This window comes from Carcharhinus amblyrhynchos, chromosome 14, assembly GCF_965287045.1.
Source record: "Carcharhinus amblyrhynchos chromosome 14, sCarAmb.v2.hapA, whole genome shotgun sequence".
NCBI lineage: Eukaryota > Metazoa > Chordata > Chondrichthyes > Carcharhiniformes > Carcharhinidae > Carcharhinus > Carcharhinus amblyrhynchos.
The window spans coordinates 68,879,874-69,456,589 of NC_137337.1; the positions used below are offsets into that span (position 1 = coordinate 68,879,874).

A 576,716-nucleotide genomic window follows, 5' to 3' on the forward strand; every position below is an offset into this window, starting at 1 on the left:
ATGAGTCTGAAGTGGGAGTTGAGAAGGAGTGAGTACAAGGTGGTAAGACACTGTCATCCCGAAAGTTCTCAATGACACCCAACGCAATGCTTTATTATCCCACGTATTAGTGAAAAGTATTGTCCCATGCACACTATACAAACAAATGGCTTCACTCAGGACTGGCCCCCAACACAGACCAGCACCTTGGCCCAAGGGCTCAGGAAATTGAAGCCTGCCTGATGGTGGTTACCTTGTGGTTGTGTGTATTGAGGAGGGAAAGAGTTTGGTAGGTAGGATCTGTCATTTGAAGATGCATTCACTGACCTTAAAAAAAAAATCAGTGACTTCATGGTGGGGATTATGTCACTGTAGCCAGATTCTCAGGGCTGGACTCTCGGCCCTGACATCTCCAGCCACTTTGTTTTTGCAGGGCTTCAAGGGTCTCCTCCAGAAACATGTCCTCTCTCCACCTTTTGACCTCCAACACATTAGCCTCTATCATGACATCCAAGAATGGGGGGGCGGGGAACCTTCTCTCTCCCGCTTCATTACATCCCCCTTACCTTCCATCAAAGCCTTCCTGACATTGCCATAACCTGAATACACCTCTCCTTTAAGAGAAAGTGGCTACCTTTAAGAAGAAGTTGCTAGCCACATGTTGTGGTAGGGTCCACACCTTACTGGACCCTTGCAGTCAGTCAGCAGTATGTTCCATGTTGAGTTACAGGCAACAACCCTGTTGATGAACAGGCAGCACCAAGTTGGAAGGCTCTCTGCCTTAACAAAACCTGGAGTGCATATAGTGATCCCCAAGCCTGAAACTGGGCCCAAATTGAATTCCATCACACCCATGTACACCCCAGGAAGCTGCAATGGTTGTTGGGGGGGGGGGCAGAGGTTGATACTGAGAGAGCAATGCTATGTCCTACCACTTTATGACAAGATGTTACAGCTCTAGGTTGCAAGCACAAGAATAATCAATAGGTAACCTCTCTGCATGGGCAGAAAGGACAAAGTGACAGTGGTTTAGGGCAGGGAAGGCTGCACTACCAATTTAGCAGTTGGATGAAATAGACAGAAGGTTATACAATAAGAGCTATGCAGTCAGTTGTGGATAGGATTCAGACTAATCGCAACTCTACCGAGAAGCCCAGATTTCTATTTGTGCATTATACAATGACAATAAACTTGAATTGAATTGAAAATGACATGGTGGGCCAAAGTTCATAGTGTAGGACATGATAGTGTTCAAAAACAGAAGATGACACCAATCAAAGAATGATTCTTAGGATGCACCAAACTTGAGTTTAAAATGGTTGTTACTTATTGAAGGAGAAACACATTCTTCGGAACTGCCTCACAATAGTGAGGTCCAAGTGAGGGAGGATGAGCCAGTGTCCAGATTTAGAATCACAGAACCCTACAGTACAGAAAGAGGCCCTTCAGCGCATCGAGTCTGCACCGAACACAATCCCACGCAGGCCTACACCCATATCCCTACATATTATGCCCTCTAATCCCCCTAACCTACGCATCCCTGGGCACTAAGGAGCAATTTCTTAGCGTGGCCAATCAACCTAACCCGCACATCTTTGGACTGTGGGAGGAAACCAGAGTACCCTGAGGAAACCCACGCAGACACAAGGAGAACATGCAAACTCCACACAGACAGTGACTTGAGCTGGGAATAGAACCCAGGACCCTGGAGCAGTGAAGCAGCAGTGCTAACCACTGTGCTACCGTGCCGCCTTTTTTTAAAGTTACAACCTCACACTTACCCACATTTTACTGCAACTGCTTTCCACATGCCCACACAATGAGCCTGTTCAAATCACACTGAAACATAGAAGGAAACTTGGGATGGAAGGCAGTGAAGGAGGAGATGACGCGACAAGTCTCAACTAAAACAAGTTAGGATATAAAGAAGTGTGTGCATTTGAAGCGCAAGAAGAATGAGGAAGGACATTTTAGATGGACACATTTTGCTAGGTTTCAGTAACCTTTTTCATCCTGTACTATTTTGGGAAGAATGACACAAGCTGAAGATCGAGAAAAGATTATTTTCTTTTGTAAACTGTTCAGTCTTATTCTTTAAAGGTCAACGTAAACAGAAAAGTGCAGAGCAGCAAAAGGGCAGGAGTGCTGATCTATCAAGAAATGGAAGCATCAGGAGCTTTGCAACAAAACATTTCAAAAAGACCAACCTGCAAACATTGAGACAAGTTTTATTGTGAGATGTTTAGATGTACCTTTTCTGATTAAATACAGGACACAATAAATCAGAAATCTAAAGTACAATAAATAGGCGGGCTTTAGTTCCAACTTTTTAACCATGGGGTGGCGGGAAGGGGGGGCAGGGAGGGGGAGAAACTGAACAAGCAAATACCTTTTGAAACCTCGTTAATGCCTGCCATAATTCCCATTTGTATTAACAATACACTACAAGGTATAATACATTTCCTTCATACAAGGCCATATTAAACTAAAAAAAAATCCAGAACTTCAAAACTTACCAGAACCTTACAAAATATTCCGAAAAGTTCAGTTCCAATTTATTTACAAAAGTATCAGTTATTTTCTATTATCTCGGAATCAACAAAATGTTGATGTTGATAGCGGGTGTGTGCATATGTGGGAGGGGTGGGGCTTGGAGATACACAAGAAAAATGCAGACGAACCCCTGCAGTCAATGCAACTATCATTAGTGGGCAAACTAAATTCACCCTCGTGGGTAACTACCCAATAAAATGTCCCTACTGGACCAACACTTCATCCAAAGCAGTTGGCGATACCATTGCAATTCAAAACCCACCATTTCCTTTCAATTGAGCCACCTTTTAAACAAACTAACGAGTTTCTCCATAATGCACAAACTGATTAAATATGAACTGAAATGTGTTTTCTTTTCAGTAATATCATGATTTACTTTTAAAAACAAAAAGACCCTCCAGTTAAGATACCAGAAGATTGTCAATTTTGCTAATTTTATTTTTTTTTGGGTCACCATTTGTGCTGTAATCTAAACCTGTACAAGAAGGGTGTGCAAAGGGCACTTCATAAGCATTTTGAAAAAAATGTTTGCGTGAAGCGTGCCTCAAACGGTACCTGAATGATGACCTTTCTGTTTCTTTTCATTGAAACAATTTCAGATAAAAGACACACACTGCATGTTATTTAAACTTTTTTTAAGAAAAGATTTATGAATTTATTTATTTCCAATACCAAGCAAAAACCCAAAGGATTCCCAATCATGGTAAATGATTAAAAAGAGAAACCACCTCTGATTATTAAATGCACAAATCAAAATTTCTTGGCTTTTAAGACTCTTGAAAGTTTCTGGCATGTCGCTGACCTGATCTGTCCCTTTGAAACATGTTATTTTAATATCAAATGAATTAACTGGGGAAGCATTGAATGTGTGTCATGGTAACAAAAATCTGTAAAACTAATGCCACGGAAGTGGTTCGAAATAGTAAAATGAGCTTTACAAAAAAAATATATATATACAGTGCAAAACCTGACTTTCACATTGTAACAATTCCAGATGAAAACGTAAGGCAAGCAAAAAATGTATGTGGTATGCACTGAGAACAATCATTCATTCAGCTTGTGATGAAAGTGCTTGGGTTTGTCTGAAGTGGAACACCTCTCAAACAGGAAGTCACGTCCAAACTCTTTTCTGGAAAAGAGCTTGTGTCTTTTTTTTTGTTTTTCCTACGAAAGTCATTTCATGTCGATGGTGTTGAAGACCCACTCGGTGAACTTCTTCAGCTGCGCAGACGCAGTGTGCGACTCCTCCTGCAACCGCAGGTTGTCCTCCCGCAAGTGCTGCACCTCTTCCTGCAGGGCAGCTCGATCCTCCTTGGCCTGAAAGAAACACATGCAGATGAGGCAAGGCCAGGCTGCGCTGGGAATACAGAGCAGTACCTGACTGAGGGATTCAGCTGCACAAAGAGCAGTCGCGGGCAGTAATTACTGCATAGTAATCAGATAAAGCAGCTAAGTGGTATGATGCACAAACAGTTACTAAACTGAGGTAATCAGATCATGAATCAGAACTGCACACAGATTGCTGCCTGGAAATAACGTCACCATAGGTAATCTGAACCTCTCCATCATATTTATGGTGATTGATACTTGACAGTGATTACAATATGATAATTGAAAAACAAAAATGTATATTTATATAGCACCTTTAAAGTATTAAAACATTCCAAGGCACTCCATTGGAGCATTACAAAAGTACGACATCAAAGCACATAAGTGCCTGAATTTCCAGGATGGCGAGTACTCATGCCCACCATCCGAAGAGTCGGTGGGCAGTAGGACCTCACCAAAGCTGACTGGCCCACACCTGCCATTTTACACTCAACTGAGTGTTCTTTGGCCAACAGCTCTCCAAGACAAGACTGCTGTCCAAGTGTGGACAAATGTCCTTCTTGCTGCCAATTAGGGGGAGGGAGGGTTGGAGCTCCTGGATCCCTGAAGGGAGTGTGCCCCCAATCTGAAGGGGCATCTTCCACCCTCCTCCATGGTTGAAAACATATTCAATTTCCCACTCAGTCATTGGCTCCTGCCAGCCTAAAAGTTGAGGGTGGATGGGAAAAGGCTCTTAAGTGGCTGCACATGGGGGACTCGCTGTCTGAGGCCCTGACAGCCCTGCTATTAAATCACCTCTGGGTCATGCTATTGTACATTCTTCTCTTCCCCCACATACACTTCAGAACCCATCCAGGGAGAATAAAATTCTGGTCAAGGAGATGTTAGGTCAGATGATTAAAAGCTTGGTCAAAATGAAAGGTTTTATGGATTGGGGATAGCTTAATGGAGGCCAGTGAAGTAGCATGGCAGAGAGAATTCCAGAGCTTGGACCTTGGCAATTGATTGCACAGCCAACATTATGGAGGAACAATAAAAAAATGAGGAATCACAAGGGGTCAGAATGATATCCGAGAAGTGGAGATGATTATAGGTACAGGGAGGGGCGAGGCCATAGAGGGACCTGAAAACAAGGACGAGAATTTTAAAATCAGGACGTTGCTTGACGGGGAGCCAATGCAGGTCAGAGTACTGGCAGGAGGGGGGAGTGGGACTTGCTTCAAGTTAAACATGGCCAACAAATTTTCAGATGACACTAAGTTTATGCAGAGTAAAATGTGGGATTAAAAACTCTTGACATATGTAGAAAATGAAAGTTATTAGTGAGTGCAGTGCAGAAAGCTGATTGAAAGCTTATGATGGTTGGTACAGAATGCCTGCCAGCTTGCACAGCTGAATGTAAAAATAAATCCCATAGCAATATCCTGAATAAGGACTGAGTGGAATAATACCCAATGTCCTGGTCAATATTTATTCTTCAACCAACATCACTGAAAACAGATAATCTGGTCATTATCACATTACCCTTTGGTTTAGTTTATTTATTAGTGTCATAACTAGGCTTACATTAACACTGCAATGAAGTTACTGTGAAAATCCCCAAGTTGCCCCACTCTGACACCTGGTCAGGTACACTGAGGGGGAATTTAGCATGGCCAATGCATCTAACCAGCACATCTTTCAGACTGTGGGAGGAAACCGGAGCACCTGGAGGAAACCCACGCAGGCATGGGGAGAACGCGCAGACTCCACACAGTGAGTAACCCAAGGCTGGAATTGAATCCGGGTCCCTGGCGCTGAGAGGCAGCAATGCTAACCACTGTGCCGCTCGGACCTTGCTGTATATAAACTGGCTGCCAATTTTCCTACTTTATAACAATGACAATACTTCAAAGGTCTTCAAATGCAAAATGCTTTGGGATTTCCTGAAGTTATGAAAAGTGCATTATAAACTTAGGTCCTTCTTCTAATAGGTACTGGAGAACAATTAGAGGATATACGATCTCGTCCTATAAAACAGATAATTTATTAAAAATTGTGAAAATTTGATATGGAAAGTTGATATCTGGGTGTTACTTCTGAGTCCAGCTGATAATCAACAATGAAGTCCCCACCCGTCGGAGCTGCTGGCCAATCAGACTGGCTGCGCCAAGGGGAATCTGTGGCAGCTGCCAGTACTGCAGCTGAAGGAACACAAGGCTCATGATTCCCTAACACAGGTACTTCCTGAATCATGGGCTGAGGGGTTTGGGCATGTTTAAGAGAAGTGGATAGGAAGGAAGTGGGAAGGAATTCAGTCTAAGTGAGGCCACCCCTTGATCAGAAAAGGGCTGTCTCCAAAGAGCAACTCTTCCTCTTTCTTCCCACCCTTTAACATTTTGTGGTTAAAAATCAAGCTACCTGCTCCTGCCCTTCTGCCCACACCAATATTTTATGGCATTGGCAGCTTCAATAAGCTCAATAACAAGCCTAAATAGACTTTAAATGGTCATGTTAAAATGGTGGGCACATCAATACCATCCTGCCCTCTTCACTCCTCTCTTCCCTCTGAAGATTCAACTTATGTTGGGTTGTTGTCTGTCTAATGACTTCAGCAAATGGGATCCTTAACGTCTGAACTTAGACTTTAAAGATGGGCAATAAACGCTGGATGAAGGGTCACCCTGACTTGAAACATTGGCTCTACTCTGTGTCTATATGCCCTGTTTGTGAACAGAACTGCCACTTACCTGATGAAGGAGCAGCACTCCAAAAGCTAGTGGCTTTTGCTAGCAAATAAATATGTTGACTTTAACCTGGTGTTGTGAGACTTCTTACTGTGTCTACTCTCTCTCCACAGATGTTGTCAGGCCTGCTGAGTTCCTCCAGCATTTTCTGTTTTTGTTTGATTCCAGCATTCGTAGTAATTTGCCTTTATCAATAACTGTTGGCCTAGCCTGCCATGCCTATCCCCTGTAAATGATTTTTTTAAACAGTCTACAGGACCATGGTGGGTCTCGGAAACAAGCTCGTTGCTGTTCCTGTCCAACCTCCGCGCATATATATTTTGAGGTCGGAAACCATGGTCAGCACTGTGAAACCACAGAGTTGGATATAGAGACTGTCATCTCCATTCATTCTAAGGTATGCAAAAAAAAATAGCTGAGTTGGCTTTCAGTTATTTCATACTAGATATCTGCTTTGGATTAGAAAAGAGCAAGGCGCTAATTAAAGGCAAACCTTGCAGTTGATATGTGGACATTTCCTGTTCACTATTCGTTAGGAACATCAATGCTATGTTGTGATTGGAAACGTTGACAGACTTAGTATGAGCAGGCAGATAACTGCACAGCTGCTTTCAAATGATCTCAGGCAGGCACTTTGTTTTCAAAAGCAGACTAAACAAAATAATAAAAGGTAATATTGAAAAGATTAGAGAAGGGGATTAGTGCCAACCTCTTGCTCCTATGTGCAGATGGTAGGGATTGCATTAACTGGAACATTTAGTGCACACAAGGTTAGCTTAGTTGGCTGCAGCTGGCTTCAGAATAATACCAATGGCACATGTTTGATTCCTGTTCTGGCTGAGGTAGATTTGGGACCTGCCTCCTTACTGTGCCCCCAAGAGTGGAAGACATTGGCCAACCACCAATGACAAAAACTGCCAAGGAAAACAGCCAAGGATGAAGCATCAGCAGCCAACGAGCCGAGGACCTGACACCAGGCAGGGCACATATGGAATGGAGTGAAGTACGTGAGAAATACAACACTTTCCATCAGCTGTCCAAGAGCGCAACCATTTTCAGCATTGAATTTAAGATTAATGCTGTGTTTCACTTACAAAACAGGCTGGAATCAAAGGAGGAATGATAGTTGTCTTGCGGTGGGTTCTTTTCCACCACAGTGAGCCTCGTTCCTTTTGAACTTTGTACTTGTTAGGGTGACGTTAGTAAAAAAAAATTGAGTAATTTTCCATATCAGACTTGCAACTTCAATATCAAGCAGTCCTAACACAGATATTCTACTGTGATATCTGTGTGAACAGGAATGGGATAAAGAGCAGGAAATGTTCATGACACATGCCCCATGTCACTGACCCCCAGATTATCAACTTGCTGGTGATTAAGGGAAAGTGTGGAAGCAGGGCGCACACATCATGCATTAGTTCCATGAAACAGAAACTCCCCGACCCACAGATTTCCTCTTCAGGTTCAATTACAGCCATGTAACTCATGAGGGAAAATTGCTTTTGTAAAATAAACGCATACAGTTAAAAGGATAAAGCTCCTTCTACTCTACCCCATGGCTGAATCTTCCTGTTTTTCTCAAATTAAAGGCAAAATTGTAAATCAGGCTTTTTAATGGGCTGTAAAATGATTTAAGGCATCATGAAAGGTGCTGCATAAATTTAGATTTTATTTCTTCTTTCATGACATCTGCATGTAGAGGACAGAATGACTGCAACAGTGGTGAAATTGGAGACGATGGCTGATTCCTGGAGGATAATTAATTAGAGGGCAAACAACAGATATTAGTAAACTGGCTAAAAAAAACTTCATTTTCAAAACTCCTCTATAGTTAATACAACCGTACCATTCTGATTTCTCTGGCTGCAACCCACAACATAACCATAAATGGTATCTGCTCCTTACACTGACACTCTCCTCAGGGTTTGTCTATTAGATATTTACTAGCAGCTTAGGGAAAATGTTCCGTAGATTGAATTGCTGTTCGGAATTTTTCAGAGAGAGTAAAACAAACTAAATAAATTTGGTAGCTCCAGAACGGGATTGTTTCTCCAACCCCAGAAACTCTTAAACAAATTGTATGCACACTATTAATTTATAGCCCAAAATGGAAAAATGTTAATAAATAAACTCCAACAGGAGAAAAAGTGACACCCCCATCCCACCAACCCCTCCCAACCTCCTTCTCACCCCGCCAACCTCCTCCTCACCTTACCAGCACCCTGCAACCTTCTTCCAACCTCTTCCTCCTCTTGCCAACCTCCTCCCAGCCTCTTCCTCACCCCCCCGCCAAACTCCTCCTCACCCCCCCGCCAACCTCCTCCCAGCCTCTTCCTCACCCCCCCGCCAACCTCCTCCCAGCCTCCTCCTCACCCCCCGCCAACCTCCTCCCAGCCTCCTCCTCACCCCCCGCCAACCTCCTCCCAGCCTCCTCCTCACCCCCCGCCAACCTCCTCCCAGCCTCCTCCTCACCCCCCGCCAACCTCCTCCCAGCCTCCTCCTCACCCCCCGCCAACCTCCTCCCAGCCTCCTCCTCACCCCCCGCCAACCTCCTCCCAGCCTCCTCCTCACCCCCCGCCAACCTCCTCCTCACCCCCCGCCAACCTCCTCCCAGCCTCCTCCTCACCCCCCGCCGGCCTCCTCCCAGCCTCCTCCTCACCCCCCGCCAACCTCCTCCCAGCCTCTTCCTCACCCCCCGCCAACCTCCTCCCAGCCTCTTCCTCACCCCCCACCAACCTCCTCCCAGCCTCTTCCTCACCCCCACTAAACTCCTCCCAGCCTCTTCCTCACCCCCGCCAAACTCCTCCTCGCCTCTTCCTCACCCCCCGCCAACCTCCTCCCAGCCTCTTCCTCCCCCTGCCAACCCCTCCCAACCTCACCTCCAATCATTTTCCAAACACCACTCTTGGTTGCTGCACCAATGTTGACCTTTGGGTGACTATGTGGCAGGATTCCCTTTCTTAAAATCAGAATCGCAAAGCTACCCAAAGATTGGAAGTAGTAGCACAGCAACTGACCTTACACTGACACAACAGTTTCACCTTGTATTTCCCTGTCACCTCAGTCACACAGATATGGAGTTTTCACTTACCCTCCTCAAATCGTCCCTCAGTTCATTCAGCAACATTTCCAGTTCAGTCACCTTGCCAGATAGAGTGGTGGGAGATTCCTCTCTGGTGGGAAGAAAAGATGCCCAACTAGTCAGAAAAGAATCCTATCAAGTTAAATTAGATTGTGGTTCTTATTTGGGGCACATCTGGCCTATTGCCATTTCTACTTTTTGGGAGGATGGCACAAGCTGCTAGCCAACAAGCAGGACTGCGAATTCCATTCTAATTAAGGTAGTTCCATCTCTGGCGAACAAGCAAGAGCGGGAGAAGTTTATTCCCTGACTCCCAGTTAACTTTCACTCTCCTCCTGCCATCACTTCTTGATTTCCATCTGGTACCTCATCCAGTAGCCCATCAATCAAGTGCCAACCTGGACAGTGAGTGGCAGCACAATTCAGGTTGAATGCCACTACCCAGGATTTGACCCCAATATTGTTTTCTGTCCGGATTATGGGCTGATTTTGCACGTCCAGAGTTTTCTGTTTTTATTTCGGATTTACGCGGCGTTAACAATAAAATTGCCAATCAGTTATAGCTTTGATCTGGAGTTGTCAAATTTAAGGTGAATAGTCATTTTGTTCACAGCCACTGGGAATAAATTACACTCATTTTTCTCATATGACTGATTATTCAGTGGCACAACTTTAAGGTTTCCTTGAAGTTCTACAGAATAACACATACAATTCGTTGGGCCTGAACACACTAGAAAAATAATAATACATTAACAATACAAGCTATTGTTAATGCACCAAACTGGCCAGTGGGTTTAGAGGACAAAGAGATACTCCACGAGTCTGTACATCTCCAGAACTTGTTGGCTAAGTTATTTCACCGATACAAACAGCATCTCATCCTTAGCTACCCTGATATTTTTAAGAACTTGCGGGATTTGCATATTAAGGCACCTTAGACAGCAGCTTCCAAACCCACAACCACTAGCCCCTAAAAGGGCAAGGGCAGCAGATAAATGGGAAAACTACCACCTGGAGACTCCCCTCCAAGCCACTCAACAGTCTGACTTGGAAACATATTGCCATTCCTTCACTGTAGCTGGGTCAAAATCCTGGAAACCACCCCTACCCCACACACAGCATGGTGGATGTACCAACACCACATGGTTTGCAGTAGTTCAAGGCGGCAGCTCACCACCACCATCTCAGTGGCAACTAGGGATGGGCAATGAATGGTGGACTAGCCAGCGACACCCATGTCTCTTGAATTAATTTTTAAAAATTGCGTATATGTAACGTGCACGAGAGTGCATGCGGGGGTGTGCATGTATGCATGCGTGTACTTCGGCACAAATGACTGTGATCTGCTATAAGGGATCCTTGAAGAAACTGTGGCCCCTTTAAGATCCTTGCCTTTAAAAAGGTAATTGCAATTCGAGTGGTTTTGTGTGTGTGTGTGTGTGTGTGTGTGTGTGTGTGTGGTGGTGGTGGTGGTGGTGGGAGGCGTGGGCATGGGGAGTAGACTTTCCCCTACCAGCGGGAGCAGAAAAAGGTGAGGTTTAAGAAAAGCTGAAAGATAAACTGCATGGGGTCTTCTTCTGAGAGTGTGAATAATAAGAAGTATTTGCAGCCTGGATTGTTCGAAGGCTACTGTTGATAGGTGGCAAAATTATTAGATTGCGTAACACGGTATATACTGCTGGTTTGGTTTCATGGGTCAGTAGATAAGTAAACACAAACAGACAATCAAAGTATAGCTATAACCTCCCAAAACGGGATCTCACATCATCTCATGGGTTCCCAAGACAGGATGACTCACCTTCTGTGTACAGCCTGAGGTGATAGGTGTCTGTCTGTCTGATTGCTACTGTCAAGCAATAAGCTGTCGGGCCTGTGGTCTGAATCATCAACACCAAATAACGAAGCTCTCTGAACTGGAAATTGAAGATGAAAAATCATTTAAGATACTTCTACAGACTTTTTCACATAAATATATGGTCATTTCTAACCCACTTAAATAATCCCAACTGCGCAGCCTGCAAGGAACATTGGCTGGTCTATGGATACTGTTACCATGCTGTGATTAAATATCAGGAGGTGCGATGATGTGGGGTAATTATGTTTTGCCTCCCTCCCCACACCTGATCCCACCACCCCTGCCTGCCCTCTCCCTCTTCAACGACTATAGATTTCCCTTTCCTGAGGTGATTGTGTGTTTCTGAATTGGCTCAACACATTAAACATCTTAGCATTCCATTACAGAGACCAGGGCGAGAGGGAGCAGATACAAACAGCAACAGTTTGCAAGAAGTGGTGGTTTAGCACAGAATGGGTAGTTTGCAGCTAACTTGGGGTCTTCCGGCTGAAGAATAAATCAGAGATTTGGGCAACAGCAATCAGGTACTTTTTGTTATGTATAATAAATGTGCCAAATCATCAGCATCTTAAAAGATTCTGAAAAACTTCAATTAAAGTGCAATAATACTGTGCAAGGGAATTTTTAGATTGCGTTCACCTGAACTATATTCAGCAGCACAATTGTAAACATTGCAGCCAGGATTTTCCAGCTTTGCCCACTAGTGGGATCTGCTCCCGCTGAAAGCAACCACCCGTAGCAAATTCTCTGATGGGATAACCAGCGAGCAACACAAATGGCAATTGACTTCAACGGGACCAGAATATCCCAATGGCACGCCAATGGCGAGCTGCCTTTGCCACTGAGAAACCTGTCGCTAAGGGGGCATGGTGATTGGGGTGGTGGGGGGGGGGGGCACATTTCTGAGTTGCATAACACAAGGCCAAAGTATTGGTTGTAAGAAATGGGAAAAAAATTAAAGAAACCACTGGATAAAAGCAAATTACTACCGATGCTGGAATCTGAAGAGAAAATGCTGGAATCACAGAAACTAGGAGAAAAAACTGCTAACAGCAGTCTAGCATTTTCTCTTTTGATTAAAGAAACCAATTAGGGGAAGTATGCAACAATGAAAACTTTTAGCACAAACTGCAATTTCCCACATGCATACTATTCACACAAGTACACCTTAAGCCATATCAATGATAGCACTCCAGCAAGTTGTGGGTTTGAAGGATCAGGGTACAATGTCCAGGTTGATACTTTAGTGCAGTGCTGAGGGAAAGATACCACAATGCAGTACTGAGGGAAAGAGCCCATAATGAGCTTGGAGACGTGGGGCAAGGTTTTCAACATCCGAATGGGAATGGTCCAGAATTTCTCACCACTGGTCAAGGTGCTGCTTTGCTGGCTTGCTTCTGCCACCAATTTTGAAAAGGCTGGGTAGCCAATAAAGGAAATTAAAGCATATCTGCACAGCCAGTGAAAAGAGCCAGCTAACCGGGTGTCAAGTCTGAAGGCTCCAGCAGGCATTTTAAACCCCAACCTCCTGAAGCCAACATACCGCAATGGCTACGGCTCTGGCCGCAGGCCATCCTATGGAGAGGCAGCCCTCTACATGGGCAGCTGTGACCTCCTACTATTTTTGAAAGTCATTTAGAGAGTGCCTTATGTCCATTGGTGGGTTTTCCCATAAGCTATTGCTGGAGGGCCTCCAACTGGCCCTCCAGCCTCAGCCTTCTGAAAAACTGTGTTGGGATAAACCGTGTCAGGGATCTACCTCCAACACAACATGGTGCTGGGGCACAAAGGTTCTACTGACATCGGGTTCTCAAATTCAGAAGGAAATACCAGTTCATGGATGTCTGTAATGACACCTTCCTCCTGCTGTCACAGGACATGGGGTTGAAATGTACTCATATCCCCCATGTATCAAGATGCCCAGGACAGGCCTTTTAATGGGAAAGATTCCTGCAAACACAAAGGAAAAATGGCCTTGCCTGCTCCACCAGGAAGCAATGCTGAGAAACACTGCCTCCTACCACAAAGTTTGAGGAAAGCAAAACATTTTGTCTGTATGCATGAATATACATTTTGGTATGCTGTGTTAATTCTATTTAAAATACAGAACAGTGCCTTGCTTACCATATAAAAGAGATGACTTTACTTCTCACAGGTACAATAATGTGCAATGTTGCAGGGTATATCAAATTTTAAGCAAGGGCGCATCAGGTTGTGAAAGCAGTGTGCTAAGGATTAACAGGACGTCAATAACGGCTACAATCGCCTAGCTCCTGATCTCTAACAGCGAGCACAGCTCAATATTGATCCCAATCTCAAGCAGCTCAGGTTAACTGACCCACTGATATTTAATATGGTCGCAACTTCTGGGCACTGAGAAGTTATGAGAAAGGCTGCTGATCCCTAAGTGCAAACGGACTACCCTATCATTTTCATCATTATCAGGGCTTTTTTTTCACCATGAAAAGCACATGTGGGTCCCATTAAAGTATTAACAATGTAAAAATTGTAAAGAAACCCATAACAACTGCTCAGGAATATAAAGATTATGCCTCGCACACCAGATGCCACATTCTTTGTGCAACACTCTCTGTCTATGCTAAGCTTTCAAATTATATCATATTAATGAGTGCTTAGGCCATCTCTTGTAGCTGGGACAAAAGATTTTCAGAAGGCACTAATCCGCTCCACTGGGAGATCAGATAAGCCTGTCAAATCGTGGAAGCACCACTAATCCAAGCTTTCACTATCTGAAAATGTGACCAGCTTTTAAATGACAGACCCAATTTCCCATAAGCCTCAGGGAGCATAAACAAGACACCAGCACAATTTCTCAAGGTACTGTGGTAACAAATCCACAATCGCTGAGGGCCTTGAGGAATTTAATACACCCAGGAGGATAAGGGAGAATTGTTTCAATCCCAGTTCTCAGAGTTCTAAATATCAAGCCATGCCATAATAATTCAGCCTCTCTCGGGCTGTTGATAAAACATGAGACCACACCATATAAATCTACAGAACCAACTTGTAGCACAATCAACTGGCAAACACTCAGGTAATCGGATAAGACTCAAAGAAAACGGCTGCTCTGAAACAGCCAGGGCTGGTATCAGAACGTGCCTGGCATTGAATGCATTTCGCCAGTTCTGATCTACTCTACATGACTGAGTATTGCCAGAGCACAGGGCGAATTCAATACATGGACTAAATGGCAACGATGCCACGGCAGACGGTAGAATTTGAGTACAATAAGAATAATCTGGAATTAAGAACCCACTGATGACCATGTAAACCATTGTTGAAAAGATCCATTTGGCTCACTAATGTCCTTTAGGGAAGGAAATATGCCATCCTTACCTGGTCTGGCTTACATGCGACTCCAGAGCCACAGCAATGTGGTTGACTCTCAGCTGGCCTCAGGCAACTAGGGATGGGCAATAAATGCTGGCCAGCCAGTGATGCCCACGAATGAATAAAGAAACTAGACTGCCCTGTGAAAGCGTGTCCCTTATAGGAAATACTGGTAGAGGACTGTAGAGGAAATCGCAGTGATGCTTGATTGGCAAGGAAGAGGCTTACAAATATGCCCATTACAGGTGTTTGGACAGGATGGGGAGGAGGTCAGTAAAGGAAGAAATAAATGTTAATTGTTTGAACTACGGTTTAATCATAGAGTTCTTAATTTAGTACACATGAGCTTTCAACACATGATTTGGGCTCAGATGAACTTGAGAAACTGCTTCACGCAAGACGACCATGCTCACACTGCCTAGTTGGTTGGGTGTTAAAAATCCCACACAGCTACTTAAAAGAACAAACAGCTCTCCCAGTTTCCTGTGAACATTTCTTTGAGTCAATATCCCTTAAACAGAGTTTAACTGTTTAACAATTTGATGCCTAATTGTGGGATATTTCTGCTGCAGAATGACCGTTACATCTATTGGTATAAAAACAGTCACTACATGCCAGTTTGGCACACTTTGAGCTAATTAGACACAAATGCTTTACAGAGGTTCAAGTATTAGTGAATGATATGCAGCTGACTAATTAGCTTTTGATACATGTACGAAGTGTTAGAAAGAACATCTTTATCCTGAAACATCAAGACCTAAAATAACAAGATGGATAAGGTGTCTAAAACGCACTGCCTGAAATCTTCAACTCATTTAAAAGCTATCTGGATCTGCAACTGAAGTGCTGTAATCTGTAAGGTTATGGAGCAGATGCTGGAAAGTGGGATTGGAATGGGATATCAGTTTATTTTCAGTTTGTACAGGCACAATGGTCTCTTCTTTCTGTGCTGTAACTTTTCTATGTGCATCTATGTTGGAAATAAACTTTTCCAGTAGATCCAGTGTAGCAAGTGAAGACTGCAACAATTGTGAATTAATAATAGTATTTATATTTATAATAGAAAGCATTCTTTCTGGTTGTATCATAGCTTGGTATGGCTTCTGCTCTGCCCAAGACTGCAAGAAACTACAAAGGTCGTGAATGTAGCCCAATCCATCACGCAAACCAGCCTCCCATCCATTGACTCTATCTACACTTCCTATTGCCTCAGCAAAGCAGCCAGCATAATTAAAGACCCTACGCACCCTAGACATTCTCTATTCCTCCTTCTTGCATTGGGGAAAAGATACAAAAGTCTGAAGTCACGTACCAACCAACTCAAGAACTGCTTCTTCCCTGCTGCCCCAGACTTCTGGGTGCACTTATCTTGCATTAAGTTGATCTTTCTCTACACCCTAGCTATGACTGTAACATTACATTCTGCACTCACTCCTTTCCTTCCCTATGAACAATATGCTTTTGTCTGTACAGCACGCAAGAAAAAATTATTTTCACTTTAATACAAGTGACAATAACAATCAAATCAAAATCAAAATCAAAATTTTCACTAGTCCCATTTCAGCTTCAACCTGTCATTAAAACAAAAATCACCCAGCATACCAACAACGCAAAAGTAGATAGTGGAAATCCATTCTTCAATCACATTATTCATTTAATTTCCAAACGATACTTTTTTTTTGAGCAAAACTATTCGATTCAGAATTCCGAACACAACCATTTTCAGTTCTTACATTCACCCCAATTACTTGGAAACCCTGAAGCCCGATAGCCCTGAATCTAGGCTTTGGCAATGGTTGATTATTGGATTGCACCTGATAGGTTTTACAGGCTGTCCTGGTCTATGTTTTCATTTACTAAGGGGCTGGGAAAGGCAGAGCGAGACCACAAGCACAAATTCTATATTTCTCTGCCCTGATTACAAGAGGAAGCCAAGCATCAGTGAAAAGTCCAGCAAAATAGAGAGTAAAGCCTGGAAAATGCCACTTATAATCAACTTGAATATTAAACATAACAGCATTAAAAACAGCAATAGGGGTAAGCCATATACCCCTCAGGTCTGCTATCAAGTTCCTTCAGTGACAAACTTAAATGTTATAAGATCATCTCTCATTTTCTAAACTCCAAAGAATGTACACCCATTATACTCAATCTCTCTTTATCCCAGGAATTAATCTTGTGGGCCTTCATTACACCCCCTCTAGGGCAAGGATGTTCTTAAGAACATAAACATAATAACATAAGAAATAGGAGCAGGAGTAGGCCATCTAGCCCTTCGAGCCTGCCCCATGTTAGACTGGGGCAGGCATAGTAAGAACTCTCATGGCACCAGGTTAAAGTGTTGCTCTTCATCAGGTAAGTCTTTAGGTATGGCAAACAAAACTGTGTACAGGACTGCAGGTGCAATAGTCTCACCAAAACCCTGTGTAATTGTAGCAAGGCCTCCTTACTCTTGCACTCCAAATCCCTTGGAATAAAAACCAAATTACCACTTACCTTTCTAATTATTTGCTGGGTATGCATATTAACGTTGGTTTTTTGTACAGGGACACCCAAATCCCTCTGATCACCAACATGTAATAGTTCCTTATTGAAAACACTATACTTTCCTACTCTGCTTACCAAAGCAAATAAACTTCACACTATTCCATATTTTATATCATTTACCACTCAGTTAACCGACATATTTATTTGCAGTCCTTTTGCTGCCAAGTCTGTAATAGAGGCAGGCGCTGGTGCTAAAAATAGTGCTTCTGGTTTGCATGATGGTTCCCTGGCTCCATCCCGCCCCAGGCCATAACTGACTTCTCAGCTTATTCTCTAATATTGCATTACTGCAATACTACTGGGAAAACAGAATTCTTTCCATTTTATTCCAGAGATTAATGATCTCTGCCAACCGTACAGTTCTGTCACTGTGTGCTGGAAGCTGAAAGCATGCTAACCACACAAGCAAAGCACACACAGACTCTTGAATGACACGGTTTCTCTATCCATTTGCTTGAGGCTTAACCTTCACCTTCCATTTCATTAAAATCTGCTGGCTTCATTATTGGTCATTACGCTGGCTATGCGTGCCATTTTCTGGACGGCAAGGTGGCACAGTGGTTAGCACTGCTGTCTCGCAGCACCAGGGATCGGGTTCAATTTAGGCCTGAGAGTTGAGTTTGCACATTCTCCCCATGTCTGCGTGGGTTTCCTCCGGGTGCTCCGGTATCCCCCAATCCAAAGATATGCATGTTGGGTGGATCAGCCATGCTGAATTTCCCCTTAGTGTCCAAAAATATGCAAGTTAGGTGGATTCACCATGGTAAATGTGCAGGATTACGGAGATAGGGCAAGGGGTTGGCCTGGGATGGATGCTCTTTCGGAGAATCTTGATGGGCTGAATGGCCTCCTTCTGCATTCTAGGGATTCTATGATTTCAGCACAAGACAAAGTTGGCACACATGAATCATGCTTATTCTTGCAATCAAGCAGCCAGCCTGGAAATCCGCATTGCGCCTTGTACAGTGACACACTTCAACAGGTGCCAATGGAAATCTACTCTAGCAAGTGCTTTCCTTATGGCAGTCCACAGTGGTGGATACATTACTTACTTCTGCACAGGGGCCAGCCTCCTAATAGCTATATCAACCCAATGTGAGTGATTGATGAATGATGTGTGTTTCTCCTTCCAATTGCACACCTTAAACTGAACAACCTAACCTCTGCAGACTTTGCCCATGTAAACTTCCTGTGGAAAAGGGCTGAGCGTGAATGTGTTTATGTTATAACAAGACAGAGTCAAAATCCCAAATCACCACTGAAGGCAGTGCTTAAAAGAAGTTTCAAATTGGAAATAAACATAATTCCAAATGGCATGACATTGGTAAAATATAACCTACATTCCATTAGTCAATGGGAACAGTCCCATGGCTGCTTAAGAGCTGGCACAGAAAGGATGGTCTGATCAGCCTCTTTCTATATGTATAGTTTAATGATTCTTTGATGTGGCTACATTACAGAGCCTTTCATAGCTGTTATAACACCACAGACGTGCAAACAATCAGTCCCCATGGGCCAGGTTCTTGCTTCTGAGGCACCACAGTAGCACAGTGTTTAGCACTGCTGCTTCACAGCACCAGGGACCTGGGTTTGATTTCCGGCTTGGATCACTGTCTGTGTGGAGCTTACACGTTCTCCCCATGTCTGCGTGGGTTTCCTCTGGGTGCTCCAGTTTCCTCCCAGGAGTAGGCCATTTGGCTCTTCAAGTCTGTCATTTATTTTGATCATAGCTGATCATCAAATTCAATATTCTGATCCTTCCTCCATATCCTTTTTAGCCTCAAGAACTATATCTAATTTTTTTCCCCCGAAATCGTACAATGCTTTGGCCTCAACTACTTTCTGTGGTAGTGAATTCCACACATTCACCACTCCCTGGGGGAAGGAATTTCTCCTCACATCAGTTTAAGGATAAGGGGTAAACCTTTTAAGACTATGACCCCTAGTTCTAGACCCCCCCACCTTCGGGAATATTCTTTGAATCTATCCTGTTCTGATTTTATAAGTTTCTATGAGATCCCCCTCACTCTTCTAAACTCCAATACAATCCCAATCGACTTAAGCTCTCCTCATATGACAGACCTACCATCCAGGAATCAGCCAGGTAAACCTTCGCTGCACTCCCTCTTTAAACTGAATTCAGAACCTTCTGTTGAATTAATTGTAGTTTTTGAAACTCAGTCGAACATTCATAATGACATAGTAGCAGCCCTTGGAAAATCTCAAAGGACTCTACTGAAACTGTAGGACAAATTAGTAATTATTTTTCTAGCCTAAACCAGCTGGCCTGTTAATCAAAGCAGTCTAGCAAACTTTAAAACAACTCTCACTGACAGTTTAAGTCTGTTTAAAGAACATGAAGATTAGGGGTAGTAGGCTACTTGGCCCCTCGAATCTGCTCTACCATTCTGTCAGATCATAGTTGATCTGATTGTAACCTCAACTCCACATTCCCACCTACCCCAATAACCTTTCAGCCCCTTGGTTATTAAGGATCTATTTAGCTGTGCCTTAAAGACATTCAAAGACTAGAACACTTAAATCAACCGGTAGTGGAAACAAACATTCATGACTCTCAGAAAAAAGTAATATCTGTCTTAAATGGGTTATCCCTTATTTTTAAGCAAGGATCCCTAGTTCTAATGCTCCCACAAGAGGAATCATCCTTTCCGCAAGATTAAGATCCATCAGTATCTTATATATTTTGGGCAAGTTGGCTCTTGCTCTTCTAAACACGAGCAACTACAAGCTTAGTCTGTCCAACTTTCCTCATAAGACAACACTCATTCCAATTTCTGGTCTAGTAAACCTTCTTTGAACTGCTTCCAACACATTTACATCTTTCCTTAAATAAGGAGACCAATAACGTACACAGTATTCCAGATGTGGTCTCACCAATGCCCTGTATAACCTAAACGATGTGGAGATGCTGGTGTTGGACTGGGGTAAGACAGAAAGAAATCCCACAACACCAGCTTAAAGTCCAACAAGTTTATTTGTAGCAAACACCCCAAGCTTTTGGAACAGGCTGTCTCTTCGTCAGAACTTTGTCCCTGGAACTCCCAGCCACCTGACAAAGGGGCAGCCTGTTCTGAAAGCTTGGGGCATTTGCTACAAATAAACTTGGACTTTAAGCTGGTGTTGTGGGATTTCTTTATGTATAACCTTAGCATAAAATACCTACTTTAGTTTTCAACCCCCCTCGTAATAAACAATAACATTCTACTAACTTTCCTAATTATTTGCTATCCCTGCATGCTAACCTTTTGCAATTTGTGCACCAAGATACCCAGTTCCCTCTGCATCTCAGAGCTCTGCAAACTCTTACCATTTAGACAATATGCCTATTTCTTATTCTTCCTACTAAAATTGAATATTTTACAGTTTTTCACATTATATGCTATTTACCAAATCTTTGCCAACTCACTTAAACCATCTCTGACCCTTTGTAATCACGTTGTGTCTTCATTTATTTTTCTACTTATCTTTGCATCATCAGCAAGTCTAGCAACCGTATCTTTGATCCTCTACATAAATTGCAAGAACTTGTGGCCCGAAAACTGACCCCTGCAGCACACAATTCGCTATATCTTGCTAACAGTAAATAACTTATTTGTGCCAATTCTCTGTTTCTTGTTAGCTAGCCTACCTTCCACCCCTGCCAATATGTTACCACCTACACCAGAAGCTTTTATTTTCCGTAACAACCTTTGATGAGACACCTTATCAAATGCCACTTGGAAATCTAAGTTCAGTACATCCACCAGTTCCCCTTCATCCACAGCACAGGTTATTTCTTCGAGAATGCCATTAAATTGGTTTAAATTTCAACTTTAAAGAGCAGGGGATTTAAAACACTTCAAATCATAACAATCATGCATTAGTACTCGACTGTCACAAATATGCACACATTCTGACCTTCAAACGCCTTTGCAGCATCCACAAGGTTGGACCATTCCAAGCCCATGGCAGTGTCTGGCAGGGGCATAAGGCCTGGATCTGGCAGCGGTTGTCGTCTTCTTTCATGAATATCAGACAGAGAACCATCAGACGCAGAAAGTTCAACTGCTGATAATAAGAAAACATGAAACAAACATAGGTTACCAGGTAATTTAACTCCAGTAGACCCATGAATTAATTTAAAATGGAAATAAGAGAACTGGACCAATCCTGGACAGAAAAATGTTCTCCACACGCCATCGTTTTACTGAAAATGTTGATTTTATCTTAAAATTCCCCATTTCCCACCAGCCCCCCCCCACAGAAATCGCTTCTAGATTGTCATGTCCAAGAACAGATGAATCTCAATCCTGCAGTAGAAATGGGCTTGGATCCTGCAAACATCTTGTTTTTGTTAAACTATAGGAAGCTTAACTAAATAAGTTGGTAACTAATCAAAACTTGAAAGAAAATCCATCCAAAGTTAAAAATGTGGACTTTAATTTCTCTACATAAAATAAGACCTCAGCTGAGGGAACACGAGTTTGAATATGTCCTTCTTTTCAATGAAAGAGGCAGACCAGGGCTAAGGGGTGCAGATGGTCTGCACCTCAAACCTAACTTAGGTTGCTTCCTCCTCCTGGCCTTAACCTCTGCGTGGGTTTCCTCCGACAGTCCAAAGATGTGCGGGTTAGGTTGATTGGCCATGCTAAGAAATTGCCCCTTAGTATCCAGGGATACGTAGGTTAGAGGGATTAGTGGGTATAATATGTAGGGATATGGAGATAGGGCTGGGTGGGATTGTGTTCGGTGCAGACTCGATGGGCCAAAGGGCCTCTTTTTGCACTGTAGGGTTCTATGATTCTATGATTAACAAAGGTTTAAGCAGTAAATCTTAGGTCTAATCCTGGTTTCTTAGCTAGGGCAGCAACACAGGAGCTACAAATGGCTCTAAGAGCCTCTTGACTTTGGGGGAGACAGGACAGTAAGTGGGTTCCACCTTATGCTCACAATCCAAAGACCCTGGCTGGAAAGTGTATATGCATGTCTATGTCCCAGGTGGGGGCATCGTTGGTGGTGCCCCATGTGATTGAATGGTGTCCAGACTTGTGCTGCCCAAGCTCAAATTGGAGCAGCAGCCATACTTGGAGAGGTACCAGAGAATGTCTGGCTCCAACAGAACTGCACCTCAAAACATGTCAGATGTCAGGGGAGAAGGGGGACAAAAAAAAACAGGATAGAAATCCCTTCAGACGCAAGGAAAGCAGCAAGTGAACGAGATTGCTGTACTCTGACAAAACAACAGAGGAGGCTCCTGTGAGCACTACCCACCATGATGAGATTTTATCGACTGTCCATGCTTACGGCCTGGCAGTGTGTAGTGCAGGGAGGGATGGGTGCTGGAGAAGAGGACATCATTGGGCAAGGCTTGATCCAGGAGTGACGTGTGATTGTTGGAGAATGAAGGCTCTCTCTGGCCACTGTAAATGCTCTCATCAGATAGGGTCCGGTGCAATGGTTTCCTTGTGGTTGGTGTGTCTGGGAGAGAAGGCTGCATGAAACAGGAAAAAATGCAGTTGTTTGTTTTCGATCAGAGATAAGGAACAGAAACTTTGTCAAATGTACCAGTGGATAAAAACTTTGCACCCTTAGGAAATCAAGCATACAAACCCTTGTTCTTAAGAGTTAAGTTTTCATTTTTAGAAGCATATTGGTATCACACTATTTCCTTTGCAGCATGTCAGTGCTAGAATTTATGCTGGAGACGACTATTTGGCCCATCATGTCTGCATTAGTTCTCAGGATGAGTGATTCACTTGATGCGATTTCTCCACCATCTCCCCATAACCTTGCACATTCTTCTTTTTCAGAAAACAAGCTAATTTGCTTTTGAGTGTCTCGACTAAACTTGCCTCCGCCATAAGTTCTGGTGGTGAAGTCCAGATCTTAACCACCTGCTGAAAGTTGTTCCTCATGTTGCCATTGCTTCTTTTGCCAATTACCTTAAATCTGTGCCTTCTTGTTCACAAATCTTTCAAGAGAGGAACAGTTTCTCCCTATTAATTCTGTCCAACCCCTCACAGAACACCTCTATCAAATTTCCACTCAAGCCTTCTCTTCTCCAAGGAAGACAGTCCGAACATCTCCAATCTATTTTTGTAATAGAATTGTCTCAACCACAGAACCATTCTTGTGAATCCTTTCTGCAATCGCTCTAAGGCCTTCACATCTTCCCTAAAGTGTAGCACTCAGAGCTTGACACAATACTCCAGCTGAGGCTGAACCAGTATTTTACACAAGTTTAATATAACTTCCTTGCTAGCAGAGCCTAAAATAGCTTTATTAACCACTCTGTCCACTTGTCCTACCGTCTTCAATGACTTGTACACATGTAGACCCAGATCCCCCCTTTTTGCGCTTCAACTGTTGCACCCTTTATTTTTTACCGTCACTCCATGTTCTTCCTACTAAAATGAATCCTTTGCATCAATCTTCATCTGCCACTTGCATCCCCATTCCACCAACTCGTCTTTGTTCTTTAGAAATTTTACACCATCCTCCTCACAACGCTTCCGTACCTTCTGCAAATTTTGAAGTTGTGCCCTACACGCCAAGATCTGCATTATTAATGTAGAATGGGAAGAGCAAAGGTCTGGGGAACTCCACTACAAACCATCCTCTTAGTCCAAAAACATCCACTAACTACTGCTACTCTGTTTCCCATTACTCAGCTAATTCTGCATCCATGTTGCTGCTGTTCCATTTATTCCAAGAACCGAAATTTTGCTCTCATGTCCGTTGTGTGGCACTGTATCAAATGCCTTTGGAAGTCCATGTGCATCACATCAACAGCATTTTTCAAATTAACCCTCTGCTACCTCTTCAAGATAACTCCAACAAGTTAGATAAACAAAATTTTACCATAACAAATCCATGCTGGTTTTCCTTAATCAACCCACATTTGTCCAAATGACTGTTCATTTTGTCCTGAATTATTGTTTCTAGAGGTCTACCCACTATCGAATTTAAACTGACGAGCCTGCAGTTAGTTGCCTTTACACCCTTTTTTGGACAAGAGTGTAACATTTGCAATTCTCCAGTCTTCTAGCATCATCCCCAAGTCTAAGGGAGACTGGAAAATTATGACCAGTGTCTCCATAATTTCCATTCTCATTTCCCTCAGTATCCTTGGATGCATCTCCATCAGTCCTGGTCCCTCATCTGTTTTAAGTTTAGTCAGCCCATTCATCATCTCCTTCTTATCAAGTGTAAAGTATATTAGTTACTTCTTCTTTCTTTCACTGCGACCTGGGTAGCATTTTCTTCCTTGATAAAGACAGATGCAAAACATTCATTTAATGCTTCACCAATGCTCCCAACCCCCATGCTTAAATCTCTTTTTTGGTTGCTATTCAGCCTTACTCCTCCTCTAACCACTCATATTATTTATATACCTATCAAAGACTTTGGGATTCCCTTTTATGTAAGCTGCCAGTCTCTTTTCATAGTCTTGCTTTGCTTCGCTTCTCTTATTGGCTTTTTCACTTCTGAATCTTTTGTATTCAGCTGGATTCCCCATAGTGTCATCCACTTGGGCATCTGTCATAAGCACACTTTTTTTTCACTTTAATCTCTATCTTTTCATCATCCAGGGAGCTCTGGATTTGTTTTTCTTGCCTTTCCCTTTTGTGGGTGCTCTGCCTGAACTCTCTCTTTTTGAAGACAACCCATTGTTCAGTTACTGTTTTTTCTACCAATCTTTGATTTCAACTTATTTGGCTCAGATCCATTCTTAAATGGAACCATTACATGACAATTCAGTACTCGTGCTATTAATACATCTGCTCGATATTCACTTCTCTACCTTTCTTACTCTCATCCACACCTGAAAACTCCCTCATACTCTAACTCCTGGACTTTTTAAACAAATCAAGCTTGTTCATGTAAAACAAATTATGCTGATGAACAGGTAAACGTGACAGTGAAATAACTTCTGGTCATGCTATAATTTTTACGCAAGACAAGACAAAGAGGAAGGGACAAACATTGATATATAGGAGGCAAAAAAACTGTGCATTTCCAGAAATGTCCTTCCATAGCCTCAGGACATTTCATAAGAACATAAGAAATAGGAGCAGGAGTAGGCCATCTAGCCCTTCGAGCCTGCCCCACCATTCAATAAGATCATGGCTGATCTGTCGTGGCTCAGTTCCACTTTCCCGCCCTCTCCCCATAACCCTTAATCCCCTCTCTTATCAAGAACCCATCAACCCGCTTCTTAAAAATATTTAGCGAGGCAGCCTCCACCACTTCAACGGGCAGAGAATTCCAGAGATTCACCACCCTTTGAGTGAAGAAGTTCCTCCTCAACTCCGTTCTAAACCGCCTCCCCTTTATCTTGAGGCTGTGCCCCCTAGTCCTACTGTCTTTTTTGAGCGGGAAGAGTCTCTCCACCTCTATCCTATCCATCCCATTCATCATCTTATATGTCTCAATGAGATCTCCCCTCATTCTTCTAAACTCTAACGAGTACAAGCCTAGTTTATTCAGCCTCTCCTCATAGCTCAATCCCCTCAACTCCGGTATCAGCCTAGTAAACCTCCTCTGCACTCCCTCCAGGGCCAAAATATCCTTGCGCAGGTGCGGCGCCCAAAACTGCACACAGTACTCCAGCTGCGGCCTCACCAATGCCCTATACAGCTGCAGCAAGACCTCCCTACTTTTATATTCAATCCCCCTCGCTATGAAGGCCAGCATCCCATTCGCCTTCCTGACCACCTGCTGCACCTGCAAGCTGGGTTTTTGCGACTCATGCACAAGGACCCCGAGGTCCCTCTGCACCGTCGCCTGCTGCAGTTTTTCGCCACGTAAGTAATAGTCCTTCCTACCATTCTTCCTACCAAAGTGGACCACCTCACACTTGCCAACATTAAATTCCATTTGCCATTTCCTGGCCCATTCGCCCAGCCTATCTAGATCCTTCTGCAGACTCTCCACACCCTCCGCACAATTTGCCTTTCCCCCAATCTTGGTGTCATCAGCAAATTTCGACACCCTGCACTCGGTTCCCTCCTCCAGATCATCTATATAAATGGTAAATAGCTGAGGCCCCAGCACCGACCCCTGGGGCACCCCACTAGTCACCAACCGCCAATCCGAATAGCACCCATTGACCCCCACTCTCTGCCTCCTATTTGACAACCAATCCTCTATCCACGCTAACACCCTACCCCCAACTCCATGTCCCCTGACCTTCTGCAATAACCTCTTGTGAGGTACCTTGTCAAACGCCTTCTGAAAATCCAGAAAGACCACATCCACCGGCTCTCCTCTATCCACTGCCCTAGACACATCCTCATAGAACTCCAGTAAATTTGTCAGACACGACTTCCCTTTAATGAAACCGTGTTGCGTCTGCCCTATCAAGCAATTCCCTTCAAGATGCCTCGCAATTTCCTCCTTAATGACGGATTCTAACATTTTACCTACCACAGACGTTAAACTAACCGGCCTATAATTCCCCGCCTTTTGCCTGGCACCCTCCTTAAACAACGGTGTAACATTAGCCGTTTTCCAATCTTCCGGCACTTCCCCGGAATCCAGCGACGTCTGGAAAATAACCACCAAGGCATCCACTATAACCTCCGCCATTTCTTTCAGAACCCTCGGATGCATTCCATCCGGTCCTGGGGACTTGTCCACAATCAGCCCCTCCAGTCTGTCGAGCACCGCCTCTCTAGTAACAGTAATGTCATTAAGACCCTCCAGTCCTACCGCCTTTCCATCGCTAACACCCGGCAAATTATTCACGTCCTCCTCCGTGAAGACAGAAACAAAAAAGTTATTCAAGACCTTAGCCATATCCCCATCCCCTACCACTAGGTCCCCTTTCTCATCCTCTAAAGGACCAACGTTCACCCTAGCCAGCCTCTTCCTTTTTATATATTTATAAAAACTCTTGCTATCCTTTTTTATATTAAGTGCTAGCCCAGCTTCATAGCTTCTTCTACCCTCCTTTATCAACTTCTTTGTCAATCTTTGTTGACATTTAAACCTTTCCCAATCCTCTTCTCGCCCAATGCTCTTAGCTACTCTAAATTCCTCCGCTTTTAATTTAACACTTTCTTTCACCTCCTTCGTTATCCACGGCTTATTACCTCTCCTCCTACTGTCCTTTTTGACCATCGGAATAAATTTCTGCTGAGCACCAAGAAAGATCTCCTTAAAGATCCTCCACTGCTCCTCAGCAGACCTACCTTCCAACGCGCTCCCCCAGTCCACATTCGCCAATTCTTCTCTCATCCTACCATACTCCCCTCTATTCAAACAAAGGACGCGTGTCCGGGAACCCACTTTCTCCTCCTCCATCTGCAACAGAAACTCCACCATGCAATGATCACTCTCTCCAAGAGGATCCTTCACCGCAAGGTCCCTAATTCTACCCGCCTCATTACATAGCACCAGATCCAAGATAGCTCGCTCCCTCGTCGGCTCCAACACACACTGTTCAAGGAAATTATCCCGGCAGCATTCCAAGAACAACTCCTCGAGACCACTGCGTCTAACATGGGTCGACCAATCAATATGCAGATTGAAATCTCCCATAACTACTGCCGTCCCATTCCTGCACGCCGCACTTATTTGCGTGTTAACAGCCCGCCCCACCTCCAGATCATTATTTGGGGGCCTATAGACGACACCCACCAGCGTCTTCCTCCCTTTGCTGTTCCTAATCTCCACCCACAACGATTCCACGTTCTGCTCTTTGGCTCCGATATCATCCCTTGCTACCACCTTGATACTATCCTTAATCAGCAGAGCTACGCCACCCCCTCTTTCCTCCTGCCTATCCTTCCTAAACACTTGATAGCCCTGTACATTCATCTCCCAGTCCCTGTCACCTTGCAGCCACGTCTCTGTAATGGCCATCAGATCGTATCCATTTGTGTCGATCTGCGCCACCAGCTCATCCACTTTATTCCGAATGCTTCGTGCATTCAGATAAAGCGCTTTCATCCCAGCCTTCACCTGGACCCTATTTGCCGTAACGCCACCATTTGGGACATCCTCGGCCTCTTCCCTTACCTGTACCCTATCCTTAACTTTAGACCTCGTAGCGTCACCTACCCTCGCACCCTCCCCCCCCCAATTAGTTTAAAGCCCTGTCTACAGTCCTCTTTACTCGATTCGCCAACACTCTGGTCCCAGCACGGTTCAGACCAACCCCATCCCGCGCGAACAAGTCCCACCTACCCCAATACTGGTGCCAATGCCCCATAAATTCGAACCCATTCCTCCCACACCAATCCCTGAGCCACCCATTCACTTCCTTTATCCTGTCAACCCTACGCCCGTCTGCACTCAGTTCAGGCAGTAGCCCAGAGACGACCACCTTGTCGGTTCTACTTTTTAATTCCATTCCCAGCTTCTCATACTCCCTCCCCAGATCCTCAGTCCGCACTTTGCCTACGTCGCCGGCACCCACATTTCTATTAAGTACTTTGTGGAGTCTAGTTACTGATTTAGAGAAATGTTCAAGTGACAGAGTGCACATGAGCCAGATCGAGCACGTGGGAGTGATCAAGTGCAAGACAGATCTAGGGAGCGCAAACCAAAGGTAAGAGGAAAAAACAACACAATGAATGAGAACTAGTGAGAGCTTGTGCAAGTGACCAAAAGAGGGGGAAAAAGTGCAGCAAGTGTGTGAGAGGGAGAGAGAGAGAAAGAAAAAGAAAGAGAGAGTGAGAAAGGTAAACGATAAGAAAAAGTAAAAGACAAAGAAAGTGTGTGTGTGTATGTGAGTGAGAGAGCGAGCGGGCGAGTGTGAGGGGGCGAGTGTGAGGGGGCGAGTGTGAGGGGGCGAGTGTGAGGGGGCGAGTGTGAGGGGGCGAGTGTGAGGGGGCGAGTGTGAGGGGGAGAGTGAGACAGACAGACAGACACAGAGTGGGGGAGAGAAAGGAGAAAAACAAACATATGTAGGTCAATATTTAATACATTGTTGAAGCCAAATGCAAATCAAACTGATGCCAGGTCTGCCTGTTTAGGTGGATATTAACGACCACTTGCATCATTGGCAATAGAGCAGGGAGGGGATTCTTTTCTCAGCTACCCCTATTTACTGTGCGGCACCTTGTTGCACAGACAACTGGCTGACATGTTCACCTACATACCAACAGTGACTACATCACCAATAGTAATTAATTATTTGGAAAGCACCGTGGCATTTCCCGAGGTGCTATATAAAAAGTCACAAGGTGCTATATAAAAAAATCAAATTATTTCTGATAATCCATCACTGAGTCAACCGTGATGAAGCCTTCACAGGAAACTTGACTGTAATAGATAGTTTAATCTCAATACATTAAACTGGAGCTAGGAATGCAAAGTCATTGAATCCAAAGCATCAATGGGATATACTTGCACATACACATTGTGTACTAAAGGGAAGACAAAGGGAAAGATACATCGTTTACAGGACAATTATATGATGGAAACAATTCTATTTAAATTTCTACAAATATTAAATAATGCATTTCCTTTGGATAAAAAAATTGGTGCCTGTGAGGCTCACCAAATTAAGCACACAGTGTTTTGACCTTGTAGTACCAGATTTCAAAATCAGACCAGACTGAGCACGTCAAAATTTGTTGGCTACAGATTTTCAGCAATGGACTGTCCCAACAGGGATCTTCATAGCAACATGCTCAGAGTTCCAAACCAACCCTAAATGAGCAATAACCATCAATCTTGCTCACTTAGGCTCGTGGAAGAGAACTGGTCCGGGGGAATGAAAACATTCAAACTTTTGCTCTTTAGTTGAGGCATTGAAGGCTTGTCATTGAAGCTGAGAAATGGGAGCATTATCTTGCAATCCACTGTGCTTTACTGAATCTGAGTGCACTTCACGCTGACACAGGGTGAAGAAAGTAGAGAAAATAAAACAGCAGACATTTTTCACTTGGGGAAAAGAAATCACCAATTTTGTTATGAATACTTGTTCCTTGCTGCAACAAACATGAATTGGTTCAATCAGTCAAGGTGCCTGTGTGCATTGTGTTCTATGCTTTTGGCAAAAACACTTGTGCTTCCTTCCCCTTGAGAGTTGAATACAACAAACTAGATGGGAACACTGCAAAAGCAGACATCACCCCACGCAGCTTTTCACAGAGAAAGGTCAACACAGACGTGAGGATTGTCATACCATTGTCGAAAACCTATTTTACGAGCTCCTAGGAAATGCTGGAAGCGATTACCAGGCACTGCATTTGTGCACGAGAAAGGAGATTGCTATACAGGAAGCCTTTCCAGCAAGCCTCAAAGTCACCAGATGGCATTACACATGGGACAAGAAATAATTTTGTATAACTTAGCTGAAAAAGCAAAACTTTAGTTTCTGTCCCATCAAATGGAAGGTCCTGGTCTGATTTCTTGTACCATATATTTTATTGACCTGAGAATGCAAGTTTCCCCTTGAAAAGGAAAGGCAATAGTGTTCTAACAAGATTTGAAGGTTTTAAGTTGACACAATGCTTGATAATGAAGTCAATGACTCTTCCAAATTAATGACAAGAGAAATTTGAAATTGGTAGCAAGTCAGAGTATTTTGAATGAGGATGGAGGAGATTATGAACAAAAATAGTATGGCCATGACCACATCTGAGAAATTTTAAATCAGGTCCGCCATCCACACAAACAGCATCATTCAGAATTTGCATACCTTCCCATCTTTTCCAATGTCTGGGGGAGGACTATCAAGGTTAATTAGCTTTTTCAAGTCTTCTTCAATTGTTGACTTTGATGACCTCTTAGGAGACCTCAGGTCTCGAACTGAACCTCGCAGCTTTGTCTGTGTGATTTCGCAAACGTCGCTGTGGTGGCGCCTAGTAAAGAGAATAAATGGTCAACTACAATCCATTGCAAAATAAAGGGCTGAATGTGTAACTTACTATGTCTAATGCAGGCACATACATACAAAAATAAAATTACTGGGATGTAGTTGGTTCATGTTCATTGGGACTTATTTCTCCAGCTAAAGAGGGTGATCAATTTGGGATTGAGAGCAGCAATGGAAGATAAGCACAAAATACCATCTTGGTTAAAGCAGTTTGGGCACACACTCTTAATAACCAAAGAGAGGATTGTCATGATTGCTGGCATTCATTGAAGAGATTGCACAGCATTTCAGTAGATGGCAGCTGTCTAACTCTTTCTTAACAAAACTGGGTGAAATGGAGAAAACAAGTTGTTGCTGAGAATGGAGTAGCACGAGAAGGTACACCACGGTTCCACCATTCATGGGTTACGGGAGATTTAAAGATGAATTTCAAAACAAATGGGGAAACATTTTGGGACACTGCCAACATTCATATTGGAAATTCTCGAGAATACCACCTTTAAAAAAAAAATAAGTGCTAAGCTATTCTCTCTTATTGGCCACTTTATATAAGCCACCAAGAGAAAGGCGGGCGTGTTTGTCTTGGGCCTCTGGTTAGCATTCTCCATCTGGAGCAAGACGACTAAGGCTGGGTAGAGCAACAGGTGCTGCAAGGTGCAGGACAAGATCGTGTCTCCCCCTCCCTCCTTCCTCTGCATGTGCACCTCCTCCAGAATCTCCAGTGCTGAATCAGAAAAACTGAGTTCCTTTTCTCAGTCCCTGACTATCCAGAAACCTGCCATCATGTGCTATTCAGCATCTTCAGTGGAAGTGGGTATGTACAATTCATATAGTTCCTAATCATCACTCAAGTGTTTAACCTGCAGGCAACTGGTTTGAGGATTGACCTCCCAGGCACTACTGTATACAACCTGGGAGGAGACAGGGAAGTAAGTCGATGATAGGTATCAATGCACTAATGAGAGGATGCAGAGTTTGACATGTGGGTGTGGAGTTCAGCCCTTTGCAGGTTTGATTTAGTGCACACGGATGGAGCAAAGGCGGCAGATGGTTGTGGGATCAAGAACCAGAGGGGACATCATGAAAAACTATTTTACACGCGAGTGGCTAGGATCCGGAAAGCACTGTCTGAGACAGTGGTGGCGGCAGGTTCAGTCGTGGCTTTCAAAAGGGAATTGAATAATTACTTGAAGAGAAAGGATTTACAGGGCCATAGAGAAAAGGTAGCTAAGTGGGACTAGCCAAGTTGCCTTTGACAAGAGTCATGTGTAACCCCCACATAGACACAACTGGGCCTTGTTCTCTGTTGAAACTATTTTATGATTCTATATACAGCAAAATTCTAATTTAATGCAGCCAGGCAGAGTCAGCAATAACGTGGTGATAGATGAGGAAGAGTTGGGTTATTACGGACTCAAAGTAACGTGAAGCTGTTGTGAAAGTGGTTAATGGTGCAAGCACAGCAGGCTGGTATGAAGGACTAAAAGCATTACCGGTTTGCATGGGTAAATACAAAGGCTAGGGCAAGACTGGACTAATTATTGAGGCAAGTGCCTGCAGTGCATTGAGGTGGTGCAGGGTTACTCCGGTCAATTAGCTGCACTGAAGCACAATTGACCACCATAAGCAGTCAAGTTCCCATCGAGTAGCTATATGCATGCTGAATTTTCAACTTCTTTTCCTATAGCTGCAGTCATAAAATCCCTACGGTACAGTACATAAGTGCGGGCACATGGAACACACCAGAATGATAGGGAGTGGGATAGCTTGATCTTGGGTTCAGACATAGCTCAGCACAACATCGAGGGCCGAAGGGCCTACACTGTGCTGTACTGTTCTATGTTCTACAGTAGGAGGCCATTTGGCCCATCAAGCCTGCACCGACAATAATCCTATCCAGGCCTTATCTGCGTAACCCCCCCCCCATATTTAACCTCATAACCCCCTGACACTTGGGGGCAATTTATCGTGGCCAATCAACCTAACCCACACATCTCTGGAGTCAAACTGTAAGGTAAAATCATGTCGATGAAACATTTGAAGACGAGTGTTTTTTCTCCTGTTATTTTGCTATTGAAGTTCTAGGAAACAAGAAGTGGAAATTAGAGAACGTAACACTCAGGGCTAGTCTGGGTGACGTGATTGGAAAGGTGGGTTGAGAGCGCCCAAGTCACAGAGCTGGAAGCACAAAGGAGGGGGTGGCAGGTGCAAAATTAAAAGGCCTTTCAGGACTGGTTTGGATGAGCGGGGGAGTGGAATTAGGGAGCCTAATATTGATTGATTAGGACTGGTTGATTAGAGAATCAAACTCTTGGGGTTGGTAGCTGAGAGACTGGAGGTGGGGACTGGGGGGGTGATGGGAGGAAGAGAGATTAAAGAACCATTCATCTGGCACTTGGGGAATTTCTCAATAACCTTTTCATCTCTGACAGTGTGTAATTATTTTTTACTAATCAGCTCATAGGTAGTTAAGGTCTGCTATTACAGAGGAAACAACCTTTATATGGTAAAGCAGCAGGTTAGTATCACATGATCAAGTATCAGATGATCAACCCACTAGGAATATATCTAAACAACTGTGGCATTTCCTTGTTCAAGGTGAGCTCTCCAACTAGCCAGCTTCACAGAACTGTGGAGACGATGAGCCAGACAGGATTAAAGTGAGAGCTGGAATTCTTCCATTCAACATCAGATGCAAGTTAATACCCGAATGAGGATGGGTAAGGATTGGAAAATTTAACAATGCTCTGCGTGCTGGTAAGTTACATGGTTGCAGTTGCTAAAGATCAGTAGAGAAAATGGAATTGAATCAGTAGGGTGTGTGCCCTTAAAGAGTTAACAAAAACAAATTCTATTTAACCAATGCTTTAAACATAATAATATCCAAGGCAGTTCAAAGAAGTCTTATGGAGCAAATCTGGCACCAAACCACATCAGGAGATATTAGGATGGATGGCCAAAACCTTGGTCAAAGAGGCAATTTTAAAAAGCATCCTGGAGTAGGAAAGAGACATGGAGAGACAAAGTTGTTTACGAGGGAATTCAAGGACTTAGGGCCTAAAGCAGCTGAAAAGACAGTCAGCAATAGCGAAGCAATTAAAATCGAGAATGCACAAGGGGGCAGAATTGGAGGAATGTGGGGCTGGAAAGATTACAAACTTAGTGAGGGGGAAGACCACAGGAGGATTTCAAAATAAGGACGAGAACTTTAAAATTAGGGTGTTGCTTAACCAGGAACTGGTGTAGGTCTGCAAGCACAGGATTACATAAGATAATGGTACAGAAACAACTCTTCAGCCTAGCCTATCCATGCTGGTTTATGCTCCACTTGAGCTTCTGCCTGTTCTGTGCTCATTAAACCTAGTAAAAAGTCTGACAACACCAGGTTTTAGTCCAACCTATTTATTTGATAATATAATGCCATTCTCTGACATATAATGCCATTCACCTGACGAAGAGGCAGTCCCCTCGAAAGCTTGTGAGTATATTATCAAATAAATAGGTTGGACTAAAATCTGGTGTTGTCAGACTTTTTACTGTGTTTACGCCAGTCCAACGCCGGCATACCCACCTCATTAAACCTACCATCATAACACCCTATCCCTTCAAATGCTTGTCTAGCTTTTCCTGAAATGCATCTCACAATTCGCTTCAACAATTCACTGTGGTAGCAAGTTCCACATCTTCCCATTGAGTGAAGAAATTTCTTCCAACTGCCTCACTGGACTACTTAGCGACTATCCTGGGTTGCCATCACCTAGTTATGCTCTTGCCCACAACAAGAAGTCCAAATTGTTCACGTATATGGTGAACAACACTGGTTCCATCACAAATCTTTGTGGAACATCACTTTCTGCCACTCTTACTTCACTGTCTGTTTTGTCTTGACTAGCCAGCAATCCATGCTGATTGTCCCTCAACTCCACATTCTCTGACCTTATTCATCAGTCTATTATAGGGTGCCACATCAAAGGCCTTTGAAAATCTAGATAAGCCATATCTATTGCACCATCCACCCCGTTATATCCTTAAAACATTAAGGTTGGTCAAATAAGATGTGCCAATTTGAATTCCACGCTGAAAATTCATTAATCTAGTTCTCATTTCTAGATGTCAAGATGTTTTTCCCACACTGATGTTAAATGAATATTATTTAATAACCTGGACATATCTTGAACCCCTTCTTAAATATAGGAGTTACATTAGCTATCCACCAGTCTGCTAGCATGGAATTTTTTTATAATAAATAATTAAATGTGTAGTAATGTAGAGTTTAGAAGAATGAGGGGAGATCTCATTGAGACGTATAAGATGATGAATGGGATGGATAGGATAGAGGTGGAGAGACTCTTCCCGCTCAAAAAAGACAGTAGGACTAGGGGGCACAGCCTCAAGATAAAGGGGAGGCGGTTTAGAACGGAGTTGAGGAGGAACTTCTTCACTCAAAGGGTGGTGAATCTCTGGAATTCTCTGCCCGTTGAAGTGGTGGAGGCTGCCTCGCTAAATATTTTTAAGAAGCGGGTTGATGGGTTCTTGATAAGAGAGGGGATTAAGGGTTATGGGGAGAGGGCGGGAAAGTGGAACTGAGCCACGACAGATCAGCCATGATCTTATTGAATGGCGGGGCAGGCTCGAAGGGCTAGATGGCCTACTCCTGCTCCTATTTCTTATGTTCTTAATGTCTCTCTTTCTCTTTCCCAGGTTCCTTCAGGGAATACAGGGATGCAATCCATCTGGACCAGGAAGTTTAACCTCTCAGATTTTGTTTATTCAATACATCCTTCCCTTTCTTAAAATTTTAATGCAAATCTCACCAAAAGTTCAAAGTTTATTTATTAGTCACAAGTAAGGCTGACATTAGCACTGCAATGGAATTACTGTGAAATTCCCCTAGCTGCCACGCTCTTGACGCCTGTTTGGGTCAATGCACTTAACCAGCACGTCTTTCAGATTGTGGGAGGAAACTGGAACACTCGGAGGAAACCCATATAGCCACAGGGAGAACATGCAGGTTCTACACAGGCAGTAACCCAAGCCAGGAATTGAACCCAGGTCCCTGGTGCTGTGAGGCAACGGTGCTAACCACTGCCACCGTGCTGCCCACCACTCATTTCATCAATCACTGTTCATGTCCGTCTATTCTGTCTCCCCATTAAATATTTCTGCCATTTTTCTATTATTCCTATCTATTGCTTAATGTTTTATGTTCCTTTATGTCATAGTTTATCATTGTATTCATAATTGTTACTTTGACTTCACTTCTGACCATTTTGTACACTCTCTCATCTTGCACTCCTCGGCTATCTATGTACTGAACGTATGTCGCTTTTCTAACTGTTGTTCTCTTATTTCTTTATTCATTGAGTCTCTTATTGTTTTGCTTATTCTTCTGTTTTAGGAGAACATAGATTTTCCTCCATTCTGTTGAACACCTTTTTAAACACTGTTCAGCACTGAGATTTGCCAATATTGTTGCCCATTTTATTTTATCAGCTCCTGAAAATCAGCTTTTCTCATCTCTGAATCTAATTTTTATCATACTATGTCCTTCTCTGTTATCATCTTAAAAGTTTGTTATTTTATGGCCACTATTACATAGATGTCATTTGCTTCTCTTAATTGCTCTGGTTCACTACATTACTTGATCCATTAGTGAAAACTCCCTCATTATGCTTTTTACATATTAGGTTAGAAAGCAGTCCTGTATGTGTTGCAGCTACTCAATTGTATTATCCCTTTTACCTAACTCTTATTTCCAGTTATTGTTGAAATACCCCATGATGATTATTCTATAGGTGGAATTTAATGCAGACAATGAGGGTCATACCCACCAGCTGGTGAGAGTTCCATATCACCTCCACTGGGGAAAGTCTGCCATGTTGAGTGCCTCGTGGAAATCTTGTCCTCAGAGCTGCCAGAGAGCGGGAGTGCCACCGGCAGCAGGTGCTGGCAATACACCCATCAAATTCCCAGGACGAACAAGGGGCCTGAGGCCAAAGGTGAGTGAGGGCAGAATGGGAATTGCAGGGCAGGGGTCAACAGCAACGGTAGGGGAGCACCTCCTGTTTATTTAAGGACACTGTGCATTGCTGCATAGACATTTCAACCAACTTATTCCAACATACACCACAACAACTGAATTTCCCATCACTTTTCCAAGTTCATTGACAACCACCAAGATGTATCCTCATTTTGGCACCACACCCTTTGAGGTTCTCACTCTTGGCTGTAGAGGACACTAATTATCCCCCTAAATTACAGAGACCTCTGTTACTGCGACATTTTGATTCTGTTCATTCCCGTCTTAAACAACCTTCTAATACATAGTAACTTGGTTTGTATTGTGGCTGTCCTCCCTGCAAGCCTCACTCCTTGTCCTCATGGGTAACAGTACAAAGTAACCACTGGACAGGACCACTGCATATGACATCTTTTTCTCAATCTTGAGGTGATATGTGAAGAGGGTGCAAGAAAGAACATGGACAGCAGGGAATTAGATGACCTCATGTTTACCGAAGGGATATTTTGGGAAGAGGAACACCTGTGCATTGTAACAGTCAAGTCTCAAATGAATGAGAGTTTCTGTAGCACATGCACTGAAACAAGAATGAATCAGAAAGTGCTACTGAGATGGCAATGGGCAAGGCAATCCACAATTTGTTGGGCAAGCAAGGCAGTGTGAGAGAAATATTGTAGTTGTCTATTTTATAGACTCTTAAACATGGCTTTGTGTCTCTGACCATGTTAGGAAACGTGCAATGATCTCAATTATGAATAATGAGCAATACACATCTAAAGCTGCCTAAATGGGATTTAATTGGCTTTAAGTGGTCAAGTGTTTAAAAAATAAAAGTCCCAGAAATGTACAATACTTTAGTCAGCATCTAAAGTTTTACTGATTTACTTCAGATTTGAATTTTAAAATCCTTTTCTCATTACTCCAATCAGCTTTTAAAGTCTTAAATATAGGTACTTTAATTTCAACATTGTGTTATCTCCACCCAAACTTTAACCAACAGGGAAGATTCCTACTGTCAGACTTCAGTTTCAAAGTTATCAAACAATATTGTAAAGAAAACTTTGTGATGAAAAATCTTAATTTGTATGTATTATTGGAATTATCCTTAAATTTTTGGATATGTTAAGAAGTTTTAAAGTTAGCATCTTTAAGTACTGTAATGGGGCTTTAAGAGAAACCTGAAGTTATAGTCAGCCAGGTGGTCAAACCAACTGGCGTTCCAGTATCCATCGAAAAATATAAGTCAAAGTTAGCAGTTAGAAGGGAGGCCAAGTCAGTGAAGTTGATTGCTTCAATGAAGTGATCTGAAACTAGATGTTCCACAGTCTCCTGTCTGGATACACACATTATAGTTAGCAGTTACTTGGGTTGACGCAGGTGCATATACTTAGGCTAAATGTTTCAAAACTACCTGCTAAAAGGGTGTAAAAATAGGTCACTATCATCTTTCAATTTGTCAGAGGATAGCATTCAGAGTCAGAGTTTTACAGAACAAAGAGAGGCCCTTTTCACATCAAGTACCTATCTATTCTAATCCCATTTTCTAACACTTGATCTGTGGCCTTGTATGTTGTGGCATTTCAAGTGCTCATCTAAATGCTTCTTAAATGTTGAGGTTCCCACCTCTAGCACCCATTCATGCAGTGAGTTACAGATTAACACCATCCTCAGTGAAAATGCTTTTCCTCAAATCCCCTCTAAATCTCCCACTCCTTACATTAAATCTATACCTGCTGGCTATTGACCTCTCTATGAAGGGGAAGTTCATTCTTATCTGCCCTATGTCCCTCAAGATTTTATACACCTTCAATATATCCCCTCAGCCTTCTCTGCTCTAAGGAATCTCCTGTGCGCCCTCTCTATTGCAATCACATCCTTCCTATAATGTGGCGACCAGAACTGTACACAGTACTCCAGATGTGGCCTAACGAGCATTTTACACAATTCAATCATAAGTTACCTGCTCTTATATTCTATGCCTTGGCTAATATATGCACATATTCCATATGCCTCCTTAATCACCTTGTCTATCCATCCTGCTGCCTTCAGGGACCTATGGACATGCACCCAAAGATTGCTCGTCTTCTGTACTTCCTAGCCCCCCTATTGTTCATTGAGTATTTTTGCCTTGTTAGTCTTTCCAAAATGCATCACCTTACACTTTTCTGGGTTAAATTTCATTTGCCACTGTTCTGCCCATCTGACCAGCCTGTCAGTATCACTCTGTAATCTAAGGCTTTCTGCCTCGCTATGTACCACAACACCAATTTTTGTATGTTCCGCAAAACTTACTGATCAGAGTTCTTACTTTCACATTTAGATCATTAACATACACTTCAAACAGCAAGAGACCTAGCACCGAACCTTTCGGTACACAAATGGACACAGGCTTGAGTCACAAAAACAACCTTCGACTACCTCGTCACCAAGCCAATTTTGAATTTAATTTGCTCCAGATCCCATGGGCTCTTATCTTCTTGACGAGTCTCCAATGCAGGACCCCGTCAAAAGCCTCACTGAAGTCTACAGAGACTTCATCAACTGCACTGTCCTCCTCTACACAACAGTTAATCCCTCAAAAAATTCAATCAAATTTATGGGCACAATCTCTCTGACAAAACCCTGCTGACTATCCACAATTAATCCTTTCCTCTCCCACTGGAGATTAATTTTCTCTTCAAATTTTTTTGCAATAATTTCCCCGCCACTGATGTTAGGTCCCGTGGCCTGTAATTACCTGCTTGTTCCTCTACTTTCCATGCTGGGGTGGGGTGGGGGCATTTGTCAGTAGAGAAGAGCACTTGCCAGGAAATCAGCACTTGCACAGGGTGTTGCTAGTTGACAGATAATTGGGTATTTGTCATGGGTTAGGGACTGCTGTAAAAAGCCTTTAAGTGGCCAAGATCATTCTCACAGGTTGGAGATTGTTGTGAAATATGCAGCTTCAACTGTTAAGGTGGCCTTGGAAACTGGAGATAGAAGACTTGGGTGCATAGATATGTCAGAATTAAATTGACTAAGTTAAAATCTCTAAGGATGTCACAAAACAAGAAACGAGGTTTACGGAACCAAAAAAAGGAGAAAAATCTTAGAAGTCTTCGGATCCACGGAATGACTTGTTATATTGATGTATTGTGCCCTGCCAACTAGTGGAACGTTAATTACCAATCTTTGCTGTTCAATAAATCTTGTTCATTTGAATTCTAAATTAGTGATTTTCCTTCTTGCCAATAAGGTTGTTCCTCAGCAAGAACGTTCTTACTCTGGAGTTTAGTATAGACACCAAGACCACACAATTCCCTATTTCAATAACTTGTCAGGTAAATCACTAACTTTCTTTTGCACTTTCTCCAAAATGATGATATTCTTTCCTCATGATGCCCACACATTATAAACATACACCAATAGCTTTCCAGCAGGAACAGAGGAACAGGAGTAAGCCATTTATGACAACAAGCCTCCTCCACCATTCAACTGGACCAAGTATGATGCATAGTTTAACTCCATTTACCCACCCTAGTTCCTAACCCTTAATACCCTGGTTTACAGTCCACATATTCTAGATTTGAAATGTTCAATTGATCTGGTATTAACAGCATTTTTTGGGATGGGGTGGGGAGTGAGAGAGAGAGAGTTTGGTTAGATTTTGGCTATCGATGTGGAGTTCAAGTCACTGACCCCAGAAGCTGTGCGTAGATAGCCAGGGGATGGGCCAAATGACAAGCTGGGCTGGTTAGAAGGCACACTTGTGTTTTCTGGGACTTGGTCCCAGTTGTTTTATACAGTGTTCGACCCTTCAGCTCTTATCCATGCCAACCCCTCAACCCTATCTACAACCTTGGTCCCTCATTGCCTCCATGCCATCTATATAGTTACTCACCAGTATCCACCATGGGAAGATCTCAATGAGCTACGTGGCAATGAAAAAAATCACTTCCAACAATCTGAAACAGCTCTTGCTTCTACATATTTGATATTGAAAACATTCCCATTCATAGAACCCATCCAAAGCTTTTAAATCTTAAGTGGTTGATCCCTTATGGAAACAAACTCCCATTCAGACTCTACATTTAAGACAACTAATCCTTTAATGGACTCTTTACAATTGTCAATCATAGTGAACTCAATGCCCTGCTGAGATAAATTCAGCTTCTAAAACTCAGCCAAACATTCATAATGATGTAATGATAGCCCTTGGGGGAAATGTCAAAGATTCCATTGAAACTGCACGATTGGGCATTACATTTCTTTCCTGAACCTATGCCTGTCAATAAAACAGAACATTTAAAAAAAGATTTTGCTGACAGCTGGAGTCTGTTTATTTTTTAATTGGGGCATTTAAAAAACTTCAGATCATGACAGTTATACAGATTCTATCCACTCTTCAAGAATATTTACATATGTGGCATCAATTTCTGACTCTCATACTGTGGATTAAGGCCCCTTCAACAAGCAAAATGGAGTCTGTTTGAACTCAGAACTGACGGGCCTTCTGAGTTCAGTTTTCCCTTCTGTGTGAATCATGTTCAACCCCTTTCCTCATCCAGCATAAATTGGACCAGTCAAAAATGGGGGTGTGTCTTCTGCATTGGGTCCTGCTGTCATTGTTAAATGACTATGGAGTATTCCTGACTCTTTGTTCCACATTTCAACTACCCTTTGCATGAAGAACTGTTTCTTAACATCACCCCTGAATGGCCTGGCATCAACTTTTACAGTTATGCCTCCTGGTTTTGGACTCTTTCAGCAGAGGAAATCATTTTGTTTTATCTATCCTATTAAATCTTTAATTTTCAGTTTAATTGTTATCCTTAATCTTCTTTATGCGAGGTAATACACAACTAGTCTGTGCAATCTTTCCTCATAATTTTACCCTTTTAGCTTTGGTTTCTTTCTGGTGAATCAATGTTGCTCTCTCGCCAATTTATCCTTCCTGAAGTGTGGTATCAGAAGTGAACCAAGTACTTTAAGTGATGTCTAACCAGAGTTTCATTGTAACAGAACTCTTCATATAAAGGCCAACATCAAGTAGGGGGAATTAGTTTAGATGGTAGAGTGCTTGCTTAGCATGAAAGGGGATCAATGCCCACATTCTCCACATTGATTAGGGGCGGCACGTTGGAACAGTGGTTAGCACTGCCTTCTCTTAGCACTTGGGCCTCAGGTTCAATTTTGGCCTCGGGTAGCTGAAGTTTGCAGTTTCTCCCTGTGCCTGCATGAGTTTCCTCGGGGTGCTCCGATTTCCTTGCAGACTCAAAGATGAGCGGTTAGGTCGACTGGTTATGCTAAATTGCCCTTTAGTGTCAGGGTAAATATGTGGGGGTTGTGGAGATAGGGTCTGGATGGGCTCAGTAAGAAGTCTCACAACACCAGGTTTTTTACTGTGTTTACCCCAGTCCAATGCTGGCATTTCCACATCTTGGGATCATCAGTGCAGATTGATGGGCTGAATAGAATCTACAGTGCAGAAGGAATCTATGATTACCAGAGGTTTTTTTATTTTTTTCTTCTTATCTGCCATTAAGTGATTTCTGATTTTTGAACCGACCACGAGTCTTCCGACTTCACCTCCACAGTTCATGGATTCTTGCTATCTTCTGGGTGCTCTGGTTTCCTCCCACAGTCTAATGATTTGTGGGTTAGGTTGATTGGCCATGCTAAATTGGCACTAGTTTCAGGGGAACAGCAGGGTAAATACGTGGGGTCATGGGGATAGGATGGGATTGTTGTCAGTGCAATGGGCTGAATGGCCTCCTTCAGTACTGTAGGGCTTCTATTTAGAAAGTATCGTTCTTGGGTCCAAAGTGATTGATTTCACACTTGCCCACATTGAACTCTAGCACATAATTCCAAGCATCATTCTTCATGTGTGAGCAATTTATTTATTTTATCCAACCCACAATCACAGCAATGTAAAAAACAGGATACATTCAGCAAGTCAGGCAACATTTGTTGAGAGAAACATTTCAGGCTGACGATCTTTCATCAGAACACAAAGATGACAGAATTCTACCTTCTAGATAGATTGTCTTCCTTCTGCGCTATTGAAAGGTCATTGACCCAAAACATTAACTCTGTTTCTCTCCACAGCTGCTATCTGGTCTGCTGAACATTTTCAGCATGTTTTGCTTTTATACCCAAAAGCTACACTATCCAAGAGATCCCTCCAAGGTTTCCTCTTTGCCACTTCCTCACCAATAATGAATACCGATGACTTGCTAGCTTCATGTAGCGTGACTAGCAATCTTGATTTTCCTCTGTGGAATGCCACCTATCATCTACTAGCCTGCACCTCCCACTAGGTATGCAAAGCACAGGAAGTCAGACACAATCAGATACCTAACCACAATGTGGGAACACAAGTTTTACAGCATATTCATAAATGGAGGTGATGCAGGTTTCCAATAAAATATATAAAACCCAATCAGCTATCAACGTCAAGTGCGAACCTTTACAAATGGATGAATACCTGACTTGCACCCCTACAGACATTCAAATACTAAAAGGGAGAAATGAATAAAGGTGAATAAATGCACTGTATATTAAAATTTCCTTTTTAAAATAGCACAAATGAACTGATCCCTTACTTGCTGGAGGAGGCCTTCTTTTCCTCTACTAAAAGACACAAACTATGCATGGAACTCATTTCAAAATTAAAGTGGTTAATTACCAACACACAAAAATCACACATACTTGCACACTGACAGCATACAGCAAGTTTGTATACCTGAATGCGCGCCTATCACCACTTTCTGCACAGTGATTTGATGGAACATGTTTCAGGCGGTGTTGCTAAATCTCTTTCTCATATTTTGAAAATACTTGGGCAAGCAAATACCCGACAGTGCCGTGCATTATGTAAATATCATGCTCATGTAATTAATAAGGCTGATATGTTGTAATCTTTGCTAATAGCAATGTTGCACTGAAGTTAAGAAAAATCAAGAAATAATGTTCCATCAATATAATGCCTTCCTCTACCACTGTATTTTTATAGTCAACGAAGAGCTTTTCAACTGGATTCACTGGTTAATACACAGAATGCGGCAGCCAATTTGCACACTCCTCAAATATCAATTTGATAATAACTAGATAGTCTGTTTTTGTGATGTCAATTGATGGATAAACACTTGCTTATACATTAAGGATGACTTTCATGCCATTCACCATAATAAAGCCACGGGATCTTTTACGTCCACGAGTATGCCTTGGTTTACCGTCTCATTTGAAAGTCAGTACACCTCTGACAGTGCAGCATTCTCTCAGTACTTTACCAGAGCGTTAAGGAGACAGAAGGTCAGAAAACTGCCAAATTTCTCCCTCAAAACGTAATAACATGTTTCTCAATTTTCACTGCTCCACTCCTGAAAGTGGTGACTATTGCTAAAGTCAAAAAATTTCAATTAAAACATAATAAAAACAATAATTAAGGGCTTAAATCTGATTAAGAATGTACAAGGTATTTAGATAATTGTATATAAATTAGGCTGACACACTAGTTACTAGAAAGGGGATTCCAATAGTAACCAGACACATGAAGGGTGTATTTGCTCTAAAATTATGTTTCACATTCCTTCACCATGTTGCACAATAATGGTAAGGAGTATGCTGACAGTGTGGATTAGATATTTACACATCATGATAAGGAAGGCAAAAAGCACCGTTACTCAAGAGCAGCAAACTCAGCCACAAATATATGTACAGCACTTGTATGAACAGTGAAGTCTGAATAATCTGTGTGCGCCGAGGCTTCCCATTCCCATAACCTCCTCTTCTTTCTCACTCTCATGTCCAAGCCCGGCAGCATGATGTACAGTATGGCTGCAGACTTGGGATTGGCTCTGGGCACTGTTACTAGATAGCATGCAGTTTCAGGAACACACGCGATAACAGGGGCAACCATTTCTCTTGCTGCAATCAAGACGTCAAAAACTCTCAAGTTGCTGAAAGGTTGTGTGTTGCACAGAGCGTTTTTATTGGAGACATTTGCTGAGCAAAATAAACCTGTAGCTGTTTTCAATGCCACATGATAAACTTATTGTGGAAACTTCAATTTATCTACTTGTAAAATTTCAGAAACAGTGGCAAAATAGAACGGCTTCTTTTTCACAACATCACTGGTCATAGATAATGCAATGACCCTTTCATTCTTTTGAAATTGATCATGTCTATTAGCTTCAGTAATTATGCATAACTCTGCATAACACTTGTTCATTACGGATCATAAAACCCACCCCGTGACGTCAAGTGTTTGTCAGATTTGTAATGTTGCCAGGTGGATTCAGCTCCAACTTCTGTAACTTGGTCTTTACTGAGCTCCATCATATCCACACAATAGTGGGCCAATACTTTGGCAAGAACACTAGCCTCTACTGATGCCAAAAGGCGTTGGATGATTGCAAAATGCTCTGATGCTCCATGATATAATAGTAAAAGTGACCAAATGCCCATGGCTAGTTTTGTTAGCTAATATTGAAAAGACTGATTATAACATTCAGTTGCAGCAATGCTATAGTGCTTTAAATATGACCAGGAGACTCAGGTTTGAACTCCAGTATCAATTGACAGACGTACATTGGAGAGTCAGTCAGCAGCTTTTGGAGGGAAGGCAGGTTGAGGCATGAGGAAATCACGGCTCATTTTGGGAACACCAATGCATTGACACTTGCCTAATCTGTTTGTTTCTGAATATTAAAACAAACCCTTGTTTTTAAAATCAATTACCCATCAAAGTAATTTCATTGCAGTGTTAATGTAAGCCTACTTGTGACATTAATAAATAAACTTTAAACCTTATCACCAGCTCTTAAAAAGAGATAACATTTATGGATGCATGGCTGCATCCATTGCAGGGGCGCCATTAGACATATAAAGAAAGGTATGGAGATGGCACATGCGATTGTGTGTGTGTGTGTGTGTGTGTGTGTGTGTGTGTGTGAGAGAGAGAGAGAGAGAAAGTGAGAGAGAAAGAAACATGATAATAAAAAAATGGCAGAATACTTTTGAGTTGAGTGTAGCTAGCTAGTTAGATATTGATGGTTTCCAAGGCACCCTTATTTACACCAATTTTGAGTAGTACCCAGCCGTCAAGTCAAATGCCTTCATGCCATTAACAACTCACACCATAAAAGCCCATGCATCAAATTGGTTACAGTACAATCAACACATCAAGTATAATCACACAAATGTCTCAAAAGACCAGCAAACACTTTTTGGCACCACAAAAACTTGCGAGAATTGAGAATATACAATTTCTTGAAAGAAATCATTCAACTACCTGACATTCCACCAGAGGTAAAAGGTTGTAGGAAATCTCCTTTTTAAAAGAAAAAGCAATAAAATAAAAAAAATCTGAATGCTAAGGGAATTCTTGAAACCAGCAATATTTATATGCACTGTGTTAAAACTGCAATCTACTAACTGGAAAGAGTGTTGCATTAACAAACATAATAAAAAGTGGCAGATTCTGCCAGACCTTAACTGAAGTACAGCAATCTTGTCTACTCCTCATCCATCAGGGCAACTGTTAACATGAAAAGGCTGTCTGGAAGCTGTCTGGTATGTGGTAGCGCAATCTACTAGTACTGCCAAAAAACAATGCAGGTGCAGGCACTGCACAGAGCAGAAATTCTGTTTATCTGTATAAAAGGCAGCTTTGGACTTTGGTTGGATTTCACTGCATCACTGTGACAACACAGAGGGAAACCTAAAGCAGAAAGAAATTGCAAGGAGCAAGCATCTTTTTCCTTAATTTTCACCCTAGTAGCATTCAAAAAAAATGTGCCCGTCTACAGCAGATACTCAATTGTCTACCTAATTTTACCTTGTTGCAAGAAAGCTTCCATCTTGAAACTCTTCAGTTAAGATAAACTAAACAAGATGCATCTCAAGACACTAGGACTGGCAAAAAAAAGCACTATTTCAAGGTTACTATGAAAAATAAGGAAGACTGCAAAGGGGAAAATACACCAGCAAAGTCTTCATAGAAAGCAATCAACAATTAAAATAAAACATGATTAAAAACACTAACCCCTTTCTCTTGAAAGTTGGATCCTATAATTAGTTTCAAACTATTGGTGCAAAATACTTACAAGTACACAATACACAGAGCTCCATTTTCAGGCATGCATGGTTGAATTTATACCACAAGTTTTACAGAATCATAGGGCAGGATTTTATGGACTTGCCTGGGCGAGACTGGAAATTCACACCCAAGGTCAATGGAGGTTTCTGCTGTCGCCCACTCCAATTCTGGGTGGAGAGATGGTACAGTTCCAGCCTTTAAGTTTAACCCTAACTGTTCACATGCACTCAGCTGAACTAACCATGCTGCCTCTTTGTCAATACCAGAATTTATTTTTCAGAAGATTAGCAGAAGAGAGGTAGATGACATTACCCGTTATACTGTGCTAGGGTAAGGATGGGGAGAGAGATTCCAATACCTGTTAGACTTGTGCTTTATATAAAGTTTAACCTGTTTATACACTATGGGTTAAGAGAAAGAAATGAACACTTCAGGGAGTGAGCGGAAGACTTAGGATCTTACTTTCTTGTATCCACAAATCCAACTGAGTTAATGGTAGTCCCTTCTGGCTTTTTCCAGCCTATAAGGTATTTGCTGGTAGCTCCCTGACGGGGGTAAAACGTCCTGGGTCCAGATGCCGAGGAAGAGTGGTGTGAAGGCTGCGGCGAAGGAGTTGGACGCATCTCGTCATGAGGTGAACTCTTACTACGTGTGAAGACTACTGGACTTATGGAATGTCTTGAACTCAGAGTACTAGAGGGAAAATGAAATATATTACAAAGAGTATGCAGGTTAAATCAATTAAGAACTTGCATTTCATTGGTTTGGTGCAACAACATTTGGCAAAAGACTGAAATATCAACTTCAGACCATAATAATCTTCTTGTTAAACAACAATTGATTTTATAAATTATGCAAAGTGAACTGCATTGCATAATTACTGATCATTTTTATCTTTGCTGGCTTGTCATTAATATAGCACCTAAAAGATCTGCATGATGTGAAGATAAAAGTGGAAGGTATTGGGAGAAAGCAGGGGAAATGTCTCTTCCATTTTCTCTACAGATTTGTTTGGATGGATGGGCAAAAGATCAAACTGATCATCTTCAAATGACCAATAATTCTTCCTCAAACAGTCTAGTTAAATGCTGTAGGACCTAGGGAAGATTCTATTTGCTCATCAGACCTTTAGATTTCTACTGGTGTTTAAAAAAAAAAGCATGTTTTCTTTTGCAACATACAAACGACTGCACCACTACAGGTCTTTCCAGAGAAAAATATATCACTTGGTCAAAGCAGTGACTAAGGAGGGTTGTAAAAAAAAGATGGAGATGCAGAGGAGTGTAGAAACAGAATTCCAGAGTTTGTGGCTGAGGTGCCTGATGGTATAGCACCTACAATGGGGTAGAGAAAGTGTGGGGGCATTAGGATGGGAAAGTGATTCAGAAGAGGCCAGAATCAAAGGACTGGAAAGTTCTTGCAACATTTGGGTGGAGTAGATAGGAAGGGGCAAGTTATAAAGTGATATGAAATGATTAATTACTTCTGAGGGGTTGGTGGGAGGATGGAATCAGAAACAACCTAGGCCAGCAAAGACAGGGATGATGGATAAGTGGAACTTGGTGCAGGCTATATAAATAACACATTTTCTTTGGAAAAAAAATCACTGTCACCAAAACTATCCTGAAGATTATTAATCTAGCGACAGGGGATCATAAAGAAGGTTGATTTCTGGCAACGATGCTAACTTTCTGATACTGGGGCTTAGGCACATGTAAAAAAAATCTCTTTTCAAGTTCGAATTCTGGAAACACATTCAAGTCACACTGACATACTCAAAGCAATATGTTTCCACGGAATAGATAACCATTATAACGTAAATGATACACACATACAGCTGAACGTCACCAAAAACATTTGTGAAAAACACCCGGCATTGTGTGCTCAGAACACCCTGACATCAAGATGCATGTTCAATGTATTCTGCAGTATTATAATTGACATTCCAGCATCATGATCTTAAACCTACTACCATCTGGCTGCCAGAACAGGATATCAGATACAGTAGAATGCTAACAGTCAAAGGGAAGCAGCTTCTATTTTATTTGAAACTTTTCAAATATTGCTCTCTTGGTAGTCTATGTACTTCTTGCAGCAGTTTAATGGATTACATGGTGCAGGCAAAGAGCTACACAGGTCAGAAAAGCCATGCTTCACTCTTGGCCCCATCATGAATTAGTTGCTCTCTGGCAGACTGTAATGAGGTGAGACAATTATCTATCACATTCCTAGGCTAAGGTTGGAGGCCGTTTTAAAAAGTTATCCCGTGATTAGTGCCCCGATTGATATCCTCGACAGCTGATAGATATGCTGTGTATAGACGTTCAAGTGCAACAGCTCGTAAAGCATTTTGCAAGTGCAAATTTGCATCTAAATATATACAGGTGCAATCCTATGCTTGCAAAAAGCATGGGTTGCAGATGGGACTACAAAGCTGTATGTTTCAACTCAGCAGACTCGCTGCTGGAACTGCAGGTTTACATCAATAAATCATCTGACAGTGTTCCAACTCAGCTGTAACACACAATGTCACAGTGTGCAATGTGTGGCCATTTCCCACTTGCTTAGCTACTGACCTCAGTAGTGCCTTTGTGTGGAAGGTCAGGCCATTCCCAAACGGGAGTGGTGCAGTGAAAATTACAGGGAGTCAATTGGCAACACTGGTGCAACTCCCAGCCTGGAAACAAATTTTCCATTCTCACTGTGCTATTACTCCCGGTCATTCAAGGAGGCAAGTCAATAGCACTCACCCTGGGTTCTTTTCTCAGCTCATGTCCAGGAAGCAGACTCTGCTTCATTTGTTCAGTTTACAATGGGCTTGGTTGGGCAAGGTGCCCGAATCCAAGTTGGTTAAGGAGCTACTGCTGAAGCTGTACATACTGCTTTCTCATGCTGGAACAGATGTTGAGTTGGACAAAAAAAGGAAAATCAGAGGAAACCCATAGTTATTAAGAGGTAAATAAAACAATGTATTACCTGGACTGGGAGGAGGTATCACTGAGGCTATATGCAATGCTTTCTCGAACTGGCGGATTTGATGTACTGTGTACCAATCCTCCATATGATTTGCACTCTGTGCTCAGCGCTGGTGACTGTGCTCCCCTCCTCTCGTAACTGTTAGTTGCCCGATCTCCTAATCGGCTGCAATGCATGCTCCCGTCACTGGAGCCAGGCCAAGCTGCCTTCTCTTTCAGTGGTGCAGACCTCAAGGAATTTGTTGGACAAACCGAGGAGCCCGAAGACAACATGGTGTTATGACATGGTCCATAAGATGTTGTGTCAATGCCACTGTCGGCAGATGTGCCCTGAATATAGTTGTATCCGTTTAGTTCAGACTCCATGCGCTCCCCTGTCTCATACCACTTTTCATCACTGTGAGCACTTGAAGCATTGCTGGAAAGTGTGTTGCTGCTCGAGTGACTGGAATACTGTGCATCAGTCTAAGAGGGGAGCGGGTAAAGAAACATAAATATATGGGGTTTATGTCCTAGATGATTTGAGCTTGTAATTAATAAAACCTACAGATCAAAATATTCATAATCTAAAACTGCTTACAGCAAAACCCTGATAGGAAACTCATAGGTTGTGAACTATTAATTGGTTATTGCGATCTTATTGTAAACAAATACTCTAAATTATTAACCTTCTCTTGCTTGGATACAACATCATGACATCCCTGTCCTATCATTGTGGTATTGTTGAAAACAACTTCAATGACAGCTGATGTAAAGATGGGTTGGGTGGGCACTGGGGGAGTGTTGATCTATCCTAAGAAGTGATGTTCTGGAGCTATCTGCAAGAAGAAACACCAGTGCAGCAAATATAAACCTTCCGCTCTGCTAGTACCATATGCCAAGTATACAGCTGAAGATTGGGAAGGTTTGCTGCTAGATATGAAAAAGTTAGTTGAATTTTTAAGTGTAGCAATTTGTTTTGTAATATCAAACTGCACCACATCTCCTGTTCAATGAAAGATAAAGTGCATCAAGTGAGCACGCACCATGGCTATGACTCAACTTCATCATTGTAACCAACTTCTCTCCAAAGTAAATGGCCATCTCCTGCCCAGAGTAGAGGAGCTGTTACTACAGGGTCTGCACAGAGCACAATTCAATAACTAGCAACTAAAAATCTCAAAATCTATCTAGAGAAATAGATACAATTCACACAACACAGGCTGTTCCTGGAAACCATCAACAAAATTGATCAGAGGATGTGCTTTAGATGTTGACGGCAAGCACTTCAATGACTTAAAAAATACATTAACACATTCAGAAAATCTTTTGGCAATGGAAAAACCACACTTCCCATTCAGATCAAGTTCTTAAGTAAATCTTCTTACGCAGCAAATAGTAATGTGGTAATGGAATGCACTGCTTATGAGGATGGTGCAAGCGGAAACAACGATTTCAAACGAAATTTAGGGAAATTAAGTTTCAGGGCTATGAAAATACAGCCGGGGTAATGGGACTGACTGGACTGCTCTAGAGACCCTGCATGGACTGAACAGTCTCTTTCCATGTTTTAATCACTCTACGGCTAACCATATGACAATGTTTCTTGAGATGTGACATGGGAGAAAATCACTGATGCCTCAGTGAATCTGTACTGCATAATATCTGATCCACACAAACCATGGTGACTGACCAATTGATCAGGCTCCATAAAAAAAAGTGTTGGTATAGTCCAGAACTTTCCGGCTGATCACGCCAGCAGGCTTTTCTGGTCCCGCTGCTAGTGCACCCCGGTGCGTGTGTGTGTGGGGATGGTGGCTGACAACATCAAGACCAGAAGATCCCGCTGCCAGCCAATAACAGGTTGCCTCTTGCCACCACGAAACGCTATGGCCCACAGTGGCCACGTGCCATGTAATGATTACATTCGTCACATTAAACACAGAGCCTTAATGTGATCTTTTTGGACCATGTGGACAGCACATGGCTGTGACTACACAACAGCCAACTGGTTTATTTCAGTAGCACAAGAAAGTGAGTTTAAACAATGGTTCCCACAGAAATATCTTAATGACTGACTCAGCAGTATTATATGGCCATGTGAAAACATCAGTTTTTCATAAACTGCCACAGGTCAATAGAGCCCGACTAAGAAAGCTAATGAGGCATACATTCCATTGCTTTCATTTGACATTTAATGTCATTTAGGCATGGAAATGTGAGCTACACGGGGTCTTCATGTATTCTGTGGGGGAGCTGGAGAACGAGAAAGTGAGAAACGGAAGGGATCATAACAGGAAATAATCAAAAAATATTTAATTTTGAAATTTTTAATCCCTTTTCCCCATCAAAAGCAAGACAGTTTTCATTTTAGTATCTGAAAATGATGTTTCATCGTTTTGTATATTTCTTCAGTCTTTTTGTCTTGGTACTCTGATTATTACGTTCACAGACATTTGATATAACGGTTTATAAATGGGTACATCTTGAAAGATCCTCTGGCATTCCCACAAAATATCCTTTACTTCTCTAAGAGTACACAACTTCAGTTGCCTGAGTTCTGACTTTCATAGCTAATCACTACACATTGGTCATCTGGAGAGTTTTCCTTTGATTATGTTTCCTGCCTGCCTCTGCTCTTCTGAAAGAAAAACCATCTTCATCACTGTGGGTTCAGTGTCTCATTCAATTGTATCCATCTCAGTGCAGGAGGCTGTCATTTGGCCCAGCAAGTTTGCACCAACTACAATCCCACCCAGGTCCCATTACCCACATATTTGCCCTGTTAATCCCCTGACAGTAGGGTCAATTTAGCATGGCCAATCAACCTAACCCACGCACCTTTGGACTGTGGGAAGAATGCGGAGCACCCAGAGGAAACCTACAGAGACACAGGAAGAATGTGCAAACACCACACCAAGGGAGATCTGAACTCAGGTCTCTGGCGCTGAGGCAGCAGTGCTAACCATGGTGCTACCATGCCACTGACACTACTTAGGCCATTAGAGGTTTCAAGGTTATTTGTTCTATTAGGTGTAGGCATACAAAAGCTGTCTTTATAGACAACGAAGGCTGTTTCTGTGGCATCATGCCATCTCCTTCTCAGCATCCTCCTTCCCCCATTATGCCATGTTAATAGCTGTAGCAGAATCTAAAAACTCAGGTTTTTGGCTCCCACAGTTCTTAAATTGGAAGTGAATGATGCTAAGGACTAGGATTAAAAACACATCACCAGATCTTTACTCTTTTTGAGCACCTTAGTTTATAACTTGTGCAGAAACCAAGGTTTAGATTGAACAAAAATGCCGCAGAAACAGTCTTTATTTCCTACAAAGACTGCTTTTGTATGCCTACACTTACAGAACAAATCACCTTGAAACCTCTAATGGCCTAACTGTATTAAGGGTTGTGGGTTTTAACAGAAAGAAAAGACCAGATTTGCACACGTAGATTCAAACAAACATTACAGGTTTTATTGGGAATGATGAATTCTGCAGAGATACCAAAACCGAATGTAAAACAGCAGCTAGAGCACACAACCTAATGACATCGCTACCAAATCATGTGATCAGCTCTCAAGATTTTCAGTAATTCTCTAATCTGCAATTTATGACAGATAATGATAGAATGTGTCAAGCACTCAAAACTTTGTTCTGGCTATCAAGACCACTAACAGGAAGGAAGAAATCACTATGTTGGAGCAGAAGAACAACAATTGTGCAAGAACTTTTAATTTATTTACCTGTCCATGTTTGTTGGGAGAGACGTGGCCTACTACAACATCCTGTCTTACCAGCCTCCCGTTGGGGCTATCTCTAAGTGCAGATGTCACCTTCGATACGGATGGGATGTGCCAGGTTGGCTCTGAAAACACAATTTCGATACTTGTTAATCAAACCGAGGAGGATTTCTTGCATTATTTCTAAACAGGCCAGATATTAATTTGAGGGTTTCAACTGACTTCATATTGGCTTAAAATGGAATCCAGAAGAGATAAAAATGTCTACTTTGAAATTTATACAGTTCATTTTAAATTCATCTTGGAAACTTATTATGTCTGTGGCCCCACAAACAACTGAAATTACAATTTCAGATGCTGTAATTAATGGAATCTTTTGAAAATACACACAGCAGCAGCTTTGCGTTGTAATTCCCAGAACAGGAAATTAGCTCAAACTCTCTTCACATAAAATTATAATAAAAGGAATTCTTCAACCTCATCATGCCTATTGTTCTAAGAAAATACACAAAGAATAATTTGCAATAGAAATGATTGGAAATTTTACCACAGCAATAGCAATGTGTTGGGGTGCCACTATACCCATGAGATTGCAAGATAAAATGTGAGTACTTAATGAATGTGTATTTTTGTTCAGGTGGTGGAGAAATAACAGGCATCAGACATACTTCAGAAAGAACATTCAAACTCTTGTTCATTCCTTGTCAAATCTATTTAAAATGATAATTCTTGTCTTTGGGACTGATGGTGAGATCTGCACCAAAATCTTACTGCCATTTACACCAACAGGATCTTGTAGTCTTGCCAATGGCACACCCACGCCATGGGTTTCCCAGCAGTGGGGGGTGCATTGAGAAACTCAATTGACAACCGTAAGACCATAGGATCACGTCATGTACGAGCAGCGCACCGCTTCCCACTGCCATAAAATGCACTACAGAAGGGGGAGAAAGTCCTGTCCTTGTTCATTTTATTGCAATTGGGATACAGGGGAAATGAACTAGGTCATGATGCTCATTTGGAGAGCTGTTTCAGACATGATGGGCCAAATGGCCTCTTTCTGCACCACAACAATTCTGTGATTCAACTCTGCAAATCACAGCAGCAAGCAGACAATTGCCACCTGCAGTTTAGTTGATCAACTGTAAAGGTAAACCCTATGCCTACACTGCCTGCAATCATTGTGGAATATTGGCTCCTTACTGTTACTGAATAGGTAAGGTTGAATGGACTGTTGATGCCTGTTGCTTTTATATCTCCAAAATAGTGCCCTCTGTTATTCATTCACATTTCACCTCGGAACACCAACACATTGTTTCCTACAGTGGGAGACGTGTAAACATTTCTAATGTGAAATAGCCGTGTGTGTCTCTATAGTTTTGAAAAAGTAGGCATAATGTTGCAAAATTGTTTGCTGCAATCCAATATTGAAATTGCAATTGTTCGGAAGACAGCAACCATCAGTTTGCAACAAGAATTTAAAATGAATTGTGCAACTTCCAGAGGAAACATTACAGGCCTTCCAGGTTCCATTTTCAGCCACACTGAAGTCAACTGAAACCCTCTATAATCAAACAGGCGGTACTGTTCAAATGACCAAACTTGTCAATGTAGCTCAGTTTGAGCATCCACATGCATTCTGTAAACTCAAAACACTTCTGGCTTCATTTCAAAAAGGACTTTTGGTTTTGATTTTGACAAAGACTTAATTTGCAAGCAAAACTAGATGTTCACAGCATTTACAGCTTTGTAACATGCGCACATCACACACCCCAACCCACCACAGAATTATATCTCAATCTGTGTCTACTGTTGTGAAAACGTCTCAATTCATGATTTGTACTTTTTGCAAATATAACTTACAACTTGGGGACTGAATTGCTAAGTGCAAGTTAAATGGAAACTCCTGGTGAAATGCTGGTAAACAGGACCTAAAGTCATTGCTATTCAAAGGCTGACTTGTGTTTATTTAATGAGACCGGTGTTGGAAGCAGGAAAACATTAAATAATAGGTGGCCCCCTTTCCGAGTCTTGGTAGAGATGAGGTATCTTCATAAGAGATTTAAATTATTTATATAGTTTCCTAAAACAGAGAAGAGTTGGGAATTGTGGATGATTAGCCTGAATGTCTCTATATCTGGGACAGCCCAAGTGTGCTACCTTGCCATGGATGATTTCTCTCTTGGCTTTTGGTTTTCTCTTTGTTTTCACATAAAAGCAGAAGCAGTGAGAGAGAAAGCTGTCAGTAGTAGTTCAGAAGCAAAGGGCCATCAGAAACAAAGGGTGCGTTCTAGTTTTGGATTCAGTGAGCAAGAAAGCTGCAGGGTCCCTGCTTGAGCTTGGGTATCAACCATTGTGAAACACAGGAGAGTTGGAGGGTTGCCTAGTGGAAAAGTCCCACAAAAACTCATCTCAGAGAATGGCCAAAATACTGAGGAGAAATCACAGTTAATGAACCCATGGGATCCTGTAAACCATAGGGGAACTCTTGGTGAAGATAAAAATACAATGGAAAGTGGTCGGTTACATACAATTGTTTACAAAACATACTGTTGTTAGAGTAGTACTTGCTTTGTTTAACTCGTGCACAGTAAAACTTTAGTTTAAACGTGAAATCTTGGGGTATAATTCTTTCAGTCACTAACTGAAGTTTGAATTACTTTTTAGAAGTTACTGGCCTTCCTTTGCGATCGTAGCATTATTCACTTGCTGACGTCAAAGAAGCAGCTAAGAGTGAAGTCTGCTTAGTGTAATATTTAAAGGCAATACAGTGTAATGGAATAATCATTGATGTACTGTGTTTTGTGAAAACCTGTATTTTTTGGGGGGGGCGGGGGAACCAAGCTGGGTGGTATTCTTAGAGGGTTAATTGGTTTTCCGATAATGACATCATTAGGTTGAAAGAAATTCCCTCACAACTTGAAGTTGCCATGGGGATGAACAGCTAAGTAGCAAAGATAAACAGAAAGCTAATTGCAGAGCGATTGGGTTGCAGCCTGTGTTTTTGTTTGCAAATTCAGAACCTGTTGAGAGTTTGTCAGAGAGGAAACAAGCAAGATTCTCTCTAAATGCAAGTTTTTTGTTAGCAGATTTCATACAGACCCTCGTGTGAAATACCATTCACCTATTAAATAATGTTTAAATTATACTATATTTTAGTTGGTTTGTTATAGTAAAATGTTGTAAAAAGTAATATCTTTTTTCAGTCTTATTTTCTTTGTTGACTTCATGGGGATTCCTCTTCTTAAAGAGATTGGTCTCTACAGGGATAGTAACATTTGATACATTTTCAAACTTAGTAATTATTCGCATTAGAGCCAATGTAGTACTAATCCATCGCTCTGAGCGGTTTCCTTTTCCCCCCACCAGAATATCCTGTCAGCCGAAGTTGCGATGGTTTTTCCTCAGGTTTCTGCAGTGGGATTTTCCAGTTGCATTCGCCCCAAAACTGGAAGATCCCACCTGAGATCAACGGACCTTTGTGTGGTCTGCATCACCCCCCTCCCCCACCTGCTATGATTCCTGTGGTGAGCAGGATGGGAAAATTCGCCCCCTACCCCGGTCTTTAACATTTTGCTCTCAAGTAAACACATTGCTGAATTAAGGCAAGAAATTTTTTTTTAATTATTCATTCAAGGGACATAAGCATCACTGGCTGGCCAGCATTTATTGCCCATTCCTAGTTGCCCTTGAACTGAGTGGCCATTTTAACCACATAGCTCTGGCTCTGGAGTCACATGTGGAAAGTCTGACAACACCAGGTTTTAGCCTGGTGTTAGCCTAGTTTAAAACCTGGTGTTGTCAGACTTTTTACTGTGTTTACGCCAGTCCAACGCCGGCATACCCACGTCACATGTGGGCCAGACCAGGTAAAGACAGCAGATTTCTTTCCCTAAAGAATATTAGTAAACCAGACTTTTTTTAAAGCCTGACAATTGGCAATGTTTTCATGGTTATCAGTAGATTTTTAATTCCAGATATTTTCATTGAATTCAAATTCCACCATCTAGCATGACAGAATTTGAACCCAGGTCCCCAGAACATTAGCTGAGTTTCTGGATTAATAGTCTAGCAATAATACCACTAGGCCATCGCCTCGCCCAAGTTAAAACACCATCTGCTGTTTTCACTTGATTTTTTTTAATGTAACCCTGATAAAAATGTTTTTTCAAAGTAGTTCACGGCTGCACCCAGAGCACCCAATTGCACCAAGAGGTGACAGATGAGATGCAAGATACAGAAATGAAAAGTTGTATTCATGAAGATGAAACATCTCAGAATGGAGTAATACTTAAATGCAAAGAGATTGGCAGAGTCCAGGTTGGCAATAATTTGAAGATATCGTGGAAATGTTTGATGGGAGTGAGTGAAGCAAGTCAGGGATTGTTAAGCCAAATAAACTGAAATAGTGAAACAGTGAACATTAAGAGTCTCATGGGTCACAAGTAGATACAGGGAAAAACTCTTCACTCAAGTCTAATGATGTTCCTTAACCTCAACAAGCATCAACAAATCTTCCTGACCAACACATGCATCTTCCAATATCATTCACATGCAATTTATTTTTTAAAAAAATCACCTCCTTTTTAATTAGTCCGATTCCTAAAACCCCAATGGGTTCTTTGTTAATGTGTGCATGAATAAAATACACCGATTAGTTCTGATGTTGGAGAGACAGGGGTGGTGGGGATGAGGTGCAGGCAACCTAGATCTCAAAGTGTGGAAGCTTTTACATGATACAAAGCAATTACTCAAAAAAGAGACCTTAAAGCACGCAAGTCTGACTATTGTATCCAACACTATGCATCATTTAACACTTGCCAAACTTCAGAGTGAGAAATGTAAAGCATTTTTGCTCAAGTATTGTATGTTTTGCTATTGTGTACAGTAGTGAAGGTGCCCACACCACTTGGCAGGAAGAACTAGTCAAGTCCAACTAGGAGGTGGTATTCAGGAAAGTCCAAGAAATAGCATGTCTAATCTTTTTTGGCTGTCGTAGGAATAATCTTAAAGGAACGCCATCCCTACTCTTGGAGTGTAATAAATACATTAAGCAAACCTGGAGACTGCAGAATTACCCTGCATGCTCTCCAAACATAAACAGAGTAGAAGGCTCAGTGTAGGATGAATATTTTAGTATTGGTTCGTGTCTTTTGGTTCATCATTGCTGTTTAACATGTTTAATTGTGAATTCTGTAGCATTTAATAGTTCCAATACAAAATTAAAAACACCATAACTCACTGGTGAAGGTAACAGTTCAATTTGAGCCATAGTATGAGAATAACGTACAGTAATAACACTGAGTTAATGTGGGATAAGATATTTGAGACGGTCCATTTCCAATTTTTACCATCCAAGGAAAAGTGCCATTCAGCCCTTGTTCAGTTTCTTCATGGCTCAGGGTAAATTTAAATGCTTTTGATAGATCCAACAATCATGAGATTCTTCTGCACAACTATAATTGAGTGCGCTATCCTTTTTGGATGTTTCCCCTGATGTTGTGGCTTTAGGAAAGTAGACTCTAAGGATGCAGAGATTACTGAACTAGGCAGGAAGATTATTTGATGAACGGATCTTTCTTAACAAAACCTGCACTGCACTTAAAAGAATTCTAACAAAAGTGACAAGGGTCATAAGCAATCAGAATGACCCCTTGTTTCAGGAGGACTGTTGAATGCGTTCAGGGAAAAAAGGGTACAATCCCTCAGAAGGAGGACAAATCGGTTCTTTAACTTGTGCCCTTTTCTTTAAGAGCTTTAACAGGAGTTGGATGAATGGGTGAGGATATGCACTAACGGTGGAATTCACTGACTGATGTAATGTATGAAATTTTTAAAAATAGATTAAATAGGTAAATTTGAACCTCTGAAATAGGGTAAATTTCTATTATTTTTGTCATGATTCATTCATATGTAAATTTTGAATGAATGAGAAATGTACCCAAAATTAATTTTTGTATTGACAACAAAGTGAAATTCAATTGAATATTTCTAGTGGTATATGCAATGCTCACCATGTGTGCAAATTGATGGAAAGCAAACTCTACATATTATCAACGGTCAAACGTTTCAGAACTGGTAAATTCTACAAAAAACAAATTTAAAATACCAAGAGACATAAATGAAACAAAAACTGAACATATATAAAATATCACTTTCTTTCATGAAAAATGCTACAGTGTGTCCTGGGTTTAAACCATTGGGGCTCCTCCTGCAGGCATCTGATTTACTGAGCATAATGATCAACATTCAGGAACCACATTGCAAGGTTCATTATCTACAACTAGATAAGTTTGGGATTTAATAGATCAGAGTCAATGCACTTGATTAGAAAACTGTGCTTCTTAGCAGTGTAAACGGGTCAGATGGTTAAAACACAAGAAAGGGAGGTGAACATGCAAACACTTTGCTGGATCTCAGTGTCAACCGTACAAGCGAATGGATGGCACTGTTGATTTCACCCAAGTTCACTGATTTCGAGCCCAGTTTAAAAAATAAACTTGCGTCATTAGTTCCTGGGTGTTACAGGAGTTACTTTGATGGCCATGGATACGCAGCAGGGGGATGGGCGGTTTCAAGTTCATTATTGTCATCACAATTACCATGAATCTTCAGAGCTAAACTATACCCTGTCAAACACACTGCAATTTGATGCACATGATAATGACACACTTTTACAGACAGAACAGATGGTGGGTCAGGGAAGAGAGAAAAAGAAAAACGAAAGAGAACATGAGAACACTATGCAACAAGAAATTCATTTAATATGGAAATGAAGACAAAACCTTTTTGGCAACAGCTTTCAAATGTTTGGAATTAGTTCAGGCTGCTGGCGTGTTTTAGCACTTGGTGCTTTGCTGAATTTGCACTTCAACTAAACCCTGCATCAAAGGCCCAACCATGCTTGGAAATCTCTCAAAAGTCACTGCACAAATTGCAAGACATTCACCAAAACACTTACTATAAAACTTGGTAGGATAGTCTTTTCAAAGAGGATTGTATTTTTATTGCCCATGGAGAAGTGCATCAATTAAAACTGATCTCGTCACTTGAATGAGTTAATAGATTTTTCTTAAATAAAAATATTTCATTTCTCAAATGAAATAGATACACAATTAGTGATCACCATTACATCTGTCCGATTTTAATATCCACAGTCAAGTCATCTATACTGTCTCTGCTTTTCAACCTTGAAACTACCCGTTCTTAGCCTGCATTCAAAGCTTCTCAATAGCAACTGGCAAGGACATGTTTTCTGTTGTTATGCAACATCCTACAAATATCAACTAGAGCTTATGACATAATTTGGTGCTTGGGGACTGAACATTTATGAAAAACTCTACAAGGGAGTGAAGAATGCTATTTTCTGCACGCAAGTTATCCTGATCAGAATGGGTAATATATGATTATGCACAACATCAAAACATCTTTGACCCTGTACTACTTTGACCTTCAAGATTTGAGTCTGTGATCAAGCACTTAGACAAGTATGCGCTGAGCAGGAGAGTCATGATGGACCTCTGATATGCGTCACATCAGACTAATTGAAGTTGAACTTTTCAATGAGATCATTAACATGGTAGATCAGAGTATCCATAAATGTTGTCTATATACACTTCGAGAAGACACTTGAAAAGATTCTACACAAGAGATGATTAGCAAATGCAAAAGTGCACTGAACTACTACTTATCTTGTGACATGGGTTGGTAATTGTTTTGGAGGTAAGTGACAGAAAAGAGTAGGCATTAAGACCATTCTTGGTAGAATGTGACAAGCTTCAGAACTTCTACATATTAACGATTTGTGCCAATTACTACAATTTTTAATATTGTATCCTTTTAAAATGGGCCCCAATGAATTGCAAGATGGCTGCTGCAGGGGTCATCTGACCTTTGCAACTTCAATAGCCTAGCAAGCTTTCTGGAAAGTCCCAAATTGGATTATAATGTCTCCCTTAAATGGGCATGACTCAACAGCACTCTTCTGTGGAATTTCACACATGCATGGGTCAAGGCTTTTCTCAAAACACAGACAACATATTCCCAGACACACTGTCTCCAGGTCTGCAGCATAACAATAGAGTGCTATCAAAACCAAGGCCTGAATTTTTGCGCAGGCAGAGGGGCCTAAATCCAGTGAACCTGGCCTCTGCCATTTTCATGGGGGCTGGGGGTGTGGAAATGAGGTGTCACATAAACCAGCAGTTGCATCAACCTGTGGTTTATCTTGGTGAGGTAGGTTTGAGCCTGACGCTCAAAGTGTGTGGATTAAACCAGGTAGGAGAAGATCTGGACGCTGTGAATTAGGTTGGATATAATGTGGAGATGCTGGCCTTGGACTGGGGTAAGCAAAGTAAGAAGTCTCAGAAAACAAGTTAAAACAACAACAGGTTTATTTGTTAGCACAAGCTTTCGCAGTCTCACTCCTTCATCAGGTGAGTGAGGAGTTGTGTTCACAAACAGGGCATATACAGACATACTCAATTTACAAGATAATAGTTGGAATGTGAGTCTTTACAGGTAATCAAATCTTAAAAGGTACAGACAATGTGAATAGAGAGGGGTATGTATTGTCTCCAGCCAGGACAGTTATGAGATTAGTGTGATATGAACCCAAGATTCCAGTTGAGGCTGTTCTCACGTGTGCGGAACTTGACTATCAGTTTCTGCTCAACGATTCTGCGTTGTCATGTGTTGTGAAGGCCACCTTAGAGAGCGCTTACCCGAAGATCAGAGGCTGAATGCGCATGCCTGCTGAAGAGTTCCCCGACTGGAAGGAAACACTCCTGCCTGGTGATCGTCAAGCCGTGTTCGTTCATCCGGTGCCGTAGCGACTGCATGCTCTCCCCATACCACAGGTCATCCTTTCCTGCAGCCTATCAACGTTGGCCAAGTTGCAAGCGTATGTGCCATGTATCTGGTGGATGGTGTTCTCACGCGAGATGATGGCATCCGTATCAATGATCTGGCACGTCTTGTAGAGGTTGCTGTGGCAGGGTTGTGTGATGTCATGGTCACTGTTCTCCTGAAGGCTGGATAGTTTACAGTGGACAATGGTCTGTTTGAAGGCAAGTGGGGTGTGGGGATGGCCTTGGCAAGATGTTTGTCTTCATCGATGACATGTTGAAAGCTCCGGAGAAGATGTCGTAGCTTCTCCACTCCGGGCTAGCGCTGGACAACAAACAGTACTCTGTTCCCATGTCCCGAGTTTGTCTTTTGAGGAGATTGGTGCAGTTTTTCGCTGTGGCATGTTGGACCTGTCGATTGATGAGCCTGTTCTTATGAAGGCATCTTTCAGCGTTTGTAGATGTCTGTTGCGATCCCCCTCATCTGAACAGATCCTGTGTATACAAAGGGCTTGTCTGTAGGGGATAGCTTCTTTAACATGTTTAGGGTGGAAGCTGGAGAAGTGGAGCATCGTGAGGTTATCCATGGGCTTGCGGTACAGTGAAGTACTGAGGTGACCATCCCTAATGGAGATGTGAATGTCCATGAATGCAACCGATTCCGGAGAGTAGTCCATGGTGAGTCTGATGGTGCAATGGAACTCGATGTCATCATATAGTTGTTTCAATGTTTGTTCACCACAAGCCATCGATGTATGTAGTGTGTAGTGTCGGCTGACGGTCCTGTGAAGAGGCCTTGTTCAAACCTGTGCATAAAGATGTTGGCATATTGAGGTGTGAATTTAGTCCCCATGGTTGTTGTGTGTGTCTGGAAGAAGAATTGGTTGTTGAAGGTGAAGACGTTTTAGTCCAGGATGAAGCGGATGAGTTGTAGAATTGTATCTGGAGATTGGCAGTAGCAGGCGTTGAGCAACTGAGGCAGTTGCAGCAATGCCATCATTGTGGGGATGCTGGTGTAGACGAGGAGTGCTCCTGATTCAACTGCTCCATATGTGCTGAGTTTCTGTAGGAAGTCCGTAGTGTTTTGACAGAAGTTAGGGATTCTTTGTACAATAGGTTTCAAGATGGCCCTCGATGTAGCAAGAAAGATTCTCGCAAGGGTCCCATTGCCTGATACGATAGGACGGCCGGGTTTGTTAGCCTCACGTGGCTTTAGGAGACAGTAGAGATCTCCAATGCGGGGAGTATGTGGGATGAGAGCACGGAGGGTGCTCTGAAGGTCCAGATCAAAGGTCTTGATCAGTCTGCTGCGTTGACAGGTGTGTTCTTTGGTTGGATCTGCGGGTAACTATGTGTAGTGTTCCTCGTTGTTCAGTTGTTGGTACACTTCTTTGCAGTAATCCATTTGGTTCAGTATGACAGTGGCCCCTCCTTTGTCGGCTGGTTTGATGACGATATGGTGATTGGCCTCGAGAGCATGGATGGCGTTTCATTGCGCTTGAATGATATTCAGGGCTGTCTTGTGAGTGCAGCTGATGAATCGGGCATTGACATATCTTCTGACGGCTTGAGCATAAATGTCGAGTCCTGGGCAGTGGTCTTCCAGAGGGGCCCAATTCGACCCTTTCCTCTTCAGTTGCTGCATTGTGGATCTTTCTGTTGGCTATTCCAGTTCATTAGCTGTTTCATTGTGTTCGCTGTTGGCCTCTTGATGTTTGTGGAAGAACTCCCGCAGCCTCATTCGACTGACGAATTCCTGTGTCAGCTGCGAGACTGATCATGTGTCTGTATACGCCCTGTTTGTGAACACAATTCCTCATTCACCTGATGAAGGAGCAAGACTTCGAGAGCTTGTGCTGCCAAATGTTGGACTTCAACCTGGTGTTGAGAGACTTCTTACTTAGTTTGGATAGTTAAAGTATACTTTGAGAAGTACCTCTTCAGATATGATCATCGGATATAGAATCTTAGAAAGCCTACTGTAGAGAAGGAAGTCATTCGGCCCATCGATTTTGCACTGACCACAATCCCACGCAGGCCCTATTCCTGTAACCCCATATATTTACCCTGCAAATCCCGACACTAGGGTTAATTGAACATGGCCAATCAACCTAACCCACACATCTTTGGACTGTGGGAGGAAACCAGAGCACCCAGAGGAAATCCATGCGGACATAGGGAGAACATGCAAACTCCACAAAGACAGTGAGCCAAAGCCGGAATTGAACCTAGGTCCCTGATGCTGAGAGACAGGAGTGCTAACCACTGTGCCACCATGCCACCCAATCTTTGGAAGAGACAAAGCACCCTTTGATTAGGTCATGTGTCCTTTGGGAAAATATGTCACAAGTGCATAAATGCATTGGAACTGTCAAGTCTTTATTTATGCACGGGATATGGGCATCGTTGGCTGGCCAGCATTTATTGTCCATCCCTAATTGCCCTTGAGGTGGTGATGATGAGTTGCCTTCTTGAAACTGCTGTCCACATGCTGTGGGTTTACCCACAACGCCATTAGGGAGGGAATTCGAGGATTTTGACCCAGCAACTGCAATATATTTCCGAGTCAGAATGGTGAATGATTTGGAGGGAACTTGCAGGTGGTTTGTTCATGTATCTGCTGCCTTTGTCTTTCCAAATGGAAATGGTCATGGGTTTGGAAGATGCTGTCTAAGGATCTTTGATGAATTTCTTCAGTGCATCTTGTAGATAGCACACTGCTGCTAGTGTCAGTGGTGGAGGGAATGGATGTTTGCAGTTGTGGTGCCAATCCAGTAGGCTGCTCTGTCCTAGATGGTGTCAAGCTTCCTGAGCATTGTTGAAGGTACACCCATTCAGGCAAGTGGGAAATATTCCATCACTCCTGGCTTGTGCCTTGTGGATGGTGGACAGGCTTTGAGGAGTTGGGGGGGTGACTTACTCGCCACAGTATTCCTAGCCTCTGACCTGCTCTTGTAGCCACAGTGTTTACATAGGAGTTGAGTATCTGGTCTATGGTAACCCCAAGGATGTTGACAGAAAGTTGTCACAGAGCTGCCAAGCTGTTAAAGAATATCAAAGCTGTCAAGGAATTTAACTTTGCTGGGATTTAAGTTTTTAAAAACATGTAGAATTTTTATCTTAAAAAGCAGTGTCCGCTATTTCACTCTATCTTTTGATAATAAACCTGAGGGTTTTATTATAGGATTTGTGCTGCATGACTGATTTCACAATTTAACATTTTCACAGAGGGGTGCCTGTTAATTCAACAGTTTGATTGGCAGCTTCATGTGGTTACAGCATAGAAATACCACCAACGACTTCACAGCTGCAAAGAAAGTCTGTGTCACCCTCCCACAATCTGTTTTGAGTAGCTCAGAACTTACCTGTAAGAAATTGAACATCAGGTTACAAGCAGGGGTACCCCCGGTTACAACTGTCTGCACAAATCGGAACAGTTTTAATTCAAAGGCACACAGCAGTTAATCCAGGTTTGGCCCCAGATATTTGAATTTACCTGAATTTTAATTCCAAAGTGGGAAAACTCCATCCTTTATTGAACTCCCAAAGATATGTGAACTTTTAACTATTCAGTTTGATTATAATATCTGGGGAAGTGCACTACTGGCCGCAATTGTACCCTTCTTGGGCATGTGTTGCATGATTGATATAGTAGTAGACTCTTCCAGAGTTAATGTATGAGTAAATTATTTTATTGGTGGGCAGCTGGGTGAGATGGATCCCAACCACCCCTCCCTCAATAAGGGATTAGAAGGCTGCACATCCAAGTCTGCAGATGACATCAAGTTAAGAGGAATTTTTAAGGCAGCCAAAAAGGACAAGTTGGAATATGTTCTCAATGCTCATAGACTAGGAGCTGTGGATTTACAAGGGGATTTAGGTGTCCAAACGCACAAATCACTGAAAAAGAAGTGCACAACTATATAAATCAGAGGGCTAATGGAATGTTTTCCTTTTTTTTAAAAAACAGGGGTCTGGAATATAGAAGAAGTGAGGAGGCAATGCTTTAGTTGCACAGAGATTAAGTAATACTCTACCTGGAGTCCAGCATTCAGTTTTCAGCTGCAACTGATTTAATGTAAATTATGATTTGAGCATTAGAGTTTTGGATGAGCTCAAGCTTACACAGAAGGGAAGATGGGAGACTGTCCAGGAAAATATTGGAATAATCAAGTCTAGGGCTAACAAAGGCATCAATATGGGTTTGAACTTCTGATGGGGAGGGGGGTGCAGTCGGGTGATCTTATGCAGGTGGAAGAAATCTGTCTCATTGACGGAGAGGATGTGTGGTTGGGCAGCTCATCAGTGGCCCAAACATGACACCAAGGTTGCAAACAGTTTGTTTTAAGTCCTAGCACAGTTGCAAGAAGAGGGACGGAATCAGCGAAAAGAGATTTGCAGCCGAGACTGGAGACAAGTCTTCTCTTCCAAATATTAAAGTTGGTGGAAATTTCTGCTCATCCACTGCTGGGTGTCGGTCAAGCAGTTTGACAAATCAGAAGGTGGGGAGGTGGGCCAAGGGAGCTGGTGACTATCAGCATACATCATTGGAATATTACATGTGAACAAATGGATTCGGCTATACTCTGAGTTTTAAAAAATTCTGAACTGAACTGTTCACTTTACCCTTGAGTGATACCCCATCACTTTACAGTGGTAAAGTTCCTCTGATGGAAAAAAGTTTCTCTGCATTCCAAACCAAAGCAGGAAACAAAAGAATAAATTGCGTTTCGGATTTGGGATTGGACTGCAATTGCTTCCTCATTTGTATCTTTGCATCAGAACACTGAAGAAGCAAAGCTTTTGCTTACTGCAATGACAGCAAAATACCACGGATGCTGGAAACCTGAAATAAAGAGAGACAGATAGAAAAGCTCCTTTGGTTCGGCAGCATCAGTGGAGACAGTAAACAGGGTTAATGTTTCAAGTCCAAGATGACTTCTTTGACACCAAAGTTCCAAAAGAAAATGTTACTGACCCTAAACATTAAGCTAGGTCTTTTTTGCTCTCCACAGAGGCTGCCAGAGCTGCTGGGATTTTCCAGTATTTCCTGTTTTTATTATCTTTGTTTACTTTGTTGGGAGTAAGCTAGACAAACCGCAAGCAGATGGTCATTGTTGATCACCTAGATGAGATATGTGTGTTGAAATGATCCACTTGTCCTGTGCAACATCCCCCTGGTCGTAATTGCTGGGTAAGAAACTGCCAGCAGTAGTAGCATCCTGACCAGAAGTCAATGAACTTCATGCTTCTTCAATTATACTGTACAACCATGGTAGGTGCTGCTCAGAATACTGTCTTAATTCTCTAGCTCTCAAGTTACCTTAAAAAAAACTATTGGTGCAGTATCTTGTTACATTGAAATGTCTTGATTCACACAATGCAATGTCCTGTAGCTTGAAAACAATTCTAAAAACGGACATCAGACGAGGTTAGATTTAATGGGAACTACTGAAGTGGTGTACATTGCATGGCTTACAAATGCAGATGCTTATCTTGAAGGACAAACTGTGGAAAATGTGGTATGCCACAATGTGGATTACATCATTTCTTGTTGGTTGTCTGAGGTTGAATGTTGTGGTTGCAGCTGTGACACACAAACATTGAGTAAATATAGAAGGAAACAAACTGAATTCAGGAAGAAACCAAAATTTGACAAAAATCAAGACTGCAAGAAAATATAGAAGATCATGAACGTAGCCCAATCCACTACACAAACCAGCCTCCCATCCACTGACTCGGTCTACACTTTACACTAAAGCAGCCAGCATAATTAAAGACACCAAGCACCCTGGACATTCTCTCTTCCTCCTTCTTCCATCGGTAAAAGGATACAAAAGTCTGAGGTCACGTACCAACCGACTCAAGAACAGCTTCTTCCCTGCTGCCATCAGACTTTTGAATGGATTGCATTAAGTTGAACTTTCTCTGCACCCTAGTTGTAATTGTAACACTACATTCTGCACTCTCTCCTTCTCTATGAACAGTATGTTTTGTCTGTATAGTGCGCAAGAAACAATACTTTTCACTGCATTCTAATACATGCGACAATAATAAATCAATCAAATCAAAATCAAATCAATAGAGTAGGTAGGAGAAAGACTGGAGAACAAAAAAAAACTAGAGCTCAACTCAATGAGAGAGATGGTGAATTATGTGGAATTAGACCAGAGAGCAGACTGGGAGAAAATACCTCTTGGTACATACAAAAGGAAATGAGAAATTTTCTACTTTTTAATTCTCCCCTTCCTTCGGCCATGGTGATTTTCTTTCAATTCCTTGTGACTGTGAAGTGGTGCGAGGAATGGGAATTTATGCAGTATAAAAATCACCTTGCGTGAGAAAGCACTCTCATTTTAACATTCATTTTCTGTTACTGAAAACTTCAGCCGCCTGAATACTTGGAAAAATCATAATGGAAAATTCATAAACATATGACAAGACAAACAAAATAAACTAACATTCCAACTGGGATTTTACGTGGGTTGAACACAATATCGCAATCAAATTGCATTACTGTGACGTACGGCAGGTAAACATGAAACTTTGGACTAGATTTTACACTCATTGATCGAGTTACCCATCTAGCTTAAGATCACTCAGCTTCCTTCTGCTGCTCCTAATGGAGCAATTCACAAAAAACTTTCAAAATGCAGCAAAGCATTAAATTCATCTTCAAAATGAAATGAAGCATTAAATTCACATAGTAGCTTTAAGCTCAAATATTATTCCTGGGTGGAAATGATATACAGCTCACCATAATGCCTTTCTTAAAAAAAATCTTTCAATCTGTGCTCGAAAAAAAGGCCGGGCTTTTACAGCAGTAGAGGGAGAAAGTAAATCAGGTTACACCTTACCATTTGCTAACATTTCTCATGATGCAAAATATTTGATTAAACATTTGAAATAGTCATTATCTGAAACATTCACCTGCCTTTATCCTTTTTAAGGTGCTGACAACCTATTGCACACAACCATTTAACATCCTTTTAAAAAGACTTCAGGATTTGTAGTTTGCTTCTTTTTATCCCAACTCTGATTTACTAATTTCCATTCATAATGCCTTTATTGTTGGAGCTCTGTTCAATTATTCATTCTGATTTTCAGTTTCCTATTTTCTTTAGTCATTCCTTTTCTGTATGTTTGCCAAAAATAGTTCTCATCTTGTCCCAGGAAAAACGCGCACAAATTAAAGTTTCCCGAATGGTGTAATATCGAAACTCAGGGAAGTGAGATCACTCATTTTAATCCACAAAATTTCAATCCCTCCACCACCAACTTTAGAATTTGCTCTTTCCTAATGCTATGTATTTTTAGCATTTTCTGTTTCTCGACCGGCTGTTTAACAATTAGTCACTTGATACATAATCGATTTGGGGAAAATGGAATGAGACATGCAAAAGTAGAAGTCTTTTCTTCATTTATAAGATGTGGGCCTTGCTGGCTAGCCCAGCATTTGGGTGCAAGTACACCCACAGTGCTGTTAGGGAGGGAGGTCCAGGATTTTGACCCAGCGACAGCAAAGAAATGGCAATATATTTCCAAGTCAGGATGATGAGCGACTTGGAGGAGAACCTTCATCTGGTGGTGTTCCCATGTATCTGCTGCTCTTGTGCTTCTAGTGGTCAGGGGTTTGGAAGGTGCTGCCAAAAGGAATCTTGGTGAGTTCCTGCAGTGCATCTTGTAGATGGTATACACAGCTGCCACTGTGCACTACAGAAAACCATAGGAACCCTTTAGTGCAGAAAGAGGCCATTCAGCCCATCATGTCTGCACTGACAACAATCCCACCCCAGCTCAATCCCCATATTCCTACATATTTACCCGCTAATCTCTCTAACCTACACATCCTGGGACACTAATGGGCAATTTAGCATGGCTAATCAACCTAACCCACATATTTTTGGACTGAGAGAGGAACCCCACACAGACACGGGGAGAACGTGAAAACTCCACACAATGACCCGAGCCGTGAATGGAACCCAGGTTGCTGCAGCTGTGAAGCAGCAGTGCCGACCACTGTGCTACCCTGTCATCAGTGGTGGAGGGATTGAATTTTTGTGGATTAGAATGAGTGATCCCATCTCACTGAGTTTTGGTATTACATCATTTGGGAAACTTTCTTCTGTGTGTCTTTTTCCTGGGACAAGGTGACAAATGGGTGTGCAATAGTGAGGAAGAATATTGTGAACTATAGGAAGATATTAATGGATTGGTCAAGAGGCAAATTCAATTCAATCTGGGAGAAGTGTGAAATGACACATGTGGGGAGGCAAAACAAGTCAAGAGATGTAGAGCTGAATAATAAAGGGGCTCTGTCGGGGGACAGGCAGCTCTCCCCATCTGCCAGAATGGAAGTGGCATGGAGCTGACATGCTTCACATCCTGTAGCTACAAAGCTAGGAAGGACATCTTACCCTCTGGAACTGCCAGCAAATTGTATTAGCTAGCAGTTCCGTCAGTCATGGCATCACTAAGAGTAGGTCAGTGACCAGTGTGGGCACTGCAGGAGAAGGTGGCCTATGGATCCCTGAAGCAGCTAAATCCAGAATCTTGGGCAGGGAAGGTTTAAGCAGGGTAGGAAGAGGGGTGGGGATGGACTTAAGGCTGTGGGTGGGTAGGAACGAAGGCGGGGGCAGTTTGGTCCCCTCCCAATTGACAAAGTACTGACCCAGGAGATTAAACCGCACGCCCCCTTCCTTCCTGCCCTTTGAAGGACTTTGTTTAAAAAATCAGCATGCCCACGCCAAACATTTTATAGCTTGGGCAACATATTATCAGGTCAACTGGCTTGATAACCAGCTTCATTGATCCAAGATTACTTATCTGAATACGATGGGCAGGCTGCTGATTATTGGCACACACTCACCACCGCCCCCCCCACCCCCTTATTATGGGGTTTTATTTGGTGGGGAGGGAAGTTGGTGGGGAGGGCACAAAACAAAACCCCCCCCCGCCCCCCACACCTGCCCCCAAGGCAACCCTCTATGTTACATTTCCCCCAGCCAAAATGCACTCAGCAAAGGCACATAATACAGCCCATGACAGGCCAATTAGCCTCCTTCTCAAGTTCATACGATTCTAAGAAATAAGAAATTGCTCGAGCCTCTTTATATTGCATTTGCCTCTGTAGTTGAACCAGAATGATTCTAAAACCAGCTATGCAGAAGATACAATGATTAGAATGAGCCTGGGACAGAACTAAAGGACCCTTTTCTTTGTTTGAAAAGAGCATGAATGTCAGTATGATCATATCAAAGGAATTATTCACATAATGCATGTAGCAATTTAATTTGGAATAATACGATAACACTGCTGAATCAGTAAGCGATCCACATTTATAAAAAGCTAGTTACTGCAGCGTAGCATCCAAAACCATACTAACCAGTTGTTTTCTCCATGTTGCTATCTTCACTTCTCTGCCAGATAGGTGTAGATTTACCACTCCCGCCACCTTCATTAAAGCTCAGACGATCAACCGACCCAGGGGATCGCCGATTCATACCAAACCTGACAATTGAAATCAAAAAGACAACAGAATTATTACATCCCAAATAAATTGATCTCATTGGCTGGTATACAGCTTAATAAGGGAAGGCAACGGCCTAGTGGTATTATTGCTAGATTATTAATCCAGGGACTCAGCTAATGTTCTGGGGTCCCGGGTTCGAATCCCACCACGACAGGTGGTAGAATTTGAATTCAATAATGAATGTCTGGAATTAAGAATCTACTGATGATCATGAAACCATTGTCGGGAAAAACCCATCTGGTTCACTAATGTCCTTTAGGGAAGGAAATCTGCCTTCCATACCTGGTCAGGCCTACATTGACTCCAGAGCCACAACAGTGTGGTTGACTCAATTACCCACTGAAATGGTTGAGTAAGCCACTCAGTTCAAGGGCGACTAGGGGTGGGCAGTAAATGCTAGCCAGGCAAATGTCCATTAAAATGCAGCAGCAAAAGTAACATGTTGGTGAACAGGCAAACATAGAAACGTGTTCCTTGACAGCACTGCATAAAACTGGAATCACAGTAATAAGTCTCACAACATCAGGTTAAAATCCAACAGGTTTATTTGGTAGCAAAAGCCACTAGCTTTTGGCCCTCTGACCATACGTCAGACTCTCCACTCACCTGACGAAAGATCAGAGGTCTGAAAGCTAGTGGCTTTTGCTACCAAATAAACCTGTTGGACTTTAACCTGGCGTTCTGAGACTTCTTACTGTGATTCCAGGTTTATGCAGTGCTGTCAAGGAACACCTAAGTTTCTATGTTTGCCTGTTCACCAACATGTTACTTTTGCTGCTGCATTTTAAATGGGCATTTGCCTTAAATGATAGCTACCAAAAGGAAGAAAGTACAAACACCATTTTTCTGAATTATGGTCAGCTGCTGTGAGGGAATGTGTCAATCTTTGCTGAGGTCCACGTCTACTGGCTGAAGGCTAAGTTGTCGCACTGAGCAAGTCCTTTGCCATTACAAACCAAACATGCCCAGTTGGAGTTTCAGGCAGAAAAACTTGAAATAACACTGCTTAACATTTTTGGAGGAAAGGGGTCTAAGATATTACAAATATTCTTCTGCATGATTTTTTGCAAAGGTTAATTTGCATTCCTAGGAACATATGAAAGTTCAAATTCACATCGTGATCATTAAAATACACATGAAGCAATTACAGAGTAATGGTACAATTATGTACAACATTTGGCAGATTTATAAAAAGAAAAGCGTGGAATTGTGTGCTGTGAACAGTTAAGAGTACAGCATCTCTACTGATCTTTTTTGATTAGTTGAATAGGTTAATGGATTTGACAAATGCTATATTTCAATTTGTAAAATGCAAGAATTGTTTGTGAGGCTAATGTGGCTGTTCATAGAAAGAACGTACATAGCATACATCATTCATTAGACTAGTATTTTCCCACACTTCTGTGGCTATATAGTTCATTGACGAATTCCACAGTGATCAGTAATGTTTAGACAGCATTAGTCAAGCATCTCTATAAATACATTTGTCTGATAATAGAAATGGGAGAGACATTTCTTCATTAGAAACAGAAAGCTAATCATTCGAGCAACAAGGTTACTTCCATCAATGTGCAAGTATCCATTAGATGATGCTGCCAAGAATAAGTTGTGCTCATGATTTTCTCAATTAAGTGTGCCAGGGAGGACCAGAGGTTCGAATTTCATGTTATCAAGGTCAAAACTAGATTAGATATCAGAGTGTTTCTTCACCCATAGAACAGTGGGTCTTTGGAACAGGCTTTTGTGGTGAATTGATGGAATACTGTTTAATCGTGATATATAGGTAGGTCCAATCCAGATTTTACCAAATCAGATTGCATTAGAATCATGGAATCCAGCGCAGATCAATTAATCCACTCCTTCTGCTCTTTCACCATAGCCCTGTAAACCTTTCCCCTTCAAACATTTATACAGTGCATAACAATTAAATCAGTAAAAAAAATTCTCCTCATTTCACCAATCAACCTACATTCCAGCAGTGGAGCAGTTTCTCCCAAATAAAACTCTTATCAAAACCATTCATTATTTTGAACACTTTTCCCTCTAGCTTATTGGCCTGATATCTTGGCCTCTCCCAAGAGGTTGCATATGATTTTTGCATTGCCTGGGAAATGGGTATATTGTGATGCACAACTTATTCTCATCATCATCTAATGGATACTTGCACATTGATGGAAGTAACCTTGTTGCTCGAGTATCTTTCTGCTTCTAATGAAGAAATGTCTCTCCCATTTCTGTTATCAAACAAATGTATTTATAGAGATGCTTGACTAATGCTGCCTAAACATTACTGATCACTGTGGAATTTGTCAATGAACTATATAGCCACATAAGTGTGGGAAAAGACTAGTCTAATGAATAATGTGTGCTATGCAAGTTCTATGAACAGCCACATTAGCCTCACAAACAATTCTTGCATTTTACAAATGGAAGTATAGCATTTGTCAAATCCATTAACCTATTCAACTAATCAAAAGAGATCAGTAGAGATGCTGTACTCTTAACTGTTCACAGCACACAATTCCACGCTTTTCTTTTTATATATCTGCCAAATGTTGTACATAATTGTACCATTACTCTGTAATTGCTTCATGTATATTTCAATGATCATGACGTGAATTTGAACTTTCATATGTTCCCAGTGCACAAGACGGAACAAACTGGATGGACCAGAGAATATTTGCCTGTCCAGGATTTCTTTCCCTGAATCTTGAGATGAGCAGAAGGTGGGCCTGGCCAGTGCAAAAGGTTTGCAGGTTCTATTCCATCTATTCTTCTGTTGAACTGGTGACCCCCCCCACCTCCCCCCTACCTGATCTTTGTCTCTGGAACTACATGTAGGTTAAACTCAGGCTGACTAGATCCCAAATTTCTTTTCCAAGCATGACTGTAATAGCGTGAGGCAAAATTACTCTGGGCAACCTGGGCCTAATGACTCTAGACAGAAAGAATAAGTAGTCATAGCAAACAAACGTATAATTCAGCAGAAAATCAGGAATCTAATTCGGAACTGATGAGGTAAATATATGATTTACAGTTTTAATAGAGAACTGGATGGAACAGAATCTCAAAATATTCACTGCTCAAGGTGGGAACAGTTCCATGACCTCTAATCACTGCTGACACAATTAGGCATCAAGTTGAAATGATACTCAAGTAAACCAACAGGAAGAATACAAAAGAATACCCCTTTAATCCATCTGAAACTGAAATTTGGTTTATTTCTTCTTCGAGCTCTCTGCCCAAAGACAAGTCTGACCCACAGCACCACACTCTCAACCAGGACAGGACAAGGAGGTAGGTTCCAAATCCACTCCTGCCATAATGGAGATCGAACCCCTTGGTGTTGGTACCAATCTAACCACAACAGCCAATGAGACAATCAAATCCCCCCACTCCCCAAAGAGACATTGACCTAATTTAGTCTCAATAATTATATGAAGCATCAACACTAGATCATTACATCAGACCAATTTTGCTAGTGTTTGATGGCAGTTACCATTAGAATATTAGAAAAACTTAATAACCTATGTTGCATTTCTCATGTTGATCTAATCTGACAATGACTATTACGTTCAATTTCATGAACCATGTTTAGAGTTTAAATGAACACAAACACTGCTTAATGGGACTATTTCCATTTATAAGGTAAGAAAAATTCATTCTGAAAACATAACCAGCATAACCTTCACAAGTTACCTGCTATTAAAAGAATATCATTATATTAACTTGCACACTTTTCAGAATCTTTTTAAGAGATGGAGAATGGGACATGTGACAAAGAATGGGAGCAAGAGAACACATTAGATTGGAAAATTGCACACATCACATCAGTATTAAAAACGATGAGAGAAGAAAATCAAGGGATTATAAACCAGATAGGCAAACATCTGTTGGAAGGAAATTCTAGAGTCTGTAATTATGGTTAAGATGACTGAACGCCTTGGAAATTTTCAGCTGATCGGAGAGCACCATCATGGATCTGTAAAGGGCAGGTTATGCCAATGAATTCAAGTGAATATTTTGAAGATTAGCAACTATAGTGAACAGGTGAATGACTATGGATGGTATTTATATCAAATGTTTGCTGGAAATCCATAACGCTCCACGTAAGGTCTGTTAGCTAAAACTGAAGCTCATGGAATTGAAGGCAAATTATTGACCTAGTTAGGAGATTGGCAGGGCAGGAGGGCTAATAGGCAGATACTCTAATGGGCAAGAGATGACTTATGATGTCATACAACAGACTGAATAGTTAGGACACCAACACCAATGTTTTCACTGATGACTTAAATGATGGAATAGAAAATCACATATATAAGTTTGCCAATGGCACAAAAATAGCCTACATTATAAGCAGTGTAGGTGGATGCATAAAATTTCAGAAGAAATATTTAGTAGATTAACTGAACAGACAAAACTGTGGCAAACAGATTTCAATACAGACTTCAGTTGGACCTAAGAAGGGTAGATCAGTGAACTTCCTAAGTGGTGAAAAGCTTGAAGCAATAAAGGACCCAGTGTAGATAGAGCATGACAGCCAGGGAAAGGATGCTTACAGAGAAAAGTGAAAGAGGGTGTGTGAATAAGGCGGCAAAAAAACATTGTAAATAAGCAAAAGTGGGAATGATAGAGAAAACATGCCTCTGCTTAAAGGCCTCTGGTACTTGTCCAGCAGAAAACAACTTAATTTTCAGTTCTGTGGAGCTCGATGCCAATTGACTTATCGAATGAGTGGATAATTATATGGACTGAAAAAAAACAAGCAGTAAGACGTTTGGAGAGCTCCAAAAAGGTTAATATTTAACCATTTTAATAACACAGCCTGTACAAGGCACATCCTTGAAGGAGCCTGCAGCATGTAAAGATATTGCTGGTATCTGGTGCATGAGGCATGTGGCTTCTTTCTGCCTCGTTTCATTCTAATTTCAGAGCCTGCAATTAACAGGAAATGAGTACCTGTTAACAGATGTCTGTGATATCAGCCTCTCGTTCAGTTTGCTCAGCAGGGCACAGACAGTTCAATTTGTACAAGCTGAACACAGCTCTTTAATGTGCCCCGAGGGCGAGTTCTTAACCAAATGGCTCGAACTGCAGCAAACAAATCGGCTGGAACTTACCCATCAGGGATGGACTTCTGCCTTCGATGGGTGCCACCACCAGATCCCGCATCACTGGAGGAAGACAGATTGCTGGGTGAATTACGGCTGTGCTGGTTTCTGCCAACTGATGACACGGAGACATAAGAACTGTCCACTGCAGATAGCGACCTGCAGGAATCAATGTCACACATATATTTAAATAGCAGCAATGCTTTCCGTTCTCCCTCACTGCTAGTATTAAGCTATTTTGGGAAAGTCCCATATTAAGTGTAGCCATATAAACATTATGGTTGCAAGAGCAGGCCAGAGGCCAGTAATGCTGTGGTGACTAACCCAACTCCTGATTCCCCAAAGCTGTCCGTGATGTACGAGGTACAAGGTCAGGACGCAGTACTCTCCACTAGAGCAGATGATCACAGCTTCAACAACATTTATAAAGCTCAACACCATCTAGAAAAAGCACCCTGCTTGATCAGCACTCCCTCCACCACTGGTGTACAATGGTGACAATGTGCATGATCTATAAGATGCAAGTTTTCTTCGACAACACCTTCCAAACCTGAGTAACTAGGAAAGCTGGCATGGAAACACCACTGCCATCCTGATTTGTAACTATTCTTCAGCTTTGATGCAAGGTCACCCAGACTCGAAATGTTAGTTCTATTCTTTCTCCACAGATGTTGTCAGACCTGTTGAGATTTTTCACCATTTTCTGTTTTTCTTTTAGATTCCAGCATCAGCAGTAATTTGCTTTTACCACCATCTTTTTACTGGTGTTGGGTCTAAACGTTGAAACTTCTTGCTGAATGGCAGTATGTGCATTACCTGCACCATGAAGTGCAGCAATTCAGGAAGGCAGCTCACCACCAGCTTCCCAAGGGCAATTGGAGATAGACAATAAATGTTAGCTTTTGGCAACAATAATCGCATTCTTAGGCGGCACAGCGGTTAGAATTACTGCATCAAATTGCCAGGGACCCGTGTTCAAATCCCAGCTTGGGTCACTGTCTGCAAGGAGTATGCACATTCTCCCCGTGTCTGTGTGGATTTCCTCCAGGTGCGCTGGTTTCCTCCCACAGTCCAAACATGTGCGGGTTAGGTTAACTGGCTATGCTAAATTGACCATTAATGTCTGGGGGATTAGCAGGGAAATGTGTGGGGTTGTGGGGATAGGGCCTGGGTGGAGTTGTTGTTGGTGCAAACTCAATGGACCTTTTGGCTTCCTTCTGCACTGTAGGGATTCTATGAATAAAAATATCCTAGTCTGACAGCAGTATAATTTTGGGCAGTTCTTAAAATTCTTCCTACCCCAATAGGTTAAGGGAGTCAGTCATCTCTGGTTGTTTAGTTTTGGCCTCAGAAGCTGTGACAAAAAAAATGACTCCTTGGGCGTTGGGAGTAGCTTTGTTACTGTTGGCCAATCTACAAATCAACTTAATATACATCTATTTTATTACTTAAACAGATCTGGGAAATAAACTGATGGTGTGGGAATAACTTGGAGAAAGTCTGAATTCCATCAATGCCGAGTTCACTGAAGTTCACATGGGGTATTAGTGATATTATAATCAGCCTCAATATTGCACAGACAGCGGGGATCCCAAGTTCCCAATTTCTAATGGTTAGAATCATAGATTCCCTACAGTGCAGGGGGACGACATTTGGCCCATCAAGCCAGGGGGAGGGGTGAGTGGTGCTACACAGTGGCACAATGGTTGGCACTGTGAGGCAACAGTGCTAGAGACCTGGGTTCAATTCTGGCCTTGGGTCACTGTCTGCATGGAGTTTGTACATTCTCCCCTTGATGCGTGGGTTTCCTTCAGGTGCTCTGGTTTCCTCCCGCAGTCCATAGATGTGCAGGTTTGGTTGACTGGCCATGATAAATTATGCCTTAGTGTCAGAGGGGCTAGCAGGGTACAAGGAGTTACAAGTATAGGGCCTGGGTGGGATTGTTGTTGATGCAGGCTAGACAAAGATCATAGAATCCCTATAGTGTAAAAGGAGGCCCTTGGCCTATCGAGTCTGCACAAACCCATAATTCCACCAAGGCCCCATCTTAGTAACTTCACGCATTTACCCCGCTTGTCCCCTTGACACCTGACACTAATGTTGGCATGACCAATCAACCTAATCCATACAACTTTTGGACTATGGGAGAAAACTGGAGCACCTTGAGGAAACTCACGCAGACATGAGGAAAACGTGCAAACTCCACACAGACAGTCACCCAAGGCTGGAATTGAGTCCAAGTCTCTAATGCAGTGAGACAGCAGTGCTAATCTTTCCACCCATCAGTGGGAAAAGGCCTTCAGGTGAGGCGTAGGTGTGGACTCTTAGCATCCCAGCTGCATTCTACGATTTAATGTCCGTGTACTGGCTCACACAAGTACAGTATAGGTAGTCCCTCCCATCGGTTGCATGGATCCTAGCAATAATCTTCTCCAACAAATCAACAACTTCAGGGAAAGGACATAAAAAAACATTAAATTAACAAAGAGTTGTTCCATTCACAGGATATGTGCGTTACTGGCTTGGCCAACATGGATCTCCCTTTCCTAACTGCCCTCAAGAAGGTGTTGGTGAGCCACATTCTTGAACCACTGCAAATCATGTGGTGCAGATACACCCACAGTGCTGTTCGGGAGGGAGTTCTAGGATTTTGACCCAATGATACTGAAGGAACAGCAATACAGTTCCAAGTTAGGATGGTGTGTTGCTTAGAGGGGAACTTACAAATGATGGTGTTCCTATGCACCTGCTGCCCTTGCTCTCCCAGGTGGTAGTACTTGTTGGTTTGAAAAATGCAGTTGAGTTACTGTTTTTAGATGGTACACACTGCTGCCACTATGCATCCGTAGTGGAGAGAATCAATGTTTAAGGTGGTGAATGGGGTACCAATCAAATGGGTTGCTTTGTCCTGGATAGTGTGAAGCTTCCCGAGTGCTGTTGGAGCTCATCCAGTCTAGTGGAGAGTATTCTATCGCAGTCCTGACTTGAGTCCTTGTAGATGGTAGACAGGCTTTGGGGAGTCAGGAGGCAAGTTATTGTAAAAGTCCTAGCCTTGGATCGTATCATATAGCCACAGTATTCATATAGCTGCTCCAATTCAGTTTTGGATCAATGGTAACCCCCAAGATGTGCATAGTGTGGGAGAAATTGTGAAGCATAGTTGAAATCAAGAGACTGTTTTTAAAACTACATTCTGGAGTGTACCATCCAAACAAATGGCCAACCTTTCTGCTGGATTATAAACTCCTCTTCATCATATTTTCTGTGTTGTTACTGAAGCCACCCTGAGTGATTTAAAACAAGCAGATGGCTCCTATTAAACTGTGCAACAAACACTGCAGTAGTTCACTGGGCTTCTGACCAAAAAATAAATCATATAGGTCAAGATATTAAAATGAAAAACGCAAAAAAAATGTATTTTCTCACAATAAAAATCTTCATTGGATTTAAACATTCCATGCTAGTTTACTAATGGAAAAAGTGTGGCAGAAATTCTATATAACCTATAGCAAACAAGGAGAAATTTATTTGTTGCCATGACCACTGAGTGGGAATTATTTTTTATATACCCAATAGCAGCACTTCCAAATTTGGAGAAAGGGTTCTTGGGTTGGAACAAAATCTGTGAAGAAACAGACTTTCCCAAATTAAAAGAAAATTGGCTTTTCTATCAAAACTTGTAAGCTTCGAACTAAATAACTTTGAAGCCCAAGTTCTGAAAGTGCTCAATACGGTTATGCAAATGAAGAACACTTAACACAATAAGCAAGCTGTAAACTAAAACATACTTCAAACTGTATTAGTTTTTAAAGATTTTGTTTTAATCTTGCACACAATTCATTTCCCAGATACTCCAATTCTAATATCCATTTTGCTATGTTTTTGATACCTCTTCACTAACTTCAATTTGATTATTCCTGAACTTCAATAACCTCACAGATTATATAACCATTTTCAGCATTTACTTCCTGATTTCAAGATAATCTTGAAATAATAAAAATTATTTGAGTGCTCCTTGGAATACTTCTGCTCTGTTTTTCTGATCCAGTGCCAATGAGGCAGGCCAACCAGTTTAATGACCTCAATTTTGAAGTACTTTATGCTGCTTTCAGCTTTGCCCGACAGCTCAGCCTGTCAGTTAAATGCAACACCTGAAGTGAAATGGAACTGTACAAAGCCAGAACTTTGCAGTTACAATCTCCAGTCTGTTCTGAATTAGCTGATCTTGGCCAAGGGAGTATAGTGGTTGGAGATTCTACCAATTTCCTCAATGTTCATCAGTTAGTTACAGGAAACGATAAAACCTATAGTGCCTGCTCCCAGTTGTTCTATCCAGTGGGACCTGGTAGACTGTGGAGGTGTATGGATGGCGGGTGAGAACAATATTGGGCTTCGCTTTGATGACCCTTTGTGCAATAGTATATCATTCACTGTCTGGACTCATTGGAACAGTGGCCATTCGATTTAGTGAGGGAGCCTGGGCCATCATAACCCAGTATAGGTTTGGAGACTTGACTGTTCCACACCTTACCAGAGTGTTATCTGGTTCTTAAAACAGATTAAAGAGATTGATTGGATGGCAACTCTGTACTCCATCACTATCATAACATTCTTTCCAAAGGCACTGAAACTTCTAATTTCTCAAACCCTTTAGTCATGGTCCAGCACTTCAAAAGAGTTGGATTTTTGGGAAAAGAGCCAATAAACCATCCCAGCTTAACCATGCATTAAGCTCCTTACTGCAAGTCACTTCCATTCACATATAGACATCTACATTTTCCCTGCAGATTACATTGCAACACAGGGCAAGAAAACATGCATAAAGAAAGGTTTTGGTGTTAATCTCACAACAAATCTCAACAAATTCATGGAAGAACAATTACCCAGCATTGACCATCAAATACCTTATGTTTTAAACTAATCGCATTAAACTGCTAAGCGTAAAAGAAAACTAAAGTGTGGCATTAAATCAGTATTAATGTAAAAATTTAATTTAATTTCTCAAGCAAGCATATATTTTTAAGTCAATGAAGCAGATCATTGTAGATCAGAAAGACAGTTACACCGTGTAGTTACACTGGGAAATTAATTTTGTCTGTAACTTCATAAGCTGTGGTGAAGACTTGATAATCAAAAGAAGCCACTTTCAATAATTCAAAAGTAGATAAATAATGTGCTTGGTGGTGGTGTGTTATAGTTCACTCGAGGAGCCTGAGTTGCTGTGGCAACAAGCACTTTTACATCCTTGTTGTAGTCTTGAGCTATGGATAATGATGGTAGAGGGTTCAATTTTCTTTCCAATGCATGAATGACCAGGAGCATCTCCTGCTCTCAGCTTTTGCTATTAGCATATTGTAGAAGGATTTATAAGTTGATACTCAATCTGCTTGGCCACATTACGAGCGCAACTGAGGTGGGTCTCGAACTTCGAAGTTCTGGCTGAGAGGCAGGGATGCTGCCCATTGTGCCATAAGGCCTCCTAACTAATTTGCTAACAGCTGACTTATTTCTGAGCAATGATCATAGATTCATTTGATCTCAATCCTCCTCTCCTGAAAAAGCAACCCACGTTTCAAGTGCGATTTTGTAGGTGCCAGCCAGCTCCCAAAAATCATCTGATCTCAAGTTCCAGTGAAAAGTCTTCAACGTGAAACATTAACTCAGTTTCTCTCACAGATGCTGCCTAACTCACTGGGTACTTCCAGCACTTTTGTTTCTATTTCATCTGGTCTTATGCTTCAGTGCCAAAACGGAATGCTGACGAGGCCAAAGGAGGAACTATGAAAATTTTAATTAAAAAAATCTTTAATTTCTCCCCACTGCCCTATTATTTTCGGTATATTGTGTAGTTGGGGAAGGTTATATCACATCTCTGGTGCTGTTCCAGGCTCAGACACCAGGAGGTAAACTTGCACAGAAATAAAACAAAAAATAAAATTAGTTGGAAATGCACAGCATATCAGCCAGCGACCCGGGACAAACAAGTTAATGTTGCAAACCATAACGCTGCTGTGATCTGAAATGTTAAGCTGCTTGTCTCCTAATACTTCTTCACTGACCTGCTGTACAGATCTAGCATTTTCCGTTTTTTTTTCAGATTTCCAGCATTTGCAGTTTCATTTTTGTTTCCTTTCCCCATTTAAGAACAAGTTGAATTGACAAATATTCCAAAGTTGCACATTCACCCTTACTGGCAGGGCAGGTTGGGGTAAAAATTACATTCAAGCATCCATCAGCACCAATAAACAGAATCATAGAGATCTGACTTGATTACCTTTGCTGGGCTCTGCACAAATGCATCTTTTATCCACACACTGCTATGTTTCAATGAGTGAGGCCAGCCATAAGGCAGTGGGCTTTAACCTGTGCGAGTCAATGCCACAAAACCAGTGCATTTAGCACTGTCATCAACCCTCAACATTACAGCAATCACACTGGGACCAACGTGTCTTCTTTTATAATCAATTGCTACAAGCTATTTGTTATTTATTCTCCTGATCTTCCACAAATAAATAGAAACATGCCACCTTTCATAATTTCAGAATACTTTTAGGCCCAGTATCACTTTTGTGAATTGGCACTGCATAACCCCAAAGATCACAGTGGCATAGTGGTTAACACTGCTGTCTCATAGCGCCAGGAACCCAGGTTCGATTCCCGGCTTGGGTCACTGTCTATGTGTAATTTACACATTCTTCCCATGTCTGCATGGGTTTCCTCCCACAGTCCGAAAGATGTACTGGTTAGGTGCACTGGCCATGCTAAATTCTCCTTCAGTGTACTCGAGCAGGCGCTGGAGTGTGGCGACTAGGGGATTTTAACAGTGACTCCATGGCAGCAATGTAAGCCTACTTGTGACACTAACAAACAAACTTTAAAAACAGTATATGCTTCATGAAGTGAAATTCAGAACAGTAATAACATCTCAGAGAAAATAGTTTTTTTAAATAGATGGGTGATTTTCATAATTGAGACACAAAACGACAATTTTAAATGCCCACCCAGATTCTATCCAGCAGCCCAAAAGACTTGGTGCAGACTGCAGACAGTTTAAATTATCACATGTGCATGCCTGTGCAAATAAAAATATAAGGGGCAGTGCACCTAAATAAATTGCCCAAGAACTCAAAAGAAAATTGTTGGGAATATGGGCACATTTCTGGGGTTCTAGTGGCAATACTGAACTAAAGACAGTTTTGCATGCTGTAAATGCTGTACTTAGGGGAAGAAAAAACAAACCTCTTAGTATCCAATGGTCGCCCATCACTGGAAGCACTGCGTGGTATAGCAGAGCTGCGCTCTTGTGGCTGAGCTCTGCTACCAGATGTGGATATGATCTTGTTGATAGATTGGCTTTGCCCCTGGGATTGAACGGTACTGTGGGATGGTGGAACTCCCCGCTGCCATTTATTGCTATTTCTGAACGGCAATTTGAACTCGTACGGAATCCCTTCATTGTTTACTTTATATTCCATTACAGGCATGCGGTACATCTCAGAACAACCCCTAAAAGAAAAAGGAAATATTACTGATGAAATACTACAAGATCAAACACTGACATATAATATGTTAATCAGCTTAATAAAAAGCATCATTCCATCTCCCGACACAATGGATGATGGTTATACACTACTATTAACAAAAAGCATGATTACTGAAACTCTCCAAGTATTCAGTTGCTTCTGGTCCCTTCATCTTGCACACTGAGCTATCCACTGCACCCAACCCCCAACACCCAACCCCAAACTGCCCCTCTATCCAATCTAGTCCTGAACCAATCAATCTTTAAATTCTGCAGCATCTTTTATCTATTCTCTCAAAGCCCACCTCACCTAGGACACCTTAGTTTCTGCTCCCATGAGCCCATTCCAATTCAACTCCAAACTATTCAATTTTCTTTTCTTCAAAAAAAATCCATCCTACCATCCCATCTCATTTTCTTCTCCTACATATTTAAATATGGTGTCACAGGCCTATAACTAACTCTCACTCAACCTTGAGCTCTTACAAAAAGGTTTCTGCTCTCTCATATAGAAGTGAAATAGCCAGAAGAAAAATCAAACTACATTTTCTGTGACAGTGACCTTGATGCATTACTCCTCCTAGACTTCTCAAAAACCTTCAACAATATTCATTAGTTTGGATTTTTTATTAATGTCACAAGTAGGCTTACATTAATACTGCACACTCGGGCGCCTGTTCAGGTACACTGAGGCAGAATTTAGCCAATGTATCTAACCAGTAGGTCTTTCTGACTGCTGGAGCATTTGGAGGAAACCCACTTAGACGAGGGAGAACGTGCAGACTCCACACAGATAGTGACCCAAGTTGGGAATCGAACCAGGGTCCCTGGTGCTGTGAGGTAGAAGTGCTAACCATTGTGCCACATTGCTGCCCTACACTCATGACATGATCCTCCTCCAAAAGTTCCACAAGCGAGGCTGCAGTTGTATGGTTGTGCTCTTGTAATCACCAAAGTATCACAAACAACTCAATAGCCTGCTTGAACCGGAGCTCAGGCTCTGTCATGTGCTAGGTTATTTCTGTCTATATTTTTCATTGTTTAGTCTACGATAAACAATATAAAAATGTCATTCAGTTGACCAAAATCACTGCAAAAGTTTTCCATAATACAAATTCTCTCCCAACAGCATAAATCTGGGTTTCGTGTGAATTTCCTGCTGCTGCTGCTTCTTGTAGCTGCTATGTCACACACATCTGTCCTGCAAAGTGTAAACTTGTTAAATCTAGCAATATTTAAACTATTCAAGTCCTTTCCAGACCTTTTAAACCCTATACTGACTCTTTACATGGAATGTAGCAATCCCAATGGAGTACACGCATCCACTGTACCTCATCTGCAACCACTCTGACATCTGTCATCCAACTACACATAGGTCAAGTTTCCAATTGTTTGTTATTTATAAACCATTGAAAATAATTTTTCCAGTACACAAGTCCTGGGTGCTACAGACAGCGGGTGTCACTGGTCATTGAAAAGGACCTCAAGGATCTCCTGCCATTGTGCCTTTGATCTGATCTGCATCCAGTGGCCTCATGGTGACCAGGCAGCATATTTTACATACCACAGATTTTTTTAAAACCGGTCCACTCAGTTCATTTTCCATATCATAGTGGAAAGTGAGAACTTGGTATGGGTAGATACACTCCACACAGAGAATCAGTAAACAGTTCAGAAAGGTCACTGAAAGGACTAAAACAGTTTAAACATTTCTCCAAGTACCAAATTTGCATTTTGCTTCTGGGTATATTCAGTTCTTCATCTTGAAGTACAAAATGGATTCTGAAACCAAACTTAGTAATGTTGTAAATTGTAGCAATCCAATCATTAAGCATTGCTACTAGGCAATAAAATTGTTTTCACACAAATTTCATTCATAAAATAGTTTAATAGACATAATTAACTGTGCCATCAATTCATCTGTTATTTGCATCACATTATAATTTAATTGAATGTGTAGGACAGGTGAAAGAGAAACAATTTGAAAAGGAATCATTTCATCACATTGCTACAAACTGCAACACAGGATGCTTCAACACATTTACAAAAATAGGTTGAAAATGTGTTAGGACACCTCAAAAACAGCTAACATGCACATGGATGCAACAGCTGAGAGATTCACAATGATCTGTTGCTCAACCTCAGTTGGTATTTAGAATCACAGCCAGCCATTACCTCAAGCTTTAATCAATTCCTGGTTGTCTAATCCATCAGAGAGCCCATATGCAGAGATTTGCAAATAGTTGAGCACAACTTAAAACTTCTATCTGCTGGGCAACAACTACTGATCCCTGGTGGGGATTTGGATTTGGTAAGTTGCATTTTTAATCAGTAGCACAAGCAAATTACAACTGAAGAACAAATTATGAAGTCCTGGCAAGAGGGAAAGCTAGCTGCATATACTAACTACAAAATAAAAAATAAGATTTTAAAAAACTCTGGATTAACACATTAATCAGTGCATGAAGCACCACACTGGAATGACTGCGAGTCAGAGATGACTAAAAACTCAACTTGGATGCTGCAGTGTCATATAACTTAGTGGGCTGTAATTTCCTCAGAATGGCTAATGAGACAGAGTTGGACTCTGGGGTTAAGGTGTGTTGGGGGGTTAAAAAAAGTCAGATATCGGGACTGGTTTTCCTTCTAACTCTTTCAGGCAAACAATGCGAAACTGGCACAACCATAAGTCAGCGATTTAAATTGCTTTCTTGATGGTTCCTGATGTAGTGCAATTGTCTGGAGAAAGTTAGCCCTTCAGGACAGTTGCTGGTTAAACCCCCAGCCTGGGAGTTTCCGAGTTAGATTCCTCATCACATCTTTGGGATACTTCACCAATCCAATGCTGGGGAACCAGGAAATTACAGGCCTCTATTTTTAGATAGAGGAGAATAAAGCAGCTTTTCTCCAGGAAAATAGGAACACGTGACGTGATTGATGGTTGAATTATTTAATGGTGTGCTTTTATTTCCCTACATGCGAAACTGCCCCCCACAATTTGCCTTTGGTGCTGCAAATTATACCCAAACGTAATGTATCAAAGAGCAGAGGTCAGTGATGTGTGTTTGCAAAATGCATACTTCAGGCTCCCAGGCACCATCACAAATATAATGAATATTTACAAAATAAATTAGAATATTTTCTGAAGAATCTGATTTCCCTGTGCACCCATAAGCTGAAGGGAGACCTTTCAATTGATTCTCCATCATACGCTGTCTTGGAAGACCTGCTTATAGATTTGAGAGTTTCCTTAAATGAATCTGAAGTTAGCATCAATCTTGTTGCAATTATTAATTTGTCTCCTTCATATGCCTACACATCTAAAACTCCAATTGAGGGTACTGTGAGCACATTTCAAAACGAGATACAATCACAGGGCAATTGTTAAGTACTAAAATCAGCTTTGAGTGCTTTGTTGCTCGTTGTTGGCATTTTCTCTCAAGCAATATGGGACAAATTGCTTCCTCCTTGGGTTGTCCAATGTGTAGACACTGTTACACATGGTGCAGGTGGCACTTGGAAGGTCAGAAGCCTCCTCTCTTTGAAGGTACGACACACAATAAAATAAAACATTGCCTACAATGTGTGAGCTCAACCTTCGGCCAGTTAAGTAACAACAAAAATAGAATTTGAGGACCAGGATCTCAAACCCGAAAATAAGGTCATGGTTTGCCAGGCGGCAGCATTCCCCATGCTCCTGTAGGCTTAGTAGACTTGGACAACCCACAATAGGCACCTCAAAGCACCATCAGTGGTGCCTTAGCAAGATCTTTCAAATCTGGTGTCAGCATCAAGGAATAAGACAGACCAATAGTTATTTTTTGTTTTGAACGAGGCAATCCTCAAAAGCCATTTAATCATCCTTTTGAGGGAGTAAAACGGGGAAAACAAGGAAAAGTAGCCTTTAAAACATTGAATTATACCGCATGGCAGCTGCCTCTGTCTATGCCAATCCTTCCTCTCATTCTGGTACGATATCAATAAGAATAACTTTTCCATCTCCCCTCTTGTCATATTTGTGAATACAATCACTGAATATTTTGGCAAGGTTTCCATTTATATTGCTTTCTCCAACAAATGACTGGAAGAATTTTAGAAGGAAAATTGCTACTATTTAAGAGCTAACCAGTCCCAATGGCCTATCATTACAGTACAGAACATTGATCTTCATTTCTTCTGGGCAGGTCCAGAGGAGGTGATGTGTAGAAAACTTTGTTGAAGGAACAAAGAATGCTGTATTTCTTCAATCAACTTCATTGAGGGGAAGTGAAAAAGAATGGCAATCCAAAGCAGTGCTGTTCAACAGGATGGAAAACTCATCCATCATTGAGCTACAACATAGCTCATACATCCTTGGCTGAACCACAAGTCTTGGCTCACAGCCAACTTAAAACAGCAGAAGTAGGGGATTATTCCACAAGACTGCCTTGCAAGTATTCTCAAAGGCAAAATGATTTAAGATTAGTTGATAGTGTGAGTGAACTTCCCGCTGAATGAGTCTCAGCCTTGAGAGTTCATTAGTTTTACATGAATGCAACAATAGGCAACAGTGGCAATTAGTACTCTTGCATTGTGTTAGATGGACACCCCAATCCTGGCCACATAAGAGACAAACAGGTGACTTTGCAGGAGATCATGAAAAAACCGTGTTGATCTATGAAAGATGTTCTATCACCTCATACAAGATAGGGACAGTGCCACAGAAAACTATGTAGTCCCTCTCTCCAAATTCAGACTAAAATATTTAGACAAGCTGTTTGCCATGGGAGGAATTTTAATACAGTCATTGACCTGCTTTAAGAGAATATGCATGTGATTAATTAACACTCAATTTACTTCATAAATCACATTCTTACAAAACATGGATATGACCTCCAACCACATGGTTTAATTCAGATTGGTGCAAGCCACGCATTTCCACTTGGTCAACAGCAGTGGAAACTTTAGATGTAGCTTCACTCAGAGAATCACATAGCTCTTTAATGGGCTGAATGTACACAGTCAATCAATTTGCTCCTCTCCCATGCTCTTCTCCAATGACCTGCAATATTTCCACTTCAAGCACTCTTCCAAATATTTATTGAAATAACTACCGACTCTGCTGCCACCACCCTTTCCGACGATGCATTCCAGGCCGTAACTCATCACATTAAATAAATTCTCATCGCGTCTCTGGTTCTTTTGCCAATGATCATAAATCTCTATCCTCTCATTAGCAACCCTCTCACTAGTGGAAAAAAATTCTCCTCATTTGCTCTATCAAAATCCGTCATAAATTTTGAACACCCCTTCCTTTAACTTTCTCTGCTCTAGGGAATGCAGTCCCAGTTTCTTTAATCTCTCCGCTTTAACTGAAGTTACTCTTCATTAGTACCAAAATCTCTACAAATGCCTGTTTCATCAGCTGAACCAGATAATTTTAAAGCCCTTAACGCAACACAAGAATACATAGTGCTTCTTTCCTGAATGGAAAAAGAGAAAAGTAGGAGGATTGCTATCTACTCAGCTGGAGTGATCCCAGTGAAATGTTGAACTGAATGACTATAAATATGGCTGCTGACATTAGATGATGCTAAAAATCTCACTGTTAATTCAGAAATGATGGAACAAAGAAGATTCCTTTGGTTAGTCGCCAACAACCTGCAGGTTCTACCCGTCAAGCAGAGGATCAATGGAAGACCAATTTAAGAATTTTCAGGTTTACAGATATTACATAGCCTTACATTTGTAGAAGGCGTTCAGTTGAAGATGGTGTTTTGATCAGTCAACTTTCATGCGTACCCAGGTTGTTCTATTGACATGGTTAACGTTCCACCATTAAATTATTTGGTGAAATTCTCAATGGCTAAGTCACGTCAAAGAGAAGTACTACAGATTGCAAATACATATACGCTGGTCTAATGCCACCAAAAGACTGCACGAACGTGCATTGTTGATATCCTAGGCACAAATAGTCTGGAGATAGACCATACGAATGTTATGAACAGCAGCAATATCAAAGAAACTTATTAAGTCAAATATTACAGTTTGAAGTGTAAATAACAGGAAAAATTGAACCCTACCACTGCCAATATTAGCAAATAAATTCATAACACGTTTGTATGCTATTCAAAATAAATAAGTTAACGCTTACATTCAAATGGTCGACAGGGACTGCCACATGAATGGGCTAACCACTCGCCTTCAATTATTGTCAGTAATTATAGTAATGTCTGGAGTCCCTTTTTTATTGCCTTTATTTAGTTTACTTCCAGAAGTATTAGTTTTAAAAGTTAAAGTTGACTACTTGACTCTAATCAAAGAACATATGCAACCAGTGTAAATTTAGTGGCTTCTGACAGCTAGATCTGTACAGCTTTGGTAGCAGAGAGCTTAATTTAAATATAGCAGCAGGGCTAGGGTCAGGGAACGTACCTGCGAGGAGTGCTATCTTCATGGGGTGGAATGATGATCACTTTAACCGTTACAGATGTCCGCAGCAGATCAATCATTTGCTCATGGGTCAGCGTTGCCACAGCAACTTTACAGATCTCCACCAATCGGCTGCCTTGTCGGAGTCCTGCTTGCCATGCATAACCATAGGGTTCAACATCTGCTACAATGCCTTCATAGTTAACGTGGAAACCAAGCTGGCCTAGGCCATTTCTCCTCAATGTCATCTCCACAGTCTCGCACCCTTTTGTGATCACCTGAAAAGGATGTAGACAACATGACACCGTTCTGGGGAATTAAATTTTTATATAGAATAAAACAGAAGTAATAATAGTTTCTATTGTCAACATTGCTAACAGATGTTTTATATAGTTTATGGTGAGCCACAAAGAGAAATTAGAAGTGATGAGCTAAAACACAATTGGACAGACTGGTATTTGAAGAAAAAGGCAGGAGAAGCAGGGTGCGAGGATTTAGGGAGAAAGTTTCTGAGAGTGTGATCCAGAGGCAGTGTTTCCAGCTGCTTTGTAGTGAACCAAAGTCAGGACAGAGGAACTAAAGAATATCTGGAGCTGGAGTTGGAGTTGGTTACTGAAGTAAGGGACAGGAAGGCCACAGGGGGAGTTCTAAAAGAGGACTTCAAAAATTTGATGCAGTGGGAAGCAAGGAGGTGATACAAAGTTGTTCATCAGCTGTAACTCGGTCAACACAAAGTACATAGGTTGCCATTTCTGACAAGTTACTTGCATGGAACACCTTTCTCCTCTACTGTCTATCTAGTGTCATTTCTTGTATTAACCTTGTAAACATCTCAAATATTATACAATGATCATAACTATCCTGATAGAGGTTACAAAAATCATAATAGCCTTTGGCAGCTTTAATGTTCTAGGTAATGCTTTGGATTTAGAGTGCACTGGTTAGTTCAAAAGGAAAGAATTAATTTTGTCCACAGCCCTTTCAAGACAGAAAAACGTCCTAAATTCTTCAAAAGAGGCAAAAACAGGGCAAAAAAAAACACTCCACTAAGCCAAAAACTTTATTAAAGTGAGCTGATATTTAAATGCCATGATCCCGGCTGGTGTTACTACTGGATTGTCAAGGTCCAGAACGGAACTCTGGCTCAAGGCTGTAACTCCTAATTTTCTTTGTTTAGAGATGTGCATGAACAGTGTCACAGGACTGCAGATTAACTTTTATCCAAAGAATAAGATATTTATTAGACATGTAAAGATTGATTATAACAAAATACTCCTTCACTCCATCTATATCTTCACAGATGTACACAGATTCATCCGGAAGACACAACTTACAACAAAATAGGTCCTTTACTTTCATGTTCTCAGTAAGTACACAGTTCACGTAAACCAACAGGCCAACTGTGATCAAAAACACCACACTCAAACTAAGTGGCAGATGTCACCCAATAGAACTTCTGTGGATTTCTCATCAAATCCCCCCAGATACTTGTCACATTATGAGCCAACTGGTCTCACTGGACCTCCAGTTTCTACACAAGTGCTTTTAAACTCCAAAACACGTCTTAAAATCTTCTCCTAAAGAACGCTTTCTCTTGGATGTCTTCATTAAGGATCCACTTCCAGGATTTCGATCACTCTTTTCAGTATTCCTTTCCCTTGGATTTCCAGGTGCATTCAAGCTTCCACACAATCTCTGACGTATCCAGCCATGCCAGCAGAACACAACTGCTTCACAAGCTGTTTAAAGATAATACCAAGTTTTTGATTTACCTCAGACATCTGACCTCTCACTTGAAACCTGATTCGTGCAGCTGTCTCCAAGTCAGAGCACTTTCTCTGCTTTTTACCTTAACTTCACACAGTAGGAGTTTGTTTAACTTCCTGTTCTTTGATCCTTTAACTTAACTGTCTTCTTGAGATGTACTTTTTGCCCCGACTCCCTGGTTACTGGGCTTTTGGAATTCTCCGACAGCTCTCTTGGCCTGTTCAGTTTCACTCAAATAATCTTTGCAACCCAGGGTGGCCCCCGGTTGCTAAACAACAACCTAGTTTTCCTTTAAACCTTGTTTACTTCCATGTCATAAAGTAGAAGCAAAAGTATATGGTCTTTACGATAAAGCTAGAATTGGAAATGCAACTTGCAAGTTTCCGAACAGACTGCTTCATCTCGAGACAGTGGCCAAGGGGTACTAGGAAGTGTTGGTAATGTCAATAGTTCCAACTTGTATTCTATCACTTTGACTGCAAAGCTCAGCGTTCATTAGCTTTGTTGATTGGCAATTTGCAGGGAACGGACATATTGAACAGACATTAGTAAATCTTCTAGATCATCTTCGCCTTTACCCTTAACTATTCCTAGAGATGTCTCCAGCATCACATGATAGTCTTCAGCCCATTAGATTCACTCCATGTGATATCAAAAAACAGCTGAAAGCACTGGATGCAAAGACTACAAGCCTTGACAATACACCAATAACGGTACTGAAGATTTCTGCTCTATAACTTGTTGTGCCCCCCCTCCCCCACTGCCTCCCAGCCAAGCTATTCCATGCAGTTACAACACTGGCATCTACCCAGCAATGTGGAAAATTGCTCAAATATGTCCTGTGCACAAAAATCAGGACAAATCCAACTCTGCTATCATGACCAACTCATCACTCTACTCTTGACCATCATTAAAGTGATGGAAAGGGCTGTTAATATTGCTATCAAGCAGCAGTTACTCAAAAACAACCTATTCATGGACACTAAGTTTGCATTCCACCGAGGCCACTCAGTTCATGATCTCATTAGAGCCTTGGTTCAAACATGGACAAAAGAGGTGAGGTGAGAGCGACTGTCCTTGACATCAAGGTCAATTTGACGAAGTGTGGTGTAAAGGAGTCTGAGCAAAACTGGAGTCAGTGCAAATCAGAGGGAAAAAGTGGTTGCAGCAACGCCTAGCACAAAAGGAAGATGGCTGGGTTGTTGGAGGTCAGTCATGTCAACTCCAGGACATCGCTGCAGGAATTCCTCAGGGTAGTGTCGTAGGCCCAACCATCTTTAGCTGCTTCATCATTGACCCTCCTTCATAAAGTCAGAAGTGGGGATGATCACTGATGATTACACAATGTTCAGCACCATTCGCAACAAACAATATACTAAGCTATATGCATACTGTGACTGCAAGAACAGGTCAGAAACCAGGATTCCTGCGGCAAGTAAACCATCACCTGGTTCCACAAAGCATGTCCACCATCTACAAGGCACAAGTCAGGAGTGTGATGACATGCTCTCCCCTTGTCTGGATAAATGCAGCTCCAAAAACTCTCAAGAAGCTTGACACCCCGCAGGACAAAGCAGCCCACTTGATTAGCAACCCTTCCACAAACATTCACTCTCTTCACTACCGAAGCACAGCAACAACAGCGTGTACATCTACAAGAGACAGTGCAGCACCTTCCAAACCCATGACCGCTATCACCCAGAAGGACAAAAGCAGCAGACAAGAGACCACCCACCTGCATGTTCCCCTCCAAGCTACACATCATCATGACTCGGAAAAACATCACCGTTCCTTCCCGGTCGCGGGGTCAAGATTCTGGAATTTCCCATACGTGACGTGGAGATGCCGACGTTGGATTGGGGTAAACACAGTAAGAAGTCTCACAACACCAGGTTAAAGTCCAACAGGTTTATTTGGTCGCACAAGCCACTAGCTTTCGGAGCGCTGTCCTTCATCAGGCGAGTGGGATTTCAGTTCACAACCAGAGCATATAAAGACACAAACTCAATTTACAAAATAATGGTTGGAATGCGAGTCTTCACAGGTAATCAAGTCTTAAAGATACAGACAATGTAAATGGAGAGAGAACCCTCCGAAAGCTAGTCGCTTGTGCTACTAAATAAACTTGTGGGACTTTAACCTGGTGCTGAGAGACTTCTTACTGGGTGCATGTATACCACAGGGATTGCACCAGCTCAAGGTGGCATTTCACCATCTTCCCGAGGGCAATTAGGGGTGGGCAATGAATGCAGACCCAGCCAACAAAACCCATACCTCTTGAATGAATTAAAAAAAAACACTATTCATTGAATACTTATCACTTTTTCTTAAAGTTTATTTATTAGTCACAAGTAAGGCTTACATTAACACTGCAATGAAGTTACTGTGAAATTCCCCTAGTCGCCACACTCCACCACCTGTTCAGGTCAACGCACCTAACCAGCACGTTTTTCAGACTGTGGGAGGAAACTAGAGCACCCGGAGGAAACTCACGTAGACATGGGGAGAACGTGCAGACATGACCCAAGCCGGGAATTGAACCTGGGTCACTGGCGCTGTGAGGCAGCAGTGCTAATCACTGCCATCATGCTGGCCAGGTAGCATTTTGATATCAGTAGCATTTGCACATTTACTGAATTTCATCTGCCCCAAGCTATTTCCTCAGGTTTAACTAAAATGTTTGGTGTTCTGCAAATTCAAATTATATGCATCGAGTTTCCAAATACATCATTTATCAATTGGAACCATCAAGGATCAAAACAGATCCCCGGGGAATAAGTCAGAACTTATCTTCCTCCCTATATAAATGTTCTAATATGTAGGTGCAGAGAATGGTTACAGTACAGAAAGAGGCAACTCAGCCCATCAAGTCCTGCCAGCTGTCTGCAACTCAGCTACTCAAACTCTCCCATTTTCCCCCTGTAAACGCTGCAATTTCCTCTACAGCTGCTTATCCAATTCTCTTTTGAAAGCCACGACTGAATCTGCCTCTGTCACATATGCTCAGGAGGTACACTCCAGACCCTTACCATTGTGTAAAGACTGCACACCCCTCATGTTGCCTTTGGCTCTTATGCCAATAAGATTAAATCAGTTGTCCTCTGGTTCTTGCCCCACCAAAGGGAGCAGCTTTCCTCATCTGCCCTGTCTTGAGCACTCATGATTTTGAACACCAGCCAAATCTCCTCTCCATTTTTGATTCTCAAAGGAGAATAACCCCAACTTCTCCACTCTGTCCTCAGAACTGAATTCCTCATCTGTGGAACTTCTCATAAATCTTTTCTGCACTCTCACTACTTCTTCCTAAAGAATGATGCTCAAATTGAATATAATATTCCAGTTGAAACCAAACCAATGTTTCATTAAAGCTCATCATAACTTCCTTTTTTTCAAAAAATGCATCATGCCTTTACTCAAAGCCAGGATCCCGAGTGCCCTGCTACCCTCAATAATTTATGCACATTTAGCCCGTTCTGCAGCCCCCTTTAGAATTGTTTGTAAAAGCTTTCCCATAACTAAGGTTAAACAGACAAACCTACAGTTTAGTTTTACTCTTACATCCTTTTTCCTACATATCCTTCAGATGACTTATTAAGTATACCCACGCATTATCTTGAAAATTCACTGCTTTCAATGCTTATTCAGTAAACTTTGTGAAATGCACCATATTGTTGGGTTTTCAAAGTCCGCCACTCAGGAAGTTAGGTCAGATGACATCTTTTGCTTCTAAATCCATGTTAGCTGCTGTCAACTTGATTTTCTGGAGGTTGTCCCCAAGGTTAATCCTGATAGCCTGACATTCACATTGGAATAAGGTAACATTCTGTGGTTAGCTGGTTTGGCATTACTTCCCTCTTACGAAAATAGGCAGAAATTTACCTCAAAGTGCTTCAAAAAAGTCAGTCCAGCAGGCACGGACACTAAAATAGGTGGGACAGTAAGTTGTTTAATGAAATAAGGAATTTACAAATGCTTATGGATCGGTCGAGTGATTAGGGAATAATTTGACAGGGAAAGTTTAACTTGGTAAGTGCGAGTCATCCACTTTCGTAGGATAAATACCAGGGCAAATTATTATTTAAATAGAGAGAAACTTCATATTGCTTTGGTGCAGAAGGTTCTAGGTATCCAGGTGCATGAATCACAGAAAGCTAGTATGCAGGTATAGCAGGTAATATGAAAGGCAAATAGAATCATAACACTTATTGGTAAAAGGAATAGAATATAAAAGAAGTGTTGATGCTACTTTATAAAGCATTAGTGAAATTATACTTAGAATACCGTATACAGTTTTGGTCCCATTACTTGGAGGGATGTAGTTGCATTGAAGACAGTTCAGAGGAAGTTCACTAAATTAATTCCAGAGATGTGAGGTTTGACATATGAAGTGTGATTGGGCACTTTAGGCCTAGACTCCCAGGAGCTTAGAAGGAGAGGAGATCTAATTAACGTGTACAAGATGAGAAGGGGGATGGACAAGTAGACATGGAGCGGATGTTTTCTCTTGTGGGGCAATCTAGAATGAGGGGTAAAAGGTATCAGATTTAAAACAGATGAGAAATTACTTCTCTCTAAAGGTTGTGAATCTGTGGAATTCACTACCGCAGAACGTGGTGGATGCCAGAACTTTGAGTAAATTTAGGAAAAGGTGGACAGATGTTTAAATGAGTAAGGGTTTAAAAAGGTTATGGTGAACGTGCAGGTAAGTGGAGTTGAGGCCGCGATGTAATCAGCCACAATTGTACTAAATGGCTCAAGGGGCCGAATTACCGACTACACCTCCGAGCTCTTACAATTCTTATGATCATGAAATAAAGGAACCTTTTTTTCTCCTAGCACCATCATTGGGAAACTCTGTTTCGTAGTGATAAATATTTGCAATAATTCATCAAATGAAAGTAGGGAAGATTGAACTTCAGCGGGTCAGAAATATACTTTCATCCCTGCATTATTTATGTTTTTACTATAGCATAAACATTAATGAATTAGCCTTTCATTCTGCACTATAGGGATTTTATTATTCACTCTTCGCTATTCTGAGTCTTCTTTCCAACACGAGCCGCACTGCATAAAGGCAAAGATTTGTTTGAAGTATGGACACAATTTAATAGAAGAATAAAATAACTACTTGCACAATTGTCACTAAAACCATAAATGGGTTCTTAAACTCTGGGCTAAGCAACTAAACCTCTACTTGGCAAAAAAAGGCTGGCAGATGTAGGCTGGGAGACAAACAGTGCTGCAAATATGAGTTTATGAAAAACAATGATTCACCAAAACAAAACAGTACTTTGAAGCATTGAACTTCTTATCTGGAGTGATGCCACAATTGATGTTCAACTGTATATGAATTAATATTTTCCTGTTGCAACACAAAACACCTAATTAACACGACTGATCTCCAGATAGGAAGCTTCACCCAACCAGCCATTAAACAATTAACCAATACACAGCACCTAAGAAGCTATAGAACAGGTAGTTTATTCGGTGTTGGAGATGAAGCATGCTACGTGTGCTGTTGTTGGACACAGACCTATATGCTGGGTGCTATTCTGATGATACGTTGGATCATTTTCTCCAAACATACAAGGTTTTAAAATAGTAATTGGGAATATATTAGCTAACCCTGAAAACAGGTATGGTCAATGCAGGGCAGGATAGCCCATGGTCACACATCAGATTGCAAGCCGCGAGGTAAATGAATATCTGTCCAGCCAGCACTATCTACTCCGTTCGCTAGCATCAGTAGAAGGTCCATTATGATGCGTGTCTACAGCTGCCTTAAGGTAGCCTAAAGAGTAGGTGCATTGGGTGGCTGCAAGAAATAGTGAAGATGAAAATCACTGATAGCTTGAATAATGATTGAACATGTGGATGTGTATGCACTCAGGTTTTCAGCCAATGCACTAGACAGGTCTTGGTGTGAAAGAAGTGAAAAGGAAGAAAGGTTCCATTGGGACAAGGGGCCCTCCAGACATGCTCAGAGAAAAGTAGCAGTGGCAGTGACCAATAAGAGGAGTGTTGCTCCAAGTACATGGATGCAGAGCAAGAAAAACATGTCACGAGTCAAGGTCAGTAAGTTCATTTTAAAAGAGCTTAACCTATCAACTAATCTCCACTATGCCCACATCTACCAACAGTATCAATCAGTATTAAATCCTTAATTTCATATTTTATTTCACAAACTTGGCACAGCAGCACAACTTCATGCCCACACCTGAACACATGGCAGCTGTTCCACCATGACAGCCACAGGACACTCATCAACACACTTACTCCTTTCTAGCAGGGCAAGGTAAAATGTAACAGTAAGCAGTAGCAAAGGAGGCGAGTAACACCTGCATGCTTTAGGCCCAAAGAGACAGTGTTTGCTATCAAGGGCAGGAGCACCAAGATTGTGAACAGTGGTAAGGCAGAGACGATCAATGAAGAATCAGCATATGTAATCTTCTTCTCTCATTTCATTAATTCCTCATGCTGTAATATTTTCAGACTGAGAAATTGCACAGGATATGCCCTTGATGATGTTGGTTAGCCAGTCAGCCCACCAAGGCTGCAGCCACACATGCTGAGAAACTGAAGTCTGAAGCTGGGCACTCAAGGTCATTGTCCAAAGGCTATCTATAATCTCCTCCTCCACTGAAAGTTACCAGCTGTCCAGCCACGCTGCAACGATTGGGTAGCACTGTCTAGGAGTGGCAAGGCAGATAAAGGCACATGGAACACAGGCTCTTCCTTCACTTTGTGTTGTACTGCTTTCTCCTTTTCTTTGTGCTCCTGCTCCTCAGCTTCTTATCTGATAAGTGGTGCTAAGGGCTGCTCCCTCATGATGGCAAGGCTGTGCAGCATAGTGTTACAAGTCACACTACTAACAACTGAGTACCCCACAGCTCCTTCAGTGGTCCAAGGAGTAGAAGTGCTGCTGGAGGCCAGCAATGGCATGCTCTCAGTATAGTACTGCTGTGCCCATGTGCATGGATTCCAGACTAGGATCATAACCACCAGTGGCTAGCCCTTGTCATTCAGTCACCAGCTGTGCGTCAAGTATAGGAGGCACAGATTACTGCAGCAGAAGGAAGGAATAGTGACTACTGCCAGGGTATCAGGCACTTAGCTGCCATGATTCACTGCTTGTAGTCGCACAGAAACTGCACATTGAGGAAATAAGTTTCCTTCCAGTTCATAAAGATAGCCGAGCTGTCAAAAGCACAAAGGAAAATAATCTGTGCATAGTCATGGCATCATGCACCATGGGGAATCTGGCAATCAGTACAGGTCCTTTTCAAAACACTGGCTCTGTTTCCACAGATGCTGTTAGGCCCACAAGTAAACACCTTCCAGTTAACACTCCCTTATAGATGTTCGACTATTAAAGCCAGTACTTTCACCCAGAGCTATTGCTGTAGTAAAGGTGTTATCACATGATCTCTCAACCTCCCTCTCACCCTTCTGTGAAAATCCCAGAAATTTATGGTTTTCTGGATGGCTACTCTGCATCTTCTCTCAGCATATTACCTTCCCCATAAACAGCCAACCCCAAGTCAACTCAATATTGTTTTTCCCATTTCATCCTCGATTCCTTTGTTTTCAGCTCTTCAGTCTGAAGTTTAACAGCTGAAAATTGAATTCTCTATCTCTTAATGCAAATTTCTAAACTATTATTTACTTATAAATACACTTTACCAGAGCCTCATTACAAATGCACGCATTTAGCACTTTGTCTCTTTTATCTATTAGCTTGTCTGGTAAGTTATCGCTATTAACCTTTCCCCAGCTTAATTAGATCATTTATACACACAGAGGTATGGACTTCTTTAGGGGACATGATAATTCCCCACAAAATATATAAAAACATACCCCGCCTCAGCCTCCTGTTGTATTAAGAAACTGATTGCAAGCAATCATGCATGTCAAATACAAGAGAGAAGGTGAAAAGCTAAAAGATAGCACTTTGGTGACACCAAGCATGTGGGTTATAGGAAAAGATTAAGTGAGCCAAAAAGTCCCATAATTCTCAAGTTCATGAAAAGAATAGGTTAAAAGTATGTCTGAGAATAAGAATTAATTAGATTTCAACAATGATGAATCAGCATGGAGCAAGACCATAGATGGAACATATTTAGGGGAAACAAAGAAAAGGACAATCAAAATATTGTCAATAAAAACACAAAAGTTTGCAGTTCATGAAATTGTCAGGTGGAAGTTGTAAATGAGAGAAGATTCATCTATTTGAGAATGGGTATTTTCTCGCATCTTGTTCAAAATTCAAACCAGAAAGAGAGTTTTCAAGTTTTGACAGAACTGGATTTTGAAGGTGAAAGGTGTCTTTGGAATGAAAGAGGAAAGGGAGCTCCCCTGAAGAAATTTATCAGTAGAGGGGAAACTGAAGTTTCACTGGTGTTGTAAGGACAAGACTGTCAAACAGTTTAGGGAAGAGCTACAAGTTTAGCTGGTAATACTCATTTTGGTGTGAGGGGAAGGTCAAGAAATTGTCAGCTGTGCAAGAATTAAAACACAGACAGTCCCCCACACCCACCCACCATGACACTAAACAAACACACAAAACAACATGCACATACTACACAAACATTACACACACTAACTTGGAGCTGACACTACTCCCTTCACTTCATTAAATGGCCTTGATGTTATCTATGGATGGAGTAGTTGTGAAACCTTTACACAAAAGCACAATCACAAAACGAGAAAAAGAGTTTTACTTCATTTCTCAGTTTAACTATGGAAATTAACCTCAAGTCAGTATTCAAAATCTTTGAGATACAAGATTCGGCATACACAGCATATCCTTGATAGAGGATCAATAGAGGAATAAGACAGAAACCATTTGGAAAAAAAGCTATTATAATACTCTCCAGAACAACCGAAAACCCATAATTTATTGCCTACATTTCAGGAACACAATTACTGTCTTAATGACTATAAATCTAAATTCAAAGCTGTTTATATCTTGTTACTTTCTGGCATTCAATTAGACCGTCACTCTATATAGCAGCAGTAATTACATCATAACCATTAATCCTTCTGTGAATCATTAATCAATACTATCTGGCCTGACCAACATCTGTCAAAACACACACCAACCGGGTGAGGATTGGAAATAGCAACAGAATATATTACTTAGAAGCAAGTTTTCTCAGGGGAAAAGACTTCAAAGCCTCTTAATTGAAGCTTTGAAAAATCTGAAACTAATTGAGACAAAGTGTTTTCTATGACAAAGTCCATTACCAGGGAACTCAAGGTGAAAATAAGTGAGGAGGTAAACAGGCAGATTTTTTCCAAAGGGAGTTTTTTTTCGTACTTGGATGGCCTACTAGATTTGGACATTCAAGGAACACTTGAATAGCTTTCAGTTGAAAGAGACAGAAAAATGTGAACAATTTTGGACTTTTTTTTAAATTTGAAAATTGGTGTCTAACACTGTGTTGGTTGCAAGATTCTGGTTAAATGACATTAAGCATTTCTTAGCAGAATTTCAGCACAAAGCAGCCCAACTTGGGGATGACATTGATGGAGCAGAGTAGAATGTGTGTTAGCATTCAGCCATAATACAACCAAAATTAGAATGTCAGTATTTACATTGCCTACCTTCCCTAGAACTAATATTCGAACCCCAAATTCAATGGCTAAACTGGTAGAAATTCAAAAAGGAAAATGCTTTTAACTCTGCTGTTCATGAAATGAATTGTAACTGGATAGGTTCATGCCTCACGTTCGGGAGTGTTAATTGATTTCTGAATATCTCATTGCATTAAATGCAACCTCACCCCAAATTGGAGCTCAGCTTGTGGCCAGGTCCACAGAATGATGTTATTAGAACTGCATGCAATGCTTCACAACTGGTGCTCAAATAATACACCATATGGAAAAGAAGGCCAAAATATTTATAGTTTTTGCCTTTTAAAGGCACGAATCATTCAGATTCAACCAGCTTTAAGCCCCAATTCAAACCAGTTAAAACTATGCAACTTTAGAAAAAAGATTTCACAAAATGAAAGAAATGGCAGGAATGTGAAGCTGATGTTAAAAATCAGATCAGCCATGATCTTATTGAATGGTGCAGCAGGCTCGAGGGGCTGAGTGGCCTACTCCTGCTCCTAATTCACACGTTCACATGTTAATTGCTTAGAAAGTACAGCTAGCCCACTGTTCCTAAAAGATGGTAGACTAAACAAGAACATGTTAAACAGAAATCACTTCCTCATAAGAAACATGTATTAAAGATGGGTGATGTTCCTGACCTGTAACTGTTACATTAAAAACCTAATGGATTGCCTTCAACCTAAACAGCCCAAAACTATAGTTTACCTCTAGCTCATTGTTTTCTGATCACAGCTTCCCTCTCCTCCATGCCACCTTTCCCATACCACCTAGTTTGATTGCTCCTGCTCATTACCCTTCAATCAACCCCGTTGCTGCTTACCAGTTGCTGCCCTGTCCCAAGTCCTCAGTGGGAGAGGGAGGTGACGAGTAGGGCAATGAGTGGGAGAGGGTGAGGGAACAGGAAATGATGTGTGGGAGGCAGCGAGGAAGACAGGTGCAAAGGCAAGCAAAGTGGCTGTCGTTTAAAAAAAAGTGTGATTGGTTCAGGAATCTAGCTAAAATGAAAATGGAGGCAGCACTATCCAGCTAAATTCCCTAATTTACAAACCATGCTCAAGCAAAAACAAGCTATTAGAACATAAATTAAACAGGGAAACCTATAATCATGAAATGGTGATTTACCTCCAGCCTTTTGACTATCTCCTTAATCTCCTCAACATTATTAAAAGTCCGGACAAATATGCACTCTCCTCGTTCATAGAAGATCTTGATAGTTGTGAGGTTTGAAGTCCAACCTATAACATCCCTGCAGGAGCAATTGAACACTACCTGCTTGGAGCTCTCTTCAATGAGCACCACAAACTCATTGGAGATTCCTAGTAAACAATCGATTTCAGCAGCACAACTGTAGTCCTCTGCGCGGACACTCCATACAATCGTTCCCAGACTATACATCTCCGCATTGGCGTAAGGCTTCGATTTCTCTTTCTTTTTTGTCGCCAAAGAGATAAAGGGAAACTTTCCAGAAGGATCGATCGGTGTGTTAGTGACACTATTCTCTGCCAGATCTTTCAAGTACTCCTGCCGTGTCCTTGTTGCCATGGCACGGAACTTTTCAGACTTGTGAGCTGCATTCTCTGCATTAATCACTTTAGCAAGTAAAAAGTCCCGGAAGACAGATGACTTGGGGAAGGTGACATCTTTCGGAATTGGTGGGCCAAACGCAGGCACATCTTTTGACCTTGCCACAGCAACGCTGCAAAAAAAAACCATGTTATTTTTATATGACAATTTGAAGAGGCAAGTATGGACCTTGGCACACCCAATATATTTTTTGAATGCTGTGAATGATGCTGTTCTTTCTATCCTTCAGACTTTCAGATGAATCTATTTCAGTTCTCTGAGAATCTCCCAAACTTGAGATGTGTTATGTGCTCGTCACACCAACCCAGTACTACTTAATAGCAGAAAATATCACTGTCTCTAAATTGTCCTGCACATAAGAAACAAAGATTATACCTATCATTAAAAATTGTGCATTTAATTACACACTGGCAACTTGGCATCAAGCCAGAATGAGAAGCCGCATAGGAAATATATTTTCCTCACGTCCAAGAGGCTTCAAATCTCAGCAGTAGCTGCAACTAGAGCCGGACTCTGAGCAATGACATGTCTTCAGACTAACAAAGGTAGGGAGAAGTAGAAAGCGGATTTCATATCTTGGAGCAATGGCCTGGGAAGAGACTACTGGCTGAAAAACTTCACTCCCAAAACAGATGGGTCGGCAGCTGGATGAAATGTTAAAATACTCAAATGGAACCATAATTAGCTCCAACCTGCTCATTTTGGAGTTTAATGTAAGCCGGACAAGCGAGGCTGCCAACCCACTCCCAGGAGATGGGATGGCAGTTTAGATATCATACAGAAGCTGGCAGATTCTGAGTTAACCCACTTTGCAGGTTTAACCTTGGCCAGGCAGAATTCTTGAGCCTCGGGATACCGATCGGCTAAAAGAAACAGAGCACAGCTTTGAGCAGATTGAAGTGCTTCTCCCCCTCCACCACACCCCATCCTCCAGACCCCCAACTCCACCAAGCTCTTCCTCCCTGCTCACACTGGTGTTAGTAATCAAACCCCATCCCCTTCCAGGATGAGGATTGGCCCTCAAAGCAAAGCTTGGCATGTGGAGCCAAAACTCCAAATTTCTGGCAGTAACCCACCAAACAGAAGCCTGCAGCCAAAGAACTACACCTGTCATTACCAGCCATCCTTTTTATATTAACAATAAGGCCAGAATAGAATATTTCTTTTACAACACAAAGGCATTTTCATTTTACTCACCTGTAACAGACATTTTCAGTACAAGGATTGTGCACTCTCACTATGACAAACACATGTTGAAAATGGGAGCGAATGTTCTTTGGAGTGAAGGGCATGGCTCCAGGCTCTTGCAGTACTATGGTCACAATATCATTCCCAATGTGTCGTTTTCTCAGAAGCTGAAATCAAAAACGGGGAAAAAAATAATTCTCAGGCTGCCGTTAAATCAGGGTGACACGTTTTGCAAATTCTCAAGAATTAATTATTCTCTTTGGGAAAATGAGCTTAAAAATGTCAACAAACATGCCAGTTTCCTCAGAGCCACTGCATTGAATTTTGTGAAAATGAAGGAAATGTGACAGACACATAGTCACAAATCAAACATAAAACAATGCACAATTTGGCAATTCTCAAGCCATGAGGCATTGAGCTCATTGTCATGAAGAGAAACTTTCACATTGGTGTACCAGGGGGTTGCTCTTCTGAGGGAGCAGAGTGGCCCATGTATAATCTGACTTGTGACTACCAAACACAAATAGTAACTGCAAAGCATGAATCCCACAGAAACTTGACAAAGAGTACTTAATACAAAATAATCAAGAATCTTCCCAACCCCTCATGCCTCAGTGGTGTTGAATGAAGATACTCTGATGGGCAACGGCTTGCCATTTTACAATTCCTTTATTTGAGAAAACATGTGGGGGTACAGTATACGAGTAATTAAGACTTAGCATGTGGCCATGATGCGGAGATGCAGGTGTTGGCCTGGGGTAAACATAGTTAAGAAGTCTCACAACACCAGATTAAAGTCCAACAGGTTTATTTGGTAGCATAAGCCACTAGCTTTCTGAGCGCTGCCCCTTCATCAGGTGAGTGGCATTCATTGCCCTGAGGAGGTGACGGTGACTTTTCTCTTAGAACCACTGCAGCCATTGAGACAGGGCTCCTACTGTGATGTTAGGTAGAAAATTCATAACATTTGAGCAATGGTGAACAATCACTGAAAACATCTCAAGTCAAGGTGGTGTGCAATTAGAGAAAAAAAATTGGATATGACGTTCCCACATCATTCTCAGTGCTGGAGTTCATAGGTGGAACTGGTTTTCAAAGTAAACATGGGCAATTTCTGTCAGCATATTAGCCTTCAGACAGCATATTAGCCTCCATGAACTGACTGTGAAGGGGGTACATACTGAGATCAATGGTAGAAGTCCAGATCAAATAAGAGTACTTTTGTCTCGAGTTGCATTTAGTTCTTTGAGCACTGTTGCAGCAGTACTCATCCAGCTGAATAAGCATTTCAGCATATTCCTGATACAAACCTTGCAAATGGTGATTTGAAGTGCCAGACAGCCTACCTATGAAAAGTACCGACATGGTGGCACAGTGGTTAGCACTGCTGTCTCATGGCACCAGAGACCTGGGTTCAGTTGCAGTCTTGGGTAACTGCCTTGTGGAATTTGCACATTCTCCCCATGTCTCCATGGTTTCCTCTGGGTGCTCTGGTTTCCTCCCACAGTCCAAAGATGTGCAGGTTAGGTGGACTGGCCATGCTCAATTGCCCCTTAGTGTCAGAGAGATTAGCGGAGTAAATATGTGGGGTAATGGAAAAAGGGCCTGGGTTGATTGTTGTTGGCACAAGCTCCATGGGCCAAATGGCCTCTTTCTGCACTGCAGGGATTCTGTGATTATCCAGCCTCTGCCCTGCTCTATTGCTGCAGTATTGCTATGGCTATTTGACCTTTATTCAAGATTATATGCTGGTCATCCTACATTGAAGGGCAGAAACACACTCATCAGGAGAGAGACTTAGATATAATTCACCCTTGGATAAAATACCTTGGTCAACACAAATGCACAAAAAAAGTGCTCATGAGGTGATGTATCAAAGGCTGCCAACAACTGAAGACCTCCATTCACTCAGCTTTCAGGAAGAAAGAGGAACGTTGAAAATAAAACAACTGAGCCCTGGCAATTATCGATGTTTGCTGTTAAACAGAAGTCTAGCATCAAGGCCACTCCCCAGGTCCCATATATTGTGTTATGATGTTAAACTAATAATAATCAAGTCACTTGAAACCACAGCTGAACAAAAGAAAAGTTCTCTCTTGGTGGACATTAGCCTACCTGCTGCTTGTTGTTTGGTGTGTAAGGAAGCAGGGTGGAGACGTGAAACATGATCTCGTAATCTTTGTATGTCGTGTAGAGGGAATGGGTGCCAGTTGAATCAGCTGAAAACACAGGAAGGCAGGCTTAGCGCAATTATTGGGAAAGGAACTTGAATACAATGAGGCCATCACACAACACATTGGAAGAATTTATCGAACAGCAATTTAACTTACTTTGCGGGAAGACTGCTCTGTGTTAATCACCTTCTAATATCATTTATGAGATTGACAGGAACTAATCAGCTCTGAGGGTCATACTTACTAGCAAATACAAAAAGCAATCGTGAAAATCCCTCAACAAAAACTTCAGCAATTAAGCACACAGGCTGACCTAACTACAACTACTTAAATGTTGAAATTTAAGAGTTGAAGTTCAAAGAGTACCCATAGGGAAGTTTAAAAGAGCCTAGATTTAAAGAGGCAACTAGATTGATTGGAGCACCGTGTAATTTTCTGATTAATAGAGATTGAGGTTGGTCAGAAGTCAGCAATATTAGATATATCGTTCCAAATTTAATTTGTATTTAATCTTCAGTGAAATGTTCAAGGAGTTCAATTAGTATTAGATTAAAATCTTAGCTGTAATTTATCAGCATCCTGAGGTCTACCAACTTTGGCACGCAGTGGGGCCTCATGTAAGAAATCATGATTGACTACCTTCATGCCTAATGACTGCAGTCGCCTGCACATATGGAGTACGCTGATAGTATTTCTCTTGCCTTTCTTTGTTGGAGATAGAGTGATAATAGTGTGCACAGTAATAATAAAAAGCTTGTGTGGAAACCATAGGCACTAATCCTCCAAGCAATGCTAAAAGTTGCAGAAAGGGCCTCCTCAGAAACATTTTCCAATCCTACATGTGGAACAGGGCATTTTCTGGACAGAAGGTTTCATCCTTGATTGATAATGTTTGTCTGGCTTAAAAGGTTGCAATCTTTTTATTCAACTTTTTTTTCCAAGATCATGTGAAAATTTAAACTTTCAAATCCTGATTTGTGTGTTTATTCTCTTATCATCGTTACGGGTTTTAGATGTTTGTGACCTGCATGTACAGGTACTGCTGGAGGCAAGGCTGTTGGTAAACTATTTATTGAACATAATACTATCTGAATACCATACAAACTCAGGCTTTACACAGCACTCCTCGCTATACCCTCTAGTCACATGATCAACTGATGATGGAAACCATGTATTTACATATTTAGCATTAATCCTTTATACAATATTTATGATGTTTTTCATTATTTGTTACCTCACAGACTTTCTTTTCAATTAGGAAATTCTGTGCTAGTTCACTTGATACTGTATGTGGTATTCTGAAATGGCTTCGTTAAGACTAAATTTTGCGATCAAAACAAGATAAGCATAAGCCATTTTTCAAAGATCTGAATTCAAAGAGCTGATTTTTATTGAACTGATGTTAAATTGCAGATGTATACTGTGTTGCACTGGGCTGGTAATCAATAAATTGATTCTTTGGTTGATTACAGTAAAATGGCACTGCACTTTATAACCTGGCTCCTCACTGGAAAGAAACATGGATCAAAATTATTATGATGCAAGCACATATTTCAAGTTTTACGATGTATAGCAAATTCATTGCAAAGCTATGAATTTTAACAAAGTTACATGTACTATGATTAGACCCTTGGCTGCTCAATTGTCAAGTCACCACCCTGTCTGGAACTACAGATTGTAGACTAGGGAGATGAAATTCACAGCTGGTACTGAGTTGATGGGGCTCAACCAGAGCTCCTTCAGCACCACTCCACAAGGGCAGAAGAGGGAGGATAAACAGGGCTATCACATATCATTGTTAGGCAAGGGTGTGGAGCGTCACTGAACTGAAGCAAGCAGGCAGAGTTAAGACACAGATCAAATAATCCAGCTGAACGATGGAACAAGATCAAGGAACTGAATGGTCGACATCTGTCCCCAAGTTCCAACCATTGCTCTCCATAAACACAAGCACAACAGAATCAGAAATGAAGCCTTCCTGTGATGAAAGTCTTAACACTTGGATTTAGATTTTCTAAACACATCAGATTAATTTTAATGAGCAATAATCAGTATAACAATCAGAAAATGTGGATTACAGAATTTCACCTCAAACATTGTACAATGGCTAGTTGGGCACTTCACAAATTTTTTGTTGCATCATAGATGTGACTGCAAGGAACATTTTGGAAAGAGTGGGAATTCTTGCGATAACAGTTGAAGCATCAGCCTTTGGGGGCTGCCTGGGTCTGCACGTGCACAAAAGGGCTTCATCATTACTATCAATGCCAGGGCACAGAAGAGCTAGCTATTCCATAACAACATGCTATAGATCAACAGGATGGGAGCTACTGAACTGGCAAATTAGATAAATAGGAAAGTAAAGACTCAGTGGAAAGGGATGGTGCTGGGCAGTGGAAATAAAAGCAGATCAGAAGGAATAAGCAGAGAAATAGACAGACTAATATACAAGCAAAAAGAATGGAATAAAACCAAAGAATAACGTCAAATTGACTATTTTTTCAGGAAAATGACAGAAAAAGAAACTACACATTACTGAGAACAAAACAAAACAAAAATAAAATTGATATTACCCACTCATTGATTGTATCAGTGGGAAAGGGAAAGGGGAGAGAAAGTGACACACAAAAAAGGAATTCCTAAAATGTGCGCAGAACTTCTTCAGCAAGAAAGAGTAGATGTGCAAAGATAAACTGGTACATAAGGTTACAGATCAACAATGGGATTTTTGAAAATTTTGTTTGAAAATTCTGTGGATAAGAAGTTAGCAACAGACAAATATTGAACAAGAACGCAATTTGCTAAAAATAAAACAGGAGAAATTAGGAAAGGGATTAATAGAACATTAAGAAATGCATAGGGGAATAAGGAAAGTGAATCTCAAAAATATTCTGCAATCATCTATAAAACTTAAGGGTGAATTGGGAGTACGAGTAGGATCGCTAATCCTCCCAGGGATCAAACATGCATTGCTTAGCAATTTGAGAAAAATCATAGGAAATTAAAACAAAATCCCCATGTCTTTTTTAAAAACACTTCCCATGTTTTTGAACATCTTAATTTATCAGATACGCAGATAAAGGAAATGGAAAATACAGACTTCTAGTAATGAATTATCCAATCAAATAACAGACAAGTCTTTTTCCAACAGGTATGCCAAGATCATCAATCACAGAAATGTAAATGTTACTGAAACTAAAGCACATCATCTCCTCAAAAAGGGTTCAATACCGGCCTGCCTTCTGGAAGTCAATTGTATCCCTGCTCAGTTAAAACTGCCATGGTTCAGACTTTGTCCCTTCCCAGCCAACCCGTATCCCACCCATTTTTGGGTCTTAAAATTACATACAATCCAAGCCAGGCAAATGAAGGAATTGAATTTGGGCGATATTTGTTGAGTTTCAACTAATGTCAAAGAGAAAAAAGCCTTTTTCTAAAAGAAATGTAAAGGAAAGCCTTCAAAAAACCATAGTGATGCACTGATTACAATATCTAAAATCCCTGATGATTTTACATTTCACATGCATGCATGCATTCTGCTGATATCATCGTTCATGAAGGCCAGTCATTAGCTATTACTGAATATCTCAGTTGGCTAATTTCTAAGCTATAAAAGACTAAAGTAATTTTTAAACCCAAGTAGCCCAATGAAATTCACTTAGGTCACATATGAGGAGCAGCTGGTAGGAGTAAGACCCAGAGCTGACCAATGATCATATTTCATTGAGTCACTACTTTCACCCTAGGATATGGGGTAAAGGGAAACAGAGGCACAGTGGGGAGAAGCAGCAGCATTTTGTGACCATTCAAGATTGTCTATAGCATATATTTACTTAGTTCAATGCATTTCTAAGGCCTTACTTTTGGTGTCGAGCTGGGCTCGATATTTGTCGAAGCCCTTGAGACGCACTTTGTCTCCCAGCAATTGGAGAAATTCTTCAAATGCAGAGCCAGCCACTTCATTGTTGTACATCTCTTCCTCGGTGCTCTGTCCAGCTTTACAATACATTACCCCTACTTTGTGCTGGAAGCTAAGCTGTTCAAATAAAAAGACAGATGGGTTACAGCAATGGGCCTCTCCATCCCAGTGGTCACAAAAAAACCTCAATAGATTGACAAACCTACTCTAGAATACAGCATGATGATCTTTCCTTTCAAAGCAAATGAAGTAAAGACTGAAAGGACTTCAGTAGACCACGCTACTTGAAAGCTTGCATAGAGTTCCTAACTCTATGCATCTTCTACAAAGGTTTTCTGTGAGAATCTTTTTATGGAAATCTCAGGATCACTGGCACAGCCTGCTCTTATCATTCATCCCTAGTTGTTCTGAGAAGGTAACAACACAACTGAGTGCTTGTGATTGACATCAGAAGTCAGTCAACCACACTGGTGTAGAATTGAATCCACAGAGGCCAGATCAGGTAAGGACTGCAGGTTTCCCTCCTTAAATAATGTTAGTGCAGCAGTTAGGTTTTACAGCAATCCAAGAGCTGTACGGTCATTAGGTTATATTCTCAAATGGCAAAATGGAGTTTGCATTCATGTTGCAAGTTGAAAGTAATTGGAGTGATTACAGGAAGCTCAGGTGAACAGCAGCACTAACCCAGGCAAACTAGAGACTTTAATATGCAAAGCATTTGTTTTACTAGGTAGTAAAAGTTAGGTCATAATCATTTCCCATCCTATAACCAATCCAAATAATACATACAAACTTGGAATTGTTAAAGACATCCAATAAGGTTCCGTCATTCATAAGTAATGCCATTCCTTTACTCCGTTCATAATTGGGATTTTCACCCTTGTTTGGAAGAGGATAAAAGATCATGGACAATCTTGTGGCACAGCGGGCAGCGTTGCTTCCCAAGGCAGAAGCTCTGAGTTTGAGTCCCATCCCAAACCCTGATGGCCAAGGAAGATGTGTACATAATGTGCCAAAAAAAAGTTGATTTATCAATCTGTAAATGCTTCCAATACAGGCCAGTGGAAGGCAGTAAGCTGAAAAGGAATCACTCCTGCCTTGTGATGAAAAGTCCATCATCAACCATTACCATCACTGTCCAAAGCTCCAGATTACAACAGTATGTACAAGTGCATGTTGCCACAGCAACTCGAACTCCGAGTGATCTGTCACACACCACCACCAAGCTGTCTTGACAGAACGCTTGTTTATCTGCTCTTTTCACTTTATAGTGAAACCTTTCACCATTGCGATATTCTGCTTGAACAACTATGACAGCAAATTCCTGACTTGATTGTTATTATCCTGAACAAATGTCAACATAACCAGAGACTGAAATTCTGATGGATCACAAAATCTTTACAGGAGATGAATGCACCAACATGCACAAATCTAACACATGCTCTATTTTCTTGATGCTTCTGTGTTCATACCAATTTCCTTTCCTCTTTCCCAAATAAAAATCCAGTTAGCTCAGTATTTACTACTGAAGACAAAACAGCTCGAAAGCGGAAAGTGTTTCAGATCAGTGAATTCAATCTTTATTAATTAAATATATGCACTTTATTAAGAAAAAACAGACTGTACACTTTGAATGTGGGAGTCTTGTCGTCAGTATTCTTTTGAATATCTAACAATGAATTAAGAGCAGCATTAACATTCCTCTTCCTCCACTTATAATTGCTTAAACAGTGACTGATATCTCCTTTCCTATGATGTGAATAAGAAAGCTGCTTTGAAGAACTCAGTGAAAGACACATTGTGAAACATGATTCTTCCAAACATCCTTAAGCAGCTACCTCTAACTGGTCATTATAAACAGCACATACTTGCCCAACTCATTTGAGCCAAAACCCCAACCATGGCATTGATTAAAAGTAATAACATTCTAAAGAAAGCAGGATTAACCAGAGTAGAATACTCACCCCTTGTTCATCCAATTTCATAAGCTGCTCTGTGACTTTGGGGGTGTTCAGGCCCAGTCTGAGACAATGAACACTGAGCTCTGGTACGGCAAATTCAAGTACTTCTTTCAGAGGTATACCTCTGGCTGTGCCATGCTTCGCTGTTGAAGGAACTGCGTCTTCCAATATAGAACCTCTTAAAGTGGTAAGCTGGAAAAACAGTATCAAAAGAGATTTAATCTCGCTGCACCTGCTAACGGCTTAGCATGTTTACCCAGTGAGCAGCTGTGTGGCAATGACAAATGTTCCAGATGCGGGGGTAGTAATGGGAGCAGATTAGCAAAGAAAATGTAAAATAAGAAGAGATTTAGTGTTTGCATGTTAAATTGAACAGGATTTGCAAAGCTATGTTTCAGTGGCGGTCAGTTGTAGAGCCTTTCAATTAGAACCAGAGTCCTAAATTCTGCATAACACCCTGGGTGAAACTACACATCCAAATGACACTCAAGGAGGAATGTTTGCTTTCTAGTAGCACTCCAACTGATGACCCTGAGCAAACTGTGGAGAGAACATGTTTGTGCAGCCGTTGAATTATCAGAAAGACCCTCCATAGTGTGCTGCACTGCATTTGAACCCATTCTTACAAACAACTAATGACCCAACTGCTGAGAAATGACCAGTGCTCCTAAGTATGTTGCATCATTTTCTGCAAAGCAGTTGTGTTGTTTAAGAAGAATTTTTCTTGTATTGCTTAAAAGCAAAGCATCACTATTCAAAGATTTGGAAAGAGATTGTGTAAGCACAGGCTGCATCAACCTTTTGACATTTCCCATAACTTTGAATGTGTTACACTTAGTGCCCTGACCACAATCCGCTCATTGTCAATAACGCTTTGAGAGATTATACTCCCACGTTTCCATCTATGTAATATTGAACCAGGCACTGAGACATACAATTGCAGCCGCCAATTCCATCTGGCAGGTCAATATCTACAGAGAAAGAATCATTGTCTTATGTCAGATCATTGCAGCAATTTGTTATTGGTACCTCAACATGCTGTACCATTGCGTCACCTCATGATCTTTGTTTAAAGCTTCAGCATAAAACTAGCTGCTCATTTATCCAATCTGCCAGGTCAGGTTTTAAACACAAGAAGTGTTGCTCAAGTCTTACTGACTTCTATTTTGGCTACAATCAAATTATTCCAAGTACATCTTTACTAAATCTCAACATGCTCTCGATTAGGCCACATAGGAAAAGCTGATCAATACTCAGGCACAAGAAAATCATACATTTAAATGGTTCCAATGACTATGGTGGCACAGTGGTTAGCACTGCTGTCTCATAACACCAGAGACTCAGGCTTGATTCTGGCCTCAGGCAACTTATTGTGCAAACTCCATACATTCTTTCCATGTCTGTGTGGGTGGGTTTTCTCCAAATGCTCCAGTTTCCTCCCACAGTCCAAAGATGTGTAGGTTAGATGGATTGGCTGTGCTCAATTATCCATAAGTTTCCCAGGATGTATAGGTTTAGGGGGATTAGCAGGGTAAAGGGGCTACAGGGATAGGGCCTGGGTGAGGTGATCTGTTGGAAAGTCAGTGCAGACTCGATGGTCTGAATGGCTGTCTTCTGCTCTACAGAGATTCTATGACCACTAATATTTAGTTCAAGATCTTGAAACCACACAGTTATCCAATAGTACGTCAACAACTGGAGGAGCAGAATCAACAACTAAAAGGAAGTGGAAGGGCCCTGTACAAGCGACAGTCTCCATTTCATGCTGTGGTTCTACACGCAACTTGCAGGTCTTCATTTCTCCTATTCCCCAAACAGATAAATGTCATTTACAAGAACGTTTTTCGATTGTTGCGATACCGCAATCTTTCAGCTGTGCTTTGGCATACTACAGTTCTCATGAGCGTGCAGTGAGTGCTGATCCAACTTGTTCTTGCTGTGCCTGCAAAAGCAATCCAAAACAACTAAAGGCCTCACTTGTGTGAATTATATCTTTAAGTAAGAAAATATTTAATGGAAATGTTTTAGGAACAAAAATGTAAACTTCAGAGGGCTCATCCATCACATACCACACAAGTATTAACCCGAAAAGTGTACACTTTGTATCAAGTAATGCCCCAAAATAGCCTAATAGCAAGACCCAATACAAAACAATAAATTATAAACGGAAAAAGGCATTTGTCTCAGTGCAACTTTTCTGCATTTAATATGTATAAAACCCAAGAAAAGTAACAGGCCTGAGAGAAGTGAAAATTCCAGCTTCCAGGAATGACTTGTCTGATTATAAAACATCACTGGTTTAATAAACACAAATCAGCACCAGTTATAAATCACAGGGTTGGCTTTTTAAATGGTAGTGGGTTGACCCTGAAAAGGTCAGTTGGCAACCTTGAAGAACCAACAGAGAATTTGAGCCTTGTGTTCAGTCTCATTATACAGAATCTAAAAGCCAAGCTGTAATAATGAGATCTTGCATTACTGCAAGTTTGCCTTTTAAAAGGGGCAATGCCTTCATCTAAATTACTGCATGCTCCTAAATGTTATAACATGAAATATCTGCGCACTTAATGATGGAGCCCATTTCCAGATAGGTGCCATCATATAGAATTGGAGCTATATGTGGCATGTCTAGGAACATAGGCACATCTGTTTTGTTTGTTTTATTTATTAGTCACAAGTAAGCTTACATTAACACTGCAATGAAGTTACTGTGAAATTCTCCTAATCGTCATACTCAGGTACCTGTTCAAATATACTGAGGGAGAATTTAACATGGCCAATGCACCTAACCAGCATGTCTTTTGAACTGCGGTAGGAAACTGGAGCACTCAGAGGAAGCCCAGACAGATTCAGGGAGAATGTGCAAACTCCACACACTCACCCAAGTTGGGAATTGAACCTGGGTTCCTGGTGCTGTAAGGCAGCAGTGCGAACTACTGTTACCATGTCACAAGAATAGGCCATTCAGCCCTTTGAGCCTGCTCCACCATTAAGATTATGGCTGATCTGGTTGTGGTCTCAACTTCACTTTCCTACCTGCCCCCATAAACCCTCAACTCCATTGTCTGTCAAAAGTCTATCTAATTTTGCCTTGAATAAATTCAATGACCAAACTGTCACTGCTTTCTGAGGAACATAATTCCACATATTAATCACCCGAGAGAAAATATTTCTCCTAATCTCAGTCTTAAAAAGGAGGCCCCTTATTCTTAACCTGTGTCCCAAGCTCTTAAACTGTCTCCTAGTTCTCATCTCTCACAAAATGGGATCATAATGGCTATCTATCCTATCAAATTCCCTCAGGATTACATATGTTTCAAAAAGATCACTTCTCATTCTTCTAAGTGCCAATCCGCATAGGGCTAACCTGTTCAACCTTTCTTCATAAGATAAGCCCTTGTTGAGTGAACCTTCCCTGAACTGCTTCTAACACAATTTAATCTTTTCTCAAATAAGCAGACAAAAATTGTAGAGTACTCCAGATGTGATTTCACCATGGTCCTGCAGTAAAATCTCCCTACTTTTGTATTTCATTCTCCTTACAATAAACACCAATATTCTATTGACCTCCTCACTGCTTGTTGTGCCTGCATATTAACTTTATAATTCACTTAAAACACCCAAATCCCTCTGTACCATCAAGTTCTATAATCTCTCATCACTTAAATAATATACTTGTTTTTATTCTTCCTACCAAAGAGGATAAGTTCAAATATTTCCCTAGTTGCTAAACTTTTGCCCAATCACTTAAACATAGAATCTCTACAGTGCAGAAGGAGGCCATTTGGCCCACAGTCTACATTGACCTTCTAACAGAGCAACATTTTCAGGCACAGCCACCTCCCCCCCACCCCCCCAACCCCCATAGGTCTGTACATTTACCCTGATTAATCTACCTAACCTACACACTTTTGGCCTGAGAGAGGAAACCAGAGCACTCAGAGGAAACCCACAGACATGGCGATATGTGCAAACTCTACAGTCTCTGGAGGCAAGAACTGAACCCAGGTACCTGGTAGTGTGAGGCAGTGGTGCTAACCACTGTACCATCCAGACTTAATCTATCTATATCCCTTTGCAGATTCTGACTCCTTTTGACAACTTGTATTCCCATTCTGATGTCATCGGTAAATTTAGCTACCATATAGATTGCAAATAGTTGAGGCGCCAGCACTATCCCTGTGGCACTCCTAGCTACAACTTGCCAAAGCAAAAGATCCATTTATCCTTACTCTGTTTCTTGCAAGTTAACCAATCCTTTACCCATGATAAAAGGTCACAACCCACACAATGTTATGTAACAACCTTTGACATGGCAGGTTTTTAATCACCTTTAAGAATCCAAGTCCACATCTACAGGTTCCCTTTTATCCACCTTGCTTACTGCTTCCTCAAAAAACTCTAACAATGACTCTCAATAAATTAAGATTTTTGTTGGGCAAATTTAGTAGACTGCCCATTTGCCTCAGAAGTGCACGGGCTCAAGCCCTACTCAAGGACTTCCATTGCATCATTCAGGTCTAAACTGCAATAACATGCCGAAAGAGTACTGCATTGTTGAAAATGTTTTAGATGAGACTTTACTGCTCGTTTTGTGGCCTCAAGTTGACGCTAAATGTTATGCGATACTAATATGTACAAAACACACGTTCTTAAAAGTGTCCCAACCAACAATACCACCAACAGATTCAGCTGTTATTCAGGACTTTATATGCTTGATCATGCTAGAAGGAAAATGGGTGCTTCTTACGATTGCCAAATAGTTAATGCATATAATGCTCTTGAGACTTGCGAAATGTCGTCGTTTGGATAGAAATTTTTTTTTAAAAAAGAGGATGAAGTTTTTGAGAACAAAGACGCCACCAATTAAGTATTCATGCCCTTGTAACACTTGGGACTTTGTGGAAAGCCTGATGAATACTTTTGAAATGAAAACAACCAGATACAATTAGATTTTGTTGATCTCACCTCACTTGTTCTAAGGATGATCCGGTAGTTGTACTGAGCACCATGCTCCTTACTGTCTTCCAGTCTTTCCCGTCTAATGCTCACTGCCACCGGGCCCAGATTTTCATCCACCCCAAAGTAGTTTGAGTGTTCTGAGAAAAAAAAATCAACACAAAAAATGATTTCACAAAATATTTAGTTTCACCCATTACCAAAAGTCAGAATGTAGAATCAGTGTTGCCAAATGTTATTGGATTACAATTACAAATAGCACTGAAAGGAACCTCTGTAGCTGATGTACAATAATCATCACTAATCATGGATCAGGACAAGTATATAAACCATCCAGTCAAAGTGCCGTGATGGAAATTTAAACTAACTTCAATAAGCTGATGAATAAAATCATTTGTCATTTGTCCTGTTTGATTAACTATAGGCACCAACTTACAATATCACAGGTTAGAAATTGAGATAAATTGCTCCTCAAGCACAAATGTTTAAAAGAAGCCTATTAAAGGTTCTTTATTGCTTCAATTGTATAGAACCTTGGTCAGGTCATACCTGGAATATTGTGTACAGTCTGGGCTCCTTACCTAAGAAAGGATATACTTGCCATAGAGGAATTTCACCAGGCTAATTCCTGGGATGGTGGGACTGTGCTATAAGATGATATTGAGAAGACTGGGCCTACGTTCTTTAGGTTTTAGAAGAATGACGTGACCTCATTGAAACTTGCAAACTTAAGAGTAGATGTAGAAAGGGTGTTTTTCCTGACTGGGGGGCATTCAGAACCAAGGGACACAGTCTCAGAATAAGGGGAAAGGCATTCAAGACCAAGATGAAGAGGCATTTCTTCATTCAGGGGCAGTGAATTTTTGGAATTCACTACCCCAGAGGGCTGCGAGACGACAGTTTGACATCAAGAGATATGGGGTGAGGCATGGGAAAACAGAACTGAGGTCGATAACCACTCATGATCAAATTGAACGACAGCTGGCTTGAGGAACTGAATGGCCTACTTATGCTCCTATGTTCCCATTAAAATTGACACTTCTGTTACACCACCTGCAGTTTCCCCAGCTCCAGGCTGATACTCCAATTTACATCCATTTCCTTCTGCGACATACTACCGATGAATTAAACTGCTCATGTTTTAAGCAATGACATCCTGAAAGAAGCCACTTGAATACGCACAAACACTGAACTGTAGGTGGATTAACAACTCTCCTCGAGGAGAGGAAAGATGATGATGAACACCGAGAAAAAAAAGCAAAGAAAATGCAAGGAGGAAAAGCTAGGAACCAGATTCTGCTCCACACTACTGATGTTGAGTCTACATCTAGGAATCCTAAGTGGAAACATATGGACCACTGTTCCCATACAATGAAGCATAATGCATTTTTAGAAAAACTGCAATTTTGTGACATCCACAGCAAAACGTAACACCTTATCGGTCTTAGGAAGCATTCCTTCTGAACTCAATGGGATGAAACTACACATTAAACAAAGAAGTTCCCCACCCCACGCCCCTCAATGAAGTTGTTGCATTCTACCTTCATTGGCTCTGTAAGTTCTCTATCTACCACTACAATAACTTGTATTTGAGCACCTTCCAATATAGAAAAACATCCCAAGATGCTTCACAGCCAAGTACGACAGAAAAATAAATGAAACCAAAGCCAAAAATTGAGATTAAAAGCTTGGTCAAAAGGTATAGATTTAAGTACTTGCTGTACTACAGAATGATACAGTTCCTAAACTGCCTTCTCAACCCTTCCGATGTCGTGGGACGTGAGCGTCGCTGGCTGGTCAACATTCATGCCCATTCCTAGTTGCCTGAGGGCAGTTGAGAGTTATGGGCAACCACATTGCTGTGACTCTGGAGTCACATGTAGGCCAGACCAGCTAAGGACCGCAGATTTCCTTCCCGAAAGGGCATTAGTGAACCAGATGGGTTTTTCCAACAATTGTTTCATGGTCATCAGTAGATTCTTAATTCCAGATTTTTTTTATTGAATTCAAATTCCACCATCTGCTGTGGCAGGATTCAAACCCAGGTCCCCAGAACATTAGCTGAGTTTTTGGATTAATAGTCTGGCAATAATAGCAATAGGCCATCACCTTTCCTTCCTTTCAGAAAGCAATTTTTTAAACCCATTTTCCCCCCACACATTACCGTATGTTGGAAATGAAGGAATTTGCAGGAGGGTGGGGAAAGCACAAGGAAGTGGAATTAATTGGATGCTTTGGCAATAGATATAGTCAAATAAATGGCCTGCTTCTTTGCTGTATTACTTTATGATCCCAATTCACTTCTTACTCCACCCAAAACCACGTCTGTATTAACTTCAACAACTCTGTACTAAGATATCAAAGACAGCACTTAAGGATAGATGTAAGATGTGAAAATAAATGCACTCCCCAACACAGCAATGTCATTTATATTCATGAATCTAATTTTTCTGGCTCTTATGGATACATACTCCTTCAACAATAAGGCAAAACTGAACTGAAGCTTCAACTTATCTTCAACACATTATAGAAATACATATAATTACAGCACAGGAGGAAGCCATTCGGCTGGTTGAGTCTCTGCTGGAGCAGTAAACTACATTTTACTAGCTCAGATTTATGGGCCAATTTTAAAACTACCTCATCACATCTGCAATCACTCTATTGGCTTCCCAATCAGAGGAATGCTATCAAGTTCAACCAATTGTCCACTTGGATCAACTTACCTTCCCGTCGACAGGGAAACAAATGAGATGGAATACCTTAGACCTTGTGGAGCAGTCTCCCTCAGAGGAATGGAAAATAATTGGCTACAATCTTGGCTCTGGTTGGAGTGGCTCCAAGGGGCTAATTTTGATTTTTATGTAATACTGCAGGATGGGCAGCCTATGGCAATGAAGTGGCAGCCTGTTTACATCTCTTCTGACTGACTTCAGTGGAAATAATAACCAGGAATGAGGGAAAACAGCTTTCCAATTTGCTGCAGTTATTATACACCATTGCACAAAGTAAAATCTTGCAGTTAAATACATATAAACCTGGACAGGTGTGGGAGGATAGCAATATATGGAAGTGGAAAGAATAAAACATGGTATCTGCAGTACTAATGACGATAAAACTGTCAGCATCCAGCATCATTACTCCTTTGAAATTAACAGCAATGTCTGGAGTCCACGCATGCGCGTTTAAACACAGAAATCCATAAATTGTTGTCAGTGATTCCAAGTTTCACTGGACAGCACGCTTTTGGGGTCCCTCTGAATGCAATTTAAAAAAAAATCACTGAACATTTGAAAACTTCCAAAATTACACCACTAGCCGTGTAAAAACCCAAGAAAAAACTACACCTGTCGAATAAGGTGTAATTGAGCTTTTAACAGGGTATAAAGTTCATAGTTACTGTTAAACAGCTTCACTGTCCCTAAAAGAATAGTTTTATATTTATTGATTGACCAGGAGATGGGTTGTGGCATTGTCACAGGACCAGTAATCCAGAGACCTAGGCAGGATCTGAGGACCCAGGTTCAAATCTCACCACGGCAGATGGTGAAATTTGAATTCAATATAAAAAAATCTGGAATTAAATTCTAATGACGAGCATGAAACCATTTATTATAAAAACCCATTTTGTTCACTAAATGTCCTTTAGAGAAGGAACTCTGCCGTCCTTACCTGGTCTGGCCTACGTGATTCCAGATTCACAGTAATGTGGTTGACCCTCAAATTCTCTTCTCTGAAGTCGGGGATCAGTTAGGGATGGCAATAAATGCGGCTCAGCCAGCCATGCCCACATCTCGTGAATAAAAAGGTTCTTTCATTATAATAGTAAAAAAAATCCACATTTTAAAACTTTCCTTCGATTATATTTCATTTTCTACCTTAATCCCGTGTGAATGCTCTTAACAATTATTTCAGTAACAATAAAATTCCAAGTTAGGACTGAAGGGATTTAGTTCACTTTACTGTTTGCTGTCAGGATATTTAAATGTGATTGGTTGCTCACTCTACAGAGTGTTACTGCTACTGCTGGTTGCGTGGAGGTCCAATTGACTAAGTGACAGAATCAAATCCATGTCTGTCACAGATCACTGTATCATTGTCGGCAGCTTGCTACAAGTTCAGCGGTAAGGAAAACAAGAAAAAAAATCTCGTGGAAGGAGGGGTGGTGAACTAACTCAAATTGTTCATACCCCAACCATGGTTGGTAGTGTCCATGATACAGCATAAAAGCAGGAACATTCATGGAATCCCGACACTGCAGAAAGAGGCCATTTGGCCCATCAAGCCTGACAATCAGCTCCCACCACTCAAATGGGACAAGCCAATGCTCCTGAAGATTAGTATTTCCAAGTTGAAAACTTTAGCTGTAGAGGGTAAAACACTTAGTTCTAATGAATGGTGATCGACCTGAAATATTAATTCATCTCTGCACGCATGCTACCTGACCTATTGAGCATTTCTAACATTTTCTGTTATCACCGAGAACAATGACTCTGTTCTTCATTGCCACAGTAGTTAGAATTAATTTATTATAACATGCAAGGGTGCTGAGTGACAAGATATTAGTTATTACAGTTTGTTTTTTAAAAAGTGGACTGGAGGAAACCTAAGTTTTCAGCATATTTGTGGCATGTTAAACTTCATTGGGAGGAGGGAGCAGAAACTGGAGACATAGCAGTCTGGGTAAGGAATGCAGCTTGTATTAGAGATGAAGACTTCTTTTGGCAATAGACCAGTTTGTAAAGAATCTAATCTGGTCTTCTCCCATATATATCGGAATAGGGTTTGAATCTAAATGGGTGGCATGGAGATCGCTAACTTCATAACACGGAGTTGTGGAGCAGGAGTGTGAGATGAATAAAAATAGGTACAATTATTCTGTCAGCACAACTGTTCTTTAGACATGTTGTTTGTTCAAATTTGAAGGTATCAACGTCACCTGCCAGCCATTGGAAAGGTCTTTGAAAGAGAAGGATCTAAAATAAAGCATCTTTTGTGTCTTTGAATCTCAAAGGTTAATTCGAGTAATTGTATCTGTCAGATGATATACTAGTTTTTGGTCTTAATCCAGATGCATTGCCCATGGCTACAATGATAGGGAACTGCCATCACAGGTAATTGACGGCCTTGCAATACTTGATCTGCAGAATTTTCTTTTAGTTGGCTGAAGCGGAAATAACTTCCCTATATCTATGTTGGGCCATGAAGGCTGTCACATTTATCATAAGAGTGTGGCACATAGTCATATATAGCAAGGTGGTCTGTGTTGACTAGGTGATAAAACACTAGAATTGGCTTCTGGGAAGGAATAAGAAACCTAGACTTATCTTAATCACTATTGGATGGGAGGTCAAATTGGACTCAGACTGACTGAATAGCTGGTTGGTAAATGTAAAGAATTGGCGATTGGGTTATGTGTCCCTCCATTTGTTAGCTCTATATCCCAGCAGGTCCATTCCAAAAAAAGGAAGGTGGAGAAAGCAAATTGGGGTGGATGGGAAAGAGAAATAAAATTCACATTTCCTGCATTCAATTTAAAGGAGCGTACGATGGCACATTAACATTTAGTTTTAAAATATTCTAGATTGAATAGAAGGCTATATGACAACACAGTGATTAAGTAAATACAAAAACTGGTCTCTAAGGCGAGTATACAGGCCTGGAATGTCTCAGATTCATTTTGAGCTGAAAATACAAATCAACCAGGGTGCCGTCACTTGATCAGATCAAATGCAACAACTGCTGTTCTGAAAACTACTGGATGACAGATGGACAGGTTTGGACATAGCTAAGTTGTCGTCCACTGCTGAATGAGTTGCTGACAGCTACTCTCAGCTCTCAGGTGTTGTGCCCAATGTACCAGAGATAGAGATTTACCCAGGAGGCCGTCAATGCTTCTGTAAGAATAGCAAAGAATAAACGAAGTTACTCTAGCATCAAGGGTCTATCCAGTGAAGTGTCAGAACACCAAATATTATGAAATGCCCTATTTTAAAAAGGACTTGCAAAATAAATAATTGCTTTAGGCCAGTTTTCAGCTTATTAAAAAAATGATAATCATTTAGCAAAGAACTTAATTTTAGAAAACCCACCAACCTGTCATAAATCAGAAGTGACAATGACTCTGAACTTCCACCCTGGAGTGGCATTGGGTTTAAATGCCATAGAAGTTTGATTTTTACATGCTAGGTATCTTACTTGATCCAACGCAATGCGAAAATGAACCAGAGTTGCTGTTTCCAATCAGGTTCAGCAAACCCAACAGGACAGGGATTGGTGATCAGCTAGTTGCTAGTTAGGCTCTACAAAATTGAAACAAAAAGTCTCAAGCGGTATGTTCCAATCTCCGGTTCACAAATTTTAAAAACACAATGAACTTGGTTGACTCAATTACAGCACCCGCACCTACCTTTGTCACAACATCAAGGATTCAAATCCCACTATTACTTGATCACTGAGTCTAGATGGAAGTATAGATGGAAGTATAGAGATATTATATCACTGTTTTTTTTGGAGGTACTGTCTTTCAGAAGGAGGACGATGGATGCAAAGCCATGGCACTAATTAAAACGCAGTGGAGCATTCTGCCAGTGCTCTGTCCAATACTTATCCTTCAACCAATGCCAAACAGCTTAACGATACGAAAACCTTGTGGGTACTGGGTAGCTGAACTAAAGTAACAATTCACTGGCTATAAAGGACTTTAGAACATCCAAATGACATTAAAAGCATTATATACATGCAAGCTTGATCTTATACGCGGTCTATTTCAGAAATCTCTTGTGAGGGCATTTTTATTTAAGCAGCAAATGCCAATTCATTAAAGGGACTGCAAAGTTATCAACAGCAGGGATAAATGACGAGTGACATTGATGTGAAAGAGGAAGACAGACGGCAAATACATGGAAATATAAAAAAGGAGCTGTGTTTATAATAGGAAATGGTTGCCTAAAAATAGGTAATAGGAAGCCTGAAATGTGTTTAGTAGAAGTTATGAAGTTTATTACTCCCTCCCTACTTAGAGGAGAGAGGAGGACTGATGTGATAACTCATGTTTACTTCTATCACAATGTCAGTGAGAAAATGTGCCATAGAATAGAAGCCTTACACTGCAGGAGGCCATCATTTGACCCAAGTCTGTACTGACTCTCCAAAAGAGCATCCCGCCCAAACTCATCCCTGTAACCCCATGCATTTGCCCTGCTAATTCCCTTAAACCATGCATTTTGGGACACTACAAGGCAATTTGGCAGAGCCAATCCATTTAACTTGCACAGCTTTGGATCACAGGAGGAAACCAGAGCACCTGGAGGAAACCCACGCAGACATGCGAAGAACATGCAAACTCCACAAGACAGTCACCCAAAGCTAAAATTGAACCCGGGTCCCTGGCACTGTGACACAGCACTGCTAACCACTGTGCCACTGAGCCAAAAGAGTCCTCCCAGGTGTGAGCATTACAAAAAATGCTAATAAAAGATCAAAGGGAAAAATTGGAAAGATAAAAATATTCACTTTTCACAGGAGAAGAAAATGACCAGGGAAAAATTTCATTCAGTGGCTAAATGGAATCATAAGCTGCATGAGTAAATTCACATCATTTATTGCTACCTGAATATAAAAATTAAAAACGCATTCTAGAATCCATGTGGGCTTCTAATTTATTTTCTTGACAGTAGAAATTGTGTACAGCGATGGCCAGAATGTTCCTAATGACTCATGTGATCACATTCTCCTGAGAATCAAGTTCTTGCCTAAGTTAATTACCGTGAGATTACTGAGAAACAATGGTTCAGCACATACTGTTAATGAGAGTCCCTCAATAACATTTATCTGAGGCTGTACTGCTAATTTGTTTTAAACAAAAACACATCGATTTCAAGAGGGGCTGGGATGTCACACTAATCAACATCTGAAAAGGCAGAGAAAGAAACATTTCTTTGGTCACAGTAAGGCAGAAAGTGGGTGCAGAAACGCTGCAAAATGAGAGGAGGTGCAATGTGAGGGAAAGTGCCACATGAAAGAAGCAGCATCTATAAAAATAGAGACCTCCTGCTCTCCATTCAGAAACTGCAGAGGTTCTACAATCTGATCAAATGAGATGGAGAGGATTTAGCTGTGCTTTAATTTGAAACTATTAATGTTTTGATTTTTAAATAAAAAGCAATCATTTCCTGCAATTGCCAAATCCTTCTCCGGCCCCAAAGACAGACTAAACCAAATCATCATTAAATTCCAAATTAATCATCCATGTAGCTGTTTCTAAAAGCAAGTTGAATAGTTTCAAGATTGGCATTTTGGAATAAAAGCAGAATACATCAGATAAAGAATCTGAATGATTAGAAAATTTGCTTCTGAGGCTATATTCCATCAGTTCTAAGGCCTGCACTGAGTTGTGATATACCTAGGTTAAATTGCCAAATAGTTTCAGGATTGCTAAGCCCCCTGTGGTTGTTCTGAAAGGTTTTGTACATGCAAGTCATTTTAAACAGATTTGCACTGCTGCAAAACCTTTCTCTGCTGCACTGTAGCTTTGTGAAGAGGGCGTGGGGCAATTCATCAAACCAGTTTAAAGCTAACTCATCAAGAATTTTCATTCCATCCAGGCAAAACACTGCAGAAATGTTAAAAAAAAGAAAATTCTGAAAATACTCAGTAAGTCAGACAGCATCTGCGAAGACAGAAAACCAGTTTATGTTTCATTTCAATGTTGACTCAGTTTTCCTTTTGATTTGATTCATTATTCTCATATGTATTGGAAACAATGAAAAGTATTTTTCTTGCATTCCATACAGAGAAAGCATACCATTCAGAGGAGATGGGGGGAAGAACATGCAGAATACAGTAGTTTAAGAATTAGAGTTAAGTTGTAACAGCATTGATTGAACAAGAGTAAAATATAAAATTAGAGGGTATGCTGGGCACAGCACGCAAGAAGTCACCACGGTTCAGTGCCATTTTGAATGGGGAAAACTAACCTTAGACAAGGAACTTTTTCAAGTAGCGATAAATTGATTTTATAGATGAAGTCTACAAAAATAAACCACAGACATCCCATCATTTATGGGATAGACTGACTCTGGATAAACGTAACTAAACCAAATCTGATGACATATTTAGAGATTTTTAAAAAAGGCTGATCAACGAGGCAAACATGTCTAACTATTTTCTAAACCTCACATTCAAGGCTCAGAACTGACATTTTAGAATAAAAACAAAGCACAACAGATAAAGGATCTGAACGATTACAAAATAGTGCTATTTGCTTCTGAGGCTACATTCCAGTAGTGTTAAAGCCTGCATTTAGTGATATATCTAGGTTAAAAGCACTAAGACCACATTAGGGTAGAATATCTCTCAACTATTGCCAACAGTGATTCAATTGCAGATAAATGGGTCCATGATACCTCCAGCACAATCACTAATTTCCCTTGATCTGTAAGTGAAAATTAGTTTTTCACTTTGCACCATGTCCCAGCAGATTAGGATTTGACAAAACACTTCTTGTTTGTCAAGTGAGTCAATGGATAAATTAATTGGCATGATGTGGTGCAAAGCAGCATCCTAAATTCAATCCTTGAGCTACACTGATATGATTCACCACTCTCCGTTGCCAACTATGGACCCCTAATGAAAATGTGAGTACATGCAAGCATGCAGTTGGGTTTGGCTGTGAAGCACTCCCACAATCACACCCAGGCCCTAGCCATGTAATATCGCATATTTACCCTGCTAATCCCTTGATACCAAGGGACAATTTAGAATCAGGATCCTACAGTGCAGAAGGAGGCCATTCAGCCCATAGAGTCTGCACCGACCATAATCCCACCCAAGCCCATTCTCATAACCCTATACATTCAACCAATCCAGTCCCCCTGACACAAAGAGGCAATTTAGCATGGTCAATCCACCTAACTTGTACATCTCTGGGCTGTGGGAGGAAACCCACGCAGACATGGGGAAAATGTGCAGACTTCACACAGCCAGTAACCCAAGCTGGGAAGCGAACCCAAGTCCCTGGCACCGTGAGGCAGCAGTGCTAACTACTGTGTCACCCCAAATTAGCATAGCTAATCATCCTAACCTGCACATCTTTGGAATGTAGGGGGAAACAGGAGCACCTGGAGAAAATCCACACAGACATGGGGAGAACATGCCAACTCCACACAGTCATCAGAGGCTGGAATTGAACCCTGCAAGCCAGTAGTGCTAACCACTCTGTCACCATGCTGCCCATTGCCTTGTGCACTCTGCCAAGGCATATATCTACAACTTAAATGTTATGAAGGTCCCTGCCTCTACCAGCCTTTCAGGCAGCGAGTTCCAGACTCCTACCACCCTTTGGGTGAAAATGTTTTTCCTCACATCTCCTGTCCCTTAACTTAAATCTATGCCCCTTTGGTCATTGATTCCTCCACCAAGAGGAAGCATTTCTTCCTGTCCCCAGACAGTTCTGTGATCAGAACTCCCCACTCACCTGACAAAGGGGCAGCGCTCCAAAAGCTAGTGGCTTTTGCTACCAAATAAACCTGTTGGACTTTAAGTTGTTGTGAGATTTCTTACTGTGTTTACCCCAGTCCAATGCTGACATCTCCACAACATAGCTACTGTCAGGGGGCCTATAAACAACTCTTACCAGTGGGTTATGTTATCTCTACCCAAACTAATTTTACATTTTGACCCTCTGAACCACGTTTCTCATTACCGTACTGATCTCATCCGTTATTAACTGAATTACCCTGCCTCTTTTTCTTTCTTCTTGTTCTTCTAAATGTCAAATATCCTTAAATACTCAGGTCCCAGCATTGGTCATCTTGCAACCACATCTTTGCAATGGCTATCATATCATGTACATTTATTTCTATTTGTGCTATCAATTCATCCACCCTGTTACAAATGCTGAGTGCATTCAAATAAAGAGCATTTAATTCTCCCAATTTACAATTCTTCCCCTACTTTCTTGTCCCTTCCTATCAGACTCTCTGCATCACTATCCTGTGCAAGTGTTTTGCCTTTTCTCTAACTTTTCAAACCTACCCTCACATGAACCCTCCCCATCTTCCACTACTATTTAATTAAAACCTCTTTACAGTTCTGTCTATATGGTTCATCAGGACACTGGTCCCAATGCAGTTCAAGTTAAGGTCATATATCATCGAATCCTACAATGCAGAAATAGGCCATTCAGCCCATCAAGTGTGCACTGACCACAATCCCACTCACACCCTATCCCCATAAGTGCATTTACCCTAGCCAGTCCCCTAACGCTAAAGGGCAATTCAGCATGGTCAATCCACCTAACTAACACATTTTTGGAGTGTGGAAGGAAACCGGAGCACCTGGAGGAAACCCATGCAGACACAGGGGAGAACGTGTGAATTGCGCACAGACAGTGACCCAAGCCAGGAATTGAACCCAGGTCCCTGGCGCTGTGAGGCAGCAGTGCTAACCACTGTGCCACCATATCATCCCAACGGTACAGCTCCTTCTTTCCCCAGTACTGCTGCCTGCAACTAAAGAATCAAAAATAATTTCTCCCACATCAATCTTTTAGCCATGGCACTGTGGTGGGTTTGCTCATTCTTCCTGCAGTGCCTGCTCTCATCCAGCAAACACGTTGGACAATTGCAAGGATTGAGGCACCATCATTGTCACTTTCTGGATTCCCATTCTTGCTTCTCTTAGTCTCAACTTCCTGTCCTTGACCACGGACCAAACATAATCTAAGGTGTGTGACTGTCTCCTCAAACAAACTGACCAGGTAACTCTTCCCCTCCGTGGTGCATCACTGGCTGAAACTCAGACTCCAATTCATCATCTCTTCAGCTGAAGATCCTTAAGCTGCAGAGACTTACTACAGATGTGGTTGCCATGGATTATAGAGGTATACATCTTCTCTTACATGCTACTGCTGTAGCATTACCTGCCCGGCCATATTTATTTATTTAACTAATTTGGGTTCAAGTTTAAAACATCACTCAGTTATTTACTATTTTATTACGGACAGACCTCTTGCATTACAAACTAAATACAATATTTGTATCTCCCCTGGACAGTTTAAAACCACTGCTCCAGTTTAAGAGGGAGGGGTAACAAACTTTTTTAAAAAACTGACCTATTACCTACCTGCACATCTAATTAATGCCCCCTGGCCTCATTTAGCGCTCTCTGCGTCTCAGACCAGTTCTCTTTTATATAAGTTTAGACAGCATCTCCTCCCACACTGCAGCAAATTCCCTCACTTACCAATTTCCTGCATTTAAGCAATTGGTTTCGCGACTTACTTGGTGTGCCTACTAAATTTTGTATTTACAGTATCTCAGGTCCAAGCAAGCTGAGTCCGTCACTGCTGACAAGGATACCTGTTCTATATACCAGTACCTGGTTAACTAACTGCAACTGCTTCTAGTATTTAGTTTGTTTAACACTGACCAAAATGAAAAATTGCAATTTAATCTTCAAGTTAAATGCAAACTTGACCGGATCTTAGAAAGAGACCAACCAACCTCAAATTCCCTTACTTACCAAACTCTTGGATTTAATCTTTCAGTTTTACTGAACTCTGCCTCCAGCTATTATCTTCATGCCACTTATGGGGTTGGAAATGTAGTATCAGCAAGGGAGCTGAACCCTGCTGTTCTTTAAATCCTAAAAACTTATTCTTGTTAACTTGAACTTACTTTCTGTAATTCTGGTGACAACATTATCCATGTCAAAAACAATTTCTCTCTCAATGGTCCAAAGTAAATGTAAATGAAAACCCATTGCTGGCGAAACATGAGTTACAGGATATCAGGGGACAATGGTGTGAAGATGGAATCTGTGGTCATCTCAGCGTTTTTTGGTACTTGCACTGCACGGATGTTCCTGTACCTGGCTTCCTGGTGCCTTTCAAGGCCACTGTCTGTCACTATATGTTTCAGGCTCAAAACTAAGATGTTTCTCTAACATTTAAATTTTTTTTAAAGGCAGACCAAAGCAAAGCACATCTTGATAGGAATTTTCAATTTAATTTTAGCTTCCTATCTTGGCATACGTCAAGAGCAAAATTGCAATTGTTAATGGGCAGATCGTATCAGGAAAGTTTCAAATCTCTCCCCACGATAGCTCAGTGGGTAAACATACTAACCAGTGTGGAACTAAGCCATACAGGCTAGCAAAGCAGATTAAAACGGTCACTCTTGATTGCACATTCATTGTCAAAACTCAAACAAGTTTGGCTACATAAATAGGTGCAATAAGAATGTGGCTTGTATTTGTACTTGGACGGGGTTTGCATGACTTGATTTCTTTGAGGTGAACATAAAAGATCCCATGGCATTTTTCAAAGAAGAGTCAAGGCATTCTGCAAGTATCCTGGCTAATATTTACCCCACCAACAACAATATTACTAACACAGCTAGCTGGTCATTATTGCATCTTGCAAATTAGCTACCATGTCTCTCTACAATGCAACAGTGAATTCGCTTCAGAAAAGTATTTTTTTGACTGCAAGGTGTTTTGGATCAAGCTGAGGTGCTGAAAGGCACTAAATAAATGCAAGTTCTTTCTTCTTTCAAATAACAGAACCATGGAATGCTATTCACGAGTATGTGATTATATAATATTAATCATAATTAACACCATGATTGCATTTGATCAGATCATACTGGAATTCCAATTTTCAAATTACTATTTTTGGCCATGATTGCAATGTTTCAAATTAATCCAGTGCAAATTATTCCTGTGTAACTAGTACAAAAAATCTAAACAGCCCTTGCAAAACTCAAACTGGGTTGTAAAGCGGTTTGCAGTGATTGATGTGAAGCACAACTCTGACGATCAATGTGTGCATAGATTGTTCAGACAACAATCACTATGGAGGGGGATAGTGACCTGGAATTTCAGTCCCAAGTGAAGTTAGTAAAAAGAGTGAAATATTACTGTGAACGTACAAGACATGATTCTTTAAAACATTAAACCAATTAATTCTGTTGCTAAATAAAATCAGTCCCACAACTGAGATAATTACCACAATAAGCTTGTACTATGTTGAAATCCTGGAGAAACATAATGCTCACCATTAACGTATATGTAGCAGCTTTGTCTGAAATATGAATCTATGAATTCACAACATCAAGATCACAAGCAAAAGGAATGCCATTTGCCCCATCATAACTCATTTATCTAGAAAATCTAGCAATCATCCCAACAAAGCATCCAACTGACTCTAAAATTACTCCAATTTATATTTCATTACCCAAGCCCATTCCAAGAGTTAATTGCTTTGTGCATGAAAACTTTTGATATTGGTTCTGCATTTCCCTTTGATCAGTTCAAAGAGATCCTTTTTAAAATCTTACTGTCATGGCTCATCTCTACATAACATGCTGAACGTATTTAATCTATACGATTTAGTCTCTGGTATATCTCCATAAAGGAGAGGGCGCTGCACTTTATCTTAATATATAGACTGGCTTCCCAGAAACTGTGCTAATAGTTAAATCCATTACAGTATATAAACGTGGGAAAAAAAATTGAAAGCAACAACAGACTAAACACATAGTCCTTTCAGATCTACGGGTGCAAAGGTCAAAGTGGCCTTTTTTTCTGCCAAGACTATTCTGACTTGGTTCTGTGCTTTTAACTAATGCCAATTTTTTTTTACCATACAGAATACTTTGTTATTCCATCCCAGTACCATCCCTGGTAGCTTCCCATTCTCCAAATGCACTACGAGAACTCACTAAGGCTCCTTAGATAGCACCTTCTAAAACAAGGACCACTAATGCTTAGAAGGACAAGGGCATCAGATACATGGGACCACCACCACCTGGAAGTTCACCTCCAAGCCACTCACCATCCTGACTTTGAAATATATTGCCATTCCTTCACTGTGCACTCCCTCCCCAACAACATTGTGGGTGTACCTACACCTCATCGACAGCAGTGGTTCAAGAAGGCAACTCACCACCACGTTCTCAAAGGCAATTGGGGATGGCAGTAAATATTGGCCTAGCCAGCAAGGCCCACATCCCACGATGAATTAAAAAAGCTTCTAGTTTATCTGAAACACACAGTTGTGCATTTCCTGTTCCATGCCAAGTCTCAGTCATCAATTATCTCCAATTCTGAAAGACTTGCTGAGTAGATGCATTGGCCCAAATAGGTGTCTGTGGTGACTAGGGCAATTTCACAGTCATTTTATAGCAGTGTTAATGTAAGTCATTACTTGTGACTAATAAATAAATTTTAACTTTTAAATTTTCAATAACCTACACTAGCATTCTAGTCCAAAAAGTATTAAATTTAAAACCTGTCAGTCCCACACTAGCTCAGCAAGCCTAGATACACTCCACAACCCCCTTATCCTCACTTCGATATACTTGCCCCATCCAAGACTACCTCATCCCACCCCATCACTACAGAAGGAACACAAGAGTTGCCTGCACTCTATTCACTAGCACGTCTTTCTAAAATTCCTTTACCTTCCCAGTACTCATCTTTTCAACTAAATCTCTGGTCAAACTTTCTGATCTGACTCCATAGATTAGCATTTTTTTTGTCTACATAAGGGATATTTGCTTTTATTAGCCGAGGCATGGAAGAGTAGGTAGATGATGATGGAGGAGCTGCATAAAACAATCGTTAAGCCACAGCTACTGTGTGCAGTTCTGGTCATCACACAATAGGGAGGATGTGTGCATGAGAAAGGGTGCAGAGAAAACTCACCAGGATGTTGCCCAGATTGGAACATTTCAGCTATGAAGAGAGGCTGGCAATGTCTGGGGCTGTCTTCCTCAGAGCAGAGAAGGCTGAGGATGGACATGATCGAGGTGTACCAAATTAAGAGGGACATATTGGAAGGAACCTTTACCCTTAGTAGAGGGATCAATAACCAGGGGCATAGGTTTGAAAAAAAAAGGAGACTGAGAGAATGTGAGGAAAAACGTTTTCACCTCGAGGGTGGTGGGAATCTTGAATTAACTGCCTGAAAGGATGGTAAAGGTAGGAACCCTCAACATTTGAGAAGCATTTAGATGAGCACTTGAAATGTTATAGCATACAAGGCTATGGGCCAAGTGCTGGAAAAAAATATTAGAACAGCTAGGTGTTTGTTGGCTGGCACAGACATGATAGACCAAAGGGTCTCCCTTTTGTGCTGTAAAACTCTACAAGTACGTTTATTTCTATTGGCACAGCAGAAATTATGGGGTTCTCACGCCCCAGGAATCGTAGCGGAGGGGGGAGGAAATGATGCAAAGGTCCACTGACCTCCGTGGGATTCTCTGGAAAAGATCACCTCTTTTGAGCCGACCTAAAAGATCACAAAATATTGAACAGTTTCAAATTCCATAACCTTTTCTGTGAGCATGGGGGTTGGTTTGCTTAATTGGCCAGATAGTTAGTGTGATGCAGAGTACACCAACAGCGTGGGTTCAATCACCGCAGCAGATTAGGTAGTTCATGGGAGGCCTGCCTCTTTCCCTTGGCCATAGCTGATGTGGAATTTCTCAGGTGTGTATATGTTTTGGAATTTCTCAAACAGCAGGATGCCTACAGTCATTTGTGGGCTATGGCCAATTAGTTACCATTACCAATATCTTCAGTATCCCTGCTCTTCACAATGTAGCACAACTACCATGCTAAATTAATCACATGCAGAACAGTTCTAGCAGTCCAAAACCAGGCATCAATAAGGCGTTGTGACCTTTCAGCGACAGAATGCTACTCCACTACAATCTGTGACTTCATGATGTGGCATAGCACACGCATCCCCCCCCCCCCCATCCCCCACACACCCACCTCCTCTCTACCAAGACTATCAACCCAGTTGCAATGAGTGTAGAAGAGCTGTCAGGAACAGCAACAACTATACTTAAAAGATAAGGGCCACGATTCTCCCATCCCACTAATTTTTTAGCGCAGGGAGCCAGGAGATTCTCGTGTTGACCAATTCATGGGGTTTGTGCATGCATTCCTGCCCCGATAGCATCTCCCAGTGCCAGAATTCCGATGGCATCAGCTCTGGCCAGAAATTGGTGGGGAGGCACCAACATTTAAATTGCCATTTAAATACAATTTAAATTTCATTAGCAGGCCTGGGACTGAAGTCCCCCCCACTAGCGGGGGTTCACTCCAGCAAGGATTACAGTAGCTCCCCACTAACGGGCAACTAGCAGCTCAATCCTGCTGGAGTGAAGGGGGGAGCAATCGGTGCTCCTTACAGGTGCATCTGGGCATAGGACCCTGGCAGTGCCAAGGGTTGGAGCCTCTAGGGGGTGATCAGTGGGGGTGAATGGTTCTGCTGCCGCTCTGTAGTCAGGATTGGTTGGGGGTGGGGGGGGGCAGTGATGTGGGGCTGCCAGCGATTGAGCTGGCCAGCAATCTGGACGCCAGCATACAGGGGCCACTGCACATGCGCCAATCTCGGTGCTGACAGACCAGTGCAGGCACAGTGGCCCACACAGTGCAATACTGCTGGCATTCCCAGCGAGAATAGGCCCCACCCACTGATGTATAACGATACACAAACTAGCGACCTCTGCAGTGCAGAAAATGTTGGAGATTTTTCTCTGAACTCCCACTGAAAAAACCAGTGTGAATTACCCCAGTTTTCATGCAAATTCGACACTTAGAATTTTTTTGGGAGAATTCTGGCCAAGGTGTCACAGCTTAGCATGCTACTGACAAAACTAAGTGATCTTGCAACCAACTGTTCAGATCAAGGCTCTGCACTGTTGTTACACCCAGTCGTGAATAATAGTGGCTAATTAAACAATTAAAAGGGCATCCTCAATGATGGAGGATGCTAGCATCTGAGCGAAAAAGGACAAGCAGATGCAATTACAACCATCAGCTGGAGGTAACGAGTGCATGATCCATCCCAGCCTCCTGTTATGGTCCCATTATCACAGAAGCCAGTTAATACCAGTTCGAGTCACTCCATGTGATATTAAAAACAATTTGTTTGTTGGATGCAACAAGATCCTCTGGGCTCTGACAACATCCTGAGGTGCTGAAAACATGTGCTCCAGATCTAGCTGGACCCCTAAGCAAATTTTTTTCATACTGGCATCTCCCTGGCAAAGCATAAAATTGCTCAGATACGACCTGCCCATAAAAAGAACAAATTCAGTCTGATCAATTACCACCCAATCCATCTACCCTCAATCATCAGCAAAGTGATGCTATCAAATGACACTCACTCATTAATAACACATGTTCAGTTTGGATTTCACTGGGAACACTACTCCAAATCTCAGTACACCCTTGGTCCAAACATAGACTAAAGAGGTGAATTATAGAGGCGAGACGAGAGCGACTGCCTTTGACATCAAGGCAGCATCTGACCAAATGCGACAAAAATCTCTCGCAAACCTGAAGTCAACAGGAAATGCATACTTTGGTTCTGTCTTCACAAAAAAGAACACAAATCAAACGCCAGAAATGTTGGAGAATGCAAGATTTAGTGAGAGGGAAGAACTGAGGAAGATCAATATTAGTAGAGAAATGGTGCTGGGAAAGTTGACAGGATTGAAGGCAAATAAATCCCCAAGGCCTGATAATCTACATCCCAGAGTACTTAAGTGGCTCTAGAAATAGTGAATGTACTGGTGGTCATCTTTGAGGATTCTATAGACTCTGAAACAGTCCCTGCAGATTGGAGGGTAGAAAATATCACTCCAATATTCGAAAAGGGAGGTAGAGGGAAAACAGTGAATTATCAACCAGTAAGCTTAACATTGGTAATGGGGGAAAATTCTCAAATCCGTTATCAAGAACTTTATAGTACAGCATTTAGAAAACAGTGTCAGGATCAGAGTCAATACGGATTTATGAAGGGGAAATCATGTTTGACAAGTCTGTTAGAATTCATGGAAGATGTATCTAGTAGAGTTGACAAGGGAGAACCGGTCAAAGTAGTTTATTTGGACTCTCAGAAAGTGTTTTGAGATTATTGTGCAAGATTGGAGCACATGGGATTGAGGGAAGTTTATTGAATTGGATAAAAACCCGATTGGTAGAGGGTGAACAAAAAGTAGGAATTAATGGATGTTTTTCAAATCGGCAGGCAGTAACTAATGGGGTGCCACAGGAATTGGTGCTGCGACCCCAGCTATTCACAGTATATATTAATGATTTGAATAAGGAAACAAAATGTAAGACCTCAAAGTTTATAGATGATACCAAGTTGGGTGGGAGGGTGAACAGTGACAAGGATGCAGAGATCCTTCAGAATGATCTGGACAGGTTGGGTAAGTGGGCTAATCACCGGCAGATACAGTATAATTTAGATAAGTGAGATTATTCACTTTGGAAGCAAAAACAAGGCGGCAATTACTACCTGAATGGCTATAAATTGGTAGAGGGGAGTGTGCAGCGGGACCTGGGTGTCCATGTGCACCAATCACCGAAGGTAAGCATGCAGGTGCAGCAAATGATAAAGAAGGAAAATGGTATGTTGGCCTTCATTGCCAGACGGTGAGAGTACAGGAGCAGGGATGTGTTGTGGCCTTGGTGAGGCCACACCTAGAGTATTGTGCGCAGTTTTGGTTTCCTTTTCCGAGGAAGGATGTTTTTGCTCTCAAGGGAGTGCAGTGAGGGTTTGTCAGTGAGATTCTGGGCATGGCGAGACTGATGTATGATGAGATTGACTAAGTTAGGATTGTTTTCACTGGCGTTCAGTCAAATGAGGGCGGAATCTCAGAGACTTATAAAATTCTGACAGAACTGGACAGGGTAGATGCAGGGAGGATATTCCCAATAGCGGATGAGTCTAGAATCAGGGGTCACAGCCTGAGAATTCAGAGGAACCATTTAGGACGGGGGTCAGGAGACATTTCTTCACCCAGAGTGGTGAGCCTGTGGAATTCATTACCACAGGATGTAGTTGATGCCAAAATGTTGAATGTATTGAAGAGGCAGCTGGATATAGCACTTGGAGCAAATGGGATCAACGGTGATGCAGAAAAAGCTATTGAGTTGGATGATCATCCATGATTGTAATGAATGGTGGAGCAGGTCCAAAGGGCCAAGTGGCCTCGTCCTGCTCTTATCTTCCATGATTCTTTGAAACAGGGAGAACTCTCCATTGCCTGGAGTCAAATATAACACAAAGGACAATGGATGCAATTATTGGAGGTCAATCACTACAGGAGTTCCTTAGTCCTAGGCTCAACCATCTTCATTAATGACCTTCTCTCCATTTTATGATCTAAGTGAGGGAATTTGCTAATGATTGTAGTATTCTTCTCAAAGGCAATTAGGATGTTGGTCAATAAACAATGGCCTTACCAGTAACACCTATATCCCGTGACCAAAAGAAAGATGGCCTTGGCATAGTAGGGGACAACCTTAATGTTAAGTGGAATAGATGGGTCTGAGGTGGGTAGAAGAAAAAGGATGAGGCACACAGATTACTACAAAGAGAGCATTCTATTAATGTGACATGGTGCTACATATAGTCAACCATATTTCTTCAGATGTATGTTTACAAAACCAAAATGGTGATTAAATAAATTAAAGTTGAAGCATTAACTATAGAAATCTGCACTGCAGAAAATATTAAGAAATTTCAAGGAAGGTTAAGAATTGACATTTAGAAATAATTTGTTATACACTACTAGAAATTAACTCAAATTATCATAACTCACAAACAATGTACAAGACAATAGATTATTTTATACATACAGTAAACTATAAGCACAGGTATACACATTACTCAAATTTACTGTTGCAAGTACAAAACAGTGGTGAGCAATCTCACAGATTCTCAAGCGGCATTAAGGGCTAATCATTTGTTTATTTTTGCATAAAATCTTCTACACAAAAACTTTTCAATGCAATATTGATAATTTAATGTACAGAACAAGTCTTGTGTAAGCCAGGACAATGTTAATTCTGGTTGCTCATGGTTAGAAAATTAATGACCATGTTCATTTTTGCCACTGATTTATTTTGTTAACTCTAAATAGCTTGTCTGCAAATTGCCTGCAACGCAGAGAAATGGGCAGAAGATGAAGCAACAGTATAGGGGATCAAATAAATGGTGCTAAATATAGGATCTAATGAAGGTTATTTTGGTATTTTATTTAAAGGGTTGGTGGAGTCTGGACATAAGTTTTAAATCTGGAGAATTGAACAGCAATGGTGGTATGTAACACTAATGACCAACAGCATGCCGACATTTAACTGCAGTATGAACTCCAGAGATAGTTCAGTACAGTCTGATATCTAAAGTAATTAAAGTAGATGACTCAGATGCTAAGTGACATGTCAGTCATACAATGGACTGTTGAAATGTGCAAATCCCCATCTTGAATAACCAAACAAAGCGAGAGATGAAACTATGAAGTGAAATGGTAGGAATGAGAAGACAGATGCGAGGAAGATTCTACTTTTTCTGGAAACTGGTCAAACAACCAATTCAAAACCCAATTCTAGCTATTCTTTTGCTCTAGTAACCCAGTGGGATAGTTGAGTGCTATTTTAGCCTTCAAACCCCCACTGGATTTTTTTTTAAAGTCAGTACGTTTATCTTCTTTTCTAAATCTTTCTTAATTCACACACAAAAGTATCTAAATAGTCATCAAACAACATACTTGAATGCACAAAAGCAAACAGGCCAAAATACCAAGGGACTTGGAAAAGGAATGGTCTGCATTTCTGCCAGAATTAAAGGACAAATGAGCATGCAAAACCATTCTTTTTGTCTAAATGTTCATATTATTTTCTTATTATCATACATAAGGGGTAAAACAGAGGCTGCACTAAATAGATAAGTGGGTAAAGAGGGGTCAATGTTATAGGATTCAAAGTACATTGCATTCCACACCAGAAACTGTAATTGTGACAATCCTTTTGAGCAGTTGATTTCAACTCGCTTTGGCAAATGTCAGTGGTGTTCATGATATGGCCTAGGGCTCTTCCTGCCTCACTCCCCTGGATTATGTGATGTTCAACAACTCTGTGCAACTTTAGTCCTCCTGATGTTCTGTCTGTGGAATTCTGAACCAAAAATTTTCCTCTCCTGTTCTCTTGCTCTCAAGAAAAAGACATGAGGATGCTATTAGGAGGTACATTCTTCCCAGTTTCCATAGAGGCCAAAAGAAAGGCAAGAGCATTCACAAGAAAATACTTCAAAAACAATTCCACCCCCACTCTCCCCCACTAAGCGTTGGGTGAAGTGGTTCTTGTGGAATTCCAACATTTATTGCAGGATCTTCAGAGATAACAAATTTAGAAAGTAAATAAATGTTAAAAATAATGTTGACTTTTGGAAAGTTCGAGCGTAGCGTTATAATAGACCCACATCAGAGAATCTCATAACACAACACACATTTGGCACCTCATGCCTCTTCCACTCCCTTGCTCTTTCATCATAATCCTGTAAATGTTTCCTGTATCAACCTAACTTTTTGTTTTATTGTTGAATTTGTGGCCACCACCCCATGCATTTCAGATCACAATTTGCTGTCATGCAAAATCTCCCCATTATGTATAACCTCCCTATAATCTTTCCTGCTTCACAATTCCTCTTCTCTCATCCGCTCTCCCCAGCATGTAACTATGGCACCTCTGGTGTCAATCTGGTCAATTCTCCTCTGCATCCTCTCCAAGGCCAGGTCACCCTGAGCAATATCCTACTAATGCTCAACTGTATAACCTCATACAAGTGTCACTTGAATGAGGTATCAGCACAATTGCTGCCTCTGAAGATGTGATGTGAACTGAGTCAATGCCTTGGACTGTTGTCTACATAAGGCATTTGACAAGGTTCCTCGTGGCAGGCTGGTGCAAAAGATGAAATCTCATGGGATTGGGGTGAAGTAGCTAGATGGATTCAGCATGGGCTTGGCCACAAAAGACAGAGGGTAGAGGTGGATGGGTGCTTTTCTGAATGGAGGTTTGTAACTCGTGGTGTACCGTAGGGATATATATAAATGACTTGGACGAAAACGTAGCTGGCCTGATTAGCAAGTTTGCAGATGATACTAAGACTGGCAGAGTTGCGGATAGTGATGAAGATTGTCAGTGAAGACAGCAGGATTATAGTTAGACTGGAAAATTAGGTAGAAAAATGGCAGATGGAATTTAATCTGGACAAATGCAAGGTGATGTATTTTGATAGATCTAATTCAGGTGGGAGCTATAAATTAAATGGCAGAACAGTCAGGAGCATTGATACACAGATCTGGGAATATCAGTCCACAGATCCTCAAAAGTGGCAGCACAGGTGGAAAAAGTGGTGAAGAAAGCACATGGCATGTTGGTCTTCATTAGATGGGGTACGGAGTATAAAAGCTGGCATATTATGTTACAGTTGAATAAAACATTGGTTAGGCCACATTTTGAATACTGGGACAATTGTGGTCACCACACTACCAGAAGGACATGGATGCTTTGGAGAGAGTGCAGGAAAGGTTTACCAGAATGTTGCCTGGTATGGAGGGTATTAGCGATGAGGAGAGATTGAATAAACTGGAATTGTTCTCCCTAGAAAGACGGAGGCTGAGGGATGACTTGATAAAAGTTTATAAAATTATGAGGGGTGTAGATAGGGTGAACAGTTGAAAGTTTTTTCCCAGCGCAGAAACGACAATTACAAGGGGGCACAAGTTCAAAATAAGGGGGGAAAGATCCAATGGAGATGTGCGGGAGAAGTTTATTTTTATACAGAGGGTGGTGGAAGGCACTTCCATGTGAGGTGGTTGAGACAGTTACGTTAGCCACATTTAAGACTTATCTTGATAGGCATATGAACAAACAGGGAAGGGAACATCCCGTAAACGGTTCGTTAGATAGGCAAATGTGATTGGCGCAGGCTTGGAAGGCCGAAGGGCCTGTTCCTGTACTGTTCTTTGTTCTCTGAATGGGTGGAACTAGAAGCAACAGAAAAGCTCAAATGGGGGAAAAAAACAAATTTATTCATGTTCTTTATCATTTTGCTTGCATTTGGCAAATGCCCAAAATGATGAATGAAATCAGGAACTCACCACGTGGGAATCACAGATACTGATGTGGGCCCATTTTTATTCCCTCATCCAATTCAATTTCACGGAGTGGAACTGATCTCTAATATTTCATACTGCAGTTGACTGGGATGTTGGCTACAAGAGTGACCCCGATCAAAAAGATGGATCCCAATGAGTGGCTCGTTGCCCTAGAACTACACACTGCAGCATATTTCAGAGAAGAAGAATGGGAAGGAGGAAGTTAAAGGTATAAATTATTGAATACATCACATGACTAAGCTGGTATAATATGACATGAGGCAATGTTTAAGGCAATGATGTGCTTGACAATGATGTCTTTTATGGGCTAATCACAATTCCTATAATTTATGTGCAGGTTAGAGTTAGTAATGAGAGCTGCGTAAAAAAAAAATGAAATTAAAATGAACCCTCAACAAAAATGCGTATATGATTTGTCTTCAATATTCAGCATTTATAAAAATATGTTCCATTAAGGTATCAGCATGCTTCTCTAAACGAACACAGTTAGGACTCTACATTTAATAAAATATGAAAGATGGGTGTGCGAACTCTGTAGATTGATTGCTTTGGGGCAAAATGTACATTCTACAATTAGTTTTAGGTTATTAATGAGTGTGAGGAGGGAAAGAAACGAGTTCATACCTTGGATTTAAAACAATGATAAATTTCTTATATGCCCAATGAGTCCCAGTAGACAGCAAAACATCTGTGCTGATTAAAGAAAAGCCACAGCTTGACCAAAGTAATAAACTCCTTTCCAAGGACACTTCAAGCAAACTGATACCATCATCACTTATGACAGAATTTGTTAAATTCTATTAACTTTCTGAAGTTCGAAATTGTGAGAAAGTTCGCTTTACCATTGTGGTGTACATTACTCTCACTTCTCACCTAACTTGCACATCACTTTTGAGTAAAGAGTTACTTATACCTAACAAAATACTTGGAAATGTGACACAACTGGTCCTCATGCAATGCAGCATAATGTGGAACTGATCCCTTCTCTCGTACCACTTAGATTATTTAATTTATTGTCGCCCATGTGAATAATCGCAGTAAATGACACCCTTCCTGTCACTTTATCATAGATTTTAGTGTACACACGATAGATGTATTTTGTTACAAAAATACGATAGCTTAAATAAATAGTTCCTTGCTTTTGTTCAATTCTCAAGTTACGTTTTCACAACACCTCTTTTTCAGAATTATATTCTTTTTAAGACAAAATTTGAGGCCTATAGTGCCAAGCCAGAATACGTAGATTTCGGATAAACAATAACGTAAAGGATTATGGAGATAGTGTGTGGAAAGGCATTAAAGTGTCCAAATCAGCTACGATCATACTGAATGACGGAGTAGGCTCAATGAGCTAGATGGTCTGTTCCCATTCCAAAAGCACCTTTTACAATTTTCTTCACCACATAAATGGTGGGATTTTGACCAATCATACTAAACCAGAGATGCTGACAGCTACTGAATTAAAGCTTTACCTTTCTGATGGAAGTATTTCCGATAGTAGTAAGCTCCAAGGTCCACATGCTCCACAATGTATCTCTTTACTTTGTCACAATGTACTGCTAAGTTTTCCTTTGATATCTCCAGCACAGCAACTCCCGCATTTGTGCAATGGGAGCTCAGGGAAAATTCAGAAGACGTGCTTTCAAATCCACTCAGTGACCCAGAATTCGACCGGCTTAGACTTATCTTACGCTCTCCTTCTCCACCGATCTCATTCCTGAAATACGAACAGCTTAGCACAAGTTCATTGCTTATTTCATCCCCGTAATCAACATTGAGATTCTCCTTTGAGTTCAGGTCCTCGGTGCTACCCGAGGGAGAGCTGAAGCTGATCGAATGTGCAAGCGGACCAGCAGTCAGTGAGGCAGCGGCAGCCGCAGACGCACCTGTCGTGGTGTTCCTCCTCTTAATAACACTATGCCTGGTCATCACAGCTTCATTCAAGTCAAACAGCACGCTCTGCACATCGTAATGAGCAAAGCATTTCTGGCAAGTCCAGCCTTTTACACTGTCTTCTGATTTGCTGTCCTCAAAATCTGCCGACTTGCCCAGCTCACTTTCACCTTTGGCATTGCGCAATTTGCGGAAAATAGAAGAATCCCCCGTTTCAGACTTTGATCGCCTCTTAAGTGGTTTCTCCCTTTCTTTATGCAGTGGCCTGGGGCTCCCTCTGTGTGCAAAGAAACCATCTACAAAGTCAGATTTGGAGCTTTCAATATTTGAACCATAGGTTTTATTGGCTTCTGCTTTTAGTAGTTCACTGAGTTGTTCTGGCGCTGGACTTCGTTGATCTGACTGTTCGTTTCTATAACCCTTTAATAAATCAAAAAAGCTGTCCCCTGACATTCCATGTTTGTCAATGGAGGAAGTGCTGCCATATTCACGGTGAAGAGCAGATCCCAATTTATGACTCAATGCTCCATACTCCTCAGATCCATCGACATCCAGCTCACTGATAGTGATGTCGCTATTACTGCGCTGCCTTATTCTGCGAAGGCCCTTTGCAGGAGATTGGAGGTAACCATCTGGTGTAAGAAACCTAGAATCTAAGCTCTCCATCTCTTGTGCCTTGGGTTGTAGGTAGTCACTGTGCATCCTCCTTGATGCCAATAACTCTAGAGAATTTTGATTACTATGGCTCAGCCGGCTGCTCGGGCTACTAGAGTGAATAGACATGACAGTGCCATCTGGACTCCCTGCAGATTCTTGGTCACTTGTCCTACAAGAATCTTTCGTCATTTCTTTTCTGGGAGGCCAATCAGCAATCCTTGCTCGAACACCCATTTTAGGCACACCTGGCATTGCACCAACATGGTGAGCACTTTCACTTCGCGGTGGCGGCCCGGTCACACTAGCTGAACCAAATGTGCCATTCGGTGTTCGGAATCGGCGTGCGTAGAAGTCATCCGAACGTGCACCAATAGTAAGCTCAGGGCCAATAACTGAAGTGGCACCGATACCCACCTTTTCAGTCTGGGAACGTTTTAAACTGGTCATGCTCCACACTTTTTTCTCCCAACAGCTTCAACTAAATGTACAACCATCTCTTTTGGAAGTAAGAATCTCCTCCAGAGCAATCTCCAAGCAAGTCAAATTGAAGGATTATAATCTGTTACTCTGTGATATCTTTCTCACATATATTAATCTTGGCATCGTTTATAATCTGAGTTGCTGTCTAACAATCTGCAGGACATCTTTGCCATCAGTCAACCGCCAGGGTTTGAAGAAAACCTGAAAAAGAACAAAAAAAGAGAGTATTAGTTATTTTATTTCTGCAATATGCTGTGAAACGTGTAACTGATGAGCAAAATACTGCAAAAATCTGAAATGAAAACAGAAAGTTACAAACAGCAGGTCACTCAGCAAAGGCGGGGAGAAACATAGGGTTATTGTTTCAGGCCAATGACCTTTCATTAGAACTAGAACATCTTTCATACACAAGGCGTATTATAGAAAACAAGTGGCCATTGTTTTAAAGATCTGAAAATATCAGAACAGTGTGATCTCACTTTATCCATTAATGTCCCCAATATATAGCTAATTCGTGGTGGGAAAGGAAATAACTTTTACTTTATAAGGGATGAAAAGCTTCGAGTTAATGATTGAGGTGACTCTGAAATGGAAGAAGTCTGCAGCAAGGAATAAGGAAGAAACAAACAGGATACTGGAAAATTCAATTCAGAGGCAGCCACCCTGGAGAGGATCTGCAAATAAAGACTGCAGAAGACAGTATCTCGAAATTGTTACAGAACACTAATTGTAAGTTTTAAGTTAAAGTTTATTTATTAGTGTCACATGTAGACTTACAATAACACTGCAATGAAGTTACTGTGAAAATCCCCGAGTCGCCACACTCTGGCGTCTGTTCGGGGACATGGAGGGAGAATTTGGCATGGCCAATGCACCTAACCAGCATGTCTTTTGATCTGTGGAAGGAAACCGGAGCACCTGGGAGAAAACCCATGCAGGCACATGGAGAACGTGCAGAATCTGCACAAATAGTGACCCAAGCCAGGAATCAAATCCAGCTCCCTGGTGCTGTGAGGCAGCAGTGCTAAACTGTGCTACCATGCTGTCCATAATGCATGCTGTGCAAAATGGAAAGAAAATGCAAAGATCAGTCCTTTTTGACAGTAAGGCCACCAACATACCATGAAATTGCCATATTCTCATTATTTTTTGTAGTCGTTAGTTTCCTCACATCCCCTGCTTGACATTTCAGGATGTGAAGATGCCGGCCTTGGACTGGGGTAAACACAGTAAGAAATTTCACAACACCAGGTTAAAGTCCAACAGGTTTATTTGTAGCAAACGCCACTAGCTTTCAGAGCTGGCTGTTCCTTCATCAGGTGGATGGGAGATCCACCCACCTGATGAAGGAACAGCCAGCTCTGAAAGCTAGTGGCGTTTGCTACAAATAAACCTGTTGGACTTTAACCTGGTGTTGTGAGATTTCTTACTGTGACATTTTGGGAGCAACCTTTTTCACCATTAATAAAATTCCCTACCTAGCATCAATAATAAACATTGAGCAATTAATCACTTAAAAGTACTCATGTCATAAATTCACACACTTTCTCTTTCTAACCCCGTGAGGAGGGCTTATACTAGGGTATGAATCCATGCATACAAAAAGCCCATCTCAGTCAACCAATCTGGTCAAACCCAACTCAATGCTGGGAATCCATATGCAGCCATTTTTCCATCAGACATCATCAAATAATAACTATGAACTCTTTCTGGTTGTATCACAGCTTGGTATGGCTCCTGTTCAGCTCAAGACTGCAAGGAACTACAAACAGTTGTGAACGTAGCCCAATCCATCACGCAAATGAGCCTCCCATCCATTGACTCTGTCTATACTTCCCGCTGCCTCGGCAAAGCGGCCAGCATAATTAAGGACCCCACGCACCCTGGACATTCTCTCTTCCACCTTTCTCCATTGGAAAAAACGAGACAAAAGTCTGAGGTCACGTAGCAACTGACTCAAGAACAGCTTCTTCCCTGCTGCTGTCAGAATTTTGACTGGACCCACCTTACATTAAGTTGATCTTTCTCTACAGCCTAACTATGACTGTAACACTACATTCTGCACTCTTGTTTCCTTCTCTATGAACAGTATGTTTTGTTTGTATAGCACGCAAAAAAACAATACTTTTCACTGCATGTTAATACATGTGACAATAATAAATCAAATCAAGAAGAACAACAACACTGGTCAATTGCATTTCCCATTTCATAACCGAAGAATAAAGATACCAGCTTTGATACCTTCACACAAGCTCAGATCACTCGTCTCAGAACAGCAAGCAAACCTTCGGATGTTAATTTCCTGCCTGGCTCAGTAAAACACCAGACAACTGCATTTTAATCCATCTTGGGAGCTCAAAATGGCAATTTAAAATTAAAATACTGCTGTGTGGAGGATAACTATCCCGTGGATGGCAGTACAAAAAGGAAAATAGAAAGCTAAGAAACTGCAAAATATAATTTCTTGATGTTGCAACAAGCAAAATATTTTGATGGGCAAATTTGTAGGCCATTTCCACTGGAGTACCAGCAGCCTACAAAAGGATATTATTTTTCCAACCTTGGGTTAATTGTGTCCAAAAAAGCAGCTGAGCAAATTGACCAGTGGGTTAAGTATTGATTTCAATTTGGTAGTGATGGGAGCAATGTGAAGATGAAATAAGACCATAAAATATTGGTTTGAGTAAGATTTTTCCTACAGTGGACTGTGCCAATATTTTAAATGAGCAGATTGGCAATGATGAATAGCTTTTTGTACAGGTAAACAAACTAAAACACAAACAACTGTCATGCTTGGGAGTGGCAACTTAAATATCAACCAAACCATCTGAAGTGTTACTGTTGGGAACAGACTGCAAACTGCATTATTTCATATTTAATACTGATTAGTGCTTGTACTTGCATTAAAGAATATTTACAGTATACATGCAAAACAGAAAAACCATTCGAATTGCTAGTCAAAGCTTGACTAAACGATTCTAAGTAAAGATCAGTTGATAACCCTGTAATAAGTTCCTAGTAAAATCAGATGGTTTGATTCTTTGAGCCCCTGTCCATGTCAAGGCACTGATGAAATTATAATGCCTGACTTCATATGAAGGTACAAAATAGGAGCACAAGTAAGCCAAAGAGCCATGGAACGTTACAGCACAGAAACAGGCCTTCTGGCTCTTCTTGGCTGTGCTGAACCATTTTTCTGCCTAGTCCCACTGACCTGCACCTGGACCATACCCCAACAAGACAGAATCTAACAATATTACCTTGATGATAGTTGGCATTATTTGATTTGATTTATTATTGTCACATGTATTAACATATACTGAAAAGTATTGTTTCTTACTCTCTTTCCAGACAAAGCATAGAGAAGGAAACGAGACAGTGCAGAATGTAGCGTTACAATGAATGTAACATTACCAACATTGAATCCCCCACTGTCAACATTCTGGGGGCTTACCATTTACCAGAAATTTAACCGACCAGTCATATAGCTATGATGACTAAAGGGGCACAGCAGGGGTTGGAACATTTCACATCCTGACTCACCAAAATCTGCCCACCATCTTCAAGGTACAAGTCAGGAGTGTGATGAAATACTCTCCACTTGCAGATCCAAAAGCACTCAAGGAGATTGACACCATCTAGGACAAAGGAGTCCATGCGATCATCACCCAATCCACACTTTTACACATTTGCTGCCTCCACCAACATCATACAGTGGAACTTTTGTGCAGCATATACAAGATGCACTGCAACAACTCACTAAATCTCATTTGACAGCACCTTCTAAACCTACGAACTCTCAAAGGACAAGGGCAGCAGATGCACAGGAGTATAACCTTGTGCAAGCTCCTCTCCCACCACACACTATTCTGACTCGGAACTATATTGCCATTGCTTCACTGTTACTGGGCCAAGAAATTGAATTCTCACCCTAACAGCACTGTGAAACAACAATTCAAGGTGGCAGCTCACCATCACCTTCATGGGTAATTAGGGCTAGGCAACTAATGCACATTCCATGAAAATAATACATAAAAATGGAGAGCAGTAAACCGGCACAGTCGTGTAATGTTTATGGCACTGATTCATCAACCCTGAAACTTTGGGATTAAATCCCACCTGGCAAATTGTGAAAATTAGGCTGACATTGGGTAAACAATTGCTAAATTGCTTTAAAAAAAAAGTAACCGGATTTGCCTCTCAAGAGGGGGTACATAGCATTGCACCTGGTCTAGTTTGCAGGTGCCTACAGTCTCACCGGAATCATTTGATTCCTAAGTCACTACATAGAAAGATGCCAATTTTGTGCAACTATTACAGCCTTGCTGGAGAGAACAGATTCAAAAACATGGGGTAATGTTTATGAATGAATAGCCCAGTTACATTTCTGGACAAATTTTGAGACGTAGTTAACTGCAATTAACTAATACCCACTCGCCCTCATATAGCAGTATCAGCCATTACTGATGAATCTTGAGAATCCGGACACCTTACATTTACATAAGATACAGTAATGAAGTGGTTATATTACAGGACAAGTATACTAGAGGCCTCAACCAATAATAGTAAGTTCAAATAACCTTCTAGCAGTTTCAAAATTTGAAAGAAAATTTGGAAATAAAAAAAAACGATGAAAAATGACAATGAGGTTTTTGTTTTAGAAAAATTACAAAGCACCTCACCACATCTTTCAGAGCTTTCTTGCAAGAGTTCACAAACAAACAACAATAGTGAATGAGCTGTTGATCCATTTCTTTTGAGAAAGGGGCACTAGGATCCTGCTGTAGTCCTTTCAACACTGATCTTGCTTACCAGGATGAGCAGACAGAGCTTCAAACTAATGCCGCATCAAAAAGATCATACCTCGGACAATACAGCATTCAATTCATTTTGCACTGGAGCATAAAGTAGACTTCACGTGTTGGGAAAGTGACACGAATCTTCCACCTTCTGCCTCAAAGATCAGTGTCACCAGCTGAGCCAAGCTAGCTGCAATGAATTGAGAAATGAATTGCAATACTGTTGTAGGAGGTGGATGAGAATTGGCCCAGCTTGTCACTGGGCCATCTCCAATCCAAGAGCTTTGCTATAAAAGGCTTGATGATGTTATCATAGATGAGTAATCACTACTTTAACCATTGGGTAATTTATTAATGCAGATGCACTTCCTGGTAACTGCCAGAAAAGTTGACTCATTTGTTTTTATACTTAAAACACCACATGTCACATTTTGGGTTATTTTGCCCTCCCATTTTCCACTTCCTGGTCTCACCAAGGCACTCAATTTCTGTGCCTAGAGCGGACACATCTAGTCTGTTTCTATGGCACTTTTCATCTGTGTTTGAAGGTGTATGCCAGGTAAACCTCACGAGGTCAAGTTTGGCTCCAACTGTCCCAAGAATCCAGTTGAGGCTGTCAATTCAGTACAGTGACAGAGTTAAACTTGCTTCCCAGCTAGGAATGCCATCAACATCGCAATTTGCCAGGCAATTGAAGTTAATTGTATGGATCTGTGGAACGCGGAAAGCAAAATTAACATGCGGCATCACTGTAATTCTGAAATTATTCCAGTACACAGATTTTAATGCCACACCTTGAGTAGTACAAACCTGGCTAGTTTAGAACCGTGAACAGGTGTTGGATAGCAAGAAATGAGTGCAATCCATGTAAAGGAAATAGTTTATGTATGTCCTAATTTGGGCAATATAAATTCATAGAGTCATAGAGGTTTACAGCATAAAAACAGGCCCTTCGGCCTAATTTGTCCATGCTGCCTTTTTATTTTTAAAAAAGTCACTAAGCTAGTCCCAATTGCCCGCGTTTGGCTCATGTCACTCTATACCCATCCTAACCACGTAACTGCCTAAATGCTTTCTAAAAGACAAAATTGTACCCGCCTCTACTACTACCTCTGGCAGCTTGTTTCAGACCCCTCTGAAAAAATTGTCCCTCTGGACCTTTTTGCATCGCTCCTCTCTCACCTTAAACCTATGCCTTCTAGTTTTAGACTCCCCTACCTTTGGGGAAAGATGTTTGCTAACTAGCTTATCTATTTTATAGACCTCTATTAAGATCACTCCTACGTTCCAGGGAAAAAAGTCCCAGTCTATTCAGCCTCTCCTTGTAACTCAAACCATCAAATCCGAGTAGCATCCCAGTAAATCTTTTTTGCACTCTTTCTAGTTTAATAATATTCTTTCTATAATAGTGTGACCAGAACGGTACACTGTATTCCAGGTGTGGCCTTACCAATGTCTTGTACAACTTCAACAAGATGTCCCAACTCCTGTATTCAATGCTCTGACCAATGAAACCAAGCATGCCAAATGCCTTCTTCGCCACTCGGTCCACCTGTGACTCCACTTTCAAGGAGTTACGAATCTGCACGCTAGATCTCTTTGTTCTATAACTCTTCCCCTTTTCTTTCTATTAAAAACAATGATAGTGAATATCTTTTTCCCACTTGGACATCAACGGAGAGAAACGGTTGCTATCATAAACCATATCTAAGGATCAGCACAAGAAAACATTGCAGTCAGAACAATTAAATATGGCTTTTCTGGTTTGCAAAAATTAGACCTTTTCCACGCATTTTTCATATACTAGTGCTGTTAATTGCATATTTAACATTTACTGGTATTCAGCTGGTGAGCATTAATTAGATATTCACGAGCTCTACACATACATGCTGCTTATATATATGTGCAAACAAACTGTGGTTGTTGGGTTTAGAAATTCATGTTTGTAATACGACTTTCTGTAAATAAAAGCTTTGTACAGATTAAAATCTAGTTCAATCTTCACCGTCCAGCTTTCTGGAATAGGACAGTCCATACAGACAACTTCATAGAACCCTACAGTGCAGAAGAGGCCATTCAGTCTATCAAGTCTGCACTGACCACAATCCCACCAAGACCCTATACCCATAATCCCATGCATTTACCCTAGCTAGTCCTGTTGACCCCAAGGGGCAAATTAGCATGGCCACTCCACCTAACCTGTACGTCTTTGGGAGAAAACTGGAGCACCCAGAAGCACCAGAACTTCTCACTGCATATTTCACTTCTTACAGCTAGTATCCTGAAACACAACCAATTCCTTCCTGAACCCACTTGGACAGTCTACTTCAGTGAGTCAAGCCAAATATTTACCTTTCAGGTGAAAAAGGTGCACTTGACTTTCATCCCTGCTGTTACCAAATCTTCAATTTCTATCTCTGGGTATGCAAATCTTGCTCTGCAGTGAAAAACAACATGCATCTGATTAAACTGCTTACCACAGTTTTTAAGTTGTAGCACTGCTCCCCAGGTTGGCTGATGATATAAGTGCAACCCCAAAGACTTCAGCTTCAACCTTTTTAAACAATATAAACAACTGTGAGTAAACAATAATCCTAAAGTGCAATAAACAAAGTAATAAATCATACAAAGTAAAATATAGTTAAAAACACTAATTTGTTGTCTCCTGAAGGGGGATCTCAACAGTGCTTGTCACGAGTCTAACATGAAGATGACAAGTGCTTGCGGAGACTTGTTTCAGCTACTGAAGAAAAAAAATAGGGCACCTAACATAAATCCAATATTTATTTTCAAGTAACTGGAAACAGTAGCTTTAATCTAATCAAAGGATGCAACTCTATTTATGATATCACGGGTTAACAGTCTTCATTTCATTGCTTCTGGGCATGAACATTAAACAATGGTGGCAGATAATTGGAGCTAACACACAAACATTGGCTTCGCAAACCAAAGTTAAATGTGATTTACGCGATTTGTGTGCATGCACCTCCAAAAAGCAGCAACAGGTATATAGATAAATTCAGGCAACCACTGCACTACTTAGAAAAAGAGCGCTCATTTTTGCAGTAGCTCTCACGTAGGCAGACCACATGGGCTGAAAAATCTATTAATAAGTCCAAGATATCCCAAGGAGAAAAGCGCAACAACGAGCTGAAATAATAGTGATTTCACCTTGGCACTTGCAACAAATATGTATTAAATTCAATTTTTAATATATAATGATGGATTTTAATAATCCAGTGAACTTATTCTGACTGAAAAAAATTAATATTTACTCTGCTTCTCAAATAATTCTGAAATCTCAGTGGTTAGTGCAGTTTTTAACTTCTTTGGAACACAGTATCTTCTATTTAAAAAAACACCAATTTTCGTAACATTTGGGGTGAACCAACTGTGGAAAATCCAAACACAGCTTTCACCTCTGGACAGAAGCAAAAACTCAAATGCAGTGGCAATATTAGGCTCCAGAAAACTAGGGCTTAGAAGGAATCAGTTAGCAGTTAAAGCTTTTGACAATGATAATCTGTTCCACAATTTGACAAAAGCTCCACACATTCCCGTTACAAACACTAAGCTGACCTACATTTGGCACATTTACATTTCTGTCCCAAGCCAGTTGCATAGCATGACCAACATTCGTTTTTTAAAAAATTTTGCAAGTACATGTAGCAAATGAGAATAGTTGTGGAACTACAACTGCCCTATTCTCTAATCACCAGATTCAGATCTACAACACAGGCCCACTCAAACAGATATATAGCAACATGCACAGTACCACTATATTGATGCGCCCATCTCACAAAGTTAGAGTTCTTTCTTCCTTCCTACACCGTGGCGATGTCCAATCTGCATTTTGTTTATGTCAGCGAAGAACTCTGTAAACCTAGTCAACATTCATTAGCTTTTTCACCCCTCCCCTACAAGCTCCAAGACATTGAATAGCCAACTGGGCAGTGGTCCTGTAAGACACCATTACTCCTGGGCCAATAGCAATGCTAACATGAATTCAGCACTCATTCAGTAACATGTCCATTTTACATCATCTTTGCTCTTCACTTCAGACAAAGTAACCTCTGTATGAAGTGTTAGGATTCTTGTGTTTTTTGTAAGTCATCTTGCTACTTCCTGGCCTACAGAGCAGCCATTGACAAAAAACCTGGCACAGGATGCAACATATGTTGGTTTCTGAAAAGACTTAATCAAGCACTAAAAGAAAGAGGCACCTGCTTCTCTCACTGCTGCCAGCTGTTGAACCAGCTCAACTTTCCAAGTGTAAGGTCATTTTCAAACTCCACTCCATGAAAACATACCATTCATTATTTATTGTCAGTACTAGAATAAAACCACTGAGGATAGAGGATTCTACCCAAAATGTCACAACCAACACCAATAGAAACCAGAAGCAAAACTGACCAATTAATAATGTTCTCGACATTTCTATTTCATTAGAGATATTTCAGGGATTTAAGTTTCAGTAAATTGCACACTGGCATTGTTAGAATGGAACTGGTGATCAGGGTATTTTAGACAAGAAAGCTGTAAATTGACAGAAGGTCTGCTTGGTACAGGATTTGTCAGGAAACTAGTTCTATTTTTATAAGGGCTGTGACATCCTTTTAAAAAAAGGAGCATCTGACATGCGACCTCATGTAGGCTTAATTTGATGAACTGAGCCTCTATCAATGGACTGCAACGCTATCCAAAAGATGCCAGAAGTAAAAACAGAATATTAGGAAGACTAACCCCTCCCCCTGCCTGACCTGCCACAGAAAGTCCATTCCATTCCCACCCCCAGGACCTATTGCAAAATGACTAATGACATCCAACTTGTCTCTGAACTGAGTTCCTGACCCCATATCCACTTCAAAAGGTAGAAGGAGCAGGTCTCTAATGTAATATCGCTTGCCACAGCCCATCTGCTGCTGTAATCCTCATTCGTATTTTTGTTATCACCAGACACATGTATTTCAATGATCTCCTGGCCAGTTCACATTTTCCCCTCTCCATAAACTTGGGTTCACCCAAAACTATGCCAGCCATCTAGCTTGCACCAAATCCTATTTATCCTTCACACCAGTTTGATTACTTCAATTGGTGATCTGTCTCCCCTTCCCCCGTCACCCTCAAGGCCATACAAACCTGTTTCAAGATTCACCATTCTACATATTCATCATTCATAAGAGTATTTACCAGCTTGTGCAACAGTCCCCAAGAAATGTTCAGTCATCAGAATCAGTGCCTAAAATATTTCAAATCCTCTCCAATGGAAAACATTCCTTCCAAAAGAATTCACAACAATTTAGTTTTCTCACTAAAGACAGGCAATTGTCACTTAATTGTATTCAGCCGCAACAAAACTAAAAAAAGCTCACAATTGCTCTTATCTGCTGCGCAATGACAACATGATGCAACAACTTAACTACAGTCACACTAGATAAAAAGGACTTTAATTCATTAATAGTCAAGGCATTTAAAATCACTTCTCTAACAGCTATTTCTTTTGGTGACCGCTGTTAGTTTCAAGCCGCACATAAATATTGTGGAGAATCTAGTTTACATTCCATCACACAAATGTTTTCCTTCCCAAATGCCAACCTCTAACGTGTTGTTGTTTCTTAGGCACTGATCATTTTTTGCTCATTCTGCCCAAATTATTTTTCATTTATGAGCACAGACAGCAAACGTTAATGAAATACTCAGTGTTGCGACAGTATTACAGGCCAAGTCTGATTCAGTCTCGTCTGGAATCCATATACGTGCACATTGGGAACCCTCTGACCTTTTTATTGTCCATCTCAGCCTGAAGTACTAATTAGGATCAGATGATAGGCATGCCAAATTACTTGAGGTGGTTAGGAGAGATACCGGAAGCACTAAACACAACTTTCAAAAAGTCTTTGAGAATAGGAAGTGGTCTTCAGGGTAGCACAGGTCACAATCTTATTCAATGAATGGGAATAATGCAAGTCAGGAAGTCATAGGCCAACATAGAATATAGAACATAGAAAAACTACAGCACAAACAGGCCCTTTGGCCCACAAGTTGCGCCAAACGTGTGCCTACGTACTAGGCTTATCTATCACCCTCTATCTTACTAAGTCCCATGCACTTATCCAAAAGTCTCTTAAAAGACCCTTTCGAATCCGCCTCCACCACCACTGCCGGCAGCCGATTCCATGCACCCACCATCCTCTGAGTGAAAAACTTAATTCCGACGTCTCCTCTGTACCTACTCCCCAGCACCTTAAACCTGTGTCCTCCTGTGGCAGTCATTTCAGCCCTGGGAAAAAGACCCAGAATCCACTCAATCAATGCCTCTCAACATCTTAATACACCTTCATCAGGTCACCTCTCATCTTTCGTCTCTCTAAGGAGAAAAGACTGAGATCTCTCAACCTATCCTCATAAGGAAAGCCACCTAATCCAGGCAACATCCTTGTAAATCTCCTCTGCACCCTTTTCTATGGCTTCCACATCCTTCCTGTAATGAGGCGACCAGAACTGAGCAAAGTACTCCAAGTCGGGTCTGACCAGGGTCTTACACAGCTGCAGCATTATCTCCCAACTCCTAAACTCAATTCCTCAATTGATGAAGGCCAGTACACCATTCGCCTTCTTAACCACATCCTCTACCTGCGAAGCTGCTTTGAGTGTCCTATGAACCCAGACCCCAAGATCCTTCTCATCTTCCACACTGCCAAGAGTCTTAGCCTTAATATTATATTCCATCATCCTATTTGACCTGCCAAAATGAATCACCACACACTTATCTGGGTTGAAGTCCATCTGCCTCTTCTCCGCCCAGTCTCGCATCCTATCTATGTCTCGTTGCAACTTCTGACGTCCCTCCACATTACCCACAATACCTCCAATCTTTGTGTCATAGGGAAACTTACCAACCTATCCCTCCACTCCCTCATCCAGGTCATTTATAAAAATCACAAAGGGCAAGGGTCCCAGAACAGATCCCTGGGGCACTCTACTGGTGTTTGACCTCCATGCAGAAAAAGACCCATCTATAACCACTTTGCCTGTGGGCAAGCCAGTTCTGGATCCACAAAGCAACATTCCCCTTGGATCCCATGCCCAACTTGTCTTACTTTGATTGTGGCTCAATTTAGTGAGGAGAAGTCTTAGGCCAGTCAGCAGGTAAGTAACTTCCTTTTAGTTTTTGCAACCAATTTTCAGTGCTGCTTTTTGAGTGCTGATGAAGCAGTTCCACAATATGGTGGGAAGCTAAAGCAAGCCAAGAGCCTTCATTTGCGTATTCAAAGGATCCAACACCTGCTTCACTCATGGGTAAAGAAGCCTTGTTTATCATTACTCAAATTTGAAACAGATGAATAAAAAAGGATAGGCAAAAAATGACAAATGAGGTGAGAATGGACATATCCATTAGAAGGGCTAAATGGTTTTCTTATGCTGTAACTTCTAAAGCCAAACACAGCGAGTTGACTGAACTCAGCAGCTTCTTAAGATAGAACCAGAGACCTATTCAACCTCGTATGCAATACTTTGGGTTGGTGGTAGAATAGTTCAGGTCACAAACAATTTTCTTGACCATAACTCACCCACCCCCCCCACCCAAAACTTCCCCTTCAAGTATTACTGTAACATTCTAAAATTCATTCATGCCAACTGGTCTCCATTGCAGAAATGAAGTCTAAAATTGGAACAGAGGAGACAGTTTTATCATGGTGTACAATTACATCTTGTGGAATTTGGATGGTGCTGCACTCAGTAATTGCCTATATGCCACAGGACCACAGCATTTATTAACTTGCACTTGTGTCCTTCGAATTTTCTATAAGAAACAAGAAATTCCACCTCTGAACTGGGAAAATAATGACAATTCTGAAATACCATTATTTTAAAGCTAGCTGTAGGCTAAAAGTTGTCACATCCAGTGCAACTCACATGTGAATACATGTTCTATGACCTTTGTTCATGAAATACTTTTGATGCACTAATTCATGGAGTTATTGATTTTCTGGACAACATCACCACTCTGATCAATGGACCAAATTTTATAATCATAGCTGCAAAACTATAAAAACTGACAAAAGTAGAGGATGTGGTGAGGAATTCAGCATCACAGACTGGTTTGTAGAATGTCAGGAAGATGCATGTGCAACTTGAGATAATTGTGAAGTAATGCGCTTTAGGAGGTAAACCAAGGAATGAAAGCACAGATTCAATAGAGAAATATTGAAGGTTAGAATTATAGAATCCCTATAGTACAGAAGGAGGCCATTCAGCCCACTGAGTCTGCTCCAATTCTGAGTACCTTACACATTCTCCCCACCCCCAAACATTTTTCACGTGCATTAACCATGGCTAATCCATCGAACTCGTACATTTTAGATACTAAGGGGCAATTTAGCACGATAAATCCACCTAACCTCGTGGGCAAGCAGAAACCTTGGATTGTGAAAGACAAATAGCAGAATGTGTAAGTGCACATAGCTAACTCCATTTTAAAAATTATCAAATCTTAAGTTATAAATAGTGGCAGGGGGTACTAGATTGAACAAATTATGAAAACATAATTACGTTATTGTGAGAATAACGTGCAGCGACTTAGACATCCCATTACAAAAAGCACATTAAAACCACAGGGATTCACCAGAGTGACACCTAAGGTGCAAAAATATTTTCAGGTCAAGAAGAGATATAATGACTTTTTTAAAACTATAAAAAAATTGAGAAAGTAAATTGGGAAAGGCCACTACCTCTAATTGGGAAATAAATAACAAGAATTTAAATTGACAATCCCTCGTGATTAGGTTTCATAGAGCGATAGAACACTTTGTCAAAGGAAGTAGCTGCAGTAGCAACCATTGTAACCTTTCAGGGAAATCAGAGTAAGATATAGGACAATGGGAAGGGGAGTAGGACAGTGGGATTAATTTTGAATTGACAAGATGTGAGAAATGGCTTCCTTCTTTTCAGTGAATTTCTATAGCTCTAATTTTAAAAAAAGTCTATACAAGGAAGACCTTACCAACTGAAATTAGAGGTGCTCACAGCCAAACCATTATCAAAAGTTAGCCATGTGCTCATCACTTTCTTTTCTCACGGGGTTAGGGGATTCATGGTTTGCAACTTCTGGCATTAAACTATGAAAAATGCTCTCTATAACATCCATTTATTTATAGTGGAGCGAGCCAGCTGATGAACCCTTAGTTCAAAAAGTGGTTACGTGTTATGTTACTTTTTTTTAAAAACAAAAATGTTGTGCAGATTCAAAAGAAGATATCAATGGAACTATCTGAACATATGCAATTGTGTGTTAAACTGGCTTCAAACAAAAAAAGGCTTTCACTTATATAACAATTTTCAAAGTATAGCCAATGAAGTTTTTGATATAACCAGAAAAGCAGCCCTGTTCTTCCATGAAACAGTGCCATGGCAATTTTTAGATCCACCAAGGAAGGAAATGGAGCATCAGATTAGCATTTCAGCTGAAAGACGGCACCTCTGATAGTGCAATGTTTCCCTGATACTGCACCGGAGTCGGTTTTTTAGCATCCTGATTTTTGTGCTCAAGACCTGGGGTTGGACTTGAACTCGGAACTTTGTGATTCAGAGGCAAGCAGGCGTCCAATTGAGTTACAACTTCAAAGAATTTTTAAAAAAGCATCAAAGAATGAAAAACTGGGTGAAAGAGAAAAAAAAGAAATCAGGCATACTCTTATAGATCTACTCATGGAAAATCATTCAATGACTGCACTGAAATCAAAAGGCTGGCAAAAAACATTAAAATATTTTCAACTTGCAATCTTTAACTTTTGTTGTTTGTCAAGGACAAACTGGATCTAAACATGCATATTTTTAACCCAGCATAAAAGGGAACCTGGCACAGTATAAGTGAAGGCCAGAATTGCATTTCCAGTACATTGTATTGCATTTGTGTTCATAGCGGGAGCTCCCCTTTCCTCCAACATCTTTTTTAAGCCATCTGGTGCAGCATTCGCTGCTACTTCAGTGGCATGAATATGAAGGATAAAACAACTTAAAACCAGGACCACTGACAAGTATACTACAGTTACTGTACTCAAGAGAGGGGAATTGTAATAAGAATCAGATGTATGCTGAGTTTCAAAGTACGTAATTTATAATTATTCGGCCATATAAGAACGGTTACTTTCGTGGTTCTTCTTCAACTTTGGTACAAAAAAAAACACTTCATGGCATGTCAGACTTCAATCACTTTTCCTTCCAACTCCTAACCCCGATTTCCATTATAGATGGCTATGGCTTGCTGCCTTCTTATGCAGCTCTGCCCATGTTTCAGCAGCAAGATTAGCTTTGCAATTCTCCACATGAAGCCAGAGGAAACCTAATCCCATAGAACAGCTGTTCTGTGCAGTTTGTTATGTCGCTCAACATTAATTTACTGTAACGGTCATAATATCAAATCCCTCCCTCTAGCTACCAGAAATATCACTGCTGGTTGGAGTCACTATTCACTTGACTTCTGCTGCTCCCAGTATTTGTTCTTCTCCTCAGGGTTTCAGGAAATTATAACATGACAGCATTCACAGCTTTGCGCTCAACAAGTGTTTTCACCCAAAGTATACATACTTGCGTGGAGTGCACATTAATATGAATTGCGCTTATGATAATTGGAATTTTCAAAAGAACTAGAGTATTCCGATGATACAAAACCAAAGGTTCTGGCTGTCATTAAGAAATCTGGTTCATTAAGATTTCTGATAATGGTTCATGATTGAGGTAAAATCCATTCACTCCCTCCCACAATGACAAGTGTACTACAGTTACTGCACTCGAGAGAGCAGAATTGTAATAAGAATCAGCTTCTTCCCTGCTGTCATCAGGCTTTTGACTAGTCCTACCACGTATTGAGCTGATCTTTCTCTTCACCCTACATGTAACTGCAACACTATATTTTGCACCAGTACCCTGTCTTTCTCCTCATGTACTTTATGAACAGTATCTTTTGTCTGTATAGCGTGCAAGAAGCAATACTTTTCATCATGTCCCAGTACAAATAACAATAAATCAAATCAAACCAAACAATTGAGTTGCCTGTGTTCAACAGCTTTTTAATCATTCTTGGTGGATCAGGACTTTGGTCTTGGCTGAAAGATTGCACCCTTTTGTGTTCTTTCATCTTTACTTTCTTTCTGCAGCCTGCTGTATTTGTGAATTCTGGGCCAGTCCCACCTCTAATGATATTATCTTCTTGACATGGGAGTCAAAGAGAAAAGAAAACTGCGCCATCGGCTGTGGCTCAGGGGTAGAATTCTCACACTAGCCAGCATGTCGAGAGTTCAGCTCCAGAAATTTGAGCAAATGATCACGGCTGATGCTCCAGTATAGTACCCGGGGAATACTGCACAGTCGGTGATACAGTCCTGATGAGACTTTAAATCAATGCCACAACTGTTCTCTTGGGTGTATGCAAAATAGATTCCAAAGCTCTATCCCAAAGAGGAAAAGGGGTGTTCTCCCCACTGTTCTAGTCGATATTTAAATCACTCAACCGAAAACAAATAGTTTGATCACCATCATCATAATGCTGTTATGAAAGCTTGTTGGACAAATTAGCAGTCACATTTTCCATATTACAGCAGTGACTACACTGCAAAGATATTACTTGGGATTACTTGGTAAAACACTTGGGATATCCCGGGTCATGAAAGGCACTATGTAAATACAAATCTTTCTTACCAAGCGACAAAGTCAGTACAATCAGCACAAGTGGCTTTTTCAATACTTAAAAATCACACTGCCCCACAGAAAGCACAACACTTCAATCATCATACAAGCTGTGATGTGTCAAGGACAGGAATTTTATTTTTGTAAATCAGTCACAGCTTTTCCTTTCCACATATAAACTCAAGAAATTTTATTGTTAGCCCCACCAAGACCGGAATCAGAGGCAAGTGGCAAAACTAGTGCCACCAGTCACTGCAGCATGGTGACAGAGTGGTTAGCACTGCTGTTTCACACTGCCAGAGTCCTGGGCTTGGTTCCCAGCTAGGGTCAATGTCTTTGTGGGGTTTGCATGTTCTGCTCGTCTCTGTGTGGGTTTCCTCTGAGTGCTCCGGTTTCCTCCCGTAGTCCAAAAGATGTGCTGGTTAGGTGCACCTGGTCATGTTAAATTCTCCCTCAGTGTACCCAAACAGGTGCCAGAGTATGGTGACTAGGGGATTTTCATAGTAACTTCATTGCAGTGTTAATGTAAGCCTACTTGTGACACTAATAAATAAACTTAAACTAGTCTGCATGTTCATTCCCAGTTCCAAATGGCCACTGGCACAATTTTGCAAAAGTGGAATATTTGATGGGGTTGGCAGAGTGGCAAAGATTGTTAATAGCCTATTAAGGGCAACTGGTATTTTCAAATCAGCCTCAAGATAGACAGCAGAGACAGTTTAGCTACCTAGAAGCAGAAGGCAGATTTAAACACTCCAGGTAGATACGTCATGGAGGTCCTCCCTCCCTGTCTGGACGCTGCAGTAGCTGCAGCACACCTCTGCAAAAGCCATTTGTTTATTTTGCATTTTAAAAAAGTTGGCATGGGAGTACCCTCATTTGGAAATGTCCTCTCTCTATGTCCCAAACACACAGTTACTTGCCACCACAGGCTGTTGTTCTTTTCAAGCTGCAAGGCCTCTGATTCGCCCTCCAGCTCCACTTGTTTGTCTGCTGTCCGTCAGTAAGCCCACTCCCTGGTCATTAATTGACCTTGAAGTTGGGCCATGTGAAGGTAAGGGAACAGGACCAATAAACAGTCCCAACCCATCTTTTCAACAGCTGGAGAGGAAAACTCGGTCCAAGTTTTTTTCCACCAGTTTCATATTGTGAATGGGGTAACCGGGGAATTGGAATAAACAGAATTTGTTTTTTCTGACTCACTCATTTAAGAATCCCAATGTAAAATGGCAGGCAACACACCGAACCGAACCAAACCCGTATGGAACTGCACACCTACACAATTGCTGAATTCACTAGGGTCAGGGGATAGTGGTGAATAATAATACAGCTGCTTCCCAGAGAAAAAGAAAAAGAATCATCTGTGAGTTACAGATCAAGTACCTCACTAACCCTCAACTGGGAGGGTTAAAGCGATTGCATGGTCCACGTTCTTCTTTAAAATGTGTGAATGCTGCTATATACTGTATACACCTATACATAAATATTTTATTTTTCTTTATTTCTTGGAAGGTAAGGAACTAAATGGGATAGAACAGCAAGAGATTTGGGACTAAGGATGCTTTTTTTTTAAAAAAGCAGAAAACTTAATTGATAATGCCGCAAATCTATATGGAAAAATTGAGATTAATTTTTAGAGGGATAGATTACAAAAACAGGAGACAAAGATATTTAGACTAGATTTGGAGAACAGTGCTGTTCTGCTCTCCATACTGCAAAAGGAATGTTGAAACACTGAAGAAAGTGCAGAAAAAATTTACAACAATGTTGCTAGAACTGAAAAAAGGCAACTATCGGGTAGATTGAACCATTTGGGGTTGATTTCTCTCAATGAGAGAAGCTCCTGAGGATAATTGGTAAAACTCTTCAAAATGAAGGAAAAGTTCAAAAGGATAGACATGAGAAACTGTTGCCATTTGTGGATGAATTCAAACAAGACAGTATTAAGATAGTCTCTAACTGATCTAAAGAGGAACTTGGAAATTTAGAAGACGTGGCTTTACAGAGTGGTGAAAATGTAGAACACTCTACCTGGCAGCACAAAAAGAGGAGACTTGATGTATACGTAGTTGAGGAACACAGGAAAAGGGGATACAGGACAATAAAAAAGTAGGTGGTTTGTGTGGAGTACAGCACTAAACACCATTTGGGTTCAATGGTCTGTTTCTGTGCTGCCAATTCTATACAGGTTGCAGAATGGAAAAGCAGATTATACAGAATGGATTGCAAACCTTTTCGGTATCCTGTCAATGGTCCGGTACTGGTTGGCATCTGTTCTAGCTCTCTGATGGCAATAGCAGAACAAGGTGATGAATTGAAATATCACACAGCATTAATGTGACAGATAGCCTTAACATGATTTAATCTATCCCATATGTGGAATTATGTATGTTGGAAGGGGCTGAAATCAAATCTGGGTAAATGTTGAATGAGTTGATTTGTGCCAATACACAAAGCAGACTTGTAAAAACACTGGGGTATATACAGTCACAGTCAGCTGCTCACTGCTACATGCTCTAGCACTTAACTCTGAAAAAGAGCCTGGGCCTCCTGTACAACTCTATTAAAACCAAAGGAAGAATGAGAAGCATTGCTGTTATTTTCCTTTGATCAGTAACATTATTGGCCAAGAATCTCTTTGTTAAAGTCATTTTCTTTAGTGCAAAGATAATCAGATAGCCAAACTCTAATCCCACTGGTTCAGCCTGCGTCCCTCAGCGCTGTCTGATTCTGATATACTTGAAACGGAGAATTAAAGCCCATCACATATCACCATCCAACATACTACTTTGATTTATTACTGTCACATGTATTAGTATACAGTGAGAAGTATTGTTTCTTGTGCGCTATACAAAGCATACCATTCATAGAGAAGGAAAGGAGAATGCAGAATGTAGGGTTACAGTCATAGCTAGGGTGTAGGCTAAGAGTTTAAAAGAATTAGAATAAAGTTTTAGAAGCATAGAAGGGAAGTAAAAGATAGAATTAAAGAGTATGCTGGGCACAGCTTGCAAGTCTCTGCCATGTTCTGGTGCCATCTTGGTTCTCCACTGGTGATACAGCCGCAGTAGATTTCAGCCATATCAGATACATAGAATCAGAATGGTTATGGCACTGAGGTGACCAGTTAGCCTGCCATGTCCATGCCAGCTTTCTGCACATGTAATCACCTAGTCCCATTCCTCCGCCTTTTCACCTACGTAGCCATGCAAATAGTTTTTCCTTTAGATAACTATCCAACTCCTTCTGAAAGTAATGAATCTGCCTCTATAACACTGAGGTATTGCATTCCAGATCCTAACTGTACGCTGAGTTTTCCCTCATGTTGCAGTTGCTTCTTCTGCCAACCATCTTAAAACAACGTCCTCTGGTTCTCAACTGTGCACCAACAGAACAGTTTCATATTACTTCCCTGTCCAGAGCCTTCACTGTTTTGAAAACCTCTATCAAATTTCCTCTCAAATGTTTCTTCTCCAAGGTGAATAGCCACAACTTCTCAAATCTACCCATAAAGTTGAAGTTACTCATCTGTGGAACAAATCTCATGAAGCTTTTCTGTGCCCTCTTTAATGCCTTCATCTCCTCGCAAACAAATTTGTGCTCCAACTGCTCTAATTTTCCAGTTGAAGTTCAGCTAGTTTTTATACAGATCCATAATCTATTTCCTTGCTTTTGTACTCTAATGCTTTAGAAAACCCAGGATTCCATATGCTATATTAACTGCTTTCTCAACCTGTCCTGCCACCTTCTGTGATTTGTGCACAGATATCCTCAGGCTCCTGTGTTCCAGTACCCCCCTTTTGAAGTTATACACTTTATCTAATGTTGGCGCTCATCATCCTTCCTACCAAAATGAATCATATCACATTTCTCTGCATTAGGTTTCATCTGTCATTTCCACCAGTCTGTGTATGTCCTTCTGAAGTTTATTCTCCTCCTCACAGATCACAATACTTCCAAGTTTTGTACCATCTGCAAATTTTGTTCTCAACACCCATTAATATCTTTAATATATAACGAAAGTAAGAGTGCTAACATCAATCACAGGGGAATCCCACCATAAACCTTCTTCTGGTCCACAAAAATAACTACTCACCTACTACTCTTTATTTCCTGTCACCCAGCCAATTTCATACCCATGCTGCCACTCTTATTCCTTGGCCTCTGATTTCACTGACATGTTATTGGACACATTACCAATGCCTTTTAGAAATGCACATATACTACATGGGCTGCAATACCCTCATCTACCCTCTCTGTTGCCTTATCAAAAACTTAAGCAAGGTGGTTAAATGCAATTTGCCCTAACAAATCCACCCTGGCCCTCCTTACTTAACCCACATTTGTTCAAATGACAGTTAATTTCATCCTGAATTATTGTTTCGAAAAGTTTTCCCAACACCAAGATTAAGCAGACAGGCCTACAGTTATTGAACTTACCCTTATACATTTTTCTTTTTGATCAAGGGTGTACATTTGTAGTTATCCAGTCCTATCACACAACACCTATACCCGTATTGGTAGATTAAAGCCAGAGTCTCTGCAATTTCCACTCTTCCTTTGCTCCCCAAGTATCCTTTGATGCATCACATCTGGCCCTTGTGATTGTCAACTTCAAGTAATCCAGCCTAATTAATGTCCAATTTTTCACCCATCTAGAATCTTAACTGCCTCTTCTATCACTAGGACTTAGGGTGCATCCACTTCCTTGCTAAGATAGATGCAAAGTACTCATTTAGTATTGCAACCATGCCCCATTTCCGTGTATAAATCCTCTGGTCGGTCCCTAATCAGCTCCACTCTTCTTTCAACCGCTTTCTTTTTTCTATTTATATGCCTAAAGACAATATTTACATTTCCTTTTATGTTAGCTGCCAGTCTCTTTCATTTTCTCTGCTTTGTGTGTTTTTTCACTGGTTCTCTGAACCTTAGAACCATAGAATCCTTACAGCAGAAAGAGGCTATCTGGCCCATCAAATCTGCACCGATTCTCTGAAAGAGCATCCCACCCAGGCGCTCTCCTTTGCCTTATCCCAGTAATCCTGCACATTTACCATGGTTAATCCACCTAACCCGCACATCTTTGGACTGGAAGAGGAAACCAGAGAAAACCCACAGAGACATGGGGAAAACATGCACACTCCTCACCTAAGGCTGGAATTGAACCTGGGTGCCTGGTACTGAGGCAGCATTGCTAATCACTGTGCCACTCTGCTGCCCATCCCTTCTATATATTCAGTCTGGTTTTCAATTGGTATTATCCATCTCTCATCTGCCATATGCATCCTTTCTCTGCTTCATCTTGTCCTCTATTATCCAAAAGAATTCTTGTTTACCCTACCTTTCCACTGTGAAAATATACCTGAACTTTTACCTGTACCTGAAGTATGTCCTCCTTAAAGGAAGTCCATTGTTCAATTAGTTTTCCCTACCAATGTGCAATGCCAATTTATCTGGGCCAGATCTCTTTGCACCCCAATGATGTTGGCCCTCCGTTAATTAATTATTTTTGCTCTGGATTACTCTGTTCTTTTCCAGGTGCAAAGGGAGGAGATGACTTTTACATACACTTTGTTTTTCAAACTAGAATCTGACAAGCTAGTATTTGTTGACTGACTAGTCATTTCTCTAGCCATCTCAAAGAGGAGAAAAACATAAAAACTTCTAAAAAGTTATAACTGCTAGTTCCAGACAAAAACCTTTGAAACAATGAGGTGCACACAAAATATTCTGAACTAAGCACAAAACACGAGAACAGCATAAAGCAGTGGGAAGCAATCTTACCCGTCAAGAAGTGAATCTAAAATCATTTTGGCTTTTTCAAAAAAGCTAAGTGAATTGTTAAAATAGTGAACCAATATAAAGCAGGTCAATCTCATCCAATGAGGCCCACTACTGCTGTGCAATAGAAAAGGTTAATCAGCATTCACCCCAAGTGATAATCCGACGATAAAATTTTTGACACCAACACTGCTGGTTGATCTTGTGTGCCTGCCCTTCATTCCGATAAGTGCAGGCATGCGAGTGGTGACAGAAAAGGTTGGGAATGAGAGATCACACCTAAAGAAAATGGATACCACTGAAGCATCACAATCAGAAAACCAACATCCTAAACCTATTAGTAGAAAGCAAGCAGAAAGAGTCGAGAACTTTAAGTTTTTAGGTGTCTAAATCACTAACAACTTGTCTTCCGCCCTCCCTGTATGCTCCCACTGCGCGACACTGGCGTGAACTTGGTTTTCAGGAACAATTATCGGAATTTTACCAGCCCAAAATCAGGTGAGGCTCGCAGAACGGAATTCTCCATTGGTCTCATGTGGGATCTTATGAACCTCGCCCGAGTGAGGTCTTAAAATACCAACAGTTGCCTCAATGCTGGGAGAAGAGGCAGATTGGGCCTGAGAGTCTGATGGGGAGGGTGGAGGGTGCTAGTGACGAGGAGGGAGGCTGCCCATGCTTGCGGGATTGGGGATCACGTGGCTGTGTGGTGAACTGGTCTTTGCATTGTGCAAGAGGGGATTCTGATGGAGTTTTTGACTGAAAATGCCAACTCAGTTTCTCTCTACAGATGCTAAGTACTTTGGGATGAGGGGAGAACACAAGCAAATAAATGGAGAAAAAATAAAGGAAGGAAATCTCATCTGCACCCCATCATTCTCAAAGTATTAAACACTTCTGTTCAACAGTTACGATGCCTAGCAACATCTGGCTCAAGGAGATGCTCTAAGGAATGCCCCAGTACATCACTCCAAAGAGTGCAGCTTTTGTGACTGAAGTGATGAAATAAGCACCTTAAATAGAATTTAGCCCAGAATAGGTGTGTCATTCTGGAATACTAACCAACCATTTCTACAGAAACATTTGTGAAGTCATGCTGGTCCCCTAGTGTAGTACAATTAGGGGAAACTATCCAGTCACATGGTCAGCTTGAAAGAGGAGACCAAAAAAAGGAAGAGGGACAGGGAGAAATCGTGATCTAAGCATTTTAAATTTTTGGGTGATAAGAACATGAATAGAAGCAGGAGTAGGCCATCTAGCCCTTCGAGCCTGCCCCGCCATTCAATAAGATCATGGCTGATCTGAAGTGGATCAGTTCCACTTTCCCGCTTTCTCCCCATAACCCTCAATTCCCTTGTCTATCAAAATCCTATCTACCCGTGACTTAAATATATTTAGCGAGGTAGCCTCCACCACTTCAACGGGCAGAGAATTCCAGAGATTCACCACCGTTTGAGTGAAGAAGTTCCTCCTCAACTCTGTTCTAAACTGCCCCCCCCCCAATCTTGAGGTTGTGCCCTGTAGTCCTGCTATCCTTTCTGAGCAGGAAGAATCTCTCTATCTCTACCCTATCCATCCCTTTCATTATTTTATACGTCTCTATAAGATCCCCCCTCATCCTTCTTATCTCCAATGAGTACAGACCCAGTCTATTTAGTCTCTCTTCATAGTCCAACCCCCTCAACTCCGGTATCAGCCTAGTGAGCCTCCTCTGCACTCCCTCCAAGGCCAAAATAACCTTGCACAAGTGCGGCGACCAAAACTGCACAGAGTACTCCAGCTGCGGCCTCACCAGTGCCCTGTACAGAAGTTGCAGCAAGACCTCCCTGCTTTTATATTCTATTCCCCTTGCTATAAAGGCCAGCATACCATGATTGGTATCAGAGGACAACATTTCTGCATCTAAGAGAAAGCTATAGTTTGTAAAACAAATGGCCCTGAGCTGAAATCCTCATTGGCAAATGCTAGTATTGCTATACCACTGACAGGTGAATTGCATTGAGCAGGTACAGCTGCTTACTGCATGGTGTGTGGTATAATTCCCAGGATATCCCATCCAGTGAAAAATCTCTAAACATTTACTTACCACCAGACATTCATAACTTAGAATTAAAAAGCTACCAAAACAGGGAACTACAGATTTCTAAACTTATTCATGTTTCTATGAATCAATAATTTAAATATCAACATCTGTGATGGCACTTCTATTTTCTTTGATCACTTCATGTTGTCGATCAAAGAAACTACAGCAAGTCATCATAAAGGATAATGCCAACTGCGATTAAAAACCCACACTACATCAATACAAAATTTGCACTACAAATAAGTTTCTTTTAAAAAGGCAGAATCATCACCATAATCTTCAACACCACTCGGGGTATGGTTTTATTGTGGTTTCCGAACATCAATGTTAACACTCAACTTCCTCTAGTGTGGTAAGACCACAAACAGAAGTAGTTAGCTTATGAGCTTGTGTGGTCTCACTTTTAAGTCAGTAAATGCACAAACAAGGCCAACTCATTAGACACAAGACAAGTCGTTTGAACATGATACCACAATTAATAATTTCCACAACATCTGTATCACCTGTTTTTCCCTCAACAGAAATTTCCTCCGTACCACAGCAGCGCACAAACAACAAAATCCACAATTTCCCCCCAAAAAAATGGAGATTGGCTGAAGAGTGCTGGCCTGCAGTGCATGTAACAATTAAAAAAACAGCTTTCAGAAATAGGTTTATGATTTTGCTATACTCTATGGACAAAATAAATCTTCTCACTTCTGTCTCAACCATAATTAGGCTTCTCTAGGCTTCATTCAGTTTAAGACTTGCTGATATCACTCCTCGCTCCAGTTGAGTGATTACTATATGTTAGTACGTAATCCGCCTGTACCCTTAATATTCTTGATTGAAAGGTGAAGTCAACAAGTTGGAATTTCATCTCGCATTTAAATCCACATGCTCCTGCTGTTCAACTTGCCCCCTTTGTTTATCTGCAACTGTTATTTTTCCATCTTTGCTGAAAAGATAGTTACGCCTGAATTCCTACATTTCTCCAGTATGCCTCATGTTCATGTTTACCGATTCAGTTGTTGGTCAATAAGTCTGTATGACAGCTTATAGCCCAAACCATACTCTAGGGAAGTGTTTATTCCATCACCTCCAGAACTCAGTGTTCACGAAGGGCTAGAATATACATGTTCCATCAATAGTTTCTGGCTTTGTAGTATTTGGCTACAAGAAGCCATTCAGAGAAACCTGCACATGATCACAATCATTACAGCACAAATGGCAGTCGCTTGGCCCATGTTTGTACAGGCTCTCCAAATGAGCATTAGTGCCATTCTCCTGCCTATTCCCCTGTACCCCTGCACAGGACTTCTTGAATGCCTTGACTGAACCTGCCTCCAGCACATTTCCAGGCAGTGCATTCCAGACTTGATCCACTTTTTAAAAAATCTATCATATTTAATTCTTTTGTAAGTCACATCTGTGCTCCTTGTTTGCGATCATTGTCGGGGTGGTAACAGTTTTTCTTAATTTACTCTTTCCAGCCCTCTCACGATTTTGAGCACTCCTATCAAATCGTCTCAGCTTTTTCCTCTTCAAGGAGAGCAATCCCAACCTCTCCAATTTATTCGTATAATTGAAGTTTTTCATCTTAGGAACCATCCTTGTAAACCTCTTCTGGGCTCTCTCCAATGCGATAACATCCTTCCTGTAGTGTGATGCCCAGAACTGTGCACAATACTCCAGCTGAGATCTAACTAGCGTCACATACAAGTTCAACATAAGCTCTTTGCTCTTTAAAGTTAAAAAAGTTTATTTATTAGTCAGAAGGAAGGCTTACATTAACACTGCAATGAAATTACGGTGAAATTCCTCTAGTCACTACATTCTGGCACCTGTTCAGGTCAATACAGCTAACTAGCAGGTCTTTCAGGCTGTGGGAGGAAACCCACGCAGACATGGAGAGAATGTGCAAACTCCACACCAACAGTGACCCAAGCTGGGAATTGAACCCGGATCCCTGGTGCTGTGACGCAGCAGTCCTAACCACTGTGCCATCTTGTACACTAGTGTACTCTGCTCAGGATCAAACAGATGCAGAGGTTGTAAACAGTCCGGTCCAGTCTCAGCTAGTGGCCTAGAAGAGAGTTGGAATCAATAGATAGGGAATTAAGTTCGGGGCGAAGGCCAAAGACAATCAAGAAAGCCTACAATGCAGAAGGAGGCCACTTGGCCCATCGAGTCCACACCAACAACAATTCCACCCAAGCCAGAAACTGATCCCAGGTGAGGCAGCAGTGCTACCATGTGCCACCATGCAGCCCCTTATAGCTTTGGTCTTCCCAATATTCAGGTGAAGAAAATTTGTATTCACTCAATTCTGAATATCAGATAGGCAGCATGAAAGATCATCACAGTAGAAGGGTCTTGATTCAAGCACATAAAATAATTAAGAAATAGGTTGTAAGGAACAATCTTTGAGAATACTGCCTAAACTGCGTTCAATCCTTGCTTTTATACCCACGCAACAATCCTCCCACCTTTCAACTCCTAAATAGGGGTTTTCAACTCCAGCCTGATGATTCTCTGCTACCAAATCGGAATCCGTGCAACTTTATGATTATATATTCAATCCTACGACAGCGAAGACAGGAACCTATATTCTGCTGTATTTCCCAAAATGCCTACCACTGCTCCCATCTCTAACCTAATGCTGCTTTATCTGGAACACTGGCTGTACGTCACATACAGTATGCAAATTCCTGCTTTCACAATTGTCCTGCATGGTCATAAATGTCCACCCACAGCCTGAAGTAAAAAGTTCAATTCTTGCAACGACAGAAACATCAGTTAGGAGACAGCGAGGGACAAATTAGTGAGGAGTGCCAACGAAAGCAGCAGGAAGGAAAGTGTGTCTCTGAAGTGGAGGGATAGGAGCAGAGCCACTACTGCAACTCTAAGCTCAATTAAGTCACAGTACCAATAATTATCCACAATTTCCTAGCAAGAAATTAGAGAAGATCCCTGCAATTTCTTCTTCATCCCCCCCACCGCTCACTCCTGGAAACGTATCAGTTGCTCTGCTCACGGCTCCCAGTAGAAATTAGGCAAAGTGAGTGAGAATTGTTTTACTTTCAATCAGCCAGACGACATTTTCATTTCCAAATAACTTTCAAAATGATTTATATCCAATTAAAATGAGGGCATCAAAAAAATTTGAGAAGTACCAGTAAAGTTTGGTGATTGGTCAGTCAATTGGGCAACTGATCACCAACCAAGTCCACCATAAAAAAAAATCTCCTATAACAAAGGAGCAGATGGATTCACTTTAAAAGATCAGCAGGTTCAATTTAAGAAGAAATATGCAGAGTGGGGAAGTTTCTAATGGCTCTTTTGGCATCACATAGTTGCCATGCAAATACAAGGTGTTGCCACCTGAAAAGACATTTTGAAACAACTGGATAGGCAGTCTTCTCAAATAACTCGAAGGGAAGAGGTCAAAACCACCAAAACTATCTTAGACCAACAATAGCTGGCCTTTATAGACCTTCCCCATTGGCAATGAAATTTCTAACCACAGCTTTCATGCAACGAAGCATGTGCTCTTACTTTACACTATGGAATCCACCCCCAGCTTCTGAGTGAGCTAAAACCTAAATTTGCTCCAAGTTGATATTCTTGCACATGGAGGTTTGAAACTGGGGCCATCCTGTGGAGCCCTACAACCAAACATGCAGTCCTCCATTGCACACCTGGTCCATTAATAGGACCTGGAGTAAGACTATGACTGGGACTGCGATTATTTCCATTCAGCTCCAAGTAAACCTGCAGAGCTGTGGGTAACCATAGCTGGACAAGCACAGGTGTCCCATAAAAGCAGACAACACGAACTCTAGCAGTGCCCATGAAGTTATGCGGAGTTCCCACTCTTGATTTGTCACGCAGTGGTGAGCAAGACATAGCTTTATGGGGATAGATATAGCAAGTACTTCTAGATTTAACAAACAAACACTATGTGTCTCTATTTCTCTGTATTTAGGTTTTATCACATGATGATGGCTTGTACTTGGCTGACCAAAAAACTTCCCCCACCCACCTTGTAAATTGGGCAGTGTTCATAAGACTTAACAGAACTGTTACCTCTGGGAAAACAGTAAATATTTCCTCTTGCTACTCATTGTTGGTTTCTGAATGCTGCTGTTTACTGTGGCATTGCATTACACACCACAGATCAGACTCTCCTTCCTCCCTGCAGTAACAAACAAAAAGCACATCTGGGAAAGCAATTGACCTGAAAAGACCCAATACTAAGTCGCCTCTACTGTAACGCACCCTGCTTCTAATAGCACAAACATTCTCTTTCTAACTTGGGAACACGTGCAAGAATGAGTTCTCAAAAATGCACCTGCTTACATGTATACCATGTCCCTTGGCTTTGTTACTATGGGCCAGGCTGGATGAGCTGATGACTACCAGATGCCATAAAAGTACTCCGACAAAGACAGGAGATGAGAGCCACATAATTGTGCCTGAAAGCAAAACCATGAGCAAAATACCAGTGTTGGCAACAATGTGTTTTTATAAAGGAGTTACAGAAGAAGGAAGAACCCAATTTATAGTGCACGCAAACCTCCCAAAGCTTTAACATGACCCTTTTCCCTGAATTGAGACATTTCCCACTGTTTAGGCATAGCGTTCAGAGATGTTGCAAGGTCACAGCAGTTCCTTGATACTGCTACGTCCACTACAAACTGTGGCGTAGCACAGGTAATGGCATACCAAATTGCTGCCTTGTACATCATAAACAAGGTGCCTGCAGAACTGTATAGCTCACTTCAACTGACACTAGATTTCAAAGCAATTAGTTCCTTCATCATTTCTCTCCTGGTTGCTATGGTAATGGGCTGAGATAATTTGATAAATATGCAGTTCAGAATTTCACTCATTGGATCTGTAAAACAGAATGAGTCATTTCACAAAACGCTATACAGTAAAAGTGGAAACCGTACTGCATCTTTTAAAATCCTTTCTGCCTTACACTTCCTGTCACTACCTTAGCCATGGCAACTTGTAGAACATAAATACAAACACGATGAGGGATTTTATAATCAATAAATATTGGAAATTTCAAATAAACACCCGGAAAATACTACACCCAAGTAAACCAAACAGTGTCTAAAAAAAACCTACTGCTTCAGCTGTAATTTTCAGTTTTTTGCTTATTTACTTTTAAAAAAATGCACCTTTCTTCAGTTCACAGAATCCTTGCAATAAAGGTGGAAGGCCCTCTCAGATCCCAATGCCAAATCACCCACAACTGACATAAGCAGCAAAGCAGTCCTATGGTGAGGAAGGCCTTCTTTTGACCTGCCACCTTATTAACTCCCTTCCCCACACTTTTAAAAATCTCCCTCAAACCCTGCCAGTGGCCCATACCATTATCCCCACTTATTCTCCTCTTCAGTGACAATGGTTTTCCCTCTTAGACATAAAGTACTTTGAGGTATCTGCTGTACACTACAAGGAACATGGTGGCGTTAACTGTCTCAGCCTTCAGAACACATCAGTTCTGCAAGGAATGTTCTTTTATGCATGAAAATAAAGGCTGGAAATGTGCAGTACTACAAGTAACACTTTGCTTCTTATTTTAAAAAAAGTACTTTCCTCTCTGACAGTGTACCCCAAAATCGCTGAAACAGCAGGCAGCCCAGAGACTAAAAGAAGAAACCAGTGATCTCTTCTAATCTAGCTCAGTCTGCTGTGCATACATTTTAATCCTAAAAGAGGATGTTGATCAAGGAAAGTAACATAATAATTGCTACCTGCAACAATTCGCTACAAGCTACCAAATTAGTAATGCATTGATCTACTATGTTCTGTACCTGTCTACAACTGTCTATCCATAAGATTTGGTGCATTTGACAAGTTTAATCAAAGATGACATAATTACTGAAACATTATGCTCCTGAACACACCTGCAGATCTGAGATAAAAGAAAATGATTCAAAAATCAATAAAAAGAAAGTTTAGGAAAAGTGTTTATTATTAGGAATCAAATCTGCTGGCATACCTCCTCATGAGGAGTACGGATATAAAAATAGGAAAGAAAAATAACAAAATGGCAATAAAATAAAAAAAAGCTTCAAGACCTATATGTATAAGTGAACTTACCCTACTTGTTGCTTCTACATTATTATTTAACATGAATTCTGTCCTCATTCACAAGACCATGTTGTCAAGTGTCATGCTTCAAACAAAAGTAGCAGTTGTGTGGTCAGTAAAACACACAAACCATCCAAAGTACAACATCATGAAATGTTTATGGACACAAATGAATTGAAAGAAGGAGGGAGGAGTGGACCTATTTTTTCTGGGTACCATTTTCACAATGTGATTAATGCTTTCCAACCAGAGATTCTCAGAATGCAGTTGCTAACCTATCTGAAGTTTAACGTGTTAAAATTGTTCAGACAGGCATATGTAAGGGGTGAATGTGTTAACCACTTAATGCACAGACAACTCTAAACCCAATTCTGTGGAGCATCAAAAAGAGCAGGTATTACTGGCACCTGGTTATATAGCAATGTTGGAAGTGACACAAGAAACCATTCATAATATCTGATTTTTAAAAATCTATAAAGGCAGTAAAGTTATTCAAGTGGCTCATCACTTGCAAATCAATGAACAAAACTATTGGCCTCACACAGAGCAGACAACAACTTATGACACCGATTACTGTATTGTCTCACTGTCTTTTAAGGTGGTACAAATAAAAGCTTCACAAAGCAGCCTAATTTCTGCTGATGGTTTGATTCAAGCATTTGAGGCAAGAAATGTTCATGAGTTCACTTCCTGCCACCCCCTCTGCTTTAAGTACATCAATGAGGTGTACAGTAACGATAAAGCAAGTTGAAATTTTCGGTGGGGCTAGGAACAAGAAACTGAAAACTGACCAATTAGAACAACTTTTTTTGGACACTTGGGTTTCACTCCTGTCATTTGTTAAATTTTTCAATCAATGCTTTTCATAGCACCAAAACTGGATGTCATTCCCATTCTCAAGATGCAATAATTGAGTGTGATAATGGCAGAGAGACAGTAAGAAAGAAGGATCTTTGATATTCGAGGAAGCAGGGTTCAAACTCTGCCCACCCCAACCCCACAGATTTAGATGTGATCATTGCTACAGATGAGCCCTTCACTCACGAGCTAGGCTCTTTCATGAAGAATGACCACACAGCATGGTATGAGAGAGCACCCATGCTCTAGAAATCTTACCCCTCATATGGAGAGTTAAAAAGACGAAGCAAGAAGGTAGAAAAATAACTATATAAGAGATAAGAGGTGTGAAGAATTTGAGATTTATGGGAGGATATTATAAACCAAGGAACAGTACACATCTAGAATAATTAACCATTCGATCGTATAACACATTGAGCATTCACGAGGCACATTTAAGCATTTCAATTCATCCATTAAGAATTTAATGAACACAAAATGAAGTTTCCTTTAAAAGAGGTTTTGCTTTTAAAATATACACTATATTTCACAGAAAATATTAGCAAAACAAACAAAACAAGTTTATTCTGTTGGCATTCGTAACATTTGTTTAATAGAAGCACTTCACATGACCATGGCACATTCCTTCCTGGTTTCTACAAAAAATAACTAGTTTATTTATTTCCATCAGCCCCACATTTCAACACTTTCCCATCAACATGTCCATTGGACGTTGTTAAAGTAGTGCTAAGGAACATGTAGGTGTGATTAGGATTGGTTGCCAAATTCAAAATATTGAAAAAACATCACATTCATTTATTTAACACACACACACACACACACACACACACACACACACACACACACACACACACACACACACAAATAGAGAACATTTACAAGTGCACACCAAGTCGCAATACTTGAAAGGGATGTCATGCTGTTCTCATGAAAGCTCCCGCCTTTCTCCTTGAGATGCTGATGCTCTTATTGTTCATATCTAGCATTTAGGGAACAAATGCAAAGTGAATCTAAAGCAGGGATACTACAAACAGAAGTAAATGAACTTCAAGTGAGTTATCAACCTCATCCAAACTCCCAGATGGATTACTGGTTTGCAATCACAAATTTATTTTATGGGATAGCTGAGTTTTTTTTAAAATCTGTTATTGCTGTTAAATGTGCATGAGAACAATGTGTTACATAACGATGCAGAGTGACACGCACGAAGAAAAATGAATAACCAATGCTTCAATGGTTACCAGTTTCCAGTCAATTGTATGACACGTTTAAAAGTTGCATTAATATGCAGGTAGCTGGAAGATTCTGTAGCTCTAGCATAACCTTCCCTTGTATTTCAGAAGGAGGTGCAGAGAGGATTATACACCCACAGAAGAAAACAGCCCACACATTCTTTCCTGATGCAGTGAAATCTGCTCATAAGCCAAATACCAAGTTACCACAGAAACATTCTAATATCTACTATTTTAATAACCTGAAACAATACGCACTGCTGCCTATTTAATTCAGTCCAGAGCTAATCTTCCATTCTTCATTTCAGAAGGAACAGAGAAGTATCCCTTCAGTTATAAAGCACTTGCTGTATGCTGACTTGAATTAATTATTCTTAATAGCATCCATTCATTCATTTCTAAGAGCAGCAACAGGAAACCACTACTCTCTGGACTCTGATCTTTTTGGGAAATGGTCACTTCCAGGTCAGACTCAATATTCTGATCAAGCAATGTAGCACATTCCTCAAATCTGACCTTACATTTATCCTTGAAATTGAAATATAGGGACACAGATTTGAAGGCATTTTTACACTGAAGTCACTCTTTGTTGCTTGAACTCCATGATACTCAAGAAGAGATCCATGAAAATGGGGAGTATCTTGTGTTTTTGCAATTAGGACACCAGACCCGATTTTAGTTAACAAATTTACTTCCTATCGGACACTGGACAAAACCAAGCTCCCCAGCCTAATGGGAGCAGAACAGCAATTTGCTTCAGTGGATGTCACTGTCCCTGAGACTGGATAAAATACAGAGAATAAAACATGCCCAATGAACACTAATCTAGCACCAGACTGCAACTGAACTTGAGCTTGCTGCTTTTGGCCTCGCTAAAATGTTGATTGTCAATGGTCAACCGGGCCACAACAAAGTCTCAAACCGGTGACTGTACAATTTGATGCAGTACTAGCAAATTCAAGCTCTGCTTATGTACAAATACACACTCTTAAAGCTATTTATGTGCATCCCATATCAGCTTAAAAGACAGTTATCATTAGCTCTAAGGTTTGTAAAGCTGCTGCTAGCGACACATTTAAACTTGGTTTGTTGCTAAACGAACCAGCAAATGGAATGTTGACTTATATTCCTACTAACTCAGTAAAGTGCAAGTTAAAGTAATATTAAAAGTTTGCAAGTGCTTGGTTCTGATGACAGTGGCTGCTTTTGATCACTGGGACACAAGAATCCCAGAAGCTATAGAGAAGATAAGAATGTTGAGGGTGAGAAATTCTCTGTTCAGCATTGAAAGAAGAGCGCAAAAGAACCTCGGGGATATATAAAAGATTAAAAATGGCACCAAAAAAACTGGTATTATCTGGAGCAGAACTTTAAATTAAATCACAAAAGTAAAGCAAGAGGGCACAGGTTCAACTCACAAAAGGCAAATGCCAGGTATGGAACAATCCTCAAGCTGTTAGAACCAAAATTCAATGCAATTTATTCAAAGCATTTTAAGAGCTGGTTGGTGCTGTATTGAGGAGACTATAGCATTATTTTGGTTAATGATTTATGATACAGTGTATGGTTCTGCTCCCTATGTACTTCATGTTATGTAATATCACGTGTGCTCTGCCCAAAGGCAGGCTTCTTGTCTGCTGATGTGTCATCCTGAATTGTTTTGTGCAGTTTTCTGTCAGTGACGATTTACCAGCGTCTTCCATTCTCAAGGGCATGCAAGGAGGCAGGTCTCCCAAGTCCATTTCAACTGGAATGGGAATCAAACCCAGAACTGGAGTTAATGAACCACACACTAGCCATCTAGCCAACTGAATTAACCATCCATATACTTAAGCAGGCCTAAAAAGCAACATGGTCTGATTCTCTGCCCTCAAAAGTGGCATGGTGTATATTAAGCACGCTTCAAATTGCACAGACAATTGCGTAAATGCAAAGTTGAAACAAATGATGAGATGACTTGTTAGATAAGCACATGCACACAAAGTTCCTGGCATTACCAAACACTATTTCAGTGATGCAATTTTATGCAATGTGTTTCTGTCCCAACCTGTCACACATTAAATTGTGCCACAATGCATTTACTACAGCAAAATAAATTCCTAACAAGATGAAGTTGCCATTTCAGCCACACATTTCAGGCTTGAAAACATTTGTATTTATTTATTCATTTATTGGGATGTTGGCATTGCTGACTGAAATGGAGGGCAGTTAGACAGTAAATGCTGGCACAGAGGAGGGCATTAGAGAGTCAACACATTGCTGTGGCTCTGAAGTCACACACAGATCAGACTGGGTTAGGACAGCAGATTTCCTGCCCTAAAAGACATTAGTCAATCAGATGGACTCTTACAACAATCAACAATGGTTTCATGTCATTATTAGACTTTTAATTCCATTTTTTAAATTGAATTCAAATTCCACCATGCAAATTCCAGTAACTAGAGCATTATGCCAGGTCTCTGAATTACTAGTCCAGTGACAATACCACTGCACCAGCATCCCTCTTAATATAGGTAAGACTGGGTGCAATAAATTGACCAGACTTTCACATGCAACTTCCTCAGAGGAAGAGAACACAATAAAATGTTCAGTAAAAATAAATATAATAAATGTAAATGATTTTATGCAAGTGTGTTGGGTTTGAGCAGGGTTAAATGCTCAATAGTTTGCGCACCCTGAAACATATAGTGTCAGAGCATCTGAACACCCTCTACAATGGACGCTTCAGCTTCCCAATTCACGTTTGCTGCTCCAACCATGAAAACAGTAAACTTGGTGTTTCCGCTCTTTCATCTTTGTGAATAACACAGGATGCTGACTAAATTGAATGTGCAAACTAATTACAGCTTCCACTCTCTCGCATGGCGGCATTTCAAAATAATGACTTCAATTTTCCTCTGGGATAATACAAAGCACTAAAACATTCTTGCAGCATTACAGGAAGGAAGGAATGCTCATTGCTCCCTGTGGCTTTTCCACATACCCTGATCTATTCCACAGCATTTAAGTATTAAAACAGACTTGAATAAATAACATTTGGCCAATGGAAAAGGAGGGAAAAAAGAGAATCAGACCACCTGTCCCACACATACACTTTATTCTGTTAAAGGCGTTGTTTCACTCCCCTTACAATTAATTTGGCGGATGCACTTGCCTTAATGTGGAACTGTGCCATTCCAAACAGCAAACTCCAACAGTTGATGTCTGCTCTGTGCTCCTGGAATGGTCAGCCTGGGTGGCTTTGGACACAACTGGCCCCTTCACAGATGGAGGGGATTTTATTTTTTTAAATACCTGGGACTTCCAGTTTTGACCATTGCTCAGTGGCCTTTACTGTAAGGAGAATGCAGACTGAAAACTCAGGTAACTGGGGTTGATGGGAGGGAGGAAAACAGACTTTAGCACATATCACTTCCAATGAAAATTTTATAGCAAAGCAAAAACAACTTTTCTTCACATCACATCTTTAACACAATGAAAAGTCCCAAGGCATTTCACTGGAGCATCATAAAGCAAGATATGACACTAACCGTATAAAGGAGGTATTATGTTAGGCAAAAGCCCAAAAGTTTGAGCAAAGTAAAGTAAGGAGAAGCAGAGGTTTAGGGTGGGAATTCCAGAGTTAAGGGACTAGGCAGTTGAAGGCATGGCCACCAATAGTGGAGTGATCAGAATTGGGAATGAGGCCTGAATTAGATGAGCACAGACACTTTTGACCTCAAGAACGGGAGAAGATTAGAGATATGGAGGTGACAGGCCTTGAAGGGGTTTGAGACCAAGCATGAGTGTTTCAAAATCAAGGCCTTCTTTGGAGGAGAACCAATGACCTTGAATTGGGAAACCAACCAGGAGCACATTGGAATAGTCAACTCTAGGAGGTAACACAGATATGAATGAATTTCAGTTGTAGATGAGTTTTGACAGGGTGAATCAGGACAATGTTAGAGATAGATAGATACAGGCAATCTTAGCAATGGCACGAATGTGGTTAGAACCTCATCAAAGCAGATTTCAAATTATATTAGTTGGCGGTACTAGTCCGATATTTGCATTTCAATTTACACAAACTAAAGTTTTTAGTACATGTATACTGAAATGCGATCAAAGCTTACCCTCCATTATGTTCATTTTTGGGTTATCACCAAATTACTGCCTCCCTGAAGAAACCCACCATAGCAATTTGTTTGAATGATTAATAGTCAACATATTAAATCACCACTGAAATTAAATTCATCAACTCCACTGCACAGGTGTTGCCCACCCTATTGTCACTCTAGTGGTCATCCTTCAAGGTGTAAGTCGACTGTTGGAACATGTGCATTTTCAGCATGGATTCCAGTTACATTAAGTTCCACCCTTGCTTTGTAAGGTAGTTCACTGAGGCCAGCCTTGTGTGCGAACTGCCCTTGCAAATAAGAGTACAGACCAGGAATCAAATCACAGACATTCTAATAACCTAAAATGCCTCAAAAGACTTGCACCAGAAAAAAAAAGCTTAAAAATACCTTCCTAATACATTACAGCTATTAAACCAAGAATAGGAGGCATTCCTTTCTGTTTAAAAGTAAAACATTTCTTTTCCCTTCAAAGAAATTCTCAAATTACAATTCTCCAACAAAAATGCCACACACAACCATCATAACAACAACCTCCATTTATACAACACCATTAACATGACAAAACATTCCAAGACACTTCACATGAACATGACCAGATAGCATCTCCTTATGTGGTTTTGTGTCAGATTAAGGACAGGTGACAAAAATAACTTGGTCAAATGGGAGACATCTTAACAGGGAAGTCAAATTTGGGGAGGGAATTCCAGGGCTTGGGGCCTTGGCGGCTGAAGACACAGCCACCAACGGAGAGGGGATAGAAATCATGGATGTGCAAGAGACCAGCATAGGGGGAAGTTGTAGGGTTAGAAGAGCAATAGGAAGGGTAAGGCTATGGAGAGATCCAAATAGCAGGATAAAAATTGTAGCCTCACTGGACAAAGAATCAATGGAACTCAAAGTAGGCTGAATCAGCAAATGGAGCCTACTGAAAGTCAGGGCAGCAGAACTTGGATGAGCTCAAGTTTACAGAAGGATGAAGTTGGGAGGCCACCCAGGCAAGTATTGAGTCAAGTAATAAAAGTATGGATGAGTGTTTTAATAGCACGTGGACTGAGACAGAGGTGGAGACAAGCAACCTTAAATGACTGAAAAAGGTGATCTTGGTGATGGAAGAACTCCCAGGTGCTCAGCTCAGGGTCAAATAAAATTCCATGGATGCTAACATTCTGGTTCAGCACCAGAGAGTGGCCAAGGAGAGGATGGAATCAGTGGCTAAGAAACAGAGTTCGCAGGAGGAAAAGAAAACAATGGCTTCTGCCTTCCCAAAAAATCAACTGAAGGAAATCCCTGCTCATGCATTACTGGTTGCAAGACAGACACTGACAAATCAGAGGCAGACAGGTAGGTAGATGGTGGTGAGGTACAACTTGGTGTTATCAACATTATGTTTTTAGAAGATAAGCATCACAAAAGTATTTAATATAATTTGAATTCTCATCACAATTATCAACAACCCAGGAAAAACTCAGTAGATCTGAGCTGAGTTTTGACAAAGCTTTGACAAAGGGTCACCCGGTCTCAAAACGTCAGCTCTTTTCTCTCCTTACAGATGCTGCCAGACCTGCTGAGTTTTTCCAGCATTTTCGCTTTTGGTTTCAGATTCCAGCATCCACAGTAATTTACTTTTATCAACAACCTAGGGTCGACTGCATTTTTTTGTCAGACATTCCTCATTAGCATTTATATTAGATTCATGAGACATTAATATTCACATTCAACCAAAATGAGCATTCATTTTTAAGCAGAATTTTTATTTTTATTTACAGCATTGCAGATTTTTTGAAAGAGGCGAGAACACGGTGCAGGACTTGAGATAATACTGAAAGTGTGAAATTGTGAGGACGCATTAATAAGATAGGGAAATAAAGTTTGCTTCTGTGAATCACTGCAGAATGAGCACTTGGCAATACTGATTATAACATCACATTAAGTATCTGGAAAAGGACTTGGGCAAGATTTTCCATGCCTTCCCACTTCGTGGTGTTGGAGGCAGCCCATCGTGGCAGCGGGATCTTCTGGTCCCACTGTTGTCAATGGGGTTCTGCATGATATGAATCCCAATCCCCATCCCCACCCAACTAGGAAACCCACAGTGGGTGTTCCTAACGGCTGGAAAATTCCAGACTTTGAGTCACTTGTAGCAATGATTCAAACAGCTATCTGGACCACTGTTGTATGCAGCCCTCCTACTGCAACAGAGATACAAAAGTGTGGCAACCAGAAGACCAGAATGATGGTGTGTTTAAGGGATATCCATTTATTTAACAGATCACACAATTCATGAAACAAACTCCCCATCCCATGGCTCACAGCAAAGCCTGCAAATTGTTCAATTATTACTGATTTTGCTGTCAGAAATTCTGCCCAAGACCTTTAAAACAGCAAACATCAACAAAGAAACCGAGTTCATTCTGACCAGTCACAAATTGAAAGGGGAGTTCCAACGTCTGGAGCTGTTTCAAAAGAAAAAGAGTATTTGGAAATGATCAATTTCTATTGTTTTCAACAGATTTGGTTTTTCTGCTGGAAGCATTTCAGTGACTAAGGCAAAAAAAAACTCAGCTCAGCAAGTGCCTCCATTAGTTCCTTCTGATTAAGTCACCAACTTTCCTATTTTAACGGCCACTGATTTTTGACCTGTTGGAAAGACACACCTATGGCAACACAGTGACTTAGAATGCTTGATTCTCAGTCTTCATGATAGTCTGGGTTCAGTCTCATTCTTGCACCTCATATGTACTCTACCTCCTTATTTTCGGGAATAAAAACAACAAAATGGAAAGCTCTCTCGATTGAAACTCCCAGTTTACAACCTGTTTGTTTGTATACTACACAAAGGAAGTCATGTTCCATAATATTTCTTTAATTACTTTACTTGCTTTCGTCATTATACCAAATAAGTGTGTTCAATTTTCACTGGGCGTTTCCTCCATTACAGCAAGCTACAGTGATGTCGTTATGGATACATCTTAATTATCGGACAAAAGAATCAATCAATCAATCAATCAATCTCCTGGTACTTACTCAGGGTTGGGAAGCGGGAAGATATGACAGGAAATTTGGAAGTATGGGTTTCTCGGATAACCTGTAAAAAATCAGTCACAGGAGGATTTTGTTCATGTTCTTCCAACAGCCAGCCAAGCCGCTTGTTCTGCGGGGAGGGAATCAGCGAGCGTATTTCAGTGGGATGTTGGACACAGTAATTCAATGGCAAGCACATTAGTTTGCTGGGCCTGGAATAAATGCTTCTGATCAACCTGACTCACAAGCCATGCAATTTAAAAAAATGCATTTGCCTCAGTGGTCCAGCTCTCCTCAGTGCCTTTAATCCATCAGCATTTCCATGAGCAAAAAAAAAGTTCCATTTAAAATGGAAACTCTCAGCCTCTTTGAAAGATTTGAGTGCTGGGAGTGGGTTGGTCGCCACACCTGCCTTGACTAAGACTGTTAGGTCTCTGGTGTAGGTTGAGAATTTACAATTCTCCCTTTTATCTTTGAACAGATATAGCTTAAAATATGTTTACATACGTAGAATAGAGTGCCCTTAGTTATAACTGGCAAAGATACAAATCACTAAGCGCAGACACACTGGGCTAGTCATCTCGAGTACACAATACATTCTGGATTTTGCTACCTAAATCAACCCTTTGCCAAGAGTGGCACAAGCCATGACTTCACATTTCCAGTCCAAACAAATGAGGTACCTATATAAAAAAAAGAGTTGCATCAATTTATGACTTTTATTTAAAAAACTAGTCCAGCACTGGAACACTATTTGAATTTTTCCCCAGAGGGGCTCTGGCGGAATTTAAGATCAGACCACTGAAGACTTTTTGATATGCTGTATCCCTCCCAGTCATAAAATTGAAAGAATTTCAATTCCCTTTTATTTATTGCAGTGTCACTGTGTATATCCGCTGTGAAGAAAAGGAAATTATTCAAGGATTATTTTAGAGTACCAATGCCAATTCCAAAGTAAATAAATCCCTACTTGCAGAAACTGCCAGGAGTTTTTGTCAGGCTGCCATTCAAATGCTGTGGAAGACTATTCTCCAACACTAAACTATGCCAATGCTCGCACACCATTCTTCCACGCAACCACAGATCCAGAAGGCCGTAACTTTCAGCCCGAGTGATCTAACAATTTCTAGTGTTGTCCAGAAATTAAAAGTCTACAATTATCTTCCAAGTATGCATTCCACTTTCCAGAATTGGAGAAAACAGCAGTTTATGTCAAACAACCTTTCGGGGTTAAGTCATTCAAATAACATACTGCTTCCGTTCTCCAGCTCCATCTTTATTCACAAACAACAACACATCAGTACTCTAGGTTTTATTATCTGCCCCTGGACTGGGTTAAGATTAGTTTGAGCAGACATGTCTAATCTCCACTTGTTTACTTATATAAAAATTTTTTTTGCACATCCTTATACAAGGCAGATTTTTAAAAGGACAGTTTTATGTGATGACCAAAATATTGTCCTCAGTTCAATTCTGCAAATGATAACTGATGGCAATGGACTTTAACACGAATCCACAAAGAGGGAGAGAATGAACTAGTGGGGAGGGCAGGTATAGGGAAGTCCACATGTTTGTTAATGGATGAGTTTGGTAGCACCAGTTCTATCCAGCTTTCTGCTGACACTGAAGTTAAATAGCCACTTTGTATAAAAGCAAAAGCAGTTCTAAAAGATTGACCTGAACTGTTAACCGTTTTTCTCTCTCTTCCACAAATGGTGCCAGACCTGCTGAGCATTCCCAGCGTTTTCTGTTTTGATTTCAGTCTTCTCAGACCATTGACTCATTATTGGAGAGAAATGTAGAATATTTACTGTTCACAAATATGTGGTTCCCCTGCTTTCCTCTCGCATAACTGCCCATTGACACAGAATTTCCTCACTCCTTTCCCGAAGCCGTGACTCAGGTGAAGGTACAGCTCCATAGGCAGTGCAAATACTCTCATTACTAATCCAAAAGGCCATTTTCACTGAGGTGAGAGCAGACAGAGGGGAATGGGTCACCCGATGAACCATGAAAAATACAAGCTGGTCTTTTAATCTTGACCTCAGCTTTGGAAAGACCATGTGAACATGCATTTAAAGAAATGAAATATTTTGTGGTCTACAGGCTGCCCGACAGCCCGTGGGCAGTGGAAGAGGGTATATGTAGAGACATTCTGGATATGTGTAGGAAGAACAGGGTTGTTGTAGTGGGAGATTTTAATCTCCCTGGTGTGGATTGGAAGGTGCCTAGAACTGGGGGTTCGGACGGGGAGGAATTTGTAAGATGCGTATTGGAAGGGTCCTTGCAGCAGTATGTAGATAGCCTGACTAGAGAGGGGACTATACTGGATTTAGTTCTGGGCAATGAGCTGGGTCAGGTGGTTGAGGTTGCAGTAGGTGAACATGTGGCTAATAGTGACCACAACTCTGTCTACTTTAGGATACAAATGGAAAAGGATGAGTGCTGTCCTAAGGGAAGGGTGCTAAATTGCGGGAGGGCAAGATACAGCCAGATTAGGCAGGAGCTTTGGGATACAGACTGGGATAGGCTGTTGGAGGGCAAGTCCACATTAGGCATGTGGAAGTCTTTCAAGGGAAAACAAATGGGTGCAGGAACGGCATGTGCCGGTTAGGAGGAAGGATGGGAAAGGTAAGATTAGAGAGCTGTGGATTAGTAGAGATATTGAGGACCTGGTCAGGAAGAAATGAGAGGCGTATGTCAGGTCTAAGCAACTGGGAACAGAGAGAGTGTTGGAGGAGTACAGAGAGAGTAGGAGGGATCTCAAAAGGGGAGTCAGGAAGGCAAAAAAGGGACATGAAATGGCTTTGGCAGGTAGGATTAAGGAAAATCCAAAGGCGTTTTACTCCTATGTTAGGAGCAAAAGGGTGGCTAGGGAAAAAAAAAATCGGTCCCCTCAGGGACAGACGAGGGGAATTGTGCTTAGAGTCTCAGGGAATGGGGGAGATCCTGAATGAATACTTTGCGTCGGTATTCACAAAGGAGAGGGGCTTGATGTCTGGTATGGTCATCGAGGGAGCTGTAGACCAATTGGAGGAACTATCAATTACGAGGGAAGAAGTGTTAGGGCTTTTAGGTAGCATTAAAACTGATAAATCTCCGGGCCTGATGGCATTTGTCCTAGGCTGCTTAGGGAGGCGAGAGATGAAATTGCTGGGCCTCTGACGCAAATCTTTGTCTCTTCTTTGGACACAGGTGAGGTCCCAGAGGACTGGAGGATAGCAAACGTGATACCGTTGTTTAAAAAGGGTAGGAGGGATAACCCGGGTAACTATAGGCCGGTGAGTCTGACGTCAGTGGTAGGCAAGTTGATGGAGAGAATTCTTAGGGATAGGATGTATGAGCACTTCGAACGTTGCGATCTGATTAAGGATACACAGCATGGCTTTATAAAGGGGAAGTCTTGCCTTATGAATCTGGTAGAATTTTTGAGGAGGTGATGCAACTGTATAGGGCATTGGTGAGGCCGCAGCTGGAGTACTGTGTGCAGTTTTGGGCGCCGCACCTGCGCAAGGATATTTTGGCCCTGGAGGGAGTGCAGAGGAGGTTTACTAGGCTGATACCGGAGTTGAGGGGATTGAGCTATGAGGAGAGGCTGAATAAACTAGGCTTGTACTCGTTAGAGTTTAGAAGAATGAGGGGAGATCTCATTGAGACGTATAAGATGATGAATGGGATGGATAGGATAGAGGTGGAGAGACTCTTCCCGCTCAAAAAAGACAGTAGGACTAGGGGGCACAGCCTCAAGATAAAGGGGAGGCGGTTTAGAACAGAGTTGAGGAGGAACTTCTTCACTCAAAGGGTGGTGAATCTCTGGAATTCTCTGCCCGTTGAAGTGGTGGAGGCTGCCTCGCTAATTATTTTTAAGAAGCGGGTTGATGGGTTCTTGATAAGAGAGGGGATTAAGGGTTATGGGGAGAGGGCGGGAAAGTGGAACTGAGCCACAACAGATCAGCCATGATCTTATTGAATGGCGGGGCAGGCTCGAAGGGCTAGATGGCCTACTCCTGCTCCTATTTCTTATGTTCTTATGTGATAAAAACGGTCGACGAAGGATGAGCCGTTGATATCATCTATACGGATTTCAGTAAGGCGTTTGACAAAGTCCCTCATGGTAGGTTGGTAGAAAAGATTAAGGCTCATGGGATACGAGGCCAGGTATCTAGATGGGTGTAGAACTGGCTTGCTAAGAGGAGACAGAGCGTAGTAGTGGAGGGGTCCTTTTCTCGCTGGAGGTCTGTCACTAGTGGTGTGCCGCAGGGCTCAACACTGGGACCTCTTCTCCTTGTAGTGTATATAAATGACTTGGAAGAGGGAGTAAGTGGTGTGATCAGCAAATTTGCTGATGACACCAAGATGGCTGGATTGGCGGGCAGTGAGGAGCAGTGTCTGGCAATACAACAGGATATTGATAGGCTGGTATATTGGGCAGAAATATGGCAAATGGAGTTTAATCCAGATAAATGTGAGGTGATGCATTTTGGCCGAAATAATGTGGGGGGAGTTATATGATAAAGGGTAAGCCCGTAAGGAGTATAGAAATGCAGCGAGACCTGGGGGTGTAAGTGCACAAGTCTTTGAAGGTGGCAGTACAAGTGGAGAAGGTTGTGAAGAAAGCCTATGGTATGTTAGCCTTTATAGGATGGGGTATGGAATATAAGAGCAAGAGTCTAATGTTGCACTTTGAAGTAATAAGCCGTGGATAACGAAGGAGATGAAGGAAAGTGTTAAATTAAAAGCGGAGGAGTTTAGAGTAGCTAAGAGTAGTGGGCGAGAAGAGGATTGGGAGAGGTTTAAACGTCAAGATTGACAAAGAAGTTGATAAAGAAGGGTAGGAGAAACTATGAAGCTGGGCTAGCGCTTAAAATGAAAAAGGATAGCAAGAGTTTTTATAAATATATAAAAAGGAAGAGGCTGGCTAGGGTGAACGTTGGTCCTTTAGAGGATGAGAAAGGGGACCTAGTGGTAGGGGATGGGGATATGGCTAAGGTCTTGAATAACTTTTTTGTTTCTGTCTTCACGGAGGAGGACGTGAATAATTTGCCGGGTGTTAGCGATGGAAAGGTGGTAGGACTGGAGGGTCTTAATGACATTACTGTTACTAGAGAGGCGGTGCTCAACAGACTGGAGGGGCTGATTGTGGACAAGTCCCCAGGACCGGATGGAATGCATCCGAGGGTTCTGAAAGAAATGGCGGAGGTGATAGTGGATGCCTTGGTGGTTATTTTCCAGACGTCGCTGGATTCTGGGGAAGTGCCGGAGGATTGGAAAACGGCTAATGTTACACCGTTGTTTAAGGAGGGTGCCAGGCAAAAGGCGGGGAATTATAGGCCGGTTAGTTTAACGTCTGTGGTAGGTAAAATGTTAGAATCCGTCATTAAGGAGGAAATTGCGAGGCATCTTGAAGGGAATTGCTTGATAGAGCAGACGCAGCATGGTTTCATTAAAGGGAAGTCGTGTCTGACAAATTTACTGGAGTTCTATGAGGATGTGTCTAGGGCGGTGGATAGAGGAGAGCCGGTGGATGTGGTCTTTCTGGATTTTCAGAAGGCGTTTGACAAGGTACCTCACAAGAGGTTATTGCAGAAGGTAAGGGGGCATGGAGTTGGGGATAGGGTGTTAGCGTGGATAGAGGATTGGTTGTCAAATAGGAGGCAGAGAGTGGGGGGTCAACGGGTGCTATTCGGATTGGCGGATGGTGACTAGTGGAGTGCCCCAGGGGTCGGTGCTGGGGCCTCAGCTTTTTACCATTTATATAGATGATCTGGAGGAGGGAACCGAGTGTAGGGTGTCGAAATTTGCTGATGACACCAAGATTGGGGGAACGGCAAATTGTGCGGAGGGTGTGGAGAGTCTGCAGAAGGATCTAGATAGGCTGGGCGAATGGGCCAGGAAATGGCAAATGGAATTTAATGTTGGCAAGTGTGAGGTGGTCCACTTTGGTAGGAAGAATGGTAGGAAGGACTATTACTTACGGGGCGAAAAACTGCAGCAGGCGACGGTGCAGAGGGACCTCGGGGTCCTTGTGCATGAGTCGCAAAAACCCAGCTTGCAGGTGCAGCAGGTGGTCAGGAAGGCGAATGGGATGCTGGCCTTCATAGCGAGGGGGATTGCATATAAAAGTAGGGAGGTCTTGCTGCAGCTGTATAGGGCATTGGTGAGGCCGCAGCTAGAGTACTGTGTGCAGTTTTGGGCGCCGCACCTGCGCAAAGATATTTTGGCCTTGGAGGGAGTGCAGAGGAGGTTTACTAGGCTGATACCGGAGTTGAGGGGGTTGAGCTATGAGGAGAGGCTGAATAAACTAGGCTTGTACTCGTTAGAGTTTAGAAGAATGAGGGGAGATCTCATTGAGACGTATAAGATGATGAATGGGATGGATAGGATAGAGGTGGAGAGACTCTTCCCGCTCAAAAAAGACAGTAGGACTAGGGGGCACAGCCTCAAGATAAAGGGGGGGCGGTTTAGAACAGAGTTGAGGAGGAACTTCTTCACTCAAAGGGGGTGAACCTCTGGAATTCTCTGCCCGTTGAAGTGGTGGAGGCTGCCTCGCTAAATATTTTTAAGACGCGGGTTGATGGGTTTTTGATAAGAGAGGGGATTAAGGGTTATGGGGAGAGGGCGGGAAAGTGGAACTGAGCCACGACAGATCAGCCATGATCTTATTGAATGGTGGGGCAGGCTCGAAGGGCTAGATGGCCTACTCCTGCTCCTATTTCTTATGTTATGTTCTTACTTGTATAGAATGTTGGTTAGGCTACATTTAGAGTACTGCATCCAGTTCTGGTCGCCTTACTACCGGAAGGACGTGGAGACTCTGGAGAGTGCAGGGGAGGTTTACCAGGATGTTGCTTGGTATGGAAGGACTGGGGTATGAGGAAAGATTGAGCAAATTGGGGCTGTTTTCCCTTGAAAGACGGCGACTGAGGGGGGATCTAATAGAGGTATATAAGATTATGAAGGGAATAGATAGAGTAAACAGAGGTAAGCTATTTCTTATGTTAGAGACACATAGTATGAGGGGCCACGGGCTTAAGGTGAGGGGGGAGAGGTATAACACAGATATTACAGGGAGGTTTTTCACACAGAGGGTAGTGGGGGTATGGAATGGTCTGCCAAGTAAGGTGGTGGAGGCAGGCACGCTGGAGTTGTTTAAGAGTAACTTAGACAGGCATGAGTGGGTTGGAGATGGGAGGATATAGGAGATTGTTTTAAATAAAGTTCATTAGCAGTGGGATGTCCCTGGTAATGTAAAAGGATATGGTATGATAATAATGTTTTTGCTCTTTTAATTCACTGGTTTTACGTCGGTCCGCCTTGTTCTCCAACGAGGGGCATACACGCGATGGGTCGTACTTGGGCTGCTCGTGAATGTTCGAGATTGGCTTAGTGCTTCATGTCGCTAGTGTGTGCTTAAACTGGGACCAGATGCTGGGCAACACGACAGCTCAGTGACTATCACTGTTTGCTGTGCAGACACATGGACTTGGGCCAGTGTCTGTGGGAGTTTGCACATTCTCCAGGTGCTCCGGTTTCCTCCCACACCCCAAAAGATGTGCTATTAGGCTGATTGGAAGTAATAAATTGTCCCTAAATTAGTTTCCCTCAATGTGGATTGTCATAAAAACAATAGATAAGGGTCATGGGTGGAGGGGGGGGGACTGGTAATATTAAAATGGCGGCGCGGGCTCGTTGGGCCGAAGGGACTGTTTCCCGGGCTGTTTTTGTTCCTTGTCCTTTGTCAAGATTACTTTTTACATTTTGTCTCGTCAGTACATGCACAGCAAGTGTTATAATTTTTTAAAAGCCTAATTTTAAAGGCCATAGTTTTAAACATGACAGGAACTCAAGGTAGCCCTGAGAACAACCAGATGGTTTTGTGGATCAAGTTGGCTTTTCTCTTGAGAGGACTTGTGATTTGATTATGACTCAGTGTTTTTGGGCAAAGTTCCTCAATGCCTTCATTGTAAAAACTGCAGATGTGCCTTGTCAAGAACAAAAACATTTCGACCACTAAAACCACAGGTGGTGGGAGAAAGATAACAGACTGCTGTTTGGATTACCACCATACCTTATTTGGACCACGATTCGGCACTTGCCACAAGTAAAGATGGGTCAGGTGGCCATCTTTGAACTCTGCCAAAAGATACAGCAGAAAATTCAAATTGTTTGCAGACAGAATTCAAGTCAGAGAGAGCTGACTACCGCAGTTGACTAAGCAGCCGAAGTACCCAACTGCAGTATCTTGAGAAAGAGATGAGGAACTATTTCTCCTCTCATTTGTTCCATCTCAGAGCTCACCTCAAGTAATTAACCTCCAGACAGATCAATAATAGGCACTATTGCAACTATTGAGAAATCGCTGCACTTTTTAGCACTTTCACTTCAGCCAAAACAATAATTCGCCTGAGAAACATCAGGCCTGCATTGAAATAGCGACATGGAGTTAAATCTTATTTTGATAATTGCTATTTTATCTTTATGTGTGTGTGTGAATGGTGGTGTGGGTGAGTCAAATGAGTGAGACATTATGTTTGTTTTGTGTGGGAAATAAAGTAGCCTTCTTTATTTATAATACACAAAGGTTTGCTGCTGGGTGAGTAAAATTGGTCCAATTGCATGCGGGTGAGAAAATACACATCCACATGATCACAGGTAAATAAATGGAAATACTAAAAAAATTGTCCATGAAAATTACTAGTGAAGGTAAACAAAAGGTTACAGTCATCCATTGACAGCAATATAAACTGAAACTAATGTACATCACTGTCTGGCTAATCTTCTCACTTCAGGGCTGGGCAGAAATGTGTCTTATTTCAGAAGACCTTGGTATAAATGCTGCCATTGTGCATGAACAACAACCCAAACAGCACTGCCTGATTAAGTATCAATAAAGGAATGTTTGTGTTGAGAAGTCTGAATTCTGGTTTCGGTTAAGGAATCAATTCACCTGTTAAATGGAGTGTGATACAGGGAAAGAGACGTTGGGTTAACTTGCTCTATTGATTTTGGTTGTCGACTGGATGGACAAAATCTCAATCATCAGACTTCAACATGGGGCAGGGAGGGGTGGAAGAACGAAACACCCTACTTCATTGACAAACTCTGGCAGCTGTAAATGAAAAAACATCTTATTTGTTAATGTATTTTGCTCTGATGTGATTTCACCGATTCTCAAACTTCGTGTCAGACAAGCTGGTGCAGAATCCGAGGGCAAGGATACGAGTTACTTCTGTGCATAGGGACAATCTCTACTATGCCAAATTATTTGCCCAATCTGAGTCTATATTTAATCACCTTTTCAATTCAAAATGAATTACAGGGAAAACCATGATGTTGTTGTAATAAAAACAAGAACTGTTGGAAAAACCCGGCAGGTCTGACAGTATCTGTGGAGAAAGAAACAGCCTGAAGTGTTATTTCTCTTCCCGCAGGTGCTGCCAGACCTGCTGAGTTTTTCCAGCATTCCTTGCTATTTCAGATTTCTAGCATCCGTGGTATTTCGCTTTTATATTGGGATACCATTGTTTTCTCATCTATTGCAAAAGTTCTCTGTTTAATCCCTGCTTCTTGCTTTCATTTCTCTGAATATTGGCCAGGTAAAAGATACATGTTGGATAATAGGAGATGGTGTAGTTACCGTAGTATAGAGCATAAAATCCTAAAATGCAACGTCAATTGTGCTCGACAAGAACAGTCTTCACAGTAGAATAAACCAGGAATACTCAAGATTGAGTGTTACACGTCAAGAATGGCTTCTTGTGAAAGAGAAAATTGGACAAAAGAAATGCATCTGATGAACCATTTCCTCTGCATTCACTTTACCACGGCTTCTGTATATATACACTTAGTCATTATTTGCCACCACTTGTCACTGTTGAAGTAACTACAGGTATCTGCACGTCAGGCTATTTGTTTTATTGTTGTCCTGCAATTTGTAAAGAGGTATGATTAAGCCACAATCTATTCTTTCAGAAGTAACATGCTTATTTGGCCAGAGCAAACAGATTAATTTACCAATAAAATCCTTCTCTGTGAAGCACAATATAATCAATAAACCCAAGGATCAAAGCTATAGTGTTTCATTTACAAAACCACCAAGCTCTGTCAACCTGACATACTGGGTGTGTCTTGTGCATTATTATTCTTCTCAACAACCAACGGTATCACACATGAAATTATAGAGGGGTGTTGCTAGGAACGTACATTGTGCATTTACAAGTACACATTATTCGAGGTTCACATAAACAAGCTTAAATTACCAATGGCTGCTCAATAGATTGGAACTATTGCAACCATTAACCTTTAGCAAGAGTCACTCCAAATGATTGGCTGGATTCCTGAACACGTGTAGAATATGCCCAAGTACAGATATTCAGCACAAATTTAACTAATAGAAAGGCATCACGGTTTTCAAATGTACACAGGATAGACTGCAAAACAGTTGTATAAATCTATTAAAACTGGCCTTTACCAAGACGAATACAATTCTTCAGGATCACTTTCAAGAGATTGTGCACTCTTTGTTTCCAAAATGTGCTGAAGTTAGGGATATGTCCTCCCACACACACTGCAAGATCTGCTGGGAACATGTCAGAATAATTCAAATCAACAATCACAATACTTCTTTTTCTAAATCTGACTTTCAGTGCAACCTCCTGTTGAGCAGTTTTTCAATAAGTTGATCAATTCATGGGTTCAACTGCTTCAAAATAAAAAAAGTTACCTTGTGACTCACTTTTATCCTCTTGAGCAAATTCCATCAACATTGGACAACAGTAACATTGCTTTCGCAACAATACATCCCATAAAACCAGGATAACAATTTCAGCAGGATGGGATTAAAAGCTTTTCCTTTACAGCTGCCACCTCTGCAGAAACGTACTGGAGCAAATGCTGCAATATGCAACGGGACACAATCAAATTGATGGAGATTTTGTGAACCAGTGAAACTTGTACTTTAATTATGAGCTAATAAAAGGGATACATGCAGAAAAACCTGAGCTTTGTGTGACATAATTAAACCAGTATCTTCAATTCTACCCCAAACAAGTTTGGGAAGACAACATCTATAGTTGTGCTACATGGTAAGCCCAATATGAAAAGGTCACATTATCATTATGCTTTATTGTTATTCAGGCTTTAGAGTGGAAAAACACATGCACACAAATACTGGAAATGCGTCATGGAATTCACTAGATGGGCATGAATATTCGAAATATACAAGTGTGCTTGTGAATGAACACCATGCAGGGTGACATAAGGTTTTACTTCACAGCATGCCACAGGCAACGTTAGACTCTTGTGCGTACGTACACACATTATACAGGGTGAATGGTCTTACAAGACACCAACATTGTTTGAGATATTCTCATCAACATCATCTGCATTTGATTAAAATGCCCTGCATTTGGCCCTAGTGTACGTGATCTGGAAAACAATGGACACATGAGGGATGATTGCAAAGCTATACTATTCAAAACTGTACTATAATCAAGGGTGATGTCACTCTTTACAATGAAGATTGCACATATACAATAATCACTGCAAGCTTCTGGATGCCACACTACCTTTGATTTGCAGAAGGAAATGTAGAGACAGAATATGTATGAGTGTATGAATACACATAAATAAAATGGCCAAATAGTAAATTGATTTATGATAGCATAAGACACTTGCTCAATCTGTCCTCTATTCTGGTATGATCAAATCTTCTGTATTCAGGGGCCGTTTTGGAAATGAGGAATTTTAAGCTCATCATATGCATGTCTTACCTGAAAAAGGATAACGTATTCTTGGAAACTTTATGATAGAATGTCTACTTTCAATTCTTTCCTTCAAAGTTACAGTTAAGGAAAGATTGAGCTTTCCATGGGCAGAATTTTAAGGATCAGAAGGGTCATGTAGACTTGAAACATTGGCTCTATTCTGTCTCCACAACTGTTGTCGAACCTGCTGAGATTTTCCACCATTTTCTGTTTTTGTTTCATATTCCAGCATCCGCAGTATTTTGCTTTTATATTGGAATTTTAAGGTTGGCGCTGATCATGCCAAGCGTTGGCACCTAACACGCAGCCACCAATTCTCGAACTCCCACTGCCATTTAATGTTTACCTGAGTGTTGACAGGCAGGGACCTATGTCCACCTTTGGAAGGACCTTTCAGGCCAACTTGAAATTCCTGGTCCCCACCCATTTCCAGCCTGACATGGGGAAAGTTCAAGTGTCATTTTCCCAGCCTACCCACACCTGCCTACTTATTGGCTTTAATAGACGAAAGGGTGGGTTTCCAACCCAAGGCCCTGCCACACATGGATGGAATTGGACCTGGGTTTGGCCAGTGCGGTCCTGGAGAGAATCCTATCCATTCAATTTTATGTTGTCTGAAATCACTATGCTAGGGGCGATCTTCACATTGCCAAGTCTAGAAGGGGCAGTCCAGCCACAGCACCCTCATCCTGGGACAGGGTGGCAAGGTCAGTCCCTTGCCCCCAGCCCAAGCCCACCCAACCCCCAGGATCCTGAAGGAAGTCCTTTGCAGTCTGGCAACAGCAGAAGGGCAAATGACCACTGGACCTACTTCCTTGAGCCCATTTGGGTCCCAAAGATCCAGGTCATTGCATCAGTGCCCGGGTGCTATGTTTATTTTTGCTTCCATTCATGGTTGACTGCACCTCAAGTACCTCATTGATCATGGCCACATTTGCTTCTGACAGGGAGAAAGGAAAATCTGTGCTGCAGAATGGAGTGCAGCAAATATTTAAGGATGCCTCTCATTGCTGAGGGGTTGGTGGCATTTCCTCAGTCCTCAGGGTCAAACATGCCAGGTCCTTGCTTGAGGACCTGTACGAAAGTCCTCCCGCTGCAGATCCAGTTGGGAAGGCGCATGAATAGCAAGGGCTATTCGATTCGGGTTGCAAGCCCACTGGCTGTAAAGTTGTTCATTGAAATATGCATCAGGTCCCCATCCATCAGGCCAGAGGCATAGCCTAGGAGGGTTGTAGCAGGATCAACGCCCAGTACAAAATCAATTTTTGTGCCATACCCCAAAATATAACTCTCAGTAGTCTAGATTTGATTTTAATAGCCAAAGGCAGTAATGAACCTCTACAAAATCTGAGTAGATTTTAGAGATAGAGTTAACAGTTAGAGTACCATTCAGCTCCACTCTACAGGAAGGACTTAGGGAATACTGAAAACAATTCTTAGCACGTAGCTGTGGAATTCAAACAGTACTGAACGAGGCAGAAGCTATGTTAACATTTGAATGGGGAGATCATTGAAGTAAGAGGAAATGGATTGGGAAACACGATAAATACTCGCGTGGAGGCTAAACATCAACACAGACTGGTTGAACTGAGTAGTTCGCAATGGTACAGTGGCTCCACCTCCTGAGTCTGGGGCTACCTAAACTTCCACTTCACCACCTCCCCCTCCCCCCATCAAAGTTCCAATACCCTGCCCTCATCACCAAATTCTCAGCCTCCTCTCTTCCCCCTCCCCCCAATTCCAAATCCCCAGCTTTCCCCTTTTCCTACCCCTCCTCCTGACACCAAATCCCCAGCCTCCCCTTCCCCCTCCCACACCAAGCCCCCAGCCTCCCCTCCCACAACAAACCCCTAGCCACCCCTCCCCCAACTAAATCCCCAGCCCCCTTCCCCCACCGCCAAAACGCTAACCTCCTCCCCCATCCCCCACACCCCCAGCCTCCCCCCTCTGCTAAGTCCCCAGCCTCCCCCCTCGCCCCACACCCCCAGTCTCCCCCTCCCCATCCCCCACATTCCCAGCCTCCGCCTCCTCCCCCACCCCATTGCCAAATCCCCAGCCTGCCCCTCCCCCAACACCAAATCCTCAGCCTCCACTCCCCCTTCAAAACCAGCTCTGACATACATATGAAAATCTGATTAAATTTCAGGGCAGCTTGGTGCATGTCTTGGTGAGTGGGTAATAAATACCATCACTGTTGCTATATCCCAAGAGCAAACACACAAGGATCACCAAAAAAAAATTCAAGCTTTTTCCAATCAGTAACATGATGCTGGTAGCATAACATGAGAGTTTATCATGATATAACTAAAACTTCTATGCTGACAATGATTTACACTTGTTGATTGTATACCTAAAGTATTCATTTAGGTAGACATGCACCATTTTTAACTGTGTTTCCTTAAAGGCAGCGTGTTGTGGTTCAGGTCAGAAACTGCACAATGTTTTACAAAGCCTATCTGGATTATAAGTTTGCTCTTTGAATTCAGCTAGGATAGGCACAGTAAGTCGTCTCACAACACCAGGTTGAAGTCCAACAGGTTTATTTGGAATCATGAGCTTTCAGAGCGCTGTTCCTTCATCAGATGAGTGATCCTGATGAAGGAGCAGCACTCCAAAAGCTTGTGATTCCAAATTAACCTGGTGTTGTGAGACTTCTTGCTATGCCTATCCTAGCCCAACACCGTCATCTCCACATCTAGGATCAGAAATGATATGGTTCGCCTCACTAACCCACTGGGGAGCTTTTATCAAACTGTTTATCTAAGAATATAGTAAACATGTATGGGAAGATTGGCAATAACTTTTATCAATTACAAACAGAAACAAAACGACAATAATGTATAACCCTTAACAAATATATCTAAGATGTTCCAATTAAAACCAAGCTTCCTTTAAATAAAACCCCTTTTCACAGGTTTAACACAGCAAAGACTAATGTGTATGCAATACTGGAACTGAGTCCTTTGGATGAATAGTGCAGTCCTCTTGAAACACTCATAGTTTGATGTCAGGACAGCTTCCCAGACCAGGGAGTCACTCTGGTCAAGCCACCAACAGTAGATTTTCTACTCCAAAAAGGCTTTCACTTAAACAGCAGAATTTCCCAAAACTAGGGAAAGTGAACGAGAGAGAGGGAGACACTTCTTTCCAGCTTGATGCCCCTTCTTAAAAAAAACCTGCAGCTCAGAACTGAAAGTAAAAGAGCTCTTGTCATCTGACCTGCCAACTAGTTTTCTTCCTGACAATGCAGGGTCATAAAACTAATTCCCAAAGTAAAAATAAACAACCCCCATTTAAGAAGCAATAAAAGGATTCATCGTAGACAACCCAGTGCCACAATAAGAGCTACAGAGAACATGATTTTTTAAAAAACTCTTAAGGTACACTAACATCACAATTGAAAGAACAAAGACAAGCATGTTGTCACAACATTCAGTTCAGTCAGCTTGGCGGAGTTTATGGGGGCAAGGAGGGAAAGAAGAGAACAGGACAGTGAAAAAATGGAGTTTCAAAACAATCTGGTCATAAATAGAGTGCTGTCATAATTGTCTCCACATCACTGACAAAGACACAAGCTGTAAGGAGATTATCAGAAAAACAATGTATTTTTGTGTCCTTTCGTTTCTGCAGGATATTACAGATGTTTCATGTACTAGTATTTACTAAGAGGCAGTTTGACAGTCACTCAAGCTTGCACTTTTCCTCAAGCTGAAACATACATCACATTATTTTCCTAGACTTTTTTTACATTGTCTTCTAACACAGCATAGCAGCAGCTGTCACACAGACGAGTAACATTAAAGTTAAGGCGGGGGCTGAAAAAGGAAGCGAGAGGGAATGAAGTATCTGCAACAGATGAAAACATCTGGGTGGAAACGCAAAAAAAAACATTGTGATCTCGTACCCATTGCATGTGTGGGTGTTTGGATATTTGGAATGGTACCCGTTTTAAAGCGCTTAATCAGAGCGGCATTTGTGCAGGAGTGGGGGATTGTTGAGGTCTTGGAAAGGAATGAAGGGTTTGCACTGGGTGGGAGAGGGGGATCTTGTCTGGAGATAAATTCAGCCCCAATTAGTAACAGCTGTGTGTCTAGTTTCACAATACTTTGTAGTAGTAATCAGGAACACTAGGCTAACGGAATTTATAGTTTAGTTCTCAGCTTCTACCACCACCACCCCCCGCCCCAACAAGTTTGTGTTTAGTTTTGCTCAAATGTAGGCCTTTGTGTTTTTAAATCAATTGCCTTTTATAAACGGAGCCAAAAATTGTTGCCAACATTAACACTCAAAATTATACTGGCCTTTGAAGCTTCTTTCGTCCAAGATGGAACAAAATGACAAGATAAGTTTGTACTTTGAACAAAAGACTATTGGAAATAGACCTTGTGTAGGCTAGTGTTACCAGCTGTGGTTAAAAGCATTCACGTGACTTGCCTCCTCACTCTTGCCTTTAGTCAGCAAATACATCCATCCTTGTGATGCACTGCCTTCCTACACCAATTGGAAAGCAAGAAGACTCCTTGTCCTATTGCATGATGCCTGCAACAGCCTTTATTCCTCCTGTTTTAACGTTTGAGTGGAGAGAACTGTTCAAAAGAAAAAAAACAATAATTTAGTGTCCCTATGATTTTTCTCCAGGGCCTGGAGATTGATTTTCAAGTTCTAGAGACTCCAAAAAAGTCCTGGAGAGTTGTCAACACTGGTGTAGGCTTTGAGAAGGCTACCCAAGGAGAAATCTCTCACAGGAAGTTAAAGTTTGCTGAAAAAATGTGGAATGTTGATGGCAAAGGGCTTTTTATTAACGCAGCACTTTACAATTTTCCAATGTTTGTTTTAGGGAACTAGATTTGAGAAATTTTCTCGCTTTTATATAATGGATTGCAATAAATAACAATCACATTAGAACCTACCCATTGTAGTCTTGTCGCTGAGATAGTATCCATAGCTTTCTTGCCCAGAGATTTTTTTTTTACACAATACATACTGTTTTAGATGATAAGATGCTTTGTACAACGAAAACTAGGATTTTTGAAAACCATCAATACTATCAAAGCAATACAACTGATACAACTACTTGCTTACAGTCTGTTACAATTCTACAGAAAATGTCTATACACATAGGTTTTCCAGCAATGTTGCCTAGTCGCAGTGATAATGCTGTCTCCTCTGAGCCAGATGGTGTTGGGTTCAACTCCCACTGCACCCAAAAATCTCATCTGACATTCCAGCGCACTGAGAGAATACTGCACGAGTGAATGAGATCATAGAAATCGTAGAAACCCTATAGCACAGAAAGAAGCCATTTGGCCCATCAAGTCTGCTCTGACCACAATCCCACCCAGGCCCTGCCCCCATATCCACCCACCGATCCTTCTAACTTACGCATCTCAGGATACTAAGGGCAATTTTAGCATGGCCAATCAACCAAATCCAAACATTTTTGGACTGTGGGAGGAAACTGGAGCACCTGGAGTAAAACCCACGCAGACACAAGGAGAATGTGCAAATTCCAGAGACAGTGACCTAAGCCGGGAATTGAACCTAGGTCCCTGGAGCTGTGAAGGAGTAATGCTAACCACCGTGCTACCGTGCCACCCGGATGTTATAGGGAGACTGTGCCTGCTCTCTCACGTAGAAGAAAGAGATTCCATGGCTCTGATTTAAGAAAAGCAAGGATGCCAGTGTCCTGTCCAGGACACATCCCTCAGCCAGATTATCTAGTGATCATTACATTGCTGTTTGGTGAGATGTTGCTGAGCTCAAACTGGCTACTATGTTTCAACAGGTGATTACACTTCAAAGAGTGCTCTGAAGAAGCTCTGACAAAGGGTTATCCAGACTCCATAGAAGGCTCTATTCTCTCTCCACAGATGCTGTCAGGCCTGCTGAGGTTTTCCAGCATTTTCTGTTTCAGATTCCAGTATCCACAATACTTTGCTTTCATCAAAAAGGTGCTTTGTTGTTTACACAGCACTTTGGGGCATTTGAGGACGTGGAAGGTGCTCTATAAAATGCAAGTTCTTTGTTTAAGACCACTTCATTAGTCAAAGGTCAGAGTATGACTGGCCCAAGTCTGAAAAGAGTTTTCAATCTTGTAGCTCAAGTAGCAGGGAGAAGTAGAAAACCGGGGAAGGAGGACGGATTCAAATTTCATTGCACTAATTATCCCCAGTTTCAGTAATATTGAAGTGGAATTCCAAGTTTTGTTCTGCTTCAGTTTTTAGCTGTTTAATCAGTTCATTGCAACGTATGGAACACATTGATGTATCTAACCACAATAATCCTGCACATTAAAAACTTACTTCTGCTCACTTCCTGCCAAGGCCACTCTGCATCCTGTTGTTGGCAGTGTCAACCTTCTCCATTATAATTTCCTGGGTCTACAATTATAACAAGTTTTTCCCCCGCCTGCCTGTTAAGCTGGAAGGACATAAGGTGGCTGTTTGGTGACATCTTCAAATAGTAATTCCAAGGGGAAAAGCAGTCAAAGCTGCCTGCTGCCAACTTGTTTCATCTCTTCAGTTTCAAGCCTTTTTTTTAAATAGTTTAATTTTAGCCCTGTTATTTTCATCATTTAATCTAGATTTTACAGCCTTCAGCTAGAGCACTTTCTTTTGAATTTGTTGCTGAAATCAGCTATTTTTCCTTATTCATTTTTATTCAGCCCATTGCCACCATATTTTTATTCCATATCTGCACAGTCAACAGCTCTTTCAGAATTGATTATTTGAAAGCACTGCCATGGATAATATAGTAATGCATTAAGTTGAAACTAACTCAATTTGAATTGAATTTATTTTCTAGCCCTCTGCCCTAATCAACAGACCACTTGCCTTCCAATGTGCGCAGCTCCCCCCGGGAATGCACCCTCCCACCTGCACAGTCCTCCAGTGAGGCATCTACTCCCACGTCCATAACCTGATAGAGGAAAGTGGTAGGGCATTGTATAATGGGACAACCGTATGTCACAATGGTGGTCAAACATTTAACTGACAGGTCATTAATTAACATAGGAATATTTTGACCACAAACTAGATGAACAGGCTATCCCATGTTGTGCAAGGTTCCCCAACTAACCAGTTGGCCTTCAATCATTACAGTAGACTTAACTGAACTATTGGGCTGCATGGCCCCCTACTCCAAATGGCAAAAGCCCACTCCCCCATAGCATCTCCCCCTCAATTAAGCAACAACATCATCACATGTCAATGACCTCCTCAGCTGCCACACATTCTTCAGCATGAAGGCCAAACCACACCTTTTCCCCAAGAAAGGCCCAATAAGATACAATAAAGAGAAAATGGTGAAAGTACTCAGCAGGTCACAAGCAACCAAGAGAAAAAGGTTAAAAGTCAACAATCTCACATCCAGCCTAAAAAGTTATGCCTTCCTCCCCTCATTGTCCTGACTGAGTAGCACGTTCAGAATCTTGACAAAAGCCCTGTCCCCAACCTTCAGAGGCTCGGCTCAGCTCCCCCCCACCAAAAATCAAAATCCTTCCCTGCCAGCCCTCGTCAATATTGTTTCTTGAATATAGTGATGGAAACAAAGATGATGGGACTGGGGGGAAAGAAAGGGGAGAATGAGCATACTGAGTGGTTACAAGAAGCTACGTCATATCAAAGAAATTCAATATTCCATCATAATATGTCACCACACAAACTGAACAAGGGTTTCTGTTACACAGGGGATGCACTCCGTACTAAAAATCAATACATTGCAGACACTCAGATTGTGGTTGGTTTTAAGTGGGGAATGGTATTCCACTGCGTTCTATTCTTCTGTGCACTGAGCACAACTTCAATTTTAATACAGAGCTAGGTGTTGAGAATTTCAGGTGGTATTAAAATAGAAAGCGGAGTCAATAATTCTGAGGGGATTTTGATAAAATAATGGAATGGAAAAAATAGCAGATGTAATTTGACGTGAGATTTTATATATAGGTTAAAACAATACACAGTTTGAATGGGGGAAACTGGGATATGAGAGCAGAGGGACTTCTACTAAATCATTAAAAGAGGATGCTAATACCTCCAACACTCCCTTGTTTGGTGAATGTGTGTCATGCAATCAGTACAATGCAAGTCATCATAAACTTCAAATTGGGTTGGGAGTAAGCAAGGTGATTTTTATAGACATTAGAAAAATGATATATAGGAACACTTTCAAAATATACCACACCACTCAACCACTCTTGTAGTTCTGTAAACCAGGTTTTAAAGAGAATTAAATTATCTGCCTTCCACGGAATTTATTATTCTGTAATAAATTTGCATCCTTACTCCCCTGGATTAATCATTATTTACATAACCTTGATTCAAAATAATGTGCAAACATATTATTCCAACATTCAACTTGTAAATTGTGTTATATAACATTTTATCATGTTGCAAGAGACCTTGAATGCAGTTCGGCAAAAAGTTAATTTTCTGACAAAATACTGGGCTGATCAGGGTCTTCAGAAGTCAACCTGCAGTTATTTAAAACCTTGCTGCTCAATCGCCATCACAAAAAAGCAAGGCTTGCTGGCAGGTGAGAAGGATGAATTTAAGTCTTCACTTGCAAATCATCTAGTTCATAATTATGAAGCAGAGCGTGGAAGATAGCCCACGTAACTAATGAACAGGATTTGCCCTACCAGCTGTCCAGAGTCAAACAGATTCCTTTTACAGGAAGCGCTGCAAATACCACAAATAGAAAGTGGATTAAAAACATTTCCCGCAATTATGTACATATGAATGAAACCTCTACATTGCAACCAACAAACCTGCTGTAAAATGTAGCCTGACGATGGGCTTGCTCAGTTCAGCTCAAGTACCTGTCACAAAAATGATGCATGTGTTTACAATGCAGCTTGATATTTATTGGTTATGTTAACTTTTGCAAGCTCGATTAAATTACAGATTCACTAATTTACATTATGAACAAGATTTTAATTCATTCACAAGAGAATTAAGATCAAGCCCATGTTACAGAGAAAGAAATGGAGTTGCCTTTATGTATTACTTTTCATTACCAAAGTGCTTTTTGAAATGTGTGCACTGTTACAATGTAGGGAAACACAATAGTTAATTTGCACACAAAGTTCCGGAGGAAAAAAAATGAGAGATAAATGGCCGGTGAATCTACATTGGTGCTATTACTCGATGGATTAATGCTGGCCAGCCACCTCTTCCATCATGTAGTGCCATGAAATCTTCTGTCTACTCGAAACAGTTTTACACCTCGTCATAAAGACAAGCACAAGATCACATGGCAAAACTAGTGGCTAAAATGAATTGAAAACAGCTCTCTGTTCATTCTCTGTCAATGCTACAAATTTATGCACCTATTTGGGTGAGTAAAAATCTGTTTTAGGCTAATAGAGCTATTAAATATAAACACAATCTGAAATACAGAAGCCTAAACTATGGTTTAAAATGAAACAAATTAATCCTCAGAAAAGTACAGTACCTACTATAGAGGTTGCGTGTTAAACAGATGTTGGTTTGAGTCAGACTTCTGGTTGCTTTATCTTACAGGAATGCACTTCCTGGCATTCCTTCAACATTCAGTTCATTGATAGCATCGTCTCCCCATCTGAGTCGGGAACCAACGAAGCCCATTTTACATTCTCCTTGATGCTGCCACAGCTAGCCAAGCCCCACCTATCTTCACGTGGTACATTTTAATTTTTTGTGCTCTAAATTTCACAGCTTTGTTGTTCTTTTGCTGGTGCGGTGTGCATACAATTGAGTTAGAATTTAAACAAAGTGGGAGAAATAAATTACATAAGCTACACACGTCAGGATAGCTTCTACAGAACCATCACTCGATATTGTTCAAAACAAATCCATATGATAATAATAGAGTGTAAGGAGCTAACTCAAAGCTCATTAACCAAACACAGATTCCTATTTCAGCAGCATCCGTTCTCAGCTCTGCAAACATGAAGCTGCTCACTGATCATTTACATACTTTCACCTCATACCTTAATAGAAAATCAGGATGGTATGGGGGAGGGGGTATAAGTCACTGGATATAGAGATACCCAACTACCAGATATATTTATTCTGTCTGCTAGGTAAATAGAGCAGCCCTCACATAATAGCTACACTTATCTAGTTGTAACGTAATTATATAGTAATTAAATGTAATTATATGGGCACAACCCACCAGGAAGTCCAGCCAGTTGAGGAAAAGTTAACATTTCCCCAACCACTAGGACCTTAAGATCCCAAAAACGGCTTGAAATCACAAGCCTTTTTCAACTCCAGCGTTTACCTTTTGATCATGTGAATTAAACCCAGATGAAGCTTGGAAAGTCAACTGGAGCTCACAAGAAGTCATCTCATGAAAAACCCAACACAAAAGATCCCTGGCTTTGAGCCCGTGAAGTTCATCAGTCATCATAAACACTTTTTGCACAATCCATGGCAGATGTAGAAAATTATAACCACTCCAGCGCATGACTGCAGTCACCTAGAGGATGCCATGGAACATACAACTCAATGCCCAATTCACAAATACAAAAGGAGGCATCACAGCGACAACACTCCACTACTCCCACGCCACTATATGGCTTAGCCACCCGAATGTAAAATTATAGTTATTATTTTACATCCACATCAGCCATAAGAAAAAAGGGGGTTAAATAAAAAGCCCTCACAGGTTTCAGCCGCCTGGAGTACTGAATATTTTATCTGTATGCCAGGCTATGCATTGCCCCTTGCAAAGACTCAACTCCACATTTACCAAGGTGCATTTCCACCCTGCAATGCACTGAGAGATGTGCTAACACCCGTGAATTAATACTTTATTCTATTTATAGGCTTAGCAGAAGCGTTCATTGTTTAAACTCAACAGCTGTCTTCTTCCACCCCACCCATTGCTTGTGAAAGCTCCATGCTAAACTAGAAAATGCTCCCCTAGCAACCACACTGCCACCAATCAATGGCACACCCAAGCTAACCAATTAAAAAAAGGGTGCTGCAGTCAGAGCCATAGTAACAGATTGTTTCAATGCAATTGTTCTAGCAAACGAAGATGTGCTGCATCACTTCTTTCTGTGTAACATCCACCTCCGATTTTTATATTCCCATTTGCTCTGAACTTTAAAATAACGACTATAGATTCTCCTAATAGAACACTGTAGCTTGGCATTACAATGCATTTACCCAAAGGTCAAAAGATACCAAGTTTCTACTCCAACGAGTTAAACCAAACCCAATAATCAAAAAACAGATATTACAACTACCCTCAGAGAGTCCTATGTTAGTGGGATGATGAGGGGTGGCAGAGGAAAAGAGTGAAGAAAGCAGCTACTTCTAATTTTTATTCAGGGGTCATCACTGGAAAAATTCACACATACATCTATCAGACTCAACCTGGGCACTGTTGCTTTCTGCAGTTGAGCAGCACGGATGATCACCAACCACACTTAGAAGCAGAGAGCCAATACTGGCGAGAGGAACAATGCATCAACAAGGATCAGCTTCTTCAGGAATTGAGGGGAGAAAACTTGAAGGGGAAAATGACAAACAAATAGATAAAGATAAATTTTCTCAAACAAAAATAAAGTCTGCCTGTTAAATAAAGAAAATAGCCTTCATGTTTGAATAGTATGATAACCTGCACATGTCCACCAGAAATGTAATTATATAGTGCCAATGAAAGGATTAAACAAACAACTCTCATTTAGCACTACCTTTGTCTTAACTTGCTCTGGAAGATGAGAAATCTGTCCTTTCCTTCAAACTAGTTAGCATTCTCAAAATGCCAATAAACAAGTAGTTTAAACTTTAAACCTCTGAAAATTGAATAAATGACTGATGCTAACAGCACAATATGATCATTTCAAAGCTGGAAAAAAAAAGACAAGCTATACTACAGATCAGGTAGTCACCCTTTTTGCAGCATGGTACATTGTGCAAAATATTATTCTTAGTAATGACTCAATTTTTTCTTTTAAAAAAAAGAGTACGAGAAGATTGGCTGCTTTAAAACATCCATCAGCATGAAACCAGAGAACTCTGAGCAGGGATAATCCAAAAGAGGTTTTGATCTTTATATTTAAGAAATCTTAAATGAAGTTTGTGAGAAGCTAACAAAATCTTTTTAAGACCTTGGATATTCAAATAGAAGAATAAACCATCGACAGAAAATGATATTTAATTGATAGTCAATGTCTCATAATTAGACGGGGAAAAGGAAGTTCACCAGTTAACCTCAAAAGTTGAAGGTCAGGGCTTCACAAGTGAAGAACATATGAACATAGGCAGCACGATACCTATCCCAGTACTATTCACGCAAAGCAAAACTTTTAAACTGATAGATTGAGTTTGGGCATGATGATGAGACAAGGTAGAAGGAGGTTTTCCCTATATCTGTGCTGTCTAAGTGTATCTGGCACCCTCGAACCTTCAAGTTCCGACATGGGATGCAAATGTGCCACTTGTGCCAACCCAAAACAACCCTCATTCCATTGATCAAAATGAGGCGGAGAACTGACCTGTTTCAGCATAATCTCAGGAGGAGCACAAACTGCATTATGGTAGATACACCTGTCAAAGAAAGAGAGCACAATTAGAACGAAAGGTCAAAAAATTAAATGGTCACACCACCATTGAGGAAAAAGCAACAAAATAACATTACGCAGTTGTTTGCCAACAAAGAAAGCTCAACAAAAATGAACTTCTGGTGTAAATCACTACATTTGCAAGAGCCAATGAGCCATATATGGGAAGAATACATTCAAAAAACAATTCCAAATATCCATGAATAGTTCGGAAAGTATTGAGAAAAAAATAATAAAATAGCATTTCCATTTGGTCTTCACAAGAAAAAGTGACAGCTCTGGAGGCAACTACAATAAATTGGTCATTTCCGTTTGAATTTCCTACCCAACTGCTTTCCATCTCAGAAAACCAACACTAATGAGACAATGAGCTTCAGCTTAATGGAAAACTTTCACACAAAGAGCAAGTGATGAATGGGATGGTATCATTGGAATGTTCTGGAATTCCACAGCTATTTTTCTGACCCAGCCAGCCTTGCGAAGCTACTAACATCTTTCAATACCATATCTAATTAGGGTCACAACACTGAACTTCAAACATTTAGGGACCAGTCCACTTCAACTTTCATTACCAAAATTCAGAAGTAGGTTGATTTATTCAAACACAATTTGAAACTTTTTAAAAAAAGTTTCAAATATACTGTACACATTTTAAAATTATTTTTATTCAAGCAGTCTAGCTTTAAAATTATTCTGGTCTGAATAATGAGCGAGGAGACAGAACAATTTTTAGCCAGCAGCAGGATCCCAAGGCTGCTATTCAATCTAGGGATTCAGAAAGCAGACGCAACTTAAAAAGATCTCCCCAAGATTCAGTGACTGCTTTATAAATCTCACTGCATTTTCACAGTTTGCACTTCTATGTGGCACAAGGCATAACAGCATTAGTCAGGTAAAAAGATAACAGGTTCCCTGTGACCAAAGCATCATAGATAACATCTGTAAATCAAAGAGTCAGTGTATACCTTGCAGGACTATTTCAACATTCATTAATAGACAGATAGATCAGCACCCTTTACTATGTAGAACCCCCACCCCATACCCACTGACATTGGAAGTCAAGCACATTCTGTGAACAGCTGGGATCAGAAACAGACATATGGTTCAAGGTTTAAATCTAGAATGGGTTTAGAACATAACTTTTTAATAAAAAATGTTTAATTAACCTCAAGGCCTGAAGCAACATTTTACTGACTCAATAGGCTGTGAGAACACAACCAGCAGCACCAAACTCAACTAGAACCCTCATCCATGAATTCCTCACATGCAGGCTCAAGGTCTGAAACTTCCTCTTTGATGGCTTCTCAACATCTGCACTCTATGTTCTTACCACTTTAAATCAAATTCCACGATGTGGGTATGCCGGCATTGGACTGGGGTAAACACAGTAAAAAGTCTGACAACACCAGGTTTAAGTCCAACCAATTTATTTGATAGTAATCTCACTAGCTTTCGAGGTTACCCCCTTTGTCAGGTGAATGGAGAGTTCTGGCCTCAGACAGAGAATATAAAGCACAGACAGTTCTAATCAGTAATCTGTAAACTGTCTGTGTTTTATATGCTCTGTCTGAGGCCAGAACTCTCCATTCACCTGACGAAGGGGGTAACCTCAAAAGCTAGTGAGTTTACTATCAAATAAATCGGTTGGACTTAAACCTGGCGTTGTCAGACTTTTTACTGTGTTTTCCAACCACCTCCAGCCCTATGGGCCAGTGTTTCAACTCAGGCTGTTTTTGCATTTTTTCTTGAACCCTCCGTCCCACCAATTGTGACAAAAGTTTTCATCCACCAAAGCCTGACATACTAACTCAAATATTGCTCCCTCAGATAACTGAAGCAGCAGTGGTGGATTAACTACCACTTGGGCCCCTAGGCTGAGCTTTAGTAAGGCCCCCTGCCCCAGCCTTCATTGAATAGAATAAAGTGACATTAGTTAACTTATGTCATTGTACTATGTATAATGTACTGCATGTATAATATCATAAAGTTATATGAATCAATTATAGCCATTTTATTCATTTATTTTTAATTTTCTTTACATTTTTACTTTAAAAAGCTTCTGTGTTTTTTGGTTTACAAATGTTTTGACGTTTTCACAGGCGGTAAATGCACTCAACAACAGTTTTGATGATGGATTATGTAGTGATGATAGTGGCAGTGACTTAGATGCAGAGGATTTTGATGTTGATATTGGTGAATTATCAGATGACCATCGTGAATTTGATGATACATTGATAGCACTGAAGGCAGTGGTGACCATCATCATGCTGCGTGTGGGACTAGTACTATATAAGGGTGAATGTTGAAAAAATTACTATATGTAACTAAGTAGGCATCAAAATATGTTATAGCATGACAATAAACTCTGTTGCATTTATTTTGTATTTATTTACATGTAGTACAAGTCTTGGGGGTGAAGCGCCTCTATTTATAGGTATTTGTTATTATTAATTCATTCACGAGATATAGTTATGAAAATTTATTCACCCTTAAAAGGGTTAAACCAATTATGTTTGCTCTCGGGGCCTCCTCCTTTCCGGGCCCCTAGGCTAAAGCCTACTCAGCCTAATGGTTAACCTGACACTGAAGCAATCATGCCTCAATGCAGCAAAACATGGACCACATTTTGGTCTGGGCTACCAAGTGGCAACCAATGAGTGGCAGGCAATGACTATTCTCCAACAAGAGAGAATCTAACCAAGTCTCCATGACATTCAAGGGCAATAACCAATATTGAATTCCCACATTCAAAATCTTGGGCATTAACGGGAAAAGGAAACAACTAAAGCAGTATATTAATACCACAGCTATAGTCAGGGAGGCAGTTAAATAGTGGTAATGCCATTGGACCAGTAATTCCAAGGGCCATGCTCATACTCTGAGGACATAGATTCAAATCCACAATGGCAGCTGATGGAATTTAAATTCAATGCATAAATCTAGAATTAAAAGTTAGTCTAACAGTACAAAGAACACATGTGGTTCACTGATGAAAATCTACCATCCTTACCTACACTGGCCTACATACTACTCCAACCCACATCAAGACAGCTGATTCTCAAATGCCATCTGAAATGGCTTAGCAAGCCACTGAGTTGTTTTAAAAAGGGAAGAAACCGGTGGACCACAATGATATCAACCTAGGCACAGGAAATGACAACAGCAAACCCAACTCGCTGCAAATTCCTCCCTAGTAACATCTTGGGATTTGTACCAAAGTTGAGAGAGTCGTCCCACAGACTAGTTCAGTAACAGTCTGACAGTATCATTGACTGAATCGTACCTTCCAACACCATCCCTGGGAATGCCCTGTCTTACAAGAACTAGAGACCCATCAGAAGTGGTGACACAACGGTATATAATCAGGAGTGAGTTGGCCTAGGAGTCCTCAGCATTGACCCTTTGCCCCATGAAGTCTCATGGCATCGGGTCAAACATGGGCAAAGAAACCGATTGTGACTACCACCCACGCTACACCACTCTTCAGCTGATGAAGCAGTTGCACATCATCTGGAAGAACTGAGGGTGGCAAGGACACAGTATTCATTATTAAGGGAAACTCAGTAGCACCACTACCGACCAAACTGTTTCTCAAGGACTTAGTTGCTAGACTCTCCTTCGGCAGGTGGAGAAGGAAACATGTGAAAACACCTACCTAACCTAGTCCTTACCAATCTATCCATCACAGATACATCTGTCCACAACAATAACCACCTCAATCCTTGAACAAAGTCCTGTCTTCACATTGACACCTTCCTTCATGTTGTCTGGCAAGAGCAATCTGCGAAATGGGATTTCAACAGATCCAGCAATTGAAAACTGGGCATCCATGATGTGCTGTGGGACATGAGCAGCAGCAGAATTGTACTCAATCACAACATAAGAAGTTCATTATTTAGGACAAAGCTGACTGTTTGATTGCTACCACCTTAAACATTCACAATCTCCACCAGCAATGCAGAGTGCAGCAGTGTGCACATCTGCAAGAGTTAGCAATTCACCTAGGCTCCTTCGACAGCACTTTCCAAACCTGCAGATCTAAAATCGACAAAGGCAGCAAATGCACTGGAACACCACCATCAAAATCTCCTCCAAAGCTCCCTCTGGTCATAGTTTGGACTAAAGCTCTGTTGCTTTGACAGTGATTGATTTCAAATGGCAAACTAACATTGGGAACCCAAAGCATTTGATTGCTTTGCATATCAATCAAGCACTAAACATTCCCACCTACACTGGCGACAGCAATGTAAACACACCTCAATTACTACAATTGTACTACAATACATCTGGTTAAAAAAGGGTGGAACTTTTATATTGATTTGATTTATTATTGTCACATGTATTAACATAGTGAAAAGTATTGTTTCTTGTTTACAGACAAAATATACCATTCATAGAAAAGGAAACGAGACAGTGCAGAATATAATGTTAGTCATAGCTAGGTGTAGAGAAAGATCAACTTTAATGCAAAGCAAGTCCATTCAGAAGTCTGACAGCAGCAGGGAAGAAGCTGTTCTTGAGTCAGTTGGTAGGTGACCTCTTTTGTATCTTTTTCCTAAGGGAAGAAAGTGGGAGAGAGAATGTCTCAGGTGCATGGGGTCCTTAATTATGCTGGCTGCTTTGCTGAGGCAGCAGAAAGTGTAGACAGAGTCAAGGGATGGGAGGCTAGTTGCAGACATCATACTTGACCACAGATCTAAACAGTCTTTCAAAAAAAAAAAAATTTGTTCCTAACCTCAGTCCAAAACTGGTGATGAATTGAGAGTTACATCGCAAAACAATTAAACTCTAAGTGACCTAATCTTGTCGTGCTATTAAGTAAACACTTAATAACCCCAGCAGACTGTGTTACATGTTATTCGATACAAGGTTCTCATCGTTATAAACATTACAGTAGCTGATTAAATGTGATTAGCATCACTGAAAAAGGATGCACTGTGGCACTGCTCACTTGGGAAAACAATTGTGGAAGGCAACTTTAAAGCACAAAAAAAACACCGACAGTGCAACTGAACCCATCGCAACAAGTTCAGTTCAAATCATGGGGATTGAAAACAGTGTCTTTTGTAGTTGCTCCAAGCTTCAGATTTATTTAGTCTGAACTTTGAGGCGCTTACTTCTGTACCATGTAAACATTTCAGATTCCACCTCGCCCAACCATCCAACACAAGGTGGGCAAGGACTGCGCAGGACAGAATGCTATGGAATCAGAGGCAAGGCAGCCACATCCCTTTTTAAAAAAAGGCACCAGCTGTCATAGGTTTAAAAGGTCCAGTTTGACAGGTGTGTGGTTTGTATTTTTTTTGAGGGGGTGGAGAGGGGGCTGCTGGGAATTTGACAGTGTTGGGAGACTCCCACGTCCCAATCTGTGCTTGAGGACAATAGTTGAGCACAAGCTAGAAATGGTTTTAGTTTTTCTAAACTTTCTGGGTAACTATTGATGCAAGACAGTCAAAACCATCATTAAACTGCATTTATGGGTGGTTCCCAGTGCAAGGCAATTGCTGTGCAATCCTTAACAGGGATCTTCCAAGGGGTGTGGAAATTTACCCAGTGCACCTTTAGGGTAAGGAATGGCGTTTTGAACTGGGACTGAAACAATGGCTTTAGTCTTCCAATCTTTTTCCCTCCAATTATTCATTATTATTGGGCATCCGATAAACCATCCGAAAATTCAACAAAGTACAGGAGTCGAGAGAGGTGGCAATGAAACAGAGCTGGGTGCATAGGAAAATTAATGCTGTATTTTTGGATTGTAATGCTGATGGGGATGTGGATGAGAAATAGGAAGCAAGTGATATTCTGGCTAACAGATATGGAAACCAAAAGAGTAGTCATACCTAGCAGAATGACAGTGGAGATTCTTGGAGGAATATTATATGGTCAACATTGCCAAAGTTACTGACAGGTCGAGAAGGATGAGGGGGGATAATTTACCTTTATAGTGGCAACACAGGATGTCATTTCGGCATCATAAAATTCTATAGTGCAGAAGGAGGCCATTCAGCCCATCGAGTCTACACCAACCACAATCCCACCCAGGCCCCATCTGCAAAACCCCATGCATTTACCCTAGTTAGTCTCCTGCAATTTAGCATGGCCAATCCATCTAACCCACACATGTTTGGACTGTGGGAGGAAACCAGACGAAACCCATGCAGACATGGGGAGAACATGCAAACTCCACACAAACAGGTGACCCAAGCCAGGAATCAAACCTGGGTCCCTGGTGCTGAGAGGCAGCAGTGCTAACCACTGTGCCACCCATAATACTGACGGGTGGTACTGAGAGGCATTCAAACATGGATTCTGTGAAAAATGGCCATGGGGTTACGAGGTGACAACACAAAGATACCGGAGAAGGAAGGTCTCTCTATTTTGTTTTGGCTGACTGTCTTTATGGGTTCTCTGAATTTAAACTGAGTTGTACACTAAATTGTAAGTGACTAAAGGAAGAACTGAATCAATAGAGACTGCCAAGCATTTCAAGTTGGGCTTTTGCAATAGTTGCAAGAAGCCTTTGCATCAACAGCCCAATAACAGCTAAAAATCAGATTCCAGATGAAAAACAGAGTCCATTCAATTCACTGAAACATCAGAATCTGTAATCTGAACTTGCCTGTTTGCAAGTCGTAAGATTTGGAAATAAAAGTAAAATACTGCGAATGGTGGAATCTGAAACGAAGACAGAAAATGCTGGAAAAACTCAAGTCAAGCAGCCCACGTGGAGAGAAAATGGTGTTAATGTTTCGAGTCCGTTCACACAAATTTTCAACGTGAATGAAATTCTAAGAGACTATTTTAGATATCTGCCATACCACAAGTACATCACCAGAGCATTGATTGCACCAATTTAACAGTGGCTGGGCTCAGGATATTTAAATTATCAATGCTTCCATTCAAATTAGGAAAAGATCCAAATTTGCACTTTTGAGTTGATATCCCCAGAAGGATAAATTACTTAAGGTATGTGTAAGTACACTGATTATCCATACTGCATCCATTCCCAAACTTTTCATCCAGTCATATGTGTGGGAACCTCAGTCTTCATCAGCCTGCTTGGCAGGTGAGATTCACCATATGCTTCAATAAATGGATGCAAATCACTGTCAGAGATTGTACAATTAACTCTCATCTAGCTGAAGCTCTGAACTAGATACCATGATACGGAACAACTTTTATTGTTCGCTTCAATTCTTATTTTCTCTCTTTCCTGAAGGTTTGAACACTTGCTGCAGTACAGTTTCACCACCAAACACCCAAGTGTCCATTCTCCATTTCAGCTGAGATGATAAATTATTGAAAGATCACTAAACCATTATGCCAAGCGGAATATACAATGTAATCTATAGGAAAGGCTGCCAATCTAAGATTTTCCCACTCAATGTGTATTCACACACCACAGAACCAGACAAAATTTGACTGGCCCACATGAACCCTTTAGACTTTTTTCCTCAGTGTGATCCCATTTCAACACCTCACACTCTGTAACCTGGTGGTGGTGGTGGGGTGGGGGGGGGGGGGGGGGGGGTGAGGTGCAGTGGGGAAGGTGAGGGAATCATAGGAAATCATAGTTGGGAATTGGAGTAGACCACTCAACCCTTTGATCCTGCTCTGCCATTCAATGTGGCGAATTTAACCCTACATTCCGCTTTTGACTCCATCTCTTAGTTCATAGCGTTGGGAATTGTTTAAACTGAAGGGCTTTTCTTGGAAAACTACCTTTTCACAGCATTTTTTGTTACACAGCAATCAGGCCTCAAAGATCTGTCCATTAGACCACACCCACCAATACAGAAAACACAAGATTTCAAAGCAGTTTAGCAGCTGGTAGCATTAAGTCCAAACTCCACAGCAGCCATTGTTGCCTCAGAACTCTCAACGTCAAAATTTCAATTATGACCCCACAAGAGAAGTGCAAGCCATAGTTTAGGAAGCCCCGGCTGAGTTCAGTCCTGTATTAACATCCCGTTATACTATACTCCCAATATTGGAGCAGCATGCTCGTGGTCCCAGGCCAGTAACAGGTTTATGCAAAATAGAACAAGTAAACTGCAGATTGATGATCAAAGGATGTCGATTTAAAGCCACACCTAAAAGTGGGTTAATTGTTCTAAAAAAAATTTAAAACAAACTCTTGGGACCATGACGTCTGCAGTGATAGATTCAGTAGTGATAGTGAACCGGTATGACAAACTTGCTTCGAGGACTACGAGAAAGCTGACTGCCTGCAGGCTCTTCTCATACAATTAATAATCTCACCAGCAGTCAGAGGCTAATGAACAGCATTCCATACACATATTCAAGTACCCTCTCACTACACATATAAAGCTATGTCTTGCCTCAATGTAAGCTGACTCCTCCATCTCAAAACAAAAATAGAATAATACATGTCTCAGTATAAGTCAAGATGCATGTAATGCAGGGTCCAGGTTACTCCTACAGGGTTGTTCCATACTGACAACTCAATCAACAGCTTTTGAAGGAAAATACATTTCTAAAGCCCAAATCATTTTCCGCTTATCAAAAAAACCTATTTCTCTTCATGACAAAGAATAATGACATTAGCCATTTTGTACTTATGAACCAACATTTGTTTTTTTTTGCCTTGCAGTCTGTTTCCACTGCTCATATTTTCCTCACCTTGAAAACCAGTACTGTTAGTTGCTGTCTGCCGCAAGAAAATTGGAAGAGAAGAATTGCAGGATTGGTGAAGATTCAAAGAATGATTGTGCTTACCTTTATCATGCTACAAATTGTACATATAGAGGTGGACTTACTTGGACTAATCAGAGGTAAAGATTAACCAAGGAAACGGTGTCATAGTTATCATAAAATTATAGAATCCCTACAGTGCAGAAGGAAGCCATTTGGCCCATTGGGTTTGCACTGACAGGAATCCCATCCAGACCCTATCCCCATAACCCCACATATTTAACCCACTAATCCCTCTAACCTATGCATCCACGGACACTAAAAGGCAATTTGGCACTGTGTCAATGCTGCCCCCTCGCCCCATTGGCCCCTGTAGCCCTACAAGTTTATTTCCTGCAAACGTCCCTGATATCCTTTTGAAATGATTGATTGTTACGGCATCCATCCCTCTCGTGAGCAGGGTGTTCCAGATCATTTTCACTTACAATGTTAAAAAAAGTTCTTCCTCGTGTTTCTCCCCATCTCTCACCCAAAATCTTAAAGTTACATCTCTTGCCCTTATACAATCAGCTAATGAGAAGAGGTTTTCCCCATCTCCCTTATCCGAGCTCTCAATCTTGTACACCTCTATCAAATCCATCTCCTTATGCTCCAAGGGGAAGATTTCCAGCCTCCCCCTACCCCGTCCCTGCATCCTCTCAAGGATCTTTTCCCAAGTGTGAGATGAACAGAAATGGATATAATACTCCAGTTGAGGCCTAACCAAAACTTTGTATAAATGGCTCCTTAAAAATGTGACCTTTCATCTGTCAGAGATCTGCCTAGCAACAGCAGTAACAAAAATGTAAAAAAGGCATGCTAGATTGTGAGTTGCCCAGCAACATGTAGGAATCTGTCTAGAATAGCCTGCATTCTAAAGGTATGCTAGGTGCAATTTGCCCAGTAATAGGATTAGCGGCATCTAGACAAAATCAGTTGTAATTGCTCTAACAATTGAAACAGCTTACCTAGATGACCGAGATCAGTGGAGGTAATACAAATGCTAATTTCTGGAGCTAAGGAATTTGGCTGCCTACAAGAAATGTAGACAGCCAAATCCACAGAATGAAAAGTGAAAGAGACTAAACAATACAATTGTCAGCACACGCAGAGGAAAGCAGCCTGGTAGTATATCCGAAACCCTAAGAGGCTAGTTTCCATCCAACAGCCAAATGGGCCAAAGTCTTCAGAGAGGCCTGTTCTTACATTTAGAGTCACAGATTGCAGATATTCTCCACTACAGGCAACCATGAGAAATATAAATGTGCATGATTAAGTCAGATCTTGTCCTCAACTAATGTCCAGTTACTTGAATTTTACTGAACAGGAACTCAGGCCAATTCCCGCCTCTCCAAACCCAGGTACACCCAGATGAGAGAGAGGAAAAAACTTTGCAATTGTATAACACCTTGTAATATATACGATCCAAGATCTTTACAAATCAGTCACATACTTTTTAAATTGTAGTTACTGGTGCATGTCAGGAATATGGCAGCTAATTTGTTCACACAAAATCTCTCAAACAGCAACGAGGTAATGATCAGATTAGAGGGACAGTGTTCACACTGTCAAGTCTAGAGATCACAAAAACATGCACGAGGGTTTCAGCAATAAAATGGGCTAAAGCAGGGGTAGAGGATAGCATGGGAGGTGGGAGGAAGCTGCCTTTGGAACAGACAAGCTTTGAAGTTCAGCTCAAGGTCAAAAAAAACCAAAAGATACAAGCAGCCTAGTTCAGCCCAAGACAGTGGCCAGGGAGTGGGTGGAATTAAAACAGAAAATGCTGGAAAAACTCAGCAGGTCTGGCAGCATATGTGAAGACAGAAACAGAGTTAATGTTTCAATTCTGTATGACTTCTTCAGAGTGGGTGGAATTGGAGGCAAGAGTACAAAGTTTTGGCAGAAGCTAAGGGCAGTAACTTTTTCAAAAATAATGTTTTTATTGAAAGTTTTCAATTTTCTATTTAACCCAAAATGCAACAAATCTCAAGAATCTAGTCATCACTGTTCCACATAAACATACAGACAAAATCAGTGAATATTCATACGAATGGCTCAAATCATCATTGCAATTGTTATTGTCAGCATCTCAAGAATGCAAGAAGCTCAGCATAACAGGATAAATCTTCAAGCAAATGGCCCCATGGTGCACACAGTCTCCTCCACAGGATAACAAGGACGGAGCAATACGGGATCTCCTATAGAGTAATATGCAACCAACTAGGGCCCAATTCAACACCCCAACGCTCCAAGCAGTGAAGTGATAACCCAGAAAAGAGGGAACACCAGGATACTACCATTGGTATAAGACATGAGTACAATCTCATCTACAAGAATCAGTAAGCCAAGAATTCATACACCTTACCTAGGCTCACAACACAACAAACCTCCTTCCTCTCCAGCCATATCAAAGTTAAGTTTATTTAAGAACATAAGAAATAGGAGGAGTAGGCCATCTAGCCCTTCGAGCCTGCCCCGCCATTCAATAAGATCATGGCTGATCTGTCGTGGCTCAGTTCCACTTTCCCGCCCTCTCGCAATAACCCTTAATCACCTTGCCTATCAAAAACCTATCAACCCGCATCTTAAAAATATTGAGCAAGGCAGCCTCCACCACTTCAACGGGCAGAGAATTCCAGAGATTCACCACCCTTTGAGTGAAGAAGTTCCTCCTCAACTCTGTTCTAAACCGCCCCCCCCCCTTATCTTGAGGCTGTTCCCTCGAGTCCTACTGTCCTTTCTGAGCAGGAAGAGCCTCTCCACCTCTATCCTATCCATCCCATTCATCATCTTATATGTCTCAATGAGATCTGCCCTCATTCTTCTAAACTCTAATGAGTACAAGCCTAGTTTATTCAGCCTCTCCTCATAGCTCAACCCCCTCATCTCCGGTATCAGCCTAGTAAACCTCCTCTGCACTCCCTCCAAGGCCAAAATATCCTTGCGTAAGTGCGGCAACCAAAACTGCACACAGTACTCCAGCTGCGGCCTCACCAGTGCCCTGTACAGTTGCAGCAAGACCTCCCTACTTTTACATTCAATCCCCCTCGCTATGAAGGCCAGCATCCCATTCGCCTTCCTGACCACCTGCTGCACCTGCAGGCTGGGTTTTTGCGACTCATGCACAAGGACCCCGAGGTCCCTCTGCACCGTTGCATGCTGCAGTTTTTCGCCATGTAAGTAATAGTCCTTCCTACCATTATTCCTACCAAAGTGGACAACTTCACACTTGCCAACATTAAATTCCATTTGCCAGTTCCTGGCCCATTCGCCCAGCCTATCTAGATCCTTCTGCAGACTTATTATTAGTCACAGATAGGCTTATATTAACACTGCAATGAAGTTGTGAAAATCCCCCAGTCGCCACACTCAGGCGCCTGTTCCAGTACACTGAGGGAGAATTTTAGCATGGCCAGTTCACCTAACCTGCACATCTTTGGACTGCAGGAGGAAACCGGAGCACCTGGAGGAAATCCACACAGGCAGAGGGAGAACGTGCAGACTCGACACAATGACCCAACCAGGGAATTGAACCCGGATCCCTGCCACTGAGAGTCAAAAGTGCTAGCCACTGCCCAGAGAAACCAGACTCCACCTCACTAGAAACCATTTTCCACCAAGGTAACCTATCAACAAGGAGAAGAATCATCAAGACAGCCATTCACAGGGTATCTTGGGAGATACCTCAACAACTCCTCCACAATCATCCTCAATACTGGTGCCCCAAAAGGCTGTGTCCTCAGCCCCCTAGTATATTCCTTACACACCTATGACTGTGAAGCCAAATTCCCCTCCAACTCAATTTTCAAGTTTGATGACGATACCATTGTAGTGGGTCAGATTTCAAACAATGACGAGACAGGAGTACAGGAATGGGATACAGAATCTGGTGAACTGGTGCTGCAACAATAATCAGTGTCAATAAAATGAAGGAGATTGTCAGAGACTTCAGGAAGCATAGTGCAGGAGGCCATTCGGTCCATGGAGTCTGTACCAACCACAATTGCACCCAGGCCCTGTCCCCATAACCCCATGCATTTAACCTAGCTAGTCCCCCTGTTGCCAAAGGGCATATTATCATGATTAATCCACCTGACCTGCACATATTTGGACTGTGGGAGGAAACAAGAGCACCCAGAGGAAACCCACACAGACACAGGGAGAATATGCAGACTCCACACAGTGATACGAGACCGGAATTGAATCCAGGCCCTGGCACTGTAAGTAGCAGTGCTAACCATTGTGCCACCGCTATAACATGCCCCTGTCTACATCAATGGGGGACAAGGAGAAATGGTTGAACGATTCAAGCTTTTTAGGTGTCCAGATCACCAACATCCTGTCCTGGTTCTATCCTGCAGACAGTAAAGTTAAGATAGCCCACCAACGCCTCTACTTTCTCAGAAGACTAAGAAAGAAAATTTGACATGTCCGTTATGGCTCACCAACTTTCACAGACGCACCATAGAAAGCATTCTTTCTGGTTGTATCTCAGCTTGGTATGGCTCATGCCCTGCCCAAGACCACAAGAAACGACAAAAGTTTGTGAACGTAGCCCAATCCGCAAACCAGCGTCCCATCCATTGACCCTCTCTACTCTTTCCGCTGCCGCGACAAAACAGCCAGTATAATTAAAGACCCCACGTACCTCGGAAAATTTTCTCTCTTCCGCTTTCTTCCGTCGGGAAAAAGATACAAAAATCTGAGGTCACATACCAAGAGACTCAAGAACAGTTTCTCCCCTGCTGCTGTCAGATATTTGAATAGATCTACCTTGCACTAAGTTGCTCTATACCCTAGCTGTGACTGTAACACTACATTCTGCACTCTCTCCTTTCCTTCTCCATGAATGGTATGCTTTGTCTGTATAGCTCATCAGAAACAATACTTTTCACTGTACATTAGTACATGACAATAATACGTCAAATCAAAAGATACGACTCTCCTCCTCCCGACAAGGATAATTTAAGGATTAGTTATAACAAATTAGAACATATACCAGCACCCCACTTAACCAAATAAAAATAAAGAAACGCCAAAGAGAAGAGCATCAGAATTATCCAATAAACACCAGACATAGTCCTTCACTGTCCATATTTGCAGGAAGGATACCTGGAACAGAACAACACAGCCCCAAGAAACAGGATCCTACCCTCCCAGGGGAGCCCAAACTTCAAGAAGGTGGACAGACTGGAAGTCTCCAGGTAGACCACATGGCAGAGACGACCTACCCCTCCAACCAGCCTAATCTCCAATCAAAAGCATCAGTCCAAAAACACTGAACCAAAGCACCCAGGTTTGTACTCTGCCTTGCAGCCAACAAAATACTATATTCTCAGGGGAAAAATGTCTGAAGGGGAAGAGCAGCCCAAAAGCCCCAAAAAGGGGATGTCTCTGGGGAGGGCTACCTATTCACCTGCCCAACACACTGTCTACCTGACCTGAATTACTACTGCCACTCCTGCCCCAATCTACTCAATGGCACACCAAAATATGGGTCAATAAGCCAAAAATACTCTCAACACCTAAACATTGAACAAATCGAACTACCCAGCTGCAGAGTTGTCATTTAGGACCCTCATCAGAGAAACCCTAACAACAGGATGATATGTCCACCATACCTTCCTTGAGTCAAGTAATCAAGTAACCACAGTCCTTACCCATGCAGAAAAGTCAAAAAAGATAGGCTAGATATCCAAGGAGTAGTCAGATGTGCACCAGTACATAATTCTCCCAATCCAACACCATCAGAGATGCTAATGACAAAAAAGGAGTCTTTTTCAGGATACATGGTCTGTCTATACCTTCATAAGAAGCAAACAAGGATTCTTCAATTGCAAACTGACAAAAGTTACAAAATAAAAATGCGACCCCAACAATTCTAATGGGGTATTTTCCTCAACCATGATGAGGCCTTACCAATCATCTTTGAACCAACTAGCATACCTGCCACCCTGCTGTGGCACTACTCATCCTAAAAATTAAAATGGAAGGTATTAAAAATTGTACTCCCTCAATGTAGGATTGCAGCACAAAGAAGAAAAACCAGGTAAATACCACAGAACCAACTCAGCATGCTCCCCAATAGGAAGGAAGAGACAAATAATCCCCAAACAAGGAAATGTCCCTGCATTGGAAACACTGAAACCCAAGGCACAGGGCCAGAAACAGGGCAGACAGACACCCCGCCTTGGTACCAATCAACAAAATCAAGATTGAGTGCAAAAGGTAATACACATTGGACTACACTCTTCCCCCATCCCACAGCTAGAGCAGGCTGGTGGACAAACACCATCAAAATGATGAAGAATTAGACAATCCTGATTTTTGCAGGATAACAGGCAACAAACATCTCTGCACTCATATATCATACACCCTTGTCAGGGTGAAATACAAAATCACATAAATCAGGAGTATAATCACAAGGGAACAAAATTCAAGATTAACGAAGAGCAGGATAATACACCATTCTTGGAGCTTAAAAAGGCCAAAGACGTGACAGGAACATCAAGCAACATCCAAGATTCAAGTTTCAGCAAAACCTCTACACCTCTGCCAAGTTGTAATCCTGAAGCCCTGAAGAAAAACCTAGGCTCTGGCGGGTTGCAAAGACCTGACATGTCTAGCCACCTCCAACCTTTCCGTTCAAGCTCGGAGGACAAAATAATGCAAGATAAATGGTTGGAGTCTTCAACCAAGCTGAGGTCTCAAAAACTGGATACAATGTGCTTCATTGAACTCTAGTCACCCAGTTCTTGAGTCGACATTGTGAAAGCGTAGTAGCCAGTTCTCACATTCAGCCTCATCTTCTCTCGGGAGATCAATGACATGGATACTCCTCCTCTGGCCACACCCCCGCGAATCAACCAGCATGTTTGGCATGCCATGTAGCTGGATTTTCAAGAACTGAAGGTGAGCCTTCACAAAGGAAGTCACCCTCTCAACTGACAGGAATCTGTTCTCCCCTTCATCCTTTCTATTTAGGATATCTAGCTGTTCATCATATCAGCACCAAAAATCTGTGCTGGAGTAGCCAAGATAGTCATCCAGAAGTTGACTCATGAAGATGACCTTCATCACAATGTCAACAGCATCACCGAAGCATGGGCCCGCTCACCAATTAAACTACCATTGCAAACAGGACCCTAGCCCCGTCGTCTGACTGCATTGATGAAACAAGGAATGTTTTGCCAAGTTCAGCCAAGACCTTCCAGGAACATAAATTATAGACAACCAGAGTCAGATAGATAATTGTGGGTTGTGCATCAGGATAAAAAAATGGATTAAAAGTTGAGTAGCATCAGAGCTCTTGAAAACATTGCTACTCCCACACCTACATCATGTTACAGTTCACACCAATCCCACCCCCATCCCAAGGATCTTCTTGATCTTCTAGCATACCAAATCTTTTCTAAAAAAAGACGACTCTGTTCATTAAATCAATTTAATACAGTTAATATTATTGGGTTCAAGTACTGAATGAAATTTTTGCACCATTTTCAGATCATATTTGAAATACTGAGTACCCTTTATATTTTAAGCCAAGGTCCTACAGACCTAGTTTTAACAATGTAGAAACCTCACAGCAGAGGCAAAAAAGTGCTAAATTCCTTTAAAAAGGTTGCTGGATAATCAGAATACAAAAAAAAACTTGATAGCATTTCCACAGGGTAATTAAATTAGTCCAAATCCAAACCAGTTGATCAAACACGATATCAGTATAAATGCCATAATGAACTGATTTTCTTCAAATGTTTTGTTTTTCATGAGGATCAAACTGATCCATGTATAAATTTTTAAAAAAATTACCAGCTAAATCAGGATATTTAAAAAAGTTAAGGAGAGCGAAGAAAATATTTTGCAAGGAGTTTCTATTTTGGGCCACCAAAACCAGACTTCCCACATCAACCAGTTCAACTTGCTCCATCTCTGCTCCAATAGCATTTTTTCTGGTCTGGAAAGAAGTCATAAAGGCTGGTAATAGGCAATTATTTTTCTTGCCTATATTGACAGACTGCTTTCAACAAGAGAAACTGGGAATGCTCAATAGAAAATGTCAGCTCCAGTAGGAGACCAGAATGGTCTGTGCAGTTACCTGGGGAGCAGCCAACAATGCATTTGGGTAATATCAGCAAGTCCCCAGACCACACTACAAGGCAAAAAGTACTGATGTTACAAAATCAACGAGCTGCAAAACTATCCACCACCCAGAATAAAAACGGAGAGGGATGCCAAAGTAATTTCTTCTTGAATTGTTGCCTGTAAATTGTTTTTACAGCCCAACTTCAAAATTACAGACGCCACTCTTTAGGATTTAAAGATTTCCTGATAGTCGGGATTGAAATTTAAGATGGAAAACAAGAATCACTGTGTGATCCCACCAGAGAAAACATAAAACAAGTTCCTTAACAGAAATTCTCCACTGTCATTCACATACAGAAGCACAGATGGTTAAGCGTTTAGCAGAAGTCAATATTATAGCAGAGGCCTACAAAACTAAACGATAATCCAAAGGATATAGTTTACTTTAAATGCACAGAAAAATACGAAAGGCTAATGCAGTTATGTTATATAAAGATTTTCCACCATAAATGGCCTGATTTTGGGATAAGCAAAGATAAAAAAGGAGACCCCAGTGTGGTGAAGAAAGCATAGGCAAAGAACAAGTACAGTGCAGGAACAGGCCCTTCAATCCTCCATGCCAGTGCTGATCATGATGTCCTAACGAAACTAAAAAATCCTTCTGCCCTTACTTGGTCTGTATCCCTCTATTCATGTACCCATCCAGATGCCCGCTCCCACCACAAAGTGCTTTTCTTTTATTGAGTTAAATACCTTGTTTCCATGTAGCATACAACTCATTCTTCATACCTCATTTTACCTCAACATATTTGGGGATATGGGATACAGAGGAGCAGAAGGATGGACAGCACAATTAAAATTTACAGAAGCTGTGGCAATCTATTTAAGGAGCCTGACTTTAACCAGCACATTTTGTTCAATGAGATTAAATGAAAACACTCAAGCCAGTATATGCACTGTTTCTAGCCAACCCCAACAGTGGATATCACTGGAAAAAACAGAACTGACATTTCAGACAGTTGCCTTATTTTTTGTTCACTTGTGGAACAAATGGGGCTGAAGGGGGCACCAGTTGTACACAGGGCCACAAAAAAAAGTACTTGGGACTGGAAACAGCTCAAGATTTCCTTTAGCCTCCATAATATAGAATTTGTTTCAATGGCAATTTTAAAAAGTGAACAGTTTTTGGCAATCCTGTGCAGAGAGAAAATTTGCCTCTTATGTCACCTTTAAACATTCCCTCTTTTACCATAAACTAATGCCCCCTAGTAATTGACATTTCTATCCTGGAAAAAAGGACCCCGATTATCCTTGCCTCTCATAATTTTACCCCTCTGCCTCCAACATTCAGGTGAAATCAAACCAAGTTTGTCCAATCTCTCCTCATAGCTAATACCCTCCAAACCAGGCAACATCCTGGTAAACCTTTTTTGTACACTCTCCAAAATCTCCACATCTTCTCTCATCCTTCCCCCTTACAATCCATGAATCAAAAGATGATTTGGAGCACTGTAACAGAGGATATTAGGACCACAGGTCTTGGCTATGAACTGGCAAATACTACAGTTACAACAGATACCAGAGTAACATCTTCATATAATCCACTAGGCACAATAGTGGATTTGGCCACTGCATGCTCAAATACTGAGGGAGCAAGCTTGGTTGCCCCATTTATTCTCACTTGCGTTTTCAATTTGAGTGGATATGGTAACCAAGGCAGCATTTGGCACACTTGCCTTCATCAGACAGGGCATAGATCAAAAAATTGGCAAGTCATGTATCAGTTGTATAAAATTTTAGTTAGGCCACATTTGGTCGCCACACTACCAAAAGGACATGGAGGTTTTGGAGAGGGTACAGAAAACATCTATGAGGATATTGCCTGGTTTGGAGGGTATTAGCCCTGAGGAGAGATTGGACAAACTTGGTTTGTTTTCACTTGAATGTGAGAGGGACAAAATTATGAAAGACTAGGATAATTGGAGTCATTTTCCCAGGGTGAAAATGTCAATTGCTAGAGATCATAGTTTTAAGGCAAAAGGGAGAAAGTTTAAAGGAGGTACGAGAGGCTTTTTTTTAAATATATACAGAGAATAGTAGATGCCTGAAATGTGCTGCCAGAGGACGAGGTAGAAACAGACGCAATAGCAATATTTAAGAGGGATCTTGACAGATACATGAATAGGCAGGAAATAGAGGGATATGGACAACATGGAGGCAAAATATCCTTAGTTTAGGGATGTGTTGGCACAGGCTTGACAAGCCAAAAGGCCTGTTCTAGCACTGTGCTGATCTTTGTTCTAAAGTTTTTAGATAAATTGGGCAGGTGATACAGAAAGAAGTCTGGTGAAGGAACTTCATTCTAAATTACCCGAAGATGACACGATTGGGAAAAAGGCTTGTAGAGAATCAAAGAAGCAAAACATGCAGTTTTTAAAATCAGTTCAGTGAAATACCAACATGCCACCTCCAATAGAGAGTCTGCACTTTACAAAGTAACAATTTGATTGTTTATTGACAACCAACTGGGCAAACAGATACTCTCAAATCTTCCTCTCAGCAACTTTATCCTCACCATTGATAAATTAAGTCAACATTTCAAGTTTCTCCAATAGCAGTAAATTTACACAGCAACTAGCTGTTAGGTCGCAGATTCAATAGCCTGTGTAATACTGCAGCCAGTGTACACTGAAATAGCGATGGTGTTACAAGAATTAGCATCAGCGCCCCAGAGTTAGGGAACATGGAAAGAGAAAATCCCACTCCCAATGTGCAAGGTTGGGAATTGCTTGTTGAATGAAGGCAGTTTTGGCTGTGATGCCAGCGCCAACAAACAGCATGGCACTCACCTGTACAGGTAGGATCATGAAGGGGATAACGGATAAGGGCAAGGAACTGGTTAGAGAGATTTTATGTTTACGATCAAGTGGATAGGAGACCTTTATGTGGAACAAAATCAGCTTTTTTTTACCTTGAGCATTTGTCTGACAAACTAGTAAAAGGTTTCTAGCAATTTTACTGCTTCATGCTTAAATGTACCATTAAAGGAATACCTTATTCTGCAGAAAAAGCTGTTTGAACAGGGGAGCAATTCATTACAATTGTTTGGTGATGCAAAGTATGGGGAAATCATTTCCAACTGCAGTAAAATTCAGTATGTGTACAGCAGAAGCTATCACAACCATTTCCATTATTACGTACCATCACCAATTGCCACACAAACTGCTTCAAATGAAGAGTGTCTATTTAAGATTTCTTCCACTGAGTGGAATGGAAATGCCAAATATGCAAAAGGTGACAGCATACCACTTAAAAAGGTACAGGAAATGAGCTATTTTCCGGTAGGAACTGAAGGGTTCCACAGCAGTTGGGTAAAAGTATCCCAACTGGATCCAGAGGCCTGCATCCCTAAAGCCTTTGCACTTTTTTCCACAGACCCAGCCAGTTTCAAAACATTGTGTTACCTCAACTACTTGCACACTGGCAGATTTTGACAGGCAGCTGTTTAAACACACAGGAAACAAAAAAAAAGCAAAATCGCGACAATTACTTGGAAGCTCTCCAATCAAAACGGCTTTGTTTTTCACAGCCGAGCTACAGATTACACAAATACAAATTTATCAAAGCTGAATTCAACTGGCCTTTTAGGCAATCTCTACACAGATCTTAATTTGTTAAATGGTCAGATATTCAAAATTAACAAATCCAAATATTCAGGCAATTTATTTCCTTTTCTCTAAAAGGTGGACTCACAGGGGAGAACAGTTCCAGCTGTGCCAAATCACCCTTTGGTGCCTCCCCAGGAGGGAAGCCACCCTCACATATGGGTTTAACATGCAGTGCCAACTGTTTGTGAGAACTGGAACAACATTATAGCCAATTCTAATCCTCCATCAACACCCACAGCAGGGGTCAATATATGGCCACCAACACAGCTGCTGCCCTGAACATGTGCAGCCAACGCCACACAGTGAAGGAATCTAACCTGGGACCTTCTAACCACTAATAGTTTAATTTAAAAATTATTACAGTTCAACACGACAATCTTTACAGCACAGAACCATCTTTAACCAGCCAGTCTGAATTGGTCTTTGAAAATCTTTGAAGGTGGCAGGATAAGCTGACAAGGCAATTTAAAAATCAAATGGGATCCTTGGTTTTATAAATAGATACATGGAGTACAAAAGCAAGGATATGGGATCTGGCTGTCCAGGATTAATCCTAAAATTTAGCAAAATCATGAGGCCAACAGCCTGAATAATATATTTAAAATAAGCTATCTGCCTCCTGGGAATAGGTTGGCTGCCCATCACTCCATCCCACCTCCATTAACACCAGCAGTTAGCAGATTCAAGTTTAGGTTCAAGGATTTTTAGCATTTTACCATCCCACTAGAACTAAATTCACCCATGTTTGAAGATTCTCTACCATGACCCTAAAAATAAAATTCCTAAATTCTTAGCACAGATCTGTTGGAATTCATTAAAATCAGTATGTCTATTTCCACAGTGTTTACCCGATGCTGACACGAGATCAAAAAATTGTATGCCTTACTGACGCTGAAAGATACGAATGAGCCTCACTCAGAATATCTGCAGTAGTATTTGCCTACTTGGTTCTTTCCTATAAAAGGACAGATCATTGTGTCCTTCCCCCCACTTGTTATTGGACATTCACCATTGGGGAAGGCTACTTTCTCACCTTCAAACATTCGGTAGGCAGTCATTGGTTTCAGTCTCCAACAGCATCGTTCATGACAACAAAGCAAGTTAATTCAACTTTAAACAACAGTTTAGATCAAGGATGCCCAGCCTTTTTTGGCTTGTGTTCCTTGGAACTTCACAGACCACACTTCAGGTATAAAGTTCTGATTAATTTGTAAATAACTCAAATTGTCGGTGCCGATAGTACCTAGTGGCCTAAGAGTAAGTTTTGAAATGAGATGCAACTACCCCAAGTGAAAAAACAGCAAATGGATGCAACTTGGGGAAAAAAATGTTATGATTTCACTTGTTTGTTTTGATACAACCCTGGTTCTTAGTTGTTGCTTTTCAATAAAAATTCAATGACTAATTGGATTTCCGTGGATTCCTTATTCACCGTTGCCAGATACTTGAAATAAAATCAGCAGATAACTGAACAAAAAAATCTACTTAAGCCAATCAGGCAAGTGGGACAACACTATCAAGCCATTTGCTGAGACTGGCACTAGACATGGCAGTAAGTAGCACAACTGATCAGTCAAAGGTGACACGAGCAGCAGTTATTTTTCTAAAATTCTTTAATGATTTCAAATTTAACAAAAAAGAATGGCCTAAACAACCGTTAAGACCTTAAAGCAATAAAAATGCAATCACTGTGCCCCCAGAAATGTTAATATTGCTCCAATCAATCAAAAAAAAGGAATATATTTTACATGGAAGCCTTGTACGGTTGGAAATGCTTTCAAATTTACTTTGGGAATTTTTGTTGTTTTTTCCAGGAGTAAATCATGTGATTTCAGGATATTGCAGCAATAAATCAAACTACTGTTGTGACTCAGTTTCACACAAGGTAACTCCAAAAGCACTGACTGTTGTTTGAACCTTCACTATTGCACACAGACTATATTTGACTGAACAAAGGCCAAGAGGTCTGTTTACTGACTCAGGGATGTGGCTAGCAGTATAATTTTGGCATGATTTATATACTGCCTTTACTTGCTGCTTGGACGTTGGGAAGCTGTAATTTCCTGAAGATGCAGTGCCCGTTAAACCATCCAGTCATTTTGTTTCTTTTCAAATCCCCAATGAGAAATCAAAAAGACAGTTTGCAAACACAGCTCTATTACACATGTTGACCACACCATTCCATCCCCCACAGCTAATTTTCTGTCTTTTAATGTAGCTGAAGGCACTGACTCAAGTTGAGGTTTGGTTCCCTCGGCCACTAACTGCCCGAATGTAACTCAACCAAGTTGTAGGGCTTTCACACAGCAGATAATCGAGTTTCAGCAGCATGCCTGCGCACCACAGAGGATATGTCAACAAAGGCAGTTACTGTCTTCAGACCTTCCTGGAAACCAGTTTCAGTATGTGAGGTCAGTGTCAGGATATGCTTGGAGCAGTTGCAGGCTGTGTGAAAACCTGCCTGCTGGTGTGGCTGCTTGAGAGAAAAGACTCCAGTCTGTTTAGCAGGAGGCATTCCAAGACCTTGCATGTCCTTGACAGCAAGACAACAAGGTGTTAGCTGCATGGGTCAAGTGGCTTCCCTGGATTGGCGGCAGATATTTGAAATAGTGCCTATGCTGTCAAAGTTGGTAAACAGTTTTGCTAGCCATTTCCTTCCCTCTGAACCAATATTCTTTCGGAATTCTGGGTAAATCCCATTGGTTCCTGTTGCTTTGGCAGACTTGGCTGATGTCAGGACACTGTCCACTTCCTCATGCAAGGCCTCAAGAAGCCTGTCTGCTCTGGGGCAGTCTTGAGAGACAGCATCAAGACAACTTATACCATCCACATATCTTCCCTGCTGACTGGTATCTTTAGAGTTAATTAGAAGCCACAAAGAAATGGCATCGGTATTGACTCTGGGCCACTTGTTGCTACAGGGTCCAGCAAGGGATGAAAGTTTCACTAAGACACTAGCAAGCAAATCTGATGATTGTCTGTCACGTAAAGCTTTCAGGAAAGAGCAAGATCTGATTAATGGTAGTTTATCTACTGTAGGCATCCTCACTGCCATTCTGCAAATTTCAGCTTTGAGTTTATTGATGGTCAAGGCTAATGTAAATCATCACGTGCTGTGTTTGGGAGGTGTTGGGTGATGTTGTGCAAGGGAAAATGGACAATATGTTTCCTGAGCACATCAGCAGTTAACAGCTGCCATTATAGGTCGTGAAATAAACATCAGGTGAATACTACTCCTTCCACCTTGCACAATGGAATGTGCCAGGCCATTTCACATTGTGCCTGATCTACGCGTACAGAGATCCAGTCTGTCAGATGTTCTTCCACAGCATCGCTGCTAAGACCCGCATAATATTGACTGTTGAAGTTGCCACTGTAGATGGCTAGTTGTGCTGCAGAAGGTCTTATGATGCTGGGCCACAAGTTATTTGGTGACTTGTAAGCACTTGATGTTCAGCTAATTTACTTCAATGGAGTGGAATTGGAAGTTACCTGAATTTTGGTCTTCTGTAGCTTTGATGGTGGCTAGGTTGTATGTCTAGCCATCCCTACTTGCAAGGGCTTGTGGTCCTCCATGGCCAGTGTTGGCTGAAAGCTGAATTTCTGTCAGACAGGTTTTTTTTTTGAGAGTAGCTCATTTTTCTACCCCCCTACCCCCTCCAGCTTAGACCTTCAGTTTTGAGCTTGTACATTCTTTTTACTATTTCTCATTTTGTTATCCCTGAGAATCAATTATATAGTGGGTTTTTATTGCTTAGACCAAGAGCTTGGTTGACCCAACTTATCAATTCCATGACCTGCAACAGAGTATTCTATGTGCACTTGAGATCAAATCAGCCACCTGTGCACAACTAATAATAGGCTTTCCCATGGGATCAGTTCTCACACTGGCTCTCTTCAACACATGCAATAACCTTCCTCCCACAGAGTCAGGGCCCTTTAATATGTTGATCATGTGGCCCTAGTTTACAGGTTAAAGAACTTCAGGTTGAGAAATCATTGAAGGTCAATGTTCTCTGGAAGCCTACCTCAGAAGATGGAGAATTTGACCAGACTGTTGTTTCAGCTGCCACTGTAACAACTTTGAAGGCTAGGTAGAACTTCATGCCGAATTCTGTGGCTGACCATTCACTCAACCCAACTTCAAAATATCTTGGCATCACTCACTGACCCAGCAGCAACACCTCCTAAACACAGAGCCAAGACTAAGACAGAGTAAATCTCATTTTTAAACTGGTGGGTGCACCTGGGGCAGCAGAACCAACACAATAGGCACTGTTTCATTCCTCCTGGCCTATCCAACAGAGGAGTACTGCAGCTCAACCTGGTGCAGGAGCTGCAACACAAAGCTAGTAACCATCTCCTCCAAGAAGTCATGATTCCTGGAATGTTGAGACCAACGGAATTCAAGTTATCTTCTGTTTTAGCAGATATTGAACACTGATGTCCACAAGAAAATCATCCTCAAAAAACATCATCAGTTAACAGCTTAAAAAAACTCCCACTAATACAGGATCCCAAAAAAAATACACTTGCTTGAAATCCAATATACTATACCAGAACACACTCCAACCCTAAGAACTGGCAGCCTCACCCCTGGAGGGGCACCTTCTGGCTGACTGCAAATATCACCAGTTGTAACTTGGAAACTGACTCAACTGGTGAAGTCCCAGGTTTCAACCAACCACGGAAAATATGAACAAGCCTCAAAATGCTTGAGAGCAGATCGTGGAAGATGTGGTTACTTGCTCTCCAGATAGAACACGAGAAACTGCTCAAATTGTGACTGTCATCCAAGTTAGACCGTCATCCATATCATGAACACTTGCCCTGAGAAACTGATGCTTGGTGCCATCAAAATCATTCATACTACGCAGGCTGAAACCGTTGAATAGATTGGTAATCAAAGTCAGACACACAAATTCTTCCAACAACATTACTTATTCACCTTGAGGTAGTGGAAGGGTAGTGGGGAGGCGTGGCAGTAGTGAGTAATTAAGGTGGCAGAGGAAGATAACATAGCCACGTCTTTTCCTACTTCCCATGGAAAGGTGAAGCCAGCTGACACCGGCTAACTCAGTACAAGTCTGTGCCTCAGTGCTACACAAAGAATGGCAAGTCTTCAATCCTGTATTCCGCTCAGTTGCCAGGATTTTCTTTCCAAGTGATAATGGGACATCCCTGTAAAACCAAGTCTGGATCGAATCAACACGTCTGGGTGTCACTGTTCGTTCAGGTCTTGGCAAAGCAGCTGACATTTCTTCCTCCATATATACATAATTTCTAAATTACAAGCAGAAATTCCACAGAGGCAAAGCCTCAAATCCCTGAATTTCAAAATGTATATTCATTTTTGCAAAATAATCGACTTTGAACTAGTTCAGAATGAAGAAGAAGACAGAACATTCAGGCACAGTTGGAACCTTGGATGCAGTATTCAACCATTTGACATAACTAGATTCTGACAAGCCAATGCTCCCAACAGACAATTTTCATTTGCAAAAAAATTATTTTAACAAGCTTTAACTGGAAATCAGATATACCCGTTGAACTGGTTTTAACCCCCACCACCTTCACCCCAGATACGCGTTTTACATTACAGTATGGTTTGATATTACATTGCATGCTAGATTAGCTGGTTTGTTTGTTTGGGAATGGAGCCTCAGTTATTCATTAGGGGTTTCTGAAATGTCTTAGCCTTCAAAGTGTAAAACTGCCCTGTTAAGACATCTGGGAGACTAGTCTGCTTTTGGAATGTCTTAAATGCTGAACAGCACAAAGACTTTGAGATGTTTGAGAGGCTTGAGACCTTATATAATAATGGAAGCTCTGCGCCACTGATGACAACAAAAAAAAACACCTTGCCTTTTCATTAGGGATGAGTAACTTTGATAAGTTTCTCTTTCTCTACCTAAATTGAGAAATGTGAATCACCATACGAATCCAAAAATGTATTGAGTAATCACAAGTGGAAAAAATAATTATAAGTGAATCTGGAACCTCTTTTCAGTGAATTACTTCCAACTGTACAAGGAACAGAACAACTTGGCTGAAGTTCAACTCACCAGCTCATTCGTGAAAGAGAATATGGTAAAGTTAGCTAAAACTGGACAATAAAACTAACACATGTACATATTCTTGAGTTTATTTTTTCAAATCATTTTTCCCACAGTAAGGACATTCCTTGGCAAAATTGAAAATGTTGCTGTTTGTAATTTAGGAATTATATGGAGAAGCTGACAGTCACCTTACCAAGACCTGCACTAAAAGATGACAGTCATAAACATGCTGGTCCTGTCCAGGCCTAATTTTACCAGGACCACTTTTACCCATAGAAAATCCCGACATGTTTACTCTCAGGCAGCTGCCTGACTTGCACAATATACAAGTAGATTTAACTTAACGCTGACATATTTTCTACAGGACCTTAATTTCGACACCCTTCAAAATTGACATGGTACAACTCTCCAATAGCCAGCCACAATGAAAGCAATTGAACAGGCAGGAAGAGAACAAAAAGAGAGAAAACAAGCACACAAACTGGTGCACCTAGATAACTTTAAGGTTTGTGTAAAAAAACTACATTGTTGGAGCACAGCAGTGTAATCCATTGAGTACGAAGCACCATTAAAGAAATAAAAAGTACAGCGCAGAACAGGAATAAGCATTGTAAACCAAAGTTTCACTCTCCAGTGTAGTGACTTGTTTGAATAACTAGGGCAGGTCATTTGACATGGCACAACCTCCCACAAGAGATCACCATTATCGTGTTGTATACAAATGCCACGGCTTTAATAAAAGATCATTGAAGCTGACCAACTGCTTGCCCCAATAAACTAACATTAAATCAAATATGGACAATTTTCAATTATAATTTAAGTTACAAATGTACCAAATATTCAAAACAGTCGCACTTTTAATCCAGGCTGGTGAACATTATATAGCTTCCATTTCCCACCCAAAATTTGCAACAGTATGGCAGGGGTCAATTTGAGCATTAGAAGGGATGGTGGGCAGAGGAGGAAGGATTGTGTGATTGTCAGGATAAGTAACGAAAATACTGATAAATCTCAAAACAGTGGAAACACAAAGCATCTGTGGAAAGATCTGACAGTTCACATTTTCTGGCATTGTCTTTCATCAAAATGCAGGGTTGAGAGAAGGAGACTACTGAAGGATTGGACAATTACTTCTCATTTTAGATGTGGTTCCAAACTTGCTGAGTGTTTCCAGCATTTTCTAGTTCTGTCTGCACCAGTCTTTCACTGGTCTATAAACAGAGTTTGAGTGCTTCAGTTCATGTAGTTTTTTTTATAGTTCAGGGTCCCACAGCATACATCAAAACTTCTGCCAAGAGGACAGCAGACTTGTTTTTGGGTCTCTGCCTTTTTTGCTTTGACCTTGGAAGCAAAAGATGAACTAAAACACATTGCAGTTTAATTTCCCATGAATCGATGCTTCCTCTCCAGAATCTTCCCTCTCCCAAATTAGTCATTCTACTCAAATTGTCAAGACTTATGATCAACATGACTGAGAGGCGCTGAGCGTGCAGTATTTCCACGCCTTCCCCGCAGTCCTCTCACCACCTCATTCCAATTTTTATCCCACCTGTTCCCCAAGGTCTTAGTACTTGCTGGAATAATGTTTCAGAGATTCTCACTACTCTCCAATATCTCATACAAGCAACATCAACAGGCTATTCAACTGTCAAAAGCTTCACAACGGGGAGCATCTCTCCTTCAGGTTCCAGCAAGGGTGACTGGATCATGATTGCAAACCCTGGCTGTTTGTGTCCTTTCTAAGCGTCTTGTGCTAACGGCAATAAGAAAATCTTCCTGGTTTGCAAATACCAAACTGGTCAGTGCCTTAACCAACTGGAAGAGAGCGAGCTAGAATCTTCCTTCAAATAAAAAAAGCTAGTTTGCTTAAACAGAATCAGCTGGAGTACTGTGTGCAGTTTTGGGCGCCGCACCTGCGCAAGGATATTTTGGCCCTGGAGGGAGTGCAGAGGAGGTTTACTAGGCTGATACCGGAGTTGAGGGGATTGAGCTATGAGGAGAGGCTGAATAAACTAGGCTTGTACTCGTTAGAGTTTAGAAGAATGAGGGGAGATCTCATTGAGACGTATAAGATGATGAATGGGATGGATAGGATAGAGGTGGAGAGACTCTTCCCGCTCAAAAAAGACAGTAGGACTAGGGGGCACAGCCTCAAGATAAAGGGGAGGCGGTTTAGAACGGAGTTGAGGAGGAACTTCTTCACTCAAAGGGTGGTGAATCTCTGGAATTCTCTGCCCGTTGAAGTGGTGGAGGCTGCCTCGCTAAATATTTTTAAGAAGCGGGTTGATGGGTTTTTGATAAGAGAAGGGATTGAGGGTTATGGGGAGAGGGCGGGAAAGTGGAACTGAGCCACGACAGATCAGCCATGATCTTATTGAATGGCGGGGCAGGCTCGAAGGGCTAGATGGCCTACTCCTGCTCCTATTTCTTATGTTCTTATGTTCTTATGTTCTTATAATGGATTTTCAGCACACATGTTCATTCAATCACACCTTACTCCAAAATAGTCCACTGCGAAATCTGAAGCTAACAAAAAATAATAGAAAACATTTAGCAAGTCAGGCTTCATCTATAGAAAGAAATAAGCTGTGCCATAAAATGCCAGTGTTTCATAAGAACCAGATGATATTAAAAATGAACACAAGAGGCCAAATAAGTTAGGCCACTCCCACAGACCTAGCAACTAATTCAACATTGGAAAAGGTCCCCGATCACAGTGAACTGTATATTACAGTACCTATATCTACAGGCAATCCCATTACAAATTTCTGTGCGCAGCAACAGCCTATATAAACAAACAGTGATTATATCTTCCAATCAGGGATTGTACAGTTTTACATCTCGTTTCTTACCCTGCATTATGGAGAAATCCCTCCCAAGTTGCAAATAACCTATTTTCCAAGATTCTGCTCTAACATATTAAAAATAACAAAATGTACAACTTTACAGGTAGAGACTATGTTTTCAAGGCTTAATGAATTAACCCCTGGCCTCTTGAGTCTTTTTCGCATGACAATCGACTTTTTTTGGTCTCAGACACCACCATCATCGTTCCTGGGTACACCCACTGACAGGACAGGCCCAGTACTCCCAGAGGGTTGCCCTGGGAATCCTCAAAATTGACTCTGGATTCCATGAAGTCTCACGGCACCAGGTCAAATATGAACAAGGTTACCTGCTGCTGATTATCATGTACCATTCCCCCACTGCTGACAAATCAGTACTTCATGTTGAACACCCTTGGAGCAGCACGGAGGGCGGCAAAGGTGCAGAACGTACTGCTAGTGGGAGATCAATGTTCAATACCAAGAGTGGCTTAGCAGGACCACGATGCGGAGATGCCGGCGTTGGTCTGGGGTAAACACAGTAAGTAGTCTCACAACACCAGGTTCAAGTCCAACAGGTTTATTTGGTAACAAACACCACTAGCTTTCACAGCACTGCTCCTTCATCAGATGAGTGGGGAGTTCTGATCACAAATAGGGCACACAAAGACACACACTCAGTTTACAGAATACTGATTAGAATATGCGTTGTTACAGCTAATCAAGTCTTAAAAGGTGCAGACATGAGCGGAGATAGCATTAAGCATAGGTTAAAGAGATGTGTATTGTCTCCGGACATGGTAGTAAGTGAGATGTTGCAAGCCCAGGCAAGTCATGGATTACAAATAGTGTGACATGAACCCAAGATCCCGGTTGAGGCCATTCTCATGTGTGTGGAACTTGGCTATTGGTGCAGAGTCGTTGAGCAGAAACTGTCATGTGTCGTTAAGGCCGCCTTGGAGATGCTCCCCAGAGCAGAGAAGCTACAACATCTTCTCCAGAGTCTTCAACATGTCACTGATGAAGATGGATATCTCACCAAGGCCCCACATCTTGCCTTCAAACAACCACACAACCTCAAACAGACCATTGTCTGCAGCAAACTACCCAGCCTTCAGGAGAACAGTGACCATGACGCCGCACAATCCTGCCATAGCAACCACTGCAAGACATGCTGGATCATCGACATGGATGCTATCATCTCACATGAGAATACCATCCATCAGATACACAGTACACACTCTTATAACTCAGCCAACGTTGTCTACCTGATACGCTGCAGGAAAGGATGTCCTGAGGCATGGTACATTGGGGAGACCATGCAGACTGTATGACAACAGATGAATGAACACTGCTCGACAATCACCAGGCAAGACTATTCTCTTCCTGTTGGCAAACACTTCAGTGGTCACGGGCATTCAGCCTCTGATCATCAGGTAAACGGTCTCCAGGCAGCCTTCACAACACACGACAGCGCAGAGTCACTGAGCAGAAAGTTCTGCACACACAAGGACGGCCTCAACCGGGATCGTGGGTTCATGTCACACTATTTGTAACTCCCGTGACTTGCCTGGGCTTGCAACATCTCATTTATGGTCCTGTCTGGAGACAACACACACCTCTTTAACCTATGCTTAATGCTATCTCCACTCATATTGTCCGCACCTTTAAGACTTGATTAGCTGTAAAGACTCGCATTCTAATCAGTATTCTGTAAACTGAGCGTGTGCCTTTACATGCCCTGTTCGTGATCAGAACTCCCCACTTACCTGACAAAGGAGCAGCGCTCCGAAAGCTAGTGGCGTTTGCTACCAAATAAACCTGCTGAACTTTAACCTGGTGCTGTGAGGCTTCTTACTTCGTAGTACCACCACAGACTTGAGCTGTTTGGGTCCTAAAGGATACAGCTGCTAAACGGAGACTACAGCAGAGGAAAAGACATACTTGACCTCACCAACCTGCCTGCTGCAGGTGCACCTGTTCACAACACTGACTACCGCACAGTCCCATCTTCATATTGAGGATGCCCTCCATTGTGTTGGTGGCACTACAATCATGCTAAATATTAGGATAGACTTCGAACAGATCTAGCAATTCAAGCCTGGGCATCAAGTCCAACCATCTCCAGCTGCTTCATCAATGGCCTTCCTTCCATCAGAATGTTCACTGATGACTGCGTAATGTTCAGTGCCATTCATGAACTGTTTCAGAGGAGTCATATCCAAATGCAACAAGACCTGGATCGGCTTGGGCTGACAAGTTGCAAGTATCACTCATGCCACACAAGTGCCAGGTAATGACTATCTCCAACAACAGAGAATCTAAATTGTCTCTAGACATTCAATGGCACTACCACTGCTGGATCCCCCACTATCAACATCCTGGGGGTTACCCGTAAACTCAACTGGACATATAAAAACTGGCTACCAGAATAGTTCAAAGACTAGGAATTCTACAGTGAATAACTTACCACCTGACTCCTCGAAGCCTGTCCACCATCTATAAAGGTGCAAGGAACAGTCATTGAATACTCTCCACTTGTCTGGGTGAGTACAGCTCAACACCATCCAGAACAAAGCCGCCCACTTGATTGCTACCTTATCCACAAAAAACATTTAACTTTCTCTACCACTGACAATGAGCAGCAGCAGTGTGCATCATCCACATGATGCACTGCACAAACTCACCAAGGTTCCTTCGGCAGCTCCTTCCTGACCCACGACTGCTACCATCTAGAAGGACAAGGGCAGCAGCTACCTGGAAACACCACCACTGGAGGTCCTCCTCCAAGTCACTCACCATCCTGACTTGGAAATATATTGATGTTCCTCCACTAAAGCTGGGTCAAAATCCTGGAATTCTCTCCCAAACAGCACTGAGTGCGTCATCGCCTCAGGAACTGCAGTGATTCAAGAAGGCAGCTCAACTCCGCCTTCTGAAGGGCAACTACGGATGGGCAATAAATGCTGGCCTAGCCAGCAACACTTACAATACAAAAAAAAGGATGCACAAGTCCACAGCATACCAAGAAGCCAACAATCCCAGAGTTTGATCCTAGCCATTCTACTAGGACAGTTTAGATGCACCACAGAAAACTTGTGCAACACATATTTTAAACTTTAATGAACAAAATGCTTTTCTTCAAATTCTCCTATGGTTAAATAGTAACAAATAATATCAAAGCACCACTTCAGAGCATGGAGAAACAGTGATTCCCTTTTTCAAAAAAAAAGGAAACAAATCAGTCTGAGTCCTGTAGATTTCATGGGCTGCTGAGCCATTAACTTGTCCCTATTTCACTCCATACATTTAATGGGTTTAAAACAGCATGTTTCCTTTTCACCACTGATGGACATAGAAGCTGAAGATGGTAAATCAGCACATCTGTATCAGACAAATTTAGGTAGTAACAATTGATACATGTAAAAGCATCCAAAAGAGAATCTGTGACAAAACTACGCTCAACTGAAGACATGGTTACACTTTTGGTGCATTAAATCAGTTACAGCATTCAGGAAAAGCAGCAATATTAGAATGTTAATGAAAAATTTTGTTTGCTTAGACATGCAACTTGAGTCCACTCCTGCATAAATAAAATCGAGAAGACAATGCTAGATGGTAGTACTTGCATTAGCCTTTTGATAAATTTGGACAATACAACTGAATTTGATGCAGACCTCATCAGATAGCCAATAAACCGTTCCATGAGAAACTAGAGTACTAACAGGAATGAAGGCTCTTTTTTCCACTCTCGCTCCTGGGGCATTGCCACCAATTGAAGAACCCCTCCAACAAACCAGTTTGTAATCAGAATACTAGATCAATGAATCATTTAAATCATAAAATTACACAGGAATTATCCTGCTCCTGTAATGCAGGGTGAAATGTACATTTCTTAAAAATTGGTGTGTTTGCATTATAACTCTGCACAGATTGGGGCAAATTTTACTATCCTGCCCACCATGGGAATTGGAGCAGGGTGGGGGGCAGACCATGGAAAAGTTTGTTGACCTCAAGTGGGATTTTCCAGTTTTGGGACGAGCGCAGTTACAAAATCCCACCGATGTGTTTTTGGGCTGGAGTGTAAGGTTTGCCGTTTGATCAGATTGAAGAGCCTCAGCATTGAGGTACAGGACTGTTTACATAGCTAGGATCTAAGAGCAAAACCCTCTGTACTGGCTCAACATGATTAAACTTCCAGCCACATGTTACAGCAGAGCCTGTTAATCTAGCAAATGAGGTACAGTAAGAACTACATAAGAAAAGCTAGTGGCCTTTAAACACTCGGCCTTCAGTACTCTGAATTTTGAATCAAACATAACAATAGAACACTAGACATTTCAAAGCAGGCCCAGGGACACAGATTCTTGAACTTCACAAAATTCAACATACAAGTTATATCCATATGCCTGCTTGCATCAAAAAGCAAAGTTTCCAAATGTTGAAAACATGTGCACTTCTGAAAGTCCAAGACAATGAAATAACCAGGTGCATTAAAAAATACTCAATTCTCAAATACTGGCACGTAGTCAAAATGGCTTCAATATTATGACATAATCTAGTACCATTTTATTTCCATTCAGCCCTCAGCTCTGAAAAACAACTTTTGCTCTCGATGAACATGTCTCCAACTGTACAGGTTTTAGGAATCTGTACTCATTGATTGGGTAAATGGACTAGCTTGATGGTGGCGCATTTACCAGGAACAATCATATGTTCAAAAGCAGAGTTCAGCTAGCTGGCTATCAGGGCACTATAACTGGTTTCAATACGTCCTTCCTTTACTGGAATACAAATCAAAAAGACAATCATAATCTTCAAGAATTATGGTGCAAGAAGAAACAGGACGTGTAATATTTTGGCATCAAAAACATACTATGCTTAGCACAGCCCACATTCATACTCTACATTGTCCTAGGATGCACCGCTTCTCTGATATAATAGCTGTCAAACAGTGGCCATATAGAACATAGAACATTACAGCGCAGTACAGGCCCTTCAGCCCTCGATGTTGCGCCAACCAGTGGAACTAATCTAATGGCCTATCAAAGCAAGTTGCTGGTATATTCCAACGATCAAATATACTAATAAGAGTTCTGATTAGTGGCCATAATGCAGCTAATTTTTAAAGGCTAAATTACAATTATCCTGAAAATACAGCAGGGCTAGATTATAAGGAAAGTCTTTATTTAATCCACAGTATCAGCATTTTAAAGCTGTTGTTCCTTAACCTGAGCTTTACTCAAAAATGGAAATTCATAAACAGTAGTTACAAGTGACAGACCAATGCCAGATGAATGTAAATGGAAAATCTTACACAGTGGGTTATAACCTGCTTTTCTGTCTCTACTAGATTTCATAGCTCTTTGGGGTGAGTGGTGGGTGTCTATACGCACAAGACATCACAAATGCATAGGATGGGAGAGGTAGACTAGTAGGTCTTTTCCTGCCATTCGCTTTAAAAAATATATTAAATACAGAAGAACTCTATCAAACTAGAGTGAGGATAAAAGATCTAGGAATGATAGCAGACACGCTGACAATGCCCATGATTGTAGGGCAGCGTACAGAATGCTGAGCTATACTGCCAAATCAATAGAGTTTAAACATGACTCAGTCATAAGCCAGTTGAAGCTTTTCTGTCTTTCATTTTATGTATGCATTATGCCTACTATACAAACAGTGTGAATAAATTGATCTCCTGTTGTGACTAGGTTTAAAATAAGTTCAAGATGATGTCAAGAAGCACTTCTTCACTAATGATTTTTATATTGAAATGGTTCTCCAATAGGTGATGCTGGTAGAAGAACCGGTCATTTAAATGCTACAATTTAGGGGGAGGGCAGAAAAATAAAAATACATTTCTACAGAGAATTAACTAGATGGGTAAACTAGCCTGTGTCATCTATATTGATCTTTTAAATACAATGCACATAATGATAATCCAGTGCCCACTAACTCTAAATCAGAGCAGCTGCAAGCACAAATGTCAGCCTTAGCATCTGCCACTCACTCGCTCAGGGACTTGGAATTAGATTCTGATTGCATGCTAGATAACTCAACAGTCGTTGGCTACTCTGCCTCCCTACATTCAGAATGTCAGTCTTGGGAATGCTATGCTACTTTCCATTTTAAAAACAGAAAAAGATTGAAACGAAAAAGATTGAAACGAAAAAGTTCTTGGTGATTGTATATTACAATATGAATGATTCACCTGTCAACGGCAAAGAAGACATGACATTTTGTGAAAGTTTTCATTTGAGGGGGAAAAACCAATACCTCCCTTGCAGAATATCAGGGATCAGCATAGCCCTGAGTGTAAACTCTGCATAATTACAGCAAACCTAGATCAAAGAACCATTTAAATTAAACGTTGGAAGTACTAAAATTGAGATTTATTGAGAAAAGTAATTACATTTCGCTCAGATAGCACAGCTTTGTCAAAAAACACAAAAGAATTTTGCAATCTTATAATTGTCCTCTCGTAGCTAATTAGAGGAAACATTTAAACGTACATCATGCTTCTTGAGACAACAAAAGCATCTTATTCAAAATTGGATTACAGCTGTTCGCAAAAAATCTTTTTTCACTAGATGTAAATCTTACGGTATTGTAAAGATTCGTGGTTAATAATTAACACATGGGCTAAAGTCAACATTTTTAAAGCAACCAACATGGCCAAGAAATAATTTGCAATTTGAACACAACGCTGCAAACCAAATCTGCCTCCATTCTCAAGGAGTATCACGTATTATCTCTCTCATCAACAAAATTCCAGTTCAGAACAATTTAACCACTGCTTCCCCAAAATGGCAACTTTGCGTTGAACACCCACAACTAATTCCCTGCGAGGGGTGGGGAGTGGAAAACTCAATGAAACATACTGTACCCACTTTACGACAATATCCCACAGTATCCACCAGTCAGAAAATGATTCAAAAGCAAAATCGGAACTGGCTGCTTTCTGGAAGACAGAACCAAGAGTCAGAACAAACTTTTTCCAGATGTTTAACATAGCTTGCAATATCAGAGATACAGGGTTTAAATCTTGACATTCTACCGTGGTTCATTATCTCCCCTCATCCACTCTATACACAGGCTTTGATGAAAAAGGCTACAGCCAACACAATTGGCTCGAGGAATGAAAACTGCTTCAAAAGCTGTCAAGTCAGCAATCAATCATATTCAACTTAATAATCACCACATTCAATGGTCCAACTCTAAATTTATCCCATCCATCAAAACACTGGTATGAGACATACCAGGGAGGCCATGGAGATCTAACAATTCTACACCATCTCATCAGTGACAACTGGTTACCCTTACCCAAGGAACACTGCTGCCCATTCTGTGCAGTCAGCCAATCAGTATGAATGTTAACATGTCCCAACCTTTTACAAACACAATAGCCTGACCAATCAGCAGCAAAATCCTGCCCATATTCCCAATCTTTACTATACATAGCTACCTCTTTCACCTTTCCCAGTCATTCCTCTTGACAATGGACAGAGTACATCGTGGCCTCTTTGTTCTTCTAAGAGACAAGGTTCTTTCCAGAGCAGAGTTTACATGGTATAACCATAAAATCATCTTAGTCAATGTTACTGCCGTCACCGTGAAAACCATCAAAAACCTTTTAATCTTTGATGTGCTTAAAAAGAGTGATGGGCAACCTAGGCTCATGAATGGGCCACATGAGTAACCCTCCTTCATCTCATTAGGGCATAAGATTGAAATTGGGCTTGCTCACTAACCATCACCCCAGGAATAAGATTAAATAGACGCAAAATATTCCATGACCATTTTAGAAAATGTTAATCACTTGTATATTGATAGTTCTATCAACGTCAAATGGTAAAAACAAAACAAATATTTACATTTTAGATGCAGATGGAGCACACAGCTCTCAGTCAATGTTGTGTGCAATCAGCATGCATCTTGCTTCTGTCACCCTTGTGTTGTCTGTGCAACGCTAGTCATTCCAGTAAGGAAGAAACCCACATGGACGGAAATCAGCCGAACATGGTAACTCTGTGCATGGGCAATGATCAACAAAACATTTCCAGGGCTGCAGTTGCCCCCGGGCCACAGGTTGCCTACCATTGGTTTAAAACCTCCTCAAATGCCTCAGCTGCTTCATTTCATGGGACCTCCCTTCTTTATTCCATTCTTATTTACGTGACTGTAATCAGAGCTTTCCTAAACAATGGCATCTTCCTCCGTATCATTACCTTCAGACTCATCTCCCTCTGCACTCCATCCCAGACACCAGAGATCTATCTTTGAAACTCCCCCCTACATACTACCCTAGATGGTAAATCTTCAAAACTATGGTATCACTTCCAAACATACACAAAAACACCGACCTCTGCAATGCTTTTATGAACTCTACAATGACTCTTGCACTAACAGGCTGCTCATACAACATTGGTCATGGATGAGTTTCAATTTACTCCAAATAAACAGCAGTAAAAAAATTATTTCCCCAGCCTCTATCATAAACCCAATTCTCTCTCCACTAATGACATACAGCTTTACTAGTACCAGAGCTGTAGCTGCTTGGATTCCACATTTGCACAATTCCATCAAACCTCTGTCTCTCCACTTGCCTTTCTTTCTTATTTTAAAAGCCATCCTTAAGCATTAAAATCCATCTCTTCAAGCAATTCTTGGGTCACCTAACTACCTTTTCTTTAGTTAGGTATTCATTTTTCCCACATTTCTCTGAAAAATTTTGTTTTTACACACTAAAATCTGACTGAGTTTGCCAAAGGCTCTCAGCATAACTGGCACTGACCTGGTGTCAGTGACTTACACAATTACTAATGCCACTATACAATTCCCTGACTCTTGGTCTCCACTCCAATATTACCCCTCACCAAGATAAATATGGCTTTGTCCCATTGGAACAAACAACAAATCGTGAACTTCACTACACTGAAGTCAGTGTTCATATCACCACCACTATGTTGAAAAATAAGAGGCAGAAAACTGTAGCAATGAAGATCCCACCTTATAGCCAGGAAAGCCCTGCTCAATGACACTCCAGACTGCATGTGTTTATTCAAGATGGTTGCTTTGACTGCCTCATTATCCACACTTAAAAGCGCAGAAGATCAAAAGGGAATGCCCAAATCCATTCTCATAAATCAAATTGTAGTTACTATTTCTGGCTGCTGAAGCACAGATATAAACTCAGCAACCTTCTGGCATCTGCCAAAGTACTTAACTGAACTACATCAGTTAGTCTCTCTGCCTTTCTTTATTCAAAAGATGTCCCTTAGAACGTACCTCTCTCAAAGCATTTGGTCATCTGCCTTAGCATCCCCTGTAATTCAGTCAAATTTTGTTTGATGGCGCTCCTGAAAAGCATCTTATGATGCTAAAGCACTTTATGTATTGTCATTGTATCAGTTCTTTCTGTAATAAGGATTAAGGTAATTAAATATTTCCAGTTATTTGAACTATAACCAAAAAAAAATCAGACCATTAGATGCCCTACATATGCACCAAACTCTAATTAGTCCCATAATGATATCCTAATGATAATAATTCACAGAAACATGGATTCAAGTGGACCAGTGTATAGTTACATTGCTGACTTTGATAATACTTTATACACAGACAGGTAAAGTGATAATAATCTGGTTCACTTTGTGTAGAATAGCATGTAGCGTCTCCTTTAGGAAGGTAATTTTGGTCTCAATAAAGTACAACAGAATAAAGAATAACAGAGTGCTTTTTTTTATTCCTTTCCACTTATTAAGTGAGATAGTGAAATGTCCCTACAATGTTCTAAGGTCTCTTAAATAGACATTAAAGAATTAATTGATTTATTACAGATCAAGTTAAGGTTTATGTACAGGTGCTATTACAGATGGTCCTCAATTGAGTTTTACTTTGAAATTTTAATGAACCACAAATCATAATTTTAGCAACTGAACTTGGAAGCATAAATATTGCATTCTGCTACTGGTAAGCACCCATATAAACCATAATCTATTAGCATTTCAATACAAATGAATTTATGGAAATCTCAATGGTAACGAACCATACAATAATCAATTGCTCATTTCGCCATACTACCACAGATTCACAGCTAGATCAAGTCAGCCTTACCGAATAGATTCTCCACAAATGGTGACACAAATTCACCACTGGTAGATCGCAAGGCCAAAATGATTGAAGTTAGTGGTTGCCACTAATATCCCTGTCGCAATGAATTCTGGGCCACTGTATGAATGAAAGCTGTTGCTTGTACATGATTTTTAATTGTCAGCTCCAGGCAGTTTTTGATATTAAGTTTATGTAACTGAATATTGCACCTATAACAAAAGGCTGTGTCAGGTTGGAAAGGACATTAGACGAGTCAATAGCTGAGGACTACACGTCAGCATTTAGTATTACAGAAGGAATAACCAGAAATGCACATCACATCTCTCCCGTCGCTCATCTTCATAAAATTTCCTGAGCAGGTTTTGGACTATGCACGTACTGTACTCACAGCAGGTTCCGACCCAAGCCAGAAAGACAAATGTTTTGAGCTGCAAAGCAACCCATTGCCAGAAAATTACTCAATTTTGGGATTTAGCCATGATCTAAAAGAGGCACAGCCAGTAGAAAATTTGCAACACTTCCAAAATAAAAACTGGAACGAAGCTAACCCTCAGCGATAGAGATTTAATGAAGTGTACAAATATTTCATGTGGTTTCAAGACTAACATACAGGAAATTCCACTTTCGTAAAGATATGTGGGTAGATGCTGTGCTGCACATGCAGAAAATTACAGCAAGTACGTGCTTCATTGACTTTTCGTTTTAAGAATATGAAGATAAAGTTGAGTCTGTACTGGAACAAACAAACAAACACAAAATCTGTTCAAACTAGCTATTCTTTGTGAATTTAGGGCCCTTGACGCAAGCACTCTTGATTTCCTTCATTCCAGGATGCAAGTTTAGCCAGCAAGAAATTTTAGAATATTGGAAAAAGTTTAATTCCAAGAGGCCAGACGAAACTGTTGTCAAGGTTAACCTTTTTTTTCCCCATTCGTGGGATATGGGCGTCACTGGCTGACCAGCATTTATAGCCCATCCCTAGTTGCCCGAGGGCAGTTGAGAGTCAACCACATTGCAGTGGCTCTAGAGTTACATTTAGGCCAGACCAAATAAGGACAGCAGATTTCCTTCCCTACAAGACGTTAGTGAACCTGTTGGGTTTTTACAATAATTGTCAATGGTTCCATAGTCATCAGTAGAATCTTAATTCCAGGTATATTTTATTAAATTCAAATTCCACCATTTGCCATGGCAGGATTGGAACCCTGGATCCTCAGAACATTACCTACAAGTCAGGCTGACACCACTGCAACAGGCCACAATGACTTGCTTATGTTCAAAAAAAATCTCATCAGTGACGCAGTGGTTAGAAACTGAACTGACCTTTGAGCAGGTCTTGGAACTGGTAATCAGGGAATAACATAGTCTTGAAACTGTAGCTGTTCACGTCTTACTGCGCGCAAAGCCCCTTTGGATCCAGAGTAAGATCACCAAGACCAGGTTGCAAAATGTGAACAAGACTGTGGTATTACAAGCCCATCCACATTGAGATTTGAAATTAGATACCTATGGTTATGAGAAGGTGAAGAATACAAATCATACAAAAGTAAATATTTGTTTTGCTCTCATAATTTTCAATTATTTGTTTGAACACTGCACAGAATGGATCTTGAAACAGTAATACCCTCAGGTATGATGGAGTTGAATTTACCTCAGCAGATATACAATCACTTATCCATGGGGTTCCACACACTGACATTTGAAGTTACTTATACTGATTTTAGCCACTTCACCCTTGCCAGGTCTGCAACTACCATTCAGTTTATCTTTAATGGAAGTGAACAAATTACCACAAATAAACAAAGTACACCACCTGTGAGTAACATTAAGGACTGACATAGATGGTGCTATGGCATATTTTTAATATTTTTCATAACTTTTACAGACAATAATTCCATCTTTAAACATTCTTAAAAAGATTTTTGTTTGGGGATTTGAAAAGTAGTCTGTTTTCCAGTTTCCTATTGAATGCACCACTCAACCTCATGTTGGGGGTCTGTTCTGCAGAATATCAGGAATCCCTCAGCAATTCTTCATGCAAGAGTCTAAGCAGCAGGTGTGGGCTATTCAACTATCATGGTGTAATAAATCAAGGGCAACTTGATGAGGCTTCAGAACAAAAAGGCTTTATTGCCAACACAAAAATTAACTATATATACACAAAAGGATTTGATAGAATAACTATGCAACTGTATACTACTCATCCCTGGCTCCAACTGCTGATTCTTCCTGATCAGGGATATGCATCTTTGCACTCAACTGACTTGGTTTCTCGCCTCGGTACGCTGTAGGATCTGGCCAAACAGTATGGCTTTCAGGGAACGTTCCCTTGAAGGGTTCTTGCTACCAGACTCTTCCCCCCCCCCCCTGAAGTCACCCAAGGAGAAAAAAAAATCATGAACCACGTAACCCTAAGGGAATACCCCCTTAAGGAGCCACACTAACACAAGTAGCACATCACACTGAGCCCATTTGGTTTTCCACAATACATACGCATTCCAGTGGGAATTAAAACAAAAACACAAAATGCTGGAAAATATCAACAGGTCTGACAGCATCTGTGGAGTGAGAACAGAGCCAAATGTTTCAAGTCCATAGGTGCTGTCAGGCCTGCTGGGATTTTCCAGTTGTTGTTTCAGATTCCAGCATTGACAGTATTTTGCCTTTAGTCCAGTGGGAATTGCTGAATACCACCAGTAGTGTGGACTGAGACCAATTTTCCAGTTTCTAAACCAGAAATAGATTTTGGCATCCTAACCAAGATCAGCCACTTAAGCACAAATCAGGGTTCAAATCAAGAATCCCCCTCACTGGCCCACATTCCAAGGTGCTTTCTTAAAATAAGGTTGCATGATGCTAATACTACATGCCATAACAAAACTCCCCTATAATCAAACGCCACTGCAACAAAAAAACTAATACTATGGGAACGGAGTACAAGTGAAATACAAAACATAAATAACTAACTATAGGATCATCAGGAAAGTCAGAAAACACAAAAGGCCCGTCAGCATCTGTGGAGAGAACAAACAGGTTACATTTTAAGATGTGAACCCCTTCTTCAGAACCCAGACCTTTTAAGTGCTGTAGAATGCAGTTAATGAAACCTTCTTTGGTTTTGTGATCAAAACTTCTGCAAGTTTCTGTTTCCCTTCGCAGTCCAGGCTAGCATACCGGCCGAATGAAAAGAGGTGAAGTGCCTTTGATGGTGATAACACAGAATACTGAATGTCAATTGCTTATTTGCAATCAAAGATATCGCTACACTATTTGAAACAGAATTATAGATTGAGAAAAGAATGCTATTATTTTGCTTCAGCTTTTCAACATGCAGGCAAAGATAAGCAACGAACTGCTCCATGTTATGAAGCAGGCGTTGTTTTAAATCTTTGAATAATACCATTCCTTTTGTTGTTTTTGAAGTTTAACATACTGAACACGTATACCCACATAAGTTCTCCGAACTATAAAAATACCTATGATAGAAAACAACATTTCAATAGAATTTTATGTACCACAATAAATACAGTGGTGTTGAGGATGAAGCAAATACTATTCATTCCATCTGGCTAACTTATACAAGCTCAAATGTTCCAACCGATAATTTAAGTTGTCCTCCAGCTCCAATACCATCCGATATTCCATTCAGCTATGTATTACAACTTACAAAACATAAATGACAATGTGGAATATTCCATGTGGGCACATTTTACATTTCCACTCAATGCATTGCTGCGACTTCTCCCAAACATCTCACTGCAATTACGATACTTGACTACAAGTACAAGGTTCTTCTCATAATAGATTTAAAAAACACTTCATAAAAAGATTCAAAGTTATGCATCTCACTATTATCATGGGTGCCAAAATAACATTTTTACTCAATCTTTACGTTCAAGTATAATTAATTGCTACACAGAGGTCAGCAGTGATCATCATACATTGATATAGAAATTGGTGCCTACAACTGCATTGGGAGCTCAGACTTTCATCCAAAGAAATCTCAGCCAGGCCCAGATTTATCATGCATGCCTGCAAAACACAATCAGTAGCTAAAACGTCAGTTTCCATTACTGAGCACAATTCAAAATAAAAATCAGATCCACATTACTTTTCGTACTTGTAAATTATAGCACAATCTTTGAATGGCAAACAAATATTCATTCCTGTATCGACTTATAAACAAACATCCTGAATTATACAAAGTTTGCATTAGGCATTACTACCTATGGATACTTACAGCTAACTGCAGAAGGTTTTGCAACATGCATTTTACGAGAGAAAATCACCTTCACCTTGAACCAAATCACAGCAAGTCCACTCTCAGTTGAGACTGATAAAACAAACATACCCTCAGTACAAGAGCCAACTGGTTGATTCCACCAGAGATAAGAAAACATTTTCTGAATGCAGAACACCCACTGGTACAGGTCCTGTAATCTTCCACACAAAGAAGCGGCTTTCATTTAAAGTGGCGACTTTGGCTGACAGCTTGGCACCCCAATCCTCAACTTGGCTGATTTCTGCTCCCTCTGTGAAAAGCTTGAAGAAAATTCTCTCACCCGTTTAAGGCACAGACACAGAGAGGTGCTCTGCAAGGTGAGCCCATACTGCTTGAAATCTGAAGTCAACATCAGTTAACTTGAGTTTTGTGCATTACAGCGATAAAAGATAACATTTTTAAAAAATTTAAAACATGCATCAGCCATGTTAAATAGAAAACAGTCAAAGTACACAAAGCTGGACAAGACAACCTCGAGATGCTTCACAGTTTTCACAGGCATCTGAACTGTCTTCAGCAGAAGTTCAGCAAGTTTTCACCTCCCAAGCAACATCAACTCTTCTCAAACCAGTCACCAAGGAAGCAAAAACACATACGAATTAGGAGCAGGAAGAGGACACACTGCCACATGAGCCTGTTCTGCCAGTCAACAAGGTCATAGATGATCTGACTGTAACCTCAACATCACACTCCCAACTACCCCCGGATAAACTTTCATCTTTTCGTTTAAGAATTTACCTAGCTCTACTTCAAAAGTATTCAAAGACCCTGGTTTCAAAAGAGCTCCAAAGAACCATGCATCTAAAAATGTTTTCCCATTTAAGGCAGATGAGGAGTCCTCTCCTCCCCCCCACCAAACAGTGGCCCCTGGTTCTAGATTCTTCCACAAGAGGAAACATCCTTTTCTCATCCACCCTGTCAGGATCCCTCAAGATCTTACGCTTCAAACATCTTGCCTTTTATGCTTCTAAACTCCAGTGGATACAAGCCTAGAGTGGTTAGCATTGCTGCTCACAGCGCCAGGGAGCCAGATTAAATTCCGACCATGGGTGATGGTGTGAAGTCTGCATGGGTTTTTGTCAGATTGCTCCAGTTTCCTTCCACAGACTAAAGACGTGCAGGTTAGGTGGATAGGTGGGATAAATACATGGGGTTCAGGGAATGGGACGGAGTAAATGTCTTTGGGAGAGTTGCTGAATGGCCACCTTCTGCACTGTAGAGGTTCTACGAATACTCCCATTCTAGATATTCGTCCAGTTAACTTTCTCTGAACTCCTTCCAATTAATTTACATCCTGTGCAAAATGCTATGCACAGTGCTCCAGATGTAGTCTCATCACTACCTTGTACAATGGAAGTAGAAACTCACCAAGGCTCCTTTAAACAGCACTTTCCAAACTCACCACCACTACCTTTAGAAGGACAAGGGTAGCAGATACCTGGGAGCACAACTATTTCTCCTCCAAGCCAATCATCCTGATTTGGAATTATTGCACCCACTGTTCCTTCACTGTCAGTGGAATTAAAATCCTGGAACTCACTTCCTAAGAGCATTACAGCTGTACCTACATCTCATGGGAGCCAGCGAAGCCCACATCCCATGAATGAATAATAATAACCTCCCTATTTTTGTATTCCATTTCCCTTACAATAAATTGTAACATTCTATTAACTTTCTTAAATACCTACCGCATTTGCACCTAGCCTTCTGCAATGCAGCACAGTGGCAGTCGTTAGTACTGCTGTCTCAATGCCAGGAATCTGGGTTCAATTCCAGCCTCGGGTCAATATGGAGTTTGCACATTCTCCCCTTGTCTGCATGGGTTTCCTTTGCATGCTGCAGTTTCCTCCCACAGTCCAAAGATGTGCGGGTTAGGTTGATTGGCCATGCCAATTCCCGTCAGGGGAATTGCAGGGTAAATATGTGGACTTACAGAATAAGGCCTGGTGAGATTGTGGTGGGTGCAGGCTCGATGGACCAAATGGCCTCCTTCTGCACTGTAGGGATTCTATTCTATGATTCATACACTAAAATCACAGATGCCTCTGCACCTCACTCCTGCAATCTCTCACCATTTAGATAATAGGCTAAAATTTTTATTTTTTCTGCCAAAATGGCAATTTCACTTTTTCCCAGAACTCCACAGGCCAGATTCTGGCCCACTCACTTAACTCATGTCCGTTTGTAGCCTCTTTATAAGTTGGTTATCTCAACTGGCTGGAGGGCTGACTCATTATGCAGTGATGCCAACAGCATGGGTTCAATTTCCATACCAACTGAAGTAATTCATGAAGGCCCACCTTCTGAACCTTGCCCCTCATCAAGGTGTGGTCGTCTTCAGGTTAAAATCTCCACTCCCCGCTCCCCGAGGGGAGAGAGCAATTTTATCTTCTACTTTTCATGTCCTCTTCACAACCTTCTCTTACCTACTTTTGTCATCAGCAAATTTAGCAACCATACTTTTGGTTGCTTCATCCAAGCCATTTATATAAATTCTAAAACGTTGAGACCCCAGCACTAATCCCTGTGGCACATCATTCATTACATCTTGCCAACCAGAAAATTACCCATTTTTACCTATCATTTTCTATTGGCTAGCCAATCTTCTATCGACGCCTATTATATTGTTCCACCTCATCATGAACTTTTATTTTTTAACCATCTTATCAAATGACTTGTGGAAATCTACGTACAGAGCATCCACCAGTTCCCCTTTATCCACACCACATGATACTTAACCAATTTTAGTTATCTGAAAATGATTTCCCTCTCAAAACTATGTTGACTCTGCGTGATTACCTTGAACTTATCGAAGTGCCCTACCGTATCCTCTTTTCTCTATGACAGATATTAAGCTAACTGGCCTGTAGTTTCCCACTTTCCGTCTCTCTCCTTTTTTGAATAAAGGAACTACATTTACTATTTTCCAATCTAATGGAACCTTCCCCAAATCTAGGAAATTTTGGAAAATTAAAACCAATGCATCAACTAACTTCCTGGCCGTTTTTTTTAAAGACCCTAGGATAAAGTCCATCAGGACTTAGGGACTTGGAGCCCACTGCCCCAACAATTAGCTCAGAACTACTTCCCCAGTGATTGAAATTTTCTTGAGATCTTCCTTTCCATTTTGTTATTTATGGCTATTTCTGGGATGTTACTTGAATCATCTACAATGAGAACTAATGCAAAACATCTAATCAATTGATCTACCATCTCCTTATTTTGCCAAGGCTTGAAAATTGCAGCTATGAGGAAAGATTGTATAGACTAAGGTTGTTTTCCTTAAAACAGAGGAGGCTAAGGGGTGACCTAACTGAGGGACAAAATTGAGGGGCACAGATAGAATAAAAAGGGGAATACTTGTTTTCTGTAGCTGATGGGTTAATTTACAGGTGGCATAGATTTAAGGTGATTGATAGAAGAATTACAAGGGACAAGAGGAAAATATCTTTTTCACCTAGACGATGGTCAGCATCCAGAGTTCACTGCCCAAGTTGGTGGTTCGGGCTGAAATGCTCAACTTGTAAGTAACCTGCAAGGCTCCAGTCCAGATATTGCGAAGTAGAATTAAAATAAATGGCTAGTTTCTTTTCTTTTTGACTGAAACAGACATGATGGGCTGAATGGCCTCCTTCTGCATCACAACTTTTCTATGTTATGTTTACAATGATATGCAATTAACCAGCTTGCACAAGATGTGTTTGTGATATTAATTTTGCCAATTCCAACTGAGAATATGATTGATAAATGTGGCTTGTGTTCTAGATTTGGAGTTTATCTTTTTATTGCCTCTATACTTTAACTTCAATGATTGATACAACACAGAAATAAGTAACTTGCCTTTTTATTCTTTTGAATCTTCTCCAAGATTTAAGATTAACTGAATAGATCTTTGAAATTATGAATGCGTTAGACAGGTTAGATGTGGTCAGAATTATTGCAAGGCAACCTAAAACTAGGGACCATAAATGCAAGACAGTTACTAATAAATCCTGCAGAGAAAGAAGGGGAAATGTCTTTACTCAGGCTGGTTAGAATGTGGAACATGCTACTACTGAGTGACTGAGGCAAATAGCTCAGATGCTTTCAAAAGGAAACTAGACAAGCACAAAAAGGAGTACAAGGACAAGTTGAAAGGTTAAATGAGAATGGCAAGAGGCTTATGAAGCATAAATACCAGCAGACTATTTGGCCCAAATTGCCCACTACTGTGCTGTATATTCAATGCAATTGTCAGAAAACTGTACTCTGTTCATTCATTGCAGTTCATGTAAAATGAACCAACTTGCTGACATAATTATGATTCTTCTCAAGTGCTTCTTAATCTGTCACCCATAAAAGTTGGGGAATGCATGAGGTAGCATGCGAGATCACAGTACACAGAATAAATTTTCTAATTATAACTCTCCAAGTCATGGCACCATTAACTCTCACTGTAGACGAGTGACTACTAACTGAAGGTTTAAAAACTCCACTGACAAGGTTAGTGCTTGGATATGTGGCTATGTACATAATATATATCAGATATTAGGCGGTAAAGGTCCTTTTTGTTGTACAATACACAAGGGCTGCTGACCAAATGGACAAGCAACAATGAGTCACGAAAATATCTACTGGGAGCCATACAACTTGAAGCAATGAGAAAACAGACTGCCAACCTTATGTTCCCAACTTAGTTTTCACTCATTCTTACCTATAGTCTAGCTTCCATTATGCAAAGAGTTGAAGGTAGAGGCAGTGATTGGGAAAACACCAAGAGTTGTTGCTGGTCAAGTACAGTTTAAAAACTGTAATGCAGGCATCAGCAACGAATGGAGCTTTGGAGATTTTTTTTTCCTACTACGGTGAATACACCGATCCAGTTTAAACCATAGGCCTCATCAGGATTAGACATATTCTTAATGTAGATCTAAAGATAAAATTAATTTGTTAAAATCATAAGAACTCCAAAATTGTGATGTGCTTTTCTCCCAGTAGCCTTGACTACTCCAATTATTGGAATTACCATTCATTAATTTGTCTAAAAAGGACTCAAGTCAATAATAATAATGTCAATTTTATTCTACAGAACATGGACACATACACCTGAATGTTAAACCTATCTAATGGCAGCATTTAAAAAGGGCATAATTTTACTTTAGCGATAGAAACTGGAAAGTGCTCTGCTTTCCTCTGTGCAATACCCTCGCACCCCCTCCATGCTCCAAAGTGAACATCCCTGACATATACTGTCAGGCCATATTTAAAAAAAACTTTGCATCCACTGTACTTCTGACAACCAAACAACCTGCATTTCTACAACACACTCTCACTTACAGGAAGAGTTCCTACAACATTCTACATTACAACTTGAGGTACGTAAGATGATGAGTGGGATAGATAGAGTGGACATGCAGAGACTATTTCCTCAGGTGGACGTAGCTGTTACTAAGGGGCATAAACTTTAAAGGTTGACGGTGGGAGATACAGGAGGGATGTCCGGGGTAGATTCTTTACTCAGAGTGGTTGGGATGTGGAATACACTGCGTGCTGTGATAGTGCAGTCGGACGCTTTAGGAACTTTCAAATGGTTACTGGATAGGCATATGGAGCACACCAGAATGACAGGGAGTGGGATTGCTGGATCTTGGGTTTGGACATAGCGCGGCACAACATCGAAGGCCGAAGAGCCCGTACTGTGCTGTAATGTTCCATGTTCTACATTGAGAAGACAATAAAAAGGAAAAAGTTGGGGAAGGTGGGATACAAAAATTCATCCAGAAAAAGGGATTTTGAAAGCAAGAAAGCTTGGTTTAGCAAGGGTATTTTTCAGATAGAAGAACAGTGGCCGGAAATATTATCACTATTGATCGAGTGGCTAGCAGCGTACAGAAGTAAGCTGCTGTTGCCAGAAGATTCTGCAGAGAATACACAGATATGGGAAGACTATATAGGGGCAATAACAAGAGCAAGACAACACTGTTTGACAGTAAATGTAAAGCTCCATTGACTTCAAGTATTGTGAATTGTGTGAAGCAACTTCCACACTAAAACATACAACTACATTAAATATTCTAAATACACAATTACAAATACCAAAAGAAATATATTAACGGGGCATCATTTCAATTTTACACCTGCAGTGATATAGTGGCTTCACTGCAAAGTTTCCATTGTTCCATCTGCCTGGAGCTGAAGCACAAAGAATTAAAAAGAGGTCAAGGCTGCCAGGTCATCATCATGACCTTTACTGAATGGTCAACAACAGCTGTAGCCATCTCACAATTACAACATAGGGGCAAAGGATTCAAAATTCTTGACGGGGCAGGCTGACCCTCCAGCTAGCCGCTGGGAGACATCCCTCCATTTGTTGGTTGGCTTCGGCCACAGCAGCTTGACCAGCTGCTAACTTGGGAATTCCAGTCTGCGTCACTATTGTGACATTAAAAGTCCTGTAATTGGCATTACTGGTTACCCAGCACTTGCTAGTTGATAGCCTTTACAGTCACACCCACCCCATTCCCTACAAATGACCCTCTTATAAATTGGGCTCGAGGCAGGAATATGCTGACAAACCAACATGTAGACCAACAGCATGAAACTGTAAGCCCACCAACTCTGTTCCCGCTTTTGCATTATTTCCAGAAATCAGTTTCAGAAATCAATCTTGAAATCTTCATTTTGCCCCTTACTAGTTTAGACCAACAGAGTGGAAGGAAAATTCTTCGAAATTAAGCGTGAAACTATTATTGATACTTATCTATTTCATTCTTATACACAGCTGAATAAAAACAAAACACTGTAATCTTCAATTTGCATGCCCGCAACAATTATTTGAGTGTGCAGACAAACAGGGAAACTGCCAACAAGATTGCAATAAAATGTTAATACTAGGATGCAAAATCTACATACGATCCACTTTCATTTTGGAAAACACAATTTGCAACAGTTGAATTATTGGTTTTGTCTTTTATAATTTCAGCTATTTGAGCTTAATACCATTGAGGTGAAATATTGATGGCTATAAGTAATGTAGATAGGAGCAACACAAAGAATTGGGAAATAAATAGTGATGTGTTGACGAGTGTACATATTACCGAGGTTGTGGTGCTGGAAGTCTTAAAGCACATCAAGGTAGTAAATACCTGAGACCTGATGAAGTGTATCCCAGGACATTATGAGGGGCTAGGGAGGAAATTGCAGGTCCCCTAGCAGAGATATTTGAATCACTGATAGTCACAGGTGAGGTGCCTGAGGTTTGGAGGGTGGCAAAATGTTGTCTTTTTGTTTAAGGAGGACTGCAGGGAAAAGCCTGGGAACTACTGGACAGTCAGCTTCACATCTGTAGTGGGTAAGTTGTTGGAAGGTTATGTTGAGAGATAGGATCTACAGGCATTTAGACATACAAAGGACTGATTAGGAACAGTCAGCATGGCTTTGAGAGTGGAAAATCATGCCCCACAAATTTGATTTGAGTTTTTTGAAGGGGTAACAAGGTAGATGAGGACAGTGCAGTTGATGTTGCGTACACAGATTTCAGCAAGGCCTTTGACAAGGTACCACCTGGCAGGTTGTTACATAAGGTTGAATCTCACAGGATGCAGTAGCTAAATGGATACAAAATTGGCTTAATGATAGAAACCAGAGGGTGGTTGTTGAGGGACGTTTTTCCAAACTGGAAGCCTGTGACCAACATTGTGCCTCAGGAATCAGTGCTGGGTTCATTGTTATGTTATTTATATTAATGATTTGGATGAGCATATAGGAGGCATGATTAGTAAGTTTACAGATGACACCAAGATTGGTGACATAGTGGACAGTGAAAAAGGTCATCTCGGATTGCAAAAGGATCTTGATCAATTTGGCTAGTGTGCTGACAAATGGCAGATTGAGTTTAATTTAGATAAATGCAAGGTAATGCATGTTGGTAGATTGAACCAGGGCTGGACTTATTCACTAATGGTAGGGTGTTGGAGAGAGTTAGAGCAGAGAGATCTAGGGGTACAGGTTCATAGCTCCTTGAAAGTGGAGTCATGGGTGGACAGAGTGGTGAAGAAGGCACTCAGCATGCTTGGTTTCATTGGTGAGAACACTGAATACAGGAGTTGGGACATCTTGTTCAAGTTGGGCAAGACATTGGTAAGGCTTCACTTGGAATACTGCACACAGTTCTGGTCATCCTATTATAAAAAGGATATTATTCAACTAGAAAGAGTGCAGAAAAGATTGACTTGGATGCTACCGGGGCTTGATGGTTTGAGTTATAAGGAGAGGCTGGATAGACTGGGACTTTTTCCTCTGGAGTGTAGAAGGCTAAGGGGTGATCTTATAGGGGTCTATAAAATAATGAGGGGCATAGATCAGTTAGATAGTCAATATCTTTTCCCAAAGTTGGGAGAGTCTAAGACTACAGGGAATAGGGGAGAGATACAAGTGTCCAGGGGGGCAATTTTTTCAGAGAGAGTGGTGAGTGTCTGCAATGAGCTGCCAGAAGTTGTAGTAGAGACGAGTACAATTTTGTTTAGACAATTACATGGGTAAGATGGGTATAGAGGAATATAGGCCAAATTGGAATTAGCTTCGGGGTTTAATAAAAAGGGCAGCAAGTTGGGCCAAAGGGCCTGTTTCCATGCTGTAAATCACTATGACTCTAATAGCTTGTAAGAAACATTGTGACACCAAAGAAATAATGTTGGTGAGTCAGGATTGTGTTCAAGTTGCAAGTAGCCCTTCCTGTGGTTGTGTGTTTATTCATGTTATTCAATTATTATTAAATTATATTCATATTATTCAGTGAGGTTTTGTGGCACAGTGTGTAGCGTCCCTGCCTCTAAGCCAGAAGCTCCAGTTTGAAGTCCTGCCAAAAGACTTGATGGCCAGGAAGGTGTGTTCATAACATGGTCAGGCAGATTCACTATTTCCACCTGTAAATCCTTCCAAACATGCCAATGATTGGCAGCAAAAGTGGGAGAGACTCCTGGTCAGCCATGTTTTACATGGAGTAGTGCCCTTCAAGCTATAAACACCTGGCAACAGACTAGCAACATGTTATGGGAATTACTAGCTATGGAAACAGACAAAAATCTACCTTAGTGCACAACGAGGTGCAGGAAGAGAATTGGAATATCATCCCACTAAAAATGAAAGAAACCAATATGCATCGACAAGCCAATATCTTCAGGTGAGATGGGGAGCACATTACATGAAGTTCAAGGTCTCTACATCCTAGCTATGACCAACACTATATTCTGCTCATTCTCCTTTTCCTCTCCCCCATATACTCTATGAACTTACTTTGTCTGTATAGCATGCAAGAAACACTACTTTTCACTGAATATCATCAATACACGTGACAATAATTAATCAAAAAATCATAAGCATTTATCTAAAGTAATAATTGCTGATATCAATAAGAAATTGTTCTGAGGCTCACAAGCAATGGTACAAAATGCAACATTCTAATGCAGCTCATTGAAAAATGAAATACCCACTGAAATTATACTGGCTCCAATTAGTTATTTTGATTATATATCAGAATGATGCACAATTTATTGCCAGATGATATGCAGCAGGTCATTAGCTTGTGTGAGTCACTTAAAAAGGTCAAGAGAAGGACTTAAGGAGTTGCTCTCAGTGAGTAGCTGAACTGTAGAGACAAGACATTACACAGATTCAATCCTTAATTGGATGAGGTATGAAAGACCAAAGCCCATGAAAACTTAGCAAGAAAGCAACATCTTCAATGAAAACAGGAATAAAGCCAAGAAATAAAAACACATCAAGAGATGTATCTTCCATTACAGCTCAAGTACACCAATAGTGTATAGAAACTTGTATAACTGTATTTTCCCAGTTACAATCTTGCAGTCATTTTGCTTTTTTGTTTAATTCAGTCAGGAAATGTGGGGATCGCTGGCCAGGCCATCATTTATTGCCCATCCCGAATTGCCCTCAAGTAGGTAATGGCGAGCTGCATCCTTGAATTGCTACGTTCCACATGATGTTGGTATACCCACAGTGCTATTAGGGAAGGGGTTCAAAGAGTTTGACCTGATTAAGTACAGGAATGGCAAAATATTTCCCAGTCAGGATGGTAAGTGGATTTTAGTGATGTTCCCACGTATCTGCTGCTGTCGTCCTTTTGGATGACGTTGGTTGTGGATTTGGAAGGTACTTACTAACCAGCTTTGATGAGTTCCTGCAGTACATTTTGGTAATGTACATGTTAGTGAGATTTTACAAGCCCAGGCAAGTCATGGGGGTTACAGATAGTGTGATATAAACCCAAGATCCTGGTTGAGGCCGTCCTTATGTGTGCGGAACTTGGCTATCAGTCTCTGCTCAGCATGCAAAATCTCACTAACTGTCCTGGCTGGAGACAATACACATCTCTTTAACCTGTGCCTAACGCTCTCTTCACTCACATCGTCTGTACCTTTAAGACTTGATTACCTGTAAAGACTTGCATTCCAACCACTATTTTGTAAATTGAGTTTGTGTCTTTATATGCCCTGCTCATGAATAAAACTTCCACTCACCTGACGAAGGAGCAATGCTTCGAAAGCTAGTGGCATTTTCTACCAAATAAACCTGTTGGACTTTAACCTGGTGTTGTGAGACTTCTTACTGTGTCTTCCACACACAGACAGACAGTAAACTCCACAATCCATCAAGACTGAAAGTCAAGACAAAAAGTGGTCAGCGAACTTGTGTGTTAATGATACTGCACTGGTTGCCCAGACAGAAGGCCAACTCCAAATGCTCATGGATCCCCAGTCCCATGACTTGTATCACCACTGTTGTTACAGGACATGTTGTTTTGTCTCTGCCTCTGTCAGACTCAACAATACACCACCGAAAGTAGTCAGAAAATTCTGCACCTTGGATCTAAGGTGACAAGCAGCCCTTCTCTAATCCAAGAGTTTAGCACTTGGAAAGGTAGGCAACAACTTTGGTTAACTAATAGAACAGGCATGGAAAAACAACAAACTGACCCACAGGACCAAGATACTCATCTACAACACCTATAACCACAGCACACTGCTGTGTGGCAGCAAAGCCTGGGCAACTCATACCTACCAAGAACACAGGCTCAATATCTTCCATCTCTGGTGTCTATGGCACATTCTTAGCATCACGTAAAAAGGCAAAGTCACTAATGAATCAGTTCATTAGAGCAAAATTATCAAACTTGCTAGTTCTAATCAAGCAAAACAAAAAGCTTGGGCATGAGCCTAGAATGGAAGAAGGCCTAATCCCCAAGGATATGAAGAGGTAGCCTGAGACCAGCCCAAAGGTGCCCAAAGCTTCAATTCAAGGATAGTGTTGAAAGGGGCATGAAAGTCCTCAACAATCATGGTAAGTGGGAAAATTTAGTTGATGATCGATGTAAACGTCAACACCAGCTAAGGACAGTTCACCACGACAACATGTATTTTCAGAACCATCAAAGCCAATGGCAGCTTTGCAAACATGGCATCAGCAGCGATCACACTGCACCATTTACAAGGGACAGCCTCACATGGAACATTTGGCTGACTCCGCCTATCCAGAACTAGTTTGCTCCACTACCAAAAGTAGAACTGATCATCTTGCCTGACCTCAAATTCTGAAGCTGCATTCCAGTCATGTTTTTCAGAAAAAAGGACTGCAACCAAGTTTCTGGAACAGAAAACTAATAGCAATATTGAGATTTGATTTAATTCAAATAAGGTTAATCACATTTTCAAGCAGTAAATAAAGGTGCAAGAACCAAACACAATATATGATTCATTTATAAACACAAACACACCATCTCATGAATACATACAGAATGAACCAAATGGCCTCCTCCTCTTCTGCTGTTTATCTAAAGCTAAAATCTTTGAGGCAGATAAAGGGATCAAACAAAATGAGAAAAAGGTTTTATCAATTCACAATTTTTAAAAATAGTCATCCATTTTCAGCATTTCTTGGCAGGCCTTCCAGATCTGTAACCCGCTTCTCCAGTCCCCTTCTCAGGGAGCTAATACTTCATGATCTTTAGAATGTTGATAAACAGAAATATTTTTTTCCCATGTCCACTTAAATTGAGAAATTTTCAATTCTGATAATTATGCAGTCTATACGTTCAGTTTGCATTTATATCTGGAGAGACCAGTTGAGTTCCAGAACACTACAATGAAGTACTGGTGATTACAGATTTGTCAACTAAGGTGGGAGTAATTTGAGATCATCATTTGGGTCAGCATACAAGAAGCACTACATTAAGCCAATTATTTTCAAAACAGTGACAATGCTTAATGGCATCATGTTACTGCAATGGGTACAAATACCCATTAACAGCCTTCCACCAAAATAAATAAATCTTCATATGTGAATCTCCATAGCTTTCTCTTCCACATTTATGAGACATCATCCAGCTTTACATCACTATTCCAAGCCACCCAAATGCTACTGCTTTCCCCAACTGTTTTCATTTGTCCATCTGGTAGGGGGTAGGGCCTTTAGCTAATGTGAATTCATGTCCTGCAAATTCTTCTGTAAATCTTTCCGTTTTGCAACCTCCCTTTCTATAACGACATGGAATATCATCCTCAAAATGCACCTCATAGCATGTTTTTAGACATACCACCCCCACCCCCGCTAGCTCCTTTGTAATTTTTTTGTTTGAGACATTTTTCAAAGGCGTAATCAAGGCATTGAACAATATCCAAAGTGCTACATGAAAGCAAGCTGATAGTGAACTAAGTCAGTGTACTAGCAAATTATTAAACTGGTGAGAAATGGGGACAGCAACTCAACCCAATCACGTTCCAACCAGAAGTTTACAGAATGGGTCAGCAGTCAGAAAAGAATTCTGACTGAAATTTTTCTTCCCCATAAGTGAACAGTGCCAAAGACAATTGCAGTCTCGTTCCGCAATTGCATCCAGGATCAGCTACCACAGGATGAAGCAGTGCCTCCCGGTTTTTGGAACGTGAAGGATGATAATTCCTTGGTTGACAATCCTCAGCAACATCATAGATTTACAATTCTGCTACACGAAACCATTTTCCAAGTATTACTTGGTAACACAGAACTTGTGCGACTGAAAAAAAGAGGAACGCTGATTAAGCTTTTCATCCTGAACTTATCAGGGCAGAATACCAAATTTCAAAGGGAATGACAATTTACACTGCATAAGAAAAGAGTGCTGACTGTTTAGCATGTGGACTCTGACCGACAGAGGCATTGCTATGGGGAATGCATCAGGGAAAAGTTGTACTCCAAGCTTTGGTTTATCTGAAAAAAGTGCAATACCTGGGGTCTTTCTGGTTGTATCACAACATAATTAAGGAACCCATGCATCCCGGACATACTATCCTCTATCTTCTCACGTCAGGAAAAAGATACGGAAGTCTGAGGCCACGTACCAACCAACTCAAGAACAGCTTCTTCCTTGCTACCACCAGACTTTTGAATGGACCTACCTCACAGTAAGTTGAGCTTTCTTTACACCCTAGCTATGATTGTATCATTACATTCTGCACTCCCTTCTTTCCTTCTCTAGGAATGATATGCTTTGTCTTTATAGCCTGTAAGAAACAATGCTTTTCACTGTATATGTAACAATAATAAATCAAATCAAAAACTTTTTTGTTTCCAAATCTGTAGCTCAGTGGGGTTACTCACATTCAATGAAGAAAAAGAGCCGTTAACATCTTAACAGGACAGTTATTGGACAACAGAGTGATCCTGGTTAATTTGTTTAAAACTGGCAGCACAAGTCTACAGTGTCCTATTTAATACAATTTCGTTGTATTTCAAAACAATATAGACAGCTGGTCAGTGTTAGTAACTATTGCTTTTGTAGCACTGTTTCCATTCTTTAAAAAAAAAGAACTTTAGAACAGTTGCTTCATTCGGATGAGGTCCTGTCCAAGAACAACATTGAGAGCTACAGTGAATTAAACAAAATGGACCACACAGCAAAAATAATTTGTTACTAATCCATCAGCCCTTCCTATTACTGAGATATTAACTTATAAAATAAATTCCAAAGTACATCCCAAGAATTGGGAGCCAAACCACCCTTCCTGTTTGTGTCATAGCAGCACAATTATAATACCTTTTGTATTTAAGATAGAATAATGGCTTACACTGCAATATTGTACAATAAACACGACAAGAGTAATAATCACTCACTCTTCAATAAAAAAAATTAAAATTCTGCTGATCTTCCCCTTTATCTCCCTCCTCCTTTTCACCTCGTTCTGGTCTGATATTCCATATCATTACTTCACATCCCAAGTTCCGTCAGCCTTGGTACTGGCACCACAGTTTATTCCTGCCATCTTTCAAACCTTTCCTGCCACTGCAGTGCTAGGTTTCAACTGCAGCTTTGTTAAAAAAAAAACACACCGATAGGCACTATAAAAAAATACATTTTACATAAATTCCTAATTCTAATTGTAAAAGATATTGATCTTAAAATGTTGTGAAACAAGATGAAACCGGGAGTGCAGGGATCCCAGTGTACAGGCTCAGCTGAAAACTAGCTCAGAATATTTTTGTTGCATGTGTTCTTTTTTGCCTCCCACACAATGGATCGCACCAGTTAACAACATAATTGCCAAGCAATAGGTTGTTAGAAAAGAAAGGGAGAAAGTATGTCCATGCATCTCTCTTTAGTTAAAAGAAACCACCATAATTCTGCATTAAGCACATATACTAAAAATGTATTCTGCCAATGCCAACTATAGGTGGATGAAACCTACGTTAATAGGTCTCCTTTAAACAGTTAACCAGTACTCTGTAAAGGGATGGTAGATGGAAACAGGATTGTCTTGTCGTTGGCTGGTAATGTATCAAATCAGAAAGGCTCAATTTTTGTATTACAGATGTGCCTGTAATGCAGTTATGTCTTCTTCCCAGCTGCCAATTTTCTTGAAAATCAGCTGTACACTGGGGCTTATTGTTCATTGTTAATGGACACAGGTTTTGACCTGTTTGCATACACAAAATAAAGATTGCATGCTGATGCCACGGGGTATGCCCTTGTGCATGCACAATGACATCACTACCAAAGTGTATTGCTGTTGCTGGAGCAACACATGTACTATAAGGCCATAAGACATAGCAGCAGAATTAGGCCACACGACCCATTACGTCTGCTCCGCCATTCAATCGTGGCTTATATTTTTCTCATCCCCATTATCTCCAGTCCCCTTATTAAATCAAGGGCCCATCTATCTCTGTTTTAAAGACATTAATTGACCTGGTCTCCATAGCTTTCTGCAGCAAAAAGTTCCACAGATTCACCACTTTGGCTGAAGAAATTCCTCCCCATTTCTGTTTTAAAGGATCGCCCCTTTAGTCTGACTTTGTGCCCTCTGGTTCTAGTTTTTCCTACTAGTGGAAACATCCTCTCCATGTCTATCTATCCAGGCCTTGCAGTGTCCTGTAAGTTTCAATAAGGGCCCCCCCTATCCTTCTAAATTCCAATGAGTACCGATCCAGAGTCCTCAACCATTCCTCATACAACAAGCTCTTCATTCCAGGGATCATTCTCATGAACTTCCCCTGGACCTTTCCAAGGCCAACACATCCTTCCTTAGATTATGGTGCCCAAAACTGCTCACAAATATTCTAAATGGGGTCTGACCAGCGCCTTATACAGCCTCAGAACTACATCCCTGCTCTTGTATTCTAGCATTGCATTTGCTTTCCTAACTGCTGACTAAATCTGCACGTTAACCTTAAAGAGAATCTTAAGCAAGGACTCTCAACTCCCTTTGTGCTTCTGATTTCTTAAGCATTTCCCCATTTAGAAAATATTCTTTGCCTCCATTCTTCCTTCCAAAGTGCAAAACCTCACACTTTTCCACACAGTTTTCTATCTGCCACTTCTTTGCCCACTCTCCTAGCCTGTCCAAGTCCTTCTGCAGCTGCCCTGCCACTTCCTCAATAATACCTGACCCACTACATACCTTTGTGTCATCTGCAAATTTAGCAACAGTGCCTTCAGTTCCTTCTTCCAAATCATTAATGTATATTGTAAAAAGTTGTGGTCCCAGCACTGACCCCAGACATACCACTAGTCACCAGCTGCCATCCTGAAAGATTTCTTTATCCCCACTGTGCCTCTGCCAGTCAGCCAACCCTCTATCCATGCCAGGATCTTACCCCTAATACCATGGGCTCTTAACTTAAGAAACAGTCTTCTCCTGTTTACTTGTGCAAGTTGTCAAAGTCTTTTACTCTTTTCTGAAATTTAACAATCGAAAAGCCAAGTCCCCATCTATCTCCTAATACAAATCTCAAACTCAACCTACTTACATTTCCACTGTACCATAGCTTATCGCAAACGTATGCACTTAGTATCTCTTATTTATCAGCCAACCCTCTCCAACAAGCTCTGTTAACCTCTCCCCAGCTTAATTAAATCATTTATACACACACAGATGCACCATTACAGATTAACATAATATTCTCTAAAAATATTTTTAAAATAACACCCACCCCTACAGCACATCCTTATAGAAAATGCACACACACTTCATTTCAACCAAAATACAATTTTAGGTTTAAAAATTTCCCAGTAGATTGGTTTGGAGACAATTACACGAGTCACTTTCTGTACAGTTGACATCCGGCTGATGAGAAGTATAATAGGTCGTAGCTACAGCAAGATCCAGTTTAAATTTCAGCACAAAATACAATGCAGTCTCCAGCATAGAACACCATGTTTTGGTGGCTTAAAACAAACACATTTTATCATTAATTAAATAATCAAGATACAGTTGAATATTCCATGAAAGGTGTAGAAATAGCTAGAGGTTGTAAGAGGCCCAGAAGCATACTGCATGCTAAGCATCTCCAACTAATTACACAGAAGGTACAGTAATGTTCAACCTAGCCGGTCCATGCCAGCATTTAACATGCCTACTCACACTACACTTCATCTAATTCCATCAACATCTCACATCGTTCCATTCTCCCTCATGTGCTAATCCAGCTTCCCCTTAAATGCATCTTTGTCATTGGCCTCAGCCATTCCATGTGGTAGTGATTTTCACATTCTAACCACCCTCTGGGTAAAGAGGTTTCTCTTGAATTCTTTATTGGATTTATTAGTAACTACCTTATAAATAGAGCCATTAGCTTTGAACTCCCACAAAAGTGGAAACATATTTTCTACGTCTACTCTATAAAACCCCTCCATAATTTTAAAGACCTTGATCCAGTTACCTCCTGGCCTTCTGTTCCTCAGAGAAGAGAAGAAAGACTAAACAGACCGGGGTTTTAGTTATAACCTCTCTATTCTGAGATTATACTTGTTAATTGTTTTTCTACCTTAGTGATAGAGTTTACAGCATGGAATCAGGCCCTTTGGCCCAACTTGTCCATGCCATCCATTTTAACCCCCAAGCTAGTCCCAATTGCCCACATTTGGCCCATAGACCTCTATTCCCATCTTACCTATGTAACTGTCTAAATACTTTTTAAAAGACAAAATTGTACCCACCTCTTCTACCTCTGGCAGCTTGTTCCAGACACTCACCACCCTCTGTATAGAGTCATAGATGTACCTTCTCTGAAACCGCTATATCTTTTTGGTTCTGTGGAGTCCCAGAATAAAGAGCAGTGCTCCAGATGCAGTTTAACTAAAGTTCTATACAAGTTTTATATAAACAAGTGTACTTCTCAACTATCCTGCTAGAATCCCAATGCTTTGCTTACTCATCTTATGCCCTTAACTTGTGATCGTGCAGTAAATTAATAAAGCCCAGAGGATATCAAAGTACGTAACCAAAATTCTTGGACACAAGTCAGAGGAAGATAGTACTCTGGTCAGTACATCGTGAGTATTGCATTCAGTTGTAGTTGAGAAAGATATTCAAATACTGGTGCCAGTGCACTGAAGGGCCAAAATACTGATCCTGGAATCTGAGATACAAGGAAAGACTGAGCCTTTTCAGCCTGAAACTAAGGTCCTTGACAGGTTATTTAAATAGTAATAGTATGGAACAAGCAAATTAAGAACATCAAATTAACATCGAGAGTAGATTCAAATATCCCAACTAATATATCCTTTTACAGCAACAAATTCAGTCAATTCTTCTAGAATGCACTAGTCAAAACAGAAAACAACACCTGTTGAACTGGAGGCTGACTAAGCTAATAATCCTTTGAAATTCTCTCCAACAAAATCCATGCTGGCATGCAACATTCTACAATGCTTCATCTAAAAAATATTTTCTTCCCAAAGCAGGAAGGGGAAGAAGTGAACAACAAAATGCTCATCTTATGAATATTCATGCTGACCTTTTCCTTCAAGCTGCAGTCAGACACAATGGTAATTTTCATTCTGACATAGACTTCTAAACAGGACAGCAACCAAAAAGATTCAGAAACTATTAAACGAATCAGTGAACTGTAATATTTAAATTAAATCTCAGTCAAAATCTCCACCATCTTCCCCTAGAAAATGAGCGCTTCCTCGCTCTCAACTAAATATTGCAATTCTTTCAGGCCATAACTCTTGTTCTTTGTTAATGATCAATAATTTTCTTTTTCTTCAATCTGCAAGCCTGGTTGCTCCCTGCATCAAGTTATTCAAAAGCTAATATTTTCAAATGTTTGCTTCATGTTTCCCTTTCATAAAATGAACATTCTTGCACATTTGGAGCTGTGAAGGTCACACAAATTAATGGACTTGAGTATCAAAATAAAATTCATCTTAACAAGTTTTTGCCACAACTGGAAAAAACTAATTAGCTGTAGATGTTTATGGAGGAGTGGTGTTCAAGTTGCTGGCTCAAGAAGGGGGCATTCCTGGAGGTTTGTTCACATGATATTCTAGTCATATGACATTTGGTCACATGACATGGTGCCCAATCACCTGATATCTAAGCAATCTTACTGCACATAGTTTTGAATCCTCAGGAATTAATCTGTAAGACAGTGAGGGCGGCAAATCCAGAGTGGGGAAATAGGGGCCAGGGACCATTCATCCTTCTCCACCCCAATTGGCTGAGATACCCTAAAAACTGACATTCATGATTCCTGACTCTTCAAAAAGAAGTTCTTCACCATTATGTTATTCCTAAATATCCAATTCCCAAACTTTATTCATCAATTGCACCCTTCAAATACCACTGATCAGAACTGCCCAGCATTATAATCCTCATTACAAAGGGCATCTTAGAACTTCGCATTCCATAAACTTCTATTAATTCTCTCGGTGCTTGTAGCCATTGAGCAGTCAATCATTCACTGTTGGATAGAAAAGAATACTGTAAAGTGATCTTACGTACTATTGGGAAATGCCACAGGGCTTTGCTGTCCACTTTACCACCAAAACTTTGTCTTCAGCCAGGACATCTGGAGCTGTGAAAGTACAAACACACATACACGGTCAGGGAACAAAGTTTTTAGCTTAACAAGTAATTCTGCAATGGACCAATATGGCAAAGGCTCTGCATTCCCAATTTCAAATTACTGCATTTAACAGACATTATTTTAATAGCTTACAGTGGGTTTTAAAACAAAACTCGCCAAACTCCTAACAGCCAAAGATGACCTATGTTGCAATAGCAAATTTGTCCAAAAGAAGTTGCTGCTGAACAGGTTAAAATTCTTCCCAGTCATCTCTAAAGCTACTGTTTCATCTGTTCCATCAGATGCTGCTCAGCAAACTGCAGACAGTTCGTATACAGTTGAGGAAAATCCTGATCTAGAAACTTACTGGAAGTCACCTGTTTCTATGTGGTCATAGACAGAGTCTTGGGGAATACCAAACAGTGAAATAAGATGCAATGCTAAGTAACCAGACCAAAAGTAGTGACTTTCATCAGCTGTCATGACTGACTTAATCCCAATATATTAAAATTTTAATTCTGTCAAATAGATTCCCCTCACTTTACAAGATCTCCTAAAAACAAAGGAGCACAAATCAAATAGTCACCAACTGTTACAATCATGAGATAAATTATGTCTTAGGATTGTACCTTTTGGTTTAGAAGGTGCCAATATTTTCAGTCTGTTGCTTTAAACGTAGGTACGTTAAAAGGGTCATATAACCTCTGCCGGAGTCTGCCCGACAGTAAATGGATTATCTCAGTTGCTAGAAATCCAAGGAAGACTTATTGCTTTGTATAGGCAGTACCTGCTGGCACTGTTTCCAAATGTCTCCTTGCAGTTCTCCTTCAAAGAACATACACCAAGTCTCCTGTCTCATAGCAGTTAAGTTCTAAACAGTGGTGCTGCAAACTAACTCTTACATCCACGAAGGTAGTAGGGATCAAAAATTAAACTCTCCTCTTCTGAGAACCAATTTTTATAAGTTCATGGATGTGAGTACCACTGGCCAAGACCAATATTCATTGAACATCCCCAATTGACCTAGAGAAGGTGGTGAACGGTCTTCTTAAACTGCTGCAAACACTATATTATAAAGGACACCCACAGTATTGAGGTGAGGAGTTCCAGGATTTTAACCGTGGGACAATGAAAAAAACTGCAATATAGTTCCAAGTTAGGAGTGGTTTGTGACTGCAATGGAAACTTGCAGGCAGTGGTGTTCTGCTACCCTTGTCTTTCGAGGTGATAGAATTTACAGATTTGGAAGGCACTGTTGGAGTCTTACATGAGTTGCTGCAATGCATCTTGTAGATAGCACACATTGCATCAGTGGTGGGAGAAATAAATATTTAAGATGGTGGATAGGATGCCAATCAAGCAGGCTGCTTAATCTGAGATAATGTTGAGCTTATGAGTGATGCTGAATATGAACATAAGAAATAGGAGCAGGAGTAGGCCATCTGGCCCTTCGATCCTGCCCCGCCATTCAATAAGATCATGGCTGATCTGTCGTGGCTCAGTTCCACTTTCCCGCCCTCTCCCCATAACCCTTAATCCCCTCTCTTATCAAAAACCCATCAACCCGCTTCTTAAAAATATTTAGCGAGGCAGCCTCCACCACTTCAACGGGCAGAGAATTCCAGAGATTCACCACCCTTTGAGTGAAGAAGTTCCTCCTCAACTCCGTTCTAAACCACCCCCCCTTTATCTTGAGGCTGTGCCCCCTAGTCCTACTGTCTTTTTTGAGCGGGAAGAGTCTTTGCACCTCTATCCTATCCATCCCATTCATCATCTTATACGTCTCAATGAGATCTCCCCTCATTCTTCTAAACTCTAACGAGTACAAGCCCAGTTTATTCAGCCTCTCCTCATAGCTCAACCCCCTCAACTCCGGTATCAGCCTAGTAAACCTCCTCTGCACTCCCTCCAAGGCCAAAATATCCTTGCGCAGGTGCGGCGCCCAAAACTGCACACAGTACTCCAGCTGCGGCCTCACCAATGCCCTATACAGCTGCAGCAAGACCTCCCTACTTTTATATTCAATCCCCCTCGCTATGAAGGCCAGCATCCCATTCGCCTTCCTGACCACCTGCTGCACCTGCAGGCTGGGTTTTTGCGACTCATGCACAAGGACCCCGAGGTCCCTCTGCACCGTCGCCTGCTGCAGTTTTTCGCCCCGTAAGTAATAGTCCTTCCTACCATTCTTCCTACCAAAGTGGACCACCTCACACTTGCCAACATTAAATTCCATTTGCCATTTCCTGGCCCATTCGCCCAGCCTATCTAGATCCTTCTGCAGACTCTCCACACCCTCCGCACAATTTGCCTTTCCCCCAATCTTGGTGTCATCAGCAAATTTCGACACCCTACACTCGGTTCCCTCCTCCAGATCATCTATATAAATGGTAAATAGCTGAGGCCCCAGCACCGACCCCTGGGGCACCCCACTAGTCACCAACCGCCAATCCGAATAGCACCCATTGACCCCCACTCTCTGCCTCCTATTTGACAACCAATCCTCTATCCACGCTAACACCCTACCCCCAACTCCATGTCCTCTGACCTTCTGCAGTAACCTCTTGTGAGGTACCTTATCAAACGCCTTCTGAAAATCCAGAAAGACCACATCCACCGGCTCTCCTCTATCCACCGCCCTAAACACATCCTCATAGAACTCCAGTAAATTTGTCAGACACGACTTCCCTTTAATGAAACCGTGTTGCGTCTGCCCTATCAAGCAATTCCCTTCAAGATGCCTCGCAATTTCCTCCTTAATGACGGATTCTAACATTTTACCTACCACAGACGTTAAACTAACCGGCCTGTAATTCCCCGCCTTTTGCCTGGCACCCTTCTTAAACAACGGCGTAACATTAGCCGTTTTCCAATCCTCCGGCACTTCCCCGGAATCCAGCGACGTCTGGAAAATGAACTCAGAGTATTCAATCACACTCCCATCTTGTACCTTGTAGATAGTGCACATGCTTTGCAGAGTCTGGAGGGAAGTTCCTTGCTGCAGAATTCCCAGCTTCTGACCCGCTCTTGTAGCCATAGTTTTTATATAGCTGGTCCAGTTCAGTTTCTGACTAATAGTAATTGCCAGGATATTGATAGTGGGGGAATTCAGCACTGATAATGCTATTGAAGAAATGGGAGATGGTTGGACACTTCTTGGAGATAGTCATTGCCTGACATGTGTATAGTGCAAATTTTAATTGCTACTTCTTATCAGCACAAACCTGAATGTTGTCCAGGTCTTGCTGTGTATGGACACGGACTGCTTCAGTGTGAGAAGTCACAAATGATGCTGAACAAAATCATGAGTCAATATCCCCACTTGCAGTGAGCAGGCTATTGCTGAGTAATTGCTACTTGATAGCACTGTCAACGGACTTTTCAACACTTGGCATCAATCTTCAGCAGGGCTCGTAGCCTTTGCAGTATCCCACGCCTTCAACCATTTCTTGATGTCCCATGGAATGAACTGAATTGAAATAAGACTTGCATCTGTAATGCTGGGATACTCAGGAAAAGGCCAAAATTGATTTTCTACCCAGCTGAAGGTTGCAAATGCTTCGGCCTTATCTTTTGAACTGATGTACTGGGTTCCCACATCATTGAGGATGCAGATATTTGTGGAGCTTTCTTGTCCAGTTAGTTGTTTAATTGCCCATTATCATTCACAATTGGATATGGCAGAACTGCAAAGCTTAGATCAGATCCATTGGTTTTGGGTACACTTAGTTCTGTCCATCACATCCTGCATCTGCTGTTTGGCAGACAAGTAGCCCTTTATTGCAGCTTCACCAAATTGACACCTCGTCGTAGGTATGAATGACGCTGCTCCAGCATGCCTTGCCGCCCTCTTCATTGAGCCAGGGTCGATCTTTCAGCTTGATGGTAGAGTGGGAGATATGCCAGGTCCATAAGGTAGCGTAGAATTCTGTTGCTGTTCATAGATGCCCAGTTTTGAGCTGCTAGATATGTTATGTTTGAAATCTATCCAATTTAGCATTGAGTCTTGTGACAAAATGGAGGGCATCCTCAATGTGAAGACAGACAGATGGTCTGGCTGGGTTCATTTTTTTTAAAACTTTGGCAGTGATTTGATACAACTGAGTATATTTCAGAGGGCAGTTAAGGTCAACCACATTGCAAATGGGTCCGGAGTCACATATAGGCCAGACCAGACAGGACAGACTTCCTTCCCTAAAAAGGGCATCAGTGAACCCGATTGGGTTTTATGACAATGGTTTTGATGTCACCATTAGACTAGCTGTAAGATTTATCAATTGAATTCAAATTCAAACTGCAGCTTCAGTGGGATTTGAATCAGTGCCTCCAGAATATCAGCCTCAGTTGATGGATTACTAGCTCAGTGACATTATCATGACACTAGGCATCTCCATAAACTCCAGGTTGTCACAGACAGACAGCAGTTGCAGTTTTGTCCAGTGTGGTCTGCAGCCAATTGAAAAGTTGAAAGCAAGGAATAGAATCATCCAGGTGTGCATCTTCAGCAGAGAAAATGCTGATTCAGAGCTTGTTTGTCTCAGATTGAAGTGCAAGTTGGTGAGTTAAAGGAGGCTAAAAGATTTGCCTAACTTGGAGTGAGAGGAAACATCATAACCCTCAGAGTGAAAGGCAGTTACTCAGCAGGAAATGGACATAATCCATAAGAAGTTGGCAGCAACGTGACGTGTATTGCTGTAGAAAGAGATGAATATCAAAAGGACTGCTTATTTCTAAAGTATGAGTTACCTAAAGGAAAAAAGTGTTAAGCCTGGTGCTTTAAGTCATTTGATAAACTAAAATTTTTTTAAATGCAAAATATTGATTTGTCTCTCATTTAACCAGTAATTAGAAGTTCTGATTTCTCTCAGAAGTTATTGATCTCGGAGATCATAACACAACCAATCCACTGTTGCTCTTGATCCGGTCACTACAAGGCATCTTAGACAGGTGTAACTTGACTCCCTTCCGTGATTCTCCCTAGGAATTGCTAGATTTTTAATAAGTTTCCACCTTATAGCTAGGCTATTAGAAATTCTTCTTCTAGTACCTTCATCACAAGGATTTAGGGAGATACCAACATGTTATGCTGTTATGACCTTCAGTGGGTCATAGTCCTGTGCCAGATAATCCTTTTTCACTGGAATTACATTCAACAGAATTATTGAAACGTTCCAAAAGCAGAACAATGCAAAGCAACACTCAGCACATTTGCATTCTCACTGGTGCATCAGAGCACAATAGAAATGAACAGTGCACTTATATTCATAGTGGCACATCACAAAGCCATGGCATGTAAGATTATTGGAATCAATCCATAACAAAACAAAGTCAGAGCTGCTGGTGTAGGTTGACTGAATCAATGCAAGTTTTCCTTGAAGTAGTTTCAAATCAAACGGATGGAATGAGAGGTTCCAATGGGCTTTCACAAAATGAGTTTGAGCAGTTTTAATCCAGTCCCTACAAAAGTTACTCCATAATTCTAATAAACTGACATGATATTACAGGATAGGGGTTGACAGAAATTGTATGTTATCACAAATGCTACAGCTGGTGGTACATTGTTAGGGACAGATCCTCCCATCTATATCAATACAAGTCGATCGATCCCATAACTAAAACTGGGCGTATTAAATCAGGAAGAATTCCAGTAGCTGATGTACAAATGTTACAGTAAAAAGAAAACTAATAGATGTTCTATATCTTGCTGCCATAAATAAAAAGCTGTGTGAATCTAATAATGTTCTAAATTGTCATCAACATATTGTGCATTTAAAAACTTGGTAAAGGATTAGAGACGAATACTTCCAATGTTTCTCAAGTTACTGACATCTGGTAACCAATATTCCAATTACAGCCAAATTTAAAATGAGAAATAAATAGACATAATTTTTAATTTAAAAATATTTAGCTGAACGACACTAAAGTGATGAGGAATCTTTGTGCATTAAACATAATGCATTACAAGAAAATCCAAGCAGCTGGGCAAACAAACTGAACTTTATGACAAGTCAAACAAACTGAGCTCACACCAAGTGGCCCCTTGTTTTGAAGATTTGATTGTAGGATTCAGGTCCCATGGTAGCTTCATTTCCTTTCCTGTTGGGTTCAACTGTTGTGTGTTTGATTATGAGAGTCCTTTTTATTATTAATGCTCACTGTACTCGAATGATTGTACCTGGGTGTGGACTAAGAAAAGAGAACCAACTACAGAAAGAAGCCAGAATTGAAGCATTGAGTAGGCATTCTGAAGCACCAAGTTAAGCCTGTTACATACATCAAAACTTGGGTCATTTATGCATAGCTCTCAGGGTACAAAATTTACAACACATCCATGCTATGGCAAGTGTACAGCACAAACATTACTGCAAAATGGCCCAATTACAAGCTTTCAAAATATTAAAGTTATTTGGAAACGATTACCATTATTATTACAACATCTGTGTATTACCCCTTGCGTTAATCCTTTTATTTCTTATTAGATTGAAGTGACTGGTTACACATATCAATGAAAATAACCATTAAAAATCATGAGTGCAGCATGTAAAATAGGATCCCAATAAAATAACTAATGGCTTCGTAACTGAAAGACTGTATGGATTTTACAAATTGTAATCAAAGTACAAATATTAACACCACACATAAATTCTTCACCTTATTTTACCTACAGATTTGGAAAGTAAAAGGAAAATTGGGAAAAATGATGCAAACATTCTCAAACCAATCTCCAGGATGGCTCAAGAGTTAAGTGCACAATTTACTGCAGTATTCAGTCAGAGGCCAGGAAAATCTGAGACTCAGCTCTTGGTTTTTGCAGCTTTAGGAGATCTCAGCTACATTATATCAGTCACACAAAAACACAAGAATTGGGAGTAAGAAATAGGAGAAATAGGAGCAGGAGTAGGCCATCTGGCCCTTCGAGCCTGCCCCGCCATTCAATAAGATCATGGCTGATCTGTCGTGGCTCAGTTCCACTTTCCCGCCCTCTCCCCATAACCCTTAATCCCCTCTCTTATCAAAAACCCATCAACCCGCTTCTTAAAAATATTTAGCGAGGCAGCCTCCACCACTTCAACGGGCAGAGAATTCCAGATATTCACCCCCTTTGAGTGAAGAAGTTCCTCCTCAACTCCGTTCTAAACCGCCCCCCCTTTATCTTGAGGCTGTGCCCCCTAGTCCTACTGTCTTTTTTGAGCGGGAAGAGTCTCTCCACCTCTATCCTATCCATCCCATTCATCATCTTATACGTCTCAATGAGATCTCCCCTCATTCTTCTAAACTCTAACGAGTACAAGCCTAGTTTATTCAGCCTCTCCTCATAGCTCAACCCCCTCAACTCCGGTATCAGCCTAGTAAACCTCCTCTGCACTCCCTCCAAGGCCAAAATATCCTTGCGCAGGTGCGGCGCCCAAAACTGCACACAGTACTCCAGCTGCAGCCTCACCAATGCCCTATACAGCTGCAGCAAGACCTCCCTACTTTTATATTCAATCCCCCTCGCTATGAAGGCCAGCATCCCATTCGCCTTCCTGACCACCTGCTGCACCTGCAGGCTGGGTTTTTGCGACTCATGCACAAGGACCCCGAGGTCCCTCTGCACCGTCGCCTGCTGCAGTTTTTCGCCCCGTAAGTAATAGTCCTTCCTACCATTCTTCCTACCAAAGTGGACCACCTCACACTTGCCAACATTAAATTCCATTTGCCATTTCCTGGCCCATTCGCCCAGCCTATCTAGATCCTTCTGCAGACTCTCCACACCCTCCGCACAATTTGCCTTTCCCCCAATCTTGGTGTCATCAGCAAATTTCGACACCCTACACTCGGTTCCCTCCTCCAGATCATCTATATAAATGGTAAATAGCTGAGGCCCCAGCACCGACCCCTGGGGCACCCCACTAGTCACCAACCGCCAATCCGAATAGCACCCATTGACCCCCACTCTCTGCCTCCTATTTGACAACCAATCCTCTATCCACGCTAACACCCTACCCCCAACTCCATGTCCTCTGACCTTCTGCAGTAACCTCTTGTGAGGTACCTTATCAAACGCCTTCTGAAAATCCAGAAAGACCACATCCACCGGCTCTCCTCTATCCACCGCCCTAGACACATCCTCATAGAACTCCAGTAAATTTGTCAGACACGACTTCCCTTTAATGAAACTGTGTTGCGTCTGCCCTATCAAGCAATTCCCTTCAAGATGCCTCGCAATTTCCTCCTTAATGACGGATTCTAACATTTTACCTACCACAGGCGTTAAACTAACCGGCCTATAATTCCCCGCCTTTTGCCTGGCACCCTTCTTAAACAACGGCGTAACATTAGCCGTTTTCCAATCCTCCGGCACTTCCCCGGAATCCAGCGACGTCTGGAAAATAACCACCAAGGCATCCACTATAACCTCCGCCATTTCTTTCAGAACCCTCGGATGCATTCCATCCGGTCCTGGGGACTTGTCCACAATCAGCCCCTCCAGTCTGTCGAGCACCACCTCTCTAGTAACAGTAATGTCATTAAGACCCTCCAGTCCTACCACCTTTCCATCGCTAACACCCGGCAAATTGTTCACGTCCTCCTCCGTGAAGACAGAAACAAAAAAGTTATTCAAGACCTTAGCCATATCCCCATCCCCTACCACTAGGTCCCCTTTCTCATCCTCTAAGGGACCAACGTTCACCCTAGCCAGCCTCTTCCTTTTTATATATTTATAAAAACTCTTGCTATCCTTTTTTATATTAAGCGCTAGCCCAGCTTCATAGCTTCTTCTACCCTCCTTTATCAACTTTTTTGTCAATCTTTCAGTAAGCAGTTCGGTCCTTCAAGCCTGAAAGATCTCTGGGGAAAAAAAGATTTTCATCTGTTTTAAACAGGGAGACCTTTATTTTTAAAAGGGTGTCCCCGGATTCTAGACGTTCCCACGAAGGAAAACATCTTCTAAGCACCCACTCTGTCGAGTCTCTTCAGGATGAGAAGTTTCAATACGATCACTTTCATTCTAAGCTCCTAAAGGACTGCTCAAATTTTCTCATATGTTAACCCCTTTATCCCAGGAATCAGTCAAGTGAACCTTCTCTGTTTCAGATACAATTAAGTTCTTTTAAGGAGACCAAAACTGTACGCAGTCTCATCAAGGCCCTGTACCGCTGTTGCAACTGTTCAATAAAGGCAAAATACCAAGGACAGTGGAATCTGATGAAGACTCAAAACATTGGCTCTATTCTCTCTCCATAGATGCATTTCCTGTTTTTGTCACAACACTTCCTTACGTTATATGCTATTCAGCTTGCAGTAAACGCTAACATTCCATTTGCCTCTTGTCACTTGCTATACCTGCATGTTAACTTTGTTTCATACACTAGGATAACCAAATCCCTCGGTACCATGGAGTTCTATAATCTCTCTCCATTTAAGTAACATACTGCTCTTTTATTCTTCCTACCAAAATGGACAAGTTCACATTTTCCCACATTATACTCTGTTTGTCAAAATTTATCCAGTCACCTCACCTAGCTAAATCCCTTTGACATAGCTTTACATGCTCTTAAGAACTTACTTACCTTACTTTGTGTCATTAGTCAACACTAAAATCCAAAAAAAAGTTTTAAAAATAAAGAGAAAATGGCAATGGCAACTCTTAGGGGTGTCCTAATGGTGAAAAGCACCAAGTAGCTACAAATCTTTAAAATTATTTGTTTCTGCCTTAGCTTCTTCCATTGAGTTTCAACTTTAATTCATTGTTCCTCTGTCCAATCGACATTGCTCTCCAAGTCAAGGTCAACAAATGATTCATGAAACATTTGCTGGACTTATACTTCACATTTATAGATATCTCAGCTTCTTTTAAATTCTTTTGGGTGTTGAAAATTGCATGTCTATTGACACTCAGGGTCCTAGATAAATCTGGGTTAATACAATTCTATGCATTGAACACTTTGATGTACATTCTTACAACTCATTTCAATGTTAGAAACGAGTAGAAAAGGGCCCAGGGCATCTGCTCTTCAGTAATATCTATCCGACTTTAACTCAACCTGTACAGGTTTTAGGTCAGACACCTGATTTACACACTGCCTAATTATTTGAAATACATCTTTTGAAGATTAAATATGCAAAATTAATATTAATAGTAAATTGCTTTCATTCTGGGCTAGTGACATGAGAAGAAAACATTTAATCAGTGTACAAACCTGGCTCTTGCCAACCACCAATCTTAGTAACACTACCCTTTGATATTGCCACCAGCTGTGCAAAATTTGCATGTTAATAGTTGCTTCAAACCATATAAAAATTCCTATACAGTAGCACGTAAATGGCTGCAAAAGTATCCACTTAAGGCCACTATTTAATGCACATTACCTTGGAGAAGGTTGTGGTGAACCACTTCAACAGCAGCAAGATGCTGGCTTGCCGTGCCATTTCACAGGGCAGTTAATGGTCAACCACTTTGCTGACAGTCATATAAAGGCATCTTAGAACAAGCCACATTGCTGTCAGATGGAAGTCAGAATGGGCAAGAATGGGAGATTTCCTTCTCTGAATGACATTGACAAACCAGATGAGTTGTTACAACATTGTTTCAAGGTCACCATTACCAATAGTAGCATCTTACTCCAGATTTGTTTGTTTGATTGATTGATTTTAAATTCCCCAGCAGCCATGGTGGAATTTGAACTCATTTTCCTTGATCATTAATCTAGGTCTCTAGATCATTAGTCCAGCAACATTAATACTATGCTACTGTATGCATTAAATGAGTTGGTGGGATGAAGTATTTTTTGTCAATGGGGAAGTTCTTCACGTTACACTTGACAAATGACAGAGTGTTCAGTCATCTACTTGTAGTTTTACAGAGGCAATGTAGAGTTTTCCACAACCACTTGAAGATGTGAGTTGCAAATGCTCCAATAAAGGACTTCTGTTTGTAGTGAACCAGAGCAACAGAGGTTAACTGACCAACTTAAGGATTAAGATAATACTATTATTGATACTGTCCCCTAGTACAGAATTGTTTTGCAACTCAATAACAAAATTCACTAATGCATTCAGTGAACACCTGTGTAACATATGACCATTCATGTGCACAACTGGAAAAATTCAGGTCAAGCCTTCAAACCCTACAAGGTTAAACGTTTCCATACCATTTATTTTTGCCCATCCAAAACCCGAAGCTTAATGCACTCTGTTAAATTATCAAATGTTCAGCATTCAGCCTACTTATAGGCTTGTTTATCATGCAATAAAATGATCTGTGCAACAGACTAAGGAAGAGGAAATACTGTTTTATTTTAATCACAATGTTAAACCACAGATATAAAACAGGAAGTTTCTAAAACTCAATGCACTATTAAAACATTTTGGTCCACAACTTCCTCAGTGTGGCAACCTCCTTCATATTGGCATCCTGAATGAACTTTCCTTTTGCTAGGATTCTGAAACCCCTACAATTGCCCAACCTTCGCACTCAGGTTGGTGAGACAGGAGTAATGAAGCAGAATAAGCATAGAGTAGAGTAACTGAGGCACAGAGAAGCCACTTACTTTTCTTTTTAAACAGCAGTAGCAGTAGGGACAATTTAAAGGGAGCAGGTAAGTTACAAAGGTAAATGGTGCGTGTGCGTATGTGGTGTCCAGTGTGCAGTTGGGTCTAGGTGTTTAGTGGTCTTTTGCATGCCAAACAAGTAAACAAACTCAAATAAACTTAGGGACAAATTAAAAGGGGCAGTCCCCCAAAAAGGAAGGGGGGTACGGCCCGGACAAAGTCTAAAGAAAACTTTAAAACATTAAATCAAAATGTGATTGTCGGGGTCTGTAACACATCCTAGCCCCTGTGGTGCCCAGCGGGCACAGAAGGCATCAACTGCACCTGCAGACACCGCCTGCTCCCTCTCAAGGGAGACCTGGCCGCGAATGTAGCCACAGTAGAGGGGCAGACAGTCGGGATGGATGACACCATCGATCGCCCACTGCCTGGGCCTATTGATGGCACGTCTTGCCAGGCCCACGAGGAGGTCAGCATCACAACCCGCCCTCTCTGCACCAGGTGCCCATAGATCAGGAGCGTGGGACTGAAGTGCAAACAAAACATCAGTAAAAGGAATTCCAGAAAACCAAAAAGGGCGTGCAATCTATGACATGAAACGTAGATGTGGTCCACGGACTCCACAGAAAGGGCAGTCTCAGGAGCCCGTGTACTGGAAAAACCTACGGTTGTATGGCACCGCTGCATGCAGTAGCCTCCACTCCAGGTCCGAGGTAATTGGGGGAGATCCCTCCATACAGGGACCTCCACCAAGGTGTATCCAGACGGCAGGCGAGGACGCGGTAGTGGAAGGTGTGCAGTAGCAGCCTGTACAGGAAACGCCTCCGCGCAGTGGAAAAGGGCAAGGAGAACATTTCCGTGAGGCGGCTCATGCAGTGGGGTGCCTGACCCGGCAGGGGTGTGGGGGTGGTCTAGGCTAGTTCAAAGTGATTCTTTCCCTTCTAAGCTTTTCAGAGCAACAAATCGGGGTAAAATATTGGGCAGAACTATTTAAGTTGGATAGTTCCCAACCCAGCTTAACTATCCACAGAAAGTTAGCACTCCTAGACAACTGCTGGGCAAACTGTTACATGGGAACTTCCTCGAAGGATACCCAGTTCATCATTGCGATAGCCCTCCCCCAAATGCGACACTGGTACAGGAAGTTATGGACCTTTATATTACATTGGAAACATTAAATCACCACCAAGAGGTTCCCTCTAACTCACTCACCATCTTCACTTGGAAATATATCTTTGGTCCTTCACTCTCGCTGGTCAAAATCCTAGAATTCCCTCCCTAACAGCACTGCAAGCGTACCTACACTTCAGGGACTGTAGTGGTTCAAGGTGGCAACTCATCATCTTCAAAAGGCAACAAGGATTGAGCAATAAATGCTGGATTCTCAGCGACAACCACATCCCATATACGAATTTTAAAAATTCTTCCCAACATTAACCAAGAGTAGCAGGAGGCAGTAATGGTTCTTGCTGAACTATTGTACTGTTTAAAAATATCAAAAATGTCTGCAACCGCTACATATAAATTAGATACACAATAGAATATAATCTGCTGAATAATTGTTCAACAAATTAAATAGCTGTTCAATTATTATAATCCTTATTGCATTTTTTAAAAAAAAAATCAGAATACACAAGTAATGTATAATTCATTAATTTCACAGACCTGTTAATGGATGCACTTAAGCAATCCAAGTAAATGAGCAATATCAGCATCAAACCAGCAGAATATTTTAAACAGACGCACAGGCAATCACACTACACAAATGCAGTTCAAATTCAACCAAAGGTTTGTGCCAAAGTGGGTGTAATCCAGACTGGCCTTCACTCTGGCATGTTCAAGATGTCCACTAAGGCACTTCAAAGTCTTAGTTTCTTCATGTCTATACACAAAGGTTCTATTATTATGAGTGAGACTATCATGTTCACTTGATGTAGCTGAATAAGCACAGGAATTTTGTAAACTATAAACTTTGATTTTTTTTTGTGAACTTTATTTTAGACATTGGAATTTTCAGTTCCTGATGGAAAGTACTTCTGGCATATTAGCTAGCTAATGTTTAATATTAAAATAGCAATCTTTCAACCATCTCCTGCCCAGAAAAGGAAGTCAGTATTGACTTAACATTTGCATAGAATTTATCTTTTCAAATAGACATTCCATGTAAATATCTTCCTTTAGCCTCTCAATGCTGAAAATATTTACTCCAGTTATTACCACCCATAGAAAGAGTTTACAGCACAAAAGGAGGCCATACAGCCCATTGTGTCAGCCCATTGAAAAAGCTATGAATAAATCCCATGCCCTTGTTCCTTCCCCACTGCTCTGCAAATTTATCCTTTTCTCATCACTTGGTGGCACTCTATTTAATCTTTCCCCTGCAAATTACTCAAAACGCTTTTTAGAACTTTCACACTCGTTTTCATAATTAAAAACACTACAGATTGGACAAAACTCAACAAGTTATATTGTCATGTGGAGCCCTCTGCTGCACTCCCTACTGGGGAGGTGTAAATAAAGTTACGTAATGACTGCCTGCAGTTGAACGTGTTTTTTTTTACTCAGTGTAAAAGACAACAGGAAAAATGGCAAAGAGGATGGTGTGGAATTTTCTATCAAGTACTTGTTAGGTGACAAGATTGGCAGTAATTTCCATGTTTCTCTTTGATGCAGGCTAGGCAATTTTATGTTGTCTTGCAAAATAACCCCATGTCTACAACAAGTTACTAGTTTTGAGTTATTGCGTAAACGTTCCTGGGAAAAGGCTTTCTTTGCTTCAGCTTGATGTCAGTAGCAAAGTAAAAGAAAGACGACAGAGTGAAGCGTGTATTGAAGCACAAAATATGAAATCTAAAGAGTTGATTTATTATTGTCACATGTATTGGGATTGGTGAAAAATATTGTTTCTTGAGCACTATACAGACAAAGCGTACCATTCAGAGTAAACAGGCGAGAAGGAAAGGAAAGGAGAGGGCGCTGACTGTAGTCTTAGTCATGACCAGGCTGTAGAGAAAAATCAACCTAATTCAAGGTAGGTCCACTCAAGGTAGGCCGTTGGGGGCGGCACAGTAGCAGAGTGGTTAGCACTGCTGCTTCACAGCTCCAGGAACCCGAGTTCAATTCATGGCTCAGGTCACTGTCTGTGTGCAGTTTGCATATTCTCCTCATATCTGCGTGGGTTTCCTCCGGGTGCTCCAGTTTCCTCCCACAGTCCAAAGATGTGTGGGTTAAGTTGATTGGCCATGCTAAAATTGCCCCTTAGTGTCCTGGGATGTGTAGGTTAGAGGGATTAGCAGGTAAGTGTGTAGGGATATTGGGGTAGGGCCTGCGTGGGATTGTGGTCAGTGCAGACTCAATGGGCCAAAGGGCCTCTTTCTGCACTGTAGGTTTCTATGATCTATGATTCAAACGCCTAATGACAGCAGGGAAGTAGTTGTTCTAGAATCAGTCGGTAAGTGATCTGGGACTTCTGAATCTTTTTCCCCAATGGAAGATGGAACAGTGTACATCCAGGGTCCGTGGGGCCCTCGAATATGCCTGCTGCTTTTCTAAGGCAGCGGTGAGTGTAGATGAAGTCAATGGATGGGAGGCTGGTTTGGATGATGCACTGGGCTATGTTCACAATCCTCTGTGGTTTCTTGCAGTTTTGGACTGAGCAGGAGCCAAACCAGGCTGGGATACATCCGGAAAGGATGCTTTTTATGGAGCATCCATAAAAGTTGTTTGTAGGTCAGTAAAAGTCAGTAAAAGAGTTGTAGCAGGCATGTCAAAATTTCTTTAGCTTCCCGAGAAAGTAAAAATATTGGTGGGCTCTCTTAACGATAGCACAGAGGGGCTAGGATAGGTTGTGATCCAAACACCTACAAACGTCAAGCTACCAACCATTTCCATTTCATCTTCATTAACATAGACAGGCGTTATGTCCCCCACTACGCTTCCTGAAGTTGTTGTTGATTATCTCCTTCATTTTACTGACACCGAGGTATTATTGCCATCGCACCATTCCACCAGATTCTCTTTTCTGTACCCGTCTCATCATTGTTTGAGACACAACCCATTACGGTGCTGTCATCAGCAAACTTGAAAATCAAATTGAAGTGGAATTTGGCCACACAATCATACATGTATGAGTACAGTAAGGGGCTAAGGACACAGCCTTGCAGGGCTATGGTGTCGAGGATAAAATCGAGGAGGAGCTGTTGTTGCCTATCCTTGCTGACAGTGGTCTGTGGGTTAGGAAGTCCTGGATCGAGTCAGAGGGCAGAAGCTGAGCCCTAGGCCACGGAGCTTGGAGACGTGTTTTGTAAGGATAATGGTACTGAAGGCAGGGGGGCAGGGACAAATTAGATTATTGTCCAAATTCCTCTTACACCCAAAATGAAAGTTATAACGAAACTGAAAAAGTTTACTGGTAACACATTATCCTCTGGTAAAACAAGAGAGTCCAAGTTGGACAAGTTCACAATTCCAACCATTTAATGGAATTGGTGATCAAAATCAAGTTCAAATATAACAGATCTTGAGAGTGCAACCAACCTAATGAAAATGGAGGATACTCCGATGGAAAAAGAAACAAACCATATATAGATTAATTAAAAGTTTACATAAAGGAAGAGGAAAAAAGCTTTTCTTTTCATTATTTCTGGTCTTTCTTTACAGCAATATCATTTGACACGTTGCCAAAGCTTCTCATCTTGTAGTCATCATAAATGCAAGAATGTCAAATTTCAAATGATCATAACCATTTGTTCTAGAGAACAAAGTGCCAATTCTTCAAGTTAACTGATGGCCAAGGTGCTGATAATGGAGTAAGCAACGGAGAACTATAGGTTCCCAAAGCTCTTTGGTAAGTCAGTAAAAAGGTGCAAGGCTTGAATATATTCCTTTTGTTTGGAGAAATGGATCCCTGCGTGAATGTACGTTGCATTAGCAAGCATTATACAAGCTATATTACGAGCTCAATTGATTATCTTAAACTGGCTGTAGTGTAGCTGTTAGCACACTCAGGGTTGTTTAGCAAGTGCTCCAAATAGGGAATCACATCCAACAGCAGACATTTTGTTTTGGCTTTTCAAGTGCGAGATGATCATCCTATGCTCTGCCTATCACAAACAACCAAAGGAACACTTTTTTTTTATTCATCCAGTCAATAAATAGCCAAAGGAACATGCTATTCAATTTGCTCAGCCAATTGCTAGGACATACATCATAAGTACCAAGCATTGCACCTGCATAGAGAGTCATACATGATATTGTTCAGTGGTGTTGCAGGCAGAAGGTAGTTTTGGACCCACAGCAGCATCCTATTGGAATACAGTTGTACATCCTAACAATTAACTGATCAAATCAAACTCCCACCTCCAGGTCAAAGCCAAGGGTTAATTGGCAATTCTTCAAAACCCAGGTCAATTTCCAGAACCTACAAGGTAATCAAATTCATCCTGTCCAATATCTGCAACCTTTGCTTGGTGTATCTTGTATGTTTTCAGCTTTAAACACAAGTGAGGGATAGTAAATAATTAGTAAAATAACATACATACCAAATAAAGACTATTTACTGGTCCCACAAAATTTTGGTTAAACGGTTGTAGAACTCAATCCAAAAATATCAGAATGACATTCTACAAGTGAAGCGACATTCAGTAGTGTGCACACTTCTACCATACTGCATTAATTCAATGTTATTACAATTATGCACTTCTTCCTTGAAGCTTTCCCCTACCTGGTTGCGGTACTGTAAGCATAAATATTTAATCAACAGTTTCCAACTCACCATAGCTTCTCCAGGCCAATCCACCTCCAAAAACCCAAAAACTCTGCTCACATTTTGACATTGTAACAAACTGCATCACCAGCTGCAACAATCCACTGCATTCTAAAACCAATCAACAATCTTCTATAATCACACAGTCCAAAACATTTTTTAAAAAGATAATCCATCCCATTACCCAATGTTAACAGATCCTTCCCAAAAAAAAATCCCAGGCTCAGGGTCCATACCTGCATCACTGTCATTCAGCTATGGCTGTAACACTACATTTGACACTCTTATTTCCTGCTATGAACGGTATGCTTTGTCTGTATAGCGCACAAGAAACAATACTTTCCACTGTATATTAGTATATGTGACAATAATAAATCAAAGCAAAGCCAAATGGGCTATTCCTGTTCATAATATGTTCTTCAGTAGGTCAAATCCCTATGTACAAAGTTTTACTGAAATTCATGATTTCATTTTTGAGACATTTTGTTTGCAAACAGACTAACAAACAGGGGTGAATACATTACCTCCACCCACCTTCTGTGACAGGAGTAATGAAAATGGAATTTGACTCAAGTCAAAGCAGATCAGTAGCCCTGATGAAATGCTCCGCATGGCATAAAAATCCCTATTATAAAACAGCAAATTATTTGGCTCACTTTCAGCAACAAGATAAACGGTTTACTGGTAAAACATCACAAGAGTCATTTTGTTTTGACACCAAAAGGGAAATAATACAATACACAAACACCAAACTGATGTCTAATTTTTTACTAAATAAAGTTAAAGCAAAAACGATACAGCACAAGACAGTTCACTAATTCTCTGAGATGTTAATAATTGAAATGGAGATAATTGCTTAAAATCATTCATTGCCTCCAAGCGTGCACTAAACTGCAAGGCATCAGCACACTTCCAAGTCACAAGGGAAACCCAGGACTAAATTACCATCTCCAATCAAACAGAAATGTACACACTTCCACCAATTTTGACAAGCAGAATGAAATTCTACATCTCAATAAAGGGTAAAAGATCACTAACAATGTCTTTTACCTGCAACTGGCACATTGTTTAGCTCTCAGTTTCTCCCATGAATAACCACATGGAAAAGCACATTTTCATCATTAAACATGATAATCACCGGCTTCTGACCTTGGTTGAGGCCATCTGCAAGTAGCAGTTGAGTTATTCCGTGGAGATGCAGGAAGTCAAATGACACTGACTGCAGAAGCACTTTTTAATAATAGGAGTAATCAAATCTTCATTAGTTACTCTAAAATATAACCAATTCCCAAGTCACAGATGTGTGAATGACAATGGAAGATGCATTCACAGTAATCCTGCAAAATAAATGCCATCAAAAATTAAATTAATTAGTTAAACAAATACAGAAGCGACGTCAAGGCAAGTTGACAATTCCTTCACTGTACCTTCTGTTATGTTACCCAAATTTCCGCAAGAAGTGTTGTAGCCCTTCTGGCATCTCATCAAAATTTCAGTGCCAAGATTTCCACTAAGGCACATCAGGATATCCACGCTGCCTTCTTGTGTTTATACACACAGATTCAATTATTATTCAGAAACAATGAAAGCTGTGTGCATCCAAAAGATGATTTGAAACAAACAAATAACCCATTAAGTTTTTAAATTTCCTGTTTAATAAAAACTGCCATCTACCAGCCTTTCTACCAGAATATTGACAACACATTACAGTGCCGTATCTATGGATCCAGTAGATCTTGAAATGTATTGCCATGAACTCATACTCTGACCCACCTCAAGGTGGAATATTTTCACCTGATCTTGACTATGCTAGGAGGCAAAACTACAGATTGTAGATTAGGGAGCAAGCCTTCTAGTGGCAGGAAGGGGTCAAGGAGAGAGAATAGGCAATAAGCAAGTGGCAAGCACATCACTTGCAGCACATTCCCTGGCATCCACATGAAAGGCAATGCCTGTACCCTAGGTACCTATACTAATAGTAAGCTTGCAAGAAGTATCAAGCTTGACATAGAAATCAAGAAATAAATTCACATTAGACAGCTGCATTTTCCCATGTGCCAACTGGCCTGCCTGCCACCAAGTGAATATCTTCAATAGCGAGGAGATCCTCAAGTAGACATTAATTGCACAGGAGTAGAGAAAGCTATCCATATGCCTTCCCAACCCAATGTTTATCAGGAAGGGGTAGGAAGATGAAACTCATCTGAAACCATTCCTCCCAATTAAATATGCTCCCACTTATAAACAATGCAAATGGGAGCAGAAGTAGCCCATTCAGTCTTTTGAACCTGCCCTGCAAAGCCAGCACTTGATGGTGTACAGTAGTAAATGTTTTAAAGCTGTCTTGGCTACGTAGTATTCATTTCTTCCAACAGGGAAGGAGGGCAAAAACAATTTTCAAAAGCCAAACTGCCAACTCTTTCAAGCAAGAGGAAATATTTTCAAGTCAAAGAATTGGCATGTTGTGCAGTTGAGATCTTCAATCCTGGGTACCATAGGTCACTATCAGGTAAGCAGAAACCCTTAAATAAGTCAAAGTATAGGTCATTCTGATCTTTCCATTGCATATAACAGTAAACTGCTAATAGTTTTAAAGTAGAAACTGTGCTCTAGGCTTGTAGTCTGCATCTTTTTGGCAATTTACCAAAAGAGTCCACTGGGAGTAATTGTTCAGTCAGCTATCAGTAAGTTCCATTAACGTGAAAGCAGTTTCACACATGGCTTCTGGTGAACTATGGGCACACAGAATCTGTTAAACCCGTTTCCTCTCTGTTCTTTATTACATCATGGAGACAGATAGAAAGCTAAAATAGAACAGAACATTTGCCAGACACCTTCCTTTTCCTGAACACGCAGCCTAACCTGCCCCTAACACACAAATCACACCCATGAGTCCCTCCCTTTAAACTATTATTCACATAGTTCAGAGATTAAAGCTATTTCTCCTGCATTGTTCTAGCCTTCTCAGAAAGGAAGCAGTTACTTGCCTGAAGATTTGGAATAATGAAGATTCACACAATAGGGAGCTGAGATATATGAGCAGTCAAGGACAAGTAAAGGACATTTGATGAATTAAAGCTCACCTCTCAAGTTCACCAAGCCCAGGATTTTTGCCTCTACTATCCTGCCTGGTAAAATAGTCCAAAACAAATGTTTAGGCTGAGGAAATGCTCCATGATACCCATTTGAAATTTATTATTTGACCAACTTGAATCTATATCATCCCATCACACCTTTGAAATAAGATTTGGACTCTTACTTCCCGTCTACATCTTATTAAAGACTTCATATGCCTTTGATAAAATTTCCTCACTAATCTTGCCATTCTGATTTGGGGGGTGGGGGGGGGGGGGGGGTGTTAATCTCAAAAAAAAACACACATGCATATTTCTTCCTGAAAAAAAATTAAACACAATACTTCCTTTTTTTTCCAAACTGGAGTATAATCTCTGTTGGCTCTACATCTGTGTGTGTTTATTTAAATTCGTCCAAATCATCAAAAACTAGCACAGGACCTTAAAATAATTTACCTACCTCCCATTCATTCAATCTGTAGATTACAGATTCTAGATCAACTAGCATGCAATAAATGTGCATGAAATTTTACTTGTATTTTGTTAACCAATGAACCAAATCACATACTCTACCCTGACTGTTCTGCTCGTTATGTCTACAGATTTAAGAAATCTCTCACTGGTTTCAGCATCCAGGTTACTTTTCATAATTTTGTGTGCTTGGGAAAGTCCATTTTTTTGTGTGTGATATCTCCTTTAAGACCAAAGTGGATTAGGGAATGTTCTGAAGCAGGGTGAATTGGTTTCCTGATTATGGCATCATTAGATTCTAAGAAACAACCCCTGACCTGAAGTTGCCATGGGGATGAATAGCTAAAAAGCAAAAGGCACACAGAGCTAACTGCAGTGACATTGGGTTTCAGCCTGTGTTTCACAGTTCAGAACACACTAAAAATGCAAGAGGAAACTAGCAAGGTCTCTCCAAATGTAATAGTTTTTGAACAGATCATGTTGAAGGTGGTCTCTGAAAATAACGGAGACTGTGTTACTGTGTTGCAAATGACAGAGAACCAAAGATAAGAAACGCAAGGGATTGTAAATTGGCAAAGATCAGTTGCTGCTGTTTTAGTGTTGTCAGAATGCACAATACCACAAAGGGATCAGATAAGAGAGGAATCTCTAGGCACCCTCTGCCATCATGACTGTCATGATTACAGAGAGACGGCTTGTAGATGTGTGTCTTGTCAGTAGTAAGCCCAGGGACTTTGGATGGATTAGGACTGCTGGTGACTGTGACTCAAGATTGAGTGGAAAGTGAAGATCCTACACAGCGGAGGTCAAGTTGGAAGAAAGAGATTGCGTGCAGTGCCACACTTGAGGAGCACGTAATGCCAGTGCTTTCAATTAAAGTGTAGCTTTGTTGTATTGACTATTTAAAGTGAAATTTACCGGTTTCAAATATCCTTTGAATAACATTGATTTGTTACAGTAAAAGTGAAACAAAACCTTGTACTTTCCTTTCATTGCCATCACAGGGATTAATTGTTTTCCAAAAATTATCAGTTTCTATGAGGAGCATTACAGTCTCCCAAGGACCTGTCCTCTTCGTTTTTATCTACATTTACCTTGTCAATATCATCCACACACTTGCCATGTGTAAAAACGACAATACGCAGATTTCTCTCTACACCACTTCTCTTGATCCCTACATTGCCTGTATTAGTCAGTCAGTCTAATTGAACACAGCCATCCTCAAGTCAGTTGCAATTTCCCATTGGGAAGAGCTGGTGCTGTGGGGGTGCTTGTCTGACCTTGGGTAAAGTGGAAGGGGTAAACTCCAGTGGGAAACTGATTGAAGTTCAGATTTTCACAGGGGTGATCCCCTAACTGACATGGAGATGGATTTCCTGTCAACTTAGAGCCAGTGTGCCTAAAAATAGAAATGGGCCAATAGATGTGTAGGACTTATTTAGATACCCCGTAGCAGCCACCATCCAAAACTGCTGATTGTCCTGAGGGGGAAATATGCTGCTTGTGTCAAAAATATTCCATATCAACAGGAGGAAACATGATGCCACATGAAGATCTCAATAGCCTGGACTGGCAGAGGATGGAGTCATGGCAGCTGCTAGGAAAGCGAGCATACACAGGGAACAAGCCTTTGTTGTGGCTGCAGATCATTTGACAATGAGGGTGCTGATGGATCCCAGTCAGTCACTGTATGCTTCTATGGCTGCACGGGTGCAATCGACAATGCCTATACCTGTGGAATTTAGCAATGAGAATGAAACCCAGTGCCAACTTTCCTGCAAAGCTATGCCTGTCAGTAAATTAACATGTCTAGCTCTGGCAAGGAAAACATCTGTGATCAGTGATGCAGTGGTGGGCAACTGTCAATGCTACTAAGATCCAAAGCTGATCCTCAAAAAGGAGCCAGAAGAAGTGAAGAAGTTCAAGACCACAGAGACTTTAAACAGCCATTTGCAAGACACAGCACAAGTTGCAAAATCTTTAGCAATGAGGACATAGACATCTGTGACTATTTGTCTGGACAGTAAGTAGTCTCACAATACCAGGTTAAAGTCCAACAGGTTTATTTGGTAGCATAAACTTTCGGAGCGCTGCTCCTTCATCAGGTGAGTGATGAAGGAGCAGTGCTCCAAAAGCTCATGCTACCAAATAAACCTGTTGGACTTTAACCTGGAGTTGAGACACTACTTACTGTGCCTGCCCCAGTCCAATGCCAGCAACTGCACATCATATCTGTCTGGAATCAGTCTTCTGCAACACGCATTCTCACTCATCTTCAGGTTTCTCCTGTCTTCAGGATAATGGCCTACTCTGCTGTCCTGCCTTTCTTTCTTCAGCCATGCCCTCCTGCTGTCCAGGACTTTGCCACCCTTGTGAAACGCATTGCCCTCTCATTACCAAAATCTTACAGCTTTGCTCCAGTTGTGAGCTGGAATCTTCCTTCTGGAAAATGGTCATCCAATTGTCCTTGACAGCTCCAGCTCTACAACGCTGCAATGGCACCCACTGCCAACTGTACAGTCCCTTTGGTCCTGATGGTCCTTTTATTGAGCCAGTATAATGTGCTGGGGCAGCAATGACTGGCACCTCTATGCACATACTCTGAAACCAATGGCTTCTAGCAGACACCAGTCCCATTAAATATCTCCCTTCAACTAGCTCTAAACCTGTTCTATCAATTTTAAGTGGCCTGGAAATGGAGGGAATGCCTTGAACTTGACATGACCTTGCACTGTCCCCCATTCCAGTCTTCAGGAAGGCCCCAGAAATCTAGCCCCAGGAGTTATTCCCAAGCACTAGCATACCTCACCTTGATATGGGTAAAGTAAAAAATAAATTTTAAGTCTCAGGAGATGGGTAAAATAACATCAAGCACTGCATCTTAGCAGACAGCAAATGAAATTACTGCTGTAAATCAAGTTAAAATATTTTAGGATTGGACATTTGTAAATCCATGTTAACCCTTATAATGAAGGGAATCCACCTCTTGTGGAAATAGTGAAAGGAGGATAAATCGAGATGCCTCAATGTTCATCCTAAAGCATATGAATGTGACAATAATCTTGGCTACAGAGAAGCGTAAACAACTCAAATAAACTGAGTAATTATATGGAGCTGAGGCCCATTTATATCAAATGGGAAAAGCCTGGGGTTAGCAAGATGTACAACAAGACAGCATCTTGCACAAAGCTGTGTCTTGTATAAATCCTGTCACACATCTGGAGTGTATGTAATAGAATCAACTGGAAATGGGTCTTCTGATTTCATCTCACTCTTAACAGCTTGATGGAGAACCAATTAAAAATGAACTGCAATTATGCCAAGCGATGATATTGCTTCAGTTTGTACAGCCATTATATTTATGCCATACCAGCAAGCTCATTATCCACCATTCAACAGAAACATTCTTCTTCTGCTTTCAGGGATACAGAGCAGTAACCATTTTAAGAGCACAAACATGCAGAAATATTGCCTATTTTTCAACTACTAAGAAAAAAATTGCTGCTCAGAGGAACCCTATCATCCCATCCTCGTGTTCTATGCAGTGCCTTCAATATTCAACAATTTTTTTCTCAAAATGTATGTATTTTCTACCAAAGATTCTCCTGTACAGTTCAACAAACAAGATTCATTGTAAAAAGTACATGAATGACTTTGAATCTGGTGCTGAATTTGTGCATATCATAATAATATGCCAGACAGGCCACTCTTGCAGATGCAATAGAATGCTGTGCTTGTAGGGTGCAACTGTAGGCCCTCCAAAACAAAACAACCTGCTCGTACTTGTCCTGCTCATTAACAAAGTAGGTTAGAGAGAGATTGAACTTGGAATAGGAGCTTCGCTCTGTAGTTAGAGCAAACCATACTACTGCAATTCAATGTAACTTAGAAAACATTTAATGAAATGCTCATAGTATTCACAATACTTTGGGGCATGTGGCATACATGTTTAAGACAGCAAATCAAAATTGGTCAGATGGAAACTTAAGCAGGCAAATTTTAATTCAATTCTAATCTATGGTGTGGAGCCGCTCTGAAACCCAGGTCTCAGGCTCAATTACTGAACCACGCCAAGTTAAATGATCACTGCCTCCAGAATTTGGAGTCCTGGAGTCCACTTGTGGACTGGGAAAGAATGAGGGACAGAGAAAGGGTCAGTCAAGAGTTTTCACCTCCCAACTGCATTCCCACAGCCCATTCGATAGTGTGGGGCAAGGGCATCCACTAAGCTCAATAGGAGACCCCTAATAATCAACTAATTGTCAAAACATGAAGACGGTGCATCTGGAGGGCTGGCAGAAACAAGAAAGCCATAGCCCAATACAAATCTGTGCTTTCAGAAGGATTTAACAAGACACCCAAACTGAATTAAACTAGCAGAGTATTTGCGCTATGGGCTTAATACATATTAAATAAAACTGTCATATAGACTATGAAATAAACACCGTTACTTTCTGCACTGGCTTCAATGAGATCTCAATGTAGTGACAGTGTTTGTGGGTACTGCCATTTGCATCAAGGTATCTTGTGACTTTCAAAATACCGCAGGCCTTAATGTTACCACATTATGGAGGCAGCTTGTATATATTGCTAACAAGCAATATGTTCTATTTGGCTGTGGTGCAGTTGGGCATTGGATAGTGGGGGTGAAAAGGGTCAAAGTAATCACAAACTTCCAGTAATCTAGCAACCTGGGCAAATCTTCTGGGGACACAAGCTCAAATCTCAACACAATAACTGGTGGAGTTTAAATTAACCTGGAATTAAAAAGCTAGTTTCAGTAATGCTAACTATGAAGCTACTGCACTATCGTAGTAGTACCGTCTGGTTTGTCATTTTGCTTCCAAGAAGAAATCTGCTGTCCTTACCTGGTCTGATCTACACGTGACCTCAGATCCACAGCAGTGTGGTTAACTCAATTGCCGTTTGCCATGGCCTAGCAAACCACTCAGTTGTAGGCAGCTTACCATTTTGTGCTCAATTAGAGATGCACAACAAATGCTGGCCTAGCCAGTGACACTCAACCCAAGAATGAGGGGAGGACTAAAATGGTCAAGAAATGGTCCAAATATCATGTAGGGATTCAGGAGCTTGGGCTTTTCACTAAAGCTCTCCAAATGATTTCTTTTTGCTAAGCTGGTTTGTATGTTTTCAGTTTTTTGTTCTGAGCCTTGTGAAAGCATAATCATCATCCAACTGAGATGACCCTAGACTGTATTTCAGATGGCGTTGAAGGGCCATATGAAAAGAGGGGAGGAAATCAACTAAGTAGGTCGTTGTGTAGAATTTTGTCCTCTTGAAGACTCTTTCGAGAGTGTGACAGAATTGTAGCCTTCACGGATCAATGGTCTTGATCAGAACTTCTCATTGGAAAAAGAACAGCCACGAGAGCGTTTCTATATTTCTTGCTGCACAGGTTCTGCGAGTATGGCTATCCCATTCTCCCAGTGTCACTCTCCCTATTGGCAACATGCACTTCCATTTGTTGATTTATATTGGTCCATGATTATGCTTGGCAAGGTAGTGCAGTGGTTTGCCACTGCTTTTTGCAAGTGGCTGACCAGGAGATGCTCCCACCCTTACTGCCTGCTATCAGGCATATTGGAAGGACTTCAGTTTGGCAACCAGTCTGTTTGACCACATTATGACCACACCATCCTTGGCCATCAAGTCCTGTAGTGGGTCTCAAATCAAGAGTCTCTGCTCAAGAGACAGGGATGCTACTCACTCACAAGACAAGTGGCACAGTGGCAAGCACTGCTGCCTCACAGCACCAGGGGCCCAGGTTCGAGTCCTGGCTTGAGTCACTGTGTGGAGTTTGCACATTTTTCCAGTGTCTGCCTGGGTTTCCCCAGGATTCTCCGGTTTCTTTCCGCAGTCCAAAGATGTGCGGGCTAGGTGGATTGGTCATGCTAAATTGCCCATTAGTGTCAGGGAGACTAGCTAGGGTCATGGGAATACAGCCTGTATGGGATTGTGGTCGATGCAGACTTGATGGATTGGATGACCTCCTTCTGCACTATAGGATTCTATGATTCCCTAAATTATTCCACCGTAAAATGGTGTCATGTGAATATCCAGTTTCTAAAATTCCAGAACAAAGAAAGTGGCAAACACTAATGGGCTAGAGCTAGTTTTAGAAAGAATTTTGTCTTTACAGCTGTGATTTTTTTAAATTAAATAAGTTGTCACAAGCCACGCATACAGTTGACACTATTTGACAAAAGGGAGCAGGCAACACAACAGCAAAATTAAAAAGTAGCCCTCAACTCTATGGACACAAATTGTCATGACTTTCAAAGTAAAGAAAGATAATTGATGGGACCGTGGACATTTGTCCAGAGATCATTAACTTAACCCACTTGAGACAGGTTTCCAAATGCTGACGAACATTTGGTTACTAGTTCAGCAGAAGTGAAGCAAGTCAAAGCTCAAACTACAAACAGAATAAGGCCAAAGCAAAAAAAAGGTAATCTTTGCATTTGGCAATTATGGAAAGTCATGACCTGGTGCCAACTCTGCAGCTGGCAACATGGTTACTTGTGTGCAGGTGCTTTAAGCATTTTTGTTCCCCTCCTCAAATTTCTGCTGTCCCAGCAATTATCTGACTGTTTTCACTAATCAGTGCAGCTCTGGCAGCACTCCCAAAAATTGCAACATGGTGAGATTTCCCCAGTGATCCAAAGTCCTCTATTAAAACAAACACCATATATTACAGGCCTTCATCAATTATTAACCAATAGTCTGAACGTCCCTCTGGCACTATTCACCAACAATAATAATTAGCTCAAGGCACAGCTAATCATGTTCAAATTTAATTCTGCTCAAGAATGTCCATAAAATATTATACAATAATTCTGTTAAACAGGAAAGCCCAGTCTCACAACCCAATTTCAAAAAAGAATTGGTCAACATTTATTCTGCTGCCATTGAATTTGGATGTTAATTTTAAAAAGGGGGAGAAATATGATTTTATGTACCTAAAAACTGATTCTCAGAAAAATAATACAACAGAAGGGTTTTGATAAACAGCTTCAGATTTGAATGGTGCTCACAAGCCATTCAATAGTCAATTTGGCAATTCTGGTGTGCGTCCTCTCAACAGATTCTACTCCACACCAACATTTTGTATTTACAACATGGACTGCAGCAGTTCAAGAAGGTGGCTCACTACCACCTTCTCAAAGGCAACTAGGAATGGGCAATTAATGTTGGTCAATAATGAATGAATTTTTAAAACATTTTAAAATAAGTTTTCTTCTACGTTTCTGCCAGGCAGCTTTGGGAATTCATCATTTTATGCCAGGCTGCTGATGACTGTAGAACTGTAATTTAAAATAAAATGCTGGAGGTGCTCAGCCAGTGCATCAGCTGGCTTCTTGACACCTGTGTTTGTTTCCCCAGTTCCCAAAGCACAGCTCTCATGCAATCAGCTCTACAATGAACATAAAACTGGTGAGACTCAAAATCCTTTGGGAAGACTTGCTTTCATTGGTTCTTCCAAGCGAGTCCTGGTAGCTTCCACATTTGACTTACAGCCAGCCACGCGTGACCCAAGCTTGTGAGAACAGGCAGCTCCAGCGAAGGTTTTTCACAATGAAATAACTTGTATACTCAACATCGCTGCAAATTGTGAATCAAAAATCAGGCAGCTGCACATTCTGCAGTAACACAAGTTAAATTAATGCATTGACACAACATATTTTGAGTCTTCAACACGTCACAGATTTTTATGGCAAGGTGGTTACATATTAAAGACAAAGTACAAATATTTCAGAAAACCCCACTAATCTTTTAAAAATTAAATGCAACTCTATTTTAGTCCACATTGTGGATTCTACCCTGCTCCAGCACACAAAGATTGGATTTTTTCTTAAGAATATTCCTGGACATCTCGCCAAATTAAACACTTTAGGACTGGTTCCATTCTTAATTACCACAAAACGTAGTAAATTGCAGGAAAACTCAATTTATCCAGCACTAAAAATACATATTAGCAGCAAAGACAACACTTCACGAATTTGCATGTCATCCTTGCACAAGGACCATGTATTGTTCCAATTGTAGTATGTGCTGCCCAAGAGAAATATGGTATTTTGCTTTTCCAAGCATTTAAGAGAGAAGCAAAAGTAATAGGGCAGTATAGTGAGCACATTGCCATTATCTGTTCCCCAATTCAAGGGGATCAGCTACTCAGGGTCACAAGTTTCTATCATGGATCCTCATGTGAAATAAGCATAGCATCCTGAGGTACTGGAATGGAGTTCAGGATTTGCTTGCTTTTCTCTGGCATGGCTCTGGTGCATCAGTAAAGCTGATGGGTGACTGAGTAGAGTTTACATGTTCTCTTTGTATCTGCCTGGGTTTCCTCCTCTCTCTTCTCGTTCTCACACACAGAGTCCAAAGATGTACAAATTAGGTGGACAGACCTTGTAAATGCATTGTGTTATGGGGATAGGTTGGGAGGGATGGGTTTGGGTAAAATATTTTTTCAAAGAATTGGTGCAGACTCAAATGGGCTGAATGGCAGCCTCCGGCACTATAGGGATTTTATGGCTTAAAAAGAGTAATTATAGTTTAAAAGTCCGTCCCCAGAACTAATATTCTCCCAACACTACTTTTCTTAAATATTGTGTTTTATTTTATATTTGCAATTAAAGTAGTCTAGGCAGAGAGCACTACTGCAGGTTGGTAGGACACACAAACACATTCCATGTACAGGGATGACCCTGAGTCACCAAAACAACATGTACCTTTGAGTAACTCAAATACATCTATATCTTTTTTTTATAATACAGTTACATTAACAAACCTGCAAGAAATACATTTAGAATGAGGGCCAGGAAGACCAGATTTCCATTAGATTTCCTTGGTAGTCACTGGTCCGATTGGGGCAGCAGCAACAATGCTCCTCTTGGCAAATGGCTCAGTTAACTGATTCGCCTGAGAACCAAACTACAATGTGAAGCCAGTTAATTTGTGTCACAAGTTGACGGTTTTAAGTGTCAGCATTTAATTTAGGGACCATACAGGATAGCGTTCAAAGCACACAATACTTTGTTGATTTAGCATTTAACCATATGAGACACATTAGAAATTAAGAGAGGCAGGGGATAATGGAGGTGGTGAAGGGACAAGATGAGAGAAACAGGTTTACAAATCTAGGTTGTGATTCAGCTAAGGTTTCATTTTAATATTGGCTATACAAACATGATTACTGCCCTTGGATACATGACAGGTCTGAATTAATTTGGAATGCAGGTTCACGAGACTTAGGAGCAGGAGTCAGTCACGCAGCCCTTCAAACCCACTCTGCTATTCAATAAGATCATGGCTAATTGGATTGTGTTCTCACTCCACTTTCCTGTGTGCTCCCATAACCTTAGGCTCCTTTATCTATCAAAAATCTAACTCAGTCTTGAACTCAGTCTTATGTTCTTATGTCTTGAACAAATTCAATGACTCAGCCTCAACTACTCTGAGGGAAGAGAATTCCACATGCAGTCCTAACAACCTCAGGAAAAAAAAATATTCTCATATCCATCTCAAAAGGAAGACCACTTATTCTTAAACCATCTCCTAGTTCCTGTTGTCCCCACAAAAGGAAACATCCTACTGGCATCCATCCTATCACCAGAGAAGATTATTCCAAACTCCAGTGGGTAAAGACCCAACCTGTTCAACCTTTCTTCCCAAGATGAACCTTCTATCCCAGAAATGAGTTGAGTGAACCATCCCTGAACTGGTTCTAATGCAATTATATCCTTTTTCAAATAAGGAGACCAAACCGGTGCACAATATTTCAGAGGTGGCCTCACTGAGACCTTTCCAGCCGTAGTTAAACGCCCCTACTTTTATATTCCATTCCCATATAATAAATGCTAGCATTCCATTTGCCTTCCTAACCATGTAGTGTACGTGCATACTTTTGATTCATGTGCCAGGACACTCAGATCGCCCTAACACAAGTTCTGCCATTTCTGTCAATTTAAGTAGCACACTGGTTTTCTATTCTTCCTGCTAAATTGGACAACTTCACACAAAACACTGAACTACTTCTGAAAGAAGTTCTAAATAGCTTTGAGCCAATAACAGGCAAGATGATTTTTCTCCTTTTGCCTCCCCCTACTAAAAAACAGTGCAACGGTGCTGAAGTAAAGCCCCAAGAAAATTGATGCTCCCTGAAATTTCCAAATGGCAGTTCTATCGACATCTGGAGATAAAACATTTTGGGCACATCTCTGAATAGCACAATCGCATTTCATCCAATTCCCACACCCATGTGCGTCCAGGTGACAATTAGGACAAAGATGTGAAAATCAACCATAGCACCCGACCAACACATGCACTGTATTTGCCTAATGACCAATTAAGACAACAATCTATACATGGGCTGCAGAAAGAAAAGACAATCAGATAAATAAAGCCAAGATCAGTTTCTTCAAAAGAACGGGGATGGTGAATGTATCAAACCAACTGGCTGTAGAAACAATACCAGCAGACAGTGGGCTAAAATTTGCCGCAGATTGGGATAGCAGTTTGGAGGGAGAGACCAATTAAGAGACACTAAAGCCAGTCAGGCAGTTGACCAAATCTTCCACCCTGTGCTTTTATAGTCTCAAGGTATCCTGCATGGGTGTTCCAAAAAGCATACCTTTACATGCATCAATTTGTAACGCTTTAAAACAAAGTCTTGCAATGAGGATAGACCTGGCAAATGTTGATTAAACCACTGCAGTTGTAGGATCAGCAGGATTGCAGCAATTAGGCTAATTGCAGTGTCTACATGTTTTGGCCAACACTGACCTGGTATTTGTCATCAGTATCTCAAAAGCTTTTGGGTAGATGCTGACTCATCTCCATAATGAAGCATGCAAATTGTGTAGGAGTGGAAGGAATAAAATCAGCCACATTCGGGGTTTTGATCACAGACCAGCATGACCCACTAGAATAATGTCTACAAGTACCACCTGAGGGGATATGGGACAGCTCAAACACCCATACCTCCCTTAATTAGGCTGCTAATAATCAGTGTATGGGCTCACAAAGTAAAACCACTTGGACAAAGTGAATACAACAAGGGCTGCTAGACAGAAAATATTGAGCCTGCAATAAGCAATTTCTGGATACCTGACTACCACCAATCCTACAAAAACACTTAAGCCTTTATGTTTGATCTCACCATTTATAATACAATATACACAAAAAAAATCAGGAGTTGAATCATGTGCTCTGTATGATTTGTGACATGAGTAACACCCATTGTTTAGTAAGACAGAAACTCAACTTACAGCCTTAATTATGAAACATCTGAAAATTCTCAAAAAAATTAGGCAATCATTCTTTGAAATCCACGCCTATTCCTTCAAAATCAAGCCAACATATGTACTGCAAGTGAAGCAACATTTCAGAAGTCCCGCCTCTTAAAGACCACTCAACTCAGACTTCTTTAACAACGTCATGGCATTTATTTCACTGCTGTCTGAGATTTGGCTGTGCACAAATTGGCAGCTATTCTGCTCTAGATTACAAATGACCAAACTTCCAAAAACAAATTCATGCCCCTGTAGCAACTTGAGGAGTAAGAAGTCTCACAACACCAGGTTAAAGTCCAACAGGTTTATTTGGTAGTAAACGCCAAGATTTTGGAGCACTGCTCCTTCGTCAGGCAAGTGGGGAGTTCTGATCACGAACAGGGCACATAAAAGCACAGTTTACAGAATACTGATTAGAATGCGACTCTTTATAACTAATCAGCTAATCAAGCCTTAAAAGGTGCAGACAACATGAATGGAGATAGCATTAAGCATGGGTTAAAGAGATGTGTATTGTCTCCAGACAGCACAGTGAGATGTTGCAAGCCCAGGCAAGTCATGGGGATTACAGATAGTGTGACATGAACCCAAGATCCTGGTGTATTCTGTAAACTGTGTGTGCCTTTATCTGCCCTGTTTATGATCAGAACTTCCCATTCACCTAACCAAGGAGCAGTGCTCCGAAAGCTAGCGGCGTTTACTACCAAATAAAACTGTTGGACTTTAACCTGGTGTTGTAAAACTTCTTACTGTGTTTATCCCAGTCCAACACCAGCATCTCCACATCGCAATTTGAGGAGTCCAGACATTTCGGAATGCTTCACATTAAGCACACGTTCCTATTCTACCTCTGCACTTCCCAATATAGCGCAGCATAGCTCCTTTATTGTTTCCTCAAACACCTAAAGCACAACTACAGTAAAAAGGCCCTTGAGGCAGATGGAGTTTAATGAGGGAATATGCTATGTTATTTACTTTGGAAATATTGATCAGTTTATTTCCTGAACAACGCTGAAATGGACCTTGACAAGCTTCTTGTCATATTTATCCCCATGAGTTTCTGAACATATATCTTAAGACGATCTACATCCATCATCCCTGGTCTTAGCTCATGCCTCCAAACTCAACTATTCCAAGTAGTTGAGTTTGGCATTTCCACATCACAACTATTCCAAAACATAGGCAAAGAGAAGGGGAAAAGGAACGTAGTAGTGATTGGGGATAGTGGGGTGAAGGGTACTGACACTGTCCTTTGTCACAATGACAAAGTGCACAGAAGGGTGTGTTGTCTGCCTGGTGCTCGGGTACAGGATGTCGCAGCTGGGCTGCAGAGGAACCTGGAGTGGGAGGGTGAGAATCCGGTCGTTGTGGTACATGTGGGTGCCGGCGACGTAGGCAAAGTGCGGACTGAGGATCTGGGGAGGGAGTATGATAAGCTGGGAATGGAATTAAAAAGTAGAACCGACAAGGTGGTCGTCTCTGGGCTACTGCCTGAACTGAGTGCAGACGGGCGTAGGGTTGACAGGATAAAGGAAGTGAATGGGTGGCTCAGGGATTGGTGTGGGAGGAATGGGTTCGAATTTATGGGGCATTGGCACCAGTATTGGGGTAGGTGGGACTTGTTCGGGCAGGATGGGGTTGGTCTGAACCGTGCTGGGACCAGAGTGTTGGCGAATCGAGTAAAGAGGACTGTAGGCAGGGCTTTAAACTAATTGGGGGGGGGGGGGGGGGGGGGGGGGGGGGTGCGCGAGGGTAGGTGACGCTACGAGGTCTAAAGTTAAGGATAGGGTACAGGTAAGGGAAGAGGCCGAGGATGTCCCAATTGGTGGCGTTACGGCAAATAGGGTCCAGGTGAAGGCTGGGATGAAAGCGCTTTATCTGAATGCACGAAGCATTCGGAATAAAGTGGATGAGCTGGTGGCGCAGATCGACACAAATGGATACGATCTGGTGGCCATTACAGAGACGTGGCTGCAAGGTGACAGGGACTGGGAGATGAATGTACAGGGCTATCAAGTGTTTAGGAAGGATAGGCAGGAGGAAAGAGGGGGTGGCGTAGCTCTGCTGATTAAGGATAGTATCAAGGTGGTAGCAAGGGATGATATCGGAGCCAAAGAGCAGAACGTGGAATCGTTGTGGGTGGAGATTAGGAACAGCAAAGGGAGGAAGACGCTGGTGGGTGTCGTCTATAGGCCCCCAAATAATGATCTGAGGTGGGGCGGGCTGTTAACGCGCAAATAAGTGCGGCGTGCAGGAATGGGACGGCAGTAGTTATGGGAGATTTCAATCTGCATATTGATTGGTCGACCCATGTTGGACGAGGTGGGCTCGAGGAGGAGTTCTTGGAATGCTGCCGGGATAATTTCCTTGAACAGTGTGTGTTGGAGCCGACGAGGGAGCGAGCTATCTTGGATCTGGTGCTATGTAATGAGGCGGGTAGAATTAGGGACCTTGCGGTGAAGGATCCTCTTGGAGAGAGTGATCATTGCATGGTGGAGTTTCTGTTGCAGATGGAGGAGGAGAAAGTGGGTTCCCGGACACGCGTCCTTTGTTTGAATAGAGGGGAGTATGGTAGGATGAGAGAAGAATTGGCGAATGTGGACAGGGGGAGCGCGTTGGAAGGTAGGTCTGCTGAGGAGCAGTGGAGGATCTTTAAGGAGATCTTTCTTGGTGCTCAGCAGAAATTTATTCCGATGGTCAAAAAGGACTGTAGGAGGAGAGGTAATAAGCCTTGGATAACGAAGGAGGTGAAGGAAAGTGTTAAATTAAAAGCGGAGGAATTTAGAGTAGCTAAGAGCAGTGGGCGAGAAGAGGATTGGGAAAGGTTTAAATGTCAACAAAGATTGACAAAGAAGTTGATAAAGGAGGGTAGGAGAAGCTATGAAGCTGGGCTAGCACTTAATATAAAAAAGGATAGCAAGAGTTTTTATAAATATATAAAAAGGAAGAGGCTGGCTAGGGTGAACGTTGGTCCTTTAGAGGATGAGAAAGGGGACCTAGTGGTAGGGGATGGGGATATGGCTAAGGTCTTGAATAACTTTTTTGTTTCTGTCTTCACGGAGGAGGACGTGAATAATTTGCCGGGTGTTAGCGATGGAAAGGTGGTAGGACTGGAGGGTCTTAATGACATTACTGTTACTAGAGAGGTGGTGCTCGACAGACTGGAGGGGCTGATTGTGGACAAGTCGCCAGGACCGGATGGAATGCATCCGAGGGTTCTGAAAGAAATGACGGAGGTTATAGTGGATGCCTTGGTGGTTATTTTCCAGACGTCGCTGGATTCCGGGGAAGTGCCGGAAGATTGGAAAACGGCTAATGTTACGCCGTTGTTTAAGAAGGGTGCCAGGCAAACGGCGGGGAATTATAGGCCGGTTAGTTTAACGTCTGTGGTAGGTAAAATGTTAGAATCCGTCATTAAGGAGGAAATTGCGAGGCATCTTGAAGGGAATTGCTTGATAGGGCAGACGCAACACAGTTTCATTAAAGGGAAGTCGTGTCTGACAAATTTACTGGAGTTCTATGAGGATGTGTCTAGGGCAGTGGATAGAGGAGAGCCGGTGGATGTGGTCTTTCTGGATTTTCAGAAGGCGTTTGACAAGGTACCTCACAAGAGGTTATTGCAGAAGGTAAGGGGGCATGGAGTTGGGGGTAGGGTGTTAGCGTGGATAGAGGATTGGTTGTCAAATAGGAGGCAGAGAGTGGGGGTCAATGGGTGCTATTCGGATTGGTGGTTGGTGACTAGTGGGGTGCCCCAGGGGTCGGTGCTGGGGCCTCAGCTTTTTACCATTTATATAGATGATCTGGAGGAGGGAACCGAGTGCAGGGTGTCGAAATTTGCTGATGACACCAAGATTGGGGGAACGGCAAATTGTGCGGAGGGTGTGGAGAGTCTGCAGAAGGATCTAGATAGGCTGGGCGAATGGGCCAGGAAATGGCAAATGGAATTTAATGTTGGCAAGTGTGAGGTGGTCCACTTTGGTAGGAAAAATGGTAGGAAGGACTATTACTTACGAGGCGAAAAACTGCAGCAGGCGACGGTGCAGAGGGACCTCGGGGTCCTTGTGCATGAGTCGCAAAAACCCAGCTTGCAGGTGCAGCAGGTGGTCAGGAAGGCGAATGGGATGCTGGCCTTCATAGCGAGGGGGATTGAATATAAAAGTAGGGAGGTCTTGCTGCAGCTGTATAGGGCATTGGTGAGGCCGCAGCTGGAGTACTGTGTGCAGTTTTGGGCGCCGCACCTGCGCAAGGATATTTTGGCCCTGGAGGGAGTGCAGAGGAGGTTTACTAGGCTGATACCGGAGTTGAGGGGATTGAGCTATGAGGAGAGGCTGAATAAACTAGGCTTGTACTCGTTAGAGTTTAGAAGAATGAGGGGAGATCTCATTGAGACGTATAAGATGATGAATGGGATGGATAGGATAGAGGTGGAGAAACTCTTCCTGCTCAAAAATGACAGTAGGACTAGGGGGCACAGCCTCAAGATAAAGGGGAGGCGGTTTAGAATGGAGTTGAGGAGGAACTTCTTCACTCAAAGGGTGGTGAATCTCTGGAATTCTCTGCCCGTTGAAGTGGTGGAGGCTGCCTCGCTAAATATTTTTAAGAAGCGGGTTGATGGGTTCTTGATAAGAGAGGGGATTAAGGGTTATGGGGAGAGGGCGGGAAAGTGGAACTGAGCCACGACAGATCAGCCATGATCTTATTGAATGGCGGGGCAGGCTCGAAGGGCTAGATGGCCTACTCCTGCTCCTATTTCTTATGTTCTTATGTTCTTATTCTTCTCTGGTCTCTTATGTTCTACCCTCCATAACCTCGAGAGCATCTGTGATGACTTCAGTTAGGCAACTGAGCTTGGCCTGCCAGAGTATGAATTCCTGATTGAGTTTTAATTGATGGCCCACTCAGGGACATCTTTTTGTGAAGACTCAAATCAGGAAGCCTCATGTTCCCTATTTAAAGTAGGTGTGTCAGTCTCTCAGCCTGCTGAAGCAGGGAGGAAGCACTCGTGTAGTATGTCTTGTAAATAAAGGAACTTTTGGTGACGGGACCTTCACCTCTGTGAATTTATTACAGCATCCGAATGTGTGCAGGCCATCTATCCCAGCCCTACAACTCTCTGGCCTCTGCCACCCGATTTTAAATAACTTCACTATTGATGCTCTTGACTTCAATGGCAAAACTCTGGAATTTCCTCCCTATCCTCTCAAAAAGCATCTTACAGCATGTTTCTGACCAAGTTTTTGCTCTTGTGTTCAACTATCTCCTTACATGGCTCAGTGTCAAATCTTGTTTGATATAATGTTAACTGGTGGTCGAGTTCTACATTAACAGGTATAAAGTTGTAAATGGCAAGAAATTAGCAACTGTGGTAGAGTCTAAGTTCAAAAATCACAAAGCTAGTGAACAGGTACACAAAAAATTAAAAACTAATGGAATGTATTTTGTCTCAAGAGTATAAAAATGAGTGAATATTAAGTTACAATTATATAAAGCTTTGGTTCAACTTCAAATAGAGCACAGTTTTCAGTAATGTGTTTTGCACTTTGGGGAGCAAGGGGGGGGTGGGTGGGGGTGTGGTTATACAAAGCTGATTCGACAGATTGAGACCAGGGCTCAAAGAGTTGAATGAAATAAAAATGTTGTTTAGACTAGGGAGGAGAATTTCTCTGTCCCACCCACCAGAGGACCATGGAAAGGGAAGGGCTGACCTCAGGCAAGATTTGAGTGTTTTGGGACAAGCGCAATGTAAATTCCTATCCTGGGTGTTCATTTGAGTGAAGATTAAGGAATGGTTTAATTAAGTAAGGTGCTTTAGCCGATCAAAGGATTTAATGAGATAAAGGATAAGTGTTTCTTCCGATGACAGAATCCAGAACAGGTGGACATAACCTTTAGCTTACACCATACCAACATTAACATCTTCATTGCTCTCACTAGGTAACTGCAGCAGGCAAAGACCAGAACTATCTTGCCTAAAGCAGTGCTTCCCACTTCCCAAACCTTTTCTAGGTGTAACCTCATTTTAATGCCCCAGATTACAAGTGACCCCAAAGGGAAAATATGGGGGTACAAGATTGTTGGGGGATGGGGAGGCTGTGGCTTCAGTTGAGTACAATGGCAATTGTTTAAATTGCAGGTTTTTTTGAAAAAACCTACCTTTTCATAGCAACACTTGGGCCTCAAAGATGTGTCTGTTAGACCATTTGAGGAAATAAAAGTGCATTGTTTGCACTACACAGCAGCCATTGCTGCCTCGGAGTTTGGGAAGCCCTCTCCTAAAAAGTAATCTTCCTGCTGGGAAAATTGTATTGGTTCGTGACAGGAGTATGATCTTCTGGTTAAATATTAATTCAATTGCACTGTTCAAAGAAATGTTTTCCAAATGACCTCCACCATCATCCCATTTCAGATACCATGCTCCGAGAGGGCATTGCTCCCATGGATGTCCATTAGATTAGCCCATGATTATGCTTAGCAACGTACTGCAGTGGTTTGTCATTGGTTTCTGCCATAACTGACTAGGAAACCCTCCGGCTCTTAGCACTTGCCATCAGGCATAATGAAAAGATTGACAGGCTGATAATCAACTGTTTGGCCATGTTGCAAACATGCCTTCCATGTTCATTAAGTCCTCAAATGGCACCTGAACCCGAAGCTTCTCGCTAGAGGCAGAAACACTGCCATTGCAATAGAAGGCTATCTACCATCATTACTGTCAAAATCAAAAGTAACTCAAACACATCAGGCTGTTTGAAGATCTCCCTATGCACATTTAACAGAGGTTTGATTAAATAACGGCAACTGAAGGTCAAAAGCAATTCATAGTCTGCACAGGTGTACATATCCTCCACGTCATGAGGTGTTTCATAAATGATACCTTTGTTTGTGAACACAAATCTGATGCTTGAGAATGTTCTAGAAGAATGGTTCCACAGCCCATTTGTGTTTTAGGATACAGCACTGACACTTTGGCAATGGCATAAATGGTTTTCATTGACACCAATTGTTCTGTTGGAGTTTGCATTCCATGCAATAGAGATCTAGTCTTCATTTACTTCATTGCTCTGTCAATACTACCCAAAGCATTCAAGCTAAATTTACAGATTCTCATGTGCAGACAGCAAATACAGCATTTCAAAATGTCCAGGTTTTAAATGTCTGAGATTTGATTTATTACTGTCACATGTATTGGTATACAACAAAAAGTACTGTTTCTTGCGCACTATACAGACAAAGCATACCATTGATAGAGTACATGGGGAGAAGGAAAGGAGAGAGTGCACAATGTCGTGTTAACAGTCATAGCTGGGGTGCAGAGAAAGATCAACTTAACATAAAAGGTAGGTCCTCCAAACATTTGATGGCAACAGGGATGTCTTTTTGTCAAGAGCCCGTAGCACTAGCACCACTAAGACCATTAAACTAATGTATTACGCTGAGCTGCTTGTTACATCTCCAAGCAATACAAGCTCTATACAGCCACTACTAAGTGCAGCAGAGCTATTGAAAATGAAATGGTGAAACAATAGTAAAGAAAGCAGAAGCCTAGTAGAACTATAGCCACAAACAGCACACCAAAAAAAACCCTGCTTCCGGAAAGTGAGTAGTGTAAAGTGGTTATGTAGGACATAAACCTCATTTCAATATGGTAATGAGGTCACTTTTGAAATGTAATGGGTATACATTTTCCCATCAGAGATGCAACATGGTATTCAGCATGCTTTGTAAAACTGCAATTACTCAGTATAATTTGGCAGGATACACTTAGAACCAGTAGTCTATTAAATCAGGGCTTGTGAACTACAAAAGCAGCCTTGTAACAGCATTTATTTTAAAAGTCAAAATCTGCAAGCTTATTCCATAAACATGGCAGAATACTCTGCAGCAACCAAAACTTTCCAACTTACACTAAAAATATAAGTCAAGGGTCAGCACTTGAGTAAAAATCCAACATTTGGCTCAATCATTAATTTGTACAGCAATGCAAAATAAATAGCAAATTCTACCACACCCTCCAAAAATAGTAAAAGATTTCCGTGGTCAAAGCATTTAAAAAAAAAACAAGATTATAACAATCCTAAACAAATCAATGACCCTATCACCTGAAGGAGAGGTGGCCACTTAAGTTTGTAATTTGATGGTAATGGATGTACAAGGATGTTGAGATATCATTTTTAAGCCTAAATGGTATCCCAGTTGATACTCCAAATACCAACCCCCGCAGCACTAAGACACTGCACTGAAAACTGATCCCCTCCACCACCTCCACAAGGTGCAATCAGCAACACCTCAAATGGAGACTATTGGCCTCTATGTGCTGCAGTTTCATTGGTAATTTTGCACACATTGCTGGAAATGATAGGTCAGCAATTCCCATTCATAAGCATGAATGAACCTGCCTTGGTATTTTACTCAAATGAAGACCCGCTAGCAACTTGCACAACCTATAAAGTTCTGGTGCTGGAACCAATGTTGGGAGAACTGCATATTTACACTAACATAAAAGGGGTCATAAACTGGTGAAACCTTCACTCAATTTTGAAGCTTTTAAGCCCTGATAGGACAAGGGTGCACTTTGCTTATGGGCCTTTTCAACTTATAAATAGACATCTGCAGATGATCCAGTAAATAAATCTCTGAAATTAAATGCATTGCCTCAGTTACACTTCTATTTCAAGGCAATGTGGAGCTTACACTAGCTTTTTTAAACAAACTCCCAACAAATGGAAATTCAGCAGTTTACTTAATGGTTACTGATTAACCCTGGTTGTAAATGATTTTCATTATAGTTTGATAAGACAATTAAATAGGATGTCAAATAGGAGGCAGAGAGTGGGGGTCAATGGGTGCTATTCGGATTGGCAGATGGTGACTAGTGGAGTGCCCCAGGGTTCGGTGCTGGGGCCTCAGCTATTTACCATTTATATAGATGATCTGGAGGAGGGAACCGAGTGTGGGTGTCGAAATTTGCTGATGACACCAAAATTGGTGGAAAGGCAAATTGTGCGGAGGGTGGGGAGAGTCTGCAGAAGGATCTAGATAGGCTGGGCGAATGGGCCAGGAAATGGCAAATGGAATTTAATGTTGGCAAGTGCGAGGTGGTCCACTTTGGTAGGAATAATGGTGGGAAGGATTATTACTTACGTGGAGAAAAACTGCAGCAGGCGACAGTGCAGAGGGACCTCGGGGTCCTTGTGCATGAGTCGCAAAAACCCAGCTTGCAGGTGCAGCAGGTGGTCAGGAAGGCGAATGGGATGCTGGCCTTCATCGCGAGGGGGATTGAATATAAAAGTAGGGAGGTCTTGCTGCAGCTGTATAGGGCATTGGTAAGGCCGCAGCTGGAGTACCGTGTGCAGTTTTGGGCGCCGTACTTACGCAAGGATATTTTGGCCTTGGAGGGAGTGCAGAGGAGGTTTACTAGGCTGATGCCGGAGTTGAGGGGGTTGAGCTATGAGGAGAGGCTGAATAAATTAGGCTTGTACTCATCAGAGTTTAGAAGAATGAGGGGAGATCTCATTGAGACGTATAAGATGATGAATGGGATGGATAGGATAGAGGTGGAGAGACTCTTCCCGCTCAGAAAGGATAGTAGGACTTGGGGGCACAGCCTCAAGATAAAGGGGGGGCGGTTTAGAACAGAGTTGAGGAAGAACTTCTTCACTCAAAGGGTGGTGAATCTCTGGAATTCTCTGCCCGTTGAAGTGGTGGAGGCTACCTCGCTAAATATTTTTAAGACGCGGGTTGATGGGTTTTTGATAAGTGAGGGGATTAAGGGTTATGGGGAGAGGGCGGGAATGTGGAACTGAGCCAAGACAGATCAGCCATGATCTTATTGAATGGCGGGGCAGGCTCGAAGGGCTAGTTGGCCTACTCCTGCTCCTATTTCTTATGTTCTTATGTAAATCAAAATAAATATCCAAAGCATTAAGCAGGAAAGATGCTGTTTGACAACAGGAAATCTACAGTTCATTCAATGAAAGATTACTTCACAAAACAAAGTCATTCAACATCAAAAATATTTAATGAGAATTCAAAACTAATTTGCAAAGCTCAGGCAAGAGGATTTCTATTGTGTTACTTTGAGCAGCTGAGATTTGTGAAACCACCATACGGACTCTCTTCGATACCACAACTGCCGTGTAGCCTCTGTTCAGAGCAGACTCTTAAGACAGCCTCATTACTTGGCTCTTTTGGAGAGGAAGGTAGTTGCACAAATCATCTGGCATCAGTCTGATTGGAAAGATTACACCACGTGGATTTTGACTGCGCACCAACAGTCTCCTGCACAAATTTAGACTAAATTTTGACAGAACAGAGGGTGTTAGAAAAAAAGATTTCTGCTCTTTTCTGGTGTCACAAGTGCCTGGAGGTTTTGAATTGCTGCAAAGGCTGGTTTTATCTAGAGAACCATATGGGGAAAGGTTGATAAAAGATAACTTCTTCAAAATCAGTCAATAGCCTGATTTTATATACATGAACAACTAGTTATACAAATATTAGGTGCTCAAAGTAAAACTACATATCACATTGATTTCAATAAAAACTGCAAAAGATAGTTTTTCTCCAAAGCTGGAAAATATTGCATGCCCTAGAAAGTACCAAGCAGCGAAAATAAGAGATTGTCTTTTGTATCAACCCGAGAATAGGTTTGCTAAGGAATTATCTTTCAATTCTTTCAATAGTAGTATAGTCAATCACCTTTTATATTATCTTTTCAGATCTGAAGGATGAGCTAATTTCATTTATGCAAGTTACACCATCAGAACCTTTTATCCCATTCTTTTCTTTTAAATAAGAGGACAAAGCATTCAAACTGCCACTCTCATATACATCTCAGAGTTATGCAGAAATGACAAGCTTCAGTGTAAAAAGGTTTTACTTGGTACTTTAAAGTGTCTGCTCCATGCTTCAACACTATCTTCCAGCTCTTTCTGTAACTTTGATTTGCTTTTATCAGAATCCACACCCAGACATAACCAAACAGAGCACACAGAACATTAGTAGATTCGTAAACAGAATCACACAGAACAATGGAACACTACAACGCAGAAACAGGTGGAGCCATTCATCTCCACCAGTCTCTTCCAAATTTAAATTATACCACGGCTGATCAGCATCTCCCAATGGCAGGAGGCTTTAAGTCAAGCATGTCTCAGGTGAATCCCTTAACACAAGTCCTGAAAATGGATAGTGCCAAACACCAAGGCCCTGAAGTTTCTTTAAAATAGCTTGAGTAATAAAAGATGTTTCATTAATAGGATGAAACAAAATAAACTGGAATAATCTTCCCTAACAATTTAACGTACAGCCAGCAAGCCTGTTGCTATTTGCTTCTTAGGCAGCATGTAGACAAAAGATATAGCATATCGAAGTTTAACACAGCCAAGTGAGGAGATGCTAGGGAGGTAGCAAAAACTTTGGGACAAGGAGGTTGGCTTGAAGGAATATCTTAAAGGACAAAAAAAAGACAGAGGTTTAGGGGTTGAATTTCAGAGCTTAGAATTAGCAGTTTAAAGGTCCAGCCATCAAAATGGTGGAGGTATATTGGCAAATAGCAAGAATGAAGGTAATCAGAGAAGAGGACAGTTGAAGTCAGGGAAGAATTTGAAATCAAAGGTGTGATTATTCTTTCAAACTGGAGGAGATGTTGCTTAACTGGGACCCTAATAGGTCATCAAGCACAAGGATGATTGATGGACAAGACTCCATGCAAATAAGGACATGGGCATCAGAATTTTGGACGAACAAGTTTTTTTTTTAGGGTGAGTACAAATAGTTAAATATTGTTCTTTTAGTTGTAATTTGGACTCTGTTCCCCCTTGTCACCAAATTGAAAAGTAGCTAAAACAAAGGGAAAAGTTCAAAGGAAACAGGGTTATTAGAATATGAGACTGCAACACAAGTGCCATTTGAGTTATTATAATTGCAATCTTAAAAAAAAATTAGATATTTGAAAAGGAGGGATATCAAGGGATTAGAATAGACAGTTTCAACTGATAGAGAGTCATGATACAGCATCCCATCCTGTGCTCCAAATGTCTTGAATTCATCGAATTAGTGTTAGCTAATGTTAACTTGCTTAAACTTTTGTGTGGTACAGAACAGAGAAAAATGCCTCTTAATACATGAAGCTTCTCAAACCAGTCTGTCAGGGTATTGCCCTAAGCCCAACCATCTTCAGAAAATTAAAAGGTCAGAAGTGGGGATACCGAAATGGGGGACTCCACGATGTTCACTGCCATTCGCAACTTGGCAGCTACCGAATTAGTTCATATCAAAATGCATCAAGGCCTGAACAATATCCAGGGTTGGCCTGACAAGGTGAGAAGTAACAGTCATGCTATACAAGTGCTAGGCAAAGACCATCTCCAACAAGAATCTAACCATCACACCATGACATTACCATCACTGAATTATTCGATACCAACAGCCTGTGTGTCACCAGTGACTAGAAATGGAATAGCCATATAGTGTGGCTAAAAGAGCAGGATACAGGCGAGGAATCCAATGGCAAGCAACTCACAGGAAGAGGACATTTTTCCCCATTATGCCTTCTCTTAAGGGAAAGAGTCTCACTCCTCTCCTATTTTGCCATGGCTACACACATTTCAGGCACTCCAAGGAGTGTTCAGTGTCATGTTAGGCTATCCCAAGACAAATCATTCTAGTTATTTCCCCTATCACCAAAGATTTCCCATCTTTGGTGATAGAAGAAGAACATAAAATTTGCAACGAATAATGACAAGCCACAGCCTGCTGCATGGAAATGGATACAACATCAATAGCAGGATTTTAAAAACAAGATTATGCAATGATTTACCAGGGGTTAACTATATAGTTCAGTATTCTGTTGCTATAATATCTAGCTTCAGCTCGTCATGAACCTCCCACCAGATCTCTCAATTATCCTTGTGTTTTTAATAAAAAAAAGGCTCTTATTCACTTCAGCAATCAAACTGGTATCCCACAGGCACACACCACAGATTCTCCCTCTACCTGCACTGCTGCAGCCTAGTTCATTTCACCACCGCGCCCCCCCGCCCCACCTCATTGTTGTTCTTTCAATGCTGCAACTATTTTGTAAACACATTACTTGGTTACAAGGAGTTGTGCATTAATAGTTTGTGAATCATTATGCACATCAATTATTCTGAAGAATTTAAATGGGATTTGGAAAATAGGTGCTGAAGCCTCAAACTGCGTGTTGCACAACTCATGCAGTGTGATGTATTACTCAAAGCTGCAATTACCCAGCAATTCGACAGTACACAAACTTCACATAGCAGGGGGTGTCCAACTAGCCTATTCTCTTTGATCCATCTTCATCCCACCCCCCTACCAATCTTCATTCATTCTCTTGCTCCCTATAACCTTCTGAGCCACCAGGAATGTTAGCTGGTCATACAAATCCCTCTATTGAGCTACATTTTACTTTGCTCCTGGTTCAAATGCACTGCTAACATACAGCAAACATGGCAGTATTTCAGTTATAAACACTAACTGGAAAGTAGGTGCACTCCTTTTTATTGGAGATTCAGCAACATCTTCTCACTTTACGTACATTCAATATCACAGCTGTGCACTGATGGCAGGGTAGCCAAAATAGCTGAACATTCACACTCAAAATGGTTCATTGTCAGTGGATACATCTTAAAAAGTATCTGCTGCAAAGTGTTAGGTCCAGAAAAGGGGATGTGGAAAGGCATCTAACTTAGCAACCTCAGCATAGTCAGCAATCTATGCAAGAAGCAGCTGGATAGGATCAAAGCTTATGGAGAAAAAGCAGGACTAGGCTATTGAGTTGGATGGTCAGCCATGATCATAATGAACAGTGGAGCAGGCTCAAAAGGGCCAAACGCCCTCCTTCTGCGCCTATCTTCTATGTTTCTGCATTCCAAAGGTTTTTCAATAGAAATAACATTTAATGAATAAGTAGAGGGGAAGGAATATCTCACACAGCAATTAAAAAAAGATACTATCCATCACACACAGACACCAGTTTGTGTGTTAAGTTTAAAAGGCGTTAAAACTAGTACAAAAAAACCTCTCAAGGCTAAAAAATCTAAAACCAGAAACCGTAGAGGTACTCAGCTAATCCATCAACTGAAGAAGAAAAGCCAGCTTAATTTGGGTAAAGATCTCTCCTCATCAACCTTTTATCTCTTTTTCAGAGTGCTCATAAACCTGCTGTGCATATCCAGCATTTCCCATTTTTAAAGCAGCGGGAATTATACTGGAAATGAGGGGGGTAAAGAAGCACATCCTTCCACAGCCAAGGAGAGGGAATACCCACGAAAATGTTGTAGCCTCAAAAGACTAATCTCTGAAATGTTCCCTCAGGACTTTGAAACTTTTAAGTCACTCAAGCTTAACTGGAAATGTTTGTAATCAGAACTGTTTCTTTGTGTTACAACCTTCTAACACACTCCCAGACAGCTTTAATCCCAATACAGCCCATTAGTGAACACAAACCTAGACAGCACATCAGACTAAAATCATTTCTGCTTGGGTACATCTACACCAGAAATGCTGGTTATGATTAACACAAACTGGTAATCATAAATGAAGTATGACTGCTGTGGGAAGCTGAAATGTCAGACTGTACGAAGAGGGAACATAAAAAGTGCAAGCATTTGGGCGCTATTGCCAAACAAAAAAGTTTAAAGTCTTACTGAAGTGCAGAATCTTACCTGACATTTTAACATGGGAGTGTTGGGATTTTCAGTTGAGACTTTAAACTAGGCTTTGACATTTTTGATGAACATAAATGTACACATGGTGCCATTTAAAAGAGCAAAGAGTTCCCCAAATGCCACTGCCAACATTCTACCCTTCACCATCACCTTGGATTGTTACTTGCTGTGAACAGATTTTCTGCCAAATCTGTCCAAATACCACAATGCCTCCATTCCAAATGCAAAAATCCTTGACAGTGTAGTATTTAGGGGTCATACTGTAAAAAGATACTCACTCCGTAAATACCAGTTCTCTCTTTTGGTTAATCCAAGCTTCAATCTGTATCTGACTAAATTACCTGCTGTCAATATTAAGCAGTTAACAAAAATGTAAACTTAAAAATGTAAGTCAAAAAAACTTCTATTTTCTGCATGGGAACCATTTGATGTTAATAGTTTTGTCAGAGACAAAATCCAAAAATGTTGCCACATTATTAATAAAACTTTCAATTTAATTTACTTTTGGTAGGGGGAAGTGGGATTTTTATAAACATAATTTTCAAGAATAGCAGCTTACATCATAACACTTCAAAGCTATTCAAACACAGAATTACAAATCAACATGCACCACTAACTTGTTACGCAGCCAACGTAGTACTTTAGGATGATACTCACTATTTTCACAAGTTAAGATCCCAGATCGGACTTCAGATCAACATGGTGCAATTGTGCAAGCTCGAAAGCCCAACGTAAACAGGATGAGGGAAGGAGGATAAACTAAATTACATGGACTGACTAATTTGATGCACTGAGCAAAGAGATCCTGTATTACCAGATCTACGTCATCATCACCATATGACTCATTCAACAAGTCAGAACAGAATTGTTACAGGTATCATAAACAAATGAAACACTTTAATTGCACCAATCGATAGCAAAATCATTAGACATTTAAATTCAATGCACAAAGTCCAAAAAGTTTTTTCACTTTTTACTTCCATCCTTTTCCATTCGTAAAAAAAAAGTAAAAATACTTAGCACCAATTGTTTCCATCTACTGAATCAATTAACTACACAAAAATTACTTCATCTCCCCCCAACACAAGTGACCTGTTGGCTAAATGTAATGTGCTGCATCTTGTAGTAACTAAGCCAAGTCAGAACTGTTCAGAGTTATTAACTGTAGCTTGGTAAGTAGGAAAGGTGAAATGATTAGCCTGAGCATCCTCAGCTTAGGAAAGGAGGGCATTACTTACTATCTAGCCACTGTATCATGGAAGTTTATCTTTCCTATATTAAGTGAATTATATAAGTTGTGGTGGTTGCTCTCAATGTCATACATGGCTGTGTACTGTCATGGAAATCTAGTTCATATTCCATGTTTATTTTTGAGGTAATATTTAGTGCTGGGTAGATTCTTGTTGTGAACAAAAGGTGATTAAAACATTGGGCTTTTGAGGCTGCCAGAATACCCAAAAGAAAGTGGGAGATCAGAAAGTTACCCATTCTTGCTTAAGAGATGGAGCCATAAAACAGCAGATGGGCCTGCTTAGCTGGAGAACTGGAGATGTGATATCTACGATGCTTACAAATAAGAGTTGTCCAAAGAGATGTTTTGTTTGGGAGTTAAAGCTAACTAAATTAGTTTAAAAGCATTCAGTTAACCCTCAAAGACTTCAGCGTCATGGAAATGGATTCAGTTTAAGAAAGTTCTCATGTGTTTGCTGGTGGCAAGGTTTGACCCTTTGTGGTTAGCTGTCCAGAGAAGCCTGGGGAGTTGCTTGGTGCAGTTAGCTAAGAAGATGGTGAAATGTTGTTGATTCCATGCTGGAGGCAGTTAGGGCTCAAATAATCCCTGGGAACTATTGTAGCCAGAGGACTGGAGTTTAGGGAAACCCAGGCCAGTACCAGTTTACTGAAGCTAGCAATCTACAAAAGCAAGTATAAAAAGTAGTGAGCTGGCAACTGCAGGAGGAAGTTCAGCTTTATGATTCCAATGTCTCAGGAGAAGAGATTGAACTCTTTAAAAGGTAAGCTGTCATTGAGGCAGTCTGTCAGGGTTGTTGAAGAAGTTCAGAGGCTAGGTCTTCACAAGTAAAATTCCTCGCGAGGTAGACAGAGTTTTAATGACAGCTTGTGATTCACATATTAGTTACTGCTGCCCAGACAGGTGGCTGAGAAGTTCATGTGATTTGTCTTGGTTGCATCTGCCATTTAAACAGTGGGATGTGTTTGACCACAGATTTCTTGTTAATTCATTTTTACCTCCTAATAATTTTGAATGTTGGAGTACAGGATGACATTACAGACTGCTTTGCTTTTCTAACTTTGTATACAAGTACCAGGCATTCTAGATATCATCGACTTTAAAACACAGTTCCTGGTCCCTAATCAGATCATAATGTGGAGATGAGTGCGTTTGTGTACAGTTCGATTTAGTTCAGCTCTCCTCTCACCCGAATTGCCAGTCAACACATTCTAGGTTCATACCTGAAAAATAGCCAGTTAGACAAGATATTTGGGGATGAAAAACTTAGCATTTATACAGAGCTTTTCACAACCCTGGGGGCTTTCCAAAGTCATTGAAGCACTTTGTGTTCCTGTTGCAACATAGGAAATGCAGCAGCCAATTAGCACACAAAGATTGTGCAAGTAGGGATATGATGTTGACCAGATGACAGATGTGTTAAGTGATGCCAGTTGAGGGGGTAACCCTTAACCAGGATAAGTTAACTATCAATTTGAAACTGTACTTCAATATAAGCAAAATACTTGAAAGTAGTGGACACACAAGGGAAGATAGAAGAAAAAAATCAAAATGGGAGAAATAGTAATAAGAAAAATACTTGCGATGGGTAAAATTCTTAAGAACCTAAATTATATTCCATTCTGATACTGATAACTAGCTGGAAAGCAAGTAACACCCTCCATTTGTAAGCTGAGTGTGACAGTCTAATCACATAAGACGACGGACCAACTCCAAACAGATAGGACTTGTGGCTTAGTAACCACATTATGCAGTGCATGCCTATATGAGTGACAAAGATAGTGGGTGGGATTTCTTGGCCCCATCTGCTGCCAGGATCATCTGGTCCTGCCAAAAGTCAAGGGACCACCAAATTTTCCACAGTAGGTCTCACCACAATGGGGCCAGAAAATCCGAGCCACAGTTTTTGAGTTGTATGCCAGAATGCCAAAAAAATCTGGTTCCATTAGCTTTCACTACAAAAGGGGTTGTACTGATAAGAAAACCATGAGCTAGCACAACATGGCAGATTTGGGAAGAGATCAAGGAAAATAACATTGAGTCCAGAGGGAAATGTTCACTTCTGGCAAAAACTCAGTCAAATATTTAAAAACAGGCACCCAACAGTATATTGGAATTTCACATGATAAAAATTCTGTCTTTAGTCATAGGAACTGTGAAGACAAAAGAAAACACAATATTATGCCAATATGGTTTTAGATGCATGGCCTGCTACCCAACACAGACAGGTAAATTAACATTTCAAAATACCTTGCTGGTAGCTGTTTTTACCAAAGCAAATGTCCATACGGCTCAATTAAATCAGCACTTCTCAAAATGGGGCCCTTGTGCAGCTGGGATACCCTAAGACTTTCTAGGGATCCACAAAATATTAATAGGACCCAGCACCACAACCAATACATAATTTCCTTTCACTGGTGAACCAGATGGGTTCCATGGTTAACATTACCAAATTCTTCCAGATTAATTAATTGAATTTAAATTTCACTATCTGCCACGTCTCTTAAATTCAGTGTGTGACACTCTAAAGTCCTTTGCAATTTGTGGAATCACTAAAATAGATTAAGCAAAAGAAAATTATTATGTTCTTTATTCACTTATCATAGAAACCCTACAGTGCAGAAAGAGGCCATGTGGCCCATCGAGTCTGCACTGACCAATCCCACTCAGGCCCTACCCCCATATCCCTACACATTTACCTGCTAATCTCTAACCTACACATCTTAAGACGCTAAGGGGCAATTTTAGCATGACCAACCAACCTAACCCACACATCTTTGGACTGTGGGAGGAAACCAGAGCAGATACGAGGAGAATGTGCAAACTCCACATAAACAGTGACCCAAGCCAGGAATCAAACCCAGATCCCTGGAGCTATGAAGCAGCAATGCTAATCACTGTGCTACCATTCTGCCCTTGTAACCAACAGCATTTTAATGACCTGACAATACTTGTTAAAATACATACCCATTTCTGCCCATTATGTTGCAGTAAGATTTCCTGACATGGAGACCCTGTGGTGCAGTAGGTAACATCCTGCCTTTAAGCACCACTCCAGGATTTGGTGGCCAAGGGAGGTGCTTTCATAACATGGCCAAACAGGTAGATTGTCAACCTGCAAATCCTTCCAACATGCCAACAGCTAGTCAGAGTCATAGGAGGTTTACAGCATCGAAACAGGCCCTTGAGCCCAATTTGTCCATGCCGCCTTTTTTTTAAAAACCCTCAAGCTAATCCCAATTGCCTGCATTTGGCCTATATCCTTCTATGCCCATCGTACCCATGTAACTATCCAAATGCTTTTTAAAAAGACAAAATTGTACTACTACCTCTAGCAGCTTGTTCCAAATTGCCCCTCTGAACACTTTTGTATCTCTCCCCTCTCACCTTAAACCTATGCTCTCTAGTTTTAGACTCCCCTACCTTTGGGAAAAGACATTGACTATCTACCTTGTCTATGCCCCTCATTATTTTAGACTTCTACAAGGTCATCCTGCAGCTTTCTACACTTGAGAAAAATGTCCCCAGTCTATCCAGCCTCTCCTTATAACTCAATCCATCAAGTCCCGGTAGCTTTCTAGTAAATCTTTTCTGTACTCGTTCCAGTTCAATAATACCCTTTCTATAACAGGGTGATCAGAATTGCACACAATATTCCAAGTATGGCCTTGCCAAAGTCTTGTACAACTTCAACAAGGCATTCCAACTCTGTATTCAATGTTCTGACCAATGAAACCAAACATGCCGAATGCCTTCTTCACCACTCAGTCCACCTGTGACTCCACTTTCAAGGAGATATGAACCTGTACACCCAGATCTCTTTGTTCTGCAACTCTCCCCAACGCCCTACCATGAACTGAGTAAATCTTGCCCTGGTTCAGTCTACCAAAATGCATCACCTCACATTTGTCTAAATTAAATCTGCCATTTGTCAGCCCACTGGCCCAATTGATCAAGATCCCACTGCAATTGGAGATAACTTTCTTCACTGTCCACTATGCCACCAATCTTGGTGTCATCTGCAAACTTACTAATCATGCCTCCTATATTCTCATCCAAATCATCTATGTTAAATGACAAATAACAGTGGACCCGGCACTGATCCCTGAGGCACACCATTGGTCACAGGCCTCCAGTTTGAAAAACAACTCTCTACAACCACCCTCTGGCTTCTGTCAAGAAGCCAATTTTGTATCCATTTAGATACCTCACCCTGGATCCTGTGAGATTTAATCTTATGCAACAACCTACCATGAGGTACCTTGTCAAAGGCCTTGCTGAAGTCCATGTACACATCATCAACTGCACTACCCTCATCTACCTTCTCAGTTACTCCTTCAAAATACTCAAATTTGAGAGACATGATTTTCCACTCAAAGCCATGCTGACTGTCCCTAATCAGTCCTTGCATCTCTAAATGCCTATAGATCCTGTCTCTCAAAATACCTTCCAACAAATTTACCCACTACAGATGGGAGGATCACTGGCTTGTAGTTCCCAGGCTTTTCCCTGCAGCCCTTTTTAAACAAAGGCACAACATTTGCCACTTTCCAATCTTCAGGCACCTCACCCATGCCTATCAGTGATTCAAATATCTCGGGTAGGGAACCTGCAATTTCCTCCCTACCCTACCACAATGTCCTGGGATACATCTTGTCATGTCCCAGGGATTTATCTATCTTGATGCACTTTAAGACTTCCAGCACTTCTTTCTCTGTAATATGTACACTCCTCAAGACATCACTATTTATTTCACCAAGTCCCTTAACATCCATGCTTTTCTCAAAGGTAATACTGATGAGAAATATTCATTTTAGGATCTCACCCATCTCTTGTGGATCCACACATAGATGACCTTGTTGATCGTTAACTTTCTCCCTTGTTACTCTTTTGCCCTTTATGTATTTGTGGAAGCTCTTTGGATTCTCCTTTATCTGCTAAAACAAATTTTGTGTCCCCTTTTTGCCCTCCTGATTTCTCTCTCTTCACATCCCCCGCAGCCCCCCCACCCCGCCCAATACTCTTCAAGGGATTCACTTGATCCCAGATGCCTCTTTCTTCGTGACCAGGGCCTCAATATCCCAAGTCATCCACGGTTCTCTACTTCTGCCAGCCTTGCCCTTCACTCAGAGTGATAAGAGCATGAAAGACCACTGGTCAGCCATACTTGATACAGAGTGGCACCCCTCAAGTTATACACCTCTGGCAATAAAGTAATGACCTGTTCCAGGAATAACTAGCTATGTATACAATCTGCCTTAGGGGCAGGAAGAGAACTGGAATGGAAGATCTCTCTCCCTCCCTCCTCCCCACCCCATAAGTCAATGTTGTTTCAAATCTGTTGGATCAGATTTCAAATCTGTCAAAATCAGTATCATTTTCCCAAATGGTTAAATTACCCCATAGATCAATAAACGGCTCCCCATCAATATGAAATGAAGTGTTCTGGGTTTCCGATGGAACACTATTGTAAAAGTTACAAGACATTGTCATTTTGCTTCATCTTCAAGATCTTTAAAATGTATAAAAACTAAACTAGATTTGATGCTATAGAAATATGTCAACATTTATATCGTGAAAATGGTACAGTTCTAAAGGACAGCATTTCAAATATCCTTCATAACATTTACATTTTCATAAGTTATGGGAAGGATATAGGAACATGAGTAGGCCATTCAAGGAAAAACAAAAAAAAATCAATCCTTATCTAGATTTTATTAAAAAAAGCATGAGACTATGCACTTATCTGCTCAGCTACCTCCCCCAATCTCTTCCTCTGACTGAGCCAACATCACCAGCTTCTTTCCATATCTCCCACAACCCAGACGTCATTTCCATTTCAAATGAGTTGGCTCTATACAGATTGATAGGAATGAAACCAAAGGATTTTTAAAGTTTAGTTTTTAAAGTTTATTTATTCATGTCACAAGTAGGCTTAACACTGCAATGAAGTTACTATGAAAATCCCCTAGTCACCACACACCCCTATGCCTGTTCGGGTACACCGAGGGAGAATTTAGCATGGCCAATGCACCTAACCAGCACATCTTTTGGACGTTCAAGAGATGGATCATAATCACCTTTGTATCTAACAATTAGCATTCCCAATCCTCCCAACAGTGGAAAAGCTCCCTTTCTATCCTTCCACACTTCTCCCAATTTCCACACATACAATGACATGAAATTCTACATCATTAGCCTTGACTCCACAACTTCCAACTGTGTTATACCAGTTTTTTTGGCACCAAGTTATAGATGAGCAACAATATTTTCCAATTAACACTTAAGTCAAAAATGTCACACTGAAAGATCCCTTCACCCATTTGCTCAGGCCAAACGCAGTAACACACCAATCTCAGTGTTCCATTTCCTCTTTAACTTGCTATGAAAATAATTCTACAGTTTGTCACTGTTATCCCCAAAGATAATTACTGGTACAATTATGAATTGCGGTTTAAACTAGTCAAAAAAAAACCAATAGAAATCTGCATGCTTAGAATTCAAAGTATATGTACCATAGGACATTAAATCCCTTGAATCTGCTCTGCTTTTCAATTAGATCACAGTCATAGTCCATTTTGTACCTTCAAATCTGTAACCTCCATATCCCTTATAAACCATTAACTGATCTCAGCCCTTTTAACAAGATGAAATTCACAATTCTACCATCCTCTGCATGACCACGTGCCTCCCAATTCCGTACCTGAATGGCATGGCTTTTTAAAAGTACAAGATTATGTCTCTTGTTCAGCATTTCAGAACTACGCTGAATAGCTTTCCTGCATATATTTTGTCTAATCCATTTGTCATTTTAAACACTAAATCACATCACCCCTCGTTTTTTCTAATACCCACAATGGAATGCCTAATAGTATAAACATCACAACACTCAGAACCAGATTGTCACCCAGCCATTAGATTGATACAAGAGTGTCATCTTCTTAGTAAGCGACATTGTTCTGAAAGATTGTTGGTTCTCAATGTTACTCAAGTCTAAATAAGCAGCCATCAACATCCTATTCACAATAAAGTTGGACCAGCAAACAATGATGCATCAATTTCAAACAATAGCGGGTGGGTGGGGGGAGGGAAAGGAAAGGTAACAAGAAATCAGAGCTGCCATTTTGTATAGTACCAAACTTTGCAGACAAGAAAGTTTACATTTAATTTTTGGCTCCAAATGGAGTTAGACCTCAGCCTTTGCTAGGCTAAATAGCAGAGAGGGAGGAAACAGAATAAAGAGAGAGAACACCATCCAGGTTTATTGCTGAATGCTTCTCAGCAAACAGGACTAGGAAAAAGGGAGGGTCTTTAAATGACATTTGTAGTCTGATAAAAAGAGATACAGCGTACTATACAAAACACCAAACAAGTGCCGATCAACTGTCAAAAGGTAGGAACCTTTACTTGGTAATGACTTGATGAATCGAGTTCAAAGTCCAAGGCCAAGTCAGGCTGAAGACAGCATCATGATGTAATGATGCTGTTATCTCTGCCAAATAAATTTGGAATTCACAGCCTGAAACAGCCAACTGAAATAAACTTTAAAATGGATGTAGTTCATGCTAACCAAGTTATTATATCTGCATTCATAAAGTAGACCAAAACATGAATTGCAGGAAAATCTCTCAGCAATTTCAGCTTTGCCTCCAAGGCAAAATTCCTGAAGTTATTATTGCCACGAGAAGTTCTCAGAGCAATTCTATTTGCATTATAACTAATTTTGTAGTCAGGTGTAACACGTGAAATTAGAATTGCTTTCAAGTCCCAAAAGACGACAAAACAAATCCTGTAGTTGGAAAAATAAATTGCTGTAGATGTTAATAATAATTACTTCATCTTGTGTACAAACATTTGTTTGTTTAGCCTTTGGGATCAATACAAGTCTCCCAATTTTGAATACCACACTCCCGCTTTCCCAATGGAAGATTATTCTTAAAACATAATCAAGAATCAGCAAAACATGCTCTTAACTATATGGCACAGTAATAATAGTGGGAAATGATGGAAGTACTCAGGTCAGGCAGCATTTGCGGAAAGAGCCAGTCAAGTTATACGTTGATCAACTTTCATCAAAACTGTTAGTAGTTAAATGCAACAAGTTTTTAAAAGTTTAGAGGCAGAAAAACATTGGGGAAGGAATGGCAGATTAGGGATAGGGGGCAAAAGGGAAGATCCTGTAAAAGATAGAAGGCAGGTGAGATTGAATGAGAAAAAAAAGGTACAAGTCAAAAGGGGTTGATAATTGAACAAAAAAACAAGATGACCCTAAAAGTGGATCATGGTGATTCAGATGCAACAATGTTTTTTAAAAGGAGAGCAGAGGGAAAATTCCACTGAAAGATGGCATCATGCTGGTGGAGGGGAAAATGATCCACTAATACAGAACTGTTGGGGTGTAAGTAGAGGATAAGGGGAACTCTGTATCAGGGTGAGGAAGGAGAGAAAGAGCAGGTGCAGGCCAATGGGATGGATGTGATTTAGGATCCATCAAGCTTAGTGAAGAGGAAGCTTCGACTGAGGAAAAAAAAAAGAACATTTTGGAAACCCTGATATGGAACGTGACATCAGAATAGATGTGACGGGAATGAAGAAACTGGAAGACTGGAATAGAGCTTTCACAGGAAGCAGTGCAAGAAGGAGCATAATCAAGGTAGGTTGGGAGTCCATTGGCTCATTTGATATTTCTCTACATCCTTTTCCCAGAAACAGCAATGCAGCAAAAAGGATTCAAAGGGTCATTCATATCTACAAGTTGTTGAAACTTGTAAATCATTGATGTCTAAATAAATAAGAACCTTTCTTCTTTTTGAAGTGCTGGAAGAGATGATAGATCAATGCAACTGTAGATCAGGACAACCTTGAGACAGACTGAGTCTGTGTTTCTAAAAAGAGACACATTGAGAGGATGTGGCAACTTGTGCATCGAGCGTGGATCTCCAGAACAGGGGAGGGTAGTGGTTGCAAGAACATTGAATATATGAATATGAGTTATCACCAGTGGATATGAAACAAGAGTGGAATTTCAATTGAAAAACACAAGTAGTAATTTAGAGCCGGAGACAGTTGCTGAAGTGATACAGCAGTGAACATGTTAGAGGATACCTGATCAAATTTGAAAAGGAAATGAGAAAGCAATGAAGGTGAACAAGGCAAGTAAGAAATTATCTCTATTAGAGAAACCGAAAGTTTGCAATAGCCTGGGTTCAAGAATAAGTCAAAATATAAATGACTAAGCCTTAAGTAATTTTATTCACAAAAGGAGCTAAGATACAAGATAAATTTATATTTTTATAATAATTTATCACATCAAATAACACAAAAATTACTCTGAAGCATTGACTTCTGATGTACACAATTCAAATACTGCTATGGGATCTTTTAGGCTTGCCAAAACCAACAGAATGGACAGACAGGAACCTATGTAAAAATACATTTACACGTAGTCAAGAAAATTGTATTTAGGCAAGGCTTCTTCCAATTATGCTTATTTGATGTAATTAACCTTGAATCAGAGGTCGATATGCATCAATTGCCGAGCCAAGCTGACCTAAATACAAGCAGAAGGCTGCCTTTTAAATTGGGTGCCATGTTTATCACATTTTTAGCTGTTCTTATATGGCTGCTGTTTTGAATCTGGGATCATGACATCAGTGAGTCACCAGCTCTTAGGATTTACACTGCCAAATTCAGCTCTTACTTAGCCACAAATTCATTACATCCAGCACTTTTGTGGCTTTACATGCTTGCTGCAGATTAAGGAAGCTAGAACCAGTAGTGTAAAGATGGGCCACCAGTGCACGTTCACTGGTCTCCTGGACTCCTAGAAGCTGGCATAAAAAGGATTCTTTAGTTTAAAAAAAACGCTGACAGATAATCATGCAAGCAGATACAGACGCCAATGTATTTTGTTTTCAACACCACATAAAGCTATTTCTGAAATTAATTATGTTTATTCTTGTTGGTTTGGTTACAGTGGGGGTACCCAAGGCAAGAGTGCTTTGAAATACACTCACGATTACAGATATTCAATGTTCCTCCAACCATTGTACACCAAGAGGCAAAACTGTTAAATTTTGACTGACCTCATCCTTATTTACTAAATTACTTCAAAAGGATGATACATAAATGCAAGTTCACAGATTGACAAGTCCACACAGCTCAGATGTTCCTATAACCACTTGAACTATGATCACACTGTCAAGCTCATCATATCAAACATTGTCTTGACCACAGTCGATCTGCCTGGTTTGAATTTAAACAAAGGCTTTGGCTGTTAACTACTCCCTGATATATTCTCCTCGGCACTGCCTCTACTAATCAAGAGTCTACTGGCTAACCAATCAGCACTCCCTTTTCGTGTACTATAACTGCAGCTTCCTTTACGATTTGGTACAATTTTGTATTATTGTGAATTCTTTCCTGAGCAGTGCAGGATGAAATGTTTCAGCAGCATGCCTATTTTCCAACAACACAAGTTCTGTACTACCAAATGACTACATATAACATTCTTCTGCAGAAATATTTCCAGCATTTGTAATTATCTTTACCTCAGTAACGCGACCACATTTTGAAGCCCCAGTTATATACAACTCAAGGCATGTTGGGCAGCTTCACTGCTCATGCATCATCCCAACACTCAGCTGTGACTGCAACATGATTTGATTTATTATCACACATACTAACAGTGAAAAATATTGTTTCTTGTGCACTATACAGACAGAACATACTGTTCATAGAGAAGGGAACAAGAGAGTGCAGACTGTAGTGTTACTGTCACAGCTAGGGGTACAGAGAAAAAAATCAACTTAATGCAAGGCAAGTCCAGTCAAAAGTCTGACAGCAGCAAAGAAGCTGTTCTTGAGTTGGTTGGTATGTGACTTCAGAATTTTGTATCTTTTTCCTGAAGTAAGATGGAAGAGAGAATGTCCGGGATGCGTGGGGTCCTTAATTATGCTGGCTGCTTTGCCAAGGCAGCGGGAAGTGTGGAGAGAGTCAATAGTTTGCGTAATGGATTGGACATTAGCCAGGGTTACTTCGTTAATGAAGTGATTATTTAATGAACCCAACCTCTAACTAGTTTGTCACAGTTTCAGAATCACTTACTGGATAACTTTACTAAGTATTTTGGTTCCCATAAACATTACACACATTCTTCTGGAGAGCACGGCTCAAGGGCAAGTCTTTGGTGATTATTTGCTAAACCATAGCAAATCACTTGTACTTTGGCAAGGAGGCAGGCCCAGAGTTAACCTCAGCTGAAACGGGGACTGAATATAGTGCTGTTAACATTCTGAACCACAAGCTAGCTGTCTAGCCAATTCAGCTACAGCTCCAGACACAATGCACCATGGGACAAAGTACACAGATTCTCTGGAGAGTCAGAACAAGGTCTCTGCTGGGTTTGTCCAATATGTTATTCACTAGTCATGTGGATAATTGGAAATCAAGATGTGGTTAGTCACATTTTTCTTTAGCAAATAAGTAAGTCTTGGACACATTTTTCAATGATCTAAGTGCACATTTACAGTACATGCATGTGTATATTAAAATGTTTGAGTTTTTGGATAAAATGACAAGAGAAGCAGAGCAAGTGTTTTATTATTGCATGTGCATCACTTCCATTGTTACTGTTTACTGGCTAACTTCTAAAACTGTGTGCAATTCTACATCATATCTCCCGCTTCAAATTTCATGCCACGTGTTGGCGCTTTGGAAACAACAGATCCAAGCCTTAGCTAAACAGTGGGTCTGATTGACAATACAAGGGCTATTAATGTAATACAGTCCTCTTTCAGTGGACACCAATAGACCTTGTATTGTTAGATTGCTGGTGTCAAATAAACACTTAAAGGAAAATAAAGGAAAGGAGAGCAAGGGAAATTGTCTAGATGGATGTGATACAAGAGCAAGCACAAGTATTTCAGTGTCTTCTCGAACATAGAACATTAACAGCGCAGTACATGCCCTTCAGCCCTCGAAGTTGCGCCGAACCGTGAAACCAAATCTAAAGCCCATCTAACCTACACTATTTGAATATCATCCATATGTTTATCCAATGACCATTTAAATGCCGTTAATGTTGGCGAATCCACTACTGTTGCAGGCGGGGCATTCCACACCCTTACTACTCTGAGTAAAGAGCCTACCTCTGACACCTGTCCTATATCTATCACCCCTCAATTTAAAGCTATGTCCCCTCGTGCTAGCCATCTCCATCCGAGGGAAAAGGCTCTCACTGTCCACTCTACCTAATCCTCTGATCATCTTATATGCCTCTATTAAGTCACCTTTTAACCTTCTTCTCTCTAACAAAAACAGCCTCAAGTCCTTCAGCCTTTCCTCATAAGACCTTCCCACCATACCAGGCAACACCCTGGTAAATCTCCTCTGCAGCCTTTCCAATGCTTCCACATTCTTTCTATAATGCAGTGACCAGAACTGTACACAATATACCAAGTGCGGCCGCACCAGAGTTTTATACAGCTGCAACATGACCTCATGGCTCCTAAACTCAATCCCTCTACCAATAAAAGATAACAGACTGTATGCCTTCTTAACAACCTTATCAACCTGGGCACCAACTTTCAAGGATCTATGCACATGGACACCAAGATCCCTCTGCTCAACCACACTACCAAGTAACTCACATTAGCCCAGTACTCTCTATTCCTGTTACGTTTTCCGAAGTGAATCACTTCATGCTTTTCCACATTAAACTCCATTTGCCACCTCTCAGCCCAGCTCTGCAGCTTATCTATGTCCCCCTGTAACCTGCAACATCCTTCTGCACTGTCCACAACTCCATCGACTTTAGTGTCATCTGAAAATTTACTAGCCCATCCTTCTATGCCCTCATCCAGGTCATTTTTTTTTTATATAAATGACAAACAGCATTTCTGGACTCACTGACTTCAACAACTTCAGACCACGATACTTACACTCCATTTTGATTTTTTTCCCTCCTATGTGCTAATGTTCTTATGTTCTTGTTCTCATGTTCTTACTTTCAGATAGTGTTGACCTTTATTCTGCATGTAATACGTTTTGCTATTTTTCTTTCAGACAGCACTGACCTTTATTCTGCTATTAACACCTACTCTGGACCAATGCCTTCTGTCTTTATTGTCATTATCACTCCCTTTCTTTGTATTCCATGACATCTTTATCATTTAACCACTCTTACCATTTAACCTATCCCTGACCTTCTCCCCCACTCACTTTCTAACAGCATAAAACCCATCACGTTCCTATCCGTTTTCAGTTCTGCAGACGAGTGCAATTGGACTCAAAGTGTTAACTTTCTTTCTCTCTATTCACAGATGCTGCCAGACCTGTTGAGTTTTCTTCCCAAGCACTGTTTTTATTACAAGTGAGTAAACATTTACCTATATTATGATTTCAGTAATTTCTTTTCCACCAAAATAAACTAATTTGTATTAGTATGTTTTGACAAACCAGAGTTTATTAAACCAACGCATCCCAAACTTCCAAAGAAGTTTGTTAAACAGTGGTTACTATTTTGGTATTTTAATTGCTAACGTTATTCTGCATCATGACTTGACATGAAATCTGACTTTTTTTCCCCCCAGTGACATATTTAAAGACTGCTCAACTCCTCCAGGTATTTTAGTTGCTTCATCTTTCATGCGGAGTGGAGTGCGCAATCTAACAGAAATAACATTCACACATACATCTCACCAATCAGGATAAGACTGTCTGAGTCACCTGATTCATAGTCAGAGAATTTTATGGGTTTTCAAAAGATCTAACTACATGCTTTCATTCAGCTATACAGTGATAAAAATCCAATTCCTATCCAGAATAGAGGTGATTGGGTAACACCATTATCAACTATAGTTCAGAGTGAACGAATGACTGGGATCAATTTACTGCACATAAATTGTATTACCTGATTATTCTCCAGTCTATTCTGGTGGAGAAATAATCCAGCTTTTACTGAGAGACTTTGCTGTGGTTCCAATTGCGTGTTTTGTTTACTGTAGTTTATAGAAACCTCATTAGTTTTCAAAAAAAGCACAAAAAGTGATGTTGGACTGGAACAATCTTCTCACTACAATGGCAGATGACTAGAAACTCAACATTTATTGCAAAAACATTCAGAAACTGCTACAATCTGCTAGTGGGTCAAGGAGAAATCATGAAAGCTTATCCTTCATGTTTAAATATTGCAATAGAACAATAATGTAATCTTATCAATGGGCGCACCACCAGGAGATAGGATACACATCTGAAGTCAATCTAATTAAAAAAGGAATTAGAATAATTAGCAATTATTTATCTGATTGGTGGCTCACAGGAAGCTGCTGAAGCATAATTGTTTTTGTGAATTTATGGGTCTCATTGTAAGTGTCCTGGATCTAATCAGGTTTCATGTACTTAATTAGTTTATTATAAGGCTACAATTAGCCACCTTATTGACTTTTCTAAAAAAGATAATAACTTGTTAATTTATTTGGTTTGTAACTTATCAGATGACAGCTTTTTGAAAAATATTCTACATTTAGCCCTTCGTATATAGAGAAATACATACAAGAATCCCAATGGGAAAATAGACATTTAGCCCAACCAATCCATGTTTACATTTAGCCTCTATCAAGTAAGTAGCTGTCATTTTTGAGCAATTTTATCATTGCTACTGTACCTCTTGCATTCATTTTCCTTGATCCATCTATTCAATTTCTGTCTCAAAACTGTAGAAGTAAATTCCAAAGCCTCAATACCAAATCTGTCTTCTACCTCTGCTCAGTGTTTCCTCTGAATGACTGGTAAACATACATTTATCACTCCAGTCTCAAGACTTCATAATTTGAAAACAAAGCTATCATCATAGCCTATAATCTCCAATGTTCTAAAAAAGACACCCAGTTTTTCAAGTCTTTATCTCAAGCAACATTATTGTACCATCTTTAAAGCCTCAATATCCTTCCTACATTGCATTGCCCAATAATGTGCACAATAGTCAATCATTATGGTATTATTTAGGATCAATATTTCAATTGGCTTTTATATTCACCTCCTGATTAAAATATTTTGTTTTTTTTCTCCCCATAGACTTATCAACCTAAGTGCACCTTTAAAATCCTGTGAAGTTGTACTAATAAGTTTATCTTCTTATCTACAGAACTAAACTTGCTTCTGTTCAGGAGTTTAATTCCTGCTGTTATGGTTGTTAATTTCAGCTACCACATTTTAACCAATATCCCATTGTAGTTTCCTCAGGTTTTAACTACAACCCAAGAAATCGCTCGCCTCCCGGACTTCCCTGACCTGGGTTTAATTCCCGGCTTGGATCACTGTCTGTGTGGAGTTTGCATGTTCTCCCCATGTGTGTGTGTGTTTCTTTCAGGCGCTCCGTTGTCCTCCCACATTGAGATATGTGCTGGTTAGATGCATTGACCTGTACAGGCACCAGACTGTGGCAACTAGGGGAATTTCACAGCAACTTCATTGTAGTGTTAATGTAAGCCTCATTAGTGACTAATAAATAAACTTTAACTTGATTACATAGTGAACAGAAGTGGCCCAAACCGAACTATGGAACCCCCATTATCCACTTCCAATCTGAAAAAAAACTGCCCATACTCATTCTAACCAAAGTTTAATCCAGTTTGCTTTTTCTCTGCAATTCCAGACACCTTCATCTTCTCTAGTAATTACCCATGTGATTAAAGTTCCCTTCAAGTCCCTGCTCACTGTATTTTCCCATCCACCATGTCTGGCACCATCTCAAAATGATTTAATGAGGTTTGTCAAGTGAAGTGTGCCTTTTGAAATCTACTACTACTTCTATATTTCTCTTATCTCGATTTGTCATTTCACCCGCAACTTTTAGTGCCAGTCACTTGTACATCATCTGTAGTGTCCCAGAATATCTTGTTAAACTTGTACAAGATCCTGGTCAGGCTGCTCTTAAGCATTAGGGGTTTACATAAAAAAAATGTAAATAGAAGAACCAGAAATCATGCAAGGTGGTACTGGAATTAAGATTCCAGCTACTGCAAAAGATTAAACAGATTAATTTTTTTTCCCTAAAGAAGTCTTTAGCAATGACATGATAACAATCTTTACGACCATAGGAAAGAGTAGGTCATTCAACTCCTCAAGCCTGCTCCACCATTCAACAAGATCACAGCTGGTCTTGTACTTCCATGTCATTTTTCCCCACATTATCCCCATTTTCCTCGATAGGTCTAGTCTCCAGAAATCCATCTTCTATATTCAGTAACTGGAATTCTGTACTTCAGACGGCTGTGGAGGCTCATACTGTGGATATGCCAGCGTTGGACTGGAGTAAACACAGTAAAAAGTCTGACAACACCAGGTTCATACTCACCAGCCTCTGGAGTGAAGAAATTTTTCCTCACCTCAATCCTAAATAGCCCACTTCTGCGTACCCTGGTTTTAAGTTCCTATGTTGTTGCACTCCCTCTAGGGCGAGTATATCCATCCTCTAGCAAGGAGATCAATACTGTACACAATACCCCATGTGCAGTCTCAATGATCTATACAATTCCAGCAAGATCTCTTTACTCCCACACTCAACCCCTTTTGCAATGAAGGTCAACATACCATTTACCTTCATAATTGCTTGCTAAACCCACCTGTTGAATTTCAGTGTCTAATGTATAAGAATACCCAGGTCCCTTTGGACACAAACATTTCCCAATTTCACCATTTAAGAAATAATCTGCATTTTCGTTTTTTGCCTGTAAACTTATATTTTTCTACATCAGATGCTATCTGCCATGTTCATGCCCACTCAAATCTCCTTGCATCCTCCAGAGAACTCACATTCTCAATCTGTCACACATTTGGGGCAGCACAGTGGCAATAGTTAGCACTGATGCCTCACAGAGCCAGGGATCTAGGTTCAATTCAGGCTTTAGATCACTGACTATCTGAAGTTTGCACGTTCTCCCCATGTCTGCATGGGTTTCCTCCCACAGTCCAAAGATGAGAGGGTTAGGTGGATTGGCTATGATAAATTGCCCATTACTGACGGGGGTGGGGGAGATTAGCAGGGTAAGTATGTGGGATTGCAAGTGTAGGGTCTGGCTAGAATTGTCAGTGCAAGCTTAAAAATTATCAATGGGTTAGACAAAGTAGATGTAGAGACAATTACTTCACTCGAGGGAATCCAAAAGTTGAGTCCATAAGATGAAGGGAACAGAATAGGCCATTCAGCCCATCACATCTGCTGCACCTTTCAATAATCCTCTGTCCCATTTTCCCACTTTATCTCCTTAATCCTTGATTCTCTTCCTGATTAAAAATCTGACCTTACCCAGTCACTGTGACAAAGAATTCCACAAATTCACAACCCTCAGAAGAAATTCTTCCTCATCTCATCTTAAATGGGTGGCCCTTTACTCAAATTATGCCCTCTGGTCCTAGACCCTCCCACAAAAGGGGGAAACCAGCCTCTCAACATACATCCCATGAAATCCCCTAAGAATCCTACATGTCTAAATAAGGTCACCTCTCATTCTTCCAAACTCCAAAATGAATACAGGTCCAACCTACTCAATCTCAAAAAAAAAGTCCCTCCATATCCAGGATCAGCGCCATGAACCATTCTCTGAACTGCTCCCAATGCCAGTATAATCTTTCTCTTGATAAGAGGACCAAAATTGATCATAGTATTCCAGGAAGAAATACAAAATAATTAATAAATTTAATAGCAAAGCAAGGAAAATGCCTTACTCAAGACAGTGCTTTGAATATGATTGAGTAGCTTAGGTGCTTTCAAATGAAAACTGGATTAAAGTACAAGTGAGACAAAGGAATTAAAAAGATATGCTGAACGACAGAGTTGGGATAGATGGAATGGGAGGAGGTGGGGCATATAAATATAGTACTGACTATTTGGCCCAAATGGTCTGTTGTTTTTGTTTGTATGCAATTCTACTACAATGCTTCCCAAACATTTTCCCCACTGCAACCCTATGGTGAAGCATGAAATTTTCCTTGACCCCACAGTGTGCATCAGGTGGGGGCTTTTGAGCCAAGAAAGTGCAGGGCAAGATCAGGGCAGAGCCATGAGAATGAGGGGGGGAAAGAGTTGGGAGAACAGTGGAGAGGAAGTGGGGAGAGTAGCAAGAACAGAGGAGGAGAAAGAGAAAAGGGTTGAGAGAAAACAAGCAAAGTAAACTCTGGATTTTTAAGGGCAAAAAAAAAGTCACCTACATTTACTGGCTTTTTTTGGAGAAGAAATCAGGCATCAAATCAGTCAATCAAGCCACACCCATCATTGGGGGGCAGGGGGGTAAAATAAAGAAGCCTCACAATTCTTAGTATTCTCTGAGCTCCACGGCAATCGTTGCTGCTGCACAATTCACGATCCCACAATTTGACAAACCCTGTCCTCCAGACTGGCACCTTTGGTTCCATAATGTGGCAATGTGGAAACATTGGTAGAAACAGAATTAATCATCCATATCCAAAATGTCTGTAGCTTAAACCATAGCCTGTATGGAAACATCTTTTTCTCTTCAAACACTCCAACATACATTGGAGGATACTCCTATTGGGGTTTATTGCCCAAATGGCTGCCTTTTTATGAAGAGAGAATTGGGCAAATCCCTTTGAGCTACATGTCCATTCAGTGCATCAGACAAGCTTGAAATCATTTTCAATGAGCTATTACACATAGGTACATTCTTGCAACATTTTGCAACTCAGAAGTCTACATGATTTATTTCTCCTCAACCTAGGACCAATTGCAAAGGCCTAATCTCTTCCTACTCAGCTAACACTGCAAATTATATTTCAATAATTTTTCCTGATTCTTGGGACAACAGGATTATCATACGAGAAGCAACTGGGTTGACTGGGTCTGTATTCACTAGAATTTAGAAGAATGGGGAGGGGGGGGGCAGATTTTAATTGAAATGTATACTTATTCTGACTGCAAGAATGTTGATTCCTGTTACTGGGGGGATCTAGAACAAGAGGCCACAGATGCAGGATAAAGGTTAGGCCATTTAGGACTGAGATGGAGAGAAACCTCTTCACTCAGGAGGGTGGCAAACCTGTGGTATTGTCTACCCCAGAAGGCTGTGTGTATGAATGTATGTAAAGAAATAGATAAGGTTCCCAGACTCCAAAGATGTCAACGGATATGGAAAGGTCATGAGTGTATGGTGTTGAGATAGAGAATCAGCCATTATATTGAATGGCACAGCAGGCTTGAAAGGCCAGATGGCCTACTCCTGTTCCTAGTTTCTATGTTTAGCATTGCCCCACCATATGCAGGCTTTGATTAATGTCAAGGGCCAAGGCAGTGGAATGTTCTACTCATGATTGAAGCATGACCCATTCACATCATTATTCAAAGAGTAGGTCAAGATAGATGGTTGAAAAGAAAGGAAGTTAGAACACTATTAAGATAAACTATTATGCTGCATTCAGTAGTTTGAAAAGAAAAAGAAAACAGAATATAAGTGCAGCTCAAAAATTCATTGAACACACATTGAATAATTAACTAAATCCTTCATTAGTTGAGGTTGCAACAAGGTCAAATTAGATAAAGTATATGGATATCAGGCAGGCTGTTAAATAGTTGTTATATTTGAACAACTTTGGTCAAATAGGTCTCAGCTTCTTAATATTGTATAAACAAAATGGGTACAAGAATCAGGTGTCTTATATAAAACTTGTATGTAGTGCCTATAATTCCCTTGAAAAGGAAATGAGAAATTTACACACCTTGACTTTACCTGATTGTAAAGCCTTTGATAATAACAAAATGATGGATCTTACGTGGTGAAAACCAAGTAGATATTACAAATGTGACTTAAATAAAAAAACAACACTTCATGATTATATCATAATGTATAATTTTATAAATCCTGCCTGTATACAAAGCCCGGAGTTTACAAAAAGCACCTGGGAGACTGCAACGGTAGAGAATTCTGAGGTGGCAGTATAGCATGACATACAACCCTAATAGAATCATTACAGCACTGAAGGAGGTTATTCAGCCGATCACGTCTGCACCAGCTTTCCAAATGAGCATTTCGCTTAGTGCCATTCTCCTGCCTTTTCCCAATAACATTGCAGATTAATCATCCAATTCCCTCTAAAATGCCTCAAATTTGCTTAGCAGGCAGTGTGTTCCAAATCCTAACAATTTTCTTCATAAGAGAGTTTCATCTTGTATCGGTTTTGCCTTCTTTCGCAATTGCTTTAAATCTATGTCCCCACGTTTTCGATTATGTCATGAGTAGCAACAATTTCTCACTACCTAATTTGCTCAGTCATCACAGGATTTTCAATACTTTTATGAAATCCCTTCTCAGCCTTATTATCTCCATAAAAGGATCCCAACTTCTCCATTTTTTAGGGGAGGCAGTGGCAAAATGGTATTGTCATTGGACTAACAGTCCAAAGAGCAAAGACAAGATCTGGGATCCTGGATTTGAATCCCACCATGGCAAATTTAAAAGAGCGGCAAGGTAGCACAATGGTTAGCACTGCTGCTTCACAGCTCCAGGGATCTGGATTCGATTCCCAGCTTGGGTCATTGTCTATGTGGAGTTTGCACACTCCACTTGTATCTGCGTGGGTTTTCTCCGGGTGCTCCGGTTTCCGCCCACAGTCCAAAGATGTGCAGGTTAGGTTGATTGACCATGCTAAAATTGCCCCTTAGTGTCCTGAGACACGTAGGTTAGAGGTAAATGTGTAGGGCCTGGGTATGATTGTGGTTGATGCAGATGCAATGGGCTAGATGACTTCTTTCTGCATTGTAGGGTTTTTATGATTCTAAAAGTCAAATGATGACCATAAAACCATTGTCATAAAAACCCATTTCATTCACTAATGTTCTTCAGAGAAGCAAATCTGCCATCCTTGCCTGGTCTACATGGGACTCCAGATCCACAAACAACATGGTTGATTCCCAATGCCCTCTGAAATGAGCAAAAAGGTTTCTCTCCAATGTCGTCACAGCCTAAAATGCAGCAGCTAGAACTGTACTCCAGCTAACAGGAGTTGCCTTCATTTTATCAGTCAGATTTGGTAATCATACGGTTTCAGTGCCAGTTTCTGTTAAATATGGAGTGAGAAGTGATTGTGCAAGCATACAAACTGGTTGCCATGGGGACAGGTAGCACACTCATTGACGCTGACACCAAACAGCAGAGCATTTTAGGCTTTTACTATGCGTCAGTGGTGTAGCCTGAGCAAGTTTGTCTGCGGGCACAGGAAGAGTAGTCTCAGTGGGAAAATGCTGCTTTTTACAAGGACATCCACTTTTTATAAATATCCAACATATAAATAGATACTTTACCCTAGGGTTAAAGTATTTGCTAATGTGGCATGATGATGATGTAAAAGAATGTCACTAATGTGTCCGCAATATATGGCCTGGCACATAAACAAACGTCCACCCAATGCTCATTGGTTCTACAAATATTTACAACCTGCAGTGCCACATCCATTTATTTCATTAATCCACTGAGTATGCTGTGTCATATTGCACAATGGAAAATATGCTTTCTCCACTGCAACAACTGCAGTATTCAAATCCCATAATGTCTTGAGAATAGGCATTTTCACAGGCTGTAAATGAAACTTGTGTAATTGATTCCAGATTGGACCACTAAAACATAGGGTTCAAGGGGAAAAAGAATGGCGCTGATCAGGTAGTTCTTTTCATGTGCCCAACGAGTAAAACGAACTTGAATTAACTTAGGGACAAATTTAGAGGGGCAGCCCCCCAAAAAGGAAGGGAGGGGTGGAAAATGGCCCGAACAGAAACCAAAGTCCAAAGGAAACTTAAAACAATAAATCAAAATGTGATTGTAAGGGTCTATAACACACCCCAGCCCCTGCGGTGCCCAGCAGGCACGGAAGGCATCAACTGCGCCCGTGAACACCGCATGCTCCCTCTCCAGGGACACCTGGCTGTGAATGTAGCCACGGTAGAGGAGCAGGCAGTCGGGATGGACGGCCCCATCGATCACCCACTGCCTGGACCTATTGATGGTGTGTCTTGGCACTGGTTAGGTAACACGACTCACTACCACAGAGTAGATAAGATGATTAATATAGATTTATTGAAGGTGCAGCTAGACAAACACATGAAGGAGAAAGGAATATAAGAATGTGTTGATGGGGTTAGCTGAAGAAGGGCAGGAGGAGGCTCATGTATAGAATAAACACCATCATGGATCAGATAGGATAAGTAATTTATTTCCACAAATACTGTGCAATTCATGGCACACCATAAAAATAATTAGCAAGTAGTAGTAAAAATGGAATTCCTTCCTAGTTTTGGGTCACCCACAAACAGGAACATTTTATCCATGTCTTTCAAATCACTTCAGAATCTAAAAGACCTCTTCACTTAGCCTTCTCTTTTGTTGGGCAGAGGTTCTCAAACTTTCTGGTTGAAAGACACCTTCCCAAATATATTTATAATCATGGACCAGCCACCCCCCTACTCCTCACCCCCATCTAAATTACAGGACAATACAACATTCATAATATGAAAGTGCAGCATGCGACTCAACAAGTCTTTTAAGACAACAGATATTTATTTGTATTGACATATGCAGTATTTAAAAGTATTTGTAAAGAACAGTCCAGTCTTGAACAAAGTTAATCTGAACTGGCACCCACCACCAACCTTGCTAACTGCAGGTTCATCTGGTGATGTGTGGCTTTTCAGCAACCCTCCATGCATGCTCCACTGAAAACAGAAAGACAGATCACTTCACAATTGAACATGGTGGCTACACTCCATTCCTGGCTGACATCACTCCCACCTTGGTAAGCATTGGGAATATCTCTATCGAGTCCAGTTTAAGAACTCCTGTCCCAAAGGAAAGAGCATCAACCTGTTCAGTTCCAACAAGTAAACCTGTCAAGCTCTGCTCTCATCACTGTGCATATGTCCCAGTGCTTCTACATCCTTCTTTCATAATATAGATACCAGAACTGTATACAATGTTTTAAGTGTAGTCTAACCATAGTTCTATAGAAGATTAACATAACTTCTCTGCTTTTGAATTTCTATTCCTCCAGATTGAAAATTGTCTGCCTTGTCAACTGCAATGCTACTTTGAATGACTTGTAGCCTTTGATTGCTTTGCATATCTACCACATTTAGATCTATATCAGAAACTTCCCTACTTTTCCCACTCTATTTTCTATTTTAAAGAAAACTATCCATTCTGCAACTTAGCTTCTGCCTCCATAAGTCTTGACCTTAAGGTACGGCATAATAACAGAATCAATGACTTTTCAAAGCCCATACAGATCACATCCACTGCATTACCCTTTCTACTCTGTCTGTTATTTTCTCAAATAATTCAATATTGGTCAAGCACAGTCATTCCTTTTTAAATCTATGCTAGCTGTTTTTCTATTACTTATTTGAGCAAATATTCCAATAGCTTTCCTGCTACTGATATTAAATCTATACTTTTATCCCTGCAGTGCAGAAGGAAGCCATTCAGCCCATTGAGTCCACACAGACCACAATCACCCAGCCCCTATCCCTGTAGCCCCATTTATTTACCTTGCTAATCCCCTTGCCATTTAGGGGCAATTTAGAATTAACCTAACGCACACAGTTCCCCAGGATTTGCTCAATCTCCTTTTTTAAAATACAGGAATAACTATTTTATCAATCATCTCCCTCCTTTCTTGGCACCCCCACACCCTCATCCCAATTTGAAATCACTTCACTGCTGGCAGCCATGCTGGCAACCTTGGCCCCAAGGTCAAATTTCCTCCTAAAATTTCTTCATCTCTCCTCTTTTAGGATGCTCCTCAAAAACCTATTTCTTTGACAAAGGCTGGTCATTTGTTCTGCTTGTATCACCTTCTATGGATCTTGGTGTCATTCTTCTCCATCACAATCTTGCCAGTTCTTTGTTGATGTTAGAGTAGTTACATTGGAAGCACAAGAACAAATGGAATCTTTCGGTCACTTTATTTCCCAATCCAACTGAGGTACCAGGACAAAGTGCTTCAGTTTACAAACATGCATTGCTCCCAGCGCAAATGCAACCTGCCAAGAAACTTTTATATGCGAACATATTCCACAAGTACCAAGCATCAATTACACAAAGGCAGGATAATATATGCAAATTAAAACTCATGCAATTATAACCAGCAAAACATCTCCACAATACAAATGTAACCTAAACTGAAGTCTGACGACATCAAATTGCATTTGCTCCAGATACAAAGATAAGAATCTGATCTGACCCAATTAAATTAAACCTCCACAGTGGGGAGTTTGGATTATGAACAGTTTCTAGGCCACATACCCACAACGAAGGCTAAAGAATGTAAAATATGTTTCAAATTTTCAATTATACCGTGTTCAGGAGAGACGTTAGGAAGCACTTTGATGCACACAAAAGGGTGGTAGAGGTCTGAAACTCTACTGAAAATTATTGTTGATGCTAGATCAGTTGCTGTCTTTAAATCTGAGATAGTTTTTTTTGTTAAGCAAAAGGTGTTAAGGGATATGGGCCAACACCATAAATTAGGCTGATGGCTTGCCCAACAGGCTTTCCACCTTCGTATGCCTCTCCTAAATGACAATGACATTCTGGTTGGGATTGCAAATACAATGAGCCTGTCAACCATGAAGGCAATCACAACAAAGCCCACATATGTCCCCTTTACATCCATGCACACAATTTTCATCAAGATTAATTAGACAGAATCAGTGTAGCAGTATTGAAACAGGTCAGTGTAGTATATGCGTAAGAGACCTTAGTCCCTACCCTCAAAATCTTGCTTCTCTTTAAGTAGAGAGGACTGGGAATTCTGGCTCATTTTTCCCAGCCTTCACCAGGAGCACCAAGATAAACTGCAACATAACTATTGCCATTCCCCCAAGGTCAGTGACCTCAGCACATACTGGCAACTGAAACTGGAGTTGTTAGTCGAGGCAGTGTAGAACTGAATCTTTGGGGCACACTGGAATCAGTTCCTTAATGTTAGTAGGCCAGAATAAAATATTCAGCAAAGCTAAAACTGAAACTTCAATAAATTGCTACAGAACTTATTCCTGATTAAAACATCATGCGTCACCTCACAAACTGAGGTCAAGGAATAAAGCTGTACAATAGAGAATGCAGGATCGCTAGCCACAAGCCACAGCAACTCAAGTCAATGGACAGGAATTACCTTTTGGGATAGAGGGCATTTTAGTTTGTTTCAACTAATCAGTGGCTGCTTTTAAACTCACAAAAAGGAAGTTGTATGCATAGGTACACTGCAAAACTTGGAATATGCAACTTCAGAGGAGTAGGTCACCCGATCCTTCCAGCCTGCTCTGCCATTCACTAAGTTCATGGCTGATCTGATTGTAACCTCATCCCTACATTCCCACCTACCCCAATAACCTTTCACCTCCTTCCACCCCCAGCTTATCAAGAATTTATCTACCTCTGCTACCACTGCCTTTTTAAGGAAGAGAAGGTTCCAAAGCCTTGTAGCAGGTTCCACAAGCAACTGTAGAACCAATACTCTTAATTCAAACAGCAATTTGCTTAGACTTTTTTTTTTAAATAACCAACCCCCCCTTGATAATCTAGTCCACATTTCTACTTACTGAAGATATACTTTCAAAATCTATTTTCCTTTGTTACCTCAACTTTGAATTTGTATCCCTAGCTGTCAGAATGACTTGTAGTCAGCCCATTTATACAGTATGGGGAGAGATATTAGGAGACATACAAGAGATTCAGACATACGTTAATCTAACTGTCCATTATTCCATAGTTCCAGTCAAATGAACCGTGCAGCATAATTTTTGGAAGGCTCATTTTTCTGGCCAAGGTATTCACATTTTGGGCCAGCCTGCTTGACCATTAGAACAATCTCTGACCTGCCCTGTACTCATGCAGCTTCAGATGCTTCCTAGCCATGTGCATAATCAGACTGCAAGAGGTCTAAAGTCCAGCTGAGCAATAGAGAACGCAGGATCACTAGCCTCAAGCCACAGCAACTCAAGACAATGGACAGGCCCCATGAAAGTCACAGTCAATCTGATCTAGCCAGGATTAGACTCTCAATTCCACGCACATCTGTGCACCCATTGTGACATTCGCTGATCAAACTTAAAGCTTCAGTAGTTATAAGTAAATAGTTAGTACTTCAAACAGCTTTTCAATAATCAAATCTAAAGCATGTTAACATAATAGGATGCACAAATAAAAAACATGTATTAGGAAACAAATGAAAAATCAGAATATACAAATAAAACTATTTAGAAGGTACTACCCAAAATTATTTACAAAGATACAACCCTGAACAGCACATTGATCAGAATATTGAAAACATATTCTAGGAGATGATGCCCGAGAATGACAACGTAATTGAACACAACACCAGGCTGACTCAGCAACTGAACATCCACATCTTCCAGATTGCAACACCTCTGAGCTCATCATTCATTTTAAATCTCAACACAAGTTTGCAGGAATGCAAAATTAAAACGCTGCCATCAGCTGTTTTTTTCAAAAAGAAAGGTGGGGGAGTAGGAAGAGAGAGAAGGGAATAAATTAAACAGAATCCCAATGCACAATTTCCACTGGGGGGAAAGAAAACCACTGCAAGGTAATGACTCATTAGCATCAGGATGCCTCATTAGGTTGCATGTTTACCAACAACAGCAAAGATAACAAAAGCTTTGCCTGACAACTTTTGAAGGAGTCAATCCTTTCAGAAGGTGCTCTCTCTCTCTCACCCCCCCCAGCCACCTGTATTCAATTTGCAGTCGGTTTACAGAGTAGGTGGTGGGGCTGGAGGGGGGATTTTACAGTCATAATGTCCTGGTTTTTCATGTTGGGGTGGAAAGAGAGGCCAGCAGCTTTGCTGTTGAGAGGGCCATCAATGAGCCACCTTGTGCCTCAGCCGGTGCCCCTTACCTGACGGTTGCTGCTGCTTGTTACCCCACGCTCCAGCTCGAGCTCTCTCTCTCTCTCTCTTCCCCTCCGCGAGCCGCAGCCGCTCTGCAGCCGCGCGCGCCCGGCTCCTTGACGACGGGGAGCGGAGGGAGGGGGCGGAGCCTAGCCAGGGGGAGTGACGCCTTCCGATTGACATGCCGCGCTGGCCAATGGGAGGCGGCGGCGGCCGTAGCAGCCGGCCAATGAGGACTATCCGAGGTGGCGGGACCATCCTCCCGGCCTGCGCCAAGACGCCAGGTGAGAGGGCTCAGGTGGCTCTCCCCTTGACACAACTGCAACCAAGATCAGGTATCCTCTGCATCCAACTCAAGCGCTCCTCGCCTTTTCATCAACAATTACCCAAGATTGCAACTTTCTTTAACAATTCAAATTTTAATTTAATGCGCTTTTTTTTCTCTACCAGCTCCCCAAAGATTATTCATTACTATGACAAGTTGGCTTAAATTAATATTGCAATGAAGTTACAGTGAAAATCCCCTAGACGCCACACTCCAGCCACTATTCGGACACTTTGATTTGATTTATTATTGTCACATGTATTAATATACAGTGAAAAGTATTGTTTCTTGCACGTTATACAGACAAAGCATACCGTTCGTACAGAAGGAATGAGAGAGTGCAGAATGTAGTGTTACAGTCATAGCTAGGGTGTAGCAGAAGATCAACTTAATGCCCAGTAGGTCCATTCAAAAGTCTGACAGCAGCAGGGAAAAGGCCGTTCTTGAATCAGTTGGTACATGACCTCAGACTTTTGTATCTTTCTCCTGATGGAAGAAGGTGGAAGAGAGAATATCCAGGATGTGTGGGGCTTTTCCAAGGCAGTAGGAACTGCCAATGGATGGGAGGGAGAATTTATGTTTATTTATTAGTGTCACAGATAGGCTTACAATATCATTACAAATAAGTGGGTGGGTGAATGGAATCGGCTGCCGTCAGTGGTGGTGGAGGCGAACTCGCTGGGGTCTTTTAAAAGACTTCTGGATGAGTATATGGGGTTTTATGGGATTGGGGGTTACAGATAGGTGTTGATGTGATCGGCGCAACTCGTGGGCCGAAGGGCCTGTTTGTGCTGTAGTATTCTATGTTCTAAGTTACAGTGAAAATCCTCCAGTCATCACCCTCCGGCACCTGTTCAGGTACACTGAGGGAGAATTTAGCATGGCAATGCACCTAACCAGTATGTCTTTCAGACTGTGGAAAGAAACCCACACAAATACTGGGAGAACATGCAGACTCTACACAGACAGTGACCCAAGCCAGGAATTGAACCCAGGTCCCTGGTGCCTTGAGGCAGCAAGCCTACCCACTGTGCCACCCCATGATGCACTTAATGGAGGGAGGAAAGTTCAAAGGAGAGATGGGGCCTTTTTTTTACATAGAGGTGATAAGTGTCTGGAACGTACTGTCAAGGGCGGTGGAGGCAGATACGATGGGGGCATTTAAGGGGCTTTTAGATAAGCACATGAATATGCAAGGAATGGAAGGATATAAGCAATACTTTTTAACTGTGTAATAATAATACATTTGACAATAAATCAAATCAAGATGGACCAAGAGCAGGCAAAAGGGATTAGTTTAATTTGGCATCATGTTCGGCACAACAGTGTGGGCTGAAGGGCCTGTTCTTGTGCTGTTCTATTTTCTGTTAGTTGAACTGGCCATACTAAAATATGCCTTAGTGTCCCAAGATATATGGTTTAGGGGAATTAGAGGGGTAGATATTGTGGTATTATGGGGATAGTGCCTGGGTAAGATGTCGGAAGAGTTGGTGCAGACTCGAGGCCAAATAGCCTCCTTCTGCACTGTAGGGATTCTATTCTATGATTTACCCCAGTGAAATTTATAAGCCACAAACAAATTAAGGCATTGAATCAAAAGCAAAAAATGATGTAAGAACTCAGGTCTGGCAGAATCTATGGAAAAAGATTAATGCCATTCTCCCTCCACAGATGCTGTCAGACCTGCTGAGTTTCTCTAACATTTTCTGTTTTAAGATTCCAGCATTTTGCCTTCATCGAGGCATTGAATGAATGGGACAGGTCTCCATGCTGGTCATTCACTCTTCTGCTTACTTCACCGCTTTTCATTCAACCCTTACTTTATTATTGTATGAGCATGGAGTGAGGAAACAATGCATGAAATAAAACTAAAAATAAACCTCAAGTTATTCGTGCGGACTCCCTCCTTTTCAAGGGTCAGTTTCTGATCTTTATAAACTCGGGAATCGTAAACTATATGGGAAAGGTGAAAAGGGAAGACTGCCTCAGTAAAGCAGCCAGCATAATTAAGAGCCCCCGCACATTCTCTCTTCCACCGGGAAAAAGATACAAAAGTCTGAGGTCACGTACCAACCCACTCAAGAACAGCTTCTCCCCTGATACCATCAGACTTTTGAATGGACCTACCTTGAATTACGTTGGTCTTTCTCTACACCATGGTTATTACTGTAACACTACATGCTGCACTCCCTCCTTTCCTTCTCTATGAACGGTATGTTTTTTCTGTATTGCGCGCAAGAAACAATACTTCCCATTCTATGCTAATACATGTGACAATAATAAATCTATTCAAATTTCTGGCCATTCATCCCTGAGGTTTGACACCACCTCCATCACTCAGATCTACGTTCTTGACATCACAAAGCTGCATTTAAAAAAAAAATCCAGCACTAAAGCGGTACAACTCGAATCGCTATTGCAAACGAGCGAAATATGTTGGGAGGATGGGAACACCGGGCCAGTGGCAGGTGAATAAATGCAGGCTGAGCGCCCAAAACTTGCCACCTCCCCCCGCCGTCAGATAGATCTGTTTGCTGGCAGAAAGTAAATTTGCATCTGAAAAAGGGGCGTTAAACACTTTAACTCGGAGTCAAATTAGATTACAAATGAAATCCAGTCGAGAACTCCCGACGTTTCCATTCAAGGTGCAAATTAAATTAGGGCTCGACCCCCCAGAGACACTGCTACAAGTATCGTTTTGCAGTCATTTCAGAGAATAGCACAAATAGACAACGTTTCAAAACTAACAGGAGGAAATCATAACAGAGAAACAGGCTAAGCGACACCTTTTGTTTATTGCTATTTACACAACCGGCAATTTCATCAACAGTTCAGCCGTTACCACACAGTGGCCTCCAATCCACATATCACTGGCATCTTGATCATCTATTTAACACTTGATGTACTGAATAAACTAGTCTCACCCACCCCCCATCCGACTTGTAACTGATGTCATTCACTGTGCAACGAATATATTCCAGTACCGACGCTTCGAAGCTTTCATTCAGAGGCTGGACTCGGGGTTAAGATAGATTTTTAAAAAAATATATAGAGTAAGTGCATATGAAACTTAGACCTGACTGTATAATAAACGATGCCGACCATCTGGCACGCCACTGACAAGTCCGCAAACTCGAGACAAGGATCCTTCCGTTAGCGGATGATTATTTTTATACATTCTCAGATCCTCTACCACGTCCTGCCCTGAACGGTGGAGGGAAGGAAAACTAAGAAGTCTGCAAAGACTCTCCTTGCCAGCACCGAGGCAACATTTTTTTTAAAAAGCCGCAGCTCCAGCTGCTTCTCACATCAGCAGTTCAAACGCTTCATTTTCTTACCGGGCTTTCTCCTTTCTTTTTCACCCTCCCTCTCACTCGCCACCCAGGATAAAGTGTTCCCCCGATCCGGGATTGAGGGGAGTTGCCGAGACTCTTAGTTTACCCCCCCTGCCACCAGCACGGCCGCCGCCACCACCAGGCTGCGAGATAGACGACTCAAGTCGCCAGTCGGAGCAGCTAAATTGTCCACGCTCCTAGTTTGGTTTGATGTGCGTCCGTCCGCCTCCCTCAAAGTCCACCCCCTGACTGCAGTTGGAAGTTGTTGGGGGAAAAAAAGTTCAGTCCAGATATCCACCTCCAAACGTCTGAGGTCACTGCGGCAAAACGTCGCGATACTGAATTCAGGAGAGAGGGGGACTGCCTGTCTATGTTCCTTAGGGCTGCTAGCACTGTGAGAGGAACGTGAGCTCTTCCCCCCTCCACCCCCGTTTTATCTCAAGCAAGTTCTTGAACCGATGGCCAGGAGCAGACCCGCGGATCGCTTTCATTTTCGTTTATTTTTTTTTTGGGAGGCAACCTGATTAGTTCTTTGTTTTAACTTTATTTGTAGAAATCAGTGCATGGCAATCAGATACTGGTCATCAGGCAGTTAACTCGAGACCAGGTATATTAACTGTCGAATGACGAAAAAGCACCTTGCATAGGAACATAGGCATTAGGAGCAGAGGTAGGCAACTCAGCCCTTTGAGCTCGCTCCCCCATTCAATCGCAGTGGTTAGCACTGCAACCTCACAGCGCCAGGGATCCGGGTTCGATTCTGTGCGGAGTTTGCACCTTCTCCCTGTGTCTGTATGGGTTTCCTCCCTCAGTCTGAATGACGTGTTGGTTAAGTGTATTGGCCCGAATAAACACCAGAATGTAGCGACTAGGGGAATTTCACAGTAACTTCATTGCAGTGTTAATGTAAACCTTGTGAGTAATAAATTTTTAAAGATCAGATCATGGCTAATCTCTCCCTTGGTGTCAAATCCACCTCCTCACCCGTCCCCCATATCTCCCTATCCCATTTTTTAAATTAGAAATATATCTATCTCCTTGAAACTATTCAGACTCCACCACGTTATGGGGCAGGCGAGTTCCACAAATCCACGCCCTCTGCGAGAAGTAGTTCCTCCTCGTCTCAGTTTTAAATCCTCTCAACCTATACCTGTGACCTCTTGTTCGAGATTGCCCCGCAAGTGGAAACATTTTGTCTACATTTACTAAGGTGGCACGGTAGCATAGCGGTTAGCATTGCTGCCTCACAGCACCAGGAACTTGGGTTCAATTCTAGCCTTGGGTTATTGTCTGTGTGGAGTTTGCACACTGTCTATGTGGATTTCCTCCGGATGCTCCGGTTTCCTCCCACACTCCAAAGATGTGCGGGTTCAGTTGATTAGCCATGCTGAATTGCTCCTTAGTGTTAGAGGGATTAGAAGAGTAAATGCATGGAGTTATGCGGATAGGGCCTGGGTGGGATTGTTGTTGGTGGAGACCCAATGGGCCAAATAGCCTCCTTTTGCACTGTAGGGATTCTGTTCTACTTTATCAATGCCTTTTCAAATTTTATATACCGCAATCAGATCCCACCTCCACCTTCTAAACTTTAGTGATATGCTGCTGGAAATATGAAATAAGTTTGGAACATGCCAGAAACACTCTGCAGGTCAGACAGCATTTGTGCAGAGATACAGGGTTAGTGTTTCAGGTCAATAATCCTTGCTCGAAACTGAGGAAACATGGAAATATAAAAGATTTTGAGCGAGGGAAGGATAGCACACTGTTTTAACTATGTAGATTGATGGGTTATTTACAGTACAGAAGGAGGCCAATCGATTCTCTGAAAGAGCATCCTATCCATGCCCATCCCCTGCCCTGTCCCCGTAACACCAGAGGTTCGCTTCAAGCCACTCACCATCCTGACTTGGAACTTCACAGTGCCAGGAACCTGGATTCAATTTCCATACTAGGTGACTGTCTATGTGGAGTTTGCACATTCTACCCATATCTGCGTGGTTCCCGCTGGGTGCTCTGGTTTCCTCCCATAATCCAAAAATGTGCGGGTTAGGTGGATTGATCATGTTAAATTGTCCCATAGTGTCCCAAGATGTGTAAATTAGGTGGATTGGCCATAGTAAATGTATAGCATTATGGGTATGGATAAGATGCTTTTTCTGGGGGGAGTTGGTACAGACTCGATGGGCAAAATGGCTCTGTGGGGATCCTAAGATATAGTTCCAAGTCAGGATGGTGAGTGGCTTGAAGCGAACCTCTGGTGGTGCGGGGACAGGGCGGGGGTGGGATTGGATAGGATGCTGTTTCAGAGAATCGAATGGCCTCCTTCTACACTGTCAGAATTCAATGGTTTTTTTGCAAAGGGAGGGATGAGGAAGATCATGCAACCTCTTGTCATTTAATTTGTCTCCAGTTTATCATAGGCTTTTCTTTAGGTCTTCCTCCCCCTGTCACATGCTCCAAAACATTCCTTCATTTCATCAGTTCCGATGAAGTGTCATCCAGCTGGAACATTAACTCTGTTTCTCTCTCCACACCAGGCCTGCTGAGTATTTTCAGTTTGCATTTCAGAGTGCTCTAAGCCACATTCTGAAGCCCAGTTAAGAACAGAAAATGCAGGAAACACTCGGCAGGATTGGCTGCATCTGCAAAGAGTTAAGGTCAAGTTAATTGAACAAGACCACAAGAAATAGGCGCAGGAGTGGACCATATGGCCTGTCAAGCCTGCTCCACCATGCCATAGGATCTAAGCCTTCAACTCCATTTTCCTGTCTGCTCCCCAAATCCTATAATTCCCTGAGAGACAAAAAAGGTTCTTTCACCATAGATGCTCCCTGACATCAAATAAATCTATGGAACAGAAGGAGACAATTCAGTCCATTGTGTTTGTACTGGTAAAGGGTCTTGGTGAATGCAGCCATCAGTCCCAGTACCTCACACAATTAAAGCAAATGCACTACCATTTCCGCTAAACACCTGTCTGACTGAGTTTTCCCAATATTCCATATTTTTACTGCAAATTTCAAGCATCTGCAGCATTTTATTTTTATTTAGAAACCCATGGTTTTCTGGAGACAGTAGGAAGGTTGACACTGGGTTGACCCAGATACATAAGAACATAAGAACATAAGAAATCCGAATAGCACCCGTTGACCCCCACTCTCTGCCTCCTAGAAACAGAAACAGGAATTGTCATAAGTACGTCATAAGTGCAGTGGGGGCGGGCGGCACAGTGGCATAGGGGACGGCATGGTAGCACAATGGTTAACACTGCTGTCTCACAGCGCCAGGGAACCCGGGTTCGATTCCCAGCTTGAGTCACTGTCTGTGTGGAGTTTGCACATCCTCCCCATGTCTGCATGGCTTTCCTCCGGGTGCTCCGGTTTCCTCCCACAGTGCAATGATATGCGGGTTAGGTGGATTGGCCATGCTAAATTGTCCCTTAGTGTCCCAAGATTTGTAGGTCAGGGAGTTAGCAGGGTAAAAAGGTGGGGTTATAGGGATAGGGCCTGAGTGGGATTGTTGTCGGTGCGGGCTTGATGGGCCAAATAGCCTCCTTCTGCACTGTAGGGATTCTATGATTCTACCCCTTTTAGGACACCACTAATAAAAGAAAGAAACATACTGTTCAATCAAACTATGAGATGAATCATAGAAATCCTACAACAAAAACAGAAAATCTCAGCAGGTCTGACAGCATCTGTGGAGAGAAAACAGAGCCAACGTTTTGAGTCTGGATGACAAAAAATGATCATCCAGACTCAAAACATTGGCTCTATTGCAGAGATGCTGTCAGATCTGCTGAGATTTTCCAGCATTTTCTGTTTTAGTTTTGCGATTTCAGCATCCGCAGTATTCTGCTTTTATCATAGAATCCCTACAGTGCAGAAGGAGGCCATTCAGCTCATCAAGCTGCACCAAAAACAGGCCTTATCCCCATAACCTCATGTATTTATCCTGCTAATGCCCTGACACCAAGGTGCAACTTATCATGGCCAATCAACTGAACCGATGCCAAATTAAACATCAAAAGTCCCAACTAAAGCAAAGGGATAGCTTAAATAAAAAGCAGAAAGTGCTGGAAATACTCAGCAGGTCAGGCAGCATCTGTGAAAAGAAACAGGTCAACAATGACCCTTCCATCAGAACTCAAAGTGTGCCTTCCCAACTAAATCAAAATGTTCTGAATAAAGCAGATTGACATGCCTCTAAGACATTGAAGAAATCTTAAATTGTGTAAATCAAATTCTATTTGCTTTTGCTTATTTTAAAAAAAACTTTACTGAGCCAAGTTAACCACCAGAAATCAATTGATGACTGGAGTTTTAAGGTCACCACAGTGGCATTATGAGGATTGCACTGGAGATATGTCCTGACATGTTGCTCCTGAAGACTCACGCTCGGACCTGTCAAAGTCCAATTCAAAAGGGAACTATTGAAAAGAAATGGACACCGTTTGCATCTTTGTAAGCTTAACCCACTGGTAGAGTCCAAGGGGCTACCAAGACAATTGCTACCCTGAACAGGGTCATTAATATGGATGATGGTTCTTTCAGAGTCTAATGGTTGGGGACATTACGATGTGCTTGGAAAGGCTAGTCATGGCACAAATAATTCCAGCCTCCCAGACTGCCTGGATCCATTAGTTTGCCTGGGACCGGAACAAGTCCACAGTAGATGCCATCTCCCTGGCCCTGAGACATCTAGATAAGAAGAACATCTATGTCAGACTCCTAGTTATTGACTACAGCTCAGCCCTCAACACTATTAGTCCTACGAAAATCATCTCCAAACTTCATGGTCTAAGCCTCGGCTCCTCCCTCTGCGACTGGATCCTCAACTTCCTAGCTCACAGACCAAAATCAGTAAGGATAGGCAACAACACCTTCTCTACGATCACACTCAACACCGGTGCCTCACAACGCTGTGTTCTCATCCCTCTACTATACTCCTTATACACCTATGACTTTGTGACTAAATTCCCCCCCAACTCGATTTTCAAGTTTGCTGATGACTCCATCGTAGTGGGTCAGATCTCAAACAATGACAAGGCAGAGTAGAGGAATGAGATTAAGAATCTGGTGAACTGCTGTGGTGACAATAATCTCTCTCTCAATGTCAACAAAATGAAGAAGATTGTCATCGACTTCAGGAAGCGCAGAGGAGAACATGCTCCTGGGAACAAAGTAGAAAAGGTCAAGAGCTTCAAGCTTTTAGGTGTCTAGATCACCAACAACCTGCCCTGGTTCCCCCATGCTGACATTATAGTTAAGAAAGCTCACCAATGCCTATACTTTCTCAGAAAACTAAGGAAATTTGGCATGTCAGTTACAACTCTCACCAACCTTTACAGATGCACCATAGAAAGCATTCTTTCTGGTTGTATCACAGCTTGGTATGGCTCCTGCTTGACCCAAGACCACAAGAAACTACAAAAGGTTGTGAATGTAGCCCAATCCATCCTGCAAACCAGCCTCCCATCCATTAACTCTGTCTACACTTCCCACTGCCTCGGCACAGCCTCAAGATAAGGGGGGGGGGGGGGGCAGTTTAGAACGGAGTTGAGGAGGAACTTCTTCACTCAAAGGGTGGTGAATCTCTGGAATTCTCTGCCCATTGAAGTGGTGGAGGCTGCCTCGCTAAATATATTTAAGACACGGGTAGATAGGTTTTTGGTAGGCAAGGGAATTAAGGGTTATGGGGAGAAAGCGGGAAAGTGGAACTGAGCCACTTCAGATCAGCCATGATCTTATTGAATGGCGGGGCAGGCTCGAGGGGCTAGATGGCCTACTCCTGCTCCTATTTCTTATGTTCTTATGTTCTTATGTCAAAGCAGCCAGCATAATTAAGGACCCAAGCACCCTGGACATTCTCTTTTTCTCCTTCTTCAATCGGGAAGAAGATATAAAAGTTTGAGGTCACGTACTAGCCGGCTCAAGAATAGCTTCTTCCTGCTGTTGTCAAACTTTTGAATGGACTCACCTTGCATTAAGTTGATCTTTCTCTACGCTGTAGCTATGACTGTAACGCTACATTCTGCACTCTCTCACTCCCTTCTCGATGAGTGGTATGCTCTGTCTGTATAATGCGCAAGAAACAATACTTTTCACTGTATGCTAACGAATGTGACAACAATAAATCAAATCAAAAGTTATAAGCCATAAAATAAAAGACAGATCCAGACACCAGATAAACATCCCTTTAAAAATTCATTGTGGAGGAAGATCACATGACTCAAGTGATCATTTTTGAAATCTCTATCCACAGTTGAGAACTCAAAAGCAGGCCAACTTTCTGATTTATTTCCAACTTGCAACCATCTGACAGCAGGACTATAGGCTGACCAAGCCTCCTGCAACAAACCCTCCTTCAACAGCTTGTTTATCTGGAAGCTGCCAAGCAGACCAAGTATCTACATATCAAACTTGTATCACTACACCACGATCACCTTAAAGGAATTCTGCACTTCTGCCTTCAGTTACGAACTCACCTGAATTGGAACTTCTCCATGAGAGAACCCTCTCTGAACTATCTGGACCCTGAAAAACATGTGAACATGTGTATGTTTTTTAACTATTATTCATAGTTGTGAAGTCCCATCTTTTCATCCCCCCTCATGTATACTTGTGTGTGGGCATGAAACTGTAATCATCCCCCCAGGTTTAACTGTGCGAATAAACTAAATTTGCAATTTAATCCTATGAAGTTTGCTCTGAGTTTCTTTGAAACTTAACCACATAAACAAAGGGTTTTTGAAATAAGTTCCACAGGCTATTTTTAAAACAAAAACACTTATGCTTGCAGACAGATGGTGAGAGAATGACAGAGTTCCGTTTTGCCTCTCTTTCTCTCGTCCATTACAGTATAAAACATATTCTGAATTTGACGGTGGCACAGTGATTAGCACTGCTGCCTCACAATACCGGGGAACTGGGTACAATTTCCAGCTTGGTTCACTGTCTGCACGTTCCCCCCATGTCTACAAGGATTTCTTCTGTGTGCTCAGGTTTCCTCCCACAGTCCAAAAGTGTGCAGATTACATGAATTGGCCATGCCAAATTCTTCCTCAGTGTACCCGAACAGGTGCTGGAGTGTGGCGACTGGGGGATTTTCACAGTAACTTCATTGCAGTGTTAATGTAAGCCTACTTGTGACTAATAAATAAACTTTATCCTCTATCCTTGGACGTGGAAGGCATCAAGTATATTGGACCTCACCTGCTCCCTCTCCAGGATCACTTCTGAATCTCAGGATTAGATCTTGATACTCAAAAGACAGAGTTTTATTTTTAAGGTGCACTGTCTTCTGTTATTGCTTAAATAAGACATTCAAACACACTTCAGTTATAATGCTGCAAAAACAATGAAAGTTACTATTTATATTAAGGCTGTGCCTTTAACATTGTTGCTGCATGTTTTAAGGGTGACCTTTGTGTCTAATTACCTTCTCCCCAGCCCACTTTACCCCTTCCTCTGCCAAAGACTGTGACTTATACTGTGGGATGGTTTCCATAGCACCAACTTTCTGAAACCTCATTCAAGTAGTCATTTAGCATGTATCCTAGACAGCCAGTGTCAAACACAGAAGATCTGGCTTGATATCATGTCTCAAAAGCATCCTCATGCACTTCAAACACAATTAGTTATTTTGAAATACTGTTATTGTATCGGCAATTGCAGCAGCAATTTCATGAACACACAGCAGTTACGTTTCCGATGATATTGGTTAAATGTGAAATAGAGTTGAAGACAGCAGCTAAACTCAGTATCCTTTTGCATATGCAGTATTCGTTTAATAATGCACCGAATGTCTACCTGAATGATGTGATCAAGGCCTGTGGTTTTATCACTCAGTGGTTACCAAAGCTTCATTGACCAAATTGTCAACAAATCAACCTGATACATGCATGCAGGTTGGTAGCTCTATTGCATTGCCGGTGGTCTATTCTGCCACAGATGGCATCACAGTCAAACCCAATCTGTTCTGACCTGACACCCATGCACTTTGCAGGTGTTTATGTGTGTTTAGCAGAATGATACCTGCATTCCAAGGGTTAAATTATGAGGTGACATTCAACAAACTAGAGTTGTGTTCCCTGGAAATTTAGAAGGGGAGTACTTGATCAAAGATTTCTGGACATTAAAGGGAATGGATAAAGTAGATTAAGAGGAGCCATTTCTGCTCATTGGCGAGTCTAGAACTTAGGGACATAGATGAAAAGCCAGGGCTCTCAGGAGTGACATTGAGAACCATTTTTACACACAAAGGGTGGTAGAAGTTTGAACTCGCTTTTGCAAATGGCAATTGGTGCTAGATCAATTATTAATCTTAAATCTGAGATTGATAGATTTTGTTAACCGAAGTATTAAATGATATGGGGCAAAGGCAGGTATACGGAGTTAGGTTGCAAATCAGCCATGATCGCATTGATTGGTGGAATAGGTTAGAGAAGACAAATACACAAAATTGGTTCTTCCGTGTCACTTACTTAGTTATAATGTGGGGTCAAGAGGGTTCCTCGCTACAGGCACCCTCTTTGTGCTGCTAGCTGTCTCTGCCTACAGCCGGAGGTGGGGTGGGGGGGGGGGTGCAAACCACATTGTAGTAAGAGCATGTGGGGCAGCCAGCATTCTCTTTTTAAAGGCGGTCTATCTCTCTCAAAGGGGAGCTGCACTGAATGATGTTGCTGGAATTTCAAACATGGAAAATGACACAGAGAACAGAGAGAGAGTTTCATGGTGAAGCATTGGACATTGGAGGCATTAGTGGTGGAAGAGAGAAGGTACGGTTCTGCAGAGGTACCAGAAGATCCTCAAAGACCATTATTAATTCTGTATTAATTGAGTATTTAATTATATTCAAATGGTGAGCATTAACTAGGGATTTACTTGGGCGGTATGTATAGGAGCAGTCTGAAATTGATGGGTTAGGAGGCTCATGTTTATAACATCCGTTTCTGTAAATAAAAACATGAGTATGTGAATATCAAGCTTCAGATCTGTCCTTCATTGCCTGACTCTCTAGAGTGGAAAGCCACCTCCAGAATGGAATGGGAGCTGGTGGCCAGGGTGTCTGAACCCAAGTAGTGCCACAAGAAGTCTAATGAACTTATGTAAGCGGTCAAGATACAGTGAATGCATCTTCACATGACATCTCCTGTATGACCAGCCTCTCATGCTGCTCAATGTTATTACACATCCATCATGTGTTCCTTGGCATCCCTGGCTCATAGGTCTCACACTGAATATCCAGATACTCCATCTCATCTGTGTACACATACCAATGCTGCCAGCCTTACACCACATCATTTCGTTCTTCACATACTTTCAGTTATTCAGCTATGGAGGGCACACCACCCAAACACTTCACTAGATAGTCACTGACATTCTGCCCTCTCTCTATGGGACAAGGTGGGACAGAATAGAAGGGAGTAGAGCTGAATTTGTGAGCGACAAGGATGCCTGCATTGCCTGAGGCCTGGAGGTGATGGTTCTCTGCATCATGGGGCTGGCTATAACAAGCCTGTGGCAACTGACAATACCGTGTACTTTGATGAAGATGGGAACTTCTCATCTGAAGCCTCATTGTAACTCATGTCCTATGTTCCTAAGTGAGAATAATCACTAGCCCGGGAACACTAAGGCATATATTAGGACCTCATTTAAAGTTGGGCAGCAAGTGAACTTTTCTTGTCTGTAATCTTCCATACTAGGCAGGAGAACAAGCATTAGATAATTTTATGCAATGTTTGGTAGGTTTGCCATCTGCTAGTGCGCTCTGTGTTACTGATGTATGGTGTTCACACAGAAGGATTAGGAAATATAATGCCATGAAATATATTGATAAATAATTTGCACTTAATTTGTCAGGAAATTTCCCGGCTGGTATGTGTTTATATCATTATAAATCAACATACTGTACATATATTGTACCTAAGAATAACAAACAGCCAGCAGTAGCACCCATCTGTTAGGATGTGGAGTAACAGCTTAGAATAAGTTGTGGTTAGGCAGATAATAAATGCCTGTTTATACTTGCAACTCTGTGCTTCTATGGAAGCTGCACTGAGCCAGTAGAAGAGCCAATGAAAAGTTCAAGCATTATAATTTCTCACACAAAAAATAATCACATATAATATGCATTCCCATTCAACATGCATGTTTCCTTTATAAGTAAAAATTATGCACATAGCACATGCACCAACGTACAATAGTTAACAAAGTCAAAAGCTTCAGGTTTTTAGGTGTCCAGATCACCACCATCCTGTCCTGGTCCTTCCATGCGGACGCTATAGTTAAGAATGCCCATTAATGTAGTGGGTCAGATCTCAAACAATGACGGGAATGAGATAGAGAATCTGGTGAACTGGTGCAGCAACAATAATCTCTCCCTCGATGTCAACAAAACAAAGGAGATTGCCATTGACTTCAGGAAGTGTAAAGGAGCGTGTGTCCCTGTCTACATCAATGGAAATGAAGTAGAAAGGGTGGAGAGCTTCAAATTTTTAGGTGTGCAGATCACCCACAACCTGTCCTGGACCCCCATGCTGACACTATAGTTAAGAAAGCCCATCAACTTTTCAGGAGCCTAAGTAAATTTGGCATGTTCATTACAACTCTCAGCAACTTCTACAGATGCACCAGAGAAAACATTCTTTCTGGTTATATCACAATTTGGTATGGCTCCTGCTCTGTCCAAGACCGCAAGAAACTACTAAGGGTCATGAAGGAAGCCCAGTCCATCACTCAAACCAGCCTCTCATCCATTGACACTATCTGCTGCCTTGGCAAAGCAGCCAGCATAATCAAGGACTCCATGAACCTGGACATTCTCTCTTCCACCTTCTTTCATCGGGAAAAGGATACAAAAGCCTGTGATCATTATTAACTGACTCAATAACAGCTTCTTCCCTGCTGCCAGCAGACTTTTGAATGGACCTACCTTGCATTAACTTGATTTTTTTCTGCACCCTTGCTATGACTGTAATACTATATTCTCCACTCTCTCCTTTCCTTCCCTATGTACAGTATGCTTTGTCAGCATAGCACACAAGAAGCACTACTTTTCACTGTATACTAATAAATGTGATAATAATAAATCAAATCAGATCAAAAAATTCAGTGCTTCTTAAAGGACGTGTACCCACAGTGCAGGTAAAGTAATTGTTAAGAAGTTCTGCTTTTTCAAAGTGACTGGAAGGACTATTGTTGTAAGTGTAGTGGTGAGTTGTTGGATTAGCCAGAGAGTGTTGCTGCATCACCACAGGAACAACTATGGACAAACCCTCCGTATACACAGGATTTGCTCAGATGAGGAGGATCGTGACAGACACCTCCAGACGCTGAAAGATGCCCTCATAAGAACAGGATATGGCGCTCGACTCATAGATCGACAGTTCCAATACGCCACAGCAAAAAACCACACTGATCTCCTCATAAGACAAACATGGGACACGGTGGACAGAGTACCCTTCGTCGTCCAGTACTTCCCCGGAGCGGAGAAGCTATGACATCTTCTCCAGAGTCTTCAACATATCATTGATGAAGACAAACATCTCGCCAGGGCCATCCCCACACCCCCATTTCTTGCCTTCAGACAACCACACAACCTCAAACAGACCATTGTTCGCAGCAAACTACCCAGCCTTCAGGACAACAGTGACCACGACACCACACAACCCTGCCACAGCAACCTCTGCAAGACATGTCGGATCATCGACATGGACACCATCATCACATGTGAGAATACCATCCACCAGGTACACGGTAAATACTCTTGCAACTTGGCCAACGTTTTCTACCTGATACGTTGCAAGAAAGGATGTCCCGAAACATGGTACATTGGGGAGACCGTGCAGACGCTACGACAATGGATGAATGAACATCGCTCGACAATCACCAGGCAAGACTGTTCCCTCCCTGTTGGCGAACACTTCAGTGGTCACGGGCATTCAGCCTCTGACCTTCGGGTAAGCATTCTCCAAGGCGGCCTTCACGACACACGACAGCACAGAGTCGCTGAGCAGAGACTGATAGCCAAGTTCCGCACACATGAGGACGGTCTCAACAGGGATCTTGGGTTCATGACGCACTGTCTGTAACCCTCGTGACTTGCCTGGGCTTGCAAAACCTCACTTACTGTACTGTCTGGAGACAATACACATCTCTTTAACCTGTGATCAGTGCTCCTTCCGCTCACATTGTCGACCACTTTAGGACTTGAACAGCAGGTTAGGCGTAAAGATTTGCATTCTAATCAGTAATCTGTAAACTGTCTGTGCTTTATATGCTCTGTCTGAGGCCAGAACTCTCCATTCACCTGAAGAAGAGGGAAACCTCGAAAGCTAGTGAGTTTACTATTAAATAAATCGGTTGGACTTAAACCTGGTGTTGTCAGACTTTTTACTGTGTTCACCACAGGAAGGACAGAGAAGTAGATGACCTGCGCACACAAGGTTAGAACAGGTACTGCTTCTAGGATTGCAGAACAGCCGGGAGAGGAAGCGAACTCTGCATGGTGCCTTGTGACAAACTTGAAACCAAACTATTGCGTGCTTCTTGACTGTAACAGGAGGCTGTCTGATCAGCCTGCAAATACCCATGTTCATGGTTATGTCCTCATTCTCCCATATGTCAACCCATTGAGATCCTCATAAGAATCCTCGGCAGCAAAACTCATTTGATGACCTCACCCTCTAGCAAGACAAGAAATTAATCAATATTCCCCCTAGCCGAGTTGCTGCCAATTTATGCCCAGATGACTCACCACATGTTGATCTGAGCCTTGTAATTTCCTGAAAGATATGTGCAGGTTGAATACCTCCAATGTTTGCTGGCCTTGGAAAGGGTCCAGAGAAGGTTCACAAGAATGATTTCTGGAATGAAGAGCTTTTCGCTTGAAGAACAGTTGAGGATTCTAGGTCTGTATCGTTGGAGTTTAGAAGGGTGAGGGGGGTCTTATTGAAACGTACAGGATACTGCAAGGCCTATAGATAGAGTGGAGGTGGAGAGGATGTTTCCACTAGTCGGAAAGACTAGAACCAGAGGGCACAACCTCAGGCTAAAGGGATGATCCTTTAAAACAGAGATGAGGAGGAATCTCTTCAGCCAGAGAGTGGTGAATCTGTGGAACTCTTCGCTGCAGGAAGCTGTGGAGGCCGGGTCATTGAGTGTCTTTAAGACAGAGATCAATAGGTTTTTGATTAATAAGGGGACCAGGGGTTATGGGGAAAAAGCCGGAGAATGGGGATGAGAAAAAATATTAGCCATGATAGAATGATGGAACAGACTCGATGGGCCAAGTAGCCTAATTCTGCTCCTATGTTTTATGGTCTTACAGTCTTATTAGATGAGCGTGTCTCTTCATTGAAGTTCTGCTGTTGCTCTGTATCTTCCTCCTTGGACATCTGTGCCTGGGCACAGACATCAGTTCTTGGGTGTGTGAAAGCAGGAGTTCAGAAGGGGAAGGCTGGAGTCTGGGAAGTGGTATGGAGTGCGAAGCAAAAGTCCATAGTCACACCATCAGCAGCCTTCTCATCAGACCTTTTAGCAAGATGAGGATGTGCTGAGAATTACATTGGGACTTCGACAGGAAGGTACCATCTTTGTCAATGTGCGCAGTATTGTCAGTTGCCAAAGGACTCTTTGTAGCCAGCCTCATAATGCAGAGAACCATCATCTCCAGGCCTCAGACAATGCAGGCACCTTTACTTCTCACAAATTCTGCTCTGCTCCCTTCTATTGTGTCTCACCCTGTCCCACAAGAGCGAGGGCAGAATGTCAGTGACTACCTAGTGATGTGTTTGGGTGGTGTGCCTTCCATAGCTGAATAACTGAAAGTATGTGGGGTGGGGGGGAGGGGCAGGGGTCATGTGGTGTAAGGCTGGCAGCATTGATATGCAAACGCAGGTGAGATGGAGTATCTGGACATTCAGTGCAAGCCTTGAGAGCCAGAGGGTGCCAAAGAATGCATGCTGGATGCGTAAGAACATTGAGCAGCATGAAAGGCTGGTGCTGAGTGAGAGGTGTCATGGGAATATGCATTCACCGCACTGTGACCTCTGTCATAAGGTCAAAAGACTTCTTGTGGCACTGCTGCCAGTTTGTTGGGTCCAGACATCCCAGCCAGCAACTCCCATTCCATTCTGGGCATGGTGTTCCACTGTCAGGCAATGAAGGACAAAACTGAAACATAATATTCACATACTCATGGTTTTAATTACAGAGACAAACATTACAAGCATGAACCTCCTAATCCAACAGTTTCAAGCTGATCCTATATGAAGAACCCAAGTAAATCCCTAGTCAATGCCCACCACCTCAATATAATTAAAGACTGATATAATATAGAAATGTTTGTTTAATTAATTTGTGTGACATGGGCGTTGCTGGCTCACCGGCATTTACTGCCCATCCCTGGTTGCCCAAGGGCAGTTGAGAGTCATAGAACCCCTACAATGTAGAAGGAGGCCATTTGGTCTATCGAGCCTGTACCGACCACAATCCCACCCAGGCCCTATTCCCGTAACCTCACACATTTACCCCGCTAATCCCCCTAATACTAAGGGTCAATTTAGCATGGCCAGTCAACTGCATTGCTGTGGCTCTGGAATTATGTGTAGGCCAGACCAGGTAAAGACAGTAGGTTTCCTTGCCTCTTGGATATTACTGAACCAGATGGGCTTTTACAACAATCCATAATGCATTTTTTAATTGAAATCAAATTCCACCATTTGCCATAGTGGGTTTTGAACCCTGTTCCCCAGAACATTAGTTGAGTTTCTGGATTAATAATCTAGCAACAATACCACTAGGCCATCGCCTCCCCTATTAACAGTGGTCTTTGAGGGTCTTCTGGTATATCTGCAGAACCATAACTTCTCTCATTCAACCACTAACACCTCGAATGTCCAATGCTTCACCATGGAACACTCTTTCCGTTCTCTGTGCCGTTTTCCATGTTTGAAATTCCAGCAGCATCATTCAGCACGGCTTCCTTTCAAGAGAGATAGACTGCCTTTAAGAAGGGAATGCTGGCTGCTCAGCATGCACAATGCAGCTTGGCCCCCTTGCTGAAGGCAGAGACAGCTGGCAGCATAAAGAAGGCGACAGTAGCGAGGAACCCTCTTGACCCCACATTATAACTAAGTAAATGATGGCGAGAAACCAAGATTGTGTACTGCACAACCAGCATGGGCAGAATCATGACCTTTGCACTTGAAAACACGGCAGACAACTTTATAGCCCCCTATCTTCCCAATTGGCAAATCCCCTTCCTACTGTTGTATAATACAAGGTCTACATATTGTAGACTGGGCTGTACTTCAAAACAAAATATAGCTAATGATGTAAATTACCATAAATTTATAAAACAATGAAATGAAATTGCAATGACAGACAAACTCAGCAATAGCATTTGTTACCAAGTATACTCCAATTTGAATTGTAATGTAACAACACTTCTATAAGAACCAATTCACTAGATAAATACATAGGGAGATGTCATTTGTCCGACTGTAGATTCTCTTCATAATGGCATCAAAGACCGGAATTCTCCCGGAAAAATTCTAAGTGTCGGATTTGCGTGAAAACTGGCGTAATTCACGCTGTTTCATCAATGAGAGTTCAGAGAAGAGCCTCTCACACTGAGTGCAGCGGTCACTAGTGTGCATATCATTAAAAATCATTGGGCAGGGTCTATTCCCATTAGGGAGACGAGTTGTGAAGTGCTGAGTGGGCCATTGCACATGCGCCGATCTGTCAGTGCTGAGATCGATGCATGTGCAGTGCCCCCTGCCTTCTGGCCTGCTGATTGCTGGCCAGTTCGATCGCTGGCCAGCCCCTCAACCCCCCACAACGCCAGCACTCTGCTTCTCCCATGGCCCAATCGCTGGCCCCCGACCATTCGCCGGGCCACGCCCAAAACCTGACCATTCCTAGGCTAGACCCGAAACCCCCCTCCTGATGTGCCTCAATCTCCAGTACCCCTGTCCCCAACAGTTCCAACCCCTACCCCCCCAATTAGTCTTGGCCCTACCCCTATCCCAATTATTGCTCCACCAGGCCCCTTCCCATCAGGTCTCACCCCCCTAGGCCCTACCCCTTTGGCACTGCCCCATGCCAGATGGGCAGTGCCAGGGGACCCAAGTTGGCACTGTCCAGGTGCCAATCTCCAACCCTCCCTCACAATGCCTGACTCTTTGGGGGTTCTAATTGCCCCCTATTCATTCCAGCGGGGTCAGGCTGCTAGTTCGTTGTTTACGGGGAGCAACTGTAATCCCCGCTGAAGTGAACCACTCTGACGGTGGGTGGGGGGAGGGGGGAGAGATGCTAGCGGGCACGGAGACTTCATTTCAGGACCTGCTAATGAAATTTAAATTATATTTAAATTATCATTTAAATGGTCTTGGTGCCTCCTCACTGATTTCTAGCACGGAGCTGACACCGCCAGGAATCCGGCACTTGGAGACATTATTGGGGCAGAACGCATGTGCAAACCCCGCGAATCAGCTGTCACGAGAGTCTCCTGGCCCAATGCACTAAAAAATTAGTGCAGTGGGATGGGAGAATCACAGCCAAAATATTTATTGAATCTGGAATGTTGAACTCTTTGATTTGGTTTGATTTATTATTATCACGTGCATTGGGATACAGTGAAAAGTATTGCTTCTTGCGCACTATACAGACAAAGCATACCATTCATAAAGTACATAGGGGAGAAGGAAAGGGAAGGATGCAGAGTGTAGTGTTAGAGGATTTAAAGAAGTTAATGTTTTTCAAGTTTTTTTAAAGTTTATTTATTGGGTTCACAAGCAGGCTTACATCAACACTGCAATGAAGTTACTGTGAAAATCTCCTAGTCGCCACACTCTGGCACTTGCTCGGGTACACTGAAGGAAAATTAAGCATGACCAATGCACCTAACCAACACGTCTTTTCGACTGTGGGAGGAAACCAGACTACTCAGAGGAAACCCATGCAGACATGGGGAGAATGTGCAGACTCAGCCAGACAGTGACCCAAGCCCGGAATTGAGCCCAGGTCCCTGGCACTGTGAGGCAGCAGAGCTAACCACTGTGCCACCATGTTAGAGTACAGTTTGAAAAGCATTGAATGAGAGTAAAAGATAGAATTAGAGGGATAGCTAGATCAACTCTTTAGAACGGGGGGTGGGTAAATATCTACGCCAAAGGCAGTGAGTGGGTGGTGCATGATTCTGCATAAATGTAAGCCCCCAAGCACTTGAAAACAAAACTCCAAAATCTTCATACACAAAATATTCAAGCCTTTTCCCATCCTCTTCACCCCTTCCTTCCTCATCCCCTTCTCTCCCTCACTTCCACCCTCATTCCTGTCTGTTCTCCCTACCCATCCTTCCTTTCCTCAAAGCTTGAAAAAAACTGGAAGCTTCACTCTTTAAACACCCCTGATCTGGAGGACTGATAAAGGTTTGATCTGTCCAAGGTAGGTCCTACCATGTGGCATTCAATTTTTTGTTTGTTGGTTGGTTGGTGTGCTGCTGTATTGAGTGTCAGGTTTATCCAAGCCCTTAAATTTCTTCTGACTTCACCTTGAGTTATTTTGGTGTCATTCACATCTTGATTAAGTTGGTAATTGTATTTTTTCCCACTATATGGAGTATTTTATACTTGACTGCATTAAATTTCATTCCATGCACTTGCCTTTTTTTTGTCCAACACATTTTTAGTCCCTGAACTCTCTCCTCACAATCAACTCTCCTCAGGCTGAAATCATCTGTCTTGCTCACTTTTTCTCATTTTTTTTGTCTCGGGAGAAATATAAAAGCAACTATAAATAGCCTGAAAGACTGGATGCAACACAGGTTTTATTTGCTGTATCTCTTACCGAATCAGTTGGATTGTGAGAGTGACACTCAAATAACCTCCCAGCATTGATCTTTTCAAGTTACTTCAGTGAGAACGTCAACAACTCTTCAAACGGTCCCTCCTTGCATGTGTAGCTTGTCCTGAGACTCGTGATCTAGTAATCACTTACTTATTGCAAACAAGTTACTCGCTGGTGCCAATAACCACAGTTTTTCAGTCATCTTTCATATGGGTGGCACAGTGGCAGAGTGGTTAGCACTGCTGCCTTACAGTCCCAGGGACACAAGTTCAATTCTGGTCTTGGGTCACTGTTTGTGTGGAATTTGCACATTCTCTTCATGTCTGTATAGGTTTCCTCCAGGCTCAGTTTCCTCCCACAGTCCAAAGACATGCAGGTTAGGTGGATTGGCTATGCTAAATTGAGCCTAGTGTTCAGGGAATTAGCAGGGTAAATATGTATGGTTACAGAAACAGGGCCTGGGTGGGATTGTGGTTGGTGGGCCGAATGGCCTCATTCTGGACTGTAGGGATTCTATGATATGTATGCTAATGATCCCCAATTTTTACCTCTCTGTCATTACCATCAATTATCATGTTATCCAAAGTCAAACTCTAACCGCTCCCCTGGTGACAGTTTCATTGATGTCCCAGGTGATGACAGAACCTGAGTTAGGTTGTGCTCTGTTTCATTTTAATATGACTCCACTCCCACACTTTCAATGAATTATTATTTTCCCAACTTTAGATGTGCAGAAATTTGTTCCAATTAAATATTATTAAGACCATCGTCTTTAGTCTTGTTCTGTTTTGTTCTTTTAATGATCCCGGAGAATATTACATATAAGAGACAGACTAGAATTATGATCAATAATGGTTTATTACAAAAGAGTAAATAATATCATAGAATCCCTCCAGTGCAGAATGAGGCCATTCGGCCCATTGAGCCTGCACCAACAACAATCCCACACGTTTACCTTGTTAATCCCCCTGACACTAAGGGGCAATTTAGCATGGCCAATCCATCTAATCTGCACATCTTTGGACTGTGGGAGGAAACCCATGCAGACTTCACACAGGCAGTGACACAAGGCTAGATTTGAACCTGGTCCCTGATGCTGTGAGGCAGCAGTGCTAACCACTGTGCCACCCAAAGACATAAAGGAGAAACAAAAACAAGCAACAAGTCCCACACCTTTCTGCTCATCAAGGACTCCGATAACAACGCCTGGTTTGAAGCTCAAGTGGTTCTGCCGCCATTCACAGTCCCAGTCCAAGGTGAATTCCAATTTACTCATCGAAGCTCCCCTTTTACACAATAGCAAAACCAGCTTCTGTGTGAGACTTGGTATTAACTCAAACTTGGAAAACAATATACAATAGAAATACAAGCAAGTCAACTTGACTTGTGATTACAGTGTTACTACTATATGGTGCAGACACAACTGTACCCCAAATCTAGATTCCTATAGCGTGGGTGTTGCTAAATTGGCTGACGAATATATTACTACAGGCCCTCAACACAAACTCTCTCCCTAGCTACTAACTTCATTCCTTGGTCTCCTAACAGACGGAGGCTGTTCGTAACTTTGGTGACTTATTTGACTCATAAACAGAAAATAGGAGCAGCATTAGGCCAATTGTCCCTTTGAGCCTGCTCTGCCATTCATCCAACTCAGTAACCTGTTCCTGCTTTCCTCCCATATCCTTTGATCCCTTTAGCAATGTGGTAACTTGAATCCACAATAAAGGTAGTCGAACGCGCTATCAAGAGAACATTCTTCTTTACATAATAAAATAACCTTTACAAGCAACAATAAGTTGGAAGCCAGTAAGAACTATGCAAACAAGAACAAATAGTACACAGGCCTTGCTTGCAGAAAACTCTCTCATAAAAACCAGGTCAAAACCCATCACGCTAAACATCCCATGTATGGATACACAAATCCACTAAAATACATTGGTAACATTGGTAATATATTTTTATGTACAGAAGCTACTACAACACTCGATAACTGGTTATATCTAACTCCTTCTTGAAAACATACAAGGTTTTGACCTCATCTGCCTTCTGTGGTAGAGAATTCCACAGGCTCAATACTCTCTGGCTGAAGTCTCAGTCCTAAATGATCTACCCCATGTCCGCTGAGTGTGATCTCTGGTTCTGGACTCCCCCGCCATCAGAAATACTCTTCCTGCATCTACCCTGTCAAGTCCTATCAGAATTTTATAGATTTCTATGAAATCTCCCCCCTCAGTCTTCCAAACTCCAATGAGTATAATTCTAACCAACTCAATCTCTCCTCACACATCAATCCCGCCACCCCAGGAATCAGCCTGGTAGACATTCGCAGCACTCCCTCCATAGCAAGAACATCTTTCCACAGATAAAGAGGCTATAACTGAACACAATATTCCAGGTGTGGTCTCACCAAGACCCTTTATAATTCCAGCAACACAGTAAGAAGTCTCACAACATCAGGTTAAAGTCCAAGTTTATTTGGTAGCAAATGCCACTAGCTTTTGGGGCTTTGCCTGGTGTTGGACTTTAACCTGGTGTTGGGAGACTTCTTACTGTGTTTACCCCAGTCCAACGCTGGCATCTCTACATCATAATTCCAGCAAGGCATCTCAGCTCCTGTGATGAGTTTCTGGTCGCATAGCTGCAGCAGCACTAAGACTGCTTATTCCTGTCTCTGTAACTACACCAAACTCCACCCATGTCTCAGCTTATTTGCTGCTGAAACCCTTGTCCATGTCATTGCCGTATCTAGGCTTGACTACCCGAATAGACTCTTGGTCAGACAATTAGATTCTTCCTTCTGTAAACTTGAGGTCGACTCTGCTGCCTATGCCTCCACTTTGCACCAAGTCCATCTTCCTCCCCTACATTGACTAACTCACACTGGCTCCCAGTCTTGCTACACCACAATTTGAAAATGTTATCTTTGTTTCAAAAGCCCTCCACGACATCACCACTCACTTTCTCTGTAATCTCCTCATGCCCAAAGAGTCTCCATGATATATGTGCTCATCTTATTCTGGTCTGTTAAGAATTTTGGATTTTAATGTTCCACCAGGGTCACACCTTCACTTACCTAGAAGTGTGGAGTGTCCTCTCTACACCTCTCTGCCTCGCCATCCATCTCCATTTCCCTTTAAGGCAGTCTTTAAAACCTACCTCTTTCACCAGGATTTTGACTATCTGCCTTAATATCATTTTAAGTGGCTTAGTGTCAAATTTTAGTTTGAAAAGCTCCTGTGAAGCATTTTTGGACATTTTATGAAGTTGAAAGAATTATATAAATGCAGGCATGATGTCACAGTGGTTAGCAGTGCTGCCTCACATCGCAAAGGACCCAGGTTCGATCACTGTCTGTGCAGAGTTTGCACATTCTCCCTGTGTCTGCGTGGGTTTCCTCTGGGTGCTCCGGTTTTGTCCCACAGTCCAAAAGACATGTTGGTCAGGTGCATCGGCCATGCTAAATTCTCCCTCAGAGTATCCGATTAAGGGATTTTTACAGTAACTTCATTGCAGTGTTAATGTAAGCCTATTTGTGACACTAATAAAAATCCTGTTGTTGTAACATATGTCTTCATCTCCTTTAAGATTGTTTTCTCAAATGCCCACTTTGCTGATTCCTTCTTACACCAAATTAAAAACTTCATCAACTTTCGTTTGCAATTTGTACCTGTCTGCCATCTTCACATAATCCATCATTAATTCTTCCTCATAGATCATAGAATCCTACAGTGCAGAAGGAGGCCATTCAGCCCATCAAGTCTGCACTGACCACAATCCCACCCAGCCCTATCCCCATGCATTTATCCTAACTAGTCCTCCTGACACTAAGGGTCAATTTAATATGGCCAACCCAGCAAATCCGCACATCTATGGGCTGTGAGAGGATACTGGAGCACCCGGAGGAAACCCACGCATACACGGGGAGAACGTACAGATCTCACACAGGCAGTGACCCAAGGCTGGAATGGAACCCGGATCCCTGGCATTGTGAGACAGCTGTCTAACCACTATGCCACTGTGCCACCCCAAACTTCCCTTCCTCAACTTCTCCATCTCTATCTCCATAAATGGGCTGTGCAGCAATGTCTCCTGTAAGTCCACTGATTCCCATAGTTGCGTTGATTGCACCTCTTCCCACCCCATTTCTCGGGAGGAATCTATATCATGGTCTTGATTTCTCTGTTCTGGTGGTGCCACTCATCACACCAGTGCTTCCAATATGTCATCCTTTTACCACAACCCCTGATTCCCCTAGGCTAACATGGCCTTTGACCATCCTTTTCCCATCTGCCACACATTTGGCTTTTATTCCTCTCCGAGATGAAACGACAGTTGGGTCCCAATCCTTTTTATCTGCTGCACAGGCCATCCCTAAGCCATCCAGACCAATAATTTGCCCCGTGATGTTCTATCACATGAGGGGTTTACTGAAACATAATTCCTTTTTTGTCGTGTATGCTCTGAACTGCTGTCTCTCTTCCTTTTAAATTGATTTGCATGAGAGAATACCGTTATGCAATGTTTGTGCATGTCTGTCAGTGCCATGATACACAGCTTCAGGCTGTACTAGTCTTGGTATAACATTGAGTCTTGCAGAAAAATAAAGGTACTGTAAATATCAGTCAAATGTTTAGATCTGCTGACACATTGGATGTGATTTTACGGCCTTGCTTGTCCTGAAACCGTAAAACCCCATCCAATGTGTCAGCATACCGACACGTTTGACTGATATTTACAGTACCTTAATTTTTTCTGCAAGACCGAAGTCAACAGACCTTTCCATTGTCTGCCTCTCACCTGCTCCGATTCCTGTGGCAGGCGGGGCAGTAAAATTCTAGCCATTTTGTCTTGCAAATAATCAAAGGTGGCTTTGATTAAGATGAAGTTATGTTAGGGGACATATACTGTGTTATTGTTGGAATCATTGCATACAGTATGAAGCAATTTTTTTCCCAGTTGACCTAGTTCAATTTTTGCACATTCCTTTCTCTTGCAAGTCTGACACACTAACAGCTTTGAAATCCTTTTCCTGAAACATTTTAGTTTGATTTCAGGGTCGATGGAAATCTCTCAACTCTTCCAAATTTGGATTATTATCATGTGAGATGAGCAAGGGTCTACAACCAAACAGCACAGCACACGAAATTAAGACTGGAGGCATCCGGTGAAATTTCTTAATGGTAAAATTAATTGAGGGGAACTTTACTATATCTTAGCTACAAATATGATGACACTGTGCCTTTAAAAAATGTATTTGGATCTCTTTTCTTGGGCAGGATCTATTTTAGCAGTTTGTTTTATTATTGGTACCATTTTGTCTGCATCTGGCAGCCTTGCTGTTACTTTAGCAGCATACTTGGTACTAATTGCTGGAATGTTTCTTTTCATCTGGTCTAAGGCTGTTCTGTTATTTAAGTGTTTTTCCTTGGGGTTTTGCAGAGTAGGGCTTGGTTAGGTTGATTGACAGTAATACCAGGAGGTTCTGAGCAGGACTAGGCTCACAGAGAGAAAAACCCTGCCAAGTCAAACAATCCTTTCCCCCATCTTTAATATTTTAATTAATTATTTTGATGCCTTGCTTATTTTTCTTTGGCACCACCCATAACATAAACTAGAAAATTAATTTTTCCATTCCTCCAGGCTCCAGCATGTAGAAGAGGATGAGGAGAGGGACCCAGGGTGGCAAATTCTTGGGGTCACCTTGAAGACATTGGAAGAACAGATGGGGCAGAGTCTGTAAAAGAGATTGGTGTGATCAACAAAGTCAAACGTTACTTAAAACTGAGTTGCAGAGAATTTACAGAGACAAGCCCTGCTACAACTGAGCCTCGCCTTATTTTGTCTAACACATTTGAATATCGTTCTATTCCTTTCCCCCTTGTACAGTTATCTAGCAATCCCTTGAAGACATCTATGCAATTCCCCTCAACTATTCCATGAGTTGGCCAATTCCACATTTTACTCACTTCCTAAGTAAGGAATTGTCTGCTGGATTCTTTATTGGATTGAGTTGTATCTATCTTATGTTATGGCACCTCGTCTTGAACTCCCCCACAATTGGTACAGTGAATATGCACCAAATTTACAGTCACTATAAGGTGGGTGATCATTGGTGAATTTGGTCAAAGTGGCTTTGATGCTGATAGACACGGAAGAAAATCAGATTCAAGGGATTTGAGCAGGAATTGTGACAGAGGTGGTCAGGCAATAACATGTCCAAAGACCTTGGTAAAAAAGGTGATGATAGTATTTGGAGACTGGTTGGAAGAGTCAGGGGCTTTGAGGGAAGGGTGATGACAGCAGTTTTAAAAGGCAGAGAAGCAGAGCCTGAACATTCATACATTGAATAGAGTCTATATGTTGGGAACTTTTCCCACACAACTTAATCCATTTTTGGATTTTCTGTACTCTATTGGCCAGCTGCCTGTGGAAAATGTACCGTTTCATTTTGTTGCCTTAAATTCGTAAAAGCAACTTGCATGCCAGAGAGAAAATGACTAAACACATTATGCAACATTACACAGTACATGCAGTATTAACATTTCAATTGGGTTAGAACTCAGTGGAAAGAGACTTGCAGGCATCAGTTATTTCAAATGCATTCAGTTTTAACCTGCAAGTGATAAAAATATTACCGTTGGAGAAGGGTTACAAGATGTTAGGAAAGAACTGCAGTGGGAAAAGAATGTTTAGAATAAATACAGTGCAGAAGGAGGCCATTTGGCCAATCAATTCTGCACCGACCACAGGCCCTATTCCCAAAACCCAATGCATTTACCCTAGCTAGACCCCCGAACACTAAGGGGAAACTTAGCATGGCCAATCCACCTAACCCCCACATCTCTGGACTGTGGGAGGAAACCAGAGCACCTGGAGGAAACCCACACAGACACGGGGAGAATGTACAAACTCCACACAGACAGTGACTGAAGCTGGGAATCGAACCCGGGCCCTGGTGCTGTGAGGTAACAGCGCTTCCCACTGTTCTTTAAAGAATCAATCCTTATTCCTTTGGTACCTTATTGACTTTTCATCATGGTGCCTATTTATAGTTCGAAAATCTCAAACCGTTTTAACCTCTGTTTACTAGTTTCTTAAATCATTCATTCCTTTTTTCACTTGTTGAAGTTTCTTCTGAGTTACATTCTGAATCTTCATGTTTTTCATGGGAGTGAAACAGGCATGATAAAAGTTAAGCATCCAAATGTGTTGAACTACCTCAATGAACTTAGTGGAGCCAATACAGGAAGGCATTGAAATTCCTGGACGGTACATTGGCAGCAAGGGGTGAGAACCTGAAGCAAATATTCCCATCAGCGATTTGCCCATCAGAGCTGCATTTTCATTGAATCCCTACAATACAGAAGGAAGCCATTTGGCCCATCTAGTCTGTACTGACAACAGTCCCAACCAGGCCCTATTCCCGTAACCCTATACATTTACCCTGCTAATCCTCCTGAACTACAGTTAATTTAGCACAGCCAATCAACCTAACCCGCACATCTTTGGACCGTGGGAGGAAACCAGAGCACCCAAAGGAAACCCATGCAGACAATATGCAAACTCCACATTGACAGTGATCCGAGGCCCAATTGAACCCAGGTCCCTGGAGCTTTGAAGCAGCAGTGCTAACCACTGTGTCACTGTGTCTTTCCTTATTAGTCCTTGAGTAATGCTGAGAACCAGGGCCACTTCTACCAGCCTTAGCGTCTGTAGCACAGGGGAAGCTGGGGATTAAACAATTCAGAGTTTTAGCTACACAATACATCAGTGTAGGGGCCAGTTGGTTCATTTGGCTAAGAGTGTGGCGCAGGATACTGTCAACAGCACAGATCCAGTCCCCATATTGGCAGAGGTGTTTTTGGGGTCTGCCTCATCGTATGATATGCCAGGATATCACCATGAGGTGATAGACAAGACATGACAAGCAACCGGTGGAGCTTAGCAGAGGGCAAAAGTAGAGAAACACCCTGTATTGGTCATCCACTGCAAAACTACCCAAACTGCCCAGATATATTGGATCATCCTTGATCTGGGATCCTGCGAAAGCAGCTGAGAGAGTGAGGGGGGTTGCGGGGGGAGGGGAGGAGAGTGGGGGCGTGAGTGGGCAGCAACATGCACCCTTCCTCAACTATAATCAAATTTCTTCAGGCAAAAATGTGACTTTTGAAACCACTGATTGCACGCAATCAATGAGGAATCTATCACTGTGACCACACCACAGTGTGAGAGGAAGCAGATTCATGTTGAAAGGTTTTCTCTGCTTCTCAGCACCCACAACGTGGGGAAATGTTGGTGGTGGGCAATGGATTCCTTTGCTCTTACTGGTGTCCCATGAAGGATGGGAAAGGGTGGGAAACCCTGCATGGGTTTCCTCCGGGTGCTCTGGATTCCTCCCACAGTCCAAAGATGTGCAGGTTAGCTGGATTGGTCATGCTAAATTGCCCCTTAGCTTCCTGGGATGTGTAGATTAGAGGGATAGGTGGGGTAAATATGTGGGGTTACGGGGAATAGGGCCTGGGTGGGATTCTTGTCGGAGCAGGCTCGATGAGCCAAATGGCCTCCTTTTGCACTGTAGGGATTCTATGACTCTGTGAGTGCTGCAATTGTTCAGGCACCTGCCCAGGATATTAAATTAACTTGGCCCATGAATTCCAGATGGAGTCAGGGACACGGGTTGAAGGCAGGCGGATCTTCCAATCTGCCCTAGATTTGTACATCTGCACCCTCCCACCTCCTTCCACACTTCCAGTCTCCTAGCAATATGATCAGCCGAGCTTTTAAGCAGGGCATAAGACCTATGACGCAATGCGTCTGTGGTGAGCTGACAACTACACAGGGCATGTGTATACTTGACTACATGTCCACCATTGATGGTATTCCCTCAGGGTAAAAGTGCCTTTATCTGTTTTCTTGCTTGCTGTATGTCGAAGTGGAATCTAAACATGATGTTTTCATTTCTAGGCACTGAGATTGTCACAGAGCATTAACATGAATATATTTATGCCTTGTATTTCTGGCATGATTCAACAAATACAAGGCATTCTTGAAAAGTAAGTTGTTCAGCAATAATGGAAACATCTCTGGATAATACACAGATGGCGTCAAGTCTATAAAAACTTTATACTAAAAATTCTTCTTCTTCAAATTTTATTTGCTCAGTTCTTTTTTCCCATTCTTTGGATTTCCCTCAGCCAAGCGTATGGGCAGCACAGTGGCACAATGTTAAGCACTGCTCCCTCACAGTGCCAGAGACCCAGGCTCAATTCTGGCCTCAGGTCACTGAGTCTGCACTTTCTCCCAGTATCTGTATGGGTTTTCTCCGGGTGCTCCGAGCTCCCACATTCCAAAAATGGTTGATTGGCCATGATAAATTGTCCCTTATGGACAGGGTGAAAACGTGGGATTACAGGGATAGTGGTCAGTGCAGGCTTAATGGGCCAAATGGCCTCCTTCTGTACTGTAGGGATTCTAAGAATTGTTCCCTCGTTAGCCAAACCCATTGGAGACTGTTCCCAACGCTCTGTTAGTGCTATCTGATAAAGAAAGAACTTGCATTTATACAGATCATTCCACATCACCTGGACTTCTCAGAAGCCACAGGCAGTCAGCTGAAAGCATTTTTTTCAAATGTTGGCATATAGGTGGCGTAGGAGTGTGACACACAGCAGGATCCCATGAGCAGCAGTGTGTTAAATAGCCAAATAATCTGTTTTGGTGAGATTGGTTGAGTGAGGTGTTGGTTGAGCTGTAAGAATAATAAGGGGAGGCAATGGCCTAATGGTATTATTGCTAAACTATTGATCCAGGAACTCAGCTAATGTTCCGCGAACCCAAGTTCGAATCCAACCTGACAGATGGTGGAATTTGAATTCAACAAATAAAATATCTGGAATTAAGGATCTACTGATGACCACGAAACCATAGTCGATTGTTGGAAAAACCCACCCGGTTCACCAGCGTCCTTTAGGAAAAGAAATCTGCTGTCCTTACCGGATCTGGTCTACATGTGACTCCAGAGCCACAGCAATGTGGTTGATCCTCAACTGCCCTTGGGTAACAAGGGATGGGCAATAAGTGCTGGCCAGCCCGTGATGCCCGTGTCCCATGAATGAATTAAAAAAATTACTCCTGCCGTTTTGTAGACTGTGCCGCTGGACTGGATTTCATACTCCCAAATCAGGCACACTGCACCCTCAATTTGATGCGGTGGTCAGTAACATGATGCCATCACGTCAGCCTCGTATAGTAAGGAAAGTCCGTGAGCACCAAAATTGTCAGCCCTTCTACCATTTTAAAATCATGAACTACCAAGCTTGTTAACAACCCAGTGGTCGCAATTCTTCCTTTCCCATTGCATTTTATGGGCATTGAATGGAAAATAAACTGGGAATCTTTTTAACGCCAGCTAAAATGAGGTGGTACAGGGATGGCAGAGATCCAACAGGATCTTGGTTGAACTTACCAGCAGGTTCTGCTAGGGAAGGTGGCAGTGTCTTTGTAAGCATTAATGCCTTTTTTGTGCAGTCGATGAAGAATGAAGACTGATTCTGACCGCAAGGAGCCTTTACGAATCTATCCCTCTGCCGTATTATGCCTTGGCCAGAAAGGGCTGAGAATTTGGCGCTCAGCGGAGAACCCGCTGGTGTGAATGGCCAGAGAATTTCACCCAGCGTTTGCGTAATTCAAAAGTTAAAGTGCTACAACTGCGGAAGGTAAATGCTAACTAAGCAGCTGCTCAATGCCGCAACAGTGTAGTAGGTGCTGGCGTTCCCATGCATCTGCTGCCCTTATCTATCTAGAACAAAGTACAGTACAGGAGTAGGCCACCAAGGCTGCATTGATATGCAGTTTCTATTGCTCTGTCCGCCTCCTGTCCGTGTGCCTATCGAGATACACCTGGCACATTATTTTACATGCCTGCTTCTGCCACTTCCACTAGTTGTGGTAGTACCACCTACCACACTCTGTGTGTAAAACTTTACCCACACATCTCCCTTAAATTTATCACCTCTCACTTCAAACCAGTGTCCTCTTGTAATTGGCACTTGCACCATGGGAAAAAAGCCTCTGACCATCCACCCTTTTATGCCTCTCATAATTTTATAGAATTCCTTCAGGTCGCCCTCAGCCCTTCCGTCTTTCCAGTGAACACAATCTGCGTTTATCCAACCTCTCCTCATATTTAAAACCCTCCAGATAAAGCAACCTCCTGGTAAACCTACTATGCAACCTCTCCAAAGCACCCACGTCCTCCTGGTTATGTGGTGACCAGAATTGCACGCAATATTCCAAACGTGGCCTAACTAGTGTTTTATACAGCTGTAACATAACTTGCCAACCTTTACACTCAATGTCCCGGCCGATGAAGGCACAAATGCTGTATGCCTTCTCGACCACCTTATCTACTTGTGTTGCCACTTTCAGGGATCCATGGATCTGCAGGCCCAGTTCCCTCTGTACGTCAATGCTCCTAAGGGTTCTTCCACTTACTGTATAATTCATACCTGAATTTGATCTTCCATCTAGACGCTAGTGGCCGTCAGTTTGGAAAATGCTGCTGTCATTCATAGAATCATAGAATCCCTACAGTGCAGGAGGAGGCCATTTGGCCCATCGATTCTGCACCGACTCTTCGATGCCAGGCTCTATCCCTGTAACCTCACATATTTACCCTGCTAATTCCCCTAACGTACACATCTTGGGTAATTAAGAGGCAATTTAGCCTGGCCAATCCACATAACCTGTACAGCTTTGGACTGTGGGAGGAACGTGGAGCAACCTGGGGAAACCCACGCAGACACGCGGAGAATGTGCAAATTCCGCAAAGGCAGTCACCCGGAATTGAACACAGGTCCCTGGTGCTGTGAGGCAGCAGTGCTAACCACTGTGCCACTGTGTCGACCACATTAGCAGACAGCACAGGGACTGTGTACGAGCTACAGCAGCAGGAACAAGCCTAGATTAATTGTGCATCTTCATCCCTGCATCCATTTTTGTGCCTTATCTGGTTTTCCTCCCCCATCGCCTTCTATCATGGGAGTAAAATTTATGTCAAGGTTTCCCATGACTTGGTTAAAAATGGCTGTATTGGTATCCATGGATACTTGATGATATTTGAGTCACATTTCATGTTAAAAGCGCAAAGTGGTGCCTTTGTGATTGAAATGTGAAATCATACCCACCCTGTCTAAATATCATCAAATTTCCCTCAATATTTTTAAAATTAATAATCAGCATTGCATTTGTTCTTCAGTGATATATACAATATTGTCAAACCATATTTAGAAGAGTAAAACATTTTTAAAAAACGCAGCTGAGAGATTTTAAGTTCTTTCCACCTACGCTCCTTATGCCTGCTGGAATGAATCATGCCTGCGTAGCCTTATTGAGCTGTGAGTGGAATACTGCAGCCTTGCGAAAATATTCCAAAGGAAGGGTCCTTAAAAAAACAATGAACCATTGTCTTCCCTGGTGGGGTCACGTTAACACTTGTCTATTTCTCTTTTTTAAATCAGGTGATAGTTTTAAATTAACACCTAATTTTTGAAGAAAATCCATCACTCAGTTTAATGGATGTGTAACACGTCTGAGGTGTTTATTTAATCTGTGATCTTGTCTTGTGGTACCCACCACCCGCCTTCGCCTCCCTGCCCCCCACCCCCACCACCCCTGCCCTGCACCTCAACATGATGGTGTACGGTTACACACTACCTCCCTTTGTTCTTTGTGGGTTTTACACAGGCATGTTTGAGAGCCTCCAGAAGCAGGTGCAGGGATCTTGAAGCACAAGTGATCCACACCCATCGCTTCAGGTGCAGGCAGCACGCAGGCTTGGTTTCAGCCATGGCTTGGGGAGGTAGCGCTCTCACCTTTCGCGTCTGAAGGTTGTGGGTTCAAGTTCCACTCAAGGACTTGCGTGCAGAAATCAAGGCCAACATTGATATTTTGGCCTTGGAGGGAGTGCAGAGGTTTACTAGGCTGATGCCGAAGTTGAGGGGGTTGAGCTATGAGGAGAGGCTGAATAAACTAGGCTTGTACTCGTTAGAGTTTAGAAGAATGAGGGGAGATCTCATTGAGACGTATAAGATGATGAATGGGATGGATAGGATAGAGGTGGAGAGACTCTTCCCACTCAGAAAGGACAGTAGGACTAGGGGGCACAGCCTCAAGATAAAGGGGGGGGGCGGTTTAGAACGGAGTTGAGGAGGAACTTCTTCACTCAAAGGGTGGTGAATCTCTGGAATTCTCTGCCCGTTGAAGTGGTGGAGGCTGCCTCGCTAAATATATTTAAGACGCGGGTTGATGGGTTTTTGATAAGCGAGGGGATTAAGGGTTATGGGGAGAGGGCGGGAATGTGGAACTGAGCCACAACAGATCAGCCATGATCTTATTGAATGGCGGGGCAGGCTCGAGGGGCTAGATGGCCTACTCCTGCTCCTATTTCTTATGTTCTTATATGTTCTTATTGCAGTACTGCAGTGTCAGAAGTGTCACTTTTCGGATGAACTTGAGGCTCGATTTGCCATCTCAGACAGATGTGAAAGATCCTGTGGCTTTCAGTTGCCTCCCCCAACCCCCACCACTTCACAAAGCTGGGCCCCTCAAGCAGAGGCATTCTCCCCAGGGCCCTGGTCAATATTCACCTTTTAATCGACATAGTGAAAACAGCCTGGGTTTCCTCTGGGTGCTCCAGTTTTCTCCCACAGTCTAAAGATGGATGGGTTAGATGGATTAGCCATGCCAAATTGCCCCCTTAGTGTCAGGGGGATTAGCAGGGTAAATGTGTGTGGTTGGGGGAGTGAGGCCTGGATGGGATTGTGGTCCTTTGCAGGTTTGGTGGGCCGAGTGGCCTCCTTCTGCTTTGTGGGGATTCTATGATTATCTGCTATGATTATATGATTATTAGTCAGTGCAGGAACGCCTGTGGTCACCCCCGTCTCTTATAAATATACCATTTTGGATATCGTTGGGGGGAATGGCCTGTCAGGAGATGACAACAGGAGCATCAGCCAGAGCAGTGGCAATATGGCTGGCTCTGTTTTTAAGCAGAGAGGGACAGAGAGCACTATAGCAATAACTATAGGGGATTCTATAGTTAGAGGTGCAGATAAGTGGTTCTGTGGATGTGAAAGAGACTCCAGGATGGTATATTGCCTCCTGGTGCTAGACTCCAGGATATCTCTGAACAGGCAGAAAGCATTCTGAAGGGAGAGGATGAAAAGCCAGAGGTTGTGGTCCATGTTGGTACTAACGACAGAGGTAGGAAGAGTGATGAGGTCCTGCAGCCTCATCACTCTTAGGGAGTTAGGGAGAAAGTTAAAAAGCAGGACCTCTAGGGTTGTAATCTCAGGATTACTCCCTGTGCCACGTGCTAGTGAGGCTAGGAATAGGCAGACAGTGCAGCTCAACACATGGCTAAACAGCTGGTGTATGTGGGGTGGTTCCAGACATCTGGACCACTGAGATCTCTTCAGGGGCAGGTGGGACCTGTACGGGAAGGATGTGTTGCATCTAAACTGGAAGGGCGCAAATATTCCGGTCGGAAGGTTTGCTAGTGTCACACGAGAGGAGGGCCACAGGGTCTGTTCCTGTGCTGTAATTTTCTTTGTTCTTTGCTCATTATCACATTTGCTGTTTGGGGGTAATTGCTGTGCACAAATTGTCACTTTCCTACATTACAGCAGTGATCATAAAATCCCTACAGTACAGAAGGAGGTCATTCGGCCCATTGAGCTTGCACTGACAACAATCCCACCCTGGTCCTGTTCCTGTAACCCCATGTATTTATATTATATATTCCCCTTATATATAAGTTGGGTTATCTTTGTCTCAGAGTTCTCTGCAGAGCTCTTATATAAGTTTGAGAACATTATCTGGGCAGTCAGTTCCGGCTGGAATGTCACTGACTGCTGTTTAGACTCTTTTAGTTCACTCATTAAATCACTCGTTTCTTCAACATCTCTGATTTTAAAGCCCTGAATTTGCCCTTCCATATTACGCATCTAAGAACATAAGAAATAGGAGCAGGAGTAGGCCATCTAGCCCTTCGAGCCTTCCCTGCTATTCAATAAGATCATGGCTGATCCGAAGTGGATCAGTTCCACTTTCCCGCTTTCTCCCCATAACCCTTAATCCCCTTGTCTATCAGAAACCTACCTAACCGTGACTTAAATATACTCAGCAAGGTAGCCTCCACCACTTCAATGGGCAGAGAATTCCAGAGACTCACCACTCTTTGAGTGAAGAAGTTCCTCCTCAACTCCGATCTAAACTGCCCCCCCCTTATTTTGAGGCTGTGCCCTCTAAGTCCTGCTATCCTTTCTAAGCGGGAAGAATCTCTCTACCTCTACCCTATCCATCCCCTTCATTATCTTATACGTCTCTATAAGATCCCCCCTCAGCCTTCTAAACTCCAACGAGTACAGACCCAGTCTATTCAATCTCTTCTCATAGGCTAGCCCCCTCATCTCCGGTATCAGCCTAGTGAACCTTCTCTGTACTCCCTCCAAGGCCAATATATCCTTCCGCAAGTGTGGCGACCAAAACTGCACACAGTACTCCAGTTGCAGCCTCACCACTGCCCTGTACAGTTGCAGCAAGACCTCCCTACTTTTATATTCTATCCCCCTCGCTATAAAGGCCAACATTCCATTCGCCTTCTTGATCACCTGCTGCACCTGCAGACTGGGTTTTTGCAATTCAAGCACAAGGACCCCCATCTCATTCATCATGTTGTTTAGTTTGGATTGCAGTTCAGAAATTTCATCGGTTTGGGTCATTAATTCTTCATTTGTTCTGATTCTCCAACAGTTGATACTTCATACAATATTTACCAGGGACAACAGTACTTCAGTGTATTGCTTTGTCACTACTGATAGCACCAGCATAGCTTTTTCTGAAGTAGCATTTAGCATCTTTTTTGATCACTTGTGTTTTTCCAGGGGCACTTTCAAGTCTGCAACTTCTTTGAGTCCTTTTTCTGCCTGTCGATGTGCTGGGATGTACATCTGCTTGAGGTTTCCCAACTCCTGCTTCAATTTCCCAACCTTGGAATCGAGGGTCACTATTTTCTCCTGGTACTTTTGTGACATTTCTGAAATATATTTGTTTAGATCTTCAGAGATTGGTGCATTGAAGATTTGAGTTCATTGTGCATTTTCAAAGGTATATACTCAGCTTGAATCTTATGTCTTCCAGTTCAGCTTTGATATGGAGATTTTTGAGCTCATCTCATTTCCTTCTGTAGCAGTTGTTTATTTTAGATTATATCGGATAGCTTTCTCATGGTCACTGTCAGCTCTGCACGTCACCTGCTGTTTTCATAGCTTTACTGGGGGTTTTCAATTCTTCTTTAGAAGGTCTGTAGATCCCAGAAATTGAAATGTTCATCAAAGGCATTTAATGTCTCATCAAAGCTGGTTGAGGAGACATCAATGTACTGCAGAAGGATTACTTCGTCAGCACGTTCACCAAGAAAATATAGAAAGGAATTAACCCGAACTTCTGATTTCTTGCTGAGACCTGATGTTCTCCAATCATTTAAAAAATTCGTTCTCTAGGATACCCATTTTTAAGATTAGTTTTGGCCCAAGGATGAGTCTAAACTGTTCTTGTAAGTTTCATTTTTGATTCATGGTCACTTAATATTTTTGTGCAGTCATACCTTTAAATGTCACTGTCCTTTTAAGGAAGGCCATATAGTAACTGCTTTTCCCCTTCCTCTTCACAATGGCACAATGATTAGCACGGCTGCCTCACAACACCAGGGACCTGTTCAATTCCCAGTCTGGGTCACTGTCTGCACATTCTCTCCGTGTCTGCATGAGTTTCCTCCAGGTGCTCCAGTTTCCTCCCACAGTCCGAAAGAAGTGCTGGTTAGGTGGATTGGCCATACTAAATTCCCCTCAGTGTACCTGAACAGGTGCCCAACTGTGGCGACTAGGGGATTTTCACAGTAACTTCATTGCAATGTTAATGTAAGCCTACTTGTGACTAATAAATAAAACTTTAACTTTAAACTTAGCTCTTTCCACGATTATCGAATCTTGGTGAGGATGGACAGTCTTTTTTTCAAACATTTTTAATTCAAGAGAATCTTCAAAACAAAAAGAATAGGAACATTAGGATTTTTTTTCAAATTGGTGGACAGGGCTGTACTGGAATGCAATTTTTTTCTCTGCCTTCAGTGATTTTTCAAAAACCTTTCTCTGGAGCTTTTCCTGGAGTTCAAGATAACATCGTAATTGACTCCGAGGCAAAGCGATTACTTGTGCTTGCCGGTTTTGGCAGATGTTGCGAAATGTTGTTGGCATGATTCTTGAAAAAGACTCTTAATAATGATGCTTGGATGGGCTGTGTGCTGGCATCTTTCATTCGCGGTTTACAAAGCCAAATAACGAGGCATTCAAATTTAAAGTTATACTTGCTGTTTTCTGAACTGAACAGTCATGATGTTTGTGAACAATTTAAATAATTAATTATTTTTTCTGATCTTATGGATTCAGAAGCCATGTGTTGGCGCTGTGACTCAGGGGTTGGATTTTTAGCAACAGCTTTTCTTCAATGGTACCAGTAACACTGAATTGGGGAAAGGGTCTGCAGGACGAGCTGCAGCCTGGAACTTCAAAAGATTTAGCTCACCCTTACTCTGCACTCTCAAATTGAATTTCCAAGGAATATTGAATTGAGTCTTTTGCTGCAATTGAAATCTCTGCCTCTAGCTTCTATGCCTTTTTTTCTAGAGTATATACTGGTGACTTTTCTCTGTGTTCTATTACTTTAGGGATCTTCTCTCAGGTCAGAACTTTCAATTAAGTGTTTTCTTTCTCTTGTCTTCCAGCAGCTAAGCCTATTTCAGCATTTAGAAAAGCTGAGGGTTTTTAAACCCAAACTGCCACCATATTGGGAGGGCTACAGAATGGAGTTCCTTAAAGTCCCACTTTAATCCTGTATGTGCCAGGCTCTTATGCTACATCCCCTATCTCAAAACTGGCATCCATAACCTGCTTAATAATTCTTCTATTAATACATTCTGCTATTTTGTTTTCAGACAGAACTGATTTTTATTCTGCTATTCTCACCTACTCTGGACCTATCCTTTGTTTCTTAAATTCTATCATTACGTCTCCTTGCCTTTGGTTCCATGACACGGTGGCACAGTGGTTAGCACTGCTGCTTCACAGTGCCAGGGACCTGAGCCTTATTCTCAACTTGGGGCCGACTTGTCTGTGTGGAGTTTGCACATTCTCCCCGTGTCTGCGTGGTTTCCTCCCACAATGTGTGCGGATCAGCTGGATTGGCCAGGCAAAATTGCCCCTTAGTGTCCGGGGGACTAGCTAGGGTAAATGCAATTCAGAGGGGGCCTATGTGGGATTGTGGTTGGTGCAGATTCAATGGGCTGAATGGTTTCCTCCTGCACTGCAAGATTCTATGAAATCTTTGTCATTTAATCTCCTCTGCCCTCTATCCTATATCTGACCTTCTCTTTTGCCCCACCTGCAGCCAGCAACCTTTTCAACAGGATTAAAACCCGTCACATTCCTCCCTCTCTTTGCTTCGAAATGCAAACTCTGCTTCTCTCGCCACAGATGCTGCCAGACCTGCTGAGATTTTTCCAACACTTTCTGTTTTTATTCCATAAAGATGCTTGATGGCTGTCAGGACAGAAAACGGGATAAATGATGTTGCTGTTGCCACCTGTTGCAGTCTGGAATAACTGTGTGGCTTAGTAAGCTGAGAGTCACGGTAAACCTTCCCTGCAACAGGCAATGTGCAGTGGTTCTTGGCCCCGTTTACTGCTCCAACAGGTGTCAAATGTCAGGGAATGTCTGCCTGCTGAAATGTAGCAGATGAGATGTGGAGGTGCCGGTGTTGGACTGGGGTAAACACAGTAAGAAGTCTCACAACACCAGGTTAAACTCCAATTAGTTTATTTGATAGTAATCCCACAAGCTTTCGGAAACGGTGTTCCCTCGTCAGGTCTGATCAGAGAAGGGCATATAAAGTCACACACAGTTTACAGAATACTGGTTAGAATGCAAGTCTTTGCAGCTAACCTGCTATTCAAGTCTTAAAGATGCAGACATTGTGAGTGGAGATAGCATTAGCACAGGTTAAAGAGATGTGTATTGTCTCCAAACAGGACAGTAAGTGAGATTTTACAAACCCAGGCAAGTCATGGGGATTACAGATAGTGCGACATGAACCCCAGATCCCTGTTGAGACCGTCCTCATGTGTGCGGAACTTGGCTATTAGTCTCTGCTCAGTCTCTTTATAAGCCCTTTCTCTGATCAGAACCTTCCACACACCTGACGAAGGAACACTGTTTCCGAAAGCTTGTGGGATTACCATCAAATAAACTGGTTGGACTTTAACCTGGTGTTGTGAGACTTCTTACTGTGCTGGAATGTATACATACTGTTCCTATCTAATTCATCCTGTTCCAGCGAGTCCACAAGCAGCAATACCTCAATATCTTTATCTCCTTTGCCACCTTCCCAGATGTTTAACTTTTGTGCCTTCTGCTGCTATTGCCACCTCTGTGACGGTTTCACTGTTAATCTCAGCAGGTCTTCCAGCTTTTGCAGGTATCGGGATGGCACGGTGGAACAGTGGTCAGCACTGCTGTCTCACAATGCCAGGGACCCGGGTTCAGTTCCTGCCTTGGACACTGTCTGTGTGGTGTCTGCACATTCTCCCCGTGTCTGCAAGCGTTTCCTCTGGGTGCTCTGGTTTCCTCCACACTCCAAAGATGTGTGGGTTAGGTTCATTGGCTGTGCTAAATTCTCCTTCAGTGTACCCGAACAGATGCCAGAATGTGGCAACTAGGGGATTTTCACTGTAACTTCATTGCAGTGTTAATGTAAGCCTATTTGTTACACTAATAAATAAACTAAACTAAGGTCTCTCCATTCCTGTATCCCCTGTAGAACTGCATTCTTTAGTTCAGGCTTCTCCTCGTTCCTTCCACCAAAAGGCACCAATTTACACTTCTGTGTCACTAAAGTGCATCAGTCACTTGTCTGTCTATTTCTCCACATTGTTCTCATCCTCTGGAAGTTTTTTTATTCATTCGTGGGACATGGGTGTCACTGGCTGGCCAGCATTTATTGCTCATCCTTAGTTGCCCTTGAGAAAGTAGTGGTGAGCTGCCTTCTTGAATCGCTGCAGTCCCATGTTCCCATTGCTCCACAATGCCGTTAGGGAGGGAATTCCAGGATTTTGACCCAGCGACTGTGAAGGAGCAGCGATATATTTCCAAGTCAGGATGGTGAGTGGCTTGGAGGGCACTTGCAGGCGGTGGTGTTCCCATGTATCTGCTGACCTTGTCCTTCTAGATGGAAATAGTTGTGGGTTTGGGAGGTGCTGTTTAAGGATCTTTGGAGAATTGCTGCAGTGCATCTTGTAGATAGTACACACTGCTGTTACTGAGTGTCAGTGGTGGAGAGATTGAATGTTTGTAGATGGGGTGCCAATCAAGCAAGCTGCTTTGTCCTGGATAGTGTCAAGTTTCTTGAGTGTTGTTGGAGCCGCACCCATCCAGGCAAGTGGGAGGTATTCCATGACATAAGAACATAAGAAATAGGAGCAGGAGTAGGCCATCTAGCCCTTCGAGCCTGCCCCGCCATTCAATAAGATCACGGCTGATCTGTCTTGGCTCAGTTCCACATTCCCGCCCTCTCCCCATAACCCTTAATCCCCTCGCTTATCAAAAACCCATCAACCTGCGTCTTAAAAATATTTAGCGAGGTAGCCTCCACCACTTCAACGGGCAGAGAATTCCAGAGATTCACCACCCTTTGAGTGAAGAAGTTCCTCCTCAACTCCGTTCTAAACCGCACCCCCCTTTATCTTGAGGCTGTGCCCCCTAGTCCTACTGTCCTTTCTGAGCGGGAAGAGTCTCTCCACCTCTATCCTATCCATCCCATTCATCATCTTATATGTCTCAATGAGATCTCCCCTCATTCTTCTAAACTCTAACGAGTACAAGCCTAGTTTATTCAGCCTCTCCTCATAGCTCAACCCCCTCAACTCCGGCATCAGCCTAGTAAACCTCCTCTGCACTCCCTCCAAGGCCAAAATATCCTTGCGTAAGTACGGCACCCAAAACTGCACACAGTACTCCAGCTGCGGCCTCACCAATGCCCTATACAGCCGCAGCAAGACCTCCCTACTTTTATATTCAATCCCCCTCGCTATGAAGGCCAGCATCCCATTCGCCTTCCTGACCACCTGCTGCACCTGTCCTGACTTATGCCTTGTAGATGGTGGACAGACTTTAGGGAGGCAGGAGGTGAGTTACTCACCACAGTATTCCTAACCTCTGATCTGCTCTTATAGCCATTGTGTTTATGTGGTGAATCCAGTTGAGTTTCTGGTCAATGGATGTTGACGGGAGTTTCAATGATGGTTACACCATTGAATGTCAAGAGTTGGTGGTTAGAGCGTCTCTTATTGGTGATGGTCATTGTCTGGCATTTGTGTATTCATTAAATTCCTCAAGCGTTCTCAATATTCTAAATTTTGCGACACTTGTAAATGTTAAAGTTCTGCCTTTTACACCCAAGTATGTCATTAATATTGATCATGGAAAGTAGTGTTTCCATACGGATCCCTGGTATATATGAAGCTACACCACAGTTATCTGCATGCTGAATGATGGAAGCAACATGTGATGGACGGAGCTAAGTGATCCCACAATCATCAAATCATGCTAAAGCACTGCAGTACTGACAAATCCCTGGGTGGGATTGTAGTTGGTGCAGGCTTGATGGGCCAAATGGCCTCCTTCTGTACTGTCTGGAGTCTATTCTATGATCAATGCAAAAGGCAAGGCTGAAGCATTTACAACCATCTTCAGCCAGAGTGACAGGCGGACGATTCATTGTGGACTCATCCTGAGACTCCAGGCATTGCAAATACAAATCTTCAATTAATTCAATTCACTCTATGTGATATTAAGAAACAGCTGAAGGCACTGGATATTGCAACAACTATGGGCCCTGAAAATATTCTGGAAATAATACTGGAGATCTGTGCTCCAGAACTAGCTGCACTCTTAGCCAAGCTGTTCCAGTACAGCCACGATAATTGTATATAGCTGGCAACGTGGAAAATTGCCCAGCTATGTTCTATCTGCGAAAAGCGGAACAGATTTAATCTGGCCAATTACTGCGCCATCAACCACCTCTCGATCATACCATCAGCAAAGTGATGGACAACGTCATCAAGAGTGCTGTCAAGGGGCACTTACTCAAGAATGAGCTGCTCACTGATTCCCAGTTTAGGTTCCACCAGGGCCACTCAGCACCTGACCTTATTATATCTGCGGTCCAGAGATGGACAGAAGAGCTGAACTCAAGAAGATGGGGGAGGGGGGTACGGGTGTGACTGCCATTGACATCAAGGCTGTATTTGACAAGAAAGTAGCATTAAAAAGCCCTGACAAAGTTAAAGTTAGTAGGAATCAAGAGTTAACTACACAGGAGTCATAGACAACACAAAGGGAGATGGTATTAGTTGTTGGAGGCCAACCATCTCAGTCCACAGACATAGCCGCAGGACTTCCTCAGGGCAGTGTCTCAGGCCCAATAAGCTTCAGCTGTAACATCAATGGCATCCCCTCCATTGTAAGATCAGAAATGGGGATATCAGCCGATGACTACACTATGTTCAGTCCCATTCATAACTCCTCAGATATTGAAGCAATTTGTGCCCATCTGCAGCAAGACTTGGACAACATTCAGGCTGGGGCTGGTAAGTGACAAGTAACATTTGTACCACAAGAACCAGGTAATGACCACCTCCAAGAAGCAAGAATTTAATTTTCTACCCTTGACATTCAGTGGCATTACCATTGCTGTATTTTCCACTGTCAACATCCTGGGTGTTGGAGAAGGTCAGAAACTAGGAATTCTGCAGGCAGTAATTCACTTCCTGATTTCCCAAAATCTGTCCACCATCTACAAGGCACAAGTCAGGAGTGTGATGGAATACTCCCCACTTGCCTGGATGGCTGCAGTTCCAACAACACTCAAAAAGCAATTGACAATCCAGGACAAAGCAGTCTGCTTGACTGGGACCCCATCTCCCAGCTTAAACATTCACTCCCTCCAACACCAATGTACAATGGTAGTGGTGTGTAACATCTACAAGATTCACTACAACAAAACACCAAAACTCTTTCAACTCCTTCCAAGCCCACAACCATCTAAAAGGACAGTGGCAGCACATACATGAAAACACCACCACCTCCAACTGAAGCGCCATCCTGACTTGGAACGATATCACCATTCATTCACTGTCACCAGATCAAATCTGCGGAATACCCTTCCTAACATTACTGTGGGTCTAACTACACCAAATGGGCTGCAGCAGTTCAAAAATCTAGCTCACTGCTACCTTCACAAGGGCAATTAGCGATGGGCAGCAAATTCTCTCCTTGCCAGTGATAACCATATCCCAAGAAGGAGTAAAATGCAATTCTCCAGTCCTTTTATATCACTCCTGTTTCTTGGGAGAATTGGAAGATTGTGGTCCATACTGCAATAATTTCCACCCTTACCTCCCTTAGCCTTGCCAGAATTTGAGTACCTTTTCTTTATCAGTTATTAGATTGCCCAGTATCTCAACTACCGCTTCTTTCTTTAAAGTTAAAGTTCATTTATTAGTCACAAGGAAGGCTTACATTAACACTGCAATGAAGCTGCTGTGAAATTCCCCTAGTCACCACACTTGGGCGCCTGTTTGGGTCAGTACACCTAACCAGCACGTCTTTCAGATGTGGGAGGAAACCAGAGCACCCGGAGGAAACCTTCACAGACACGGGGGGAAACGTGCAAACTCCGCACAGACAGTGACCCAAGCTGGGAATTGAACCTTCGTTCCTGGCGCTGTGAGGCAGCAGTGCTCACCATTGTGCCACCATGCTGCCCTAAGACATTCTATCTCTTGTTCTTAAGTAAATACAGATGTAAAAGTACAGATTTTGAACCTCCGCTATGCTTTCTGTCTCTACCCGAAGGCCTCCTTTGTCGTCCCTTAACAGGTCCACCTGTCTTCTTACAATCTTTTTGTTATTTAGATGGATAGAAGGCTTTTAGATTCCCCTTTATTTTAGCTGCCAGTTTCTTCTCATACTCTTTCTCCATTTCCTCTTTCACTTTCCCTCTGAACTTTTGATATTCAACCTGGTTGTCACTTGTAGGAACAAGCTGGAAAATCAACCCTGCCCTTTTTCACCAATGTGGTGATATCATTGTTTCAAGAAATGTATTTGGGCCCTGTTTCTTGTGTAGGATCTGTTTGAGTAGTTTGTTTTATTATCAATGCCATTTTGTCTGTATCCGGTTGCCATGTATTGTTGCTACAGTGCATAATTTCTCCTCGTTGTTAGAATGTTTGCTTTAATCTGAACAAATGTTCTTCTGTTATTTTAGAGTTTTCTCTTGGGCTTTTGCAGAGTAGGGTTTGATTAAGTTGATTGGTGGGTAAGGTCATGTGACTGGGTGGAGCTAGGTTTACACTAGAAAATCAAGTCAGTTGCTACTTGGAAGTTGCAGAGAGAGGCAGCCCTTTTGCTTTATGGATTCTGAAGACTGGGATCTACCAGAGGCTAGGTTTATTTCTCTGAAGTTCTGCTGTTTGAGGGTATGTCCTTCTCTGGAAACTGCTGTCTGGATCTCTGTCCAGAGCTGTTAAAAGGCTGAAAATTCAGCATCCATGTAAGCATATTGGTTTTGGGTGCTAACTGGTTCTGATGGAGGGATTTATTTCTATAAGGAATGCTGCTTACAATTGGAACCATAGAGATAGCTAGCTGTTAAGAATTATAACTAGTCATGTTTAGATATTTCAATTGGTAAAAGTTATGCTAATTTTTTTTGTTATATTCTGTGTTCTTAAATAAAGTTTATTTTGATAAAAGCTTCTTAGTGGGTCAGATGAATCATTACTGGAGCAAAATACTTACGCTTATCACATAACAACTGACTCAAGAACAGCTTCTTCCCTGCTGCCATCAGACTTTTGAATGGCCCAGCTTGCATTAAGCTGATCTTTCTCTACACCTGAGCTATGACTTTAACACTACATTCTGCACCCTCTACTTTCCTTCTCCTCTATGTACTCTATGAACAGTATGCTTTGCCTGTATCGTGCAAGAAACAATACTTTTCACTGTATCCCAATATATGTGACAATAATAAATCAAATCATCCTAATGCCAAAATCAAAAGTAACAGTTGGGGTTGAGGCTAACATCATAATATAGTTTGGAGTTTAATTGATCTGGTCCGTAGAACCACTGTCTTATTCTCTACCTCTATCGTGGGGTGCCATGGTAGCACAGTGATTAGCACTGCTGCCTCACAGCACCAGGGGCCTGGATTTGATTCCCTGTTTGGGTCATTGTCTATATGAAGTTTGCACATTCTCCCTGTGCCTGTGTGGGTTTCTCTGAGTGCTCTGGTTTCCTCCCATCGTCCACAGATGTGCAGTTTAGGTGAATTAGCCATGCTAAATTCTCCCTCAGTGTACCTAAACAGCCGCCAAAGTGTGGCGACTAGGGGGCTTTCACAGTAACTTCATTGCAGTGTTAATGTAGCCTACTTGTGACAAATAAATAAACTTTAACTTTATCTCTTGTCTGACTCAGGAAGCTCTGACTTTGGTTCCCCAATCCTTGTAGGAATCCACCTTAGCTGTCCCTGAACAAGTGTCTCTTTAAAAGCAGCCCGTTGTTCAGGGTAGTTTTGTCAGCAAATCTTTGATTCCAATTTACCGGTGACTGATCTGCTCACAACCCGCTGAAATTGGTCCTCCTCCAATTAAGTACTTTCACTCTAACTTATCCCTTGGCCTTTTCCACGGCTAAACTAAACCTCATGAATCAATCAGTGCAGCTGCAGTCAGTAGTCAGCCATCCAACTGCTTTGTACTTTGAACTCTTACCAAAACACAGTCCTGTTGAAATGAACGGCTTCACAAATCGCTAGCAGCCAAAAATGACTTACCAGTGACCTCCCATAATGAAAGCGCAGACTCCCTTAAACAGCCCTGCTTCAGCCAACTTCCCGATTGTTGGCATCGTGTATATGAAAGTGCAGATAAAAGGCTCCCAGGCAACAATTTTGTAATGGTGTCCTAATTACAGCTATTGAGAATTATTAATGAGGGTGATCACTTCAGAGGGCTGCCAGTGGCAACGACTGGCACCTTCACAAACATGGCAGCTTCTACCTTTCTTCTTTTCTTTCATTGCCTCTGGGTGTCATTTCAAGAAGGGAAGTAGGGAACAACCAGGTAATTACAGGCCAGTGAGTCCAACATCAGCGACAGGGAAATTATTGAAAGCGATTCAGAATTAATCTCCTCTTGTCAGGCAAGGATTAACCGAGGATAGTAAGCATGGCTTTGTCAGGGGGGGATCATGTCTAACAAATTTGATTGAATTTTTCGAGGAGGTGACTAGGTGCATAGATAAGGGCAGTGCAGGTGGAATCATAGAAAACCTACAATGCAGAAGGAGGCCATTCGGCCCATTGAGCCTGCAACAGTCCCACCCAGGCCTTATCCCCGCAACCCCATGTATTTACCCCACTTATCTCCCTGACACTAAGGGCCAATTTATCATGGCCAATCCACCTAACCTGCCCATCTTGGGACACCGAGGGGCAATTTATATAACCTGCACATCTTGAGACACTAAGGGGAAATTTAGCATGACCAATCCACTTAACCTGCACATCTTTGGACTGTGGGAGGAAACCGGAGCACTCAGAGGAAACCCACACCACCCACATTAACACAGTGCCATCATTTCCTCCATCCGCTAGATGTCAGCTATGACTCTCACTAACATTTACAGATGCACCATAGAAAGCATTCTTTCTGGATGTATCACAGCTTGGTATGGCTCCTGCTCTGCCCAAGACCGCAAGAAATTACAAAACGCCCTGAATGAAGCCCAGTCCATCATGCAAACCAGCCTCGCATCCATTATCACTTTCTATACTTCCCGCTGCCTTGGTAAAGCAGTCAGCATAATTAATGATCTCTCGCACCCCGGATATACTCTTTTCCATCTTGTTCTGTTGGGAAAAGGATACAAAAGTCTAAGGTCACTTACCAACCTACTCAAGAATAGCTTCTTCCCTGCTGCTATCAGACTTTTGAATGGACCTAACTTGCATTAAGTTGATCTTTCTCTACACCCTAGTTGTGATTGTAACCCTACATTCTGCACTCTCTCCATTTCTTTGCTATGAATGGTATGCTTTGTATAGCACGCAAGAAACAATACTTTTCACTGTATACAAATATATGTGACAATAATAAATCAAATAAAACAGATCACTGCTAACAAGGGATATCTGATTACAAAATTCTAAGTTGAATGCTGAGCTTACAATCCAAAAAGTCTGAATGGACTAGAGAATTTCCATCCTTGCGCGTAAAAATTATTTCCTAATATCAGTTCTAAATTTGATCAGCTTAAATCAATGTCCTCTTGTACAACTCCTATTATATAACTTTAAGTAATAATACTTCAGGTTTAACTTTTCATCTTAGACTCTTTTGTAAGATTACCCTTCTGGCATTTTTATTGCAGGATGAAAAGCTAATTTCCCCAGTCTTTGTTCTTAACTTTGGACTTTGCACTGGAATTGTGGCTCCTTTCTCCACCACTTGAATGTCTTCCTTGTTTCTTGGCAACCAAAAAGGTACACAGAATCAGGTTGATCAGAGCTCAGTACAATTGATCACAAATTCTTTGACTTGTTTCCTATTGCTGTTGCAGTGCAGTTCAACATTCTGTTGATGGCTGATCTGTGTTGGTTGGAAATGTTGAATTTTGTGCGTGTGATCATTAATTCTCTTTTAGTTTCAACGATTCGCTATTTCAGCACCATCCTTTGAGCACTTGTATTACTTTTTTTGATGCACAGTGCTGTCTGTGTCAAGCTGCATCTGCATCTGAGCTTTTCACTTACACGTTCTATCCAAATTCATTCAGTAATTCATGAGCTATCTCCCAACTGTTTAAACACATTACACTGAGTCTCTGAATTCAGCTCATTTACCACTCACCTGATGGAAGGAGCAGTGCTCTGAAAGCTCGTGATACCAAATAAACTTGTTGGAACTTTAACCTGGTGTCGTGAGACTTCTTACTGTGCCCACCCTAGTCCAACGCCGTCATCTCCACATCACAGCTCATTTATGTCAGTTAGAAACGGCAGAGATCCCAGCATCAGTAGCTGTTAGGGTATAAGATCAGAAACCCCAAGGTATGTTATGAAGTTAGACTAGACGCTAACTATTTGCTATTTTGGCATTAGTATGAGGATATGATGTTTTACTCCAAGTGCAATTCTATTGACACAGTAAGAAGCAAATATCAAAACAAACTTCAGTTAATGGGCTCTGATGGAAGGGTCATCTAGACTCAAAACATTGGCTCTATTCTCTCTCCACAGATGCTGTCAGACTGCTGAGATTTTTCTGTTTTTGTTTCAGATTACAGCATCCTCAGTATTTTGAGTTTAGCTTTATTTAACAACACTATAACAAATTAATCAGCTTAACATTTAGCATGTGAATAATACTTAAACATGACAAGACACAATTCTTAACTGCTAATCTATCTCTATTCGTTCCAATTCAATATTCCTCTTATAGACTTAAAACTCCTCTTCAAAATCAGTTAGCAAAAACCAGGATTACACATCTGTACTTGTTAACAGTCCTAGAGCTTTTTGAACACTTCAGAGAGAGAGAGAGATCTTTCCAGAAAGAAACAGAGAGAGAGAGAGCCACCTCTTTTAAACTGCTCTGTTTTTAAAGGTGAAACGTAAAAACGTTGTTTTTCCTTCAAGCTTGGCCCCTCCCATTAATCATCTGACTCTGCCAATCAATCTAATCAAGGCCATACTCTGAAACACCAAAGAAAACCTAAGTAAACAAAAATGCATGAACTTTGTTTAGACAAATACATCGTTAGTTTAAATCAGTCATTATCCTGCATTCTCAACATTTGAGTTGCCTACTGCCCAGACAAATTGGCACCATACAAAACAGAGCTGACTTTTGAATATATCCCTTACAAGAAACATGATAAAAATACATTTCTTAAAGGCATTACTCAATTTTTCCTCCATCAGGCTTAACATTTTAATAAGTTCTTATTATTTTCTGTCTCACTATCAAGTTCTTATAAATGCCTAGAATTTACATTGAAACTTTAACACATTGATTTTATTTAATAACTATGTGATTAAAAAAAATCCAAAGAATTTGTTCTGTTGAGATTTTTTTTCCGATCATGGGGTATGGGTGTCATTGACTAGGAAAGCATTTATTGCCTATTACTTATTGAGTGGTGGTTTGTGTCTTCTTGAACTGCTGCAATCTCTGTGATGTAGGTACGCCTCCAGTCCTGTTAGATAGGGAGTTACAAGATTTTGACCCAGTGACAGAGAAGAAACAGCAATATAATTGCTAGTGAGGATAGTGAGTGACTTGAAGGGGAACTGGAAGGTGGTGGTGTTCCCATGCATTTGCTGCTCTTGTTCTTCTAGGTGGTAGATGTTTTGAGATAGGTCCTTGGACTCCAGGTATAGGACTTGGTCCTTAGATAGACTGCAGATGTGCTCTGGTATCTGCATGTCATTTGTTTATTAGTACTACTTCTAACCAAGCTAAAGTGAAGGCATGTTTCCCTAGGCAAGTTTCCAACCTCTCTCTTTCCAGTCTAACACATGACTGACATATATCAGCGGTACATGATTATCTATATCACATATTAGCATTTCTCATTTGTTAATTCTTTATATGACACTTCTCTCCCGAGAATACTATCCTATTTTTTAGCAGTTACGTGAAACTATTTACATTACATTTCTGTAACTCACATTTTACAATTACAGATGCTAGCCAAATCCAACTCTGACTTTTCTTCTTTCCAAGACACAGTGCTGAGAGATTCAATTTATTACAGTATTCTCGATCCTTAGGGAAGATGTCTTGGAGAAATTAAGACTTTCTTCTGCATCTGGTAGGACATTAACATCTGTGGAATTAGGCAACACTTTAGCAGTAGTGCTGTCAACATTGCGGGGAAACAGAGTGCAGGTTTCAGGATAACTGAGCTGCAAGAACAGCAAGGACTTTTCAATGAAAGACTGATCCAAAAGAGAAGACTGAGGAGAATCAGCTTTTGGACATTTTGGGGTTGGAAGAGAAGAACTCAGGACACTTTGAGGAACTTGTTGCTCCCTTGAAAGACCCTGAGAAGAAGCTTCAGAAGAGAAATGATCTTCAACTCTAGGGAAGACTGTATCAAGGACTGACAAAGGTTTTGAAGACGTGAGGATTCAATGAAAGTAGATGACAAATGAAAAATTACCAACTCCCCTAAGAATGCAAGAAAAGAATCATAGAATCCATACAGTGCTGAAACAGGCCATTCAGCCCATCGTGTCCACACTGATCACACTCCCACCAGGCCCTATCCCTATAATCCTATGTATTTTACTCTAGCTAGTCTCCCTGACACTAACGGGCAATTTAGCTTGGCTGATCCACCTAACCCGCATTTCTTTGGACTGTGGGTGGAAACTGGAGCACCGGGAGGAAACCCATGTGGAGAGATTCTGCACAGACAGTGACCAAGCCGAGAATCGAACCTGGATCCCTGGCACTGTAAGGCAGCAGTGTTAACCATTGTGCCACCATGCCGAAGAAGCGATTATTTTCCAAAGGCATTTCAGGAGGAATGTCTACTTCCTGTAGGCAGTGGTAAGAGAGCCACAATTCTTCCTGTTTGAAGCTACTTCACAGTGGGAGAAACTGCTGAGGATATGGACACCAGACAGCCTCATCTTCTGGAGCGAATTTCCAGCTAACAATCAAGTCTGGGACAGTGCTGTTGTACAGGACTCTGCAGCTTCAGAAGTGCTCAAGATTCTGTCACAGCTTCCTGCGTTGATCTCCAGCTCTGAAGGGAAGGAGACTTTCGGCCAGACTGAAGTCTGGGTGCCAATTGATTTCCACTCTTGGAATGTACCACCTCTTCAGCAGAGTGATCCTCTATGGAGTCTAACCTGAAGTCAGGCAAAGCATCTTCTATGGAAGATACTTCATGGACAATAGCTGATAGACTTGTCAATTCATTAGTAGATTCAGTGAGACAAAGATTTGAATGCTGCTGATCTACCTCAAGCATTGATGAGTCTTCTAAAAAGACCACAGAGGCATCATAAGGTGCATCCATCAATAGGAAAGCTGGTTCATTCTCTACGACCTCAGTTTTCAAGAAATCTCTCAGCACTGCAAAGGATTCTTCCTCATCACTCTCTGTGATGAGCCAATTCATGTCCAGCAGGTCTCCTTGGGGATGGTCACTGCAGCGCCTTCAGTAGCTGACACATCTAGTCTTCCTTCACGAGGAGCTGTGAGATCTGTAACTTCCATCTCTGCCAGGATTCTAGTGCACAGTGTCTCTGTGAAAGAAAGGAACTTTGATTGTATAAGCCTCTGAAGGCTGGATTCCCACTGGTTCTAAATAAAAGGTTGAAGATTGTTGCATGAAAGAGAGTGAGTCATTCAAACGATGAACATCATCTGGGTTTTGTAGAATTCGTGGAAATTTTTCAAAATCTCCATTCAGTAAGGATAAAAGTTGAATATGAAGAGTACAGACAGAATCTTGTTTCTGTTGCTACTTGTAGCTTAGAGGAGCAATAATTCTGCCTTTAATTGGAAGCTCTAAGCTATCCAGACCTTGTAAGTTGATGTCTGATGGATGAAACGCCACTGGTTGAAGTCAGCTGAAGTCATTCGTTATTCGTGTCAGGGGTCTAGCAGTGGAAATATCTGAGGTTATAGGGATAGATGTGGCTGGGATTGATGTCGGTGCAGACTCGATCGGCCAAATGGCCTCCTTCTGCACTGTAGGGATTCTATGTTCATAGCTGCTAGAATATCAATTTTAAAAGTAGTGTCAGCTTTGAACCTATACTGTAACTGAATTAAGACCTTCCCCAGGAATTCTATAATTTTATCTTTTTCTTGCCTTTCCATTTCTGGGAAAGAATGTATTTTGTAAATATATGCTGGTATTCGACTTTGATGCTGGATTTGCAGAAATGCTTGAAGTTACATGGGTAAGATGGGTATAGAGGGATATGGGCCAAATGTGGCAATTGGGATTAGTTTAAGAGTTAAAAAAAAAGGCAGCATAGACAAGTTGGGCCAAAGGGCCTGTTTCCATTCTGTAAACCTCTATGACATATTTACCCTGCTAATCCCCCTGACACTAATGGTCAATTTTAGCATGGCCAATCAACTTGACCTGCATATCTTTGGACTGTGGGAGGAAACCAGAACATCCGGAGGAAACCCACAGAGAGAATGTGAAAACTCCACACAGGTTGTGACCTGAGACCAGAATTGAACCCAGGAGCCTGGCGCTGTGAGGCAGCAGTGTTAACCACTGTGCCACCATGCCCCAGGTTACTGTTTAAAACATGCTTGTTTAATTACTAAATTTTGCTTCAGGCTAAAATAGATGTCAAAGGCTTCAAGAACGGACTCAAAGTTGGTGGTGGATTCCTGCATACCCTGCCTTAGGACAACTTCATCTACTACTGGATCTACTACAGAAAATATAAAGGGGCTGTTGCTCTTATAGGGCGGAACGATGGCACAGTGGTTATTACTGCTGCCTCATACCGTCAGGAACCTGGGTTTGATTTCCAACTTTGGGTCACTATCTGTGCGGAGTTTGCACAATTCTCTGTGTGGATTTCTTCTGGGTGCTCCAGTTTCCTCCCACCATCCAAAGATATGCAGGCTAGGTTGATTGGCCATGCTAAATTGACCCTTAGTGTTAGGGGAACTAGCTCGGGTAAATATGTGGAGTTATGGGTATAGAATCTGGGTGGGGTTGTTGTCAGTTCAGGCTCGATGTGCCAAATAGTTTTCTTCTGCACTGTAGGGATTCTGTGCTTCTTTGATGATTTTGTGATTATTTGTGTAGCCCTGGTGCTACTTGGTACCGGAGAAAATGATGTTTCTATAATTCTCACTGCTGGCTTCTCTGCAGGTCCCAGAGGCAATCAGATGGGGAAGGCGATGCCTGGGACTGCTGACCAGGCACAGTCATCATTATCTCTTTCCTTCCACCAACATTTCTTGAATTGCTTTCAAAGATTTTTTCACTCTGTGGCTCCTTTGATAACACCAGTGTGTTTCTTATATCGATGTTTCCATGGCTACCGCCATGTTTTAATATGGGTTCTAACTCCATTCGACATGGGATTTGGATCTTTAGATAGAAGATAGACATATTCTCGTATCTGCTTAACGCCTGCTTATTAACTGATGATATATCTAGGACAGTTGACTGCGGAGATGCAGTGGATGTGGTTTATTTAGACTCTCAGAAGGCTTTCAACAAGGTTTTGATTTGATTTGATTTATTATCGTCACATATATTAGTATACAGTGAAAAGTATTGTTTCTTGCACACTGAGACAAAGCATACCCTTCATAGAGAACAAAAGGACAGAGTGCAGAATGTAGTGTTACAGTCATAGCTAGGGTGCAGAGAAAGATCAACTTAATGTGAGATAGGTTTATTCAAAAGTCTGATGGCAGCAGGGAAGAAGTTATTCTTGAGTCAGTTGATGCATTCCTCAGACTTTCTATCTTTTTCCCAACGGAACGTGGAAGAGAGTATGTCCAGGGTGTGTGGAGTCCTTAATGATGCTGATTGTTTTTTCAGGAAGTATATAGGTGGGAGGATGGGTTGAGCGATGGATTGGGCTTCATTCACGACCCTTTGTAGTTTCTTGCCAACTTAGACAAAGCAGGAGCTTTGATATAACCAGAAATAATAATTTCTATGGTGCATCTGTAAAAGTTGGTGAGAGTCGTAGTGGACATACCAAATGGTTTTATCGGTCAGAACATTGTTTACAGGAGTTGGGACATCTTATTGAAGTTGTACAAGACATTGGTAAGACCACACTTGGAATACTGTGTGCAATTCTGGCCACCCTATTATAGAAAAGATATTAATAAACTACAAAGAGTGCAGAAGAGATTTACTAGGATGTTATTGGGGCTTGATTGTTTGAGTTATAAGGAGAGGCTAGATAGACTGAGACTTTTACCTCTGGAGTGTTAAAGGCTGAGGCATGATCTTATAGAGGTCTGTAAATAATGAGGGGCACAGATCAGCTTGATAGTCAATATCTTTTCCCAAAGGTAGGGGAATCTAAAACTAGAGGGCATAGGTTTAAGGTGAGAGGGGAGAGATACAACAATGTCCAGAGGGGCAATCTTTTCACACAGAGGGTGGTGAGTATCTGGAACAAGCTGCCAGAGGTAGTAATAAAGGCAGGTACAATTTTGACTTTTAAGAAGCATTTAGATAGTCACATGGGTACGATGGATGTAGAGGGATATGGGCCAAATGCGGGCAATTGGGATTAGTTTAGGGGCTTAAAATAAAAGTGGCATGGACAAGTTGGGCCAAAGGGGCTGTTTCCATGCTGTAAACTCCATGACTTTCATAGAAATCATAGAAACCCTACAGTGCAGAAAGAGGCCATTTGGCCCATCAAATCTGCACCAACCACAATCCCACCCAGGCCCTAACCCCATGTACCTACATATTTTACCCGCTAATCCCTTTAACCTACACACTTCAGAACACTGAGAGGCAATTTTAGCACAGCCTATCAACCTAACCCGCACATCTTTAGACTGTGGGAGGAAACCAGAGCACCTGGAGGAAACCCACACAGACACAAGGACAATGTGCAAATTCCACACAGACAGTGACCCAAGCCAGGATTTGAACCCAGGTCCCTGGAGCTGTCAAGCAACAGTGCTAACCACTGTGCTACCGTGCCGCCCTTTAAGCATAGTAGAAAACATGGCCCTGTCTACATCAATGGAGATGAAGTAGAAACGGTTGAGAGTTCAAGGTTTTTAGGTGTCCAGGTCAACAACAACCTGTCCTGACACACTGACACTATAGTTAAGAAAGCCCACCAACGCCTCTACTTTCTCAGGAGACTAAGGAAATTATGCATGCCAGCTATGACTCTCACCAACTTTTACAGATGCACCATAGAAAGCATTCTTTCTGGTTATACTATAGCTTGGTATGGCTCCTCCTCTGCCGAAGACTGCAAGAAACTTCAAAAAGCTGTGAATTTAGCCCAATCCATCACATAACCGACCTCCTATTCATTGACTTGTTTACAATTCCCGCTGCCAGCAGAATTAATAGAAAAGCAGCCAGCATAATTAAGGATGCATGCATCCCGGCCATTCTCCCTTCCACCTTCTTCCACGGGAAAAAGATACAAAAGTCTGAGGTCACGTACCAACCAACTCAAAAACAACTTCTTCCCTGCTGCTGTCAGACCTTTGAATGGACCTGCCTCGTATTAAGTTGATCTTTCTCTACACCCTAGCTCTGACTGTGACTCTACATGCTGCACTCTCTCCTTTCCTTCTCTCTGAAGTATACTTTGTCTGTATAACGTACAAGAAACAATACTTTTCACGGTATACTAATACGTGACAATAATAAATCAAATCAAATCAAATCGAAAATAGTTTCATTCACCATCTTGGATACAGAATGCCGTGAAGAGCTCAAAAATATCAACAATAGGTCTTTGAAGTTTTGCAGAGATTGAAATCTTGCTGTGTGAGATCAGTAACGAAGACATAATGGAGTTGTATGAGCCTCCTCTGTTGATTATTTGAACAAAAGCATTAACACATTGAAAGCGACCATTGGTAGATAGTAGATGGAGCCTGATTCAGAGCATGGCCCTAATGTTATACACGCCTTACGTGGCTAATGTCTCGTTAGTTGCAGGACCGTAGAAAATTTCATCTCTGGCCTCTTTTGTTAATGAGTAGAGAGAAAGCTATAGGTGTCTGTCACGGATAAGGAGCAGCTCATAACCTAGCTGCTCCTCCAAGCTTCAGCATAGGGTAAGAAAAATAAAAATTAGAACACAATTTCCCAGCGGTATTTTATATGTACAAAGAGCACTGGTTTGGCAACTTAGAACACTGACTGCAGCAAGGAAAGATTAATACACTGAATTATAAAATAAGGCAGCACTTATAGAAGCTAGTTGGTCCATCACCTCTGTATCAATGCATTAGAAGAATCTCCATCATCTCCATCTCCAAACTGCATGGCCTGAGCCTTAGCTCCTCTCTCTGCGATGAATCCTGAACTTCCTAACCCACAGACTGCAATCAGTAAGGATAGGCAACAACACCTCCTCCACACTCATCCTCAACATCTGTGCCCCACAAGGCTGTGTTCTCAACCCCTTACTATACTCCTTATATACCTGTGTGGCCAAATTCTCCACCAACTCAATTTTCATGTTTGCCAATGAGATTACTGCAGTGGGTTGGATCTCAAACAATGATGAAATGGAGTGCAGGAATGAGATAGAGAATCTGGTGAACTGTTGTGATGACAATAATCTCTCCCTCAATGTCAGTAAAATGAGGGAGATAGTCATAGACTTCATGAACCGTAGTGGAGAACATGCTCCTGTCTACATCAATGGGGATGTAGTAGAAATGGTCAAGAACTTCAAGTTTTAAGGTGCCCAAATCACCAATGACCTGTCCTGGTCCCCCCTCTACAGTCAAGAAAGCTCTCCAATGCCTCTACTTTCTCAGAAGACGAAGGAAATTTGACATGTCAGCTACAATTCTCACCAACTTTTACAGATGCACCATAGAAAACATTCTTTCTGGTTGTATCACAGCTTGGTATGGCTCCTGCTCTGCCCAAGATGGCAAGAAACTACAAAAGGTCATGAATGCAGCCCAATCCATCATGCAAACCAGCCTTCAAACCATTGACTCTGTCTCACTTCCCACTGTCTCAGAAAAGCAGTCAGCATGAATCACTTCATCATTTTCTGCATTAAATTTTATCTGCTATATTTGTCTACCCATCTCACACATGTCAGCCAGAAGATTTGAAACATGGGACCTTCACAGACTATGTAATTTGCTGGGAGTTATGACTTGAGTAAGCCAATACACACAGGTCATGCTTCAAACAGGAGTTTTTTTTTACACTGTGCGGAATCATTACGATATGACTCATAGCCACAGAAGGCTAATTAAACAAAGGTAGCCAGGAAACCGCACCAGGTATCATGCCCCATAGGACATTTTAAAAATGAAAAATGGTGCTATAGTTTTACTGTAGCTGGTTGGCATAATCAATTCTTTGAAACAGATTTTTATTACTTGTAATATCAAATAGAAATAGCTGAGTGAGTGAGTGTGAATGATGGAAACTTCTCCTCGCCTTTCCATAGCCAAAATTGTATTCTCTTTAGATTAATTATGAAGGCATCGTAGACTACTGTATTATAGACTCCCCACAGTGCAGAAGGAGGCCACTGACCACACCCTGCACTGACCACAATCCCACCCAGGCCACATATTTTCCCTGTTAATCACCTGACACTAGCATGGCCAATCCACCTAACCTGCTCATCTTTGGACTGTGTAAGGAAACCAGAGCACCTGGAGGAAACCCACACAGACACGGGGAGAATGTGCAAACTCTGCACAGACAGTGACTCAAGCCGGGAATTGAACCCAGGCCCCTGGCACTGTGAGGCAGCCGTGCTAACCACTGTGCCACCGTGCCGCTATAATGAAAATATTGTAGCCACCACCTTGATAGCAGACAGGATATATTGCTGTGGGCAGGAACAACAGTATATTTATGCAGAGATATCCCTGCCTGTGATGTCTGCTCTGGGTTTGATGAGCGGAGCCTGAATGGATTCTGTCTACAACACTGTACGCTGCTGAACTTTGCCAGGTGCAACGAGGCCCTCTCCATTTTCTCACCGGTTTAGGGTCCATCTAGACCACAGGGCTCCAAAATCCTTAACAACCCCTGGCCCAAACCTGGAGTGGAGAACTGCAGCCAGGTGACAGTGACCGTCCTTGATGTCAAGCCAGCATTTGGCCGGATGTGGCTTCAAGGAGCCTCAGCGACACTACAGGAAGGAGTTTTGCAAAAAGAAAATGACAAAGTGTCACGTTGGGCAGGAAACTCAGTGCGATTCCTGCTGACTCAGGCAGCGTGATCCCCATAGAATCCCTACAAAGCAGCAGAAGGCCATTTGGCCCATCGAGTCTGCACCAACCACAATCCCACACAGATTCTATCCCTGTAACCACACACCTTTGGGAGGAAACTGGAGCATCCGGAGGAAACTCATGCAGACATGTGACGAATATACAGATTCCACACAGGCAGTGACCCAAACCGGGAATTAAACCCGGGTCCCCTGGCGCTGTGAGGCAGCAGTGCTAACCGCTGTGCCACCGTGCTACCCTGATTATGATCCTCCTAAGCTTTGATCTTTTATTACAGGGTTTTGCACCGTCATCAAGAGGGACTGGCCACAAAGATATCGGAAAGTCTGGCTCTCTGGGGGAAGGGACCCAACATTTTTGGGCCCCATTCCCCATCACCAGCATCATCAGGTGCCACCTCCATCCCCGATGCTAGGCTCACACTCCACACCTGCCATGGTGTCTCCTCTAAGCCCCACCCCATTCTGGTCCCAGCCCCAGGTGGATACTGCCAGGTCAACACTTCTGGGCTGGCAGAGGCTAGCGCCAGGGCCCAGCCATGTTCCTCACCACCGAGGGGCCACACTGGCCTCTGAATCCCCAGCATGCTCATCACATTCATAGAGAGTGGCAGTGATTCCTGCTGACGCTCTGTCACACCAACGGGTGGGAACATTTGACATTCCCAGAAGATACAGCATCAGGCTGATTTTGGATATTTAAATATATGTTAATGTACGGTTTTCTCGCGAGAGATTCCAGCCATGACAGGATTTGCACCTGTGCTGAACTGGGCCAGAAAATCGCCCCTGAATTCCGTGGGAATCGGGAAAACCCTCCACTAGTTGGCATCGTGCTGAGCACAAAGGAAGGTTGTTGTGCCTATCAGAGGTCAATCATTGCAACCCCAGCTCATTACAGCGTGAATTTCTTATGACTGTTTTATAGTCCACCCATCTTCTGCTATTTCATAACTGGCTTTCCCTCCATCACAACATCAGAAGTGTAAACTAGGTTTAGATACCATGAATGGAAAGATGGAAAAATGAACTATGTTTGAAATATGATGTCATGAAATCATTGAATCTCCACATTGCAGAATTGGGCTATTTGGCCCATCGAGTGTGCACTGACCCACTGTAATGTGCTGTGGCTGCAATGATTGGTCTCCAATAAGCACAACTACCTTCCTTTGCGCTCAGTATGACGCCAACTAGTGGAGAGTTTTCTCAATTCCCACTGAATTCAGAGGTGATTTTCTAAGCATCTTATCCAGGCCCTATCCCCGTAACTTCATGTATTCATCCCGCTAATCCCCCTTACCTATACACCTTAGGACACTAGTGGTCAATTTAGCATGGCCAATCAATCTAACCTGCACATCTTTGGACTGTGGGAGGAAACTGGAGCACCCGGGGAAACCTATGCGGAAGGAAATCTGCTGTCCTTACTGGCCTATAATGTCACTCCAGATCCACAATAAAGTGGCTGAGTCTTAAATAAATGTTGGCTCGCGATGCCCACACTCCAAGCAGGCATGAGGAGAATGTGCAAACTCCACACAGACTGTCACCCAAAGCCAGAATTGAACCCAGGTCCCTGGCGCTGTGAGGTGTGGTCTATATAGGTATATCAGGATTCAGTTCCTGATAATAAGAACATAAGAACATAAGAAATAGGAGCAGGAGTAGGCCATCTAGCCCTTCGAGCCTGCCCCGCCATTCAATAAGATCATGGCTGATCTGTCGTGTCTCAGTTCCACATTCCCGCCCTCTCCCCATAACCCTTAATCCCCTTGCCTATCAAAAACCTATCAACCCGCGTCTTAAAAATATTTAGCGAGGCAGCCTCCAATTAATAAGTTTAGGTCTGCCTCCTGAACTCAGATGCTAAGCAATCCCTCACTCCTAAACCTCCTCCACAAAAAAAGGATTCAGTGAATGTTAATACATTGACCCAGCACGGACTTTACTTTTGCTTGGGCGCTTGTTAAGCAGCAATTAATGGGAAATGGGCAAACTGTGGATTTGATTTACATGTGGTTTTCATCCCAGACAAAGGGGTGGATATGAGCTCACAGTGTGGGGGGGCTGGTGGTTATTGGTGCCAGGCAAGAGGGACATCGCTGCCTCTTCAAATATAGCAACATTCCAGCGCTGAATGGCCTCCCAGTCTACAGCCTCCGGCACGCCGCACTCTGAGTGGGTGAGAGAATTCACTTAGTGCCTTCAATCCTCCCTTGGCCATGTCTCCTGGAGGCCATTTCGTTCTGCAAAGCAGAAAATAGCATTCCTTGGATGAACTCTTACTTAACAGAGGTAAAGTAAGGTGGCACGCACATTGCTAGGCCATGCAGAATGAAAAAAAAATGTCAAATACTTGGCTAGGAGCAGTTAGAAAAGCAGAGAACTATTTTAAGATTTCCTGTTCATCACATGCACGTTAGTGAAGAACCAGCTGGCTCTTTCGATGCTTGACTGTTACATTTCCAAAATATTTTTTATCCACTTTTTTTTTGTGAATGAATTTGAATTAATGTCACTCTTTTGAGTTATCGGACTGGAAGGTACAACCCTAGCAGGTGTAACCTTGGAAGACCTGGCCCAGTGAGGTGGACCTTGGAAGAATTTAGGTGCATTTTTGGAAGGTGTAATGTTGAAAGGCGAAAACTCTGATAGGTGAAGCTGAATGCTGAAGAACTCATTATCATATTATGAGGCCTTTTGTATTGCATTAGGTTGTTGGTTTATCCCCCACTTTTCTCCCTTGCATTTCCGATATATCAGCTGCAACCTATTTGGATATCTATACTGCGAGATAATTAATAGCTCTGATATATATGTAGCACTAGCGTGATAGCTTTGGGTCGCTGCTGCCACTCCTGTCTCAGAATCAGAAGGTTATCCCACTCCAGTGATGTGAGTATTTAAGTCAGGCCGATGCTTCAGTGAGCACTGAGAGGGGGCGGCACTGACAATTTCTTTTAGATGGGCTGTTAAAACGAGTCCGTCCTTTCAATACACGTTAAAGATCCTACATGGGCATGATTTGAAGGAGAATGTAGGCTTTCTCCCAGTGTCCTGCCCAATACCTACCCCTCAATCACGATAACCGACACAGATTATTTGACATGTGTCACATCGCTGTGTGAGGAGCCTAGCTGTGTGCGAATTGGTTGCCCGGGACAGGATTTTGAGTTGGACCCTGACATCAGGATCAAATGGGAGTGGTGGGGCGGGTAAGGTGAGTGGATTGGTGGGTGACAACCCTGCAGCATGTGCGCAACTATAAGGATTTTTCCGCAAACTGGCCAATCAGTGGCCACAGGATCGACTCTCTGTCCCATTAAGCATGAGGCTGGCTGAAGACTCTTTCAGCTCAGAAGAGGCAGCTGTCTGCTTTTCCCCACCTTGGGGTGCCCTCTCCCTGACTTTCAAGCTGGGAGGCTGAAAAATGCCCTCGAGCAGCCAGGTCACTGCTGTGGAGGGAAGCTTCGTCTGACAGAGGGCCATCCGGACTTGAAACGTTGGCCCTACTCTCTCCCCACAGGTGTTGTCAGACCTGCTGAGATTTTCCAGCATTTTCTGTATTTTTGTTTCAGATTCCAGCATCTGCAGTATTTTATCTGAATTGCGCTGAGTTCCAATCGGCTGCTCAGTCACTTGTTAGTTGTATCACTCCCCAACATCCCTCCAAGAAAGTGGCCTGAGTAAAACTGAGAGTAAATTCAACCCAATAATTGACAGGAGCCGGTTGACCAGTCGTTAAAATAATCTTTTCTCACTGTAACCTGCTGGAATTGGAAAGTGCAATTTTGAAGACCTGTAGTTGTATGCTAAATGGTCTGGTCTAATCAGTTGCCACAAGGCGTGAACGGAAATCAATAAGAGACTACACAAACAGAATTCATCGGTTGATGGAACAGACGATCAAAATAAGATCGTAATTTTTACAGACACTCTCTAAAATTCAGCTCTCCATCATTTCTCAAAAAGAGTCTCCATAATTTACGCTGTTTTTCTCAAGTTACCTTGATAAATCTGCCAGTACTTCGTCCATTGCAACCCACGAGGTACGTACTTTCAATTTTAGCACACTTGTGTCCTGGTCAATAGTCATCTTTCAATCAACATCATTAAAACAGTTGAGGATAATTAACTACAATCCACAAAGGACTGTAGCTGTCTCGCTCTCTCTCCCATCATTAAAAAGAGAGAATTGGTTATGTACGGCTCGAGGGGCATCACTCCTTAAGCATGGGGCAAGACGAGAATAGTCATGATGTGGATATGCCGGCGTTGGACTGGGGTAAACACAGTAAAAAGTCTGACAACACCAGGTTTAGGTCCAACCGATTTATTTGATAATAAACTCACTAGCTTTCGGGGTTAGCCCCTTCATCAGGTGAACGCGTTCGGGGCTAACCCTGAAAGCTAGTGAGTTTACTATCAAATAAATCGGTTGGACTTAAACCTGGTGTTGTCAGACTTTTTACTGCAAGGCGAGAAGACAGACATCCATGGTCGACTATAGCCAGTAGGGGATTGAACCCAATTGGCATCTCATTCTCGTCAACTGAGCTAACTGACCCCTCTAGTCATTATCACGCTGCTATTCGATTGCTATGCACAAATTGGCTGTCAGATTTGCTGCATTACAATAGTGACAACGCTTCAGAAAGAGTATTTTATTGACTGTCAAGTGTGTTGGAATGTCCTGAGGTTGTGAAAGGCATTGAATGAATGCAAGTCTTTCTTTAGTTCATTCATGGAGAAAGGAATGTTGCCCTAAATGTTCACTGGTAAGATAACGTGGCAGAAATCATAGATCCTAGAATCCTTACAGTGCAAAAGGAGGCCATTCAGCCCATTGAGTCTGCACCAACTCTCTAACAGAGTATCTTATCCAGGCTTTCTCCCCCACCCTATCCTCATAACCCCACTTACTTATCATGGCTAATCCATCTAACCTACATATCATGGGACACTAAGAGCAATTTTACTATGTCAATTCATCTAGCCTGCACATCTTTGGAGTGTGGGAGGAAACCCGAGCACCCAGAGGAAACCCATGCAGACATGGGGAGAACATGCAATTTCCATGCAGACAGTCACCCAAGGCCAGAATTGAACCCGGGTCTCTAGCGCTGTGAGGCAGCAATGCTAACCACTGTTTCACCATGCCATCCAGGTCAACATGCAAGTCTGAATTAACATATAAATGAGTGCAGCTCTTGTGGAAATGACACCTCTATATGTGAAACAGATTGAGACATTTCTTAATGCAGCCAATTTCTACAAAGCAAAGGCTCCCTTCCAGCAGTAAGAATGGTGAGCAGATATGTTTTGCTCATGCTGCGTTGAGGGACAACTATTGACCAGTTCACCTGAACAATGCTGATCTTTCTTTGAACAGTCCTTTGGCAATATTTAGATCTACCTGAGCACTCAACCCTGGGACACCTAGATAACAAAAGCACCCAAATCAGCCTCTTATTTATCAACTACAGCTCAGCCTTCAATTATTCTCACAAAACTCATCTCCAAACTCCATGGCCTGGGCTTCAGGTCCTCCCTCTGTGACTTCCTAACTCACAAACCTCAGTCAGCAAAGATAGGCAACAACTCCTCCTCCACGATCAGCCTCAACACCAGTGCCCCACAAGGCTGTGACCTCAGCCCCTTACTATACTCCTTATACACTGATGATTGTGTGGCCAAATTCCCCTCCAATTCGATTTTCAAGTTTGCTGACGACACCACCATAGTGGGTTGGATCACAATGACGAGACAGAGTACAGGAATGAGATAGAGAATCTGGTGAACTGGTGAGATGACAATAATATTTCCTCCAATGTAAACAAAACAAAGAAGATTGTCATCGGCTTCAGGAAATGTAAAGGAAAACATGCCCCCGTTTACATCAACGGGGAAAAAGTGAAAAGGTTGAGAGCTTTAAGCTTTTAGGCATCCAGATCACCAACAACCTCTCCTGGTCTCCCCACACTGACACTATGGTTAAGAAAGCCTATCAACACCTCTACTTTCTCAGAAGACTAAGGAAATTTGGCGTGTCAGCTATGATTCTCAACAACTTTTACAGATGTATCATAGAAAGCATTCTTTCTGGTTGTATCACAGCTTGGTATGCCTGCTCTGCCCAAGACCGCAAGAAACTACAAAAGGTCGTGAATGTAGCCCAGTCTATCATGCAAACAGCCTCCCATCCATTGACTCCATCTACATTTCCCGCTGCCTCGGCAAAGCAGCCAGCATAATTAAGGACCCCACGCATCCTGGACATTCCCTTTTCCACCTTCTTCCATCTGGAAAAAAATACAAAAGTCTGAGGTCACGTGCCAACTGACTCAAGAACAGCTTCTTCCCTGCTGGCATCAGGTTTGAATGGACCTACCTCACATTAGTTGATCTTCCTCTACACCCCAGCTATGACTCTAATGCTACATTCTGCACTCTCTCATTCCTACTCTATGAACGCTATGCTTTGTCTGTATAGCGCGGAGGAAACAATACTGTTCACTGTATACCAATACATATGACAATAATAAATCAAATCAAATCGAAAGCAGATTGAGATTTAGCACTAAATTATATCACCACATTGATAGAAAAATAATCACAAGAAAGAATTCACAGCTCTGCACACTGTGACACATCTAGGAGGGGCAAAGTTACCCATACTCTTTGTTCCAGGAGGCAGCCGCTCCTCTCTAAAGGTAGTGATTGGAGGCAGTCCAAAGGAGGTTCACCAGGCTAATTCCTGAGATGAGAGGGTTGTCCCATTGAGAGACCTAAGGACCTAACGAGTCCTAACTAATCTGGCTCTGTATTCCTTCCCATTTAGGGAGTGAGGGTGACTCCCTATAAGCTCCTGAGTGGATTTGACAGGATAGATGGTGAGATGTTGTCACTAGTGGGAGAATCTTGAACAAGGGGACACAGCTACAAGGATGGCACAGTAGCACAGTAGTTAGCACTGCTGCCTCACAGCACGAGGGACCCGGGTTCAACTCCCGGCTTGGTTTACTGAGTGGAGTTTGATGTTCTTCCTGTGTTTGTGTGGGTTTCCTCGCAAAAAACGTGCTGGTTAGGTGCATTGGCCATGCTAAATTCTCCCTGAGTGTACCTGAATGGGCGCTGGAGTGTGGTGATGAGGGGATTTTCACAGTAACTTCATTGCAGTGTTAATGTAAACCTACTCTTGACTAATAAATGAATAAACTTTAAGATAAAGGGCCAACATTTAAAACTGAGGTGTGGAATTTTGCAGAGAGCGGTGAATCTCTGCCCCACAGGATCATTATAAGTATTTAAAGTGGAGGTAGATAAATATTTGACAGATCAAGGAAGAGAGGGCTGTGGGGAAATGGCACAAAAAAGGAGTTGAGGCCAGCATAGTTCAGCCACGATCGCATTTGGAGCATTTTTCTATCAATGTGCAGATAAGAGTTAGTGTAGTGGTAAGAGGGTCACAAATAGTGCACAGCGGTTAGCACTGCTGCCTCACAGTGCCAGGGGCTCAGGTTTGATTCTGGCCTCGGGCTACTGTGTGGTGTTTGTGCATTCTCCCCATGTTAACATGGTTTTGTGAAATGGAAATCATGTTTAACTAACTTATTGGAGTTCTTTACAGCAGTAACCTGTGCTGTGGATATGTTCAGTACATTCACAGTACGGTGAACGTACTGTACATAGAATAGAATCTAGAAGACAATTGATAAAGTGTCAGTTTCCTTATTAAGCTGATCTTTCTCTATACCCTATCAACGACTATAACACTACATTCTGCACCATCTCTTTTCCTTCTCAATGAACGGTATGCTTTGTCTGCATAGCGTGCAAGAAACATTACCTTTTGCTCTATACCAATAAATGTGGCAATAATAAATCAAATCAAATCAAAAAATCTGCTACACTCCCACTCAGACCTCCTACACTTCCTCCACTTGCCAATGATGCAAACCAGATGCCCATGTGTTTGCTAAAGAAAGACTTGAAACAGTTAAATGTCTTCACAGATCATTCCAAAGCCCGCCACAGCTAATGAAGCAACTATTAAAATATAGTCATCATGGTAATGGAGCAAATTTGTGCACAGCAGGATTCCACAAATAGCAATGAGATAATGGTCAGATCATTTAATTTTAAGTGACGTTGATGGATAAGTATTGGGATACCTGGAGAGACTTCTGTTCTTCTCTACTATGAGATCTTTCATATCCACTTGAGTGAACAGACAAGGTTTTTGTTTAATGTCTCCCCAGCAGGACAGCGCCTCTGACAGAGCAGCAGTTCCTTAGTACTGCTAATTAGCAGTGTTACCCCAGAGGTTATCCCTGGATTGGGACCTGAACTCATAGCCTTCTGGTTTAGGTGCAAAGGTTCAGCCATTGAGTCATAGTTGACATTTGAATGTTAAGCCTAGTCTTTTTAATACAACTCCCACACGTATCCCAATGTGTAATAAATCGAGTGCGACTTGATGTGGCTCGAGGTAATTGAAAGGGTTAACAGTCGCATAAGTTTAAAAACCAGCTCTGAGAAAAACCAGAGGTCTTTCTAAAAGTCGACACAGATAAGCATCAAGGCCTTTATTCTGAGAGAATTCATCAAATCAGACACCAGGACATGGGAAGAGGAGTGATGTTTGTAAACACAGACAAACTAGGATATCAATGATAACTTGTAACAGTGATGAGTTAGGTCAGCTGACATGATTACATCTTCACACTGATTAGATATTATAATTAAAGAGGTGTGCAATGATTGTGGTTGGTTTTACATCTGCATCTTATGCATGATGTAACCTTAATCAAAGGTAGCCTAACCAGTTGTCTTCCATAAGCAACTGGCGTATGGGTTGTTTGATGTGGAGATGCCAGTGTTGGACTGGGGTAAATACAGTAAGAAGTCTCACAACACCAGGTTAAAATCCAACAGGTTTATTTGGCAGCAAAAGCCACATAGGTTGTACCCGTCTCTTTCAGTGGTTCTCCCATATAGGTCCTCAGCCTTGCTGAAGTTTCGGTCAGGGCTGAGGGTCTAGCAATGGCTTACCCTCAATGTGTGGTGGTTAAGTAAGTTCCTTCAAGTCACTCCGTTTTTCCTCGTCGCCACTGTAATAAATCCATGGAGTTGAAAGTCCCATCACCAAAAGTTCTTTTATTTACAAGGCATTCTAGACAGAGACTTCTCCCTGTGTGCCCCCTATTTCAGCAGGCAGAGAGACTGACACACCTGATTTAAATAAGGAACATGAGGCTTCCTGATTTGGCCATCAATTAGGACTCAATCAGAGATATCTTTTTGTGTCCAATCAAATAAACAGAATTAAATTAACTTAGGGACAACTCAAAAGGGGCAGCTCCCTAAAAGGAGGGGAACTGTCCAAAATAAAAAAAAGAAAGGAAACTTAAAACATCAAATTAAAATGCAATTGAGGGGCTTGATACTACACTCCAGTCCCTGTGGTGCCCAGCGGGCACAGAAGGAATCAAAGGTGCTCTTGGACACCGCATGCTCCCTGTCCAGAGACACCTGGCTGCAAATATAGCTGCGGGAGAGTGCAGACAGTTAGGTTGGAAGGACTCAATCGGGGGTTCATACTCTAGCAGGCCAACCTCATTTGCCTAAAGTTATCACTGTATGGAGTTTGTACCTTCTCCCCATGTCTGCCTGGGTTTCCTCTGGGTGCTCTGGTTTTCTCCTATGATCCAAAGATCTGTAAGTTATGTGGATTGGTCATGCTAAATTGATGCTTTGTGTTCCAAGATGTGTAGATGAGGGGGATTAGAGGGATAAATATGTGGGGTTACAGGGATAGGGCCTGGGTAAATGGGTGTTTTTCTGGTTGGCGATCAGTGACTAGTGGTGTGCCTCAAGGATCAGTGTTGGGACCGCAACTGTTTACAATTTACATAGATGATTTGGAGTTGGGGACCAAGCGTAATGTATCAAAATTTGCAGATGACACTAAGACGAGTAGCAGAGCAAAGTGTGCAGAGGATGCTGAAAGCGATATAGATAGTCTAAGTGAGAGGGCGAAGGTCTGGCAGATGGAGTACAATGTTGGTAAATGTGAAGTCATCCATTTTGGTAGGAAAAGCAGCAAAATGGACTATTACTTAAATGGTAAAAAATTGTAGCATGCTGCTGTGCAGAGGGACCTGGGTGTCCTTGTGCATGAATCATAAGGAGTTGGTTTGCAGATGCAGCAGGTAATGAAGGAGGAAAATGGAATTTTGTCCTTCATTGCTAGAGGGATGGAATTTAAAAACAGCGAGGTTATTTTGCAGCTGTATAAGGTGCTGGTGAGGCCACACCTGGAGTACTGTGTACAGATTCGGTCTCCTCATTTGAGAAAGGATATACTGGCACTGGAGGGGGTGCAGAGGAGACTCACTGGGTTGCTTCCAGAGTTGAGAGGATTGGCTTATGAGGAAAGACTGACTAGACTGGGGATATACTCATTGGAATTCAGAAGAATGAGGGGAGATGTTATAGAAACATATAAGATTATGAAGGGTATAGATAAGATACAAGCAGGGAAGTTGTTTCCACTGGCGGATGAAACTAGAAAAGGGAGCATGGCCTCAAAATAAGGAGGAATAGATTTAGGACTGAGTTAGGAAGAACATCTTCATACAAAGGGTTGTGAATCTGTGGAATTCACTGCCCAGTGAAGGAGTTGAGGCTACCTCATAGAACATAGAACACTACAGCACAAACAGGCCCTTCGGCCCACAAGTTGCGCCGATCACATCAACACCTACCAATCCATAGACCTATCTATAACCCCCAATCCCACTAAATCCCATATACTCATCCAGAAGTCTTTTAAAAGACCCCAGCGAGTTCGCCTCCACCACCACTGACGGCAGCCGATTCCATTCACTCACCACCCTCTGAGTGAAAAACTTACCCCTAACATCACTTCTGAACTTGCCTCCCCGCACCTTAAATCTGTGTCCTCTCGTAGCGACCATTTCAACTCGGGGAAATAGCCTCTGAGAATCCACCTTATCTATTCCTCTCAACATTTTATAAACCTCTATCAGGTCACCTCTCAACCTTCGTCTCTCCAGGGAGAAGAGTCCCAGCTCCCTCAACCTATCTTCATAAGGCACGCCTCCCAATCCAGGCAACATCCTTGTAAATCTCCTCTGTACCCTTTCAATAGCTTCTATGTCCTTCCTATATTGAGGTGACCAGAACTGCGCACAGTACTCCAAGTGGGGCCTGACAAGGGTCTTATAAAGTTGCAGCATTACCTCCTGACTCCGAAACTCAATCCCTCGATTAACGAAGGCCAGTACACCATACGCCTTCTTGACCACATCCTCCACCTGCGAGGCCAATTTAAGAGTCCTGGGGACCCGGACCCCAAGATCCTTCTGCTCTTCAACACTACTAAGACTCCTGCCCTTGATAGTGTACTCGTTCATCTCGTTGGTCCTGCCAAAATGGACGACCACACATTTATCCGCGTTGAAGTCCATCTGCCACTTCTCCGCCCAGTCCTCCATCCTATTTATGTCCTGCTGCAACTTCTGACATCCTTCCAGACCATCCACAACACCACCGACCTTCGTGTCATCGGCAAACTTACTAACCCATCCCTCCACTTCCTCATCTAGGTCATTTATGAAAATAACAAACAGCAAGGGTCCTAGAACAGATCCCTGGGGCACTCCACTGGTGACTGACCTCCATGCAGAAAAAGACCCATCCACAACCACTCTCTGCCTTCTGCAGGCAAGCCAGTTCTGGATCCACAAGGCCAAAGCTCCTTGGATCCCATGCCCTCTCACCTTCTCAAGAAGTCTTGCATGGGGGACCTTATCAAACGCCTTGCTGAAGTCCATGTACACCACGTCCACTGCACTTCCTTCGTCAATGTGTTCAGTCACATTTTCGAAGAACTCAACTAGGCTCGTAAGGCACGACCTGCCCTTGACAAAACCATGCTGACTATTTCTGATCATGCCAAACCTCTCCAAATGCTCGTAAATCTTGTCCCTCAGAAGCCTCTCCATCAGCTTACCAACCACTGAGGTCAGACTCACCGGTCGGTAATTTCCCGGGCTATCTCTGTTCCCTTTCTTGAAAATAGGAACCACATCCGCAATTCTCCAATCTTCCGGAACCTCTCCCGTCTCCAGTGACGATGCAAAGATCATCGCCGGGGCTCTGCAATCACTTCCCTCGCCTCCCATAGTAACCTGGGGTACATCCCATCTGGTCCCGGCGACTTATCTAGCTTGATAGAATTCAAAAGTCTTAACACATCCTCTTCCTTAATATCCACATACTCAATCTTTTCCATCTGCTGCAAATCTGTAGCAAAATCTCCCAGATCAGTTTCCACCGTGAATACTGAGGCAAAGTACTCATTAAGCACCTCTGCCATTTCTTCTGGTTCCACACAGACCTTTCCCCCTTCACCTTTTCTAGGTCCTATCCCTTCTCTTCTCATCCTTTTACTTTTCACATATTTATAGAAGGCCTTGGGATTCTCCTTAATCTTACCCGCCAAGGCCTTCTCATGACCCCTTCTGGCTCTCCTAATTTCCCTTTTAAGCTCCTTTCTACAGTCCTTATACTCCTCAAGATCCTTAACATCTCCTAGCTCCCTGAACCTTTTGTACACCTTCCCTTTCCTCCTGACTAGGTTCACCACAGCCTTCATGCACCACGGTTCCCGCGACCTACCAAAACCTCCTTGTCTCATCGGAACGTTGTCGTGCAGAGCTCCAGACAAACATTCCTTGAATATCCGCCACCTTCCTTCTGTACTTTTCCCTAAGAATGCCTCCTTCCAGTTTATTTGTCCAATTAACTTCCTGACGTCTTCGTATTTCCCCGTATTCCAGACAAACACCTTCCTAGCCTGCCTGATCCTATCTCGTTCCAATGCAATTGTGAAGGAGATAGAATTATGATCACCATTCCCAAGATGCTCTCCTACCGAGAGACCTCATTGAATGTTTTCAATGCAAGGATAGATAAATTTTTGAACAGTAAAGGAACTAAGGGTTATGGTGAGCGGCAGGGTAAGTGGAGCTGAGTCCACAAAAAGATCAGCCATGATCTTATTGAATGGCGGAGCAGGCTCGAGGAGCCAGATGGCCTACTCCTGCTCCTAATTTCCATGTTTTTATGTTCTTATGTTTAAGATACCCCGCCAGAGAGTCAGTGCAGACTAGATGGGCCAAATAGCCTCCTTCTGCAGGGATTCTATGAGATGCAGAGAATACAGCCAAGGCATTGAAAGCTTTGTCACGAAATCAGGATGAGCAGATGAGGGGCTGCCCCTGAACTTGATGATAGAATGATATGCCGTCTGCAGGAATAACAGGCCTCAGGAAATTTGTAGAGATAAGGGCTGTCAGCAGCATGTTGGCACAGTGGTTAGCACCGCTGCCTCACTGCACCAGGGACCTGGGTTCGATTCCAGCCTCGGGTGACAGTGTGGAATTTGCACATTCTCCCCGTGTCTGCGTGGGTCTCCTCTGGGTGCTCTGGTTTCCTCCCACAGTCCAAAGATGTGCAGGTTAGGTTGATTGGCCATGCTAAATTGCCCCTTCATGTCAGGGGGCTTAGCAGGGTAAATGAGGGTTACGGGAATAGGCCCTGGGTGGGATTGTGGGGGGTACAGAATCGATGCTGGCAGGGCCAGAATTGCTTTCGCTCATCCCTAATTGCCCTTAAGAAGATGGCATTCAGCAACCTTCTTGAACCGCTGCAGTCCATGTGGTGTAGGTACACTCACAGTGCTGTTAGAGAAGGAGTTGCAGGATTTTAAACCTGCGACTGTGAAGGAACAGCAGAAGGAGCTGTGAAAGAACGAAAAAAGTATAGTACAGGAACAGCCCTCCAAGTCCGCGCCCACCATGATGCCCTGACTAAACAAACCTACACATGCTCAGTCCATATCTCTCTATTCCCTCCCTATTCATGTACCCATACAAGTGCCTGTTAAATGTTATTAGTGTGCCTGCTTCCGCCACCTCCTCTGGCAGTCTGTTCCAGGCACCCACCAACTCTCTGCCTGAAAAACTTCCCCTGCACATCTCCCTTAAAGTTTCCCGCCTCCCACTTTGCCTCCTTGTCATCAATTGTATGATTCCGACGCAGGATGATGTGTGGTTTGCAGAGGCTATGAAACAGGCTCTGAATGGTTAGAAAACATTCTCTTGGCTAGTGTAATATTTCATGAAAATGAAAATTATAACTTCTGCAACTTCTTTTTGTGGTAAATGGTGTCAGACCACGAGACATAGGAGCAGAATTAGGCCACTCGGCCCATCCAGCCTGTCCGCCATTCAATCATGGCTGATATTTTTCACATCCCCGTTCTCCTGCCTTTTCCCCATAACCCCTGATCCCCTTATTAATCAAGAACCTATCTCTCTCTGTCTTAAAGACACTCAATGACCTGGCCTCCACAGCCTTCTGCGGCAAAGAGTTCCACAGATTCACCACTCTCTGGCTGAAGAAATTCCTCCTCATCTCTGTTTTAAAGGATCTTCCTTTTAGCCTGAGGTTGTAAGGTGTGTGTGTCAATCACTGAAGAGTAAATCTTAGCATGAAGCCCTGTGGTTACTTACATCAGGGAAAAGGTGTTGATAATAAATAAATCCATTAGTTGAATTCCATTAATCTTCACAGAATCCCCACAGTGCCAAAGGAGGCCATTCAGCCCATCAAGTCTGCACCGACAACCATCCCACCCAGGTTCTAACTCTGTAACCCCACATATTTACCCTACTAATCCCCTGACATTAAGGGTCAATTTAGCATGGCTAATAAAGACATAAGATGGGTGCCGGAGTGAGGCGACTTCTTACAAGCTGTGCCCAGCATACTTTCTAATTCTATCTTTTACTCTCGTTCTATGCTTCTAAAACTTCATTCTAACTCTTTTAAACTCTCTATCAATGCTTTAATTCACTACATTCTGCACTCTCTCACTTCCTTCTCTATGAATGGTATGTTTGGTCTGTATAGCGCACAAGAAACAATACTTTTCACTGTATGTTAATACACATGTTAATAATAAATCAAATCAAATCAATCAACATAACCCACACATTTTTGGAGTGTGGGAGGAAACCGGAGGAAACACGGGGAGGATGTGCAAACTCCACACAGACACCCGAGGCCGGGATTGAACTCAGGTCCCTAGCATTGTGAGGGACACTGTGCCACCTTGTGATGAGATCATTACAGCAAGTGAATCCACAGCTCTGCTCCAGCTCAGCTTTGTTTAAAGGAACGACGTGTCACGGTGGCACAGTGGTTAGCACGGCTGCCTCGCAGTGTCAGGAATCCAGGTTCGATTCAGGCTTCAGGCCACTGTCTGTGAGGAGTCTGTACATTCTCCCTGTATCTGTGTGGGTTTCCTCCGGGTGCTCCGGTTTCCTCCCACAGTCCAAAGATGTGCGGGTTGGGTTGATTGGCCAGACTAAATTGCCCCTTAGTGTCAGGGGGACTGGCAGGGTAAATGCATGGGCCTGGGTGGGATTGATGTTGGTGCAGACTCGGTGGGCCAAATGGCCTCCTTCTGCACTGTAGGAATTCCATGATTCTTTAATTGACCAGTCTAATTGGCTGTGTGTTCATGAAGATAAAAGCCAGGGCTGATGGTTCAGTCGCAATGGAGAACTCCCAAAGCTTGCCCCGGGTGTGGCGTCAAAACATGAATAAACTGATTGTCACTCTTGTGCACAAGATATGACTTGTTAATTCTGCTTACGCCCTGAAGCCAATGTCTCATTGAGAAGCTCTTAATCCAACCTCTGGAAGAAGTGGGTCAGACAGGATGTTTCTTTCCCCGGAATCAAAATCAAACGTGTTTATCAGACTTTGCACTTCTTAAAGAATGTGCCGAATAAGCCTCCAGTATCGATATGACCTGTTTAGTTTAGTTACTGTGGCGCTGAAGCATCTGCCTGAGGGCTTCTAGGCAGATCCAGACGAAGGATTAGTACAGGATTTATTGTGAAGGTTAAGTAAAGGTTTGTGTGTGTGTGTGTGTGTGTGTGTGTGTATAGAGCAAGGAACCTGTGTGATCTCCCTGGGAGTCTAGTGTGTGTTTTTGACGACGGGAATAAAGGAAAACTGGTTAAAAAAAAATTTTACAGTGATTCCACCTCTGTGTCGAGTATGTCACTGAACATCAGGCTAGAATTAAGATGTCAGCTCAGTGCTAGGCTCCACAGAAGTGAAACAAATTGCTCAGTATCATTATTGTTGGGGTGAGGGAAAGGCAAGGGGAGTGGGCTGTTGTCAGTACAAACACTATCAGCCTGAGTTTCTGGGGTTATTTATTTCCCAGCCCTAACGCGCTGAGAGCATCATGAGTCAACTGAAGAGTCAGAGTCCGCGGCATAACATCATTAAGAAGATTAATGGGATGTTGGTCCTTATCTCAAGGGGGTTCTGGAATACAGAAGAGTGGAGATTATATTTCAGTTATACAAATGCCTAGTATGGTCTCATGGACTTTGAGACATCTGTTGCTTTTGTTTTGTTTTTGAGTCACTTCTGAATTACTGAATTCAATTCTTGCACCACACTTCATAAGGAAAAACTCTGACTTTGGAGGGGGTGCTGTACAGATTCACCAGAATGGGCATAAATTATGCCAACATTTTGCTTGACAAAGCATATATTTCCTTAAGTATGGACAAATAAGGGGAGACTTCATTGAAGTTTCAGATGATTAGGAGAGGTTTAAATGTCAACAAAGATTGACAAAGAAGTTGATAAAGAAGGGTAGGAGAAATTATGAAGCTGGGCTAGCGCTTAATATAAAAAAGGAAAGCAAGAGTTTTTATAAATATATAAAAAGGAAGAGGCTGGCTAGGGTGAACGTTGGACCCTTAGAGGATGAGAGGGGGGACTTAGTGGTAGGGGATGGGGAAATGGCTGAGGTCTTGAATAACTTTTTTGTTTCGGTCTTCACGGAGGAAGATGTGAATAATTTGCCGGGTGTTAGCGATGGAAAGGTGGTAGGACTGGAGGGTCTCAATGACATTATTGTTACTAGAGAGGCGGTGCTCAACAGACTGGAGGGACTGATTGTGGACAAGTCCCCAGGACCGGATGGAATGCATCCAAGGGTTCTGAAAGAAATGGCAGAGGTGATAGTGGATGCCTTGGTGGTTATTTTCCAAACGTCGCTGGATTCCGGGGAAGTGCCGGAAGATTGGAAAACGGCGAACGTTACGCCGTTGTTTAAGAAGGGTGCCAGGCAAAAGGCAGGGAATTATAGGCTGGTTAGTTTAACGTCTGTTGTGGGTAAAATGTTAGAATCCGTCATCAAGGAGGAAATAGCGAGGCATCTTGAGGGGAATTGCTTGATAGAGCAGGCGCAGCATGGTTTCGTTAAGGGGAAGTCGTGTCTGACAAATTTATTGGAGTTCTATGAGGATGTGTCTAGGGCAGTGGATAGAGGAGAGCCGGTGGATGTGGTCTTTCTTGATTTTCAGAAGGCGTTTGACAAGGTGCCTCACAAGAGGTTATTGCAGAAGGTAAGGGGGCATGGAGTTGGGGGTAGGGTGTTAGCGTGGATAGAGGATTGGTTGTCAAATAGGAGGCAGAGAGTGGGGGTTAATGGGTGCTATTCGGATTGGCGGTTGGTGACTAGTGGAGTGCCCCAGGGGTCGGTGCTGGGGCCTCAGCTATTTACCATTTATATAGATGATCTGGAGGAGGGAACCAAGTGTATGGTGTCGAAATTTGCTGATGACACCAAGATTGGTGGAACGGCAAATTGCGCGGAGGGTGTGGAGAGTCTGCAGAAAGATCTAGATAGGCTGGGCAAATGGGCCAGGAAATGGCAAATGGAATTTAATGTTGGCAAGTGCGAGGTGGTCCACTTTGGTAGGAATAATGGTAGGAAGGACTATTACTTACGTGGCGAAAAACTGCAGCAGGCGACGGTGCAGAGGGACCTCGGGGTCCTTGTGCATGAGTCGCGAAAACCCAGCCTGCAGGTGCAGCAGGTGGTCAGGAAGGCTAATGGGATGCTGGCCTTCATAGCGAGGGGGATTGAATATAAAAGTAGGGAGGTCTTGCTGCGGCTGTATAGGGCATTGGTGAGGCCGCAGCTGGAGTACTGTGTGCAGTTTTGGTCGCCGTACTTACGCAAGGATATTTTGGCCCTGGAGGGAGTGCAGAGGAGGTTTACTAGGCTGATACCGGAGTTGAGGGAGTTGAGCTATGAGGAGAGGCTGAATAAACTAGGCTTGTACTCGTTAGAGTTTAGAAGAATGAGGGGAGATCTCATTGAGACATATAAGATGATGAATGAGATGGATAGGATAGAGGTGGAGAGACTCTTCCCGCTCAGAAAGGACAGTAGGACTAGGGGGCACAGCCTCAAGATAAAGGGGGGGCGGTTTAGAATGGAGTTGAGGAGGAACTTCTTCACTCAAAGGGTGGTGAATCTCTGGAATTCTCTGCCCGTTGAAGTGGTGGAGGCTGCCTCGCTAAATATTTTTAAGACGCGGGTTGATGGGTTTTTGATAAGCGAGGGGATTAAGGGTTATGGGGAGAGGGCGGGAATGTGGAACTGAGCCACGACAGATCAGCCATGATCTTATTGAATGGCGGGGCAGGCTCGAAGGGCTAGATGGCCTACTCCTGCTCCTATTTCTTATGTTCTTATGATTAGAGGTGTTGGTAGGATAGATAGTCGATAGGTAGCATGATGGCACAGTGGTTAGCACTGCTGCCTTACTGTGCCAGGGTCCCTGGTTTTGTAAGGCAGCTATGGAAACGTGTGGGGCTATGGGGATAAAGTGGGGAAGAGGGCCTCGGTAAGATGCTCTGTTAGAGAGTCAGTACAGACTCGATAGGCCAAATGGCCCCTTCTGCACTGTAGGGATTCTATAATTCTATGACTATTGGTTGGCACAGTGGTTAGCACTGCTGCCCCACAGTGCCAGGGGCCCCAGTTCAATTCCCGGTTTGGGTCACTGTCTGTGTGGAGTCTACATGTTTTCCTTGTGTCTGCATGGGTTTCCTCCAGGTTTGTCCCACAGTCTGAAAATCATGTGGGTTAGGCGCATTGGCCGTGCTAAATCCTCCCTCAGTGTATCCAAACGGGCGCTGGAGTGTGGTGACTAGGGGATTTTCACAGTGATTTCATTGCAGTGTTAATGTGAGCCTACTTGTGACACTAATAAATAAAAAAAAAAGCAGCTATTGCCTCTGACCCTCCCTGAAGGTAATAGTTGGATTTTTAATGTCAAGCCGAGAGCCCTTATGATCTCTTCTGGCGCCAGCCCACAAATTAACAGATTTAACAAAAGCAACTTCGCAAGGTAGTTTGGTGGGAATTGAACTCATGATCTCTGGGCTGCTAGCCCAATATTGTAATCTGAATTCTACTCTATCCGGATTTGGAAAGAGACCTGCCTTTTGGAATTCATGTCCCCACTAGTTCTCCTATAGATGATTTTTGCTTCTGATCCACTAACCGTCTCATGGAGGTTCCGAACTTTGTTGCCTTTGTACTGCTTTCAAGTCACCTCATGCTAGGATTGCCAACACTTTTAAGTTGGCTGGGGGCCTTCCAGAATTGGAACTAATCTCCTGGTGGCTATTGAAATCAATCTGACAGATTTTAAAATGACATTTTAAGCAAATAAATTAATACGCACAATAATTCGTACACAGAAGCTGATCATAAAACAGTGATAGGATGACATACAAGTGTAAACTGATACCGATGCAGTTTTCTTCATGTGTTCCACGCTCATGTACATCATTGATGTTTTTGCATGAGAGAGAATCATTTGAGATGAGGAGTTGAAGGAGCGTGCATTTGGTTGTTGGCTAGAAAAATGATATAGCTAAGCCCAGGAAGCTTTTTTTGTTCCCTGCTGCGACGCAAGGTAAAAGGAAAGCTGAATGTAATCCGAGTTATTTTTAAAAAATATGAAACTGTTGTGTGAATTACTGAGAATTTACACAGGAAATTTTAGCTGGTAGGAAATGGATTTTACAGTGAGTTCGATTGAAACTTTGGTGTTTTTTCCTCTTTCGGGCTCCCTTTCAATCCGCTCGTGCCACCAGCTTTGTGTAATGTCACTCCTGTTCACATCTTCCGGAACATATCCAGTCAGAGTTGGCAATCCTACCTACTTTTCCTTCCCAAACTTCTCCGGTTCAAACCATTCCCTCAAATGTTTCTCTCTCTCTGATCTCAGGAACGAAGTATAGAAAATATCCTTTACCAAAAGTAGGAAGGGGAGGGGGGGCACAGTGGAGTTCTTAAAAAGTAGCACATTTTAGAGCACTCTTGTCTTCTTTCTCCTCACAGTCCAATACACAATGGTTAGCACTGCTGCCTCACGGGGCCAGGAACCCGGTTCAATTCCCAGCATGAGTCACTGTCTGTGCAGAGTCCACACGTTCTCCCCTTATCTGCGTGGGTTTCGTCCTACAGTTCAAAAGATGTGCTGGTTAGGTACAGGGGCCATGCTTAATTTTCCCTCAGTGTACCTGAACAGGCGCCAGGGTGTGGCAACTAGAGAATTTTCACTGTAACTTCACTGCAGTGTTAATGTGAGCCTACTTGTGACAATAATACATAAACTTTAAAACGGTTTCACTAAATCATTTCTCATTACTAAACAATCACATCTCCATTCACTGTGATCACATTAGCTCCAAAAGTTGTAACAACACCTTTTAATTTCCTACAATGCAATGGATTAACTCCAAGTTGCGATGCAATTGATATGTTTTGCCTTCAACACAAGTCATGGCTTTTTTGTCAAATCTATTACTTCATAATGCAACACTCTGCATATTTCCGAGGTAAAAGGGCCAAGCCCAGTAGTTGGGGTCCAACCATTCTGTGTATTATAACTAACTGCAACTACTTTCCAATGACACAGAAATCAGGAGAATGGTCTATACAGGAGTAACGGCAAAGGTTAGAGACAAAGATTCAAATTGTGAAGACATATGGCAAATTCAATTAAATGTGGATAAAGTACGATAATATTAGTCAAAAAAGCATGGGATGTAAATAATTAAAATATAAGTAATAAATGAATGAAATTACACAGAGCAATTTAGAAAGGAAGCAGAGACTAATAGCAAGCGTGTCAATTTCAATATCCTGATAATTTAGTGCAGAAATTGAAAAGCTAATGATGGAGATATAGTGCCAGCATAGCAATCAACAGACAATAGATCGGGTCTGCACTGCACTGGCCAGGGAACTTCATTCCATTGCAGTTACCGCGCCACCAATGGTGAATATTGTGTACAGCTTAAGTGATTAATTAAAAATAAAATAAAGCTACAGCGACAATTCAGAATGTTGCTCAGAAAGGGAGAGAAAGTGAGGTCTGGTTCACAGAAGCACTAACATGATGGACTTTTTAAAATCCATTCGTGGGACATGGGGTGTCACTGGCTGGCCAGCATTTATTATGATGTGGGTATGCCGGCGTTGGACTGGCGTAAACACAGTAAAAAGTCTGACAACACCAGGTTTTAGTCCAACCTATTTATTTGATAATATACTCGAAAGCTTGCGAGTATATTATCAAATAAATAGGTTGGACTAAAACCTGGTGTTGTCAGACTTTTTACAGCATTTATTACCCATTCTTTGTTGGGTGGTTGAGAGTCAACCACATTGCTGTAGCTGTGGGGTTAGCCACATGCAGGCCAGACCAGGTAAGGATGGCAGATTTCCCTCCCTAAAAGGACATTAGTGAACCGGATGGATTTTTCCAACAATTGACAATGGTTTCATGGTCACCAGTAGATTCTTAATACCAGAGATATTTTAATTGAATGCAAATTCCACCACGATTTGAACCCAGGTTTCCACAACATGAGTTGAGTTTCTGGATAAATAATCTAGCGTGAATACCACATGCCATCGCCTCCCAAGCTGTCTGGCTGTAAACTTCTATAGTCCCACTTATAGGACAATGATATAGAGCAAAGAAGTCTGAACTCAAATAGGAGGGGTGTGAACTTATGTGGAAAGAAAGGGAAAAGGTTCAGCCCAGAAGTACGGAAAGAACGCGGCCAAAGGAGAACCTGATTGAATGATGAAGATAAACACAGAGTATTTATTAACAGTGCACCAAACAAGCCAGATTAGAGGATATAAATGGAGCTTGGCCTAAAATAAATCTGTAAAAAATATCAGAAGAACTTCATTGAAACAGAGCTAAATCATAGGATCTTAGGAGTATTGGGTGGAATCTTCTGCCCCCTCTTGTGGCATGTTTGGAGGTGGGAGGGCATTTAGTCAAATGGGCAGATGATCAGTGAGCACCTCACCATCTTCCTGCCACCACCCCAATTAAGTTTGGACTGAGTAGGCCAATAGTCTGCCTTGCTGTCCTGCTGTTAATTGTGTCCCTCAAGTGGGCAATCAATGACCACTTATGGACCTGTGCCCACTGCCACTGGTCTGAATCCAGCAGTGGGTGTGCCTGGCACCATGTGACAATCCTGACAAGTAAACCTGAGGGAAACTCCATTTTCTCACCTTATCCCCATTTCCTTTGTTTCCCTCAGTATCCAAAAGCCTATCGGCCTAAGTCTCGCCCACATTCACCGAATGGGCATTGACAGCCTTTGGAAGTCAAGCATTTCAAAGATTCATGGCCCTCTGAGTGAAGAAATTGCTCCTCCCTCTCAGTTATAAATGGCCAATTGACTCAAGAACAAGGCCTTCCCTGCTACTATCAGACTTTTGAATGAACCTACCATATATTAAGCTGATCATTCTCTACACTCTATCTGCAACTGCAACACCACATTCAGCGCCCTCTCCTTTCCTTCTACCCTATGTACTTATTATTGGTATCCTTTGTCTGTGTAGTGCACAAGAAACAATATTTCACAGGGGAATTTCACAGTAATTTCATTGCAGTGTTAATGTAAGCCTTACATGTGGCAAATAAATAAACTTTAAAAAATACTTTTCATTGTATCCCAGTACATGTGACAAGAATAAATCAAATAAAAATCAAAATTTATCCTCTACGATCATTGAACCATAGAATCCTACAGTACGAAAGGAGGCCATTCAGCCCATCAAGTCTGCACTAACCACAATCCCACCTAGGCCCTATCACTGTAACCCCATATATTGCCCTGCTAATCCCCCTGACACTGGACCAATTTAGTCTGGACAATCAACCTAACCTTCAGCAACAAATATAGCGCCTGATCCTGTCAGACTAGATAACGAGTCAATGGAGAGATGATCTTTGATGCAGATGATGGAGGACAAATTGATTTGGGTGATCTTGCCTCATTTGAATAAGGAGCCAGCACCAGCCCTGAATAAGTTTTCTTTAGGCTCAATGAGCAACAGACCCCACCTTTTCTCACCACAATTTGCCTGCACTCACATCCCCAACCACCATTCAACCCCTCCCCGGCCAATGTTGGACCACTAAAGGAAGCTCCCCCTGTGATCAAGAACTCTCCCAGGGACCGCCGGGTCCCATGGGCCCCACACCCTGGACAACGATTGGACTACCGTTCCATGATCAGAAGCCCCAGGCCACCATCACGTCCTCCTCCCATGTGATGAGGTCTGCACCTCACAGATCGTTCCCCAGTCCCACAGCCCTGCTATACCAGGGCATTGCCTTCATCTCTCCCCCTCCCTTTCCACCACCCCCTGTGGTTGCAGTCTCTCTCATATCCCCAATACACCTACTTTCATTCTGATGACGAGTCTAATGGACTTGAAACGTTAACTCTGTTTTCTCTTCTCCCTGCTGACGCTGCCAAACCTGCTGAGTGTTTGCAACATTCCCTGTTGGTTTCAGGTTCCAGTATCTGCAGTATTTTTCTTATTTTGCTTATTTTCTTTGTTGGACAATGGCCCTGCGAGCAGGGTGCCGGCCCCAAAGCACATCCTGGACATGCTCTCCTCCATGCCCTTCTGTCAGTTAAAGCTACAAAAGTCTGAGGTCATGTAGCAACCAACTGAAGAACAGCTTCTTCCCTGCTGCCATCAGACTTTTGAATAGACCTATCTAATCTTTAGTTGATCTTTCTCTTCACCCTAGCTATGGCTGTAACACTACGTTCTGCACCTTCCCCTTTCTTTCTCTATGAATGGTATGCTTTATTTGTACAGTGCACAAGAAATAATACTTTTCATTGCATCCCAATACATGTGAGAATAATAAAACAAATAGGGCAGCACGGTGGCATAATGGTTAGCACTGCTACCTCACAGCGCCAGGGACCCGGGTTTAATTCCAGCCTCGGGTGACTGTCTGTGTGGAGTTTGCGCATTCTCCACGTGAGTTTCCCGGTGCTCTGGTTTCCTCCCACAGTCTAAAGATGTGCAGGTTAGGTGGATTGGACGTAGCAAATTGCCCCTTAGTGTTAGGGGGATTAGTAGGCTAAATATGTGACATTATGGGGATGGGGTCTGGGTGGAATTGTGGTCAGTGCAGACTCGATGGGCCAAATGGCCTCCTTCTGCAATGGTAGGGATTCTATGATTCTAAATCAAATCGTGGCAGCCTGTGGGTGAGACAAATAAAACACAAAGCAACCCTGTGGTTAAGTTCTGTGGGACACAACCGTTACCTGCCATTCCCACCCTGCCTCAAACCCCTCCACCCCCAACCCCCTCTCCTTCATCCCCCTACACGGAAATTGCCTCCAGGTTAAATTCCAACCTTGTGAATGAGATTGGCAAGTTTCGCTGCCAACTTGTATCAGTTTGTACTGAATTAATTGTGGACAATTTTAAATGATAAATTTATGCCAATTAAGGTTTGGTGCAAATTAATTCTAGGGAGGGCTTCAGCTTTCAGGGAAAAAAAAACCATTTGTGCAGTTAGTCTGGCTGGATTTAAACCCAGGTCACTGAGGTAACATTTACAAGTATAATAACCCCCATAGCACAATGGTGATTCCCCTGCCCAAAGTTTTTCACTTTCCTGGCGCACTATTGTGGAATGTAAAATAGGTGAATTGCAGCCAGGAAAGTTAAAGAATGTAAAGCACTTATCCAGCTGTCTGAGTTAAATTGATTTAAGTGCTAGTTCTTGAAGCCATTTTGTATGATTTTAATCCCAAATCTTTTCGTTTAGCATCTATTTTCATCCGCATTCGCAATTTCAAAAAGATTAATTTGAGGGACATGGCTGGCCAACATTTATTGCCCATCCCTAACCAGCCTCCCATCCATTGACTCTGTCTACACTTCCCACTGCCTCAGCAAAACAACCAGCATAATTAAGGACCCCACCCACCCTGGACATTCTCTCTGCCACCTTCTTCCTTCGGGAAAAAGATGCAGAAGCTTGAGTTGACGTACCAACCAGACTTTTGAATGGACCTACTGGGCATTAAGTTGATCTTCCTCTACACCCTAGCTATGACTGTAGCACTACCATCTGCACTCTCTCCTTTCCTTCTCTATAAACATTATGCTTTGTCTGTATAGCGCGCAAGAAACAATACTTTTCACAGTATATTAATACATATGACAATAATAAATTAAATCAAAGAGGGCAGTCTAGAGTCAACCACATTGCTGTGGCTCTGGAGCCACATGTAGGTCAGACCAGGTAAGGACGGCGAACTTCCTTCCCTACAGGATATTAGTGAATCAGATGGGATTTTTCGACAGTGGTTTCACAGTCATCAGTAAATTCTTAATTCTAGATTTTTTTTACTGAATTTAAATTTCACCATCTGCCGTGGTGGGATTTGAACCTGGGTCCCCAAAATATTAGTTGAGTTTCTAGATTAATAGTCTTGTGATTATACCACTAGGCCATTGCCTAGAGAACACAAGGCTGGCGCTTTAGTCAAAGATCATTGTGCCACTGGGCTGAAGAATGGCAGATGGCATTTAATTTAGATAAACATGAGGTGATGCATTTTGGTAGATCGAACCAGGGCAGGGCTTAATCAGTTAATGGTAGGGCACTGGGGAGAGTTATAGAGCAAAGAGATCTAGGGGTACAGATTCATAGCTCTTTGAAAGTGGAGTCACAGGTGGACAGGATGGTGAAGAAGACATTCGACATGCTTGATTTCATTAATCAGAACATTGCCAGATATGCAACCATGTATTCAATGTGTGAAGGGTTTGATAGGTGACTGAGAGTCTTATAGCCGTGCTGTGTGTGGGAGTGATGGGTTTAAATGATGAACCTTGATTAGAGATTGATGCAGGGTGGGAGTGTGGTCCACTGCAAGGATTCTATGATAATGTGACTTACTATTGTACTTAGTAGTTAGCCTCAGAGTCTCGAAAGAAAGGTAGGAAATCAGACCCTAGAGCCTGTTTCACCTTTGGAGTTTAGAAGAATGAGAGGTACCCTCATTTAGACATATAGGGCTCTCAGGGGGCTTGACAAGGTAGATGCCAAGAGGTTGTTTCCCCTAGTGGAGAATCTAGGGCCAAGGGGCATCGTCTTAGAGTAAGGGGGTGGCCCATTTAAGACAGAGGAGGAATTTCTTCCCTTAGAGGCAGTGAATTCTTTATTGCAGAGGATTGTAGATGCTGAGTTGTTAAAAGTATGTTCAAGGCTGAGAGAGACAGATTTTTAATTAGTCAGGGTGGCACGGTGGTTAGCACAGCTGCCTCACAGCTCCAGGGACACGGGTTCAATTCCGGCCTCGGGTCACTGTCTGTGTGGAGTTTGCACGTTCTCCCTGTGTCTGCGTGGGTTTCCTCCGGGTGCTCTGATTTCCTCCCACAGTCCAAAGATATGCGGGTTAGGTTGATTGGCCGTGCTAAATTGCCCTATGGCGTCAGGGAATTAGCAGCGTAAAAATGTGGGGTTAAGAGGCAGGGTCTGGGTGGGACTTGATGGCCTGAATGGCCTCCTTCTGCACTGCAGTGATTCCACGATCCTATAATTGTAAGGAGATAGGGTGGGCAAGTGGAGTTGAGGGTTCTCATATCAGAGCAGTTGTGATCTCATTGATTGGTGGAACAGAGTCGATGGGCCGAATTACCTTCTTCTGCTCCGACATCTTATGGTCTTCTTCAATTAGATTATGATGGATCTGCTCTTAATTCCCTTTACCTGCTTTGGTTCAGTAATCCTGGATACACTAATCTCACAAAAATATAGCAATCCTAGTTTTGACACTTCCAACTGATGAAACTTGAAAAGCTTTAATGTGGATGTTTTTCTATGTTTTCACTTCTCTTTGTGTCCTGTGATGGCTGATGTACAATCTAGCTCTAATTTTGAGCTTGTACCCTCTTATTCTGGACTCTCCCACCTGCCCTTTCTCCCTATCTATCCTATTCATTTCTTCAATTACTTAAAACACTTTGGTTAAATCACCCATAAGACTGAAGAGGATAAGATAGAGGGGCATAATTAGGCCATTCGACCCATCATGTTTGCTCCGCCATTCACTCATGGTTGATACGATTCTCATCCCCATTCTCCTGCCTTCTCCCCGTAAATCTTGATCCCCTTATTGATCAAGAACCTATATATCTCTGTCTTAAAGACACTCAATGACCTGGCCTCCACTGCCCTCTGTTGCAATGAATTATTCACCACCCTCCAGCTGAAGAAATTCCTCCTCATCTCAGTTTTTAAAGGAGCATCCCTTCACTCTGAGGTTGTGCCCTCGAGTTCTAGTCTCTCCCACTAGCAGAAACATCCTCTCCATGTCCACTCTATCTAGGCCTCTCAGTATTCTGTAATTTTTAATTATATCCCCCCTCATTCTCCTAAATTCCATCGAGACTCCACAACCGTTCCTCATATGACAAACTCTATACTCAAGGAAACACAAGTCCAGTCAATGCAATCTGTCTTGGTAATTTCACCCTTCTTGTCCCAGCACCATTCTGGTGAATCTATCTAATTTTTTCTGCCTAAAATAAGGTTATGTTGAAAATCAGCCTTGTAAGGTTGAGCTCTGATTCATGCACACTTCCAGCATCTCCATGTCACTGATAAAACTTCAGAAAATCACGGGTTAGATCCAAAATTGTAAAAAATATCACATTCCCCAAAGTGACCTGTGTCAAAAGTGTGCTACAGCTTCCCCAGTCACCTTAAGTTTATTTATTAGTGTCACAAGTAGGCTTATATGAACACTACAATGAAGTTACTGTGAAAATCCCCTCATTGCCACACTCTGGCGCCTGTTTGGGAACACTGAGGGAGAATTTAGCATGGCCAATGCACCTAACCAGCATGTCTTTCGGACTGTGGGAGGAAACTGGAGCACCAGGAGGAAACCCACACAGACATGGGGAGAATGTGCAGACTCCACACAGATAGTGACCCAAGCTGGGAATTGAACCCATGTCCCTGGCTTTGTGAGGCAGCAGCACTAACCAGTGTGTCGTCTACAGGCATGTTGAATTGTTCAGGTGAAAGTCTGCTTTTTTTAAAAAGAAGGAATTAACCGATTGATGGCTGATACTGCAGTGACCACTTCCTGGAAAATTCCTATGTGTGAGAGACCTTTATGGGATGTCCTGGAATTTCACACCAGAGGAAGTGACAAAGTCCACTTCAAAGAGAAAAAATAAAAGTAAATTACTGCAGATGCTGGAATCTGAAGCCATTCTGGAAGTTACTGGAGAATCGTGGCCCAAAAGAGAAAATGCTGGAAAATCTCTCCGTACAGATGCTGCCAGGCCTGCTGAGATTTTCCAGGATTTTCTCTTTTGGTTTCATGTGAAAGAAAGATGTGGAAAATGCAAAAGGCTGGACTAATCTCCTGGGTTGGTGAAGACAATTGAGGCTGTTTCTTACACCTCATAAGATATCCAAAAACACCCATCTCCCATTAATTCATTTCTAATAATGCATAAAACGTTCTGAGATCAATGCAAGACATGACAATCCCCCCCTTCTTGGATACACGGGGAAAATTGGTTAAAAGCTGGCCGATGGCCAATGAGAAGCAGAAGAACAAAGAAATAAGAACAACAGCAGGCCATCTTTTTCCCTCTCTCTTGCCAGAAGCAACTCATTTGGCAGGCACAAGCAGGAAGAAACAGGACAACCGCTTTAGTAATGCCTGGAGAGGGAATTAGATCAACTCTCCATCTGAGACAGACCAAGTGTCTCCAACAAAATCTTCCAAAGTCAGCTCAACCGGAAACACCCAACTCAATGGCCGCAACGTACTTCCATCTAAACCTCACGGACAAACCAAGGACTGATTTGTGTATTCTTTTTGATTAGAAATTCCAACCCAAGGTCAATGGACATTTTCATTGTTGTTCACTGCCCCTCACCTCCTCCGATTCCCTGGCAGGCAGGGCGATAGAATTCTGGCATGTGTCTCTGTGTGTGTGTGTGTGTGTCTGTGTGTGTGTCTGTGTCTGTGTGTGCGTGAGTGTGTGTGCGTGAGTGTGTGTATTTGTGTGTCTGTGTGTGCGTGTGTATGTGTCTGTCTGTGTGTGCGTGTGTGTGTGTCTGTGTGCGCGTGAGTGTGTGTGAGCATGTGTGTATCTGTGTGTGCGTGTGTGTGTGTCTGTGTGCGCGTGAGTGTGTGTGTGCGTGCGTGCGTGTGTGTGTGTGAGCGTGTGTGTGTGTGAGCGTGTGTGTATCTGTGTGTGCGTGTGTGTCTGTGTGTGCGTGTGTGTGTGTCTGTCTGTGTGTGCGTGTGTGCATATGTTGTGCATGTGTGTGCATGGGTATATGTATGTGCATGTTCGTGTGCATATGTGTGTATATATATGTGCATATTTGTGTGTGTGTGCATGTGTGTGTGTGTGCACATGCACGTATGTGTACATATGTGTGCGTGCGTGTGTGCATGTATCCACGCTTGTGGTGTCCTTACTATCTTTTCTCAGTTTTGGTAACATAAACCCTTTGACTCAAGAGACTCTGGTTAAAATGTCTCCTTATCGACAGTAAATACATTTGGATTGGGAAAAGGCATTCCTCAGGGAATGGATTTTAAACAAACCTTCGTTTCAACCAACCAAGGTTGGAAACAAGGCGAGTTGGCTTATTTCCCCTTTCCCGACTACCGCACCGAGAGAACATTTCACTGGAAAAATATGCATCAGAATAATGGGAAATTCTCTGCAGAAGTCTGAGCAAATCACAATAATAGGCATTCATTTTTCATAAAGTAGCTAACTGTTCTTTGTCCTTTAATTGACCTGCCGATTCACAATGGCATATACTTTCGCATTGAATAAACTTATAATTCTGTCTAATTGGAGCCAAGATTTGTATGCTGTAGAAATGCACATGGCGCTTTCAACAGCGTTTAATGATCGGCTGCGGAGAGGAATTCAAAGAGTTCCAACCGTTTCCGCTCAAGTCACTGAGCCACACGTAAGCAGGGAAAAGCGCTGAGAAAGTTACTCTTTTTCAAGAAAAAGCTGGAGACTGCTGTATTTGACAACACAATAGCATGTTTACATGTTATGCAAGCAAACAGCTTCAATAGGGAGAAACGAGGCCGTGAGTGCTGATTGTTTTGCAAGGGGACGTGACTTGCATGGGGAGTGAGCATTCCTGCCTGTGTGAGCCTGAGCAGCTCCAGCTATACTCATGCTAGCAAACCAAATGGAAAAGGTTGAGGGCAACTGGGAAAGAGCGCAGCACCCAGTAGTGAATGGTGCATCATCCAGTCCACTGAACATTAGATTTGACAAGACAGTGATGCGAGTACGGACGATGACAAGGCTCCCCATAGCTTTGTCCCTTTTAGGATATATTTAAACTGCTATTTTTGGACATCTTGTGCCACTCAATCAACGGAAGCATTTAAAAATAACTGTGATATGTGGCTATAAGCTGAAAGATGGAGGAAATTGATCCTGAGCACAGAATGGGGGGGATTACAGCTTTGATCCTCCGCCCCCCCCCGCCCCCCCCCCCCACTTCCCCACTGGGCTAAATTCACATCTGCTATGATGAAGAATGCACAAGAAAGGGAAATTGGTGGGACTGCTGTTCTTCAAGCCATTTTTAGAGCAACATTACTGCAATTATTCTTGTTCACTAGTTGGGGGAGAACAAGGGCAGCACGGTGGCAGAGTGGTTAGCACTGCCACCTCACAGTGAGGTACAGGAACCCGGCTTCGCTTCCCGGATTGGGTCACTGTCTGTGTGGAGTTTGCACATTTTCTGCGTGGGTTACCATCGGGTGTTCTGGTTTCCTCCCACAATCCAAAGATGTGCCGGTTAGGTGGATTGGCCATGGTTAATTGCCCCTTAGTGTCCTGGGATGTGTAGATTAGAGGGATTAGCCAGGTATATGTGTGGGGTTAGGGTCTGGGGTGGGATTGTTGTTGGTGCAAACTCGATGGGCTGAATGGCCTCCTTCTGCACTGTAGGGATTCTATGAACAAGCAACACTTCTATTTACAGTACCTGCGAGGTTATTCATGAAGGCCTCAGCTTCTCAACTTTGCCCCTCGCCCAACGTGTGATGTTAAATCATCACTAATCAGCTCTCCGCTTCAAAGGGGCAAACAGCCTATGATCATCTGGGATTATGGTGTGATTACTTTCATACAGAGGCTTGCGGCATCATGGCTGCCAACAGCTCCTGAGAAGGTTCTAGAACTGAAACGTGAGCTCACCAGGGTGATCCCCCACCCTGCTCCCTGATTGGTTCCCTGGGTCATGTGTTCTCTTACTCTGCAGATTGATCGTGAAGGGACAATCACCACATTCTTCCTCCTCAAAGTCCTTTCACACCAGCGTCAATACTCAACTTACACAATCCAAGATAATTGGATATTTAGTACATGGATTTAGTCAATTATAAATTTGGTTTTTCAGGGGTTTCTGAAGTTTTGTGAAGCAACATAACTTCTACGTCTGGGGTCCTTCCACGGGATTGCTGTCAACCAAAACCACAATGATAGGTGTCTCTTCAGACACAGGCAGTACAATTTTCTGTTTCCATGAAGATTTTGGCTGTGTCCGCTGCAGGATGACCTATTACTTCAACACTTGGACAATTGACAACATTCCCAGATGGCACCCAGCTCCTGAGGGCAGTCCAGGCTGCTGGGACAACTCTCAAAAGGTTTCCGGATGATCCTTTTTCCCGCATCCATTTGACAAGACAGGTGCACATTTTGGATACAATGACTCCGGGCTGCCAAGTTGACCCACTTCTAAAAGTCCTCACATCCACGGCTTCAGTCACTGAGAACGGCTGTGTTGACTTGCGTGAATCATGCTTTGTCTTCCGACTGCCTTGGCTGGCCTCTACCCTCCCCAGCAAATTTGGAAACATGAGGCTCGCTCTCATTCTGAGATGATGGTTCATCAACAACTCCCATTGTTGCTCGTGGAGTGGTCCAGAAGAAATCATGATATTCTAGTCTCCACGATCCCTTCTGACTGCTTCTTAGGTCAGACCTAAACGCTTGTCAGCTAGCCTGTTGGATGCTGGGTGGTAAGGCACAGTTCTAATGTGCTCGATCATAGAATCCCTACAGAGCAGAAAAAGGCCATCTGGCCCATTGAGTCTTCACCGACAATAATCCCACCCAGGCCTTTTCCCTGTAACCCCATGTATTTACCCTGCTAATCTCCCTAACTAAGGGGCAATTTAACCTGGGCAATGAACATAACCAGAACATCTTTCAGACTGTGGGAGGAAACCAGATCACTGAGACATGGGAAGAATGTGCAAACTCCACACAGGCAGTGATCTGAGGCCCGAATCGAACCCAGGTCCCTGAACCTGTGAGGCAACAGCGCTCACCACTGTGCCACCCATTTTTGCAGTTAGTCTTCCTTGTCTCAATTTTACTCAATTTCAAATGAAACTGTATACTTACAGTTTGAGGTTAGTTTTTACCCTCGTCGCCAATGTAATAATCGGTTAAGGCTGAAACATGATTATTTACAGGTAAAGGCTATACAGGGGCTTGCAGCATCATGAAGAATGGCACATTCTTGAGAAGATTCTGGAATAGAAATCCGAGCTTACGGAAGTGATCCCCCATCCTTTCTCCCGATTGGTCCCCTGGGTCATGTGACCCTTACTCTACAGATTGATCCTTAAAGGGACAGTGACCACAATTATGCAGGCCTGGAGCCCGTAGACAGCTGGCGGGAGGAAATGGGAAGAAAAATATAACAGATGCCAAGAATAAGTTTAAGAATTTTTTCATCTCCTTACTGTTGCAGTCTGTAAATTGTTCATCATTACACTCAATCGCACAAACAACATAAGTGAGTGAATTTTCCAATGCACCAAATTCCTCCATTGATTGGCAATGTTCTCTCAACTACAGCAGCAGTAAGGACAATTTCTCACACCGCTAGAATGTAGCACTGTTTCTTCAGATCCTACACACCAGGGCGGGGGAAGAGATTTCTTACCTGGGTGAGATTTGGTGCTCCAAATTCAGCAATAAATGCCAAAGTGGCTCAGCAGGGTTGATGTAGGAGATGGAGATAGCAGCACCACACTGAAGCAACAAGGAGTGCTTTCTGAGTTGAAGTGGGAAGTGCAGTGTTCAGGCAGAGTGGTAAATGTTGCTGCAGTACAGCCGTGTGTGTTAAACCTGACCCGCAAACATCTGATCCCAACATCAAGAACCTGAAATGGAAAAAGTTCCATTCTTCATCCCTCACTTCGATCATGTCAGCTTTTGTTGAAAGAAAATGTGAAGATGGTGCGGCTAGTTTCTTTTAACCAAACCACAATCAGGGCGGCGCAGTGCCACAGTGGTTAGCACAGCTGCCTCACAGTGCCAAAGACCCGATTTTGATTCACGGCTTGGGTCACCGTCTGTGCAGAGTCCACAAGTTCTCCCAGGGAGGTGGGGGGAGTGGAATTTCCCTGTCTCACTGTAGCAGGCTGGGGGTGGGCTGGTGACCGTGCACAGGTCTGTTGTCCTCGGGTGGAGTTATCCGGTTTTGGGGCAAGTGCAGCCAGAGAATCACGCCCCCTGTAGGGTTTCCTGTGGGTGCTTTAGTTTCCTCCCACAGTCCGAAAAAAGTGTTTAAAGTTTATTTATTGGTCACAGGTAGGCTTGCCTTCATCCGCCAGGGCATTGAGTTTAAAAATTGGCAAGTCATGTTGTAGCTTTATAGAACCTTAGTTAGGCCGCACTTGGAATATAGTGTTCAATTCTGGTTGCCACACTACCAGAAGGATGGAGAGGCTTTGGAGAGGGTACAGAAAAGATTTAGCAGGATGGTGCCTGATATGAAGGGCATTTGCTATGAGGGGAGGTTGGAGAAACTTGGTTTGTCCTTACTGGTTTGACTGTGGTTGAGGGGTGACCTAACAGAAGTAGAACAATAGAATCCTACAGTGCAGAAGGAGGCCTTTCGGCCCATCGAGCCTGCACCGACCACAAACCCACCCGACCCTATCCAAATAACTCCAGGCATTTACCTTAGCTTGTCTCCCTGACACTAAGGGGTCAATTCAGCTTGGCCAATCCATCTCACCTGCACACCTTTGGAGTGTGGGAGGAAACCGGAACACCCGGAGGAAACCCACGCAGACACAGGGAGAATGTGCAAACTCCACACAGTCACCCAAGCCCGGGAATCGAACCTGAGTCCCTGGCGCTGTGAGGCAGTAGTGCTAACCACTGTGCCACCATGCCACCTACAAGATTATGAGCGTCTACGAGATTATGAGATGCATGGACAGAGTGGATAGTCAGAAGCTTTTTCCCAGGGTGGAAGAGTCAATTACTAGGGGGCACAGGTTTAAGGTGCGAGGAGCGATGTTTAAAGATGTACGAGGCAGATTTTTTTTACACAGAGTGTGATGGGTGCCTGGAACTTGTTGTGGGGGGACATAGTGGAAGCAGATACGGTAGTGACGTTTAAGGGCCATCTTGACAAATACATGAATAGGATGGGAATGAAGGGATATGGTCCCCGGAAGGGTAGGGGGTTTTAGTTAAGTCGGGCAGCATGGTTGGTGCAGGATTGGAGGGCTGAAGGGCCTGTTCCTGTGCTGTAATTTTCTTTGTTTTTTGACGTGATTTATGCAGGATGTGAGAAGAGATACAAGTGATGGAATCAGTGGTGGTGTCCCTTGTGGCAGTAGAGTTTCTGGTATCTGTGGATGGTAAAAGCCTCATGTGCTTGTGTGAGTCGAGAGCGAGGAGAAGGTGGGCTTTTCCTGGCAGAGGGGATTAAATCATCCATTCTCTTCCTGCACTGTATTGTGGTTGTCCTCTGTGGCGCATTAGCACTGATCACCCTGTGAACCTCCGCCTGAGCCTATGTGGTGAGGTGTGTGGATGTCTGCCTCCCATCAGGGGGAGACCCCCCCAAGAGGGTGGCAAGGGGGTGCCCCTTGAGTAGTGCCAGCCTGGCAGTGCAAGCCCTGGCACTGTCCAAGGGCCAAATTGGCACTGCACACCAGGCACCTTGGCACTGCTCACCGGGCATCGAGCAGTGGAACGGGGTGGGACCAGAAGGGGTGGGGCTTTCTGAGGGCAGGGTCTATTGGGGTTGATCATTCTGCAGTCGGGACAGGTGGGGGAGGGAAGGAGGATGAAGATGGTTGGATCTGGTCATCGGGGCCAGGGGAGGGGTGTCGGGGCTGGTCATTGGCATGGGGGTGGGGGGGGGGGGGGGGGGGGGGGGGGCGATGTCTGGGGATGGGGAGGAGAGCAGGGTTGGCCTGGGAAGGCCCAGTAGGAGGTCTCACAACACCAGCCTACTTTAACCTGGTGATGTGAGACTTCATACTGTGTTTACCCCAGTCCAATGCCGGCATCGCCACGTCATGAGGCCCAGTAGGCCGGTCATCTGAGGCAGTGTGGTGCTGAACTCCCTTCCGGAGACTTATTACACCAACCCAGCGACAATCTGATCCCGTAAATGAATTTAAAAAAACTCAAGTGGACTCAGTCTTTAATAATACAGGGTGCTTACTCTATTTTTAGTTGACGTGTGACCATTTTAGTGTTTTTTTTCGTTCACTTGCATACAAATGTGTGGAAAGCGGAGCAGTGGAGGAAATGAATCCAGTACTGAAAGAGATCAGTACAATATTCGTAAAAGTGACAGATAAAATCATTCTTTCAAATTGTTCAGAATGAAGTCAAAGTGCGCTTAAAGAAAGTGTTTGACCCCTTTCTCATAAGCCAAGGAACCCATGGCATGGCTTAGAAAGAATCATAGAAACTCTACAGTACAGAAAGAGGCCATTTGGCCCATCGAGTCTGCACCAACCATAATCCCACCCAGGCCCCACCCCCACATATTAACCCACTAACCTACACATCTCAGGACACTAAGGGCAGTTTTAGCATGGTCAATCAACCTAACCCACACATCTTTGGACTGTGAGAAGAAGCTGGAGCACCCAGAGGAAACCCACGCAGACATGAGGAGAATGTACAAACTCCACACAGACAGGGGCCCGAGCCAGGAATCGAACCCAGGTCCCCGGAGCTGTGAAGCAGCAGTGCTAACCACTGTGCTACCGTGCCGCCCAACGTCCTTCTGTCAAAATAGGCCATCAGGTCATGAATACCTTGTGATAACAATTCCCCCTCCTTATATCCACCTCCCCCTCCTCCCCCCAGGAAGTGAATAGAGTTGACGAGGTTATTTTGCTTGGTGGAAGTTCCACCGTTAACATCAGCCACAAACAAGCTACAGCTGCTACTGAATGATCGAGGATACTTCAAGAACACTCAAGTGTCCCAAAAATAATAACTAACTTTCTAAAAATAACTTTTACTGTAAATTGCACGTTCATCTTTAATGCGATATAAGATCCGGCAGATGTACCATCTGTGTAATTCACAAGAGACTGGGGTGGCGTAATCTGTTGGAATATGATCTTCCCCCCACTTTGGGACCTGGCTTTGTGTGCAAACCAGACCAACAGGCTGAAATCCCACCTCCCCCCCCCCCACTCCCCACCCCCCACCCCTCACCCAGCTCCATCTCTGCTGAATGGAAGTGTAGTAAAAAGTCTGACAACACCAGGTTTTAGTCCAACCTATTTATTTGATAATATACTCACTAGCTTTCGGGGTTACCCCCTTCGTCAGGTGAATGGCCTTTTTTTTTACTGTGTTTACGCCAGTCCAACGCCGGCATACCCACATCATGAATGGAAGTGTCCCATGTAACCTGTCTCTTACTGTCAGAAAGCAGTTAATGACTTAAGGCATTTTCAAGGCTTATTGGTTAGAGGTTTTCATGAAAAATAGTCCATGGATTTATGGAATGACATATCCATGTCAATGGGCACAATTTTTTAAGTTTAGTTACTAGTGTCACAAGTAGGCTTACGCCAACACTGCAATGAAGTGACTGTGAAAATCCCCTACTCCTCACCCTCTGGCGCCTGTTTGGAAAGATTGACAGGGAATTTAGCACCTAACCAGCATGCCTTTCAGATTGTGGGAGGAAACTGGAGCACCCGGAGTAAACCTGCACAGACACAGGGAGAGTGTGCAGACTCCACACAGACAGTGACCCAAGTCAGGAATCGAACCTGGCTCCCTGGTGCTGTGAGGCAGCAGTGCTAACCACGGTGCCACTGTACCGCTCACACCAGGAGAGTTCTGTAATCCCATGTTATTAAATTTTATTTGTTACTGGGGGTTGGGGGTGGGGCGGGGAGTTGCTATAAAGCAGATGGGAGCAGAACTTAATCCACCAAACCTCAGTAAAGAATTCCAGATTTCCACCTAATAAAGTCTACGAGTGAGGTTTCCCAGCCTGCCAGCTGCCTGTTTCTTGGTGGCGGGAGGTAACATGCCACTTGCTGTGGTAGGACTTTCCAGTTCCGCCATTGTCAATGGGATTTCCACTGATGTCACCCCATGCCACTGTTAAAACCCACAGGCGGGGGTGCGCTGCCAGCAGGACTGTACAATCCTGATAGTTTAAAGTTTAAAAGTTTATTCATTAATGTCACAATTAGATTTACACTACAATGAAGTTACTGTGAAAATCCCCCAGTCACCACACTCCGGCGCCTGTTCGGGTACACTGAGGGAGAATGTAGCTCGGCCAATGCACCTAACCAGCACGTCTTTGGACTGTGGGAGGAAACTGGAGCATCCAGAGGAAACCCGCGCAGGCATAAGAACATAAGAAATAGGAGCAGGAACATAAGAACATAAGAAGTAGGAGCAGGAGTAGGCTATCTGGCCTTTTGAGCCTGCTCCGCCATTCAATAAGATCATGGCTGATCTGAAGTGGCTCAGTTCCACTTTCCCGCTTTCTCCCCATAACCCTTAATTCCCTTGCCTACCAAAAACCTATCTACCCGTGTCTTAAATATATTTAGCGAGGTAGCCTCCACCACTTCAACGGGCAGAGAATTCCAGAGATTCACCACCCTTTGAGTGGAGAAGTTCCTCCTCAACTCCGTTCTAAACTGCCTTCCCCCTTTATCTTGAGGCTGTGCCCTCTAGCCCTGCTGTCCTTTCTAAGCGGGAAGAATCTCTCTACCTCTACCCTATCCATCCCCTTCATTATCTTATACGTCTCTATAAGATCTCCCCTCATCCTTCTAAACTCCAACGAGTACAGACCCAGGCTATTTAGTCTCTCTTCATAGTCCAACCCCTTTATCTCCTTTATCAGCCTAGTGAACCTCCTCTGCACTCCCTCCAAGGCCAAAATATCCTTGCGCAAGTGCGGTGACCAAAACTGCACACAGTACTCCAGCTGCGGCCTCACCAATGTCCTGTACAATTGCAGCAAGACCTCCCTGCTTTTATATTCTATCCCCCTCACTATATAGGCCAACATCCCATTCGCCTTCCTGATCACCTGCTGCACCTGCAGACTGGGTTTTTGCAACTTGTGCACAAGGACCCCCAGGTCCCTCTGCACCGTAGCATGCTGCAGCTTTTTACCTTTTAAATAATAATCCCTCCTACTATTATTTCTGCCAAAGTGGATAACCTCACGCTTGCTAACATTATACTCCATCTGCCACTTCCTCGCCCACTTGCTCAGATCTCTCTGCAGACTTTCCATACCCTCAGCACAATTTGCTTTTCCACTCATCTTCGTGTCATCAGCAAATTTCGTCACCCTACACTCAGTCCCCTCCTCCAGATCATCTATAAAAACAGTAAACAGTTGAGGCCCCAGCACCGATCCCTGCGGCACTCCACTAGTCACCAACCGCCAACCAGGATAGCACCCATTGATACCAACTCTCTGCTTCCTATTAGACAGCCAATCCTCTATCCACACTAACACCTTACCCCCAACTCCGTGCACCCTAACCTTCTGCAGCAACCTTTTGTGAGACACCTTATCAAATGCCTTCTGGAAATCTAAAAACACCGCATCCACCGGTTCTCCTCTGTCTACTGCACTAGTCACATCCTCATAGAATTCCAATAAATTCGTCAAACATGACTTCCCCTTCACGAATCCATGCTGCGTCTGCTCCATCAAACCATTCTTTTCTAGGCACTGGGAGAATGTGCAGACTTCGCCACCCAGGCTGGGAATCAGATCCTGGTGCTGTGAGGCAGCAGTGTGAACCACTGTGCCACTGTGTTGCATGTATAGCTGGAGACTTCTGGCAACATTTATTGAAACATAAACACAGCAAATGTTGGATAAATCTCAGTGGGTCTGACAACATCTGTGGAGAGAGCATAGAGCCAACATTTTGAGTCTGGATGATCTTTCATCAGAACATTTATTGGAATCTGTTTAGTGTAAGATAATAGACCCTAATATTTTCTACTCATAGAACATAGAACAGTACAGCACAGTACAGACCCTTTGGCCCTCAATGTTGTGCCGAGCTATGTCTGAACCCAAGATCAAGCTATCCCACTCCCTATCATTCTAGTGTACTCCATGTGCCTATCCAATAACCGCTTGAAAGTTCCTAAAGTGTCCAACTCCACTATCACAGCAGGCAGTGCATTCCACACCCTAACCATTCTCTAACTAAAGAATCTACCTCAGACATCCCTCCTATATCTCCCACGACGAACCTTATAGTTATGCCCCCTAGTAACAGTTACATCCACCCGAGGAAATAGTCTCTGAACATCCACTCTATCTATCCCCCTCATCATCTTACAAACCTCTATCAAGTTGCCTCTCATCCTCCTCTGCTCCAGAGAGAAAAGCCCCAGCTCCCTCAACCTTTCCTCATAAGACCTACCCTCCAAACCAGGCAGCATCCTGGTAAATCTCCTCTGCACTCTCTCCAATGCTTCCACACCCTTCTTGTAGTGAGGTGACCAGAACGGCACAGAATATTCCACATGTGGTCTCACCAAGGTCCTGTACAGTTGCAGCATAACCCCATGACTCTTAAAATCAAACCCCCTGCTAATAAACATTAACACACTATAAGCCTTCTTCACGGCTCTATCCACTTGAGTGGCAACCTTCAGAGATCTGTGGATTTGAACCCCAATATCTCTCTGTTCCTCCACATTTCTCAGAACCCTGCCATTGATCTTGTAATCCACATTCAAGTTTGCCCTACTAAAATGAATCACCTCACACTTATCAGGGTTAAACTCCATCTGTCACTTTTCAGCCCAGCTCTGCATCCTCAGTGACGGAGAGTGAGTTGAAATTCCTTGGAGTTCCCATTGATCTCCCAGATATCTGGGCCAGAGTTCTCCAGTGTTGTACACTCTGCCCCTGCTGCCAGCAAGAATGGAGAATGTTGGCGCTTAGCCAAATCCCCATTTACTGCAGCAGGACCGGAGAACCCCAGCGAGGTCAGAGAATCCAGCCCAGGGACTACAGAAAGTCACCTTTAGTTCAGCAAAGACTCAAAGGGCCAGCAGAGTGGCACAGTGGTTAGCACTGCTGCCTCACAGCGACAGTGACCCGGGTTCAATTCCTGGCTTGGGTCACTGCCTGTGTAACAGTTGTACGTTCTCCTTGTGTTTGCACAGGTTTCCTCCGGGTGCTCCGGTTTCCCCCCACAGTCCGAAAGATGTGCTGGTTAGGTGCGTTGGCCATGCTACATTCTCCCTCGGTGTACCCGAACAGGGACTGTGGCGACTAGGGGATTTTCACAGTAACTTCATTGCAGTGTTAATGTAAGCCTACTTCTGATTAATAAACAAACTTTAAACTTTATCCATTACGCTCCAAGTAGATCACCTGAATTAGCTATTTAGATAGTTTTCAAATAATGTTAATTGTCCATCATTTGAAATGGTCACAGGTTTGCTTTCTATGAGCACTCTTAATGCATGCTCACTTCACCCAGGCAGGATTCAAATGCAAGCCCACGTCTGCTATGCACTGAGATTTATACGCCTCATGCACATCGTGAATGGGTTAATGGGTTGCAGGATTAAAGATTATACCTTCTGAGATTGTACCTTGGAAAGATAGATGGGATGCTAATTGTGGCTTCCTCTCCCTCCACAGGAATGACAGGCCATTTATCCTGAGGTCAACAGCAAAAGATTATTTATTGCAACAAAACTAAATTCATCCAGAAGGAAAATAACTCAGAAATGCAACACCTACCTTTCACTGAAACTTTAAATCCAAAATGAAGTGCGTTTCTGAATTGTTCAGAGTCCTTTGCTGTTTGGAGTTCCATTTCACCACAGTGATGTTAAGTTTGGGAAGAGTCATTACGAAATGATTCGGATGCTACATAAGCATGCCTCAAGTCTTTCCAAAACCCTACTGTGTTTATGGCAGTAAAGATGATGAGTGGGCTCTTGGGTATAAAACTGGTAATCAAGCCAGACCAAATAAGATTTGCGTGGGTTTCCTCCGGGTGCTCTGGTTTCCTCCCGCAGTCCGAAAGACGTGCTGGTTAGGTGCATTGGCCATGCTAAATTCTCCCTCAGTGAACCAGAACAGGCGCCGGAGTGTGGCGACTACAGGATTTCCACACTAACTTCATTGCAGTGTTAACGTAAGCCTACTTGTGACACTAATAAATAAACTTAAAAACTTAAGTTGAACAAATGAAAAGAAATCTCTGGCTGAACCACCTGGTACATCTACACTGGCATCTAACCATTAAAGTGGAAAATTACCCAAATATGTCTTGTACACAAAAAAAAGTGCAAATTCAATCACTGCCTCTTCAGTCACCCGTAATCATTATTAAAATGATGGACGTTGTTGATGGCGACGGCTAATGAGCAATATTTAACCTGTTCTCACCATTGTCCACTTTGAGTTCCACACAAATCTCTCAGTTCTAGACCTTAATACAGCTTTGGTCCAAACATGGACAGTAGAGCTGAATTCAATTCGATTTGATTAGATTTATTATTGTCACATGTATTAACGTACAGTAAAAAGTATGTTTCTTGCACACTATACAGACAGAGCATACCATTCATAGAGAAGGAAACGAGAGAATGTAGTGTTACAGTCATAGCTAGGGTGTAGAGAAAGATCAACTTACTGCAAGGTAGGTCCATTCAAAAGTCTGATGGCAGCAGGGAAGAAGCTGTCCTTGAGTTGGTTGGTACGTGACCTCAGACTTTTATATCTTTTTCCTTACGGAAGAAAGTGGAAGAGAGAATGTCCGGGGTGCGTGGGGTCCTTAATTATGCTGACAGGTTTGCGAAGACAGCGGGAAGTGTAGACAGAGTCAATGGATGGGAGGCTGGTTTGCGTGATGGATTGGGTTACATTCACAACCTTTTGTAATTTCTTGCGGTCTTGGGCAGAGGAGGAGCCATACCAAACTCTGATACAACCAGAAAGAACACTTTCTATGATGCATCTGTAAAAATTGGTGAGAGTCATAGCTAACATGCCAAATTTCCTTAGTCTTCTGAGAAAGTAGAGGTGTTCATGGGCTTTCTTAACGATAGTGTCAGCACGGGGGGGACCAGGACAGGTTGTTAGTGATATGGACGCCTAAAAACTTGAAGCTCTCGACCCTTTCTATTTCATTCTTGTTGGTAAAGCCAGGGACATGTTCTCTGCACTTCCTGAGGTTGATGACAATCTCCTTCGTTTAGTTAACATTGAGGGAGAGATTATTGCGGGGTGAGTTGGAAGACACTGCCCTTGACACCAAGGCAACACTTGACAGTGTGGCATCATGGAGCCCGAACAAAATTGAAGGCATTGGGAATTTAAATTCCGGGAACTCCCTCTCCGACGGCACTGTGGGTGCACCTATAGCACATGGACTGCAGTGGTTCAAGAAGACCATCTTCTTAAGGGAAACTAGAGATGGGCAATAATTGCTGGCTGAGCCAGCAATGCTATGTTAACGAGGTGAAATAGACAGGAGGAGGCATGTGTGGAGCATAAACACCAGCATGGTCTTGTTCTTCCTATGTAGAAATACAAAATTAGAGGAAATGAGTTCAGATCATTTATTGAAAATGCTCAGTAGAGCTTAAAGATTTTCAGGACCAAAGCAGAATGGGAATCTTCTGAGAAAAAGCTGCGTTGTATACCATTAAAATCCTTCTTGAACATATACAGAAGATTTCCCTTAAAGTGGCCATGCACCTTCAGGTTAGACACAAAGATCAGGACTGTGCATTTCCCATCATTAGTAGCCTAGCGATGCTGGCCACATTATGGGCATCTGAGGTTGCTGTGGCGACAGGTCAAAGCTTTAAAATATACAACCGTACAACCAATCGCAGGGCGCTCAACTGAACAGACTAAATTTGGATTGAAACAAGATGAAAACAATTTTAGATATCGTGACCAGCCACAGATAGTGGCTGCGCAAGAACTGAGCACTTTCAAGTGGTGACTGAAGATTTTGTTTTGCACAGAGCTACGCAGACAGGTTTAACAGGTCCATTCTCCACATGAGCCTCTTCCCGTCTTATTTTATCTCCCCCCCCATTGCCCTCATCCATGTTACCCTTCATTGTGCCCATGCTAGTTGGCTCAATAACTCCATTTGGTAGCAACCTTCTCCCGCATTCTTCTAGTGAATATTTATATCTTGAGTTCTGTGCCCAAAGACAAGTCCAACTTACAACACCAACATATGATTTTGCATGCACGTTGTTGCAGCCCAGAGCTAAGTATAGTAACGGTAGAGATTCCAATTTCTTTCCATCGGATGGCCGGTGAAGGGGCCATTGGCAGGAATTGGAACGATTTGCAGTTTGATATTCAACCTCAGACGAAGGGTCACCCAGATTCAAAATTTTCGCTCTATTCCCCCTTCACAGATGCCGTCAGACCTCATAGAATCTACAGTGCAGGAGGAGGCCATTTGGTCCATCGAGTCTGCACCAATAACAATCCCACCCAGGCCCTATCCCATAACCCCGCATATTTACCCTCCTAACCCCCTGACACTAAGCAGCAATTTATCCTGGTCAGTCAACCTAACCCGCATATCTTTGCAGTGTGGGAGGAAACCGGAGTACCTGGAGGAAACCCATGCAGACACGGGGAGACCGTGCAAACTCCACACAGTCACCCAAGGCCGGAATTGAACCCGGGTCCCTGGTTCTGTGAGGCAGCAGTGCTAACCACCGTGCCACCGTGCTGCCCCTTCCTGCTGAGATTTTCCAGCATTTTCAGTTTCTGTTTCAGATTCCAGCATCCGTAGTGTATTCCTCTTATCTTTGAGATTCAACTTGTTTGACCACATTGTTAACACACCTTCCATGGCCATTGAGTCCTGGAGTGCGATTTGAACCTAGAGCTTCTGGTCCAGAGGCAGGGATGCTACCATTCTGCAAAAGACCTCCATCTTTTGTCTATGACCCATAATTTTCGACATCTCACAAGTCAAAACCTTTTTTTATTCTTTCATTGAGTTTGAACGTCACGGGTAAGGCAACAACAATGCCACCAATTCCTAATTGCCCTTGAACTGAGTGATTTGCTGTGCAGTTAAGGATTGACCATATTGTTCTGGGTGGGCCTGGAGTCACAAGATGGCATCAAGTTTGATAGTTGTCATGGTCATTATGATTGATTTATTTAAAAGATTAATTGAACTTAAATTCCACTAACTGCTGTTTTGGTGTATGAACCCTTCTCCCCAGACCATTAGCCTGAGCCTCAAGGATTGCTAGCCCAGTGACATTACCACTCTGTCATCATCTCCTGCAAGTGAGCGTGAATGTAGCCCCATCCATCACGCAAACCAGCCTCCCATCCATTGATTCTGTCTACACTTCCCGCTGCCTTGGAAAAGCAGCCAGCATAATCAAGGACCCCACACACCCCGGACATTCTCTCTTCCACCTTCTTCCATTGGGAAAAGAGATACAAAAGTCTGAGGTCACGTACCAACTGACTCAAGAACAGCTTCTTCCCTACTGCCATCAGACTTTTGTGAATGGACCTACCTTGCATTAAGCTGATCTTTCTCTATCCCTATCTATGGCTGTAACACTACATTCTGCACTCTCTCCTTTCCTTCTCTTTGAACGGTATGCTTTGTCTGTCTAGCATGCAAGAAACAATGCTTTTCACTGTATGCTCATGCATGTGCCAATAATAAATCAAATCAAATCAGCAGGATTTTCTGGGTGAGCATGGCTGGAGAATCCCACCTCTGGACTCCATGATAGAGATGTGGATCCTGCCAGATTTATTTAAATTATGATAACCTGTGAACATTGGACAGGTTCGGGGGAACCCAGGAATGTATAAGCCTCATGAACATTTGAGCATACAAAATAAGAGGTGAATTAGGCCACTCAGACTGCTCTTTCATTCAACAAGATCATGGCTAATCTAGTTGTGTTTCATTCTACCCCTGATCATCTTTGATTCCCTTGCTTAACAAGAATCGATCTACCTTAGAAGTAATGTGACCCCCATCTCTGGCAGCATGGTGGCACAGTGGTTAGCACAGCTGCCTCACAGTGGTGGAGACCTAGGTTCAATACTGGCCTTGGGTCACTGACTGGGTGGAGTTTGCATGTTCTCCCTGTGTCAGAGGGTTGGTGCAGACTTGATGAGTCAAATGGCCTCCTTCTTCTCCAATGAAGGGATTCTATGATCTCCACTACCTTCTGTGGCAGACAGTTCCAAAGTCACACTACTCTCAGAGGGAATAAAATTCTTCTTATCTCTGTCCTATAAGGGAGACCTCAATGTTAAAACAATGTCCCCCTAGTTCTGGACTCACCCACAAGAGGAAACATCCTTTCCATGTTCATCTGATCAAGACAATTCAGGATTTTACTTAGTTCAATCAAGTCACTACCCCCCCGTCGCACCCTTCTAAACTCCAGTGGAAACAAGCCCAGTCTATCCAACCTGTAAGACAACCTGCAGAGTCCGTGTATTAACCTAGTAAACCTCCTCTGACCTGCCTCCAGAACATTCACACTCTTCCCTAAATAAAGAGACAGGAAGTAGGATTTTTCGCCCCAAGTTCAGAAAATCCCGCTCGAGGTCAATGGTCCCTTGCATGGTCCAAGGCCTGGCAGGCAGGATGGGAAAATTCTGCCCAGTACTCCACACATTGGGCCGGATTTTCCAGCCTCGCTTGCCCTAAAACTGGAAAATCCCACCTGAGATCTTTCCATGGTCCTGCCCCCTCACCCGCTCCGATTCCCGTGGCGGGCGAGATGATAAAATCACTCCAGTCTTCAAAATGCATCTCACCAATGCCCTGTGTAACTGAGGCATCGCATCCTTACTTTTATGCTCAATAATTCCTGTCCATCGAATTCCTCTTGTAATAAAGGATAGCATTCCACTGTCAGCAATGTACTCATGCGTTCAAATGAAATTTCTCTGTTACTTTAATAAATTTGTTATTCCAGATGGGCAAAAGGCTTGGTTTAAAAAAAAAGCAGGCAGAGGAATGTAAAGTGGTTAGATGAATGCGTTCCTAACTAATATTGCGGCATGCACTTTCAACCCAGATAATCCATACATGATTGGGGACAGTTGATTTGGGAATCAGATAGCAGGTCTTACTGCCCATCAGGGAAGTTTAATTTGCTGTTTTTCCCTACAGAGTGCTGTCAGATAACAATGTTCTTCCATTGACCTTATTCATACAGCATTGTTTCTGCAGCTGAGGGAGGTCAAGGATTTATAGTCAGAGGTTCTGATTGTGATATGATCTCTACCCTCTACAATAAATAGTGACATTCTCTGAAAGTAGGACAAAAGAGAAAAAAACATTCAGCGTAAAATATATTCTTAAAAAAATGAAGCATAAATATCTCAGTAGCCAGAATTTTATAGAGAGGCAGGGATATTGCCCCATGGCTGGAGGAAGCCCGTCCCCCCTTGGCCTCATTGCCCTGTAGACATGTTGACACTGTAACTTTATTTATTGACTTGAGATGGGTTTTCCCCCTCCAACTGGGAGGAAGTGCCGCTAGTCACATGACCGGCAGCTCTCCAGTGCCAGCAGCGCCACCAGGAAGCGGTGGCCACTGCTGAGACTGCAGGCAGTCTTTGAAGAAGAGATGCCGTGGATTTGGATTGAAGGGTAGGGCCGGGACTTTGACTACAGGCACTGGTGAGGGGGTTTAGTACCACGTTCACTAAGGACCCCACACACCCCGGACATACTCTCTTTCACCTTCTTCCATTGGGAAAAAGATATAAAGTCTGAGGTCACGGATCAACCGACTCTTCCCTGCTGCTATCAGAGTTTTGAATGGACCTACCTGATATTAAGCTGAACTTCCTCTTCACCCTATCTGTAACTGTGACATTATATTCTGCAGCTTCTCCTTTCCTTCTCCCTAAGCCTCAATTCCCATTGGAATTCCCATTGACGGTGGCGGGACCAGAGACTTCCGCCGCTAGCAAACAATTTGTCATTGATTTTACTCATATGGTTCCCACTCAGGGGGACTTCCCATTCTTTATCCCTAAACTGAACTTTATTGCTCAGATACAGATTGTGTCACAGATTGTTTTTTTTCAGTTATACCCAATCAAAATCCAACCAAATCCAATCAAAGTCTCTACCAGTGAGACATTCCCAATCCAAGCTGATAAGACAGACTTCCATCTTCCTGCCTTGGGACTTGATCTATATGATCCAAGCTGATTGGAGCAGGCATTGCGCCCCCTCCAGCGCGTGGTCTCGTTTGCATTTTAGCCAAAGGGCCCAGGTGCCAGTTTAAAAAATTGCCTCAAATGAAGCCCCAGTGTAACCTCATTGACTTCTATCAAGTGCAGGACCTAAATCTACACTTGATCTGAGCCAAAAGGCCGAGAAGTCACAGTTTTTTTTTAGTTATATCCAATCAAATCCAATCAAAGTCCAATTCAAAGTCTCAACCAGTGATCCAAGCTGACAAGACAAGACTGGCCGCTTCCTGTCCTGGGCTTAATCTACATGATCCAAGCTGATAGGAGCGGGCATTGAGAAGTCACAGATTGTTGCTCCATATTGTTCAGATAGCAACATGATGACATCTCATTCTGTCCTTTTTCTACACTGCTAAACCTGACATTTCTCATACCACATTAAACAAAATATCTTCAAACAGGGAGGGGATAAGTTTGTAATTCTATCAAATTTATCATAGTACAGAAGGAGACCCATCAAGTCTACACTCAGGCCCCATCCCCGCAACCCCATGTATTTACCCTTCTAATCCCCCGACACTAAGGGGCAATTTAGCATGGTCAATCCACCTAACCCGTACATCTTTGGACTGTTGGAGGAAACTGGAGCACCCGGAGGAAACACGCAGACATGGGGAGAACATGCAAACTCCACACAGACAGTGACCCGGGATTAGAAATGAATCCGGGTCCCCGGCCTTTGAGGCAGCAGTGCTAACCACTGTGGTGAGCTTTAATTTATTTGGAACATTTGTTCAGAGGTAGACATAAGAAATAGTTGCAATCATGAATTCTGTTTAACGTTCCCGCTTTTGACCATTTATTTTCCTCCCATTTGCATCTTGTGCTCTAATCTCACCTTTCTTACCTCACCTCTCACCAAGGGTGTCACGGTAGCACAGTGGTTAGCACTGCTGCTTCACAGCTCTAGGGTCCTGAGTTCAATTCTGGGCTCGGGTCACTGACTGTGTGGAGTTTGCACATTCTCCTTGTGTCTGCATGGGTTTCCTCCCACAGTTCAAAGACGTGCGGGTTAGGTTGATTGGCCATGCTAAGAAATTGCCCCTTAGTGTCCAGGGATGTGTAGGTTAGAGGGGTATGGGGGTAGGGCCTGGGTGGGATTGCGTTCGGTGCAGACTCGATGGGCCGAAGGGCCTCTTTCTGCACTGTAGGGTTCTATGGTTCTTCAATCCCCGTGTCATGAATTATTTTTCAAAAAAAGGCAATGGGTAATTTTGAACTGTAATCTGCTCCTTGGCTGATGATGCTGTCCAAGGGGAAGCAATAGCCTAATGGTATTATCGCTAAACTATTAATCCAAAAACTCAGTAATTTTCTGGGGACACGGGTTCGAAGCCCACCATAACAGATGGTAGAATTTAAATTCAATTAAACAATCTGGCAGAGCAGCTCGTAGGGCCAAATGGCCTCCTCCTGTTCCTATCTTCACTGTCTCTATGTAAAGTGAATCTCTGTGGTGTAGTTCTATCGGTTAAAATGTGGTATTCAAATTCCTCTTGAGATGTTAATGGTCTCTCTAATTGGGTTATAACAATGGACGTTAGGTGAAGATGGCACCCATCTCCCTCAATGTTGCAGTCATTGCAACAAGCAGCTGAAATATCAGGGAATTATGAATATTGGACACCAGCCTCTGTGGCTGTGAATTGTTTCAGCCATTTCCATCGATGGTGGATTACAACAGGAGTGTAAAATCAGAAAATATACCCCTTGTGTTCTGTGTGTTTCACACTGAGCCTGGAAATTTACCCTGGGCAGCAAGGTGGCACAGTGGTTGGTATGCTGTCTCACAACACTGGGGACCCTGGCTCAATTCCAACCTCGGGTCACTGTCTGTGTGGAGTCTGCACATTCTCCCAGTGTCTGCGTGGGTTTCCTCCGTGTGCTCCGGGTCCTCCCACACTCCAAAGACGTGCGGGTTAGGTTGATTGGCCATGCTAAATTGACCCTAGTGTCAGGGGGATTAGCAGGGTAAATATATAGGGTTACGGGATAGGGCCTGGGTGGGATTGTGGTTAGTGCAGACTCAATGGGCCAAATGGCCTCCTTCTGCACTGTAGGGATTCCATAATCTCAAAGCAGTGAGTGAACATCACTCAAACCACACGTCTCTGATAGTAGGACTTTTCATCACTCTATTCATGCTCTTCAGTAACTCATTAACAGAAAAGAAAGCACTTGAGAAACAGATAGATTGATGTAAAGTACATGATTTAATAATTAGCTACGAACCACATACTTAGCACAAAAATCTAATTCTTCAAACAATCAACTTTCCTTCTTAAGAACCAATTATGTTGCATGCAGGATTAAAAAAAGATTGAGGGAAACCACCTGCGGGCTTGATCTGAGCAGATGTTTTACAAAAACCCTTCTTCAAAAAAAAATATTCTTTAATGGGGTAAAATACGTAATTCAACTGGAGTTACATTCAAGTTGAGCAGTGTTGCTGTGAGCAGCACCTGCTGAGAACTGAGATAAAATCAAATACACACTGGTGTGAAAGATTTGCCATTTTTAATTGAAGCAGGCACAAAGCAACCTGTTTATAAAACTATTGTGTTACCAAGGATTGTCAACACAAGTGTAAAATCTGTAACTTGCAACATGGCATGCCTGGCGAAGTTCCGATTACTAAATGGGATGTTTAGTAAAGAAGGATATTGAACAACATTGCAATACGTTAGCTGGAAGTGCTGACATTATCACACAATATAGTGTAGATTGGCTACTCTGAGTAATTCTTCTCACACGGACAGTCAAGAGGTAACGTTGCCCATTTTCCTGGGGTGGCACAGTAGTTAGCAGTGCTACCACACAGCGCCAGTGACCCAGGTTCAATTACCGGCTCGGGTCACTATTTGTGTGGAGTTTGCACATTCTCCCCATGTCTGAATGGGTTTCCTCCGGGTGCTCCAGTTTCCTCCCACACTCTAAAGATGTGTGGGTTAGGTTGATTGGACATGCTATCTTGCCCCTTAGTGTCAGAGGGACTAGCTAGGGTAAATGCATGCAGTTGTGTGGATGGAACCATGGTGGGATTGTGGTTGGTGCAGACTTGATGGGTCGAATGGCCTCCTTCTGCACTGTAAGATTCTATTATCCAGAAGGTACCGTGATTTAATTGAAGAGGGATTTGGATAATTGGAAGAGCAAAAGGGCCACAGGGGAAACACAGGAGCTCCTGTCCTGACCCTGGCTCCTTGCTTCTCTTCACTGGGGCAGGATGCAGTCCCAGAAGTGGCCATTAAAATCAGCCAGCTGTTGTTAAGCAAACGTCCGGTGAGGCTTCCTCAGGGGCTGGGAATGGAAGGCCCAGCACCAGGCAATTAATGCGTCAAAGTGGCTCGGAGATCACCACCAATAATTTTGGTGCTGGGGCAGGGGACCCCACTATCTGTGGCACAGTGGTTAGCACTGCTGCCTCACAGGGACTCGGGTGCGATTCCTGGCTTGGGTCACTGTCTGTGTGGAGCTTGCATGTTCTTCCCATGTCTACGTGGGTTTTTGCTGGGTGCTTCAGTTCCCTCCCACAGTCCGAAACTCATGCTGGTTAAGTGGATTGGCCATGGTAAATTCTCCCTCAGTGTACCCGAATCAGGAGGCGATTGGGGGGAATTTGACAGTAACTTCATTGCAGTGTTAATGTAAATCTACTTGTGACTCCAATAAATAAACTTTAAAAACCTACCCATTGAGTGTTGTGCTCTGATTCTGTTGGGAATTTGATGAGGGTGGGCTGGATTTCGTCTTCCAGGCTGAAGTCCAGCTCATTTGTTGGAAAACCGGATGGAGGCTCACATTGTTTCAGTTGGGGAGGCTTGACTGAATTCAGTGCCTGTCATTGGATAGGCATTGGCAGACATTGTGGCGCTCAATAGAATCCCCATTTCCTAGTCCCTCGTGTGGGCACTGTGTCTTTCGAAGCTGGACCATCCTGGGAGGCCACTGGCAAACCCAACATGGTTTGTTGGGTGGTCTTCAGGTGACAGGGGAGACACATGCAAGTTTGGGAGATTCCCTGCGCCACCACTCAATGCTGATGAGCTTCAGGATAATGATGTTGTAGAGACTTGTTATTAGCCCACTCCCACCACTGACAGAATGGGGATCAGTTTTCCCAGGGGCTATACAGCCTCTCTAGTGACTATGCCAGCCCGTCCATCACCTAGTCCTCTCTGGTGTCTCCTTTAAATCCTCCTCAGTAAATCTGTGCTTTTCTATTTTGCTAAGAGTTTGGCCATTTCTTTGGTCAAAGTGAACCATAACACTTTTGCAGTTGTTTGAGTGGCCTTATTCTCAACAAGACTAGGACAGAAAATTGCACTTTGGACCTTTCGCAATGTCCTTTTTCTGTCAGACTTTCCACAAGGCTTTTTATTACAAGGAACAAAGAACAGTATTTTTGGGGAAAAAAATGGGTTTCCCATTGTCTGCACATGACGCCTGACTGGAAAGGTATAAATTTGAGCCGATATTGGGTTCCCTGATTTTGGCTGAAGTTCCACCCACAATGCAAGTTTGGGCAATTAATCTGAGTGCCATAAGGCTTTCTCCAGAGAGGTGAAGGATCTCACAGCACAAAGGTTCACTGCAGCCATACAATGGGACAGTGGTTAGTGGCAGACATTGAAATTTGAATTCAATAAAAAAATCTGGAATTAAAAGTCTAATGATGACTGTGATATTCGTGTACCTATGAAGAATGTTTTTCTTTTAATCATGATCTCTGCAGTTCTCACAGTCAGTACTATGCATGCTCACAGCCTTAGGTGATGTCACTGTTGGGACGAAGCAAAAAACTGGGCAAGTCAGGTGACTGGGATTCATTTTTAGTTTCTGTTTGGAGCTGCAGGTTTGAGTTTTTGGGTTTTAGAAGGGACAGCAAGCTAAAAGGAAGTGTTTTCCCTCTCTCCCTGTTGTTCTGGAAATTCTGCTGGTGAGCTGAAAACAACATCTTGTTTTCCTGAAGGATAAAATCCTGCTGTTGTTGGTGGCTGGACCAGAATCTCTCTGGTGTTTTGGGAAGCTGTGCGGTCATAACATTGTTCAGACTGAATCTACAGATCTGCAGACTTCAACCAAAGGACTCAATTTCCATGATCACGTGAGCAGTAGACTTTGCTGTATTGAACCTGCTTAAAAGGTTGTGTCTATGGCAAGGGTTTTGGTTTGATTGAAACACATTAGATATCTATGTTAAGGGTTATATATTTATAGTGGTTGTTATTTTCTTGTTTGCAATAGATAAAAGTTCTTGCTAATTTTCTTACTATACATGTCAACTATATTCTTAAATTAACTTTGTTTGATAAAAACTCCCTAGCGGGTCATTGGAATCATACCTGAAGTTGAACATATCATTGTTTATCCTAGTCAAATTCAAGATGCAAAATTTATGATTCAGGCTTGCTCCACAAAACACTTTGGAGTGTTTAACTTGAACCATAGCCATGAAACCTTTCTCGATTGTCTTAAAAGTCCATCTAGTTCACTGATGTCCTTTAGGAAAGGAAATCTGCTGTCCTTACCTGGTCTGGCCTGCATGCGACTCCAGATCCGCAATTTTGTGGTTGACTCTTAAATTTCACTGAAATGGCTGAGTGAGCAATTAGGGATGGGCAATAAATGCTGACTCTGTCAGTGGCTCCCATATCCCGTGCATGAGTTAAAAAACAATGTCATTCTTCAATGATTATCCAAGGTGAAATCTGGAAAATGGGCAATGTGACTTCTTAACTCTCCATCAGAAGAGATATATCAATCAAGAAATGATGAGGGGAGACAAGGGAATGGATATAGCTTTGTTGCTGATGTACTGGGATGACATGAAACTTCACTGCCATTCAGAACTAATGGAACATTCAGAATGCAATGAGCAACCAAAGGCATCAAGGGCCAGTACAGCAACTAACCTCATCACTAAACAAGTTTATATTAACAGCATGCACACAGAATTTCACAGATTTCATACAATCCTACAGTACAGAAGAGGGCCATTCAGCCCATCGAGTCGGCACTGACCACAATCCCACCCAGGCCTTATCCCCACAACCCCATAGCTAGTCCCCCCTGAGGGGCAATTTAGCACAGCCAATCCACCTAACCAGCACGTCGTTTGGACTGTGGGAGGAAACTGGAGCACCCGGAGGAAACCCACACAGACACGGGGAGAACATGCAGACTCCGCACAGACAGTGACCCAAGCCGGGAATCAAACCCGGGTCCCTAGTGCTGTGAGGCAGCAGTGCCAACCCACTGTGATGACGAATGGCACACCTCCAACATAATGAAACCTATAAAAGATACGGCACGTTGTAGTTGGGGGAGATAATGGGGTAGCGGTAATGTCATTGGATCACTAATCCAGGCTGATGTTTTAGGAACATGGGTTCAAATCCCACCACGGCAGTGGGCGCAATTTTAAAATTCAATTCATAAATTCTGAAATTATCATCAGCTGTTATAAAAAAACTCATCTGGTTCACTAATGTCCCTCATGGAAGGAAGCCTACCATCTCTACCCATGATCCTGAAATGACCTGTGAGACACTTGGTTCAAAGGTAAAGAAATGCGAATGATGCCCACATTCCCTGGAAGAAGAATGAATTAATTTCCAGCCAACTTCAATTAGTCTTGCTGAGGCAGTATAAGCAGACAACACACCGTGCATACCGCCTACTGAAATTATCTGTGGTATTTGAATAATAATTTTACAATCTGGCACCTGTATTTTGTATACTTGTCAGTAAATGATTCAGTTTCATTATCTAATTGATTCAACTTAATGAAAATTATAATCTCAAGTGGGTATTTGAGGTAAAGTATATCTGACAATGTCCTGTAATGCGGAAGGGCAATATGACAATATACTATATGCAACATCCCATATATTATGGGCAGCACGGTGGCACAGTGGTTAGCACTGCTGCCTCACAGCTCCAGGGACCCAGGTTCGATTCCGGCCTTGGGTCACTGTCTGTGTGGAGTCTGCGTATTCTCCCCGCGTCTGTGTGTGTTTCCTCCGGGTGCTCCAGTTTCCTCCCACAGTCCAAAGATGTGTGGGTTGATTGGCCATGGTAAATTGACCCTTAGTGTCAGGGGGATTAGCAGGATAAATGAGGGTCACAGGAATAGGGCATGGGTGGGATTGTGGCCGGTACAGACTCGATGGGTCGAATGGCCTCCTTCTGTACTGTAGGGATTCTCTATTTCCAAAAAATGGAAACACAAGAGTTGAGAATTAACTCTGAAGAGTCTAGAGTTAACTCACTATATGGCTGTTGATTCAGAAAGATAGCTTCTGAGCAGTGAGGAGGGCTTCAGGCCTTGTCACACTGACACAATGTGGCCTCAAAATTTCAGGTGTGGAGATTCCCATCTTAGGTTTGTGCCACACTTGGCGGCTTCCTGTAACAAGTGAGGAGTGTCTAAAAGCAATTTCTTCATTTTCAGCCAAGGGATCTGGAAGAGCCTCATTCATTCAACTGACTCCCTCCACACAGCTTGATACTACATTCAGTTGGGGACATACCAAATGAGATCACCCCAATTCTCAGGGCAGAACCACTTCAACTTGAGGCAATAGGCACTTCTGCATATCTCCATGGTTCCCCTGTGATCAATGACTCCATTCTTCTGTCTCCATAACCACCTCCCCTCTAAAGCCTAGCTAAAGCCTTTTGAAGATTGCTCCAGGCCTGCGTTTTCTAATGACCAACCAAGGCATGCTGTGTGAGTTAACTCTCTGGGCAAGCCTTTCCTATATCTCTGGCCCACCTACGTTATGGAGAGGGGCCAGTCAGGAAATTGGCGTGGGCCAGTCTGGGTGAAAGTAAACCTGCAAACAAGGTCAGTTCTAGTTTTGACATAAGAATCAGAGAATCTACAGTGCAGAAGGAGGCCATTCTGCCCTTCGAGCCAGGACTAACCACAAAGTGAGGTAAATCTGAGGTAAGTTGAGGTAAATCTCTGACTGGAGGACTAACTTGCTTGCAAACATATGACAACGTTCCCATGTTTCCAAATCACACCATGCAAATCCAGTGAAAGGGTACACAGTGATAGGTTATTTCCACTGCTTGTTGGACTGGAAATAGTCAGAGAATCATTACAGTGTCAAAGGAGGCCATTCATTCCATTGAGCCTATACTGACAACAATCTCACCCAGGCCCTATCCCCGTAACCCCACCTATTTACCCTGCTAATCCCCCTGACACTACAGGACAATTTTAGTATGGCCAATCCACCTAAGCTGCACATCTTTGGACTACGGGGGAGACCCATGCAGATATGGGGAGAACATGCTGACTCCACACAGACAGGGACCCAGGTCCCTGGGTTCAAGGTGAGAGGGGGTAAGTTTAAGGGGGAATTTTTCACACAGAGAGTGGCGGGTGCCTGGAATGCACTGCCAGGTCCCTGGTGCTGTGAGGCAGCAGTGCTAGTCACTGTGCCGCCACTGACTCACGATCACCAAAAGAATATGGGAGAAGGTTGACTCTTATTGCACAAAGGTAGTTATTAGAACTCGATGTGTATCACCACAAGTGAGCAAGGGTGGAATAGAATTCAAAACGCAATTAGAGTCATAGAGTCAGAGAGGTTTACAGCATCAAAACAGGCCCTTCGGCCCAACTTGTCCATGCCACCCTTTTTTTAACCACTAAGCTAGTTCCAATTGTCTGCATTTGACCCACATCCTTCGATATCCATCTTACCCATGTAACTGTCTAAACGCTTTTTAAAAGGCAAAATTGTACCCGCCCCTACTACTGCCTCTGGCAGCTTGTTCCAGACACTCACCATCCTCCGTGCGAAAAAAATTGTCCTCTGGACTCTTTTGTATCTCTCCCCTCTTAATCCTATGCCCTCTAGTTTTAGACTCCCCTACCTTTGGGAAAAGATGTTGACTGTCTAGTTGATCTGTGCCTCTCATTATTTTATAGACCTCTATAAGATCACTCCTTGGCCTCCAGAGAAAAAAAGTCCCGGTCTATCCAGCCTCTCCTTGTAACTCAAACTATCAAGTCCTGGTAGCATCCTAGTAAAAGTGCTAGTAAATTGTGGAATCATAAACTTTACTTCACGCTGATAATGACACATGCTTCATGCGGGGAGGCTGAGTACAGAAAATAACTCGCTTCCTCTTGTGCCTTCCACCATGCGTGAAACCTGCAGTTAAACCTTCAGTGGGAACTGTGTAATTTGCCGACTGTGCCAGAAGCAAGTTTCCTTCTGCCATGGCTCTGGGGCGAGTGCAAAGAAGCTTCACCGGGAAGTTGCCTAGTCTCGAGGGCGCTGGCTAAGAGGAGAGGCTGAATAAAGCAAGACGGAGGCTGAGGGGAGACCAGATAGAGGTCTACAAAATTATGAGAGGCAGAGACAGGGTGGATAGTCAGAGGCTTTTCCCAGGGCGGAAGTGTCAATTACAAAGGGGCACAGGTTCAAGGTGAGAGGGGGTAAGTTTAAGGGAGATGAGCGGGGGGGAAGTTTTTCCACGTGGAGGGTGGTGGGTGCCTGGAATGCGCTGCCGGAGGAGGTGGTGGGAGCAGGCACATGAGCAACATTTAAGAAACATCTGGACGGTACATGAATAGGGAGGGAGCAGAGGGATATGGTCCAAGTAAGGGCAGAAAGTATTTTTTAGTTTAGTTAGGGCGTCATGATTGGCATGGGCTTGGAGGGTGGTAGGGTCTGTACCTTTTCTTTGTTCATTGTTCTCTTTGTACGACTAAAGGTTGATGACTACAGACAAAACGGTGGCTCACAAAAGGATTTTCAACGTAATGCTAAGGAGAACTTGCATCGTTACATCCAAGGCTGATCTGGTGACCGACAGTCCTGAGAAGAAATCCTTGACACCATTCTCGGGTATTCATAAAGATATCGATGAACGTTAGCATTCATTCCGGGGACTTTATAACGGTCTTTAATAAGAATGTAATGTTGACTGTACTCAATTCTATTGAAATGTAAATCCTGGCTAGGAGCATTTCCATGACGATCTGACTGTATGTGCCCAGGAAGCTTTCTGCACTTTGCATAAGCTGTGTAATGTTTAGCAATTGAGGGAGATGTAGAGAAATGTGTGGGAGGCCCAGGCTTAGCTAGAGTTGGCCATTACAACATGCAAATAATTCCTTAATTAGATTATGATTATTCATGAAAAGTACTTTATTCCAGTGGGCGGACAAGTCAAGCACCATAATTCAGTAGAAAGTGAAACGGAAGAGGTTGTTTCATTGAGAAAGAAACCCCCTAAAAATTGCAAGTGCTGGAAATCTCAAACTAAAACAGGAAATGCTGGAAATAATACACATTGACCAAAAAAGTCCAGCCCTTAACATTAGCTCCCACTTCTTTATAATATGACTCCTCATAATACTGGAAAGACAGAGGCTGAGGTGGGGGGGGGGAGACCGGATAGAGGTCTACAAACCTATGAGAAGCATAGACAGGATGGAGAGTCAGAGGTTTTTCCCTCTGGAAAGGTCAACTACAAGAGTTTAAGGTGAGAGGGGAAGAGTTCAGAGAAGATGTGTGGGCAAGTTTTTCACACAGAGGATGGTGGCAACCTGGAACGCGCTGCCAGTGCAGGTGGTAGAAGCAGAGGCCAACCCAACTCGGGCATCTACGAGAAACCTAGCTGCATTTCTCAGGGGCCAGGCAACTAACTACTGACCTTCAGGGCTGCCGTCACTTAAAAGGAGTGTTGTCTACCCATCCTCCCAAAGCTGCAGGGTCAATGGAACGGCGACAGCTCAGATGGCTCAGCTGGCTCCCCCCCCACCTCCCAGAGAGGTATCCACCGCGTCTAAAAGAAAAAGTCACTGGGCCATTCTCCCAACATTGTGGGGAGGGCGGGGGGGATGTTGGGCTGTTAGGCTAGTTAGCCAGTTAGGCTAGTAATAGACAGTAAAATCTTTGAGTATTTTTAAGGCAGAGCTAAATATTTGCTCGAGTAACAAGAGGGTGAAAGGTTATGGTAGGTAGACAGGATTGTGGGATTGAGGTTACAATCAGATCTGCCATGCTCTTATTTAATGGCGGAGCAGGCTCGATGGGCCAAATAGCCTACTCCTGCTCCTAAACATACATCCATCCGTTCATAGCAGGTGAGTTACTCTCTGCAGAATTCACAGCCTCTGACTTGTTCTTTCAGCCATGATGTGGATGTGCCGGCGTTGGACTGGGGTAAACACAGTAAAAAGTCTGACAACACCAGGTTTTAGTCCAACTGATTAATTTGATAGTAAACTCACTAGCTTTCAAGGGGTTTCCCTCTTCTTCAGGTGAATGGAGAGTTCTGGTCTCAGACAGAGCATATAAAGCACAGACAGTCTACAGATTACTGATTAGAATGCGAATCTTTACACCTAACCTGCTGTTCAAGTCCTAAAGTGGCCGACAATGTGAGTGGTAGGAGCACTGATCACAGTTTAAAGAGATGTGTGTTGTCTTCAGACAGCACAGTAAGTGAGGTTTTGCAAACCCAGGCAAGTCACGGGGGTTACAGACAGTGCGACATGAACCCAAGATCCCTGTTCAGACCGTCCTCATGTGTGCGGAACTTGGCTATCAGTCACTATCAAATAAAGTTTACTATCTACTATCAAATAGAGTTTACTATCAAATAAATCAGTTGGACTAAAACCTGGTGTTGTCAGACTTTTTACATTGTTCTTTTAGCCACAGTATTTATAGGGCTGGAGCAGTTCAGTTTCTGGTCAATAGTAACCCTCAGTGGGGGATTCAGCAGGGCTAATTTATAAAATTTATTTGTTAGTGTCACAAGTAGCTTCACAATAACACTGCAATGAAGTTATCGCGAAAATCCCCTAGTTGCCACACTCCGGCACCTCTTTGGGTACACTGAGGGAGAGTTTAGCACGGCCAATGCACTTAACCAGCACGTATGGCTAAGGTCTTGAATAACTTTTTTGCTTCTGTCTTCACGGAGGAGGACGTGAATAATTTGCCGGGTGTTAGCGATGGAAAGGTGGTAGGACTGGAGGGTCTTAATGACATTACTGTTACTAGAGAGGTGGTGCGCAACAGACTGGAGGGGCTGATTGTGGACAAGTCCCCAGGACCGGATGGAATGCATCCGAGGGTTCTGAAAGAAATGGCGGAGGTGATAGTGGATGCCTTGGTGGTTATTTTCCAGACGTCGCTGGATTCCGGGGAAGTGCCGGAGGATTGGAAAACGGCTAATGTTACGCCGTTGTTTAAGAAGGGTGCCAGGCAAAAGGCGGGGAATTACAGGCCGGTTAGTTTAACGTCTGTGGTAGGTAAAATGTTAGAATCCGTCATTAAGGAGGAAATTGCGAGGCATCTTGAAGGGAATTGCTTGATAGGGGAGACGCAACACGGTTTCATTAAAGGGAAGTCGTGTCTGACAAATTTACTGGAGTTCTATGAGGATGTGTCTAGGGCGGTGGATAGAGGAGAGCCGGTGGATGTGGTCTTTCTGGATTTTCAGAAGGCGTTTGATAAGGTACCTCACAAGAGGTTACTGCAGAAGGTCAGAGGACATGGAGTTGGGGGTAGGGTGTTAGCGTGGATAGAGGATTGGTTGTCAAATAGGAGGCAGAGAGTGGGGGTCAATGGGTGCTATTCAGATTGGCGGTTGGTGACTAGTGGGGTGCCCCAGGGGTCGGTGCTGGGGCCTCAGCTATTTACCATTTATATAGATGATCTGGAGGAGGGAACCGAGTGTAGGGTGTCGAAATTTGCTGATGACACCAAGATTGGGGGAAAGGCAAATTGTGCGGAGGGTGTGGAGAGTCTGCAGAAGGATCTAGATAGGCTGGGCGAATGGGCCAGGAAATGGCAAATGGAATTTAATGTTGGCAAGTGTGAGGTGGTCCACTTTGGTAGGAAGAATGGTAGGAAGGACTATTACTTACGTGGCGAAAAACTGCAGCAGGCGACGGTGCAGAGGGACCTCGGGGTCCTTGTGCATGAGTCGCAAAAACCCAGCCTGCAGGTGCAGCAGGTGGTCAGGAAGGCGAATGGGATGCTGGCCTTCATAGCGAGGGGGATTGAATATAAAAGTAGGGAGGTCTTGCTGCAGCTGTATAGGGCACTGGTGAGGCCGCAGCTGGAGTACTGTGTGCAGTTTTGGGCGCCGCACCTGCGCAAGGATATTTTGGCCTTGGAGGGAGTGCAGAGGAGGTTTACTAGGCTGATACCGGAGTTGAGGGGGTTGAGCTATGAGGAGAGGCTGAATAAACTAGGCTTGTACTCGTTAGAGTTTAGAAGAATGAGGGGAGATCTCATTGAGACGTATAAGATGATGAATGGGATGGATAGGATAGAGGTGGAAAGACTCTTCCCGCTCAAAAAAGACAGTAGGACTAGGGGGCACAGCCTCAAGATAAAGGGGGGGCGGTTCAGAACGGAGTTGAGGAGGAACTTCTTCACTCAAAGGGTGGTGAATCTCTGGAATTCTCTGCCCGTTGAAGTGGTGGAGGCTGCCTCGCTAAATATTTTTAAGAAGCGGGTTGATGGGTTTTTGATAAGAGAGGGGATTAAGGGTTATGGGGAGAGGGCGGGAAAGTGGAACTGAGCCACGACAGATCAGCCATGATCTTATTGAATGGCGGGGCAGGCTCGAAGGGCCAGATGGCCTACTCCTGCTCCTATTTCTTATGTTCTTATGTTCTTATGTCTTTCGGGCTATGGAAGGAAACCAGAGCACCCAGAGGAAACCCATGCAGACACGGGGAGTATGTGCAGACCCCGTACAGACAGTGACCCGAGCTGGGAATCGAACCTGGGTCCCTGGTGCTGCGAGGCAGCAGTGCTAACCACTGTGCTACCCAGCATTGGGTAATGCTGTTGAATAAGGGAGATGGCTAGCTCAAGGAGAGGTGAGTGTCTTTAGTTTCCACTGATAATTCTGAACCCACTGTCTTGGGTTCAATCTTACTCTTTACAACTCAGTGTCACCTTTTTTCTTGATTTAATCTTCCAGCCCATTGGCCTCTTCTGCAAAAATATGGCTACTTCTACCTCTCCGGCATCATGTGTCACAGCCCCTTCCTCTGTACATCTTCTATCAAAGCCCTCACCCACCTCCTCATCATCCCCAAGTATGAGTATTCCTAATTAAGCTCCCAAATTATACCCTCTATAGACATCAAAATATGAACATAATCCCAGCTACTATCAACACGAGACAAATCAGTTTCCAGAATGAAACTTTGCTTGACAGATCCTGGGTGGGATTTTCCAGCTGGCCTTGTCCCAAGATTGAAAAATCTTGTTGAGGTTCATGTACCTTTCCATGTCCATTCCCCTTCTTGCCCACTACCATCCCGTGGTGGGCGCGATGGGAAAATTCTGCCCCCAACTCTATTTTTAGAAATCACAGAGGGGAGTTACTGAACAAACTCACAGGAGTCTGCTGATGAGCTTTGAATACAAAGAATAAAATTGGTATTAAAACAAGGAAAGTGAACTATATGACACCATGTCAGAAAGATTCCAACACAAAGACAAGAGGATGATTCAAATTCACACTATTCCTTTACCCTAGCGATATCTTTACAGATACATGAACCAGTGAAGAATTACCACTGAAAGAGCACCCTGTTGAAGCTTTTCACTTTGGATTCATCAGGACACTTTATAAAACTACCAAAATAAGGGGAAAACAATTGACACTGTATGAGAAGAGAATACTGATTGGTTGGCAAGTGGATTCTGATAGGTAAAAGTGTTGCCATGGAAAATGCACCAGTTGGTGGTGACTGCCAAATAACTACCAAGCATTGTTTGAATATTAAATTATTAAACTGATTTGTCAAGGCATTGTCCTGGGGAATAAATCAGTGTTTAGCTGTCAGCAATGCCCACATCTCATGAATGACTAAAAATTCATTTTTAAATTCTGGCTTTAGACACATAATTATTGGATTAAGATCTTGTGACATGGAGACAACTTCAATAATTGAACCAATGTTAGTTCTTGAACAACACCTGCAATAAACCACATGCAAAGTTTGATGGCACTGGTGAAACTGACCAATTCAGGAGACTGTTAATATTAAATGCAGCGAGAATACACTTATCAGAATGAGAACAAGCAGGAAAAACTGAAGCAACATCAAAGAAGCAAGACATTCAACATGTCAAGTTTATTTATTAGTGTCACAAGTAGGCCTTCATTAACACTGCATTGACATTACTGTGAAAATTCCCCAATCATCACACTCTGGCGTCTGTTCGAGTACACAGTGGGAGAATTTAACATGGCCAATGCTCCTAACCAGCGCTTCTCTTGGACGGTGGGAGAAAACCAGAGCACCCAGACAAAACCCATGCAAAAACAGGGAGAATGTGCAGGCTCCACACAGACAGTAACCCCAAACGCAAATTGTACCCGGGTCCCTGGCACTATAAAGCAGTGAGAAGCAGAGAATGGGAAGGATGGAGAAGGAGGCAGCGAGCAGGAAAGTCAGGGCTCAATGGACCTTTGCATGGTCCGCTCCAACCTGCCCACAATGGTTCGCGAGGCGGGCGGCACAGGAAAGTTCTGGCCCTAATTCTATTTTTGGAAACCATGGAGAAAAGTTACTGAACAAACTCACAGGGGTCTGCTGATTGAATACAAATGAGTAAAATTGTTCTGGAAACAAGCGAAGTGAACAGTATTACACCACCAGATACAAAAGTAGGAAAGATTCCAATACAAAGACAAGAGGATGATTCAAATTCACGCTATTCCTTTACCCAGCAATATCTTTATAGACGCATGAACCAGTCTGACGTTGCTTCAGTTTTCCCTACTGATATGTGTATTCTGGCTGCATTTAATATTAACACTCTCCTGAATCGGTTAGTTTCGCCAGTGCCGTCAAACTTTACTTTATATGTGGTTTCTTGCAGGTGTTGTTCAAGAACTAACATTGGTTCAATTATTGAAGTTGTCTCCCTGTCACGAGATCTTAGTCCAATAATTATGTGTCTAAAGCCAGAATTTAAAATAAATTTTCATCATTCATGGGATGTGGGCATCTCTGACAGCTAAACACTGATTTATTCCCTAGGACAATGCCTTGATAAATAATATTTTCATTTAATTTTCAGACAATGCTAGGAAGTTGTCTGTCAGTCACCATCAACTGGTGCATTTTCCATGGCAATTACCACTAGCATTGCTAAAAAAGAGCCATATTGAAGCTTTTCACTTTGGATTAATCAGGACACTTTATAAAAATACCGACATAAGGGGAAAACAACAATTTATACTGTACGAGAAGCAGAGAGTGGGAAGGATGGAGGAGGAGGCAGCGAGCAGGAAAGTCAGGAGTCAATGGACCTTTGATGATTGGTTGGCAAGTGGAGTCTGATTGGTAAAAGTGTTGCCATGGAGAATGGTTGACTGTGGGAGGAAACCTAGGCAGAAACGAGGAGAGCATGCAGACCCCACACAGACAGTGACCCAAGCTGGGAATCGAACCAGGGCCCCCGACACTGTGAGGCAACAGCGCTAACCACTGTGCCACTGCGCCGCCCACAATCGGCCTTGTCCCTGGGAGGAAGTATTAATTTCCCCGATTAATTTCAGCAGCAGCGCATTAAAGGATTCAAATTCAACGAGGAGAGGAGCAAATGGTTGTCAAGAAGAAAAGCCAAATGATAAATGACCCCTGGGTATGTCAGTTTATCACCTTTGTACAAAGCAGTAATGTTCATTGGCAGGAGATTATATCACATCAGCATAATTTATGAGTTTGACAGTTTAACACTGATACTAATAGTTCCCAAGATTACATATTGCGTTTATGTTGCTAGCAGAGAAATCATTTGATAATGACTTACCAGACTAGCCCATGGTGACACCCGGTTCAGCTTCACTCATTTTCTCCTTCCTTCCAAGATTACGGTAAGTTTCCTGTTGGCAGGGAGCCGTGTCCAAAAGGAGGAAGTCATCGCTGTGAACAGCCTACAAATGTTGTCCTATCAGGTGTGCGGTGCACAGCATTCCTCAGCATGCACTGTTGGCCCAGTGACATGAGCGTGCGTTTGTACGGTCGACGCAGCTGGTGTCAAAGCTGCAGGCGTCAGTCTTTTGTTGAAGTTGTTGCTTCGTGTTTGCAATCTGCTGCTTTTTGGGCATTTGCAAGAGAAAAACAACACTTTCGCGCACTGACTGCTGTGCCCGTTTGCTGCCATTCCAGTCGACTGCCTTCTCCGACCTCTTCCAGCTCCCAGGATTCGATCCCAGGCCCAACTAAATTCCCAGCTCTTAAGTGGGACTGCTCGCCTTTCCCTCTTCTGTTTCCCCTCGCCGGGAGTGGGGGGGGTATCCATAACCTAAACCACAGGGCCACAGTTTCAAAATAAGGGGGTCTTCCATTTAAGATGGAGGTCAGGAGAAATTTCTCCTCTCAGAGGGCATTAGTGTTTGGAACTGTGTTTGACAGCGAGCGGTAGAGGCTGGGCCATTCTCAGGGTTGTTAAGGTTGAGCTAGACAGGTACTTGGTTGACAAGGGAACTGAACGTTATGGGGGAATCGGCAGAAGGTGAAATTGAGAGCACAATTGAGAAAACAGGGCAACACGGTGGCACAGTGGTTAGCACTGCTGCCTCGCAGCACCAGGGATCTGGGTTCGATTCCCGGCTTGGGTTGCTGTATGAATGGAGTTTGCACATTCTCCCCGTGTCTGCGTGGGTTTCCTCCAGGTGCTCCGGTTTCCTCCAACAATCTGAAAGACGTGCTGGTTAGGTGAATTGACCCAAATAGATGCTGGAGTGTGGCGATTAGGGGACTTCCACTTCATTGCAGTGTTAATGTAAGCCTTACTTGTGACTAATCAATAAACTTTACTTTTTACTTTACAATTGGATCTGCCATGAACTTATTGAATGACGAAGAATGCCTGATGGGCTGAATGGACTACTCCTACTCCTAATTTTTACGTTATTACGTTCGCCGTGTATACTTTTTGTTAGTGAATAGAATAGAAAGCCCACAATGCAGAAGGAGACCATTCAGCCCATCAAGCCTGCACCGACAACAGTCCCACCCAGGCCCTATCCTCATAACCCTATGGTACTTATCCTGTTAATCCCCCTGACATTAAGGGGCAATTTAATGTAATTCAACCTAATATAGCAATCAACCTAACCCGAGCATCTTTGGACTGTGGGCGGAAACCGTTGGCCACATTGTCACATGACCCTGTCAATCAACCTAATCCAAAACTCATATTCCATTCCCTTAACAATAAACACCAGGGGACCTATTTTTTTGTAAACAAGAGCCTATTAGCCCTCTGCTAACTAAACACCACGGGGGTGATTTTACCACCTTCATTCTAAGTGCTGAATCTGGGTGTGATTCAGATCCAACTCGGAAACCTGCTCTCAAGCGCCCCCATACACACTCAGCCTGAAAATAAAACTGCGACTCTGAATCACGCTGTGAGCGGGGCTTATCGTGCCCGAAACGCTGCAGCTCCAATCGGAGCTTTGAACTGCACGTGTGCAGTAAAAGAAAATTTGAAAAACGCACCCCTGTCACATCGCTCCCAGGCCACAAAAAGGAGATGAAGCAGCCCGGGACCGATAGCCCCCATAAAAAGCGAATAAAGCGGCCTGGGAGCAATGACCCCCACAGATAATGCCTCACCCTCATGACATAACTGTCCCCCTTATCCACCCACTCCCCGCCACCCAGACTGATCGCGACCCCCTTTCCCCCTATCAATTGTCTACAGAGTGGCAGCAGACCCCCCCCCCCCCCAGAGAACCATCTGACCTGTCTCCTTCTCCCTCCCACCAGAGAACGATCTGGCCTCTCTCCTCCCTCCCCACCACAGAATGGTGTGGCCTCTCTCCTCCCTCCCCACCACAGAATGGTGTGGCCTCTCTCCTCCCCCCCCCCACCACAGAATGGTGTGGCCTCCCTCCTTCCTCCTTCCTCCCCCACCAGAGAATGGTCTGACCCACCTCCGCCCCCTCCATTCATCCAGGCCCTCTCCCTCACCCCATACCCGTAACCTCACATACTTATCCCCTTCATCCACTGACCCTCCACATCTTAGGACACTAAGGGGCAAGTTATCTTGGCCAATCCACCGAGCCTGCACATCTTAACCCCCACAGCACAAACAAACAGTCACCTAACAGGAGGATAGATTGCCAATGTTGGAATATAACCGGTGACAACTTTGATTGGATGTAATGTGACCAATGGGAATAAGATGTAAGGGTCAGCTGACCCAGTAAACCATGGAACCAATCACAGAGTGATGTAATAGTCAGCTGACCAGCTGATTCACTATAAATAAGGAACTACGTAGCAGTGTGGGGAGCTTGGAGTGGTTCAGGGTGTGGTTCCAAGTTCAGAGTAATGATATTTCTTTATTAAACCCTTTCTTTGATTTGTAAGTTGGAGTTAGCTTTGTTGTATTTTCATTAGCTGAATTTTGAAGAAATCCTTCTGAAGAAACAATCAAACCTAAAGTTGGGTCCAGAAGTTGGAGGGATCAGTGACTGAAGGGCATAGATTTAAAGAAAGGGATGTGAATGTTAGAACCCATCCAGGGGTGATGGGAGTCTAGAACTCACTGCCTGAAAGAGTGATGGAGGCAGAGAACCTTATAACATTTAAGAAGTATTAAGATGTGCATTGTGATGCCAAGACATATAGGGCTGTGGGCCAAGTGCTGGAAAATGTGACTAGAACAGTTGATTACTTTTTAAATATTGAAGATTTTATATATTTTGTAAAGCAAACAAATGCAGATACAGATCCACACAGTGCGTGTGTATATATTCCAATGTGACTGGACACAGGGCTCCTTGTGGCCAGGGGAAAAGCCCCTGGTACCCACCCTGCCCTAGTCCTGCTTAATTGCACAGGTCAAGGGGCCACACGGTGAAGCCTTCCATTGTTTGCTGGAGCTGAGAGAGAGAGACAGAGCTAAGATTTTACCTGTTAAAAACCTGTTTAAAATAAGTTTAAAGCACTTTACTGTTTGTAGAACTGTTTAAAGCATTTATTTATTGTATTTACTGCTTTAAGAATTCTGAGGGTGTGGTGAAAAGGCATTTGTGGACCAGCCTGCTTTAAATCAGCGCCAGGTTTAAAAGGAGGCCTGGTGTAGACAGCGGGCAGTGTCTGAGCGGGCAGCGGAGTGAGGGGGAAGCAGAGTGAGTTAATAGGGCTTAATATCAAAAAGGGCTTGAGGGAAAAAAGGCCAGGTGAGTTTGTTTGAAAAAAAACAAGGAAAAAAAAATTTTTTTCAAAACTACTACAGCAAGAAACAAGGAAAAAAAATTTTTTCCCATAAAAAATTAGTGAATAATGGAGGGGCATGTGATGTGTGGTTTGTGTATGATGTGGGAACTGGCAGACCCCAGGGTCCTTCCCAGTGACCATGTCTGCAGTAAGTGCAGGTTGCTGGAGGAGCTCCAGCTCAAGGTGGATGAGCTGGCCTCTGAGCTACAGACACTGAGGCTCATCAGGGGGAGAGAGGGTGCCCCTAGACTGGCTAAATCTAAGGGTCAGGGACAAAAGGGGGCTGCTGGGAGGAGGAGGAAGGGGGGTGAGGAGCGGAGGCCTCAGCCTCTTAATCTGCATAACAGGTTTGAGGTTCTTGCTTCCAGTCTGGAAGAGGACGAGGCAGGTGAGGTTGGTGAGCAAACTGCACACGGTACAGTGATGCAGCAGGACATAGGCAAAGAGAAGGGGAAAAGGAACGTAGTAGTGATTGGAGATAGTGGGGTGAAGAGTATTGACACTGTCCTTTGTCACAATGACAAAGTGCACAGAAGGGTGTGTTGTCTGCCTGGTGCTCGGGTACAGGATGTCGCAGCTGGGCTGCAGAGGAACCTGGAGTGGGAGGGTGAGAACCCGGTCGTTGTAGTACATGTGGGTGCCGGCGACGTAGGCAAAGTGCGGACTGAGGATCTGCGGAGGGAGTATGAGAAGCTGGGAATGGAATTAAAAAGTAGAACCGACAAGGTGGTCGTCTCTGGGCTACTGCCTGAACTGAGTGCAGACGGGCGTAGGGTTGACAGGATAAAGGAAGTGAATGGGTGGCTCAGGGATTGGTGTGGGAGGAATGGGTTCGAATTTATGGGGCATTGGCACCAGTATTGAGGTAGGTGGGACTTGTTCGGGCGGGATGGGGTTGGTCTGAATCGTGCTGGGACCAGAGTGTTGGCGAATCGAGTAAAGAGGACTGTAGACAGGGCTTTAAACTAATTAGGGGGGGGGAGGGTGCGAGGGTAGGTGACGCTACGAGGTCTAAAGTTAAGGATAGGGTACAGGTAAGGGAAGAGGCCGAGGATGTCCCAATTGGTGGCGTTACGGCAAATAGGGTCCAGGTGAAGGCTGGGATGAAAGCGCTTTATCTGAATGCACGAAGCATTCGGAATAAAGTGGATGAGCTGGTGGCGCAGATCGACACAAATGGATACGATCTGGTGGCCATTACAGAGACGTGGCTGCAAGGTGACAGGGACTGGGAGATGAATGTACAGGGCTATCAAGTGTTTAGGAAGGATAGGCAGGAGGAAAGAGGGGGTGGCGTAGCTCTGCTGATTAAGGATAGTATCAAGGTGGTAGCAAGGGATGATATCGGAGCCAAAAAGCAGAACGTGGAATCGTTGTGGGTGGAGATTAGGAACAGCAAAGGGAGGAAGACGCTGGTGGGTGTTGTCTATAGGCCCCCGAATAATGATCTGGAGGTGGGGCGGGCTGTTAACACGCAAATAAGTGCGGCGTGCAGGAATGGGACGGCAGTAGTTATGGGAGATTTCAATCTGCATATTGATTGGTCGACCCATGTTGGACGAGGTGGGCTCGAGGAGGAGTTCTTGGAATGCTGCCGGGATAATTTCCTTGAACAGTGTGTGTTGGAGCCGACGAGGGAGCAAGCTATCTTGGATCTGGTGCTATGTAATGAGGCGGGTAGAATTAGGGACCTTGCGGTGAAGGATCCTCTTGGAGAGAGTGATCATTGTATGGTGGAGTTTCTGGTGCAGATGGAGGACGAGAAAGTGGGTTCCCGGACACGCGTCCTTTGTTTGAATAGAGGGGAGTATGGTAGGATGAGAGAAGAATTGGCGAATGTGGACTGGGGGAATGTGTTGGAAGGTAGGTCTGCTGAGGAGCAGTGGAGGATCTTTAAGGAGATCTTTCTTGGTGCTCAGCAGAAATTTATTCCGATGGTTAAAAAGGACAGTAGGAAGAGAGGTAATAAGCCGTGGATAACGAAGGAGGTGAAGGAAAGTGTTAAATTAAAAGCGGAGGAATTTAGAGTAGCTAAGAGCAGTGGGCGAGAAGAGGATTGGGAAAGGTTTAAATGTCAACAAAGATTGACAAAGAAGTTGATAAAGAAGGGTAGGAGAAGCTATGAGGCTGGGCTAGCACTTAATATAAAAAAGGATAGCAAGAGTTTTTATAAATATATAAAAAGGAAGAGGCTGGCTAGGGTGAACGTTGGTCCTTTAGAGGATGAGAAAGGGGAGCTAGTGGTAGGGGATGGGGATATGGCGAAGGTCTTGAATAACTTTTTTGTTTCTGTCTTCACGGAGGAGGACGTGAATAATTTGCCGGGTGTTAGCGATGGAAAGGTGGTAGGAATGGAGGGTCTTAATGACATTACTGTTACTAGAGAGGTGGTGCTCGACAGACTGGAGGGGCTGATTGTGGACAAGTCCCCAGGACCGGATGGAATGCATCCGAGGGTTCTGAAAGAAATGGCGGAGGTGATAGTGGATGCCTTGGTGGTTATTTTCCAGACGTCGCTGGATTCCGGGGAAGTGCCGGAAGATTGGAAAACGGCTAATGTTACGCCGTTGTTTAAGAAGGGTGCCAGGCAAAAGGCGGGGAATTATAGGCCGGTTAGTTTAACGTCTGTGGTAGGTAAAATGTTAGAATCCATCATTAAGCAGGAAATTGCGAGGCATCTTGAAGGGAATTGCTTGATAGGGCAGACGCAACACGGTTTCATTAAAGGGAAGTCGTGTCTGACAAATTTACTGGAGTTCTATGAGGATGTGTCTAGGGCAGTGGATAGAGGAGAGCCGGTGGATGTGGTCTTTCTGGATTTTCAGAAGGCGTTTGACAAGGTACCTCACAAGAGGTTATTGCAGAAGGTCAGGGGACATGGAGTTGGGGGTAGGGTGTTAGAGTGGATAGAGGATTGGTTGTCAAATAGGAGGCAGAGAGTGGGGGTCAATGGGTGCTATTTGGATTGGCAGATGGTGACTAGTGGGGTGCCCCAGGGGTCGGTGCTGGGGCCTCAGCTATTTACCATTTATATAGATGATCTGGAGGAGGGAACCGAGTGCAGGGTGTCGAAATTTGCTGATGACACCAAGATTGGGGGAAAGGCAAATTGTGCGGAGGGTGTGGAGAGTCTGCAGAAGGATCTAGATAGGCTGGGCGAATGGGCCAGGAAATGGCAAATGGAATTTAATGTTGGCAAGTGTGAGGTGGTCCACTTTGGTAGGAAGAATGGTAGGAAGGACTATTACTTACGTGGCGAAAAACTGCAGCAGGCGACGGTGCAGAGGGACCTCGGGGTCCTTGTGCATGAATCGCAAAAACCCAGCTTGCAGGTGCAGCAGGTGGTCAGGAAGGCGAATGGGATGCTGGCCTTCATAGCGAGGGGGATTGAATATAAAAGTAGGGAGGTCTTGCTGCAGCTGTATAGGGCATTGGTGAGGCCGCAGCTGGAGTACTGTGTGCAGTTTTGGGCGCTGCACCTGCGCAAGGATATTTTGGCCCTGGAGGGAGTGCACAGGAGGTTTACTAGGCTGATACCGGAGTTGAGGGGATTGAGCTATGAGGAGAGGCTGAATAAACTAGGCTTGTACTCGTTAGAGTTTAGAAGAATGAGGGGAGATCTCATTGAGACGTATAAGATGATGAATGGGATGGATAGGATAGAGGTGGAGAGACTCTTCCCGCTCAAAAAAGACAGGACTAGGGGGCACAGCCTCAAGATAAAGGGGAGGCGGTTTAGAACGGAGTTGAGGAGGAACTTCTTCACTCAAAGGGTGGTGAATCTCTGGAATTCTCTGCCTGTTGAAGTGGTGGAGGCTGCGTCGCTAAATATTTTTAAGAAGCGGGTTGATGGGTTTTTGATAAGAGAGGGGATTAAGGGTTATGGGGAGAGGGCGGGAAAGTGGAACTGAGCCACGACAGATCAGCCATGATCTTATTGAATGGCGGGGCAGGCTCGAAGGGCTAGATGGCCTACTCCTGCTCCTATTTCTTATGTTCTTATGTTCTTATGAATGATGGTGACAATAATAAAAAAACAAAAAGGCAGAGGAGCATCACTGGACAACCAACTGAGAGCCCAAACAGCCCAGGCTACAAACTAGTGAGTGGAGAAAAGAAAGAGAAAAAGACAGTGAAGGAGAGAGAAGAAAGAAATTGAGAGGGAAAAAGAGATGGAAATGGAGAGGGGGGGGAAAAAATGAGACAAGTTCTCATGTTGACCCCCACATCTCGGCAGGGGGTGGTGGGTTGCCTTTGACCGCTGTTGACCTGACAGGCCAAAGGGCCGCCTTCTGTGCTGTGTACCTAAAGGTGTATAGTGTCCAGTCAAAAGACGTGGCGCTTTCTTTCCTCTTCTTTGAGTTGATAGTGGGTGAGGAACAGAATGGAGCTAATTTCCTGAACGAGTAGGGATTGCACAAACATTTCCTCAGAACTCCAAAGTGAACCGGCAGCTCTGAAAGAGCAGGGTCATCTTTATAAACTGGGAGATAAATCTCCAGACGCTCTTCCTGGGAGGGTCACTTCCCTCATGGCTCATTCGCTAACTGTATTAGTAACAATGTAAGACGGGCTGTTCGACAACCCATTGCGGAATCCCTGAGGAGGAAACCGATAGAGACGGGAGGGTCCAATTGCTGAACTCTCTTGTTTATTCGTTCAAGGGCATCACTGGCTCAGCCAGCATTTATTGCTCATCCCTAACTACCCTTGAAAACGTGGTGACGAGCTGCCTTCTTGAACTGCTGCAGTCCACCTGGTACACCCAGAGTGCTAGCATTCTTATAGCGGTTTTATACAACTTTAGTGGCTTGCCAGGCCACACAGACGGTGACCCAATCTGGGAATCGAACCTGGGTCCCTGGTGCTGTGAGGCAGCAGTGCTAACCACTGTGACGCTGGGCTGGGTTCAGGTGTGGGTTTGGTTGATTGGCCATGCTAAATTGCCCCTTAGGGGGGTTAGCAGGGTAAATATGTGGGGTTATGGAGTCCTGGATTGGATTGTTGGTGCAGGTTCGATGGGCCGAGTGGTCTCCTTCAATGCTGCAGGGATTCTATGGGTGAAATTTTCCCATCCAGCCCGCCATGAAAATTGTAGTGGGGGGGGTGGGCGGATCATGCATTGAACCTGGACAGGACCTTCTGGTTTTGGGGTGAGAATGCAGCCAGAAAGTCCCACCTTATGATTGTATGATTTCTTTCAGTGGCATCTCGAGTGGTAAGATTTGAACTCATTGCATTGGGTTATTAGTCAAGGCCTCTGGTTTGCTAGCACACCCACTGTTACCATCCCTTATGAAAAAAACACTCATTCTCAGAAGTCTGACACAGAGGATACAATTAATAATTTCGCAAAATAATTTTTTAAAATCAGAGTTGCTTGCTTTGAGATAAACTGTGGAGAAGAGGTAGAATCATAAAGAGTCCAGCGAACCTTGCAAAAGTGCTGCAGAAGTTCCCCGTAATTCTGAAATGATTCATTCCCCAGTCAACTCCTAACCTTGCATGTTCAAGGGCAGAGATCCAGCATACAAGTGAGTTAATGACCTTATTGGGAGACGCTGCTCTCATGGTCTGGGAACAAGGAAGCAGTAATGCTCACCTGTATGTTAAACCTTCTCTATCTTGTTGAAACTAATTGGAAAGGGCAGACAGCTCTGGGAGGTAGCTTGGGACAGAATTTGGTCTGCGGTGAGATTTTTTTTGCAAAGAATTAAATCTCCCTCTCCGGGGTCATCGTTAAAAACCAAGCGGCAGAATTGAAGCTAACAAGTTTACCATGGTAGGAAGGGGACCTTGGGGAAGACAGATAGCATTATACAAACCACCACCTTCCTAATCCTCATTACAAGTCGGGGATAGTAGGCACACTGCTGGTGTACACACCATCATATTGTGAAAAGAGAGCTAATTAGCCTTTTCTTATTGATAGCTGCTCTTGAGTGCATGGTAAAGAACTGTATCTAACACTTATCTCTGCTTCGGAGGTAGACTAAACACTTTCAATGTCTCATCTTTCTTCTTCATCTCAAACACCACAATGGACAGAATTATCTTCCACATGTCCATTAGGTTTAGAGACATCATTCTTGTAAAACCATAAGATATATAAGAGCTGAATTAGGCCATTCGGCTCATTGAGTCTGTTCCGCCATTCAATCATAGTTGATAAGTTTCTCAACCCCATTCTCCCACCTTTGCTCAGTAACCTTTGCTTCCCTTGCCAATCAAGAACCCCTATCTATCTCTGTCTTAAGTTCACTCATTGATCTGGCCTCCTCTGTGGCAATGCATTCCATAGATTCGCCACCTTCCGGCTGAAGAAATTCCTCCTCATCTCAGTTCTAAAGTGTCGTCCCTTTACTCTGAGGCTGTGCCCTCGGTTCTGAGTCTCTCCTACTAATCTTACCCACATCCACTCTACCCAGTATTCTGCAAGTTATCTCTCAAAATTGGAAGCTTGTGGGTTCATGTCCAACTGTGGATTCCAGGGTGATTTTTTGGGACAGTACAGAAGGAGAGCAACATTGTCATAGATGTTGCTGTTTTGAACATAGCCTTTGATCACACATACCGAATTTTCTCCAAGGTCTCTATTTGAACTGTTGGCCCTTCCCAATAGTTCGACACAAGATGAGGTGACCTGATAGAAGTGTATAAGACGTTGAGAGGTATAGATTGGGTGGATTCTCAGAGGCTTTTTCCCAGGGCTGGAATGGTCGCTACGAGAGGACACAGGTTTAAGGTGCTGGGGAGTAGGTACAGAGGAGATATCAGGGGTAAGTTTTTCACTCAGAGGGTGGTGGGTGAGTGGAATCGGCTGCTGTTGGTGGTGGTGGAGGCAAATTCAATATGGTCTTTTAAGAGACTTCTGGATGAGTACATGGAAATTAATAGAATTGAGGGTTATAAGTAAGCCTAGTAGGTATGGATATCATCGGTGCAATTTGTGGGCCGAAGGGCCTGTTTGTGCTGTAGTTTTTCTATGTTCTAAGATAACGTTAATAAAATTGAAAACACAAAGAATCAAAGCAGCTGTAGGAAATTGGTCAGAAGGTAGGAAGTGGCCTATGTGACTAGAAGTGGCCCCTAGTGGACCTGTGCCGTGGCAGCAGCTGTTCATTACATTTATCGAAGTCTCAGTGAAGGAATAATAAACTGTATATTCAAGTTTGTTAATGACGTCAAGTTAGGCGGCACAGTAAGTGGGTGGAAGCAGGAAACTGCGAAGGGACATTGATGGATGAAATGAGAGAGCACAACAGTGACAGAAGGATTTCGATGCAGGGAAATGTGAGCTCATTCACTTTGGGCCTCAGGGAGATATTCCTTATACGATGAGAATCAAAGATCTGCAGAGGAATGGAGAGTCTAAGAGACCCAAGTACAGAAATTGCTCTAACCTTGTGGATAAGTGCAGCAAAATAATTACAGGGCTAATAGAATGTAACCATTGCCTGGAGGACTGGAATACAAAGCGAGACTGGGTTATGTTTCAGCTCTATAAAGTTCTCATTTGATTGCTATCAGTTTTGGGCACCGCACCGCAGGAAGGATATATTAGCTTTGTAGGGGAATATGCAGATTCACAGAGGTTTAGGAGGTTAAACTATGAGGATTGCAAAGACTAGGTTTGTCTTTCCTCAACTGTGTAAGATAAAGGGGTAATACATGTGAGGTACTTAAGGTGCTTAAAGAGCATTCTTAGAGAATATTTCTCAAATAAAAGTTAATGTTTTCCTCACACATGAGACCCTTTAACTATTTTGTGATAGCACAATGAGACCAAAGGGAGGAGTTTGAAGTTTATTTATTGCTGTCACAATAGCGTCTCTCTGATTCTCCCTGTCTCACTTAGCGGACGGCATGGTGGCACAGCGGTTAGCACTGCTACCTCACAGCACCAGATACTCAGGCTCGATTCCTGGCTTGGGTCGCTGTCTGTGTGGTGTTTGCATATTCTCCCTGTGTCTGCGTGGTTTCCTCTGGGTGCTCCAGTTTCCTCCCACAGTCCGAAGATGCGTGTGTTATGTGAATTGGCCATGTTAAATTGCCTCTCAATGTCAGGAGGACTAGCTAGGGTAAATGCACAGGGTTATTGGGATAGGGCCTGGATTGGGGCGGATCTGATGGGCTGAATGGCCTCAATGATTCTAAGGCTTATAGTCACACTGCAATGAATGTGAAAACCCCTGAATCGCTGCACTCCGATGCTTGTTCGAGTGCACTGGGGGAGAATTTTGCATGGCCATTGTGTCTGAACAGATTGTGGAAGAAAGTGGAGGAAACCCATGCAGACATGGGGAGAACATGCAGACTCTGCACAGACAGGGACCCAAGTTGGGAATTGAACCTGGGACCCTGATTCTGTGAGGCAGAAGTGCTAACCACTGTGCCACCATGCACTGCTATTTCACAACTCCAGGGTCCTGGGTTCGATTCTCGGCTCGGGTCACTGCCTGTATGGAGTTTGCACGTTCTCCTCGTGACTGTGTGGGCTTCCTCCGGGTACTCCGGCTTCCTCCCACAGTCCAAAGATGTGTGGGTTAGGTTGACTGACCATGCTAAGAAATTGCCCCTTAGTGTCCAGAGTAGCGGAGGTTAGAGAGATTAGTGGGTATAATATGTAGGGATATGGGTGGGGTTGTGTTCGGTGCAGACTCGATGGGCCGAAGGGCCTCTTTCTGCATTGTAGGGTTCTATGATTCTATGATCTATGTTTAAGTGAGTACAACATGATGGCAGATGGAGCAAATGTGAGGAAGTGTGATCTGAGGTTATTTACTTTGATGATGAGTGGGAAAGCAGAATTTTTTTTGCTTCAAATTGCGATGCTTTTAAATGTTGATGTTTTCAGAGGCTTGGTTATACTTTGTAGAATGTAGAACAAAAAATAACATGCAGGTACAGCAAGAAGTTAGGAAGACAGGTTGTGTAAAGGGTTATTGTTCAGGCTTTGGTGAGGCTGTACCTGGAATATTGTGTCCAATTGTTGTCTTGATACAGCTCACTAGGTTGATTCCAGGGATGAGAAGATTGTTCTTTGAGAAGCTTTTTAAATACATTTACAGGATATGGGTGTCACTGGCTAGGCCGGCATTTACTGACCATCCCAAACTGCCTTTGAGAAGGTGGTGGTGAACTTCTTGAAACGCTGCAGACCATGTGGCGTAGGAACACTCACATTGCTGCGAGGGAGGATGTTCCAGAATTCTGACCCACGGATAGTGAAGGAACGGTTAGAGAGGGGGTGATCTTGTCCCTGCACTCTCTGTCTACGGGAGTGGTGGCGGGGGGCTCAGAATCAGCAGAAGGAAGGCAAATTCAATGTTAGAGTTCATTTCTAGAAGGCTAGAATACAACAGCAGGGATGTACTGCTGAGGCTGTGTAACTCTCTGGTCAGACCCCACCTGGAGTATTGTGAGCAGTTTTGGGCCCCATACCTAAGGAAGGACGTGCTGGATTTGGAGGGGGGGGGGTTCCAGAGAGGAGCTTCATAAGAATGATCCCAGGAATGAAGGGTTTGTCATATGAGGAGCAGCTGAGGAGCCTGACTCTATATTCAATGGAGCTTAGAAGGATAAGTAGGGGGGGATCTAATTGAAGCTTCCAGAATGCTGAGAGGCCTAGATAGAGAGGACGTGGAGAGGATGTTTCCACTAGTAGGAGAGATTAGAACTCCAGGGCACAACCTCAGAGTGAAGGGAACGCTCTTTAAAAACTGAGATGAGGAGGAATTTCTTCAGCCGGAGAGTGGCGAATCTGTGGAACTCATTGCCCCAGGGGGCTGTGGAGGCCCGGTCATTGAGTGTCTTTAAGGATGAGATAGACAGACAGGTTCTTGATCAATAAGGGTTTACGGGGAAAAGTCAGGAGAGTAGGGATGAGAATTATATCAGCCATGATTGAATGGCGAAGCAGACTAGATGGGCCAAATGGCCTTATTTTGCTCCTGTATTTTATGATCTTAAGGAAACCCATAAGTTGCGAATCTCGTCGACTGGATAGCGATTTCTGATGCCCCCTCACTGGCGACATCATCGGGTTCACACCCACTTTAAAACATTTGAATATAATTCAAATCCCCTCTCACCATAAATACCCTCCAGGTATATTTTCAAACTCATCGATGGGACGTCATGCCGGTGAGGTGTGCAACAGGCTCGCCCAGATATAAACCTGTCATGGGGATCACCCCGGGGGCATACAGCCCTGTCCCGGGAGAGGGACAAGACCAGGCAGCGCCCCATGGCACCGAGGGAGGGAAGGGTCTGTGGTGTAGATGGGGGGATTCTTGGGGTCAAACCAAGGCTATAGCTGCTGGGAGGGCACTGTGACTGTTAAGTTTAAAAAGTTTAAAGTTTATTTATTAGTCACAAGTAGGCTTACATTAACACTGCAATGAAGTTACTGTGAAAATCCCCAAGCCGCCGCACTCTGGCGCCTGTTTGGGTACACGGATGGAGAATTTAGCATGGCCAATGCACCTAACCAGCACGTCTTTGGCGTGTGGGAGGAAACTGGAGCACCCGGAGGAAACCCACACAGACACGGTGAGAATGTGCAAACTCCACACAGACAGTGACCTAAGTCGGGAATCGAACCGTTAGAGGGGGATGTGGGAGAGTGTGGCTCGGCGTGTGATGGGAGAAGGGTTGGTTTGGGTTGTTGGTGGAAATGAGGCAGTGAGCCTGGATCCCCAGGGTGAGCAGGATCAGAGTGGACAAGGGCATGGACTCAGTGGGGAGGAAAGATGTGTGAAGGGTTGCAGTGAAAGGCAGAAGAATGATGGAGTAGGGAGTGGTTTCAAGGGTGACAAACAGGAGGGTGAAGGTAATATCAGTTGGCAGGGGTCAATGGTGATGGGGGTGCGGGTGCGGGTTACAGGAGAAGGGTAGAAGGTGTTGTATATGGTCTGAAAGCTCACATGCCATCCTGATGCATAGAATCACAGAATCCTACACTGCAGAAAGAAGCCATTCAGCCCATCGAGTCTGCACTGACCACAATCCCACCCAGATCCTACCTCCACAACCCAATGCATTTGCCCTAGCTAGTCCCCCTGACACTAAGGAGCAATTTAGCATGGCCAATCCACCTAACCCGCACATCTTTGGACTGTGGGAGGAAACCAGAGCACCCGGAGGAAACCCACGCAGATACGGGGAGAACGTGCAAACTCCCCACAGACAGTCCCCAAGCTGGGAATTGAACCTGGGTCCCTAACACTGTGAGGCTCATCACTGTGCTATGGTGCCGTCCACAGCCAGGACAGGTCTCTGACATTGACTGGTGGAAAATGGACATTCTGCTAGACCAGGCTGTCCATCGCGCCTGTCATCCTCCCCCTCGAGACCTCTATGTGCTCATGTCGGAACCACTCCATCAGAGAGAAAGTGGACAGAGTCCTCTGCCTTGCATGTCACTCCGGTGAGAGTGTAGCAGTTCCAGAGCAAATAGAGCCATGGGACTGCAGGGAGGCACCAGTGACGATCGCTGATGGAATCTGTTTGGAGTGACCCAACAACTTGGAGTTGGAGGATTGGGTTTGGGAAGGTGGGATGAAAGAGGGACAGGAGTGGAGTGGGAGTCAGGGGCGGGAAGAGGGAAGGACCCTCTTCATTATGAAGTGCCCAAACAAGAGGGACATCAGCTTGCAAGAAGATCCGCCAAGTTTTACCTGGTGGCCTCACCACGTGGCAAGGTCAACCCTGGGAAGTGATCCTTAAGTGACCATTAACTGGCCACCTTAAGAGCTTGAATTGACCCAAGGGTGAGCAGGTTGTCTGATGGATGGCAGACATGATATCCACTCCTGTGCTGAGCGTAAACTTCCATCCACTATGTGAGACTTTGGTTCAGTAGGTTCACGGATATTCACTAGTGATTCACTGATGTCCTTTAGGGAAGGAAATCTGCTGTGTTTACCTGGGTCTGGCCTACATGTGACTCCAGATCCACTGTAATGTGGTTGGCTCTCAATCATCCTTGGGTAACTGGGGATGGACAATAAATGCTGGCCAGCCAGTGACATCCACATGCCACGAATGAATAAAAAACCCCAGATATTGCTCAATAATTGGAGTTTTGTTAATTTTAATTAATGCACTCTAATTAAATTCCTTCTTTCAATTTTCCATTCAATATTATTTTCAGTGGTGCTTTTTTATGATCCCTTTCATCCTGCAATTTGATGCACAATTCCACAACATTTCCTGCAGTTATCAAGATGTTGCCCTATCGCCTTGCACCCCTGCTGCTACCTTACGTGGAGAACTGGCTCAGCATGCTGAGAGCAGCTGTTCCGTCACACAGGGAGAAGGGAAGAGAATGGCAGGAGATGACAAAGGAAAGTAAAAAGAAAATAATTGATAAGGTGCTGGATAACTACCAGATAACTACCAGTTTGCGATAATCGCTGCACGTTGTTACATTCAAGCTCAATTGTTTGGGAAAACAGAATTGCCGTATCGAAACCAAATGCCACATCAATGGCTGGCGTGGAACCTTCACGGATACAACGCCATGGGACAGGACTGAACCCTCATCAGCTGGCTGGTGAAGTTTCTGGAAGCCAGCGTTGAGGAAGCGGTAGTCACTTGCAAGTGTGGTCACGGTGAGGGACATCATTCAGGAAGTGCAGAAGGTGGCCATTTGGCCTGTCGCGTCTGCACCACCTCTTAAAATGAGCAATTCGCCTAGTCCTGCACTTCCCCACTTCTCCTTGTAACCCTGGACATTCTTCCTTTTCGGATAAGAGTCCAATCCCGCTTTGAATGCTTCAATTGAACTGATCTCTGCCACCGTCCTCAGGCAGAGCATCCACACATTAACCGCACGCTGCCTGCCTGAAACAAATTTCTCCACATGTAGCCAATTACTTTAAATCAATGCCCCCTCATTCTCAAGTCTTTCACAGGAGGGAATACTTTCTCTCTCTCTCTCCACTCTGTTCAGAGTCCTCATAATTTGGAATACCTCCCCAAGTCTCTTCTCACCCTCACAATCCCAACTTCTCTAATCTATCCTCATAACTGAAGTTCCTCAACCCTGGAACCATTCTCAAGAACCTTTTCTGCACTCTCTCCAGTCATCATAGAATCATAGAACCCTACAATGCAGAAAGAGGCTCTTCAGCCCATCAAGTCTGCACCAAACACAATCCCACCTAGGCCCTACATATTATACCCACTAATTCCTCTAACATACACATCCCTGGACACTAAGGGGCAATTTCTTAGCATGGCCAATCAACCTAACCCGCACATCTTTGGACTGTGGGAGGAAACCGGAGCGCCTGGAGGAAACCCATGTAGACACGAGGAGAACGTGCAAACTCCACACAGACAGTGACCCGAGCTGAGAATCAAACCCAGGACCCTGGAGCTGTGAAGAAGCAGTGCTAACCACTGTGCTATCGTGCCCCCCAATCATCTCTGACCATCATACCCATATCAAAGAAAAGCCAAGCGGTGTGCCTTGATGACTACATCTAGTGGCTCTGATATCCATCATTATGAAATGCTTCGAAAGGTTAGTCATGGTACAAATTCCAATGTCCCTGGATTCTCGACAATTTGCCTATTGCTGCAACAGGTCCACAGCTGACACCATCTTCCTGGCCCTATACTCACCCTGGAACATCTAGATAATAAAGACACCTATGTCAGATTCCTATTTATAAATTACAGCTCAGCCTTTATCATCATTATTTCTATGAGACTCATCTCCAAACTTCAAAGCCCTGGGCTCAGCTCCTCCCTCCGCAACTGAATCCTAGGCTTCCTAACCCACAGACTGTAGTCAGTAAGAATAGGCAAGAACATCTCCTCCACAATCATCCTCAACATCAATGCTCCCCTAGGCTGTGTCCTCAGCCCCCCAACTATTTTTCTTATGCGCCTCTGACTGTATGGCCAAATTCCCCACCAATTTGGTGTTCAGGTTTGTTGATGACACCATCGTTGTGGGTCGGATCTCAAGCAATGATGAGACAGATTACAGGAAAGAGATAGAGAATTTGGTGAACTAGTGTGACGACAATAACATCTCCCTCAAAAGAGATTGTCATCGACTTCAGGAAGTATAGTGGAGGACATGCCCCTGTCTATATCAATGGGAATGAAGTAGAAATGGTCAAGGGCTTCAGGTTTTCAGGACCTGTCCTGGTCCCCCCATACAGATACAATAGTTAAGAAAGCCCATTAACGCCTCTAGCTTCTCAGGAGACTAAGGAAATTTGGTATGCCCACGACAACTTTCACCAACTTCACAGATGCACCATAGGAAGCATTATTTCTGGTTGTATCACAGCTTAGTATGGCTCCTGCTCTGTCCAAGACTGTCTTCTCAGGACCAGCATCTGAGGTGCCTCGAAATTGATGGTTTTAGAACAAGACGTCTAAACAGAAGTGTAAGAGTCCATTTGCCATCTAAGATTTAATAATAAAGCCTGGTCAGTGCTATATCTTCAGCATTCGTCCCACTGGACCTCTGCCTCATCAGGGATAATGGCATTGATGGTGTAGCGGAGCACAAACAACATGTCCTCGGATGTTTCTCTTTCTCCAGAGGACACGAAACTCCGCACAGGGAATGTAAAAGTTATTCTGTGCCTCATTGTTGAGACATCACTGTGTGCAGACCAAGTGCATTGATCTTTTTCGCATACACACAACTGCACACTTGATGTGAGTTCTCTCCCCGGAGTACCCGTGAGCTGCACAAATGAATTTTATCTGCAGCATTTGAGCCGATGTTTCTCTCTCCACCCCTTGGCCTGGTGCTGGCCCTTTACACCCACTGCCACGTGACCCCTTTCAGAGAATCATTGAATCCGTACAGTACGGAAGGAGGCCACTTGACCCATTGAGTCTGCACTGACCACAATCCCACCCTATTCCCGTAACCTCACACATTTATCCTGCTAATCCCCCTGGCGCTAAGGGCCAATTTAGCATGGCCAATCAGCCTAACCCACGCATCTTTGGAGTATGGGGGGAAACTGGAGCACCCGGAGGGAACACAGTCACGGGGAGAATGTGCAGACTCCACACAGACAGTGATCCGAGGCTGGTTTCGAACCTGGGTCCCTGGCGCTGTGAGGCAGCAGTGCTAACCACTGTGCCACTGCGCCTTTCCTTTTCATCACATTCCAACAAAATAAATGCAAACACAGTTGGGGTGAGATCATTGTTTCTGCTTCCAAATAGTCAGCCTTTGGTCCAATGGTAACATTAAATCCTCGTCTAAGCCTGATTTATCGCGCAGGTGTTGCAAGGAACAGCAGCCAAAAGTGGAGCATTTAACAAATTAAACTGAATTCACTCGTGGTGTATTTTTTTAAAATGCACTCCCGATGACTACAAAAATATTTCTCGGCTATAAAATGGCAGAAAAAGACCCCGGAGATTTAATACTATTCTTGGCAACCTACCTTAAACTGATTAACATTTGGAAAATATATTTACCAGTACACAGAGTAAAATAAAACCAGGTCGACACCACATTCTTAAAGGGCATTGCAGTGCCAGGGACCAGGGTTCGATTCTGGTCCCGGGTCACTGTCTGTGCAGAGTTTGCACATTCTCCCTGTGTCTGTGTGGGATTCCACTGGATGCTCCGGTTTCCTCCCACAGTCCAAAAATCATAGATTCATCATAGAAACATAGAATACTACAGTGCAGCAGGAGACCATTTGGCCCCAGAGTCACGACCCAGGCCCTATCTCTATAACCCCATATATTTACCCTGCTAACCCCCCGACACTAAGGGGCAACTGGTCATGGCCAATCCATCTAACCTGCGCATCTTTGGAGTGTGGGAGGAAACCGGAGCACCTGGAGGAAACCCACGCAGACACGAGGGAGAATGTGCAAACTCCGCTGTGCAATTGAGGTTGATTGGCCTCACTAAATTGACCCTAATATTAGGGAGATTAGCAGGGTAAATATGTAGGGTTATGGGAATAGGGCCTGGGTGGGATTGTGGTCAGTGCAGGCTCGATGGGCTGAGTGGCCTCCTTCTGCACTGTAGGGATTCTAATGGCAATCTGAGTAGAATGTCTTGCCAAAGTGTTGCCCCAAACTTTCTCGGGGTTGTAAGAAAACCTTTTCCCCCATGATTCAGGCTTTCCTACTGTTACCGATGGCAATGAATGCCTATGCCCCAGAATAACCAAATCATCTCAATTGTATATCCGTGCAGCAATTCGCAGGCGAACATCATTGCCTCAAGCTGGTGATGGATACATGTTTATGGGGGAATGGGCGTCTCCATCACCTACATCACAGGTGAGGCCAGTCAGGACAAGAGAGCCAGAAGGGTGTCTTAAATTCATTTTTATGGGATGTGGCCGGCGCTGGCTAGGCCTGTATTTATTGCCCAAGCCTAACTGTCCCCCATTTCAGAGGGCATCTGAAAGTCAACCACATCACTGTGGCTCTGGAGTCACATGTAGGCCAGGCCGGGTAAGGGTGGCAGATTTCCTTCCCTAAAGGAATCAGATGGGTTTTTACGGCATCGACGATGGTTTCACGGTCATTTACCTGGCTAATCTCCCTGACACTAAGGCTCAATTGAGCATGGCCAATCAACCTAACTCACATATCCGTGGGTGGAAACTGGAGCATCTGGAGGACCCATGCAGGCATGGGGAGGACGTGCAAACTCCACACAGACGGTTATCTGAGGCTGGAAATGAACCCAGGTTCCTGGCGCTGTGAGGCAGCAGTGCTAACCACTGTGCCTTATAGGCCATTTCAGAGGCTGTAGATCTGGAGTCACATGTAGGCCAGACCAGATAAGAATGGCAGATTTCTTTCCCTAAGGGGCATTAGTGAACAGATTTGTTTTTACGGCAATCGTAAAGTCATAGAGCCATAAAGGTTTACAACGTGGAAATAGGCCCAACTTGCTCATGCCACTCTTTTTTTCTTAAATGCCTAAGCTAGTCCCAATTGCCCGCATTTGGCCCATATCGTTCTATACCCATCTTATCAATGTAACTGTCTAAATGCTTTTTAAAAGACAAAATGTACCTGCCTCCACCACTACCTCTGGCAGCTTGTTCCAGACAATTACCACTCTCTATGTGAAAAAATTGCCCCTCTGGACACTTTTGTATCTCTCCCCTCTCACATTAAACCTATGCCCTCTAGTTTTAGACTCCCCTACCTTTGGGAAGAGATATTGACTATCTGGCTGATCTATGCCCCTCATTATTTTATGGACCTCTATAAGACCCTTCAGCCTCCTACACTCCAGAGGAAAAAGTCCTAGTTTATCCAGCCTCTCTTATACCTTAAACCATCAAGTCTCGGTAGCATCCCAGTAAATCTCTTCTGCATTCTTTTTAGTTTAATAATATCCTTTCTATAATAGGGTGACCAGGATGTACACAGTATTCCAAGTGTGGCCTTACCAATGTCTTATACAACTTCAACAAGCCGTCCTACATTCAATGTTCTGACCAATGAAACCAAGCGTGCTGAATGCCTTCTTCACCACTCTGTCCACCTGTGACTCCACTTTCAAGGAGCTATGAACATGTACCCCTAGGTCTCTTTGTTCTGTAACTCTCCCCAACACCCTACCATTAAGTCCTGCCCTGGTTCAATCTACCAAAATGCACCACCTCGCATTTATCAGCCCACTTGCCCAATTGATCAAGATCCCATTGCAATCGAGATAACTTCCTTCGTTGTCCACTATGCCATCAATCTGCAAACTTACTAATCATGCCTCCTATATTCTCATCCAAATCATTAATATAAATAACAAATAATCATCAATGGTTTCTTGGTCATCAATACACACTAATTCCCAGTCTTTAATTGAGTTCAAATTTCACCATCTGCTGTGATGGGATTTGAACCCATGTCCCACAGAGAATTACCCTGGGTCTGCTGGATTGTTAATCCAGTGACAATTCCATTGTACCATTGCCTGGATTCTATAGTGGGACTGCTCAAAGCACAGCAAGTGATAGACTGCAAACAAGTGACCGTTACATCTCTCAGGGCGCACCCAAAGGCAACCATGAACCACAAGGAGTTTCATTGCTTGAGTGAATATTTAAGATGGTGGATAAGATGATCGATTGCACCAATAAGTGCCTGTCTGCAATAAGTAAAGCCCCAACTTTGGTGAAACCAAAAGAGAAAATGCTGGAAACTCTCAGCAGGTCTGACAGCATCTGTGAGGAGAGAATAGAGCTGATGTTTCGAGCCCAGATGACACTTTGTCAAAGCTAAAAGGCGTAAAAAGTGGGAGATATTTATGCTGTAGGGTGAGGGAATGGAAGGTGAGTCAGAGCCACAGAAACAAGGGGAAAGGACAACTTTGGTGAGTAGTTCCCTCGCAGATATCCAAAAGCATTCCCTTTAAACAAAAAAGGGGAAGTGTCGGAGCTAGGTTGTAGTCATATTAGAATGACCCAGGGCAGCACAATGGTTAGCACTGCTGCTGCACAGCGCCAGGGGCCTGGGTTCAATTCCAGCCTTGGGTCACTGTCTGTGTGGAGTTTGCACATTCTCCCCATGTCTGTATGGGTTTCCTCCAGGTGCTCCAATTTCTTCATGTGTACACTGTGGGGGGAGGTTGCTTCTTACTTAGATCGGGGGATTAGCAGGGATTACAGGGGTAAGGCCTGGGTGAGATAGTCAGTCTGAGACTTGATGGGCTGAATGGCCTCCTTCTGCACTGTAGATGCAGTTTTATGAATAATTTTTCAACTGTGTCCATCCCCAAAGCACACAGAGCAGTATTTTCCAGTTGTGCTCGGTCAAAGGCTGAAAATTCCCACCTGAGGATTTTTGCACGGTGCGCTGGATTTTCTGTCCCGTCTGTTACGATTCCCATGGCGGGCGGCACGAGAAAGTTCCACCGATATTCATGGGGTTAAAATTGCGCCCTTTGTATTTGACATTTTTAATACTAGCCAGATTTACTTGGGATCATTAGCATGAGACGGTTGTCATATCAAATCATGGAATGTATCAGAAAGGGACTAACTTTGCTTTTACTTTATAAAGTGCTTTTATTAAAAATCCATTTTTATCCCTTACGGCCTCCCAGCAGTGGATCTGCACCGCACTAGAGATTCAGTTTAATGACCATCTCCTCAGCAGCGTGCTTGGAGAAAGCTGTCTCCTACTCCCCAGAGCAGGCGTCTCCCCTCACTGACTTCATTATTTTGATGTATGAATAAAGTAAAGGGAAAGAATGAGTGACATTAATATTGCGCTCACGGATAAACGCGAGGAGTTGACAGGATGGACACCATGCGAATCAATCTTACTTGACGACAACTTGGAAAAGCAATTGCGAGTTTAATTTAGTCCCTAAGAAGGAAGGGATGGTGAAGCGGGAGCTGAGAAAAGGGCAACTGACTTCCGCCCTCGCTTCTTTGTCAAGGGTCTCTGCGAGGGTGTGTGACCTTGCCACAAGACTCCTCTTCCGCCCTCTCCAATGGCCGCCGCACTGATGCTTCCCATGATGGCACACCTGAGATTCGGAACGCACCGTACTCAAAACAGGAGGCGCGATGACAAATGTTAATGCTCAATGTCACAGCTTCAATGTGCTACCCAACCGGCCAGCCCCAGGGACAGCTTTCATGATGTGACTGGAACAGACAATTTTTCCGAGCACATAATGTAATAGTGTAACTTGACAGCAGTGGGACAATAATGGTGTGTTTTTTTATTAAAACTGGGCAATAATAATGATACATTCTTTGGAAACACACATCCTAGACACACAAAACTGGGCATTAAGAATCATACGTTCTTTAGAAACACGCACCCTAGACGCACAAAGTCGCAATGTTGGTGGTTTAAGAAAAGCAGTGGGGAGACTGGTCTGGTAGAAAAAGATAAGTAGCCATGATGTGGAGATGCTGGCATTGGACTGGGGTAAACACTGTAAAAAGTCTCACAACATCAGGTTAAACCCCTACCAAAAAGCAAAAAAAAGAGGGGGCACGGGAGCACAGTGGTTCGCACTGCTTCTTCACAGCTCCAGGGACCTGGGTTCGATTCCCGGCTTGGGTCACTGTCTGTGTGGAGTTTGCATATTCTTCCCGTGTCTGTGTGGGTTTCCTCCGGGTGCTCCAGTTTCCTCCCACAGTCCAAAGATGTGCAGGCTAGGTTGATTGGCCATACTAAAATTGTCTTGAGATGCGTAGGCTAGGGGGATGAGTGGGTAAATATGTAGGGATATGGGGGTAGGGCCTGGGTGACATTGTGGTTGGTGCAGACTTGATGGGCCGAATGGCCTCTTTCTGTACTTCTCCCCGTGTCTGTGTGGGTTTCCTCTGGGTGCTCCAATTTCCTCTCACAGTCCAAAGATGTGTGGGTTAGATGGATTGGCCATGCTAAATTGCCCCTTAATGTTAGGGAGATTAGCAGGGTAAATGCATGGGGCCATGGAGATAGGTCCTGGGTGGGATTGTGTTCAGTGCAAACTCAATGGGCTGAATTGCCTCCTTCTGCATTATAAGGATTCTATGATTCTTTGAAACGTTGGCTCTATTCTCTCCCCGCAGATGCTGTCAGACCTACGGAGATTTTCCAGCATTTTCTGTTTTTGTTTCAGATTCCAGCATCCGCAGTATTTTGCTTTTATCTAAATGTAAGCCTGCTTGTGACACCAATAAATAAACTTTAAATAGTTATTATGTCAAAGAAAGAAAAACACATTTTTTTAAAATCTTTTGGGAGCCTGGGATGCAGCAAAGTGTTTTATGAAGTATATTTGATGTACTGTCTCTGCGGCAGTATCTCAAACACTGTACAGCTAACAGCAATGTGATAATGTATCTACTTTAATGAGGGGATGGTCACTCCGGTCACAGGGAAAAACATCCCTGGTCCTCTGAAGAGTGTAGTGGAATCTTCTTGCATCCATCCACCTCAATCCATCTCACGAGAATGATCCCGGAAATGAAAGGCCTGATGTATGAGGAGCGTTTGAGAACTCCGGGTCTATATACAATGGAGTTTAGAAGGATGAGGGGGAATCTCATTGAAACTTACAGAATGCTGAGAGGACTAGATAGACTGGATGTGGGGAAGATGTTTCCATTAGTCGGACAGACTAGAATCCGAGGGCACAGCCTCAGAGTAAAGGGACAACCCTTTAGAAACGAGATGAGGAGGAATTTCTTCAGCCAGAGGGTGGTGAATCTGTGGAATTCGTTGTTACAGAAGGCTGTGGAGGCCAGGTCATTGAGTGTATTTGAGACAGAGGTGGATAGGTTTTTGGTAAGGGGATCAGAGGTGGGAGAATGGGGTTGAGAAATGATTAGCCATGATTGAATGGCGGAGCAGACTTGATGGGCCGAATGGCCAAATTCTGCTCTGATATCTTATGGTCTATGCTCCTGTGGACAGGTTAGCAGGACAGCGGTCAGACTGTCTCACCCAGAGGACGAAGAAATACTCCCTCTGTACTGCATCGGGGCATCAGCGCTGATCTTGTGCTCAGGTCCTGAGAGTGAGACTTGAATAGATGATTTCTGAACCAGAATTGAGAGGGTTTTCACTGCAGCCCAGCTGGCATTGGGATCAGCTTCCCTCGTTTATGCTGTTGTAAAAATCAGCCTGTTTTAACCCTTATACGGTGGACAAATAACTTTGAGTAGACGTCTTATTAGTACAAACAATATTTATTTAAACCCACACAATCAATAATCACCCACCTGACCAACAATAAGTTATCTTACAGAAAATACTAGAATTCAAGTACAATACAAGACCTTGACTTAATTGTGTGTGACTGACAAATACCCAAACAGATACTGGCCTTTATCTGTGTGCTGGTCTTGGTAGTTGTCTGTGTAGTTTGGTCCTTTGCTCTGGTCTGGCATTCTGGCTGTAGTCTTTCTTTCTTCCTTCTCGGGTGTGGTGGCTCTCCTCTTGCTGGCGATGTTCACCATTGTTGTAGCTCGTTCGTGGGATCAGAGAGAGAGATTCCTGGTTGTGCAGCATCCTTTATACCCCGTTTGGTTTCACGCCCTTTTTTTGGCCATTGCCAATCAATCGATCAGGACTTGATCACCCTGATTGATAAGAGTCCAATCAGGTGCTACCACACCGATCTCTGGGTGTGTCCCTGGCGGCCATGCCTGTATGTGTTGTAGGCACATAGGTCACATACCTTCCTCCTAAATAAGGATTCATGGTGCCTTTACGTCTGGCACACAACCCAGCGTGATCAGAAAGTCTCTTTCATCCTGGAGATGGCCCATATCCTGTGTATTCACTCATCAGGGTTGCAGCCTGTTTGTCTGTCTTTAAACTGCAGCCTGTCGGTTTAGTTTCTTGCCCAGTTATCCCAGAGTGCTTTACAAAACGCCATTTCAGTTGACCTGTTTGGCTACAATGCGATAGCGTGAAATGGGCCCCAACAGGCCCGTGTTATCCCTCCCAACCAATAGAAATAAAGATGGCAAGAGATGTAAACCAAACTTCCACTTGAAAACAATGTCAAAATCTGCCCCGTTGTCTCCAGTAATTACCCTTGATTGAAATAAAAAGTCCCATTTTCATCATGACATATTGTGTGATTCTACACGTGTCTGGTTCTGGATTAAATAATTATCATCAGATGACCCGTGCTCTGGGTGTTGGGTGAGACCAGGACTGAGCTCAGCTTGAGCTGTTGATAATGATTGTGGTATTACCATTTACACCCTCTCTACATCCACCTTTTGTCTTGTCACTTGACTCATTACCATATAGTCTTATTTTGCCCTTTATTTACTCCTGTTTTCCCATTCATTACAGATCTTCCCTTTTACCCTTCTTCCCTGCAGCAAACCCCCCACCCCTCCACACACACACACACACACACACACACACACACACACACACACACACACACACACACACACACACACACACACACACGTTCAATTCCTGACTTGGGTCACTGTCTGTGCGGAGTCTGCACGCTCTCCGCCTGCCTGCGTGGGTTCCCTCCGGGTGCTCCGGTTTCCTCCCACACTCCAAAGATGTGCGGGTTAGTTTGATTGGCCATGCTAAACTGACCCTTAGTGTCCTGGGGTGCATAGATTAGTGGGGTGATGGGGTTAGGACCTGGGTGGGATTGTTGTTGGCGCAGACCCGATGGGCCGAATGGCCTTCTTCTGCACTGTAGGGTTTCCATGATATCTATATGTCCCCCTGCTGCCTTACGAGGAAAATAGTATGTATTTTATTGTGAGGTGACAATAAGTGTATTTTATTGTAACCCTAAAGCTAAATTTTCAATCAAGGATTACTCAACAGGATCCAAGAAGGTTTCCAAATCTCAAAGCTTTTTCAAAAGATGGAATGAACTCCACTGGTGATTGCTCCATTTAGAGTGAAGTAGAAAGGTTGTCAATCAAGACTCCACACATCTGATAATCTCCCTCTGACAGCTGCCACTCATTGATCCATAAATGTGTATCACCTACTCCCCAGGGTGTAGTCGTGTTGCTTGTCCCCCTTCATCAGCCCTTTGTTGTCCCTCCAGCACTCTCAACAGGGGATAGGCCTCCACCCGATGCAAAGCAGCCTTTGGAAATGTCCCTTTCGTTGTTGCAGGGAGGTACTGTAATACTCATGGCTTTTCTTAAAGCTAAATTTATTCCATCTGTCTGTTTCCTTAAATTTAATTCATTCATACCACTCACAGAATGTCAAACAGATGTGACATTTTAATGATTTGGGAAGTGTAGGAAGTTAGTGGTGTAAGCTTAAGTAAAGGCTAATCTTCGCCTGAAGACAGATTTACCCCTTTCACTGTGTAACGAGATTCCACTGGGTGGGTTAAGATTCTATCCAGAAATTACATTATTGAGTCATTTGTGAACAATGCACTTTCCATCTGATAGAAATTGTTTGCAAACTGTACTGTGCAGTATTTTTCTCCCCTACATACCCAGTCTATATCACCTCCAGTCATTTGGCATGCAGCGGTAAATTTGATTGCCTGATAGATCATAAACTACATTAGTAGTCAGTTATTTACGCTGTCGCTTATACGTGTCTGCAGGCTAACTAGCGATTGCAGAGGAAATTATTGCCCTTCTTCCCGAGATGTGTCTTTTATTGATATCATTAAACGTCAAAGGCATTTCAAGCAGAGAAAGTACAATTTGTGATGTTTTCTAGTTAATGTTGTCCAAGGCTGTAGTGCCTGAAGTAAAACAGAAAGCTTAATTTTGCATGCACAGCACACACAAGCTCAAATGTGTTCAGTTTTTTTTATCTTTATTTTTGATGGGATTTCAGTTTTCAATCAAGCTAACATTAAGTTGACAGAACTTTTGACTAAGGTTTCCTTCATTACCGCTTGGATGGGCATTGAAATCATGGAAGTTTACGGCATTGAAACAAGCCCTGCGCCCAACTTGTCCATGCCACCCTTTTTCTGATCCACTAAGCTAGTCCCAATTGCTTGCATTTGGCCCATATCCCTCTATACCCATCCTACCCATGTAACTGTATAGAGTCAAGCTGTATCGAGTCAGGGTTATAACTACATGGAAGTACATATCACGTACAATGCAGAAACATGTTATTCTGTCCAGATGGTCTACGCTGGTGTTTATGCTCCACAAGTCTGTTTAATACATCTCTTAACAAGTTCTATCAGTTTAACGGTCTATTCTTTTCAGCCTCATAAAATCCCTGCAACGCAGAAGGAGGCCATTTGGCTCATCCAGCTTGCACCGATATCAATCCCAGCCGGGCCCTATCCATGTAACTCCATGTATTTACCCTGCTAAACCCCCTGACACTAATGGGCAATTTGGCATGGCCAAGCATGCACTGGGCAGGGAGTTCCACAGATTCACAATCCTTTGGCTAAAGATGTTCCTCCTCAACTCAGTTCTAAATCTGCCCCCCCCTTATTTTGAGGCCATGCCCCCTAGTTCTAGTTTCACCCACCAGTGCAAACAACCTCCCCGCTTCTATCTTATCTATCCCCTTCGTAACTTTATATGTTTCTATTAGACCCCCCCTCATTTTTCTGAACTCCAGAGTATAGCCCCAGTGCACTCAGTCTTTCCTCACAAATCAGCCCTTGCAACTCCGGAATCAACCTAGTGAAACTCCCCTGCACCCCCTCCAGTGCCAGTGTATCCTTTCTCAAGTGAAACCAAAACTGTACACAGTACTCCAGGTGTGGTCGCACCAGCACCTTATACAGCTGCAACATAACCTCACTGTTTTTAAACTCCATCCCTCAAGCAATGAAGGACAAAATTCCATTTGCTTTCTAAAATACTAAGCTGCTTTGTTTCATTCAAGTTATATTTAAACTGTGATATGAATAAAGCTTGTTTTGATAAAAAGATCCCTAATTCATCAGTAGAATTAATCAGAATTACTCCTGGAACAACGCATACTACGCAAAAATATAAAGATTGATGGGATCTAGTCTGGCTTCATAATATACCTTGGGATTTGGGACTAGGATCCTAACAGTGTCAACCAAAAAATTCTTCCAAATACTCCAATGGCTGGCAGTAACAGTGGGCGAGAGAATCCTGATCACCATGCTGCATGGGTAATGGCACCCTTCAAACTCTAAGCTCCTGGCACTGCATTGTCAGAAAGTCAGTACTGAGGGAGTGCTGCACTGTCAGAGGGTCAATACTGAGGGAGTGCCGCACTGTCAGAGGGTCAATACTGAGGGAGTGCCGCACTGTCAGAGGGTCAGTGATGAGGGAGTGCCGTACTGTTAGAGGGTCAATACTAAGGGAGTGCTGCACTGTCAGAGGGTCAGTACTGAGGGAGTGCTGCACTGCCAGAGGGTCAATACTGAGGGAGTGCCGCACTGTCAGAGGGTCAGTACTGAGGGAGTTCTCCACTGTTAGAGGGTCAGTGATGAGGGAGTGCCGTACTGTTAGAGGGTCAATACTGAGGGAGTGCCGCACTGTCAGAGGGTCTGCACTGAGGGAGTGCTGCATTAGAGGGTCAGTGATGAGGGAGTTCTCCACTGTTAGAGGGTCAGTGATGAGGGAGTGCCGTACTGTTAGAGGGTCAATACTGAGGGAGTGCCGTACTGTTAGAGAGTCTACACTGAGGCAGTGCTGCACTGTCAGTGGGTCAATACTGAGGGAGTTCTCCACTGTTAGGGGGTCAGTGATGAGGGAGTGCCGCACTGTCAGAGGGTCAGTGATGAGGGAGTGCCGCACTGTCAGAGGGTCAGTACTGAGGGAGTGCCGCACTGTCAGAGGGTCTGTACTGAGGGAGTGCTGCACTGTTAGAGGGTCTGTACTGAGGGAGTGCCGCACTGTCAGAGGGTCAGTACTGAGGGAGTGCTGCACTGTCAGAGGGTCAGTACTGAGGGAGCACTGCACTGTCAGAGGGTCAGTACTGAGAGAGTGCTGCACTGTCAGAGGGTCAGTACTGAGAGAGTGCTGCACTGTCAGAGAGAGGGTCAGCACCACAGGAGCACTGCACTGTCAGAGGCTCATGGCGAATAACTAGCAGCCTTCTGTTAATTGCTAGCAATGGAAAAAGGCTAACTGTCTTAGTGCACCACAATGTGCAGGAAGAGAATGAAAGAAGAAAAATCATTTCAGTTTATCTGAGGGAGCAGGCAGGTTCTAGAATAAATATCGTGTCCAAACAACAGCATTCTCTCAGTACCACACTAGAGTGGGACTTGAACTTAAAGCTATCAGACTCAGAGACCAGGACTCTATCACCTCACCCACCACAGAATCAGGATGAGTGAGGGTCCGACAACAGAAATCTCCATTGATCTGATGTAGGAATTTCCGGTCTCGCCCGAGCGGGGCTGTAAAATCCCGCCCAGTGTATTGCCGACACAGCCATTGCTGATAAGTGGAAGAACCAGTTCTCCAATCTGCCTATCAAAGCTCTTCATAACCTGAAAGCCCTCTGCCAGGTCACCGCTCAGTCTTTTCCAGAGAAAAAAATCCTCAGCCCCTTCAATCTTACCTGTTAGCTCTAACCTCTCGGTTCTTGCATCATCCCTGTAAATCCTTCTTGCAACTTCTCCATTTCTGCTACATCTTGTGGACTCCCAGCTGGCTCCAGTACTCCAAGGCCAGGATTTCATCACCTTTCTCGCCCGATGGGATATTATGGTTCAGCCGAAGTAATCGGCAACTTAAATAACCCAACACACCTGCCGGGGGGAGACACTATGTCGGTTATAAAATCCGGGTCCAAGTGTTATAAATGTTGTTTGGTATAAGTTTATCTTTGTCCCTCTATTTTTCAATTATGTACCCCTAGAAATAAAATACCTCCAGGGGTGCCACAATGGTTAGCACTGCTGCCTCCTGGCTCCAAAGACCTGGGTTCGATTCCTGGCTTGGGTGACTGTCTGTGTGGAGTTTGCATGTTCTCTCCATGTCTGCTTGGGTTTCCAGCATGAAACTGATTTTTAGACCCACATGCTATTGTCCAGGATTGGGCAATCTATGCCAGGCATTGGCAAGGTCGGAAAATTGCCCCTGTAATGTTACATTGCCAGATAGATTATCGAGTCACTATCACATCACTGCTTGTGTGAGTTTGTTGCGTGCAAATTGGGATTTGGTCAGACAAGTTTCCCTATCTGAGTTCATATTTCTGCCTATTTATTCATGATGATCACAGAGAATCTTTAAGTTTACTCATGATTTATTTCACTATTTTACATGAACTAAAACCCAAGTAGATGTAGTTTCCTGCATTTGCTTTGTCACCGACTTTGACAACGCCACCACACTGGAGCACAACATCGTGGGCCGAAGGGCCTGTTCCTGTGCTGTACTGTTCTCTGTTAGACTGTTTTCAGTTCATTAATATCTCCTCCATCCTCCTTTATTCCTTCAATATCAGCAGTAATGCCTCACAAATCCCGTCCTTATTACTTGCCGATAAATCTTATCTCTCCTTGTGGATTTATTTGTTGTAGGTTCTTTCTGCCTGGGTATGACAGCCATCTCGTTGTTCACAAAGTCATTAATTCTACTTTGGTTATCACTGCATAGTCAGGGCATATTACTCATATCCTCCCTTGTGAATACTTGGAGGAGGCAATGATTTAGAATGTGAACTATCTTATGCTTATCCTTTGTTTCAGCTGCATTTCGTGGTCCACGCCTTGCCTTTGCCTTTTAAAGCGCCAAGGAATCTCTTGCCATTGTTTCACAATTCTAACCATTCTTTGTTTGCCATTCTGACCAACCACTTAATGCGTGAATGCAGGTCCTCAAATTGATTCCAATTGGAGCCCCTTCACCATGTAATGGTTCATTTGCTTCCGAATTTCCCTTCTGATTAATTTGTTAATCCAATTAGGGACACGCACTTAATTAATCGACACTTGCTGACTCTAGATACGTAATTACTCTGGGCATGCATTATGCACTTATCCTCTGCTCAATGGCTGCGGCAAAATAAAATCCCTGCCAATTAACTTTGTGTAACTGCTCCCTCATATTTTTTTGTTGACATGATCTCTCTTAAAATTATACGCCAGGTTCATGGAGTGCGAAATTTCTGCACATTAGATCATGTTCTGCAGAAGGGTCACCAGACTCGAACTGTTAGGTTGGTGAGTCTGTGGAACTCATTGCCGCAAGAGTCTGCGGAGGCCAGGTCATTAAGTGTATTTAAGACATAGATAGATAGGTTCTCGATTGATCAAAGGTTGCAGGGAAAAAGTGGGAAGATAGGGTTAAGAAACTTATCAGCCATGATTGAATGGTATAGCAGATTTGATGGGCTGAATGGCCTAATTCGGCTCCCATATCTTATAGTTAACTCTGTTTCTCTTTCCACACATGCTGCCAGACCAGCTGAGTTTATCCAGCATTTTCATGTTTATTTCATATTTTGAATTGATAGTTTTGTGTCCAGCGTCTCTCAAGGATCCCACGGTTCCCTGGTCATTTTGTGGGTCACTGACCAAGTTAAGCACCACTCAGAATTTCAGGAGTACTGTGGCTCATGAAACATTTGTGCACCTCCCATTCAGGATTCTGAACCAACTCGGCTTGGAAGGATGGGGAGGAGACAGCTACAAGGCTCCCTCGATCTGTGGGAGGAAATGAGGGCTATTACACAAGTTCATAAGCTATAGGAGCAGAATTAGGCCATTCGGCTCATCAAGTCTGTTCCATCATTCGATCATGGCTGAAATGTTCTTCATCCCCATTCTCCTGCCTTCTCCCCGTAACCCTTCAACCCATTTCCAATTAAAAATCTGTAAGTAGTCTCAGATTAAAGTCCAACAGGTTCCACATCATCACAATTAAAAATCTATCTAACTAAATTTACTCTCTGTCCCAGCATCCACCGCACTTCAGGGTAGCAAATTCCACAGATTCACGACCCTTTGAGAGAAGTAGTTTCTCCTCAACTCTGTTTTAAATTTGCCACCCTTTATCCTAAGACTATGACCGTTCATTCTAGAATGTGCCATAAGAGAAAGCATCTGCTTCACATCTATTTTATCCATATGTTGGATCATCTTGTATACCTCAACTTGATCTCCCCTCATTCTTCTAAATTCCAGAGAGTATTGGCCTAAACTGTTCAACCTCTCTTCATATGACAAACCCCTCAACTATGGAATCAATGTAGTGAACCTCCTCTGAACTGCTTCCCATGTCACTACATCTTTCCTCAAATAAGGGGACCACAACTTTGTGCAATAATCCAATGCCTCACCAATGCCTTGTACAGTTGCAACAATACTTCCTTACCTTTATATTCTATTACCACTGACTCCTGGGATGTACATAATCTTCCCAGATGACCACCTTAATTTCATCCAGGTGACGGGCAATCTTCCGCCCATCACCTGCCTGTGGCCCACCAGGCGTTCTGAATGCGACCCGCGAGATGTTTTGTTTTCACGTTCACCCCCTGTCTGCGTGGGTTTCTTCCAGGTACTCTAGTTTCCTCCATATTCTGAAAGATGTGCTGGTTAGATACATTGACTCAATGACTCGGGGAATTTCACAGCAACTTCTTTGCAGTGTTAATGTAAGTATTACTTATGACTAATAAATAAATAAACTTTATCTGTTCAATTAAGCAATGTTTAGTTGTAACTGGTACTAGCTTTGACAAGCACAGTAAGTTGTAATATATGTAGTGTCAGCATAAATGTTTGAAGTTGATGATAGTTCTATTAATATAGTTCATTAGAGTCACAAATAGGCTTACATTAACACTGCATTGGAGTTACTGCAAAAATTCCCTAGTCGCTATAGACAGTGACCCAAGCCAGGAATTGAACCTGGATCCTTGATGCTGTGAGGTAGCAGTGCTAACCATTGTGCCAAGGAGGCCATTTGGCCCATTGAGACTGCACCAACAACAATCCCAACCAGGCCCTACCCCGCCCCCCCATAACTCCACATATTTACACCACTAACCTCCCTGACACTAAACATAATTTAGCATGGCCAATGCACCTGACCAGCTCGGCTTTCAGACTGTGGGAGGAAACCGTAGGAAACTCACGAAGACGCAAGGAGAATGTGCAGACTCCACACAGACAATGATCCAAGGCCGGAATTAAACATGGGTCCCTGGCGCTGTGAGACAGCAGTGCTAACCACTCTGGCACTGTGCTGCCTTATCCTTGAGCACTTGGTCACAATGGAATCAGACAGTAGAACAATGCATGAGTGAAAGCAGAGAAAGAATAGGCAAAAGCAAATTATGCAAATAAAAGAAATTCTGCCCATTCTTACTCAACAAAAGAGGGAGAAAACAAAACACAGCAATGACTACCTGTGAGATGTGTTCACATTTAATGTAATAATTCCACTGTTACTTAACTCAACAATTCCAATAAAATGTCATCACAAATGTCATATCAATGTGTCTGCTGGTCAAAAGCTAATAGAACAAATTATAATTTCTAATCTTAAGTGTCCAACATGATTGGAGGGACACAGTTTTCCTTTAACATGGCCTTTTGACAACAGCCGCAGAGATGTGTTAAATACTAACTCAGAAACTGCTTATCTCACGAGTAACATTTAATCAGATCAGCTAAGAGATAATACTAGTTCCTCTGCATAGATGCGCATTCTTTTGACAAGAGTTGCACGAACAGGAATTCATCTATCTCCGCTCTGACAGTCATATAAATGAACCTTCATTTACAATGAATAAAAGACAAGAAAGAGTCTGTCAATCACATCCTTTCACCCTGCACCAGAATGCCTGTGAAACATGGTGATGTGCTAAACCTTGGTGGGATACCAAGATATACATGTGCAGAATAGATGGAAAAACAATATGTTCCCCCCCGCCACCCCTTTCTCCCAATGCTCTGTGCCATTTTCCTGATGGGTCAGGAACTGACACGTCAGTATCTGAATAGCTCGCGTCCTTGTGAAAAAAGGCCCTCTATTCGAAGAATTTGAATAAAGCAGCAAAGACAAGGAGATGAGACATCTGTCTGTACCCATCGTCCATTGTGGTCTGTGCTTCTATTCCCAGAATAGTTTCAGGTTCATTCTTATCCGGGGTGGAATGAAAAGGATTAACTTTATTCAGGCCTGTGTGACAGAATTCTGCATTTCTCAGTCTCCTACTTCAGTCGCCTGCCTTGGAGCCAGTCAGCTAACTGACACCTTCTCACTCACTCACTATGTTATGTTGTCTGGTTCCCATGAGTTAGAAAGCTTAGACTCAAAATGATTTGATTTGATTTATTGCCAATTGAGACAATGATAAGCACCATTTCTTGTGTGCTACACAGACAAAGCATACCATTCATAGAGTACATGGGGAGAAAGAAAGGAGAGGGTGCAGAATGTAGTGTTACAGTCACAGTTAGAGTGTAGAGAAAGATCAACTTAATATAAAATGGAGTTCAACTTAGATAAATGCAAGGTGATGAATTTTGGGATAATACGGTGGCATTGTGGTTAGCACTACTGCCTCATAGTGCAAGAGACTCAGGTTCAATTCCTGGCTTGGGTCACTGTCTGTGTAGAGTTTGCACATTCTCCCTGTGTCTGTGTGGGTTTCCTCTGGGTGCTCCGGATTCCTCCCACACTCCAAAGATGTGTAGGTTAGGTGAATTGGCCATGCTAAATTCTCCTTTAGTGTACCTGAACAGGTGCTGGAGTGTGGCGATTAGAGGGTTTTCACAGTAACTCCATTGCAGTGTTAATGTATGCCATCTTTGACAAATAAATAAATAAATTTTTAAACTAAATAAACTTTGGCAGATTGAATCAGGGCAGGACTTATTCAGTTAATGGTAGGGCGATGGTGAGAGTAATGGAACAAAGAGATCTCGGGGTACTGGTTCCTTGAAAGTAAAGTCACAGGTGGACAGAGTGGTGAAGAAGGCATTCAGCATGCTTAGTTTCATTGATCAGAACACTGAATACAGGAGTTGGGACTTCATGTTGAAGTTGTACAAGACATTGGTAAGGCCACATCTTAAGTACTGTGTACAGTTCTGGTCACCCTATTATAGAAAGGATATTATTAAACTAGAAAGAGTGCAGAAAAGAGTTACTAGGATGCTACCAGGACTTGATGGTTTGAGTTATGAGGAAAGGATGGATAGACTGGGTCTTTTTTCCCTAGCATATAGGAAGCTTAGGGATGATCTTATAGACGTCTATAAAATAATGAGGGGCAAAGATAAGGTAGAAAATCAACATCTATTCCCAAAGGTAGGGGAATCTAAAACCAGAGGGCATAGGTTTAAGGTGAGAGATGCAAAAGAGTCCAGAGGTACAATTTTCTCACACAGAGAGTGGTGAAAATCTTGAACAAGTTGCCAGAGGTAGTATAGGCTGGTACAATTCTGTCTTTTAAAAAACATTAAGACAATAACATAGGTAAAATGGGTATAGAGGGATATGGGCCAAATACAGACTATTGGGAATAGCTGGGCAGCATGAGCAATGTGGGCCAAAGAGTGTTTTTCCACGCTGCAAACCTCTATGACTCTATCCAAATACCTCTTAGATGTTGTTAATGTGTCTGCTTCCACCTCCTCTGGTAGCGCATTCCAAGCACCCACCACTCTCTGCATGAAAGAGTCTTTCCCCGCGCGTCTCCCTTAAACATCCCCCCTCTCAACTTGAACCTGTGTCCCCCTCGTAACTGACATTTCCACCCTGGGAAAAGACCTCTGACTATCCGCCCGATCTATGCCCCTTATAATTTTGTAAACCTCTATCAGGTCTCCCCTCAGTCTCCTTCTTTCCAGTGAAAACAATCTTAGTTCGTTCAACCTCTCTGCTGTGGGTGACCAGTGGTGTCAAGAAATCTCAGACAGCACAAGACTCAAGAAGTCAGTGTTTCGGCATTAAAAATGTCACGTTATTAAACCAGCAGCTGCCAGGAGATCACCAAAGGGTTAAACAGCTCTGGCATAGAGCAATTAAACCTCTCTGATAAATCTAACATTACAATCGAAGAACAGATCAATTATAGGTTTTACTTATGAACTAATTCTGCCTTACAATAACTTTAAGAACATAAGAAATAGGAGGAGGAGTAGACCATCTAGCCCCTCGAGCCTGCCCTGCCATTCAATAAGATCATGGCTGATCTGAAGTGGATCAGTTCCACTTACCTGCTTGCTCTCCATAACCCTTAACTCTCTTATTGATCAGAAATCTATCTACCTGTGACTTAAACTCTTTAAAGCAACCATCTTCAAGATACACAAATCGGCAATAATAACAGTCAAATATTCTGGTCAATTGCATTCTACTCTTCAACATAACAGCATTTATTGATCCGTGAAATCCGGAAGCTAACTCCTTTCTTGGCTGACCCCTACACCCTGGTTGTCTAGAAACCTAAGATGCTCAGCCCAAAGTTCAAATTCTTGTTCTCACGGGTTCCCTTGGAGTTCATTGTCCAACCAGACAAACTCATGACACCATATCTGGACACCAGTCCACCTTGTCTGGACAGTGAATAAGCCCTATTCACCAGATGTGATAAAATGTTTCAACTGTTCTCCTATCCAAAACTTCAGCTGATAAATCTTGCGTATTTCCATGGTTCAAATATTCTCTTGAAATATGGGCTCATCCTAATGACTTTTATCATGATGCCTTTTGGTGAAACACTTTTGACCAAAGTGAACTATATTCGTAAAATCAACAATAATAATACATCTAAAATATCAGCACTTATGTTTTGCAATCATAATCATTTATTTGAATCAATCACTGTATCTCATATGTGTAAATGATCTTTTATTAGCTTATTTTAATGCCATTTAACTAAATACTGCTAGTTATGTTAGTGGCTTAATGTGTTGTTTTAAAAAGTCTCACTAATCTCATTACCCCACTTTATTCTGCTCATAGCCAACGCCCTTGAGACCAGGCAACATCCTGGTGAACCTTCTTTGCACTCTCTTCAAAGCTTGTATGTCCTTAGTGTGGCAACCACAATTGCAGGCAATACTCCAAATACAGCCAAACCAAGGTTTTATGTAGTATTGTGTCAACACAGTCTCTGCATAGACTCCTTTATGACAGATATTGCGGCACGCAGACACTCAGAGATCTCTGCCAACTCCTCCTGAGAGTGTGCTGTGACCTCCCCATCCTGCATAACCGTCTCAGCTGATTGTATAAAGACCACCGATGTGCTTGTGTCTGAGCTGGTGCCTCGTGGTGAGGTGGGGATGTAATGTGGGTGGATTTGTGTTTGGGTCCTTGGGATCCTGGGTGCCTCGGCACTCACTACCTCCAGGGCCCTCAGCGTTGCCCTCTCACCTGGTGTGTTGAGCGGGTACTGAGACCGTAAATTGACACAATGCTTGTATCAGCGCCTGGACAGGCCCCTCAAGAGTTCCTGGCGGTCTTCAGGGATCTGCCTCAGTCGCGGTTAAACCCCATGGAAATTTCTCCCGCCCCTCCGAGCCATAGAGACTTAGAAGCCAGAAGCAGGAGTTCAAAACTGACCGTTCAAACCTGCTCCACCATTCACATTAATCATGACTGATCATCAAAATTGAGATCCTGATCCCCGTTTCCCTCATATCCCTTGGTCCCTTTATCCTCAAGAGCTACATCTAATTTCTTCTTGAAATCTTATCAACATTTTAGCCTCAACTAAATTGTGTGGTAGTGAATTCCACACATTCACCACCTTCTGCATTAAGAAATTTCTGCTCCCCTTATCCTCAAACTGTGACCCCTTTTCCCCAATGTTGGGGCATGTTTCTCGCTGGCTGGCCCTTAGTTGGCCAAGCAGCGTAAGATCGCATTCGTCTTAGGTTCATGGCTGGATTTGCAAATCATAAGACCATAAGATGTAGGAGCAGAATTAGGTCATTCGGTCCATCGAGTCTGTTCCGCCCTTCAATCATGGCTGATATGATCCTCATTCCCATTTCCTGCCTTCTCCCTGTAACCCTTGATCCCCTTGTTAATCAAGAACCTATCTATCTCTGTCTTAAAGACACTCAATGACCCGGCCTCCACAGCCTTCTGCGGCAAAGGTTCCAGAAATTCACCACTCTCTGGCTGAAGAAATTCCTCCTCATCTCAGTTTTAGAGGAGCATCGCTTCACTCTGAGGTTGTGCCCTTGAATTCTAGTCTCTCCCACGAGTGGAAACATCCTCTCCAAGTCCACTCTATCTAGGCCTTTCAGTATTCCGTAAGTTTCAATTAGATCCCCTGTCATTCTTCTAATCTCCATCGAGTATTAGACCCAGACTAAATTGTGGTCATTTTTGGCAGTGCCGATCGCACATGGTGGCAAAATTCAACGCTTTGAGTTCAACAGTTTCAGACGGTAAATCCTGTTTCTCTTATTTTCTCTTTCAGGCACATCTTCTTACACCTTTCTTTCTTTTCTTGCCCCGTCACTGTTGCCTGTGGCCCTGTGACGAGTTCTTCTGTCATATCTCCTTGTCTCCCACCCTGATCACAGGCTATTTCCAGAAATCTCCAACCTCGCCCGGGGCTGGGATTCTCCAGTCCCGCCGCTGTGAATGGAGACTCGGCTGAGCGCCAAGCAGCGTCCGCGCTGGGAAATGGTGGTGGGGGGCTGGGGAGGGGGCGCGGTGGTGGGTGAGACCAGAGAATTGTTGTTCCATCCATCCCTGGCCCAAACCCTATTACGTAGAGTCAGAGAGAGGTTTGCAGTATGGAAACAGGCCCTTCGGCCCAACTTGTCCGTGCTGCCCTCAGCAAGGCTAACTCCATTTCCCTCTCCACTGATGTTGAGTGGCATGCCGAGTAATTCCGGCATTTTCTATTTTTATTCCAGATTCCGAGCGCACACAGGATTCTACTTTGTGAGTAGCTGAACAGGTTGCCTGGAAACCAGAGCAGTCCGCTTTAGGCATCTGGTCCATAATGCGAGCAGGCTTAAATCGAATTATTTGGAGGGTGTTTTTTTAAGCATATGGTGATTGAGTTTACGACTGGAAACAGTTTTATTCAAATGAGTTACACAGCATGGCTCGTAGTCCCTCAGTAACTGAAATCTGGATCTGTAACCCGATAAAACGCAGATACTTCCTGAGACAAAATACAAATATTATAAAATAGGGGAACCTAAAAAAAATATACATGGGATGGGATCTTATGGCCTTGCTCAGGGGGAGACTGGAAATCCCCACCCGAGGTCAATAGAGATTTCCTTGTCGGACTCTCACCTGCATCGATTCTGTGGTGGGTAAGGTGTTGGATTCCTGGCCATGGAAATGTGTAAAGTTAGGCTTTAGTGGATTTCATTTTTTTCTGTGTGCTTTTCCCAGTCCGCAATCAAACGGGCCTGTTTACAGCTCAGATCTTCCTCTAAACACCAGCACCCATTCATTTAAAAATAAGCAGCTTAAATGATGGTGTTTGAATAAATGATGGGTGGCACGGTGACACACCGGTTAGCCTCACTGCGCCAGATTCGGTTCCCGGCATGGGGGGGGCGCGTTGGGGGGGAGCTGTGGGTGTCACTTGCCGGAATTGTACCACCTTGTCCGCCCAAGGTTCCCAAGGTCCTGCCTGAGGCCAACTGAGAATGCCTCAGAATCGGGGCGGGCGAGGTGGTAGAATTCTGGCCACTGTCTGTGCATGTTCGCCCCGTGTCTGTGTGGGTTTTCTCCAGGTACTCCGGTTTCCTCCCACAGTCCCAAAGATGCGCAGGTTGGGTTGATTGGCCTCTTAATGTCAGGGGGGCTAGCAGGGTAAATATGTGGGGCTACAGGGATAGGGGCTAGGTGGGATTGTGATCAGCACAGACTCAATGGGCCGAATGGCCTCCTTCTGCACTGTAGGCATTCTACGATTCTATTCTATGATTTTATGTTGCAGCAGGGATAGAGAACGTTAAGGGGCAAGGGTTAAATGCTTACACAGAGAGAGGGCACAGTGGTGTGATATTGTGGAGATGTCTAACTTTTAGCGGGAAGACACACGAGTGATAAAGGCCGGAATTTTCCCCCGTTCACGCCACGGATTTCCTCGGAGACGTGAGGCGCGATCATTGGAAAATCCCACTGACGGGACCCGAAGTTCCTGCCGCCAGCGAATTATTTTCTGGCCTCCCCGCGAGCCCGTTTCTCGCAGGTGGCCGATTCAATATGGCGGCTGGACATGACGGTGCCATCCCAGCCTGCCCCGCCCCTGAACACCCAGAGAAACATCTGGTTGATTAATTAACCAGGTGGCGGCCGGAAAATTTGGGAAAGACTCTGCCCGACCTCCCCAACGACCCCACCCCCCACCCCAACCTTGCACCCTAACACACAGGGTGGAATATTCCCGTCCTGCCCACCACGGGAATCGTCGTGGGTGGGTGGGGGGGGGGAGGCGTGGACCATGCAAAGATCCGTAATGGAATTTTCCAGTTATGGGGCCAGCGGGGCTGGAAAATCCTGCCCGTAGTTTCAAAATGGGAGAATCCTACCCTTGATTTTCTGTTCTAATATTGCCAACATTGTTGTTAACATTTCTTGATTTTTTTTAAACTGATTTATTTGAAGCTCCATCTGATTTGAAAATTATTTGACCAGTGGGGGAACGATAGTCAATCGGACGGGATTTTCATGGCTGCCCCTCCGCCGCTGCTGGCGAGGATGGAGAATTTGGCACGCAGCCACATCTCCATTCACTGTGGCGGGGCCGGAGAATGCCAGCCTCGGGTGTGGAATCCGCACCTTCTCCCCGTGTCTGCGTGGGTTTCCTCCGGGTGCTCCGGTTTCCTCCCACAGTCCAAAGATGTGCGGGTTAGGTGGATTGGCCACGCTAAATTGCCCCTTAGTGTCAGGGGGACTCACTAGGATAAATGCATGGGGTTATGGATAGGATTGTGGTCAGTGCAGACTCGATGGGCTGAATGGCTTTAGGGATTCTATGATTCTATGGGGATAGGGCCTTTCCAGGATTGTTATCAGTACAGATGCAATGGGCTGAATAGTCTCATTCTGCACTCCTTCTGCGGGTTTCTATGACTTGATGGTTCTATGGGGATAGGATCTGTCTAGGATTGTTGTCAGTACAGGCTCAATGGGCTGAATAGCCTCCTTCTGTACCGTTGGGGTTCTATGATTCAATGATTGTATGGGGATAGGGCCTGGGTGGGATTGTCGTTGGTACAGGCTCGATGGGCTGAATGGCCTCCTTCTGCACTGTAGGATTCTATGAATCTGCTGATCCCAGGACTTTGAAAGATCCTTCAGATTTGAGGGAACGATAAATGACTTTGACCCATTCTGAAACGTCTTTTACCTGAGAGCGAATTCTATACTTGCATGAGAAAGGAGCCTGGGCATTTCTCACTGCGCCACAATTATTACTCAACGCTGTCAAAGTTTAGGTGTCGCTTTTGGCCATAGCTGCACAAGTGACTTTCTCCCAGTAATTCATTCTGACGGCTATTTCAGCACATGAGAATTTGAGGTCGGCACTGCAGATCACTCTCTCGCTGTTACATGAATATAAAAGCAAATGACTACAAGTCTAAAATAGAAAAAAAAATTGCTGCAAATACCAAGCAGGGTGAGCTGAGTAGCACAGGAGACAAAGCACTCACCCTTTCACCTTCTCCCGTTCCATTTCCCAGGCCCCTAACCATCTCTCCGAGACAAGGCAGTGATTTCTGGTAGTTCTCTGAATTTAGTTCGCCGCAGTCCTTGTCGATGATGAGGCCTCCTCCACATCTGGGAGACCAAGCACATAGGGTCATGAAGGTTTACAGGATGGAAACAGGTCCTTCGGCCCAACTTGTCCATGCCATTAAGCTAGTCCCAATTGCCCATATTGGCCCATATCCGTCTATACCCATCTTACCCATGTAACTGTCTAAATGCTTTTTAAAAGACAAACTTGTACCCACCTCTAATACCACCTCTGGCAGTTTGTTCCGGACACTCACCATCCTCTGTGTGAAAAAATTGCCTCTCTGGGCCCTTTTGTATATTTCCCCTCTTACCTATGCCCTCTTGTTTTAGATTCCTTTAGCTTTGGGAAAAGATGTTGACTATCTAACTGATCTACGCCCTTCATTATTTTCTAAACTCTATAACATCACCCCTAAGTCTCCTACGCTCCAGGGAGAAAAATCTCAGTCTATCCAGCCTCTCCTTTGAATTCAAACAATCAAGTCCCGGTAACATCCTAGTAAATTTTTTCTGCATTGCTTCTAGTTTAGTAATATCCTTTCCATATAGAATGACCAGAATGATACACAGTATTCCACGTATCACCTTGCCAATGTCTTGTACAATTCCAACAAGACATCCCAACTCCTGTATTCAATGTTGTGACCAATGAAACCAAGCGTACCAATGCCTTCTTCACCACTCTGTCCACATGTGACTCCTATGAACCAGTACCCCGAGATCTCTTTGTTTTATAACTCTGCCCAATGCCCTACCATTAACTGAGGGGACGATTGCTTTGTGGAATGCTTCAGTTCAATCTGCAGGCTTAACCCTGAGCTTCCTGTCGCTCACGGTTTGAGTTCTCCATCAATCTCCAACTCAGTCCTCTCTGTTCTTGGGTTTCCGACATTATCCCAAAGGTGTTGAAGGGACAGCAATCCCGTCTTCCTCAGACTCCACTGACTTCAGCTGTTCCAGAGTCCAATTTTACTCCCACTTGGAAATAAGTGGATACATTAGCGAAAGGCAACATGGTTTTGTAAAAGGGAGGTCGTGTCTCACTAACTTGATCGAGTTTTTCGAGGAAGTGACGAAGATGATTGATGAGGGTAGGGCAGTGGATGTTGTCTACATGGACTTCAGTAAGGCCTTTGACAAGGTCCCACATGGCAGACTGGTGCAACAGGTGAAGTGTCATGAGATCAGAGATGAGCTGGCAAGGTGGATACAGAACTGGCTTCGTCATAATAGACAGAAGGTAGCAATGGAAGGGTGTGTTTCTGAATGGAGGGCTGTGGCAAGTGGTATTCCTCAGGGATCAGTGCTAGGACCTTTGCTATTTGTTATATATATAAATGATTTAGAGGAATCTGATTAGTCTGGTTAGTAAGTTTGCAGATGACACAAAAGTTGGTGGATTTGCGGATAGTGATGAGGACCATCAGAGGATACAGCAGGATATAGATCAATTGGAGACTTGGGCCAAGGAGATGTATGAGGCAGATTTTTCTACACAGAGGGTGGTGGGTGCCTGGAACTCACTGCCAGGAGAAGTAGTGGAAGCGGATATGATAGTGACTTTTAAGGGGCGTTTGGACAAATACATGAATAGGATGGGAATGGAGGGATATGGCCGTGCTAAATTGCCCCTTGGTGTCAGGGGGACTAGCTAGGGTAAATATGTGGAGTTATGGGGATAGGGCGTGGGTGGGATTGTGGTCAGTACAGATTCGATGGGCCAAATAGCCTCCTTCTGCACTGTAGGGATTCTATAATTCTGGGCTTGGAGGAAGACATTGCTGTGTGTTTTAGTTAGGGAGTGAGTTTTAGTTAAGTCAGGCAGCATGGTCAGTGCAGGCTTGGAAGGTTGAAGGGCCTGTTCCTGTGCTGTAATTTTCTTTGTTCTTTGTTCAAAGATGTGTGGGTCAGGTTGATTGGCGTGCGAAACTGACGCTAGAGTCAGGAGGGTTAGCAGGGTAAATATGTGGGGTTACGGGAATAGGGCCTAGGTGGGATTGTAGTTGGAGCAGACTTGATGGGCTGAATGGCCTCATTCTGTGTTGTAAGGACTCTGTTCTATGGATTCTGTTTTGAACGTATACCAATTTATCAGATTTTTCACTGCATTCTCTAACCTAAATCATTTTATCTTACTAGCTTACAGCCATGTGATTTCTACAAATAGATATACTTTAGAAACTGGAGGAGGCTACCAGTTTGAACCTGTCAACCTCCTTCAACCATCTACTCTGAACAACGTTCCTGTCCTCTCCACAGCTGCTATTTGCTTCATTTCTTTTCACTTCTCTGGCTGTAAGATTGCGCTGAGTGTTGTTTCAGTGAATCTTGTACACGGCAGTGTGATTGCTTCTATGATTGTTGGGGAGTGAAGATCTGCATGGAATGCACATATCTACCATTTCGAGGCTCACTAAGCATTTTAGAAATGCCTTCCTTTGTTAAAGGTCACCGCTTCAATTAAACTAAAGGCGCGCAAAATACGGACGCACTCGATTAAATGGAAGGAATTTACTGTCAAGCTTTTTCTTTGTGGGAAGGTTTCAGCTAAAAAAAACAACTAGAAAAAGCACTTTTGTTGGCGCTAATATGACCGTGTTTTCATTAAAACCTTAACTTCTGGCACAGTGGTCAGCACTGCTACCTCACAGCGCCAGGGACCCGGGTTCAATTCCGACCTCGGATCACTGTCTGTGTGGAGTTTGCACATTGTCTGCGCGCATTTCCTTCGGGTGATCTGGTTTCCTCCCACAGTCCAAAGTTGTGCGGGTTAGGTTGATTGGCCATGCTAAATTGACCCTAGTGTCAGGGCGACTAGCAAGGTAAATATGTGGGGTTACAGGGATAGAGGCTGGGTGGGATTGCTGTTGGCGCAGGCAAGATGGGCTGAATGGCCTTCTTCCGCACTGTAAGGATTTTCTGATTCTAATTCCAGGAACCCTTGGTAATCCACAGGGAGTTACGTGAATGTGGAAAAGTAGCAGATAGCGGCTGAAAGAAAACGATGTTTGCTCAAGAAATATGAAAGGTGATTTTATCAGCCCTCTTTGGAATGCTGCTTTCATCACCGCGGTGTTAATCACTTGACTGTTCCAATATTCTCACTCCTTAAACATCTGTCGACAACGAACACTATTTCTGATGGCATGTTGCAAATAAATTACACAATGACTATGGGGTTGGACATCAGCCAATCTCCGGCAGGACAAGTTGCAGCCAGTCTGTGCTCTCGTGAAAGCAAATCTTTATTTCAGTCCCCTTCTCTCATCTCCCCCATATTACTGGTGCTTTCTGGTACCGTGATATTGGGGTTTATCAGTTGCTGACTTATGGGGTTCAGTTGCCAGGCGGATCATTGGCCTCTCTCAGGTGACACAAGGAGAGCATCTCATTTCCAAACAATGACTTACGCCTTTGATGAGTGTCTGCTCACTAAACTTGAAGGTTGGCTCACAGAACTCCATCTAGCCCCTGACAAGGTCACTGCTTGTCTCTGTGACTATGCAAATGCTAAAGACATAAATAAATAAACAATTCTTTCCCCGTTAAGCAAGCTCTGATGTTATTTTATCATAGAAATGAATCCAGAAGTATTCGTGCCAGCCTAGATACTGGATTCAGACATAAACAGAGAAACACACAGCAATGTCTTCCTCCAAGCCCAGAATTATAGAATCCCTACAGTGCAGAAGGAGGCTATTTGGCCCATCGAACCTGTACTGACCACAATCCCACCCATGCCCTATCCCCATAACCCCACATATTTACCCTAGCTAGTCCCCCTGGCCCTAAGGGGCAATTTAGCATGGCCAGTCCACCTAACCTGTGCATCTTTGGATTGTGGGAGGAAACCGGAGCACCAGGAGGAAACCCACACAGACACGGGGAGAACATGCAGACTCCACACAGACAGTGACCCAAGCCGGGAATCGAACCGGGATTGCTGGCGCTGTGAGGCAGCAGTACTAACCGCTGTGCCACCATGCTGCCCTGACTAGCACAGAACCATAGAATCTCTACAGTGCAAAAGAAGGCCATTCAGCCCATCGAATCTGCATTGATTCTCCGAAAGAGCATCTTTCCAACCTTCTTGCCCTATCACCGCAGCCCCACACATTTACCACAAACAATCCATCTAACTTATACATCTTCAGCCTGTGGGAGGAAACCACAGCACCTGGAGGAAACCCACGCAGAGATGGGGAGAATGTGCAAACTCCACACATGGTACATGTTTGAATAGTCACAGTCTTAAAATTAAAGCAAATTTGTATTTCTGATCTGCGTCTGTGACACTGGTGTGCAGGTGTGGCCCAAATACTTGTACTCAGCACACCTATTGGTGAAATGGAACCAACTAACCAGTTCCATGCCTTCAAATGAATTTGAGGAGAATCTTTGCTGACAGTTCTTGGATTTCTCCAACTTCTGTTCACAAGATGAATAAGGAAACAGGGAACAATGAGGACATAGAACAAAGAAAAGTACAGTACGAGAACAGGCCCTTCAGCCCTCCAAGCCTGTGCTATCTTAGCTCCTCTACCTGAAAAGAATAATCCACCCACTCCGTCACTCTATATTTGTACCATTCAATTTGGAAGTCTATTCCAAGTGCTAATTGCCCTTCATGTGAAGCTATTCTTTTAGATATCGGACAACTACCTGCTCTAATGTAACAAAACTGCCGTTGTGGTGCAGGGTTGGAACCCGCAAGGGATTGGAGCGTCAAGGTCACAACACCAGGATGGATACCCTTCCTCAGATACATGACTGGCAGTGACATTTTCTTCCAGCTCCTGAAACCATGTAGAAGGAAGAGTGTGGGGAGTGTGTTCCTTTTCTCTTAGTGTCTCTTAACCTCCTGCATGGGGCAGGAAAGCAATGAGAGCTGGGAGATCCACTCTAATGAAGGAAGACTTGCTGAATCAACCTTTCACCTTCTTTCACAGCACGGTGGCACAGTGGTTAGCTCTGCTGCCTCACAGTGCCAGGGACCCGGGTACGATTCTGGCCTCGAGTGACTGTCTATGTGGAGTTTGCACCTTCTCCCCGTGTCGGCTTGGATTTCCTCCGGCTGCTCCGGTTTCCACCTGCAAGCCACGATGATCATGGAATAAAATACAATTGTAGAATCCCATACAGTGCAGAAGGAGGCCATTTGGCCCATCAAGCCTGCACTGACAATATTCCTGCCCAGGCCCTATCCCTATAACCCCCTGCATTACCCTGCTACTAAGGGGCAATATAGCATGGCCAATCAACATAACATGTACGTCTTTGGAACGTGCAGGTTAGGTGGATTGATCATGCTAAATCATCTTTTGTGTCCCAAGATGTGTAGGTTTGATGGATCAGCCATGGCAAATGTAAGGGGTTATGGGGATGGGGTAGGAGGATAAGGACCTGGATAAGGTATTCTGTCAGAGTCAGTGCTGCCTCAGTGGGCCGAATGGCTTCCTTCTACACTGTAGGGATTCTATGATTTGATTTGATTTGATTTATTATTGTCACATGTGTTAATATACAGTGAAAAGCATTGTTTCTTGTGTGCTATACAGGCAAAGTATACCGTTCATAAAGAAGGAAAGGAGAGAGTGCAGAACGCAGTGTTACAGTCACAGTTAGGGTGTAGAGAAAGATCAACTTAGTGCGAGGTAGGTCCATTCAATAGTCTGATGGCAGCAGGGAAGATGATGTTCTTTGAGTCGGTTGGTAGGCAGCCTCAGACTTTTTCCTGACGGAGAAGGTGGAAGAGAGAACGTCCGGAGTGCTGGCTTAATTATGCTGGCTGCTTTGCCGAGGCAGCGGGAAGTGTAGACAGAGTCAGTGGATGGGAGGCTGGTTTGAGTGATGGACTGGGCTTCATTAACTATCCTGCTGAATTCACTGAATCACTGCTGGAGCGGGAGTGGCAAGTATTGTGGAAAACACTTAAATAAATTATCATCTAAATAAATTAAATAATTTAATTATTACGTAATTTTTAATGCTGGGGAGTAGGTACAGAGGAGATATCAGGGGTAAGTTTTTCACTCAGAGGGTGGTGAGTGAGTGGAATCGGCTGCTGTCGGTGGTGGTGGAGGCGAACTCTTTGTGGTCTTTTAAGAGACTTCTGGATGAGTATATGGAAATTAATAGAATTGAGGGTTATAGGCAAGCCTAATAGGTATGGATATCATTGGCACAACTTGTGGGCCGAAGGGCCTGTTTGTGCTGTAGTTTTTCTATGTTCTATGTTCTAAATACAAATGACTTCAAGATGAAAGCGAGTTGAGTTGGAGCCAAAGAAAGACCCACTTGCCTCCAGTCCTGGCCCCGTCCAGCAGCCAGCTTGGTAAACCGTCTAAAATAAACCGTCGCAATTTGCAGGTTATTTTAATGGTCGTAAGCGATGGTATCATTGTGATCATGCTCACCTGTCTTGATTCCATTACTTTCACATCACTGCTTACCCAGAACTGAACTGAGAACTCTGTCTGCATTCGTATCATTTCACTGACTGAATTGGAAAGACCCCAAAGCTATTTAGAACTATTAAATCATGATTCTTGAACATGTGCAGGAAAACAAAAAGATAGACTAACGTTCAGTCCTGCTCAGGACTGACGATCTGACTGTTTGTTGAAGCCGACAGTGAGGAAATATGAGGAATGAGATTTATAATCGTGATACAAGGACCCAGATCGCAAATTAATTTAAATATAAGGAGCTCCGTTACTGTTTGCAATGGTCGGTAAGAATATAGGATACATTATTAACCTGGAATGTGCGGCCTTTCTGGGGAACCTGGTTCCACAGTTTCAGGGGAAAACAAACCCAAGATTGTTCCTTGCTCCCCCACCAAACCACAAGCAGTGAAAACCTGTGGCATTCTTGAGAGTTCAGTGGTGGCACAATGGTTAGCACTGCTGCCTCACAGTGTCTGGGACGCGGGTTTGATTCCCAGCTTGGGTCACTGTCTGTGCAGAGTCCGCACGTCTCCCCGTGTCTGTATGGGTTACTTCGGGTGCTCCAATTTCCTCCCACAGTTGGAAAGATCACTATGATAGAGGTGCTACGTAGATGCAAATCTTTTTTGACAGGGCGAGGTCACATGAAATGATGCAATGGCACATTTTTAACACAATGACAATTGATGCCCGAAGAAAAGTGCAGGATGACAAATGAGGATGGCGACTTAGGGCTGCCACGTTAACACAGTGGTTAGCACTGCTGCCTTGCAGCGCTAGGGACCCGGGCTCAATTCTGGCCTTGGGTGACTATGTGGAGTTTACACATTCTCCCCATGTTTCCCCTGGATGCTCCGGTTTGCCCCGACAGTCCAACAATGTGCAGATCAGGTGGGTTGGCCAAGCTAAATTGCCCCGTAATATCCAAAGATGTGTAGGTTAGGAGAACTAACAGAGAAATGTATTGGGTTAGGGGCTTGGATAGGATGCTCTTTCGGAGAGTTGCTGCAGACTCAATGGGCTGAATGGCCTTCTTCTGCACTGTAAGGATTCTACGAAAAGTCAGTGTGTGGCTGGCAGCTTGTGGCGAAATCGTGCCACACAAATAACTGATTCTATAGCTACTCAGTGTGAGCTTGTTGGTCTCAGCAGAGACAATGAGAGTTTTGTAAGTGTTTGGGGTCCTTTTTAACTCCGTCAGCCCTGCTGATATCAGTGTTATCTGTGCAGAGCATTTCCCGTCATTTCTGATTTTAACCTGTGGCATTCTGCCACTGAATGAGGCTCCCACCTAAAGCGGGGGAAGGGGGGGTGTTGTGGGAAAGGTGACGTAGGTTTTTAAAACTCATTCGTGGGACTTGGCTGGCCACCATTTATTGCCCATCCCTTGTTGCCCTTGGAGAGTGGCTGGGTGGCCCAGTGGCACAGTGGTTAGCACCGCTGCCTCACAGCGCTGGGGACTGGGGTTCGATTCCGGGCCCCCGATCACTGTCTGTGCGGACCCTGCATGTTCTCCCCGTGTCTGCGTGGGTTTCCTCCAGGTGGTCCGATTTCTTCCAACACTCCAAGGATGTGCAGGTTAGGTTGATTGGCCATGCTAAATTGACCCTGGGGAGAAGAGCAGGGTAAATACGTGGCGTTTATGAGAATAGGGCCTGGGTGGGATTGTTGCTTGTGCAGGCTTGATGGACCAAATGGCCTCCTTCTGCACTGTAGGGATTCTATGTTAACGCATTCTATTCTATATTAAGTTTGATGGAAAATCAATGGAAACATTGAGAACTGACTCTAAATGTATATTATACTATCCAACAGACACTACTGAATTTTAAATTGCTAACTTAGTGACGTACGACCAAGTTTAGTAGTAGGATATGTTAAAATAGTTGGAACTATTTGAGAAAGGATGCAGTATGTTGTTAGCGAGACCTATAAAATAGCCTGAAAGTCATCCCAAACAAATACAAATTGGATCATTGGACTATCTGTTATTGCGTTCTGAAAGTTCGGCAAATTCTGCTTGCATCCGTACGTCAATACAATTATATTGTAAGGAAAAGACTAATGACTGGGCTCGTGTGTTCAGAGATAATCCACAAGGGATATCTTTTCTGGGATAATGAAGCCCAGAAAAAGATAGATAGCAACTGATGTGACATGGGATTCCTTGCGATCTTTCTATTTCTGTTGCGGGAATGCTCAGCGGGAAACAACATATGCCAGCCCTTAATATCAGAGGCACTTTGTCACTGTTTCTAGAGAAAGGGCAAAGCAAGTACAAAAACATTGAATTGTATCGAAGATGAACAATTAATTTTGACTTCTTGTCAGCTGAATTGCAGTTAGTGCCGCAAGGTGCTCTTCATCACTTGGTAGTGAGGAAATCTCCATTAATAGAGTGCAAGTTTTTTACAGGGAGTGATTGCTTAAAATGAACAAATGGGACATAACCAGAAGGTCCATTAATTTATTTCCATCATTGCCAGAACAGGGCTGTTGTCTTGCTTCTTCTCTGGTTTTCTTCAAGTCTTCCTCGGTCCATGTCTCCATCCTGTTTGCCTTCTTCCTCTTCCGTTTTTATCCTCAATTCTTCCTTCACTCGTTGACAAGGCTGGTGTGTCTTTGTTTCGTATAACCGTCTTTCACTTCCGACAATAGACCCCTTCAACCTCCCAATTGACCAGATCCTCAGGAGCCCCCAAATGCAGCCTTCTGCTCCTGGTTTTCCCTTCCCAATCCTCAAGGCTATCCATTTGAATCATAGAACCCTTAGAGTGTAGAAGGGAGCCATTTCACCCATCGAGCCATTACCAACAACAATCCTACCCAGGCCCTCTTCCCCGACCCCATGTACTTACCCTGCTAATCCTTAAGGGGCAATTTAGCATGGCCAACCAACCTAACCTGCGCATCTTTGGACTGTGGGAGGAAACCGGAGCACCCGGAGGAAACTCACCCAGACACAGGGAGAATGTGCAAACTCCACACAGACAGTGACCCAAGCCGGGAATTGAACCCTGGTCCCTGGAGCTATGAGGCAGTGCTAACCACTGTGCCACCCTGCTACCCTTTCTTCAGAGTCCAACTCTCAAATCTCTTGAATGCAACACGTCACCCAAGGGACTATGGTGGACATATTTTCACTTTCATGCTTATGCATTTTAACTTCCAGATGCCACTTTAGTCACTAATGCCTCTGGTCGTCGTCAATCTAACCTGGATTTCATTCTTGGATACAACTTAGTGTTTATCATCAATTTGGCCACCCACTCGGTGCTTCCAATCCTAACTTTTCCATTGCCATTTCGAGCCGTAACCTTGGTCTTTTCCTCGTTTATAGTCAGTCAGGAAGACTCATTGGGCCCCACCTTACCAACCGTCCACACCATGCTCCCAATGCAGCGAAGTTGGAGAATTTGGCGCCTAGCCAAGTCTCTGATCACTGCAGCGGGTTGGGAAAATCCCCTGGGAATAAACAGTCGTAACATTCCGGCCATTGTGTCTTTCGACTAAGCCTGGCATTGGCTCCCGAAGGCACAAAATTAAATTCATAGTGTGTAGCTGAGTTAACGTTTCTTGACCAGGCTGTCAAATATACCTTAAAGCCAGAAAGTGAGAACAAGAAAATCAGACAAGATTTCCAATTCTGCTCATGATCCAGCAACCCCCTTGGCAGGAGAGCAGTTTGTACAGATGGTTGTGGAATTGGGTTAGACTTTAGCCCCCCCAGCTTTGAACAGCTTCTTGAGACTCACAGCCAGATGGGAGGTGACCACCATTATTAGTGGGATGGTAATCCAGTCTTATCCAGCCTTCTGGAGAACACTGGAGAAAACCAGAAAAGAAAACATAACACGCAGCAGCAAGGGGTCCACAACACCAGTGAGACATCTCGATGGTCGGTAGCGCTGTTGGAAACTTTTGGGTAATATGTCCACCCTCAGTTCGTAGAATCCCTACAGTGCAGGACGAGGCCATTCAGCCCATCAAGTCTGCACAGCCTCTTGATAGAGTATCTTACCCAGGCCCTATCCCGTAATCCCACATATTTACTCCGCTAATTAACCTAACCTACACATCTTGGAGCACTAAGGAGCAATTTAGCATGGCCCATCCACCTAACCCACACATCTTTGGACACTAAGAGGCAAAATAGTATGGCTAATCCACTTAACCGGCACATCTTTGGACAGTAAGAAGCAATTTAGTATGGCTAATCCACTTAACCTACACATCTTGGGACACTAAGGGGCAATGTAGCATAGCCAATCCACCTAACCTGCAAATCTTTAGACACTAAGGGGCAATTTATTCTGGCCAATCCACCAGACCTGCACATCGTTGGACACTAACGGGCAATTTGGCATGGCCCATGCTCTAACCTGCACATCTTTGGATACTAAGGGGCAATTTAGTATGGCTAATCCACCTAACCTGCACATCTTTGGACACTAAGGGGCAATTTAGCATGGCCAATGCTCTAACCTGCACATCTTTGGAGTGTGGGAGGAAACTGGAACACCTGAAGGAAACCCACGCAGAGACAGGGAGAATAACATGCTAGTTAGGTGCGTCGGCCATGCTAACTTCAGTGTACTCAAACAGGCGCCGAAGTATGGTGACTAGGGGATTTTCACAGTAACTTCATTGCAGTGTTAGTGTAAGCTGACTTGTGACAATAATAAAAACAATTTAATGTGCAAATCCCACACAGACAGTGACCCGAGACTGGAATCAAGCCTGTGTCCCTGGTGCTGTGAGGTAGCAGTGCTAACCACTGTGGCAGCGTGCTGTCCGTATGTACTGACCGTGGACTCAGGACATTTTGGTCATGGAGTTTATTTTGAGGGAAAACAGTTATTGATGGCACGATGTTGACCTTGGTGTTCATAGTTTGCTGTTCCCACAACTATGCACTTTCTTGGAGTGGTTTATTCTCCCACTGGCTACCACTTGTATAAACAAATCAAACTGCAGAACTTGTGCCAAAACTCTATACTGATCACTGACATTTCTTCTCGTAGTTAAAGATGAAAAAGAGTTCAGAAATATAGCGAACTGGAAACCTGCCAGTAGTCTCAAATTATCAGATCACTTGGCTCTGTGAACAGATTATGGCTTTACATCCAAGTTTTGACTCTCACTTACACCGAGAACATTTTCTGCTGGGAGGCGATTGTGGTGTGTCAGTTATGCCCAGTGCCTCTGACATGGTGGAGGGTGGAAAAGACCACAGAATCCTACAATGCAGAAGAAGGCCATTTGGCTCATCCAGTCTGCATCAACCACAATCCCACCCAGGCCCTATCCCCAGAAACCCATACATTTATCCTAGCTAGTCCCCTTGACACAAAGGGGCAATTCAGCATGGCCAATCCACATAACCTGCGCATCTTTGGACTGTGGGAGGAAACCGGAGTACCCAGAGGAAACCCAGGCAGACACAGGAAGAATATACAAACTCCACACAGGCTGTGACCCAAGCCAGGAACTGAACCCGGTTCCCTGGTGCTGTGAGGCAGCAGTGCTAACCACTGAGCTACCATGCCGCCCCAGGTAAATGCTGGCCAGCCAGCGATGCCTATGTCCAATGAATAAATAAAAAGATTAACGAGCTTTTTTTTGCAGACGATCAGTGTTCTGGTCTTTTATTGGCAGCCATTCCAGCCGTTGACTGCGTTCACCTGGCACAGTTTTTATGTACCATCTCAGGTATCAAAGACCACATTGTTATCCTGTTCCTAAAGCCCCGAAAGACACCTGGGACATGATATTTGAGCTTTCAGTGGGCGTGTCAGTGGACTGCATTGACAATTGTGGACTGGCTGTATCCCAGCTATCTTTAGGAATCTCATTGCCAAAGACAGACTAACAGACAGGTCACACGATAGTGTAACAATGGTCTTTATAATAACCGTGTGTAGCTAGAAACTGACTGACAGCGCAGGTGTGTGAGTGGTAATTAAAAGAAGCTCTTTTGATATATTTGCTCCCAATCATGTTTGCATTATCTGAATGAATAGGAAATGAAGGATAATTACTTTCAGGAGAATGTTGTGCTGTACATAGATTGCAAATCTTTTTCTGCAGCTAAGACAGACTTTCCTCTATTTCCATAGCTGGTTTATTCCTGGAACAGGTTGCCGGTCTGTTGCCAGAAGCTTAAAGCTTGAGAGGGACCAACGCACATCAAACATGGCCAGGAGTCTCTCCCACTCTTACCTCCAGTTTTAATGTTTATTTATTAGCGTCACAAGTAGGCTTCCATAGGCTTACATTAACACTGCAATGAAGTTACTGTGAAAATCCCCTCGTCGCCATACTCTGGCGCCTGTTCAGGTACACTGAGGGAGAATTTAGCATGGCCAAGGCATCTAACCAGCACATCTTTCGGACAGTGGGAGGAAATCGGAGCATAGAACATAGAACATAGAACAGTACAGCACAGTATAGGCCCTTCGGCCCTCAATGTTGTGCCGAGCTATGTCCAATCCCAAGATCAAGCTACCCCCTCCCTATCACTCAGGTGTGCTCTATGTGCCTACCCAATAACCGCTTGAAAGTTCCTAAAGTGTCCGACTCCAATATCACAGCATGCAGCACATTCCACACCCCAACCACTCTCTGAGTGAAGAATCTACCTCAGGCATCCCTCCTATATCTCCCACCATGAACCTTATAGTTATGCCCCCTAGTAACAGCTACATCCACCTGAGGAAATAGTCTCTGCATGTCCACTCTATCAGTCCTTCTCATCATCTTATAAACCTCTATTAAGTTGCCTCTCATCCTCCTCCGCTCCAAAGAGCTCTGCTTTGGAGCTCTGCTCCAAAGCCCCAGCTCCCTCAACCTTTCCTCATAAGGCGTACCCTTCAAACCAGGCAGCATCCTGGTAAATCTCCTCTGCACTCTCTCCAATGCTTCCACATCCTTCTTGTAGTGAGGTGACCAGACTGAACACAATATTCCAAATGTGGTCTCACCAAGGTCCTGTACAGTTGCAGCATAACCCACGACTCTTAAACTCAAACCCCCTGTTAATAAACGCTAACACACTATAAGCCTTCTCCACGGCTCTATCCACTTGACTGGCAACCTTCAGAGATCTGTGGATATGAACCCCAAGATCTTTCTGTTCCTCCACATTCCTTAGAACCCTACTGTTGACCCTATAATCTGCATTCAAGTTTGTCCTACCAAAATGAATCATCTCACATTTATCAGGGCTAAACTCCATCTGCCACTTTTTGGCCCAGCCCTGCATCCTATCAATGTCTCTTTGCAGCCTGCAAGAGCCCTCCACCTCATCCACTGCTCCACCAATCTTGGTGTCGTCAGCAAATTTACTAACCCATCCCTTCAGCCCGTTCTTCCGAGTCATTGATAAAAATCACAAATAGCAGAGGACCCAGCACTGACCCCTGTGGTGCACCACTGGTAACTGGCCTCCAGTCTGAAAATTTTCCTTCCACCACCACCCTCTGTCTTCTATGATACAGCCAGTTACTTACCCAATTGGCCAAATTTCCTTCTATCTCATGTGGCAGGAACCCACACAGACATGGACAGACTCTGAACAGATAGTGACCCAAGCTGGGAATTGAACCCGGGTCCCTGGCACTGTGAAGCAGCAGTGCTAACCACTGTGCACTGTGCCACCATTAGCATGTTTGGAAGGATTTTGCAGGCTGATAATCAATCTGTTTGACTTCGTTATGAATGCACCTTCCTTGGCCATCAAGTCCTGGCGTGGGGCTCAAAGCCAGAACTCCTGTCTCACAGGCAGAGATGTGAACCCACTGTGCTACAAAACATTCATCTATGGTTAGGTGTTTATCTGGAACTTAGAATGTTTTCTGTACTTCAGAAACAAAATTGGATGAATTTCTTTACCTGTTGTATCACATGCAACAATACTTCCTACTTCTTAATCGATCTTGGACTATCCCCATAATGCCTATTTGAATTGCCAAATGGGGCAGGTTCAGGTGTGGGCTGAAGGCACGGTAGCACAGTAGTTAGCACTGCTACCTCACAGCGCCAGGGACTCAAGTTCAATTCTGGCATCGGGTCACTGTCTGTGTGGAGTTTGCACATTCTCCCTGTGTCTGCATGGGTTTCCTCCAGGTGCTCCAGTTTCCTCCCACACTCTGAAGATGTACGGGTTATGTTGATTGGCCATGCTAAGTTGACCATAGTGTCAGGGGATTAGCGGGGTAAATATGTAGAGTTATGGGAATAGGGCCTGGGTGGGGTTGTGGTCAATGCAGGCTTGATGGGCCGAATGGCATCCTTCTGTATTGTAGAGGTTCTATGAAAGCCCCAAAAAGTGTCAGCAGGTTGGGTACTTGACAATGATCCCACCTTTAACCCAGGGGTACATGGAGCCATGTGGGGAAATCCTAAGGATCTGTCAGATAAATATATATATTTTTTAAATTTGGCCAGTCCACGTGAAAGGCTTGTTTTCATTTGTGCTCAGACTTGTTCCGAGCATCTGATTTCACTGCTTCACAGATGATTTCCAATTTTTTGGGAGTCGTTCCACTTACCTTGGCCTTTCCGCAGCTGGATCTGAGCTTCATTGTTGTTAACATTCACCACAGGATTGGAGCAGCTTAGTCAGCCATGGGCCTTTGACAAGACTGTCCACAGCACAGCAAAAACACCAACAACAGCCACCATGCTGGCACACTTGGGGCTTTATGTACCTTCAGCCCACACCTAAACCTGCCCCATTTGGCAATTAAAATAGGTATTAAGGCAATAGTCCAAGATAGACTAAAAAGTAGGGAAATATCATTGGGAATGAAACAACACGTAAAGAAATTCACCCAATTTTGTTTCTAAAATATGGAAAATTTTCTAAGTTCCAGATATACATCTAAATATAGATGAAGGCTTTGTGATGCACAGTGGCACAGTGGTTAGCACTGCTGACTCACAGCGCCAAGGACCCGGGTTCGATTCTCGGCTTAGTTTAACTGTCTATGTGGAGGGTTGCACGTTCTCTGCGTGGGTTCCCTCCGGGTGCTTCAGTTTCCTCCCACAGTCCAAAGATGTGCTGGTTAGGTGAATTGGCCAGGCTACAATTGCCCCTTAGTGTCAGGGAGACCAGCTAGGATAAATGCATGGGGTTATTAGGATAGGGCCTGGGTGGGATTGTGGTAGGTACAGATTTGATGGGCCGAGTGGCCTCCTTCTGCACTGTAGGATTCTATGACATTTTAAGATCTATGAACCAAAGCTTTCTCGGCACCCATATATTGGTCCTCAGAATGGAGGGGAATGAACATAGCACTTCAGCTCAAAGAAAGCAATGGAACCAACCTTCCCCCCTTCATTAGGTCATTTAACCTCTTGACGCACCGCATCTGGCTGTAAAGAGACAAATTCTGACTGCTCTGATTATCAATAATCTCCAACAATGCTGGCTTGGTTTGAATTGAATTACTTTGAATTAAGGGTTACGGTGATAAGGCAGAAAATTGGACTTTGTGAGTGTTAGATCAGTCCTGATCTTATGAAATGGCAAAGCACTCTTGAAAGGCTAAATTCTCCTCTTCCTACTCCAAATGGTCTAATGAATGGTCATTACTTCCTTCTGTAGTGCCCCATTCCTTCTCTCCTTCATTGTCTCAAACATGACCTGTAGGGAAGAATGAGAGTGCTGTTCGTTCTCATCTATAAGATAAAATACATTTAATACACATCGAATATTTAATAATGCTAATCATTTATAAATGATAATATATATTTATGTATTAATAGAACCATCAAAAAATTCATGGTAAAAACAAAAGAAAGTTTTAACTTTATTTATTAGTGTCACAGGTAGGCTCACACTAACACGACCATGAGGTTAATGTAAAAATCCCCTGAATCCGGCACCTGTTCAGGTACACTGAGGGACAATTTAGCACGGCCAGTGCACCTAACTAGCATATGTTTTGGACTGTGGGAGGATACAGGAACACCCAGAGGAAACCCACGCAGACACAGGGAGAATGTGCAAACTCCACACAGGTAGCGCCCCCAAGCCGGGAATTGAACCTAAGTCCCTGGCGCTGTGAGGCAGCAGCGCTAACCACCGTGCCACTGAATATTGACACTGTGGACATAGAGGGACAGCACGGCTCTCACAGTCCAATGTTGTGAGCAATCAGCCCACACCTCACTTCAGTTGCCCCTGCTTTAAATGCGTATCACTTCAGTCATATTGGTAGGTAAAAAAACTATGGGAGTAGTGGAATGTGGCCACCTTGTGCATTGGCAATGGTCAACAAAATGGTGTGTGGGCTGCACTCAGAACCCAGGTGGGCCACGTGTAGCCCTCAGGCCACAGGTTGCCCACCAGTGATCAAAAGGGATATTTATCTACACGTAATCCAGTCCTGGAATCTAGGTGTTATGATGGTGTTTGGATTGGTGAAGAGATTACAAAGTGCTCCTTTCTGCATTTTGTTTTGTCTTTCTAACCATGAGTCTTTCTAACTGGGAAGGCCGTGGCCTATTGGCATTATTGCGGAACTATTAATCCAGAAATTCACCTCAAGTTCTGGGGACCAGGTTTCGAATCCTGCCACAGCAAATGGTGGAATTTGAATTCAATAAAAAATACCTGGAATTAGGGATCATGAAACTATTGTCGATTGTCGGAAAAACGCATCTGGTCCATTAATGTCCTTTAGGGAAAGAAATTTTACCAAGTCTGGCCGAATATGAATCCAGAGCCACAGCAATTTGGTTGACTCTTAACTGTCTCCACAAAGGCAATTAGGGATAGGCAATCAATGTTGGCTCAGCCAGTGATGCCCACTTACCATTAATGAATAAAACAAAATCGAACAGCTTATCACAAAGGATGTTAAGCCCAGTTTGACTTGAATGGAAGGAGTTGGTGGAGCAGGAAGGGACAGCCTGAGAAATGGTGGCACAGTGGTTAGCACTGCTGCCTCACAGGGCAAGGGTTCAATTCCAGCCATGATGTGGAGATGCCGATGTTGGACTGGGGTAAACACAGTAAGAAGTCTCACAACTCCAGGTTGTAACTTTGGACTTTAACCTGGTGTAGTGCGACTTCTTACTGTGTTCAATTCCAGCCTCAGATCACTGTCTGTGTAGAGCTTGTACCTTCTACCCATGCCTGGGTACATGCTCAGAGTTCCTCTGGAATGACTCCAGCAGCAGAGTTTATTTAAGTTTATTTATTTATTAGTCACACTGAGGCTTACATTAACACTACAATGAAGCCACTGTGAAAGTCCCCCAGTCGCCACGCTCTGGTGCCTGTTCGGGTACACTGAGAGAGAATTTAGCACCCAACCAGCATGTCTTTCGAACTGTGGGAGGAAACCAGAGCACCCAGAGGAAACCCACGCAGACACAGGGAGAATGTGCAGACTCTGCACGTTCAGTGACCCAAGCTGGCAATCACTTGGACACTGGCGCTGTGAGGCAGCAGTGCTGACCGCTGTCCCTTCACCCCTGCCCCACCCCTCCATCCATTTGACCAGTTCTTTCACCTCCTCCACCTCTGCCACATACACCTCCCCCCACCACACCCCCAACGCCCCCCCCATCACTGGTCTTTCCCACTTGAGTTCCCTAGCCTCTTTCACCTCGCAGTCGGCCAGATGACTGCCCCGGGGGTCAAGATCGAAGCTGTGTAATTTCACACGACCGTTTTCCATTCTGCATTCACGGCTTAAACTTAATAATTGCCTCCTGTTTGTTCACTCACTCTGAAAATCATATCTGAAACCATATATGTTGCCCTAGCAACCACCCTGCTATTAACGAACGGGGGAGCAAAGCAATCCAATTAAAAGAGTCTCTGACGTAATTTATGGAACTAATAATTTTGTCACGTATTGTGGCATCAGCAATGTCCCCTTGTCACTGTTTGTGCATCCAGTACACATCCGTATTATTTATGCTTCTATTTCTGGACTTCATGCAAACGTGTTAAATGCATCATTACTGGTACTGCTCGGGATATAATATTCATACAATATTAAATTGAACAGAGTGAACATTACGTTGTTTGTCATGGCTGCCTATTGGATAATTATTCTCCTTAATGGGTCCCCAACGTATAGCTCTATAATCTCATACCTCATCATCAATGCTCCTGATTCTGACTGGAGGGTGCCAGTGCTTATCTTAACATCACCGGGCAGCCAGCAACAGTCCTTTCATCTAACAGACACAAGTTCAGCTCAAAGTGAAGTTAAAATGCTCCACTGTAAATGGAATGACAGCCTTTACCTCAGCTGCCAGCAGATCCTCGGTGCCAAGATGTCAACGTTCTAAAGTGGTGCCACTTTTCTGCTACTGTCACCCACTGTCAGCATCAAACGCCGTTAGGTCAACTACAGGGCAGATACAGAGTGAAGCTCGCTCTGTAGTGCGTTAACTGTGTGCTTAATGTCCAAGCACAGCTTAGCACTGGCTACCCTTCCCCATCATCACTGAAGGATGCTTCCTTGGGAACCGGTGACTCTCAGATGTACGGTGGCATAGTGGTTAGCACAGCTGCCTTACAGCACCAGGGACACGGGTTCAATTCCAGATCACTGTTTATGCGGAGTCTGCGCATTCTTCCCATATCTGCGTGGGTTTCCTCCGGGTGATCCAGTTTCCTCCCATAGTCTGAAAGACATGCTGGTTCAGTGCATTGGCCATGCTAAATTTTCCCACAGTGTACCCGAACAGAGGCTGGAGTGCGGCGACTGGGGGATTTCATTGGGACAGTGACTTCATTGCAGTGTTAATGTAAGCCTATTTGTGTCATTAATAAACTTAAAAAACCTCTTCAATACCTAGCTAGACTCTGTAATGCTTCTATATTTTCTTGGGTGGATTGGCCATGTTAATGAGATGTGTAGGTTAGAAGGATTAACCATGGTAAATGTATGGGTTCACAGGGATGTGGCAGGGGAGAGAACCCGGGTGCCAACTCCACATAGTGACTCGAGGTCGGAATTGAACCAGATTCCTGATGCTGTGAGGCAGCAGTGCTAACCACTGTGTCGCCGTACCAGGTACATGGTACATACTCTTGCAACTCGGCCAACATTGTCTACCTGATATGCTGCAGGAAAGGATGTCCTGAGGCATAATACGTTAGGGAGACCATGCAGACACTATGACAATGGACGAATGAACACCGCTCGGCAATCACCAGGCAAGACTGTTCTCTTCCTGTTGGGGAACACTTCAGCAGTCATGGGCGTTCGACCTCTAATCTTCGGGTAAACATTCTCAAAGGTGGCCTTCATGACACACGACAACGCAGAGTCACTGAGCAGAGACTGGTAGCAAGTTCTGCACACGTGAGGACGACCTCAACCGGGATCTTGGGTTCACGTCAAACTACCTGTAACCCCCACAACTTGCCTGGGCTTGCAAAATCTCACTAACTCACTGGCTGAGACACAACTGTGCTTAACCCTCTCTCCACTCACATTGCCTGTACCTTTAAGACTTGATTAACTGTAAAGACTCACATTCCAACCTTTATTTTGTAAATTGAGTTTGTGTCTTTATATGCCCTGTTTGTGAACAGAACTCCCACTTACTTGAAGAAGGAGCAGCGCTCCGAAAGCTAGTGGCGTTTGCTACCAAATAAACCTGTTGGACTTTAACCTGGTGTTGTGAAACTTCTTACACCGTACCATTACCAGTATGGCCCAGGAATCTTCCATGAAGGGTCTAGATGGAGAGAAACCGTTCTGCCCAGGCAGAGGTCTCAATAGAGGGCATAGAAATATAGAAAAACAGGAGTAGCCTATTTGGCTCTTTGAGCCTGCTCCACCATTCAATACGATATTGGCTGATTCTTTATCTAAAAACCATACTCTAGTGCTCGCCCCATACCCCTTGACACCTTTGGAGTCTAGAAATCTATCTATTTCCTTCTTAAATATACTCAATGGCTTGGTCTCCACAGCTTTCTGAGGTAGAAAATTCCACAGGTTCAGCACCTTCTGAATGAAGAGGTTTCTCTTCATCTCAGTCCTAAATGGCCGACCCCATATCCTGAGAGTGTGGCTCCTCGTTCTAGATCCCCTAACCAGAGAGAACAACATCCCTGCATTCAGCCTGCCCAGCCCTGTAAGAATTTTATGCGTTTTAATTAGATCCCTTCTCATTCTTCTAAATTCCAGTGAAAGCAGGCCTAATTGGCCTAATTTCTCCTCATATGACAACCCTGCCATCCCAGGAATCAGTCTGTAGCAGCATGGCCCTTGAAGGGTGACCGTGATCTGATCAGTGAGGACCCTACGATTCGTTCTACCAGGAAGCTGAGCCAATAGGCAGGAGTGCGTGGACCATGCATTGAGGAGGGTCTGGAAGTCAGAATCTGGGAATCCAGAGTAGCAATCGCACTTGTAGTCTAGTCTTACTTTGATATTCTTGTGTATAATTACACAATTGGCAATAAAGCCTTAAAAGTTGAAACTTCATCAAGTGGCCCTCGATCTATTACGAGTCTGGTGAATCTTCACTGCACTTCCGCTGTGGCAAGGAAATCCTTCTTCAGATAAGGAAATGAAAACTGCAATTAATACTCCAGATATGGTCTCAGCAGGCTCTGTGCAGCTGCGTTAAACATAGAAACTAGAAGCAGGAGTAGGCCATTTGGCCCTTCCAGCCTGCTCCGCCATTCAGTCCTTGCTCTTGGACCCAAGTCTTCTTGCAATGAAGACCAAGACTTAAGGTGATCGACAGATGAACCAAAGATGACATGAGTTTTTTTTACTCAGCGAGTTGCTTTGACCTGGAGAATACTACCCTGAGCGGATAGTGGGGGCAGATTCAATTGTGGCTTTATGAAAGAAAATGCATAAGTGTCTGAAGAGAAAATATTGGCGGCATGGTGGCACAGTGTTAGCACCGCTGCTTCATAGTGCCAGGGACCAAGATTCGATTCCTGGTCTGGGTCATTGTCTGTGCAGAGTCTGCACCATCTCCCCATGTCTGCATGGGTTTCCTCCAGGTGCTCCAGTTTCCTCCCACAGTCCGAAAGATGTGCTGGTTAGGTGCATTGGCCGTGTTAAATTCTCCCTCAGTGTGCCCGAACAGGCATTGGAGTGCGGAGACCGGGGGATTTTCATCGTAGTTTCATTGTAGTGTTACTTGTGAACTGATAAATAAAGTTTAACTTAACAGGGTTACAGGCAAAGGGTGGAGGCGTGGGATTGGTTGGATTAATCTCAGAGGGAGCTGGTGCAGACTTGATGGGCCAAATGGCTTTGTTTCGTGTTATAACCTTTCTATATTGCAGGTGAAACAAAGAAATACATGACTGGATGGGGTGGCTCCAGGTGGGAGGTCAAGAAATGAAATTTCCAACCAGGTTTGACAACCTGCAGGAGCGAAACACCAGGTTTTGAGACAAACAGTACAGAAAGGGTTAATATCCTTCAGTAAATATTGACTGAAGGATACACATTTCTACAGCTCTTGTCTACGAGTTTTGAAATTTAAATAGGCAGTTTTCATGATGAACCTACCATTTTTAGACTCGCTCCAGTTTGAAAGGAAAATTAAGTTAATTTGCCATGATGCATTTAATAACTTACAATATTAAATCACACTTATTTGAACAAATATTTGCCAACATTCTTTTCAATTTTATAGACCTCTTAATTTTGATCCCTTCTCTATTAGAGGCACTGAAGACGTTGGGTCCACAAATATCAGCTGCTCTTCACAAACATGGTAACTCGTCACCTGTGAATCTTCCTATCTGTCCCCAAATTCACTCACAAACCCTCTTCAAGATGGGTGACTGGATGGTGATGGAGGAATGGCGGCAACCTTGCTTGATTTTTCCTCTTACCTCCCTCACCCAGGGGCACTGAGGCCAACCACAGCACCCTGACCCTTCCCCCTGCTGGACACAAAAGTTTGACTGAATCATTAGAGATGGGATGGGTGATGGGAGGGGCAGGAAAGGTGCTGGGTGGGGTAAGGGTCATGTGTATGTGCCTCAGACTGCTGTTCTCACTGCATCCTGAGATCCACGCTTAGTGCCACGCGCCGCCATATGCACACCCTTGATACCTCTCTCCAGCAACACGGACACTTTTGGATAGGCTGAGTGAGTGGGCGAGGACCTGGCAGATGGAGTATAAGAACATAAGAAATAGGAGCAGGAGTAGGCCATCTAGCCCTTCGAGCCTGCCCCGCTATTCAATAAGATCATGGCTGATCTGAAGTGGATCAGTTCCACTTTCCCGCTTTCTCCCCATAACCCTTAATTCCCTTGTCTACCAAAAACCTATCCACTCGTGTCTTAAATATATTTAGCGAGGTGGCCTCCACCACTTCAACGGGCAGAGAATTCCAGAGATTCACCACCCTTTGAGTGAAGAAGTTCCTCCTCAACTCTGTTCTAAACTGCAGCCCCCCCCTTATCTTGAGGCTGTGCCCTCTAGTTCTGATGTCCTTTCTGAGCGGGAAGAATCTCTCTACATCTACCCTATCCATCCCATTCATTATCTTATATGTCTCTATAAGATCCCCCCTCATCCTTCTAAACTCCAACGAGTACAGACCCAGTCTATTCAGCCTCTCTTCATAGTTCAACCCTCTCATCTCCGGTATCAGCCTAGTGAACCGAGTATAACGTTGGCAAATGTGAGGTTACCAACTTTGGAAGAAATAATAATAGGATGGAATATTATTTAAATTGTGAAAAGTTGCAGCATGCTACGGTGCAGAGGGACCAGGGGGTCCTTGTGCATGAATCGCAAAAACCCAGTCTGCAGGTGCAGCAGGTGATCAAGAAGGCGAATGGAATGTTGGCCTTTATCGTGAGGGGGATAGAATAAAAAAGCAGAGAGGTCTTGCTGCAATTGTACAGGGCATTGGTGAGGCCGCAACTGGAGTACTGTGTGCAGTTTTGGTCCCCTTATTTGCGAAAGGATGTATTGGCCTTAGAGGGAGCGCAGAGAAGGTTCACCAGGTTGATACCAGAGATGAGAGGGTTAGCCTATGAGGAGAGATTGAGTAGATTGGGCTTGTACTCACTGGAGTCTAGAAGGCTGAGGGGGGATCTTATAGAGACATATAAGATAATGAAGGGTCTAGATAGGGTAGGGGTAGAGAGATTCTTTCCACTTAGAAAGAAAACCAGAACTAGAGGGCACAGCCTCAAGATAAGGGAAGGGGGTGGGCAGTTTAGAACAGAGTTGAGGAGGAACTTCTTCTCTCAGAGGGTAGTGAATCTCTGAAAATCTCTGCCCATTGAAGTGGTGGAGGCTACCTCGCTGAATATATTTAAGTCACGGGTAGATAGATTTCTGATTAATAAGTGGATTAAGGATTATGGGGAGCAGGCAGGTAAGTGGAACTGATTCACTTCAGATCAGCCATGATCTTATTGAATGGCGGGGCAGAGGGGTTAGATGGCCTACTCCTGCTCCTATTTCTTATTTCTTATGACACACTCTATCTCAAAGCTGCCTTGTCCCCAACTTCACTTCATTCTTCATCTCATCCAATGCACAGACAAAACATATCATTCCTCTTGTCTCTTCAAGCCAGTTTCATTAAAATAAAAGAGGATTTAAAATGTCTTCAGAAAAACATCCGGTTTGGAATAAAAGGCATATAACTGGCTCTCCTTCTGTACATAAGCAGATTAATACCTCAAAATTGGAATTCATAACTAATGGATATAGAATCATAGAAACCCCATAGTATAGAAAGAGGCCCTTTGGCCCATCGAGTCTGCACTGGCCACAATCCCACCCAGGCCCCACCCCCACATACTTTACCCACTAATCCCCTTAACCTACGCATCCAAGGGGTAATTTTAGCATGGCCAATCAACCTAACCCGCACATCTTTGGACTGTGGGAGGAAACCGGAGCACCCGGAGGAAACCCATGCAGACACAAAGAGAATGTGCAAACTCCACACAGACAGTGACCTGAGCCGGGAATCGAGCCCAGGTCCCTGGAGCTGTGAAGCAGCAGTGCTAACCACTGTGCTACCGTGCCTCCCGTGTGTGGGCAAACCCAAGAGATCCGTAAATTTGCCATTAAATTTAATTTTGTATTTGTTGACCAAAACTTTTGAAAATATTTATTACAATGGTTTTCCTTTGGTTACAACTGATACTTATTCGAAGTTGGAACTATTGTTAGGGAGTCTCAAAACATTCTGCAGCTAATTAATTATTTTTGAAGTGTGCTGACCTAAATATGTCAATTTTAAAATAGTTGCAGTGGGGGAGGCACCATTATGCAGGAACAAAAATGAAGATATGAGGTTAGCAGAGCAGATAAAAGTGGTCACAAAGGCGAAAGAGAAACAAGATGGGAAAACGCCAGTTTGACATGGCCCTTTTCCAGTCCTCCAGCAGTTTGCCGATGGTTGCACATCTCGCTATGTGGGGGGATAGTCAGCTGCATGGTGTTGGCTCCCAATGGGGAGGGTGGGGAGGCGTTTGGTTTTTGGAGGCTCCAAGGCCTGAAGAATGTCTCAGCCCCATGCCACCGGCAATGACCATCCCAATGGCACTGTTAGAGGATTTCCTCTTCCTCCCTACCCCCCAACTGAAGGGGGCTTACCTACCCAGCCTTGCCACAACCTTTCCTTTGAGGATGCTTCACTTGTGGAGGTGCCCTCTTGTTCCCCTTGTATCTGCAACTGTTGGCTGCAAGGCAGGTGGGTGTCTAACTGGACGGGCGGTGTGGAGAAGCAGCCTGCCTGAAAGGGTTAATAATCACACAAGTTTAAAAATCTCAGGCGCACAGGGAAAGCTATGTGCTGACCACAGATCTTGATTAAAGCAAATCCAGATAAGAACCAAGGACCATTTAATTGAATGATGTGGCCCATTACAACAAGAGCAATGGAAACGGAGGCTGATATTCCACTGGTCAGAGATGTAGCTATCATTGATTGATGATATAACATGCATGAGTTATATCTGGACACTATATTCTTGTGTAGGCATGATGTAACCTTAATCAATAACTGTGAGTGGATAGAGATGGTTTGAGTTCTGAGGAGAGGCTGGATAGACTGGGATTTTTTCCCCTGGAGCGTAGAAGGCTGAGGAGTAATCTTATAGAGGTCTATAAAATAATGAGGGGCATAGATAAGGCAACATCTTTTCCCAAAGGTAGAGAAGACTAAAATTAGAGGGCATAGTTTAAAGATGAGTGGGAAGAGGTGCAAAAGGTCTAGGGGGGCAATTTTTTCACAGAGGGTAATGAGTGTCTAGAACAAGCTGTCAGAGATAGTATAGAGGCGGGTACAATTTTGTCTTTTGGAAAGCATTTAGACAGTTATATGGCTAAGATGGGTATGGAGAGAGATATGGGCCTAATGTGGGCAACTGGGACTAGTTTAGTGGGCAGCATGGACAAATTGGGCTGAAGGGCCTGTTTCTGTGCTGTAAACCTCATCACTCTATAACTCCTAGACTTGTATTGGTATATGCTAATTACTTGTAATCAAATTTATAACTATAATTGCTCGTGTATTTCTGAACTCTGATTGGTCTGAGTGGCTCAGTTGGGGCCCTCTGGGGTTACAGCTGTCAAGAAATCATCTTGAACCGCTCAGTGATTTTGTTTGGCGACTCGAGGGGAAATGGTAGTTTTAAATACACCAAGAAAAACATAGTGACCGCCCTATAACATCGCCTGACCCAACTGGCCAGTGGCGCCGGCAGCTCTCTCTTAGTTGGCTGCTGCCGGGAAGGTTGCTGCTGTGGTCCTGTTGCCCTCCCTGTGCAGAAGTTCGGGTCTCTGCCTTGGCTCCTGGCCTCAGGACTTAGCGCCTGGCAGCAGAAGTCCCAGCCTGGGCAGCTAATTTGTGTCCGCTCTACCCCGGTTTTGTGGCTTTAACAATTGAGTTCCAGGCGGTGTCCCACTAATGAAAATATATTGCGGCTGCTACGCGGAGGAGAAGCAAGCAATCAACACCAGCTCGCTGCGATGATATAACACAAAGGTGACAGTGCTGTTACTGAAAGCAAAAGAAGAATTAATAAAACATATAGGCACACAGAAATAATGAAGAGCTATGAACCTATTTTTCAAATAGACAGTGGCTCTTAAATTATACAGCAGGATATCTGCATACAGATGCTTGACACTTCCACTAGGAATTGAGTTAACACCGAAATGAGAGAACTCGAAGTTTCAGGTGATTACGTTCAAATCACTTGGAGTACTGTGCGCAGTTCTGGTTGCCTCACTACAGGAAGGATGTGGAAGCTATTGAGAGGGTGCAGAGGAGATTTACAAGGATGTTGCCTGGATTGGGAGGCATGCCTAATGAAGATAGGTTGAGGGAGCTAGGTCTCTTCTCCCTGGAAAGACGAAGGTTGAGAGGTTTATAAAACATTGAGAAGTATAGATAGGGTGGATTCTCAGAGGCTATTTCCCAGGGCTGAAATGGTCGCTGCGAGGGGACACAGGTTTAAGGTGCTGGGGAGCAAGTACAGAGGAGATGTCAGGGATAAGTTTTTCACTCAGAGGGTGGTGAGTGAGTGGAATCGGCTGCCGTCGGTGGTGGTAGAGGCGAACTCGCTGGGGTCTTTTAAGAGATGAGTCTTTTCTGGATGAGTACATGGGATTTAATGGGATTGAGAGTTATAGATAGGTCTGGTAGGTATGGACATGATCGGCGCAACTTATGGGCCGAAGGGCCTGTTTGTGCTGTAGTGTTCTATGTTCTATGTTTTAAATATTTCCACAGTTATCCAAGGGCCTTGCACTAGTATAGTGACCAGATGGCATGAAAGTTCCAAAGAGGAATCATATTGGACTCAAAGCATTAACACGGTTCCTCTTTATACAGACGCTGCCAGACCTGTTGAGTTTTTCTGGCATTTTCTGTTCCTCTTTGCTATCATCGACCTGCCCAGCATCACTTAAAGTCCTGCCTAGCAACAACAGTAGCCGGCATTCAAAGGGGCTGATGAGATGCGAGCTTTCCCAATAATGGGATTAGCAGGCATCCAGGCAGAACCAGGTATAACTGGCTCGATCAGCAGGAAACAGCACACCTAGATGACCAAGTGATAAGGGACAGTACACAAATGCTAATATTGAAAGGCATGGTGTGTGAGAGAAGCAGACAGCCACAAATAATACAAAGAGGAAAATCACAAGGGTTTAATTGTCTGTACCTGTAGAAGCAACCAGACCAGTTAACAACTCGCAAACGAGAGTCCAGTTTTATAACTTAGAGACTGAGAGGCCATTTTAACATCTAAGAAGTCTTAGAGCCAATATAGTGCACAAATCTTTGCAAATGGAGTTTAAATAACTTTGTTGGACCAAGAATTGATGTTCCCCAGATTCAATTGTCCACCTTGTATTGTGTGGTAACTATAAGCTAGATTTGATATATGGATTTATTTAATTTGGATGTTGTTTGGGAATGGGAAGTCTTAAGGAGTTCAGGGATCATGGATATATATATTTTGGCACAAGAGGTAATTCTATATAAACAGTGTGTGTGTGTTTAATAGTTCAAGTATTTGATTTCTTACAGTGTCCTAGTTGCAAATATTTGTATTTTCTTTGGTTTAATAAATAGTCCTTAGTAATTGGTGACAGGGTGGCACAGTGGTTAGCACTGCTGCCTCATAGTGCCAGGGACCCAGGTTCAATTCTGCCCTTGGGGTCACTGTCTGTGTGGAATCTGCATGTTTCTCCCTGTGTCTGCATGGGTTTCCTCCGGGCGTTCTGGTTTCCTCCAACACTCAACAGATGTGCAGGTTTGGTGGATTGGCCATGCTAGATCACCCCACAGTGTTAGGAGGACCAGCCAGGGTAAATACACATGGTGACGGGGATAGGGCCTGGGTGGGATTGTTGTCAGTGCAGGCTTGATGGCCCCCTTCTGCACTGTAGGGATTCGATGAACAACTGGGCTGGTTATTCTCACTGGGAGTTTAATTAGAGTCCTCACACCGTTCCAAAAAACTACATCACCGTTCCAAAACTACGCAAACTGGTGTTTAAAGTTGAAACGCCATCGCAGGCAATATCCGCGTCGTTCGTGACATTATGGTGAAAATGTAAAGCTTTGTTCTAGCGTATTTGCTTTCAGAGTGCATCCTTTTCTCCCCCCACCATACCTGAGGTTAAGTGGCACTTCAGGATCAGTACATCGACTCTTGCAGGCAAAGTCTCCCATGAAATGCCAGTACCCTACACCGTAAAAAGAAATAATTTCATATCATGAGCATTACAGCCTTTTGGATCTAAAAATACTTGCACCTTCATGGGTGCACATGAACAACAGGCCAGCTTGAGTGGTCAATTACATCTCTCGATGAATCTTTTAATTTATTCTGCCTATTTGGTCTGCTTTGCAGATTAGTCACTTATCATTCACTCTTACTGGGTAGAGGAACTTGGCACAGTGCTGAACCATAGCGACCAGATGGTTCAATGTTCAATTCCATGTCTGTCTCAGTCAGGCAATTGGAGAGCTGCAATAATTCTCCTTTATATTCATAGCATTTATGCTAGTATTTTAGTATTTGTATTAGTATTTAGTATCGGGTGGCATGGTGGCACAGCACTGCTGCCTCACAGCGCCAGGGACCCAGGTTCAATTCCAGCTTTGGGTCACTGTCTGCACGTTCTCCCCCGTGCCTGCATGGGTTTCCTCCAGGTGCTCCAGTTTCCTTCCACAGTCCGAAAGTCGTGCTGGTTAGGTGCATCGGCCGTGCTAAATTCTCCCTCAGTGTACCCGAACAGGTGCCTCGGGGATTTTCACAGAAACTTCATGCAAGCCTACTTGTGACATTAATAAATAAGCTTGAAAACTTATTTTCCTGGTGAAGTATCGCCGCACTTTTGCAAGCTGCTGTCTCTTGTGACTCAGTCAGACAGATTGCTACATGTAACCATGGGCTTGTGGTAGCATGGCGCCTTTCAGGAGAAATTCCCTGTGGGCCATGTGGCTGGGCCTGGAGTGTCGAGACAGGAAGCCTAGCCAGGTGAGGGCAAGGCTGCGTATCCCCCCTCAGGAAGAATCAACAGTTGGAGTCCAAGGAGTAGTGGGTAGTCGCATAGTTATTCTGTCAGACCCTATTTGTATATATTTGATTTGATTTATTATTGTCACATGTATTAACATACAGTGAAAAGTATTGTTTCTTGGGTGCTATACAGACAAAGCATACCACTCATAGAGAAGGAAAGGAGAGAGTGCAGAATGTAGTGTTACAGTCATAGCTAGGATGTAGAGAAAGATCGAGGTAATACGAGGTAAGTCCATTAAAAGGTCAGATGGCAGCAGGGAAGAAACTATTCTTGAGTCAGTTGGTACGTGACCTCAGACTTAATCGTTAATCGTTGCGTTGGCAATAAAGCCCATTCGTTCTGAAGCCTCATGGAATTGCCCTCGATATATATTACAGGGCTGAATTTTTAGGCCCCCTTTGTGGGGCTGTGTGGGGAACACAGAAATGTGTGCGTGTGTATGTTTGCGCCACTGGCCAGAGTCCCGAGTAGGGATTCCCTGTCTCCGTGTCACCCCGGGCCATCTTCCCTGTGGTGGGATTGTGGAATGGCAGAGCTACCTGCCCACAAATGACAGCTAGCCAACTGACCCAAGTTAAAAGTGAATTAAGGCCCACCAAGGATATCCAAGCCTGCTTGGATTCAGCTGCAGGGTGCAGGCTGTTCTGGGCGGAAGGGTTTCCACGATGGTTGTCCGACCAAAGTTTTTAAGTGAATGACATTGGAAGGAGGACCTCCATTGTATGGCATCCTCTCTCTCTCAATTACTTGAAATAACAGCCTGCTACTTCTTCAGTGCTGGAGGAATTCACAATAGCCGTATAGAGACAAATGTGCTGCATTGTCCTGGATAGTGTTGAGCTTCTTGAGCGTTGTTGGAGCTGCACCCATCCAAGCAAGTGGGGAGTATTCCATCACACACTTGCTGTTGAAAAAACATATGGAGAATCATTTCTGTGTTATGCTTGAGACCAGAGTGAGGATTTCACACAACATTGCACCCATCAGATCCATTATCCAGTCACTTTTCAAGCTTAATTCATAAACTTAAATTGCCCACTTAAGAGATTTTTTGGCTCGTGAGCATTAGCGAGTCAGGAGGTGAATTACTTGCCTCAGCATTCCCAGCCTCAGACCTTCTGCCATTGCCACAGTATTTATATGGCTGTTCAGTTCCTGGTCAATGGCAACCACTATCCCCACCTCCACCACCCCACACACACACACACACACACACACACACACACACACAACCAATGTTTCACCAGAAGGAACTCTTCAGATGCAGACAATAAAAATATAACAAAACTTGCTTCAACTTATAACTCAAAGAAAGAGTTAAATAAAGATACTTCATTACTCCAAACTTGGGGCCTCACCCTGGGCCACCCCAAGCTCCAGCTGATCTGGTCAGCTGATCATCACATCATTCTGTAATTGGTTCCATGGTTTATTGGATCAGCTGACCCTTACAGCTTGTTACCATTGGTCACATTACATCCAATACAAAGTTGTCACTGATTACATTCTAACATCCCATGGAATTTTTCACCATGTGTGGCTATTGAGGTAGAGAAATTAATTTAATTTAGTTTTAAAGTGGGAAGGATAAAGGCTGGGCATCACATGGGTGGTGAATCTCTGGAATTCTCTGCCCGTTGAAGTGGTGGAGGCTACCTCACTAAATATATTTAAGTCACGGGTAGATAGGTTTCTGATAGACAGGGGAATTAAGGGTTATGGGGAGAAAGCAGGAAAGTGGAACTGATCCACTTCAGATCAGCCATGATCTTATTGAATGGCGGGGCAGGCTCAAAGGGCTAGATGGCCTACTCCTGCTCCTATTTCTTATGTTCTTATGTTCACAGAGGGCAATGGGCAGCACGGTGGCACAGTGGTTAGCACTGCTGCCTCACAGCGCCAGGGACCCGGGTTCAATTCCCACTTGGGTCACTGTCTGTGTGGAGTCTGCCCATTCTCCCTGTGTCTGCGTGGGTTTCCTCCTGGTGCTCCAGTTTCCTCCCACAGTCTGAAAGACGTGCTGGTTAGATAACACCGGCCATGACAGATTCTCCCTCAGTGTACCCCAAAGGACGCTGGAGTGTGGCAACTAGGGGATTTTCACAGCAACTTTGTTGAAGTGTTAATGTCTGCTTACATGCGACTAATGAATAAATTTAAAACTTTGAGCTGTCACATGATCAAACCCCAAGTGAAAGGCAAAGTAGTGTAGATGCTGGAATCTGAAACAAAAGCAGAAGCATTTTGAGTAGCTCTATTCTCTTTCCACAGATGCTGTCAGACCTGCTGAGATTTTCCAGCACTTTCTGTTTCTGCTTTCCACTTTGACAGTCCTACCTACAGGATTCAGTTCCACAAGAGGATGTAAATTTGCCCGTTCAGTGACGGGAGCAGAGAACCTGGAATCACAGTAACTGGAATAGTTCTTGGGTTAGTACCCACCCCCCGCCCCCCCCCTCCACCCCCCCTGAGGACTAGATCCAAATTTGTACGTCGGACCCCTGTGGCAAACTGATACTGGGTTAATTTGATTCGCTGTCAGTTGGTCACTGGGTGGAGGGGAAGCGGGGGGTGTTTAAATTTTCAAAAGAATATGAGTTTAGAAGTGTGTCCTGCTGGCTATGAGCGCGTGTTGGGATAAAAGACAAATTCTGACCCCAGGGGGAGCAAAGTGCAGCCATCAATCAAATGACAGATAGGAGTAGACAAGCAGATTTCCAACGGAGATGATCTGGCATTTTACAGCAGTGAAGTTATGCTGTGCTTTGAATCACAGATGTGTGCAGCGATGGTGATTGTGACTGCCCAGCTTATTGAAAAAACATATGGAGCGTCATTTCTATGTCATGCTTGAAACCAGAGTGACGATTTCACACAACGTCGCATCCGCCAGATCCATTATCCAGTCACTTTTCAAGCTTTATTCATAAATTTAAATTGCCCACTTAAGAGATTTTTTTGTATACTTTGGCTAATGCCCCGTGAGTAAATTCATTGTCCGACCAGAGAATTAGACACCCCTCGGTCTGCGCTGCAATTAATAGGGTTTTAAATGACAAATTATCAAAGGAAACAAGCTACGGCAATAGATACAGGGCAACGCTATTAATCTTCCATAATTTGATCATTTGTGGCTTTGCTGTTGCCAAGCGAAGGGCATTAATTCATTGAGGTGCTCACGGGGGATATTGGTTGAATAATTAATAAATTAATACAGCTGAGAACAAAAAAGCTTTGAGGACAAAAGGCCTTATAAAAACAAAACCAAAAAGAAAGAGCAACCCTTTGCAAATTCAAAGGCAATAATGCTGATTTATCCCCCCCCCCCACCACCACCACTGCCAGGGGAGCTGTTCACCGTCGCATTGTCTACTACAACAACAATGAAGACACCGGCTGGAATTTTACCGCCTCACCCTCCCCGGGATTGGGGTTGGGGAGGGGGGAGGGGAGCGCGTTAGGGTCGAGGCTCGCAGAACGGAATTCTTCGTTGGCTTCGAGTGGGATTTTCCGAGCCTCGCCCGGACGAGGTCATAAAATCCTGCCCCACCGTGTTGGATTTATTCAGCTCGGGGGCGTGGAGGGGTGGCATACAAAAAAAATCTCTTAAGTGGGCAATTTAAATTTCAGCTTGAACAAACTCCCCCCCACCCCCCAGCCAGGCTATGAATGCTGCCATGACTCTGCGTGCGGGCATTTGGCCTCCTCCATTAAGACATTGGTGAGTCATATCCAGCAGACCACTCAGTGGATGTCAGAAATAGGCATGGATTTGCAAACTATTGATAACTCCTTGAGCTTCATGCAACAATGATTTGGGGCAGGCAGCGGGGGTTGGGGTGGTGGGGGTTGGGATCAGTGCAATGGGGAGGGGTGGGTTCTAGTTCAGGAGTTGTGTGGGGTCGAGGGTGCAAGGTGTCTGGAGGTGGTGAGAATCCTTGGACTCCTCAGCTCAGCAGGGAAGTATTTATGACCTTGTGAAGAGTGGAGGACGGCTGCCTTTTGCATCTGATAACTCCTTGTAGGGGAGTCTGGCTGTGGACACTGGCTCTTAGCTCCTCAGTCAGTGACACCAGTGCCTCACTTAGCTGTAATTGCAGAGTAGGATCCTGCAGAGGCCTTCAGTGTGCCAATGCCACCCCTCCCCTTTCCCACCAGGCCTCAAGCAGTCAGAGGATGCCTGCCAAAGTCACGGAAATCCACTGGACAGCAAGGTCAGCAGCCTGCCTCCACCTCACCTCACAACACAGAGAAAGCACAATGTAGAAGAGAATGTAGGGTTCACGTATCAACATTTTGTGGGAGCCTGCGCTATCTCGCAATGTTTCCCCTCTCCAATAAGTGTGGAATGTAGCAAGGTAAGAGTTATCCAATGTTTTGTCAGAAGGAATACTTTCCTTTAAAGTTTATTTATAGGCTCACATTACCATGAAGTTACTGTGAAAATCGCCTAGTTGCTGCACTCAGGAGCCTGTTCGGGGACACTGAGGGAAAATTTAGCATGGCCAATGCACCTAACGAGCACTTTTTTAAACTGTAGGAGGAAACCCACACAGACACGGGGAGAGCATGCAGACTCCATACAATGAGTGACCCAAGCCAGGAATCGAACCCAGGACCCTGGCGCTGTGAGGCAGCAGTGCTAACCACTGTGCCGCTCCTATGTCTTTATTCCTGCAATGTGATCATTTTGTTTTTGCGCAACTCACTCAGTTCAGCTTTCTTTCTCCCTGATGTAACTTGGGTTGATTTTTCTCAATTTCTTTCAGCTTTTCTTTCGTTCAAAACGTTGGATTTTATTCAAAAACAGCTGCTGGCACCACATTATGTCTTGTGCCACTGTGCTGTCCGTTTGCCACTGAGACGCCTGTTGTGCCACCGTGCCACCCTTTCTTTGTACCATTGTTTAATTTGTACCACTATTCCTTGGGAATGGGGTAAACCTAAGGAAAATTGGTGCTAAAGCGATCTGCGTGGGTATGGATTTATATTTCAGGCTGGCTGAAGTACACAATGGAATCCAGCTAAACGCAGTGCGTGAGGCTGGTTTGCCAACTGGAATATCTTCGATGCCAGTTGTGCGGGTGGCCTCGAGTGACTCAATCTTTCCTTCCACAGAACTGACAGTGCCATTATCCCTTTGAAGCCGGCAATTTCCTTCAATTTCCTCACAGCGCCAGGGAACCGGGTTCAATTCCTGGCTTCCTTCGCGGCGAATTTTCTGATCTGTACAGAAAATTACTTCATCCTTTGCCAGCGAGAGTTTCTAAATAAAGATTATTTACCAGCTTGCTTCTCTAACTGATCATCTACCATCGATCCCATGACGAGTGAAAGCCCATTTCGCCCTCCTGGTAAAACTCTTGCACAAATACTTGCTCATCAGTGATGGTAATCAAGCAAAACTTTACAATATTCAGACAACACTTCACCTCCCCAACATTTGCTACTTGCTTATCTCTGGCCTACTGTCCCCCAAAACTGAACTTCATTTAGCATTTCCCTTGTCTTCAGAGTGGTGGATGACATTTACATGTCAGAATAACTCCAGCTGCTGCATTTCCACCAAGAATCATGGAATCCCTACAGCACAGAAGGAGGCCATTCAGCCCATCGAGTCTGCACCAACAATCCCACCTAGGCCCCATCCCCGGAACCCCACATATTTACCCTGCTAATCCCCCTAACCTACGCACCCCAGAAGATTAAGGGGCAATTTAGCATGGTCAATGCACCTAACCCGCACATCTTTGGAAACCGGAGCACCCGGAGGAAACCCACGCAGACACGGGGAGAACTTGCAGACTCCACACAGACAATGACCCAAGCCGGGAATCGAACCCAGGTCCCTGGAGCTGTGAGGCTGCAGTGCCGACCACTGTGCCACCGTGCCACCCTTAGTGGAGCTAAGAAAGATATCGACTGAGTACTCATTGCCATAGGAATCTAGCAGGACTCCATACAAAGTAGCGTTGCTTTCAACAGCAGCCGTTGGAGGAAGGCTGATGATTAAGAACAGACTTTGAGCTGTTTATGCAGTTACCAGAAGCTTGGTTTACCGCCAACACATGATCCAGTTGGATCCTAAACAACAAGGTGGCATAGCGTTTAATACTGTTGCCTCACGAGGACCTGGATTCAATTCTGGCCTCGGGTCACTGTCTGTGTGGAGTCTGCACGTTCTCCCCGTGTCTGCGCGGGTTTCCTCTGGCTGCTCCGGTTTCCTCCCACGGTCCAAAGATGTGGATTGGCCATGCTAAATTGTCCCTTAGTGTCAGGGGGCTTGGTAGGGTAAATATGTGGGGTCATACTGGGATAAGGTGGCATTGTTGTTGGTGCAGACGCAATGGACCGAATGACCTCCTTTTGCACTATTGGGATTCTATGATTCTAGGCAGAAGATTGGGGGGGGGGCGGGAGGTGCGGTGGGGGGAGCAATCTTACGCCAATGGGTGGGGCGACCCGGTAAGATCTGGAAAGGGCCAAGAAATCGGATTTCTCGGTTCTCGTGATCTTACCTGCACCAGACAACGGGTCCGAACAGCACTTTTTGGGCACAGGTTTGATTTCATTATTTAAGTTTATGCTGATTTTAACAGAATTAGCGAGCCTGGCGCAGAATCATCTGAGTCCACTTGCCTCTGTGGCCTTGCCGGGAATGGCTCTCTCTGGCGTGGAACTGTTGCAAAGGCCTCACCGGTGGAACCGGAGACCATTGAGTCCCTTGGGAGGCTGGGGGCAGAGGGGTGTGCCCCTGGCAGTGCCAGCCTGGCACCCTGGTACTGCCCACAGGACACCCTTGCACTGCAAAAGCTGGCAGTCTGGCATTGCCCACCAGGCACCGGGCAGTGCAAAGGGGGCAAGGCCTGAGGGGCAGGGTGAAGACTGGATCGGGCTGTTCGGCAGTGGGGGGGACTGCTGTGTATTCTGCAACAGTGATTGGTGTGGGTGAGGTGGGTGGTAATCATTCGGGAGGAGGTCATGATCATTCTGGTTGGGGGAGTGGTGATTGTCCTGGGTGGGGGAATCGCGATTGGCCACAGTGCCCCTGGCAGTAGTGGGTTGGGGGTGCTGGGCCATAGAAGCTAGGTATAGCAGTTAGGCAATGACAGGTCTCTGTGCTCCTGGACATGCGCAATTGCACCCTCTGCGACTATCAGCTGGCTTTTGGGCAATTTAGGCCCCACCCACTTCTCCTACTTGCGAATTTCAAATTTGTCAAGACTTTATTTGCCAGAGTGAGGTAAGATTCCATTTTTAAGTCATCCAAAAAAACAGTGCGAATTTCTCCCGTCTTTGCACTCATTTGGCACTTAGAATTTTTTAGTAAGTTTGCCCTCTGGAAGTATGTTCCTGAACAATGGATGTGTTAGCTTGAGGCTGCAAGGAGACATGAAACACAGCAGTGGTCACAACACATATTCCCTCGTGTTCTCTCACAAAGAGAGTTGTCCGACTCAAGCAAGTAGTATATTTATTTCTCGAAGCATAGTGTTCAAAAGTATTAAAGTTGTGTTGAACATGTAAAGGTATTTGGTCAGGCCAGTCTTGGAATATCATGCACAGTTCTGGTGTCCACACTGCATAGAAGCACTGGAGGAAATGCCAATGATAAAGATAAACAAGAATGCCAGCAGAACTGAGATATTACAGCTCTCGGAAAAGTTTGAGGACACAAAGGCATTGGGGAGACTGGTTGAGGCATTTGAATGTATGGAAGGGTGGGACCAAGTCGATGGGAAGTGAATATGTTCCCATCTATGGGCCATGGCACTGTGGCCCCACTGCAGTTTATCTCCCACCCAACCCCGGTGGATACTGTGGGCCATTTAAATCTCCATTCAGTTTGGTGGAAACATAATATTATGGGGGAGGAGGGGCTGTAAAATATTGGCCAGCAAAGACTCCAAATCTATGCGCCATAAAGACCGGAGGGTGATTCTAAGTGCCAGATAAGTGTGAAAACAGAAGAGTTTCAGATACGTTTGTTGGACAATGACACAAATGAAATTTTATGGCAATTAATGCAAAAAATTATGCACAAACTCATTCCCTCCAGGAAGGGAAGGAGCCTAATCTCACCAGAAAGCCAGCTGCTTACTCTAGAAGGTGCAATCGCACATGCGCAGATCTCTTTGTTCTGTTGCATAGAATAGGCAGGTCCGTCAACCGCTGGCCGCAACCCCCCACCCCCAAATATCGCCCATCTCCAACTCCCCTGCAATCACTGCCCCACCTCCTCCTCTCCCCTGCTGACTGGACCCCCCCCCATCCCCTGGATATCAGCCTTCTCCCACCCCTGGCTGATTGCACCACTCCCCCCTCCCAGCCCCCGGGCCTGGTAGATCGCCCTTCCTGTGTGCGAGGCTGATCTTACTGGAAATCTGGGCCCCAGTAAGATCACAAGACAATTAAAATGGAACAGATTGGGGGAAGAAAACTATTGAGTATTTTACAGAAAATGATGAAGGTAAAAACTATGGAAACTTTTGGGTGACTCATTGCTTTTAAGTTGCACATGGGCTTAAACCGCAAAGGATTCGGGTCACATCACGCCTCAGTGTTATGTCGAGAGCATGTCACCAGGTCACATCAGAGGCAGTCAAATCGTGGGGGGAGTGCAAGGAGGATTCACCAGAATTTCTCCTGAGTCATTAGATATCTGAGCGATGGTGAAACATTTGGGGCACTGGGGAATTTCAGTAATGGAAAGTGATAACTGAGACAGAAGCTCAGGGGCTTATGAATTAGTCAACGTTGCAGAGAAAAAGTAAGTCCAAAACATTACCTCAAGTAGGACAAAGTTTGACAGGCTCAAACAAGCGAAAGGGAAATTTCAGGACAGATGCCAGGATGGTCTTCTTTACAAGGAGAGCTATCAGCACTCGCAATGCCTCTTTGTGTTACAAAATGTAAGGTGTTGACAGATTTTGGTGGCTCTTATTCAAGTATTTGTAGCTCTAGGAAGTTCAACGGTAAGTGTTTATTAACCACAGGAAGCTATATACATGGGGGAACAATAAAGTCTATTTATTAGTGTCACAAGTAGGCTTACTTTAACACCTCAATGAAGTTACTGTGAAAATCCCCTAGTTGCCACACTCTGGCGTCTGTTCGGGTACGCTAAGGGAGAATTTAGCATGGCCAATCCACCTAACCAGTACGTCTTTTGGACTGCGGGAGGAAACCTGAGCACCCAAAAGAAATCCATGCAGACATGAGGAGAATGTGCAGTCTCCACACAGATTTGACCCAAGCCAAGAATTGAACCCGATCCCTAGCCCTGTGAGGCAGCAGTCTTAACCATTGTGTTGTCACCAGTGTTGTAAGATGCTGGGCATCATTCGGTAGGTGTTGTTAAGCTAATGGTAGTTTAGATAGTTCAACAGTAAGTATTTGTTAACTATGAGAAACTATACATACAGCAACAGTAAAGGACAAAGTTAGGAGTTGTCTCCATTCTTGATTCTACACATGGCAGTGTCCAACATTGCACTGGGTGGCACAGTGGTTAGCACTGCTGCCTCACGATGCCAGGGACTGGGGTTCGATTCCCAGCTTGGGTCACTGTCTGCGCGGAGTCAAGTGCCATGTGACAAGAAGAGAATAGATATTGCAATGGTTTTCCTAATACTCTTCGAACCAGCCATCCTACCACACTCCTGCTCTTCATATTCAAACCATTTTGTTAAAAAATACTTGTGATTTTTTTCTTAAATAAAGGGAGTCAGGATCATTTCTGCTAAAAATGAGGATGACGTCTTGTTTTGTTGAATGTAAAATAATGGCTGGAAGTGTTTCATAACCCAGTCATGCAATTCATAGAATCATAGAAGCCCTACAGTGCAAAAGGAGGCCATTCAGCCTATCGAGCCTGCATGACAACAATCCCACCCCAGGCCATAACCCCACAACCCCACACATTTACCCCACTAATCCATCTAACCTACGCATCCCGGGACACCAAGGGGCAATTTACCATGGCCAATACACCTAACCTGCACATCTTAGGACAGTGAGAGGAAACACGGAGAGGCACGGGGCAAACATGCAGACTCCACACAGACAGTAATCCCAGCTGGGAATTGAACCAGGTCCCTGGAGCTATGAGGCAGCAGTGCTAATCACCATGCCGTGATATCTGAAATCCTATTTTTGAGGCCATAAAGTCATTATTAAGGCACAAAAGGAGGCCATGCAGTCCATCGGGTCTATGCTAGCTCTCTGGAGCATGTAATCCAGTCAGTCCCATTCCCCATAGCCCAGGAAATTAATTTTGTTCCAGTGCCCATGCAGTTTATCCTGCTGAAATCATTAGTCATGCCTTCCTCCACCCCCACTTATCACATCTTCTCACATCCCTCTTGTATCAGTCTCCCCCATTTCCTGCACCACCCACTAACAGGAGCAACTTCTCTTTCTACATGTTACCAAGCCTGCTATTATCCTGTACACCTTCCTCAAACCCCCCTTTAATCATCCGTGCATCGTGGAGAACAACCCTAGATTTTTCAACCCAATCTGCTAAAGTCCTTCATTATTTTTTATTCATTCGTGGGACATGGGCCTCGCTGGCTAGACCAGCATTTATTGTTCATCCTTAGTTGCGCTTGTGGAAGCAAGTGTGTAATAAGTCTGCAGAGGCAGCAGTTACTTCACCAAAATCCCTTTATTTACAAACTCTAACAGCAGTACACAGAGTGCTAGCAGTCAGCAGTCTACCTCCGGGGGTGTCAGAGGAACTGACATGCCTGATTAAGTACAAGGCAAAGACTCCCTGATTGGCCAATCAATTGGATCCTTAATCAGGGACATCTTTTTGAGTCCAACCAAATAAACAAAATCAAACTAACTTAGGGACAGCTCAAAAGGGGCAACTCCCTAAAAGGAAGGGAACTGCCCAAAACAAAAAGATCCATAATCAGGGAGCTCATACTCCAATAGGCCAACCTCAATGGCCCGATTGAAGTCATTACAGCAAGCTGCCTTCTTGAGTGATTGACACAACTGAGTGGCACTTTGCTGTGGCTCTGGTGTCGCATGTAGGCTGCACCAGGTAAGGAGGTCAGATTCCCTTCCCTAAAGGAACCAGATGGCTTTTTCCAACAATCGATAGTGGTTTCATGGTCAACACTTGATTCTTAATACAAGATTTTTTGTTATTGAATTCAAACTCCTCCATCCGCCGTGATGGGATTCAAATCCGGATATTCTGGACTAATAGTCTCGCGTTAATAGCAGTAGGCCACCGACTTGTCATTTCTGGAACCATTCTGGTAAATCTTATCTCAAGAGCTTGGGCGACCTGTCACAAAGCCGGTAGTCTATCTTTGCCGCTAATGTGCTGAAAGACAGACTTTATCTTTGTAAGGTATATCGTTTAGTTTTTTTCATTCACTGCAAATGCTTCAGAGTGTGACCCTATCCTCTGTTACAATGCAATGTTTTCTTTACCAAGATGAAGGTAGATATGGAACCATATGACAGATGTTTTACAACATTGCTTGACAAGACTTATAACAGGGATAGTTGACAGGGAGAGAAATCTTACTGAGAGGTAATTTATATTTACAAAGGTATAATGCTCCTCTATAAGATTGGATTGCAGTTTGCACGTGTTATAGTTAAATAGTTCATTTCTTGAAGATTCTGAAAGGGTGAAATCTGTTTTCCAGGTAGCTACATAAGAATCCACTTTTAAGATTTCAAAAAGCAATTCATCGGCCTGCTAAGTTGATAGATTCATTGCTGACTTCCTCAGAACAGTATTTCTCCGCACAAAGGTATTCATTAGACTTTCAGTCCTCATCAGGCCATCACTGCTGCTGAATGAGTGAGATTGTTCTTATTTAATGACATACTTTGCACGGCAAAGGACTATAAATGTCACGGCCTGACTTAATAAATATGCAAACTGCTTTATAAATAGCCGCAAAAGGAAAAGCTATGTGGCAGCAATAAACATCTCTGCTGAGGCAAAAAGCCTGTGAATGATAATCGACAGGACATTTCCCTGAAGGGAGAGAAAAACCAGCCCTCAATAAGTTTACATTATGGGTTCTCGTTGCGTGTATTATCTGGAGTCTAGAGGCGGGCTTTTCCGCCCACACTCACTCCAAATCTGGAAAATCCCGCCTGAGATCAATGGACCTTTGCATGGTGTGCCCCCACCCACTACGGTTCCCATGGCTGGTGAACAAAAAACAAAGAACAGTACAGCACAAGAAGAGGCCCTTTGGCCCCTCTAAGCCTGCGCTGATCATGATGTCTGCCAAAAACCGAATGCACTTACAGAGTCCGTATCCTTCCATTCCCATCCTATTCATGGATTCGTCTAGTTGTCCCTTACATGGCATTATCAAACCTGCTCCCACCACCTCCTTGGGCAGCGCGTTCCAAACATTCACCACCCTCTGTGGAAAAGACTTACCCCGCACATCTCCTCTAAACTTTTCCTCATGCACCTTAAACCCATGCCCCCTAGTACTACACTTTTCTACCCTAGGAAAGAGCATCTGACTATCCACTCTGTCCAGGCCACTCATAATTTTATAAATCTCTATCAGGTTACCCCCCGACCTCCAGTGAGAACAAACTGACTTTTTCCATAGCTAATATGGAATGGGACAGGAAAATTGCTAATATGGTGGGATAAGAAAATTCTCCCCAAGGAGTTTGTTGTGAAGTTAAACCACAGAAAATCTACTGTAAATGAAAAGTAAGTCCTCTTGAAGAGGGGAGGCTAAGGGGTGACTTAATAGAGCTCTTTAAAATTAGGAAAGATTTTGCAAATGTAAACACAGAGGATGAGATTTTCTATCCGTGTTTTGCAAAGGCAACTTCCTTCCTTTCCCACAATCTGAACATGTTGCAACCTTTATAATCCAAGTACATCATTCTTACCATTCAGTGCCTGAATCTCTCCGATCAGATTTCCACCTCTATTACAGCATGTTTCATCAAAGGCACAAAATGACATCCTCTGTAACTGTGTAGCATGCACATTATTCCTCCAATAATAATTCCAGCAGTCAGATGTAAAGGAACAGTTCTTTATTCCACAAAATAAAGTAAAGCAAAAACTACAAGGCTGTTATGAACACAAACAGACTGGAATATAGGTTAAGGGTGAAGGGGGGAAAGTTTAAAGGGAATATTAGGGGGGGCTTTTTCACACAGAGTGTGGAGGGAGTGTGGAATGAGCTGCCAGATGAAGCGGTAAACACAGGCTCACTTTTAACATTTCAGAAGATCTTGGACAGGTACATGGATGTGAGGGGTGTGGAGGGATATGGTCCGGGTGCAGGTCAGTGAGACTAGGCAGACAAGAAGGCCCAAAAGGCCTGTTTCTGTGCTGTAATGTTCTATGGTTCTCTGGAACCTGTGGCAGGGGCAGGGCGGGGCGGGAGGTTTTGTGGGGGGGGGATGATCATCATTGGTGGGATCAGAAGATCCCATCAACCAGAACATCTAGAAAATTTCAGCAAGAGAGAATGTTTCGTCTTGTGGGGAAAATCAAAGATAGAGGCCATCGATATAGGATAGTCACTGAGAAATCAGACAGTGTTTTCAGAAGGACTTCCTTACCAAGTGCTTAATGTTTGTTTATTAGTGTCACAACTAGGCTTGCATTAACACTTCATTCATAAGATATAGGAGCAGAATTAGGCCATTTGGCCCATTGAGTCTTCTCCGCCATTTGATCATGGCTAATATACTCCTCGTCTCCATTTTCCTGCCTTCTCCCCATAACCCTTCAACCCATTACCAATTAAAAATCTGTCCAACTCCTCCTTAAGTTTACTCACTGTCCACTGCAATGAAGTTACTGTGAAAATCCTCGAGTCGCCACACCCCTGTTCCAAGGACAGTGAGGGAGAACTTAGCATGGCCAACATAAGAACATAAGAAATAGGAGCAGGAGTAGGCCATCTGGCCCTTCGAGCCTGCCCCGCCATTCAATAAGATCATGGCTGATCTGTCGTGGCTCAGTTCCACATTCCCGCCCTCTCCCCATAACCCTTAATCCCCTCGCTTATCAAAAACCCATCAACCCGCGTCTTAAAAATATTTAGCGAGGTAGCCTCCACCACTTCAACGGGCAGAGAATTCCAGAGATTCACCACCCTTTGAATGAAGAAGTTCTTCCTCAACTCCGTTCTAAACCGCCCCCCCTTTATCTTGAGGCTGTGCCCCCTAGTCCTACTGTCCTTTCTGAGCGGGAAGAGTCTCTCCACGTCTATCCTATCCATCCCATTCATCATCTTATACGTCTCAATGAGATCTCCCCTCATTCTTCTAAACTCTAACGAGTACAAGCCTAGTTTATTCAGCCTCTCCTCATAGCTCAACCCCCTCAACTCCGGCATCAGCCTAGTAAACCTCCTCTGCACTCCCTCCAAGGCCAAAATATCCTTGCGTAAGTACGGCGCCCAAAACTGCACACAGTACTCCAGCTGCGGCCTCACCAATGCCCTATACAGCCGCAGCAAGACCTCCCTACTTTTATATTCAATCCCCCTCGCTATGAAGGCCAGCATCCCATTCGCCTTCCCGACCACCTGCTGCACCTGCAAGCTGGGTTTTTGCGACTCATGCACAAGGACCCCGAGGTCCCTCTGCACCGTTGCCTGCTGCAGTTTTTCTCCACGTAAGTAATAATCCTTCCTACCATTATTCCTACCAAAGTGGACCACCTCGCACTTGCCAACATTAAATTCCGTTTGCCAGTTCCTGGACCATTCGCCCAGCCTATCTAGATCCTTCTGCAGACTCTCCACACCCTCCACGCAATTTGCCGTTCCACCAATCTTGGTGTCATCAGCAAATTTCGACACCCTACACTCGGTTCCCTCCTCCAGATCATCTATATAAATGGTAAATAGCTGAGGCCCCAGCACCGACCCCTGGGGCACTCCACTAGTCACCGACCGCCAATCCGAATAGCACCCATTGACCCCTACTCTCTGCCTCCTATTTGACAACCAATCCTCTATCCACGCTAACACCCTACCCCCAACTCCATGCCCCCTAACCTTCTGCAATAACCTCTTGTGAGGTACCTTGTCAAACGCCTTCTGAAAATCAAGAAAGACCACATCCACCGGCTCTCCTCTATCCACTGCCCTAGACACATCCTCATAGAACTCCAGTAAATTTGTCAGACACGACTTCCCCTTAACGAAACCGTGCTGCGTCTGCTCTATCAAGCAATTCCCCTCAAGATGCCTCACTATTTCCTCCTTGATGACGGATTCTAACATTTTACCTACAACAGACGTCAAACTAACCAGCCTATAATTCCCCGCCTTTTGCCTGGCACCCTTCTTAAACAACGGCGTAACATTAGCCGCTTTCCACATTTAACCAGCACGTCTTTCAGAATGAAGGAGGAAACCAGACTGGTCAGAGGAAACCCATGCAGACATGGGGAGAATGTGCAGACTCCACATAGATAGTGACCCAAACCGGGAATTGAACCCGTGTCCCTGTCGTAGTGAGGCAGTAGTGCTAACCACTGTGCCAGCGTGCCGCCCATGTGTTAGGGGAGAACGTGCTGACTCTGCATAAGCTAGGAATCGAACCCAGGTCTCTGGCGCTGTGAGGCAGCAGTGCTAACCACTGTGACATGCGCAGCGTGTGATGAAAATGTGGAACCTGTTACTCAGGGAGCAGTTGAAGCAAGTAGTATGGATGCATTTAATGGGAATTTAGCCAAGCAAGAGGGAGAAAGGAATAAAGGATTATGCTGGTTTCTCTCAGTTGGTCCCTCGCGATTGGAGATGATTTGTTTTCACACTGGTTCAATGGTTTCTGATGAGTCCAATGAGTGATCTGCAGACTCTGCCACACCTGGGGCAGGTGGTGGTACTTGAAGAGCTGGGTAGACGGGTTGTTTGGAGGTTTGTCCACTCCCTCTGACACCTCAACTCCACCTCGGATGTTGCCAATGAAGCCTTTCAACCTTGATGCCTTCTCGAATAATTAGATGAGGACAGGGTTTTTATTCGTTAACAGGATGTGAACATCAATGGCAAAGCAGCACTTCTTACCCCTCCTCAATGTCCCTGGAAATTAAGTGGCCTGCTATGTCTTTTGAGAGGCCAATTCTATTTCTGTGGGTCCAGAGTCATGTGTAGGTCAGCTTCTGGGTTTTACAAACGTTGAACATGGTCACCATTACTGATGGTCAGCTTTATATATTCTAGATTTATTCATTGTGTTCAAATTCCAACAGCTGCCATGGTGGGATTTGAACCCATGTCCCCCGGGGCATTCATCTGAGCGTGTGGATTTTATTAGTCCAGTGACATCTCCATCTCCTCAGTGCTCAAATGAAGCATAAATGCTGGCACAGACCGGTTGGGAGAATGGCCAGTATCTAAGCTGTAGGGAATCCGATGAATGTAAAGCTTTCTCCTGTAGCTTTCTCCACTTGTCTCATGGACCTGCTGACTCATGTCTGTCCCTGGAGCCTTTCCCACCCTCTCGTGTCCTGATAATGCATCCATTCTTTGTGTGCAGACCTTCATAATAGGTTCTGGCAAGTTATTCAGCCCCAGTTTGAAATGGGAGCACTGCCAAAGCAGATTCAGCTCTGGTCCAACATCAGGACATATGTTTTTGCAAGCAGCGTTTACTGATTAGCGAAAAAGGAACGATGTAGTTTTGTGTTTTTTTTTGTCCATTCAGATTGTGTGCTGTGGGACAGAGTTGTGGGCGCTTTGTACATTAACATTCCGCGATCCAATGTGTTTAGTAATGTCATTTTATTCAGTGTTATCTTTTCTGCTGAAATCACAGTATCATAGCATCTACAGTGCAGAAGGAGGCCCTTTGGCCCATCAAGTCTGCACTGACCACAATCACCCCATCCTTATCACCCCACACATTTTACCCTAGCTGGTCCCCCTGAACTAAGGGGCAATTTAGCACAGTCAATCTCCCTGCAGGAGGTCCACCTTTGGACTGTGGGAGGAAACCGGAGGAAACCCACGGGGGGGAATGTGCAGACTCCACACAGACAGTGACCCAAGCCGAGAATCGAACCCAGGTCCCTGGCGCTGTAAGGGAACAGTGCTAACCCACTGTGTCACCGGAAGATTTAACTGAGGTTATTTTCTGCTGTTGGGTCATTTTGAGGCCTTTCGAAAGTCCCAGACCTTGCCTAGACAAAGCTAATCAGTCCTGGCAAGGATCAATTATCTTTGGCTTTGAGGCAATATGGTTTCTTTCAGAGTTGAAGACTATCACAGTCATTTTTATGTCAAATTCCAGATAGGATCAGGGTCCAGCACTGTCAGTAGTCTGCTCTACACATGTGGCGGGAGTGGGGTGGGTGCTGGAGCAGATGATGATGGGGTATTCCATTCAGGAAACCACAATCCAGCGTGACCACAATGGTCATGGTTTCATCTGGCCATCCTTGGCAGGCAACTCACACAGAGTTCCTAGGCCATAGAACTTTGCAGCATAGAAAGGGGCCACTTTAAACCCACCACATTTGCAACTGCTCTTTGAAAGAGTTGTCCACTTGAACCCAATCCTCTGTTCTTTCCCTGCGTGCTTTCAATTAAGTTTGCAAATCCTTTTTAAACTTGTGATAGGTGGCAAATTCAGGCCCAATGAAATCACGGCACGTAACTAGGTGGAATTGAGTGGTGAGGAGTAAGTAAAGAGGCTTTAAAGTGATTTAAACAAATTGAGTGAGTGGGCAAATACATGGCAGATGCCGTATAGCCAGAGAATCCTGGGCCTGGGGGTGTGGGGTGCTCTGTTGGAGACTTGGTGCAGGCCTGATAGTCCAAAGGGCCTCCTTCTGCACTGTAGGGATTCCATGATTCGATGGAGGTCCCTGAGTAAGGAGGCTCCAGGTGTGGGGGGCCTCTGAGTGTGAAGATCAGAGTGAGGAATTCCTAAGTGTTGAGGTCCCTGAATACGGACTCATCTGGGTATACAAATCCTTGTGAATGGGGGTCAATACTCCACACAGTGGGCAGAATTTAACCAGCATCGTTGGGCGTGATCCTGATTTCTGAGCTCTCGTGATTTTACTAGAAGCAGATTTCCAGCAAGGTCAGCTTCTCACTGGAAATGGGAAGGAGCCTGAATAATTTATTTAAATATATTTAAATGTGTTTAGCAAGCCTGGCGCTGAATCGTTCTGGGCTCACTTGACTTTAAAGCCTCGTCGGGAAGATAGTCTCCAACGAGGAAAACACCTGCTCCCCATAAACGGTGGACAGTCATGTTGGCCTTACCAGTGCAACTGGAGGCCATTGACAGGTCGAGGGCAATGGAGTGTCCCTTGGGCAGTTCCAGCTTGGTAATGCCAGCCTGGCACCTTAGCAGTGCCACCTGGCACCTTGTCACTGCCAGCCTGGCACCTGGACAATGCCCAGTGGGCACCATGGCACTGGCATTGCCCAGGAGCTGGGGCCTATAGGGGCAGGGCCTATGGTGCCGATACAGAGTGGGGTCAGTGGAGGGTGGGGCATGAAGAGGCAGCCTGATCAGGGGGGAGGGAAACTCACTGCTCACTCTGTAGTGGGATCAGATTGGAGGGGAGGGGACCCACTGCCAATCTGCAGTTGCGATTGGAGCAGTGGGGGCCCGATCAGTCTGGGCAGTGGGGGAGGGGGGTGGTGGGGGCTAGATGCCCATGCACTATGGGGCTTATGATCTGCTTTGGGCCCCCACATTTGTGGTGGGGGGTGGGGGGAAGCTAGTTGAGAGGCTGCCTGCAGTAGCAGGGGCCTGACAACTCTCTCTGTCTGCCAGACTCCTGCTATTGAGCATGTGCAAAATCAGAGGTCTGAACATGCACAGTGGCTCCCTCTACAGACTGGCCGGTGAGTTAAGCCCAGCCCACTGCCTGAAACAGCTAGAAACAGTCTACACCATTTTTCCAGTGACTAAGTGCGTAAGATTGGGAGTGAAAATGCACCCAAAAAAAAATCAGGAACTCTCCTATTTTCATACTGGCTGGACACCTTAGAATAAATCTCATAAATTTCCACCCAGTGTGTCAAGTGGAAGGAACATTTAGTGATAATCCTGCCCTCTTGTATTGCATGAAAGGTGAAATGTACTCATATCCAGTTGCATGCGATTAATCCACAGTACAAAGACCGTTCAAGATTATGTGTCGCCTTCGACAACCTGCTCAAAGCATCTTTTCTTCTGATGCCTGAATAATACCCCACTGGCAGGTGTTAACAGAGCTTTCCTAACCATTTTGCAATTTATATGCATCAGCAAAGATCAGATGTGGTGGAGCTGACAGGAAAAGAATGATCGTTATTTGTGTTGGATATTCATTGGCTTTTCTGCTATTGAACAGCAGATGATTTCTCCATAAATTCTCAGCGATTAAACGACTTATCTGTCAGCGTGAGTATTTTCCAATAATGTTCGCATTCAAGTGTTCACTGCTCCCATCTTTAGATGCAAAACTAGACTCAAAGTGAGTCAGATCCTAACACAAAACTATAAATTATAAATAAGGGCCAAAGGCACTGACAGGAAATGTCCCTCCTGTGCCAAAGGTGTATCAAAATCAAAATACACTTCTAAAGAATCAATTTTGAGCTTACACCGAGTCTACAGTACATAACAGGCCATTTGGCCCAACCTGTCTATGCTGGTGTTTACATCCCACATAAAATCCCACATGGAGGCACAGTGGTTAGCCCTGCTGCCACACAGTGCCAGGGATCCAGATTCGATTCCTGACTTGAGTCACTGTCTGCGCGCAGTCTGCACGTTCTCCCCGTGTCTGCATTGGGCTTCTTCTGGTTTCCTCCCATAGCCCAAACACTTGCTGATTAGGTGCATTGGCCGTGCTAAATTCTCCCTCAGTGTACCTGAACAGGCACCGGAGTGTGGCAACTAGGGGATATTCACAGTAACTTCATCGCGGCATTAATGTAAGCCTACTTGTGACACTATAAAATAAACTTTTAAAACTATTTTAAACCCCTTTGACAATGACGAGATCAGAAGATCTTGCTGTCAGCCAGTGTTAGGTCACCTTTGCTTCCGTGAAACATGCAGTGGTGCACAGAAAATCCCACCTATAGTGTTTAGTTCTGCCTCCCCATTTTCTCCACATCTGCCCTATCCAATCATTTTACAACTTGAAAGACCTAAAAGGGCACATTCCTCAACCTTCTCGAGAAAAGAGCTTCATCCAGCTCAACCTTTCCTGATAGGCTGAACATCTCAGTTCTGGAAGGGCGTTCAAGGTAGTAATGGTGTCAGTGGGTTTATAAAGGGGTAAAGGTGGACAGCCTATCCCCAGAATGGAGGTAGTCAAGAAAGGGAAGAGCCTTCCCTTCACTTTGTACACTATTCCAATGATGTTCAACGTAAGCTTGGGGACCTCAGGTTGGAAGCACCTCAGCTTCCAGTTAGACTCATGGCAACCTTCTGGAATCAACATTTGAGCTCAGCCATTCCAGATCATAGGACAAAGTGCTGGAAAATGGGATTAGAATGGACAGATAGCCAGCACAAACATGATGGTCCAAAGGGCTTCATTTGGTGCTGTAAAACTCTACAAATGGAGTTCTCCAGTCTTGATTGTTCCCATCTGGTGCCAGCAAGAATGGAGAATTTGGCACTCAGCCAAAACTCTGTTACCTGCAGCGGGACTGGAGAATGTCAGCCACAGGTGAGGTTGGAAAATTCCGACTTATGACTCTAAGCATTGTCCCCAACAGATTTTCATGATGACTTTCCTCTTCCCATTTACATCTCCGCTGGACTCATCTTTGTTTCTTGTTACCATCCTCTTTTGGCTTGCCTCATCATCTCTTTTGTCCTTTAATCTCTGTTGCCACCCTATCACAGCCAGCCCTATTGGTTTATTTTTCTCCCCTCTCCACTTTCCTTGCATCGGTTAATGCTTATTATATATCTAACCTTCCCCAGTTCAGATGAAAGGTCACAGATCTGAAACATTGTGCGTGATATTATGGCCTCGCTCATCCTGAAACTGTAGGATCCCACAAGAAGTCAATGACCATGAAACCATTGTCGATTGTCGGAAAAACCCATCTGGTTCAGTAATGTCCTTTAGGGAAGGAAATCCTCCATCCTTACTCATTCACACTTACTCCAGAGTCACAGCAGTGTAGTTGACTCTCAACTGCCCTCTGAACAAGGGCAGCTAGGGATGGGCAATAAATGCTGGCCAGCCAGTGGCACCCAAGTCCCATGTAAAATAAAAGTGGTTTGGCAGGTGAGTGCTCGAAACCGATCAAACTTTCATTCTTCTAATTACATTATTATGTATGAAGCTTCTAATTTGATCCAGGTATCCACAATCCCCTATATCATAAGAACATAAGAACATAAGAAATAGGAGCAGGAGTAGGCCATCTGGCCCTTCGAGCCTGCCCCGCCATTCAATAAGATCATGGCTGATCTGTTGTGGCTCAGTTCCACTTTCCCGCCCTCTCCCCATAACCCTTAATCCCCTCTCTTATCAAGAACCCATCAACCCGCTTCTTAAAAATATTTAGCGAGGCAGCCTCCACCACTTCAACGGGCAGAGAATTCCAGAGATTCACCACCCTTTGAGTGAAGAAGTTCCTCCTCAACTCCGTTCTAAACCGCCTCCCCTTTATCTTGAGGCTGTGCCCCCTAGTCCTACTGTCTTTTTTGAGCGGGAAGAGTCTCTCCACCTCTATCCTATCCATCCCATTCATCATGAACTCACTGTAATGAATAACAACAGGGGGGCATTGTATTTTGTGTAAGTGATCTTGATAACTAGTTGATTCTTTATCACAGCATAAGCTGTCTTGATTTAATTTACATTTTTATGCATTTTGCAATAAAAATTGTACAGACATTTCCATCAAAATGGTTTGGAGGAGCATGTTCAAATTATTGGACTAGTATGTTCAAATTATTTGGTGGCACGGTGGCACAGTGGTTAGCACTGCTGCCTCACAGGGATCCAGGTTCAATTCCCGGCTTGGGTCACTGCCTGTGTGGAGTTTGCGTGATCTCCACATTGTCAGCATGGGTTTCCATCAGGAGCCCTAGTTTCCTCTCACACTCCAAAGATGTGCGGGTTAGGTGGATTGGCCATGCTAAATTGCCCCTTAGTGTCAAGCAGGCTAGCTAGGGTAAATGATTGGGGTTATGGGGATAGGGTCTGGGTGGTTGGTGCAGGCTTAAAGGGCCAAATGGCCTCCTTCTACACCATAGGGATTCTATGTCTAACATTTAGACTGAGATATCTCTTCCAAGGTGAAATGATGACACATAAGAACATAAGAACATAAGAAATAGGAGCAGGAGTAGGCCAACTAGCCCTCCGAGCCTGCCCCGCCATTCAATAAGATCATGGCTGATCTGTCGTGGCTCAGTTCCACATTCCCGCCCTCTCCCCATAACCCTTAATCCCCTCTCTCATCAAAAACCCATCAACCCGCGTCTTAAAAATATTTAGCGAGGCAGCCTCCACCACTTCAACGGGCAGAGAATTCCAGAGATTCACCACCTTTTGAGTGAAGAAGTTCCTCCTCAACTCTGTTCTAAACCGCCCCCCCCTTTATCTTGAGGCTGTGCCCCCTAGTCCTACTATCCTTTCTGAGCGGGAAGAGTCTCTCCACCTCTATCCTATCCATCCCATTCATCATCATATACGTCTCAATGAGATCTCCCCTCATTCTTCTAAACTCTAACGAGTACAAGCCTAATCTATTCAGCCTCTCCTCATAGCTCAACCCCCTCAACTCCGGTATCAGCCTAGTAAACCTCCTCTGCACTCCCTCCAAGGCTAAAATATCCTTGCGTAAGTACGGCGCCCAAAACTGCACACAGTACTCCAGCTGCGGCCTCACCAATGCCCTATACAGCCGCAGCAAGACCTCCCTACTTTTATATTCAATCCCCCTCGCGATGAAGGCCAGCATCCCATTCGCCTTCCTGACCACCTGCTGCACCTGCAAGCTGGGTTTTTGCGACTCATGCACAAGGACCCCGAGGTCCCTCTGCGCCGTCGCCTGCTGCAGTTTTTCTCCACGTAAGTAATAATCCTTCCTACCATTATTCCTACCAAAGTGGACCACCTCGCACTTACCAACATTAAATTCCATTTGCCATTTCCTGGCCCATTCACCCAGCCTATCTAGATCCTTCTGTAGACTCTCCCCACCCTCCGCACAATTTGCCTTTCCACCAATTTTGGTGTCATCAGCAAATTTCGACACCCTACACTCGGTTCCCTCCTCCAGATCATCTATATAAATGGTAAATATCTGAGGCCCCAGCACCGACCCCTGGGGCACTCCACTAGTCACCAACCGCCAATCCGAATAGCACCCATTGACCCCCACTCTCTGCCTCCTATTTGACAACCAGTCCTCTATCCACGCTAACACCCTACCCCCAACTCCATGTTCCCTGACCTTCTGCAATAACCTCTTGTGAGGTACCTTGTCAAACGCCTTCTGAAAATCCAGAAAGACCACATCCATCGGCTCTCCTCTATCCACCGCCCTAGACACATCCTCATAGAACTCCAGTAAATTTGTCAGACACGACTTCCCTTTAAGGAAACCGTGCTGCGTCTGCTCTATCAAGCAGTTCCCCTCAAGATGCCTCACTATTTCCTCCTTGATGACGGATTCTAACATTTTACCTACAACAGACAGCCAGGGATGATCAGAATTGCACTGTCATATTAATATTGAATGTGTGAAGAAGTTTGTATGGAGTACTCCCATGTAGTACTTCAGCGAAAGCTTCTAACTCCTGGATGATTGCCTTGGATCACCCCCGGGATTGATACTGGGCAAAACAATTTGGGTGAGATTGGAGGAAGGAGGCTATCAGTAAACACCTGGGGGAAAACTTTATAGTCCCGACCAGCAGGGGTGGTGGGTGTCTGTAAAATGCCCCCAGTGGCCTTGCTGGAACTCCCTAAACCAACCCCCACCTGTCTGCAATTCGTCAAAGTAGCATGGGTTCAGCTGATTCTGGAATCCCTAAGGTGAGTACCCTTCCATTCAGGGCATAGCCTGTGGGTTGCACTAGAAGCAGCAAGTGATACAGTGGGCAACCACAAGGAGGGCCATCATGGTGATGCTTCAAACATGAATTCTGTGCCTATAGGCTTGGTACTAGCTCCAAGTTCATATCAAATTGTAAACAGCGTGTGATACAGACTGACAAAGATTTGGATGTGACCATACAAAGATGCTTCAATTATGACCTTTACCATCTTCAGAGAGAGGAGAGAAGATTCTTACGCAATCCGCCTGGGCTGGATTCCAGCCTAGAAGGACAATATTCTAACATACTGTGCCACCTAGTCGCCACCAATCAAATTTATGTTAATAGATCATTCTAACAGCTTAATGGAAGGACCAGTTCCAACATAACTCAAGTGCTTAAGACAACAAATGGCAAGAATCTTTATATGAAAAGTTATGGTCTGCACAGTATAAGGAAGAATAGTATCTGTCTAACTACACCCTACAAGGATATAAACACTGCGATAATAATGGAGCAATGTACCTATCTATGGGCATAGGAATGGGACCGAGAGGCACACTCTTACTGGAATTGTTTGCTTTATATGGGAACGTCTTGGTTGTGGGCCAAATGAAACAATGGATAGAAGAAATAAATAACATACTCTTTGTAGATGGAAGAGTGGTGCTGGCAGGGAAAGAAAGTCAGTAAGGGAGCATGGAACAATAAAGCTGATCTGAAATCAGCAGAAGTGAATTGTAGGACAGGGCAGGCAATATTATTCCTATCAGGATGTCAGTACGGCTCTCCACTCTCAACAACTGGTCATCTTAAGGCTGCATATGTGAGGGTGGAACCAAACCATACAACAACGTCGTGTGGGTTTGTTCAGATATATATCGGATTGACAGATCCTTTTTGACACGGTGGCACAGTCGAGTGGTGGCACAGTAAGGTGGCACAGTGACACAGTGGTCAGCACTGCTGCCTCACAGCTCCAGGGACCTGGGTTCAATTCCCAGCTTGGGTCATTGTCTGTGCAGAGTTTGCACGTTCTCCCTGTGTCTGTGTGGGTTTCCTCCGAGTTCTCTGGTTCCCTCCCAGAACCCAGCAGCATTGAGAGCACGGTTTAGCAAGGGTGGAAGATTGGACCGAAAATATCTCATTTCTTTTTGGATGAACACGTACCACATCCCACGCTATGAAGAATGATAGGTCTGGCCCAAAAGTTAAAACTCTAAATTGGGGCAAGGCCAATTTTGATGGTATCAGGCAGAAACTTTCAACAGTTAATTGGGGCAGTCTGTGGGAAGGCAAATAGGCGTCTGGTACGTGCTTTCAAAAGTGTGTTAACCGAGGTTCAGGATGAGCACTTTCCTCTTAGAGTGAAGGGCAAGGCTAGTAAAAGTAGGGAATCCTGGATGACTTGAGATATTGAGACCCTGGCCAAGAAGAAGAAGGAGGCACATGACATGCAAAGGCAACTGGGATCAAGAGAATCCCTTGAAGAGTATAGGGGGTGACGGAGTCGAGTTAAGAGAGAAATCAGGAGGGCAAAATGGGGACATGAGATTGTTTTGGCAGATAAGGCAAAGGAGAATCCAAAGAGCTTCTACAAATACATAAAGGCCAAAAGAGTAACCAGGGAGAAAGTAGGACCTCTTAAGGATCAACAAGGTCATCTATGTGCGGATCCACAAGAGATGGGTGAGGTCCTAAATGAATATTTCTCATCAGTATTTACTGTTGAGAAAAGCATGGATGTTAGGGAAATTGAGGAAATAATTAGTGATGTCTTGAGGAGTGGACATATTATAGAGAAGGGGGTGCTGGAAATCTTAAAGCATATCAAGGTAGATAAGTCCCCAGGATCTGATGAAGTGTATCCCAGGACATTGTGGGAGGCTAGGGAGGAAATTACGGGTCCCCTTGGAGAGAAATTTGAATCATTGATCGTTACAGACAAGGTGCCTGAAGATTGGAGGGTGGCAAATGTTGTGCCTTTGTTTAAAAAGGGCTGCAGGGAAAAGCCTGGGAATTACAGGCTGGTGAGCCTCCTATCTGTGATGGGTAAGTTGTTGGAAAGTATTTTGAGAGACAGAATCTACAGGTATTTAGAGATGCAAAGACTGATTAGGGACAGTCAGCATGGCTTTGTGGGTGGAAAATCATGTGTCACAAATTTGATTGAGTTTTTTGAAGGGGTAACCAAGAAGGTAAATGAGGGCAGTGCAGTTGATGTTGTCTACATGGACTTTAGCAAGGCCATTGACAAGGTATCACATGGTAGGTTGTTATATAAGGTTAAATCTCACGGGATCCAGGGTGAGGTATCTAAGTGGATATAAAATTGACTTGATGACAGAAGCAGAGGGTGGTTGTAGAGGGCTGTTTTTCAAACTGGAGGCCTGTGATCAGCGGTATGCCTTAAGGATTGGTGCTGGGTCTACTGTTATTTGTCATTTATACTAATGATTTGGATGAAAATATAGGAGGCATGGTTAGTAAGATTGGTGACATACTGGACAGTGAAGAAAGTTAACTCAGATTACAATGGGATCTTGATCAATTGGGCCAGTGGGCTGACGAATGCAAATGGAGATTAATTTAGATAAATGCGAGGTGATACATTTTGGTAGATTGAACCAGGGCAGGACTTACACAGTTAATGGGAGGGGAGAGTTACAGAACAAAGAGATCTCAAGGTACAGGTTCATAGCTCCTTGAAAGTGGAGTCACAGGTGGACAGAGTGGTGAAGAAGACATTCAGCATGCTTGGTTTCATTGGTCAGGACATTGAATACAGGAGTTGGGACGTTTTGTTGAAGTTGTATAAGACATTGGTAAGGCCACACTTGGAATACTGGCCACCTGGTTATAGAAAGGATATTATTAAACTAGAAAGGATGGGGAAGCGATGGAAAGGTGGTAGGAGTGGAGGGTCTCAATGACATTATTGTTACTAGAGAGGCGGTGCTCGACAGACTGGAGGGACTGATTATGGACAAGTCCCCAGGACCGGATGGAATGCATCCGAGGGTTCTGAAAGAAATGGTGGAGGTGATAGTGGATGCCTTGGTGGTTATTTTCCAAACGTCGCTGGATTCCGGGGAAGTGCCGGAAGATTGGAAAACGGCTAATGTTACGCCGTTGTTTAAGAAGGGTGGCAGGCAAAGGGCAGGGAATTATAGGCCGGTTAGTTTAACGTCTGTTGTAGGTAAAATGTTAGAATCCGTCATCAAGGAGGAAATAGCGAGGCATCTTGAGGGGAATTGCTTGATAGAGCAGACGCAGCACGGTTTCGTTCAGGGGAAGTCGTGTCTGACAAATTTATTGGAGTTCTATGAGGATGTGTCTAGGGTGGTGGATAGAGGAGAGCCGATGGATGTGGTCTTTCTTGATTTTCAGAAGGCATTTGACAAGGTACCTTACAAGAGGTTATTGCAGAAGGTAAGGCGGCATGGAGTTGGGGGTAGGTGTTAGCGTGGATAGAGGATTGGTTGTCAAATAGGAGGCAGAGAGTGGGGGTTAATGGGTGCTATTCGGATTGGCGGTTGGTGACTAGCGGAGTGCCCCAGGGGTCAGTGCTGGGGCCTCAGATATTTACCATTTATATAGATGATCTGGAGGAGGGAACCGAGTGTATGGTGTCGAAATTTGCTGATGACACCAAGATTGGTGGAACGGCAAATTGCGTGGAGGGTGTGGAGAGTCTGCAGAAGGATCTAGATAGGCTGGGCGAATGGGCCAGGAACTGGCAAATGGAATTTAATGTTGGCAAGTGCGAGGTGGTCCACTTTGGTAGGAATAATGGTAGGAAGGACTATTACTTACATGGCGCAAAACTGCAGCAGGCGACGGTGCAGAGGGACCTCGGGGTCCTTGTGCATGAGTCGCAAAAACCCAGCTTGCAGGTGCAGCAGGTGGTCAGGAAGGCGAATGGGATGCTGGCCTTCATAGTGAGGGGGATTGAATATAAAAGTAGGGAGGTCTTGCTGCGGCTGTATAGGGCATTGGTGAGGCCGCAGCTGGAGTACTGTGTGCAGTTTTGGTCGCCGCACTTATGCAAGGATATTTTGGCCTTGGAGGGAGTGCAGAGGAGGTTTACTAGGCTGATACCGGAGTTGAGGGGGTTGAGCTATGAGGAGAAGCTGAATAAACTAGGCTTGTACTCGTTAGAGTTTAGAAGAATGAGGGGAGATCTCATTGAGACATATAAGATGATGAATGGGATGGATAGGATAGAGGTGGAGAGACTCTTCCCGCTCAGGAAGGACAGTAGGACTAGGGGGCACTGCCTCAAGATAAAAGGGGGGCGGTTTAGAACAGAGTTGAGGAGGAACTTCTTCACTCAAAGGGTGGTGAATCTCTGGAATTCTCTGCCCGTTGAAGTGGTGGAGGCTGCCTCGCTAATTATTTTTAAGACGCGGGTTGATGGGTTTTTGATAAGCGAGGGGATTAAGGGTTATGGGGAGAGGGCGGGAATGTGGAACTGAGCCACGACAGATCAGCCATGATCTTATTGAATGGCGGGGCAGGCTCGAAGGGCTAGATGGCCTACTCCTGCTCCTATTTCTTATGTTCTTATGTTCTTATGATACTGGGATTGACGGTTTGAGTTATAAGGGGAAGCTGCATAGACTGGGACTTTTTTCTCTGGAGTGTAGGAGGCTGAGGGGGGATCTTATAGAGGTCTACTAAATAATGAGGCATAGATCAGCTAGATAGTCAATATCTTTTCCTGAAGGTAGGGAAGTCTAAAATTAGAGGGCATGGGTTTAAGGTGAGAGGGGAGAGATACAGAAGTGTCCAGAGGGGCAATTTTTTCACACAGAAGGTGGTGGGTTTCTGGAACAAACTGCCAGAAGTAGTGGTAAAGGTGGGTACAATTTTGTCTTTTAAAAAGCTTTTAGACAGTTACATGGGTAAGATGGGTATAGAGGGATATTGGCCAAATGTGGACAATTGGGATTAGCTCAACGGTTTAAAAAAAAGGGCAGCATGGACAAGTCGGGCCGAAGGGCCTGTTTCCATGCTGTAAATCTCTATGACTCTCTGACTTCATCCTCATCCTGGTTACCAGGTGGCACAGTGGCACAGTGGTTAGCTTTGCTGCCTTATAGAGCCAGGGATCCGGGTTCAATTCCTGCTTGGGTCACTGTCTGTGCAGAATCTGTATATTCTCCTCGTGCCTATGCAGGTTTCCTCCGGGTGCTCTGGTCTCCACCCACAGCCCAAAAGACCGTGCTAAATTCTCCCTCAGCTTTCCCCGAACAGGTGCTGGATTGTGGCGGCTAGGGGATTTTCACAGTAACTTCATTGCAATGTTAATGAAAGCTGGCTTGTGACATTAACAGCTAAACTTCATTGAACTTAGCCAGCACTTCTGGTAAACTCACAGGTTTGGGGTTTGGATCTCACCGGATTTGGGTTGCGATGCTGGTGGGGTGCATGTCTCTAATGAGAATGGTGGTTAAGAGCAGGCAACACTGGCTAAGCATCCTGCAGTTGGTTCTTTCTTTCATTACTTACCCTGCGACGCACTTTCAGCAAGGGACACATTCAAGCTATAAATTACAAGTGGAAATGTTTGCAGATAGACAGCGCTTTATGGATCATTGTTGGAGCTGTCCTTCTTGGGTCAGTGCCAATGATTATCTTGATGCGTTCAAATAATCTAAACTCAAGTACGGTGGGCATGATGTTGAAGATGGCATGCAAATAAGGAGTGTGGTTAACTGTGAAAAGGATCTTCAGCAGCTTCAGGAGGCCAAGGGCATACACTTGCTTAACAGATGGCAAATGAAATTTAACGGGAGCTTTTCCTGGATCTGTGCCCAAGGTGCTTAGAGGATTAAAATATGAGGCAGATTGCATAAATTTAGTTTGTAATCCCTTGAATCGAGGAGGGTGTTTAAAGTTAAATTGATTTCATAAGTTATAATCACAAGAACATGGAATTGTGCAGTATAGAAGGAGGCCTTTTGGCCCATCACGTGGGTCAACAATCCAGTTATTCCCGCTCCCCGGCTCTTCCGACATATCCCTCCCTCATATCCTCAAATTCCTCCTGTTATTGCTGCTTCTTTAGACATGTGTAAGCGGAGCGCAATATTTCATGATGAGCAGCGCAAGCGGATTTGCAGATTGATGGTAAAACACCAGATTAGAAAAAGAACAATTTGATCACTCTCGATGTCTTGAAGCCAGCAAAGGAATGGCTGCATTTTCGCAGCTCAGTGGATGGCGGTATGGTGGCCTAGTGGTTAGCACTGCTGCCTCGTAGCACTAGGGACCCGGGTTCAATTCCCAGCTTGGGTTATTGTCTGTGCAGAGTCTGTACCTTCTCCCTGTGTCAGTGTGGGTTTCCTCCCACAGTCCAAAGATATGTAGGATAGATGGATTGACCGTGGGAAATGCGTGGGGTTATGGAGATAGAGCAGAGAACCTGGGTAAGATATTCTGCCAGAGATTTTGGGGGGGGTGGGGATTGAGCAGTGGATGGGGGAATGCCGGACTCGGTACAATTTTTTCCTCATTAATAAATATCTTTCATTTTCCTGACAAAGTCTGTGGGGGGTGATTCTCCCATCCCATTGCACTGCTTTATTAGCACAGCAGTCTGAGAGATCCTAGTGGTGGCCAATTCACATCTCCCAGCACCAGATTTCTGGTTAATACATGCAGTAGGTAATTTTAATATAATTTAAATCCTATTAGTGGGCCCAGGACTTAGCCTCACCCCCTACCCCATCCCACCAGGAGTGGTTGACTCCAATGGAGTATACTATAGCTATCGACTTGCAGGGAGCTAGTGGCCTGACCCCATTGGAGTGAAAGGGGTCGCAATTGAGATCCCCCTCCCCAGAGGGTTAGGCTCAGGGGGGTGCCACCTGGGCATTGACACCTTGGCAATGCCCACCTGGGCTCCCTGGCACTGCTCAACGGGCAAAGTGCCAATGCCGGGGGCACATTGGCAATGCCCACCGGCATCGAGCAGTGCCCTGGGGGAGTGGGACCTAATGGGGATGGGGTCTGGTAGGGCAAAGTCTCTGGGGGCGATCGGTGGGGGATCCCACTGTCACTCTGAAGTCGGGATCAGTGACTGAGGGAGGGAAGCCAGCCATTGGGTTGGCAACTGGGGTGGGTGGGGTGTGATGGGGGGCAGCAGCCTACTGGGGGGAGTCGGAACTGTGAGAGGGGGCAGGTTGGGGGAGAGTGTGGACTGCTGGTGAGGGATAGAGACAGCATCGGGTGTGGAGGAGGGATCAGGAAATTGAGGTAGAACAGGTGGGGGGATGGGCGAGGCTGGACTGGACATGTTCAGGGGGCCAGCGATCAGGCTGTGGGGGCATTCCAGGGGCGGGGGGGGCTGCTGCAGTGATGATGAGTCATGGGGCTGGCTAGCTGTTGGGAAGCTGGCAGTGCAGGGCCACTGCGTATGCGTTGATCCTGGTGCGGAAAGATCGGCGCTTGCGCAATGGCGCACTCATAGAACATAGAACATAGAACATTACAGCGCAGAACAGGCCCTTCGGCCCACGATGTTGCGCCGACCAGTTACAAAAACAATGACCCACTAGCCTATACCAATCCCTTTTCATCCATAAACCTATCCAGAGATCTCTTAAACGCCCCCAAACTAGACGCATTTACAACTGCAGCAGGCAGGGCATTCCAATCCTTCACCACCCGCTGGGTAAAGAACCTACCCCTGACATCCGTCCTGTAGCTACCCCCCCTTAATTTAAAGCCATGCCCCCTCGTGCTAGCTTTCTCCATCCGAGGAAAAAGGCCATCACTATCCACCCTATCTAAACCTCTAATCATCTTATATGTTTCAATAAGATCCCCTCTTAGCCGCCTTCTTTCCAACGAAAACAACCCTAAATCCCTCAGTCTCTCCTCATAGGACCTCCCCACCATACCAGGCACCATCCTAGTAAACCTCCTCTGCACCCTCTCCAACGCCTCCACATCCTTCTTGTAATGCGGGGACCAGAACTGCACACAGTACTCCAAGTGCGGCCGCACTAGAGTAGTGTACAGTTGCAACATTACACTGCGACTCCTAAATTCAATCCCCCTACCAATAAACGCCAAGACACCGTACGCCTTCTTAACAACCTTATCTACTTGATTCCCAACTTTCAGGGATCTATGTACACACACACCTAGATCCCTCTGTTCATCCACACTATTCAAAGTCCTCCCGTTAGCCCTATACTCGACACATCTGTTGCTCCTACCAAAGTGAATTACCTCACACTTCTCCGCATTAAATTCCATCCGCCACCTCTCGGCCCAGCTCTGCAACCTATCTAAGTCTCCCTGCAGACTATGACACCCTTCCTCACAATCTACCACACCTCCAATTTTGGTGTCATCAGCAAATTTACTAATCCACCCAACTATACCCTCATCCAGATCATTAATAAAAATTACAAACAACAGTGGCCCCAAAACAGATCCCTGAGGCACACC

At 42.9% G+C, this 576,716-nt stretch overlaps 1 protein-coding gene across 14 annotated transcripts; it reads right to left on the reverse strand.

Moving 5' to 3' along the window:
- Positions 1-2,189: 2,189 nt before the first annotated feature.
- On the reverse strand, positions 2,190-351,475 carry sipa1l1 (signal-induced proliferation-associated 1 like 1). 14 transcript variants are annotated; one of them, XM_080203044.1, is made up of 26 exons: positions 347,724-347,820; positions 272,644-272,716; positions 209,593-209,644; positions 152,825-152,909; positions 150,537-150,662; positions 144,116-145,874; positions 118,657-118,787; positions 113,692-113,880; positions 111,670-111,844; positions 107,750-107,853; positions 105,644-105,801; positions 103,985-104,558; positions 91,478-91,752; positions 84,781-85,047; positions 77,551-77,700; positions 72,284-72,408; positions 54,056-54,177; positions 50,336-50,799; positions 47,822-48,052; positions 46,553-46,591; positions 31,080-31,242; positions 22,694-22,913; positions 21,341-21,490; positions 11,468-11,582; positions 9,679-9,760; positions 2,190-3,849 (listed from the first exon to the last, which is right to left on the reverse strand). In XM_080203044.1, the coding sequence occupies exons 6-26, from the start codon at positions 145,638-145,640 to the stop codon at positions 3,706-3,708; spliced, it is 5,403 nt and encodes a 1,800-aa protein (XP_080059170.1). In that variant the 5' UTR covers positions 145,641-145,874; positions 150,537-150,662; positions 152,825-152,909; positions 209,593-209,644; positions 272,644-272,716; positions 347,724-347,820; the 3' UTR covers positions 2,190-3,705. The 14 variants fall into 14 exon arrangements, with proteins under 14 accessions (XP_080059170.1, XP_080059168.1, XP_080059167.1 ...); XM_080203042.1 differs by lacking the exons at positions 150,537-150,662; positions 152,825-152,909 and adding an exon at positions 195,809-195,913; XM_080203041.1 differs by lacking the exons at positions 150,537-150,662; positions 152,825-152,909 and adding an exon at positions 195,809-195,916.
- Between the last annotated feature and the right edge of the window lie 225,241 nt (positions 351,476-576,716).

Bases quoted from the DNA above. Each gene is read 5' to 3' on its own strand.
- sipa1l1 (XM_080203040.1), bottom strand. From the start codon at position 145,640: ATGACCAGTTTAAAACGTTCCCAGACTGAAAAGGTGGGTATCGGTGCC. The intron at 46,592-47,821 runs GTAAGATCCTAA...TCTTTTAAAAAG, and splicing joins GGATTTGTGGATACAAGAAA to GAGATTTCCTACAACCTTTT. The intron at 31,243-46,552 runs GTAGTTGAATGA...TCTCTTTACTAG, and splicing joins TACCTCTGGTGGAATGTCAG to GCGCCACCACAGCGACGTTT.